The sequence below is a fragment of the Geotrypetes seraphini genome, chromosome 2 (genome assembly GCF_902459505.1).
Source record: "Geotrypetes seraphini chromosome 2, aGeoSer1.1, whole genome shotgun sequence".
NCBI classification, from domain to species: domain Eukaryota; kingdom Metazoa; phylum Chordata; class Amphibia; order Gymnophiona; family Dermophiidae; genus Geotrypetes; species Geotrypetes seraphini.
Genome location: NC_047085.1, coordinates 191,369,392 through 191,812,130, shown reverse-complemented (window position 1 = coordinate 191,812,130; position 442,739 = coordinate 191,369,392). Strand labels below are relative to the sequence as shown.

The 442,739-nt window shown below is 44.4% G+C and overlaps 4 protein-coding genes across 9 annotated transcripts; 1 reads left to right on the top strand and 3 right to left on the bottom strand.

Annotated features, from left to right (window-relative positions):
* Positions 1-22,010: 22,010 nt before the first annotated feature.
* NHLRC1 (NHL repeat containing E3 ubiquitin protein ligase 1) lies at positions 22,011-23,509 on the bottom strand. Its single transcript, XM_033933757.1, has one exon. The coding sequence runs from the start codon at positions 23,441-23,443 to the stop codon at positions 22,265-22,267; it is 1,179 nt and encodes a 392-aa protein (XP_033789648.1). The 5' UTR covers positions 23,444-23,509; the 3' UTR covers positions 22,011-22,264.
* A 15,927-nt stretch (positions 23,510-39,436) lies between these two features.
* TPMT (thiopurine S-methyltransferase) lies at positions 39,437-84,550 on the bottom strand. Its single transcript, XM_033934584.1, has 9 exons — positions 84,428-84,550; positions 73,530-73,658; positions 57,084-57,176; positions 56,530-56,662; positions 55,697-55,749; positions 50,448-50,519; positions 46,275-46,360; positions 41,420-41,464; positions 39,437-40,017 (listed from the first exon to the last, which is right to left on the bottom strand). The coding sequence occupies exons 2-9, from the start codon at positions 73,655-73,657 to the stop codon at positions 39,896-39,898; spliced, it is 732 nt and encodes a 243-aa protein (XP_033790475.1). The 5' UTR covers position 73,658; positions 84,428-84,550; the 3' UTR covers positions 39,437-39,895.
* Positions 84,551-90,942: 6,392 nt separating this feature from the next.
* KDM1B (lysine demethylase 1B) lies at positions 90,943-213,405 on the top strand. 5 transcript variants are annotated; one of them, XM_033934580.1, is made up of 22 exons: positions 90,943-91,072; positions 101,856-101,958; positions 102,678-102,802; positions 107,655-107,744; positions 109,069-109,180; positions 117,716-117,832; positions 124,127-124,135; positions 124,701-124,739; positions 133,328-133,535; positions 133,848-134,032; positions 139,014-139,190; positions 141,227-141,301; positions 146,186-146,323; positions 149,187-149,358; positions 165,927-166,054; positions 169,510-169,641; positions 178,716-178,790; positions 182,139-182,255; positions 182,469-182,594; positions 199,671-199,793; positions 209,948-210,100; positions 211,031-213,405. In XM_033934580.1, the coding sequence occupies exons 2-22, from the start codon at positions 101,869-101,871 to the stop codon at positions 211,112-211,114; spliced, it is 2,475 nt and encodes an 824-aa protein (XP_033790471.1). In that variant the 5' UTR covers positions 90,943-91,072; positions 101,856-101,868; the 3' UTR covers positions 211,115-213,405. The 5 variants fall into 5 exon arrangements, with proteins under 5 accessions (XP_033790471.1, XP_033790472.1, XP_033790470.1 ...); XM_033934581.1 differs by lacking the exon at positions 90,943-91,072 and adding an exon at positions 92,145-92,152; XM_033934579.1 differs by lacking the exons at positions 90,943-91,072; positions 124,127-124,135.
* An 11,196-nt stretch (positions 213,406-224,601) lies between these two features.
* Positions 224,602-375,760, bottom strand: DEK (DEK proto-oncogene). 2 transcript variants are annotated; one of them, XM_033934578.1, is made up of 11 exons: positions 375,629-375,760; positions 368,289-368,457; positions 355,029-355,127; positions 319,959-320,068; positions 305,269-305,363; positions 289,465-289,585; positions 259,277-259,438; positions 238,303-238,438; positions 233,066-233,232; positions 229,434-229,502; positions 224,602-226,447 (listed from the first exon to the last, which is right to left on the bottom strand). In XM_033934578.1, the coding sequence occupies exons 2-11, from the start codon at positions 368,446-368,448 to the stop codon at positions 226,436-226,438; spliced, it is 1,131 nt and encodes a 376-aa protein (XP_033790469.1). In that variant the 5' UTR covers positions 368,449-368,457; positions 375,629-375,760; the 3' UTR covers positions 224,602-226,435. The 2 variants fall into 2 exon arrangements, with proteins under 2 accessions (XP_033790469.1, XP_033790467.1); XM_033934576.1 differs by lacking the exon at positions 375,629-375,760 and adding an exon at positions 375,294-375,487.
* Positions 375,761-442,739: the final 66,979 nt, after the last annotated feature.

Below are 442,739 nucleotides of genomic sequence, written 5' to 3'. Positions count from 1 at the left end.
ATTCGCCATATTCCCAATTTGCAGGTTAAATGTCATATCATCATCACATTAAAAACACAACGGGCCATATTCTATAAATGACGCCTACATTAGGCACCCTAATTGCAACCCCCCAACAACACCTAAGTTCGGGATCTGCGCCTAGCTTTGATTTTTGAATTGGCTTAATCAGTGTGGTAACTGAAGATCGTGTTGCTGACACACAAAATCATTCATCTTAGGGGAGTTCTGGCAGCTCTGCTGGCTGATATTTTCAGTGTTTCTCTAGAATTGAGAGTGGTACTGGAGAACTGGAAAAGGGCGGATATGGTCCACAAAAGTAGAAGGAAAAATAGGAAACTTCAGGCTTGTAAGTCTGACTTCTGTAGTTAGTAAATTAGTGGAAATATTTTTTTTTTCACAGAGAGTAATTAATTTTCTGGAATTCAATGGATTACAAGATCTAAGGCTGTGGTTCCCAACCCTGTCCTGGAGGACCACCAGGCCAGTCGGGTTTTCAGGATAAACCTAATGAATATGCATGAGAGAGATCTGCATATAACGGAGGTGCCAGGCATGCAAATCTGCTCCATGCATTTTCATTAGGGCTATCCTGAAAACCCAACTGGCCTAGTGGTCCTCCAGGACAGGGTTGGGAACCACTGATCTAAGGCAACATGGATTCACTAGAGGCAGATCTTGACAAACAAATCTGATCAATTTCTTTGACTGAGTGACCAGAGAGTTGGATAGAGGGAGATTTTAACAAAGCCTTTGACACTGTTTCACACAGGTGTCTAATAAATAAGCTGAGTGCCCTCGGTATTGGCCCCAAAGTGATGGATCAGGTCAGGAACTGGTTAAGTGGAAGGCAACAGAGGGTAGCAGTTAATAGATATTGCTCTGAAGAAAGGGATAGTACTAGTGGTGTTCTTCAAGATTCAATTCTTGAGCCTGTTCTTTATGTTCAAATGTGTTTATTCATTTTAACGTGCAAGAAAAACAATTACAACCAGAGTAAGTAATACAGAATACAGACATATATGCACATAGGCAAAATCAACCATCCCAACCCCCCGTCCCCCAACATAACCCCAAACAGAAAATCCCTAAATGAAAGAATAGAAAAAAACAAAAAAAAAATTTATATATAAATTGAGGAAATTAAAATTTAACCGTTCAAAAGTCTGTTCCTGGCCGCTGGAGTAAGGGTCATCCAAAAGTGCTCCCAAATCTCAGTAAATCTTCGGCCTGGACCTGAATCAAAGTCAGTGAAGTGCCGACGTTCCAAAGAGGCATGGATGATCATCAAAGATTTCCACTGGCTGTAGGTAGGGGCATCGCTAGTTATCCATTGTAGTAGTGTCGCTTTTTTACCAAATAATGTGGCTCTAGCCAAGAAGGCTGACATGCCTTTAGGTTTGGGAGAGACAATATCATAGAAACCAAATAGCACTCTAGGGCCTGGAGACCACCGTCGACCCCAAAGAGTGGAAATAAAAGATCCCAAACGATGCCAAAACTGAAGGACACCAGGGCAGAACCAAAACATATGGCCCAAAGATGCATTTATTTGTGAGCATTTAGGGCATTGATGAGACTGAGAAATGCCCATCCTATAGGCTCGTATGGGGGAAATGTAAAGGCGAAGAAGAAATTTCAATTGTAGTTCCCAGTGCAAGGTATTAGTAGACAGTTTGCTCAAATTTTTGAGAACTTGCTGTATCTGACATGAAGTAAGAGTACATTGTAAATCTTCAGCCCAAGTGTCTGCTAATATAGCAAAGTTGTGTCCAGTTTGACAGTCACGAATACCCACATGGTGAAAGCGAAGTGGAATCAATTGTTGTGCAGAAAAACTGAACATTTCAGAAAGAGATTCATGGCAAGTGTTCGTAAAATGATGTGCTGGCATGGACTGTATATAGTGACGAACTTGAAAATATGCAAAATAGTCAGGTGCAGACAGTCCAAAAGTATGTTGTAAGGAAGCAAAAGAGGCAAAGCGCCCCTCGTCCGTATATAACTGAAAAATATAACATAACCCCAAAGAGGCCCATCTCTTAAAAGACACAGAATGAATACCTGGTAAAAAATCTCCATTTCCCTGTAGAGGAAGGAAGGGAGAAATCCTTGGTGACAAATGCAAACAAGTGCATATCCAACGCCAAGTTCGCCTAGCAGGCGCAAATATAGGATATTTTGCCACCACTAGACGAAAAGCCGGGGCTGTCACGTGTAACAGATAACTAATTTGGTGAGGGACCAACAATGAGAGTTCCAGGGGAATGTCAGAAAAATAAGATGTACCCCTGAACCAATCATTGATGTGTCTCATCTGACAAGCCAATGCATACCACTGAATGTTCAAAAGACCATATCCCCCCCGGTCTCTGGGAAGACACATCCTAGGAAAGGTCATACGTGGTCTTTTGCCTCCCCAGAGAAACCCCTGTATCCCTCTAGCGGGTTGTGCACGAGTAGCATGCGACACTAAAAGAGGGAGTACTTGAAATCGATAGAGTCATTTGGGGAACAACACCATATTATACAGGGCCATTCGACCCACTACTGATAAGGGAAAAACCCGCCAAGTCTGAAGCGTATTCAAAGTATATTCCAGTAAGGACGTCACATTACAATCATATAAAATAGTAAGATCACGAGGTAACCACACTCCAAGATATTTAATAGAGGTCTGGGCCCAAGCGAATGGGAAATCACCCACCCATGTGTCTGGAATTGTTGAGGGAAAAGCCAAAACGGTAGATTTTTGATAGTTAAGGGAAAAACCAGAGTAAAAATGAAACTCCTCTAAGGAATGTTGTAAATGACTGATGGAACGCTGTGGCTGAGTCAATGTAAAAAGCAGGTCATCCGCAAACGCCAATACTTTAATCGTCTGATGGGAAAACGGCACTCCCACTACATCTGGGTCTTTAGATAAAGTTCGCAAGAACGGTTCTAAATAAAGCAGGAAAAGGAGCGGAGACAAGGGACATCCCTGCCTCGTGCCCCTACCAATCGAAAAAGCCTCCGTTGTAATATTATTAACTAGCAAACGAGCTGTCGGTCCGCTATATAGGGTACGGACCGCTTTAGCATACCAGCCCGCAATACCTAAATAATCGAGTACCTCAAACAGATAATCCCAGTCTACTTGATCAAAAGCACGAGCAACATCAAGACTCACCAACAGCATAGGTATATTCTGTGATTGAGTATGAGCCATAGTCAAGATCATTCGACGAACATTATGGACTGCCTGTCTGCCCTTTACAAAACCCACCTGTTCCGGACTAATGATCCTAGGGAGTAGGAGAGCAAGTCTATCTGCCAAAATTTTAGCTAGGATTTTAATATCCACATTTAGGAGGGAAATAGGGCGATAAGCCTCAGGAGAACCAGAGTCCTTACCCGGCTTCAGAATAAGTGTTATGAGGGCCTCATTAGTACCCTCCGGGAAACTGCCATTCGTTATAACCTGGTCATAGTAGTCCCGTAAAGGATTTCCAATCTGAGAGGATAACAATTTATAAAATTCGGCTGTAAAGCCGTCTGGTCCGGGGGCAGAATAATTCCTCTGAAGCTGTATCGCCTTTTGCAATTCCTTAAGGATCAGGGGAGCATTAAGTAGATCTACATCCGACTCTGTTAACTGTGGAAGACCAGAATCCTCCAAGTAATCTCTCAAGAGGGCCCCCCCTGTGTGATCCCGTTTTTCATAAAAGTCCCGAAAATAGTCCAAGAATATATTCGCAATCTTATCCGTTGTATGACGCAATGTCCCCCCAGTGTCTCGGAGACCAAAAATGAATCGGGAACCTCTCGCCCGTTTAGTCAAGGTGGCCAACAATTTCCCCGAACGATTACCGTAACGATGATATTTGAAACGCTGATAAAATAACATTTTCATCGTACACTCGTGTATATATGAATTAAGTGTGGTTTCTATAGACAGTAAATTCTCTTTCTTAGCAGGAGTAGGATTAGCCACATATTGCCGTTTCGCTATAGCCAAATCACGTTCCAAACGTAATATTCCTCGAGATAACCAACGATTTCTCGCTACGACATAAGCGATACATTCCCCTCTCAAAACCACTTTGGCCGTGTTCCAAAATAATTCCGGTTCCGATAGATGTTGACTATTAAATTCCAAAAAATCTTTCCATTTGGTCAACAAAAATTGTTTAAAATGAACGTCAGAGAACAAATAACTCGGAAAGCGCCACTGAGAGGGGCCCCGAACAACAAAGCCAACATTTACCTCAACCCAGATCATGGAATGATCTGAAATAGCCGAAGGGCCTATAGTAGCCGCATCAATATGATGGAATGATGGTCGAGTTACCAGAATATAATCAATTCTAGAGAGTGTGCCATGGGCCCAGGATCTGTGAGTATAGTCACGCTCCGTAGTGTGAAATATACGCCATGGATCAACTAAGTCCAAGGTCTTACACAAGTAGGGTATACCCCGCCTACTAGACTCAACCACAGATACATTGGGATTAGATCTATCAATACTCTGATCCAGAACCTGATTATAATCCCCAGCAAGAAATATCGAGTCAGTCATATGTTCCAGCAGTAAACTTGTGATATGTTCAAAAAAGGAATGATCATATACATTAGGAGCGTATAAATTTAGTAAATAGAAAGAATAGGTGCCCACCATAATGGAGACCAAGATATATCGTCCCTGAGGATCCTTCTCCACCAACCGGACTTTACAAGGCAAAGATTTGTGAATCAGAATCGCCACCCCCGCTTTTTTCTGGGGTGATGATGCTGCATAAACGGCCCCTACCCAAGATTTTTTCAATTTAGAGTGTTCAATATCAGTTAGTCGTGTTTCTTGTAAACATACAATATCTGCTTTATGATGTTTAAGTTGATTGAGGATCTTTGTTCTCTTGACAGGGGAAGAAATGCCCGAAACATTCCAGGATACAATCCGTATGGAATTAGTTAAGGACATGTCAAATCCCAGAATCTAAAGTAATAGATGGCCCAATCCAAAATGTCCAAATTATCCCAGGTACCCAGCCCTACCCGGGATATAGAAATAGAAAAAGTAGCTAATATAAACAGAATGAAAACAGTATGCCACATGGTCTCTCCAACCTCCAGAAAGAAAGTATTCCCATGGGTCCTAGGACCCCACCCCGTTAACAGAATATTGCCAGAAACCTCCAAGAGGGATAGACTCAGCCCAGAAAGAAAGAAAAATATAAAAAATAAAATTAAAATAGTAAACCCCCCCACCAAATGTCGCTCCCCGTGCCACCCCCCACCGAACCCTCCCATCCCCCCCTCTATCACCAACCTCCCCCTCTGTGCTAGACACATCTGCAGAAACACCGCGGGTGGTTCCAAAGATGTGTGGGGTCACGAGAAGGATGCCACCCCGAGCCCCGAGTCAACCAGTAATATAAATTTTAGGCATGTCTACAAATATAAAACTAGCCCAATATGAACATGAAAAAATAACATTGAAATTGGATATAACAGTCCAAACGATGAAGGTAAATCAAAGTCCAAACACCCGACGAAGGTGTTTTTTATCCAATACTACACATATCCAATGAATGGTCTCAAAAGACCGGTTTCCAACGAGCAAGCAAGCTAAACAGGGAACAATTATGTAGTATGTGCTCTCTCAACCATTTGGACTTGGAAGTTGAAGCATATGGGTATTGAGATATGTGGCTGCATCCACTGAAGAGTCAAATGAGTGCCATTGGCCCTGATGTTGTAATTTCAGAATGGCCGGGTACAGAAACATGAATCTCATTTTTTATCCGCCAATGTGGAACAAAGAGGATAGAATAATTTTCTCTTCTCCGTTAAAGCAGCAGAATAATCCTGAAAAATTTGAATCTCTGCCTCCCCATATTTCAACTGGTCTCGTTGTTGTTTGTACTGCCGAAGGATTTCCACTTTATGTTGATAGTTGAGCACTTTTACAATAATCATGCGTGGTCGCATAGCCCCGGTCTGCTCCCGGCCAATGCGATGGGCTCGCTCCAGACGTAGGGGGCCCATATCACCCCGTAGTGGAAAGGTATCTCGCAACCAGGCTTCTATTGTATGTAGTAGGGCTGGTCCTGCAATAGTTTCAGGAAACCCCAGAAAACGCAGGTTTGACCTACGGGACCGATTTTCCAGGTCCTCAATGCGGTCATCCTGCTTTCTGGTGAGAGCTAATAACGCCTGCAGCTCAGTTGATTGAGTCCCCTGGACATCCTCCACACCAGAGACTCGTGTTTCCAGCGCTGCAGTACGGCCGACTGTATCTGCAAGCTTGGATTCCAGCCTCTGAAGCTGTTCTGAGAGGCGATCCAAGCTGGGCTGCAGCGCTGAGGTCACCGCCGTAGAAATATCAGTCAGCGCCTCTGGGGAAAGGTGACTCACTGCCAGTGCCAATCCGGCCGCCATTTTCTCTTCTCCCGGCCGCACGCGTTCTCGATCCTTTTTCGCGGATCGGGAGGCCATCGGGTGAGTGGGAGACGCCAGATAGCGGTCCATACAACGCCCCAGCTGCGATCCGGTCTAAGAAGCGCTGTATGCCCTCCGTTCAGCAGCAAATTTGTGGAAGGTCGACTCGGGGCCCGGGAGCTTAGGCCAGCTGCGTCTGCCCGGGCTTACTGCATCACGTGACCCGAGCCTGTTCTTTATAACATTTTTGTAAACGTATTGCCTCTTTGCAGATGATACCAAAATCTGAAACAGGATGGACACCCGGGATGGTGTGGAAAATATAAGGAAGGAATCTAGCAAAGCATGAAGAATGGTCTGAAATTTGTCAGTTAAGATTGAATGCTAAGAAATGCAAGGTTATACATTTGAGTTGCAAAAAGTCCAGGGAATGGTACTGTTTAGGGGGGTGAAGAACTTGTGTACATGAAAGAGGAGAGGAGCTTGGGTGTGATAGTATGTGATGATCTTAAAGTGGTCAAACAGATCGAAAAGGGACAGTGAAGGGAAATTGATGTCACTGCTCAAGATGGCCGCTTTGGTCCTGAGCTCTGCGGGGCCCAGCAAGTATTTAGCGATAAATACTATCTTGCACCAGTCGCCAGCCTTCTTTCTGTAGAGTATTGGAGGTTGGAAGGGATGGTCTACATGCTAGTATGTCTAGTGGATCTGCGACAAGAAAAGATCTGATCGAATTTGCCTATCACTCCCCCTTCCTCCCAGTCTCGTGGTGTGGAAAAAATGGCGACGCACCCAGTAATGTGTACGGCTGCCGAAACAATTCAGCTAGAGTTGGCGGAACCTCTGTTAGATTTTCATCAGATCTTGGAGGAAATTAAATCGGATCTGAAATCACCACTCTTTCAGCTGATTTATGAGGCAAGTTTAAAGAGCTGGGTGGCAGGGTGCTTGAAGCTGAGGAGAGACTGGAGGAACATCAAAAAGCCTTGACTAGTGTGGAGTCGGCTATTCAGGAGTGCAAGTCTGCAGGTACTTACTTGCTGGACAAAATCAGAAACCTTAAAAATAGGTCCGGTAGGCACAATCTTTGTTTCCTAGGCCTCCCAGAAGTGCCCAATTACAATGACTGTGAAGTGACAGTTCAGCGACTTCTAGCGGATACCATGAGGCCTTTGCTTCCTGAGGACATAGGCATCGAACGGGCACATCACTGAAAGTGAAAGTAAGAAGCTGTGTATGCTGCTACTCACCGCTCACGTGTCCCCTGAGGAAGGTGTTCCCATACGCTGAAACAGGGATCCTTGTCGGGACTATACTTGGTTAATAAAGATTATATCACTGGTTAAAAATACATCACCCTTGCCTTTTTTGTTTGTATGATGAACCTGGGTCCTAGGGACTTTACTTTCTATTCTGCTAAATTCTTGCTTCATCTAGAATCGATCTTTGACTCAGTAGTCCGGCATTGTTGGGACAGGTGGTGGAGGTCTTTATTCATGCTACTACCTGGTCAAACCATGCCTCTCTCTATATGGCTTTGTTTTGTGGGCCACGGGTCCTTGGCCCTAGACTTTGGTGCCTTAATGAGTCTATCCTTGTGGACTCCTTCCACCTTGCTCAGCTGGAGTCCAACTTACATGATCTTTTTTCAGCCCAATGATTTGACAGAGACCTCCTCCTTGGTTCTGTGGGAGACATTAAAGGTGGTGATGCGGAGACACATTATTGCCCTGCAGGCCTATGTTTTAAAGTGCGACGGGAGAAAGAAAGCCAACTAAGGGGGCAACTGGCTTTATTAGATTGAGCATGTAAAAATCAGGGGAACCCAGAGAATTTGAGGGAGCAGCTTAGTGCAGTTGGACTTCAGCTGAAGGAGTTGGAACTCATGGATATAGCAGAACAAAATAAAACACGTCAAGAACATTTTGAATTTGATAACCGTACTAGCTGGCTTCTAGCTCATAAGCTGTGGAAAAGACGTGAACAGAATTTTATTTTGGCTCTTGTCGATGAAGCGGATAGTATACACACACATATTCTGTTTATCCAGAGGGAGTTTATAGAATGTCTGGATGCTATAGGCATACATGGCCAGGTTTTAAAATGGCTTGAAGGCTTTCTAAAATTTAGAACATATAGGAATATGTTGCTTTCAGCAGGGAGCCCCAGGGTATTATTTCCTTTTTTTTTTTTTTTTGGGGGGGGGGGTATTATACATGATTCAGAGCAAGGTTTTATTGACAAGCATACTGTATTCCGTTTGGGATATTGTATTGTTGCATATCTTATTTTGTATTTTCTATTGTAAAATTTAAATAAATGGGGGGGGGGGAGAGAAGAACTAGGAAGCTTAGGGTTAGATGCATTAGCTCAGTCCTGGCCCAGCAAGGGGCTCCTTTATGTCTTCAATCACTCGCTATGTAAGTCACCGTGCAAGGGAAAATCTTCAATCTATCACTCTGCTAACCCTTGCTATGTTCCATTATTCAATAAACAATTTTATATGATTTTTAACCTTAGAATGCACTTACCTGAACTGTTTAGACATAAGGGGAAAAAGCCTCAGATCCTCGCACACCACCAGAGCAAATCTTGTTGTGCTTGAAAGGGAGGTTGCTTCACCTGCTTAAAAAAACCCTTGGTTGGATTCCCACACTTTCATTTAAATTTTTCTGTTCAATCAACGTTATTGCTTACTTCAATATTACTTTTCAAATTTTCAGCAGGGAAAACACTTATCTTTTGCAGTTTAACTTGTGCTGCTACTGCTGTATTCAGTGCCGGCCTTATGCTGCTTAATCTTGCTGTTCTCGTTTCTTTATGTCTTTCCAGCTTGTCCCATAATGGGCTGGGTAATCCAGGACTCATGATTTTAGTTGCCCTAGACTGGCCATCTTCTAAAGGACAGGGGCCTCAAGCTCCCTGTTCAACCGGGTCTTCTCAGTCAAGGACCAGTTCCCATAAAAAATCCAGAGTGCTTAGCGCAAGGTCCTAATTTGCAAGGGCTATTCGGACATAGTTATTGCCACTTTACTCCAGGCTAAAAAGTCTTCTACAATGGCAGCCTATGGATATTTTCACAAGGTTTTATAGAGTGGCCATGGTGACTTGAGAGGATGCCACCTTTGGGTCCTCAATCTTGTGGGTAGGCTCTTCTGTCCCTACCTAGATGTCAGCCATGTGTAGATGTAACAGAATGAAAGATTAGGTTTTTACCTGGTTAATTTTTTTTCTGTTAATCTTCACAGGAGTCAGTATGGCCCACCCTCAGTATATCCTGATTTACCTGCTTTCTGCCTTGAATATTTCTAGATTCCAGACCTGGAATTCTTCTCCTGTCAGTCGGATGGCTAAGCATAAAGAAATCCTGTATAAGTAAGTAATTTGTTGAGCTTTTGGCTCCATTGATGTTAGTACTTGTTGTATACAGCAGGTTGATTCACTATTACTGCTATTATAAATTCCTGTTAATAATTCTTCTTTTTATAAATTGCAGAGCAGAACAGAACTGTATGATATCTGTGGGGAAGTTCCTCGTACCCCTCCTTCTTTGTATTCTGTTCCAGTGGAGGTCAGTTGCTTTGGTATGAACTGAGAGGGACACTAGATTCCACTGGGAATGAGGAAAGTGCTGAAAGCTCTGATTGACACACTTCTGCAAAGCCAGTTCACGGCTTGGGCTTAACATAGAAACATAGAAGATGACGCAGAAAAGGGCTACAGCCCATCAAGTCTGCCCACTCTGCTTACCCACCCCCTGTCTAAGCCCTAATGATCCAGTTTCCTTATCTTGACCCTTGTAGGGATCCCACATAGGTATCCCATTTATTCTTAAAGTCTGGCACGCTGTTTGCCTCAATCACCTGCACTGGAAGCTTGTTCCAATGATCAACCATTCTCTCTGTGAAGAAATACTTTCTGGTGTCGCCATGAAATTTTCCGCCCCTGAGTTTGAGCGGGTGCCCTCTTGTGGCCGAGGGTCCCTTGAGAAATAAAATATCATCTTCCACTTCGACACGTCCCGTGAGGTACTTAAATGTTTCGATCATGTCTCCCCTCTCCCTTCGTTCCTCGAGAGTGTAGAGCTGCAATTTGTTCATTCTCTCTTCGTACGAGAGACCCTTGAGCCCCAGGCTCATCCTGGTGGCCGTCCGCTGAACCGATTCAATTCTGTGCACATCTTTACTGTAACGTGGCCTCCAGAATTGCACACAGTATTCCAGATGAGGCTTGATCACCTAACATACAGACTCCTGTGAAGATTAACAGAAAAAAATTAACCAGGTAAGAACCTAATCTTTGTTCAGGGATAAGAACATAAGAATAGCCTTACTGGATCAGACCAATATAGTAACATAGTAGATGACGGCAGATAAAGACCCGAATGGTCCATCCAGTCTGCCCAACCTGATTCAATTAAAAAAAATTTTTATTTTATTTTATTTTTTTTAATTCTTCTTAGCTATTTCTGGGCAAGAATCCAAAGCTTTACCCGGTACTATGCTTGGGTTCCAACTGCCAAAATCTCTGTTAAGACTTACTCCAGCCCATCTACACCCTCCCAGCCATTGAAGCCCTCCCCTGCCCATCCTTCACCAAACGGCCATACACCGACACAGACCGTGCAAGTCTGCCCAGTAACTGGCCTAGTTCAATATTTAATATTATTTTCTGATTGTAATTTCTGTGTTCATCCCACGCTTCTTTGAACTCAGTCACAGTTTTACTCTCCACCACCTCTCTCGGGAGCGCATTCCAGGCATCCACTACCCTCTCCGTAATTGGCCTTCTAGTTCAGTATCCCATCTTCATGGTGGCTAATCCAGGTCACAAGTACCTGGCAAAAAACTAAATAGTAGCAACATTCCATGCTACCAATCTAGGGCAAGCAGTGACTTCCACCATGTCTGTGTCAGCAATAAATTATGGACTTTTCCTCCAGGAACTTGTCCAAACCTTTTTTAAAACATTAACCACTCTTACCACATCTTCTTACAATGCATTCCAGAACTTAACTATTCTCTGAGTGAAAAAAATATTTCCTCCTAATGGTTTTAAAAATATTTCCCTGTAACTTCATTGAGTGTCCCCTAGTCTTTGTAATTTTTGATGGAGTAAATAATTGATCCACTTGTACTTGTTCTACACCAACTTCAATCACATCTCCTCTAAGATTTGTCCTGAATTGGTTTAAGGAGTTTTTTGTTGCATCGAGATGAATAATGTATTATCCTCAAGCTGGATTTTCCTAGCTGGGTTCCTCAAGGATCACTGTTATCACCCAATTTGTTTAACATCTATAATATATGAGCACTTTTGAACAGGTATTTTCTACAATGCTTATTAAATATTATTTTTATGCTAATGATATGGTGATTTATTGTGCATGTAGAAGAAAGTCTGGATAAATCTGCTTCTAAGCTTTGGGATATCTTTGGCTTATTAGAAACTTGTAGTAGAAAAGATGTCACACATCAGGAGTAGAAAAAATCCCCCCATGGACCGATATAAATGCCGTCTTTTCCTAATTATGACCGGGATAGCTATTCAGATGATAACCCGTAATTGGAAAAATTACGATTGCCTGAATTTTCCTTTCTGGTGGGCAAGTTTATGCTCCAGCTATAGGTATGAGAAAATGAATGCTGACATGTTGGGGCATAACAATTTATTTAAGCTGTTTTGAGGTCCGTTGACATCTTTTGTTACTTCACTATAGTTGTCCTTTGTTTATAATTTAATTTTTGTTTATTTTTATACACATCCAAGGAAGGGTGGGGGGGAGGTTATTTCTATTTCTGTCCTAATTTTAGCTCTTTGAGTATATACATCCAGGGAGGGTGGGATGACATTACTATTTTAAATAGGGGAAGATTATTGAAATACCGGTAATCTATATATTTTTATGTTTTTTATTGATTAATCATTGGGTGGGTGGGTGGGAAAAATGGTTGTTCATGTATATTTGTGCAATGAATGTGCATTTATTGACTTATTATATGGATACACATTTGTGTTTTGCACTTTTGATGTTTGGAAAATCAATAAAGAATTTAAAAAAAAGGAGTAGAAAAAACAAAATGCATTGAGAAAAGTATAACGTGAAGATCATACAATAGCACAGTATACACAATTATTATCTAATGTCATTACTCATGTCAAGGAAACAAAGAAAAATAATCATCAATTGCAAAATTTGTAAAGTGGATCCCAAATTTTATTAAAGGTGCGGAGTGACTTGTGTTTAACTTCAATTACCTTTTCATATTTAGCTGTCAGACAAACACTGTTCCACCATGTTGTGGTTCAGCTACTATACACATAACATTCTGAGGCATTTGACATTTCAAGTTGGTTCTTCTATCAAAATGGAAACTGTTTAACACGTTTGGAGTTCTATTGGACACAACTTTGTCCTTTGAACCCCAGATAAACCATGGTTAGTGTGCATTATTCCCGGAATTTTGTCAATTATACAATATTTGTTCATTTCTTTCGAGGAACATTTTCACATTTTGGTTCAGTCTCTTTTTTTTCACATCTGGACTATTGCAATAGTTTATACTTGCTTACTGCAGCAAAATTTTATTTTAAATTGCACCTTTTCAGAATATGACTGCAAAAATGAATTTTTGTTTGACAAAATTTGACGAGGCCTTCCTTTCCTTATATGGCTGCATTGGTTGACTATCAAGGCTAGGGTTGCTTTTAAACTAGCATGTATGATCTTTAAAGTTTTTTAAGGGGCCAAACCCAGAATATCTGATTTATGGGTCAGTGAACCTCCATGTTGCTGGGCATTGTGATGCAGTAAATCTGCACCCCATTTCTTGAGGTTTGCATTTGTAATCACAACTAATAGGTTGCAGTAATCTAAGTGTGAAGTTACAAAGACAGAGGGAGAGGAGCAGAGGGTTTAGGAGGAAAGAGGTGCAGCTCAGACTTGGACATATTTAGTTTCAGATGACGGCCAGGAACAGAACACAATAAATCCTCTGCACAAAATATGCACACAAAAGCACAGTGCAGGAGATGACAACCAATGGAATTGGATGGGAACACTTTATTCAATATTGCAATGTGACTAGCTAACTAGCCCACCCCTCCCCTCCCGGTCTTGCGAAGGTTTTTGCAGGAACTCGCAGAAGCCATTTTTTTCACTACAGAGACTGCTGGGCAGGAGCGTAAAAAGTTTGCTCCTGCCCCATCTCACTGCTGAACCACTGAGGACCTAAGGTAGGCCTGCAGGGGGACCGAGAAGGGAGGCAAGGGGTGGGGCAGGCTAGTTAGCTAGTTGCACAAAGTCGCCATGAGGGAGGGAGAGATTGACGTCAACTCTGGCTCCCCACACCACTGGACCACCAGGGCAGTACTCAAGGTGGATGTGGGATGGGAGTTGGCTCGAATATAAATCGAGACCCCCATTTTTGGGCCATTTTTTTGGTAACTGGAATTTGGAAGGAGCCTGTTGCTGTAATAGGTGGCAGATTATGGAAGGCAATATAAAAATAAAAGCAGCTCCCTTGTATAAATGAGGGTTCATGTTATCATTGCTCCAGTAGAGCCTGGTTTCAACTGAACTGGAAGCCTAAAGAAGCAGAAGGAAAAATACTAAGCCCCCCCTCCTAAAACAATTTATAATGTTGGCCTGAATACTTTTTTTCCTTCTTAAGTTTTATGTACCTACTTTATGGAGAAAAGAAACAGGTCTTTCCCAATTTGCCCTGCCAACATCACCTCAAGCCTGGTCCACAAGGTTAATTTCTGAGGAATGAGAAGATTATTTAGCTTGTGCCATCTTTGGCTTCTCTGCAGAGAGAGAGAGAGAGACTCATAACAATGGTGCCAATTCATGACAAATTGTGATGGAGTAAAATCTAGAACAGGGGTGGGCAACTCCGGTCCTCGAGGACTGGAATCCAGTCGGGTTTTCGGGATTTCCCCAATGAATATGCATTGAAAGCAGTGCATGCAAATAGATTGCATGCATATTCATTGGGGAAAACCTGACTGGATTCTGGCCCTCGAGGACTGGAGTTGCCTACCCCTGATCTAGAATGAAGCCCCCAAATCATTTATGTTTACTCTGCACTTGATATCCTGCTGATATCAAATAAGGAAAGAAACAATCATACAAAGTTCCATACATACTCTAAAGCAGTAGTTCCCAAACCCTGTCCTGGGGGACCCCCAGCCAGTCGGGTTTTCAAGATATCCCTAATGAATATGCATGAGAGAGATTTGCATACCTGTCGCTTCCATTATATGCAAATCTCTCTCATGCATATTCATTAGGGATATCTTGAAAACCCGACTGGCTGGGGGTCCCCCAGGACAGGGTTTGGGAACCACTGCTCTAAAGTAAAAACACCTAGAGTTAAAATAAGATAAAACCAAATAAACTCCCCCCCCTTTTACAAAAGCACGGAAGAGGTTTTTAGTGCCAGCCGGCATGCTGAGCGCTCTGCGATACTCCGACGCTCACAGGAACTCTATGACTGTCAGAGCAGTGCGCAGCATTCAGCACATTTTCCGCCCTTTTGTAAAAGGGAGGGAAAATTAATAAACAAAGTTAGCTACTCTTGCAGTTCTCCAAGCGAAACAAAAGACCCGAATTGCTAAAAATCTTCAGACAGAAGAGATACCAAAAGCCTTTTGGAAGTAAAATAGGTCAGTGGTTCCCAACCCTGTCCTGGAGGAACACCAGGCCAATTGGGTTTTCAGGCTAGCCCTAATGAATATGCATGAAGCAAATTTGCATGCCTATCACTTCCATCATATGCAAATCTCTCTCATGCATATTCATTAGGGCTAGCCTGAAAACCCGATTGGCTTGGTGTTCCTCCAGGACAGGGTTGGGAATCACTGAGGTAACCCAGCAGCTTTCAGATAGTAATGACTAGCTATCAACAGACAACATTGTTTGAACACTGAATTTCACCACAAAGGCAAATTGAACTCCTCAGTAATTATATGCTGCTTAAAGGATATTATATGCAACTAAAGTGCTTACAAAACATTAATGAAAAGGCATTCTAGCCTTCAGTGACATCATCAAATAAGAGGAAACACCCATATCATTAGAACCCACCAATTACACATAAATACTTATTAGTAACAATTATATTTCAATAGGAACCATCTCACATTTAAAGCTGCAGTGCCTGCTTTCTAAATTGCTAATTACTACCTTAGTTGTTTATCTGTGAGACAAGAGGGCCAGCATTTCCATTAACTTTGCTCGTGTTAACATGGCATACTTCCTGTTTGTGATGCTTTATCAATGTAGCCGAATATACTTTCTTTTGAGCCGTTGATAATATGTGTTACCTATTGAACGGATCATTATTAAACATGAAAACAAGACAGAGCCTACTGAATGTATTTTAATCTTGAATATGTTTATAAAGACAATACAAATCGAAAGTCTCTAGAATACTTGTACGGAGCATCCCCAGAACACGGATAATGAAGTTCATAGAAGCTGTTTTCTAGGACAGTGGGGGTAAAGTCTACCTAAGAAGCCCTTATAGAGGAGAGGAGAGGGGGGGGTCTAGTGAAGCAGAGGTATGGTGGGCTCACCTTGCTCTGGAGGCCTTTTCCTATACTTTGTATGGGAGTCCTTAGTTTGAGCTTTTGCCACTGGTCTAGGATCCTGCAGGTGGGGAAATCTAGCTGTTTGGAATAGAAGTGGCTCCAGGGATCAGAATCAGACACTTATTATTTGAGGACAAGCAGGCAGTATATTCTCATATGTGGATGACATCATCCATAGAGCCTAGTATGGACAGTGCAAAAGTGTACTGTCACCTTTAAAATTAAAAAATCTTGAACCGCCCTTATTGCGCATGCTGAAGTGCCTTCTCATCCAGTGCTGGCTCAAGAGACCATCAGTTGGAGTGGAGAAGACACACTTAGAGTTCCTCTAAGTGTGCCTTTTTTTCTACGCATATTTGATGTGTATATTGTGTATGTAATTTGTGTGCCTTCCCATCTTTTAGTCATAAATTTTGTTTTTCTTCTTCTTTGATATCAAAATTTTCCATTTTTGACTAAACTTTTATTTTTGGGCCTACCGTCCCTTTTTCAGTCTTTTCTACAGTGGGGAGATTCGCCCTTTTTCGGTATATCTTTTACTCAACCTCCCTCTAACCATTGAGTCTTTTGATCTTGTGTTGGCAGTTTTCCCGTCCATGTCCAAAGTTTTAAGTGGGTTCAAACAGTGCACTTGGTGTCAAAGAACCATTTTAGGTATACAGTAGACCCACACAACTGGTATGTCCTGAACACTGGGATATTTCTTGCACACTCTCTCTAAGTTACAGAACATGTTGCTTAAAGCCAGAAAGTTAAGATATGAGAAATTCTTTAGTTCAACTTCAGGGACATCAATAATGTCTGAAAATTTATATGCCAATGCACAACGTCAAACATCTGTTTCTTTGGAGCTGCCTGCCTTGGGGGAACCTGGTAAAAAAAAGCTAAGAGGCATAAACATATTACTCCTTCTAGGTCTTTATCCACACAGTCTTCATCATCAAAGTGCTCTAGGTGCCAATATACTGAGACTGAATCACCTAGGATGCATGCCTCAGAGTCTCAAAAGCTTCAACACTCAAAGCAGCCTGTGCCCATGGTACCTTTGCAAGTATCGGTACCAGCGCCATCACTGCACAATCAGTTCAGGGAACTGATGCAGAAAAAACTAGCTGGAGTGCTGCAGGCCATGCTGTGCAAATTCCTGCCTTGACATTCCAAGCCTCTGCTCAGTCAAGCACCAACATCACTGACGCACAATGTCAACGCATGTCATGGGCATTCATTATCAATGCACAACATTGGTGCAATGTCAGATGCGTCCATCATTGATGCATGATGTCAAAGCACATCACTGCTGTCCATTGGTGCACAAAGACAAGGCACATCATCGCTGTTCATTGATGAACAATGCTGAAGTACAACACCAGTGGCCACCGGCGCACGATACAGATGCACATCATGTACATTCATCATCAATGTATGACATCGCCACAAGTCATAGTCATTCATTTTTGCCATTAAGACATGCATCCACATCAAGGGAACAGAGTTCATCATATAACTCTCAAGGTTCCCCTATATCACAGGTCAAACACAAGGCCCAGGGGCCATATCCAGCCCGCTGGCTGTTTTAGGTGGCCTGCGGTGACTGTACTGCATCTAAGCACCTGACCATCCAGCTCTAGTCCCAGTGACACTCCAAGCGCCTGAATGCACTGCTCCACTCCCAGCGACATTCCAAGCTCCTCACCATGCTGCCTCAGTACCCATTTGTAGGCAAAAGGACCCAGTCCCAGTGTAAAAGCTAGGTTGGAGCAGGGCGCGTCACACAAGTGCCTGACCGCGCTACAGGTGTCTGAGGTTGCATATGACTTAGTTCCTTAGCTCGACCATCGTAGGGATCCCACGTGGATGTCCCATTTATTCTTAAAGTCGAGCACGCTGGTGGCCTTGATCACCTGCACCGGAAGTTTGTTCCAATGATCCACCACCCTTTCTGTGAAGAAGTACTTCCTGGTGTCACTGCTAAATTTCCCTCCTCTAAGTTTAAGCGGGTGCCTCCTTGTGACCGAGGGTCCCTTGGAAACGAATATATCGTCTTCCAGCTCTACACGACCTGTGACGTATTTAAATGTCTCAATCATGTCACCCCTTTCCCTGAAGGATCTATACTTCTACTAAGACAAAGTATCTTAATAAAAAATTTGGCCCGTGACTTAGCCTGTGTTTTAGATTTCGGCCCCTTAGGTGATTGAGTTTGACACCCCTGCCCTATATGATCTGAATCTCCATGACCTGATGTCCAAAGATACGACTCAGACGTACGTATCTGCTCTTCCAGCAGCTGTCCAGACTTGTCAGCAGAAGATTCTTATAGTACACCATCAAATTCACCTCACAAGTCACCCCCAGAAAGTCTTTCCTTTGCAAAGTTTATTAGACAAATGAGGCAGGCATTGCCTATAAAAATGGAATCTGAAAAACAGCTGTGAGTTGTTTTTTGTTTTTTTTTTTTCGCCTTCCCCCCACTCAAAGGTACACAACGCAAGAAAATGTTTGACAACCTTCTGGCAACACAAGCAGCAAAAATCAACCATTCCATCTCCAATCTTATGACAATATCAGACAACTTCAAAACATTCAGAAAAGAAATCAAAACCCTGCTTTTCAAAAAATTCATCCAAATATCTTAACCCCTCCTCTTTTACCTCCAGAAGATTCACCTACCTTCAGATAACCTTCCCCCAAATTACCCACCTTAACACCTTCCAATTAAACAAATACCATAAATAGATTGTAACCTACCCTCTCTAACTGCATTCCATATGTATTTTTCATATGTCGCTGTCAGTTTAATTTCCATCCTATAAGTTCACATAGAATTTTTCTTTTTTCAACCATCTTTATTTTCTCTTCTTTATTAATTTCCAGGTACTTTAGTTAGATTGTGAGCCTTCGGGACAGTAAGGGAATTTTTTAAGTACCTTCTTACTTCTCATTTATAATCTTAATGTATATTTTCTTCAAACCGCTTAGAACCTAACGGATGTAGCGGTATATAAGAAATAAATTACATTATATAAATTACATTACAATATATTGATGCACCTGACTACAAAGAGTGGCCTAAAGCCTGCCTAAAGGTCCCACTCCATGGCTTCAGGAAAAGGCCTTATTAAAAAACTGAGAATCTCCTCTTAATGTCCAAGTAGCACCATGTAAGTTGGACGACCTCTACAGAATCCAAACCTGTTCTGGCTTTATAGACCACAATTACAACACCAATTTCAGTCATAGAGTCTGCCTTAAAAAAAGGCATTCAGCTCCAAGACTTATGCCAGTAATCCTCCTGGGAGAAAAGGTAGAACTCTGGATAAATTTGGATGCAAAAAGTTCCAAGTAAACATGCTGGCAAACAGAATTTTAAACTACAATTTTTACATTACATTTTATTTGAAATCTCTGGTTCATATCACTACATGACCAATATATTCCATCAGAACATCTTTACTCAATGATCTCTTCAAAACAAGGAAATAAATGACTCATTCTACATTTAACACCTTTGAGATTACCTCTTGAGCCTCTGCAGTATCTATTGCAATGAGCAGACAAGATTAGCTGTGGATATCTGATCTGGATGCCAGCGTTCAAGACCATCTTTCTAACCTACCCTACATAGGAGATTATTTATTCAGAGTCTGTATAGAGGAGGCCACTCAAAGATCAAATATCTTATTGACTGCATGACGTCCTTGTCCTCAAAATCTCATCCTACAAGGAGATATTCAAACACTTTTAACGCATAAATTTCTACTAAAACACAGATATCGCCAGTCTGCTACATCTACTCAACCAATAACTCATAGATGATCCAGACAACAAAGGCAGCAGAAAACTTCTGTGCCTTCTCAATCCAATTGTGTTCTTCAGCAGTCCTTTTTGATTTTCTTCTGGTGAGCATAGCCAGTTTTTTTCAACCTTCACCTCACATTCTGCCTATTGGGGGACGACTCACTAATTATTATCAACACTGGGTTCTTCAAGTGGTGAGTGATTACTATGCCCTTTGTTTACAAAAAAGACCCCCAAATCATCCTCCAAGAGAGTCTCTTTTCAGCTCCCAGCAAAAGACCCTCCATCACCAGGAGCTGGGGCAGGAGGGCTTGGCTCCCTCCTCTCCAGATCATTGTTGGGGGAGGGTCGCTGGGGCAGGAGGGCTTGGTCTTCTTCCTGCCCGGATCATTATCAGGGGTGGGTTGCTGGGGCAGGAGGGCTTGGGCTCCCTCCGGCCCAATCTGATTGGGGGGAGGGGTGGATCGCTGCAGGAGAGATGGCTCATCTCTCCTGCCACGATAGCGATCCCAAGTGCCGTGTTTAGAGAAACTTGGTGGTATCGCTATCGCAGCAGGGGAGATGAGCCATCTCTCCTGCCGCGATAGTTGCTGTGTGTGTGTGTGTATTCTATAACTGGTGTTGTTTTTGACAGACACCGGTTACAGAATCCAGCTTTTAGGCGAAGGACTGGCTCCTCCTTGCCTAAAAGGCCTGGCAGCGCAGAGGTGCGCGCCACTCAAAATTACTGTTTTTAGGGCTCCAACGGGGGGGTGTGGGGGGGAACCACCCCACTTTACTTAATAGACATCGCGCCGCGTTTTGGGGGGTTTGGGGGTTGTAACCCCCCACATTTTACTGAAAACTTCACTTTTTCCCTGTTTTTAGGGAAAAAGTTAAGTTTACAGTAAAATGTGGAGGGTTACAACCCCCCAAACCCCCCATAACGCCGGCGCGATGTCTATTAAGTAAAGTGGGGGGGTTCCCCAACAAAACCCCCTGTCGGAGCCCCTAAAAACAGTAATTTTGAGCGGCGTGCACCTCCACGCTGCGCTCAATTGTCCGGGCGCATATTTGTCTTTCGCGCCGTTGTCTATGAACCTCTTTTACACATGGGGTAGTTTTGTAAGAGGGTTGATTCATAAGCCATGGCAACTACTTTATGTTTCTCAACACTGGAAATCTAATACATACATTTTTGAAAGTGTGTGACATGTAGTTCTTAATGTTGCCACCAGAGAAGAGATGCTATCTTGACATAAGAGCGTTGTTCAACTTTAGTTACTTCCATTGCACACCACTGTCACCATAAGATTGACATTGTGGGGCGTGATCAATTCCAGACCACTGCACTCATCTCTTCTGGCGGCAACATTAGGAAGTACGTGTCACACACTTTCAAACGTATATACTAGATTTCCAGTGTTGGAGCATTTTTGGAGAAGAAAAAATAATTGCCATGACTTATGAATCAATCCTCATATATCTGTAAAAATGCCTTTTATTAAATAACCTGCTCAAAGAGGATTTATGTATTGTATGTGATAATATGTATCTAATGCCACACAATTCCAGATGTGGTTTACATATGGCTAACTTGCAATATGATATATTTATAAAATAAATCACCAGCATTTTCACATATAAATTGCTTTGAAATTTGCATTCTTGAGGTTACTAAAACATTAAAAAAAAAGTTATGGATTTTTTTTTTCTGAGAAATACATTACTGTATACCACTCCCTGAAAATATAATATATAGGTCTGAAACCATACAATTAAAAAGATAATAAATGAACTTCAATTAGTATTAGAAAACTTGTAGCTTTTAAGCATGTTTCAAAAATTTTTTAAAAAAGGTGAAATGAGCTATTTCGACCTGACCAACTGGCCGAAGTCAGGGGAGCTGTCCAAACATTGGTGCTGAACGGGAAGGGGTAAAATGCGTTTTATTAACCTTCTAGGTTACTTTTCAGGTAACTTAATAAGACTATAAATGCTAAAAGAATGTAACCAGTCTAGTGGTATAAAATCAATACACACATTTACCCAAACCACACACAGCCTCCTTATTATTTATTTATTTATTCAATTTTCTATACCATTCTCCCAGGAGAACTCAGAACGGTTTACAATAATTTATTCAGGTTCTAAAGCATTTTTTCCTGTCTGCCCGATGGGCTCACAATCTATCTAATGTACCTGGGGCAATGGGGGGATTAAGTGACTTGCCCAGTGTCACAAGGAGTAGCATGGGATTGAACCCACAACCTCAGGGTGCTGAGGCTGTAGCTTTAACCACAGCTAAAGTCAGTTAAGACCAAAAGAAATTAAGACAGATAAGGCCCTTTAATGTCTTACACTTTTTCACTTTTTCATAAATATGTTTTGTTGTTGTTTTTTTTTTCCCTGTTGGCACAGAATGGAAACAGTCATTTTTTTAAAAAAAAATAGGTCCTAAACCTTTTCAACAGCCTGCAAATATTTTGACAGAATGGTCTCCACTGTCCAGCACAACCAAGGACTCGTTCTCCAGCCAGTTCACAGCTGTAGGGTAGCAGAGCCCACGAGTGACAAGAGTCCGGACTGAAGGAAAATCCCTGGCTGTCCCCAGGCTTAGCACCGCTCCATTCTGTACATCTGTCACCAAAATAGCCCCCCCTCTGCCAAAGGCCACGCCCCCCGCATGGATTTCCGAAGGCAAAAGTGAACTTAAGCCCAAACTGTCCATCTGGCCAATGAATGCCATGCTGCTGCTGAACAGCTTCACTCTCGTTCCTCCCGTGCTCAAGTGCTCGATGACAGCCAGAGTGCCGGTGGCGGGGCAGACTGCCACTCCCCTCGGCTGGCACAGGCTGGAGTGCACCCGCTGGCTTCTCTTCACTTGCTCCTTCCTGAGATCCGCCTGCAAAAGCCACAGCGCCCCGGCCTCGGTGTCCGTCACCAGAATTTCGTTTTGGGGGTTGACGTCGACACCCCAGGGAAGGCAGAATATCCCCCGGACCACCAACTTGCACCTGCCCTTCAGATCAAACACTTTCACGGAGCGGTCTCCAGCGTCTGTCACCACCAAATAGCCATCCGAAGTCATCGCGACATCCAGGGGGTATCGGACGCTGCCGCCAGAGTCTCTTTTCTCTCCCAGCTGCTGAATGCACGCCCCAGCCATGCTGAAAAGTTTGATCCGCTTCTTCCCGTCTTGCACCACCGCTATGCAGCCTAATTTCGGGCACACCGTCATGCCAGTAGGACTGACTAACAGTCCCCAACCTCCAAAAGAAAAGTTTAAGCTAAACCTTGCTGGTGACAGTCTGACCACTGGACCCTCTGCTTCTTCTGTGGCGTCTGAAGAGACGGGGTCGCTAGCCACACGGCTGAAGATGTCTCTGAGGTGCAGCAGGGGCAGGCAGTCACTGGTTCGAGACGGGCTGCAGGCCCGACGACAGAAAGGGCACTCCAGCGCCGGCCGTGCCAGGGAAGAGACGCACGCTGAGCACAGAACATGGCCACAGGTTAAGTTCCTGGGCCGGCGTGGCTCCTGCTGGCCGTACTTCTCAAAGCAGACCTTGCATTCGAGCAGATTGACCTCTGCTATGTACACGAGGTCCTGCATGGCCCGGATTTGCTTTGAGGTCGAGGCAGACATTGCTTAGAGCTCCAAGAGGATTTCGAGCGGTCCCCAGCTAGAAAACCCGAGAGCCAGGTCACGAGGATCCCGTGGTAAAACTGGGTTGGCGACGCCACTTACAAACATGGAAAACGTGGTGACGCTGCATTTCCTTCTGCTTTGGCTACATTTCTTGTACTTTACTGCCCTCTAAAGGACACATCAGTAAAAGGAACATGTTTCAGTGAGTAGCATTACAGATAAAGTTGGTGTCCTTGCATTTGGTTTTATTGACCATAAGAAAGCAGTTAGAAGAGTAGGGGGGGGGTCATCCTTTTATTCTTATTCTAGTTAATATTTGGCTTAAAACAGAGGGGAAGTAATAAAGTAAGTCTAGACTAGAGGATAATACAGAATTCAGGAGCAAGGAGTCAGGAAGAGCAATTATCTATTAGGAGAGAATGAGCCTGCAAGGAGGGAAAGGAGAGGAGGGTGAGGAGAAAGACTGAGCCTGAGAGAGTGATCCTAAGACTATGACAGGGAATGAGCTGTGGGGACGATAGTCTAGTGTTATGGGGGGGGAGGGGGAGGAGACTCAGCTTCTGATGGAAGAGGGAAGTGACCTGGAGGGAATATAAGAGAAGGGATGTGGAGGAGGCAGACATGAGATATAAGGGGGGTGCAATAGAAGAAGTGGAGTGACCTGGAAGGAATATATGGGATGGGATGGGAAGTGGACGAGGCAGACATGAGATATAAGGGGGTGTGATAGAAGGAAGGGAAAAAAGAATGAAGGGAGAAAAAAAATAGAGCCAGCAAGAAGAGAATGTGAGTACTTCAGGCCATCTCCTCCAATTTGGTCAAAGGTTCTAGTGATAGGAGAATGTTATGTTATATTAATCAGGTTTTTTATTCTACCTTTACCTATTCAATTCTTCAAGCCCAGATTGTGTGGCACGGTGATTAGAGCTACAGTCTTAGCACCCTGAGGTTGTGGGTTCAAATCCCATGCTGCATCTCTAGTATATATTCACTTGTTCCCTACTCAAAAGGAATTAAATTTATATTAAGACTTCTATTCAGCTCAAAGGATATCATAAGAAAGGGAGGAAAGGAGCCTCAGACTCCTGCCTGCCGTTGCTCATTAACTTTCAAGCAGGCTATATTTATGAGCTACCTCACTGGCTCAAAAACCTTCTCCTCCTAATGATTTTCTACTCTTTTTTTTTTTTTTCAATTAATTTTGTAATTTTGAATAATAAATATTTTTAAATTAATGATAATTTATTTTATATTTTTTAATGATGTTTTTATAGTAAAACACCTAAGAGCTAAACCCTACCAATCCAAACGTCTGCAAGCTTGGAGGGGCCTAACAGCTAGTATCGGGAGTGACCATAAATTCACTTCCGCTAGTGTGTTAGAACTGCGGTCGTATGAGTGTTAGCATAAAATGTACATAAGAGTCTTAAACTGAGACACTTATCTCTTTCCACTGCATTTCAAAAAAATTTCTTCACTCCACACTGCTGTTCAAAATGGCAAGTCTGCTAAGCTGAACAGCAGTGTGGAGTGAAGAAAATGGCTAATGGGCCAACGACTAATGTTATATTAACTGAAGGGGATGGCTTACTCAAATGGTTACATTCAGGTGGGAACCTACTTCAGGTTCCAGGGGCCCAGAATCTGGAACAACCTCCCAAGCAGCCTGCAACAAACACCCACATACTTCCTATTCAGGAAAGCGCTGAAAACACACCTATTCTCCTCACTGCTCTGACCCAATCCTATGCAGTCACCTGCTTGATATCTACAGTCATGTGAAAAAATTAGGACACCTCATGAAATATTCAGTTCTTTCTTAAGAAATGTTCACATATCGATGTCAAACCTTTTTTTTATTTATCTCTGGAAAAGAAAGTGATGTAATTGCAGGTAAACAACAACTGAACTTTGCCACCTATCCCATGACTCTTTAATTTTCTCAGGAGCCTCTCATGAGAAACTTTATCAAAAGCTTTCTGAAAATCAAGATACACTACATCAACTGGCTCACCTTTATCCACGTTTATTCACACCTTCAAAGAAATCAAGCAAATTGGTGAGACAAGATCTCCCTCAGCTGAACCCATGCTGACTCCGTCTCATTAAATCATGTTTGTCTATATTTTGCTTCATTTGAGGAATCCTGAAACTACCATTCCACAATTACTAGATTTGATTGATAGATTCTGAAAATTTTCTGGATATAAAATAAATTGGAGTAAGTCTGAGGTTCTTCCACTAAACGTACACTGTCCAAAGAGATTTTTTGACACATTCCCTTTTCTTTGGAAGGAAGAGAGTATTAAATATTTAGGCATTTGGATTCAGAAAACGGAAGAAACGATGAAAGTAAATGAAAGATCCTTATTGCTAAAGGTCTCAGAAATGTGTGAGCAATGGAACCCATTACATCTGTCTTGGTGGGGGAGAGTTCAGATAATTAAAATGATGATTTTGCCTGCGGTTTGTTACCAAACGGGTATGTTGCCAGTTTATTTTCAGGGGTCCTTTTATAAGAAATTAAATAGTATTCTTACTAAATTTATTTGGCTGGGTAAAACTGCTCGAATTGCTGTAGTATCTTTACCAAAACCAATTGCGATGGGTGGGGTAAATTTCCCAAATTTTTATAGGTATCATCAGGCCTATATACTGCGTCAGGGTCTGTATTGGATCCTCCCCAAGCTCATGGAATATCTCCCTGATTGGTTATATTTAGAGTGGCAATTGATGTCCCCATTACGACTGTTTCCTATGTTGAGTATCAGATTACCCAGCTATGTTAAAGACAATACAGTGGTACCTTGGATTATGAGCATAATCCGTTCCAGGAGCATGCTTGTAATTCAAAATGCTCGTTTATCAAAGCGAGTTTCCCCATAGGAAATAATGGAAACTCGCTTTGATGCGTTTCCCCCCCCCCCCCACGAGAACCGGCATTGCTCCCCCTAAAGGCCCCCCTGCGATCCGGCACCCCTCCCCGCGATTTGGCACCCCCCACGCGATTGGGCACCCCCCGCCATGTTCTGGCACCCCCCCCAACATGATTGGGCACCCCCACCACGATCCGGCACCCCCTCCGATGTGATTGGGCACCCCCCGCCACAATCCGGCACCCCCCACGACGCTTCTCACCCTCATCTGGGCACCAGCACAGGCATGTCTTGTGCTTGGTGCCGGTGCCCGAAGATCGGCCTCCTCTTCTGCTAGGCCTTGAGCATCTGAACATGCTCAAGGCCTGTGAGTTCACATTCTGAACGTGAACTCGCAGGCCTTGAGCATGCTCAGATACTCAAGGCCTAGCAGAAGGAGTCACGTGATGATATGAGCGAGTGAGGACATCTCCTCGTTCGCTCCGGGGCAGCCCTGCTAAATTTTGCCTGAAATACTGCTCCCCCGTAACTAAACGCAGCTTGTGCGGTATCCGACGCTACTCGCCGTTGTATGGATCGCTACCTCGCCAGGTCGCCCGACTCTATGCCGCCGAAAACAGCGAAAAAGGACAAAGAACGCGCCAGACCTGTAGATACTAAAATGGCGGCGAGCCCCGCGACGGCGGTCTCTGGCCTGACTGAATCGGCCCTGAGAGACATTAAAACTGCTTTGGAGCAGGTCCTGGGGCCCCAAATGGAGACGCTTGCTGCCCAGATCAATAATATAGAAACTTTACTGGCAACAGCTGCAGCCCGCACGACGGAGCTTGAAAAGAGGGTGTCGGACCTCGAAGACTCCACTACGGCACGGGACACTGATCTTGGCACGCTGCAGGCGCAGGTTAGAGCTCAGGCAGACAAACTCGATGACCTGGAGAACAGGTCTCGTCGCTCTAACCTGCGTCTGATGGGCATTCCCGAGACGCTGCCGGACCGCTCACTAGCGGAACAATTGGAGAGCTGGTTTAGGGCGGAATTTGATCTGTGCCCTTCGATGGGTCCCCTACACATCGAGCGGGCCCATCGTCTAGGCCTTAGACCTGGTCTGGAGGCGCGCCCGCGTGTTGTGATCTTAAAACTCCTGAATTACCAGCACAAGATTGAATTGCTTCGACAATATAGACTAATGAAAGATACTCTGAAATTCGACGGAAATCCGGTCCGCATTAGCCAGGACTTTTCTGTGGCCCTGCAGGAACGGCGGAGACCATATTATCCTCTGTGCTCCCGCCTGGTGGATTTAAAGCAGCGTTTCCAATTTACTTACCCGGCTCAACTGAAGATTCAATGTAATGGACTTTGGAAATCCTTCCAGACCCCGGAGGCCGCAGACGACTACATAAAACAGCTAGCGGTCCCGAATGAGTGACTTGCATGATTGGTTTGGCTGCGAGTTGTGGCTGACATGGATACTTGGGCTGCATTGATTTTGAGGACTGCACGCTTCAGGACTGTTATCTTTGGGGCTGACAATTTTCTGTCAGGGCTGTCCCGGGGGGGTCATTTTCAGTGACTCTAGATCTCCTACATGGGAGGTTTTGGGTGTGTACACAGGGATGTGGGGGTTGGGAATTGTTTTGGGGCAGCAGCGGTGTGGTATATTTTTATTTATAGTTCTATTGTTTATGTTTGCAAGGTACAAATACAGCTCAATAGATGGTCCGATTGGGGGTTGAGTGTTGGTCCTCGGGGTGAGGCTGGGCGCCCTGGGACATATATTCACAGTGGGCATAGCTATCTTTCCAGGCAAAATATAATATCTTATGGGTGATCGGAAATTACGCATACTTTCTTGGAATGTGTCAGGGATAACTTCACCTGTTAAGCGCACTAAAATATTGACTCAACTGAAACATCACTCTGCAGATATAGCTTGCTTACAGGAGACCAGGCTGACTGATAGTGAACACTTGAAACTCAAGAGAGGCTGGGTTGGAGAGCTATTCTTTGCCTCCTCCCCTGGGAAAAAAGCTGGGGTGGCAATATTATTCCGTAAGGGCTTTTTAGGGGTCATACGGGTCCTACGACGCGACCCCCAGGGCAGGTATTTACTAGTGAAAGTGGAGGGGCCTAGTGGGACCTTTAGAATATTGGTGGGCTATGGTCCTAATGGCTATCAGCATGCATTTTTCCAGAATTTGGTGAACATTTGTATGCAAGATCAGGATGGCCCTTTAATATTGGTGGGAGATCTGAATCAAGTACACAACTCGGCTCAGGGTTGGCCAGTGGGATGGGGGGGAGCCAGGCCAGGGGCATTCCCTACCTGTGTCGAACTTTGGGGTTGGTGGATCCCTGGAGATTGCTACATCCGACTGAACGGGATTATACACACCAGTCCAGAGCACATGGCTCCTTTTCCAGAATTGACTACATATTACTTTCTGAGACATTGTTTCCTAAAGTCACTGAGGCCACAATAGGTCCCCTAGAAATATCCGATCATAATATGATCTGGCTTGACGTGACATTGGGGGGTCCTCCAGGTCCTGGGCCGGGTTGGCGTTTTCCCTCTTATTTACATACTGATACACACTTCACCTCATATTTGCTTGAAAAGTGGGAGACCTACTGCACACATAATGCCCAACATATAAACCAGCCAACCTTGTTTTGGGATACTGCTAAGGCGGTATTGCGTGGCGATATTATTGCTTATGTTGCGACTAGAACCCGTCGAATAGCATGTCGCATAGTACACCTAGAACGACAGCTAACAGCGCTGAAACAAGCCTTATTGCAAGACCCCTCAGACGCCAATAATGAAGAGTATAGGGTGGTGCTCACGACCCTAAATGCTTTAATTCATGAACGTACTAAGAAACTCCTGTTCTACCGTAAATTCCATTTTTACAAACATGGTAATAAGGCTGGGAAGTTATTGGCTTCCATAACTAAGAGTTGGAAGGGATCTCGTTATATCCCCACAATACGAGATGGTTCTGGGAATTTTTTAACTGCTCCAGGTGATATCTCAGCTGGTTTCCAGAAATATTTTGAGACGTTTTATGCGTCCCCTGGCCCCTATGCAGGTCCTGATGTATGTGACTATCTTGCAGATGCGGGATTACCTCGCCTGACAGCTGCTCAGATATCTAGGTTAGATCGTCCGTTACATGCCCTTGAAGTGACCCAGGCCATAAAAAATTTGAAATCCTGTACTGCACCAGGACCGGATGGATATTCCCCTGAATTTTACAAAATTTTGTCCCCGGTTATAAGCGCTTCTCTTTTAAATTACTATGTCTCTATTCAGGACAGTGGGGCTTTCCCAAGACACTGTAATGTAGCTCTGATTACATTGATTCCAAAGCCCTCTAAACCACCGGACAACATGGACTCCTATCGCCCCATCTCACTACTGAATGTAGATGTCAAAATACTGGCCCGAATCTTGGCTGACAGACTAGCCCATATTTTGCCCTCCATTATTGTACATGAACAAGTGGGTTTTGTTAGTGGCCGACAATCTACGGTTAATGTTCGCCGTATACTTTTAGCTTATTCTCGTGCGCAACTGGAACAACGCCCGGGTTTGTTAGCTGGACTTGACGCAGCTAAGGCCTTTGATAAAGTTCATTGGCATTATATGTTCCAGGTCCTTCACTATATAGGGCTCCCTACTGGGTTTATGTCATGCATACAAGCTCTATATACTAGTCCGACGGCCTCGGTGTTGGTCAATGGGGTACGTTCCTCACCGTTTGAAATAGGTAGGGGGACCCGACAGGGATGCCCATTATCTCCCTTATTATTTTTGTTATACTTAGATCCATTGTTGTGTACCATTCTCAGAGATGATGTCCTCACAGGTCTATCGGAAGGTGAGTCACAATTGCGAGTGTTAGCCTTCGCGGATGACCTCTTGCTTGCATTGGGGGACCCACATACTTCCTTGCCACGAGCGTTGGAAATATTAGATGAATTTCACCTCTATTCGGGCCTGGAATTAAATAGGCAGAAATCTCTAGCACTCCCTACACTATTGGAGGTACAACAGACTTGGCCGGGTGAATTTCCTTTGCAGTGGGCCTCATCTTCCCTGACATACTTGGGTGTGATTATTCCAAGGCCTAGCAGAAGAGGAGGCCGATCTTCGGGCACCGGCACCAAGCACAGGACATGCCGGTGCCCAGATGAGGGTAAGAAGCGTCGGGGGGGGTGCCGGATCTTGGCGGGGGGTGCCCAATCGCTTCGGGGGGGTGCTGGATCGTGGGGGGGGGGTGCCCAATTACGTCGGGAGGGTGCTGGATTGCGGGGGAGAGGGTGCCGGATTGCGGGGGGGGGGGTGCTCGTAAATCGAGCCATGCTCGGTTTCTGAGGCACCGATTTTGCAAATGTTTTGCTCGTCTTGCAAAACACTCGCAAACCGGTGCACTCGTAAACCGAGGTACCACTGTAGTATTATATTTGACACCTGGAAAACTTTAAAATTTATTAATAAATTAACAAGGCGTGGCCTAAGGGGCACGCCATTCCCCTTGGGAGCCCTGAGGAGTCGAGGGACGCCAAGGGAGGATAACAACTAGGAAACGCTGGTGGAAGTAAGGGATTTTATTTCTATTCTATATTTGATGGGTAAAAGGAAGGCAAAACCCCAAAGTTCCACCCTAGCTGCGGTTGGCCCTATGGACCGTTATTTAATATCAGTGACTATACCCCAGTCATTTAATATCAGTGACTATACCCCATTTCTGGAGCATTGCTTAGTCCCATCAAAAGGACTCCACCCATTCCACCACTATCCGATGATACTTCTGAAGTACCCAGGGAATCATTGCTTAATTCTCAATTGGAATTTAAGCCTCTACCTAAAGTGATAACTGTAAAGGGTATAAGTGATGGCGACCAGGGACCTTCAGAAGATCCAACGGATATTATATTGAAAGATTTATGGTTGCAAAATAAGAGAGTGGAAGGGTTGTTAAGATCTATGGTTAACAATCAATTGATTTCTCTGTAGAAGTAGTTACTAAGTTAGAATCTGTAGATTCCAATTTGGAGCAAATGGATAAAAGATTAAGGAAAGTAGAAACACAGTCAAGTACACTGCAGCAAGTTTCTTAAGTCAAAGATGCCTGTGTAATACACTTAAAAATGGAATCTTTGGAGAATATATCTCTTTCAAAAAATCTTAGATGAGTTAATTTTCCCTTGACACATTTTACTGTCCCCTGAAATATTACTTAGAAAATATTTAAAGGAAATATTGGTGTTAATAAATTAAGATACTTTTTCCATACAAAATTGTTATTACATCCCACAGAAAAAGCGAGTAGCGCTTGAACAAGGTCTAGACCAGTTAGCTACTTCTGAATTTGATTTAACTCACTTTCTTGAGGATTCTCAGGAAGTGATTAAAACTAGGTCTACCCTTTTAATGACTTGCCTGAGTGAACTTGATAAAAACTTGATTATGAAGTTATATTTCCAAAATAAGACAACAAAATTCTGTGGTGATAATGTCCTTATATTTCCAGATGTTGCGAGAGCAACTCAAATGCGTAGAAAATAATTTTTATTGTTAAAACCTAGAGTCTTGGCTCTTGCAGCCAAAGTTTTTCTAAAATTTCCATGCAAATGTATAATTAAATTAGAAGAAAAGGAATTTATTTTTTGGGATCCTACACAACTTCAGCAATTTTTAAATTTTCGTGAACAGGGAAAGAAAGGAAAGGAATAATTTGATTATAGGTCTTTATTGAGAGTCAAGTTAATTAAAAAAGCACTAAGATGTTTTAACTTGAATTTGTTAATTTAATTTAATTTCCTTTGTTATTTGAATTTAGTTAGGATAACTCCACCAATATAATGTGGGCTAGAAAGGAATTTTTGTTAGACTTTTGAATTTCTTGATATGAATGGAATATTTTATTTTCTTATCTTGTACTCTTCTGAATTGTATAATAAATAAAAGTTGAAAAAAAAATAAATAAACAGATGTTCCAGTAGAGAAATCCACTTCTCAATCCTTGTGGTTAAACTCCAAGATTCAAATAGGCGGATCTGGGATCACCTGGAAGCACTGGATGCAGGCAGGCATACTACACTAGATGATGTTCTATCAAATGGGAAAATGCTTGATTTTTCACGACTGCAACAAACATTTGGTATTGCAAAGTCTCAAAATTATAAGTGGTTGCAGTTGAAGCAAGCCATTCAGAAGGGGTTTCCTGATTGGCAAAATCTAAAAAATGATTACAGCTTGCCAGTCCTATGTGTCCAGATAGATTCGTTAGAACATCAGGCTGCCCGGTGGTATAAATTAATATCTGAGACATTTGGAGCATTGAGATTAAGCAGTATATTTCTGCATCTCAAATTTGGACTTGAATTTGGCCACGAATTTGGACTTGGAGGATGAGATGTACAGCGTCAGCATCTATGAGACAAACATGTTTTTTTCTGTTACATAGATCTTTTTGGACCCCTGTTAGGTTATACAAGTTAGACAGTTCTAAATCTAATAGATGCTGGCATTGTCATCTGGACATAGGGACACTGGATCATCTGTTGTTCTATTGTCCTTTGATACTTAACTTTTGGAGGTCAATTTGGGGTACGATTAACAACATATTGGAATCATCAATTCCACTGATGTATGAGGCAGTCATATGTGGAACATTATTACATGTTAAAACACCTATGGATCATTATAAATGCCATCTTTTTCATGTCATGACCGGGATAGCCATGCAGATGGTAAACTGAAATTGGAAGAACTACGACTGCCTAAATTTTCCTTTCTGGTGGGCAAATTTGTGCTCCAGCTATAGATATGAAAAAATGAATGCCGATAGTTTAGGGCACAGTAATTTATTTAAGCTGGTTTGGGGGCCATTGACATCATATATTACTTCAGGTTTATTTAAAAATTTGATACATCGCCTTATTAAAATTAAAAGCGGTTTTACATAATATAAAAACAAAGTATAATAAAAACGTATATTAAAAACAAATTACAAACAAACGCACTGACAAACATTAACTTACCGATACAGGTCTTTGATTATGAGACAGTTTTTGTTTATTTCTGTACACATCTAGGAAAGGGGGGGGGGGGGCTTTTTCTATCCTAATTTGACTTTTGAGTATGTCCACCTGGGGTGGGAGGAGGGTGGGAGGATATTTTTAATCTGAATAGGGTAAGGTTATTGGGATAGTCTATGTTTCTGTGTTTTATTGAATAATCATTGGGTGGGGGAGAAAATGGTTGGTTATGCATATTTGTAAGTTGAATGTGCTTTTATTAACTTATTATATGATTATATGATATATATTTGTGTATTGCACTTTTGAAGTTTAGAAAATCAATAAAGAATTAAAAAAAAAAAATTATGTTTGTCTACATGTTCCACAATTTTACTTTTTATAATTGTTTCCACCATTTTGCCCGGCACTGAAGTGAGGCTTACCGGTCTGTAATTTCCCCTGGAGCCCTTTTAAAAAATTGGCATAATGTTGGCCACCCTCCAATCTTCAGGAACACCCAGGCCCCTCCCATGGCCATGCCCCTTTTACGGATCCATGCAGCAAATTTTACATGTGCATCTTCATAGATTCCCAAATAGGAAGATGCATGTGGAAATTCTAATTATTGCCAATTAGCACCAATAATTGGCACTAATTGTCATTTAAATTGTGAAAATAGTCTGGTTACACAATATTATATAAAATGGTATCATTCAGTGGTTTTCATTAGTTTTTAAGTCAGAGCCTTTCTGGATCCAAGAGAGCTGAAGGAGAGCCTCCAAATATCTTCCAGCGCGGAGCCACAACACATTGACCAGTGTGTGTCAATGATATCCATTCTCACCCGCCCAACTGGGAATCATTTAAAAACTTGCATCCTGACTCCATATGAATCTTCATGTTTTTTATGGAGGGTATCCTCAAGGAGAGCATTTCCAAATGCATTCTCTCTGTCTACTGAGAAATGTCTTGGCCTTCAAGTAGGCAATTCTTCTCCTGTCCACTTCCTCCTTTCTGTTGTGAATTTGGTTGGAAAGAAAAATACAAAGAGATATGGGTGGGGAGAAACATTTATTCCCTTTATCCTTGCATTGAAGAACACTGGTGTAGTTTGAAAATGAGTGTAGGAATAAGCAGAGCACACACAATCTAGCTGTGAGCATTTACACCTCCATGGCTCAATGGTTGGTGTAAGCAGTCACAACTACAATACACTGTATACAGTACATGCATTTACCCAGCTACACTAGTATTCTATGAAGAAAGTCAGATGCTTTGTTGCCATTAGGTATGGAATAATTGGCAATTTTGCCCCAATGTAGTGGCTCTACCCTGCTTGTCAGAAATTCCTGCAAGACGCATAATCCATAGTTCTGAATATATATGGACTCCTCTATGAACAATCTGCTCTTTTGTTGCCTATCTTGGATTTGTGGATCAGTTGCCCGGCTGCTTCCTTGGACCTTTGCTAAATTTTGGAAAAATTCCCCTTACATTTGAAGAGACTGATTGGAGAAGATCTGGAATATCTTTGAGATAAATTACCATCTGGTTGAAAAAGATGGCAGTGGTTTTTTAAATGTTGACTATCATAGGCAGAGTTAGGTCCCCCTCCTGAAGAGCAGAGAAAGGCTTACCTCCTTTCAAATATCTCCTTCTCCTGAAGAGCATTGGGCCTCCCAAAAAAAGCCACCCCACTCGCTGTATGCCCCTGCCATGTACTTGCTTCCTGCTCATTTTGGCAATTTCAAAATAGCTGCCATTATCTCTAGCAGCAGTCTTGCAGTTCTAGCAGTCATGGTAGCCACTGTACAGACAGAGCAGTGATGGGCAGGAGTGGGCATCAATTTTGCCCTTAGGATCCTAGACCACCAGGGATTAAGAGAGGTCAGGAGGGTTTACAGGGGGGTAGGGTTTTTTAGGGGACCAAATGATCCTCTGGGAGGGGGGTAAATATCTGATCCACTGAATAAGGCCCATGCCTGCATATTGTCAGTGACTCTCCAACTCTGCACCCTGGACTGCCCAGAGTTGAAATCAATAGTCTTTGGGCATATTCCATGGCACTGCCCACTTAAGAGCTGCTGAATATACAGATAGCCTGCAAAGTATGATTGAAGCAGGCTAGAGCCTCTCTGGCCTGCTTAGATCATTTTGAATATAGGGCCCCGTAGTTGTGGAAGTTCTGGTTTCCATTTTAATTACAGACGTTCTTACTAGAAAGCTCTAAGTAAGTTTCTTTCTCTGTGTGATATTTGGAATTGGTTTGGACTAGACTCCTTGAAAACTTCAATAGCTTGCTCTGTGATAGAACTACAGTAAGATCCAATGATAAATCTGAATTAGAGAATGACACGGGGACTGTTTACTGTGGTAAACCGTGGGTAACCGCAGTAAATCCGCAGGAATGGAGACATTTGTAACTGGTTTACCGCAGGAATGGGGACAAGACCTTTCACCACCCTGTGGGAATGAGGACAAGACCTTTTGCTGCCCCGTGGGAGTAAAAAAAAAATTGCACCAGTGTCAGACTTGGCATCTTCTCCCCAGCTCCTTTTGCGCCTATTTTACCTTCAGGAGCCAGCCATGCCACGATGAAGACAGAAGGAACCTAAAACCAAAGCCTGAGACCAATGTGATTTGAAGAATAAAATTACCAGATAACAAAAAGAAAAAAAATAAATTTATTTTATATTTTGTGATTAGAATATTTCAGATTTGAAATATGTATCCTGCTAGAGCTGGTATTAGACATAACTGGGGTCTGCAAAGCCCAGGCTGTGCTTCTTTAGCTTCCAGCTGGCTTAGGGCTCTCTCTCTGACCAGGGGGCAGTTGCCCTAGTTGCTCTCCCCTAACACTATTCCTGCCATGTGTGACTAAAGTATTCTGTTAGCTTGATTTTTCTATGTAGCATTCTGTAGTAATTTGGTTTGTTCAGTTTTCACAATAGTGAAGGGGATATTTGTGAGAGGGAGGAGAGATGGGTTTTGTTGAACCTTGCTCTGTTTTATTTGTGTTTATAAAATGACAATTGTCAGAGGAGAAGCTTCCGCCCACACACACACATCTGCAGGGTGGCACAGGCAGGCTTCGCCGGCATCAGTTTCTTTTCTAAAGTGCCACAAAGGTAAGGGGGAGGGAGGGAGATAGATTTGGCTGGAGGTAGGGAGGGAAGGGTCCGCACGCATGATCAGTTTCTTTACGCCATGAAGGTAAGGGGGAGGGAGGGAGATTCTTGGGCTGCTGAAGGGCGGTGAGGTCAATGCTGCGGGGACGGGGTGGTGAAGGGGATGGCGGGTTCGGGGATGGGGCGGTGAAGGGGTCGGTGGTCCGGTGATGGGGACAGATTTTTTTCCCCGTGTCATTCTCTAATCTGAATACTTCAGTATTTGAGGGACAGAGGGGAGATATCTGCTCCAGCTTCTCTCTTTTGTCAGGATTAGAATCGGCGCAAGGAAGCAGAGCACCCTAGTTGAACCTTCAGCCCAAAACCTTGCCCCCTCCAATTTACTTTCAAGCTTCTAAAATATCCCACTTTACACAACACAAGAAAGTTTAATATTTGAAATCATAAATAAACAAATAACGAGGTCAGTTTCTAAAGGCCATTGTGCAGGTAAATTGATAATTTGAAAACTGCTCTCCCTTCATACAGGTAAAGACAGCTAATTTCTATCTGCTGAACAGATCAGGATCCTTTAGTTGATCTACCAGAGTAAAGGAGTACTGACCTTTTTCTCACCCCTAGTTTCCAGAACAGGGGCTGTGCCTTCCTTCCTGATTGACAAGATGTGAGGATATATCCCTTGGAAAAAAAAAACTGTGCTGGTATAAATCCCCAGCCCAAGCTGGAGTTTCTTGTCTTTGGCTCCAGACCCCTGGCCACTGCATCTTTTAGGCAGGGGACCAAGGTTTTGGTTGTGGGTCCCTAGCCATTCCCTTATTACCAATTCATAGCGTTACCAGAAGTCCAGGAAAACCCATACATGTACTCTTTTTAACCTCTTCCTATTGTAATAAATTTTACATTACGCTGGTTCCAATCGTAATTATTTTAGCAAAGTTTTGTATTATTCACCGTTATCATTTAAGGCTATTGTAAACATAATGTAAATAAGTCATAAGTCTGTAAATTCAAATATTTTGTGTTTCTGTCGTGTACTGTATGTCCCATGCCTTGGGACATACGATGGCAACGACATTTTTGGAATGTCACGTCAGCCGGGACACACGATAGGAAAAGGTTAAAGGACTATCCGGGTGCCCAGAGGGATTTCCAAAACCTGGCAGTTTGCCCAGATTTTGGAAGTCCACAAGCTCAGAACCACATCTGGAGGCAACCTCCCCTAATCCTTCCTATAGAACAGTGGTCTCAAACTCAAACCCTTTGCAGGGCCACATTTTGGATTTGTAGGTACTTGGAGGGCCTCAGAAAAAAATAATTAATGTCTTATTAAAGAAATTTTTGGCTAAATCGTAATAATAATATTTTAATTTATGGTTAAAGAGACAGATGATCAAGAAACTGTTTTATTTTACTTGTGTGATTATAATATACATACCGAGAGCCTCAAAATAGTACCTGGCGGGCCACATGTGGTTCCCGGGCCGCAAGTTTGAGACCACTGCTATAGAATGTGGCCCAAACAAGTACTTTTACATAAGCAGTTGTAAGTACTGACAATTGTGGTGATCACAGATGTACATTCGTCTTCTGAAATAGGATGTATCTTTTGGTCCTGTCCCAGTCCTACCCAAACCACACCGTCTTTTATGCATGTATTGCAGATTTACACATATGAACTCCAGCTTTCTAAAACTGGGTTTTCAACATTTATAAATTGCAAATGGGGCTTCTAAAATAAAGGACAAAGTGCTGCTGAATGCAGCAATAGATTGAACCAAGTAAATTATGCGTTACCATATATTCCCTAGATCAGTGGTTCCCAAACCTGATCCTAGAGGCACCACAGCCAATCAGGTTTTCAGGATATCCACAATTAATATTCATAAGAGATCTGCATGCAGTGGAAGCATTGCATACAAAACTCTCTCATGAATATTCATCCACTGCCCTAGATGATTTAGTAAAAAATGACTTGTTAAGAGTACATCAGTATTTGTGTACTACAGGAGATGAGTTTTACAAAAGCCTATACAATGGTACCTCGGTTTGCGAGTAACCCAGTTTGCGAGTGTTTTGCAAGACGAGCAAAACACTCAGCAACCTTTTTGACTCGCAAACCGAGCACTGCCCCGATCAACGAGCACTTACAGGGGATTCATCTTCCGGCCAGCCTTCTACATCGGGTGCCTTCCACAGGTTGGAGGACCTCTGTCTGGGCCTGCGCGGCCGGGTGCTGTCCCTCCTGTGCGTTACGTGCGACGCGCACAGCTTCAATCATCGGCGTGGTGCTTGTCGTGCGAGTGGGGCGGTGCTCGGCTACGTGGGCTCGGGTGGGGGCTCTCCAGCATGCGAGGGGCATCCGACGTGGAGGGCTGGCCGGCGGATGGAGGAGGCATCCCTCTGAAGGCACTGCGAGGTTCTCCGGTGGCTGGCATCCCCCCCCCCAAGCGGCACTATGGGGTTCTCCGGCGGCTGGCATTCCCCCCGAAGCGGCACTGTCAGGTTCTTCTTCCGATGACGGACAGAGGAGGCAGACGGAGGAGACGGCGCTGCAGCACATGGCCCCGACAGGTACAGACCCTGGGTTCTGGAACCAATCCTTGCTATTGTCTATGGGGAACTTTGTTTTGATAAACGAGCATTTTGGATTACGAGCATGCTCCTGGAACGGATTATGCTCGTAATCCAAGGTACCACTGTATTGCCTTTGTATAACAGGCTTCAAACAGGTACTTCTGGTTAGAGGATGCCTATTGGTGAAGTACAAATATTAGGCCCTACACGTGAAGATTTGTAAACAATTTAAACCAAAACGCATTTCATGGAGAATTCTTACAGTCTCGCTTATTTTAAAATACAGCAAGCCTTCATTATATAGTAATTCACCACAAGGAATTTCAGTATACTGAAATGTATAGTTTGAGCGCTTAACCTGATATATCAACAATAGAGAGTATGGAATGAGCATTATTTATTTTACAGTCTTAAATCTTGGAGCTCAACATGAGACAAGGTGGTACATGTCAAAAAGTTGGGCGTGATAATTAAACAGGGAAAAATGATCAGGGACGAAGCAGAGTTAAAGATACCGGGAAATCTCCCAGTGAGGGTAAGCAAGAAAAATGATCTAAAATGGCAAAGATGATGACCAGAAGCAAAGCAATAAAAGTGTCTGATAACAGAATAGCAAAGAGTTTTGCAGATGAAGCTGTGTCCTCTGACAGGTACCTTTTATTCTGTAAGAGTATTCAGAAGTACTTGCCCAAGTGTGCACAGCAACTTATCTCCAGGATTTTCCAGTGGGAAACTAAGACTCAGTCTACAGATTTCTGATGCACAGAATAGAAGTGTTTACCTTCTGTATATAAAGGGATTCATGAATAGATATTTGACACATTTTGTGTGTAATTCAGCTAAGATTGGCCCTTTGGTGTGAGCAAATACATGTTTTCATAAAAATAATCCAGCCCCCATTTCTGTTGCCGTTCCTTGAGTGCATCAGCCTTTTCAAGATACTTAATACAGCAAAATGAGCCTGTAAAGGAATAGAAAAGTACAAGTAACATTATTGGCAGTAAATAGGGATTTTAGTTTTGGGGAAGCTGAGAATCGGGGAGGGGGACTGGGGAGGGGGAATATGGTAGTGCCACCCGATTTCCTTGATATTGCCTTATTTAAATAAAATGTTTAAACTTAAGAAGCTGTGTCATTGAAAATGAATCGAATCGAAAAGAAAAATCGATTCAACAGGGTGAATTGAATCGAACTGAAATATTTTTCACTGAATCAGGCAGCACTAGTGCACACTGATGAGGACCAGGCAGTCAATGAGGTAGTGAACAATCTTTCAACATAGCAGAACAGACAACCAGTGGGAGAAGAAGAGGAGGACCAAAGCACAATCCAGTGCAGCTGGGGAAGGTTGAGCTTCCTGGTCATACTTGAGCATCAACAGACCTAAGCTGCAACAGGAAGTAAAGGAAAGGGACTTGTATACCCCCTTTTTGTAGTTATAGAACCACACTCAGAACGGTTTACATACAAGTACTTCAAGCATTTTCCCTATCTGTCCCGGTGGGCTCACAATCTATCTAATGTACCTGGGGCAGTGGAGGATTAAGCGACTTCCCAGGGTCACAGGGAGCAGCGCAGGGTTTGAACCCACAACCTCAGGGTGCTGAGGCTGTAGCACTAACCACTGTGCCACACTCTCCTCCAAGTAGACTGGACCTGACCTATCAGCTCAGCAGCCGCTCAGTTTTCCTTCATGCTATTTGCAGGTGGTGCCATAGTGTGCAGACCAAGGCAGACAGACAGCCTGTCCGCACACAAGTTGCTGCAGTTTGCACGATGCTATTGGCTGGCTGAATTACTGGCAGTGCAGGATTGCTAATGCTGTTTGGGGAGGGGATGAGGGAAATTGGGAAGCTATAGCTGAAGAGCTAAAATCTGAACAAATTTCAGAGTATTGTCTGAAACAATTTGGAGTGTGTAAACCCTACTGCAGGGGGTAGGAGAAGAGAAGAGAGTGTTTCTGCAGTGACAACATAGGTTAAGGTAACTTGGCATAGAGAACTGTCATCAGCTATTTTGCTCTATATGAGCCCCCATTAAAAGTAGAATCTAGGAGGCAAACACAGCAAGTTAGCACCAACAAGGAGGACTTGCCGAGAGACAGATTTACTCATATGAACTGCAAAAGGCCAAATCAATTGTAAGCAAGAGATATGTGTCAGAAATAAGGTTTAAATCAGTACAGAAACATGTAATTTGGTAAATGCTACAAGATTTCCATATTCTAAGGCAAACTTTAGTTGAATCTGACCCAAAAAATAAATTATCTTTATTGTGAAGGTGTCCCAGTGAGCACATTATTTAGGTTGAAGTATATAAACCAAATCTGGTTTTCAATTTATAAATTGTGTTATGTAACTCACCAAATAATTTGTCAAGTTCAGAATCTGGAATATAAAATGGTGGCCCTGCAACACAGAGGCAAGTAAATATTAGTTTTCAAAACCTATAACAAGTGCACATTTATGGAAAAGTGTACAGAAAAAAGGTTTGCTATTCAAATGAGATGCTACTTGGGTGAAAGAATTCTGCTCTTAAGAACAAAATTTAGGCTCTTGAGAATGAGGTACATTTATCTAGTGTGAGATGATATGGGGCACTGACTGGGGAGAAATTGAGAACCGCTTTACTTTGTGTATGAGGGTGTTGTGTGAAGAGTGCTCTTTATATTCTTTTCCACAAATTATTGAAGTTGAAACTGTTTCTTAAATATAATTCAGGACTGAAATTGTCCTATCTTTACTATTGTAAACCTACTCTGAACTTACATTTAGGGATAGTAGCAGGCTATAAGTATTCGTGCTCATCACTGGAGGAGTGGCATTTCTGGAGGTCTTGAGATTTTTTATTTTTTTTATATTTAAAATTAGGAAATGAAAATTCAAGAACAAATTTGTGATCATAGTTGAGGAGTATATCACAAAAATAACAGGAAAGGCAATATTACACTCTACAACAGGCCTACTCATTTCTGGTCCACAGGCAGGCCATGTTTTCAAGATATCATGCATTATGGTATGCATATTCATTGTGAATACCCTGAAATCCTGCCCTCCCTGTGGGCTTCGAGGACCAGAATTGAATAGCTCTGTTCTACAATATGAAGCAGTAGCAAGTGAAGAGGCTTAGGCTTTGCAGTACCCTTAAATTTCAATGTTTGTGCTAGATATGTGCAGAAACGTACAATAGCATAACACTACAATTTTGCAGGAACTGCAATTGGCTTGCACACACAGAAACGCCACATGGACAGACATTTGGGGTATGGGAATGATCAGGACACAGGATATATGACCTCAGGCCTTAGAGCACTAAAATGTCTGTTTAAACAATAGACATCAAGCTTTATTTGCTGCCATGAAATAAGGGCAGGTGGAGGCGCTCCCTGTTTAAAGCTAAATATAAGCTAAGTAAAGATTATTCATTCATGATTTATCATTGGATAAAAGAAAAAGAAAAAAGAAAAAATATATTAAATAAGATACATTTGGATCCCATGAAGATCGGATTCTATGGGTTTTCACCCATTTGAATCTATGGGCAATTGGACCCTCTGAGGATCGCGTATCTCATTTCTCCTTATGAATGTGGAGTATATTAGTACTATTACACTGGAAAAATATTTTCTCTCTTATGAAATAAGGGCATGCATAATTATAAAGTCTGCCTTTGAAGTGTAATTATTCTTTAAGAGTTTTTCTGGTTTCAACTACCTTCTAACCCCCCAAGCTATCAAAATGCTGTGCCATTTTCTAATTAACACTGAGGGCTGGATTTTCAAAACTTACCATGCCCTTAACGATGGTCACTAAACCGGCTCCAGCCGGTTTGCATGCCAGTATTTTACTGGCCGATTATTGGAACGTCTCACCGTGGTCTTTTCCGAGCTTCCTAGCAGACTCCAACTCTGCCAAGCAAATATAATACAATGAGGTCATTATTATTAAAATGGTAGTAAAATGGGCTCATTTAATATTTAAACGAGCACTCTGGGTGATTCTCTATCATTGCCAGGAGATTTTGTAACCTCATTGTACTACATTTGTGGGCAAAATTTTCTGGTAGGGTCTGAGCTGTTGAAGCTTTACTTTCTGGTCAGTATCTGAGCACTGATTGGCTTAGGCACTGACAGGAAAGTAAGATTTGACCGCTCAGTACGTAAATAAATTCATGTAAACCATTCTGAGCTCCCCTGCGAGAATGGTATAGAAAATCAAATAAATTAATTATGCTGCGACTCGCCTGTAAAAGTCAAAACGCTTCCACTATAGCCACTACATCGAATCACTGGATTTCACCGGTGAGTTTTGAGAATCCGGCCCTGAGTCTTTGGCATTTTCTGTGTTCCCCTAATACTAACTCCTCAGAGTTTCCCATCTTGTTTCCCTGTCATGATAAGAGAGTACAAGGCATCACACCTGTTGTCCTGGGGTGGTATGTATAAACAGATCAAGGCTTGTCATCTATCACAGCACTGAAATTAACAGACAGTTTAAATTTTACTGTTGGTAGAATTGTGACCAATTGGGAACAACAAAAGGGATGAAAGAAAACCAGGAATGTTTATTCGTGAGACTTGACTTATAATAAGGTCATCTGAACTTTAAGAAAATCCATTAGTCCTAAAGGTGGGCAATGCAGAAAAACAGATAAAAGCTAAAGCCCCTGTATGAAGGGGGGGGGGCCTTGCTCTCACTGACACAGTGCATTCTATATGGGGAAAGCAACACCTCCCTCTCTTGTCATTATGTAAGGTAACAGCATACTTGTTTTCTAATGTTGTGTCGTTCATGTATGTCCTAATAATCTTGAAACCGTTAGCAGAATACCAAAAGTTTTTGCTGTATTTTCTCTTGGTATTGTATGTGAGAACACTAACAGAATAAAGTGGAATTACTGGCTGTAATATCATGGTGTTTGGGGCATGCCCACACCCCAACACAAGCCACTAAATTAAAAAAGGAAAAGGGAAACAATTTAAAAAGGAGACACTATTTCAAGGTGGGTTGAATAGAAATTTAGATAGCTTTTCATCATTGTAGGGGAATCACCTCAGAAACTGGGATTGGGTTAGAAACAACAGCAAAAGATTTATCACTAAGAAAAAGTGTCAGTTGCAATGAACACCTCCCCACGAACTATACATTAATTTACCTCACTATTACATTTACAAGGATATTTAAGATAAAACATAACTCCCATCCGCAAAATTCTAGCTCGCAGTAACAAAAACATAACAAAAACTTTTGTTTCTTTTTGAGTTACTCTAGCAACCTCTGGAAAACAGGAATGTTAAGCCCAGAGAAAGGGACATCCTGTTTTGTTTTTAAGTCTCAAAATTCAATTATGTGTGAGAATCGCTCTCACAGCGATCAATCAGATGGGAGAGACAAGGATTATGACGAACCTCCATGTGAATCATTTGCATGTGAAATTTTTTGTGCATCAATAGCTCTTTTAGAATTGGATCAAAGCGGACCCAAGCAGTCTTACCGATACTGTTTAGTGCATCTAGCTCTTAGTCTCTTTTAAACTTGTGAACAGAGCATGTAAATGGTACAAGTTTCATATTGAGTTCTTGTGCAAGAGAGCTAAACTCAAAGGGACCTTTACTACTACTGTTCCTTCTAAACTGAGTGGGAGTCTTTCACCTACAGTGTTGCCAGTAGGGGGTGCTATTTCACTGTCATAGTGGTGCAGCAAGGGAAGGTGGTAACCGAGGCAGAGGGCACTATCCTTACTGGTGATGGGGGTGGATCTCTTAACTGCACTCCCTCCTGCCTGGTACCTCTTAAAACTTTCTGCTCTTCAGTAGCAGCAAGCAGAGATTCTTACCTGCTGTTACACCAGTTTGAGCCTTCCTGTTCTCAGGACCAGGAAGTTACATCAGAGGGAGGGAGGTCTCAGTGCCAGCGTGAGCAGCAGGTTAGGAATCCCTACTTGCTGCTGGTGAAGAATAGAAGGATTTAAGAGGTACAGGGGGGTGCAGTTAAGAGACCCTCCATCGCTGGGAGAGGGGGAGGAAAGATGCCTAGAATCTTCAGTTGGTGGGGCTTGAGGATCTCCACCAGCCACATCGCTGCTGAACTACTGTCCTGCTGGTGGGCGGTGCTTCTGCTAAGACAGCTCCTGGGACGCTGCCTCCCTTACCACGCTACTGGATGTTATCTAATCTAAATCTTAGATTTATATACCGTATCATCTCCTAGAGTTAAGAGCTAGATTCGGTTTACATAATTAGATTGCAAAACAGGAATCTATTACATTCATTGGATTACTGCAACGCCCTGTTTTAAGGGATTACAGCATCTCAATGCAAGGCTTTACAAGTGATTCAGAATGCTGTGGCACGATTGATCATGGGAGAGGTCTATGTTTACATATATTAATGCCATTATATTTTCGCATGCAGTATAAAATTTTGTCTCTTCTTCATCAGACGATATTGTATCTGGGGATCTGCTGACATTTATCTCAAGTGGTATCATATAACAGAAGATAATACATATCACAGAAGATAATACGTGTCAACTACACCCGATTTAACTTGATTCAGTTGACACGTATTATCTTCTGTGATATGTATTATCTTCTGTGATATGTATTATCTTCTGTGATATGTATTATCTTCTGTGAAATTGAAGTATCATAATCCTTTACTGTTCCTGTAACTTACCCTTATCTTGAAATGTAATTCTACTGGAACTGCCCAGATAATTTCTATATTGTAATCCGCCTAGAACCGCAAGGCACAGGCGGAATAGAAATCCGTAATGTAATGTAATGTAATGTAATGTAATGTAATGTATCACTATATTGCCCACAGCGAAGGTTAAGATCTGAGGCAGGGATGCAATTACATAATGGGAAGTTTACCATGATATGTTACACTGAAAAGAGGGCAATGATCTTTTCTGGAGTGGGTCCTTCCTTATGAAACAAGATACCTGGATACTTTCTTGTATGTGGTGCCACGGGACAGCTGAAGCAGCTATTAAAGACCTATTTTTTTATGCATGCATTTATGTCAGTCAGATATTGTTGTAATAGGTTGAGCAAGAGAAGAGAGATATCAATATGTTGTACTTGTCTTTTGATATTTGTTTGTATTTCTTTTATGTATGTTAACACTGGAAGGTTTTAAGTAAATAAAATAAATAGATCTTCAACACCATGACCCTCAATTTGGTGGTAATGCTTAACACAGGATGTTCTTACCGCCAAACTTGGTGTGATCATAGGAAACGATAACTAAGAGGTAACGACACTCTTTCTCCATTAGAGAAGTCAGGATATTTGCGTAGCTAAAAATACAATCAAAATAAATGTTAATTTTATGAGGAAGTATAAGATTCTTCAAGGCTTGTCTCTTGTTGCTGGACAAACATAAACAGTATATGAAATTTGCATGTGAACTTTCAAGACTGGACAAGTCCATTTTATGTAATAAAAAAAAAAGCAGGAGAAAATGCAAAATGACAAAAGCAAAAATAGAGCAAGACAGCTAGAAGAGCCCTCAGTAAGTACCAGACATTGTTATTTGGACTTGAAGCTCGAGTATTAATGACCTGTTGGTACAGTTTGACAGCTCATGCTTCCATATGTTCTGGGCCGTGACCATTGCTCAGGCTTCAGGTCTTAAACACCTGTACTGGGTTACACCAAACTCTGGCTAATGAAACTATTTCACACAGGAATTCAATAAGAAAGGAAAGGTTCATATTCTGAAATAAAGAGGACAACTGTATGTGATGAAATCCTTGGGAACTATGCTAGATGTAAAATTGCTTACTTTATTGAATATGCCAGGCACACCATATATAGTATGCAGTGTACTTTAGAACTATATGTTTAATGTTTTTAAACAAAGAAAAATAATCACTGCAAACAAGAATATAGTTCTCTGTAAATTCAGTCTCTTAAACTTCCATTTAGTGACGTCTTGTGCATACTGAATTTACAGAGAGAAATATTCTTCTGCACTTTGGGCCTGATTCTATTTAGGTCACCTAAAAAAATTGGCACTGACTAATGCTGCATTCAGTGCGATTCTATAAAAGCTAGGCTTATGGTTAGCACTTGTGTTAGGTATCACTAGACATCCTGACTTTTAGGCGCACTGTATTTATGCCAGGGATTTCTTGGCCTAAATGCGTCTGCCTAAGTTAGGTGCACAATAGCGCTTAAGTCAAAAAGGGAAGATTAGGTACTTGCCTTGATAATCTTCTTTCTAGTAAATAGGCACAATATTCTTGAACCTGTGGGTTGTGAATCTCTGATTGCGAGATCTTGTGTAGTGAGCCTCATTTACATTTTTCTGCTCCGCCTCCCCTCTCTCTGGGCTGTACTGTAATTCCTCAGTTCATATCAAAGCAGATGGTCAGCCCTAGAGAAGAAAATATAATAGGAAGGGGTACAGGGACTCTACCCAAAAATCAAGTCTGTCCTGCTCATATCCCAATATTTAACACAAAATAATCATGAAAACATTTAAACATATAATGAGGTGGAATGAACAGGCCACTTACCTGAGTGCAACCTGCACTAACAGTCTTGGAGTTCTGAAAGAAACTCCCTGGTCTTTTCAAATAGCAGTGGTTTCCCCTAACCTTAACTGTGCTGGACAGAGGAAAGAAACAAGAGATCTGGTAATATGGACATGTCTGAGTCAGCAAGCAGGCTAATCAACATCTGACAGGGTGGGCTTCAAGAATGATGTGTCTTTTTACTAGAAAGAAGATTATCAAGGAAGGTATCATGGAAAGATTGGGCTTTTTGCAGCCACAGACAGGCACCCCCATGGACAACAGCTGACATCAGCTGCTGGAGAGAGAGGTCCTTTGAGGCCTCTTAAACGTCATCAAGCCGCAGAACTTGGAGGACTGTCTTGGCCAGAGGGCTCCTTTTGCAGCTACAGACAGGCACCTCCCGCAGACAACATCAGCTGCTGGAGAGAGAGGTCCTTTGAGGTCTCTTAAATGCCATCAAGCCACAGAATCTTTGAGAAAGAGCAAAGATTCTATTGCTGCTTCTCTTCCAGTTCCGGTACAAATGATTTCTGGGTCAGATACTAGTTCTGTTTCTTTGGATAAGATAGTTACATTACAAGATGTTTGGTTAGTGGTGAATCGAATAGAAACTTCTCTACAAAGTACTGTTTCTAAACTGTCAGTTTTCAACAAAAATTACTACTAAGGTGACTGAACATGAGACTCAATCTCGATTGAAAGCAGACTTGATAAAGTGGATTCTTCACTTACAACTATGCAAACTTCAGTAATATCTAATAGTAAGGATAGTACACCACTACACTTTCAATGGGAAAAATGGAAAATCTAATGAGAGCCAGGAATTTAGGTTCTTGAATTTTCCTATCTCCCATTATTTGGCACCATTGGAGCTTCTAAAGACGTATATGAAGGATGCCCTCCAATACTGAATAAATCCTGGAAGATGGTATGTGGGATTCCTTAGAACAATCCACAAATACAAAACAAATCCCAATAAAGGGTATTAACTGAGAGCGTGGAGAGAAATGGTCTCAGAAACCTACTTGGATGAGGATATTTCAAGTCCAGAACCAAGCCATTAAAGATTTATATTTCCATCACTGACCTAATTGCCTCCACCTCCTTTTTTGACCAATTTTTACTGTCATAGTTGGCTAACACTCTTGATCCCTTGGGGAGAATGTTTGGACTTAATTAAGTGTTAACTGTTAAAGAAAAATTAATAGAATGGACATCAGTATGGGCCCATTACATGCAAACTAGGGACTGTGGGCTCGGATAGTAACTCATAGATGACCAGCACCAGACAATGAGTCTAAATAAGAACGGCCCCGTACATCGTTTAGTCCAGTTATAGTGCAATTAATTTAGTCAAAAAATTGTGTAAGTCATAAACAAACATTTGCACCAGGGAAAAATAAAAGCTTAATAAATTTCCCAAATCACCAATATGTATCAAAATTGTGAAAGTGCAAAGTGGCCACATACTCTAGCACAGCACTTTTCATTGAATAATTTTAGTATGAACTTTTAGGTGAGGAAATCCACTTGCACATTGTCTACTCTCACTACATGTATCATGTGTCACTGATAGGGCCAACAGGTGGCTCTATGCCCAATGAAACAGCATTTGGACCTCCAGCTGTAGTGGAGCACTCTTGGTGCCTCCCGGCTGGTTGACATAGGCTATTGCCATTGCATTACCCGAGCAAACAAACACAGAAAAGAAGCAAGCGAGATGTCAAAATCCACCAAGCAATTACTTTATTGTAGTAGAAAGGGCTGGTGGAGTGTCCCCTGAGAAAGGCATCCATAGATGCTGAAACTGGGATCCTAATTGGGACCTTTTAATATTTTGTGCCTTTCTACAACAATAAAGTAACCGTTTGGTGGATTTTGACATATCGCTTGCCTTTTTTCTGTGTTTGGTTGTTACATATTGAGGCAAGACACTTCTTTGCCTTTCTGTTTGATTATCCGAGCAAACTCATACCTCTTTGTCCTGCATTAAGTTTCCAAGCACATGTAGCACCAGGTGTATGGCTCTTGGCTCTAGCCGGTCGATCTGTGAGTGTGACCAACATCCCTGCACAGGGTTACCCTCACAATAAACTCCCCAGCGAAAAGGTTGCCATCCATAGTCAGGATCACCCATGTAAGCGGCACTCCCCAGAACAGAGACTGTGGCTCCAGCCACCAGTTCGGACTGCAACACACTTTTGTTGTCCAAGATAGGGGCATCAGCATAAAAAGCTAAGTGGCTATAATCATTTCTAAAATCTTTTTAATTAAATTACAGCATTGTGGGGGGATGTAGGATTGTGGGAAAAGGAGTGTGTATGACCCGCTATTAATATTAATGAGGGAAGGGGGTGCCAGAAACCCTTACACTGTCTCTGGGAAGAGGGAGGAGTGTGTGGCGCAGTGGTCGGATCTACAGCCTCAGAACCCTGGGGTTGTGGGTACAAACCCCGCACTGCTCCTTGTGACCCTGGGCAAGTCACTCAGTCCTCCATAGCCCCAGGTACGTTAGATAGATTGTGAGCCCACCGGGACAGAGAGGGAAAATGCTAGAGTACCTGATTGTAAAAAACCGCTTAGATAACCTTGATAGACGGTATATAAAAATCCTAATAAAAACTTGGAAAAAAAAACCCCAAGAAAACTGATGAGACCGGAGGAACTAGGGATAAGGGTAGGTTACAGTCTCCTGTACATGACTTTGCTTTGGGACTTAAATATGTAGATTAGACCAACAGCAAATGGGGGAGAGATCTCCAAAAATATATTTTGGTCTGTGGCAATACGTAATTAGGAGTCTGCAATACATATAAACTGAAAAAAATAAAAAATTCAATTTATTAAATTAAAAGATACTAACCGTTCTCTATCACATGGGTTAACAGCTACAAGGGCTCCTCTATCCCAAATACAATCAAATTTGTCCGCAACTCTGCAAGGAATAAAAACTGTAAACATAAGAACTGTCATACTGTGCAAGACCAAAGATCCATCTAGCCCAGTACTATTTCCAAGAAAGTCCAATCCAGGCTACATGTACCCAGCAGAATCCCATAAAGTAACAAGAATACATACTACTTAACTCCAGGGACAAGCTGTGGCCTTCCCCTGGATTACCTTAGTAATAGTTTATGGACTTTACTTCCAGAAATGTGTTCAAACCTTTTTTTATTTTTTAAACCCAGTTATACTAATTGCTTTTACCACATTCTTGTCAATGATTTCCAGAGCTTAACTATGTATGTAGTTAAAAAAATAACTTTATGGTATGCCCTCTCAGCTGTCTCTTCTCCAAAATGAAGTGCCCCAATGTCTCCATCTTTTCCTCATTTGAGAGTTGTTCCATCTTCTTAATCCTTTTGATTACTCTTTCCTGTATCTTTTCCAGTTCCACTATACCTGTTTTGAGATGTGGCAATCAGAACTGCACACAATACAGAAGATGTGGTCACACCAAGCATTATGATATTTTTTGTTTTGTTCTCTAACCTTTTTCTAATAATTAATATTTTGTTTGCTTTTTTCTGGCAACCACAATGTAGAAACAGGCCATCAGAAACTGTTAAAAGTACACACTAGTTGCATATACTGTATACACTCGAATACAAGATGAGATTTTTGGGCCAAAAAATGAGGGTCTCATCTTATATTTGGGTCAGCATCCACCCGCCCCCTCCCCTTCCTGGACTGGTTGCAGGCCTCCATCAGGCCTGCCGTATGACCTGGTGGGCTTGGACAAGAGGGTGCACTGGGAAGGAGTGAGCTTTTTGCGATCCTGCCCGGCCCTGAGCCACTCGCTGAATGGCCACCAGTTTTCGCAGAAACTTGGAAACTTGAACCATACTGCAGTGCCCCCCTAGGCTGCCCCACTGCTCTGCTGAAATGTCTGTGTGGCCAGTATAGTAAGAATGCTGCCCCCAAAACATTCCCATGGCTTGTTTTTGGGTGTTTCCCCTTGGACATTTTTTGTTTGAAAATAATCCTTAAAGAAAGATGCACTAAGCACAAAAACATCTAAAATAGGGCAATTTTCAATCCAAACTGTTTGGCACTGGATCTTTGAACATTTTACACAGGATTTGGACGTCATATTGAAAATGCTCCTCACACTATACAAACTATGAAAGACAAATACATTTTCTCCTGTCTTCTTTGTTCATTTTTTTTTATCAATAAAAGGTTTATTTAGACAACAGCATCAGCAAAATCACAGAACCTCATAGAGGAAGCGCCAGAGGCACTACCAGCACAATAAACCTTAGCAATATCCCAACCTATACCAGCAAAAGCTAAAAAACCACCCACAACATAGCAATAGCCCCCCCCCCCACCTTCTTTGTTCATTTTAACACTAGCTGCCCAATATTCAAAGAGAATTAAGCTGACAGGCCTGACTGCTTAAATTTAGGATCCTAAAAATGTAAGCACCTAATTTAGGAACTATGGGGTGTTCTGTACCGTGCACAGATCAACTGGCACAGGTTTAGGGCTTGAGTTCCTACTGCCTTCAAAATAGGTGGTAGTAGAGGCTCCCACGCTAATGGCCACACACTAATAGGAAAATTGGCATGTAGCCATTAGTAGCCATTAATACTGAAAATCGGCCATTATACCCAGTGGCAAAAATGGCCTTAGCGTGTGACCTATGTAAAAGGCACCAAGGACACTTTTTACCACTGTTTGGTAAAAGGGCCCCTTGGTCTTTTTCAAATAATTAATTTAATACATTTTTACTCACAAATTAAACAGTCTTCTATTATCATTTAAATGCTTCAAAAATAACGAATAGAACCAGACCAGGCAATTTATGAAATGTTCACCCACACCTCAGCCATAATGTCAAAAGCAAAATACAAGGGGTTTGAGACAACAACATAATAAATCAATTAACCTTTACCATTAAAGCTTCAAAAAGCTTGAATATAACAAGAACTATGCTTTTAGGAGGAAGAACATCATAGAGCATTGAGTGTGTGGCGCAGTGGTTAAAGCTACAGCCTCAGCACTCTGGGGTTGTGGGTTCAAACCCACGCTGCTCTTTGTGACCCTGGGCAAGTCACTTAATCTCCCCCATTACCCCAGGTACATTAGATAGATTGTGAGCCCACCGGGACAGACAGGGAAAAATGCTTGAGTACCTGAATAAATGCATGTAAAACGTTCTGAGCTCCCCTGGGAGAACGGTATAGAAAATTGAATGAATAAATAAATAAATAGGATCTCTTATAATGCACAGTTATTCCATCTTGTATTTCAAGTTATAATCATGTGTCCACTCCCACCTCCTACTGAAAAAAATTAATGAATCAAACAAAAATTATTAATGAATGAATCCTTCCAAAATTGTTAACATATAAGAACATAAGAACATAAGCAATGCCTCTACTGGGTCAGACCTGAGGTCCATCGCGCCCAGCAGTCCGCTCACGCGGCGGCCCAACAGGTCCAGGACCTGTGCAGTAATCCTCTATCTATACCCCTCTATTCCCTTTTCCAGCAGAAAGTTGTCCAATTCCCTCTTGAACCCCAGTACCGTACTCTGCCCTATCACGCCCTCTGGAAGCGCATTCCAGGTGTCCACCACTCGTTGGGTAAAGAAGAACTTCCTAGCATTCGTTTTAAATCTGTCCCCTTTCAACTTTTCCAAGTGTCCTCTTGTTCTTTTATTTTTTGAAAGTTTGAAGAATCTGTCCTTCTCTACTCTCTCTATGCCCTTCATGATCTTATAAGTCTCTATCATATCCCCTCTAAGTCTCCTCTTCTCCAGGGAAAAGAGACCCAGTTTCTCCAATCTCAGCGTATGAAAGGTTTTCCATCCCTTTTATCAGACGTGTCGCTCTCTCAAAACTTTTCAAAAGGCAACTTAGCTTGTAGACACAGGGAGTTGTATTTTCAAGGCACTTAAACTTAAAAAGTTACATTGTAACCTATGGAACTTTGTAAGTCTAAGGGCTCCTTTTATGAAGCCGCGTAGCAATTTAACGCGTGTAATAGCGCACACTAATTTGCCGGCCGCGCTAGCCGCTACCGCCTCCTCTTGAGCAGGGGGTAGTTTTTCAGCTAGCGCGGGGGTTAGCGCGCGCTAAAAAAGCGCGTGCAATAAAGCCGCTAACGCGGCTTCGTAAAAGGAGCCCTAAGTGCTTTGAAAATGAGCCCCATGATGTCCTTCCTCCTAAAGGCTTTGTCCTCGTTATATATAAGCTTTTTGAAGTTGAGTGGTAGAAGTTAATTGATTAATTATATTGTTGTTTCAAACCCCTTGTTTTTTTTTGCTTTTGACAAAAATAAGGTATGACATTTGATTCATAACAATAATTAAAAAGCTATTTCCTTTTTTACTTCTTGGGTCATCAAATAAATCACATGCCCACTACTGGTGGACAGACAAATCATACAAGAAATATTTTAAAAAAGGGAAAAAAAGAGATTAAGACAATGTCTTCTCACCTTGTTACTTATACCAGAACAAAGTCAATGCACCAACTAATCAGAGGGAGTAGAGAAACAGGGACCATCTAAAGAACCAACACATAAGAACATAGAACCAATGGTCTATCAAGCCCAGTAGCCCGTTCTCATGGTGGCCAATCCAGATCACTAGTACCAAGGTGTAGCAACATTCCATGCTACTGATCCAGGGCAAGCAGTGGCTTCCCCCGTGTCTTTCTCAATAACAGATTATGGACTTTTCCTCCAGGAACTTGTCCAAACCTTTCTTAAAACCAGCTACACTATCCACTCTTACCACATCCTCTGGCAATGACTTCCAGAGCTTAACTATTCTCTGAGTGAAAAAAAATTTCCTCCAATTGGTTTTAAAAGTATTTCCCTGTAACTTCATCGAGTGTCCCCTACTCTTTGCAATTTTTGACGGAGTGAAAAATCGATCCACTTGTACCCGTTCTATTCTACTCAGGATTTTGTAGATTTCAATCATATCTCGCCTCAGCTGTCTCTTTTCCAAGCTGAAGAGCCCTAACCATTTTAGTTTTTCCTCATACGAGAGGAGTTCCATCCCCATTACCATCTTGGTCGCTCTTCTTTGAACTTTTTCTAGCACCACTATATCTTTCTTGAGATAAGGAGACCAGAATTGAATGCAATACTCCAGATAAGGTTGCACCATGGAGCGATACAGGGGCATTATAACATTTTAAGTTCTTGTAAACCGTGTCGAGCTCCATTCTCATGGAGATGATGCGGTATATAAACTTAAGGTTTAGATTAGATTAGATTAGATTCTTAAGTCTTATCTCTTTTTTATTAATTCCTAGCAACCTATTTGCTTTGGTGTTCTTAGGAAGAAGAAAAGTTTTTAAGTTAGCTGACAGTAATTTGAAATACATTTAGCAGGAAAAAAAATGGCACCCAGGGAAATTACTAGTTATGGAAAAAATGTGTCTTTTGAATGCCTAGAGTAACTGCAGAGATTAGGGAAAAAATTTATGTTTATAAAAAAGAAAATCCCAGTTTTTAAAGAAACATTTCAAAACTAAGCCTCTAACTGCAGAAAAAAATGTAAAAACATAGGCAACTGAATCTTTGAGAAGGTTGTACCAAAATCAGTTTAAAATTAAAGGCTCTATTTATGATTTATAAACAGCTGTACAGAATATTGTCCCTTGTTATACTTTAATAAAAAGATTTAAATATAAAATCATAAGTGTTTTGAGGCGTTTGCAAATGAGGACAGAGTTTGCGGGTACGGGGAGGAGCGAGGGACAGAGCTCATGGCGACAGGGCAGAGACAGAAATGGAGCCTGTGGGGATGGGGACAGTGCTCGCAGGGACAGGGGATGGAGACAACTTTGTTTCCATGTCATTCTCTACACAGGTGCTAGGAGGAGGTGGACTATGTCTTCCCAATTCTTGGGTACGTGTATCTTGATGCATTTTTTTACTGAGACTTTATTGGCTGTATCAATAAAGCCTGAATTGTCAGGAAGAAAAGTAAAGAGGAGGAGAAAACAAGACAGTCTGGAATTTAGTGTGCAATCATAAAGAAAAACATAAAAATCAAGCTTTATGATATCAGACAGTCCACATAGAAGTCATAACCCTGGTGTTTTATGGAAATCATAAGATTTCCGAAAAACTATTCAACCTTACCTGCACATATCATAAATGCTGCAACAGTAGAGTAAGATATTCCCAGACAAACTCTGCAACAAACAGAAGGAGACAGAACTTGGTAAATTTAAAATGAAGACACAGAGTTTTCATTTTACTCTCTCTTTTAAAGAGTTATACATAGAGAATAGTATAATACAGTAAAATGGCCCAAAAATGGGGATCTCGGTTTATATTTGAGTCCCATCTAGCTACTCCCGGACACGCAGCTCCTATTTGTGAGGCCTGACTTTAGTGCAGGAAAAGGCGGGCGAAGCATACTGCGAGTGATTTCCTTCACTCGACGGCGCTCTGGCTGCTCTCTCCTGCCACTGCGGCTGTCCTCTCCTGCCTGGTCATTCACGGTCGGAAAATCCATGAATGGCCAGGACCGCAAGCAGCGAACCGCGAATGACCGGGGGAACACTGTATACGAATACATATGTTGATTTCACTAGCTCTATTCCTGTTATTGCATAATTTAACATTTGCCTCTAATTTTTGATTTGCCCTCATATATAGGTAGTTTGGAAAATGTATATGTGTAAAGACATGTATGTGCTTTGGAGCTGGTGTAAATGCACTATTGAGATAGGCTGCCGGAAACAATTTTATAAAACGTACATAGACAACTGTGCAGCCTGTACAAAACAGAGCTTTTTTGGAAATGTTTATAGGTACCTGTAAGAAAACTGCCCCTTATAAGAATGAGACCAGTTCTACAAATGACCTTTTCATATTTCTTAACTTCTGCCAAATACTTGTGTTGTGTAGGTTCATTATCTTAATGTCAGTAAAGCTTTTCCTCTGTAAGACTGAATCAAGAATCAAACCTTAAATACTTTGGCTCCAGGGATTTCTAATACTTGTTCTTCAACATAAGGAATATTTTGCTCAATGAAGAAATCCTTTAGCCCAATTTCGCTTACATCCACCCCGGTAATGCTGTGTCCCATGTCTGCTAACCTGGAAAACATGAAAGCAAACCAGTGTTTGGTGTTTGATATCCTTCTGTCTACAAAATGTGGACTTATCATATATATAAACTATATTTGAAGCAGGTTCTAGTGCAGGGAGCCACTCTGAATGGCCTGCGCTGCTCCCGACGTTCATAGAGTCCCTATGAGCGTCGGGATCACCGCGGGCCATTCAGCGCAGCTCCCTGCACTAGAAACCGCTAGCGCAGTTTCGTAGAAGAGGAGGTAAGTACTGAATTTAGAGGACAATTTTAAGAGTACAGTGGAACACCAATTATCCGGACTAACCTAGGCAGAGGGAAAAAAAAAATAGTTGCCATGACTTATGAATCAACTCTCATATAAACTATGCTTCCTTTATGCAATAATTATATAATATGGAAAATCTAATAAAAAAAAATTGGTTTTACCATTTCATATCAACTGCTTTTCCACAAAGAGGGAAAAATATCCGGAGATTTGTCCTGTTGTTTAGGAGAAGATCCATATTTTTTTCTAATAACCTGCAAAAAAGTAGTGTAAGAAATTAAGTATACTTTACCATTATGATCACATATTATACAAAGGACAATAGGAATGTAGACTTTCGGTCTTTAACTCTCTAGGATGGTGGATCAACATTAGTTTCTGCAGAAAATCTACAACAATAGCTGCCAACTGGAATGACATGCAAAATATGTACTCTCCCTAGCGAAACAACTTATACTGTATATCAGTCAAATTCTGTATAACTAAAGGTAGAATAAACTACTGTAGTTCTTTTGTTTGCTTTTTAATGCACAAACATGAGATGAAGACAGCATTGCAGCTCTTTTTTTATTTTATTGAGAAATAAATGCAATTAAAAACATCTGAATTTATACAATTGTATACAGTACAATTCATTAATTCGTTATAATCTTATTTCATAATAAATACTAAAATATTGAATTATCTATAATGTGTAATGTTTCTCAACCCTCCCATCCCACCCTCCAATCTCCAACCCCCAACCCCTGTGGAAGGATATGTGCAGGAGATGCATATAAAGTGGGCACAGGTTTATATATCAGAGATCAGTTGGGGGCTATCATTTGGGGAATTAATCCAGATTTCATTTGCACTCCAAATGGTATTATAGTTCTGTAACTGATTTCTCCGAAGAGCTGTTAATTTGGACATCTGCTGTATATATTGCATTTTAGCCAGTAATAATCGCAGCCCTGGTAGCTCTGGTTGTTTCCAGGCAGATGCCAGGATAAGTCTCCCTGCTGTCATTATCAAATGCATCCATTTCTGATGTTTCAGAGGCAAGGCATCTGGTTCTTTGCTCAACAAACAGCACTCCATGGTCTTAGGGATCGGATTGCCCAGCACTTCCTCAATAAAAGAAATACAGTGTTTCCCCCGGTTGTTCACAGTTGACGGTCCCGGTCATTCGCGGTATTTTCCGACCGCAAACTACCAACAAGGAGAGGACAGCTGGAGAGGTAGGAGAGAGTAGCCGGAGCGCGGGCAAGTGCAGGAAATCACTCGCTGTATGCTCCAACCGCCTCTTCCTGCACTAAGTCGGGCCTTACCAATCAGGAGCTGCTTTGACACGCAGCTCCTGATTAGTAAGGCCCGACTTAGTGCAGGAAGAGGCGGTCGGAGCATACAGCGAGTGAATTCCTGCATTTGCTGGCGTTCCGGCTGCTCTCTCCTGCCTCTCCCGCTGCCCTCTCCAGTCTCCCCCATGAAAAACCATATTCGCAGTTTTTCAAGATTCGCGGGGGTTCCTGGAACAGAACCCCCATGAATATCAGGGAAGTACTGTACCACCAAATATGTTCAAAAGTGCCTACTTCTATACATCCTCTCCAATATTTATCCGATCCATTCCCATACATAGCTCGCAATCGTGCTGGTGTATAATACCAGCAAAAGAACATCTTGTATCTATTCTCTATCATATTGCTGGCTATATTGCCATATAGGAGAAAATGCAATATTTTAAACCATTCCTTGTCAGAATAAATTTTGCCAGTGATCTTTTCCCAGCGACGTCTGTATTTCAAAGGGGGATGAAGATGTTCCAATTGTGCATTACATAATCTAGTAATATCTCCTCTCCCACTCTCTCTTATCATTGCCTTCTCTAAATCCGACTGTTGAGCAACAACTGATTGTTTTAAAACCACTTTTCTAATAAATTTGTCTGTAATAAAATAAATCACTTGGTATGAGGCCATATTCTTCTCTCAGTAATTCAAAGGGGATAATTTTCCCATCTTCCAACATTTGGCCTAATATTTTTAGACCTTTCTTTTCCCAGAGATGAGAGGCCACATCAACTTCTCCTGGAGTAAAATTAGGCATATATATAATACCTACCCCCATAAAATAATTTTTATCCCTGTAACATCCATACGTACCTGAATCCACAGGTCAAGAGTATGTCACATTACAGGGTTAGAGTTCTTAGCTATTATAGAGAGTTGTGAAAATTGAAGCCAAGGTATCATCCACAATGGAAACCCTCCCAATAACTCTTGTTCAATACATACCCACAATTTTCCACTATCCCATTTCCAATTTACTAAATATCGTAGTTGGGCTGCTTGATAATAATATTGAAACTGTGGTACTGCCATTCCTCCCAGTTTTCTAGGTTGATACATCATTGCTTGTGAAACTCTTGGAGTTTTATGGTGCCAGATAAAGCGAATATCTTCCGCTCTAACTGTATGAACATTTTTTTAGATAAAAGGATCAGTAAGGCTGAGAAGAGATACCAACCTCGGAAGCACCACCTTCTTTATTGTTTGTACTCTACCCAGCCAGTAGATATTTAGATGTTTCCATCTTTCAATGTCCTGACAAATCGCTTTCAGAAGAGGGGGCTAGTTGGCAGCATAAAGCAGTTCTACATTTTTTTGTTAAATTGATCCCCAGATATCGTAGAGATTGTTGTGCCCATTTAAAAGAGTAATTACTAGAGATCCATCCTCTATCTAAATCTGACAAGGTAAGATCCAAAATTTCTGACTTCGACATATTTATCAGAAATCCTGACATCTATCCAAAAGCTGCAAGAAAGCATTGTAGAGCATTGTAGCTCATGTCAACATTGCCCTGATAACATTGGACCTAATTTTGAATTACTGGCATCATTGATTCCCTCATTTCACAGAAAGCAAAGATACTCAATTGTAGCAAGTGTTCCCAAGACAGCAGGATGGATTTTTTAACTGGTGGGTGACATCATCTGACAGAGCCAGTGCTTTTCCACATCTCTCTCTGAGTCTTTGGAATAGCCTACCAAATATTCATGGCTTTTTTCCTGCTGCCATCATGCAGGACCAACTCAGTCGAGTAAAATAACTGATAGAATTCAACTCCAAGGATAAGTGGGTGAATCAATGAGAATATACAGTATATCCTGCTCTCCTCAGAGAACACTTGCTATAGGTGAGTAACTTTGGGCTCCTTTTACTAAGGTGCACTAGTGTTTTTAGCGCACGCTAGCCACGCACTAAATGAAAAATACTAACGCAAGCTCTATGGAGGTGTTAGCGTTTAGCGTGCACGGCATTGTAGTGTGCGCTAAAACCACTAGCGTGCCTTTGTAAAAGGAGCCCTTTGTTTTCTCCAAGGACAAGCAGGATGTACCGTAGATATTTTCACTGGTTGGAATCCCTAACTACCAGGCCATTTTAAATAAAATGGAAAATAAGGTCTGCAACAGGCATGGTCTGTTATGATAAGGAAAAGATCATACAAATGCAAGAGAAGAACCAAAGGGGATCCCACACAGCACCAAACGGAAATCCAAAGAACACTGGGAATGACTAGATGGATGAGTTACATAGTCCAACATGGATTCTCCTTTATTATAAAGTAAAAAGCAAGGTAACAAAAGCCTTAAAATCCTCAAAGAATAAATAGGTAACCACAATAAAGTGCTTATTCAACAAAACGCAAGCCCCATTAAATATTGGGAATCCTTGTTGGGGCAGCCTCAGTCAACCCAGTGGTGGGTGAAACAATTGCAGAACTTACTTCGCCCTTCTATTGCGAGCTCCTTGGTAGAAAACGGATATAAAATGCTCTATCAGTGGTATCTTACCCAGGTACGTCTCCACAGAATGTATCCCCAGCCCTCTGACTTGTGTTGAAGACAGTGCGTGCAGCAGGGAACTTTTCTACATATATGGTGGGACTGTCCGAAAGTTATTCCTTTTTGGGATATGGTGTTTGAAATTCTGTCCGACATACTGCATAACCCAATTCACAAAACTATGAGTAGCGCTTTGCTACACCTCCCTCATGGGATGCTGCCCGGTAAGTTTCAGAAATTGACTTTCCATGTGTTTGCTGCCAGCAGGCTAGTGCTTGCAGCTCATTGGAAACAGACCCATCCCCCGTTTCGGCAACACTTTCTTGGGAAGTTAGATTTTATTTTTCATATGTCCAATTTGACTGCAATGATGCATAATAGGTTGACACTTTTCCTTAAAATTTGGGATCCCTATATGAAATGGTCCGCCCATCTCACTTAGGGCTCCTTTTACTAAGGTGTGTTAGGGCCTTAACGCGCGGACTAGCACACGCTAAATTGCCACGCAAGCTAGACCTTAATGCCAGCATTGAGCTGGCGTTATACTAGAAGCTTACCACGCGGTTTAGCATGCGGTAATTTTGTGTGTGCGCTAAAAACGGTAGCGCACTTTAGTAAAAGGAGCCCTTAGTTTTGCCCAGCTGTAGCTTATCAATATGTTCACATACCCACTCATTTTTTCTTTTGTTACAACTGTTCGGTTGGGGGGAGGTGGAGGGCAGTCCCTCAGGTTGAATTGCTTAGCCTTGTACTGAAGAATCGTGGTACGACTTCTTGATAGCCTGGGACTTTATGGTATATGGCTGTAGTATAACTGTTTACTGGTTGTACTGTTCTTTGAAAAAATGAAATAAATAAAATAAAAAGAATAGGTAACCACGGACTCAACATAAGCTGTGTTTTGATATGAGTGCCTTCCTCAGGAATCCATAAACACCAAAGGAGATTCTAAGGCACAAATTAGAGAATGACACGGTGGCGGTTTACCCGCGGCCACCGCATTTTAGCCGCGGGTCACCCGCCGAAAACGGGGAAGAAAACTAGCAGTCGCTGCGGCGACGGGGACAAGGCCATTCACCGCCCGCGGGGCGGTGAATGGTCTTGTCCCCCGCAGTGAGGCATGAAGGATCGCGCGGTCCCCGCAGCTCACACCCGCCTGCCCAATCGATTCTAGTGTTTAGCCAGCTCTCTCCCTTCTCCTCACCTTAGTTTGTAGATTTTCTTTTTCGGCGACCTGCACGCTATCAGAGAGCCGCGCACGCGCGGCTGCTCAGTGTTCAATCTTCTGCTCTGACGCAACCGGAAACAGGAAGTTGCAGCAGAGCAGAAGATTGAACACTGAGCAGCCGCGCGTGCGCGGCTCTCTGATAGCGTGCGGGTCGCCGAAAAAGAAAACCTATAAACTAAGGTGAGGAGAAGGGAGAGAGCTGGCTAAACACTAGGATCGATTGGGCAGGCAGGTAGTGGCTGCGGGGACCGTGCAATCGCTAGTGTTCCCGGCTCAAATTGGAAGGAGGGAGTGAAAGGGAAAAGGATTCTGGGCCAAGGGGATGAAAACGGAAGAAAAATCCACAGCAGGAAAGAAAGGGAAGGACTGGCAGGTGAGCCAGATGCTAGAAGCAGGGGGGGGGGGGAAGAAAGAGGGAAAAAAGCTAGATGGGGTTGAAAAGAAGAGACACACTGGTATGGAAGAGGAAGATAGGGGAAATCTGGACACAGGAAGGTAACAGAAAGAGGGGAAATTATGTGCATGGGGCATAGGGACAGAGACATAAAGGGGACATGCCATGGGGATGGTATATGGACACAGGGGGGGGGCAATGGCAGATACATAGGGGAGATATTAGAAATGGGGAAAATAGGAGCACAGAAGCGAGATGGTTTGTGGGGATGGGACAGGGACCGAGCTCGCAGGCTCCAGTGGCTTGCACAAATTACATTGTAACGTGCCATGAAAATAAGAGGGAGGAAGGTAGATAGATAGGCCACGCGAGAGGAGCTGAAGGGTGGTAGAAAGGAACAGATGGTAAAGGAGGGAGGGAAGGGTGGTGGTGGAAAGGAATAGGACAGACATTGAAGGAGGGTGGAGAGGAACAGACCCTGAAGGGAAATGTGGAAGACAGAATGGGAAGAAGACAGATGCCAGACTATGGGGGAGCGGAGGGAAGAAGATGGGTTCTAGACCAATTGGGGGGGGGGAGTGAAGGGAGAGGCACAGTAACAGCAAATGGAAGACGCAGAGAGAAGACACACAGTGGATGGAAGGAATTGAATGAGAAGATGTGGAAAGCAGAAACCAGACAACAAAGGTAGAAAAAAAATTCTATTTATTTTTTGCTTTAGTTGTGTTGATAAAAATTTATAAACAAAGCCCTGCCAGCTGAACATCTCTTTCTCTAGTTCAGCAGCAGGAACTTTGATTTATAAGAAAGAAATAAGCTAAATATTACAGTACTAAGGCTTATATGGATGCAGCGGGGATGGTGACGGGGCGGTGAATGGGATGGCAGGGGCGGTGACGGGGCGGTGAAAGGGATGGCGGTGACGGGGCGGTGAAGGGAACGGCGGTGACGGGGCGGTGCAGAGGATGGTGGGCCGGTGACGGGGACAGATTTTTCCCCCGTGTCATTCTCTAGCACAAATCCCTCAGTGGAGGAAAGGACTGTTGGCACCAGCCATAATGTAAAATTATGTCTTACCTGTTAATTTTCTTTCCTTTAGAAGCAGCAGATGAATCCAGAGACCAATGGGATACCTCACATCTACCAGCAGGTGGAGATAGAGACACTGATTAACAGGTGTACTTATTTGCTGGCACTCCTCCTGTCTCATCAGTATAGCTCCTTGCCCAAGCATATTTAACCATCAATAGGTATAGCATGTAAAAAACTTCTTTCCCAGAACACATCGCAACCAGCAATGATACAGAATACCATCATTAAGAACACCCAATCACTACAAGTCGCACTCGAAAAAACCGACAACCAAATACCAGAAAGGGTGGGGCTCTGGATTCATCTGCTGCTTCTAAAGGAAAGAAAATTAACAAGTAAGACATAATTTTACATTCCTTAGCAAAGCAGCATATGAATCCAGAGACCAATGGGATGTAGCAAAGCAATCCTTAATCTGGGTGGGAAGCAAACGTCGCCTTCGCAACGACCGAAGCATCAAAAAACCCCTATCGCATGTGCCCGCACATCCATGCAGAGCCGCGGAGAGAAGGTACTCTCGGAAGACCAGTTAACCTTGAGACAAATCTCCTCCAAGGCACAAAACCTCTGGGCCGAGCCCACGAAGCAGCTATCGCTCCAGCGGAATGGTCATGAAGTTCAATCGCCACCCGCTCCCCGCCAGGAGGCAAGCACAAAGAATGTCCTCCTGGACCTAATGAGCGAAGTAGGCATCGGACACCACCATACGCATGAGGCGGCCCTTGAAGAATATCCAAAGGAGATCTAAACAACAAACAGTTGATAGAACCGAGCTCGCGGAGAACTCGGCATACGTATCAAAAATTGTATTGAATAAAATCACTGCTCCCAATATCCCCTCCCAGGAAGAAGGAAGGAAACAAGCGAGCCTGACAGAAAAGAAACGATGACACCCTTCCAGAAAGAAATAGTGGTACCAGCCAAACTGATATCCCCTATTTTGGAAATCCGACATAGGAATACCCGTTGAACAAGGCCTGCCATATAGAAGATTGCAGAGCTGAAGCCATGGCCACAAGAACACCCTGTTCAACGGCACAGCCCTTTGGAATCCCAAAAGACACGGAGGAAATAAAACCTTCGGAAACCTGCGAAGACATACGTGAGGAATGTACTCCAAATCTTGCTCTCCATGAGGTGCCTGAATATACCCCACTCTGTTTAGGGACTGAACTACATAAAGCTGAGAAGGAAACGAAGAGCAACCTACCCAGTCCTTGTAACAAGCCAAGAAAGGCTCCAGAAGTGGAAAGGAATTGAACGCTAAGCCCTTGGCAATACACTTGTGTCAAAAAGGAACTCTGGAGTGGTTCAAACGTGAAGAAGCGCCCCAGAAAGGAAAAAACCCTCCCCCAGGCAGCCGAAGCCACAGGAGATGTCTGTAGCACCTGGATAAGAGAAGAAACAACCATCTTCGCCTAACCCGTACACGTCAGCGAAGCTTAACCCAAAAACTAGGTTGTAATACTAAAGTAGTACCATATCCATGTGGATCGGACCCTAGGCGGGCAAAGCCGGAGACGCCAGGAAATTTCCTAGTCCAGCTGTCGAAAGACTCATCAAATCCGCCTAGTAACGATGGCGCCGCCAATCCAGAGATTCTACAAATACTGTGCCCAGAAAGCGAGCTCGAAATGGCAAAACCAAGCCATCATCAGCCAGCGGAAAACACTGAAAAAAGAGGAGGCAGAGGCGAGAAAGGAGCCCTGCAGCCACCCCCTCTGACTCCCACTCCCTGGGCCTGCTGAAGAAGCTAGGCAGCTTAGAATTGAGAGACAAGGTCATGAGGTCCAGGTCAAGGAGATCTCACGTCCATAAAAAGAGCTAGAACGCCTGAGCCCCAAACTCAACAACCAGGATGCAGAAGAATACACTATTACCAACATGCACACTTTCCAGCGTACACAGCGCTGTACACTGGAACCTACAAGAAAATGAGCCACGCTCAGATTCCGCAGAGAGAAAGTCTATCCAAACCCCGGTAACCGAAGATGAAGATGAAAGTCCACCCATTGCAGTAGACCAACTTCACCTGCCAACTGAGGACAACACCTACTGCCTAAGCTGTAGAGAAATACCCCCATCCTAATACTGACCAAATGATCGGCGGTCATGAGCTATTCCAGTAAAGACCGCGGCATGCCTTGAAAAGAGAAATCGCTCTGAGCCACCAAAGATAAAGAGCGATGCAGGGGGAGCCTACCAAAAATTTGGAGTCCTGAGATACCAGGAACCACTGAAACAACAGTGACTGTTGAAGCGTAAGAAGGGGAAAGGAAGCCGAAGTTCCCAGTGGAGCCAGGAATATGGATCCTAGAAACTGTACAGAATCCCATACTCTTAGTCATGGTAAGCGAAGAAGCAGACCAAACTGAGACCGAGACCCCACGCCCAAGTCTGCGGAAAGAAACACATGTCACTCCAATATGAATAAAAACATCACCCCGTTAAACCTATGAATAGTACCGGAGAAAAAAAGCGCTGTGCAAATTCGAAGATGCACGGGTAAAGAAATGAGGGAAGATACCACCCTTTTTCTGTCTGTCAAATGGCCCGACTGGAAGTCGTCCGAATCAAGTAGGCGGTCAAGAAAACACTAGATGAATCGCCTGGCATTGCCAAAATGGAACCACCGCCCACATCACCTAAAACGTTCGTGAAGCCTTAGGTAGGCGAAATGGCATGTGCCAAAACCGAAAGCGCCGCTCCAAGAGAGGCAGGCATCCCAAGCGCCCATTTGGAGTCCATCGAGAAAATGTAAAAATATTCCCAGGGTGAATGCAGAAATGTGTAACCCCGAGAAACTAATTCAGCAGACCGGATTGAGCCTGCCCAATGCCCCCATCTCGGGCCCCACACAGGAAGTGGAAAAACGTCCCTTAGTTCCCGAAGAATTACAAGAACTGCCCTGAGGACCAGGAACACTGAAAAGGGAAACACAAAACATAGAGACTCCAAGAATGAACTGGAAACCTGAGGAGGATGCAAAGATGCAATCATCATGAAAAACCTACACCCCCCCCCTGACCTGACAGTACAGCGTCTTCTCCCTCATGAGAAAGCCTGAAGAGACATTGGAAGAAGTCAAGATCACCTCAGAATGAAGTGCATAAGGTCAGGGAATGTTAGGATGAGACTGCCGGATCTGTAAGAAGAGTCTCCTAGGACAAACAAGTGTCCGTTAAAGTGAAAAACGCACTAGACTTAATCAAGAGGCTGCATCTACCGCCCCGTGGAAAACAACAGCATCCTTATAGGTATCAGACAAAGCTCACATTGCTAATGAGAGCTTCAGGGATGAGGCTAACAGCCACATAGCTCGCGTCCTCCGCGGGTTTGATAGAATAGTTAACCGGCTCCTGGTTAAAAAGGAGCTGTACAGTCCGTCTTGTCTGGTCGGGGGGCCTATCTAGTATGTGCCATGATAAAATGGTGACAGGAGAAACTAGCACGATAAGCATGGAAATCCGAAGTCCAGGCCTCCTCGGAAACCAAGAAAGAGTGCCCTTAGGAAAAGTATACAGACCCGATGTCTGAAAGATAAGACACCCATTCCAAAAGAAAAAACGTCAGGGAATATTCAACTGACATATAGCCCTGTTGTCTCCTACTGAGAGTCCCTGCAAGGTGAAATGAACCCTCAAACAACCTGGCAAAACAGGGTGTACAGCCCCCTACGGCAGGAAAAGATGGTAGCCTCATAAGACTGCATAGAAGCCAGTCAACCACAGGACCTTACATCACTCCTGAAACAAGACAACCTAGCCCTGCCCGTAAGAGAAGGCAAGGCACCACCCGGCTACCCCACTCCAGCCATAGGTAGCCTCTCACTAGGAAAACCTAATAAAAAGTAATATCCCTAGCGCTAGCAGACCACCGCTGCGCAGCCCGAAGGAGCAAGGAAGAGGAAAGCAGACAAACTGCATAAGCACCAGACAGGTACCCCCGGGAGAGAGTAGGAGAGATCCGAACCCAGATCCGGATATCCCCCCCGTTGCTGACCTCCGTCAGTGACAATCTGACTGCTGCCGGTCTAGTGCAGGAACAAGCAGCAACCCAGGAGCCTCCCTCTCTCTCGTCCTCTGGCCAGTCAGGATGACTCCCATTCCCGAGAAAAAACAGATAGGCCCAAACCACAGCCTCGGGAGAGAGTCTCTGGCCGCACTACTGGAAACTGCAACTCGCAGAAGCGGCCATGTCCAGCAATGGGGAGCTCGCAGAAAGCGCCGCGAGAGGAGAGATGTCAAAACAGACAAAAAAGACGCCGCGGTGCTCCCGCCATTTAATCAATATAGCGTCGGAGCACAAGCGCGGGCGTCCGGGCCTCCGTAAGGCACCGGCTCCATAAACCGTCACCCGTAGTGCAATTACACACAGCTGCAGGATACGCCGTGCAAACAGCCGCATAAGTGACCAGGCCATAACCATCAGGATAGATCCCCACCCACGCAAGAAGACAAGCTCGCACCTTCCGCGCGCGGGAAGGCACCGGCCCTATTTTTTTTTTTTTTTTTTTATGTGAGCCCAAAAATTTTCAAAAATAAACTAGATCGCCTATACAAACGTACATTCCCTAGCAACCGCAGGGAGCTCTCCATCGACCAGTTACATCGAAATTTAACAACGCGGAGCCGCTGAGAAATCAATCATCCCCTGGTTGAGTCCCGTGACCACACCAAACATAAGCTCACAAACAAAACCCGCAGCTTCCAGAAATTATAACCCACCGAAGTAACATAAAAAGAAATACTCACAACCTGGTGGACAGGGCTTGCAGAGCCGGTAGACCCTGGCTGAGCCCCAAAGACAGGGCAGAATCATACCTACCAAATGGGTCTCCCTTTTTTTTTTTTTTTTGAAAGGGAAAGAAGAAAAAATTAGAGACCAAATTAAACCCTCTATCATTGGAGGGAGGGTGAGGCAGGGACAAGGGGGGGCCCAAGTGTAACCTCCAAAGCCGGCACCATTTAGCCGAACACCCCTGTCTCACTGAAGAGAAAAAACTCAACAGGAGAAACAGAATGGCAGTCTCACTGAAGAGAAAATCTCAACAGGAGGTAATAAAGTTCCAGCCACAGCCAGAATCCAGGAGCTAGTTGAATAGCGACTTCCACCTGCTTGGAGATAGAGAATACTGATGAGACAGGAGGAGTGCCAGCAAATAAGTACACCTGTTAATCAGTGTCTCTATCTCCACCTGCTGGTAGATGTGAGGTATCCCATTGTTCTCTGGATTCATATGCTGCTTTGCTAAGGAACATTCCTTCTCAGTAACAGCTTTACTTGCAAAGATTGTGACAGTTAGAAATTGCAACAGAAAACAAATGGGCATAGTGGGGGTGGAGTTGGAATCTAGATTCCCCAAATACACCCAAACTAGCTGTCATGTCAGAAGAATTGTTCCAGACAGAGAGAAGTAATTGGAATCAAGTTCCTGTTGCAGCTCTACAGATCTCCTCTGTGGCGGCTGACCTCAAATGATCTATCAGTACAACCATGGCTTTGACATTGTGAGCTGTGACATGACCCTCCAGAATCAGCTCAGCTTGGGCATAAGTTTCAAGTTTATTAAAAATTTGATATACCATCTTATCAATTTATTTCAAGGTGGTTATAGATTTTAAAATAGGGTAAAAACAAATAATACAAATTAACATAACTTTAACAAAATAAACATACACGATTAGAGAAAATAATAACATACTCGACTGGACAAACGGGTATAAGTGGAAAAAAGGGGAGAACTACAATGATTAAAGAAAAGTAAGGTATAAAGGAATAAACAAGAGTGAGGGGTTAAAAACAAGTAAGTTCAATAAAAGCGGACTCATAAAAGATAAAAATCCTTAAAAGGACATTTATACTTGAAAGGCATCTTTGAAATGGAATGTCTTAAGAAAGATTTAAATTTCTCAAGATTAGTTATCTCTCTTAGAGCATTTGGTGCTGCTGAATTCCAGGGGGATGGGGCAACTACTGAAAAAATAGTGTTTCTTCTAGTGTTAATATGGTTCAAGGTTGGGATTGCTAATAAATTTTGCTCCAAGGAACAAAGAAAATGCGATGTAGTATACGGTATCAAAAATTTATTAATGAATTCTGGCTGTCCAGTGTTTCTTGTTTTAAAAGTCAAAAATAGAGTTTTATAAATGACACGGTGATGGATGGGAAGCCAATGGGCTTTTATCAGAAGAGGAGTTACGTGGTCGAATTTTTTGGCCTTGTAAAGGAGATGCAGTTTGCAAGCCAAGTGGTGTGAGTGAGTATACTGGTAGCAGCCCCATCCTATTAAGGTCAAAAGGAACAAAATGTGGAGTGATTTCCAAAGGCTTTAGTCCACTCCAGATAGGCCAAGGCTCTCTTGCAGTCCAGAATGCACAGTGAATTTTCACACTGATGGATATATGACTTTGAGAAAAATGTTGGCTGAACAACTGACTGGTTAAGATGGAATTCTGACTCCTTAGAATGTGTGCACAAAGCCACTCTATTGTTGTAAAACTTGCGGTGCCCCTCAGGGATCCATCCTGCCCCCAAGCCTTTTCAATCTTTGGCCTTGTTATCTGCATAGAAGTATATACAATCTAGATCAGTGTTCTTCAACCTTTTTGCACCCGTGGACCGGCAGAAATAAAATAATTATTTTGTGGACCGGCAAACTACTAGGACTAAAATTTAAAAACTCCGTTTATGCCCCATCTCCGCGAGCTCGGTCCCCGCAAACCATCTGATCCCATCTGCACAAGCCGCAATTATGATTTTATATTGAACGTATTTTATTAAAGTATAAAAAGAAACAATTTTCTGAACAATTGTGATTTTATAAATACAAATATACAGAGCACTGACCAACAAAACCCCTGTCTCCCCTCCCCTTCACATATATCCCCTCTACTATCAAGAAAACTGAACAAGCCAAGTTATTATAGAATGCTACATAGAAATATCATGCTAACAGAATACTGCAGTCCCCAGTTATGTCTCTAGCAGGATATATAATTCAAATCTGATATATTCTAATGACAAAATAGAAATAAAATTATTTTTTTCTATCTTTTGTTGTCTCTGGTTTCTGCTTTCATCTTCTTATCACTCTTTTCCTTCCACCATCTGCCCGTTCCATCCAATGTCTGCCCTCTCCCCCTTCCATATGTATCTGACTTCTTTCTATGCCCCTCTTCCTTGTCCATCCTCCTCTCTCCTTTTTACATCATTCATTCCAGCTTCACTGCCTTCTTCATTTTTATCTCTCCTACACCAGATCTAGCATCTTTATCCCTCTCTCATTTCTCTGCTGACCCCCTTTCCAGCATCAATGTCTCTCTACTTTCTCATTCCTCTCTCACCCTTTTCTCTCATCTGATCTCTCCATTCCACCCTGACCCCCTTCCCCTCCTGTAATCTCCCTGCCAGCTGTTTCCTTCCTTTTTTCTTTCTCCCTACCCTCCTTCCTTTTTTTCCTTCTCCCTTCCCTCCTCCGTCTATCCAACATTAACTCTCTTCCCATCCCTTTCACTCCTCCCTCACAGCAGCATCTCTCCTTCTTCTCCCTTCCCTCCTCCCTCTATCCAACATTAACTCTCTTCCCATCCCTTTCCCTCCTCCCCTCCCAGCAGCATCTCTCCTTCTTCTCCCTTCCCTCCTCCCTCTATCCAACATTAACTTTCTTCCCATCCCTTTCCCTCCTCCCCTCCCAGCAGCATATCTCCTTCTTCTCCCTTCCCTCCTCCCTCTATCCAACAGTAACTCTCTTCCCATCCCTTTCCCTCCTCCCCTCCCAGCAGCATCTCTCCTTCTCTCTTCCCTCCTCCCTCTATCCAACATTAACTCTCTTCCCATACCTTTCCCTCCTCCCCTTCCAGCAGCATCTCTCCTTCTTCTCCCTTCTCTCCTCCCTGTATCCAACATTAACTTTCTTCCCATCCCTTTCCCTCCTCCCCTCCCAGCAGCATTTCTCCTTCTAACTCCCTTCAAGTCCATTAACAGCTCTCCCTTTTCCAGCACCTTCCCAGCCTCCTACAGTGGCTTCCTCCCCTTCCAGCAGCTCTCGGTACTTGCCTGCAGGAAGTTGCCGGTAAATCACTGCCCTGGCAAATTGGAGAGCTGGTGGGAGGGGAGATAGCCACTGTGAAGGCTCCCCAGGATCTTGTTCGCATACGCTGACCATCTCCCTCCACCTGCACCTGAATCTGCAGCTCTCTCCGGTCTAATCGCAACTTCCCCGCGGCCCTCTTCAGCAACTCGGCAGGGGTGGCGATCAAGACACGCTGCCGACGTCGGGACCTTCACTCTCTGAGTCCCGCCTATTTTGTTTCAACTTCCTGTTTCCGAACAGGCGAGACTCACAGAAGGAAGGCCCAGACGTCGGCAGCCTATCTTGATCGCCTGAGGCTGGGAAGAACATTAATCAGCAGGAACCGCAGTCAGGAGGAACCGCAGTCGGCAGGAAATTTAACTGCCGACTTGATCTCGCCGGCCCTGCGCAGACCGGCAGAAATTTTCTGCGGACTGACACCGGTCCGCGGACCGGCGGTTGAAGAACTGTGATCTAGATTGTTCACTTTACTTTCAATTCTTTATTTTATGTTTATTGCATTTCATTGCTGTATTTTGTATATTCAGAATTGTAGCATTGGTATATATATTTTTAAAAACCTATGAAGCTGTAATTTGTGGTACGTTACTACATGTTAAGTCTACTTTAGATAAGTATAAAAGTCACCTTTTCCTGATCATGACGGGAATAGCTGTTCAACTGAGGGTGGGAGGAGGGAAATGTAAAAAACCTTATCTACGAGCGAACCGCAATTTATAAATAAGATTCTTATTCCGTATAACACATCCCGCTCTCTTCGTGCTATGGCCCAAGGACTACTCGCAGTTCCTTCCTTAAAAGTTATTGGCACTAGACGTCATGATATGTTTTCAATAGTGGCCCCCCAGGTCTGGAATTCCCTACCCCAATACATAAGAGATGAAAAAGACATTAATTAAAAAAAAAATAATTTAAAAACATTTTTGTTTAAAGATGCTTTTAATCTCTGAATGGAATATATACAGTGCAGTAGACTCCCTACCAAAAATTAAAAAACAAAAGAAAGAAAAAATGGATATCCCTCCTTATGTTTTTTTCCCTCTATAATTCTTTTCTTTCTTCAAAATTATTAATTTTGTAACTTTACCCCTTTACTCCCTTCGTATTCAGTCTTGTCTGTTTGTCTGTTCGTCCAACCCCTTTTTTTTAGCTAAATTTTTAAAATTGTATGCTGTATGTTTACTTTGGATTTTACTGTAATTCGCTTAGTAAATTATGAATAAGCGATTCATCAAATTTCTAATAAACTTGAAACTTGTACGTTGAGGAGTTAAATTATTTAATTATAATATTGAAATCATATCATATGTATTATTGTATTAATAATTAAGATGGGGATGGGAGTAAATGACTGTTTAGTGTAATAATTGTATAGGTATTAGTACGTTCTATGCCGTATTTATGATTTACCAATTGTATTGCACTATCAAAGTTTGAAAATCAATAAAGATTTAAACAAAAAAAAAAAAGGGAGGGGGCTAACTGTGCAGTCCACTGTATCATCCCTACTGTGGACCGTTTGCCAGTGTCCTTTTAAGTAATTTTTAAAGAATACTTCAATGCTCTTTTTAAAAATATACTTTACTTTCAATTCTAACCCTGATCTTATCTCACTTCAAAAAAGTCAAAAGTATCACACCGGTTTTTGCTGGATTACTGGACACGCTTCCACTCCAGCGGTCACTCTTGTGCTTTTTTGGTCACCCATTCAGCCAGTACACAAATTTAGATACCTAGGCATCATATTAAACTTAAAATTATTGTTCTTTGCCCAGATATCGTCCTTCTTCAAATCTTGTTTTTTTTTTTTGTCACTTTACAAACTAAAATCAATTCGTAGTTGGCATGCTATGACATCAAAGCAGGGCTTGAATGCAATGTGACGTGCAGATCGTGAGATGAAGGCAAGTAAAAAAACATAATAGCCCAGCAAGTTGTATTTAAGAGAAAGGATCTGATAAGCTCTTACCTGTGTATGTGCTCCTGATGAAATGCAATATTCTTTTGCTCCCATTTCATTATCCATTCCTCCTTAGCCAATACTTTGTCTTGTTTTACTGCAGTGGTGGCATTTGTTTCTATTGTGGAACCTTCCATCCTTAAAAACAGAAAAGCTGAGTGAATACCTCAGATACAAACTATAACTCTTCAATTCTTCATTTTAACTACAAATGTACGAGTAGTTGGTTAGGTGAAATAGTTCTGTCCCGTCGACAGCATGAACTTGTGACTGAGTGTCTCACCCCTGCCATAAACTGAATTGGCTTTTGATGCCACCACTGTGTCTCAATGGAGACATCAAAGGGATGCCAACTGGTTAGTGGTTTTCTAACTGGCCAGGATTGTGGGTGTGTCAGAGGTGGTCCTGTAAATTTCAAGAGAAGAAGCAGATTCTATTCTTACCTAGAATATAGCTATTATTTTTGTGCAATACACCAGACTAATTTTGGAGGTCATAAGCCTGCTAACTATAGACTTTCTTGTCTATGTCTCTAAGGCACTTATTTTTGAAGCATATGAATGTCCCAAAATGGACGTCAACGTACTTGAAACATCCAAATCATGTATTTGCAAAGGAAGGATTTGGACGACCAACACTGCCATATGTTCAAATAGCAAGGGGGAGTATTGTGGATGTGATCTGGGTGGGACTAGAGGGTCCAAAATCTGGAGGTCTAGCAAAGGAAGAAAATGTTCAAGTGTAAAAAAGGAGGACATCTTTAGTCAGACCTGTTTCAATCATGTCTAGAGTAGAAAAAGGAGCTCCAATTGAGTAGAAAAGCCTTAGAGGGATTAATGGAACAACTTAACGTGAACACTTAGGGCTCTTTTTATGAAGCCGCGTTAGCAGTTTAACGCCCATAATAGCGTGCGCTAAACTGCTGGACGCGCTAGCCGCTACCGCCTCCTCTTGAGCAGGCGGTAGTTTTTCGGCTAGTGCATGATTAAAAGTTGCACGTGCTAAAGCCGCTAACGCGGCTTCGTAAAAGGAGCCCTTAATTAACTTTCTGATATTCAGCAATTTAAGAAGGTGTTAAAGACAACTTTATTTGTAGAGACTTTTTATGAATAATTATTTATTTAAATTGGAGCATGTTTTAGATGTATGTAAATTATTTGATTTTTGTATTGTCTTTTGAAGATAGTATATGTGTTTTGTGAACCGCTTAGGTGTAAGCGGGCTATAAATTGTTTAAATAAATAAATAATCCCCCAATGGATGCACCTGTCCTTGCCAGTTGCTGTTCCCGTCTCTCTCCCATGAAAGCAAAATTGGAAAGGAATATCAGAATCTATGACAGCTTCAGATATTATGAGCATTCTGCTCTGAGGAATAATCTATTGGTTAGTACCTTACATTTAACAAAGTTTTATGCAAAATACAGAGTACGGTATACTGTGTGGATCTGTGAAATAAACGCCTACTTTAATTAATTATTTTTATTCATTTTGAATTGTATTTTTTAGACAGAAGAAAGTGAATAATGTAAAAGGGTGTGAAGAATTATATAAGGAATTATATTTCCTGAAATACTGTATTTGTAAAGTGAGATTCATTCCCCTGGTTATTAGTTGGGCTATTTGAGTAATTGTCTTTCGGTTTACAAAAATATGAAAAATGAATGGCTAAGTTGCTTGGGAGAAACTTTTGAGCCATCCTGGTTTAATATTTTGCTTAGACTACCCTCATCTTTGTATATGTTACTGTCACCATGTTGTTTTTAAGGATTATGAATGGTTTGTGGATTATAGAATTCCTAAGCTAAACAACACCTTGATGTAATTGATTTCTTAGAATCACGAGCTCTAATGATCAGAAACTTTAATTGCTTTAACTTTAGGCTAGCAAACAGTCGCAACAATCCATTAATCTAGATCTAAAGACTTTTCCTTGAGCAAGACTTGTTTTTTTATCTACCATAATGAAAATCTGACTTGCTTGGAAACATTACCCTCTAATCTAGATTTCTTCTTGCCTTCTCACAAGTAAAGAGGAAAGTCATTTGCCATTGCATAATTTTCTACTTTGTTCCGTTAATTAGCTATATAACCCCTGCCACTATTTCTAACACATAAAGACACTATCTTCTACTCACTCTCTTTCAGATGCTCTTAACCAGGGGTCCCCAAAGTCCCTCCTTAAGGGCTGAATCCAGTCGGGTTTTCAAGATTTCCCCAAAGAATATGCATGAGATCTATGTGCATGCACTGCTTTCAATGCATATTCATTGGGGCAATCCTGAAAACCCGACTGGATTCGGCCCTCAAGGAGGGACTTTGGGGACCCCTGCTCTTAACTGTTCTACACTTCTCACTAACTTCTGACTTTAATGAAACTATGCTTTTATATTTAATAGGGCTGCAGATTTAACATATTAATGACTAAATTAACATGCTAATCAAAATTAATCATGATTAACACAATTACCTTGCCCGAGTCAGGACCTGCTGCTTCTTCAGATATGAATAACATGACCATTTATTTTTTTCATCAAAAAGGGACATCTATTAATTTTCCTCCTCTGTTATGATCTTCCATCTCTCTGTTCTTCCTCAGGGTCTCTCCCCCTCTGTCTGCACCAATTCTGACGTTGGAGAGAAATTTATGGGCCAGCCAGGTAGCGATTGACTGGCCCAGAATTCAGTCGGGGAGAAGGCTTCTGGGCCAGTGCCTGGACATGCCTTTCCTGCAGTTGTTGCAGCGGCGAGTCGGAAAGCAGGCAGCCTTTTCTCTGCGATCGCCTATCCTATAATCCCCACACACAGCTTCGGGATGCCGTCTCTGAAAATGGGACATTTCGGCGTCCCGAAGCTGTATGTGGGGACAACGGGACAGGGGATCTGAAAAAGGGACAGTATCATTCAAAACAGGACGTATGATCACATTAAGTATGAAAGAAGCTGTGGTGACAGCATCAGTGTGTCCATGATGACCCAGAAACAAGAAGCTAAATCAAGCACTGATGTAACTTCCTTTTTCCTGAGGTCAGTCAGAGCCAGCAGCAACACAGACATTCTTACACTGCAGCCTCTTTGATTCAGAGAAGCAGCAGGTTCTGACGAAGACTAGGTCATTTATGGGAGCAGGGAGAAAATTGCTACATGGAGGGAGGTGTAAGGAGGTAGAGAGTTGCTGCATGGATGGGGGTGTAGGAGGGAGAGAGTTGCTGCATGGAAGGGGGGTACTAGGAAAGAAAGGGAAAGGGGACTTGTATACTGCCTTTTTTGTCGCTTTGGCATTTCAAAGCTGACATCCAAAGCGGTGGGCACTGAAGAATTAAGTAACATGCCCAGGGTCACAAGAAGTAGCACTGGGATTTGATCTCACAACTTCTGGGTGCAGAAGCAGTAGCTCAACCAGTGAGCCACAGCCCTAGAGTTTCTGCCTGGAAGGGAGTGTAAGGAGGGAGAGAGTTGCTGCATGGAGGGAGGTGCAAGGAGAGAGAAAACTGCTGGATCTGGAGAAAGGAGTTGCTAATTGAAGGGGCAAGGAGAGAGGTGATGCATGTGGGGAACAAGAAGAAAGAAGCACTGGACTCAGGGCAAGGAGGAAGTAAGGTGCTGTATCGAGGGGAGGGTGAGTAAGGAAGGGGGCAAAGGGGGCATGGGAAAATAGAAACATAACAACAGATAAAAGGCCCATCCTGTCTGCCCATCTGCAGCATCCACAATCTCCTTCTCTCCCTAAGAGATCCCACATACCTGTCTCAAGCTTTCTAGAATTCAGATACAGTCTTTGTTTCCATCACCTTTACTGGGAGACTATTCCATGCATCCACCACCTTGTCTGTAAAAAAGTATTTCCTTAGATTACTCCTGAGTCTATCACCTCTTAACTTCATCCTATGCCCTCTCATTCTGGAACTTCCTTTCAAATGAAAGAGACTTGCCTCATGCACATTTATGCCACGTAGGTATTTAAACAGCTCTATCATATATTCCCTCTCCTGCCTTTCCTCCTCAGTATACATATTGAGATCTTTTCTATCTCCTTATGCCTTATGATGTCATAGACCATCAACCATTTTAGTACCTTTCCTCTGGACCGACTCCATCCTGTTTATATCTTTTTGAAAGTACAGTCTCCAGAATTATACACAATATTCTAAATGAGGTCTCACCACAGTCTTATACAGGAGCATTAATACCTCTTTACCTCTCTCTGTATACCCAAGCATCCCTCTAGCTTTCGCCATTGCCTTTTCAACCTGTTTGGCCACCTTAAGATCATCACATACTGTCGCATCCATGTCCTGTTTCTCTTTCATGCCCAAAACCTCTTCACCCACTAGACTGTAAAGTTCCCTCGGTTTTCTGCAGCCCAAATGCACAACCTTACATTTTTTAGCATTACATCTTAGCTGCCAAATTTCAGACCATTCCTCAAGCTTCACTAGGTCCTTCCTCATGTTCTCCACACCATCAGGGGTGTCTACTCTATTGCAGATTTTTGTAACATCCGCAAAGAGGTAAATCTTACCGGTCAACCCTTCAGCAATATTGCTTAAAAATGTTAAAAAACAGGCCCAAGAACAAAACCTTGAGGCACACTACTGGTAACTTTCCTTTCCTCAGAACAATTTCCATTTACAACTACCCTCTGTTGCCTTCCATTCAACCAGTTCCTAACCCAGTCTGTCACTTTGGTGCCCATACCGAGACACCTATGTGGAACACTGTCAAAGGCTTTGCTAAAATCTAAATACACCACATCTAGCGCTCTCCCTCTATCCAATTCTCTGGTCACCCAGTCAAAAAAATTGATCAGATTTTTCTGATGAGACCTTCCTCGGGGCCTGTATAATCCACTGGATTCCAGAAACATCAATATTCTCTATTTTAAAAACATTTCCGCAGAAGTCACACTTACCTACTTCTTCCTTACTTCCATTTTTGTAGAGAGGGACCACCTCCACCCTTCTCTAATCCTCCAGTACCACTCTTGATCTAGAGAAGCATTGAAAAGGTCAGCGGAACTACCAGAACTTCCCTAAGCTCCCTCGGTACTCTTGGATGTACACCATCCGGCCCCATTGCTTTATCCACCTTTAGTTTAGTGAGCTCCTCATAAATACAATCCTCTGAAAATCGATCAGGGTCTACCACACCCCAGCTCAATTTGCTTTCGTCTTCTGTGGGCCCACTCCTGGTGCTTCAGCTGTGAACACAGAACAGAAATATTTGTTAAGCAATTCAGCCTTATCTTTTTCATGTTCTACACATTCTTCCCCTTCAAGTATCACTGTGCCTGCTATTTTTCTTCCATTTACATCTTACTGACTATGCGTACAAAGATATGATAGAGACGTTTAAATACCTACATGGCATAAATGCACGAGGAAAATCTTTCAGTTGAAAGAGAACTCTGGAATGAGAGGGCATCAGATGAAACTTAAAGAGAATAGATTCAGAAGTAACCTCAGAAAATACCACCATCCTCCTGCGCTCAAGCGCCTGAAAAAATTCAGGGCAAGCTGCACTTCCAGAAGAACCCTCCCTCGGCTATTCAAAGGTTAGTGCAAGCCGGCCAAACAGGTGCCCTAAAGGGTTTCCCCCAGAAACTCCCAGGCAAAGGTGTCCCAGGATCTCTGGGAACCTCTGTAGCACCATGAAGCCTCAAAATCAGATTTAATAAACCCCAAAACAATAAAAGAGATGTAGAGCAGAAAGAGACACCTTTTCAATTTGCTTGCAGAAGGAAAAACTAGAGACTGAGGTACTGCTCAGTGACACAAGGAGGCAAAACGTAAATGATGCCTTTTGCAGATTCACAGGTGAACAAGGATAACTCAGTCAGGGATTGGCATAATATCTTGACTCTCTTCCATTGCCTCGGATTGAGGAGGGGGATGCGGTGCGGTTGAATCGACCTATGACGCTACTGGAAGCACGATGGACTTTACGATCCATGAAGGTGGGGAAATCACTGGGGCTAGAAGGCTATTAGGACATTTTTCTGCTGCCTCTTTTGAGCTTCCTCAATTCCCTTTATTAGCACACAGACTCTTACATAGCTTCTATAAAGTTGGGGAAGGGAAAATAGCCACTTTTTCTTGTATTGGGAGGCTTAACAGGCAGATCTAACCCTTTGCCTGCCAGTAAGTATCTGACAGCTGATAGGCTGGTCGCCCCCTCCTCACAGACAGGGCCGATGCTAGGGTTTCTGGTGACCCCCTGTAGCCTATCAGTCAGTGCCTTTCTACCCATCCAGCATCTCTCCTCTTTCTTTCAAACTGCCCCTTTGGCATACACATAACTAAGTTATGTGCTAATGGTGCCACATTTAACCATGAACAGTTATGTTTGTTAAAGACCTGGCATAACTGTTCACACCTGAGTTAGGTTAGTATTCTATAATGGCATCTATGCACCAAGAATCAGAACTCAGCATTGGCACACCTAAATTGTGGTGTCCAGCTACAGAATTGCCCCCATAGAGTAAAATTATTCATTCACATGGAATATTTCCAAATGAACCAAAACAATTCCCAGCAACAGGTACAGAAGTAAAATGACAGAAACATCCTGTTCAAACTCTAGTGTCACACGAGTGAGATCTACAGGGGAGGGAAATTTCATGGTGACTCCAGAAAGTATTTCTTCACTGAGAGGGTGGTCGATCATTGGAATGAACTCCCACAGCAGGTGATTGAGGCCAACAGCGTGGCAGATTTCAAAAATAAATGGGATATTCATGTGGGATCTCTAATGATGTAAGGGCAGGGGGTGGTGAGCAAAATCAAGGAGAAGGGTCACTAGAGTGGGCAGACTTGATGGGCTTTGGCCCTTTTCTGCCGTCATTTTTCTATGTTTCTATGTTACACAAATTCCTCCACTACCAGGAACTGAGAAGTGGCATAAAACCTTACAAACGCACTCAAGTTGAACTAACCCTACCTATAAAAAGTCAGCACTGCAAATATTCTAGCACACCAGTAGTAGATTTTGTGTCTGGCCTATTCTCTTTTTCCATGTTAAAATAATCCTTCTTTGCGGTTACAAAAGGTTACTTATTAACAGTGGTACGTTGGAGCAGGCTCCCATTCCTATTAAAAATTAACTTACACTTAAATAAATCATATGAAAACCATACCAAATAGTAAAATGGAGTAAAATAATTAGGAAATGATGAGTTTAGTGCTGAGTTTATTTTGTAAAGTATTTATCTGGAGAGACGGCCCGCTTACCAGCACAACACTGCCTAATAAGAGAGAGAAGACTACAGATTAATTAAAACCCTAAGAAACCAGACTGTGAATAGTGGAACACTGAAAAAAAGAGAAACAAAGACATTACCTCTTGCACAGAACAAAATAGAAGAAATTAACATTTTCAATGTCAACATCACACTTATATTTACTTTTGTACCTTTGTTGTCTGACCAGTTTGGTTTTCCACTTCGGTTGGTACTGGTCTCTTTTTACTAAGGCCTCCTTTTATGAAACTGAGATAGCAGTTTCTAGTGCCGCGAGCCACGCTGCACTCGACGCTCATTGAGTTCCTATGAGCATCGGGAGCAGCGCGGCTTCCCACCCTAGAAACTGCTATTGCAGTTTCGTAAAAGAGTGGGTATATGTTGCTGCTTTTCTCCCATGTCTTTTTCCAGGACCTAATTTCCATTTTCTGCTTTTCACTGTCCATCTTCTTCCCTTCTTTTATATCTAACCTTGACTCTGATCTTTCTCTCTCATTTTTTTTCCCATTTCGCTCAGTCCAATCACTGGTATTGAGTCATCTTGACTATTGTAATATTGTCTACCTGGCAGGTGTTAAAAAAAACTATCTCCAGGCTGCAAATTATACAGAATACCGCAGCTAGACTTCTATTTGGATTGAATAAATTCAATCACATCACTCCCCTGTTTCAGGAATTGCATTGGCTACCGCTCGAGGCACGTATTGTCTTCAAGTTGGGTTGCATCTATTATAGAGCCCTGATGGGTCAAGCTCCACTGTACTTGATGGATTTATTTTCAGTGTCTACTCATAAATTCTCTCGTAAAATTAATGCCTTATTTGTCTGTCCATCAGTGAAGGGTTGCAAGTTTAAAAGATATGACCGTATATTCTCATATCAGGCTGCCATTTGGGATAAAGATTTCAAGCAATTGCTTACCATTTCATTTTCCTATCTAGAATTTATGAGACACTTGAAAACCTATCTGTTTTCTAGGTTCTTAGGCAACTACCGGTAATTTCATTCTCAGGCAGTTGTGGAAGACATTCTTAATAACAGAGCTCATCCTCATGTGGTGCCAACAGAATTTTTGCTAAAATTGACCAGGGTTGCTATGTCCTGGAATTATTTTATTTTTGATGGGAAATTTTATCAACAACGTATGGGAGTCGCAATGGGGGCATCGTTCGCTCCGTCAATTGCCAATTTGTTTATGGCTGTTTTGAACAACGCTGGATTTATTTATCAAGTTTTTTTGCCCATGTTCGAATGTGGAAGCAGTTTATTGACGACATCTTCTTTTTATGGGATTCTACCAAGGCGGAATTAGACGCATTTTGGGTTTTTTTGAACAGTTTTCACCCTTTCATCCAGTTTGACATTAAAATTAACAGCTTGGAATTGTCATTTTCGGATGTAAAGATTTATTTGAAGGGAGATAGGTTTCCCACATCAGTATTTTTGAAACCTTCTGACCGGAATACATTTTTGGAATATACCAGCATGCACCCAGCTAGATTAAAGAACAATTTGCCTGTATCTCAGTTTTTTCGCTACAGACGGATCTTCAGTTCGACGGAACAATTTTTGAGACAAGCGGAACCTCTTAAACAGCGTTACAGAGATAGGGGTTATCCGCATAGAGCAGTGGTTCCCAAACCTGTCCTGGGGGACCCCCAGCCAGTCAGGTTTTCCAGATATCCCTAATGAATATGCATGAGAGAGATTTGCATACCTGTCACTTCCATTATATGCAAATCTCTCTCATGCATATTCATTAGGGATATCTGGAAAACCTGACTGGCTGGGGGTCCCCAGGACAGGTTTGGGAACCACTGGTATAGAGTAATACAGAAATCCTGGCATAGGGCCAGGTTTAATTCAAGGGAACAACTGTTGCAACATCACACACAGGCTTCAGATGACAAAGTTATTCCGTGTATTATGAAGTTTTCTACAGTGGCACAAAGTTTAGGCAGAAAGATCATGAACATCTGGCCTATGATGCAAACAGTCACATGTTTTCACAATTAAGAGTTATACACGTAATAGGAATTTAAATGATATTTTGTGCAAGGCTAACGTTTGGACTGTCCAGGAGGAGGGAGAGGTGGGTCATTTTCGTTGTGGAAAATGTGCAGCTTGTGGTGTTATGCAAGAGGGCACGGCTGCACATGTTCCAGGCAGAAGAGTGGTGAACTTGTGCTCTCTCACAACATGTGAAACAAGAGGAGTGGTGTATGGGATGATGTGCCCTTGCGGGTTAACCTATATTGGTCACACTGCCAGATGTTTCAAGAAGTTGACATCCTGACCCACCATTGTGCCAAAGAACGGCATGATTTTGATGATTTTGTGTGTTTTGTATTAGAACACATTCCTGTTACCCTGCGGAGGGGCAATGTGAAGAGGCTTTTGTACCAGCATGAACAGTGCTGGATTTTCTTTTTGGATACCATATGGCCTAATGGCCTTAATCAGCGGGTGGAGTGGGTGGTATTTTTTGGTTGAGTGACAGTTTGAAGAATGAATGGCTGTTGAATGGACAAATGGCAGCCGTTTTTGGTTGTTGCTATGACGCTGTAACCCAGAAGTGCCTCCGGAAGTTGGATCCTGCAGTTCCTTTTTAGCCAGGGGCGTGTTTTGTGCCGGTGTGCACAGAAGAGAAGTTTTTCAGCTGACACAATCCCTGAGAAACCCTTTGAGAGGCGAAACAAGGCACTTGTTGGAGGATTGGGCATGGATTCTGGACTGTACATCTAAATGGTGCCGTGGTGTTTTCATCTATAGTCTGGCCAGACATTTTCTACCAGCACAGCACGGCGTTTCAGACCATGGTCCCAAGCTAAGTAAAACATTTTTTGCTTTTCCTGTGCACAGTGATGGGTATATTGCCCTTTTGATAATAACATTTCAGTGGTGGTGGAGTTTTTTTGCCAGTGATAGTACATAAGCAGCTTGGACTTTAAACAGTATTGAAGTTGTTTACTGCTGCATAAAAATTTTTGAGGCTTTTTCTCCACTGGTTTGTGAAATGGTTATCGGGGGAGTGTAACCCATCTCTGGTGAGTAATATTTTGTAGTTAAATTTTGGGATTTAAACATCTCTATCATATCTCCCCGCTCCCACCTTTCCTCCAAAGTATACATATTGAGATCTTTAAGTCTGTTCCCATATGCCTTATGATGAAGACCACCGACCATTTTAGTAACCTTCCTCAAGACCAGTGTTCTTCAACCTTTTTACACCTATGGACCGGCGGAAATAAAAGAATTATTTTGTGGACCGGCAAACTATTAGGACTGAAATTTAAAAACCCTGTTTCTGCCCGGTCTATGCGAGCTTGGTCCCTGCAAACCATCTGATCCCATCCACACAAGCCTCAGTTATGATTTTATATTGAATGTATTTTATTAAAGTATAAAAAGAAACAATATTCTGTACAATTGGGTCATTTTATAAATACAAATAATACAGCAAGGATCAACAAAACCCCTGTCTCCCCTTCCTTCACATATATCCCCTCTACTATCAAGAAAACTGAATAAGCCAAAGTATTACAGAATGCTACACAGAAATATCATGCTAACAGAATACTGCAGTCACACGACAGGAATAGTATTCAGGGAGTGCAACTGCCTCACAGTCAGAGAGAGCCCTAAGCCATCCACAAAAAGGCAAATCTTACCACTCGACACAGACTGGAGAACATCCAGTCTTCAAGATGTAACATTTGGGGGAGCCAGGATTCCAAAAACACCTTAACTCTGTATCGGTAAACTCTTCAGGCAGCCCTACCAACTCCACATTATTGTAGCAGGACCTGTTTTACAGGTTGTCCAGCTTCTGTTCCTGTTCTTGGGTATGTTTTTATAATGCAGTTTACGTTTGCTGCAACTCATAGGCCTGATCTTCTAAGGTACTAGTACATTACTTATGAGCATCTATTTCAAGGCCCATGCTATCTAGCCTCTCATGGTCTTCCCCTGTACGATCATAAATTTGCTGTAGCTTGCGATCCATGGCTGCCTCCACTGTTGCCATAATTTTGGTGGTAAGTTCTTTTATCCATAATGAGCTTACCGAGGAGCCAGCCGAGCCACGCTTACATTTGACCCCCAAGAAATTATACTTTTGTAATATAAATAATTTATTTTCTACCACTAGACAGCAGCTCCAGATTTTGGAGTGCGTTGCCTCTGCCCTTGGGTGGTCACATAGCTTTGTTTGGTATGGCACAGTTCCCTAAATGGCTTTGTTATGTAACAACTTCCACTGTGGTCTTATTTTATTCCTTCTTTTCCTCCTACAGATCTTCAAAAGCTGTATAAAGCCTTAAAGAAGTTCTGCTGGGGAAGGGGTGAGGGAAGCTAAACTGCAGCAGGAATTTTTACAAGGCAATTGGAAAGTTGGGGGGTTGGTTATTTCTAACATGTGCTGTATAAATGGGTCTGCCTTTTACGACATGTTAGAAACTGGGTTCTGGGACTAGATGATTATGTTATTTGGGACATTGAGAAAATACTATCTTTTACAAGCCTCAGAAAGAAAAAAATTACACATTTGTATAAAACTCAAGCCCTTTTGAAACCATTGCATGATATGTGTGTGTGTGTGTGGGGGGGGGGGGGGCTTTTTATCTTTTTGAAAGGAGATAACAGGCAATATAAATTTTTTGCCTATCACTAGGAATGTAGATTTTTTCCCCTGGGAATTGAATCTGAGCCATTTTGTCACTGGGCATGTAATGAGCTGGTATACTTAGTATCCTTACTTCAACAAGACAGGAGCATCCAGTCCTTTGTCAATATTTTTGCAAATCCAAGAGGTGTTGCATAGAGATATCTTTGCCTACATGCAAATCTGCCACTATATAAAATGCCTTCAGAGAAACAGTTTTTATACTGACTTGATAAGGAAATTAGAGCAGTTCTTTGAAAAGGATGCAGAACAAATGATGTCAGTGTCTGATTGTATAAGGCATTATGTAAAATTGTTCCAAAGAATAACTTAGATATAGCACAAAAATGGAATGCAGAATTAGGGCTACTTTTTATTGCCACTAGATATCAGTAAAGCTATTTGGCACATTCCTACTCTGATTCATAGTGCTTATTATTGGGAATGGGTTTTAACTAGAGTTTATTTTTCTCAAATGCGAGCTTATCACTTAGGATATGTAACATCTTGCATTTGTGTAAAATGTGAGACTGCACGTAATGCTTTCTCATGCTTTTTGGCAGTGTCTGCATATGCAAAGGTTTTAGACGTACATAATTGCACAACACATTGGTAATATCTCCGTTGGATATACTGTTTGGTAGGCAGTGTTATATAGTAACTAAGTAAATGTAATTACTGTACTTCAGTAAAAGTGACATGTTATCCTGTACTTCTTTAAGTAAAAGTAACAATTTTCACTACTTTTACCTAGTTACATCTGAAACTTGCAGGTCACCGTAAAAAGAAAAAGCATAAGCAAAATGTAAATGATGATTCCTCAGTAAATCAAATCAAGCAGCAGGATTTTGCTATTGCAAACCTTATCAAACAATGGATCGTTTCATCTTAAATTTTGCTGTTTGGTGAATGTAGCCTATAAGAACAGTGGAATTGCTTGTATATATTGAACTGATTAATAGTCTCCAGCCAAATAGAACAGTTGGGTCACTTTGAAGTGGAGATGAAGCTGGTAGCAATTCTTGGTGAACAGACATATGTGTATGTCTCTACCACAGCAGATTGCTGGTCATCCCAAAGAAAATTTTACATTGGGGTAACTGTATACTGGATTGATAAGTCTTTAGAGAGGAAGCCTGCTTGTCTGACCCTAAGACTGAAAGGTTCCCATACATTTGATGTTCTTGCATCAGTTCTCAAAAATATTGAAATAGTTTGCCATCAAATGAAAAATTGCTAGAACAACAACAGACAATTATTCCAACTTTGTGAATGCCTTCTCTTTAACTGGCCAGCACAATGATGATAACGAAGATGAAGATGCAAGTAGACCATACTGCTTCTAATGGAAGAGCATCACCAGTGGGGTGCTGCAGGGCTCGGTGCTTGGACCCCGTGCTCTTCAACATCTTTATAAACGATCTGGACATTGGTACAACAAGTGAGGTGATTAAATTTGCGGACGATTCGAAGTTATTCAGAGTAGTGAAGATGCAGGGGGATTGCGAAGATCTGCAACGTCACATAATCAGGTTCGAGGAATGGGCATCAACATGGCAGATGAGGTTCAACGTGGATAAGTGTAAAGTGATGCATGTATGTAAAAAAATCTCATGAACGAATACAGGATGTCTGCGGCATTACTTGGAGAGACCTCCCAGGAAAGAGACTTGGGAGTTCTGATCGACAAGTCGATGAAGCTGTCCGTGCAATGTGCAGCGGCGGCAAAAAAGGCGAACAGAATGCTAGGAATGATAAAGAAGGGGATCACGAACAGATCGGAAAGGATTATCATGCCGCTTTACCGGGCCATGGTGCGCCCTCACCTGGAGTACTTCGTCCAGCACTGGTCACCATACATGAAGAAGGACATGGTACTACTCGAAAGGGTCCAGAGAAGAGCGACTAAGATGGTTAAGAGGCTGGAGGAGTTGCCATACAGCGAAAGATTAGAGAAACTGGGCCTCTTCTCCCTCGAACAGCAGTGATTGAGAGGGGACATGATCGAAACATTCAAGATACTGAAGGGAATAGACTTAGCAGATAAGGGCAGGTTGTTCACCCTCTCCAAGGTAGGGAGAATGAGAGGACACCCTCTAAAATTGAAAGGGGATAGATTCCATACGAACATAAGGAAGTTCTTCTTCACCCAGAGAACGGTAGAAAACTGGAATGCTCAGCCGGAGTCTATCATAGAGAAAAACACCCTCCAAGGATTCAAGACAAAGTCAGACAAGTTCCTGCTGAACCAGAACAAACGCAGGTAGGGCTAGTCTCAGTTATGGTGCTGGTTTTTGACCAGAGGGCCATTGCGTGAGTGGACCACGGGTCTGACCCAGCAGTGGCAATTCTTATGTTCTTATATGATAATGACAACAATTATGATGATAAAGTATTTTTGCTATATGGAAGTCAAGTGTTTCACATAGAGATTTCCTTGATCAATATCCGCAGAACCAGTCAAAAAAACATTATTATTATTAATTATTTATATACTGTCTATCAATGGAGGTTGTTTAAGCAGTTTACATTGAGGTACTCAAGCATTTTCCCCTAACTCTCCTAGCAGGCTCACAATCTATGTAACGTACCTGGGGCAATAGAGGATTGAGTGACTTGCCCAGGGTCACAAGGAGCAGAATGGGGCTTAAACCCACAACCTCAGGATGCTGAGGCTGTAGCTCTAACCATTAGGCCACTTCTCCCTCCTCAGTAATATTACAGTCTGGCCTAATTTGAAGAAACTTTTCACTCAGACTGAGCAATCCACTTTCTGCCAATGCAGTTGTCGAACACCTTTTTAGCTGTGCTGGTTTAATAATGACTCACAAGCACACGTACATGAGTAGCAATCTTTTTCAAAATTGAGTTTTACTAAAAGCAAAGTGGACTGCATGGTAAAGCAATAAAATTGTTGGGATAAAAACACTAACAGTAGTTGTATTCATTGTAGTTATAGGTATTCATTGTAGTTATTTTTTTTTACTAAGTAAAAACTTTTTTTTACTAAGTAAATTTTCTAACGTGTTCTTCACTGTACTTTTACTTATTAAAATACTGTACATGTATTTTTACTTTTACTTTGACCAACATTGATTTTTATGAGACTCTTAGAAACGGAGGTCATAATCTGGTGAATAAGGCAAGTGTTGTTGGGAAAAAATGTGTTACAACATTGCCCTCTTACTGGCAATAAAGGGCTGCTTTTCACAATCTTACAGTATTGGAGGCTAGTGACGTCTGTTTAACAGAGAAACACTAAAAGCAATTTTGGCTTTATTTACACATTTTGTCACCCAAGGTGAGAAGTTTGATACTTAATGTTCTATCAATACATCACACTTAGATAGATCATTTTTACATAATTCAGGTAGCCTTTGGATGGATGGGTGTTGAGTAGTAGAACTAAAGGGGAGTCAGACCAGAACCTCACCAACCTCCACGAGAACATTACAGCTTGCATAATGAGACTCCATTCCTGGTCCTTCTCGGTACAGATGAAATTGAATGAATCAAAAACAAAATTACTCTGGCTCGGCCCAAAATTAGAACACCTGCCCACCCTCTTCGCACTACCCTCAGGCGCTGCACTGCAGCTTGAGTTCTCAAGCAAGGTCCTTGGCATCATTATCGATTCTTCTCTCTCCCTCAATGACCACCTCAACTCCTTGGCTAAATCATGCTTTTTCAGCCTCCACATGCTGAGTAAAGTAAGATCCTAAGTCCTTGTCCAATCATTATCCTCTCCAAATTAGACTACTGCAATGCCATCTACTTAAGCCTATCAAAAAAAAGACTCCAGCTAATCCAGAATACTGCAGCCAAGTTGATCTTTGCAAAACACAAGTCTGACCATGTTTCCCCACTCCTAGCCAAACTTCACTGGCTCCCAGTGATTTCCAGAATCCATTTCAAATGCTCCTGCCTGGCTTTTAAGATCATTCATGGCATCCTTCCTCCCTTAATCCCATTATCTTATAACTCCTCGAGTCCTGACTCTACCAGACTCGCCCAAAGGTATAAATTATCCTTCCCCTCTCTACATGGTATTCGCTATGTAGGCAAACTGGGAAAATCCCTTCTCTTCAGAATCACAGGTCTTTGGAAAGACCTTACTACCCCGCTGCAGAACCTGGGCTCCCTCCAATTATTCCGCAAGCAACTGAAAACCTGGCTTTTCACTAAAATGTAATTCTATCTCCCCTTACTCTTCTCTTCTATATATAAGTTCATGTAAACCTTTTTTTCCTTCTCTTCCTATATTTTAAGTTCTTGTAAACTATGCCGAGCTCCACAACATCCGTGGAGATGATGCGGTATATAAACTTAAGGTTTAGTTTAGTTTTTTGTTTAGTTGCACATTTTGTCCTATCCATGCAAGCTCTGTCCTCATCTGCACAAACTTCCAACACTTATGATTTTAAAGTGTTTGAGGCTTATGCAGATGAAGGCAGAGCTTGAGGGGATGGGGCAAGGACAGGATGTGCAACTAAACAAGAAACCTTTATGGGAGGAGACAGGGATGAAGATAAATCCTGTGGGGACAGGGACGAGTTTGTCCCTTAGTCATTCTCTAGTACAGGCTTCTAGTTGTTTCATTTCAGATTCTTTTTTTGGGCGGGGAAGGCGTTTCTCCTCAGAGGGAGGAAATCTCACTCAGAAGGGGGCTTGGGAGGACGGGGGGGGGGGAACAAAAAAGGGTTAGCCTGGACAGGATATTGTGCTTTGTGTTATCCTTTTATTATTTTGCATTATTGTAACTCTTGATGCTGTTTTGCTTTTCCATATTGTTGCAATAAAACATTTTAAATAAATAAAAATATTCCTGGTAGAAGACGCCTACCTCCAATGTTGTCCTGCAGTGCTAAACCACGCGATGGCTGGTCAGAGGGTCTGCAGGCTCAGGATCTGCAACGCTTTCTTCTATCCTCAGAAGAAATATTTACCTTTTTCCAATATATATTAATGTAAACCACTCTGAAAGCTGCCTTATAAGCGGTATATCAAATTTGAAGAAAACTTGAAAGTAACATTGCACATAACTCTCGTTAACTGTGGCTTCTGCCCACGCTAACTTTTTGCATTGGTCCTGAATTCCGCACAATTTTGCTATTACCGAGTCCTTGGGGGCGAGTCCTGGTAAAAAAAACAAACAAAACAACAACCAGTCTTTTCTATTTTCAGTCCTCCTCTATTACTACTGAACCTGATGCAAGTTTTAAGAACTGTGAGAACATCAGCAGAGTTATCGCTATAACTTCTTGGTATTCACATTTGTGAAGTCGACCCTAGCTTAAAACTAGCCAACTCTGTATAGCACTATATGTATGTATCTAGTAATACTTCAAATGTGATAAAATCTCCCAGTACAGTAATACAGCAGCAAGACTCTCTAATGAAAACGAGGCTTGAAACGCACGGCTGATAATGTTCCAAGGAGGGGAGGCGGAAACAACCGAAAGAAACTAGACACCTGCCCTTCGCAAAGGAGAAACACCAAGGCGAGGCTTGGAATGTACGCTTCGCCTTCCTGTTTGCGGCTCGTGTTCTTTCCGGTCTCCGATTAGTGACGCCACGAGGAAGGGGTGGGGCCGAAAGAAAGAAAGCGACTACTGGAGACGGGAGCGGAAGTACCGGGGTTCTCGCAGCTACTGTTAGTATTTTCTCATTAATCCCTTTAAAGCTGCCCATTCTTCTTTCCCTGTTGCTGGACTTTAATTCTACAGGAAAGTGAGAATTGGAAACAAAGAGGCTTCTCCCCCCCCCCAGCCCCTCTCTCCTCTATTCCTGTTTCTTTTCTTCCCACTACAGTCTTGTTCCCCATCTCTATCAGCTGTCTTGGAGTACTGAAGCTCCTGCATGGGACAAATTCTCGTCCAATCCGAATAGCTTTTCACTGTAATGTTTTGCATGAGTGTATTTAACATTTTTTCTAATTAGTTGACCGAGAGCCATGCTGTGCAGAATGAGCTTGTTGATAGCAATCTGGCTATCTGGTTGAATTATGTGCAATCTTGTATCCCGCTGAATCTTCATTAATTGTTTATTGTGATCTTCTATACCGCTAGTAATGACTGGGGAGTCAGTTCTGAGCAGTTTGCATGACCTTCTGTAAAAGGTGTTACAATACATGAGCTTCTGTAGAGGTGTTACAATAGTTACAATGAGTTTCTGCAGATGTTACAGTACATGGGCTCTATACAGAGTTACAAGGGCTTCTGTAGCAGTGTTACAATACAGAGTTATTAAGACCGGCATAATCATTCTACTTATGTTACCGGCACATCGATCGTCCTTCTTATTTGCATATGTTCATACCAAATCAATCATCATACCTATATTCACATCTAATATTAGGTTTTCTATTGCAGCTGAGTACACTATATTTACACACCTCCTGAGGAGTTTGGCCTATTCAACTAAATATAGTCTACATACATGTATCTGTATCATGTTTATCTTTATCTTTGAAGTATTATCTTCCTCAGAGTTTAGTTTTCTGGGCTTCAGCCCTTGGCTTATTTATATCCTTTTTGCGTTCTTCCTAGTGAGTTCCTGATTTTTTTTGGGGGGGAGGGGGGATTAGCCAACTATCTGCTCTATGTCATTAGAGTTCTAGGCGGGTTACGTGGGATTTTATCACTTAACCGTGGTAAATGTTTTCCGTGAACAAAGAATAACTTGGCCACACATGGGTGTTGTCATTGGAGACCCAGAAAAACCTAGAAATCCGGTGGGCATGCTCCTCCTTCTTGCAGCACTCTTGCTTCTCGTTTTAACAGTAAAGAGAGGAATTGTATGGCTGATGTATCTGTCTGTGTCTGGCTGATTATATCCTGCTTGACTAAGGAAAGTACAATATATGTTGTAGGTCTGATGATTCTGGAAGAGTTCCACTGTGTGGACCATAGGCCATCCATGGTGTGACTACCAAAAACTGATAGTAACAAAAAGTGTTTTATGTATTATACCATTGCATTCTGTTTTAATTTCACTGTTGCTGCTTCTTTCCTCCCTTGTTTTCTGATTTCAAACTGCCTTAGATAAAGAACGAAATATGGTGGAGGAGAAAAAATTTTGGAATGTAGCAACATTTGGTAATGCAGATGGTCCCAGAGTTAGATACCCAACTTAAGTACGACTCGTACTTAAGGATGTAGTTGTGGCTTCATTTGATTTTACTGAGCAGTATTTCCAGTGGCATAGGCTCCTACACTTCTGCAGCAGATTCTGGAATGATGCATGGCCACATTAAGAACAGTGTGTGGTTGTGCATGCTGTACCTTATGAGGGAACACTTGTAGGGACAGTTGGCCCTTTTGTCAGCTGGGAGTAGAGGTAAGCAAGCAGCAAGAATCTTAACATATACAAGTTTTGAGTTACATACTTAAGTTACAACTTAAGAACAGCTTTAAAAATATAACTCATTCTCTACCTGTATTTCTAAACTAGGGCTAAAATTGGTAGAAATTATTTGTTAGGTGATGTGTTAGTGAGTAATAACTCTTAAAGGTGTAATGTGTAAAAGAATTGAATATATGTTAATCAGTTTGTAACACTGAGGATACTTAAGTATGCCAAAGGGGCTAATATAATAAGCTGAGAGTTAAAACTGCATGCTGAGTTTTCAGTTCACAGTTTTCTAATGCACATGGTACTCCTAGTGGAATTCTGCATACTGCACAATGCAGAATTTCCCATGTCTGTGGAATTTGGCATTGACACTCCCTCCCTCTATCTGTGGCCCAAATCGCTGCTGGCAACATTTTCAGGCAGCCCTTGAGGGCTCTGTAGGCTTCTCTCTACATTGAGATGCTCCTGAAAGGTCCCTTAAAGTAGCCAAGACAATGGCTCGTCTGTATCCAATGGCATTGGAGTGTCACAGCTGTTCGCTCAGCCCAAGGTAGATTCCTTGGTAGCATAGGTAATCAAATGCATGTCCCTACCAAGTGAGGGAGGCCTTGTATTAAAGGATATGTAGGATTGCAGAATGGATGTGATTCTTAAAAGGCAATTTGAAATGCTAGCCTTGGAAATCAGATCAGCTGCAGCAACTTCCTTTGTGACACCCGCCTGCCATACCAGGTTACAGGGGCTTGAACTGGTAGAGGATGAGCCTTTGCCCCAGTTCCTATTAGCTGGAGTGGATTACCTATCCAGTGCTCTCCATGACATCATCGGAATCATGAACAAAGAGCTCCTTTTACAAAGGTGCGTTAGGGCCTTAATGTGCGGAACAGCGCGCGCTAGCCACTACTGCCTCCTCTTGAGCAAGTGGTAGTTTTTCGGTTAGCGCGTGCGCTTAAAACGCTATCACACCTTTGTAAAAGGAGCCCAAAGTTTCTACACAGGACAGATGGGGACAAAATGTAAAATGGACAGGCGATCCTGGAAAGACAGTTATGAAAAAACCAAAGAAAAGGGATGCTGAGACCTAAGTGATTCGAAAAATAAATTGCGCAGACAACAAAAGATAGAGAAATGTTTTTTATTCTGAATTTATTTTAATATGTCTACTTTCAGAAATGTTTTTCAGCAACATAAAGGCAAAGTGTTTTGAAAACAAACTATCCAAACTTGGTGTCACTAAGTGAGAAAAATATGTTTCTTTGTTTTCTCTTGCATAATTTAATGAAAATACAGAATTGTACTGAAATTCTGGATAATTAGCAAAAATGTTGTTTTAAATGTTGTCAAACCCCAAAAGAAAACTGGTGAGAGAGTTTTTCCCTTTCTCACCAGTTTTCTTTTGGGAGTTTTATATTTCTTTATCTTATTTTATTTTCTTTGTCAAAGTATTTTGTTCTTTGATGTGAAAATTAAATAAACAAAAAAAAAAGTTGTCAAAACTTGCTGAATTTACAAAATCCCCCTCCCCCTTTTTACAAAAGCATAGCGTGGGTTTTAGCTCTGGCCATGGCGGTAACTGCTCCGATGCTCATAGAATTCCTATGAGCACAGGAGCGGTTAGAGCCAGAGCTGGCGCTAAAAACTGGATACGCTTTTGTAAAAGGGAGAGTTTATGCTCTGAATTTGGATTTTGTTTCTGCAGAATTTTGAATTTTTTTTTGCATAGAATTCCACCAGGAGTAACATGTTGAAAAACTTTTAATTCTGATGCAGTAAACAAATGGCATCCATATTGACTTAGCCCGTGTGTTAATAGAAAAAATACACATACTGTTGTAGTAACATTCCACCATTTTCTGTATCAGATGTAAGATTTTTTTTCTTTTGTCCTTTCTCTTTTCCCGTTGGTGTTTAATTTAATCCCGATTCGGAATTGAGTACTGAACAGAGATTGGCTGAAGCATTAACAGCAAAGTAAAAAGAAAAAAAAAGATTCCCCTGTCTAAGGAAGCTAATCAGGTCCAGGGCATCCAGCATAGGTAGACCCTAGCCCATAGAGCCCCTGAAGCTGCGAAATACCACTCTGTTCTCTCATGGACCAATACCGTAGTATGTACCTCATTCTGGCTAAACTCCAGTGGCTTCTTTCGAGACAGCCATCGTCTAAAGTGGCGAAGCCTTATCCGCAGCAGTATGTTAGAATATATTGATAGGAGTTTAACTTGCTAGATAATGAAGTGCTTTTAGATTGATTCCCTAGCATATCTTGTTTTGTAACTGTAGGAACTAGGTACAGTATTGTAATTTTTCAAGACGAACATGTTGTAGGCAGGCATGAGCAGACATCGCTTTTCCTCCGGACCAAATAATGAGTTGTACGGAGGAGAGAGGATATTAGTTTGGGGCCCACTTAGGCCACCAGGGATTTTTATGGGAACATAGGAGGAGGTCTTTATGGCTTACTTAGGCCACCAGAGCCATTTTCTGATCAGTTACCTGAGGTAAAATTCCTATATTTTGTTTCAATATTAGTAAGGATAGGAAATTTCAGTGGCCTTTGTTGGTTGGGTATTATTCCTCTATACCAGTGTTCTTCAATGCTGAGCCTGGGGGTCAGTAATGGCTAGTGCTGCCTAATTCATTGATTCAGTTTGGATGAATCGATTCAAATCTAGTTGTTTTGGCAAAAAATTGGACTTGCCGATTCAGGCTTTCCCTCTACTGGAATGAGGGTGCTGTACTGCGCTGTGTTGCTTCCTCTGCTGCTGCTGTTGGATGGGGGGGAGGGGTGTGTGACACTGTGGGGACCCATAGTGTGTGTGGGGGGGAGAGTTTCTACTTTCCACCTCTGCTACTGCCAGTGGCATACCAAGTGGGGGCAGTCCGCCTTGGGTGCAGATCATAAGGGGGTGCTCCTGGGGTTAGTGTTGTGCTCCGGAAACTCCCTTTCTCTTCTGACAGCCTCCACACCCCCTTTTCCACGGCCCTCTTCGGAGACTCGGCAGTGACAGCGATTAAGACAGGCTGCTGGCGTCGGAGGCCTTCCCTATACGAGTCCTGCCTACACGGAAACAGGAAGTTAAAACAAAGCAGGTGGGATTTGCAGAGGGAAGGCCTCCGAAGCCGGCAGCCTGTCTTAATCGCTACCACTGCTGAGTCGCCGAAGAGGGCCAAGAGGAGGGGGGGGGTGCAGATGCAAGGGAGTGGGCTAGATGAAGGACGTGGGGGAGGGGGAAGAGAGAGAGAGGAGGGAAAGATTTCATACTGGGCTAGGGGAGATCAGGTGGAAAAATTCTGGCTGTAAGGTGTGGAAACAAGGGAAGAGATGGAAAAGCAGGTGGAAGGCGGAATGCCAGATGTATGACTCCTTGGGGAGTGGGGGGTGAGGGGTGGAGGAGGGGAAGATGCCATATCACAGGGAGGGGACAATCGCTTAAACCTCCATTGTCTCAGAATACAACGTAGATTGTAAACCCTCCAGAGACAGTGAATTACCTACAATATCTGAGTGTAACTGGCCTTGAACTGTTGAGAAAGACATGAGCACTCAGGACAGGTTTGGGAATTACTGTGCAAAAATATCTAACATCCCATGGTAGGAACATTTTAAATTTGAGTACTGGATAAAATATTTTATTTATAAAGTGTTCTTTGTGGATTTTTGTATTCCCTTCTTATAGTCTGATAAACTAAATCCTTGGGGGTAAAATGTACTTTCTTTTTGCAAGCCATGCAAGCAAACTGAATTTGAGCCTCTCTGCTTGAAATTTCTATCTGGCTCTTAGTGTGTGTGGTCATTGATCTTTTCCAACTCTGAGTCAGTTTAGTACTGCTACTGGCTAGTATTCTTTTTCCTTTTTAGATAAGCGAAATAGTAGTGATTATACACTTTCTTTTTTTTCGTCATTTGTGTTTGCCTTCCTTCCACTGGGCTATTTGGAGAGCAGTGTATGATTTGTACAAGCTATACTGATTGACCCCAGCAGATGTGCCGGGGGAAAAAAGACAACGCTATAATTTTTTACTGTTCATTTTAAAATTTTGTCGTTCAGGAAGGCTTAATTATTTTTTTTCAAGCTGTATTTGTGACTTATAAACCCCTAGCAATAAAATATAAGAGAGAGAAATCTGCTTTTTATATTTTGAGCTGCTGTTTTGCCTTTTAAGTATATCATGTTTCATACACCAGGCAACAGTTCCTAGTAACCTATTAGAAATGTAACCTCAGAACAGTAACGCTCTAGCCCAGTGGTTCCCAACCCTGTCCTGTAGGACCCCCAGGCCAGTTGGGTTTTCAGGATAGCCCTAATGAAAATGCATGGAGCAGATTTGCATGCCTGGCACCGTCATTATATGCCGATCTCTCTCATGCATATTCATTAGGGCTATCCTTTGAAAACCCAACTGGGCTGGAGGTCCTCCAGGACAGGGTTGGGAACCACAGCTCTAGCCTATGAACCTGAAGTTCAAGGATAAATATAGTCGGTCCCCGGAAGAGAGCATACCTTCAGAAATAGACTAGGATTGAGTTAGGGTTCCCAAGCTTTTAGTGCTGGAAGGATGCAACCTCTTTATCTGCAGTCAAAACGTGTGAGGACTGATAGAAAAGTAACGAGACTGCCTAAGAAGTAGACGTGGCAACGCTGTGCTGGTTCTTGTGAAGCCCATACACTGACGTTTCTGAACCCTGCAGTTGGACTGCCGTAGTCTTCATTGTTGGGTCACAGTGAGAGGAAGAACGCCATATGTTTTGTCATGACAGACGAGGGCGATGTGTCTGTGAGAGTACTTCAGAGGGATGAAATTTGAATTTGGTGTTAAACTTTGAAAAAGTGGTAAGCTCTTGAAATGTTACAGCAAGTGTACAGGTGAAACAAATAGCTGTGCTGCAGTATTTCGGTGGTGGAAGCACTTCAAAGAGTGACTGATGAAGTGCATTCTGGGAGGCCATCCACCACAGTTATGGATGTTGGGAATTTTTCTTTTTTTAAACTTTATTTAGTTTTTAATGCCAACAAGAAGTGCACTATAATTTACATACAAATAATAATAATCAAATAAGCACTTATAAACAATCAGAATATATACAAAAAATAAAAATTCCCTCCTCCATCCGTCATTACCATCAGTAATAATACCAAAACAAAAGATATACCCCCCTCCTGCTCCCACCCCCCATGGATGTGTGGGTGAAAAACAACGGAAAATAAAGATAAAGGACAATTATAGCAAATCTACAAAAGACGTCAATGGACCCCAAACTAATTTGAATATCTTATTATGCCCCAGCATGTCAGCATTCATTTTCTCATATTTATAAGTTATTTATAAGTTAAGGATACTACTTTGAAAAAGAAAAATGTTCATATCCTGAGAAGTCATCTGATTCTGCTGAAAAACAACAGTATCATTACATTTCAATCTGCCCTTGTCTATTACATATTACCTTTATAAAATAGTGAATGATGAAGATACTCGGCAAAATGTTTAGGGTTGTAGCTGCCATGCGATGATACTTTTTACTTTCCCCTTGGTTTCTTGGACGTGTAAAGGTCATTTCACAGCTGCTTTGAGGCGAAGTATTTCATTCTTACTTTTCAGCCTTTTGACCTTTTCAAAGTCACGAGTGTTCTTCCCACTCCTTTATGAATTCCAGCACTGTTTTTGGCTTCCACCACCTCCTTAGGGAGGGCATTCACTACCTTTTGCAGGGAAAATGAATTTCAGAGGTTGTTTTTGATTTTACCTCCTAGTTTGACAGCGTTTTTTTTCTTTAGTTCTAGGATTTCTCTATTTGGGAAAGGCTTGTTTGTTCATTAATACTTTTCAAGTATTTAAAGCTCTGGATGCTGGCTTCCCTGTCCTACCTCTGTTCTAGGATATACATATTTAGGACCTCCAGTCTCTACTTATATGTCTGTTTTATAGTCCTAACTTGCCTGAATAGTTATTTGGGTGTTGGCACTGAATGTTGGCAGTAGCCAGACAACTTCAGGTGGCAACCTTATAATGGATGTTCAATACCGGTATCTAGGTCTGGCCAGTGCTGAATACAGTGGTACCTTAGTTTATTTCCCCATAGGAAATAGTGGAAACTCGCTTTGATACGTTCTCCCCGAAGGCCCCTCCTGCGATCTGGCACCCTCCCCCCCGCGATCTGGCACCCCCCCGCCGCTTCTTACTGTCATCTGGGCCTCGGCACCGGCATGTCCTGTGCGTTGGTGCCGGTGCCCGAAGATCGGCCTCCTCTTCTTGCTGGGCCTTGAGCATCTACACATGCTCAAGACCTGTGAGTTCACGCTCTCTCCGAGATTCTCGGAGATCTTGGAGAGAGCGTGAACTCGCAGATGCTCAAGGCCCAGCAAGAAGAGGAGGCCGATCTTAGGGCACCGGCACCAATGCACAGGACATGCCGGTGTCGAGGCCCAGATGACAGTAAGAAGCGTTGGGGGGGGGGGTGCTGGATTGCGGGGGGCGCCGCTCGCAAATCGAGGCACGCTTGGTTTCCGAGGCGCCGATTTTGCGAATGTTTTGCTCGTCTTGCAAAACACTCGCAAACCAGTGCACTCGTAAACCGAGGTACCACTGTATTTGAGTACAACTTTAAACAGCAGGTGTAACATTTTTACTACTATTTGTATAGCGCTACCAGATGCACACAGCGCTGCACAGAGTCACAAAGAATAAGAAAACAGTCCCTGCTCGAAAGAGTTTACAATCTAAATAGGCAAGACAGACAAATAGGATGTCATGGATACATTTAAGGGGAATGGTTAATCAGCGGGCTGGGTTGGAGGGCAGAGGAGTAGTGTTAAGGCACGGATCTCAAAGTCCCTCCTTGAGGGCCGCAATCCAGTCGGGTTTTCAGGATTTCCCCAATGAATATGCATTGAAAGCAGTGCATGCACATAGATCTCATGCATATTGATTGGGGAAATCCTGAAAACCCGACTGGATTGCGGCCCTCAAGGAGGGATATTGAGATCCCTGGGTTAAGGATTGAAAGCTATATTAAAGCACTGGCTACCCATCCCATCACGAATAACCTTCAAAACTTCATGCATCATTCACCGTATACTTTATGGAAACTCCGTTGCTCCTCTCGTAACAACTCTTCTCTAAAGTATGGTCTACCTCCCGCAGAATCCTTCAAAATCTCCCCTTCACAAAAAATCTTCAATACAAACGTGTTTTCCACTCCATGCTCACCTTTTTTGGTGTAAAAACTTGGAATGATCTTACTGAAGTGATCAGAATGGACCCTAACCACACTATATTCCGAAAGAAACTGAACACTCAACTATTTGACACTTAGTCGCCTGTATCCTCCCCTTCCCCTCCCCCCTCTTTCTCCCCCCTCCTCCCCTCCTCTTCTCCCTCTCCCCCCCCCCTCCTCTTCTCCCTCTCCTCCTCCCTCCTCGTCCTTCTCTGTAAGTCACCTTGAGCCTACCTAGGTATGAGCAACGCAGAAATAGAAGATTAGATTAAATTACCTACCACAGTATTTAAATAACAGGGAGGGTACTATCCCAAGGCAGGGAGTCTCAACTCAGTACTCAGGACACACCCAGCCAGTGAGATTTTCAGGATATCCACAATGAATATTTGTGAGAGAGAATTGCATGCATATTTATCTCATGCGTATTTATTGTAGATAGCCTGAAAAAAACATCTCTGACTTGATGTACCCCAAAACTGGATTGAGAACCCCTGCAACTGCTTTTAGTCTGTTCATGTCCACCTTGCCCTTCCTATTGCATACAGTACTAGTGCTTGGAATGGCATGAGGCTACCTGAAGTTTAGTGTGGTGTGAACCAAAAAGAATGACAGGAGCTGCTAAATGACCTGATTGGGTCTACTAGAATATTGCAGTTAAGGTGCAAAAAACTGTGATATGCTCCTTTTGTAAGTATATTTCTATGCTGAGGACCAATTCTTCCCTCCAAACATTTAATTTTTGGCTTCAGCAAGATACAATTTGAGAAACTCCAATGCAGTGGTTGTTAAACAGCCAGTCAGGTTTTCAAGATATCCCTAATTAATATGCATGAGGCATATTTGCATGCCTGAGACCTCTATTATATACAAATCTGCCTCATGCATATTAATTAGGGATATCTTGAAAACCCTACTGGTTTGGGGTCCCACAGGACAGGTTTAAGAACCACTGCTCTAGTGTGTTTGACATCTAGGATTTCCTATTTGATATCGAATTAACAGTAAAGAATTAATTTATAGTAAAGCAACTTTGAAAATATTCAGCTTCTTAGCTTGTACTTTGTTATATAAAGAAAGTGTACATAACATTTTCAAGAGGAAAACATTGTGTGAGAATGAATTAAGTAGATCATAGGGGTCTATTGGAAGAAAAAAATTATTCTTTATATATGGAGTATCTGATTTTAAAGATTTTTAACTGATATAAACACCAGCAAAACACTCCTATTGGAAAAGAATTTTAAAAGGTGTTTATTGGATAAAGAGTGAAAAAACACCACTTCTAATACTCTTTACCCCTTCTTAGCTGCTTGGATTCTTCACTCAGGTTTTTGCCTTTTTCTCTATTGACGGTTCTTAAGTAACACAAAATACACGTTAGATTATATATATAGCAATTGACTTGTATCATCAGAGAATCCTAAATTCCTGCAAAATATCTACATTTATAATTCATAAATGCCTTATAACCCCTACCCACAGCATATGTGCCTAAACAGTAGATACCTACAGATAGCTCTTTATAGAACTGCCATGGTTCAAGCTATAACAGTCCTGTGTACAATCGTAACTCCTTGGCAGTGTGTATGGAGGGTATATATATATATATATATATATATGTATACTCTCCCATACTAGCAGCTCAGCCAATGCACTGCCCCTGACTGTGCTCACATAAAAGGTCATGTGAAAGTTTATGCCTTCTTATCTACCATATGTTTATTATCATAAAATAGGTGCTCACTTTGACTTCCTTCTTAGGCACCTATTTGTAAAATTACCGATGCAACAGAAAGAACATATATGATTAGCTTATGTCTGACTCGCAGCCCAGGACCTGTGTCATTGCTGAAACTTTGTTTTACAGATCATCAAGCGCAATGTCAACTTCACGGGTACGAGCAAAGAAAAAGTCAAGTTCTCTTGACCAGTCCCCTGATAGCCTTCCTTTGCGATCTTCTGGGAGACAGGTAGTGTAAAGACTCTTCTTTGCCTTCTATTAGTGAAATTTTGGTTTTCACCTTTTTTATGATACATACAGGGCTCCTTTTACTAAGCGCTAGCAGTTTTAGTGTGCGCTTGGTATGCGCTACAATACTGCACGCGCTAAACGCTAACGCCTCTGTAGAGCTTGCGTTAGTATTTTTCGTTTAGCGCGTGGTTAGCACGCACAGGGCAGGATTAATTCATCAAGGGCCCCTAGGCACACAGGTACACTGGGCCCCCTGCCCCGCCCCACCCCACCATGCGCCCAGGCGGAAACAGAAAGCTGCATCAGAGGGAAGCTTTGGGCAAGCAGCACCGCTTGCACAATTACAGTTCCCGTTGCTTTTCTTACCCACGTAGCTAATTTATCATCTGAGAATACCACTGCAGTATATTTGGTGCTTTGGGGCATTTGTGTGAGCCAACTGAGCAAGATAGACTTTTTAGTCATTAAGATAGCTAGTAATTTTTATTAAATTGAAGGAACTTGCCAAGGAACATCATTAAAGAGTACACGTTGACGAACTAACAACCACCACAGAGAAGATTGTTTTTCTGGTACAAAAAAGTAGTGCATCAAATATTTATACAGTCTTGAAATAACAGAAACTGAGGACTAAATGGGAGTTACTTATGAAGAACTTTACATCTGTTCCCAGAGTGGTTAAGCCTTTTTAAAAATTGTAACAATTTTATCTGTTAGGTAAAAAAGAAGGCTACTGACTCAATGGAGGAGGAGGATGAGCCCTCTGAGAAGAAGTACAGGAAGTGTGAGAAGGCTGGTTGCACTGCCACATGTCCTGTGTGCTTTGCTAGTGCTGCTGAAAGGTTGGTGTGCTTCTGTCTTTTTAGGAAGCTGGCTGAGTACTTTCACATTAACTAGCCTTACTTGAATGTAACTTGTGATCATTTTTAGGTGAATTTTATTTTCAGGACTGATGTCCTTTGTGAAGCCTGTATTATGAAATTGAACACATTTTAAGTATGACACTAGGAACCTTTAGCGTTTTAAAAAATTTTATTTTAAAAATAACAAATACCGTATTTTTCGCTCCATAAGACGCACCTCACCATAAGACGCATCCCAGATTTAGAGGAGGAAAACAATAGAAAAACCATTCTGAACCAAATTGTGCAGCCAGCTTCCCTCACTCCACGCCAGGCTCTGCACCCAACCCCACACTCCCTGCCAGGCCCTGCACCCTGTCCTCCCTTCCCTGCTAGGCTCTGAATCCTATCCCCCCTTCCTTGACTTGTAATCTACCATCCCCCTCACCTCTGGTGGTCTAGTGGTAGGCTGGGACAGGAGGGATCCGTCTCAGCCAACTAACACTTTTTTACTCCCCCCCCCCCACAGTACTACTGTTTAAAACACGGCATGTCCACCCGCCCTTCCTTTTATAACACTCCTGCCCGCCCTTCCTTTTAAAATATCCCCCGCCCCGCAGTACTTTTTTAAGCGCCCCTTAAGTCTGGTGATCTAATGCTGTATGGGCCGGCAGGAGCGTGCTGCCTGGGCCCATCCCATTTTCAGAATGGCTGCAGTCAGTTCTCTCGAGTTCCGCCAGAACTGATGCAGTCATTCTGAAAGCAGGGCGGGCCCAGGCAGCATGCTCCTGTCGGCCCATACAGCATTGGATCACCAGGCTTAAGGGGTGCTTAGAAAGGTACTGCGGGCTGGGGGTGTTTTAAAAAGGTTGTCATCTTTGCTCCATAAGACACCCCCCCTTTTCCACCCCCTTATGGACTGAAAAATACGGTAATCTACTTGTACAGAAAGTGCCATAAAAGAATATCCCCCAAAATCAGTGACTTTTGAGGGACCCTAGGATGGGCTTAAAAAAAAAAAAAAAAAAAATATATATATATATACAGTCAAACCTTGGTTTGCGAGTAACACGGTTTGCGAATATCTTTGCAAGATGAGCAAAACACTCTTGGACTCGCAAACTAAGCGTTGACTCGATATGCGAGCCCCCTCCCCTGAGAACCGGCTTTGCCGCCTGCGGCCCAAATCCTTACCTCGAGTGGACAGGATACCATCAAACAGCACCAACCCACAGGGCATGCCCATGCCGAAAGAGCCTGCCCCGCCTGCCACTGATCTCTGCTGGGCTGCTGCGGGGCCTTGAGCATCTGCGAATGCTCAAGGCCTGCTGGCTCCCATTCTCTCTGAGATTCTTGGTTTTGACAATCTCATGAGAATCTGAGAGAGAGTAGGAGCCAGAAGGCCTTGAGCATGCGTAGATGCTCAAGGCCCCGCAGCAGCCCAGCAGAGATCAGTGGCAGGCTCTTTCATCACTGGCGCCAACATGTCCTGTGGGTTGGTGCTGTGTGCCGGTGTCCTGCCGCTCGCGATAAGGATTTGGGCCTTGGGGGGGGTCTCTTTGGGATGTGGAACGAATCATCCGAATTTCCCTTAGTTTGTATGGGGAAACTCGCTTTGGTTTACGAGCACACTTCTGGAATGAATTATCCTTGCAAACCAAGGTTCCACTGTATATATATATATATATATATATATATATATATGTATATATATATATATATATTTTCTGATCAAGCACAATCAAATTCATAGGAAAAACTTCAGTTCAGTTTTTCCAACTTTAGGTTTATGGAAATATGGAAGAAACTTTCATCTCTAGATTACCAATCAAGACCTTACATGTGTCAGCAGTGACAAAACCATTTATTAATTTGTTTATATGAACATTGTTATACCACCAAATCACGTTATGTTTTTAGGGATTTGTATCCCACCATATCCCCACAAAACTGAATCGGAGCGGGTCATAATAACAATATAATAAGTATAGTACATCCTTCTAACCATAATGTGCCACCAGATAAGGAAAATAATACAAACATTTTTTTTAAAAATAGGTTTTCATTTTTTATGAAAAGCCATATAAAAAAAAGAAACAAATTTCTAGAGGTAACAATTTCCAAGCCTTAAATCTGTATAAATCTGCTATCAAATAGTTAAGTTTAATTCCTTTCATTGAGGAAAAGATAATGGTTATGATTACGACACTTGGTGAAGCAATCCACCAATTAAAATAAGTAAGGAAAATTTTCTGGTCCCTCCCTATGCAGAGTTTTAAAGACTGAACAACGTAACTTAAACTCAATACATAGTTTGACTGGGAGCCAGTGAAGTTTCACAAATAAAGGATGTAATATGGTTTATCTAGACTTCCTATATATATATCAATCTTGCAGCTGTATTTGCACTAAGGGCTCCTTTTACAAAGGTGCGCTAGCGTTTTTAGTGCACGCACAAGATTAGTGCGCTCTAGCCGAAAAATTACCGCCTGCTTAAAAGGTTCTAGGTTTTGAGGATTTCTTACCCATTTTGATGGTGGTGGTGGTGTGCTGCTTTTAGCAGGTAAAGGGGCCTGTTTACATATGCACTGCTTAAGGTGGGAATTGCCATGCGTACATCGAGTAGGCCTGGGCTGGTAGCACACTGCAGTTAAATTTGTGTGTTATCTGCTGTGCTGTTAGGGTATGATAGTAATGTTTTGCATTGACTGCTTGGCAGCCATCTCAGAAACAATAGGAATCCTCTGAATATTTTGTTGTGTGTGAATTTTGAAAGGTACCATATGGTAACTGAAAATATTTACTGCACTTTTTGGTAAATAGAGGCTAAAAGGGGTAACAAAGTTTGAGGAAAGCAGGATTCCAAGGTAATATAACCTATAGAGCCCAGTAGTAGGGACCAGCAGCATCTGTACAAAATGAGTGTGTTCACCAATATGTTATCACAAATGAAATTGAGAAAACTTGTAGATATAAACTCTCCCTCCTAAATTAGATGCAGTACAGTATTTTCTTTTCCTTCCACAGACTCTCTCTTAATGATATACACTGGACCTTTATGATGGCCACTGACTCTTTTCTTAAATAATGAGAATGACACGGTGACAAAATTCATCACCGTTCCTGCGGGAAACCATCTCCATGTCAATCTTTAAGAAGAGAGAGAAGAATCGGAGTATGAATGGGCACAACCACTGACCCTCAAGCCTTGTATGGAAGAATGCTAGTGTAGAACTGAGGTTGAGATAGACATTAAAGAATGACACAGGATTATTTTCCGCAGTTATCTGCGGGGATGGGAACGGTGATGAATTTTGTCACCTTGTGTGTGTATATAATATCACACAGACACATACACCCTACCTACCTGTATACCACATAGACATAGCTCTATTGTACCTGTGTTACACAGCTCTGTTAGTATGTGTGATTACTTATTAGGAAATGAAATTTTGAAAGGAAAAGAAATACTTTGAGCTGCCAGATGCTCCTCTATTGGCTTTAACCAGTCAGGTTAAGGGCTTCTTCTTTAAGGCATGTGATAGAAGTAAAAATCCCTGACTAGGAAGGAATAGAGTAATTCTGAATGGTCATGGTATTTCTTTTCATCCTCTTTAAGGAAGCAGAGGACTATCTATGAGGAAAGACTAAAAAGAGCTAGGTCTATTCAGCATAGAGAAGAGATGGCTGAGGGGAGATAGGATACAGGTCTGTAAAATCATTGGTGGAGTGGATAGATGTATTTTGGAAAGAGTAAAGAAGCAATTCATAAGAACTTGGAGGCATTCAATGAAGCTACTGAGTAGTAAATTTAAAACAAATTGGAGAAAACATTTCTTCACTCATGTAATTAAACTAATTCATTGCAAGAGAATATGGTGAAAGCAGTTAGCTTATCAGGGTTTAAAAATATGTTTTGATAAGTTCCTAAAAGAAAATCCCTTATGCCATTATTAAGATGGGAAAATCCACTGCTTATTTCTAGGATAAGCAGCATAAAATCTGTTTTACTATTTTGGGATCTTTCCAGATACTTGTGATTTGGATGGCCACTTTTGAAAAACAGGATACTGGGCTTGACAGACCTTCAGTCTTTTATGGTGATGCTTATGCTTATCTGGCTGTATGATATTCCTGACCTAGTAATTTGAAGCAGTGACACTTCGTAGACCTGGTAGCTTCTTCCAGCTCCTTTAGGCTTCTTCCACAATTGGAACTGGGTTTTGTTGGGTATGACGCCATAATTCTGGCCACCCTGGTTCTTTTCCACACCCTTATTCTTTTCCACACCCTTACCAGCTCCTTTGGTCCTTCAGCAGCCTTCCTTTCTGTTAAATCTGCTTTCCTGTCTATCTCAGTTAACATGGAGCAGTGGGTACACACCCTATCATTGCCAGAAACTCTGTCCTACCATGAACTTGTTCAAAGAGCTGGCATTTTGTGTGCTCCTACTGGTTTAGCTGTATGGCACGGGAGGAAAACTGCAGGTGTGTGAACAGGCATATTTGAGGGAACATTGCTAACAAGCTCTCAATGAAGGAATCAGCTGATCTCTGGAGGAGGAGGTGAGGGAAATTGTTGATTTTAAGTTGGCCATCAGTTTCATTGACTGATTTGCTCCTGTAAGCTTTGAACATTTTTCTTTTAAAGTAGCATTACACATCTGCAGTAAAAATGCCTCTTTAAGATGAATGTTTAAATAATACTGATTGTGCTACAGTTAGAGCAGCATAATGCCTTGGACATACAAAGTTGTGCATATCCTTCATTTACATAGTATGAGTGCTTTTGCTGCACAGTAATGTGAATGTATCACCCTGTGTTGAAGTACTCCTGTTATTGTTTGCTTTAGGTGTGCTAAAAATGGATATACATCTAGGTGGTATCATCTTTCCTGTGGGGAGCATTTCTGCAATGAATGCTTTGATCATTATTATCGCAGGTAGGTTGGTTTTGGTTCATTCATTTCTTTTTGGCATGAAAAAAATGAAATGTTTCCAGGATACATGACCACATTTTCTCTGCACTACAGAGCTACAGAGATGTGCAAGAATTGTTGAGCTAAGATTGTAGTCCCTATTGTTTGGTAATTAAGGCCTGGATGCATAAAAGGTTTCCTTGCAAGTAAGACTGGTGCATCCCAGGATTGGCTCAGACATCTAAAGCCCCTCCCAGGGGTGGGACCTTTGGTGCCTGAGCCAATCAGAGACTTCCAATGCATCCCAAGATGCACTAGGTGAGGGGAAGGTCCATCGTTTTGAAGAGGGCTAGTCTTTACTACAAGGTACAGGGGGGTCGGATGGGGGGGGGGACGCTGGTGATGGCAGGAGGTAGTGATCATTCCTGCTGCCTGCTTTCAATTTAAAGGTCGGGGGCCTTCTGGGAGGTGGACCTGGTGGCAAGAGATAATGGGCATCCCTCCTGCCAATTTAAAGTACGGGGGGGCAGGGGAGGTTGTATTTTTTTAATTTTTTATAGGTATTGATGTTGCACATGCACAACAGCTGTGCCCATTATAAAGAAAAAAAATTGCTGTCCCTGCCCCACTGAACAGCAGGACTCCCCAAAGCCGCCAGTGGCCTCATGGAGTCCTCAGCGGGCCAGGGAGAGCAGCTAGTCTGACAGGAGGGAGGAGCTGTTCCTATCAATTGCTTTTCTGAGCAAGCACCAGGCACAGTTCCTCTCCTCTTTTTCCAGTGATGCTCTGCATGATTAGTATGCATATAATTTGCATGCTATTGTGCTGAGCATTAATAGTAAAGAAAAAATCACTCTCACCATGGTATTTTTTACTGTGGTGTCTGGAGCTTTGTGCATCTGACCCTAAGTCACTTCTCCTACGCACTTTAAACTAAGTATTCTCCACCCAGTCAGGAAACATCCAACCAGTCAGGTTTTCAGGATATTGCATGCAGATTTATCTCATGCTTATTCATTGTTGATAACTTGAAACCATATTGGCTTGATATATCCTTGGGTTGAGTACCCTGCTCTAAACTGTTTTTGGCAGGGACCTGTGGATTGTGACTGGCTCTTTACTCAAGCTTCTGCTTTCTCTGCCTCTACTTCATCAAGATACTTAGTTGTTATTTCCAGTAACATATTCATTACTGAATTTGTTTAATATGTGTGCTTTTGTAACGCAGGGAAAGCAGTGTTCTTTTAAAATACAAGGGACTCTCCAGTGTGTTGTATGGGGTGATGTGCTGTGGACTGAATAGCCACCATCTCATTTTTTGACACTTGATTATTCTTTTATTTTTTAGTCATAAAGATGGTTATGAGAAATATGCGTCCTGGAAAAGAATTTGGACTGGTAATGGTAAAAGTGAGCCTAGTCCAAAAGCTTTCATGGCAGATCAGCAGCTTCCTTACTGGGTAAGGATTTCATTCTTAGAACAGTCAGAGTTTGTAGTTTAACGTGATTCCTCTAAGAATATGGTAGAAATATATCAGTTTACTGTGTCAGACTAATTTGGAGGTTAATGGTTCCATTTTTAGGACTGTTAGATTGAAGTCAAGGATGCAAATATATGAAGAGCTGGCTAGATTTGATTTAATATTTATATACCATACTATCTAAAATTCAGTTACAAATTGTACATATATAATTAATGTAAATGAAGTTGTGTTCACTAGCTGCTTATGAACACATAACTTCATTATCCATATGTTTTAAAAACCTCACGGATAGTATTAGTCTGAAAATCTCAATATTTATATAATCTGGGGCTGGGTTTGGGGCAGAGTGAGAGCAAGTTTTTTTTTTTTTTTTTGTATAAACATTTTATTCACAAAAGCAGAAAATACACGCATAACAGAGGGATCTCAATTATTTTTCCAAGACAAAATAAAAGGCAACCACCCACCAAGAGACCCTAGACAACATGGAGAGTCCAGGCCTGTGTTCTGATAGCCTGGATCCCTCCAGATCCAATCCGAAAAGTTACCCACCCACCCATCTCAGCCCAAGCCCCCCATCCCCCAAACCCCCCCCTCAACCCACTGGCAATACAGAGACTACTGGCTTCTGCAAACGATTGACCACCTGGCTTTTTATCATAGGGGGCAAAGTATCCAAATAGGAGGCCCAAATGGACAGAAAAAGCTTGCTCCGAGATCTAGAAAACCGAGCGGACATTAAAAGATGAAATTTATTGCGCCAATACCAGATGGTGGGTGGGGAGTCCTGAATCCAATGATTAAGAATACATTTCTTCCCCACAATATAACCCTTATGAATAAGCAGACTGTCGCCTGCAGAAAGTCCCCCCAAATAGCCCTCCGCCAAAAAAATAGTCCCTTCCACCGACGAGGGGAGCTGATATCCCACCAAAGATTCCAAATAACACCAGACCTCCAACCAAAAGGCAGAGATAGAGGCATACAACCACACCCCATGTGCCAGAGAGTTAGCCACCCGGCGACATTTCAGACAAATAGCTGTAGGGGCACACCCAAAATAAAAAGCCTGTTGCTGAGAAACATAACCCCGATGGAGGACCCGAAATTGACATTCCTGAAGCTCAGCGCTCTGCACCACCTGAGGAATCAATCGCACCAAAGGAGCCAAGGATGCCACCCGCGGGCGACATCCCAGGTCCCGGGCCCATAAAGTCAAAAGCCGCTGGTAATCCCGCCTAGGCTGCAAAGCCACCAATCGACGATGATATTGAGAGATAGAAAGCCAATCCCACTAAGCATCAAAGAAAAATTCGTGTAAAGTGACCTCAAAAGACTGAGTCAAAGAGTCTCTGGGCAAAGAGGCTACATAATGAGAAAGCTGCATGTAAGCAAAATGATCCGTCGTACCCAAGGACCAGGACGCCTGGAGAGTCAAAAAGGGAACAACGCTGCCATCCGTCTGTAGAAACTGCTCCAAAGAGCGGAGCCCCTTCTGCGCCCAACGTTTGAAAACAACATTCTCCTGTCCAGGACTAAAGGCCGCATTGCCCACTATGGGCAGCAAAACAGAGCTAAAAGGGGAATGACCCCAAAACTGAGAAACACATCTCTAAGCCCGACGGAGCGGCTCCACCAAGCAACTACGGGCCCCAGGGCCCAATCGCACCTTCCCATCCCAATGTAAAAGATAAGGCAGAGCCCACGGAAAGAAATAATCAACCTCCAACTCCCGATCAGTATACTGAGAACTGAGATAAAGCCAATCCCGGACATGCCGAAGCAAGCAGGCCAAATTATACAGATGAACCGAGGGAAGACCCAAACCACCCAATGCCCAGGACCCTTGAAGAAAAGAACGATGCATTTTACCTTTCTTGCCTCCCCAGCAAAATGAGATCACCAATCTCTGGAGACTCAGGAGATCCTTTTTCAAAAGAAACAAAGGAAGCGTTTGCAAGACATATAACCATTTAGGGAAGATAATCATGCGAAAGAGATGAATACGGCCCAATAATGAAAGAGGAAGATTCAGCCAGCGACGCAAGAGCCCCTTAGTCTCCTGCAACAAGTGTTCAACATTCAAACGGTACAACGCGGAGACATCCATGGACAACAAAATACCAAGGTACCGAAAAGAGTGACCCGCCCAACGCAAAGGAAAATCCGGTCCCCAATCCACCCGCAAAGAGTCGGGGAACGCCAAAGCCTCCGACTTCTGCTGATTCAAACGGAACCCAGAGAAATCCCCATACTCACGAAAACACTCCAAGAGGGCAGGGAGGGAGGCCCGAGGGTCCGTCAAATAGACCAAAAGGTCATCTGCGAAAGCCGCCAGTTTAAAATAATGAGCCCCCACTACCATGCCCATGACGTCCGGGTTACCCTGAACATCCCGAATAAGAGGATCTAAGGTCAAAATAAATAACAAAGGCGATAGGGGGCAACCCTGGCGAGTACCCCTACAAATTGGAAAAGGATCGGAAAGAGTATCATTGGCCCACACACGGGCCACCGGGTCTACATAAAGAGTCCGCACCGCCTGAATAAACCAAGGGCCTAGACCATACACTCGCAAGACCTCAAACAGAAAACCTCAATCCACCTGGTCAAAGGCCTTCTCGGCATCAAAGCTGATTATCAAAGAAGGCACCTGATCCTGTGCAGTCTGTTCCAGAGCCGCCAAAATACGGCGTACATTTTTAGCAATCACGCGACCCTTCACGAAGCCAACCTGCTAATCAGAAATAAGACTCGGGAGTACCAAAGCAAGACGGGTAGCCAAAATTTTAGCGAAAAGCTTAGCCTCTAAGTTCAACAAGGATATCGGTCGGTACGACTCGAGTCTATTCGGATCCTTCCCAGGTTTCAACAAAACGATGAGCTGAGCTATATTCAAGTGGCGAGGAAGCACCCCCAACCCAACCGCCTCATTAAACACCAAAGCCAACAAAGGCGCAACCTCAGCTCGCAAAATCTTATAAAACTCACTACGTAGACCATCCGGGCCAGGAGACTTACCCAATGCGCTAGCCTGGATAGCCCGCTCAATCTCCTCAGCCGTAAACTCAGCCTCCAACTGCGCCTGAGAAGAAGCCGAAAGAGTCGGGAGATCCTGACCAGCCAAATATACCGCCCCATCTAGCGGAGGATCGGAAGGAGCAGAATATAGGTGCTCAAAAAAGTCTCGCAAGACCCTATTAATGTCCCTATCAGTATGCACTATCTCCGAGTTCCGCGTCTGAAGAGAAGCAATACGCGTGCTATTCTGCTGCTGTCGAACTAACTTTGCAAGAAGTTTGCTACTCTTATTCGCAAAACGATAAAGATGAAACCTATAATGCTCCATAGACTTCCGAGTATGTTGGTGTAACAGAGAATTAAGCGAACACTGGGCCTCCAACAATCGAGCTCGATCCAGGAGTGCTCGGGTACTGCCATAACGTCAACGGAGAGAAGAAACCAATTTCTCCAGCCAAAGCAGCTCTCGCTGGCGCGCTTTACGCTGAAAACTAGCATAAGAAATAATCTCACCCCAAAGGACAGCCTTTGCCGTTTCCCACGCTAACGAAGGCGTGGCAAAATGAGCCGCATTATTCTCCTGAAAAAAGCGCCACCGGGCTACCAGATGTTCATGAAATTTGCTGTCACGATAAAGATGGCTAGGAAAGCGCCAACCACGAGGGGTCCCTGGCGTCCGAGATAACTGCCAAACCAGCGCCACCCACGCATGATCAGAGACCTCTATAGGTCCCAGCGTAGCATCTACGATCTCCGAGAACAAAGAGCGGGAACAAAGAATATAGTCTATATGGGATAAAGAAGCATGGGCCCGGGAAACGTGAGTAAAATCCTTCTCCAGGGGATGTAAGACTCTCCAGGCGTCCACCAAGTCAAGGGAGGCACAAAGAATTGCAATTCCAGTAGCAGATTTCCGAGATTCCCTCCCCACCCCAGACGAGCGGTCCCAAAGAGGATCCGCCACCTCATTGAAATCACCCCCCACCACCAGGGGAACATCTCCATAGACAGACAGAAGATCCGCTAAGTGATGAAAAAATCCCACACCCGGGCTATTGGGGGCATAAAGATTACAAAGAATATAAGGTTTAGAGTTCAAACTAACCGAAGCAATCACATACCTACCCTCCGAATCTTTAAGGACATCCCGTACCACCAAATGAAGATGTTTACCCACCAGAATAGCCACCCCAGCCTTCTTACCCAAAGCAGGGGAATCCAGGACGTCTCCCACCCACCAGGTTCGCAACTTGGCATGCTCCGCCGCTGTCAAATGCGTTTCCTGCAGAAAGGCCACGTCCGCCCGGTTCCTCCGAAGCTGTCGAAGTACCTTCTGTCGCTTTATTGGGAAATGAATGCCCCCCACATTCCAAGATAATAGCTTAAGGGACATAAAAGTGAAACAAAAATAACCAACAAAGAATCAAAAAGTTCAAAAGCCTAGGAAGAGGCGTCCCAGCAAGCCCTCCTCCTAAGGCCATACCCATGCGGAAGCCAGTGCCAGCAGTCACCCTGGATCTAGAAGAACAGCTCTCCCCACCCAACCCTCCCCTCTCCCCCAAAACCAACCCACCCCTACCCCCCCAAACCAATCCAAACCCCAGAATCCAACCAACCTGCTCCTACCCCACCAAGCCCCTCCTGCCCCACCCTCCCCATCCCTTCCGGTCCCCGAAGGAAACCAATCACTACAGACGCCCCCTCCCCAGAATCCCCCAGATACCAACAAAAGGGACTAGGCTAGACCCCAAAGAGCAAATCAGACAGCATTAGAACCCATAGCACTAACCCAAGACATCATATAATACCACAATGTCCCAGGATGGGCACCTCTACCCCGAAGATCCCAATCCCAGATCCCACCCACCCCAAGACAGCCCTCAAAAAATACACACTAAGAACCCCAAAACATGAGCTCAACAAGAATCACAACACCCCCACCCCAACACCACTCCCCCCCCTCCTAGTCCAGCGCAACATACAAACAGCCCACCATACATCCCCAAACTCACACCTCACCCCAGTCATCAAGCTCAACAACGCCCGCTCCAGAAGGTGGACCAGGACCGCCGGCCACCCGCAACAGCCCTGGCCGTTCAGGAGTGGAAAGAGACCCTGGGCCCCCTCAAGAAACAGAAAAGCCCCACAAAACTGCCCCGGGGCACAGTCACAGCTCAGAGCAAAAAAAAAAAAAGCAGAGCAACACCACAGTCAAAGGCAGAACCGGACAAGTCCAACCAAGGTGTGTGTGGCGCGGTGGCCGAAGCCACAGCCTCTGCACCCTGGGGCCACGAGTTCAAATCCCACGCTGCTCCCCGTGACCCTGGGCAAGTCACTCCATCCTCCATAGCCCCAGGTACGTTAGACAAACCGTGAGCCCACCGGGACAGACAGGGAAAATGCTTGAGTATCTGGTTGTAAAACCGCTTAGATAAGCTTGATAGGCGGGATATAAAATCCTAATAAAGTTGAAACTTGAAGGTCCTGACAGAGGAGCCCAGGGTTGCAGCCGAGCCCGAAGAAAGAATATCTCCGAAGACAGACATCCATCAGGCCGGACCAGCAGTAGAAGAGATCACACCAGCAGCACTAGTAGAAGGCAGGTCCGCATTCCATGCATCCAACAGGTTCTGCGCCTCCGCTATGGTAGAGCAAAACTGAGTAGCGCCATTGTGATGAACCCGCAACCGCGTGGGGTAGAGGAGGGCGAAGCGAACATGACGGGCCGCCAGGGTAGAGCACACCGGAGCAATTGCTCGCCGTTGCTGAGCCACTTTGGTAGAATAGTCCTGAAAACAGAGCACCCTGCCGTTTTGATAGGTGAGAGAGCGCTCGCCCCTAGCCGCCTGAAGAATAGACTGTTTGTGAGCATAGTTCAAGATCTTTGCTATTACCACCCGCGGCCGGGCCTGATGAGCAGAACGGAGGCCCAGGCGATGCGCCCGCTCAATACGGAGCGGGCCCAAATCAGCAGGGAAGATGACGGAGGCAGCCAGCCAGGTTTCCAGCTCACCCCTCAAGTCCCGCTCCGACACAGCTTCTGGAAAACCAATGAAACGCAAATTGGACCGGCGAGATCTATTTTCCAGGTTCTCAATGCGGTCCTCGAAGGCAGAGACAAGGCGCTGATGTTGAGTCTGGGCGTCCTCCACGTGCTGCAGCCGATCCTCCACAGCACTCACCCGCTGCCGGAACGCTCCCACTTCCTGGCCCATAGCGTCCAACGAGGCTTGGACCATAGCCAACTTGTGGTCCAGAGGCAGGAGTTTCTGCTCCAATACGAGCTCCATCGCCGCTGTGACTCCCGACGTGATTTCGGCGATCCAAGCCGGCCCCCCGTAGCGGCTCCAGGACTCGGCGGCGCCGCCATTTTAAGGTCTCCCTGCTTGCCGCGGTCCTTTTCCTTGCGGGCCGATTTCAGCGACATGCCCCTTTAAAATCGGCCCGGAACTCACCCACAGGATCCGGAGGGGTGGAAGCAACGGAGGGCCCAGTCCAAAGACTCAAAAGCCGGAAGAAAACCCCGAGAATAGAGGGGAAACTGCGAAGGGCAGCAGGAGAGACGCAGGCTAGCGTCTGTCCCGCTGCATGGCGTCCGCAAGTTTTTAATTTATCTGGATAATGGAAATATTCAGTAGCTACTGAATACAACACCCTTCTACTCAACAAACACTCTGCAAGGAAATGAGGACAAAGTGGAAGTGAAGAGCAAAATCCCTGTCAGTGCGAGGGCTTCAAAAACATCTTAACCAAACCAATGTAAAGGAAAAAGCCTCAGAGCCCCTCCCCCCCACACACACACATGCACCTTCTTGAGTGGAACAAATGTGGGAAAATTCTTTAGGGGTAAATATCGTCATAGGCATAAAAACCTTTCACATTGGGAGATGTTAAAAGCCTTAAGCAATGCAGGGAAAACACAGATTTAATACTTAAGCACTCTCAGTTGCATAATATCTTCATTTGACGCGGTGCGCAGCGTTTTGACGGAAACGGTTGCTTCAGGATGTGCTGGCTCCCAACCACTTGAAACTCCTCTGCTCCTATGTGGCTATGTGGGAGGCCACATAGGAGTTTCAAGTGGTTGGGAGCCAGCACATCCTGAAGCAATCATTTCTGGCAAAACGCTGGGCACCACGTCGAATGAAGACATTATGCAACTGAGAGTGCTTAAGTATTAAATCTGTGTTCGCCCTGCATTACTTAAGGCTTTTAATATCTCCCAATGTGAAAGGTTTTTATGTCTATGACGAGATTTACCCCTAGAGAATTTTCTCACATTTGTTCCACTCAAGAAGGTGCATGTGTGTGTGTGTGTGGGGCTCTGAGGCTTTTTCCTTTACATTGGTTTGGCTAAGATGTTTTTGAAGCCCTCGCACTGACAGGGATTTTGCTCTTCACTTCCACTTTATCCTCTTTTACTTGGAGTGTGTTTGTTGAGTAGAAGGGTGTTGTATTCAGTATTGTATTGTCCTTCCACACTTTTGTTGGTTGATTTAATATTCAGCACAACTAGACAGAAGACTTATCTATTTGGTTTGGCCCTGTTGAATTGCTGTTCTAATGGTGGTGATCACATATGCATATTCAGGGCTGCCATTTTGTACATATAGTGGCGCTAATTTGTGTATTTAAGCCCAGATCTTAATATGAGCACTCTACCATACATCAGAACATTGATATAATACAAAGGTGCATCTGAGGGCCCTGGTGACCTTCAGCATGTGTAGGGATAATTAATACAGTAGATAATATTTATTTATTTAAAAATTTATATACCGCATCCAACTATAATCAGTCCCATTCAATATGGAGGCTAGTATGTCAAAATCCAACACAGGTTCTTGACTGACCTGTTAAGCACAGTTGCTTTATGTTAGAAAAACAGTTCTACATGAGCACATTTACAAAATGAGAGGCACATAATTACCATGTACAAGAATTTGGGTAATTGAATTAGATGCCTTGCTATAACTGATCTTTATGGTGTAAGTTGATGAAGCAATGTGACTGTGATTGAGAGCGACTTGTCATTTGATTGAATTGATTGAGGGTTTTAGTTTGAATCTCAAAATAAAATGTCTAGCTTCCAACCTTTACTGTGAACATATCATATTATATAGTATAAAACTTTATGAATCACAGATACCTTGCGGTCCTATGCAATTTACAAAAGATAAATGATTTAAGTATTGAAATCATCATTTTATATGTTCAAGCAGATTCTTATAAATTGCCTGTAGGCATACACAGAATAAATAGACACTTGAAAAATACAAGGGGTAGTGAATGGGTGGAGCAGAGGTGGAATCGGCCCTTCTGCATCCCTTTTATGCAAATCTCTTCCCTGTTCATTAGGATTAACCTAAAAACCCAACTGATTTGAGACATATTAGCTGAACTCTCATATTATTTAAAGACAGTATATAATAAGTCTACAATAAATAAAATTTGTAAAAAAACTTTTAAAAAGGAAAAAATATTTTCCAGGTGCAGTGTACTAAATCTGAATGTGGAAAATGGCGTCAACTGACAAAGGAAATCCAGCTTACCCCTCAAATGGCAAGAACCTACAGATGTGGTATGAAACCAAACAATTCTGTTAAGGTACTGTATTTTCCTCTAACTGTGCTTTTTACACTGAATTTCCTTTTATCATGGGTTGCTTCTACTGCTGTCTTCTTTATGTGTGCATGCATGTGTTGTGATGAGTTTGAAGATTTCATTGCGCCTTCTGCTGGATTCTATAAATGGTGCCGGTATCGGCAGCTGCCTAAGAAACGGCCGCCGAGTGTGCGTCGGTCATGCACCTGCGCCATTTGTAGAATCGCGGCTGTTTTTTTTAACACAGGTGCCTTAAATGTAGGCCAGCATTTTAAAGGCCTACATTTGAGGCGCCGGTCTCGCACTTACAGAGGCGCATAGGGACGCCTACAGATGCCTAAGGCTGCTTCTGGCGCAAACCATGCCCACGCCGTTCTTAGGCGTCCTTAGGTGTCCCTATGCGCCTCCATAGGTGCGAGACCAGTGCCTTAGAATGGCACCCTCAATTTGGGGGGAAAACATGCCCCCTGATTGGTCGGTTAGGCGGTGATAGAGTACCACAGCGCATCTTATACAGTGACTGTGGACCACGTGTGCCAAACATATTCTCACATCTTCTGTTTGCAGATGATTCACATTCACCTGCTGAAATGTTTTCTGATCACTTTTTTGAGAACAGAGCAGTGCTGATGGCAATGTTAAGAAGGACAGATTTGTAGATGAAGCACTAGGACTTTTATTTGGTGACAGTTAACTTCATCTTAATGGTTTAAATATTTATTTTCTGCTTTTGTCTAAAGTAGGTCATGATAAAAATGCAAAACTCTCACAAAAGGATGTAACAGCAGCTACATAACTCCCTCTACCAGGAGTACCATCTCATTTCAACCACAAAGCTGCACCACTGTCCAAAGTTGAGGGGGGGTTTGATAAGGAAAAAAAAGGCAAAAAGTGTATCTATAATAATAAAACCCTAGAGCGTGCATGCGCTCTTGAAAATTCGTGATTCCTGGCGCCGTGAGGTGTGCTTCTGTGGCAGTATTCTATTTGACACCTCACGGCGCTTGCAGGGGCTGGAGGCGCGTGCAGTGGCTGAAGGTGCACGACTGTGCTCTCTCCAAACCTCCCGGCTCCAGCGGCGTAGGCAGCACCAGTGGCAGCAACTGAGTGGTGGACAGCAGCCCCGCTCCGGCCGTTGACCCTCCACAAACCTCCCGGCTCCAGCGGCGTAGGCAGCACTATAAACACGCTGCTTTGCACCCTTCTACTGCCGATTTCCTCTGCCGCGTCTCTGATGATGACATCATCGGAGACAGATGCGGCAGAGGAAATCTGCAGTAGAAGGCTGCGAAGCAGCGTGTTTAAAGTGCTGCCTACACGGCTGGAGCCCGGAGGTTTGTCGGCGGTGGGAGGGTCAGGAGCAGGCCAGATCGAGCAGGACAACGGCAGTAAAAGAAGGGGGAGGGGCCGAACGGAGCAGGGAAGGGTAAGGGAAGAGAAGGGAAAGGTGGGTGGGGAAAATGCTGCTACTGCTACACAGGGACTTGGAGAGGAAGGGAAATACTGCTACTGCTTCTGCACAGGAAAGGGGGGGATAGGAGGGTAATGCTGTTGCTGCTGCATAGGGAAGTGGGATGGAAATGCTGCTGCACAGGGAAATGGGAAAAATGACAGACAGACAGCGGGAGGGAAGGAGACAGAAAGAAAGAAAAACACAGGGGCAGGGAGAGGGACAGAAAGACAGGCAGAGAAAGGGGGCCAGGGAGAGAGAGAGTCAGCGGGAGAGGGAAAGGGGGCTGCTTTTGGGGGGAAGTGTGCTGGGGACAGACAGCTTTGCTCTGGGGGGGGGAAGACAGAAGAGGGCCATGGAGAGACATTTGGGGGGGGAGGTGTGTGCTGGGGGCAGACAGCTTTGCTCGGGGGGGGGGGGGAGACAGAAGGATACAGACAGCGGCCAAGGAGAGAGAGATAAAGAAACACAGACAGACAGACACATCTATTCTAGCACCCGTTAATGTAACGGGCTTAAAGACTAGTTATGTATAATCTTTTAATCCAGCAGTTTCTCCTCTTTCTTTCAACTTCAGTTGAGTTAGAATTAGCCTTGTTGTTCCACAGTGCCATTAACCTTAGGGCTCCTTTTATTAAGCCACGCTAGCGGGATTAACACGTGTGACTTATCATCACGCGCTAACCCCCGCGTTGGCCTAAAAACTACCGCCTGCTCAAGAGGAGGCGGTAGTGGCTAGCGCAGCCGGCGGTGACTACCCCAATTTTATAACCTTTCCACCTTAGCCAGCCATTGTGACAATGAACCTTGGCCAGGGTCAGACACTATGCCTCCCTCCAGATCGGTACGCGTTCACCTGAATCCATCTAGTAGTTGCCACCATGATGAAATATGGGAAATCTTTCTGTATCAACTCTATCTCCTTGGCTTAAGAATGAATTCATTACTGTCATGGTAAGCACAAAACAAATTCATTTGGAGGACATCACCACCTAGAGAATAGAAGACCTGATCAAGTAATTGAACCCAAATTCTCTACATGAGAGCATGCTACACAGTCAGTGAGCAACTGGACCATCTCTTTTTCAAATTGTTACTTTTAAATGTACCCTGTAGGCCGGAGGAAGATCTTTTCTATATACTAAATGCCATTTGAGAGTTTCTACAAGTTGCCACTATGGTGGGATTCTCATCTGTGGGCAACAATGAATGAAAGAGAAATAGATAAATGTCTGGTCCAGGTCCATTCAGTTAACCTGCTTCATTCTTGTGGCAAAAAGGGAGTCAGAATCAATAAACTGAGGAGTAGAGGCTGACTGGATTTTGATTTTGGCGCTGAAACTGGCCTAAAATTCAAATTCAGCCGTGTTTTGGTTTTAGCTTTTTCTTTTTCATTTACCAGTTTCTTTATTTATTCCCCTCCAAACCATCTTAAACCTTTAATGTTTTCTATTCTATAAAGAATGTATTTCTATCCCTCCTTTCCTTTTGTTCCAGTTAGTCCGTATAATGATGTATGTTACAATTTTGTTCGTGTGTTTTTATTTTCATTGCACCCAATTTTAATTTTGTACCTCGCTTAGAATCTTGGATAAGCGATTGAATCAAATTTTAATGAAACTTGATCGGGGCAGGAGCCCTAGTTGCCCTCCTGCCCACCTTGGCTCTGCGGTCAAAATGGTTGCTATAGGAAGTCATGGCTACCATTTTGACTGGAGCTGGCAGGGGCAGGAGTGACTGGTAATTGCTCCTGCCTGATGAGGCCCACTAGACCATGAGGGTTTATAAGGTAGTTCGGGGGGGTAGGGGGGTGATTAGAAGTGAAGGCCAGATTTTGTTCAGGGAGGGAATGGAATGGGGCCAGGATGAAGAGAGACCTGCATTTATTCAAAAACGGGTATTTTTGTGCTTGTATTGGAAACATAGAAACATGATGGTAATAAAGGCCAATTGGCCCATCCAGTCTGCCCATCCCATGTGCCTGTCCCATGCTTTCTTGAATTCAGACACAGTTTTTGTCTCTACCACCTCTACCGAGACATTGTTCCACAGATCTACTACCCTTTCTATAAAAAAGTATTTCCTTAGATTACTCCTGAGCTTATCACCTCTTAACTTCTTCCTAAACCCTCTCATTCCAGAGCTTCCTTTCCAAGAAATGAGACTTTCCTCATGCACATTTATGCCACATAGGTATTTAAATGTCTTTATCATATCTCCCCTTTCCTGCCTTACCTCCAAAGAAGAAAACAAACAGCGAAGGAAGACTCTAGTGTTCAATATCTTTTATTAATAAATCACTACTCGACACGATCATGTTTCGGCTCTACCGGGCTTGCCTCAGGAGTCTATAGGTGAAGTGATTGGCTCCCATTACATAAAAGCGCAATGTCATAGAAACATAGAAAAGTGATGGCAGAAAAGGGCCAAGGCCCATCAAGTCTGCCCATTCTATTGACCCACCCACCCTCCTAGCTACCCTTTGAGAGATCGCACTCTGATGTCCCATTCCCTCTTAGAGATCCGACATGAGTATCCCATCTGTTCTTAAAATCTGGCACGCTACTGGCCTCGATCACCTGTGCTGGAAGCTCATTCCAATTGTCAACCACTCTTTCAGTGAAGAAGTACTTCCTGGTGTCGCCATGAAACTTCCCGCCCTTTATTTTCAGCAGGTGCCCTCTTGTGGCCGAGGATCCTCTAAGAAAGAAAATATAATCTTCTACCTCAATATGACCAGTGATATACTTAAATGTCTCAATCATGTCTCCCCTCTCCCTACGTTCTTCGAGAGAGTATAGCTGCAATTTGTTTAGCTTTTCTTTGTACGTTAGATCCTTGAGTCCCGAGACCATCCTAGTGGCCATTCGCTGAACCGACTCAACCCTCAGCACATCCTTATGGTAATGTGACCTCCAGAATTGTACGCAATACTCCAGATGAGGCCTCACCATGGTTCTGTACAATGGCATTATGGCATTGGGCTGCCGACTAACAAAGCTTCTCCGGATACAAAAAAACAAATAGTAGCAACATTCCATGCTACCGTTCAGGGCAAGCAGTGGCTTCCCCCCATATCTGTTTCAATAGCAGACTGCAGACCTTTCCTCCAGGAACATGTTCAAACCTTTTTTTTTTTTTTTACCAGCTACATTAACCACTCTTACCACATCCTCTGGCAATGCGTTCCAGAGCTTAACTATTCTCTGAGTGAAATACTTTTTCTATCGGTTTTAAAATTATTTCCCCACAACCTCAAGTATCCTCTAGTCTTTGTAATTTTTGATGGAGTAAAAAATCGATCCACTTGTACCCATTCTACACTTCTCAGGGTTTTGTAAACATCAATCCTATCTCCATTCAGCTGTCTCTTTCCCAAGCTGAAGAGCCCTAACCTCTTTAGTCTTTCCTGATATGAGAGGAGTTCCTTTCCCTCTATCATCTTGATTGTTCTTTGAATCGTATGGCAGTGTACAGTGCTGCCAGTGGGTCGTAGATGGTCTTGCCAAGTTACTTCAGCATAATTATCAGGAAGCAACTTAAAGGACTAAAGAACATAAAATTTAAAATAGTGATTAATTGATAAAGACTGAGTATAGCTACTTGAATGGTGTATTTTTCAAAATTTTAAATAAAAAATCCACAATATATCCAAATTAAAAAAAATGATATAAAAATGTATTAGCATATTTTCTTATCTTCAGAACATTCCTACAATACAATTACATAATCATAGTACATCCTCTTTTTTTTTTTTTTTAATTCATAAGTCCAAAATGTCAAGCCATACATTTCAAAATATGTACAACAAACTCTTAACACTAACAGAAAAGAGAACTGCAGAAATCAGATGGGTTCAGATACATTGAGACCTGTAGGGTCTTGATACATTATCATACTCTTAGAAACATTAGCTATCAACTAATATGAGTAGTTTATGGTTTATATTTATTTAATATACCTCCCTTACTTAGGCAATAACAGGGCTGTTCACAATAAAAAAAATAAAAACAAAAATGTAAAATTAGAAAGGAATTACAAATCAAAAGTATGGTACTAGCAAAGGAAGAGAAAATAGGACTAATTTACTATAAAATGAGTGAGTAACTGACCTACACATTTCAGGGTAGCAGGTTTGTGATTCATGTGATAAACTGAAATTTGTGTTGCTACAGCTAGGAACATTAGCCACGGAAACAAAATGATAGCTGGCCCAAAGTTGAGTCTATGTCCTTTTAAAAGGCTTATGATTGAAAAAAAAACAAAAAAAAAACCAACCCTTGTAATTCTGATTTTGCTCACACTCAAAGTACTAGGTACTTTTGATCACTTAACCCAACCTTTGACATTGCTCTATTTGGCAGCCTGAATCCCTGGTAATAGTACAAGGTTATTGCTAGAGGGCTGAGGCAGCCATTTGGATTCATAGAACCACTAGGGCAAGAGCATCCAGGAATCTCTCGTGTCCCTCACCCCATGTAAGAGGGTCTGAAGGATGCCCAGTGCTCCCTAAGTGGAAAGGTAATGCCACCTTTGAGGTGACGTTATCTTTTCATAATATAGCTTGTGAAGTTAAATGCAAGCTACATTATTCATTTTGTATAACCATGAGCTGCTTTTGCATACATTTGTATGCTTAGTTTGCAACTCTTTATTTACACGTGTTGTGCTAAAATATCGTGCATGTAAGGGCAAATTACACAATTTTGACATCTGGACACACATTATTTGGCAAGTAAGCAGGCTTCATTCCCTTCATGCATGATATTAACTTTTGCTCTTATTTTCTTTTGAGATGATGGCTGTAACTTTATCCAAAGGCATCTTTCTGTCATTCTGATGAACAGGGATTAAAGGTTAGAGCCTCTTTTTCCAGCTACTTAGCCAATATATATACTGTTTGCAGATGGAAGTGCCATCAAAAAATAAATTCTTGGTTTTATTTAGATGTGTATGTTTCCAGCTAAATTGTTTACAAAGTATGAGTTTCATATATTGAACATGATGAAAATATGCTAATTTTTTTGCTCATAACTTCTGAACATATAAAATTATTCAGTTCAGATTGCCTTTATTATTTTATATTTATAATATTCCAAAGTTGGAAATATTCAAATCTTAGATATATCCATATGTGTTAAAAAAAAAAATCATGTTTATCCCTTGAGCCTATATTATAGGAAGTCTCCCACAAAAAGACTCCATCAGCACAGTGCAGTTTCAGAAGGAAAACAGGAATAAATGACCACTAAGAGCAAATCCGAGTTATACTACAATAGTTTGAAGCTGCCCCAATCTGAGTGAGACGTGGCTTTGTGTATGTTTTTTGGTTTTTTGTTATAAATCACTGTAAAGTAAGCTCTCATTTGTATTATATTTTAGAATGGCTTCTGACAGTACTGCTTTTCTCTTGGGTTTTAGAATGAGGGCCCTGACCAGTGCTCCCTGCCTGAGGATATGGTATGTAATGCAGCTGTTTTCCTGAATTGTTCTTGAATTCACCTCCACTGTCTCTTGAGAGGTGAATCCTTTTGCTTTTCTTCTGCAGTTGTGGCTGTAGCACACATGTACATACGGAATCTCGCACCTGTCCCTCTGTCAACCTTCTAAAGAAGGGATTATTTGAAAGCATCATGGACTTTTGAAATCTGTGTGAAAATCAGTTTTTAAACTGATGTTCACTTTTACAAAACCAAGGAATTTAACAATAAAAATCTGTTTTAAACTAGGGCTGCATATTTAACAAGTTAATAATGTGATTAATGTATTAAAATTTAACTCACTCGCTGGTCAGGTCCGCTGCCTCCCCAGGTCTGCATCTGTCTACCCCTGTCTTCCCATCACCATCCTGCATTGTTCCAGTTCCCTTTTTTTCTCTCCTTCCTGGCTACTGGCTGTTCTGCCAGGTCTGCATGACAGCAAAAGTAAACAGAAGATAGGTGTGTACCACTGCTGACTGTGCTAGTTCTAGAAACAGGAAGTTACATCAAAGCTGAGGTAACTTTTTCAGTATCTGTGATTGGCAGAGTCAGCTATGGCACACACAGGTAGTGTCCTCATACCTGCCTTCTTTTTTCTGTTGCCGCCACTGCTTTGAGACGCAATGGGCCTGGTGGAGGAGCCAGTCAAGTGAGTAAGCCAGCAGGAGGGGAAGAGCAAAGGGAGACAGACAAAGCAATGCAGAATGGTGACGATGATACAGTTTGGGAGGGGCAAGACAGGGTAATGCTGAATGGTGTGGGGAAGAGAGACAGAGAAGATAGGCCAATGCTGCATGATTGTGGAGAAAGGGGGAGATACAGAGATGGGTGATTCTGGACGATGTGGGAAAGGAGAAAGGGGGATGGATGATGGGTGAAAGGAGAGAGTGGTGTGATACTGGATGGTAGAGGTATGGGGAGAAGAGAGATGGAACATTACTGGATAGTATGGGAGAGAGACAGGGGTGGTCATGGATGTGGTGGGGGGAGAGAGAGACAAAAAGTAGAGGTCCTTTTTGGTTGGAGGGAAAGAACCTCTCACACAGTCAGGATTACTATAGAAGTGTACCAGAAAATAAAACAATCTATTGCCCAGTTTATGTGATTAATCTTGTGATTAATAATTTGAATTGCAATTAATCAAGCATTACAATTTTTAGCTGATATGGAGCCCTTGTTTAAACCAATAAGAGAAACCTAAATGCCATATATACTCGAATATAAATCAATCTGAGTATAAGACGAGGTACCCCTTTTCCTCAAAAGAGGAGGAAACAAGGTTTACTCAAATATAAGACAGGGTGGGGGGGAGGGTTAATAGTTATGTGCCCTGCCAGGATCTGTGCCCTGCCCTCTCTCTCTCCCTCCTTTCCCTGCCAGACTCTCCACCCTATCCCCCCTCACTCCCTGCTAGGCTCTGTACCCAGCCTCCCTCCCTGCCCTGTCCCCCCTCTCTCCCAATGTCCTGCAGGCCTCCACTGGGCCTGCCGTATGACCTGCTGAGCCAGAACAGGAGAGATCCCTCCTGTCCTGATTGACTGTCAGGTTTTTTACCTGCCTACACCTACATAATCTTTCTGAGAGGTCCAGCGGTGTACCAGGCAGGAGCGAGCTTTCGGCGCTCCTGCCAGGTGCTGAGCCTCTTCCTGAATGGCAGCCTCGAGTTCTCGCGGCGCAGTGTACCAAGCAAGCTTTTGTGCTCCTGCCCGGTGCTGAGCTGCTCTCTGAATGGCTGCCCTGAGTTCTCGCAGGACTCATGAGAATTTGTGGCAGCCATTCAGCGAGTGGCTCAGCACTGGGCAGGAGCGCAGAAAGCTCACTTCTGCCTGGTATACCATTGGACTACCAGGGATTCAAAAAGGTATGTGGGGGGGGGGAGGGAGGAGGGAAGAAGACAAAAATTGGCAGTTGGCTGGGACAGAAGATGGGAGGGATCTCTCCTTTATCCCAGGACAAGCAGGCATGATATTCTCACATGTGGGTGACGTCATCTACGGAGCCCCGGCGCGGACAGCTTTTCAAGCAAACTTGATAGAGTTTCAAGTTTGCACACTGCACCACGCATGTGCATGCCTTCTCGCCCACTAGAGGGCGCATCCCACCTCGTGGTCCTCAGTTCAAATTTTTCCGCGGAGCAAGAAAGCCCTGTGGATCTGAGCTCCAGTGTTTTTGCCTTCTAGCTGCCGCGTTTAGTTTGTTTTCCCTTCGAATTAGTTCGCGGTGCTGTTTTTCTTTTCGGTTCTTTAAAAAAAAAAAAAAAAAAGTCTTTCGTTTTTCCTCGGACTCCGGGGGCTCCCGGAATCCGTGGCCGCGGGACGTCGGTACGTTCCCGGCCTTCTTCTTTTTCTTCGTGGATGTCCCGTCCTGTTACGGGATTCAAAAAGTGCAGCCGGTGTGAGAGGTTGCTTTCCATCACTGACCCTCACCGGTGGTGCATTGTCTGTCTTGGGCCCGAACATCCGACAGACTCGTGTGATCGCTGTGCTACCTTCCAAAACAGGGCCCTCCGTCGCCGAAAGGCCAGAATGGCGGAATTGTTCGCCGTCGACGCGCCGCCTAAGGCCTCGACGTCGGCCTCGGCTTCGGCCCCGGCCTTGACCTCGGCCTCGGCGTCCTCGGGGGCCTCGGCCTCGCCTCGGCCCTCTTCCTCGAAGGCGTCGTCAGTGAAGCAAGCTTCGGGTAAGTCCTCTGTTCCATCCCCTTCAGCAAAGAAGCCATCCTCGAGTCAGGCCAAGGCGGGTGGGTCGACCCCGGCCCCGCATCGGACCTCGACTCCGCACACCCCGAGGGAATACTCGAGACCGAGGTCGCCCTCCAGGGAGTGTGCCCCGGACTCGGAACTCCCCACCTTCGTGGGGATTCCGGCCTTCCAGGATCTCCTCCGAGCTCTGATCTCCTCGGAACTGTCGGGAGCCCTGGAAGTGTTGCAGCGTGCTGCGGTTCCGGCGGCCTCGACCTCGGCCTGGACGCCTTCGGTCTCGGAGGCCCCGGCCTCGGCTCCCTCGGGAGCCCCGGCCTCGGCGACCTCGGTCTCGGGTACTGTGGCCCCGTTCACCTCGGTCTCGGCCCCGCCCCGGACCTCGACCTCGGGGGAACCCCCTGAGCGGAGTGTAAGGCCCAAAGAAAAGTTGCGCAGAGTGCGCCGTCTTTCCTCCTCTTCCTCCGGGTCTTCCAGACACGCCTCGCCCTCGACGCGACCTCAGACGGGGCGTCGATCGAGGAAGTCTAAGCGGCCCCAAGGCTCGCCTCGGCGCGACCGTTCCTCGTCGTTCGGGGGCGAGGCGCTGCAGGTGTCGGAGTTGCGCCTCGACAACCCGAGGCTCCTCCGCTCACCCCGTGGGAAGTCTTCCCGGGCCGCCTCGCCGAGGAAACGGGAGAGTGTCCCACGAACCCCGGGGTCCTCACCCAAGGGTTCTGCGAGGAGGATAACCTCCCCTTCCCCCTCGAGGGCCCTCGAGAGGGGATCTTGGGATTCGGGATCGGTTAGGGATCCTCATTATTCCCATGAGGCCTCCCCCCTCTCCTCGGTGGGGCGGTCGAGAACCCCCTCTCCCCAGGCTAGGCCGTCCTCATTTTCATCCTTCGTTCAGGACATGGCCCAAGCCCTGGGGATTGACCTGATGGTAGGCTCTCGGTATTCCAAAGAATTTTTGGAGGAACAGGACCTCCCCACTCTTCCTAGGGAGGTGCCTAGACTCCCTCTCAACAGTGTCCTTCTGCAAACCTGGCTGAAGAACTTGTCAAACCCTCTTACAGTCACGTCTGTGCCTTCAAAAATGGAATCGAAGTATAGGACGATTCCCCCTAAAGGGTTCGATAAGGCGCAGCTCTCACACCAGTCTCTTCTGGTGGAGTCTGCTCTTAAAAAATCACAGCCCTCACGGGTTTCTGCGGCGGTTCCACCAGGCAGGGAGGGGCGGACCCTGGACAAGTTTGGCCGTCGCCTCTATTCAAATTCCCTGATGGCCACCAGGGTTCTAAATTACGCCTTCACCTTTTCCTCCTATTTGCGTGGTATGGTGAAGGACCTTCCGCAATATCGAAACTCCTTACCGGACTCCCAAAGAGCAGGATTCGACAAGTTTATGTCCAACCTGTCTCAATTGCGGCTGTACCTATTCCATGCAGTGTACGACGCCTTTGAGCTGGTTTCGAGGGTGTCGGCCCTCGCGGTGGCCATGCGCCGCTTGGCCTGGCTTCGCACCCTCGACATGGACCCAAACCTGCAGGAACGCCTGGCAGACTTGCCTTGTGTGGGGTCCGAGTTATTCGACGAGTCATTGGATGCGGCGACCAAACGCTTGTCGGAACAGGAGCGCTCTCTAGCATCCCTGGTCCGCCCCAAACCTAGGCCCCCGCCGCAGAAACCCTTTCGGCCTCCGCCGCGCCGATACCCTCAGAAGTCGACCCCGGCCTTCTCGAGACCGCCTCCGAGACGTCCGTCTCAGCGAGGCAGAGGGGGACAAACCCAAGCCCCGGCGCAGGGCCCTTCTAAGCCAGCGCCTTCCTTTTGACGGGCTGAGCGGACGGGGCGGGTTCCCCTCCGCACTTTCACAGGAACCCCTTCCTATCGGGGGCTGTCTTCGGTCCTTCCGGGAGGCATGGACCGGGATTACCTCAGACGCTTGGGTGCTCCGGATCGTCTCCGAGGGCTACTCGCTCAACTTTGTGTCCTCGCCGCCGGACAGTCCCCCAAGTTTAGTCCCCTGCAACCGTTCGCAGCTACCGACCCTTATAACCGAAGCCAAAGCCCTCTTGAAGCTTCGGGCGGTCGAGCCGGTCCCCAAGGACCAGTGGGGTACGGGGTTTTACTCCCGCTACTTTTTGGTCCCAAAAAAGACCGGGGACCTGCGCCCCATACTGGACCTCAGGAAGCTCAACAAATTCCTGGCCCGGGAGAAGTTTCGAATGCTATCTCTCCCGGTTCTGTATCCCCTCTTGGAGGAAGGGGACTGGATGTGCTCCCTCGACCTGAAGGAAGCATACACCCATGTTCCGGTGCACCCCGCCTGTCGAAGATTCTTACGATTCCAGGTGGGGGACCTCCACCTCCAGTACAGAGTACCGCCCTTCGGCCTGGCCGCGTCCCCACGAGTATTCACGAAGTGCATGGTGGTGGTTGCAGCAGCCCTCAGGTCACGTGGACTCCACGTGTTCCCTTACCTGGACGATTGGCTCATCAAAGCCCCGACCAGGGAGGGGGTTATCTCAGCGACCCGACAGTCTATTACCTTCCTGCAAACTCTCGGGTTCGAGATAAACTTTCCAAAGTCTCAGTTGAGGCCGTCGCAGTCTCTTCAATTCATAGGTGCGGTGCTGGACACGGTGCGCCTACGCTCCTACCTGCCGACCCAGCGGTTGGAAGCCTTGGTACGGATGAGCCACCAGGTCTCTCAACTGTCGAAGGTGTCGGCCAAGCGCATGATGATGCTGCTGGGCCATATGGCCTCGACGGTACATGTCACGCCGTTTGCGAGGCTACATCTGAGGATCCCTCAGTGGACCCTCGCATCCCAGTGGCGTCAGGAGTGCGACCCGGTGTCTCGCCTCATTTCGGTGACTCTGCTTTTGCGGAAATCGCTACGTTGGTGGACAGACTCTTCAAATCTGTCCATGGGGCTACTGTTCCGCACTCCGCCTTTTCACAAGGTCCTGACCACGGACTCCTCCGAGTACGCGTGGGGAGCCCATCTCGACGGTCTTCGCACGCAGGGCCTGTGGTCGGCAGAAGACCGTCAGTGTCATATCAACGTGCTAGAGCTGCGGGCCATCTCCCTAGCACTTCGAGCCTTCGTTCACATATTGCAGGACCAAGGGGTCCTCGTCCGCACGGACAATCAGGTGGCAATGTATTATGTGAACAAGCAGGGAGGAACGGGGTCATGGCCCCTCTGCTCCGAAGCTCTTCGCCTCTGGGAGTGGGCGGCCTCCCGGAACATCTTCCTCCGGGCGGTCTACATCCAAGGAGAACGGAATTGCCTGGCGGACAAACTCAGTCGACTTCTGCAACCGCACGAGTGGACTCTACACTCAGCAGTTCTACGCGAGGTTTTCGCTCGCTGGGGAACGCCACAGGTGGATCTGTTTGCCTCTCCGGAGACACACAAACTACCACTATATTGTTCTCGGATGTACTCGCAGGACCGTCTGGAAGCGGATGCCTTCCTACTCGACTGGGAAGGGAGGTTCCTGTATGCATTCCCTCCGTTCCCTCTGATCATGCGAACGTTGGTACACCTAAAATCGTCCACGGCCACGATGATTCTCATAGCACCTCGGTGGCCGCGTCAGCACTGGTTCTCCCTGCTGCTCCAGCTCAGTGCCAGGGAGCCTCTTCCCCTGCCTGTCTCTCCTTCTCTGCTGTCTCAGAGTCAAGGATCCATGTTACATCCCAATCTGCAGTCATTGCACCTGACAGCCTGGTTTCTTGTTCCCTGACTCCTCCGGACCTGTCTCAATCGGTGAAGGAGGTGTTGGAAGCCTCCCGCAAGATCTCGACGAGGCTTTGCTATGCGCAGAAATGGACCAGGTTTTCCACCTGGTGTTCGTCTTTTCACCTGGATCCGGTATCAGTTCCGGTATCCTCGGTCTTAGAATATTTATTTCATTTGTCGCGCTCCGGCTTGAAAACCACTTCGGTGCGGGTTCATCTCAGTGCGATTTCTGCTTTCCACCAACCTCTGGAGGGACGCCCTCTGTCACTCCACCCCTTGGTGACACGCTTCATGAAAGGGTTAATCAGGGTTTGCCCCCCTCTTAAGCCTCCGTCTGTCGTGTGGAACTTGAATGTAGTTCTGGCTCAACTGATGAAACCCCCTTTTGAGCCACTCAACAAGTCCCTCTTGAAATTTCTGACTTGGAAGGCGGTGTTTCTGATCGCCCTCACCTCCGCCAGGCGGATTGGGGAGTTGCAAGCCTTGGTTGCGGACCCTCCTTTCACTGTCTTTCATCACGACAAGGTGGTTCTCCGCACCCATCCTAAGTTTTTACCTAAAGTTGTTTCTGACTTCCACCTCAATCAGTCCATTGTCCTTCCTGTGTTCTTCCCGAAGCCCCACTCCCATCCGGGCGAGACGGCGCTTCACACGCTTGACTGTAAGAGGGCGTTGGCATATTATCTTCAACGCACCAGGTCTCATCGGAAGGTCCCTCAATTGTTTTTGTCCTTCGATCCCAATCGATTAGGGCATCCAGTTTCCAAGCGCACTCTGTCTAACTGGTTGGCCGCTTGCATTTCCTTTTGCTACGCTCAGGCTGGCCTTCCTCCCCCGGGTCGAGTCACGGGGCACAAGGTCCGAGCAATGGCAGCTTCGATAGCCTTTCTCCGATCCACTCCAATGGAGGAAATATGTAAGGCTGCCACTTGGTCTTCGGTTCATACATTCACCTCTCATTACTGTCTGGACACCTTGTCCAGAAACGACGGCCGGTTTGGCCAGTCGGTGTTACGTAACCTGTTTTCATAATTTGCCATCCTCCCACCTACCCTTTTTTGGTTGGCTTGGAGGTCACCCACATGTGAGAATATCATGCCTGCTTGTCCTGGGATAAAGCACAGTTACTTACCGTAACAGGTGTTATCCAGGGACAGCAGGCATATATTCTCACAACCCGCCCGCCTCCCCGGGGATGGCTTCCTTGCTAGTTATGGAACTGAGGACCACGAGGTGGGATGCGCCCTCTAGTGGGCGAGAAGGCATGCACATGCGTGGTGCAGTGTGCAAACTTGAAACTCTATCAAGTTTGCTTGAAAAGCTGTCCGCGCCGGGGCTCCGTAGATGACGTCACCCACATGTGAGAATATATGCCTGCTGTCCCTGGATAACACCTGTTACGGTAAGTAACTGTGCTATCTCGGCCCACCCCACCAGGCCATATGGCAGGCCTGGCAGAGGCCTGCAACAAGTCCGGGAGGGGGCAGGTGGGTGATGACCCAAATTTAAGACGAGACTCCCATTTTTGGCCTTTTTTTGACCCAAAATTCTTGTCTTATATTTGAGTATATATGGTATATGGTTGCTTGTAATGGCAAGTTAATGAGAATTATTTGTAGCCTTCATAAAGTGGAGATCCATTTTATGGTTCCAAGGTTTGCATTGTCCAAGGTTTGTTTGTTTCCTGTTCTTGAGATAGTGGATATAGCAAATAGGAGCTAGGATTAAATTTTACTTTTGCAGCCTTCTGTTCTTCACTTTCCAGTCTTAGATTTCATTTATTAAATATGCTTCACCCGAAGTAGTATTGATAAACACCTGCATGTCGCATGCTAATCTAGAATTTTAGCTGAATCACTTGAAACCCATAATATTTTACTCTTATACTTATATTTGTAGTCTACTTACTGCAAGATAATCAGTTATAAATTCAAATCTTACCATGTGAGGCATGGAGAGCATTCCTAACAATTTCTTAATCTATTTAGCAGACATAAGGAAGAATATAGTACTATATCATTGTATCCTTTAGTATCTAAATCGCAACAAAATAATTGTCTTTCTTGTTCCCCTTTCTCCTTGTTTATGTGCCTTTTTTTCCTCCTCCAATGCTCCTCTGTGCTCCCTACCCAAGAGAGTATGTGAAGTCTCAGACCATCGGTGGTATTCGATGCTTATCTTGCCTCCTTTGCTGAAGGACAGTCCCGCAGCTCCCTTGTTGTCAGCATACTATCCAGATTGCGTAGGCATGAGCCCGTCCTGTACCAGTACAAACCGCTTCCTGTTTGAACCTAGCCTCGGAAAGCTAGAGCACTACAAAGGTGTTATATCCAGCCCAGTGGGTAAGAACTATGTGCAGAATTCTGTCGAGGGACACTATTTTCAGTGGTGGTATCAATTAATGGTTACATGTGCCTTTATTATTTGTATGGGGTTTGTAACACTTTCACTATAAGTTCTGGAATTGAGGAGTCCTTATTTAACCAGCATGAAGGTGATACTTTCATTCAAAAATGATAATGGGAGAATAAATGTTTTAACACATGAAGGCAGGGAAGTAATTGAAAGGAAGTCTACATACTTTAAAGGCACCTTGAACAGAAGAGATGTTTTTATGAAATCCCAACATGTGAAAATAATGCAGTGTTTTTCAGTTGCAGGAATGAACCGGTACTTCCAGCCCTTCTACCAGCCCAATGAGTGTGGAAAAGCACTATGTGTGAGGCCAGATGTGATGGAACTGGATGAACTCTATGAGTTCCCAGAGTATTCTCGAGACCCTACCATGTACCTGGCCATGAGGAATCTCATTCTAGCTCTATGGTACAAAAACTGCAAAGTAAGAGGAGCCCTCTAGATCTAACCTATAAGTTGATGCCTTTCATCTGACAGTCAGAAAAGTAATTAAAAAATTACTCCTTCAAGTTTTTCTCTTATATGGTAAAATTACCTTGACTAAGATTTACAACCTCCTGTGCACTTATAAGATTTGGCGGGATATCAAATTTTAATAAACACAAACAAATTAGAAGACCACAATATTAATTTGAACTGCTAATAGATACCCAAATTATACAGTGTTAAAACTCAAACATGTTAATAAAAGAAGGGAATAAAATAGTGCACCTCAAAGAGAGACAACCAAAACCACACCCATAGAGACATACCAGCAACCAGGATGTACCTAAGCTATCAAAGTCATCCATAAAATAGCAGATAATCAATCCTTGACGTCAACCTGAAGTTTCTAGAAAGCATCCATACTTTTGAACTTATATTTTTATTTTATTTATTGGGATTTATTAAGAACCTTTATGAAAAGATTCTCACAAGGAGTGAACTGTAGATAAGTTTGATAAAAACTTACAACGTAATACTCATGCTGTTTGTAGACTATGAAGAAATTTTTTTAATAAGCAACCAAGGGGACAAGTGCAGTTCAGAGATACAGACAGGACAAGATGGGTAATGCAGAGTCATTGGGATGAATAGATGAGTGGCTAAATGGAAAGTAAATAGTATATGTGGTTATCTCTTTGTTTAATTTTCTTAAGAAAACCAGGACTATAAGTTGACCATATGCAGTGGGGTAAAACTATGACCTATTCAGCTTGTAACTAAAATATAGAGCTAGCTAGTGACTTTGCCCACAGCTTGACTGGTTATGTTTCCGTAATCTTAGCAGCTATGTCTGTTGCAATGTGGGTAGCATGTACGCCACAAACATTTGCAGCAAGAGCACTCACATCTGCTCTGGTCTCTTTGGACCCACAATCAGATTTTAAGGAGTACAATAGAGGAATCTGTAATCCTCAGATGGCATAAATAGCAGTCAAGAGAGTAGAATAAACAGAACTGTTGAAGGGCATTTTGTGGTGAGATTATTATTGAATAAAAGTTTTTATTTCATCGATTCGTGCATTCTGTACTCTTGACTGCCAATCTAAGTTTAATAAACATAAACATTTCCTCCCTCATTGTTAGCACCTCTGGTTTCTTGCATTTGCCTGTATTTTCTAAATCCTCTTGGCCACTTGTCTCGCAGTAGCTGGTTGGTGGCATAGGCCGATGTAGCAAACACAGCAACCACACTCCTGTTTCTAGGGAGGAGAGAAGGGTAAACATCAGATGAGTTCTTCGGAGCAAAGTTTTTTCACTGTCCACTCAATACTCTAGAAGCCAGGGTGCGGCATGTCCAGAACTGCTCTGTTGATAGGTCTAATGTTGTTTTATAATGAAGACAAAACCCTTTACAAAATGCTGTTGGCAGTTTTTAGGTCATTATGGAGGTAATTCCAAAAGGGTCACTGAAAGTTAAATATCAGTGCTGATTCTATAACATCCATATCTCTTCTAGATCCAAGCCTCTCTGCAGTTGTGTGTTATGAATTTTGCAGTCTCAAATTCAAATTGACTAGTTATAAGTCTAACTGCTAATTAGCCCCACTTGGCACCAGTTTTAGCCAATAATTGGTAGTTAATGCTAATTAGCATTAATTATTATATTAAGTTATGTGAGTAACTGACAGTGGCTTAGGAGAATATTCTCAAATGTTTGCGGTAAAATCAGACAGGTCGATGTTGCGTTTGCTACTGTAATGATTTTTAAAACTCGAGTCATTCTTAAAAACTGCGCATGCAAATAAGGTTCACAGAGGGTAGCTAAATATGCATTTGCCCATCACTGGTGATAGCAATCGGCATGTGTGCAAAATAAACGCACAAATTAAAAAAACAAACCCAAATCAAAGATCGGCAGGAGGAATGCCCACTCCCGCCACCAAAGTCAAGTGACACCCCCCCACTCAGCAGTGGAAGAGATGCCCACTCCCTCCCCCTCGACACCCCCTTCCCCCGGCAGCGGGAGAGATGCCCACTTCTTCTCCCCTCCTGAGATGACCCTCGGCACCCCCTTACCTTGTTTACGAAGGCTGAACATAAGAACATAAGAACATAAGCAGTGCCTCCGCCGGGTCAGACCATAGGTCCATCCTGCCCAGCAGTCCACTCCCGCGGCGGCCCAAACAGGTCACGACCTGTCTGAATCCCCGGAAGGGGCCCCCTTGCCACCTTGGTTTCCCATCGAAGTCCTATCTTCCCATCTAAGTCCTAACCCTCCGGTCTTGCACATGCACGACCTGGTTGGGTTTCTGTACTCATTTCCTGGATACCTCTCTCAGTATCCCACGATCCCTTTATCCTTCAGGAATCCGTCCAATCCCTGTTTGAATCCCTGTATCGTACTCTGCCTGATCACTTCCTCCGGTAGTGCATTCCAAGCGTCCACGCCCTTTGGGTGAAAAAAAACTTCCTTGCATTTGTTTTGAACCTATCTCCCTTCAGTTTCTCCAAATGCCCCCTCGTACCTGTTGTCCCCTTCAGTCTGAAGAACCTGTCCCTATCCACCCTCTCTATGCCCCTCATGATCTTGAAGGTCTCTATCATATCTCCCCTGAGCCTCCTTTTTTCCAGAGAGAAGAGCCCCAGCCTATCCAACCTCTCGGCGTATGGGCAGTGTTCCAGCCCTCTTACCAGTTTTGTTGCTCTACTTTGGACTCTCTCAAGTACCGCCATGTCCTTCTTGAGGTACGGCGACCAATACTGAACGCAGTATTCCAGATGTGGACACACCATCGCTCGATACAATGGCATGATGACTTCCCGCGTCCTGGTTGTTATGCCCCTCTTTATGATGCCCAGCATCCTGTTGGCTTTTTTCGAGGCTGCTGCGCACTGTGCAGATGGCTTCAGTGATGCATCCACCAGTACACCCAAGTCTCTCTCAAGTCTGCTGTCTCCCAACAATGCCCCCCCAATTTGAAGTTGAACAACGGGTTCTTTTTCCCTATATGCATGACCTTGCATTTTTCCACGTTAAAGCGCATTTGCCATTTGTTTGCCCAGTCTTCCAGCTTATCCAGGTCCCTTTGCAGGTCCTCACACTCCTCCCTGGACCTAACTTTGCCGCACAGTTTGGTATCATCTGCAAATTTTATAACCTCGCACTTTGCCTCCTTTTCCAACCAGCAGGCCCGCCTCTTCAAAATGGTGGATTTTTCCCTCCCCAGTGAATCCTGGGATTCACTGGGGAGGGACCTAAGGCTCTGATTGGCCCAGGTTGCTTATCCAAATAGAAAACTGATTATACTGTGTTTTAAGTTGGAAAAGTTGACTGCAATCAGACGTAATACTTTAAGTGGGTGAAAATCTGGAGTTCTGTGCATAATTTTGATTCATACCTTCTTTTGAAGGTTGTGCCTGCTAACTTTGTTTAATGGTGTGTGCCTTTTCCCCCTCCTCTTTCCTCTTTGTTTTATATTTGTACTTAAATATAAATATTGTTCTAGTAGGTTGGCTCTTGAGAACTGTATATGTTATATGTTGGATTATTGCTTGCAGTGCGTGCTTATTGTATTCTTCTGATTTTCTTAATAAAAGCCTCTTGTTTAAATGCATGTCCAAATTTGTAAGTTTATAGAATTAGGAAAGGGAAATTCTGAAAGAGGTGCCTAAATATTGAGAGAGACATGGGGGAAGCCACTGCTTGCCCCGGATCGGTAGCATGGAATGTTACTACTCTTTGGGTTTTGGCCGGGTACTAGTGACCTGGATTGGCCACTGTGAGAACGGGCTACTGAGCTTGATGGACCATTGCTCTGACCCAGTAAGGCTATTCTTATGTTCTTATGTAAGTGCCTAAAGTTGGGTGGTTAACTTAATGCTGGCTGTTGCAAGCCACAGTAGAGGTTTCTACCAGTGTGGCAAATGCTCTGACACTGGTAGAATTCCTATGAGTGTCTGAGCATTTATCATGCCGACTTTGTAAAAGGCACCCTTAATTAGTAAATTGACTTCAATAAGCTTTCTGTTACATCTACACAGGAGGCCGTACATTATGTTGGGTGATCAATCCCCAGCTGTGAACCGGCTTTGCAGAAGTGTGTCACTCACAGGTTTCCGTACCTCCCTCATTCCCAGTGGAGTGTACTACCACCTTCAGTTTGTTCCAAAGCAATTGATCTCCACTGGAATAGAATACAAAGGAGGAGGGGTAGGGGGGCTTCCTGCAAACATCATAGATATCTGTTCTGCTCTACAACTTATAAAAAGCAGAGCACTTATTAACAAACATGTATAATATAGCAGCAATAGTGAACCAACCTGCACCTCCTTTATGGTCATCATTTCCCCCTCCCTGCCCCCCTCCTGTTAGGACTGCTCAGTATGAATCTACCAAGCAATCTGCTTTTCTTTTTCCTAGCATCATCCCTTTGGAACTCATTACCCAGAGACCTCCGTATCTAGCCCTTATATATTAAGTTTAGAACAGCTTTGAAAACACATTTTCATAATATGGCTTATCCATGTTTGGGGTACTTTCTGTTTTGGAATCCTGAGACCCCACCACTTGTCTTTTTTATCCTACCTTGTGCTGTCCTGATCTCCTTTTAAAGAAATGTTGGAATTCTTTATTTTCTTATGTCTAAAAAAATGTTATTTTGAACTTCCTTGATGTTTTGTACATCATGTTTAATAAACCATAAACAAGTTATTTCTAAATTAATAACAAAGTTATTTGACTGGAAAAATCCAATAAGTCAAATGTGTTTTCACTTATAATTGTGTCTCAGGTCTCTGTGATAGAGATGAGTCTTGACTCGAACTCATGCTGAATAGTAGTCCTATGCTGTAACCACTAGGCAATCGCACTTCTCTATAACCGTCTTCTTCAAACATGTCAATTTACCTGGTAATTGTAGAACATTGTATTATATCTAGATAGAGTTCCAATTTATTTCATTTTTGTTCTCTACATGCAGGAAGCTCTTACCCCTCAGGCATGTGCTCATCACATAATGGTACGAGGGCTGGTGCGCATCCGCTGTGTGCAAGAGGTGGAGAAGATACTGCACTTCATGACCAGAAAAGGACTAGTCAACACAGGAATTCTGTCTGCCCGCTCTGGCCAGCATTTCCTCCCAAAAGAGTATCACAATGTGCGTAGTCATGGGCCTCCATAATATTATTAAGAAATAAAACTTGAACTTCTGTATTTTTTAGAGCATTTAAGAAGGACTATACTGAGGGGCACTTGTGTACTGAAATATAAGCTTAGAGGGTAATTTAATTAATTTTCTGTGTTTGAAACAGTGTTTATTGATACACATAGAAACATAGAAGATGACGGCAGATAAGGACCATAGCCCATCAGGTCTGCCACTCTACTGACCCACCCCCAAGTCTACTATTCTAGGGATCCCACTCCTAGTGACAGGTTCCCTTGGCTTAACCCTCTAAGGGATCCCACATGGGCATCCCATTTGCTCTTAAATTCTTGCACGCTGTTTGCCTCGATCACCTGCACCGGGAGCTCGTTCCAAGGATCAACCACTCTCTCGGTGAAGAAATATTTCCTGGTGTCGCCATGAAATTTCCCGCCCCTGAGTTTATAAATAGCTGAGGTTATTTATTTAATTTAATTTATTTATTTAAGCATTTATATACCACTTATAGCCTAAGTGGTTTATATTCAGGTACTCGAGCATTTTTTCTTATCTGTCCTGAAGGGCTCACACACTATCTAATGTACCTGGGGCAATGAGGGATTAAGTGACTTGCCCAAGGTCACAAGGAACAGTCCAGGGTGCTGAGGCTGTAGCTCTAATCACTCTGCCAGACACAGATCCAAATTCTCTCTGTATCAAATTATCCCATTAACATTAACATAATATTAACATAAATATTAACATTAACATAATAATTAACATAAATATTAACAATTAATGTTAATAATTAATATTAACATTAACATAATAATTAATAATTAATATTAACATTAACATAATAATTAACATAAATATTAACATATTTTGGATAAATACATGTGATACTTACGGCCTCTTTTACAAAGCCGCGCTAGCGGCTGCTCTGTGCTAATGGCCCTGAAGCCCATAGAGATTTAAAGGGCTTCGAGGGACCGTTGTAAAAGAAGCTGTTAGACTCTAATTTTGTAACAGATAAATATGTGAGGAGCCCAGCAAGTCTCCTGTTTTATAAAAAATGTAGAAAATAAGCTCCAAGATCTATAAGACTGGTGTGCAAATGCTGATGTACATTACTTATAAGTGCTCTTGAGTGAATATTTTCTATATGTACTGTTTAGTCGTGGGTTTTCTAAAATCGGTATGTACATTAGTACACTACTCCTGCTCCACCTAGTGATGGCCTGGGAATACCTGTATAATATTTTGGCCCATGTACCTACATACACACATGTCGCTGCTGCTGATAGCTTTATCAAAGGTCTTTTCCATGTGAAAAGCAGGCTTTACATATGGAAATACCTGTATAATATTACCCTCTTAATGTTACTGATTATCACCTATTTGCTATTATTTTTTTTTTGTTTTCATTATATTTGCTTCTAACTTTGTTGGTAAAAATATTTATTCTCTGCATGTGTTAATGTGTTCAGTAATGAAAATGATCCTCATGTTTGCATCAATTTTTTTTTTGCAAAAGTCTTCACAGCACAACACAACATTGTCTTCACTTATTGAAAGTAGAGACTGGGTTGTGCTGACCAATGAAATTCCTACTTTAATGCATTTTGGCTTGTACATTTTTCACATTTTCGTTGCTTAAGAAACACAAGGAAGTGAAGACTTCTACAAAGCACTGTATTTTAATGCTGTACAAATTTTGCAGCAGTAATTTATATATTAATTTACACTTACAAACATTTAAGTTTGCTACATGTAAAAATGAGCCCTCCAGCAAATAATGCACATTAAGGGGGGAATTTATCAATGTGTGCTACTGTTAAGATGAGTTTATTTTACCACAAGTCATGTTATTTTAACACAGGATTCCATTTTATCCAATGAGACTTTGTGCTAAAATAGCACAATTTGCAGGAAAATAATCTGTGTTAACAGTAGCACACATCGATGAATTCCTCCCTAGTTGTTATAAGATATTTGAGTTATTTACTAAGTTCAACATCTGATTTTATTTACTTTTCTCTCTCAAGAAATCCGTCATTGTCATTGGGGCTGGCCCAGCAGGGCTAGCAGCTGCGAGACAGTTACAGAACTTTGGCATTAAGGTGAGAATAAATATAAATTCATTATTAGGGGACTTAAAGCAGGACTAAGTGAGAGATACAGCCGTTCATGGTGCAGAGAAGACTTGGGATACACAAATAGCTGCTTTTCCATTATTTCCTGCTGTGGCTGCAGCACAGTGGGTGGGGCAGAGGCACAGAGCATGATTCAGGCTTGGGGACTCATTTAAATATTAATGAGCTGCTTGTGAAGCATTTGCATAAGTGTTCTTGGTGGCTGCTAGGAAGATCAGTAGCAGCCACGGAGAGGCCTTTTGTGCATCAGGAGGAGAGGTTTTTTTTGGCAGTAAGACTACTTTAACAAGTCTTATTGCAATGGAAAGCTTTTGTGCATCGGTGCCTGAGTCTCCAGTCCATGGACATGAATTGGTACAAGTTAAAAAAGAACTCAGCAAGAAAAGAACTCTGTGCTATGCTATACCCCATTAGGCTAAAAATAACTTAGGGCAGCCAAAGAAATATCAATGCCCTGGCTGTAGTACAGCTCATCTAAGAGCCAACTGAGATGGACATGAATAGTTATGACCATACATGATTTCTCCCATGATGTCAGCGTGGGAAGCATGCTGCTTTTCATAAACTTTTCTTCTTCTTTTGCTGCAATCTAGGATTCATTTTCTGACAATTAGGGACAGCTTAAAACCCAATAGAGAGTTCAAGAGGTTCTCTGAAGGAAATGAAGCTGCCCTTCAGCTCATGCAGTAGATTAATACTTTAGAGCAGGGCTTAGTAAATCCCAGGTGTCAGATTGCCATATAATGTAAAAAATGAACCTTAGCATATGTGTTTTCATGGCATTGCCTCTGCAGAAGAAAGGAGTTCTGTGTTTATGTGCAGATGTGTACCCAGATTCTGCAAAGTGGGCCTAAAGATAGGCGCTGTTTGGATGTCCAAGTTAGGCGCCCTTTGTAGAATTGTGTTGAGTGGGGCTCAGCGGTAGATAGGCTTACAAATTTATAGGCACCCTTTACAGAATTGTTTTTTAGGTGGCAATTACACGTCCAAGAAATGTCCTTAATGTTATAATTATGACGTTATTAGAATGGCGATTTTATGCTTTTTCATTATAATTGTAAAATATTGTCACCATTTTTTTTTATCTGTAATCTTTTTATTTATTTATCTTTTGTCACAGGGAGTAAGTTGGATTTGAACTAGGAATGTCAGTGTAGAAGGTTGTAGGTTTAACCAGTGTGCTACAGACTGAGCTAACAAGCTGCATAGGAATTGTAAAACTAGGTCTTATAGGCATTGTAAGGAAATCTACTTTTGAGCGTAGTATAGGCTTCAGATAGCTGTGAGTTCTGTGGACGGAACATAGGCATGCTTTGGACATTTCCAATGCTATCTGCTAAATAGGTTTCTGGGTTTTTATTTTTGATTTATTAAGCTTAAAATACATTTAATAACGCACCACATAAACAGGGCTCATGAATACAAAGATAGTGCATGCAAAACCTACTAAGAACATAAGCAGTGCCTCTGCTGGGTCAGACCAGAGGTCTGTCACACCCAGCAGTCCGCTCACGCAGCAGCCCATCAGGTCCAGGACCTGTATAATAATCCTCTATCTATACCCTTCTATCCCTTGCTAAAAAGATGCCTTTTTTCTCACTAAAGATTGCTCCATTAAGCTCATTCTTGAAATAGATGCATTCAACATACAAAGCACTTCATTTGCAAAAGGTTAAAAACTGAAAAAAACAGATGCAGACCTTAGCATGGCTTCTAGTTCATTGCAAATGGAGGTGTACAGCTGCACAATGGTGACCTGATTGTGAGATCATCAAGGTGCATCTGGAAGTTAGACTGTCACAATTAAAATAGGAACATGTGTTGGGGGAGCTGGTTGGGATTCAAACCAATGACCTTTGGAAGATGGAAACAGGGCTTTTACCCATTGAGCCACAGCAGTTTCCAGTGAGGTGTCCTCCTGCCCTCTGATATGATACTGTGACATTCTACCTTCCAGGTGCACCTTGATGATCTCACAATGAGGTTACCATTGTGCAACTGCACACCTCCATTTGCAATGAACTAAAAGCCATGCTAAGGTCTGTATCTGTTTTTTAAGTTTTTAACCTTTTGCAAATGAAGTTTTCTATGTAATACATATATTTTTGTCATATGCTTTGTATATTGAATGCATCTCTTTCAAGAATGAGTTCATTGGAGCAGTGTTTAGTGAGGAAAAAAGGGCAGCTTTTTAGCAAGAAACATAAAGCTGTGTTTTTCATGTGCTATAATTAGCAAATAACATTGCTGTTTGCCCAGAAAACTAGTAGGTTTTGCATGCACTATCTTTGTGTTTATGTGGTGCATTATTAAATGCGTTATTAAAGCAAAAATAAAAACCCAATTAGCGAAACGCATTAGAGGCGCCTCTAAAAATTTAGGCGGCCTTCAAAAAAATAGGTGCTATGAACGTTAGGCGTGGGTATGGCTATGTGTTAGGCACCTTATTGCAGAATCGCTGCTCTTAAGCATGCTAACGCACTATAGGCGCCATACTTTTAGTTATGCCTAGCCTATTTATTGGTTGCCTCCAAAATAGGTGCTGATCAGCGTGATTCATTAAACAGCATCCAATTTTACTTGAATTGCGCTGAAAGGTGCCTAATTCGGCGCCTAACTTTTGGGCACTTCTTATAGAATTTGTCCATTTGTGGTGTTTTCCTACACAATATCTGTCAGTTTATTCTAATAAAATTTTTCTGAAAGCAAACTCTGAAATTGCATGACTGGATGTAGGCATAAAGTCAGTCACTAAGGCACACTGAAATTTCACAGGCCTAAGCTACCAATTACTATATTTCTTACAGTTAAAGGATTTTTTAAACTCTACCCATCTCCCATAGACTGTACTACAGTTGGGTCAAATATCTAATCGGGGCCATACTAAAAAAGGGATATGTGCTATTTACAGTACATACCCTCCAGGAATGGGATGTTAGGTTGTGTTATTTGGATACCTGATTAATGACATGTACGTGCCTAGAACTATCTAAGTCAAAGCCAGAAAGGGAGCATTAGTTTTCTCTTTATAACAGAAAGTGTGTAGCATTAATGAAGAAGGGATTACTTCAAATGTGTCACTTGATAGCATGTGCTGATCTAGTTTAGTCTGTAGAAAACAGATCTCCAGGTAAAAGATTCATTCATGTATATCTTAGGGACATAAACCCACTTCTTTTTCCTTACCCCCCAACACAAACTATAAGATAGATTAGTGTTTCACAAGATGGTCCTGGAGTATCCCCTTGCCAGTCAGGGTTTCAGGATATCTGTAATGTATATGCATGAAAGAGATTTGCATACAATGGAGGAAGTGTATGCAAATCAATCTCATGCATATTTATTGTGGATATCCTGAAACCCTGACTGGCAAGGGGGTACACTTGGGAAACACTAAGCTAGATTTTTTTTGTTATATTACTAGCTTCCTGTGTAAATAAGAGTAGAATACTGCCATGTGTAATACCCAACCACCACCTCAACTGTGTAAATCACCAGCCCCCATCTGGATGCATGTGGAGAATGAATGTCTTTTTATTCAATGTCTTTTTATTGGAATACATAAAGATTCAGATTTGAGAGCTCATTAAAAGATTTCCAATACTGTGGTCTAAAGGAAGAACACTCCCAAGAATGTGTGGGTCAATATAAAACTCAACACCATGGGATGAACCAGCAAATCGTCCGCAAATGCCAAACTCTTAAACACATGGCCTCCAAGACGGACACCCCGAACCTCTGCATGGACGGAGATCTCGCGAATCAAAGGGTCCAACGTGAGCACAAAGAGAAGAGGTGACAAGGGGCAACCCTGTCTAGTACCCCTCTTAATCAGAAAGGCCGCCAAGGATACCCCATTAACCAACACCGTGGCTTGCAGATTATGATACGCTTCCACCGCAGTGCTAAAGAAGCCCCCATGCCATAATGTTGAAGGGTACAAACAAAAAGTCCCACAAAACTCTATCAAAAGCCTTGTGAATGTCAAAACTGACCAACAAAGAAGAAACCCTCTCACGCTCCACCCACTCCAGGGAGACCATAGAGATTTAAAGGGCTTTGGGGCTGTTGCCGCATGGCAGCTGCTAGCACGGCTTTGTAAAAGAGGCAGTTAGTCTATCAACCAGGTCCATACATGAAAAACTTAAAATACTGTCTTCTGTAGCTCACTCATCTTCATCTTATTTATTCATAGTCTGGAAAATAAAAACAAGATTTCCTGCATTATCAGGTTCCAAACAATTTCTCAGTTTGGAATGAACGAGTCTAAAAGAAGATAATATTCTTTCTATGCAAGCAGAAGAAGCTATTGCTGTTAAAAGTGAAATCATTACTTCAACAGTCTCTAATCCAAGTGATTAATAAGTGCCCTCTACCAGTTCACTGGTGTGACTTTCCTTAGAACATCATCTGCAAAAATATATTTCTTAAATAGTTCCCCCTTAGCTCTGAAGTTTTATTATAGTTGATATTACAGATATATGATTCCTGGATAGCCAGGTCATAGCTAACTCCTCTTCTTCAGCACTTAAGGTTTGACCCTGGTACTCGATATTAACAATATTTGCAAGAAAATAAGCTGGAGACAGTGCTTGCCCTATTTGTTTTTTTAATGCTTGCAATTTAATTCTGTCATTTTTCAGTTCTCTTTTTAAGTGCTTACTCAGTTTCTTCCAAATTTCAACAGCATCAACAATAAAACAGCTATTTTCTGTATTTTGCTTAAAGCTTCAGAAATGGGTTTCAGGGTTCTCAACATATCTTCACCTATCTATCAAGTGATATATTTTTGTGGGTTATTTGTTATATTTTAACATTTTCTCATTCCTTATTTCTGCTCATCTCTTGTAGGTGATGGTACTCGAAGCAAAAGATAGAATTGGAGGGCGAGTGTGGGATGAAAAGTCTCTGAAAGGCGTGACGGTGGGAAGAGGAGCACAAATTGTTAATGGCTGCATCAACAGTCCTATAGCTCTAATGTGTGAGCAAGTGGGTTTCTATAATGGATGCATCTGTTAATGGAACTGTTGCCATTATAATAAAGTGGCAGTGCATATACATTAATTCCCTTGATTCAAAGCATAAGTGAGGACGGTTCTGTTCTTGAGTGATCAGATATCTTCTCAGAGGTGGCAGAAATAACAGGCAAAGCTTGCATTTGTACATCAATTTTCATAAAAACGAGTCTTTTTTAAAAATTGTAACAAGGCTATAAATGTACATGGAATTACCTTTGGGATGTATGGCCTAGCAACATAAGTAAATCACACTGTATGATTCCATTTTAGAAGTTGAAGGGGACAGGGAATAGTGTTATCAAGGTATAAATGAATGACAAGCACAAGCAAAGAGATTTGACTATACTTTTCATAAGTCATTCTGATTTCCAGATCATTTATAAATATCAAATAGCACATGGTTCTCAGTACAAATCCCTGTGGCACTCCACTATTTACCCTCTTCCATTGAAAAAAATGGCCATTTAACCCTGCCCTACAATAGCCAATTCCTAATCCACAACAGAACATTGTCTCCTATACTTATATCTATACTTTTTAATTTTCTCAAGAGTCTCTCATGAGAAACTTTGTCAAAAGCTTTCTGAAAATCTAGATATACGGCTCACCTTTATCCACATGTTCATTCACGCCTTCAAAGAAACGAAACAAATTGGTGAGGCTAAGCTTCTCTTGGCTGAACCCATGCTGACCATGTCCTATTAAACCATGTTTGTCATCCTTTCTTTTGTCCATGTTAGATTTGCCCTGCATATTAGATTGTACTCCTTATACCACTCACCTTTACTGTATATTCTTGATTCTAAAGCCATACCCCATGCAGATAAACTGTAACCCAATGTAATGTTTGAAGCGTATCCTTATGTAATATTATAAAGTTGTAACCCCATGCAATGTTCAAAGGGCAATGTAATGGTATATTCTACCACCTTGAATGTAAAACTGTAACCCGTTCTGAGCTTTTTGGGGAGGACAGGATATAAAACCAAATAAATAAAATGATATTAGTTAATGGCTTCAAATCCAAATTAAATAATAGGATTAATATAAACTACTGAGAGAGCCCGCATTTAATCAGCTGGGACTCAAATGACATATCCTACAAGACATTTTGCTGCATCTGTTCCTCTACGAAAGAGGGCAGACATGTCAGGGCTCTTCAACCTCCACCCACAAATTCAAAATCCAAATAAATGACTACAAATGGATCTTATGGTCCATTGTGTCAAAGGCAAAATGAGATCCAGAAGAATTGAACAAGATGATAATCTTTAGTTTATTGAGCACAGTAGATCATTTGTATTGTTGTGGCCCTCTCTGGAACCTGAGTATCTGGTATGCAACAGCATTCCTCACTAATTCTGGAAGCTATCTAGGCTAGGCAATATGGTCCAACTTCAGAGCTAAGCGACACATGGAAGGCAACACAGAGTGAGTCGTGAGCTGACTTCTGCTTTCTGTGGTAAATAGTAACATGAATTCACTGAATGGTGATGAATGCTTAACTATGAATCATAGCTATAGTTTTACTACAGAACTTGGTTCGCTCAAAATTAGGACCCAATGTGATCAGCATTAGGGAAAAATATTGATTCAGAATAGAAAAATGGTGGGGGTGGGATGTTGCAAGAATAAAGGAGGGGTATGAAAGTAATCAATTTTAGTTCTTGTAAAGACCACAATTTTATAAGAATGTAATTGATTAGTAAAATCATTTTGGAGTTTTTTTAATGTACCTTTCTCTATAAGGCTTTTAGCTCATTTTTCTTGTGGAATTGCTTATGAAAATACTACAGAGGCTTTTTGTCTGGGTGACTCTAACAATGATCTTTCTTGTCTATTGGCCAGAAAATTTCACTTTATTATTCAATCACTTGTATCTGCTTTTGTTATCTCGATCCCCTGCTCATGGTAAAAGATTAATTTTGAATTTATTGTTGGTCAGTAAATTACTGCATACTAAAAAAATATAGCACTTGATATGTTACTTTGAGTAATTTGTTAGAACTGATACTTTGGTTTTCAAAACTGAAGTAGTGGGACATAGATGTGTTTAAAAACAAAACACCTCTGCCTGACCATTATAAACTTAAAAATTGATCTGTCAGGATCTATGGTACTGTATGAGGAATAAGGCCTTCAAAACATATCTGCCATGAAAAATGTGTGAAACGTATTCTGCTTCCATTCCTCGGTGGTTTGGAAAATAAGTGGGGCAAGTCAATAAAAAGGACACCAAGATTTAGGCGTCGAGAGCATTGGTTGGTAAATGACGAGAATGCTGTCTTATTTGTACATATATGTGAATAAATGCCAATATTATGGCTATGTGTTCTAAAAAAATTGGTGTCTAAATGCAACGGTGCATAGTTTGAGGATGGAACTTGGGTTGAGTGCAGTGTTATGTGCTTAGATGATGCATAATCTTGCAATTTAGGCATGATTATTTATACCAGTTCTATGATTGATATAAATGATCATAAGGTACTATAATTCTAGGCACATAGTTACTACTACTACTTATCATTTATATAGGCTGATATTCTATTAAAGAAAAGTATCTGTGTGTTTGAGTGGGCCTTTATAGAATAGGCTGCAAGTCGATGCATTATATGTGTCCCTTTTATAGAATTACCTTCTTGATGCATAGGTATTACAATGGAAGGTGGTATTTTTCATTCGTAATTTTGTGTTTCATTTACTAAAGTATTTATCTTTAAAGTAAGTTTTTTAGTCACTGAAGTATATTAGGAAATATTATAATTGCCATATTTTGGTTTTTAATTAATAATATAAAATTCTCTCTTTTGAACTTTAAAATTGTTTTTCTGAAGATTGGCATTAAGATGCGCAAACTTAGAGATAGATGTGATCTAATTCAGGAAGGTGGAAGAATTACTGACCCCACCATAGATAAACGCATGGATTTTCACTTCAATGCCATTCTGGATGTTGTAGCTGAATGGAGAAAGGATAAGACTCAGCACCAAGATGTCCCTCTAGGAGGTATGTTGCCTTGTTCTATATCTGTTCAAAGAAAGATTGTTTTACTTAGTGTGGAATACATAATAAATGCCCATGACATACCCTATACCCTTGGGAACAAACTCATCTAACAACATGAGTTGCCCTGCTGGGTCACACCAAAGGCCCATCTAATTCAGTATCTTGTTTTATAACAGTGGCCAATCCGGATCACACGTGCTTGAAGGAATCTAGGGGCTGACCGAGTTCAGTTTCAGTTATAGTGCTGAAACTTGACCCAGAATCCTCCTTCTGCCTACCGTATTTTCTCGCATATAACGCGCGCATTATACGTGGTTTTTACATACCGCGCATACCCTTGCGCGTTATACACGTGAGCGCGTTGTACAAATTATTTTTACATAGTTTCCCCCCCCGACGTCCGATTCACCCCCCCCCGTAGGACCGCTCGCACCCCCACCCCGAAGGACTGCTCGCACGCACCCGCATCCCCACCCCGAAGGACCGCTCGCACCTCCACAGCCTCCCGACCCCCCCCCCCATCATGTAGAAGCTCCTACCGGTGTCCTGCTGCTTCCTCTTGGCGGTCCCGACACCCGACACGATCGGGGCAAGAGGGAGCTCAAGCCCTCTTGCCCCAGCCAACCGCGGCACCCCCGACACGATCGGGGCAAGAGGGAGCTCAAGCCCTCTTGCCCCCCCGACTCCCCGACACGATCGGGGCAAAAGGGAGCCCAAGTCCTCCTGGCCCTGGCGACCCCCCCCGCTAGTTGTTCGGGCCAGGAGGGAGCCCAAACCCTCCTGGCGACGGCGACCCCCTACCCCCACCCCGCACTACATTACGGGCAGGAGGGATCCCAGGCCCTCCTGCCCTCGACGCAAACCCCCCCCCCCCCAACGACCGGCCACCCCAAGAACCTCCGATCGCCCCCCCCAGCTGACCCGCGACCCTCCTGGCCGACCCCCACGACACCCCCACCCCCTTCCCCGTACCTTTCTGTAGTTGGCCGGACAGACGGGAGTCAAACTTGCCTGTCCGGCAGGCAGCCAATGACGGAATGAGGCCGGATTGGCCCAACCCGACCATGTGCCCAAGGCCCCGCCCCCAGGAGGGACCTAAGGCTCCCAGGCCTATTCTGATTGGCCCAGGCGCCTTAGGCCCACCAGTAGGCGGAGCTTTGGGACGGATGGGCCAATCCGGACTCATTCCGTCGTTGGCTGCCTGCCGGACAGGCGGGTTTGGCTCCCGTCTGTCTGGCCAACTACAGAAAGGTACGGGGAAGGGGGGTGGGGGTGTCGGGGTCGGCCAGGGGGGTCGGGGGTCGGCTGGGGGGGTGGTCGGAGGTTCTTGGGGGGGGCAGTCATTGGGGGGAGGGGGGTTTGCGTCGAGGGCAGGAGGGCCTGGGATCCCTCCTGCCCGTAATGTAGTGCGGGGTGGGGGTAGGGGGTCGCCGTGGCCAGGATGGTTTGGGCTCTCTCCTGGCCCGAACAACTAGCGGGGGGGGGTCGCCAGGGCCAGGAGGACTTGGGCTCCCTCCTGGCCCGATATTGTCGGGGAGTTGGGGAGTCGGCGGGGCAAGAGGGCTTGTGCTCCCTTTTGCCCCGATCGTGTCGGGGAGTCGGAGGGGCAAGAGGGCTTGAGCTCCCTCTTGCCCCGATCATGTCGGGGGTGCCGCGGTTGGCTGGGGCAAGAGGGCTTGAGCTCCCTCTTGCCCCGATCGTGTCGGGGAGTCGGGACCGCCAAGAGGAAGCAGCAGGACACCGGTAGGAGCTTGTACATGATGGGGGGAGGTCGGGAGGCTGTGGGGGTGCGAGCGGTCTTTCAGGGTGGGGGTGCGGGTGCAGGTGGGAGTGCGTGCGAGCGGTCCTTCGGGGTGGGGGTGCGGGTGCGTGCGAGCAGTCCTGCGGGGGGGGGGTGAATCGGATGTCGGGGGGGCATCAGGCTTTCAGGGTGGGGACAGGACTTCAAGGGGGAGAGGAGAGTCGGGGCGGGCGAAAGGAGAGTCGGGGTGGCCAGAGGAGAGTCGGGCAGCATGCGCGGTATACGGGTGTGCGCGGTATATAAAAATTTCTGTACATAAATTTGTGTTTTTCGCGCGCAATACCCGTGTGCGCATTTTACACGGGTGCGCGTTATCTACGTGAAAATACGGTACTTTTGGTTTTAGCCAAAACTGACTGTATTTTTGGTGGAAGGTGAACATTTTTGCTCTGTTCTGTTTTTCTCTTTCCCTTCCCCTCCCCTATGAGCAGAAGTTACCTCTTTGCCCCCCACCCCCACCACCATAGGCCTACCTGTAGATAGCCCCGTGCCTGTCTTATAATCCCTGGTAATCTATTGGTGTAGTCAGGGTAGTTGCTCCTACCCATGCATGCTCTGTTTTCAGAATGGGCTAATGGTTTGTGCATTGGCCTGACAACCTAGGGAACCAGGTTCAATTCTCACTGTGGCTTCTTGTGATTCTGGACAAATCACCTAACCCTCCATTGTCTCAGGTACAAAATAAGTTCCTTTATTTAATATGTAAGCTGCTATGAATGTAACAAAGAACATAAGAAAAGCCATACTGAGCCAATCCTAATAGGTATCCAATATCCTGTTTCCACAGTGGCCAATCCAGGTCACAAGTGCCTAGTAAAAACCCAAATAGTAGCAACATTCTATACTACCGATCCCAGGGCAAGCATTGGCTTCCCCCATGTCTGTCTCAGTAGCAGACTCTGGACTTTTCCCTCTAGGAACTTGTCCAAACCTTTTTTAAGCCCATTTATGTTAACCATCCTTACCACATCCTCTGCCAACGCATTCCAGAGCTTAACTATTTTCTAAGTGGAAAAAATATTTCCTCCTATTAGTTTTAAAAGTATTTCCCTGTAACTTTTGAGTGTCCCCAAGTCTTTGTAACTTTTGATGGAGTAAAAAATGAATTCACTTGTACTCTTCTATACCACTCAAGATTTTGTAGACTTCAGTCATATCTCCCCTCAGCTGTCTCTTTTCCAAGCTGAAGAGCCCTAACCTCTTTTAGTATTTCCTTATATGAGAGGAGTTCCATCCCCTTTGTCAGTATATGAAATTCCAGCCAGAAGTCATGGCACCATTTTGAGGGTGCAGCCAATGTGGTTAAGAGTGACTGACTAGGATCACCCCTGCCCTGACTATACTACTAGTCCACCAGGGATTGTAAGGTAGTCTGGGGGGAGGGGGAACTTCTTTTTTGAAAAATGCGTTCAGTTTAACTTTCTAGCATATCAAAAAAATGCTAGAAAGTTAAACTGAATGCATTACAAAAAAAAAAAAAAAGTCCCCTGACAAAGCCAAAATTCTGGCGAAACAGGTCCCTTCGGGCTCTTATCAACAGTTAAGATAAGTGCATTAAAGAAGCTGATTGTTGTTATAAATGTTTAAGTACATAACACACGAGTTTCAAATAGTTTTTTCAATCAGCCACAAGAGGTTTTTGACCAATGATAGAGATCCTGTCCTGCTTTTGACTACTTTGTGAATTCATATTCTACGTGGCGCAGGCATCTGAGGTCTTTTCCTCTTGTTTAGTTAATTATAGTTGCGTGTTGAAACCTGTTTTCGTGTATTTGTCATTCACCATTTTGAGGTTTCTATCCATTCTTATGCTGCTTAATTTAGAAATAAGCAGTGGATGTCTCCATCTTAATAATGGCTTTTAAGAAATTGTCCAAATCTTTCTTAAACCCCGCTAAACTAACTGCTTTCACCACATTCTCAGGCAACAAATTCCAGAGTTTAATTGCAAGTTGAGTGATGAAATAGTCTCTCTGGGTTGTTTTAAAATCTGCTACTTAGTAGCTTCATCCATGGCTCTTGAAAGGTCATACCTAAAGAAGAAGTCATTGCTACCTTTTGCAAGCCCCAAAAAAATCAGATCTGGAGAACCCTTGGTATTCAGAAAGGAACTTTGTCATCTAAAGGGCTACTGCCACAAATTCTAACATTTCTTCAAGAAGGACTTAAAGGTCATTCCTTCAATTCCTGCAAAGTTCTGGTAGAGGTTCTGGCTTGTTTTTGTGATTGTGCCCAAGAGTTTTCTTTGGCAGCACATCCAGATGTTGTGCTGTCAAAGAGCAGTTTTGGTCAGTCTTCAAAGGAATCCCCCAAAATAGGAAAAATCTATACTACATAATTCCAAGGATGAGCAGTTAAAGGACTTTTCTTCCAGGAGTTTGTCTATACCGTTTTTTTAAACCCACTTAATCTAATTGCTTTTGATACATCCTCTAGCAATGAGTTCCACAGCTTAACTATATTTTCTCTGATAGTTTACTTTTTCAAAAAGTGCAAAATCAAATCAGTTGATGTTTATTTGTTCCACTCCATTCAAAAGATTGTATGGACCTCTGTCTATCTCCCGTCATTTGTCTCGTCTCCAAATTGAAGAACCCCAACTTTCATAATTTCTCTGTGTAATTCCATCTTTTTTATCATTTTGTTTGCCTACTTCTGTATTTTTTTTTGTAATTCTGTTGTATCTTTTTTGAAATGTGGCAATCAAAATTGACATATTTGTGCCTATCTTTTGTTTCGTGAGTAAATCAAGAAAAACTTTTGTTTTGACCTGCAATTACATCAGTTTCTTTTCCAGAGATAAATAAAAAAGAACTGAATATTTCATGGGGTGTCCTAATTTTTTGCACATGACTGTATATGCCTCCCCTTCACATTTGAGTCCCACAAAACCACATTTTCACTTCTTCCTATCACTAATATATCTAAAAAAAAAGTCTTGTCCTCCCATTTTACCATGCCAACTATTTTTTCTTCCATTTGCATCATTGCTTTCCTGACTACTCGACCAGCCTCTCTTAATTTTTCCAGATAGTTTAGCTTGTCTTCCTCTTTCTGTGATCTTTTGTAGTTTATGAAAGCTAATCTCTTTTTACTTACGTTCTCAGCTACTACTTTTGAGAACCAAAGCAGCTTTCTATTCCACTTACTTTCCTTATACAGTGGTGCCTCACACAACGAACTTAATCCGTTCCAGGAGCAAGTTTGTTATGTGAAACGTTCGTTGTGTGAAACGCGTTTTCCCATAATAATACATGTAAAACAAAATAATTCGTTCTGCAGCCCTGTTGTCCCATAAGAATACCTGTAAAACAAAATAATTCGTTCTGCAGCCCTACATTTCCCTCCCTCCACCTCACCTCACATGCAGAGCCTGCCAGCCTTCTCCCTCACCCAGCCGCACGATCTGCAGGAGGCTAAGAACTTCGGGAACTGGGTCAGTTCCCACTGCAGCTCCATGTGACTCTAGGCAAATCACCTGACCCTCCAGTTGTCCTAGGTCAGTGGTCGGCAAACCGCGGCTCGCGAGCCGCATGTGGCTCTTTAGCCACTTGAGTGCAGCTCTGCACTTGCCTAGGGCCCGAAACTGTCAGAAGGGTCCCAGGGCTGGCGTAAGAGGGGGGAGCATAGATCTAAGGGGCCCTGCGATCCAAACTTCTTTATTAAACACCTAAATTTTCCTTTTCAGAGGGACCCCGACATGGCAGCTGTTCTCATAAACTGCCGGTAGCTGCCCCGAAGCTTTCCCTTTGCGGCGATCTGCCCTATCAGAAACGGGAAGTTGCAGCAGAGGGAAAACTTCGGGGCAGCCGCAGGCAGTTTGTGAGAATGGCTGCCATGTCGGGGTCCCTCTGAAAAGGAAAATTTTGGCTGGAGAGGGCAGTGATCTCTTGCCTTCCCTACTGCTCCTCCCCCGTACTGTCCAGCTTTCCCTCCCCTGCTGGCCAGAACTCCTCATCTTTCCCCCAAGAAATTCAACAGTTTTCCTTCCTCCCTCTTCGGCTGTAACAGCAGGTTAGTTTGTCTGCACAATATTCACTGCTGCTGTGCATCAGCGGGTCTGGCTCCCGGCACGATCTCAAAAAGCTGTGCACGCGCAGCTGCTGGAGTTGATCAATGTTCTCCTCTCAGAGGAGAAGATTGAACAACAGAGCATGCGCGCATGTGCTGCTCCCTGAAAGCGTGTGGCTGGCCGAAAAAGAAAGCCGGAAAACTCGGCATCCGAGGTAAGGTGAGGGTGCTGCTGTTCCCGGCTCACATTAGGAAGCGTCGAGAGTAGTTCCGCCCCCCCCCCCGGGCCCCTCGGGCGACTTCGTTGTGTGAAATGAAGTTCGTTATAGGGAGCAAGACAAAAAGTTCGTTATGCGCAGCGTTCGCTGTGCGAGGCGTCCGTTATGCGAGGCACCACTGTAAAATGGTTTGTTGCCCTTACAATTGTTCCTTTTATTTTTGCCCACTGCTTTCCTACTTCTTCTAGATCAGGGATAGCAATTCCAGACCTTGAGAGCCACAGGCAGGTCAGGTTTTCAAGATATCCACAATGAATATACTTTTCCCTCTAAATCCGCAGTTTCAGTATCCGCGGATTCGGTTATTCACGTTTTTTTGTTTTGGTTTGGTATTTTAAAATCAATTTTAATTTGGGGGGTCTATTTTTAAGCCCTCTGCGACTCCCCAGAACCTTACCTGGTGGTCTAGTGGGCTTTCGGGGCAGGAGCGATCTTCCTGTGGGGATGGAGAAAAGTTTGTCCCCGTGTCATTCTCTAGCAAAGGGGGCGATCTGCTCTTGCAGTGAGGCGGAAGCAGAAGAGGGTACAGCAGGCCCTGTACAGAGTAAATTTATTATGGTCTCTGCTCTGCCTCTTAGGGAGTGAGCCATGACATTATTTCCTTCTTCCCAATTTCCAGAAGTATCAGCAGAAATGAAGCACTGACTAAACTTATGCAGCAGTATACGCAAACATGTTTGACACAGTCCCTGCTTGACAGAGCTTAGAATTTATTTATGATGGACAAACAGAACAAATAAGAGATTAAGGAGTTTCTATTTATTTATTATGGACATGAATAAAGCATGAGTATTGAGCAGATTTAAATTTTAACCCCTTATTTGCCTGATACACATTGTTTTTAATAATTCCTATAAAAAATAGCCTCAAAAAGGTGGTTTTAAGCCTGGATTTGAATAGGGCCAAAGATATGGATCATGATGTACCAACTGAGTAAGTATATTCCAGGCATATGGTTCAGCAAGATGGAAGGAATGGATACTTTGTGGGACTTGTAGTAAAACTTGGAAATTCAGTTGCTACACAAGTAAATAAACAAGGAGAGAGATTAAATATACATGCAAAAGAACTTTCTGAATTAAAACAAGAAACTATAACAATTAAAACAGATCTACTGAAAGTTTCTACTGAATTGACTTCCAGGAAAAAAATCCAAGAAGCACTAATAATTGATAATACTTCTTTAAGAAAAAAATTGGAGGCTTTGGAAAATATGAGCAGAGCTAATTAGCTGTTGTTACTCCAATAGAGATGATAAAAAGATATTTTAAAGAAATTTTGAACATCCCGGAACAATCTATGCCTCCCCTTGTAAAAGCTTATTATTTACCTCAGAAATTAGATCCGCAACATTCTGGAAATGAAAATATATGAGAGACCCCACTAGGTGGCATTGATGAATTTTGAGAGCTAACCTCAAAGCTAAGTAGCTAATTAAATACGGAGAAAAACATATAAATTAATTGAATATAAGTTTAGAGAAAGATAATAAGCATGAAGTTTAAAAAGCAACATTTGTATGAATTATTGAAAGTACCATTAGTATGAATTATTGAAGCGGATTGTACGGTTTTGATAGAAATAAACAATAAAGTGGACTGACGAAGACATGAGATAGCTGGGCACAATTTATGGTCCAGTTATTTTCTGACGGTCCATACAAAAGAAAAGAAGAAACAAAAGAAAAATGTGTATATACAAACATATAGATATAAGAACATATCTGTAATTAGATTTAAAGAAGTATTCTCTTATCTGTATATATGATGCCGCAATATGTGAGCGGACATTGTATAGCTTCACAATGATATGAGAAGAATACAGGAGATAGTTAGTATTGTATATATATATGCTGAGAATTTCTACATTAACAGTTGGACAATATTCTTTAAGCGATTGCAAAAATATCCAATTTATTGGAGACATCAGATGTTTCTATTGCTTCTCTGGCAACACTCTTACTGACGGTAGCTCTTCAACCGGATAAAGAATGGATTTTGAAAATGTTCTTTAAGAATTGATCTAAGGAATTTTTGGGATATAAAATCCAAATATTTCCGGATTGTTACCAAATAGGTGTGTTGCCGGGTTTTTTTCAAGGGTCCTTTTATAAAAAATTAAATAGTGTTCTTACAAAATTTATTTGGCTAGGTAAAACTCCTAGAATTGCTTTAGTATCTCTACAAAAGCCGATTGCAGAGGGAGGGGTAAATTTTCCCAACTTTTATAGGTATCATCACTCCTATATTATGTGCCAGGGTATGTATTGGGTCCTCCCAGAGCTTATTGAAAATATCCCAGATTGGTTATGGTTGGAATGGTGCCTCATGTTTCCTCTGCGATTATGCCATGTTCTCAGTATCAAAATGCCTAGATTATATAAAGAAAATAGAATATTAGTAGATACATGGAAAACATTAAGATATGTGAGTAATTTAACACCTATTCCAATTCACAAATCAAACTATATGGCTGAACTCCAAGATTCAAATTGGCGGATTTAAGGTCTTCTGGAAGCACTGGATGATTGCAGGATTATGTGTATTAGATGATGTTATTTCTAATGGTAAGCTGCTTGATTTTTCACAGTTGCAACATAAATATGGCCTAAATAAAACACAAAGTTTTAGATGGATGCAACTGAAGCAGGCCATTCAGATGAATGGAAAAATCTTAATAATCAGTATAGCTTGGAGTTCTTATGCTTTCAGGTGGACTTCCTGGGGCACTAGGCCACGCAGTGGTATAATTTGTTAACTGGATTTATCAAAAAGAAACCAAAGACTGGTCTGAGAGACATTTGGAGCATTGAGATTAAGCATCAAATTACTGTGTCTCAATGGCCACAAATTTGGACTTGGAGGATGAGCTGTACAGTGTCTGCATCTATGAGACAAACTTGGTTTTTTCTGTTACATAGAGCATTATGGATCCTCGTTCGGTTACAAAAATTAGATAGCTCTAATTCTAATAGATGTTGGCATTGTCATCTCGAAGCAGGGACTTTAGATCATTTATTATTCTGTTGTCCATTTATTATGGATTTTTTGGAAATAAATTTGGGGCCAAATTAATTGTTTATTAGAAAAACCAGTGGCATTGACCTATGATACTATATTATTTGGCATGTCAGTGAGGGCAAAGAGTCAGATATCTTTGAACAATAATAAGCTTTTGCTTATAATGACAGGGGTTGCCATACAACAAATTACTTGTAACTGGAAGAATTGGAATAGACTGAATTATAATTTTTGGTGGAACTCATTGTGTCATATATATAAAATGGAAAGAGTAATAGCTACACAGCAGGGGTATTTAAGGAAATTTCAATATGTGTGGGAGCCGTTAACAAAATATTGTAATGAATAGATGCCATTTTTCCCTTAAATTTATAAGTTCAATATTCAGGGAGGGGGGGAATTTTAGTATATCATTTTCTATATAGGATATTAAATATTTGTTATGAAAGGGTGGGAAGGGAGGGAGATATGGTTATATGATTTGTATTATTGCTGAATATTAAAGGGTATATTTAATGTTAAAATGTTTTAACTTGTTGTCACACTTATTGTAAGTTTGAAAATGAATAAAGATTTTATCCCAGGACAAGCAGGCAGCATATTCTTAACGTATGGGTGACGTCACCGACGGAGCCCCGGTACGGACCTTTTTAACTAGAAAGTTCTAGTTGGCCGCACCGCGCATGCGCGAGTGCCTTCCCGCCCGACGGAGGAGTGCGTGGTCTCCAGTTTCTTCGTTTCCGCGGAGCGAAGAAGACGCATGTGGTATTCAACGGCTGTTGAACACTCCTTTTTTGCCTTCCCGCTCGCGTTATTCTAATTTTTTCTGCTTTTTTCCTTCGGGTTTTTCTGTTTTCTTTCTAATCTAAAAAAAAAAAAAAAACAACTTTATTTTTTCCTTTATTTTTCAACAGGCCCCGGCGGGGCCTGTTGCCATCATACAAGCCTCCGGCTTTGATTTCGCTGAGGCCGTATTCCCCTTCATGCCCCCTCAGCCGGGTTTTAAGAAGTGCCAGCGGTGTGCACGCCCGATTTCCCTTTCGGACCCACACAACTGGTGCCTACAGTGCTTGGGTCCGGAACATCGGGCTGACACCTGCACCCGCTGCGCGACTCTTCAAAAACGCACACTTAAAAATAGACAAATTCAGCAGAATCTCCTCTTCGGCACCGGTTCTGCTATGGATCCGACCCCGACGTCGACGGCACCGCCGAAATCGGCACCGTCAACATCGACACCACCTGATCCTTCTGCGGGGTCGATGGCGCCAGGTAAGCCGGCTAAGAAGCCTTCCACTTCCCTCGAGCGCCCTCCAGCCACGGCGGTGACACCGGTCCTTCCGACGTCCCGCAAGTCCCGTAAGCGCTCCGCTCCGATAACGGTGAGTGCCTCTTCATCGGCCTCCTCATCACCGGAGCGTAGAGCGGCACCTATGGTACCGAAGAAAAGTAAAACGGTACCGGTGCCCCCATTGGAGGACCGTATCTCGGCCATCCTCCAAACTAAATTACAGGAGCAACTCGAGCACCAGCTTCAGGAACTGCTTCCAACCCTGCTGGCACCACTCCTTCCGGTACCGGTCCGGCCCGAGCCTCGCACCACTACGCCAGTGGCCACCCCCTCGGTACCGATGAACACTTCGATGCCGGTCTTATCGGCACAGCCTACACTACAGACCTGCACGTCGGAGGACCCATCCTGAACCCAAGATCGACATCGATCGTCTCGGGACCGGGATCGACACCACTCCTCCCGGGACAGAGATCGGCACCGGTCTTCATCCCCCGGCACCGTATCCATGAGATCTGGCAAGTCCCTTTCTAAAACCCGCCATGCTGAGCCGGCCATCAGGGACCCTGACTTATGGGAGCAATCCCCACTCGGTACCGAGGAGGATGCCTCTTCCACTGATGAGGAACCCTCCATGGCTGAATCCACCTCCAAACCCGAGCAGTCCTCATTTACAAAATTCCTTCGGGAGATGTCTGGGGCTCTTTCCATCCCACTTGAGTCCGACTCCAAGAAGTCCCAGGCCTTTCTAGAAGCCTTGGATTTCGACCAACCCCCCAAGGAATTTCTTAAACTCCCCGTCCATGATATTCTGCGGGAGACGTTTTATAAAAACTTGGAGAACCCCCTTACTGTTCCAGGTGCCCCTAAGAAACTGGACAGTTTATACCGGGTCATCCCTATCCCGGGATTTGATAAACCCCAGTTGCCACATGAGAGCCTCCTGGTAGAATCCACTCTCAAGAAATCTCATGGTTCCAGTGTCTATGCCTCCACCCCTCCTGGCAGAGAGGGTAAAACAATGGATAAATTTGGAAAGCGCCTATACCAGAATGCCATGCTGGCTAGCAGAGCCAACAATTACTCATTTCATTTTTCTTTTTATATGAAATATCTGGTACAACAACTTTCTGCTCTGCAAAAGTACATCCCTGAACGCAAGGTCCCATTGTTTCAGCAACAGATTTCTACCCTCCTTCAGCTCAGGAAGTTCATGGTACGCTCAATCTATGACTCCTTCGAGCTCTCCTCCCGTGCCTCTGCTCTGGCAATTGCCATGCGACGCCTTGCCTGGCTGAGAGTATCTGACCTGGATGTCAACCACCAAGACCGCCTTGCCAACGCGCCCTGTCTTGGTGATGAACTTTTTGGGGAGTCTCTAGATACCACCACACAAAAACTTTCGGCTCATGAGACGAGATGGGACACCCTCATTAAGCCTAAAAAGAAGACTCCGCCGACACGACCATACAGACCTCAGTCTTCTTACCAACGTCGCTTTTCTGCTAGGCCACTGAATCCTCCTCAACAGCAATCTCGTCGGCCTCGCCAACAACAACAACAGCACTCTCAGGCTCGCTCGCAATCTCACCAGACAGCTAAGCCTCTCCCTCAAACTAAGCCTCCTCAGCCCTTTTGACTCCTTTCTCCAGGGCATAGCCAGTCTTCAACCCTCGCTGCCTCTGCCTCAACCTATCGGGGGCCGCCTCACCATCTTTCTACGGCGCTGGGAGGCCATCACATCAGACCTGTGGGTTCTAAACATCATCCGTCACGGATACTCACTAAGGTTTCAGACTCTTCCTCCAGACCATCCTCCCGTAGAGTCTGCTTCTCACTCCTCCCAGACTCCTCTCCTCCTCAGGGAGGTCCAATCCCTCCTCCTTCTCAATGCCATCGAAGAAGTTCCACCAGACCAAAGAGGTCAGGGATTTTACTCCCGCTACTTCTTGGTACCCAAGAAAACAGGGGATCTTCGTCCTATCCTCGATCTCAGGAACCTCAACAAGTGTTTGGTCAAGGAAAAATTCAGGATGCTCTCCCTTGCCACACTTTATCCTCTTCTGTCTCAACACGACTGGCTATGTTCCCTGGACCTCAAGGAGGCCTACACTCACATCCCAATCCATCAGGCTTCACGTCGCTACCTCCGATTCCAGATACTGAATCACCACTATCAGTACAAAGTGCTACCCTTTGGTCTCGCATCATCACCCAGGGTGTTCACCAAGTGCCTGATTGTGGTAGCGGCCTGTCTCAGGTCCCACAACCTTCAAGTGTTCCCCTACTTGGACGATTGGTTGGTGAAAGCAACAACCTCACCACTTGTGCTGCAATCAACTCACCACACCATCTCTTTCCTCCATCTCTTGGGGTTCGAGATCAATTATCCCAAGTCGCATCTGCTTCCCACGCAGCGCCTTCAGTTCATCGGAGCACTTCTCGATACCAACCTCATGAGAGCGTTCCTCCCTGCCGACCGGCACCGGACACTACTTCACCTCTGTCGACAGGTGCTCCTACAACCATCCATCCCTGCTCGCCAGATGATGATTCTTCTGGGTCACATGGCCTCGACAGTCCATGTAGTTCCGCTGGCGCGACTCCATCTGAGGATACCGCAATGGACCCTCGCCAACCAATGGTCACAGACCAGGGATCCTCTTTCTCATCCCATCTCTGTGACATCGTCTCTTCAGCGATCTCTTCAATGGTGGTTGAACTCCTCAAATCTTTCCAGGGGCCTCCTTTTGCATCCACCCCCTCATTCCATGATCATCACCACAGATGCCTCCCCCTATGCATGGGGAGCTCACATAGGGGATTTACGCACCCAGGGACTCTGGACCCCTCAGGAGCGCCAACATCACATCAATTTCCTGGAGCTCAGAGCCATGTTTTATGCTCTCAAGGCCTTCCAGCACCTTCTCTATCCTCAGGTTCTTCTCCTGTGCACGGACAACCAGGTCGCCATGTACTACATCAACAAGCAAGGCGGCACCGGATCTCGTCTCCTTTGTCAGGAGGCCCTCCGAATTTGGACCTGGGCCACAGCCCACAATCTTTACCTCAAAGCGGTCTATATCCAGGGCGAACAGAACTCCCTGGCCGACCAGCTCAGCCGCATCCTTCAACCTCACGAGTGGACCCTGGATCCTCCCACTCTCCACTCCATCTTTGCTCGCTGGGGCACTCCGCAGGTGGACCTCTTTGCAGCTCCTCACAACCATCAGCTGCCCCAGTTCTGCTCCAGACTCTTCTCTCCACATCGTCTGGCCCCGGATGCATTCCTGCTCGACTGGACGGATCGGTTCCTCTATGCCTTCCCTCCACTTCCTCTGATGTTGCGGACTCTGTTCAAACTCCGCAAGGACAGAGCCACCATGATTCTCATCGCCCCTCGGTGGCCCAGGCAACACTGGTTCTCCCTTCTACTTCAACTCAGCTCCAGGGAGCCCATTCCTCTTCCTGTATTTCCATCTCTGCTTACACAGCAACGTCAGTCTCTGCTACATCCCAATCTGTCTTCCCTCCACCTGACAGCTTGGTTTCTCTCGGGCTGACCTCTCCAGGAAACCTGTCTCAGCCTGTCCGTCGCATTTTGGAGGCCTCCAGGAAACCCTCCACACTCCAATGTTACCATCAGAAATGGACCCGGTTCTCCTCTTGGTGCCTCCTGCATCATCACAATCCCACCTCATTGGCCGTGGAGACTGTACTGGACTATTTGCTCTCTCTGTCTAACGCTGGTCTCAAGTCTACCTCAATCAGAGTCCACCTCAGCGCTATCACTGCTTTTCACGAGCCTATCCTTGGAAAACCCCTCACGGCTCATCCTCTGGTTTCCCGGTTCATGAGAGGCCTCTTCAATATCAAACCACCTCTTCAGCCTCCCCCGGTTGTCTGGGACCTCAATGTGGTTTTGTCAGCCCTCATGAAACCCCCCTTTGAGCCGCTTGCTACTACCTCGCTCAAACTTCTCACATGGAAGGTGCTTTTCCTCATTGCCATCACCTCTGCCAGGAGGGTTAGTGAGCTACATGCACTGGTCGCCGATCCACCGTTCACTGTCTTTCACCACGACAAGGTGGTTCTGCGTACCCATCCAAAATTCCTTCCTAAAGTGGTTTCAGCCTTTCACCTCAACCAGTCCATCGTGTTACCTGTCTTCTTCCCTAAACCACATTCTCATCCTGGGGAACAGGCTCTGCACACGCTGGATTGTAAGCGTGCCCTGGCGTACTACCTTGACCGTACCAGGGCGCACCGCACCTCTCCTCAACTCTTTCTGACCTTCGATCCTAACCGTCGGGGTCACCCTGTATCTAAACGAACGCTGTCCAATTGGCTTGCTGCCTGTATTGCGTTCTGTTATGCTCGGGCCGGCCTGTCACTGGAAGGAGCTGTCACGGCCCATAAAGTCAGGGCTATGGCTGCCTCTGTGGCTTTCCTCCGTTCCACGCCCATTGAGGAAATCTGCAGGGCGGCCACTTGGTCTTCAGTTCACACATTCACTACTCACTACTGTCTGGATGCCTTCTCCAGACGGGATGGGCACTTCGGCCAATCTGTACTTCAGAATTTATTTTCCTAATGGCCAACCATCCCTCCTCCCTCTCTGTTAGCTTAGAGGTCACCCATACGTTAAGAATATGCTGCCTGCTTGTCCTGGGATAAAGCACAGTTACTTACCGTAACAGGTGTTATCCAGGGACAGCAGGCAGATATTCTTACGACCCACCCACCTCCCCGGGTTGGCTTCTTAGCTGGCTTATCCTAACTGGAGACCACGCACTCCTCCGTCGGGCGGGAAGGCACTCGCGCATGCGCGGTGCGGCCAACTAGAACTTTCTAGTTAAAAAGGTCCGTACCGGGGCTCCGTCGGTGACGTCACCCATACGTTAAGAATATCTGCCTGCTGTCCCTGGATAACACCTGTTACGGTAAGTAACTGTGCTTTATTAAAAAAAAAAAAGGGATTGATATTCTTTGTTTCCTTTTGTAATCACTCTGAAGTAATCTTGAATCTCCAATTTGAGGATCTGAGACATATTAGCATATTGTTTGTTTCCTTTGTTTAATTTGTGATATAATTCAAGATACTTGCTTAATCTTTCTTTCTGTACAAGTGTTAAATGCTTGAAATTATTTTGAAAAGTATAAATAATAAAGATGGAAGGAATGGAGTCTAGTCTTGGTCAGTGGAGAAGGAGAGGGATATGGGTATAGAAGGGTAGCTTCACATCTGTCTGTTTTTTTCACTCTTAATGGGATCTGGTTCTGCTGCTTCCTCTCACTCCTTTAGGATGTCCACATTGAATATGCATGAAATACATTTGCATATCACAACAAACCAGTCTATGTTTATTTTATGCATGTTCATTTGGATATTCAGAAAACACCTCTAGCTATGAGGTCACCAGGGCAAGTTTGAGAAGCTTTGGATCAAAAGGAAAGTCAGTGGCTGTTGCTGTATCAAGAACATGGCTTGGGTATTTCCTGCCATTTTTTTCCCTACAGAAATATAGAAGAGCTAGAGTTTTTCCATCATGCTAGTAAAATTGTCCTCTTATATCTTGAAAACTATTAGAGTCACCAGGATAGATTTGGGAAACCTGGCTTTAATTTCTGTTGTAGGAGCAGTAAAACAGCTATTTTTAATCCATCAGAAAGACAACTGCTTACCTTTATCTTGAAGAAAATCTCCCAGGAAAATGTGTTGCTTATCTACACTAAAAAAGTACATGTAAAACGTACCTCTACTGAACGAGGCCAAGGATTGAGGGGCAGCACCAGAACTGCAATGTGTGAAAACATGTGAGATAATTGCTTGGTTGAACCTGTAAGATCAGGTGCTATATATCCTGATGATCAGACTGGGAGTAAAGTAGCATAGAACTGAAGTTGGTTTCACTTCTTACTAAGGTGGGGTAGGGGTTTATGTTTGAGAAAAGAGTGAGAGAAAGCCCTAGCTGTAAAATTAATTTTTACTTTTCCTTAAGGATTCTAAAGTGTGGAGAGGTAGATTAAAAATGTGTGACAGAGATGTAGAATGTTCACACACTGCGTTTCTTGACATTATTAATGGGCAAAGGGGATACAAAAATGCATAAAAGTTTGAGAAAGTTAATAAATTTGAATGTATTTATGTTAATTTTTTTTGACAGAAAAAATACAGGAAATCTACAAAGCCTTTGTTCAAGAATCAGGTATCCAGTTTACCGAGCTAGAGGAAAAGGTGTTACAGTTTCATCTAAGTAATCTAGAGTACGCCTGTGGCAGTAGCCTTTCTCAGGTAGGTTTAACTTGTACCCAAAAAGGGAAGTATGTCCGAGTCCAATTTCTTTTTGTGGTCATCTTAGATTAGAATTGTATAACAACTTTTATATCAACTTCCTTTCCAAATAATTATTTCTCTCAATGGAGCAAAATCAGCAAGGGTCAACAACTTTAATCTCAAACATTTATATATACACATATGTGTTTGTATATCTATATTTTTCTTTTCTTTTCTTTTTTTGAGCATTTTATGAAGTGTTTTCCACATATTCTACATGTGGAAAATGGCTCTTTGACTTAAGTTGTACACTAGAAACAAAGAGTGGAGTCTCAATGCTTTTAACAACCATGGCGGTCCAAAGCACAAATAGATAAGAAAGAGTCACTATTTCAAAGACTTTAGAAAAATGTTGAAAACATATCTTTTTTGGTAAATATCATGACTAATCCACTGTGAACTATCACATTTTAGTATCTTCTGATCTATTCAGCTTTCAGATAATTGTTGAAAATTATATTTTTGGTTAAATTTCATGACTGATTGTGATCTACTACATTGTTAGTAATTCTTGATCTGTAAACTGCACAGAACTGTGAGGTCGCTGCAATATATAAAAATCTATATTATGTTAAGTTACTTTGGGGAGTAGTAAGTGGGAGAGAGGCCTGGAAAACTGTTAAGTCAGGCTAAGCGCACTATACTTCAATGAGGTGTGAATTTTCTCATCCTAAGTGAAAAGCTCTCCTTGAGGAGAGACCTCTGGCTGGTTTCAGCCTCTTAGTTTGAGACTGAACTCTGAGGACTTTCTTAGAGATCAGGTGCCTTACAGATGAGCCTGCCATAGACTTTGGAGGCCAGAGTGAGCATGAACTGGTGGCTTTGTCCTCAATCACTTTGCCAGGGTGTTCTCTTACGTATTACCTCCTGGATTGTGGTAACGACAGATGTCAGCCTTCAGGGCTGGGGAGCTCACTGCAATCGTCATCCCCTTCAAGGCTGTTGAACTCGTCTCTGAGACAGTGGTCAATCTACCATTTGGAGCTCCGGGTCATTCATCTGTCCTTGAGAGACTTGCAGAGAACCCTGGAGGAACAGGTGATCCGGGTCTTCTCTGACAAGGCGATGGCAGTGGTGTATGTCAGTTGCCAGGGAGGAACCAAGAACTCTCCATAGGCTCAGGAAGCCCGCCTTGTTTTCCTTTGGGCAGAACGTCATCTGGCGCTGATGGCAGCATATTTGGCCAGAGTTGGACATCGTTCAAGCAGGCTTCCTCAGCTGTCAGACTCTGGATCCGGGTGAGTGGGTCCTGTCGCAGGAAGTATTTCAGACAGTTGTGAGGTGCTGGGAGCAGCCCCACTTTGACCTCATGGCCATGGTGAGAAACAAGAAGCACAGCACTTTTTCAGTTACAGATCTGAGCCTGGAAGCGAGGGGCTCAATTCTCTAATGCAACCATGGCCTCAAGGAGCTCTTCTATAAGTCTTCCTTGGCCGATGATCGGCCAGGGCATCCCGGGTGTGTCATTCTAGTGGCTCCCGATTGGCCTCGAAGACCGTAGTACGCGGATCTGATATGGCTGCATGTGGGAGGCAGTCTGCGCCTGAGCATCTATCCAGACCTTCTCGCTCAGGGCCCGGTGGCCAAGGGAGATCTGGGTTGCTTTGCTCTTACGGCTTGGTTCTTGAGTGCGCGGCCTTATTGGATACACTTCTCAGGTCAAGACCGGGTGAACCCTTATTCTGCTCCGGTAGTGCAGATTCTTGCTTTTCTCCAATCTGGTCTGGATAAAGAGATCACTGTGGCATCTATGTGGGTTCAGCTGTCCAGACTGTCCTGTTTTTAATCCCGGGACAGTTGATTCTCTTTGTCATCGGATCTAGATGTTGCTCATTTTTTGAAGGGGGCTCTTCAGGTCTGGTCGCCTGTTAAGAATCCATTCCCAGCCTGAGACTTTAATGTGGTGTTGTCTGGCCTTGCCAGAACTCCCTTTGCCTCTTCGGATGCTTCCCTTTTAGATTTAACTCTCGACTTGTTTTTCTAGTCACCATCACTTCTGTCCGTAGGGTTTTCGAAGTACAGGCGTTGTCTTGTCAAGACCCCTTTCTCTGAATTTCAGAGGCTGGGGTTTCTCTGCAGACAGTTCCTTCCTGTTTGTTGAAGGTGGTTTTGGCTTTCCATGTCAATCAGGAAGTGTGCTTGCCTGCTTTTCAGCCAACAGGTTCCAAACATCAGGATAGACTGTTGAAGAAATTGGACTTGCGCAGGGTTCTCCTGCGTTATTTGGATGTCACTAATGAGTTTCTCCGTTCTTCTTTCATCTGACGGATGAAGATTAAAGCAAGTTTTGCTTTTCTGACCATTTGTTTGTGCTGACTCATTCACTCCAACGGAGTGCTCCCTCTTCTAAGGCCACAATCTCCAAGCAGCCATTTCGTCCACCTACATTCTTGTGGGGAAACAGTCCACTGTTCAGGTGCATTCTATCAGGAGTGTGGCTTCTTCGTGGACCAAAGCTAGATCCATTCCTCCTGTGGAGATTTGCAGGGCGGTGACATAGTCTTCGCTTCACACGTTTGCAAAGTTCTACAGAGTGGATGTTGCTGCCAGGCAAGACTCGGCCTTCGGGTCCTCAGTCTTAAGGGCCAGTGCAGCAAGCCCACCCTCGCTCTTTGGGGAGACTGCTTTTGTACATTCCTATGGTCTAGAATGTCTCACCTATTGCACTGGAAAAAGATATTATGTACGTACCCTGGTAAGCTCTTTTCCAGTAGGTAGGTGAGACATTCTAGACCCCCCCCTGCCCTGTCCTTGCTGTGCCTGCTTTCAGAATTTGTAAATATGTTCAACCTGTTGAGGGAGTAGTTCTGAGCTCCTTTGAAGCCTATGTTGGCGGTTAATGGTATGGTACTGTTTAGTTATTTTGAGCAGAACAATGGTTTGACCTGTTACAAGTGACTCTACTTTACATGTATGGGTGTCTCTCTATGCTTGGATATTGACTGCAGAAGGTGCTAAACTAGTCTGGGAAGGCAAAGTGAAGAATCTGGAGTGAATTCCTTCTGTAGCATGCGAGTAAAGGGAAATAACCCTGTGGTCTAGAATGTCTCACCTATCTACTGGAAAAGAGTTTATATAATCTTTTCCTCTTGTATTTTTATTAACAACGATGAAATAATATAGGGATTTTTTTTTCTTTGTTCAGTTGCAAATTGTAGTGTTCAGTTTGTGTCACACTTAACAGATAATTTTCATGTCGCAACAGAAGAAAGGTTAAGAACTACTGTTACAAGTACGTTCTGAAAGAAAAGCTTTTTTTCCTCGCTGTTTGCAATTGTTCCTCAGTAATCTTCATGTTATGATACCTATTGATTTCTTATTTTTACTGTTAGTATCTGAGTTAATTTTCATGTAGAGTACAATGTTATAAATTTTATATGCAGTTCATGGGGTATCCTGGGTTTTATTCACAGGTATCGGCTCGTTCTTGGGACCATAATGAATTTTTTGCCCAGTTTGCTGGAGATCACACACTTCTAACAGCAGGATATTCTACCATAATGGATAAGCTAGCTGAAGGATTAGATATTCGACTGAAGTCTCCTGTGAGTCTTGGAACTGAAATTGATGTGCCGGTTGTATTTATTCATGCTGAATAAGTATAAAGGAATAAATAGTGTAAATTGGGTGGTAAATTTGAAGAACAAAGGCAACCATCATTAAATTTTGTGGGGATATACTGTGGAAGGGGAAAATGCATTTACAGGCTGAGGAAGGAGTGTGAGGTAGAGAGTTGCGCAGGAACAGAAATCAAATCTATCCCCGCTGGAATCAGATCTGTCCCCACTGGAATTGAATCCGTCCCCGCCCATCCCTGCTGGAATTCAATCCATTCCCGTCTGTCTCTATAAACTTCAGAAGTAGTTATTTCACTAAATTATGCTACTAAATTAGAAGCTCTGGTAGAAACCCATTTACAAATAAGCAAAGACACTTTTTACATTTGGAAATAGTAATTGGGAAGAATGCATACTCTGTAAATAAGTGTCTGCCAGAGCTTCTAATGTAAATATAAAATATAAATTCCCCAACTGATGAGGACCCTCAAGCTATGTCAGCTGAAGACTTCCTCTGAAGGTAGCCAAAAATTCCTTTTACCAAGCTTGGCAGGCAGGCAGCAGCAAGGTCCCTAAGCCACAGATGCTGGCACCTCAGTGACTCAAGGATGCTGCCAACGACTGCAACATTTGGTAGAAGGGAGTTCTAGCCACCTTTTGAGGAGGTCCTCTGCTGGCAGTGTTTGGGGATACTCACCAGCTACAGCAAAGGTCAGCAAGTACTTCAACACTGGTGAAATAAAACTAGAAATGCATTTCCTTTTCTGTTGAACACAATAAGAACATAAGAATAGCCTTACTGGGTCAAATCAATAGTTCATCAAGCCCAGTAGCCTGTTCTCACGGTGGCCAATCCTGATCACTAGTACCTGTCCAAACCCAAGGTGTAGCAATATTCCATGCTTCCAATACAGGGCAAGCAGTGGCTTCCCCCAATCCTCTCTCAATAACAGCTTATGGACTTTCCCTCCAGGAACTTGTCCAAACCTTTCTTAAAATCAGCTATGCTATCCGCTCTTACGCGTTCCAGAGCTTAACTATTCTCTGAGTGAAAAAAAAAATTCCTCCAATTGGTTTTAAAAGTATTTCCCTGTAACTATCGAGTGTCCCCTAGTCTTTGTAATTTTTGACGGAGTGAAAAATCGATCAACTTGTACCCATTCTACTCCACTCAGGATTTTGTAGAGTTCAATCATATCTCCCCTCAGCCGTCTCTTTTCCAAGCTGAAGAGCCCTAACCGTTTTAGTCTTTCCTCATACAAGAGGAGTTCCATCCCCTTTATCATCTTGGTCACTATTCTTTGAACCTTTTCTAGTGCCGCTATATCTTTCTTGAGTTAAGGAGACCAGAATTGAACGCAATACTCCAGGTGAGGTCACACCATGAAGTGATATGGGGCATTATAATATTCTTAGTCTTGTTAACCATTCCTTTTTTAATAATTCCTAGCATCCTATTTGCTTTATGGCTACCGCTGCACATTGGGTGGAAGATTTCATCGTATTGTCTACAATGACACCCAGATCCTTTTTCTTGGGCACTAATCCCCAAGGTGGACCCTAGCATCTGGTAACTGTGATTTAGGTTATCCTTTCCAATGTGCATCACTTTGCATTTGTCCACATTAAATTTCATCTGCCATTTGGACACCCAGTCTTCCAATTTCCTAAGGTCTGCCTGCAATTTTGCACAATCCGCATGCATTTTAACAACTTTGAACAGTTTAGTGTCATCTGCAAATTTAATCACCTCACTCGTCATTCCAATTTCCAGATCATTTATAAATAAGCTAAATAGCACCGGTCCCAGTACAGACTCCTGCGGCATTCCACTGTTTACTCTCCTCCATCGAGAAAAATGACCATTTAACCCTACCCTCTGTTTTCTATCCGATAACCAATTCCTAATCCACAACTGAACTTTGCCACCTATCACATGACACTTTAATTTTCTCAGGAGCCTCTCATGAGGAACTTTATCCAAAGCTATTCCAACCGGCTCTCCTTTATCCACATGTTTATTCACACCTTCAAAGAAGTCAAGCAAATTGGTGAGGCAAGATCTCCCTCGGCTGAACCCATGCTGACTCCGTCTCATTAAATTATGCTTGTCTACGTGTTCCACAGTTTTATTTTTTTATAATAGTTTCTACCATTTTGCCTGGCACCAAAGCGAAGCTTAACGGTCTGTAATTTCCCGGATCTCCCCTGGAGCCCTTTTTAAAAATCAGCGTAACATTGGCCACCCTCCAATCTTCAGGTACTACAGGCGATTTTAGCAACAGGTATCACTAACAGCAGGTCAGCAATTTCATTTCTGAGTTCTTTTAATACCCAGGGATGTATACCATCCAGTCCTGGCAATTTATTATTTTTCAACTTGTCGATTTGGCTCAGTACATCTTCCAGATTCACCGAGATTTCTTTCAGTCCCTCCGCATCATCACCCTTGAAAACCATTTCCGGTTCAGGTAGATCTCTTACATCTTCTTCCTTAAAGACCGAAGCAAAGAATTAATTCAGTCTTTCCGCTATGGCCTTATCTTCCCTGAGCGCCCCTTTCGCTCCTTGATCATCCAACGGTCCCACAGATTTCCTCACAGGTTTTCTGCTTCTGATGTACCTAAAAAATTTGCGATGAGTTTTTTGCCTTTTTTGCAAGTTTCTCTTCATATTCTTTCTTAGCTATCTTTATCAATGCTTTGCATCTAACTTGCCAGTGCTTGTGTTTCTTCTTATTTTCTTCATTCGGATCTTTTTTCCATTCTTTAAAGCATGTATTTTTGGCTCAAATAGCCTCTTTCACTTCACCTTTTTAACCACGTCAGCTCTTGTTTCCACCTTTGCTGATACGTGGAAAAAATCTGGTCTGGGCTTCCACGACGGTATTTATAAATAACATCCACGCCTAGTTTACAATCCTAACCTTTGCAACTTATCCTTTTAACTTCTTTTTAACCATTTTCCTCATTTATCATAGTCTCCCTTTCGAAAATTAAACGCCCCCTACAGTAGATTTCTTTTGCGACGTTACTCCCGGTATCAACTTAAATTTGATCAAGTACTCAACTTTCATGGTGCTGACTTTAAACGCATGGAGATTTTGTCCATCAGACACTGCAAAACCAAGCTGTGGCTGATAATGCGGAAGCTATGTGGTCAACCTTGAAATCTACCCTACACGTAGCAACGAACCGCTACATAAAATCAGCAAGCAAACGGCGAAGAAACAATAGACCCCAATGGTTCACCGCAGAGATCTCAGACCTCATTAAAGAAAAGAAACAAGCATTCATTTCCTGCAAAAATTCGGAGACAAGGGAGGCTAAATTAGAATACAAGGCCAAGTCTACAGTGGTGAAAGCGGCAGTCAGAGAGCCAAGCATCGAGTTGAAGTAAACCTTGCAAGGAACATTAAGAAAGGGGACAAATCCTTCTTCAGGTATATTAGTGACAGAAAAAGAAACACTGATGGGATAGTGCGCTTAAGGAAACCAGACGGGAATTATGTAGAATCAGATTCAGACAAAGCCGAACTACTAAATGAATACTTCTGCTCGGTCTTCACCTGCGAGGCACCGGGGTCCGGTCCACAGTTGCCGGCAAAGCAATGTTCAGAAGACCCGTTTCGGAATTTTGAGTTTACTTCCGGAGATGTCTACGACGAATTATCAAGACTCAAGGTGAACAAAGCAATGGGCCCGGACAATATACATCTGAGAATGCTCAATGAGCTCAGAGATGTCCTAGCGCAACCGTTATCTGTACTCTTTAATCTCTCCCTGAGTACAGGAAGAGTTCCCTTGGACTGGAAAACAGCTAATGTCATTCTGCTGCACAAAAAGGGTTGCAGGACAGAGGCTGCGAATTACAGACCGGTGAGTCTCACATCGATAGTGTGTAAAATCATGGAAACACTAATCAAACGCAAGCTAGACACGATCCTGGATGAGAAGAATCTACGTGATCCCCACCAACATGGGTTCACCAAGGGTAGGTCCTGCCAATCCAACCTCATCAGTTTCTTTGACTGGGTAACAAGAAAATTGGATCTGGGTGAGTCCCTGGACGTAGTGTATTTGGACTTCAGCAAAGCTTTTGATAGCGTCCCCCACTGCAGGTTATTGAGCAAAATGAAATTGATGGGATTAAGTGACACACTAACCGCATGGGTCAAAGATTGGCTGAATGATAGACTTCAGAGAGTGGTGGTTAACGGTACCCTCTCTAAAATGTCGGAGGTGACCAGTGGTGTGCCGCAGGGCTCGGTCTTGGGCCCGATCCTTTTCAACATATTTGTAAGAGACATGACTCAGGGGCTTCAAGGTAAAATAACTTTATTCGCTGATGATGCCAAACTATGTAACATTGTAAGTGACAGCAGTTTGTCTGACAGCATGACGCTAGACCTGCTTTTATTGGAACATTGGTCCTCGACCTGGCAGCTTAGTTTTAACGCTAAAAAATGCAAGGTCATGCACCTTGGCAACAATAATCCGTGTAGAACGTACACATTGAATGGAGAAACCTTGGCAAGGACTGAAGCAGAACGAGATTTGGGAGTAATCATTAGTGAAGACATGAAAACTGCCAATCAAGTGGAGAAGGCTTCTTCCAAGGCCAGGCAAATGCTGGGTTGTATCTGGAGAAGCTTTGTTAGTCGGAAACCCAATGTCATAATGCCATTGTACAGAACCATGGTGAGACCTCATCTGGAGTACTGCGTACAGTTTTGGAGGCCACATTACCGTAAGGATGTGCTGAAGGTTGAGTCGGTTCAGCGAATAGCCACCAGGATGGTCTCGGGACTCAAAGATCTATCGTACGAAGAAAGGCTAAACAAATTGCGGCTATACTCTCTCGAAGAACGTAGGGAGAGGGGAGACATGATTGAGACGTTTAAGTATATCACTGGTCGTACTGAGGTAGAAGATTATATTTTCTTTCTGAGAGGACCTTCGGCCACAAGAGGGCACCCGCTGAAAATAAAGGGCGGGAAGTTTCATGGCGATACCAGGAAGTACTTCTTCACCGAAAGAGTGGTTGGTAATTGGAATGAGCTTCCAGCACAGGTTATCGAGGCCAGTAGCGTGCCAGATTTTAAGAACAGATGGGATGCCCATGTTGGATCTCTAAGAGGGAATGGGACATCAGAGTGTGATCTCTCACAGGGTAGTTAGGATGGTGGGTGGGTCAATGGAGTGGGCAGACTTGATGGGCCTTTTCTGCAGTCACTTTTCTATGTTTCTATGTTATGATCACTGTTTCCCAGCGGACCCAACACAGTTACTCCTGTACTATGTCTTGCATTCAACTAAGGACCAAATCTAAAATAGCACCCTCTGTTGCCGGTTCCCAGACCAGTTGCTCAAAGAAACAGTCATTTATCTAAGAATTTTACCTCCCTAGCACTTCCTGATGTAACATTTAGCCAGTCAATGTTGGGGTAATTGAAATCACCCATTTCTCCAGCTTTCCTAATCTCTGAAAACATTTCTTCATCTGTCTGCTCATTTTGTCCCGGGGGCCGGTAGTATAACCCAACCTTTATATTCCTTCCCTTCACACATGGAATTTCTATCCATAAGGATTCCACACTGCTAACTATGCCATGCAGAATTTTATTTTATTTGATTCAGTTCCCTCTTTGACATATATACATTTCCCAAAGCTAATGTATTTCAGTCAATAAATTCCTTTTTTTACTTTTGTTGTCTGGAGACTCATTTTTCCATGAAGTTGGTTCCAGTTTCTCTTCTGCTTTCTTGTCTTCTGCAAATTTTTCTTCGGTTGCTGTCCATTGGTTTTTCCTACCATGATCCAGCATTTCTCCCTCTCTTCTCTCCCTCCCATTGTACAGCATCCTCACTCCCTCTTTTTCTCCTCCCCACCCCTGTACAACATTTCTTCCTCTCTCTCCTCCATCCCCATATGCAACATCTCTCTCTCTCTCACTGTCCATTCTCTCTCTCTTGCTGCAAGAAGAGTTGTGAACAATAGAGAGGGATCCAGGTTGCATCTCTTCCACCTCGTCTATTGCCACATCCAACAATTTCTCTCTCTCTCATAAGAACATAAGCAATGCCTCCGCTGGGTCAGACCTGAGGTCCATCGTGCCCAGCAGCCCGCTCACGCGGCGGCCCAACAGGTCCAGGACCTGTGAAGTAATCCTCTATCTATACCCTTCTATCCCCTTTTCCAGCAGGAAATTGTTCAATCCTTTCTTAAACCCCAGTACCATACTCTCATACCCTGGACCATATGCAGCATATTTCAACCCTGCCCACTGGTTTTATGACAAGCATTTCTCCTTCTATCACCCCTTTCCAGTACCATGCCGCATATCTTCCACCCAATTTACACCTCCATTCCCTCCACCACAATATCCAACATTCCTACCTCTTGCATTTCTTTTCATCTGTCCCATCCTTCTCTTCCTGTTGGGAGGGGCCTTAGGCTCCTTCCCGTGCATCACATGATGCACTGGGGTGGGGCCTAAGGCCCACATTCGCAGTGCGTCATCAGGGGAGCAGGAGGACTTTGCGGTTCCTCCTGCTCCGGAAGATGTCGCTGGAGGCCTAAGAAGCAGGAGGGACTGACCAACCCTCCTGCTTCCAACTGTTAGGTACAGGGGGGATGTCGGATCAGGATGGGTCGGGCCAGGCCCGACCAGGGGTGGGCCGGGCAGGTCGGGGTGGTGCAGTATGCCAGTCGGGGGTGCTGCGGTGTGCCAGTTGGGAGTGGGCCAGGCTGGGGGTGTGAGTCGTGTGCCAGTCGGGGTGACTCAGTGGCGGGAGGGCAGCCTCGTGTGGTGGCAGGAGTGAGTGGACATCCCTACTGCTATTTGTGGGTCACGGGGGGGATCGTTTGTGGGTGAGGCAGCCGGGAGGGCGGGGGGGTGTCGGGCAGGGACAGAGTGTGTCGGGCCGGTGCCTGATTTCTGTTTCCTGCTCGCCGGACTCTCCTGCTCTCTGCCACCGTTCCCCGCAGTGCAGGCCCGCTTTAAAACCACGGGCTTGCATTGCAGGGAACGACGGCAGAGAGCAGGAGAGTTCGGGAATAGGTAAGAGAGATCTGGGCTGGGCTGAGCCCTGACAGCAGTGACAGGAGGCTGCTTCTCCTGTCACTACTGTCAGTGTGCGCATGAGCGGGGATCGCTCTGGCCGTGGGTAGGGGGTGTGCTAACGATCGTCCCCATTTGCATGCAGGCCTTTACTGAATCAGTCGGCCAGCATGCAAACGGAAATGGATCGTGCACGGTTTGGAGGTTTAGTAAATCCCGACCTTTATATCCACCACCTCTACTGGGAGACTATTCCATGCATCTACCACCCTTTCTGTAAAAAAGTATTTCCTTAGATTACTCCTGAGCCTATCACCTCTTAACCTCATTCTCTGCCCTCTCACTCTGGGGTTTCCTTTCAATTGAAAGAGAGACTACTCATGTGTATTTGTCACATGGGTTTTTAAACATATCTCATCTTATCTCCCCTCTCCTGCCTTTCCTCCAAAGACTTGATGCAACTATGTTTTAGAGATTCACTTTCTAAGGCAGTGTCCCTTGTGTTTTTATTGTTTTGTGAACACTTTGGCCCACATCATATGGCTTTTCTTCAACAATGGCTTCATTTTGCTGCGGTCCCTTACAGATCATGTTTGTGGAATAATTTTGAAATTGTTCAATAGTAAACTCTTTCCCCACTTTCAGTCAGAGACCTCTTTCAAGTTGATCTTAGGCCCCATTATCACCTTTTTTCAACAACCTATGCTGACTTGAGTCATTGTCTGGTACCAAACTGTTTGTACTTTACAATAAGTGGACCTGACAGTGCTCCAAGGAATATTAAAACAAAATTTAATTTTTCTTATAACCATCACCTGTTTTTATAACTTAATCACCATAGCTACTGTGACAGAAAACAGGTAGCTTTATTTAACTTATTATGGACCTTGTTAAGCTAGGTTTTTGAATAGGAACTAGTTTGGGTTTGCTATAACAAAGGGTATAAAAGACATTTTTGTTTCTTAATTATTATTTGAATATTTTTATAATTGTTCATTCATGTTGAAAGTATAGATTGTTATGTAGCTCAGTAAAACAGCTTCCTATTTTAATTCATTTCAAACTGTATTTTACAGTAGACAGCATAATGTGAAAAATGTATAAGGATATGAAGTCTCTTGCAGGCAGTGTAATTGTATCACATAAATGTTCACCCGGGGAAGGACATCATCACTATAATCATTGAAATCTGCCTTTGAGTGTTTATAAAAATATGACTTTAGGTAGCCTGACCATGGACATTATGATGAGAGAATTGTTTCCAAATCACAGTCTGATCACTTTTAAAACTTGAATTTAGGATATTTAACAAGAAGGGATTCAGGATTTTTAATATTTTATTTTACATTTTTATCTGCAGTAGCTCAATTATGGAAACATAGTCTAACATTTAATCTTGTGACCTTTATCTTCTGTTAAAATCAGGATCCAAAGAACCATCTAAGAAGTTACCTTTATGGTAGATTTTAATGATCTTTTTTAAGGAGGGCCTTTACTTTTATTTCAAATGTTGGAAAGAAGGAAATAAATGTTAACATTACCACATATGACATTTAATGGCTATGTGGGGCATTTTCTTTCTAAGAAATTTTTTAAATAAATATGATAATTACACTTGCCAATTAGAAGGCAGTTCAGAATCAATTTTGGGGAAATTTGCTTTTAGTACTGTATCATATTTCAGAATGTTAAACATACCCAGAATGTCCAATATGGTTATGGGCATTATCTTTCTTTGTGGCCCACACATTCAGCATGCTTGAAATAATGTCTTTTATAACCATATAAGTTTTGTGGTGCATTTCTGCATTCCCTTCCCATCCCTTCTTTAATAAGGTAACTAAAGTAATATTTTATTATAATTAATGCAGTGAGGGCGCGCTGAACTTTCTCTCATCTCATTAACATACTTGATAATATGTGTCATTTGTCACTAGCCCTTTCCTCAGTGCACCTTGGAATTTCTCACATTGCCACACTGATATTTTTTGTTGTCTAGGTGCAAAATATTGATTACTCAGGAGAAGTAGTCCGGGTCACTAGTACAGATGGAACTGTGTGGACTGCACGTAAGGTAAACTGAAAAATTATTTTTTTTTTTTTAGAGGAGAGGGCAGAGAGGGAAGGGGGAGGTTCTTATTTGATTTCTAGAGAGTAGTTTTTGTGACAAGGGCTCTCGCTGCTGGAAACACTTCTCGCAGTTTGCTTACATCTATAATATATTGCCTAAAGAAAGGGTATTTTTGAACTGAGTAGGCAAACATAAATACCGGTAGTAAAGCTGCATATATGGAAAGGCTGACGAAAACCCAGATCATGAGGGTTTGTTTAGAAAAGTGTTTGTCATAAGATGAATTTTTCCCAAAGATTTTCTTTTCCCTATATGCTGCTGAGGCATCTGATTTACACTAGCAGTAATTGAGCAGTGTTACCAGTATGTCCCTTTCTCTCATGATACAGAACAGTTTAAATCACATGTAGTGCTGCAGCATAAAGAGGCTGCCCTTACTGGGAGTAGAGACCCTATTTTACTGCTCCTGTGAAGGTACATAAGCATAAGCATCGATGTACTGGGACAGACTGAATGTCCATCAAGCCCAGTAATTGTTTGGTTTGGGGGGTTCACTAGAGGAATTCTTGACCCTTTGCTTCCAAGTTCTAAGAAACACCAAGGAATGGCAGCCAAAAACACAAAAGTAAGGTTACAGTAATAAGGTCTTATGGAGATCTTAGGGATCTGCTAACTTAGTCAGTATTCCAACTAAGAATCTCTCAGAGCCCCAGGTGGTAATCCATTTTTATTGGCTTCATGACATCATCTCATTCATTATTAAACATATGTAGTTAGTACAATTTCCAATCAAGTCTCAAGCTCCAAAATATCATCCAATTACAAATTGCATATTTCAGCAATGTACTTTTGTTAGTTTCAATCATATGGTTTCTTATCGACTATATTTAATTTAATTTAATTCTTATATACCGCTAATAACCGTGAGATTTCTAAGCGGTTTACAATACAGAATACATTGAAGATAGAATAAAATAAAAATTATTAAAAGATAGTTACTTGGAAATTCCCTTTTTCATTAATATTTCATTAATAGTTTCCAATACATTTGCAGGTTAAAAATATGTTAGTTGCTTAATTCTTATAAAAGTTTAAGTTTCACTTCATCTTCATTGTACTTCTTGTCAGGGGCAGTCTGACCTCTAGTTTGACCACAATTCTGCTATTCTATGAGCTATTTATGACTTTTTCCTTAGCCTGTTGCTGAGATATCAACTGCCATATACCCAGCATTTTGTTTTCCAGACTTCAGCCCCTTGACCAGTACCAGATATTCCTGCCCAGTAACAGACACTTCTGCTTTTTATTGTAATACCTTTCCTTTAGAACACAGCAGCGGTAGCAAGTATATAACTTCCTGATAACTGCTGAATGCAAGCTTTCTGTTAAACTGAAGCAATATTCTTCTACTGGTAATACCAAATTAATGCACTTTGCTATAATATATCTTCTGTCTCTCTGCTTCACCTTCCCCAGCAACCATTTCTATTTCTCTTCTAAGTCTCTCAAGTGTATTAGACAAAGGGTACCTCATGTGGGGATGTCCCCTCCCATGCCCCTTCATAATCTGTTTCCCAAAGTGGCCATTCCAGTTCACAGGTTTGTGGCTGGAGCACAGAAGAGTAAAACAGATTTTAAGCTGCTTATCCTAGGAATAAGCAGTGGATTTTCCCAAGTTCACTTTAAGGTGAAATCAATTTTTATTGAACAAGCAGAGAAATACACAGAAGTCGTTACAGAAGAAACAAGAAATGTTCAACAGGTTTTGATACAGCAATTATTCCTATCACAGTATTTCCCCCAAGTCCACTTTAATAAAGGCTTATGGACTCTCATGCAAACTTTTAAAAATCTTCTTTTTATAAAAACCTTCTTTTTTAAAAAAAACCTCCTAAGCTAACTATTTTTACCACATTTTCTGGCAATGAATTCCAGAGCTTAATTGCATGTTGAATGAAGATAGTAGCTTCATTGCATGCTCCCTAGTCCTAACCCCCCCCCCCACACACATCCCCACCAAACAAACTGGAACCAATGAAGTGTTTTTAATGCAAGGGTATTATGCACTGATTTAGAAGTTCCAGTAATTACCATATATACTCAAATATAAATCGATCCGAGTATAAGACAAGGAACCCTTTTCTCCCCCAAAATGGAGGAAAAAAGGTTAACTCGAATATAAGATGGGGGGGGTGTTAATATTCATGTGCACTGCCTCCCTCACTTCCTCCTCTGCCAGGCTCTGCACCCAGCCCCCCTCCCTGCACTATACCCTGTCCACTGGCCCAAAAATGGGGTCTGGTATTATATTTGGGTCAGCACCTACCTGCCCGCCTCCTAGACTTGTTACAGGCCTCTGCCGGCCTGCCGTATGACCTGGTGGGCCGGGACAGGAGGGATCCCTCCTGTCCTGGTCGACTCATGAATTTTTTTATACCTCCCTCCCGCTCCTCCCCCCCCCCACGACAAACCTTTTGGAATCCCTGTTGGTCCAGTGGTGTGCTGGGCAGAAATGAGCTTTCCACGCTCCTGCACTGCGCTGAGCCCCTCCCTGAATTGTCGCCTCCTTGCGACCCAGCGGTGTACCAGGCATGAGCGAGCTTTTTGCGCTCCTGCCCGGCCCTGAGCCGCTCCTTGAATGGCTGTTGCCCATGATAACTAGTGACAGACAATCAATGAGTGGCTTAGCGCTGGACAGGAGCACACTCCTGCCCTGTACACTGATGGACCATAAGAACTCTCAGCAGCCATTCAGAGAGGCTCAGCATGGGGCAAGAGCACAGAAAACTCGTTCCTGCCTGGTACACCGCTGGACCACCAGGGATTTAAAAAGATACGGGAGGGAGGTAAAAAAAATGTCACAGTTGACCGGGACAGGAGACGAGAGGGATCCCTCCTTTCCTGGTCCACCAGGTCATATGGCAGGCCGGTAGAGGTCTGGAACAAGTCCGGGAGGAGGGCAGGTGGGTACTGACCCAAATATAAGATTAGACCCCCATTTTTTTTGACCCCAAAATCTCATCTTATATTTGAGTATATACGGTAATCTCACCACAGCATTCTCAATAACCTTCATGAAGACGTTCAGTAATGTATGTTAACATTGCATTACTTGAACCACACATTAATGCATGTTAGTAAATGAGGTCCTAAGTTTGTAACTAAGGATTAAATGATTTGCACAAGATCATGAGGTATGATAAGATTTGAACCCTGGCTTTTCTGATTCCCAATTTGCTGTTCTAACCATTAGATGACCACTTTATTCATGTGTGGATTCAAAAAAGGTTTGCTGTTTGGGGCAATAACCATAAACTATTTCTAGTAATCCATTATTTCTTGTTTTAATAGGTTTTAGTTACTGTACCACTTGCACTGCTTCAGAAAAATGTCATACAATTTAATCCACTGCTGCCTGAGAGAAAGCTGAAGGCTATTAACAGTTTAGGAGCAGGAGTTATTGAAAAGGTAGGTAGAACACATTTCTGCTTGTTTGTGAAAGGAGGAAGAGACATTGCTGTAATAGATTTGAGGGGAAAAGCAGAGAAGATTCATAGAGTGCATTACTTAAATGTCTGTTTTATAAACTTCTCTTAGCAGGAGATTTTTGTTACTAGAATTCAGTAAGTAAAAGGTTTAATGCATTTTCAGTGTGCTTTCTGTGTTTCTTTTCTCCTATAGGTTGTTTTGAATTTCCCATATAGATTTTGGGATAGCAAAATTCAAGGAGCAGATTTTTTTGGTCACATACCTCCTAATTCCAACAAACGTGGCTTATTTGGTATGTTCTACGACATGGATCCACAGGTGTGTATGTTGTGGATGAGCATGCTTCTTCTCCACATTACTGCAGTTACAAACTACTGGAAATTGGAAGTTTTATATTTTATGAAAATGATAACAATAAATATTTTTACAGGAACGCAAGTATCCCATGAAGTTATAGTTCCCTGTAGCACCACTCATCCTTGGTATAGCTAGTGGGGAACCCCAAGCCCCACTAGCTAAAGACATCCTCTACCAGAAGCCCTGGATCTTGTCAACACTGAGGAAGTTGGTGGTGTGCTTCCATCCACCAAAGCAAGTACCTATTTGCGCATGCTCAGATCATGAGCATGAACTTGAGCATTCATGATATGGGAGAATGCAGGCATTAGCAGATGGAAGTGTTATTACCAACTTCCTCTTTGGGTTTTGGCCAGGTATTAGTGACCTGGATTGGCCACCATGAGAATGGGCTACAGGGCATGATGGACCATTGGTCTGACCCAGAAAGACTGTTCTTATGTGTTCACATGGCCTAGGGAGTTTCCAATGAAGGATATTTTTAGCTGGTGGGGTTTGAGGATCCCCACTAGCCAAGGTATTTCTCATGCTGGAGGTGGGAGGTGCATTAGCCCTCCCAGAAATTCACCTCTGGCTATTTTACTAAATTAATCACATGGGATTCTGACAGGTAGATGGAGCATGTTTCCAAGAACATCATAATTATTGAAAGCAAAATGTTCCAAATTCAGGCAAACCTGATATTTAAACCAATTTTAAGGCAGGACAAAATCAGCTTGTGGAAAGATTTGCTGTTAAGTTTGCCGTGTTTCAGAATGCTGAATATCCTTTTTTTATTTATTTCTTTATTAAGTTTTCATATAATTCACAAGATATTCTTGCTTAAGAAAAACAGAAGAGAAATAACATTAAATTAAATCTCCAAGGTAATCAATTAAACTTCATTAGACCACAATTAAATCATGGGAGATATCCTGAATATAGTGAAGAGAAACTAATAACAATGAAAGTAAAAGTAAAATAGAATAGGCCTAACAGTGAATTCCTGATAAATAAATAATTGTTCATTTAACATTAAACACTACCTGTAGACAGCTTCTTCATATCAAGAAAAGTTTGCAATTGTTCTGGAATACAGAAAACATATTTAACTCCAAGGTATTTTATTAAACATTTACAGGGATAGGCTAATAAGAAAGTTGCTCCCAGTGTCACTGTTTCAGTTCTCATAGTCAAGAAAATTTTTCATCTTTCTTGTGTCTGCCTTGCGACGTCTGGGTAGATCCAAACTCTTTCCTCCAGAAATAGCATTTGTGAATTTGGGAAATATAAACGTAAAAGTGCATTTGCATCTTGCTCAAAAACAAAGGAAAATAATAAGGTGGATCACTCCGTGGTATCTGAAATTGAAGTTTCAAGTAGTTCTGTAAGGTTCAATGGTCCCGTAAGTTCACAGCATCTATTTCTTCCTCAGGAGTGACTCCCATTTCCTTTTTAAGAGGTATATAATATATACGGTTAATTGGAGGTATAAGCTCTGGAGAATTTTTCAAAATTTCAGCAAGGTATTTTTTGAACACATCTATAGGGGGGCAATACCAATGATCTCGGAAAATTAAGTAGACGTACATTCATATGTGTCAGTTTTGTTAGTGGCCCACCCAATATTAGGTGGTAGGGGTTAAGTGCGAGGCGTACTGACAAACGCCTGGTCCCAGATTCAGTTCCCTCACTGAAGTTTCACCAGGAAGTAGAATCAAATAATAGGCACAGCCAGAGGTGATTGCATAAAGAATATATTATAGAAATAGGCTTACAGAAAAGCAATATTTATAAGCATTACAATTAAGCATTACAATTAAGTAGAGAGCAAAGCAGTTTCCCTGCCTTACATAGTCCAGAAGGAAGTGTGAAGTTCCAGGGAAAGGCAGAGAGAGAGAGAAAAGGGGGATGGTCTAAGCTTCGTGTTCCATAGATAAAGGGAAGGATAGACAGAGAAAGAGAGGGAGAGCCAAGACACCTCTCCTCCAGAGATAGAAAGATAGATTGATAGAGCAGAGAGGAGGCTTTTATACCTTGGAATCTTATTCTGAATATAGAAATTATTGTATGTCCCAGTATCTTTCTGTTTAGAATTTGTAAACTGTTTGAAACAATGGTTAATTTAATTGATAAAGGAGGATGTAATACTTGCAGGCATGGTGATGGGATTAGTCTCTGGCTTCTTTGTTCTTGATCTGTGCACCCTCTTAATCAGACATTAACACCTTTTAACTAGTCATGATTCAATCAGGGCTACTTAAAACATATCAGGGATACTTAAAACCGTCTCCCTGCTCTCAGGGTCTATCTGCATTCACATGCCAGAGTCAGATTGATATAATTTCCCATAGGCCTTCGCTGACATAAGTACCGTATTTTCACGCATATAACGCGCGCGTTATACGCGTTTTTACCTACCGCGCATACCCCTCGTGCGTTATACACGTGAGCACGGTATACAAAATTTTTTTTACATAGTTCCCACCCCGCCCGACGCCCGATTCACCCCCCCCAGCAGGACCGCTCGCACCCCCACCCCGAACGACCGCTCGCACGCACTCCCACCCGCACCCGCATCCACGATCGGAGCAAGAGGGAGCCCAAGCCCTCTTGCCCGGCCGACTCCCCAACTCCCTGACAATATCGGGCCAGGAGGGAGCCCAAACCCTCCTGGCCACGGTGACCCCCTACCCCCACCCCGCACTACATTACGGGCAGGAGGGATCCCAGGCCCTCCTGCCCTCGACGCAAACCCCCCTCCCTCCAATGACCGCCCCCCCCAAGAACCTCCGACCGCCCCCCCAGCCGACCCGCGACCCCCCTGGCCGACCCCCACGACACCCCCACCCCCCTTCCCCGTACCTTTGGTAGTTGGCCGGACAGACGGGAGCCAAACCCGCCTGTCCAGCAGGCAGCCAACGACGAAATGAGGCCGGATTGGCCCATCCGTCCCAAAGCTCCGCCTATTGGTGGGGCCTAAGGTGCGTGGGCCAATCAGAATAGGCCCTGGAGCCTTAGGTCCCACCTGGGGGCGCGGCCTGAGGCACATGGGCCCAACCCGACCATGTGCCTCAGGCCGCGCCCCCAGGTGGGACCTAAGGCTCCAGGGCCTATTCTGATTGGCCCACGCGCCTTAGGCCCCACCAGTAGGCGGAGCTTTGGGACAGATGGGCCAATCCGGCCTCATTCCGTCGTTGGCTGCCTGCCGGACAGGCGGGTTTGGCTCCCATCTGTCCGGCCAACTACCAAAGGTACGGGGAAGGGGGGTGGGGGTGTCGTGGGGGTCAGCCAGGGGGGTCGCGGGTCGGCTGGGGGGGCGGTCGGAGGTTCTTGGGGGGGGCGGTCATTGGAGGGAGGGGGGTTTGCGTCGAGGGCAGGAGGGCCTGGGATCCCTCCTGCCCGTAATGTAGTGCGGGGTGGGGGTAGGGGGTCGCCGTGGCCAGGAGGGTTTGGGCTCCCTTCTGGCCCGATATTGTCGGGGAGTCGGCGGTCCTTCGGGGTGGGGGTGCGAGTGGTCCTGCCGGGGGTGGGGGGGATGTATCGGACGTCGGGGCAGTGCACGGAAAGTCAGGGAGAGTGAACGGAGAGTCGGGACAGTGCACGGAGAGTCGGGGAGGGCGAAAGGAGAGTCGGGGTGGCCAGAGGAGAGTCGGGGGAGGCGAAAGGACAGTCGGGCTGCATGCGCGGTATACAAAAGTTTTTGTACATAAAAGCGTGGTTTCTGCGCGCTATACCCGTGTGCGCGTTTTACACGGGTGCGCGTTATCTGCGTGAAAATACGGTAATGCCAACTAAGAATGCTGAATGGTAGCGATAGCTAGGCTGACATCTCCCATATTTTTTTTATTTTTATTTTTATTCTTTGAAATGAAGGGAAGCTTGTGGTACCCTCGCTTACCTCCAACAGTATGTCCCCTGTCCTGCAGAATCTCCAAGCTATGAAGATAGGTTGTATAGTCCGTAAACAGTTCCCATTATGAGTTCAAACCTCTGTCTTAGGTTGTATAGGCCATGATGTGGGCGGGGACCCCAATATGCTTATATCTTACCCGTCGTTGAGCGAATGAATGGTGCATAAGGGATGCAGGAAGCTTTTTCAGGAGGTTCAGGTATAAAGGTAACAAGATGTCATGAGAGAGTATGGGATAATATTATGTCTAACCCTGGTAAGGCAATGCAATAGGCCATGCCAAATTAAAACCAAATTAGCCAAATTAGCAAGTGTCAGAGAAGATACTGGAAATACACGTATAACTGCCTTAAAAGTTAGAAGGAACTTTGTATGATATGCGTTGTAAAGAAATGTACATGTGTTTCACTTTACAGCAAAGGGAAATCATAATAATACATAGCAAAAATTGTACAATAATTAAGATAATGATAGGGTGAATTAAAACATTAAATACATGGTTTGCAGTGGGCGAATACCCAAAGAAAAGTTCCCAAACTGAGACATGAGCGTCTCGTAGTAAATTTTGAGCAGTTTGTGCAATCTGTCCATTTTCAAAAGTGATAGTATGATTCATTTCTTTGGAGGTTTTCTTAAGTTGTTCAATGTAAGTATGGAGTTCAGTAAAGTTCATCAGCTTTTGAAATGTCTCATTCCCCATACCAAGAGGTAGTGGATGCACAGCATATGAAATAAAGTCTGGAATGTCCATAGAATCATTAGTAACCAGAGGTGTGGAGTAGGTTGTCCCATTAAGGGTGATGGAGGACAGAGGTGAATGACTACACCAGGTATTGTTCAGTAAATAAGTTGAACTGTACAGCAATGCATTCTTAGGAAGGTGGCTGTCATGAATCCGGGGATCCAAGGAACAGGAAACGTTTTGTGGAAAGAATAGGTGAAAACAAAAATGTCCAGCTCCAAGGTAGTACAACGTGTGTGAAGAAGTAGAGGAGTAGGAGAGCTTTGCGGATAGGGAGCAGGAAGCTGAATGAGTCCAGCAGGAACCGGCAGTCTCTTTAAACTGGTGAGATTCACACTTGAAATGAAATGATGTTTGCACAGGATCTGTCAGTCACTGGAAACTAGTGGTGTTCACCCTTGAGATGAAATGATGTTTGTGCATACAGGGAGGGATTTGAAAAGAGTCCTGATATCATTCAGCAGCTGTACTCCAGTGTGATCCAAATAAGAGATAGAAAACGAGAGAGAAACCATGTTGCCTGTACTGAATGTATAGAGAGAGAGAGAGACCAGGTTGCCTGTACTGAATGTGGCAACATGTAACAATATTAATGCATTTACTCGGTATAGTTATGGCAAAAAAGAGACAATATGCAGGTACTTAGGTTCTTAATCAGACATTCCAAAAAGATATGTTTTTATGTGCTGCATATAGCTATTATGGCACTTCAGAGAGACCATAATTCTATACTGAATGTATATATAAAAAAAATTATGTCAGAAAGGTGTACTGAATCTAATGAGGAGCATAGAATAAACACGGTATAAAGTGAAACCTTTACTTAAAAATATAACCCCTAACTAAGCTACATTTAGGATATGAAACAATAGGTAAAAAGAACATTGCTCAATTGGGCTAGTTAAAAAAAAAAAATGGGGAAAAGAGCTCTAGAAATGGCCAATGTTATGTATCCTGGAGTACCCCCTAAACTAAAACAAATAGACAAAAGACAGACTACATGGCATAAACAACATAAAACACAAATTTTGAGGCGTAAGGCTATTCTTCCCTCTGTCAAGTGTTCAGGGCTGAATTTAACTCTGCAAATAAACACATTGTTATAGAAAAGAAAAAAAAAAAACCCAGCAAAGATGAACACCTGAGTAGTACAAATAATGCATATCATAACCATCTCATATTCAGAAAAGGTACAAAGCTAATATCTTCTTTGGAACGTCTCTATCTCTGCAGTGATAAAGAGGAACCTTGGAAAACACTAGAAATATCTTTGTGCCAAAACTGGTCTGGGATGGCTATGTATATATCCGAACTGCTGCTAAGAAAAAGAAAAAACATTTCAAATTAGCAGCATCCTCAAGGTCACTTAAAACAAACTTTGTCCATGTTCCATTCAAGCCGACCTGGACCACATGTCTGCCACCTGGGTCCCACTGCACTCGGAGGAGTGGGCACTGCGGTGCAGAAGTCAGGTGCAGGCTAGATTTGTCTTCTTTTGTCTGCATTGTTGTGTCCTGGCATTCAGAGGCAAGGGGCAAATTCCGAAAAGCATTAGTCATGTCTAGGACAGAGAAAAATGCACATTTAAGGTTAAATTTCACAGTAATGTCAAGAGTAAGAGGCTGCCCCTTGTGCTGCAGGCTTTGAAATCTTAGTTAGGGCCCGAGAGTGTATAGGGAGCCTGAATGAGCCCCCTGGTTTGACCACTGGCCATGCTGGAGAATTGCAGGTGGAAGAGATAGGTCTGATCAGACCCCTCTCCTCTAGTACCTGTACAATCTGAGTTACTTGTTCTATGGCTTGATGAGGTACTGGATATTGCTTTTGTGGTGGGGGGTCATCACCCTCTAACAGAATTTCAGTTTGCATTCTCCCACAATCTAGTTTGTCTTGTGCCCAAACTGGAATATCTGCCACCTCTAAGGGAATTCCACTAAGGTCATGTAGCTGAGCTGCCTTAGTGCACTGAGTAGCTAATTGCATGGGAATGACCTCATGAACTAAAGTTTTAGAAGCATTTGGGCTTCCTGTACCTTGCCACAATGTAAGGTTAGCCATATCGACAACCAGGTCTAACTGGTTGAGGACATCAATTCCCAGTATTTCTTTGTCTGTACTCACTATAGTGGGGGCAGTAATTTCTAAAATGTCCTGGCTCTGTTCATTTTGAACCGGGATGCCCCATTTCACAGGGATACCAACACATTTTGAAGCTGTGTCATTTATACCCTGAATCTCATACATTTCTACATTTTTCTGATCTCCAGTAGGAGGCGCTCTGCTTGTAAAACTGATTCCAGCCCCTGTATCAATCAAAGTGAATTTATCCTGACCCTCTATGGTAGTATTAACATTGGGGCGGCCGCAAGTGTCCAAAATCAAAGGTGCCACATATCTCAAGCTGAATTCTGAGTCTGACTTCTTTCCCTTATCCTGCGTCTCCAAAAGTGAGTCCACAGGTAAGCGAAAGGAGTCTGGCTGGGCTGTGAAGGCCTGAGTCACCTTGGCATTCGGACACAGAGAGTCAGGACATCCCTATGAACTAGCACTGTTGTTCCTAGCTGTCAAATCACTTTTTACCCTGTCCAATTCTATCTGCATTGTGCAACGATCCTGTTCCCATTTCATTTTCTCTTTTTCTAATTTTTCCTTTTGGTCTCTGAGTTCATGGAAGGGAATATAAGTGGAGGAATTTCTGTAACTATCTCTGACATGCCCTCTATTTCCTGTGTGTGGTGTTTTATTGTATTGGGGTGCTCCCTCAGCACGCCACCTTCTAGCTTCTGAAACTGAAATAATTTGAGCTGGCTGGGTCTTCCACACAGACCCAAATCTGAGCAGTAAAGTGTCAAAAGGTGTAGTTTTAGGGTCCTCCGAGAACAACAGAAGGTGTTTAGTAATCTCGGGAGATAATAATTCTAATAGGAATTCTTTATGTTCTCTCTGACCGTAATCTGAGGAAATGGGCTAATGTTCATGTTCGTTAAGTACCGCGTTGATTACCCAAACTCTATATGCCAACTGCTCTGGTGTATCAGTTGGCAGGGGTGAAAGAGTTCTAAGTACTTGCAAAGAGGTGCAGCGAAATAATTGTTCGATGCCCATCAAAATGATCCAGAACACTGCTGTCTGCCTCATATTCGGCCTGAAAAAATGGGAACACATCACCTCTTTCTACCACAAACTCCATTGGCTGCCATTAGAATCCAGAGTCCTATTCAAATTCGCCTGCTTCTGCTATAAAACAGTATTTGGTTTATCCCCAAGCTACATCATCCCTCACTTCGCCCTGAATCACAGCATCAAGGACTCCCGCAGAATCCAACTCTTCGCCTACCCCTCCCTTAAACTTTGCCACTCTAAAAAAATTCCTCGACAAAACCCTCGCCTTCCAAGCCACTAAGCTAAACTCATGGTTATCCCAAATGGCCCTCCAGGCCCCCAACTACCTCGGCTTTAGAAAACTAATCAAAACCCGCCTCTTCCAAGACCAGGATCCCAACGCCCCTTCTATCTAACAACCCCTCTCCCCTCTACATCCTTCCCTCACCCCCCCCTGGCAACTTTGATCAATTTGTTATTGAACCGCTTGTAACCCCGCTCAACTGATGTAAACCACTTGTAACCTTGTTTAATTGATGTGAACTGCCTAGAACTCTTCCGGGTATGGCGGGATACAAAAATAAAGTTATTATTATTATTATTATTATCTTTACAAATTGGTATGGATGAACAAGAGATCCAAATTTATAATAATGTGGACCCAGGGCTAGGTGCATAAGCTTATCAAAATCTGCATTGTTCCTTTTGTATTTCCCTAGACCCCAGTGAATCAGTATGTCAGTAGCCCATTTGCACCATTCATTTATGTTAAAAGGCATAGGGCCCACTTTCTCCACTATTCTTTCAATGTCACTGTCCTTCATATGTCCCTGCAGTACTACTGTTACTGGAGCTGTGTCACTTATAGGGGTACTATTGGTATTGCTATGGCCTGGTAATGAATTTTCCTCATCTTCATTTGTGGGTTCTTTTTCCTGTTCTACATCTGTAGCTAGTTTACCTTTTCTCTGACCTGCTACAAAAACAGTATTCTTTTTCTCTATAAACTGACTACATGGATTATATGGTGATGGTGGAAATGGTGCAGACGGCAGAATCTGTGAGGAGACAGCATTAACCTGTCCCTGTGAGGCACATTTTGATTTTAAATACTTTAATTCTGCCTTGGCCTCTTCTAATTGTTCATTTACAGCTAAAAAGGAATTTGTAGCTTGAACAATTTGGGTTCTTAGCATGGATATATTAATTTGTGCCTCATCTAAGTCTTTGGACAGCTGATGGCACTGAGTGTTCAAGTCAGTATTTTCTTGTCTTAGGCTAATAACTCCTCTACATAGCCCCTGAATGAAAAGGCATTTTTGTTTATTTGTTTTCTTTCTAAACTCCTGAGAATGCGAAACCATTTGTTTCTGAATATCGTGCCATGTGTGTTCAGGAAAATTACCCTGATATGGACCCCCTTTCTTGTCAAAATATTTGTGTACAATATCTGTGAGTTTTTGAAAATCAAAAGGGTTCATATTTGAGGCTGCAGAAGTCTGCCTTGGTTCGTGGGCCTTGCTCATATATTTCATGAGAGAGAATGGGCTTCTAAATGTCCCTGTCTGTGTGTAGCCTTTGAGATTGAAATGCTCCCATTTATGAAGGAGGGAGACTTTAGTTAATAGGTAGAAAATAGAAGTAAAGCGTGTTAGGCAAGAGTCATTGGCATAAATAATACACTTATGCCCACACTTGCTCACACTGGTTACTACCTGAAATTTACAGGCAGAAGTTTAGCAGGAAAAAATATAAGAAGTCTGTTAGAAGAGCAGAGGTGTCAGCTGCCAGTTCCAGTCCAGTGTGCACTGGGCCTTTCACCAGGGCAGAGACTGACAAGAAATAGAATTAAAAGCACAAGGTAAAAAAGTAAAAGTTATTAGTGTCTTAATTGAGTGACTGGTTTCACTTTGAACCCTGCTTTTCTTCAGAGCAGCTCAAATATTCTTACATGCAACACCCTAGCAAGCATATAATAGCAAATCATACAATGCAAACTGGCACAGGTAACACTACAAAGACTTTTGATAGTAAAATCTCACCAAATATAAAACCCAAAATATTACTGAAACTTTTCACAAGTGTGTCATCCAGTCTAAAACAATTTAAGGGTTCCAAAAGGACTTTTGATTTCTATCTCACTCTGTCTATCAATCAAAAATAGAAAGTCAATTGATAAATAAAATCTCACCAAGTATAAAACCCCACAATATTACTGGAACTTTTCAACAGTGTGTCATCCAGTCTAATGTACAATCAATCTAAGGGTTTTCCAAGGACTTTTGATTTCTATATCACTCTGTCTATACATAATCCTATTGCACAGTGCATAAAAGGAGGAAAAAAAAATTTGAATTCTACTTACCTAAATGAAGTCATCAGGAAGGACCGCGAGAAGCCCCCAAAATGTCAGTTTTGTTAGTGCCCCCCCCCCAATATTAGGTGGTAGGGGTTAAGTGCGAGGCGTACTGACAAACGCCTGGTCCCAGATTCAGTTCCCTCACTGAAGTTTCACCAGGAAGTAGAATCAAATAATAGGCACAGCCAGAGGTGATTGCATAAAGAATATATTATAGAAATAGGCTTACAGAAAAGCAATATTTATAAGCATTACAATTAAGTAGAGAGCAAAGCAGTTTCCCTGCCTTACATAGTCCAGAAGGAAGTGTGAAGTTCCAGGGAAAGGCAGAGAGAGAGAAAAGGAGGATGGTCTAAGCTTCGTGTTCCATAGATAAAGGGAAGGATAGACAGAGAAAGAGAGGGAGAGCCAAGACACCTCTCTTCCAGAGATAGAAAGATAGATTGATAGAGCAGAGAGGAGGCTTTTATACCTTGGAATCTTATTCTGAATATAGAAATTATTGTATGTCCCAGTATCTTTCTGTTTAGAATTTGTAAACTGTTTGAAACAATGGTTAATTTAATTGATAAAGGAGGGTGTAATACTTGCAGGCATGGTGATGGGATTAGTCTCTGGCTTCTTTGTTCTTGATATGTGCACCTGGATCCATTGTCCTAAGCACCCTCTTAATCAGACATTAACACCTTTTAGCTAGTCATGATTCAATCAGGGCTACTTAAAACATATCAGGGATACTTAAAACCGTCTCCCTGCTCTCAGGGTCTATCTACATTCACATGCCAGAGTCAGATTGATATAATTTCCCATAGGTCTTCGCTGACATAAGTAATGCCAACTAAGAATGCTGAATGGTAGCGATAGCTAGGCTGACAATATGATTTTCTAATTGCTCTATTTTCCTGTTTAATGCAACTTTATCCTTAACTATCTCTGAAGATAAAGTTTGTAAATCCTCCAACTTGCTTTTAACCTGGTTAAGTTCTGAATTGAATTGTTCCTTAGTACCTTGAAGTTTTCCTCCCAAGGTATTAACAGTACGTATAAGCTTTGTAGTTTCTTGTAAAGATTTGTTGACTGTAGTGTTGATCTTTATGAGAACCTCCCAAATGCTCTCTAATGACACCACCACGGGTTTTTCAAAGTGGGGAAAAATCTTCATGATTTCTCCTGCCTCCGGTGTAACTCTTGCGGTTTCTGCCTTCTGCTGGTGTCTCCCTTTCAGGAAAAACAACGTAAAATTCCTCCAGCTCAGCCGCAATAGACTTCGGACATGGCGGTGGAACAGACACCAGGGGAGGGAGAGCGAAACCTCCCAGTCTGAAGCCCCAGCCTCTCTTCCAGCTGGGGAACCGCTGGATGCTCCTTCGGGGTTAAAACAGGAACACGCTCCAACATACTCCAGTATGGAGCGTTGCAAGGGAGTAGATGTTCGAGCCACAGAGGGATCAGCTTAAACATTTCCTTTGCATTTAGTATGTAGCATAATCACCACCCAGCAAAGAAAGGCTTAGGAAATAATGAAGCAGCTCCCGCAACAGGTAATGTTCAGAGACGCAAAATTAGTGCTCCTGCCATCTTGGATCTCTGCCTGCAGTGTAGATTTCTCTTGCAGCCTAATGCTGCCTCAAGGGAACATCCTGAATGTCCTTTTGATTACTTCCAGGTTTGTTCAGTTTTGATTTATCAATGAGTTGTTATGTGCCTTTTCTTTGATCTGAGAGTAAATCCATGAGAAGGATTCATAGCCATTTGGCTAATGTAAATATTCCTTTTTTTTTCCAACCATTTTTAAATTCAAGTTTAATGGTTTTATTGTATCAGTTGAAAACAGATACGCAAACATTTTCAACCATTTCCCTCAACCAATCCCTTCCACACCTAATTCTATCCTCTCCTTGAGCTATTGGCGTCACAAAATATAAAAATACCAGATCTTCTATTTTGTATGATGGATTACAACTTCCTGCCCATATTCTCTTTTCCCATATAACTTAAAGACACACACCGAGGTGGAGTGGTGCTTGTGGGCTGTAGGGGGCGCTAATGGAATGGATAGTGTGCAAGACATGGTGCAGTATTTTGTGGAGTTTTTTCTACAAAAATACCGGCTTTTTTTATGGTTCTGGGTAAACTAGTTAGAAGTACATATGAAAGTTAAGGCCACGCCCACTAGAAGCGTGCAAAAAAGCTGGTGAATAAAAATCTGAATATGGATGTAGCCAAGGCCAGAAAAACACACTACAAATTAATATTAAAGAAAAACATAATAATATTCTCTTTATGTACTTTGCTATTAAACTAGACCATAGAGGAAATCAGTTAATGCGTAACATACTTCTAGAGGTATTAAGAACTCCATCTTGAGTTAGTGACTCCATTTTGTATCAGTGACTTTCTGTCTCTGTCTGTTCTTTGTTCTCTCTGAGTCTTCCCGCCTTGAGCCTCGTGGCTCTAATTAATACCAGACCTCTCAGTCTGGCTTGTGGAAGATATAGGGTTTCATATTTTTGAATACAGATAGTTATATGTATTGTATGAATGCAATGTACCGTGTTGGGGGTGTGTGTGTGGGATCCCATGAGTGATTATGTGTGTGATAAGTGGTATGAATGATATGTGAGAAAATGATTTGTATTTAATTTCAAATGTTTTATATAAGATATAAGAAACTAAAAGAAATCCTAAGAGGCAACATCTGGAACTAGTTAGAGCCAGAAACAATGTACCAATCTTTGAGAGACTCAGAGCAGGAAGGGTCAGCTGGTTTGACCTCCAGCATAGGCGGGAGGGGAGTAGGCCTCCTTCTTCTGGTGCTGACAGGAACACAAATTTATCAGCAGATGCTGAAGAGAAATGCAGGCTGACTTTAACACAGACGAACTGTCTGATTTAAGTTTTGAGAATGACAAAAAGGGTATTAGGTATGTTATATGTAATAATGTTTTAGGCATATTCAGAAAGTAATGTAAACAAAAATATGATTTGTGAAACTTTCTGATGTCAAAAGGAAGTGCTTTGTTCAAATCTAAGGACAGGCTCTGTTGGTTGATTGGCTGACAAGTAACGATGTCATGCTGGTCTGAAGATATATATATTGGTGAACGACAATTAAAGGATGGGGATTCTTTGTCAGAAATGCCAGCATTTGGCGCCTGTAAAAGACTCCCACCGATGATGCAATAATCTTTAGATAAATGTTATGGAAATAAATAAAATTAATACATTTTTTTTAATACACTTTGCGTCTTGTGCCATCATTCATATACGTTTTACCCACCTATGAGCAAACCTGGCTGCTCAACACATATCCCTTATTAGCTCATCCTCTTGTCTTTGATTATCTCAGAGTGCTCAAATGCCATAAAATTTTGATTTATTACCCTATCTTAATGCTGTTAGTTTAGCAAGCCAGAATACATTGTTTACTCTCCTGAAGTATCTTTTCCGTAGAGGAGCCCCTGTACAGCTTGTTGGTGAGTCCCCACTTGGAGTATTTTATTCAGTTTTGGAGGCCTAAGACAAGTGTATCAGACTACCACTTCATCCATATCTTCTCTCAACAGAGTTCAGTTGCCCTAGAGAACCTGGAATGCTTTGGGCTTACAGCATGGCTCTTGAGCCCAAGGTCTTGAAGAAAAAGGGCTACTCAGAGGTGGTCATAGCGACTCTCCTATGCTCTAACAAGCCAGCGAGTGTGTCAGCCTATTCCAAGACTTTGAAAATTTTCCAGCACTGGTGTGTGCAGGAGCAGGTGGAACCATTAAGAGCTCCAAAGATTGTAGTCCTAGTGTTCCTGCAAGTGGATCTCAAGAAGGGTCTGGTGGTTGATTTTCTCAAAGTGCAAGTAGCAGGATTATCTTATTTTAGGGATCAAGTGGATAGTTTCTTTAGCTTCTTATTCAGATGTAGCCAGATTTTTGAAGGGGGCACTGCAGCTGCATCTCCTGTGCGGGAAACTTTTCTAGCTTGGAACCTTAATATAGTTTTGCATAGGCTCACTAAGGCCCCGTACGAGCCTTTAGAGGAGGCTTCTCTGATAGATCATAAAAATGGTTTTCCTAGTGGCCATCACCTCAGCACGAAGAGTCTCAGAATTACAGGTGCTATCTTGCACAGAGTCATTTCTCAAACTTATGGAGGCTGAAGTTCACTACATACAGTTCCCTTGTTTTTGCTAAAGGTGGTGTTGGTCTTCTGTGTTAATCAGGAAGTGTGGCTTCTTGTGTTCCAGGCCACAAGTTTGAAAAAAAAAGATAAGATGCTGGAGTTGCTGAATGTTGGGAGAGTTCTTCCTTGTTATCTAGAAATGATGAATGAATTTTTGTCTTTCGGTCATCTTTTTGTTTTAACAAACACACAGGGAAAGATAGCCTCTAAGGCTTCTATCTCCAGATGAATTTGCATGGTGATTGCCTCTGTGTACATTGGTTGGGTTAACAGCTGCCAATATCTTGAAAGCTCACTCAGCTAGAAGTGTGGTGGCTTCATTGGCAACAGCCTTGGTGATAACACCAAAGAGATTTGTAGAGTGGCTACATGGCTTACCCTCCATACTTTTACAAGATTTTACAAACTAAGTGTGGACTCGGTACTGATAGCAGGCTCATCTGTCCCGCCCTAGACTTCAGGGACTGCTATGATACATCCCACTTGACAAGACTTCTGTACCCTTTGGTCTGACCCAGCAGCGGAAAATCTTATGTACCTCGATAATCTTCTTTCTGGTAGAAGGGTACAGGAGTCTTGACAGCCTGCCCCGTCAAATTTCCATTTAGCCTGCTTTCTGTTGCAGATAGGTATATGTATCCAGAAGTTTGGATTTCTGCCTGTCAGAAGTATTTGAAGAGCATTGTAACTTCTCAATTGTGCAGTCATAGGAGTACCTCTGGGATTTCCATAAGTGTTAGTGCTGGTTGTACTCAGATAGGTGGTTTATTAGTTCTACCTTGTTTGTTTTCTTTTATCTCATGTTTTGTACCATGTTTGTACACTGTTTTATACTGAAGTGGATTTGATTCTCAACACTGTTTAAAGAGCAGAACAGAATTAGCTATGTCAGGGAGAATCCTCATACCCCTTCTATTTATTTTTCCTCTTACAATGCTTTAGTATGAACCGAGGAGGAGCTGGAGTGCAGCCCAGGGCAGGAGGTGGAACCGAAGAAAATTTAAACTCCATTTATACAAACTCAAGGGTGGGGATCATAACTCACTTGTCAAGATTCCTGTACCTTTCTACCAGAAAGATTATTGAAGTATGAACCTAATCATTCTTTAAAGGCTCACTATACCGCTCACCCTGACAAGTAGTGTGCAGACTAAAATATTAAAATAATATAAAAGAACTTCCTTTTTGGCCAGCTCCTACCCTTCTTAAATGTGTAAAATAGATGTAAGAGCTGTAGTATCTTAACAATGACTTTTTTCTGGTGGTATGGAACAGAGAAAAGATTATTGTACATTTACAGTCATGGATAAAACAGTAATGTCTTTATAAAACAGTAATGTAAATGACAGAAATCATTGTCTCTATTGTGTGCTTTGGAGTAGAACATGGCAGCTCATCTAATTTTTTTGAAAAGGGCAAAATGTGATCGTCTCTCCGCTTCTGGTGAGACTTCACTTGATGGTTTAGTCTAGAATTCAATTTTTGTTTGTTTTGTTTTTAAGATACTTCATGGTTTGACTTCAGAGCCAATTTTCTCATTAGTCCATTTTTTTCTCAGGAAAAGTGACTCGTAGACAAAGCCAATGTTGCATGCTATTGTTTCCTTCCTTTAATTCTATTCATTTTTTTATAAAGCAGTTTTGTTTTGGAATGCTTTAACTAAACCTATTCAAAATATTTCATAACATCTGTTTTGTAAAAATCTTAACTTTTTTATTTCAGAAATTCTATGATACTTGGGGGCTTGTTTTCACCATGGTACTTTGTGTATCTAGGTGCTTTGTAAATGAACCCCTTGATCCATTGTGCATAAGGATTGGTTACTTTACTGCATCCTATTTTCTTTTCTAAACCATGTAATCCGCTTTGATTTAAAGCGGACAAGAAATTTTTTTAAATAAATAAATAAAATATAAGAGCAGTAATTAGATTAGAGTAGTGTATATGTCGACAGATTATTTAAATATTGCATAAATTGGCCTATTTTATCAGCTACACGCGCAATTAACATTCAAGTCTTATTCCATCCAAACTCTGTTCCCATATGTACCTACTGGAAAAGTACTTACTGTCAAGTCATTATGCGTATTTTACACTAGTCTGAATTCATAATAAGCCATTTATATATATGCATGTATGTGGTCAGATATGTGGAAAATGACTTTATAAAATTATTCTTTATATGATGGTACTGCTGTATGTTGACATTTGCCTTAACGTTGTTTCAGAGATAGGGCACACATGATGAAATAGCTCATATTGCAAAAGTCTAGGCTACTGATCCCTTTCAGTTCTCCATATCTGAACAGCTTTACAGATCTGAACCATTTACAAATATTTCTGTTTGCCTATATGGGTTTACTTGTACTTTGTTTTTGTCCTGTTGTTGTATGGGTTAGAAAATGGACATATCTCAATGTTGTACTAAATCCATAGATAAGTTATAAGCTGAAGGGATGCTGGCAGTGTATTCTGTTACTGGGAATTTTTGCTGTGAATCTCTTGTAGGTGGAGCACCAGCTGTATAAGGGAATGTGTTCTTTGAACCCTTTGTTCTGTTATGTGAATCTTTTAGTTTATTCTCCCTATGGATCAAAATACAAAAATGGTACTTTAAATGTGATGTGGTGTGACACTTCCTGGGGAATGGTTTCACAGATCTTTTAAGCAGAGTTCCTTCTGATAGACAGTGGCCTTAAAAAGATTATGAAACATGTACAGTTTGTGAAATGACAGTGTCATCTTATCTTTTATATTTTGCTTCTATTTTAGTTTAAGCAGGCCATTTTGATGTCAGTAATTACTGGAGATGCTGTCACTTTAATTAAGGATTTAAATGAAAAGCAAGTTATACAGGAATGTATGACAGTACTTCGAGAACTGTTCAAGGAGCAGGTAATAGTGTGAATTGAATGTTTTGAAATAAAAACTGATTTTCTACAGGTCCTATGTTAATTCTTTCACATGGTACTATAATTTTTTTTAATTTTTTTGCTTATTCTGTAAACCTGGCACATATTTAGATATGCTGTTAGCTCTTGACTAGACATTATAGAATCCATGTGAAGACAAACGAGTCAAATCCAGCTTCAGTAGTGGAAGATAATAGGACAAAAGGGAATTTACGAGACCACAACAGTGAGATGCACTGATTATTCAAAACTCCTTTATTGGCATCCAAAGTGGTAACCTAACACGGTGCCTTATCTTGCCCTTAAGCAGCTTCAGGGGTAACAAAACAAAAACAGCAAATATTGTACAATAAAAAGTGCTATGTGAAGTGAATGAGAATTTTGAAATTAAACATAATCCTGTAAGTGTATTTCTATAGGTAATTAGTGCAGAGGTTGTGCACAGGGGCTTCTGACAGTGTACTGGGAACAAAATATATGTGTAATGGTATTATAATGTAGGACTTTGAACTGTTTATTTTCCCCAAAGATCTAAAGTTCTAACCCTGTTCCTATAACAAATGGCAGCTGAAGGGGTTCAACAATATAATTGAGATGTGAGACTTATGCACTAAACAAGCTAAGATGCTTAGGAAATATGCAATAAAAACCCACAGTTGCATAAATCACTTCAGAGTAAACACACAATTACCCTACAGGCTATTAAATTCTGCTTCCTAACATTTTACGCAAGGTATAACAGAGCTGAATATAACCTGTCAGTGCAGCAGAGGTCTTTCAGGTGGAAGGAGCTCTGAAGTGATGCCCAGCACAGCCAAGTAAGAGGAACTCGGCATATAGCCAATTGAGAGGAGCCCAGCAGGGAGGTACTGGGCTGCCAAGACAGGGACACTGGAATGGTTGCAGCCTGGATCTGTCCACTGATTCAGGCTTCTAGCATTAGACTTCTGGGATCAGGCTCATGGATCAGACTTGGGGAACTAGACATGCGAATCAGACAGCCTTTAGGATCAGACACCGAGGATCTCCAAGGGTGCCTCCTTTATACCCTTTGGTGAGAGGGCTTATCTTTGGAGATGAGATGTTCTCTCCACCCCCTGTTCCAACCTCTTGACCTGAGTATCTCCAAAAATTCCTCCTTGACGTCACCGCAAGTGGCAATTCCAGGAACCTCGGGTCCTTGATGGAGGTGTTCAGAGAGTCCTAGCACCCTGGTGGCTGGAGGGTTGTCTTGCTCTTAGTGCATGCTCTGGGCAGAGAGTTATGATGTTATGTTAGTCCAAGTTGCCTCAGTCAAGCAAGCCACAGGCAGTTCACCTCTGCTTCAGGCATAGCCTTTGAATTCTGCAAGAGATTTATGAATCTCTGTGTAAAATCTACATGCAGGGGTTTAATCCTTACAATCCAATAAAACAAAAGAAAACCCCCCAGAAAGGAAACAAACATTTGATGAAAAGGTGATATAACCTGCACCAAGAGAAAAAAGAAACTAGCATTATAAATAGAGGCAAACAATATAAGTTGTATAAATCTTTACAAATTCCAAACAAATCCCCCCTCATTACTAGTAGACTTGCATAGAAGAAATCCTTCCAGTTGTATAGGCTTAAAAAAATAAACTGTTTCTCTTGTCAAGATACCTTAAAAAAGTACCTTCCTCCGCTATTCATTTTTTTCAAGAAAACTTTTAACACCTTCAATTTATCTTTCTTAAAATAAAATGTAGTTAGGAAAATGGTTAAATGAGGGCTTTCCCCTTGAAGGAGTGAAAGGTCCCCACACTTGCATCTCTACCTGGGTACAATGAGAAACATAATAATCAGTAAACTTAATATCACCCAATTGAGAGAGAGAGTACAAAAAACCTCCTTGAAATATCTTGCGTGGGGGGGGGGGGGGGGGCTGGCTTGGCAGCACATCGAAATGGACGGGTGAATGTAGAGCTCCTTACTAACAGGCATCATTAGTATTAATTATCAGTTATTCAGCAAACTCTTCCTCCCAGAAATGAGTGGATCTGTTTAATAATGGCTACAGGCAGGCAAACAAGGATTGATTCTGCTTTTATGACAGCTGCGGGTAATGCAAAGAGAGCGAACAAAACCTGACCCGCCCACCCCTTCAAAGATTCTTCTGCCTACAAATCCCTCAGAGAATATTGAATTACTGGCTGAACTCCGCAGTATAAGAGAATTGTTACTAGATAACTCAGAAAAGCTGAAGGAGGTAAAAGAAGAGGTCATTAATATCATAAAACAGATGCAACTGGCTAATCTCAGGGTGGATCAGCTGGAGAAGAGAGTGGAAGTTACTGAAGTGGAAATGCTTCAGTATACATCGGATCGCAAAACAATTCAAGGGAACTGGAAGATTGTAATAACAGGGTGAGAAGAAAAAACATGAGAATTTTGGGTTTGCCTGAGGGGATTGAAGGGAGTGATACGATTGCTTTTTTGGAAGGATTTTTACCAAAGATATTGCCTCTCAGTACGAAATATCCTCTGGAGTTTGAAGGGGCCCATAGGATTCCAACAAGAAGATCTAACCGTCAAACAGGGCCACGACCGTTAATATTTAGAAAGTTAAGATTCCAGCAAGTGATGGAGGTTTTAAGACTGGCAAAAGAAAATAGAAATTTAAAATGTCAGGACTCCAGAATAATGTTTGTGCCAGATTTTGTGAGGGCAACTGCCAATTTGAGGAAGAAATTTATTGCACTGTGGCCACAGCTTAAATAGCTAGATGCCAAATATGGTTTACTCTATCTAGCTGTCATGAGGTTACTTATGCTAATAAAACAACTAACTTTGAGGATCCTGACAAACTCCAGGAGTATATAAATCAAATTGGAGAGCCGATGTCTTAATGGTCCTTAATTAAATGATCTTTCCCAGTTTTTCTTCTTTGTCTTACATATTTGAAATGGTGCCTTGGAGTATTATTGCAATTGATTTCAATTTGTGAGTATGTTGAGATTTATATAGTGAGCCTGCAGTGCGTATTGGGTTTGATTTGGTTCTGCTGAATCTGATGATCCACTGATATGAAGGAATTCTTATCAGTAAGTGGATAAGATCAAGAGATATGGGGAGCCATGCTGAAAACTTGCTCCAGTATTAAATGTGTGAAGAATGCTATGAAGAGCGTCTATTCTGACAAATGAATCCAAATTTTAGGAACCTGATAAGCTTTGAGACTGCTGATGACATCTGCTGCCGGCGCTGAGGAAAAAATGATTAAGTCGAGGAGTTTGGAGTAATGAGTAACTTCTACCTGAAGAGCCGTGTTGAAAGTTTCCTGCAGTATTATTATTGTAGAATGCTGTGAGTGTTTTACTCCACTGTTATGAAGGTTGTATATCCTGACAACAAGTCCAAACTTTAGGACCCTGACAGGCTTTGGGACCATATGGATTAATTGGTGGTCTATGATTGCATCGGCAAGTGGATTAAAACGAGAAGAATGGAGTACGCTGACTCTGCCATAAAGGAATTCCTTCTTGGAGAGCCGTGCTGAAAGCTTTGCTGAAATATCAACTGTTTGTAGAACGCTATAAATTTTTTAACTCAGCTGTTATATAAGTCATTTTTCTGACAAAAAGTCCAAGCTTTAGAATCCTGACAAACTCCAACTATATTAATCCATTTTAGTGCTGATGTCATATGATATTTCATTTCTTTGAGCTCTTTGGGCACCATCATTAGTTTTCTTTATACTGGGGAGGTTTATTAACATAACCTTAAGTATTAATGGTTGACTTTGCTGAATTCAGTTGCTAGTATCGATACTTTTATAATTTATTGGAAAGTTTATACTATGTTAATTAATTTTTTAACATCATTATACTATATTAATTTTGTATATTCCATTTCTAGAGTTTATGAGGAAATGAGTTTATATAATAGAGTTTATTAATTTATTATTATAAACAATGGTAATGTCTTGAAGTATTTTTATAGATTATAAAGGTTTGTAATGGGGAAATTAGAGTTGGGTAATTGGATATAATAAGTTTGATGCATGTGGTGTCTGAGTTTCCTATGAGTTCTTTTGAGTAGTTTGGTAATAACAACAATGATCTATTATAATTAGATTGTTCAAGTAGCTCTGATAAGAGTTTCTTGTCATAGGGAAGAGATTGGGTAATTTATTTTATATCCTTTCTGGGGGGATAGTGATATTTTTATGAGGAATTCTATATATTTCAGTGTTGTTTATTTTCAAATATTAATTTTTCATTCAATAATTTCTATATTTTTGTGGTTCCATGTATTCTATTTTATTCTTTATGTTTGATATCATAATGAGATGTGATTATTTTATTATAGATTCATTTTTTGAGGGATGATAATATTTTTATGATGAACTATATATATTTATGAGTTATGTGACATATCCAATATTTTTATTTTCTCTCTTCTTAAGTTTAATATATGGTATCATCATGATAATATTGATTTTATTGTTTCTATTATTAGTAATTGTAGGTCTGAGGGTTTCTGTTAGTTTATTATTGACCTGTATTACTCAATTATTTTTAATATAATCCTCTTAAGGATTTGTTTAAAAAAAAAAAATTATACTCAACAAGTTAAGATGTATGATATTAGTTTAAATGATTGATGGGAGGATATTTTAATACCTGTTGGGAGTTTATCATTACCGGTCTATATATGTACGCTCCCAGGTTTTCATACTTATTGGGATAGAAACATAGAAACATAGAAACATAGAAATTGACGGCAGAAAAGGGCCATAGCCCATCGAGTCTGCCCATACCAGTGACCCTCTCCCTGATTCTTACTCTCCTAGAGATCCCACATGAATATCCCATTTCCTCTTGAAATCTAACACGCTGCTGGCCTCAATCACCCGCTGAGGCAGCTCGTTCCAATGATCGACCACCCTCTCGGTGAAGAAGTACTTCCTAGCATCACCCTGAAATTTCCCTCCTCTGATTTTCAGCGAATGTCCTCTGGTTACCGAGGGCCCCGTAAGACTGAAGATATCATCTTTCACCACTATACGCCCAGAAATATACTTGAAGGTTTCAATCATGTCTCCTCTCTGTCTTCGCTCCTCCAATGAGTACATCCGCAGTTTTTTTAACCTTTCTTCATACGTGAGATCCCTGAGCCCCAAAACCATCCTGGTAGCCATTCGCTGAACCGACTCAATTCTCAACACATCTTTTCGGTAGTGTGGTCTCCAGAATTGAACACAATACTCGAGATGAGGTCTCACCATGGATCTGTACAGTGGCATTATTACTTCAGGTTTTCTGCTGACAAAACCCCTACGGATACAGCCCATCATTTGTCTTGCCTTGGACGAAGCCTTCTCTACTTGATTGGCAGCCTTCATATCGTCGCTAATGATCACTCCTAAATCACGTTCCATCGTGGTCCTGGACAAGGTTTCACCATTTAGTGTGTAAGTTCTGTGTGGATTTTTTTTGCCTAGATGCATTATTTTACATTTTTTAGCATTGAAGCCTAGCTGCCAAGTTGATGACCACTGCTCGAGCTGTCTTAGGTCCTGCGTCATAAAGTCAGGCACACTGCTTTTGCCAACTATGTTGCATAGTTTGGCATCGTCGGCAAACAGTGATACTTTTCCTCTAAGTCCTTGGGTTAAATCTCCTATGAATAAATTAAATAGAATCGGCCCTAAGACGGAGCCCTGAGGTACTCCGCTCATCACTGCTGACGTTTTGGAGGGGGTACCGTTTACCATCACCCTTTGAAGCCTACCATCTAGCCAATCCTTTACCCATGTAGTGAATGTATCCCCTAATCCCATTGATTTTAGTTTGTTCAACAGCCTGCGGTGTGGGACGCTATCAAAAGCTTTGCTGAAGTCCAAATATATCACGTCAAGGGACTCACCGGCATCCAGATGTCTGGTCACCCAATCAAAGAAGTCAATCAGATTAGATTGGCAGGACCTTCCCCTGGTAAATCCGTGTTGATGTGGATCACGTAAACTTTCTTCGTCTAGAATTTTGTCAAGTTCCTGTTTGATCAGTGTTTCCATGAGTTTGCACACTATGGATGTAAGACTCACCGGTCTGTAATTGGAGTGGGAGGGGGAGAAGGTTTAGATTGGGTTCCTGGATGTGTGGGGAAATTTTATTCATTTATCTGTTCAAAGGGAAATCAAGATAATATCTGGTAGTATGGTATAATTATTTTAAATGGCTTTAAAAATATTTTCTTTGAACGTTAATGGACTTAACAATCCTATTAAAAGGAAAAAATACTTAATTTTTTAAAACAACAGGAGGTGGATATTTGTCTTTTACAAGAAACACACTTATCACATATTGAGGCTGCCAAATTGGTTGGGGGATGGGTCAGATATTGTTTTTGTGCTCCTGCGGTGGCAAAAAAGGCTGGTGTGGCTATCCTGGTAAATAAAAAATGTTCTGCTGTATTTGGTAATGTCCAAACTGATCCTTTGGGTAGATGGCTTCACGTGGATATGACTTCAGGTAAAGATACCCTGACGAGTTTTAATATTTTTGCCCCTAATTCAAATCAGGCCGAGTTCTTTAAAAAACTCCAACAAACAATCTTGTCATTGGCTACATCTAATTTAATCATTGGCGGAGACTTCAGTGCTGTCATGGATCCATTATTAGACAAGCAGCCTAGTAAGCAGATGAAATCAATGGGCCTAGATAATCGGGTGCAAGCCTGTGGATTGAAGTATATAGACCTGATCCTTTTGTCAGATTATGCTGGAATTTGGATAAAGTTTCAATTTACTGAAAAAGATTCTAATTGACCTGTTTGGAGATTTAATAATACATTGCTTGCAGAGTCAAACTTTCTCGAGGAAATTCAAATAAAAATGCAAGAGTATTTTCAACTCAATACCTCGGAAGGAAATCTCTTTAAAAACTATTTGGGATGCTTTCAAAGCTACAAATGAGAGGGCAAATAATTTCGTATTTGGACAATATTAAGAAATTATTAAAATTAGAATTTTCCAATTTGGAACAAATTATTTTGGCTTTAGAGTCACGATTGGCCTCAAAATGGGATCAAATATGATTGAGATTTCCTCACAATTGGCTAGGAAGGATTCGTTTTCACAGCAAGCTCTGTATTATGGAAACTCGAATAAAGCGGGAAGATTATTAGTTAATTATCTTAAAGCAAAAAAGAGGAAAGTTAAAATTGTGACCATTACAGATGAAAAAGGTAAAAAACATACTCAAATTGGAAATATTTTAAAATAATTTTTGGAATTTTACAAAGATTTATATTCTTCTGAGCTTTATTCAGATAAAGAACTTGAAGGGTCAGAATTCTTAAAGTTAATTAAAGGGCCAAAAATTCCTGAGCATATGAAGAGATATCTTGAGGCACCTATATCGCTTAAGGAACTCCAGACAGCGTTGAAGTCCTTCAGAGCTGGATCCGCTCCAGGTAGTGATAGTTTTACGGTGGAGTTTTTCAAATCATTTCAAATTATTCTTTTATCTCATCTTCTAAACTTATACCAATCACAACTAACTAAAGATTGTATTTCAGGTACTATGGCAGAGTTTTTAACCATTGTTTTGCCGAAGCCAAATAGAGATCCCCTTTTGGTTCGAACTACAGGCCTATTTCTTTAATTAATGTGGATGGCAAACTCCTAGCTAAGTTATTGGCTCTAAGATTAGCCAAGGCTCTCCCTTATATGATCGGTATGCATCAAACTGGTTTTGTTGCTCAAAGACATTCTTCCAGTAATACCAGATTGGCATTTCATATGCTAAATCTTGCAAAAATAATGAATGATCCGGCTTTCTCTGTCTCTTTGGATGTGGAGAAGGCCTTTGATCATATGGCATGGACTTTCATGTATCAGGCAATGGATTGGTTTGGTATATGATCCAGATTTATTCAAATGATTCAAACCTTGTATAATTCCCCCTCAGCCAGGCTATATATTAATAATACATTTTCAGGACATTTCTGTCTGAAGAGGGGAGTTAGACAAGGGTGTCCCTTGTCTCCTTTGCTCTTTGATGTTGTTCTGGAACTCTTGTTGTTGGCTATACAGCAGGCAAAGGATTCCTTATGCAGGTCGGGAATATAAGATCTCTGCTTATGCAGATGATATATTGCTTCATTTGAAGAATCCTGAATCCACCATTCCGCATTTACTGGAATTGATTGATAGGTTTGGTAAATTCTCTGGATACAAATAAATTGGACCAAATCGTAGATTCTTCCGTTAAACGTGCATTGTGCAAAAGGATTATTTAATCCATTCCCTTTCCTTTGGACATTTGGAGCATTGAGATTAAGCAGCAGATTTCTGCTTCTCAGTGGCCATGGATTTGGACTTGGAGGATGAGATGTACAGCGTCAGCATCTATGGGACAAACATGTTTTTTTTGTTACATAGAAGTTTCTGGACTCCTGTTCGTTTGCAGAAATTAGATAGTTCTAAATCTAATAGATGCTGGCACTGTCATCTAGACATAGGGACACTGGATCATTTGTTGTTCTATTGTCCTTTGATACTTAACTTCTGGAGATCTATATGGGGACAAATTAATACCATACTGGAGTCATCGATTCCATTGACATATGATGTCATATGTGAGATGATATTGCATCTTAAACCCCCATTGGACTGATATAAATGTCGGCTTTTCTTTATTATGACCGGGATAGCCATAAAAATGGTTACTCGCAATTGGAAAAATTGGGATCGCCTTAATTTTGCTCTTTGGTGGGCGAATTTATGCTTATGTTATAAGTATGAGAAGATGAACGCTAACATGATGGGGCATAATAAGTTATTTAAATTTGTTTGGGGTTCTTTGACGTCTTTTGTGGCTTTGTTATAGTTGTCTTATCTTTTTTTCTGTTGTTTAGCACACACACATCCAGGGGAGGGTGAGGGGGGGATATCTCTTTTGTTTGGTTTTATTCCCTGATGGATAGTGTTGGATGGGAGAGGCGGTTTCTTTTTTCTGTATTGCTATTGATTGATTATAAGTGCTTAATATGATTATTAATATATATATGTATATTGTTTTGCCCTTTTTGAAAACTTAATAAAGATTAAAAAAAAAAAAAATCTTAACAAAATATCAGGATAAAACAGTCTTGTCTGGGGAAATTTTTTTAAATGTAAAGCCCCTGGATTTTAGCAAATTCTAATGTTTCTCAATTTAAAACCAGAAACTCTTCTTAATCACAGACTCATTGCTTGTAACATGAAAGCCTTAGGCTCTACTATGTTTGTAGCTTCTTATCAAATAAAGAAAGTTTATTGTCTACCTCCTCCAATTTAGCAGCAGTCTCTTGCAAAATTGCACAGCTGAATAACTGTTCCTTTAATCACAGATTCAGTCTTAGCAACCATCACTCATATATCTTTCCAGATAACATCCTGAACCGTGTTAAATTCTAGCCCAAGCTCTTTCAAAACAGAAGAAACTATGGGCTTGGGGAGTGGCATCTCTTTTCCTCCTCTGATTATAGGGGGCTGATGTTCTACTCTTTCAAGCTCATTTGCAGCTACTGCCATTTATGGAGAAGGATTGTGAATCAAAGAAGTGCTTAGCATAGGGGGGTGGGGTTCTTTTGGGTGAGCTAGTCATTCTTGAGGAGAGCATGACAATAGTCTCCACTGACATTGGCTCAGCCACCAAATGGTTGTCTGTGGGATCTTGGTGTGAAGTACTAACTGCTTTGTTTCCTTTAGATTTTGCTTTCATTTTCTCCATAATTCAGATGTAAGCTGCTTTATTTGACTGATTAGTTTCCTCAGTCTTTCCCTATGTTTTTGTACCAAGTCTCAAACATTAAAAAAAAAAAAAATTCACCTATTTAGAATAACAAAGCCAAAGAGTACAGGGAAATATAACGCAATCCCCAGATTCAATCATCCCTTTTACCTCAACTAGCAAATCTTTTATACAGAGCTTATATAAAACATCAATCATATTTTGATTAAGCTCTTCTAAATATAATTTTTCTTCCAATTTACAGATATCTGTACATTCTGTTGACATGTACATGAGAAATAACAGCTTTACTAAGGTCCAATAAAATTTAGACTTATACTTTATGCCTTTTGTAGACTTTTATAATTAATGTATAATATATTTCTTCAATGCCATAGGAAGTTCCAGACCCATTAAAATATTTTGTTACTCAGTGGAGCAGAGACCCTTGGATCCAAATGGCTTATAGTTTTGTCAAGACTGGAGGAAGTGGTGAGGCATATGACATTATTGCTGAGGATGTACATGAGAAAATATTTTTTGCTGGTGAGGTAAGATTTTTCCTTCTTGATACACTGTTATTTTCTTAATTCCATTAAGGGGCACATATACATGTTGTCCAGATTCTTGCATCTTTGGGCAATTTTTAACAAGTCGCTTAATTGCATGGTATTTTTATAGTAAATATATATTTATCATTCAATAAAGGTATACTCATACAATCTAAATGTCATATAGCCAATAATCAAGCACTGCTCACATTAACAATACAAAAAAAGACAAATTCCTTTGAAGATGAACTCTCTTCATCCTAAGAACATAAGAATAGCCTTACTGAGTCAGACCAATGGTCCATCTAGCCCAGTAGCCTGTTCTCACGGTGGGCAAGCCAGGTCCCTAGTACCTGATCCAAAACCCAAGGAGCAGCAACATTTGAAGATGAACCTCTTTCCCATCCTAACCCCTACTTCTTAACTCCACCCTCAACTTCAGCCTACCTCCACCTTCCTCCCCCATCTATACCCTCATTAATAACAGTCGTCCCAATAATCACATTATACTGAAAACTTCACTTTTTCCCTAAAAAACAGGGAAAAAGTTAAGTTTCCAGTATAATGAGGGGGGTTACAACCCCACAAACCCCTCACAACGCCGGCGCGATCTGTATTCAGTAAAGTGGGGAGGTTCCCCACCAACACCCCCCGTCGGAGCCCCTTAAAACACTTTTTCTTCGGTGCGGGCTTCCACCTTGCGCTCAGTTGTCTCGGCACGCCTTTGTCGGCGCGCGCTTTTGACTATGAACCCATTTTATGTGCTTCGTGAAGATTTGTTATGATGGTTGGATAAAGATAATGCATACATAAAATATAATTTTTGGCAGCCATTTCCTTTTATTGATGTCTCTTGAAAAGGTTTATTGGAACAAATACATACTGAATATAATCTCAGAATTGGTAAGAATGATTTCTTTACTGTTGCAGGCTACCAACAGACATTTTCCACAGACTGTCACAGGAGCGTACCTCAGCGGTGTGCGAGAAGCAAGCAAAATAGCTGCATCTTAAATATTGTACCAAGAGCCTGTACTTTCCTCCAATTTCTCTAGTCAATAAAAAGACTGGTGGGAGAGATGAGGGAAAAAATACAGCTGAAGATGATTCTTCACATCAGCTCCGATGCAAACACCATTGACCTAATCTACAATGCTCCATGTGTGCTGGATCTACTGTTATTTCCTCTTGTCTTGTAAGAGAGGGCTTAGGTGATCTTAGAACAATCCTACTGTGGATCTCTCTACACAGAAGATGGGAGGAGGGGGAATTTGACATTCTCCCATTGCTACTAAAGATGGTGACACTTTTTGGTATACATGCCTCCTTTTCCTCAGCTGACCTTTCAAAAATGTAATCATTGCTTAAAATAAAAGCAGTAATTACTATTGGAACAGCTTACTGTGAAAATAAAAATACTGGATATGAGTGATGCCTACCAAACGTTGTCAGAAAGAAAAGGACAGCAGTCATTTCTTTGGGCTTCAGATATATTTTACATTGTTTCATTTTGGTAGAAGTTCAGCTGATTAATCTTTTCCTTCTTTAAATTATGAAATGGTTCAGCAGACTGGACCATTTTAGATGAGAAGCAAAACTATCAATGTTTGATTTTGAACATCAAGATTTGAAAAGACAGTGCATTTTGTTTTTTTTAACTGTAATAAAATTAGGTTTGCCGGTTGGTTTACTTTTTATAATTAAAAAAGTGAAATTGGTTAATTAAGCTGTTAGGAAAGTAAGAATAATGTATGTACTGTGTTTTGAGTATGAACAGATTTATACACAAGATTTTCAGTAAAGCATGACTTTCTGTCCTGAAAATTATCCTTTGGAGATCAGTGAAACAAAGATGGAATATTTTGGCCATAATTTTGCCATTCAAGCAATAGACTGCTGTTCTTGTATTCTGCAAAATAGAAATGTAAGATGTGTGTGTTGTGTAATAGAACAAGACTGCTTAGAGTTAAATAATGGTTTGTTGAAAGGATACGGTATGACTTAATAAAAATGATTTATAGTTCAGTGGTATAAAATCTTTGCATCTATCTTAGCTTTGTTTTGGGCAGGTGCATATGCTTTTTGTTTTATGGATACTATAATAATGTTGATTAAAGTGGCCTAATGGTCATTATCTTTGTTAGATTTGTCACATTAATACTGATCTCATTCATAATCTGAATACGGCAGATTTCAGAAAAATTCTTGTTTCATACAATCTCGGTGTTAAACTATGTTAGAACTTGCTTGTGACATGTTTTAAATATATGAAAACTAAGAAAACAAAGTTTTTCTAGCCTGCAAAAATGTCACTAGCCAACAAAATATCTCTTTAAAAAGAACTATCACTGAACTTTGCAGTGGTCTACTCAAACTTTTGACAATGTAGAGTTGTAAAGAAATGCTAAGCTTTTCCATTTATTTTCAACCCTAAGAATTGTTAGATCATAGGTGTAATAATGACAAAACTATTGATAATCCATTACAGCTTATTGAAGGTACATTAAGTTCTAATGTAGAGAAATTACTTCATCACAGAAATGGACATAAATGATAAGTTCCTACAACAGCCCATCTTAATTCCCTCCACATTAATAAGCAACATCTCTTAAAATCTTCAAAAAATAGCAATTGGAAATAGAATATGTTTAAATTCAGTAATTTACATTGGCAGTTTGGGTCATAGAAAGAACAGAATTGTACCTTCCTAATACACCGAAGACCTACCTGCAAGTGATTGAAAAAAAAAAATAAAAATTAGCACAATCCATTTTCTAATGTATCTTCAGAACTTGCAATGCATAGGAGCAGGTGTGGGCAGTCTGCTGTTTCCAATTCCCCCACAAAAGGAAGAATGATCATGAAAACCATAAGCCTGGTATTCTGTGTACACCATGAGAAAAGCTTAAAGGCCCCAAACCACCTGATATAAAATGAAGCGGCGTGGACTACCAAACTATACTCCATAATACCTGTGCTGTGGAAAGATTACACTGCAGGACAGATGAAGAGAGTCTGCACTGCAGTTTGTGTTCATGTGTGCATTCTAAAGTCCATTAGCAAATATATTATGAGACACTACTCTGGTCTGTAAGCCCCTGAAGATCACTTTAGACATTTGTTATGTCAGACTTCAACCATGATGATCTGTTTTTCTAATTTTAACTATCTGCTATGTATATATAGGTTTTGTGTTTGGTGTGTGTGTGTGTGTACACACGTCATTGGGATTTGGATGCAGAGCATGATTGACTTTATAACTTTTGTGTGACTTTTAAACCTTTATAATAAAATCTGAAACAATATGTTGGGAATTTTGTATTAAAAATTATACTGTTCAGTAACAAAAATGAATTCCAGCTTGCATTTACCCTATCATTTTAGGTATTGGGCATAGGGTGAAGGATCAGTTTGAGAATAAAATCTTGGTATTATGATTTGAACATTTGAGATTCTTGGTTAACAATAAGCACCTGCTTGCACTATAAATGGTAACTGTAGTCAATTATCCTGCCTGAAACTTAATCTAAGTAAGACTGCGAGTCTGAGACTTCTCAAAATATTATGTTCCTGCATATATACACTTTTTTGAACAATCAGATTTAGTCTACTAACTTATTGAAGCTTTCTTTTAAAATTACAGATAACTAATTATTACTTTAATTTTTTTTTCTTCATTCCCACATCCTTCTTATTGTACACTTGATTCAGACAAGTGTAGTGAGAAAAAATTTCAAGCTTAATAAAAATGTTGGTATGGCTGAAGGAATAAAAGTCGAGCAAGGTTAGTTATCTTAGTAACAAGTTTTTCATACTGCCATGAGTAAGACCTTAATTCTTTGGGTTGGCAAGGGATCCTGCAGAGGCACTGTAAGGAGTTCCAACCATCACTCAATAGTAATTTCTAAAGGCTTGATTTAGGGTCCTGGGGGTGCTGTGGTTGTATCTTCTGGCCAAGAAACACCACCAATTGCTGGGCTGAGTTGGGAGGGGGGGGATATCAAAATGTTAGTTCTAGGGTTGGGGAAACACTAGCTTAACTGCTTGTGCATAACACACACGTTTCAAGTTTATTTAGGTTTTGCTATACCACTCATTGTAAAACTGAGCAGTGTACAATAAAATGGGGAAAACAGAAGAGTTATATATTAAGGAGAGATTCATAATAATAGTGGACATAAAAATACATTAGGGCAAGAGAGTAATAGGGATGGGAAGAACTACAATATCTTGATAGGAAAGAAAGTAATGGAAAGTCACAAAAGGGAAAAGGGTAAGGGAATGATATAAATAGATCTTGGATCAAGTTGAGATTAAATATTTTATTTATTTATTTTTGTTTGGCTTATTTTTTCCCCCTGCTTCAATATATCATATCATAGACATCATTAAATAGAAATGTTTTGAGATTGGATTTAATTAATGAAGATTCATGACAGAGGTATGATGGAAGAGCTTTCCAGAGAGAGGAGCTGCTACTGAGAAAATGGTCGTTATAAAGATGGGTTTCAATCAATTGAAGCTGGAAATCCAGAGGAGCAGCAGGAAACTGCATGCCCCCCAACCCTCCTTCCCCCCCCCCCTGAAAAAAAAGTAAGGTTGACGTAGGGAGGAAGGCATATTTATAAACTTTTCATAAGAACATAAGCAATGCCTCTGCTGGGTCAGACCTGAGGTCCATCGTGCCCGGCAGTCTGCTCACACGGCGGCCCAACAGGTCCAGGATCTGTGCAGTAATCCTCTATCTATACCCCTCTATCCCCTTTTCCAGCAGGAAATTGTCCAATCCTTTCTTGAACCCCAGTACCGTACTCTGCCCTATTACGTTTAGATGGGATTTTTAATTTATTTATTTTTATAGGTTTAATTTTGTAGTTCAGGTACTTATGTTATCAAAGCTGGATTACCACATCACACATTTTGGGTTGATCAAAATCAATCCAAAAGAAGTTGCAAACAATCCAAAATAAGGCCATTCAGTTAGTCTATTCTCTTACTAAATTTATAGGGTGTCCTTATATTAAATCACAATAGTTTCAAGATTATTTGGTACTTGATATACCAGAGGCCAGAATTATATTTAAGAAGTGCTGTCTAATAAGATCATTCATGGAATGGCTCCTCTATATCAATTACTTGATTCATATTACAGATCAAACAACAAAATGGTCTTTCAGAAATCAACTGTTGATTTATTTTTATTCTAAGTCCAAGAGGTATGAAATTATACAGAAAACTTAACTTTTTCCTAAAATATTGGGAAAAAGTTAATTTCCTCTATAATGGGGGTTCCAACCCCCAACCCCCCCCCCCCCCATGGCATTGCGAACACTATTAAGTAAACTGGGGGAGTTCTCCCCTCACCCTCCATCGGAACTCTTTAAAATTAACTTTTCCGGTGGCGCGCTGGAGTCCTGCGCCCAATTGTCTGGGCTCAAATGTTGGCGCAGCTTTGTCCTGTGCGCATATAACTGTGAACCGATTTAAGAACTCCTATAAATATTTTCTAGAATTTTTGCTTCTGTGTCTCTTGCTGTTTTGGGAGTGGGAGCGGGTAGGGGGTGGGAGCTCAAGTATATAGTGAAGTTTGGGAGAGTATTGGTATTCATAAATATTGTTGTACACTATGTAACCTTGAGTGTCCTGTTTTTTCTCTTGAAAATTAATAAAACATATTGAACTAAATATTTCTAGAATCGTTTTGCTGTTGAAGTGTGTTTATAAACGAGATTAGGAGCATCTCTAGTTAATGTCCAACAATAGCCAGCCAGCACTGATGAATTCCATCTGCCCTGATAGCATTTATTTATTTATTTTAAAAAATTTATATACCGTTTAAGACTAAATGATTTATATACACAATATTAAAATGAAGACAAAGTAAAAGCAAATACATAATAAAATACACATATAATAAAATGAATATACATGTAATCCTCTGGAAAATACCATAATGTGAATAGTGGAGGCCATAGATAGCAATGTCCTGGTGAAACCTTTCCCCATATTCATGCCTAACACTACCAAGATTATTGGGGGAAAAATATCCAGATACGAGTGTATAAAATGAATTTTTAGTGACATGTTGCATTTGAGATCACAGAATGCTTTAAGCATCATCTCCACCATTTGGACATAGTCTGGTTCCTTCCTATTCCCCAGAAAATTCTCGATTACATTCTTCAATGCTATCAATGCACTTTTCTCACTTTAGCTTAAAAATCTAATTTGAGGCAAACTGTTTTAATATTTCAGAGATTGTTATAACATTTACTTCAAGCATTAGAAAATATAGCAAAAATTTTAATTTTTGCATTATAATGCTCCTCTGCCAAAAATCAGAGGGTTATATCAAAAAATTAAGGCCAGTTTTGAAGTCAGCGATCCCAAATCACTATAGAACACCCACTACAATTCATGCCCCAAAACCTCCGTTGCACAGTGTAATGATACTAAACCTCCACTCTCATGGGCCTAATAACCTCTGACCAATAAGTGTTAAAGATATATTTTCTGAAATCAGTAAGGGAATCTCACTTCATTGCAAGTTCCAGCATCCACAAATAATGCAAAAGAAATACAGTACTAAACTATTTCACAAAAAAAAAAAAAATAGGAATAAAAATAAAATGGAATTGATTAAAGTCCATCAAAAACCTACTCTGACAAAATAACTTAAGAGTAGGTTTTTGATGTAATTTATTTAGCTGACATAAAGTTACCTTGTGTGCTGTGCAAGTGAATTGATTAAAGTCCAACATGAAAGAAAAGCTGCATTCAGTCATCACACAAAATGGAGCTACTCTTACTATACATTTAGTCATGTCCAACCCTTGGATACTCTGTAGGCCAGTCATCGCCATGCTTCCGTTTTCCACGGCTTCTTTCAATTGCTTGATGTTCATTCTCATATCAGTCTTGATGGTATCCAGCCAATGGCCCTTTGGTCTCCACTGCTTCCTTGTAGCACTGACCATTCCATGTAGCACCTCTTTTTCTAGTGAATTCACTCTCATCACATGTCCAAAATAGGTCATCTGATAATCTTACCTTCTAAGCACAACTTTGGGTTTATATGAACAAGAACATCTTTATTGGTGATCCTAGCTGTCCATGGATTCATAGAAGTCTTCTCCAGCACCACAGCTCGAAGGTGTCCACCATCAGAGGCATTATCTTTGGAACACAGGACACGGAGACCAAAATAGTGAAATGCCTTTCAGAATCCTCAGCTACCAGGAGTTCCAGGCAAACACTGACTATAATTAAGGAAGAAACTAAGGATTCTAACACCGATGTTATCCATTTGGGAACAAACAACCTGGGCAACAACTCCACACTGGCAGTGCAAAAAGCTTTTCAGGAGATTGGTGAGGGCTTGAAACCTTTTGTAAAGACTATAGCTTTTTCAGAACTACTGCCTGCATATGGAAAAGGAGAACAAAGAGTAAAAAAACAGAGGACTTCAATAGGTGGCTCAAAGCCTGGTGAGAAGGCGGCTTTAGAACATAGGTGGATAGGGAAATACATGGAAAGACAAGAAACCATATTGTAATGATCCTTGCTGAGAAATTTAAACAATGTGTTTATAGGCATTTAAACTAGAAGGTGAGAACGGCGTATGGAAGAAATACAATTATGGAGGACAACTCCAGCAAAGGACAAGATGTTATGGTAGTGAAGATAGCAACGTAAACAATATTAGTAACTCTTAGCAATGTAACAGGAAGTGAAACCAAACATAAACCTATACAAAAAATGAGTCGCTGAAAGATAGCTGGAAAGCAATGACCACACTTGCTCGCAGTCTAAGCAACAAAGTTCATGATCTGCAAGCCCTGATGTTAGAGGAAGACCTTGATATTGTTGCTATCACAGACATGGTTCAGTGACTCCCATCCGCAAACATATTGGGATATAATCTTTTTAGGAAAAATAAAGATGATCAAAAAGGTGGAGGAGTAGCTCTCTATGTAAAGATTGATATCCAAGTGACTGAAATGCAGGAGACCCACCAAAAGAGTCACTTTTCAGCTACTTCCAGAAGACCCTTCTCCAATAACTCTCTTGACTTTCTTTCCCACTACAACAAAATCCAAATTGCTTTGTCAACTCTTTGTCTCCAACTAAAAACTAAATGATTTCATGTTACCCTTATATATACTGATTTTGCCAACATTTGCTTATTTCTGATCTAAGGAATAAGTACCTTTGAAAGCTAATCAAACTACATGTATTCCAATAAAAAAGGTATTTTTTAAATGTTTTTATTTCTACATATTATCTTGAAGAGTGGACTAACATGGCCACCACACCATTTCACTCATGGATGATACAAAAATCTGAGCAGAATAGATACCTCTGATGGTGTGGATAACATGAGGAAGAAACTAGTAAAGCTTGAGGAATGGCCTGAAATTTGGCAGCTAAGAAATTTGAGCTGCTTACAGGTTTAACCTCTGGTACATTTTACATTTGTATATAGCCTTAATTTTATTTTGTTGTTCTGTTCTTTTAGGCTACTTTTTACACCACTGAGGAAGGTCTGTGGCCAAAACACAGACCTTGTTGGTGTCCAGTATGTTTTATTACAAATGACTTTACACGCCTGACATGTTTTATTTATATACTTGTGTAATTTTAACTGAAATTTGACATTTTATTTATATTTCTTTATTCATTTTGAAAACAAATACAAAGTGCAATAGAATATACAAACATTTGGTACAATGAGACAACACTTATATCCTTCAAATAACAATATAAGTACTTTTCTTCCACCTTCCTATCCTCTCCAGAGGTGTGCAAAACTCCTTTAAAAATTAAAGGCTTACACTAATGATCGATTTTTACAAAATTAGCTAATGGGCCCCAAGTCTCATCAAATTTTTTTATAATGTCCCATTTGACATTTTAAATAAATGTATTTGTCGACACAGTGGTTTGACCTGTCCCTTCCCCACTTCTTTTTGTTCCTCTAGTTTGCCCGTGGGATTGTGTTTTTTTCCTCTGTATTATACGATCCATCTGCTAGAGACAGAGAACTACCGATGACATCATGCCATCCAGCATCTTTACAGGGGTAAGGAACAGAGAACATTTTTACTTCTCTGTCTCCATTTACTGGACAAAGACATAACTCGCATGTTCTGGACCATTCTGGTGAAGACACTAAAAGAAAAATAATTTAATCCCAGAGTATCTGGTAATGAAAGGGTTCCTCCACAGAGGGAGCACCTTATTAAACAAACCTTCAGCAGGAGCTGAGAAATCACTGTTAGCTCTACTGCTGGGAAAGAAAGACTTCCAGAAAAAAGGCAGACCAGTTCACATTTTTTTTTCCTTCAGAGTGTGTGTGCATGGTTCTGGAGAGGGTAACTCCAAGCAAAGGACCCCAAACCACTAACAGCAGAGTCCACAAGTCATTCACAACTAGCAGACTTGATCTTTTAGGTGGCGTAGAAGGTCTATAATTCCACTGTGCTTCTTGAATATTGCTTCACTGGCATTACCTTTCCCATTACAGATGCTGATCTTGACTCTACTACTACCAGAAGAAAAAGCACTATGGATTTTTTGCTTTTCTTCCTCTACTTTTTTTCACAGCTGAAAGGAAAGATTATGTCTCACCTGATAATTTTCTTTCCTTTAGACCAGGGGTAGGGAACTCCGGTCGAGAGCTGTATTCCAGTCGGGTTTTCAGGATTTCCCCCATGAATATACATTGAAAGCAGTGCATGCAAATAGATATCATGCATATTCATTGGGGAAATCCTGAAAACCCGACTGGAATACGGCTTTCGAGGACCAGAGTTTCCTACCCCTGCTTTAGATGCAGTAGATGAATCCAAACTAGTAAGTTATGTCCATCTATCAGCAGTTGTAGGCAGAGTGTTGACGAACTCTCTTATAGAATGTAAAGCCTCCTGGTCATTCAGTATTGCTCCTTAGAAAGTAGTAGGAAAATGTAGGATGGAAACTTTTTCCAAAAACTGACTTTCCAAATGTGGAAAACTAAAGATGAAGTACTACAATAATATATAAAATACTGACAATGTAGAAATCCACAACCTCCAACAAACTCATCTCAAACTACAATCAGGGTGGGACCCTGGATAATTTGCTGCATCTAAACCTGTGGGAGCGTCTTTTTGAACATTCAAGCTGCATTGAAGATTTAAAGTACCCATTGCCGCCCAGCACATTCTGATGAGTGCGGCTGAATTCTAAGCTGTTTGGTTTCCTGAAGCAGGAGTACGAAATGTGTGCACGTTGAAACCAAGATTTAAGTTAAGCTACTTTAATTTTTTGATTTGTTCACACTGATTTGATATTAATTTGGCACGAACTGGCACTATTTATGCTTCAAAGTATAGAAGATACAGCAATGATTGGGTGGTGAGGTGGTATAAGGGGGTTTTGCTTTCTGTAAAAGCCCCTCCATATCTCTGAGCTGATCTTTACATATGTATAGCATTGTCAAATCATTACTATTGCATATCCAGGGAAGTGTTTTTTGATTACACTTTTTCACTTCCTATTTTTTCACTTTTATAATTGAGATTTTTTTTATACCTTTTTCCCTGAATATTGTTGACTTATCCTGCATCTAAAGGTAAGACATAATTTTTCCTTCCTTAGCGCCAGCAGATGAATTCAGAGACTAGTGGGATGTAGCAAGCAGACAATGCCCCCGATAGGACAAAGGCCCAAAAGTCACTTCCGAATAGGTTGCCACATATATCCAGTAATGCTTGGAAAATGTATACAACAAAGACATTTCTGCTCTACAAATCTTCTCCAATGAGAAATACTGCAACCACCCAAGAAGCCGTCACTCTAGTTGAATGCGCTTGTATACCCAGTGGAATCAGTTTACTTGAAAGAAGATATGCTGAGCTAAGAGCTTCCCTAATTCACCTTGGCACTGCAGCTTTGGAAATTGTAGAACCCCTATTCTGACCTGAAAACAGAATGAAAAGATGAGCAGAATGCTGAAAATCATTGTTGGACTGAAGATACTGAAGAAGGGTCCTACAGACAAGGAAGGAGAAAGCAATGTCTGATTAAAGTAAAACTCCAGCAGAACGGATAGCACCATGTGAACAGATATGCCCACCTCCAAAAAAACAGATTAAATGGATACCTAACAGGGTAACACCTATAACTCTGACACCCTGCGTGCTGAAGACAACACCTCCAGAAATACCATCTTTGCTGTAAGATCTTATGCTCGAAGGGTGACTATGTTACTATGTCACCCTTCGAGCCATTGAAAGCAACCTTGATCAAAGATCTTACAGCAAAGATGGTATTTCTGGAGGTGTTGTCTTCGGCACGCAGGGTGTCAGAGTTATAGGTGTTACCCTGTTAGGTATCCATTTAATCTGTTTTTTTGGAGGTGGGCATATCTGTTCACATGGTGCTATCCGTTCTGCTGGAGTTTCACTTTAATCAGACAGATATGCATACCACGATCACTGAGGCCAATCCGGAGCCACCAGAATCACCAGGCTGGGATGCTGGCTTACTCGATGGAGCACCCTGCCTATCATGGGCCATAGAGGAAAGATGTATAGAATATCTTGTCTATGGCCAAGGCTGAAGAAGTGCATCTATGCCCACTGAGTTAACTTCTCTTTCACAAACCGTGGTGTCTTGGAGTTGCAATTGGTGGCCATGAGGTCCATGACTTTCATCCCCCGCTTCTGAGTGTGCAAAAAGCCCTTAGTGTTAACTCCCATTACCCTGGTCCAGGTAGTTCTGGCTTAAAACATCCACCCAAACATTCAGAGTGCCTGCTATGTGGGCTGCTGAGAGAACTGAGAGATGCGTCTCTGCCCAGCTGAGGAGTGATTGTATCTCCACTGCCAGTGTGGCACTTGTGAGCCCCCTGCTTCTTGACATGTGCCACTACTGTGACAATGACGGACAACACTCAAATGGCTTTGCCTTCTAACAGCAGTTGAAAGGCAAGCAGAACCTTGCAGACTACGCTCAATGCCAGGTGACTGATGGGCCATTGAGCTTCCTCTACAAACCAACTACCCTGTGATTGTGATTCAAGCAATGCGCTCCCCAGCCCTTAAGGCTCGCGTCCATTGTCACTTGTAACCAGTTGGATGAGACTACAGGTATGCCCTGGAGGTTGGTGTCCTGCAGCCACCAGTCCATACTGCTAAGAGCCACAGATGTCCAAAGTTTCTTGTCATAATCCTGTAACACTGGCGACCACTGACACAGCAGGGACTGATGATGAGATCTCTTATGCTACTGAGCTGAAAGGACTACCTCCAGAGTCACTATCAAGGACATCTGCTTCACTAATGATCTAATAAGATCATATAGAGAATCTGCTAAATAATCTAGCCCTGTTTCAACCTCAGGAAACTTGACCAGAAACCGAGTACCAGACTCCACCAATGAGTTTGTGATCTGTTACACCCAGTTAAGACAAGCCCTGGCTGCATACGAACTACAGATGATTGCTTGCAATGAGAGAACAGAAACCTCAAAGGACGTTTTTAGGGATGACTAAGTTTCCTATCCTGTACATCTTTGAGGGCAATGGTCCCCTTCTACTGGAAGTGTGGCCTTTTTGGTTACTGCCACCACTAAAGAATCCATCTTTGGAACCCTCAATTTAGCCAGTTCCTCCTGTGATACCAGATAAAGGTGAGCTATGGCCTTCGCTACTCGCAGGCCCACGTCAGGCAAGGACCATTGAGATAAAATCAATTTTAACATGGCTTAATATATCGGGAAGGTCTTAGGGTGTTTCCTACTGTTGTTCACAAGAAACCTTTAAATGGGAGGGGAAAAAAAAGGAAGAAATTGTATTCAGCATGCAATGCCCTTTGCCCAACAGGCACTTGTAACTCTGCTGCTAGTGGTAATTCACTCAGGGAGATCAAATAAGTTGTCCTCATTTATCATTTTTGACCCCTGAAGAAGCTGGATAATTCTGGTGAAACGACAAAGGACATTGCAAGCCAAGTACAATTTCTATATAATAATGATGCATTTTAGTACAAAACATTAATAAAGTATTATTTATGATACAATTTTCAATGGGAGGTTTGTTTTTTTTTGAGGATAAATGAAAGACATTATTAACCAGGCATCAAACACTATAACATTGTGTGTGCTGTGTTATGATTTTCTGAGATCCTTTTTTTCTCCCATTTCTGTGACGTGTTAATTCACAGTAGCATTTAAAGGTTTCTTGTGGAGGACAGACTGTTATTTAATATCCTTTTATTTTTGGTGGACTTGTAGTGCTTTGGGAATAAACGAAGGTAACTCCTCCTTATGGAACACCCAGGCCACCATGGGATCATGAACTTCACTAACCAGCATGTCTCCTTCCAAATCCCCCCAAAACAGGAGAAACAGCTCGCTTCCTACGGGTCAAGCAGGGGAGAGTGGGTAAAGAGTCCACCTCCAATGCTGACAGAAAATACCTATGCATAGACCCTGCTTCCTCCAGTTGAGGATGAGAATAGGAAGGATTAAATGCCAACCATTACCCAGCCGTGATAAGTTTTACCGCCTCAGCCACAATCCCTGCTTCCTCCAGTTGAGGATGAGAATAGGAAGGATTAAATGCCAACCATTACCCAGCCATGATAAGTTTTACCGCCTCAGCCACAATCCCTGCAACAAACCGCAAAGTTGTCATTCAGCTGCAAAGCACCAGACAGCAATTACATTTTTAAAGTTGTATTCACCTATTTCCACAAGCCGGCAGAATAGAAGCTGCAACACCCGGTAGAAGTTTAGAGTTTCTCTCTGTCAGTACAGAGAGAAGCAGGAGAGCTCACCAACGCTTGTACAACTAGAGAGCCCCTCTTAAAGTCTGCAAGGAGAAAAGTGCAGCCTAATTGGGAGAGTGGGGAAGGAACTTGGGAGGGACAAAGTGTATGCGCTAAAGCTGGCTATGCACAGCCAGAACACCCCATAGCTCAACTGAACTAGGCCAGAACAGGCGCTAACACCCAGAGATCAGGAGCTAAGAAGAATCTATCCACTCACCTGCTGAAGAAAGAGCATACTGAATGATCAGGATGCTTTCCATCCTATAAGAAAGTTCAAGTCAGCACTCTTATCTCCACCTGCTGGAAGATGGGCACAACCCACTAGTCTCTGGATTTATCTGTTGCTGGTGCTAAGGAAAGAGCTGCTAACATCACTGGTTTGACGGCAGCTAAGTGGTATGAAAACATGGGACAAAAATTCTGCTCATCTGACATTGCTGCTGAAATTTTGAAACCTGTGATTTCGCCTAAACCGGGACAAGATACTTGAAGATCTAGACAGGTGAAAATAATGCTATAAAACAAAATTTACTACTCATCAAAAACTATTCACTGCTGCTTCTCAAAACACACTAACAGCTTGGCTTGTAATTTCATAAGATGTACATGGGCAAATACTTGAAAATTTTTTTTATAAAATTAAAACTTTTGATCTGTGCATGAATACAGTTCTTGAAAATTAACTCACACATATAAAAACTCAGATTTATTGTATTTATGAAGCCTTTAACTTGTAGATTGACGTTTTATTTAAATACACAAGTCACATCACTGCAGTATAATGTATCTGTAGTTACACAATGTTAATATTGAAAACGTAAAATCAGTATAAAACTGTATAATACATTGGATTGTACTCTTAAAGGTATTTCACACTAAGTAGGAGGGATTTTTGACCAGGGGAAATTTCTGATTAAGCCCTGAACTTTGAGGGTCAAATGTATTAAAGCATAATCTCTTAACTTTTCGCCTAGAAAAATGTATAGCGAATCAGGTTTGAGTTTTCCTTCAAAATCTTAGTTTTTAATGAACACTATGATGTGCAAATTCTTCATTGCTCCTAAAAGATGAATTTAAATACTTTGCCATTAATATACTAAATAAAAAAAATCTGTTATTAGACTTGATAATGTGTTTAAAGGCTACAAAATATGTTCTGCTTTAAACATTTTTTTATGTTTAATCATAAAAATTTGTCAGAATAAGATTTTAAAACTTAACAGCCATACTTCAATCCCTCAAAAACTCTAGTACCAATAACAATTTTTAGTTTGCAAACCAATGCAAAAAGCCAAAGTATGCCATCAGCCGCAGGAAAATTATTTTACAGCATGAACATATGAAAAGTAGAAGAAAAAAAACAAAACAAAAACAAACCAACTCCCTCCCCTTAACCCTCCCCCTTTTACAAAACCTTGCTAGCAGCTGCTGCGGGGCAATGGCCCTGAAGCCCTTTAATTCCCTAAGGGCGTTAGGGCAGTTACTGCAAACGCCCGCATTAAACAGCTTCGTAAAAGAGGCCCTAAGAAAAGGACAGTTTAAATATGCCTAAATTTAACAACTAATTCAAACCAGTTAAAAAGCTGTATTCTTTTAATTTTCTGTGAAAACCACACATACATGCTGGATTATTCCAGAGCATGTATTAAAGCTTTAGCAAATTCCAAGAAACCATTAAATATGGTAAGCCCTCAATGTTGCTACAATGTTTTTTTTTTTTTAAACAATGCATAAGAAATCACAAAACAGCATACTCTCAATGTGAGAAAGTAGTGTGTGGAATACCTTTAAAAGATACAAGATGTCATATGGGATGAATACTATTGTTCAATTTTAATATCCTATCAAGTGAATACTGCAAGATTCAGTAAAAAATAAAAATGTTTAAACACAACCCATATAAAAAATTTTCAATAGTTTTATGTACACACATTTTTAAAATACAAAAACATTTGTTTCATAGCGAGTATTTATGGCATATATACAGTAGTAAGTATTCAGAACATACAAATGAGTACTTTCCTCCAGAATTATCTGAACAGGTGTCTGCTTTAAATAAAGCAGCATGCAAAAATACTGTAATAGTCAAAAATCAGCCTTTGCTATTTTTGTTCCCTCTTTTTTAGGGGATTAATAAAATATTGATAATCCATTACAGCCTAGTAAAACTACATTAAGTTCTAGCGGCTACTTCATCACAAAGGAAAAAAAAAAAGAATATAAATGATAAACCCTGATAATAGATCATCCTCCCATATTCATAAACCACATATCATAAAATCTTCAAAAAACAGCAATTAAAAATAGCATACTTTTAATAAAGTAATTTACATTGGCAGTTTGAGACAGAGAGAGCACAACTGTATCTGCCTAATACACAAAATGCCTATTCACAAGTGGTAAAATAAAACAAAAACAAAAAGAACACAGTCCATTGCTGGTGTCATATATTCTGAGCTTGTAAGTTACAGGGACCTGGGTCAGCAGCCTCCAATTCCCCCCCTAAACAGAAGGATGATCATGAAATTAACTGTAAGAAAAAAAAAAAAAGACACATTTTTCAAAATATCCTTCAATTTTCTCATGAAATACTGACTAGCTCTAGGCTGCACTGGCTGTAATACTATTGAGGTCACTAGGAACTGTATTCTGTACCTCTAACTGATGTTTTGGGGGACCAGTCTAGATGGATGATAAGAAAGAACACTTATTTGTGATGAATATTTTTGAGATTGTCACTAAGGATTTATTTGCCTTTACTATATATGAGTTTTCACAAAATTTATTTTATTTTTTTATATATTCCTCTGATAGCTCCATACAATTCATCCACTTTTCCTGCAATGACTTTAACCCCTTTGAAAAGGATTCTTCTGTTTGTCCTTCAAACCAGGCGTTAAAGCTTCCTTGATATCTTCATCACTTGAAAACTGCTGTCCACTGAGAGATTTCTTCAAAACTTGGAACAGGAAATAATCCAAGGGAGCCGGTCAGGATTTTAGGGTGGATGGTTCAGCTGCTGAAACCCACATTCTGGATGGCAGCCTGTAATTGTCGTGACATGTGCACCGGCGCATTGTCATGAAGTAGCAGCATGCCTGCTGCGAGTTTTCCTCATCTTTTTTCCTTGACTGACTCTTGGCAAAGTGATCTTTATGTTGATCTAACTCTCCCCGGTTATGGTTGTCTTGTGTGGCATGCTCTGCAGTAGTGCTGCCCGATTCACGATTCGAATCGGTTCACCGATTCACTTTGGGTGAATCAATTCAAATTGATTTAACCCCCCCAAAAAATCAGCTTCCCGATTCGTCTGACCCTCCCCCTAAAGCAGGAGCAGCAGCGCTGCTCTTGCTGGCTGGTCGCTGCCGCACATGCTTTAGAGGGGAGGAGGGAGAGTCAGTCGGGAAGTGCTGCTGTGCTGGTCTCAGGCTTTCACCCCCTCCCTGGCATCCGGTTTCCCCCCCCGGCCCCCCAAAGGACTGCACCCCCCCTGGGAAGGCCTCCGTGTTCCCCCTGGCCTCCTCGCACCGTTTACCTCATAGCTGAAGTCTGCAGCAAAGATCACGGTTACAGTGTCTTTGTAAACTTGCTTTGAGCTGTTTCCTCCGCTGTGATCCTGTCTCTGTCGTCAGAGGAGGGGCGGGACCGCAGCAGAGGAAACAGCTCAAAGCAAGTTTACAAAGACGCTGTAACCATGATCTTCGCTGCAGACTGCAGCTATGAGGTAAACAGTGCGGGGAGGCCAGGGGGAACATGGAGGCCTTCCTGGGGGGGTGCGCAGTCCTTCGGGGGGGGGGAGGGTCAGATCTTCAAGTGGGGGGGGGGTCAGACCTTCAAAGGGGGGACAGGCCAGGGATGATGGCATAGGCCTTCAGGGGGGACAGGCCTTCAAAGGGGAGGTGCACGCCTTTAGGGCGGGGCCCTGGTGTAGAAGTACACGGAGGGAGGGGGGTTCAAAGAGACATGCATTTGCCGGACTTTGGGGGGAAGAAATAATGGGTCTAAAAATAGAGGAGAGGGAGAGAGATGATGGACAATGGGATTTAGGGAGGGAAGGAACAGAAAGGGAGAGAAGTTGGACACAAGGGATGGTGTGGAGGGGGGATAGAGATACTGGATAGGAAGGTAGTTGGGAAAAGAAAGGGAGAGATGGTGGACCCTGGGGTGGTGGGGAAGGAGGGAGAGATGCTGAATGAAAGGGTAGTTAAGAAAAGGTGGATCTGTGGAGGGAGACAAAAAAAAGGAAAGATGCCAGACCTCCTGGAGAGGGAAGGGGAGGACAGAGATGGCAGATGGATGGTTAGAACGGAGAAAGAAGGAGACTCTGGCAAGCAAGTTATCAGAAGACAACCAGAGCCTGGGACCAACAAGATTTGAATAATGACCAGACAACAAAAGGTAGAAAAACTAATTCTATTTTCCATTTTCTGATTACAATATGCTAGATTTGAAACATGTTTCCTCCAGAGCTGGTGTTAGACTGCAAACGTGAGCTAGGATTTGAGAGAGGAAAAGTCTTTTTTGTTTGTTTATTTTGTTTACACCACAGCGCCAGTGTGGTTAGGAGAAGGCAAAGGGGGTGAAGAGGATATAAAATAGACCCACCAGGATGTTTGAAAAAAACACCCAATTGGGCAAGAAAATCGAATCGATAAACCAGTTCAATAGGCTGAATTGAATCAATTTTTTTTTCCTGAATCGGGCAGCACTACTCTGCAGAAGCAAAAGTTCATCATCCCTGAAGACAGTTGCCATGATTTTGCCTGCAGATATTTCTGTCTTGAACTGTTTTAGGGTGAGGGATGACTTGTGCTTCCATTGCATTGACTCAATTTTGGACTCAGGATTTCTGATATACCCAAATCTCATCTGGAAAGTCTCATCTCCAGTCACCAAACAATAAAAAAAAAATTAACAATCTTCATGGAGCATCTCCAAATTTTCCTGACAGCACTGGAGCATCGTGGCCTTCTAACATGGCATCAGCATTCTTGGAACCCATATTGCACTACCTTGGACATGCTCAACTTTTCATTAATTATTTTCCAAAGTATACCTGCCGAGATGCCCATTTCTTCAGCTATTTGGGAAACCTGACAAAATTAACTGACTTTCTTGCATATTTTTGTGGAGGTTGCTTCCACAGGCCATCCAGTGTGAGGGTTATCTTCAACCCCACTTAAACTGATTGGTACAAAATTTTACTTTGTTGGATGATGGAGCAGACTCACCATAAACAACAGTCATACGTTCATGGATCTTTTGGCTTTTCCCTTCTTTTATGAGAAAAATGTTATCACTGAACAGTGCTCCAAATCTAGCAGTTTCTTACTTGATTCGTCCTATTTCTTGGAATGTTAGACTCGCACTGAGCCACAACATGCACAGACTTGCTTCAACATGCTTGCTGCTTTGTTTCATACTCAGGCAGATAAATTATTAAACACCCTTCATAGTTCTTTTTACTTTGGCATATACTGTATACATTGTAAATGAATACAATAAAAGTTAAATACCTCTTTAACAGCTTCTTTGATGAAGTCTTTCCTATCAGATAAGTCATATCTGGGATAGGTTTCATTCACCTAGAATAAGCAAAAACAATCAACAACAAAAAAATCCAACAGTTGCAGTAATCTAAAGGGGGAGGAAGTAGACATTCTTTGTAAATCACCTTTATGAAATTAAACAGATGCCACCAAATCAGCACTGGCTAGCAGACAAATAAAAAAAATAATAAAACAAAGGAGAGCAAATCCTTTAGTTTTTTTTTCTATCACATGTACTAATTTAAAAAAGCTGTAATACAAAGAAGTAATAAGATGAAAATTTTCATGTTTTAGCTTTTACTTTCACACTTTTGTACATTTTCCACATTCTGCTCTCTAAAATGGACATGTGCATACCTTTAATTTAAATCTCATGTAATTATATTGCTTTTATAGCTCTTCAAAGACCTCAGCAATGTCACCCTTATCGACTCAAAACTTATCATCTACTGAGATTTAAACATCCAATTATCACTGGTTTTCTCAGATCTATTAATTATACTCATATAGCACAGTTACTTACCTTAACAGGTGTTATCTGGGGACAGCAAGCAGATATTCTCACATGTGGGTGACATCATCCATGGAGCCTAGCACAGCCAGTGCTAAAAGTGTACTGTCACTTTAAACTTCTTAAGAAACTTCAAGACTGCACATGCAAGTGCCTTCCCACCCGACGTCAGTTTGTAGCTCCTCAGTTCCATACGCAAGCAAAGAAGCCAACCAGGGGATGTGAAAATATCTGCCTGCTGTCCCCTGATAACACTTGTTACGGTAGTAACTGAGCTTTATCCTTGGACAAGCAGGCAGCATATTCTCACATGTGGGACTCCAAAGTTTATTGAATAGGATGATGGGAGAGTTGGCCATTAGGAAGAAAATAAATTCTGTAAAAACTGCTTGGTCGAAACCACTCTCTCATGTGGAATAGGATTCTAGACAGTAGTGAGATATAAATGTGTGAATTGATGAACACATCTCGGGGCCACCCTGGATTCATACCTTAGCTGGGTAAAGGACTGTGAAGTGAAGTAGGGGGCCAGTTACCACCTGGGAACAATCACTGAATAAGAGGAGCCCAACACTTTCGATAAATAGAATAGATTTTGTCCTTATCAGCTGTGTTCAAAACCCAAGTGATGACCAGCCTGTGGCGAGTTGCACCCTCCCTCTGAACACCAATCTGGTATACTTGTTCCATAGTGATGAGAGTGCCACGGGGCCCAGACCCACCTGTACCTGAAGCTAGAACTCCACGAGGCCATAACCCAGCCTCATCCACCAACTTGGGGACCCATGTTATACGCAGGTTCTTCTGGCATCCGTGGTTTTCCAGAAAAGCAGTCCATATTTATTCCCAAAGGCATCAATCAGTGTACGTATGCAGAGATAGGTTTTTGTGGGTATTGGGGCAGAAATAGCAGGAAAACCCCCTCCAGAGGTGGCCGCAGCACACCAGATAGCCATCTACTGCAAAGGCGGCATGAATTCAGCACATCACATCCTGCCCTGAGGAGTCCATCTGAGTGATTTTCTTCCAAAAACTAAGCTTGTGAGTGCTAAAAACAATTTTTATTCTAAATTGGAAAAATCCAAGGTGGCCACAGCAGGTGCCGATTTTGCATAAAAATAGTCTGAGAAAAATACCAGAAGCTCTCAAAAATGGCGATTTTAAAGAGGGGGTAGGGGTAGGACATGCAGGGAAACCTTCCAAAACCCCCTTTTTAAGACGCCCCCCAAAATCGCCAATTCAGGCTGTCAGTCTGTACTCATTGCGACATGTGCCGACTGGAAAAACACTGCTGAGAGAGCTGAAATAGCTTACAGGGAGATCCTCTGGCCTTAAGAAGCAGGCAAGCAGGACTTCAAATCTTCAGACTACCCTACTGGCTGGACATCCACACCCAGGTACTTCTGCCACCCTCGGATACGCCACGCAGACACCTAGCAAAGGAATGCAATCTGGCCCCAATCCTGGGCTTGCCCCCACAGAGCAACACAGTCTGCACTCGATCCACTAGCAGACAAACCTGGGGTGAGCAAGCTTCCAAAGGAACAGTCCCTGAGCCCCTATCTGAAGTACAGGCTGTCCAGAGGGTACACCGACAGGCAGCCAACCCTCTGGAAGGAGACTTTTCCAAAGGACTGCAACCTCCCGCAGACAATCTCTACAGCACAAGCGTGAAAACTGCAAACGATAAGAATGAATTTAAGCAAAAATTAACATGAGCAGAAAAGACAAACTTCTACAGTCTGGCTTGTAGGAAAGAAACTGATTCTTGAGGAGACAGCGCTGAGGTGTGAGGGGTGGAGCTTAAGTCTCTGGACTATGAAGCTTCCTACAAGTTCTGGTGGGTAGAATAAATTAACCCACTAGTCCCGGAATAAAGTGGGATTGTATAAGAACAGTACTATGACTGCTTGAGAGTTACTGTTAAAATAGTTGTGTCTCCCTTCCCACCTCACTCTATCATCCCCCCACCCCCACTTGTGGGTCCAGCATCTGTTCTTCCATTCTTTCTGGGTCACTCTCCCCCCAACTTCAAGCAGCAGAGCTGATCCCGACAAACCCCCTCCCCTCTCTTCCTCCATTCCTGAAGCAGCAGAGCTGGTGCTGACAACCCTCTCCCTCCTTCCTTTTGATCCCGAAGCAGTAGAGCAGGTCTTGGCAAACCCTCCCTCCATTCCTGAAGCAGCAGAGCCAATCCTGACGACGTCCCCTCCATCCCTCACTCACCTGAAGCAGTAGTGGCAGCTGGCAAGCAGAGGAAGCACTGGTAAACAGGCAATTTCTGTCCAGCCCTGGCAGGGCCTTTCCTCTGCCTCTGGAGGGGGTGTTGGGTCAGGTGCACGACTTTGGATATTGTCGAAGGAGCACGGGAGACTTTTTTTTGTCGCCAATTTTTTTGCTTGTTGGCTAAGAATGATAACAGTCTGTAGATTTGTTGTGATAAAGGTATGAAGACTTATGCAATCAAATCCTTTGGCCTCTGATTCTTAATTTCTTTTTTAAAAATGATTTCTATAATTGTTTTTCCATACAGAAGTATATAGTTTTTCTATATAAAGTGGTGTAAAGTATGTTCCACTGACACATACAACACCTTCTACTTTAATGCATTTTAAAACTGCATTTTTTAGACAGCAGAATGTAAAAAAAAATGTGTGTGTGTGTGAAGACTTAAACATTTGTTTTTAGGAAAAATAAAGTGAACATTTTATGAAGTTTTAAATATCAAAATACATACTTACAAAATGGAAAGATCAATAGCGGTGCAAAATGGAAATTATAAAAACTTCATTAAAATTTGGGAACCATTAACGTCCTTTTGTCATGATTAATGCCATTTTTCTATTATATCTATATTTAATATGTAAGATAAGGGTGGGGTGGGGGGAGGATTTATATTATATGAAAAATAACATTACTAGAGGGATTTCAAGGTGGGAGAGGGAGGGTTATATTTGCAATTATAAGATATAACGTTAAGATGTACAAGTGATTAAATATATGTTATTGTATTGCAATTTTTGTACACTTGATGAAAGTTTTAAAATCAATAAAGAATTTAAAAAAAAATAAAAAAATACATACTTACCTTTCTGCAAATCTGTTTCATTGTGACTTCTTCTAAATTGGCAGAAGCAAGCAGCTTCTTGACTGTTTCTTTTAGTTCTTCATCTGTAGGCGGCTTGTTCAACTTTTTGATAAGAGGTTCATCATCTGAACTATCAGATTCACTTTCTGAATCTAGCACTTTTGCACCTTTAAAAGTATAAAAATAAATATTTTACTTAAGATTTGTAAATAAGTCAAAACTATTTCCACATTTGCAAAGCTTCTTCATAAAAAAAAACCCAACACAAAACCTTTATAAACCTCATCAAAAAAAATGTTATATAGCTGTTATTACAATACAAATACAAATTTGCTATGAACCTTCTTTATAAGGAACCAATTATGGATCAGTTAATAAAATGATTTCTATGTTTGACACTTTCCATTTCAACACATATGATCAACACAAAGACAGACAGGTAAAGCAAAGTTACTCATGTGCAGCAGGATGAATACAATATCACCTGTTATTTATTTTAAAAATTTATATAGTGCTTAAATGCCTAGGCCAGGGGTGCCCAAAAGGTCGATCGCAATTGACCGGTAGATCGCAAAGGCAACGCGAGTTGATTGTGGAGCCCAACCTGGGCTCTGCGATCGACTCACATTGCCCTTGCGTTCTACCCATTCCCTGATGCTTTGGAAAAATATGTTGGCATAACAATAGAATGCAGACAATAAATTACAAAGAACATAGGATGCATGCAAAAAACCACTCTGTTGTAAAGCTACCAAGGCCTGGAGTTCATCGACTCTGTGGGCTAAAAAAAGACCACTTCCAAAACAAGACATTTCAGGTCAGGTATTTATGTATGTATTCAATTTTCTATACCGTTCTCCCAGGGGAGCTCAGACAGTTGTAGTTCAAAACTCGGGTTGTCATAATTGAATTTTGATACAGTCCGGTGAGCCTCACTTCAGTTGTTGGAAAAATAATGGAAGTGCTGCTGAAAGAAAGGATAGTGTACTTCCTTGAATCTAATGGGTTATAGGATCCAAGGCAACATGGCTTTACAAAAGGTAAATCGTGCCAAACGAACCTGATTGAATTTTTTGATTGGGTGACCAGAGAGCTGGATCGAGGACATATGCTAGATGTAATTTACTTAGATTTCAGCAAAGCCTTTGATACAGTTCCTCATAGGAGGCTGTTGATCAAACTTGAAGGGCTGAAGTTAGGACCCAAAGTGGTGAACTGGGTTAGAAACTGGCTGTCAGACAGATGCCAGAGGGTGGTGATTAATGGAAGTCGCTCGGAGGAAGGAAAGGTGAGTAGTGGAGTCCCTCAAGGTTTGGTGCTGGGGCCAATCCTGTTCAATATGTTTGTGAGTGACATTACTGAAGGGTTAGAAGGAAAAGTGTGCCTTTTTGCAGATGATACCAAGATTTGTAGCAGAGTAGACACCGAAGCGGGAGTGGAAAATATGAAAAAGGATCTGCAAAAGTTAGAGGAATGGTCTAATGCCTGGCAACTAAAATTCAATGCAAAGAAATGCAGAGTAATGCATTTGGGGATTAATAATCGGAAGGAACCATATATGCTGGGAGGAGAGAAGCTGATATGTTCGGACGGGGAGAGGGACCTTGGGGTGATAGTGTCTGAAGATCTAAAGGCGAAAATACAGTGTGACAAGGTAATAGCTGCTGCCAGAAGAATGCTGGGCTGAATAAAGTGAGGCGTAGCCAGTAGAAGCAAGAAGGTGTTGATGCCTCTGTACAGGCCATTGGTAAGGCCCCACTTGGAGTATTGTGTTCAGTTTTGGAGACCATATCTGGCGAAGGACGTAAGAAGACTTGAAACGGTCCAGAGGAGGGCGACGAAAATGATAGGAGGCTTGCGACAGAAGACGTATGAGGAAAGACTGGAAGCCCTGAATATGTATACCCTAGAGGAAAGGAGAGACAGGGGAGATATGATTCAGCTGGGGCACAAATTTTGAAGGGTATTAACATAGAACATAATCTTTTCCAGAGAAAGGAAAATGGTAAAACCAGAGGACATAAGTTTGAGGTTGAGGGGTAGTAGATTCAAAGGCAATTCTACTTTATGGAGAGTGTGGTGGATGCTTGGAATGCTTCCCGAGAGAGGTGGTGGAGAGTAAAACTGTGACTGAGTTCAAAGAATCATGGGATGAACACAGAGGATCTAGAATCAGAAAATAATATTAAAAATTGAACTAAGGCCAGTACTGGGCAGACCTGCACAGTCTATGCTCTGTATATGGCCATTTGGTGGAGGATGGGTTGGGGTGGCCATTTGGTCTGGGTCTGTATATAGCTATTTGGTGGAGGATGGGCTAGGGAGAGCTTCAATGGCCGGGAGGGTTTAGATGGGATGGAGTAGGTTTTAATGGAGATTTCTGCAGTAGGAACCCAAGCACAGTACCGGGTAGAGCTTTGGATTCTTGCCTAGAAAAGATAAGAAGAAAAAATTAAAAAAATTTAAATTGAATCAGGTTGGGCAGACTGGATGGACTATTTGGATCTTTATCTGCCGTCATCTACTATGCTACTATGACCAAACTTGTCCATAGTCCTGCCCTCTCTTCCAGGCAGAACGGTAGTGTAAACCTTGGCAGACTGATGGGATAACTGAGACTTCTCAAATCCCTTACAGTGGACCATCCGATATCGAGATTCCAACTTTGCTGGCACAGCAGTTACAGAATATGGTGTCTCAAGATTTCTTTTGAAAGTTTGAGAAAGAATGCCATTTATGGGTAATTTGAGAGATTCCCTGGGAGGATGAGGCATTCCCAGTTCTTCCAGATATTCCTCAGAGTATTTTTGTCAGATTCTAAAGATATGTTAAGATCTTTACTCATTTTACATATAAACTTGGTAAAAGATACCGGGTCTGAAGAGGTATGACCTCATTGAGGAGAAGGTGATCGAGAACCCTTTAAGGTAATTTTCATAGCAGAGAACGAAGGTGAAGCCTCTCTGGAGTATTGATACCTGATATCTGAGTCCAGAGGCAAAGATGACCCACTTCTGGAATGTGAAGAGAAACTTGCAGGAAAAGAACTCGACTGACGAGAGTAATGAGGTTGCACAACATGTCTCCTCAACAAAGGAATCTGTGGTCTTGTAGAGTCTCGATGTCTGGAGAAACGAGACCTGTCTTGAGAAGACCTGGGCCTCGATGGAGAAGGATGTCTCGAATAACGGCCTCGTGATTGTCTGGAAGATGAATGTCGAGGTTTCCTTGCCCTGTGCTTCGAAAAGGGCAATGCCTTATGTGAAGAGGTAGGGCTGGAAGTCAGAGAACGAGGATGAGATACCAAAAAGGATTCATCTCCTTGTAACGAGGTATCTCGAGGCACTCTTAAGGACTTGACTCCTTGTATAGAGTGTGCAGACTGAGCTCGAGGCACTCTCAAGGACTTAACTCCTTGAATAGAGTGTGTAGATTCATCTGGAGGCACTCTTAAGGATTCGATTCCTTGAACTTGAGGCACTGCTAAGGACTCAACTCCTTGTAATACTGCTCAGGCTGGACTGCAGGAAGCAGAGTCAAGACAGGAGTAAATTGGGCAAGCATGTTACCAAACTCCTGATGCAAAAGAGTTGCCAACACATTCTCCAAAACCGGCAGAAGAAAAAGGTCTCAATTTAGAGACTCGTTTCTTGGGAAGCTTCAAAACCACCAGGTCTAAGGGTGGCATGTCTGGAGGAGTTGGCTTAGCTATCTTACCTGAAGGAGTCAGTGAGGATAACGGCTCCTCAGGAGAAGATTTAACTGATTTCCCCAAAGACAAGAACTTCCCAAATGAGGAAGGTTTGATTAAGGTCAAGGTGAAAAGCAGTAGCCCCGTAGAAGATTTCACTGGATTCAGGGTCGAGGTCGGGACTGGAATTTGGGTTAGAGCCTTAGGTAAAGGCCTATCCATACCGCCAAATATTTTTTCTATCTGAACTCGAAGTTTAAGGGCTCGAGTTTGAAGCGTAGCACAGCGGGCACATGACTTTGGACGATGGTCAGATCCTAAACACTGTATACAGCACTTGTGTGGGTCAGTGAGGGAGATTGCATGCTGGCACCGGCTACACTTCTTGAAGCCTGTGACTGGCTGGGACATAGAATGTAAAACAGCTGCAGCTAAATCGAAGCCCGCAGGCAGATGCCGCGGGGTAGGCCCCACTGTGACATGGAGAAAATAACAAATTAATATATATATTTATTCATTTTTTTAAAGAAAAATGAAACGCGCAATAAACACAGCAACCCCGTTAAGGAAAAACACGAGCCGTGGTGAGAGAAGGCACGAGTAGAACTAAGTCTGGTGCAGAGCGTTTAAACGAGGAAAACTGAAAACTGAGGAGACACGTGCCTTATATTGGGCGGGAAGGCACTCGTGCATGCGCAGTGTGGCAGTTGCAAACTTTCTAAAAGTTTTACAAGCAAGTCTGCTTGCGAGGCTGTCTGCATCCGGGCTCCGTGGATGACATCACCCACATGTGAGAATATGCTGCCTGCTTATCCTGGGATAATGCTTGCTCCTGACCTGAGTTCGAGAGCCATCTAGCGAGAGAGGGATATTGCTGGACCACCAGGCTGTTTAAAAATGGTACCAACGACAGTGGCAGTGCTGAGAGGCCGGGGGGGGGGGGGGGGGGGGGGGGGGGGGGGAGGGGGATTGCTGTTTTGAAAAGGTAAGGCGGGGGGGGGGGGGGGTTGTTTTGAAAAGGTGCAGCAGCAGCGGGAGGGTGTTTTACAATGCTAAGGGGGGGGGTACAAATTTTGTATCCTCGCTACATAAGACGCACCAAGATTTCCACCCACTTTTGGGTAAAAAAAAATGTGAATCTTATGGAGCAAAAAATATGGTAGTCCAATTTTCTTTAGCTCCACAAGGAGCATCAGCTTTCAAGTAGATTAACCATTTATTTAATACCTTATTCTAGTCTGCCCCCCCCCCCAAAAAAAAAAAAAAACCCCAACAAAAACAAAACTAAGGAATTATCTCTCCCCATGCTACTTTTTACCTTTGGTTTCTACTATCCTCCAATATGCACCTTCAGCATCTTCCTGACCAGATATAACAAATTCTTAGTTATTAGATCTGAACCTCAACTCCCACACGGCAGTGTTGCTATATGAGTAATAGTTATTAGCTCACTCCTTTTTTATATTTTATTTTAAAGGACTTTGTGAAGGTCAAACTAAAAACAGCATATACTGCATTACCAAGATCACAAAATGTTGTCCCTTACCCCGTTTTGCATTGTTCTGATTTTTTTTAGGTGTGCTACTGTCAGCTTTCTTGATATTAGCAGACTTAACAGTTGTTTTGCTTTTTGGAGTGGCTTTCTGTTTAGGTGTTTCTTTTTTTGCAGTCTTCTTGGGTGGCTGTAGAAAAAACAGTGGTGGATAAGAACATTACAGTATACAGATACCAGTTTTCTTATATATGCTACTGTTCTGCAAGATAATATCATGCCCTACATCCAAGTCTGTTTTCTAATCTGCAAAGTTTGCCTATAATTCAATATTGTGATAAATGCAAAGAGATCAAACAATGAAATTATCTTATCTCAAGAACACAGAAGCTAGCAGTTGAGATCTTTTTCATTATCCCTTCTGTGAAAGAAGGACCTCCTCCCAAGGTCTACTGAAGCCTTTTAGGGTCTGATTTACCGTATTTTATGCTCCATAAGATGCACCCTAGATTTAGAAGAGGAAAACAAGAAAAACCCCCATTCTGAACCAAATTCTCCCTGCCAGGCTCTACACCCTGTCTCCCTTCTGGTAGTCTAGTGGTAGGCAGGGACAGGGCACGAAGGCCTAGTGCAAGCAGGGCCCCCCACCCCGAGGCAAGCAAGCAGACAGGCAGGGCTCCCCAAAGTGCATAATCTTTCTTCTCTTCTTCACTATCCATGTGTACCATTTCCTCCCCTTCCATTAAGTATCGCATCTCTGTATCTTTATTCCTACCCTTTTCAGCATTATTCCATGTCCCTGTCCCTATGCTCCCTCCTCCTTCAGCATTTCTTTGCTCTGTCTCTTTCCCTCCCCTAATAGACCTGGTTCTTATGCTGGGATTGTCCTTTCCTTCTTCCTATACTCCTCATCCCCACCCTGAGGCAAGCAGGCAGGCCCCCTCCGACCTCTCCCCCGTACCTTTAGTTCCTCCAGCGCAGCTTGATTGGCCCATTCCTCCATGTCCCGCCCGAACGCGAAGGGAGTCAGAGGAGTGGCGGTGGAGGCAGCTGAGGCCCGAATGTGCAGCCACGGGGGATAGGAAGGAGGAAAACGGGAAGCCAGAACCTGCCGCCCCTGTTACTATTTCTGTAGCTGCTCGCTCTCTTCCGGGCTGTGCTGCCATGCCGAGACTCCCAGTGGCTTCCGGATCTGATGTCTGCTGCTCGCGCCCAGCCTGTGGGGAGTGTGTGGGAAGCAGGACTCACTGTCTCCAGCTGCCTCTACAGCGGCAGAGTGATGCGCAAAGCTGCCTGCCTAGTCAGCTGACGCAGCTGCCTCCTCTTCCCTTTTGTAACAGCAGAGTGGCGCACAAGGCTGCCTGCCTGGTCCCGCGCCACTTCCCGCGAGAAGTCCTATTTATTGTTATTTATTCATCCACTTCCACCATTTTTAGGTAGATTAGTATTTCCTACATTTTGTGGATTATGGACGGCCAGTCATGGCACTCCGGATTGAGTTTTTCTTCAGAATTAGTGGCGGACGCGCTTAAAGGCATGACTTTGAAGCAGTATGCAGAGAATCAGTCCTCAGGTGATCAGTGGGGGTCGTATATTAACAACAATAAACATTCGATTAAGGCAGATTTGCATGGAGCAATGCTGAGAGTACTGCAAACAAGAATACATTCCTAGAAGAGTGAATTTAAAACCACGATTATTTAATGATGACCAAGAGTTTGATATCAAGTGGCATCAAATTTTAAATAAATGTTCACTTGTCTTGATGGTGCTCATTATATAAAGAACAAACGTAGAAGTTGAAGAAATTAAAAAAGAAATTGAAAAAAATGAGAATAACCTCAGGATAGATTTAAGTCCATAGCATTTTGAATCGCAATTAGTAGAAATTAAGAAGAAGTTGGAACAATTTCAGATAGATATACAAAGAATGAAATTGAGGAAATAGAAAAGAGATGAGGATGATTATAAAGCAGACAGGGTGTATTCATGGAAAAAGAAAAAACAACAAGAAGTAGGCACCTCTGATGTCACAAGTTGAAATAGAACAGTAGCGTTTAACGGGTCCTCTAGTTCGGTAACAAGTGGGGACATGTCAGGAGACGAAAGGCAGAAGACTTTTTTACAGCAAGGCAACAAAAGAGGAAGAGTAAAAAGAAGAGCACAATATCGGGGAGTGCAAACCCGCTTCCAGAAATAGAATTGACATCACAAGAGGGAGTGGTCATCAATTTAACACAAAGACCCCTTACTATTGTTGAACAGAGAGCTCTTCAAAAGGGTCTAACTTTTGTCAAAACTTATAAACATGATCCATTTCAGACAAGAGTAGATATTGAAAAATTCATTCGTTTGTTACACTTGAAATGTTTTTTCTATAGTACAGATGTGACACAAGAAGTGGGAACGCATTTTAGACCTCACTCTACATGGTTTCCGCCTACCCCATTAGATCCTCTATTAAAATCATTTAAAGAATTAGTGCTAGAAAATATTATACAAATGGAAAAACGGACTGGGAGAATTACATATAATTTTAATAGGAAAGAGCAGGAAGCCCTAAAACACCTTAAAGGGGACCCCAAAGTAATTATTAAGAAAGCAGACAAAGGAGGGGCTATTGTTTTACAGACGAGACATGATTACATTACTGAGATACAGAGGCAATTGATTAAAGAAAATTATTATCTATTGTTATTGACTGTTGGATTGATGATGAGAATAGAAAGTTTAACTAGAGATGGTTTAGAGAAAGGATATTTGACTAAGGCTGAGTTTAAATACTTGAATTTAAAGACCCCGAAATGTCCAGTATTGTATATGCTGCCTAAAGTACATAAGCGTTTGGATCAACCACCAGGCAGACCAATTGTTTCTAGCCGGGGTTCATTATTAGAACCACTATCCAATTTCATAGATCATTTTCTGCAACCCTATGTGAAAGAATCTTTTTCCTACATTCAAGATTCTGCTGATTTTCTCAAAAAAATTTCTAATTTGCAGTTTACAGCAATGGAAGAAATCTGGTTAGTAACTCTAGATGTACAATCGTTATACACTGTCATCCCCCAGCAAGAAGCACAAGTGATACGTACATTTCTAGACCAACGTGATGACAATCAGAAAATTCCCAGGGACTTTCTTATTGAGATAGCGAGGATAGCCATGTGTGAAAATTTTTTCACTTTTGATGGAAATTATTATAAACAGATGGGGGTGGCCATGGGGGCCACAATGGTGCCATCTATCACTAATCTATTTATGTCTGATTTTGAAACAAGATGGGTTTTGGCAAACCCGTATTCAAATTGGTCTAGGTTTATAGATGATGTGTTCCCGATTTGGAGAGGTAACCGAATACATCTAGAAGAGTTCCTGAAATGGCTGAATAATTGCCATTCAAACTAGAGAGTTGCGCGGGGACAGAAATCCCACCCGTCCCCGCCAAAATCCCACCCATCCCCGTGAGGAATCCCTCCGTCCCCACCCGTCCCCGTGAGGAATCCCTCCGTCCCCACCCGTCCCCGCGAGGAATCCCCTCCGTCACCATCCTTCCCTATAAACTTCAGAAATAGTTATTTTATTTAATTATGCTACTGAATTAAAGGCTCTGGAGAGACCCATTTACAAATAAGCAAAGAGATTATTAATTTGGAAATATTAATTGGGAAGAATACATACTTTGTAAATGGGTTTCTACCAGAACCTCTAATGTAAATTTAAAATATAAATACTCAGCTGATGAGAACCCACAAACTGTCAGCTGAGGACTTCCTTTGCAGTTGGCCGGGGGTCCCTTTTGCCAAGCTTGGCAGGCAGCAGTAGCATCCCTGAGTCACAGATGCTGGCACCTCAGTGGCTCATGGATGCTGCCAGCGACTGCTGCGCTTGGTGGAGGGGAGTTCTGGCCATCTCTAGAGGAGGTCCTCTGCTGGCGGTGCTTGGGGATCCCCACCAGTCACAGCAAGGGTCAACAAGTACTTCAACACTGTAGAAATAAAACCAGAAATGCATTTCCTTTTCTTTTGAACACAAAACAAAGACATCTGCCATATACATTTCCCAAAGCTAACATATTTTAGTCAATAAATTCCGTTTTTTACCTTTGTTGACTGGAGACTTATTTTTCCATAAAGTTGGTCCCAGTTTCTTTTTTCCGCTTTCCCATCTTCTGTAAATTCTTCTGTTGCTGTCCATTGGTTCCCCCTACCATGGTCCAGCATTTATCTCTTTCTCATCTTTCGTGCCTGCCCACCAGCCCCATGCCCAACATTTCTCCTTCTATCACCCCTCTCCAACACTATGCCACATCTCTCCCTCCATTCCCTTCACCACTGTCCAATATTCCTCCCTCTTGCATCCCTTTCAATCTGTCCCATTGTTCCCTTGCCACATTTCTCACTCTCATCTTTTTCTTCCCTATCACATTCTGTACCTTCCTCCCTACGACCAAAAATTCTCCTCTTTCTTCCATTTGCCGTGTGTACACAACCATCTCTCTTTCCCGCTCATTGACACACCCACACCCAATTCTCTCTTTCTATTCCCTCCCCACCTCAGCATCTCTTTCCCTCCCTTCCTCTCTCCCCAGTTCATGACTTCTGTGTCCAAAAATGTACTCCCTTCCACCACTTCATTTGAGTCTAGATAACAGCAGGGGTTGGAGGCAGCCTGCAGCAAGCCATATGTAGCCGACCCAGAAGTCTTCCCCCGAAGTCAGAGCTGACATCGGAGGGAAGGCTTTGCATCAGTCTGGCGGTGGCTGAGGTGTCAGGTGGGAGGGGGTAGATACTGGATGTAGGAGGTGAGAGGAGACAGACTGTAGATAGAAATGGGGAGGGATCAGACACACTGGATGAAAGGGGAAAGATAAGACAAGCTGGAATGCCTGGGGAGAGAGAAAAAGACAGATGATGGATGTAAAGAAAAGGAGAGGGGAGGAAGACATTGAATGGAAAGGAGGAGAAGGGGAGGATACGGATGGAAGGGAGGAAAGAGAAAGATGGAGCAGACACTGAATAGAAGGGGGAGAAAGAGAAATAAAGCAGATGCTGGGCTGAAAGGGGGGGAAAGATGGGCAGATGCTGGATGGAAGGGGGAGAAAGAAGGGTGGATGATGGATGGGATGACAGAGGGGGCAGAAAGGAGGAAGAGAGGAGACAGATCAGATGCTGGGCAGAAGCAGAAGACAGAGGGGCAGATGCTGGATGGAAAGAGGAGGGGCAGATGGTGGATGGAAAGGGACCTCAGGTCAGCATCTGAATGGCCGTGCAAGTCTACATGGGTCCAAATGGTGCCACACACTGCTAGACCCCCCCCAGTCCATTGTGCTTTCTAGAAGCCAGTATTGTGGTGCAGCCTGGTCCGCTAGGTTTTCTCCCCCTAGATTGGGACAGACTGTGCTTTTGCCAGCAGAGGCAGAGTGGTGAGCCTGCACGATGGTGAACTAGCCCCCCTCCCCACCCCACCCCACCCCACCCCACAAGTGTCCTCCACCCAGAACAGGACCGAATCTGGGTTCCCAGTGGCTGAGCAGTGAGCCTACCAAGGCATCCCCTACCAAGAATGGAACCAACTCTGCATTCCCGGCCTTTGTATGAGGGAGGTCTGGTGCCCCAGAGTAAGAAGACTTAGAGCAGGGGTGCCCACACTTTATGGGCTTGCGAGCTACTTTTATAATGACTAAGTCAAAATGATCTACCAACAATAAAATTTAAAAAAAACCACAAAGCACAATGAAAGGCAGAGAAAATGTTAGTTATTCATATTCCGGGTTTTTTCAAAGAGGTCATGGCAGATTACTCTATGCAACGTCACCTCGGTAACAAAATACAAAAATAGACAAATACACCCCCTCCCTTTTTACTAAAACACAATAGTAGGTTTTAGCACAGGGAGTTACGCTGAATGCCTCGCGCTGCTCTCAATGCTCATAGGCTCCCTGCGCTAAAAAACGATACTGCGGTTTAGTAAAAGGGAGCCATAGTGCAAAATATAGACAGCAGATATAAATTCTCAAAACAGACACATTTTGATCACTAAATTGAAAATAAAATCATTTTTCCTACCTTTGCTGTTTGGTGATTTCATGAGTCTCTGGTTGCACTTTCTTCTTCTGACTGTGCATCCAATCTTTCTTCCTTTCTTTCAGCCTCCTGTATGTTTCCTCTCCTCCAGACCTCATTCTCTCCCCCAACTTTTTCTTTCTGTCTCCTTGTTCCCCCTTCTTTCTGTCTCCCTGTCTGCCCCCTTTCTTTCTTTCTCCGTGCCCTCCCCCAAGCCACTCGGTTTGCTGCCACCGCCATCGGGGAATAGCCCCCAAGCCACCGCTGTCCCAAGCTTTCCCTGCAGAAGTGTCACGCTGACCAGCATTCCGCTCCCTGACGTCAATTCTGACGTAGGAGAGGAAGTTCCAGGCCAACAAGGCATTTCTCCTCATTCCATCCAGCCTGAGCCCCATCTCTCCTTGATCCAGCATTTCCCTTCTGTGTTTGTCAGAATTACCATTCCACCTATTTTCCAGCATCACCCTTCTTTGTGTCCATCTCACCTATATCCCTATCTCACCACTTTTTCAGAATCTTCATTTGTCTCTGTCCTTGTCTTTACTCCATGTTCACCATTTGCCCTTTCAATGTCTTTATCTCCCCCCCCACTTTTTCAGCATTACTTCTATGTCTCTATTTCACCTCCTCTTCATGTCCCCTCTGTATCTCTATCCTTATTCAGTAGGTCCTGCTTACCCTTTCTCTTCTTTGTGTCACTATCTCCATTTTCAGCTTTCTCCCCTTTTCCTTTGTTACTGCACCCGGTAGCCAGAATCTTTCCACCCTCCCTCCACTCCGGCCCAGCCCAGTATGAAATATTTCCTTTTGTTTCCCTCCCCTCTCTCTCTCTCTTCTCCTTCCTCACCCACGAGTCCTGCATCTGGCCCTCTCCCTTCTACCTGCACCTGGCAACACCCCCCTGCTCCGCGGCTCTCTTCAGCAACTCGTCAGCAGCGGTGATCAAGACAAGCTGCCGACATCGAGGCCTTCCCTCTACGAGTCCCGCCTTTGTGGAAAAAGGAAGTTGAAACAAGCGGGACTCGCAGAGGGTAGGCCCCGACGTCAGAAGCTTGTGTCGATCGCTGCTGCTGAGTTGCCGAAGAGAGCTGCGGAGCAGGGGGTGTGGCCGGAAGCAGGTAGAAGGGAGAGGGAGATAGGAAGGCTGTAAAAGCTCCGGAGCATGACACCGACCCCGGCCAGGATGATTTCTTTATCAGGCTGCTGCTGCCGCTGCCACCCCCCACCCGAAATGACAAAAACAGCCTAATGCCCGCGTCGGCGTCTTTGACGTCGGGGAGAGGAAGGCTGATAGGCCCGGTAGATCGGGACGGCAACACGAGTCTATCACGGAGCCCGGGATGGGCTCTGCGATTGACTCACGTTGCCTTCCTGAACTAACGGTTGATCGCGATCAACGTGTTGGGCACCCCTGACTTACAGCCATAGCACACGAGAGAGACTCCCACGGGGATGAAAATAGCCTACCTAAATTCTGGCGATGCAGGCATGCAGCTTACAAGTCCGGCGTCGCGGCGGGAAATAGCCATGCTGAGCAGTAAGCTCAGCACGTACACAGATGAAAGCCTTGCTTGCTGATTGGTCCGGCGGCACGTCGGGGCAGAGGGATCCTGAAGGCGGACCGAGTGTGCATATAGAACGAGTTCACCGAGCCCTTGGTCGAGTCCAGGGGAACCTCCCTAGGGACATTGTGCTTTGTCTTAGTTCCTTTGCGGTGAAGGAGACCATTTTACAAACAGCCCGACAACACGCAGATTATAAGTGGAATGGGCTCCCGGTTGCTGTTTTTCAGGATCTGGCGGCCGTTACCCTGCAGAAACGACGTGATTTTCAGGGGGGTCACAAGATATTTACGACAGGCTGGCTATAAATATTGCTGGCAATTTCCTTTTGCTCTGTTGATGACTATTGGGACTGAGCACAGAAGGGTGCGGACCCCGACGGAGGCGTGGAATGTCTTGAAGGAATTGTTGGGAGATGCTGTTCCGGTGGAGGTGTCCAGTGAGGCGGGACGGCGTGATGGCGGAGTCCGTCCTTCTCAGTGGCAGAGTGCGCGCCCACAACGCCAGAGGCGCGGTGTCCCGGCTGAGCCTGCAGTTGGTTGATCGTTTTGCTGCGGCCGAGGAGGATCTGCACTGGACTTCTTTTTTCTGTCTCTTTCCTTGGTTGGAATGAGTGTTTGGTAGTTTGGAGTTGGGTGGGCTTTGTGGAGTGATGGTAGTCTGGTTGTGGGGGTAGTATGTTTGTGGAGTATGGGGGATGGATGGGGGGGGTTTGTATGGGGAAGTGGGCGGTGGGTGAGTGGGGGTGTGGTGGGTTTGTGGGGTAGTTTGCGTGGGTCGTATGAGTGGGCGGTATGTTGCGGCCTTGCTGCTAGTGGGCCTTCCTTGACCGAATAACTCCAGTCATTCTTGGGGCTGGAGATGGTAGGGGGAGGGGATTGGGGTGGGGGGATTTGGGGTTAGGGTATGGGAGGTGGGGGGATTTGTTGGGGTCGGTTCCTTGGATACAGTAGGGGGGTTTGGGTATTTGGGGGAGACCGCAGTTGGAGGCTGGGCTGACTGCGTTGTAATTTGGGTGATAGGTGGTTGTGGGCGTGTGGTTTTGGGTTCTGATGGTTAAAGTGGTTACTTGGAATGTGGGGGGTATAAATTCGCCGATTAAACGGTCCAAAATTTTACACCATTTACAGCGGCATCGAGTTGATGTGGCCTTATTGCAAGAAACTCACTTGGATGAGAAAGAACATTGTAAACTTAAACGCTGGTGGGTTGGAGACTCTGTAGCGGCGGATGGGGTGGGAAAGAAGAGAGGGGTTGCTATTCTGTTTCGGAAAGGGGTAGTGACTGATCTTACGTTGTTGGCCGCGGATGCCGGTGGGAGGTATGTGATCTGTGTGGGGGTGGTGGACCGGCAGCTGTTGCTTTTTTGTTGTATCTATGCTCCGAATGTCTATGATCCCCTTTTTTATAAGATTATGGTGACGGCACTGTCCGCATATCGGGGAACTCCGATGATTGTAGGAGGCGATTTTAATGCTGTCTGGGACCCCGATATGGACTGTTCGGCGAAACCGGGGGCTGGGAGGTTTGCTGGTTCCCGGTGTCTGCAGAATTTGGGTCAGTTGTTGGATTTGGTGGACGTTTGGCGGGTGTTACACCCGGATGTGAAGGATTATACCCACTTATCTCGGGCGAATAATACGCAGTCTCGAATTGATTACCTCCTGGTGTCTAGCTCGCTTTTTGGGTCGGTGGGGGACGCAGATCTTGGAGCGGTGGTGATTTCCGATCATGCAATGGCTTGGCTTACTTTGGAGGGAGGGCCCCCGAGTGTGCGTGGTCGGCGCTGGGTGTTCCCGCTTTCCTTTTATAATGACCTTAAGTTTCAGGAAATGTTGAGAGACAGTTGGAGGACTTATGCTTTTACTAATGCAGCTCATCAGGATCACCCAGTGCTCTTTTGGGATGCTGCTAAGGCAGTGTTGCGGGGGGGCCATCATTAGTTATTCCGCTTACGCTCGCAAGGCACGGGATCGGGAGATCCTACGTTTGGATAAGGCATTACGGCAGGCACGTCGACATTATGGTCAGACCCAGCAGCCAGCAGATCGTGCTCAGTATTTGGAGCTCCAGGTGGCTCTTAATGAGCTTTTGCATAAACGAGCGCGCAAATCCATGGCCTATTATAAGTATCAGTTGTATCGGCATGGCCAGAAAGGGGATCGGTTGATGGCTCGCCTGATCTCCTCGAGTGGGGCCCGCGGAAGGTGCTGACTTTGAAGGATCCGAGTGGGCGTCGGGTTACCACGGATGCGGGTGTTTGTGAGATTTTTCGGGATTATTATCGTGTGCTCTATGCCCCTCCTGATGAGAATGGGTTGGGTGGGCGCACCTATTTGTAGAATGTTACTCATCCCCGGCTGACTTCACTGGAGCGGTCGCAGTTGGAAGCCTTAGTGACTCCGGAAGAGGTATATATGGCGATTGTGCAGAGCCTTTTGTTGAAGGCCCCGGGAGAGGATGGGTTATGTAACGAGTTTTCTAAGATTTTGGGTGAAGGGATAGTGCATCCTTTGGCTCAGGCATTTAATGTGATGATTCAGGCGGAGGCTCTGCCTGAGCGGTTGAATCTTGCGCGGATTTTGGTGCTCTCGAAGCCGGGTAGGGACCCGACGGTGCCGGAGGCGTATCGCCCGATCTCTTTGTTGAATGCCGAAGTTAAACTATTGGCTAAAATCATGGCGAATAGGTTGGCAAAGGTTCTTCCGCGGCTTTTGCATGAAGCGCAGGTGGGGTTTGTCCAGGGAAGATCGATAGCCGTGAATATGCGTAAGCTCTTGCTGTCCCTGGAGATGTGGGCCTCACAGAACTCGCGGGCGCTGTTGATTAGTTTTGACGCTGAAAAGGCATTCGATCGGGTGCAGTGGGAATTTATGTTTGATACATTGATGGATTATGGAATTGGGGGCAATTTTCTTTCGGCGGTGCGGGCGTTGTATGCTTTGCCTCAAGCTCGCATTTTGGTGAATGGGGTGGAATCTGACCTTTTTGATATCTCTTGTGGGACGCGACAGGGTTGCCCATTGTCCCCGTTGTTTTTCGCTTTGACATTGGACCCTCTGGTACGAGATGTTTATGCGATGCCGACGATACAGGGATTTCAGGTGGGGGACCAGCAGTTTAAATTGGCGGCGTATGCAGATGACTTGTTGGTACATGTTGTGGATCCTGAGCGGTCTTTGTTTGCACTCTTGGAGTTGTTGCGTGAGTATGGGGCTTATGCCGGTTTGCGGCTTAACTTAGATAAGTCTGAGGCGTTGGCCTCTTCTGCAGATGTTTGGGAGGCTTGGGGGGGGGGGGGGCGCTTTCCTTTGCGGTGGGCACCCTGGTTCGTTTCGCTATCTGGGGGTTCACATAGCTATGGATGTCCGTACCTTGTATCATTTGAATGTGGCTCCGCTGTTGTTGGACACTAAACGTTGGTTGGATGGTTGGCAATTGCTTCCCTTATCATTGATGGGGAGGAGTCAGCTGGTCCGGATGATAGTGTTGCCACGGTGGCTTTATTTATTTCAAACCCTTCCTCTGCATTTGTTGCGGAAAGATCATCGTAAGATCCAGGGCATGCTTTCTAAATTTGTATGGGCGGCGAAGAAACCTAAGATGCCCTTACAGGGTTTACAGGGGGGTTGGAGCCAGGGGGGCTTGGGTCTACCTAATTTACAACGTTATAACCATGCTTGTTTGTTACATCACTTGGGGGATTGGTTGAGGGGGGGTCGACTGTGTTTACACCTGTGCCTATGGAACGGGCATATTATGCTCCTGCGCACATTTTATCAATGGTGCATCTTCCATGCGCGCTGTTGCCAGCTCGGTTTCGTCGTAGTCTGCTGGTGAGTTCCATGCAGGCGGCGTGGAGGTGGTTAGTTTGTAATTTGGATGGGGACCCATGTCTTACAGATCAGATACCGCTTCGTGGACACTCACCCTTCCCACCAGGGTCTGACAACGCAGCTTTTTGTTATTGGGAACGAGAGGGGGTTTGGCAGTTGGAGCATGTTATGACATCGGAGGGGACTTTAGTGGAGTTTGCGGCTTTACAACATCGTGTTGGGGCCCAATGGGGTAATTTATTTGCATATACTCAACTTAAACATTTTTGGGCCACTCTGGACCAGGGGCAGCTGGGAGCCAGAATTGGTTCCCGCCTGCGGGAATTTTTTGGATTTGATAATGAGGAGGGTTTGTCGGTGTCGATGCTTTATAAGGGTTTGGGGAAGGTGGAAGCATGTAAGGATGTGAGTGTTTATCGTAGAAGTTGGGAAAAGGACTTGCAACTGCCTTTACAGGAGTGGGATATTGTTGCGCAAATAGGGGGGTTCCCGCCCTGACCCGTAGTGCGCCCCTGTAGGAATGCTACTATCGGGTGGTTTTTAGGGCTTATCTTACACCTCAGCAGTATTATTATTGTGGGGGTGCTGGGTCTCCGTTGTGTCGTAAATATGGGTTGGGAGACGGGACCTTTGGCCATATGTTCTGGGGGTGCTCGGTCATACAATCCTATTGGCGGGAGATTTTACAGTTTATGCGCACCAGGCTGGGGTTAGCATTGGAGGGCACGCCGGATCAGTTGGTGTTGGATTTGACTGGGGCGTATGGGTCGATGGTTGGATTGCGTAAATTGTTATGCCGGAAGCTAGCCTTGGTGGCTCGGAAGGGTATTTTGAAATTTTGGATTTCTCCTGAGCCTCCAGGGTTTTGGCTTTGGAGGGGTGATGTGCATCAATTGGCCTGTTGGGAAGCCAGAGATGCAAAGGGTTCTAGGAAGGGGGGGCAGAGATATTTGAGGCTCTGGGATCCCTATCTTCAGCTCCTCCATCCCAGGGGGCGCAGTCTGCTCTTGAATGAGTTGCGCTGTTCCTAGCTCTTTGGGGTTGTAGTTGAGGTTGGGTGTAAATTTTATTTTATTTTTTTAATTTTTTTTTTAATTTCTCCTCTACTAGAAGTGGATGTTAGTGGGGGGAGGAACCGGGGGGTTGGGCGGGGTTATTTTAGGCTCTAGGAGCCTTGGGGGGGGGGGGCGTGCAGTGCATGTGGCCCGGGGATTATCAGAGTCCAAATTCCCAGGCACTTTTCAAGTTGTTGGTTGTGATTGTCTTGCGGGCCCTTCTTCTTTCTTTTTGTTCTTTGTGGATTGTTGTTGGGGGGGGGGGGGGGGTTTGGGAGGATTGTTTTGGTTTCAGCTTTATCATTGTGTATGGAGCTTTTTCAATGCCAATACAAAAATAAAAATTGTTTTGACACTAAAGGAAGAATTGAGCCTCATTGTATTGAGAGGCATAGAGAGAATTATAATACAGTCAGGGCACTCTGCATGTGGCAATTGTAAGAACTGCGCAATTATGGTGACGTCCACAGAGTTCATTAATCCCTTAAATCAGAAGAGGTATACATTTAGATACAAGACGACCTGTGTGACCGAATTTGTAGTATACTGCATAGTGTGCCCATGCTCTAAAGCAGGGGTGTCCAACCTTTTGGCTTCACTGGGCCGCATTGGCCAAAAAAAAAAGTTTCTGGGGCCACACAAACTTTCAAACGCTGCAGCAAGACACAGGAGGGAGCCGGCAAGATGGTAAACACCTGGGGTCAACAGAGGAAAACACTGCATCACTTTTGACCGGGGCCGCACAAACTACTTCATGGGGCCGCATGTGGCCCTTGGGCCGCAGGTTGGACACTCCTGTGGGCCAAATGAGTAGACAACTTAGGATCCGGTTGAATGAGCACAGAAGTGCTATTAACAGGCAGGTTACCCAAGCCCTGATGGTACAGCACTGTCTGGATCATAATCATGATTTTTTTCAGCTCTAGTGTTATGTCTTGGATCATGTGGAATATGACAAACGGGGAGGGAACAGACAGTTGTTTCTTCAACAGAAGGAGCAACTTTGGATTTATGAGCTTGATTCTGTAACACCTAAAGGTTTAAACACAAGTATAGACTGGTACTATTTCTACTAAGTTTGTGGTTTGTCAAACATACAGTTTCAGAGGATGAGATTAAACACCCCACGCTTCTAATACAACCTATTTGGAAGTGTCCAGGCTGGGCCAACCAATCAGGGAAGAGCAGCCAACGTCTCCCACGTGAGTGACGTGGAGCAGACTGATTGGCGAAGCTCTCGATAAAATGGAATAAGAGAACCACTACAGTGATAAGATGCTGGTAAGAGCAGAAAAGCAAGCAACGCAGTGAGTATTATAGCGGGTCACATCCGGCACTGCTTAAGATATTATAATGAGATACATAAGATGACTGTTTGTGTTCACAGATAAATGTGGGGAAGTGACATTTGACAAAGCCCTGAAGAAACGGCTACACACCATGAAATGTTGGCTTACATGTTGTATTACTTACATCTTCACAATCCTAAAAAAAGGCAGCTAATGAATTTAGTCCTGCAAAAATAGAGTAGTGGTAATTGCACATTCTCTTCGGAAGTTTTTTGCCAATGATGTGGGTGGAGGAGGTTTGAGCATTTCTTGCTCTGCCGTGATAATACCTGAGGCTTTTTCTTCCGTTGGGGATAGTGCTCTTACATTAAATAAGTGGAGTAGTCCTATTTATTGTTATCTGAAAAGTATTCCACAAACTTTTCATAAATTCTGAGAAGGCCTCCAAACCATGGCGAGTAGAGTCACCCTTAGATGACTTGACCTTGAGTTTGGGTTGCGGGTCATCTGCGTCCTTTCGTATGGAACTTTCAGCCTGAAAAAAGAAATGGCTGCCTGTTTAGTCACCTGCTTAGAAAGGGGAGCGATTAAGCATGGCGCTCCTGCTTCTCCTGAGCATGCCGTTCAGCATGTGGCGCAAGGTCGCTCTGGAGGTGCTAAATTTGCGCAATCCTTCAAGGATTTGAAGCAAACAACCCAAGGATTCCATCCCAACGAGATTTGAGGCAAAATTTGCAGTTTTGGAAGTACAGGGAGCTTGTGAAAAACAAAAAAAAAAGAGAGATTGCTAAAAATCCAAGATGGTCGCTGTTAAGCAAGTCACACCAAAATAACAATATTTTTCATCTTTAGCAAAGTACAAAAAAACGCAATTTTAGGATTTTTCAGGTGGGGGAACACAGGTGGACATGCAGAAACCTCTAAAACTGTGAAATAGAGAATGACACGGGGAAAAAATTTGTCCTCGTCTCCGCCCTGTCCCCGCAAACCATCTGATCCCATCCACAGAAGCCTCAAATAGTTTTATACTGAACTTATTTAATTAAAGTATAAAAAGAAACAATATTCTGTACAATTTTCATTTTATAAATCAAAGTTCTGCCGATCTAGAGGAAGAGATCTTCAGCTGGCAGGGCTTTGTTTATAAATGTTTATCAACACAACTAATATACTACTTTATCCTAAAGCAAAAAAAAAAAGAAATAGAAATTTTTTTCTACCTTTGTTGTCTGGTTTCTGCTTTCCTCATCTTTTCGTCATTCTATTCCTTCTATCCACTGTCTGCCTTCTCTCTGCCTCTTCCATATGGCATCTACTCTGTTACTGTGCCTCTCTTCCATCTCTCTCTCCCCTTCTCCGCTCCATTGGTCTGGTACCCATCTTCTTCCCCCTGTTCCCCCTATAGTCTGCCATCTCTGTCTTCTTCCCTTCCATCTTTCCTTCGCTCCCCCTGGTACTTTTCAGCATCTTTCTCCTCCTTTCCTCCCCTCAGATCTGGTATCTGTCTCCCCAATCCAGCATGTGCCCTTTTTTCTTTATCCCCTCCTTCCATCCAGTATGTGCTCCCCTCTCTCTCCTCCCCACATTCCTTCAGCATCTGTTCCACTCTCTCCTTCCCACTTTCCTTCAGCGTCTTCTCCCCTCTCTCCTACCCATTTCCCCTTCAGCGTCTGTTCTTCCTTCCCTTCTCTCTCTACTTCCCTTCAGCAGACCCCTCCTTCCCTCCCTCCTGATTGCCGCGGTCCGAGCATCTCCTTCCCTCACCTTCGCTGACGATTTTCATTTTTCTGTTTCCGAGTGGCCCGAGCCTTTCCTCAAGTCACATGTGTCTACACTGAAATGTCTCCTCTGACACAACTTCCTGTTTCCGGTTGCATCAGAGGAGGTTTCAGGCAGCTGTGCGCGACTTGTTTAAAGACTCGTGCCATGTGAGACAGAAAAATGAAAATCACCAGCAAAGGTGAGGGGAAGGGAGGTAGGGAGGGAGATGCCCGGACCGAGGTGATCAACAGGAATGAGGGAGGGGGCTGCTGAACTGCGCGATCGCGAGGGGTGATAAGTGAGGCAATGTGCGCAAAATACATAACTGCGGGGACAAGGCAATTCATCGCTCCATGGGGTGGTGAATGGCCTTGACCCCATACCCACAGCAATCAGGTTTTCTTTCTTCCTGTTTCAGCAGCTGTTTAAGAATGGAGATGCGAAGCAGGAGATGTTGATTATGATGTCTAGTAGAGCAATCATATCTTAGATGTCCCAGAGCATCAGTACCGATTGGAGGAGAGTACTGAACAGGAAGTAGCTCTCTCAATGAAGTGTGTCTTCTGGGTACCAAGTATCGACAGTGCGAAGTGCGAGACCTGGCCCTCGAGGTATGAGTGAGAGAGAATTGCTTGGACTGGGCTGACCCTGAAAATGTTGTGGTCAGTAACTGGTTTTGGTGTAACTGGAGCATCGCAGTCAACTCTCTCTGTACCAATTCACTAATCTAGTCTTGAATAGATGTCACCAATACCTGGACTGTTGTCAGTACAGATGGTGTAGGCTGCTTCTGGTGTCAAGGCATTGGTGACCTCTGCAGGGGTGTCCAACTTGCGGCCCCGTAAAGTATTTTGTGCAGCCCCGGTCGAGGGCGATACAGTGTTTTCCTCTGCTGCTCCTGGGTATTTACCATCTTGTCGGCTCCCTCCTCTGTCTTGTCGCAGTGTTTGCGTGGCCCCAGAAACATTTTTTTGGGTCAATGCAGCCCAGGGAAGCCAAAAGGTTGGACACCCCTGTCTTAGAGGCATTCCTCAGAGGAGATACCACTTGGTATGATGTGATCGGGTCCTTGTTTGTCGAATCTTAGAGTGCATTGGTGTTGAAACCTGAGATGGTGCCAATTGGTGGTGTGCTGGGGAGGAATGTAATGCTTCTTAGGTTTTTTTTAATCCGACTCCCCTGAAGAAGGCAGTACTGTGGCAGTGGAGAGGGACCTCGGTACCAAAGTGGAAGACGGTCTTTGAGCATCCACATCTGAGGCAGCAGATGCTGTAGAGGTGGATCTGAAGAGTTTTTCGTGTTGAAGTTGACTCGACTTTAGTGACCTCTTTTGTAGCTTGGAACAGTGGAAGCAGGACTCAGGATGGTTGGCAGGACCAAGGCACTAAAGATACCAACTATGAGGGTCAGTGGCCGCAATGGTCCTTCTACACCAAGTGCACCGCTTAAAACCACTTGGCGGTTTGGTCTACCATTTCACGTTCCGATACTTTATAAAGAAGCACGTGAAGCCTTCCAGACATTTCGTTAGCTACTGAATTCGATGTTCACTTATTAATGAATCTCAATGCTGCACTTTGATTAGAAATGGCACACATATTGTTTTAAATACAGTTGCTAAGGTATATAGTCTAACCAAGCTTTCTCTACTGGACTATGAGGGTGGTATCCAAATTGGGCCATGGTGGGGAGAATTCTTGGTTTGCAAGGCTTGGTTCCTGAGCCAAAGGCCTTATCTTCTCTGCATTGGGAGTTCTGGCTGTGCTAATCATTTGCTTCTGTGTTCTGTCCATTTTCTAAACTATGGGAAAATGAACTTTCAGCAAAAGCACCACTAGCCTCATGCTGCATCATGGAACCACATCCATGGTTACCCCAATGGATGTCTGCACACCTGCGACGGTCCTCTCAATGGAATCTTGGGACCGTCGAGAGGGGACTGAGAAGGAATGGACTGGAAGAGAGCGTACATAAAATGGAGGACAAAGACAAGATGGAAGCCTTGAAGAATATAATGTACTGTTAGCTTTTTAGACAGTAGGTGACTACACATCTCCCTCCGTATTTGCGGTTTCAGCACATGCAACTTCGATTATTCACAATTTTTAGTGTTGGCTCCTCCCCCCAAAATCATCCATGGTCAATTTATAGAACTGCCACCAACACCTTTTTTTTTTTTTCTGTACGTATAAGTGCAAACTCGGATACTGCTGCATGTGTTTCAGAGGCATATGACTCCCAAATCAAGAAAAGTGGTGCAAAGAGGGCAGCGAATAACTTTGCATACCTGTCATTGCAAAAGGGTGGGCTAAAGCCTCATTTCTACCTGGCCAAGTGCAACCAACTAACATGAAGATGGGGGTGGGGCAACTTGAGGGGTTTCTTGGTTTTGGAGGCAACGTCTGGGGGCGAGATGGTGGGGGAGGGGCAGCTCAGACCGCGGCTCATCTCCGCCGAGACCCTTGTACGTGAGGCGACCACCCCCCCCCCCCTTGAGCTCCTGTTGCCATGGAGACCAGCAGGGGGCCAGGACTGGAGTGTCATCCAGCCACTGGCCGACACCGTCACGTGAGCATCGCTGGAATGCTAATGAGAATTTGTGTCCGCGGCTCTGAGGAGAGGAGGTGAATTTGAGGGGGACCTGGAGGTAAGAGTGGTGGCTTGGTGGGGTGGGAGGGGTTGGAGTGACGTGACGGGAGTTGGCGGTGGACTTCTCTCTCTCCCCTGCTCTGTAGACGGGGGCCAGGGTTTTACACATTGTTGTGGTTTGCTTATCTTGGCATTTGTACGTATGATTTTCTGATACAGGGTTAAGGAGAGACCCAGGCAGGCAGGGGGAGGAGGCGAATAGCTTTCTCATATGTTATTCATGGTTTTATCATATTTGAGGGTTTTTAACAGAAAGATGCGAATAACATATGAGAAAGTTATTCATGGTTTTTCCGTATTCGTGGGTCAGTTCATCCTCAATCACCACGAATATGGAGGGAGAAGTATACAAGCACATCTGTGTAACACTGAACAGCAGAAACAGAAGTAAGAGAAATGCAACATTTGATTTCCCAGAAAAGGGCACCTTATCAAGGAAATGAAAAAAAGTTCCCTAAAACAAAGAGCAGGCTGGCAAGTTGGGGAAAGGGGGGCTGGAGACGAGGTGTGGTTATGCAAGCCAAGAACAACAAGGGAAATTAGGTGTCACAAGCAGATTTGCTAAGAAAACTCTAAGGAAAGTCAGATAGCAAGTTGGCAAAATATTCTAGATTCATAGAGATGTCTTACTGAGTATAAAAGTTAGAAACAAAGAGCAGGGTCAGAGTGAAACTTTCTGATCCTTGTAAAAGCAGACTACATGGAGCAGAATTTCCTCCCTTGTTACAATTTTTTGAATTACTAACTTTTTTTTTTTTGCTTTTTGTATTTGACTGCATTTCTTTGATAAAATTCGAGAATAGTACTGTGTTTCCCCGAACATAAGACAGTGTCTTATATTCATTTTAGGCCCAAAAAACACACTAGGTCTTATTTTCAGGGTTTATACATGATCATCTCTCCCTTACCTCAATTTTTCCTCTCCCCCCACATGTACAGCTTCTATCCTTCCCTCCCTCCCATCCCTTGTGCAGAAGGACCCTTGTCTAGCTTTTATTCTTCCCTCTCTCCCATCCCTCGGGCAGCAAGACCCTTGCCCAGCTTCCCCTTCCCTCCCATCCCTTGTGCAGCAGAACCCTTAAGCAAGCACCCTGGGCCCCCTTCTTGAAGCCGAACCCCCATCCTTCCCTCCCTCCCTCCCATCCTAACCCCGCTGACGGCGAGCAAGCTCTACATACTTCCCTAAGCAGCGTCGGGCTGGCAGCACTCTAAACAGGCTGCTTTGGCCTTGTCTGCCTGTGAATTCACTCTACCACGCTACTGATGATGTCAGAGTGAATTCACAGGCAGACAAGGCTGAAGCAGCCTGTTTAGAGTGCTGCCAACTTGATGTTGCTTAGGGAGGTATGGAGGGCTTGCTCACAGTTGGCGGGGTTCAGACGGGAAGGAGGAGAGGGATGGGGATTCGGCTGCACGAAGGGGGCTCAGGGCGCTTGCTTAAGGGTTCTGCTGCACAAGGGATGGGAGGGAGGAAAGGGAAACTGCCGGCGGATCCCAGGACTAGAGTTTATTTTTGGGATAGGGCTTATATTAAGACCTATCTCGAAAATCCTGCTAGAGCTTATTTTCAGGGTAGGTCTTATTTTCAGGGAAACACGGTAACAAGGTGTTGTGTAATCACTTGTGAGGAGCTTACAGCAGCTGGCTCTTCACAGGATAAGTTATGGAATTCAGAATTAATGATGTTTCAGTGCTATTGTGGTGTGGGGATACATTAAAAAGTTTTGTTTTTTCCAGATTAAGTTTCAATTGAAATTCATTCATCCACTGTTCAATAATTGAGAAGACTTCGGCAATCAAAGGAGTGATCTACAATATGGAACTTGGAGTAGGAATTAAAATGGTGATATCATCAGCATAACTAAACATCTTAATTCCTAGACATGATAATCTATTAGTACTTTGAACACCACTGGAATCTAGTGAAGATTATAGTATAGTCAAACCTTGGTTTGCAAGTGTTTTTCAAGACAAGCAAAACATTCCTGCAAATAGTGCCTGGCAAACCGAGCGTTGACTCGATTTGCGAGTGCCCCCCGGCAATCCGGCATCCCCCCCGCTTGCGTGCCCCCCCCCACCGAGCACCCAAACAGCATCCCTTACCCCGATTTGGCACTGGCACCAGCACCAACGCACAGGACATGCCGGTGCCCGAAGATCCTCCCTCTTGGCTTGGCTGGGCTGGGCCTTGAGCATCATGCTCAAGGCCTTCTGGTGCTGGTGCCAAATCAGGGTAAGGGATGTAGCTTGGGTGTTCGGCGGGGGATGCTGGATTGCAGGGGGGAGGGCGTTCGCTGGCGGGAGTGGGGTGCAATGTCGGTTCTCGGGGAGGGGGGGGGCAGCGCCGCTGGCCTCGATGGGTGGGTGGGAATGTATCAAGCGAGTTTCCATTCATTCCTATGGGGAAACTCGCTTTGATATACGAGCAATTTGGTTTACGAGCATACTTCTGGAACAAATTATGCTCATAAACCAAGGTTCCACTGTACTTTCAAAAGCTATGATAATGATCCATCATTCCTGGGCATATTAGGTCTTCCTGGCCTAAAATGTACCCCGAGATCTTTAAAAGCGAGACTGATGTTTTATAAGACAGGCTATACTGATAAAATCCGATACTGATTTAAAAATATGATTCCAGTGTACAGATACAAGCAGAAAGACAGAGTGCTGAAAGTATGGCATAATACAAGAGAAAAGGGGGCATCATGGAAAGGAAGAGCAAAACAGTAAATTCTATACAAAACACAGGAACAATAAGGAGTCAGAACTGTAACATGCATATACAAACATAGGCTGCAATTGTTTTACCTCTTTTTGTTCCTTTTTCTTTGAAGTCTGTCCTCTCTGATTCTTATTCTCAGTACTTAAATCATCATACTGCACCGCATTTTGTTTGTTTTTAGCAGATTTTTTGGTGGTTCCCGGGCTGGTTTTGCCACTTTTGCCAAGTGTTTTCAGTTTCGGCAAAGTCTTTAAACATTAAAAGCAAAATTATTCTCTTTAATTAGAAAACACATTATCTTTGAATGTTCACTAAATCCCAAAAAGCAATGTTACTTACCGTAACAGTTGTTATCCAGGGACAGCAGGCAGCTATTCTCACTAGTGGGTGATGTCATCCGACAGAGCCCCGATACGGACATCTTGCAAGCATGTCTTGCTTGAAGAAACTCAGAAGTTTCGAGATGCCCGCACCGCGCATGCGCCAGTGCCTTCCCACCCGATGCTCCGGGCGTGTCTCCTCAGTTCAGGTAGCTAGCAGAGAAGCCAACCCAGGGGAGGTGGGTGGGACGTGAGAATAGCTGCCTGCTGTCCCTGGATAACAACTGTTACGGTAAGTAACATTGCTTTATCCCAGGACAAGCAGGCAGGTGTTCTCACTAGTGGGTGACCTCAATGGGATGGAGGGAGAGTTGGCAACTTAGGAGAACAAATTTTTTAACACAGTTTGGCCAAACTGTCCATCCCGACTGGAGAAAGTATCCAGACAATAATGAGAGGTGAACGTATGAACCGAGGACCAAGTGGCAGCCTTACAAATCTCCTCAATCGGTGTCGATCTGAGGAAGGCTACAGAGGCTGCCATTGCTCTGACCTTATGGGCTGTGACCTTACAGGGAAGGGGTAATCCAGCCTGGGCATAGCAGAAAGAGATACAAGCCGCCATCCAATTGGAGATGGTGCGCTTCGATACAGGTCGTCCCAACTTATTTGGATCAAAGGAGACGAAAAGTTGAGGAGCAGTTCTGTGTGGTTTGGTGCGATCCAAGTAGAAAGCCAAAGCACGTTTACAGTCCAGAGTGTGTAGAGCTGATTCTCCAGGATGAGAATGAGGCTTTGGAAAGAACACTGGAAGCACAATGGATTGGTTGAGATGAAATTCAGAGACCACCTTAGGTAGGAATTTCGGATGAGTGCGGAGGACCACCTTGTCATGATGGAAAACTGTGAAAGGAGGGTCTGCCACCAAGGCCTGAAGCTCACTGACCCTGCGAGCAGATGTGAGGGTCACCAGAAAAACCACTTTCCAAGTGAGAAACTTTAGTGGAGCCTTGCTCAGAGGCTCAAAAGGAGGTTTCATAAGCTGAGAAAGGACAACATTTAGATCCCAAACCACTGGAGGCGGTTTGAGGGGAGGATTGACATGAAAAAGTCCTTTCATAAATCTGTAAACTACAGGATGAGAAGAGAGAGGTTTCCCTTGTAGAGGCTGATGGAAAGCCGCAATAGCACTCAGGTGGACTCGTATAGATGTCGACTTGAGACCAGACTGAGACAGATGTAAAAGATAGTCCAAAACAGAGGATAGGGAGGCTCGCTGAGGCTCCTTAGAATTGGAAATACACCATGAAGAAAATCTAGTCCATTTTTGGGAGTAGCATTGACGAGTAGCAGGCTTCCGGGAAGCCTCCAAGACATCCCTCACCGCCTGGGAAAACTGGTGCGGGGTTACGTTGAGAGGAACCAAGCTGTCAGGTGGAGAGACTGCAGGTTGGGATGAAGCAGAGACCCCTGATGCTGAGTAAGCAGCGAAGGAAACACTGGAAGAAGGAATGGCTCCCTGCTGCTGAGTTGAAGTAGAAGGGAGAACCAAGGTTGCCTGGGCCACCGAGGAGCTATTAGAATCATGGTGGCTTGGTCTGATTTCAACTTGACCAGAGTCTTCTGAATGAGAGGAAATGGAGGAAACGCATACAGAAATCGATTCCCCCAATCCAGCAGAAAAGCATCTGCCTCGAGTCGATGAGGAGTGTAGATCCTGGAGCAAAACCGAGGCAGTTTGAAGTTGTGGGGAGCCACAAAGAGGTCTATTTGAGGCGTCCCCCAATGTGCAAAGATCTGATGAAGGGGTTTGGAATGGAGAGTCCATTCGTGAGGCTGGAGGAGACGACTCAATTTGTCTGCCAAGACATTGTCCTTCCCCTGAATGTAGACAGCCTTGAGGAAGGCATTGTGGCGAATCGCCCAATCCCAGACTCTGAGAGCTTCCTGGCAGAGGGAGGCCGATCCCGTGCCCCCCTGCTTGTTCACATAATACATGGCGACCTGATTGTCTGTACGGATGAGGACCACCATGTTGTGAAGCAGATGTTGAAAAGCTTGAAGAGCATAGAAGATGGCTCTGAGCTCCAGAAGATTGATCTGATGGAGGCGGTCCGCACTGGTCCAGAATCCCTGAGTGCGAAGCCCATCCAGATGAGCCCCCCAGGCATAGTTCGAGGAATCGGTTGTGAGAACCTTCTGATGAGGAGGAGTGTGAAACAGCAAACCTCTGGATAGATTCGAAGAGGTCATCCACCAAAGTAGAGACTGCCGAAGAGCAGGAGTGACTATGATGTGTCGAGTCAACGGGTCTGACACTTGAGTCCATTGAGAAGCTAGGGTCCACTGAGGAGTTCTGAGATGGAGCCTGGCAAAGGGGGTCACATGAACTGTAGAGGCCATGTGGCCCAGGAGGACCATCATGTGTCTCGCTGAGATGGACTGGCGAGAAGACACAGACTGGCAGAGACGAAGAAGAGCATCCAGGCGCTGAGGAGGAAGGAATGCTCGAAGCTGAATGGTGTCCAGTACCGCCCCGATGAAGGGAAGGGACTGGGTAGGCTGCAGATGAGATTTGGGAAAATTGATCTCGAAGCCTAGGCTCTGTAGGAAGCAGATCGTGGTCAAGGTCGCCGAAATGACCTTTGGAGCTGACGGGGCCTTGATGAGCCAGTCGTCGAGGTACGGAAATACCTGAAGACCCCTGTTCCGGAGTGCAGCGGCCACCACCACCAGACACTTCGTGAAGACTCTGGGAGACGAGGACAGGCCGAATGGAAGCACTCGATACTGCAGATGTAGATGTCCCACCCGAAATCTGAGGAACTTGCGGGAGGCCGGATGAATGGGAATGTGAGTGTAGGCCTCCTTGAGATCCAGAGAGCATAACCAGTCGTTCTGCTCGAGGAGAGGGTAGAGAGAAGCAAGCGTTAGCATGCGAAACTTCTCCTTGACTAGGAATTTGTTGAGGGCCCTGAGGTCCAAAATGGGTCGCAGGTCGCCCGTCTTCTTCGGAACCAGGAAGTACCGAGAGTAAAACCCCTGGTTCAGTTGGTCCGTCGGGACCGGCTCCACGAAGCCGGAGCAAAGCCTGAGCTTCCCAGAGAAGAAGGGTGGTCTGAGTCAAGTTGGAAGAAAGAAATAAACGCACAGGAGCCCAAAAGAACTCAACTCGCGGCAAAAAGAAGGCAAAAAAGATATTCGATGGGCGCAAATTGAAGATAGACTTCTCAGCTCCGCGGAAGAAAAAGAACTGAGGAGACACGCCCGGAGCATCGGGCGGGAAGGCACTGGCGCATGCGCGGTGCGGGCATCTCGAAACTTCTGAGTTTCTTCAAGCAAGACATGCTTGCAAGATGTCCGTATCGGGGCTCTGTCGGATGACATCACCCCACTAGTGAGAATACCTGCCTGCTTGTCCTGGGATAACCAAAGTTTTCCCTTCCTATTCTTTACAATAATTCTCCTGATAGCATGTCGGCTCTCCTAACTTGTGCTGCCTGATTCACCACAGAGAATCAATGTGTTTTACAAAAAAAATTGACTCGCTGATTCAGTGACCAGTAGCCGGCCAGTAGGGGCAGCGCTATGATCAGGCTGCTCATGGCCTGCCCCACCAGGGCCTTCCCTCTGCCACATCATTGATGACATGGCAGAGGGAAGGCCCTGGTGGAACAGGCCACATGCAGCCTGTTCACAGCACTATTTTTGCCAGCCAGCCACCGTCACTGCTTTGGGAGGTCTGAAGGTATTTCAGGTCTCACAGTGGCAGGTGGGGGGGGGGGGGGGGTTGGTCGGGAACTGCTGCACAGGGGAATGGGAGGGACGGAAAGCTGTTGCACATGGGGGGGGAGAAGAGAGAAAAAGAATTGCTGGACATGGGTTGGAGAAGAGGAAGGGAGAGATACAACAAAGAGGTAGAAAGGGGTGATGAAGAAATCCTGCATATGGTGGAAGGGAAGGAGACATGCATGGAGAAGAAAGAGGGAGAAATGTTGGACATAGGGTAGAAGGCATGGAAATATTGTGCACGGGGGGGGGGGGGGGGAGGTGTAGAGAGAAAGAAATATTGCAGAGAATGGTGAAGTTTCTGGAATCCAGTGGATTACAGGACCAGAGGCAATATGGATTCTTTAGAGTACATGTGTCAAAACAAGGCCCGCGGACCAAATCTGGTCCACCTGGCCTTTTTATGTGGCCCGCGGCAATGCACCTGAATTTCCCCTTCTCACAGCCCAGCGTGTCCTCCCTTCCGCGCTGGTACGACGTCGCCGTCACGCCAGAAAGTATGCCGGCTTCAGCAGCGTTGTCCGTGGCTCCCCCTCCTGCCTTCCATCCGCCGCGGTCTACCCAGGCGGAAACATGAAGTTGCGCGTCATTGGAGACAGACCATGGCAGGTGAAAAGCAGGAGGGGGAGCCACGTACAACACTGCCGAATCACTGAGGCCGGCAGGTTCCTCAGCTTGGTGGAGAACCGTCGCCGGAGGGAAAGACACGCCAGGCTGTGAGGAGAAAGGGACTGGTGCTGGAGGGAAAGGCATGCTGGGCTGTGAAGAGAGCGAGATGAAGGGAGAGAGGTTGGACCTGAGGTTGTGTGGAAGAAGAGGGAAAAAGATACTTGAAGGGAGAACTGTTGGGAAGAGAAAGGGAGAAATGGTGGACCTGGGGGGGGAGGGAGGCAGGCAGGCAGAAAGGGGGAAGATATGGGATTGGGGGCAGTTGGGAAGAGAAAGGGAGAGAAGTTGGATCTGGAGATGGAAAATTGATAGGGAATGGAAATTTAAAAAGGAGAAGGATGAAAAAGAGGGCGAGATTTGAGTGGACAGAGGCAGAAAAGAAAAAAGGACAAAAATTGAAAGGAAAGGGACTGGAGCAAGAGAGAAGAAAGAGAAAAAAAATGGACAGCAGACAATGGAAAGAGAATTAGAAGATAGACAAAACCAGAAAGGGAAAGTGGGACTAAAAGCAAAATGACAAAAAAAGGTAGAAAAAATAATTTTATTTTCTATTTTGTGATTACAATATATCAGATTTGAGATGTGTATCCTGCCAGAGCTGGTGTTAGACAGCAAGCGTTAGACAGCAAGCGTTAACTAGGACCTAAAAGAGAGGGAAAGTCTATTTATTTTGTAGCCGGCGTGGGGTTGGAGAGGTTGTATCCCTATACTTCTACTAAGACTAACCCCTCCTTTGCTGGTGCGCAGCGTGGGTTTTGGTGGTAGCGATTGATCCAACGCTCACAGAAGTCTTGTGAGTGTCGGAGCAGCCGCCAGCACTGGGGCCCACGGTGTGTGTCAGCTAAGGAGGGGTTAAGTATCTTAATTAAAAATCCGGCCCGCGACTTAGCCTGTGTTTTAGATTTTGGCCCCTTATGTGATTTGAGTTCGACACCCCTGCTCTAGAGGTAGGTCTTGTCAGACAAATCTGATCAATTTCTTTGACTGGGTGACCACAGAATTGGATAGAGTGCGCTAGAAGCGATGTACTTAGATTTTAGGAAAGCCTTTGACAGTGCTCCACACAGATGGCTAATAAATAAACTGAGTGCTCTTGGGATGGGCCACGAACTGGTTAAGTGGAAGATGACAGTGGGTAGTGGTCAATGGAGATCACTCTGAGGAAAAGCACAGTTACTTACCGTAACAGGTGTTATCCAGGGACAGCAGGCAGATATTCTCACATGTGGGTGACGTCATCCACGGAGCCCCGATGCGGACAGCTTTTCAAGCAAACTTGATTGAAGATTTCAAGTTTGCTAGTGCTGCACCACGCATATGTGTGCCTTCCTGATCCACTAGAGGGCGCATCCCCTCCTCATGGTCTTCAGTTTAGATAGCTAGCAAAGAAGCCAACCTTGGGGAGGCGGGCGGGTTGTGAGAATATCTGCCTGCTGTCCCTGGATAACACCTGTTACGGTAAGTAACTGTGCTTTATCCCAGGACAAGCAGGCAGCATATTCTCACATGTGGGTGACCTCCAAGCTAACCAAAAAGGGACGGAGGGAAGTTGGCAATTCAAGAAAACAGATTACGCAAAACCGACTGGCCAAACCAGCCGTCGCTCCTGGACAGAGTATCCAGACAGTAGTGGGAGGTGAAAGAATGAACCGAAGACCAAGTGGCAGCCCTGCAAATCTCCTCGATAGGCGTTGACCTGAGGAAAGCTACAGAAGCCGCCATCGCTCGGACTCTATGTCCCGGGACTCGACCATGCAGCGCAAGACCAGCCTGAGCGTAGCAAACCAGCAGCCAACCAGTTGGACGAGGTGCGCTGGGAAACAGGGCGTCCCACCCGAGTAGGGTCGAAGGACAAAAACAATTGAGGAACCGTCCGATGAGACTGAGTGCGTTGAAGATAAAAAGCCAACGCCCTCTTACAGTCAATCGTATGAAGCGCCACCACGCCAGGATGAGAGTGGGGCTTCGGAAAAAAGACCGGAAGAACAATGGAACGATTGAGATGAAAGTCCGAAACCTTCTTGGGCAAGAACTTGTAATGAGTACACAGGACCACTGCGTCCTGATAAAATACAGCAGAAGACGGGTCTGCAACCAGAGGTTGCAGCTCACGGACTCTACAAACAGACGTGAGACCAACCAGGAATACCACCCGCCAGGTGAAACAGATCAAAAGAGCGTTATCAATGGGTTCAAACGGAGGTTTCACCAATTGAGCCAGGACCACCCTAAGATCCCAAACCACCGGAGGGGGCTTGAGCGGAGGATGAACATTGAAGAGACCCTTCAGAAAGCGGGAAACCGTCGGATGGACGGAGAGCAGCTTCCCATCCAGCGGCCAAGGAAAGGCAGCAATCGCACAGAGGTGGACTCAGATAGATGCCGATTTGAGACCAGACCGAGACAAGTGGAACAGAAAATCCAGCACTGAAGGGAAGGAGGCAGAGAGTGGATCCATGCAGTGCTCAGCACATCACGCAGCAAATCAGGAGCATTTCTGGGAAAAGCATTGCCGAGTGGAGCCCATACGAGAAGCCTCGAGAATATCCCCACCGACTGAGAGAAACAGAAGGAGGGAGGCACGTTGCGAGGAACCAAGCTGATAAGTGTAGAGACTGCAGATTGGGAGGCAACAGAAACCTCAACACCTAGACAGCAGAGAAGGGAACATAGGTAGAAGCAGAGGCTCCCTGACACGCTGAAGGAGCAGGGAGAACCACAGCTGTCAGGGCCACAGAGAAGCCAGCAAGATCATGGTGGCGCAGCCCGACAGGAGGTGCATCAAAGATCTGAGAATCAGAGTAAAGGGAGGGAACGCATAGAGGAACCTGCCCATCCAATCGAGAAGGAAGCATCCACCTCGATGCGAACCTGGGAGAACATCCTCGAGCAATATCGAGGCAACCAGTGAGTGAGGGGCGAAGCGAACAGAACTACCTGTGGGGTTCCCCACCGAACAACCACATGCCGCAGAGTCTGAGAATGGAGCGACCATTCATGCGGCCGAGAAGGACGACTCAACGTGTCCACCAGACAATGCTGCTCGCCCCGGAAATACACCGCCCAAAGAAATAAGTAGTGGTGTAACGCCCCCTGCCAATGACGAAGGGCTCCCCTGCAAAGTAACAGGGAACCTGTACACCCTGGCTTGGTCACAGAATACATCGCCACCGGGATGTCGGGACGCACCAGGACCCCGCAATCTTGCAACCAATAACGAAATTCCACCCCAGCATTATAAATGGCCCGGAGCTCAAGCAGATTGATGCGGCTGCGACGGCCCGCACCCGACCAAAGACCCTGAGTCCAAAGGCCGTCGAGGTGCACCCCTAAGCCTATGCCGAGGAGTCCATCGGCAGAACCTTCTGATGCGGGGATACGAAGAGGTGGCACACCAACGAAACAAGCGTGTCAAGGAGGGAGGCACCACAATGTGCTTGGAAGCGGGATCCCGATCCTGCCACCACTGAGATGCTCGGGTCCAGCGGGGAACACGAAGATGAAACCAGGCGAACATCGGGACATGAACCGTGGAGACCCATGATCCCAAAAGGATTAACATCAGCTCGGCCGAGGCCGAAGACTGCGGAGACACCAGCTGACTCAAGCGCAGACAGGCGGCCTGCCGAGGCAGAAAATACCGGAGGCGGACCGAGGACAGAGGGGCCACCTTCCGGCATAAACAAACAAGGGCCACCCCCTGAGGCCGAGACAAGAAGGAGCGCAGACAAACTGGGTCCAGGTCTGCCCCGACGGACTCCCGAGACTGGGGCGGGCAGAGTCTGAACCACTCCTGGACTAGAACTAGTGCAGGTCACGAAGGGCCTGGACCAGACGCAGATGGGAGGATGGGAATGTCCAACCGACAGAAGCGAGGCTATACTCCCGGTGCGTAGACACGGAGACACCCCTCCCGAAGGGAGGGGAGGAATCCCAGAAGGAGAGCAGCCCGGAGGCTATGCGAGAATAGTCAAAAAGACGGCCAGGAGTCGCCGAAGCCGGCGACTGGACCATAACCCAGCGCTGCTGCAGCTATTGCGGCTGCTGCGAAGGAGGCCGAGAACACAAGAAAGGTATCGGGAGGGCCCCTCCGGAGAAGGAGTCCAAACCACCAAGGCAGACGGGATTCAGCTGAAGGCGTCCCGATAGGCGAAGGACCGGTCGCGTTCTGAAAGGCGGTTAGTGGCCACCGCAAGAGAGGCCTCAAGAAGCGCAGAACTCACGCAAGTAAAAGTGGCGAGACGATCCTGGAGGTTCAGATCCTCAGCTACACACTGCGCCAAGCGAGATAATGCATGGCAGGAGCAATAGAGCCGGAGCAGGGAGAGAGTCTCCTCCAGGCAACCAAACTCCATACTACAAGATTCCGTCACGGCTGCCCGGAATGAACCGAAGAGAAAGCGGGGAACCCTTTCGAACAGGAGCCGGAGACGCCGAGGCACAGAGCCCCAGACGATGTCGAGACACTAAGCCCCCGTCGATAACGGGGCGCAAACCCGCAGTCGACGCCGAGGCCCAAAGCCTCAGCTGCTGCCGAGATATAAAGCCCCCAGCGACGTTGCGGCACCAAGCCACAGTCGACATCGAGACACAAGGCCACCGCCAACCAAAGGGCAAAGCCCCAAGCGACGTCAAGTCACAAAGCTCCAGTCGACGGCGAGACACGAAGCCTCGGCAACGACGAGGCACAGATCTCCAGCCGACAATGAGGCCCCCAGCCTCAGTCGACGTCGAGGCACAAGCCTCAGGCGCCGAAGCACAAGCGTCAAGTGATGCGGAGCACACGGCCGCAGCCGACGTCGAAGGTACAAAGCACCCGTCGACGTCGAGACACCCAGCCTCAGTCGACATCGAGACACCAAGCCCCAGTCGACATCGAGGCAGAAAATCGAAGCACAAAGCCTTAGACGACGTCAAGGCACCAAGCCCCTCCTACGTCGAGGCACAGGGCCTCAGGCGGCGGTGAGGCACCAAGCTGCAGTCGAGGCCCAAAGCTGCAGTCGACGTCGCGGCACCAAGCCGCAGTCAACGTTGAGGCACCAAGCTGCAGTCGAGGCCCAAAGCCACAGTCGACGTCGAGGCACAAAGCCACAGTCAACGTTGAGGCACAAAGCCACAGTCGACGTCGAGGCACAAAGCCTCAGTCGACGTCGAGGCACAAAGCCTCAAACGACGTCGAGGCACAAAGCCTCAAATGACGTTGAGGCACAAAACCCCAGTCGAGGTCGAGGCACAAAGCCTCAGTCGAGGAACGAAGCCCCAGTCGACATCGAGGCACGAAGCCCCAATCGACATCGAGGCACCAAGCCCCAGTCGACGTAGAGGCACCAAGCCTCAGTCGACGAGGCACCAAGCCTCAGTCGACGAGGCACAAAGCCTCAGTGGACGTCGAGGCATGAAGCCTCAGTCGACGGCGAGGCACGAAGCCCCAGTCGACGGCGAGGCACGAAGCCCCAGTCGACGGCGAGGCACGAAGCCCCAGTCGACGGCGAGGCACGAAGCCCCAGTCGACGGCGAGGCACGAAGCCCCAGTCGACGGCGAGGCACGAAGCCCCAGTCGACGGCGAGGCACGAAGCCGCAGTCGACGTCGAGGCACCAAGCCGCAGTCGACGTCGAGGCACCAAGCCGCAGTCAACGTCGAGGCCCAAAGCCACAGTCGAGGCACGACAGTCGACGTCGAGGCACATCGAGGTTCAGAAGTCGGCACCGTACCAATGAAACTGGTAATAAAGGTGCAGCAGTGCGCTCCATAAAGGGCAACCTCGAGATGAGTATTCCCATGAAAGGAGGCACGCTTCGAAGGTCTCGTAGAGGCGGGCACGACTGCACTCGATGCCTGGAATGCCTGCGACTCAGCCGGTGGCATTACCGAGATAACGCAGCTAGAAGAACAGAAAGAAAGAAAGAAGACTTACCGGGGATCGAAGCTACTCAGTCCGATTCCAACGAAGGAAAAATGGTCCTGGCCATCCTGCTCACACGAGGTGAGCCCAGAGAGAGGCCAGGGAAGAAGAAAATACAGCTGCAGCCAAATGAGGCCTAGCCGCATGGCTGAGGCCCAAGAAGGGCCTGCCGGTGGAACCAGCAGAAACACAATAAAAAGTCCTTTTTTTTTTTTTTTTTGAAACAAAGAAATACACGATCAATCAACAAACGCACAGCGACTCCCTAACAAAATAAAGAAGCCGCGGTGCTAGAAAGGCACTTATAAGAACGCAGAGAAGAGAGACAGGGCTTTCTGGCTCCGCGGAAAACTAAGAACTGAAGACCATGAGGAGGGGATGCGCCCTCTAGTGGATCAGGAAGGCACACACATGCGTGGTGCAGCACTAGCAAACTTGAAATCTTCAATCAAGTTTGCTTGAAAAGCTGTCCGCATCGGGGCTCCGTGGATGACGTCACCCACATGTGAGAATATGCTGCCTGCTTGTCCTGGGATAAAGGATGTTACTAAAGGTTCTGTTCTTGGGCCTGTTCTTTTTAATATTTTTATAAGCGATATTGCTGAAGGGCTGTCAGGTAAAATTTGCCTTTTTGCAGATGATACCAAAATCTGCAATAGAGTAGACACCCCGGGTGGTGTGAATGACCTAGGGAAGCTTGAAGAATGGTCTGAAATTTAGCAGCTAAAATTTAATGCTAAGAAATGCAAAGCCATGCATTTGGGCTGTAAAAACTTGAAAGAACAATACAGTTTAGGGGGGGTGAAGAACTTTTATGCATGACAGAAGAATGGGACTTGGGTGTGATTGTATGTGATGATCTTAACGAGGCCAAAAAGGTTGAAAAGGTGAAGGCGAAAGCTAGAAGGATGCTAGGGTGCATAGGAAGAGGTATAGCCATAGGAAAAAGGAGGTGCTGATGCCCCTGTATAAGACTCTGGTGAGACCTCATTTAGAATATTGTGTACAATTCTGGAGACTGCATATTCAAAAAGATATAAGGATGGAGTCAGTCCAGAGGAAGGCTACTAAAATGGTGCGTGGTCTTCATCATAAGGCGTATAGGGACAGACTTAAAGATCTTAATATGTATTCTTTAAAGAAAAGGTGGGAGAGGGGAGATATGATAGACGCGTTTAAATACCTACGTGGCATAAATGCGCTTGAGTTGAATCTCTTTCAATTGAAAGGAAGCTCCAAAGTACTCAAAGGAAATACTTTTTTACAGACAGGGTAGTAGATGCGTGCAATAGTCTCCTGGAAGTGGTAGAGACAGAGACTGTGTCTGAATTCAAGAAGGCATGGGATATGCACGTGGGATCTCTGAGAGAAAGATAATGGTTACTGTGGATGGGCAGACTAGATGAGCAATTTGGCCTTTATATGCCATCATGTTTCTATAATGGAGGAGAGGAAGGGAGAGATGCTGTATGGAAGAACCGGGGTGGGTGAGGAGAGAGAGGGATGTTAGATAGTGAGAAGTTAGATAGTGGGAAAGAAACAGAACAAAAAATTAGGTTCTTACTTTTGCAAAATCTTTTTTGTAAATCCACACTCTGTTCCTGGACAAGTGGGTTATTTTTCCACACTCGCCACAGGTTGTAGAAGTAGAGAATGACATGGGGACAAATTTTTCCCCGGTCCTGTGGGATCTCATTTTCCCATCCCATCCCGGAGAGTTCCTTTCCTGTCCCTGCCCCATTTCTGCAAGCTCTGTCCTCATCTGCACAAGCCTCAAATACTTTAAAATCATAAGTGTTCAAGGCTTGTGCAGTTAAGGCAGAGCTTATAGGAATGAGGCAAGAAAAGGGACCATGACAAAACTCACAGGGATGGGATAGGGAAATTGTGTTCCTGTGGGGACGGGAGGAAAAATTTGTCCCCTTGTCATTCTCTAGTAGGAAGCGTCATAGTACAGTCTTGAGCCCCTCCCTAATTACCTTATGATTGCCCCCCAGGAAATCAGTTGGTGACAAAGCAGCCAGGAACATCTGTAGAGGACAAAGGCAGAAGAGAGGGGTACCGGGATAATCCCCAACAAATAAGTTCAATCTGCTCTTAACATGAAATAGCATATCAAACAATTGAAACAGTCACTAAACAGCATAAAAACTGAAAGAAAACTGTGCTGAAAAACACAGTTGAAAAACACTGTGCTGAAAAACAGCCAGCACTAATAGAAGGGTCACTAGACAAAAGGCCCTTAAGGCAAATCGCTAAACACAGTAGAATGGTCCACCTAGAAAGGGAGGACAATAAGCAGCTTACTGGTACTTGCCAAGGCAGACAATTGACGCATCAGCAAATCCTAGGGCAGGTTCCAGGAATAGAGTGTGGATTTACAAGAAAAAAGATTAGCAAAGGTAAGAACCTAACCTTTTGTTCTTGTACAATCCCACTCTATTCCTAGACTAGTAGTAACAAAGCAATTCTGGAGAATTAGGGTGGGATTGATGAGCCTGCTACCAAAAGCAGCATCCTGCTTGGCTACATCAATCCTGTAAAATATGGTGAACCTATGCAAAGAGGACAAGGGAGAAACCCTGCAAAACTGCCCCTAAGAGATTGCCGCTGACTCAGCCCAAGAGGAGATGCCTCTGGCAGAATGAGCCCGCACCAAGAACGGCTCTTTCATGGTGGCTCCTTTCTGGCCACTACTGGAGACGGTTTGAGAGGAGGTTTGACATTGAAAAGTCCTTTCATGAATCTGGAAAGCACCGGATGAGCAGAGAGAGGTTTCCCTTCAATAGGCTGATGGAAAGCCGTAATTGCACTAAGATGGACTCGAATCGATGTAGACTTGAGGCCAGAGGTGGATAAGTGCAAAAGGTAAACCACAACAGAAGATAAGGAGGAATGTTGAGGTTCCTTATCATGAGAAAAACACCACATAGAAAATCTAGTCCATTTTTGGGGATAGCATTGTCTAGTGGCAGGCTTCCTAGAAGCTTCTAAAATGTCTCTTACAGGTTGAGAAAACTGAAGAGGAGTTATGTAGGGAGGTACCAAGCTGTCAGGTGTAGAGACTGCAGGTTGGGATGAAGCAGAGATCCCTGACTCTGTGTAAGCAGAGATGGAAAAACTGGTAGAAGGTATGGCTCCCTGGTGCTGAGTTGAAGTAGAGGAGCAATCAGAATCATGGTGGCATGGTCGTTCTTCAACTTGACCAGTCTTGAGAATGAGTGGGAATGGAGGGAATGCATAGAGGAAGAGATTCGTCCATTCCAAAAGAAAAGCGTTTGCCTCGAGGCGATGAGGAGAATATATCCTGGAGCAGAACTGAGGCAGTTTGTGGTTGTGGGGAGCTGCAAAGAGATCTATCTGCGGCGTTCCCCACTGTGAAAAGATGTGATGAAGAGGCGAGGAATGGAGTGTCCATTCGTGAAGTTGGAGAAGACGACTCAAGTTGTCTGCCAAGCAACTGTTCGCCAGCTTTGAGGAAGGTGTTGTGACGGATTGCCCATTTCCAAACCATCAGAGCTTCTTGACAAAGGGAGGAAGATCCCATCCCTCCCTGTTTGTTGACATAGTACATGGCGACTTGGTTGTCCATCCGACTAAGGACTACCTGGTCGTAAAGAAGATGTTGAAAAGCGTTGAGAGCCTTGAAAATCGCTCTGAGTTCCAACAGATTGATGTGACACTGACGATCCTTACTGGTCCAGTGGCCTTGAGTACGGAGACTATCGAGATGAGCGCCCCAAGCGTAGGTTGAGGAATCTGTGGTGAGGACCTTCTGATGAGGGGGCGTTTGAAACAGCAAGCCTCTGGAGAGTTGGGAAGAGAACATCCACCAACAGAGAGACTGCTGCAAGGAAGGAGTGACAGTTGTGTCAAGATAGAGGGTCGCAAACCTGTGTTCATTGAGATGCCAGGGTCCACTGAGGAATACTGAGATGAAGTCAGGAAAAAGGAGTCACGTGTACTGTCGAGGCCATGTGACCCAGGAGTACCATCATGTGTCTCACTGAGATGGAAGAGTGGGAAGACACTGTATGACAAGAGTTGCAAGAGAGCTTCCAGACGTTGTTGTGGAAGGAAAGCTTTTAGTTGGACAGTGTCCAGAATAACTCCGATGAATTGTAGATTCTGAAAGGGGTAAAGTTGAGATTTGGGAAAGTTGATTTCGAATCCCAAGCATTGTAGAAACCACTTAGTCCGTTGGGTCGCTACAATAACCACCAGAGATGTTGAATCTTTGATGAGCCAGTCATCTAGGTATGGGAATACCCGAAGACCATGGTTCCTTAGAGCTGCTGCTACCACTACGAGGCACTTGGTGAACACTCTGGGAGATGAAGCCAGGCCAAAGGGCAGCACTCTGTACTGATAATGCAGATTCCCCACCTGAAATCTGAGGTATTGGCAGGAGGCCGGATGAATGGGAATATGAATATAAACCTCCTTGAGATCCAGAGAGCATAACCAGTCGTTCTGATCAAGGAGGGGATACAGGGATGCCGGGGATAGCATGCAAAATTTTTCTTTGACTAAAAATTGGTTGAGAGCCCTGAGATCCAGAATGGGTCGCAGATCGTCCATCTTCTTCGGAACAAGGAAGTAACGGGGGTAAAACCCCATGTTCAGCTGTTCCAAGGGAACTGGTTCGATGGCATGGAGACAAAGCAGTACTTGAGCTTCCTAAAGAAGAAGGGCGGTCTGGTATGGGCTGGAAAGATACTCTCTTGGAGGAAGCTCTGGTGGAATCTGAGTGAAATGAAGAGAGTATCTTTACCTGATGATTGACAGCCCCCAGAGGTCAGATGTGATTGTCTCCCATCGGTAGTACCAAGAGGGGGAAGATAGGACAGAGACAGAACGGTGGAGGTTATGCTCTGTTTTAAACTGTCAAAAAGGCTGTGTAGCCGTAGGTGCAGCAGAAGGTTGAGATTTTTGTTGCTTCTGAGCAGGAGCTGGCTTTAGCATAGGTCTGACAAATGAAACAAAGGATTTGTCATGCTCACACAATTCTAAGGTGGCTGCCTCAATGGATTCATCGAAGAGGTCATTGCCAGCACAAGGAATATTAGCCAAGGTGTCCTGGCTAGGATCCATGTGAATGGTACAAAGCCAAGCGAGGCGGCGCATTGCAACAGAACAAGCAGCCGCTCGGGCAGACAACTCGAAGGCATCATAAGAAGACTGAAGGAGATGCAATCTGAGTTGTGATAGAAAAACTATGACATCTTGAAATTCAAAGTGCTTTTGAGTAAGCAAATAACTCAAAAATTTAGGCAAAAGAAGTAATAAAATATAGGGCATGAATTCATCTAATTCTGCCCTGAGGAGTCCCTTTCAGTGGTTTTCTTGCAAAAACATGCCCGAGCCACCAGATCGCCACAAATTGCCACCTGAACTGAACTGCTAAGACAGAGACATCAAAATTATGCTTAAGAAGAGACTCTAACCTACGCTCCTCAGAGTCCCGTAAGGCTGAGCTGCCCTCAACAGTCACAGTATGTCGCTTCGCGATGGCGAAGATCGCCGCATCTGCCACAGGCGACTTCAAGGTATCTCTATCCCCCTCCGGGATGGGATACAAGTGGGCCATAGAACGCGCAAAATGGAAGGGCGCCTCTGGCACTTTCTACTGCACAAGAACAATATCCCGAATATCCTGATGCATAGGAAAGGAGTGGGATGCAGAGCAGACCCCTAAGCAAAGGGTCCACCACACGCAGGGGCTCCTTCAGGTCCTCCTCGAAATGCAACACCAAGGAGACCTGGAAAATAAGCTCCTGGAGCTCTTCCCGCTGAAAAATGTGCACCACGGACATATCCTCGCCAGCTATCAGAACCACAAAGCCGCCGCTAATGAGGATCCTGGAGGTCTCCCACAAGGTCCAGGTCCTCACCAATAGAAAACTGCTCCTCATATGCAAAATCATTGTCCCAAGAGACCCTCGGCTGCTTGGACGAGAGAGCAGGAGACGGGGATACAATCAGTGCTAAGGGGGGCCCAAACCAGAGTGGCCATCTAGGGACCCCCCACCCAAATCTCCTCAGGATAAACATATCGTGCTTCTGCCCACAAAGCCACACTCCTAGTAGAATGCACCTTAACAGGACACGAGATTGTTTTCCCGCCAAAATGTAAATAGAAGAAATGGCCCAACAGATCTACCGGGAGATTGTGGCCTTAGAAGTGGGAGTCCCTCGCATTACCAATTGTATCAGCACAAAGATGGACAGAAAGGTGAAAATCGGTAGTGACCTCCAGGTACCGCAGAACTCTGCACACATTCAACTTTTTCAAGAGATGATACTGATGATTGGCACCTGTCGGTTGAAAAACAGACAAACACACCTCCTGATTGACATGGAACGCCAACACCACTTTAGGCATAAAGGAAGGAATGGTCCGAAGCGAAGACTCCCTCCTCCGAAATTCAGAGGAAAGGGTCCCTACAAGACAATGCCTGCAGTGTGCAAATCCTAAGGGCAGAAGTGATGGCGACCAGAAAAACAAACAGTCTCGATCGGAAGATCCTGAAGCGAGGCATTGCAAAGAGACTCAAAAGGAGCTTTGGCAAGGCCCGACAAAACCACATTAAGGTCCCAGGTTGGGAACGGACTCTTTTAACGGCGGCTGGATCCGCAGAGCCCCTTTCAAGAAATGAGCCACATCTGGATGCAATGCCAATGAGGACCGGCCATCCCAAGCTTGGAAACAAGAGAGACCGGCCACCTGGACGCTTAAAGATGCCACAGTGAGGATCTTATCCAGACCAGCCTGGAGAAAGGCAAGAACCCACTACACAGGAATCAAGAAAGGTCTACCTGATCTTGGGTACACCAATTTTGAAAAGTGCCCCACACCTTAGCATAGGCCTACACTGTGGAAGACTTCTTATATTTGAGAAGCATAGCAATCACCAGCTCCGAATAGCCTTTACATTCTAAGGCCACACGCTCAAGAGCCAAGCTGGAAAAGCAAAGCGACCTGGATCTTCCATGGCCTCCGGGCCCTGACAAAAAGTCCATGGAGGCGCTCAGGCATAGTCCGCGGCCTACACGCAGTCACATCAGATTCGCATACCAGGGTCTTCGTGGCCAGTCAGGAGCCACTAGAATGATTCGGCCTGGATGAGTCGCAATTCTCCAAAGAACCCTGCCTATCATTGGCCAGGGCGGGAAGACGTAGAGAAGAACATCCGGAGGCCATGGCTGTACGAGGGCATCAATTCTTTCACTTCCGGGCTCGAATCTGTGGCTGAAGTAGCGTGGAAATTTCCTGCTGTTCATTGTGGCCATAATATTGAAGCGGGTTTGTCCCCAACGTCGCACAATCTGCTGAAACGCCAGAGGCAACAGGGTCCATTTGCCGGGATCCAGACTCTTGACGACTTAGGAGGTCTACCTGAACATTTTCCACTCCAGCTACATGGGATACAGTCAGAGCCAAGAGATGATGTTTCGCCCACATGAACAGACACCAAGCCTCCTGAGTCAGAGGAGAGCTCTTGGTTCCACCTTGTCGATTGACATATGCCATTGCCCATCGCATTGTTGGAAAAAACTAACAGTGTGCCCCTCCAGACGATTCTGCAACACTCTCAGGGCTAGCCGAATGGTCCGTAACTCCAGCCTGTTGATGGACCACTTCCTCTGTGACGGGGTCCAACAGCCCTGAAGGGGACGACGAATGCAGTGAGCCCCCCAACCCCAAAGGCTTGCATTTGTTGTTACCACAATCTAGGAGGCAATCTGTAGCAACATGGATGACAGAACACAAACTAAAACTTAACTTTGACAAAACAAACTTCATCCTCCTAGAAAACAGCAAAACTCCAACCTTAACAAACCTAGTAATAAACTCGATCTCATACCCCATTCAACCCATGCTAAAACTTCTTGGAGTACTGATTGACAGAGGCTGTACCATGCAACCACAAATCAACAAAATAAAAGCATCATTCACAACTATGAGAAACCTAAGACAAATTTGTAAATTCTTCGACAGGAAACAACTCCAACTTTTGGTACAATCTCTTACCCTTGGCCAAATAGACTACTGCAACAAACTATACCTCCCCTGCCTAGCAACCATGATAAAGCAATTACAAACAATACAAAATACAGCCCCAAGACTCATCTATTCATTGAAAAAATATGACCACATCACAAAGGCATACCACGACTCACACTGGCTCCCAAAACAAGCAAGAGTACACTTCAAATTCTATTGTCTACTATTCAAAGCTATTAACAGAGACAGCCCAACCTACTGGAAAAACTGACTAACTCAATCCATCTCAAACAGACACAGGAGAACCCACTCACTATTCACACACCCGCCAACCAAAAATGTCAAATGAAGAAAACTATATGACAACCTAATGGCCACCAGAGCATCAAAACTAGACAGACAAATCACCAATCTGCTGTCTTTGACCACAGACTACAAAACCTTCAAAAAAGAAACTAAAACTCAACTCTTCAAAAAATACATAAAACCTATTTAACATGACCAGTTCCTTCCCAAGCTCCACCTACCACACTGTCTACTCCTTATCAAATCTAAAATGTTCAAATTACCCAACATGTATTACCTTAATTTCTTGACAATTCTTATGTAATCCGCCTATATATCTTGTAACTTCATGACAACTCTTACGTAATCCACTTTGAACCGCAAGGTAATGGCAGAATAAAAATCACTCTGTAATGTAATCTGTAATGGGATGCCCTTGCTGAGTGATTGCGGGCGAAGCCACTAGGCCATGCTTGCTCTGGCCTCCAACGTCCATGGCAGAAGCATCTCCAAGGCATCCTGGTGTGGCGCCCACCGAGAAAGCAAGGCATGTTGAAGCGGATGTATGTGCGCCCTCGCCCAGGGGACCACATTCAGTGTGGCTACCATGGTGCCAAAACACCTGTAAGTAGTCCCACGCTGACAGAGCCTACTTCAACAGAGCTGAAATCTGTGCACACAGCAATCGTCTGTGAGGTTCAGGCAGGTAAACGTGACCCTCTGCTGAATCAAACAGAATTCCCTTGTATTCCAGGGACCACGTGGGCAACAGGTGGTTCTTCTGGAAACTGACAATCCAGCCCAAGGATTCCAGTACCTGGAGCACCTTTTCTACCGTAGAACGCCCCTTGTCCAAAGAGGGCGCTCTGATCAACCAGTCGTCCAGATATGGGTGAACTTGCAACCCCATCTTCCTCAGATAAACTGTGACTACCATCATCACTTTGGTCCGGGGTGCCATTGCTACATCAAAAGGCAGAACTGAAAATTGATAATGCTGACCCAGCACTTGAAACCTCAGAAACTTGTGGTGAGTTGGAAATATGGGGATGTGCAGGTATGCCTCTGTAAGATCCAAAGAGGCCAGAAACCTCCCCAGAGACACTGTCGCAATGACCAACTTCATGGTCGCTATCCTGAACCGAGGAATTTTGAGGGCCACATTCACATGTTTCAGATCTAGACTAGGTCTCCAATCTACTGACCCTTTCTTTGGCACGATAAACAGAGTATCTGCCTGAGCCCAAAAAAAAATCGCTCGTCACTGGCTCTACTGCTCGAATATCCAGCAAGCACTGAACTGTAGCTTGAACTCTGCGTGCTTTTTCCTGATCCCCCTGCAGGAGAGGTCACAAATCAATTGGACAGATGTTGGTCGAATTCCAGCTTGTAGCCCAATCAAATAATTTCCAAGACCTACTGATCTGTGTTAATGCACATCCAGGTAGGCAGGAAACGACGATAACCGACCCCCTCCCTATCTTTTTGCTGGCAGGTTAGATAGGATGGGCGGCGGCAGGCTGGAACGTCTGTAGTCTGCCTATAGACCTCTGAAGCTCCGTGAAGATCTCTGTGATGAGGACGGAGAAAACTGTAGTCCCGAAAGGTTCTTCTGGAGCCACGAAAAGTAGAACGCCCAATCCTGGGAACAATGATCAGCAAGGTCTAGATCTGCAGCTGCAGTCTCCTGCACAGACTGTGAAACAGCCGGGGCGTTCTGAGAAATTGATGTCCCTGAAGAAATACTGGCGCTGTGCAACAGCAAAGGGGCATTTGAACATCCAACAGCTGGACTCCTTGAGTGAAACTCGGATCCTAAAAATTTCAAGAACTCCAAGAAGGCATCTAGACCCTGGGGCATAGAGGCACTCTTAGATGACTCCCATTGGTGCTTCTTAGGCTGCAGAGAATCAGTCTTGAGGCGGACAGACAAAGCTGCAGAACCAAGCCCCAAAAATAAATGCAGCCGTCCCAATTGGCTAGCTGAGTGTGAAATCACCTGCTTCTGTGAAGGGTGTAGCCACGCCGCTGTTCCGGACCGGAACTCAACGGCACCTCTAGTGGCTAAACCTAATAAGTACAGCAGCGTGTGACCCGGTCTGGAGTCACCCTGCAGGAATGGATTGACACACCAGTGGAACTCACAATAATCAAAAATCAAACACCAAGAAAGGATAAATGTAAAATACTTCACTTTTACTTGGTAAATAAAAATATGTCAGGATGCCTCAAATAAGGATGCCTCAAATAAGGATAATAATAGACCTGTGAGTCTTACGTCTGTCCCCGGCAAGATGATTGAATCACTGATCAAGGATAGCATAGTTCAGCACTTGGACACACACGACTTGATGAAACCCAGTCAACATGGATTCAGGAAAGGGAAATCGTGTCTGACGAATTTACTCCCAATTCTTTGAGACCGTGAACAAGCAAATTAATAGTGGAAAGCCGGTGGACATAATATACTTGGACTTCCAGAAAGCATTTGACAAAGTTCCACACGAAAGACTTCTCAGGAAGCTACAAAGCCATGGCATAGAGGGAGATATACAAAGATGGATAGGCAAATGGCTGGAAAACCGAAAGCAGAGAGTGGGCATAAATGGGAAGTTCTCCGACTGGGAGAGAGTGACTAGTGGTGTGCCCCAGGGCTCGGTACTTGGGCCGATCCTTTTTAATATTTATATCAATGACCTGGAAAATGGAACATCCAGTGAGATCATCAAGTTTGCAGACGACACAAAACTCTGCCGGGCAATCAGATCGCAGGAGGACAGTGAGGCACTCCAGAGCGATTTGTGTCGGTTAGAAAAATGGGCGGAGAAATGGCAGATGAAGTTCAACATGGAGAAATGCAAGGTAATGCATTTAGGCAGTAAAAATAAGGAATACGAGTACAGAATGTCAGGTGCAACTCTGGGGAAAAGTGAACAAGAAAGGGATCTGGGTGTACTGATAGATAGGACCCTGAAGCCGTCGGCACAATGCGCGGCAGCGGCAAATAAGGCAAATAGAATGTTGGGCATGATAAAGAAAGGAATCTCGAGTAGATCGGAGAAAGTTATAATGCCGCTTTATAGGGCAATGGTCAGACCCCACTTGGAATACTGCGTCCAACATTGGTCTCCCTACCTAAAGAAGGATATAAAACTGCTGGAGAGGGTGCAGAGACGAGCAACTAAACTAGTGAAGGGTATGGAGAAACTGGAATATGAGGATCGACTTAAAACACTGGGATTGTTCTCCCTTGAGAAAAGGAGACTGCGTGGGGATATGATCGAGACCTTCAAAATACTGAAAGGAATTGACAAAATAGAGCAGAGAAGATTATTTACAATGTCCAATTTGACACGGACAAGAGGACATGAAATGAAGTAAGGGGGGGCAAGTTCAGGACTAATGTCAGGAAGTTCTGCTTCACACAGAGAGTGGTTGACATCTGGAATACTCTCCCAGGGGAGATTATTGCGGAATCGACAGTCCTAGGCTTCAAAAGCAAACTAGATGCATATCTCCTTGAGAGAGGCATATAAAGATATGGTTGGCTATAAAATAAGCCAGGTGAATACCTAGCAGGGCCTCCGCGTGTGCGGATCGCCGGACTTGATGGACCGAAGGTCTGATCCGGAGATGGCGCTTCTTATGTTCTGCTTCAGGCAAAACTCACAAACAGGCAAAGGAACAATGTAGACAAACCCCCCCCCCCCAACTTTCCTTGTCTTTAAACACAGTCAGTATTATTTGAGTCCAGGCTCTCCCTAGAGCCAATACAGCCTGTATTCCAAATCAGGTTCAAAATCAAACTCCAGTCCAGTGTATCACTGTCAAACAGTTCACACTTTCACAGGTAAAGCCTCTAGGAGCAATTTGCAGCTCTGCTAGGATTAGGGAGAGTGTCTTAGGTTTGCAAGAAAAAAGCTTTTCAAAGGCTTTCAAAACTCCCTCCCTGGGTGACAGCAAACCTCTCCCCAGAGACACTTCCAGCTTCACAAAGGAAAAAAACAAAATAGTACAGCTCAAACAAAACATCCAAAAACCAAACAGTTACAAAACAAAACTCACTGTTTGTGGTTTACTGCTTGTGGCTGGTGGATAAACCAACCTCCATGGCTTCAAAAGAGGGCTCCAATTGTTCAGGCAAGAATTCTTGTATCTCCATTCCATCGGAAGCTCTATGTCAGACAAAGATTCATTCAGGGCATCTCCAGCTTCCTCTACCTCCATAGGTGTGGCTTGGTCGCTCCTGTTTGGCCCAGGGAGATCCTCAGGGATAAAAGGCCTAAACCTTCTCCCTAGCTTGCCTGCCTGTTTGTTCCCCACTGCTGGCTTTTCTATCCTAGGGACAACGCCCTAACCTAGCTGAGTCAGCAGGGAACAAGGTAGCTCTTGGGCTCCTCCGGTGGTGACCCAGATACTCACTACCTTCTCAGCCAGCTCAGGCTCCCCCTGGTGGTTGCCGTGGAAATTATCATCATCAGGGCCAGGACGGATCTTGTAAACTCCCTTCCTGGGTTTCCCCTTTACTTTATCTTCTGACTTCACTGGGACGCTGGCAGGCGCAGAGCCTGTCTGGTCACATACCCCCACCCTAAGCAAATGCTTACCCTGGGAAGCATGCACCCGCTCAGCACCTTCAGGAATACAGGAATTCATATTTAGGCGACCCGGTCGATGTACCACCGTAAACCTAAATGTCTGTAATTCCAGGTACCACCTCGTAAGGCGAGCATTATTATTTTTCATAGTACCTAGCCATTTCAATGCCGCATAGTCAGTGACCAGAATAAATTGCCTTTCCCCCAGATAATGATCCATTGTTTGCATGGCCCACTTCGCCGCTAGGCACTCCAATTCTACCACCGCATAATTTTTCTCGTTGGGGTGTAACTTCCTGCTTAAATACAGAACTGGATGTTCTATGCCCTGGCTTTCTTGGCTAAGTATGGCACCTAAACCACACCCCGAGGCATCAGTCTGAAGTATCAGAGGCTTGTTGTAGTCAATGGCTGCAAGAACCGGGTGACTACATAGACTGTCCTTCAGCTCCTCGAAAGCTTTCAGCCCCTCAGTTCCCCACTGCAAAATATTCGGGACATGCCCTAACCTAGCTGAGTCAGCAGGGAACAAGGTAGCTCTTGGGCTCCTCCGGTGGTGACCCAGATACTCACTACCTACTACCTTCTCAGCCAGCTCAGGCTCCCCCTGGTGGTTGCCGAGGAAATTATCATCATCAGGGCCAGGACGGATCTTGTAAACTCCCTTCCTAGGTTTCCCCTTTACTTTACCTTCTGACTTAACTGGGACGCTGGCAAGCACAGAGCCTGTCTGGTCACAAGGGGAGGCTGAACCAGTAGTTACCGCCCCCCCCCCCCCAGACTTCACCACGCGGCCCGTGGCACAAAACACTCTAAATGCAGCAATTGTTTCCCAAATTTGGCATGAATCCACACAAGGAGACCTTAAGGACTCTATCCCAGCAGTTTTCCTGTCAAAAGTTGAAAAATTCATTAAAAATTCAAAATGGCAGACGGACCCGAATTTACTTCAAATCGTGCCAAAAACTACATTTCTGAAACTTTAAAATTACAAAAATAATAAATTTCATGTGGGGGAACAGAGGAACACTAGAAAACCTTCAAAACCCCTCAAAATTTGCGCATCTGGACAGGCGGAGGCACGAAAACACAGCAAGTGCGCGTTGCGGAACACCGCTGAGCCCCTTAAACGTACTATACAGTTTGTGCTCGACCCCCGCTTAACAGGGAGTGAGACTAGGTCAGGGATGGCCCTGAACTCTAAAGAAGACTAAGCAGGTACCCCGAAGGGGTCAGCTACAGACCAACGTCTGTGAATTCTCAAGCAGGCAGCTTTCAAAAGTGCTTGAAACACGAAAGAATCGCGAAAGATAACAAAACCATACTGAATTAAAAATAATAAATGTGAGAGACCAGAACTCTAACAACTGCAGCCATGCAGAAGAGAAAGTCTGAAGGGTGGAGCCTAAGCTAGCCTATGAAATACCCTAGAGGCAGAGTGGAAAACCTGGAATGTTTTTTTCTGCAGTTCAATGCAAGTAAAGGGAAATAACCCTAATCCTGTCTTACCTATTGCACTAGCATGGGAATTTCCTTTTCCATCTTTAAGTTGTAAAACTCAGGGCAGATAAACAACTTAATAATATAGAAGACTTCAACATATCATCTGGTGTTGTTACATAATAAAATAAACTTAATTTAAGAGAGGGAAGATAATGACACACCAAAGCAAATTGGACATAAGGTTATTAATATGTACAATGAAAAAAAAAAAAAAATCCAGTGCTTCTTTCCATTGGAAATTGTTTCTTAAAATAACACACACACACACAAAATATATATATATATATATATATACACACACACACACACACACACACACACACACACAGGCAGTCCCTAAGTTACATGGCTTCATTTGATTTCACTGAGCAGTATTTCCAGTGGCATACATTCTTACACTTCTCCTGTAGCAGATTCAGGAATGATGCATGCCCATATTAAGAACACTGTGTGGCTATGAATGCTGTACCTTAAGAAGGAAGGCTGGTAGGGACAGTTAGCCTTTTTGTCAGCTGGGAGCAGAGGTATGCAGCAAGAATCTTAAAATCTACAAGTTCTGAGTTACATACAAATCCAAATTAACAGCTTTAAAAACGTAACTCATTCTTAACCCGGGGACTGCCTGTATACAAGTATAAAATCAAAACAAAATTTATAAACAAAATGTTAAATTTTGAGTTATATTGATCACTGAGCCTGCAAGGGAATGGAGAGGAAACAACCCTCTTTCTCACCCAATACTGTGATCCAAAGAATAGAGCACAGTTGCTTACCTATTGCAGGTGTTATCCAGGGACAATAGGCAGATATTTTCACATGTGGATGATCCACAGAGCCTGGTATGGACAGCGTACCATCACTTTAAAATTTTTTTGAAGGTCTCGAGACTGCCCATACCATGCATGCATCAGTGCCTTCTCGCCCAACATTGGCTCATGGAGCCATCAGTTCAGTAAAGATAAGAAGCCAACTAGGGGAGGTGGGAGGGTAGTGAAAATATCTGCCGGCTGTCCCTGGATAACACCTCTTACAGGTAAGTAACTGTACTTTATCCCAGGACAAGCAGGCACCATATTCTCACATGTGGAACTCCATAGCTGAAGCCTAAAGGATTGGAGGGTAGTTGGCATCTAGACAGAAAATAAATTTTGTAGAACTGCTTGGCCAAACCAACTGTCCCATCTGAAATGATTCTCCAGATAGTAGTGGAATGTAAAGGTATGAACCAAGGACCAGGTGGCTGCTTTACAGATGTTCTCATTGGGAATACACAGAAAGGCTACTGAGATTGCCATAGCTCTAGCTTTATATGCTGTGACACAATTTTCCAGCGACAGTTAGCTTGAACTTAGCAAAACATTGTACAGTCTGCCAGCCATGTTGAGATGGCTCTCTTGGTGAAAGGAGTTCCAAGTCTATTAGAATCAAATGATAGAACAGTTGAGTGGACTGCAAAGCCAAGAAGTTTCAGGAGACATATGGTTGAGTTAATGGCTAACTGAGCAGCTTGAGAGGACAGCACCTTGATCAACCAGTCGTCAAGATAAGGAAAAAGGGTCATTCCATGTCAAGTAGACCAGGAGCTCACGTTCAGCCCCTTTGAAATCCAACCAAATTTTACAGGGGTGTTGTCTAGGGTCTCAAATGAAACTCAGCAAAATTCTTTGGATTCATCTCAATTTGGTCAGGAGTTAGGGGTAGTTGAACAAAAGCAATCGATCCACTCCCATGCTTCGTGTGACCTAAAATTCCAACTTTGCTTAAGCACTGCGGCAGAAGGAAACTACCTAGGAGTCTGAAATTTTGCAGTTTGGTACAACACCCTAGGGCAAGTTTCTGTGCCAAGTTTCTGTGCCAAGTGCTTCCATTTCTACAGGTCAGCAAAGTAGGCAAAAAAATTCACAAATGAAAATTTTTGGCAGTTTGGCTCCATACTGCTGTTGATAGGTAAGTCAGCTGAGGGTACAACTCTATCAGCAGACTATAACGTGAGGTACTTCCAAGATTTGCAATATGAGCTTTTACAGTCAAGTGAAGCTGAAGATATGACCATCCAAAAAATATGGCTTTATGCATTTATGCAAATTTTCACTAGTTTTCAGATTCAAATATCTCTAATGTGTAGGGTTTTTTTTGTTTTTTTTAAATATCATTTGAAAGAGGATGTTTTTTTGCTACAAAAACTATCCTGTTTCATCTTGGACCCGACCTTTCTTTGGTGAGAACTGATGGTTTAAAGATAAGCATTACTTGCTTGCGTAAACATATTATGTTGAAGGGTCACTGGCACTTCAACTGCAAGATCTAAGTAGCCCTAAGTCTGATTCTGACAGTGATGACCCTAACAATGCATCTGAAAACCTCAATGCAAGCTTTTTACCACTAGGAATCTCTCCTCTAAAGATTCAACAGATTAGCAAGCAAAATTCCTTAGGTTATGCTAAACGCAAACTCTCTGAAGCCCATAATGCAATTGCAGACCAAATTGCAGTTATTGGTGACTTAACTTCAGCTGATATCAAAGCAGAACCAGAAAGTGGCCAATGTAAAAGGTGTCCTGACTCTGACCTTCTATTGACTGAACTGAAGCAGAAGTTGGAACTATCTAGCAATAGGGAGAAAATACAAATTCTCACTCTTGTTCCACACAGCTGGACTATTGAGAAAACTGCTTTGGAATTTAGAAAAACAGTGAAAAATTTGCATAAATGCATAAAGTCATATTTTTGGGATGGTCTTATCTTCAGCTTCACTTGACTGTAAAAGCTCATATTGCAAATCTTGGAAGTACCTCACGGTACATGTCTGCTGGTAAAGTTGTACCCTCAGCTGACTTACCTACCAGCAGCAGTATGGAGCCAAACTGCCCAAAATTTCCTAGACTGACCTAACCATAAATTTCCTAGTCTCCAATAGATTGGTTGTAAAGTGCTAGAAATTGTGAAGCTGTGCATCAGGAATATATTGCTCACATTGAGAAAATTGCTGGATCAAGGACTTCAAACAAGTCATGTAAAAATTATAACTTAGGATCTGGCTGAGCATGGAATTTTGACATAAATGACATCCAAACCTGTCCAAAGATTTCCCTCTCATCCTGGAGGAGAGCTAGCGCAAGTTCTAGAGCTGCTATCTTTTTTTTTTTTTGAGAAGACTCCACCAGAAGAGATTGGTGATGTATGGTAATTGAGGTTTGTCGAACCCTGGACATGACTGTACTCTGTAGAGAATCCAATTTCCTAGGAGCCACAGGAACCAGTGGAGCTTCCCAGTTTTTTTTTTTAACATGGTATCTTTCATTAAGTCCCTTGGTGTCTGTTCATATGTCCAAGGCATTGAAGTTTTGGTCTGGGTTTAGACTCTTGATTCTTTTTTTTTTTTTTTGGAAGATCTTGACCCATTTGTCGTATGAATTTTGTGAATGATAGACATTCTGGAGGTGATCTTCTGCGTAGAGGTAGGCCAGTCAGAAGAAAGGCCGTATGATTCTTCTGCCATGAGGTCCGATCCCTCAGAGTAGGTGTAGTGGGATAAATCTGAGTCATAGTCTTCAATGCCATGTGGAAGTGATGAAGACTTTCTAGAAGATCAGTGCTGGGATGAGCGACGATGTGAAAAGGAACGCCAGTTGTGACGATAGTGTGAGTTTCTAGAAGCACTCCTGGAATGTTTACAGTACCGGTCCCTTGTTGAGTGGAAAGATGAGCTCCAACACCTCGATGCTCTGGTTCTTGATCAGTGTCAGTGGGAAGCTCATGACCTGGTCCTTGAGAAGTGATGCTCAGGCTGGATAAGTATGGGTGGGTGTCACAGCTGTGGCATGAGCTGCCTGTGTCTGCAGCATAGAAGTCAACTTCCTCTGTACTAGCTCTCAAATCTGCTCCTGGATCAACAGCACCGGTACCGTGGTAGACATCAGTACAGTAGGTGCTGAAGGGTGTCTAGGAATTGGTGACCTCGATGAAGAAACACGTCTTTGTAGTGACACCATTTGTAGGGAAGAAGAGCGAGTCTCTTGGCATCAATGCTTGGAGCGAATCAATGGAGTGGATGCCCGAGAAGACTCCGATGCTTGTCTGGGAAGGGAAGCATGCTTATGTTTCTTAGCTTTTTTACTAGGTGTCCCCGATAGAAGCAAAGGAGACGAAGCCAATGTCGAATGGAGTGTCGGCAACAGCTTTGATACCAATGTAGCTGTTTGAGCATCAGTATCAGAAGCGGCGGACATCCTCGATGCTCCCAACAAGGAACCAAACAGTTTTTATGCTGGAGTTGTCTAGCCTTCGGGGATCTTTTCTATAACTGGCGGCTGTGCTTACAGGACTTCATCTGGTGGTCAGGGCCTAGACACTGAAGGCACCGAGTCAGTGCCAGAAATGCAGGTCAGTGCTAGAAATGGTCCTGTTGCTTAAATCCCTTGGAAGGCTTGGACATTGAGGGAAAGACTACCAATGTGGTCGAAGGACTCAATGGTCCAACGGGGGTCAAATAGAAGATATACTGAAAAAGGTTAAATCAGGCTCCATGGGGTCAGAAGGGTCAAAAACCAAAAAGGGAAAAATTTTAAAGAAAATGAAAAGGGAGATAAAATATGACCCTTCCCCCTGAAATATTGAAGAGAAACTTGGGAAGGCACAAAAAGTTAACAGTTTGATGAAATTTGGAGACAATTGAAAAACGCAGCTTCTCAGCTCCACGGAAAACTAAGAATTGATGCTCCTCTAAGCCGATGTCAGGCAAGAAGGCACTGGTGCATGCGATACAATCTTGAGACTTCTGAAAAAGTTTAAAGTGACAGTACATTTTTGCACTTCCCATACTGGGGTTCCATGGATGATGTTACCCATTTGTGAGAATATACTGCCTGCTTGTCCTGGGATAAACATTTATACAACAGATCTGAGACAACTTTTTGCAAGTCATTTAGTTACTTACATCTTCAAGTGAGCAACCTGTTCTTAAACCTGTACTCCCTCTGCAGATCAAACACACCAAAAAACTTAAGTAGTTTACATTAGTTTAAGCAGCCCTGCTTTTCTAGCAATTTTAACCAACAAAACTGATATGCAGACACTAGTCCAGCAGTGAGAGGGAGGTTATTCAGTCTTTTTGCACATAATCATGTGTTTATTAATTGGTGAAAAGCTGAATGGTGTGTTTAATTTAGTTAAAGAAACTTAGTAAACAAAACACCTCACCTTTCCTGAATGCTTTGGTTCCATTAAGAAGTCCAAAATCTTGATTGTTATGTCAATATTTGTTCCTTTTTTTTGTAGATTCAGTATTTCACAAATATTCTTCAATGTAACTTTATTTAGCCTTAAAAAAATAAGTTAAAAACTTAATACCTTGTTGGAAATTCTAAGATAATGAAGGTATGGCACTGTTATAACTTTAGAACTCATTTTGCATTTAAAAGGTTATTTCAAAACTTGAGAATAAAATGAATATGCATCCGTTTTCATTTTATGGCAGTTAATTAGAAACTTTTACCAGCAAGGAGCCCAAAGACCAGCTAATTTACTTTTAACAAACCTTCATGGAAAACAACTTGAAAGATATCAAAGGCACCTGTCTCCATTAAAAATTAGCTTGTAAACCATTAAGGACTCCTTTTACTAAGGTGCACTAGTGTTTTTAGCGCACGTAGGAAATTACCGCACACTACGCTTCTAGAACTAACGCCAGCTCACTGCTGGCGTTAAGGTCTAGTGTGTGTGGCAATGTTGCGTGCACTATTCCGCGTGTTAAAGCCCTAACGCGGCTTAGTAAAAGGAGCCCAAAGTTGAGTTCTTGAATGACTGCACACAAAATGTTACTGGTGAGTGCTGCTCTTTCGAAATTACAGGTCAATCATACAAGTAGATGAGAGCCTATCAAATTGAACATGACCTGTTTGATATTCAAAATGATTTAACTGGCCAGAAATGGCTGCTAACCTGTTAAATTCCATATCATCATAAGAATAACCTTACTTGGTCAGACCAATGGTCCATCTAGGCCAGTTACCCATCTGCACGGTGTCCAATCTAGGTCACTAGGTACCTGGCAAAACCCCAAAGAATAGCAACATTCCATGCCACCAATCCAGGGCAAGCATGTCCACCATGTCTATCTTAATAACAGACTATGGACTTTTCCTCCAGGAAATTGTTCAACCTTTTCTTAAAACCAGCTATGCTATCTGCTCTTACCACAATCTCTGGCAACACATTTCAGAGCTTTTTCTCTGAGTGAAAAAATATTTCCTTTTATTGGTTTTAGAAGTATTTCCCTGTAACTTCATCAAGTGTACCTTAGGGCCTGTTTTACAAAGCCGCACTATCGGCTGCAGCTCGGTAACGGCCCCGAAGCTCATAGAGATTTAAAGGGCTTCGAGGCTGTTGCCGCATGGCAGCCGCTAGCACGGCTTTCTAAAACAGACCCTTAGTACTTAGTATTTGTAATTTTTTTTTTTTGGATATTTTTATTGATTTTCTGATCAGATACAACGTGCAAACAATATACAATCAAATAACACATTAAACAGCACTTATAGCCAAACAAATATTAATACAAAGTACATTTCCCCCCCTCCCTCCCTCTCTGGATGTGTGCAGAAATCAACTAGAAATTAAAGATTTATTCAATTAATCAGCTTTAACAAATGCCTCTAACGGACCCCATGTTTCTTTAAACTTTTTATTATGTCCCAATTGTTCAGCAATCAATCTTTCATACCCATAATACTGACAAAGAATTGCCCACCAAAAAGTATAGTTCAATCTGTCACAGTTCTTCCAATTTCTCGTTTTTAACTGCATGGCCACCCCCGTCTTAATAATATTAAGTCTTTTTTTTGCATCAAAGGCAGATCCTGTTTGATGAACTTGCTGCACTTCTTCGAGGGAGTAAACAGGCAGATAGACAAGGGCAAGCGACCCGGTCGACATTGTATATCTGGATTTTCAGAAGGCGTTCGACAAGGTTTCACATGAATGACTACTTTGGAAAATTGCGAGCCATGGAATTGAAGGTGAAATACTCACGTGGATTAAAAACTGGCAGGAGGATAGGAAACGAGTAGGGGTAAATGGACAATACTCGGATTGGAAGAGCATCACCAGTGGGGTGCCGCAGGCACGATGGACCACTGGTCTGACCCAGCAGCGGCAATTCTTATGTTATTAGGTTGCAATAAAGTCCCAAATAAAACAATTGACCAACCAGCATAATAGTTCAAGTTAAATTTTCTGTGAGAGTATAGCCCAAATTTCAGATTGGAAGGGTGTATATTCTCTTACCCCTCATAACTCTCTTCACAGTAAATAGTACAATGTTTATAGATCTTCAGAAGTACCACCTAACACTCATACAAATTCATTGCGTTAGGCTTTATGTACTACTTCCTCACAGGATCTTCCATACTTTGCTATTAAATTTATAAATACTTTTTTCCACTTTAGTGTATAAATAGTTTAAATACTTAGCTTAAAACTAGTGGTCATGCTTTCAGGGATTTATACCGCCAACATGTTTCATCCGAAGGGGTTTTATCAAGGCACCATATCCCTTTCTAAAGCTTAACACCGCTGTAACCGACCACTGAATAGTTAATTCTAGAGTGGGCAGAAGAGCCTGCCCGCAAGACTGAGGACCCAAAAGTGGCATCCTCCCAAGTTGCCACATCCAGCTGTAAAATCTGGAAAAGGTATGAAGAATAGACCAAGTAGATGCCTGACAGATCTCTCTGCAGGAGGAACTACCTGAGATTCTGCTCAGGAAGAGGCAACACTCCAAGTTGAGTGCGCCTTGAGAGAGACTGGTGGCTGTTTACTGTAGGCAATGTATGCCAAAGAAATCGTCATGCAAAGCCATCTAGCAATAAGAGGCCTTAGACACTGGCCTGTCAAACTGGGAGTGGCTGGTAAGAAAGGCAAAATTCCAAATATTGGAGTAAAGTTCTGCGGAAGTCTAGTTTCTTCAAAACCCTATCTTGTTTGTCAGACCCTGTGGATTGAAAAGCTGCAGACAAACCTCCTGACTGATGTGGAAATCTGATACCACCTTTGGAAGAAAGGAGGGCACAGCACAGAGAGCAACTCCCTCATCCGTGAGTCTGAGGAAAGGCTCTCTGCAGGAAAGCCTGGAACTCTGAGATTCTCCACACCGAAACAATCACCATGAGAAACAGTCTTAACTGTGAGGTCCAACAGAGAAGTAGACCCTTCAGAACAATGTTAAGGTTCCAGGTCGGAAAGGGATGTCACAGAGGAGGCCTCAACCGGAGAGCACCCGGAAGAATCTGATCACAACAGAATGAGCAGTCAGCAAAGGACTGAGAATGTGAGTCATCAGGAAGCAAGAGAGCCCAGCCACCTGCATTTTAAGAGAAGCCATAGCCAAGCCTTTCTTGAACCCGGTCTGAAGGAAAGCCAGAATGACTGAATTGGGAGCCCAATGTGGCTCCACCTGGTCGTTAGCACACCAATGCTAAAAAGTCCACCAGGCCTTTGCATAGGCTGCCATGGTAGAGGGCTTCCTAGCCCAGAGCAGCATGACAATAACCAAATTGGAATAGCCTTTGTTAACTAGCACCTAGCACTTAAGAGCCGTGCCATAAGAGCAAAGTGCAGCGGATCTTCCATGGGGACTGGCCCCTAACTGAAGGCCACAATGAATAAGCAGCCTGAGCCCTTCGTCCTGCTGAAGACAAACTATGTCTGCATACCAAGGCCAATCCAGAGCCACCAGGATCACAAGGCCCAGATGCGATGCAATCCGGCAGATGATCCTACCCACCACAGGCCAAGAAGGGAAGATGTAAAGGAGACCAACCAGTGGCCAGCGTTGGACCAACACATCCAACCCCGAGCTTTCCGGCTCTGCTCTTCGACTGATGAAGCATCTGACGTTCGCTTTCTTGGCTGAAGCCGTCATCCATCACTGGTCTGCCCCAGCACCGCACAACTGCGTGAGAGTGACCATTCCTACAGGAACTGTTAACTTAAGAGAGTCGGCCTGAACATTTTCCACGTGAGCTGCGGAAAGAGCCCGAAGGGGAACTTCTGCCCATCAAAAAAGCAGCTGAGCTTCCAGATACAAGGGGGTGCCCCTAGTGCCCCCCTGCCTGTTCACATATGCCACTGCAGGGGCATTGTCAGAGAACACATGGCTTTTCCTTCCAGGACACTGTCCAGCATCTGCAGGCTAAGGTGAATGGCTCTGAGCTCCAGGTTTATGGACCAATTCTTTTGTTGGGGAGTTCACTGGCTCTGAACCAAGTGATCCATGCAATGAGCTTCCCAACCGAAGAGGCTGGCATCAGTCGCGAGAGTCAACCATTCTGAGATCCAAAGAGGCACACCCTTTGAAAATGGTGCAACTTGAAGCCACCAGCAGAGGCTGAGCCTCGCAACCCTGTTCCAAGAGAGCTGCAGCTGAAGAGGATGTTTCTGCGGAGAACACTGGGACAGAAGAGAGTCCTGTAAATGTTGCATATGGGCTCTGGCCCAAGAGACAACCTTAAACGTGGTTGTCATGGAGCCCAGCACCTAAAGGTAATGCCAAGCCATTGGGGACTACATTTCCAAGAGACCCCGGATCTGGCTCTGGAGCTTCCGTTTGCGTGGCTCGGGAAGAAACACTTGGCCACAAGCTATGTTAAAGAGACTGCCCAGGTAACTCCAGCCTCTGGATGGGTTCCGGATAGTTCTTCCTTTAGTGAACAATCCAGCCCAAATGCTAGAACTGGTCCACTACTTGACACACCACTAGCTCGCACTCCTGTCTGGATAGGGCTCCGATTAGCCAGCCATCCATATAGGGATGAACCTGAATCCTCATGCGCTGGAGGTGAGCTGCCACCACCACCATAACTTTGGTGAAAGTGTGTGTGTGTGGGGGGGCTGCTGCCAGTCCGAACAGGAGAGCCACAAACTAAAAGTGCTGCTGAAGAACATAGAACCACACACATTTTCTGTGGTATGGAAACTGAGCTGTGGATTGGGGCTCTGCCTCTAAGGGAGGTGTCAAAGTTTTAATTATTTCCTTTCTGCAAGTCAGTTGACGGGAAATTATAAATCATCACACGTATGGAATTCAGAGTAGATGTTAACTGAAACTGAGGTTGAGGGGTGGTAGATGAGCAATGTTAGGAAATTCTTTTTCATAGAAAGGGTTGTGGACACCTGGAATGCCTTCCCAAGCGAAGAGGTGGTAGAGATGAAAACGGTGATGGAATTAAAAAAAGTATGGGATGAATATAGAGGATCTCTAATTAGAATATGAATGGGCAAACTTTCACGGCCTGAATCTCACAAAGGAGATAGTTTGAATAGGCTGGAGTGAGCTTCAATGGCAACTCCAGTAATTGGAACCTAAGGACAGTACTGGGTGGACTACTAAGCTCCATGGACCAGAAATAAAGAAGACATTTTAACTGTGAAATTGTAATGCTTGTAATTACATGGCAGACTGGATGGACCGTCCAGGTCTTTATCTGCTGTCATTTACTATGTTACTGTGTTCGTCCTGGATAATGTCATCTTTTAGGCAGATTGAAATGATTACACTCTGGAAGGCAATTTCTAGTGTTACTGGTCCTACATTCTAAAATGTCTTTGCCACTTTATTTACTTTTAGAATAACTTGCCAAGTTTAAGTTGGCCCTTAAGACCTAATTATTTAATGATGCCTTTAACTGATCTGCTCCTGACTTCTACCAGATTGTCTATTCCATTTGCTGGCATTTGGGGACTAGTAATCTGCAGTTGCAGTCATCTCTTTCCTATTTTTTAGTTAAATGATGCTTTAATTTTATGTATTTTAGTATTTTTATTTTGAGCAACCTAGACAGTCTCCACAGGCAGGTTATCAATAATAAATGAAACTTGGAAAACTTGAACAACATTTTTACAAATCATTTAGAGCTCCTTTTACTAAGGTGCGCTAGCGTTTTTAGCGCACGCAGGATTTTAGTGCACGCTAAACCCGCGTTACGCTTCTAGAACTAATGCCAGCGTTAAGCTCTAGTGCGCGCGGCAATTCAGCGCACGCTATTCTGCGCGTTAAAGCCCTAACGCACCTTTGTAAAAGGAGCCCTTAAAGTAACTGGAAAAAAAAAATTAGGGCTGCACTGTTAACTGTGATTAATTGCACAATTAAAAATTATTACTCACCGCAGCTCCTTGTGACTTGAGGCAAGTCACTTAACTCTTCATTATCCCAGGTGCAAAATAAGTATCTTTACATAATATGTAAACTACTTTGATGGTAATCAAAAAAGGTGGTACTATCAATTCCTATCTCCCTCTCACTTCAGAGCCGATAACCTCCCTCCCACCCCGAGATTTAACATGTCTCCCTTTATTTTTTTTCCCTTCCTCTCCTTTTCCATCAGGTCCATTAGCTGCATCTTCCATTCTCCCTCCTTTCCACCCCCATGAACAGTGACACAAACTTAGTACAAGTAGTACCAAGCTGTTCTCATAGCTGCTGAAACTCACCAAATCGGCCAAAGTTTCCACTGATGGCTCTTCCAGTTCCTCTTGTGGGTCTGCAGCTCCCTCCCCTCCCCTAATCTAGGAGTCATCATCTGCTCCCACATTCAATTCCCCCCCACATGCTGGGTTTAGTTTGAAGGTGGTCTTCTATTGGTTCCTGGCAGCATTGCACATAAGCTGCCTGCGACCTACTCCAAAACTTTCCCTCTGGCCCATCCCACTTCCTCTTATATCAATTCCTGTTTTTGCATGGACAGTATAAAATAGAGGGAAAGCTTTGGACCAGGCTGCTTATATGCAATGCTACTATTGCTGGGGACAAACAGAACACCACTTTAAGGTAAACCAGTGGGGAAGTACACATGCCAAATGATACTGAGGATATGGGTTAGGAATGGAAGACAGCAGAAGAGATGTTTAGAAGAGGCAGGAAACACTATCAACATGAGTAGAAAAATTAATTCCAGAGTTTATTATTTATTTATTTTAAAAATGTATACACCGCCTTTAAACAAAGCAGTTTCCATAAAAATGAACATACATAATTGCGGAAAACAAAACAAAATTACAATTCTAAAATTAGAATTACATTACAGTACCATAAAATACATTTTCTTAAAAAACAAACAAACAAACCACAAAACCATTTGCACCCAACAAACAATGCCCAGGCAATTAATAACAAAGGCCCTTAAGAATCCACTTATTGACTCGAACAAACAGTCAAGACAGAAGTTACATCCACCAAGAAATATATAAATATGAAGGCTGTACAGCTCTACAAATAGGCGTCCACAAATAGCTTGGTTTTCAACAGCTTTTTGAAACTAAAACGATCAGTGCTTAATCTTAGATGTCCTGACAACCTGTTCCAAAGTTACATTCGAGCTACTGAAAACATCTTAGATTTTGTAGCTACATATTTCACACTTTTTTCAGTAGTCGCCAATAATCTCCTCTAATTAATTTGCAGCCCTAAACAACATCAATTCACATTAAAAATTTCAGCCACACAATTTAAATAAGTTTTAAAGCAATTAAAAAATGATATATTATGAAGATTATCCATGCATGCCTGAAAATGAAACTACTGAAAATAGTAAAAGGCTATATTTAAATGTGTCCACTGTTGAAATCAATCAAGAATTAGCAAGAAGAAATCCATTTAAAAAATAAAACAAAATGATAAAATGTGAAACAAATTTAATTAAAACATTCATTCCACAGATGCATCCCACAGTGCATCTATGTGTTTCAATGACATGCATTCCACTGATGTTATCTTGAACATATGTACATGAATACATTCTAAGAGTGGCATTAAAGTGCTATACTCCATATCATAAGAATAGTCATACTGGATCAGACCAAAGGTCCATCTAGCTCAGTATCCTGTTTCTAACAGCAGACAACCCAGGTCACAAATACCTGGCAGAATCCAAATAGTAGCAACATTACATACTACCAATCCCAGGACAAGCAGTGGCTTCTCTCATGTCTTCCTCAATAGCAGACTATGAACTTTTCCTCCAGAAACTTGTCCAGACCATTTTTAAACTTGTCTGTGCCTACTGCTGTTACGCTTAAACATTCGTTAAGTGAAAAAAAAAATATTTTCTCCTGTTTTAAAGGGATTTCCATGTAACTTCATTAAGTGTCCCCTAGTCTTTGTAAATTTTGAAAAAGTAAAAAAGTCAATTCACTCTTACTCATTCTACACTCAGGATTTTGTAGATGTCAATCATTAACGCCCCCCTCCCCCACTCACCATCTCTCTTCCAAACTTAAAAGCCTTAACCTCTTTAACCTTTCCTGAGAGGAGTTCCATCCCCTTTATCATTTTGGTTGTTCTTCTTTGAACCTTTTCTAATTCCATTATATCTTTTTTTGAGATATGGCTACAAGAAAGCACAGTTACTTACCATAACAGTTGTTATCCAGGGACAGCAGGCAGCTATTCTCATATATGGGTGATGTCATCCACGGAGCCTGGATGCGGACAGCTGCACAAGCAGACTTGCTTAAAGAAACTCAAGTGAAGAAGCCAGGAGAGGTGGGTGGGATGAGAAAGCACAGTTACTTACCGTAACAGGTGTTATCCAGGGACAGCAGGCAGATATTCTTAACTGATGGGTGACGGCACAGACGGAGCCCCGATACGGACAATTTTAGAGTAATTGCACTCTAAGAACTTAGAAAGTTCTAGTTAGGCCGCACTGCGCATGCGCGAGTGCCTTCCCGCCCGACGGAGGCGCGCGGTCCCCAGTTAAGATAAGCCACCTAAGAAGCCAACCCAGGGAGGAGGGTGGGATGTAAGAATATCTACCTGCTGTCCCTGGATAACATCTGTTACGGTAAGTAACTGTGCTTTATCCCAGGACAAGCAGGCAGCATATTCTTAACTGATGGGTGACCTCCAAGCTAACAAAAAGAGGGATGGAGGGAAGGTTGGCCATTAGGAAAATAAATTTTGTAGAACAGATTGGCCGAAGTGTCCATCCCGTCTGGAGAATGCATCCAGACAATAATGAGACGTGAAAGTATGAACTGAGGACCAAGTAGCAGCCTTGCAGATTTCCTCAATAGGAGTTGATCTGAGGAAAGCCACAGATGCTGCCATAGCTCGAACCTTATGGGCCGTGACAGAACCTTCCAGTGTCAGTCCGGTTTGAGCATAACAGAACGAGATGCAAGCCGCAAGCCAATTAGATATCGTACGTTTAGAAACAGGATGACCCAACTTACTGGGATCAAAAGACAGAAAAAGTTGAGGAGATGAGCGGTGAGGCTTAGTGCGCTCTAAATAGTAAACCAAAGCACGGTTACAGTCCAAAGTATGCAAAGCCTGTTCTCCTGGATGAGAATGAGGTTTTGGGAAGAATACAGATAAGACAATGGACTGGTTAAGGTGAAAGTCAGAGACAACTTTAGGGAGAAACTTTGGATGGGTACGCAGAACCACCTTGTCATGATGAAAAACAGTGAAAGGTGGATCTGCACCTGCACTAGTGCATGTAACTCACTGACCCTCCTGGCAGAGGTGAGAGCAATAAAGAAGACCACCTTCCAAGTGAGAAATTTGAAAGCAGCTGTAGCCAAAGGTTCAAAAGGAGGCTTCAATAAGGCGGAAAGAACCACATTAAGATCCCAGACAACAGGAGGGGGCTTGAGAGGTGGTTTCACATTGAAAAGCCCCCGCATGAATCTGGAAACCAAAGGATGAGCAGTAAGAGGTTTTCCGTGAACTGGCTCATGAAAAGCAGTAATGGCACTGAGGTGAACTCTGATAGAGGTAGACTTGAGACCAGAGTTAGACAAAAAAAGAAGATAATCCAACACAAGTTCTACCGCTAATGAAGTTGGATCATGATGATGTCGGAGGCACCAGGAAGAAAACCAGGTCCACTTCTGTTGATAACATTGAAGAGTGGCTGGTTTCCTGGAAGCATCAAGAATAGAACGGACAGGCTGAGAAAGAAGAGAGTGAGTCGAGCTCAGCCCGAGAGATACCAAGCTGTCAGGTGCAGATACTGTAGGTTGGGATGTAGAAGGGACTGCTGATGTTGCGTAAGCAGAGAAGGAAACACTGGAAGAAGTATGGGCTCCCTGGAACTGAGTTGAAGAAGAAGGGAGAACCAATGTTGCCTGGGCCACCGTGGAGCGATGAGAATCATGGTGGCTTGTTCCCTCTTGAGCTTGAACAAGGTTCGCAACATGAGAGGCAGAGGAGGAAAGGCATAAAGGAATAGATTGGTCCAATCCAGGAGAAACGCATCTGCTGCCAGACGATGAGGGGAGTAGAGTCTGGAGCAAAAGTGGGGCAGTTGATGATTGTGAGGAGCTGCACTTGAGGAGTGCCCCATTGAGCGAAAATGGACTGGAGAGTCATGGGATCGAGAGTCCATTCGTGAGGTTGGAGAATTCTGCTGAGATTGTCTGCTAAGGAATTCTGCTCTCCCTGAATGTAGACAGCTTTGAGGAATAAATGGCGAGCTGTCACCCAAGACCAAATCTTTTGGGCCTCCTGGCATAACAGGCGAGAGCCCGTCCCACCCTGTTTGTTGATGTAGTACATTGCAACTCGATTGTCTGTGCAAAGTAGTAGTACTTGAGGAAAGAGGAGATGCTGAAAAGCCTTGAGGGCATAAAACATCGCCGTGAGTTCCAGGAAATTGATGTGATGTTCCTTTTCCTGGGCAGTCCAAAGAACTTGAGTTTGAAGGACGTTCAAGTGAGCTCCTCAGGCATATGGGGATGCATCTGTGGTGATGACTAGATGATGGGGAGGAAGATGGAACAGAAGACCCCTGGAGAGATTGGAAGATTTCAACCACCATTGCAGAGACTGTCGAAGAGACGATGTTACAGATATGTGTCATGAACAAGGATCCATCGCCTGGGACCATTGGGTAGCTAGGGTCCATTGAGGAGTACGCAGGTGAAGACGTGCGAGGGGGGTGACATGAACTGTTGAGGCCATGTGACCCAAAAGTACCATCATTTGTTTTGCAGAGATGGAAAGCTGTGGGAGCACCTGCTGACAAGAGATGAAGAAGGGTCTGAAGGCGGTTGGATGGAAGAAACGCCCTCATAAGAACAGTGTCCAATATCGCTCCAATGAACTGAAGTCGCTGAGTGGGGATGAGATGTGATTTGGGCATGTTGATCTCGAAACCCAGAATTTGGAGAAAAAGGATAGTCTGGTTGGTAGCATGAGCCACTGCCTGAGACGAATGAGCCTTGATTAACCAGTCGTCCAGGTAAGGGAAAACTTGGAGATGGTGAGAGCTTAAAAAAGCGGCCACCACAATGAGACATTTTGTGAATACCCAGAGAGAGGAGGCCAGACCGAAGGGTAACACTTTGTACTGGTAATGGCAGCGATTGATCATGAACCGGAGGTACTGTCTGGAGGCCAGATTGATCGGTATGTGTGTGTTGGCCTCTTTTAGATCGAGGGAGCATAGCCAGTCGTCCTGAGAGAGAAGAGGATAAAGTGTGGCCAGAGAGAGCATTTTGAACTTCTCTTTGACCAAACATTTGTTGAGATCTCTGAGATCTAAAATGGGTCTGAGGTCTCAGGTTTTTTGGGAGACCAGAAAATAGCGGGAGTAAAATCCCTGCCCCCTCTGATCTAGAGGAACTTCTTCTATGGCGTTCAGAAGAAGAAGGGATTGGACCTCCCGAAGGAGAGGACTGAGAGGTGTTCAAAGCAGACTCTTTTAGAGGACTGTGGGAGGGAAGAGTCTGGAAATTGAGAGAATAGCTGTGGTGAATGATGTTTAGAACCCACTGGTCTGAAGTGATGAGTTCTCAACGGCTGAGGAAAATGGAAAGACATCCTCCGATAGGTTGGGGCAGAGGAGAGGATGGTGGAAGACTGGCTATGTCCTGGAGAAGGAAGTCAAAAGGGTTGAGTAGGCTTAGGTGGTGCAGGTGGTTTCACCGGTTGCTGCTGTTGAGAACGAGGCTGTTGGCGTTGATGCTGACACTGTCGCTGAGGTTGCTGATGAGTAAGAGGAAGAGGACGAGCAGAGTAGCGACGTTGGTAAGATGATTGCTGGCGAAAAGGACGAGTAGGTGGAGGCTTCTTTTTGTTTTTCAGCAATGTGTCCCACCTAGTTTCATGCGCAGACAGCTTTTGTGTGGTAGAATCCAAAGAGTCACCAAATAACTCGTCACCTAAGCACGGAGCATTGGCAAAGCGATCCTGGTGGTTGACATCGAGTTCTGAGACCCTAAGCCAAGCCAGACGTCTCATAGCAACAGCCATTGCAGTAGCCCTAGAAGTTAGTTCAAAGGTGTCATAAATCGAACGCACCATGAACTTGCGAAGTTGCAATAAACTAGAAGTATATTGGTGAAATAAAGGAACCTTCCAATCAGGGAGATATTTCTCAAAAGAAGAAAGTTGTTGGATAAGGTGCTTCAGGTAAATGAGAAATGAAAGGCATAATTACCTGAGCGATTGGCTAGCATAGCATTTTGATAGAGACGTTTGCCAAACTTACCCATGGTCTTACCCTCTCTGCCAGGAGGGACAGAAGCATAGACACTAGTGCCCGCAGTCTTTTTCAAAGTGGATTCCACGAGTAAGGATTCATGCGGGAGTTGAGGCTTGTCAAAGCCTGGAATGGGAATAACCTTGTACAAAGTGTCTAATTTACGATAGTTAAAGGTGTCTCCAAGTTTTTATAAAAAGTCTCTCTTAAAATATCATGGAGGGGTAATTTGAGAAATTCCTTGGAAGGTTGATCAAAGTCTAAAGCTTCAAGAAATGCCTTAGACTTTTTAGATAAAGCCTCCAAAGAAATAGAAAGAGACTCACACATTTCCTTCAAAAAATTTGTGAAGGAGGATTGATCAGGTTTAGTAGAAGGTTCCTGCATGGTTTAGTAGAAGGTTCCTGCAGGTTTAGTAGAAGGTTCCTCAGCTGAAGAAACCTCGTCATCGGACATCAGAGGCTCTTCGGAGTCATTCCAAAGATCAGGGTCCCGTACCTGAGAACCGCGACCCCGGGAGCCCGGTGTCGAAGGTTCAGTATGCAGGGTTTTGTGTACCAACTTCCCGGATCGCAAGGATGCGGTACCCGGGGAAGTAAGAGGTTGCTGGTGTCAGGAGTGGTCTGAAATCTGTGCGAGTTCGGAGGTCGTTTGAACAGCACGATGTAGGCCTCTCAGTTCCGCAGACAAGACCGGCAAGGAGACCGAAGAGGCAGAGTGGACCAGTACCGATAGAGTGGAAGCCGACAATATAGGTTGCTCCACTGCCGGTACCGGATGCTCAGACCAGACCGGAACTGGAAGGTTCGGTGCCAACAGAGCAGGAAGGAGCTGCTGCAGTTGCTCTTTAAGTTGAACTTGAAGGATAGCCGTAATACGGTCATCCAAGGAAGGCACCGGTATCGCTTTCTTTTTCTGCGGTACCTGCGGTGCCGCTCGACGCCCAGAGGAGGCAGATGATGATGCACTCATCTCTATAGGGGCGGAGCATTTAAAGGGGGCGCCTCGAGGTCGGCAGGACTGGACTCTCTGCCACAGCGACTGGAGGCCGCTCTAGGGAAGAGGAAGGCTTCTTAGCCGGCTTACCTGGGGGGTGCGACACCGGAGTGATGTTGTGCGGCGTCGAAGAAGTCGGTGCCGGCTTAGAGGCCGCCGACGTCGGTGTGGATGTCTAGGGATCTGCCATCTCAGCACCGAAAAGAAGTTTTTGCTGAATCTGCCGATTTTTCAAGGTGCGCTTTTTAAGAGAAGCGCAACGGGTGCAAGATGAAGCCCTATGATCCGGACCCATGCACTGGAGACACCAATTGTGCGGGTCGGTCAAAGAGATGGGGCGCGCACACTGTTGACACTTCTTAAAACCTGGCTGCGGGGGTATGAAGGTAAAAACGGCCTCCGCTAAATCGAAGGCAGAGGCTTCGATCGTGGCAACAGGCCCCGCCGGGGCGAGCTGGAAAAAAGAAAAAAAGAACGTGTTTTTTTTTTTTTAAGAAACAAGAAGAAAATAAAAAAATAAGGAAGAGAAGCTTCCAAGAAAAATACGCGCAAGCGGGAAGGTAATAGAAAAAGTTTTCAATGGCCGTTGAAAAACGCGTCTTCTTAGCTCCGCGGAAACTAAGAAACTGGGGACCGCGTGCCTCCGTCGGGCGGGAAGGCACTCGCGCATGCGCAGTGCGGCCTAACTAGAACCTTCTAAGTTCTTAGAGTGCAATCACTCTAAAATTGTCTTAACCGGGGCTCCGTCGGTGCCGTCACCCATCAGTTAAGAATATGCTGCCTGCTTGTCCTGGGATAAAATATGTGCCTGCTGTCCCTGGATAACACCTATAACGGTAGTAACTATGCTTTATCCCAAGACAAGCAGACAGCATATTCTCACATGTGGGACTCCCTAGCTTACGAAATGAGATAGAGCAGGGGCCTCAAACTTAAACCCTTTGCACGGCCACATTTTGGATTTGGTTTACGAGCATAATTTGTTCCAGGAGAATGCTCGTAATCCAAAGCACTCGTATATCAAAGCAAAGTTCCCCATAGGATATAATGGAGACTCAGACGATTTGTTGCTACTGCTGCCAGCAACCGACATAAACATGACAGAACTACAGAGGAGTGAGAAAGGTGATGGAGCAGTGCTAGATCTACAGGGAAGAGGAGGAGGAAGAAAAACTGTTCTGAGGGGAGAAATGCTGAGCCCACAGTGGGGAGTGTTTATTCCACCTCCCCTTCCACCTCCGAAGTGTTTATTCCGCCTCCCTCTGGATTACGTGTGGCAGAATGGTTAAGCAACCAGAAGGCAGCTGAATTCAAGAGAACTTTGCTCTTTCCACAGCTGAATCAACCACATAGCTTGCTACTCACTGGGGCCTTGCAGCTTTAACTTTTTTTTCGTTCGTTTTGTGCCACGGATGCCTACCTTCTTGCCGGCTCCCTTCTCCTTCTTGCTGCAGTGCCCGCTCAAAGCCGCGGGCAGTGGTTCCCACGTGCCCCCCACGGCCGACCCAGAAGCCCTCCCTCTGATGTCGTGACGTCAGAGGGAACACCTCCAGGCCAGCCACAGGAGGCACACAGGAGCCGCCGCCCTGGCCCCAAGCGAACACCACAGCAAGGAGGAGGGAGCCGGCAAGAAGGCAAACATCCAAGGACGGCAGAGAAAAAAAACACGCATTGCCCGTGAGCGGGCCACACGAGGCAGCAGGTTGGACACCCTAAAAGAAAAAACTGCAGTGTGTAAGAGAAGCAGAAAGAAAATCTGCAGTTGGTGTGTGTGCATTGCAAGACATGGAGAGGGGGATGCAGGATGTTTTACTTTGGGACACGCTCGTGTGATAGAGATAGAGGAACTTCAGGGAATCCCCTGGATCCACCATCTTGAGTGACTATATTCAGGTGAAGCCTCCATTCCCACCATGGTTTCTCAGTTTTTGTTCAGTTCAGAGGACAGTTTATCAGATTGATTATAATTCTTAAACATTCATATGCAATCAGTGGTGTAGTAAGGAGGGGGGGAGGCGGTCCACCCCAGGTGCCATCTTGGTGGGGACACTGACATCTGTCCTTTTCTCCGCCCACTCCTGCTTCCCCCCCTCCCCACTACGTGCATGCCTCTTCCCCCATACCTCGTTAACGTTCCCGGCATGAGCAGCAACCCCAACCTGTTGCATGCGCCAGCTCTTCCTTTGATGTCACTTCCTAGGCAAGGGTCCCCTTGCATCAGCGTTGGCTCTTCCTTTGATGTCACTTCCTAGGTGCGGGTCCAGAAAGTGACATCCAGAGGAACAGCCGACGCTGGTGCAAGCAGCAGATTGGGGTTGCTGCTCACAACGGGAATGTTAAAGAGGTACGGGGAGGGGGGGGGGGGAAGGAAGGAGCACGTGCAGCAGAAGGGAGTGCCACCACCCTGGGTCCCTCTCACCCTCATTATGCCACTGTATGCAATACCTGTATTCAGTTTAAATATGAGCTACTAAAAAGTTTAAGCAAATTTTAACAAGTTATATTTAAGAGAAATAATTACTTCTTTAACACGTCCTCTTTTTTTTTGTATTGTTCACTGCCAGCTTCAAATGGGAAACCACTGAACTGACCGATATTCTTCCTTATTGCATTAACCTAAAATAAAAAAAAAAACCAAACAAACCAAAATAAGTCATACAAAAAGTTACTTGCATATCAAAATTTAAAAATGTTTAATTTTCAAGAATCCATCCTTGAGGCAATATTTAACAGGTGGGTCACCTTACCATCTTCCATTTTAATGAAACTTGGCATGTAGGTATCCTAACTTATGGCACTAAGCCATACAAAGTTTCAACCCCTAAAAACTGAAATTCATGTAGTAAGAGGTACCTAAGTAGAGGCCTTAAAATTTTTGGGCGTGTCATATGAAACAAATGGTCAACTTCAAGGGCCTCCTGTACACAGAGTATTGCTATCAGCAGCCTGAAATTTAGTATACTGGTGCAACTTTTTGTACTTAATAAGCTTTTAGAGTTTTAAAAGTCTAGGTTAAGCACTCTTCTGATGCCTCAATGCCAAAGTTGGTCAAATTTTTGTCTTTATCTTTGGAGTGCCATAGATTTGTAACAAATTTACGTGCCAACTTCTTGCTTGGTACACCTGCTCAACTATTGATTACTATTCATTCTGTGATAATTTCAAAGTCTGCTTTCATTTGCAAAGATATTGCAAGTCAACCAGAGTAGCACAAATATTAACAAATTTTACCCAATTTTGAAGCTTTGTATTTCAGTTTTGACACCAGCAATCACTTTGGTTCAAAAAGCATTGGATAGACCAACTTTATCTCTACCAGATGTCAAATTTTCAGGAGGGTGTTTTTTTGTACAAAGAAGAAATCTTCAATTGAATTCTGGTTAGTCAAAACAGGGTAATGAACTATTTGAAAGTATTAATGGTATTTTTGTCCTTGGAGAATTCTTCCTATATTCAGGGTGCACCATATTTTTTGCTCTATAAGACACACTTTTTTCCCACCCAAAAGTGGGTGGGAATGTCAAGTGTCTTTTATGCAGTTACGATACAAATTTTTACCTCCACCGTACCTTTTAAAAACACCTCCAGCCCCATCCTACCTTTAAAAAACACCCTTATAGCCTGGTGATCCAGCATGTATTGGCATGGGCAGGAGCCAGCTTTCCGCATTGATGTCTGGGCCTGCACCGCTTCCTGAATGGCTGTCGTTCTTGCGGGACTCATGTGGGGTTGGGTGCAGAACCTGGCAGGGAGGGGGACAGTGTACAGAGTCTGGCAAGGAGTGTGGGGTTGGATGTAGAGCCTGGCAGGGAGTGTGGGGTTGGGTGCAGAACCTGGGTTCAGAATGGTTTTATTCTTGTTTTCCTCCTCTAAATCTAGGGTGCATCGGACAGGTGCGCCTTATGGAATGAAAAATAGGGTATATATAATTTGCTGCTTATTATTTGTTTAAAAGCTTAATTGCAATGACATTGCATAATTATTACAGTGCTGAATCAAATCTGTAGAATAGTTTATGAATAAAAGCAATTGATTTTGTTTGCTGTTTTTGTTACTACGTGTTTCATGTTACACCATTGTTATTGATATGAGTAAATTTGCTTTGTTAGTAATGTAATTTTTTGCTTTCACATGTTTTATCTCCAGTGCTTGAATGAGTTTATTTTCTGAACATTTGGATAATAAGAAATGAATCCAGAAACTATTGATACAATGGATGCTTGTACCATTGGCAAAATCAATGAATCACAATGTCATTTAACAGCCTACAGGGCAGAGAGGGCCTTAAAACTCATAAAAGACCTTCACACAAGTCATAAGAACTTATTGACTCAATGAACATCTCAAAGTTTCGATGAAAGTTCAACTATCTGTCTCCATCATGAAGCAGTGTTTTTAATGCAATTTGATATTTTTTTTTCCCCAAAGGTCATACTGCAATCCATTCTTGAAACCTAATCATCAGGTTAGAAAGAGCCTGAAGCTTATCAGTGACAGTGTTACAGAGCAATTAAAGACTGACAAAAAATCAGTTCACACCTGGTCAAAAGATGTGCATAACTTGTCGAAAAGAGATAAACACCAGAATGACTGCTCAAGCTTCATTATCTGATTCATCATCCGATGAAGAACAAATTGCAAAAATTGAAAAAGTTTACACTAGCTTGGTGGCACTTGGGGGAGTCTCCTTTAAAGCTGAAGAAAGTGAGTAAACGTGACTCCAGAAGTTATATGAAATGTAAAATTGTAAATGTAAAATTGTAAAAATGTAAAATTGCTCAAGCACAAACCTGAGTCATCATATTGCTTCTGTGGGTGGTTTTGAAACTGATGAAGTTTCGCAAAGACCTTGCAGTAACTGCAGTCAGCAATGTCAAACCTGTTCAGATTATGCTGAACTTTTACTTTGCTTAAAGAAAAACTAAACTTGACTTCAAGTCGTGCAGGAAAATTACAAATCCTTATGCTCCAAAGAGTTGGTCTATTAAAAAGCACAGTTACTTACCGTAACAGGTGTTATCCAGGGACAAGCATGCAGCATATTCTCAACATGTGGGAGACCTCCAAGCTAACCAGAATGGGATGGAGGGAGAGTTGGCAATTTAGGAGAACAGATTTTGCAAAATGGATTGGCCAAAATAGCCATCACGCCTGGAGAAAGTATCCAGACAGGAGTGCGAGGTAAAAGTATGAACCGAGGACCAAGTGGCAGCCTTACAGATTTCCTCAAGCAGAGTAGAGCGGAGGAAAGCAACAGACGCCGCCACTGCTCTGACCTTGTGGCTGTGACTCGACCTTGCAGGGAGAAACCAGCCTGAGCATAACAGAAAGAGATACAAGCGGCCAACCAGTTAGAAATGGTCCGCTTAGAAACAGAGCGACCCAAGCGATTTGGATCGAAAAAGAGGAACTGCGGAGCAGAACGATGAGGAGCGGTGCGCTTCAAGTAGAAGGCCAGCACACGCTTACAATCAAGAGAATGCAAAGGAAGGGTGAGCATTCTGAACCGTTCCCTGACCAGAAACTTGTTCAGAGCACAGAGATCCAGGATCGGACGCAGATACCCGTCTTTTTGGGAACCAGAAAGTACCGGGAATAAAATCCGGTATTCCACTGGTCCGGAGGAACCTCCTCGACCGCCCAAAGAATGGATAGGACTGAAGGCTGTAGAGCGAAGCTCCAGAGGCTTGATGGAGGAACCCCGATGCACTCCCAAAGATTCTGCTCCTTGTATAGAGTGTGAGGAATCCTGCCGAGGCACTTGCAAAGATTCTGCTCCTTGCTTCGTGTGCTTGGATACCAGACCAGACACTCGCAGAGACTCTGCTCCCTGCAAAGAGTGTGTAAGTTCAGATTGAGGAAAAGGAAGCGGCTCGACCTCGCGGGAGTCTACTGAATGCCCAGGCTGGATGAGAGAAAGAAGCTTTGGTCCCATATTAGTAAGGAACTGAATGAATTGCTTCTCCAACATGGTCTGGAAAGAAGCCGGCAAGGATGGATCCGCCTGCTTTGGCTGGATGCTCCACCGAAGCAGTGTAGATGAGCTTCGACTTGGAAGTCTTGGGCACTTTAAGCACCACCGCTGGAACCTTCTGCTGAGCTATCTGACCTGAGGAAAAAGGGGAAGATACAGCATGTGTTAAAGAGAGAGCCGCTGCAAATGACGAAGGTCTGATGAGGCTCGAGGTGGAAGCAATTGAAGCAGGAGGAGTCTCGGCTGAAGGTGAGGTCGAGGGCGCTTTCGATGTCGAGGGATCTGAGGAAGAATCCATCCCAAACAGCTTCTCCACCAAAAGGTGACGACGTTTAAGGGCTCGAGGTTGAAGAGTAGCACAGCGCTCACATGACTTCGGGTGATGTTGAGGCCCAAGGCACTTGAGGCATCGACGGTGTGGGTCCGTAAGGAAAATGGCACTGGCTACATTTCTTGAAGCCCGTTACAGGCCGGGACATAGAAGGAAAAATAGCCGCCGCAAAATCGAAGCCCTTGGGCTGCGGCCGAGCGGCTTGCCCCGACAAACGGACGGAAGATCGAAAATATTTTTTTTTAAAACTAGAAATAAAAGAAATAAAGGAAGAACAGCGATTCGTGAAGAAAAAACAAATACAAACCAGAGAAGGCACAAAGTAACGAAGTTAAACGCAGAGAGTCAAAGATGGACTTCTCGGCTCCGCGGAAAACTGAGGAGACGTTCCCTGTGCTGGGTGGGAAGGCACTCACGCATGCGCGGTGTGGTCGACTCGAAACTTTGAGTTTCTTCAAGCAAGTCTGCTTGCGAGCTTCCGCATCTGGGCTCCGCTGATGACATCACACAGATGTGAGAATAGGCTGCCTGCTTGTCCTGGGATAAGAACAGAGTTCCCAGGCAGGGTGTAGGGAAAGATAAGAGGAGCCACAGAGTGAGTATACTTGCATGTAGTAAGAGGAGTTAGAACAGTATGCAAAGGCTGACAGGGAGCCAATGAAGCAACTTGAGGAGAGGGGTAATATGAGCTTAACAACACTGGTGGAATATGAGGCGCGCAGCAGAATTCTAAACGGATTGAAGGGGAGAGATGGATTAGCAGGAGACCTGCAAGAAGCACATTGCGGCAGTCCAGGCGAGAGGTGATGAGGGTGTGGATAATGGTCTTGGCAGCGTGTTCAGAAAGAAAATTCCAGATTTTAGCAATGTTGTCCTTCTACACTAGCATTTTTTAATGCAAAGCTTGAGGGTCAGTGGTTGTGCCCATTCATACTCTGATTCTTCCCTCTCTCCTTAAAGAATGGCATGGGGATGATTTCTAAACTAAACTAAACTAAACTAAACTAAACCTTAGGTTTCTATACCGCACCATCTCCATGGTCGTGGAGCTCGGCACGGTTTACAGGGGTTGTAATAAGAAAGGAACTCCAGGGAAAGGGTTAGATGTAGATCGGAGGGGAGAAGAATGTTAGAGAGCAAGGATGTCAGAGAGGGGAGAAGTTAGATTTTAGAGAAAAGCTAGGTTTTAAGGTGTTTGCGGAAGGGTTGGAGAGCACTCAGGTTCCAAAGGGGAGAGGTGAGGTTATTCCAGAGCTCGGTGAATCTGAAGAGGAGGGAAGTCCCCAGTTTTCCTGGGTGGGAAATGCCTTTTAGTGAGGGGAAAGATAGTTTCGATTTTTGGAACGGTCTGGGGGTACTAAGATTCGAGGAGTTCCAGGAAAGAGGAATTAATGGAGGAAGGATGCCGTGGAGGATCTTGAAGGTTAGGTTGATGCATTTGAAATGGACTCTGGAAGTTATTGGAAGCCAGTGAAGCTTGGAAAGGAGTGGTGCGACGTGATCAAATTTACTTTTAGAAAAGATAAGCTTGGCCGTGGCATTTTGGATCCGCTGGAGTCTGTGGAGGTTTTTCTTCGTTAGGCATAAGAAGATGGAATTGCAATAGTCCAGCCTGGAGAGGATGATGGATTGGACGAGCACTGCAAAATGATTTTGATGGAAACAGGATCTTACTGACCTCAGCATGTGAAGGCTGAAATAGCATTTTTTTTACCAGGGAGTTGAGGTGGTCGTTGAAGGACTGTGTAGAATCAATGATGACGCCCAGGACCTTACTGGAGAATTCAAGCTGCAGAGAGGAGCCGGAAGGCAGTGGGATTGAGGGGGGTAATTGAGCTAATTTTGGGCCGAGCCAAAGTAGTTTTGTCTTGGATTCGTTCAATTTCATTTGGACGGAGTGGGCCCAAGATTGGAGGCTTGAGATACAGGAGGATATGTTCGATGGGAGATCGGTGAGGTTCGAGTCGGTCTCGAGAAGGACAAGGATGTCATCAGCATAGGTGTAAATTGTTTCAAGGGGGGATAGGTGGAGGAGTTTTAGGGAGGACATATAAATGTTGAAGAGGATAGGAGAAAGAGGTGAACCTTACGGGACTCCACAGATTGGTGTCCAAGGGGAGGAAGAGGTACCATTCATGTTGACAATGTAGGAGCGGGAACGAAGGAATTTTGAGAACCATTCAAGGACAGTGGAGGTGATGCCAATTTCGGAGAGTTGGTAAAGTAGAATGTCGTGATGAACGACGTCGAAAGCGGCAGAGAGGTCAAATTGCAAGAGGACAGCGAACTTGTTGCGGGAGTGAAGTTGTTGGACCTTGGAGATTAGGGAGGTCAGTAGGGATTCGGTGCTGTAATTGGGACGAAAGCCGTGTTGGTAGGGTAAGAGGATGGAGAATTTCTCTAGGTAGGATGAGAGTTGAGTCGATATGATGGATTCGAGCATCTTGGTTAGGAGAGGGATATTCGCTATTGGGTGATAGCTAGATGGAGTGGAAAGGTCAAGGTCGGGTTTTTTTCAATAGAGGGGTTAGGGCGATATGGCCCATTTCTGGGGAGAAAAGGCCCGAATGTAGAGCGGAGTTTAGGAGTTTAGTAATGGAAGAGATGGCTTGTGTGGGTATTTCCTCGTAGAGGTAGGAGGGGAAAGGGTCTAAAGAACAGTTGCAGGATTTCATTTTGAGACAGAGTTTGAGGATGGTGGAATCGGATACTTGGTCAAAGGCAGCCCAGAGTCTGTCGGCTGGGATAGCGCTGGAGGCCGATAGAGTAGGGTTGGGGGTCAGTGAGCACCAGGGAGTTGTAGGAGACTGCAGGAGGGAAGGAGCAACGTAGGGTAGTGACCTTATCATTGAAGAAATTTGCCAGGACATCGGCTGAGGGAGAGGAGGGGAAAGAGGTGGAGTCTTTTTTGGAGGTTAGAGAGCGCCAGATTTTGAAAAGTGTGCTACTCTGATTATTGGATCTGGAGATTTGCTCGCCATAGAAGTTCTTTCTTGCTTTTTTTAATGTAGAATTATAGTGCTTAATGCTGGCTCTCCAGGATTGTTTGTCTGTAGGGGAGTTGGATTTTTTCCATTTGCGCTCCAGGGCTCGACATTTCTGCTTTAGTTCTCTATGATAAGGGAGGTACCAGGGGGCTTTGCGCGGGTAAGAGATGGATTTGGTGGAAAGGGGGGCGAAGGAGTGGTAGGTGGATTCGGAGAGGGCGGTCCAGTTATGCCAGTTGGATTCGGGGTCTACAGGTTTAGGAGCGGAGGAGAGTTGATTGAGAAATTTTGTCCAGAACAGGTCGCTTGGAATTTTTTTGCAAAAGGTGATGAGGTTAGGGGAGAGGGGAGGAGCCCCGAGATGTGACATGAAAATGGGGATGGAGAAGGTCCCAAGGAAGTGGTCAGACCAGGGGACCTGTTCCCAGCGGGTGTCACCGACTGAGGTTTTGTAAGCGGTAAGATCAAGGAAAGTAATGAGGTCAAGAGTGTGACCCTTTTCATGGGATGGGGATGGTGAGGGGGGTGAGAAACCGAGAGAGGCGAGGAAGCTCTTCAGTTCTATCGTATCCTTGTTGGTATTGTCATCAAGGTGGAGATTGATGTCCCCAATGATCAAAAGTCTTTGAAATTTGAGGAAGGCGTTTGATATGGTTTTGAGAATGAGATCAGCAGATTTGTTCCAGGGGGCAGGTGGGCGATAAAGAAGTAGGATTCCCAGTGGGTGAGGTTGGAGTTCGTCGTTGACCAAGGCCAACATGTATTCTAGGGAGGTGTGGCAGCTCTTTTCGATGAGCTGGACATCGAAGAAGGATTTGTAAATTAGTGCCAGGCCGCCTCCTATTCTGTTAGATCTGGGAGAGAACAGACCTTGGAAGCCGTGGGAGCAGAGTTCATTTTCTGTAAATGTGTCATCTTTCATGATCCAGGATTCTGTGATACATAGGAATCCCGGGTCAGAGTCCACAAGAAGGTCCTTCAGGATTTGAGTCTTATTGCAAGCGGATCTGGCATTGCAATAGAGTGTTGGGACTGGAATAAGCGAGTCAGAGGCAAGGTTAGGGAGGTTGGCGGGGGGAACGGGCTTTAAGGATGTGTGGTTGACTCTTCGAGGATTTTTTTTGGAGGAATGGATTCTGGGGCGAAGTAGGGTGGGGATTCTGAGGCCAGGACAGAAGCTGAAATCAATTGAGGGGTCGGGAAGGAGGTGTCAGGCAGGGGGTGATGTAGGGAGAAGAGCAGAGCAGGAGGAGAAGGAGCCAGAAAGGCGGCTTCATGTTTGTTTGTTTGTTTTTTTAATTTTTGGGGAGAGCTTTATCGGGGGGAGAGCTAGGCAATATGCCTAGTCAGGCAGAGGGAGTATGGACAGGATGGAGGGAGGCTTCCTCCTTTCTCTGTTTAGAGATGACGCAGGGGGTAAAAAAGAAGCCTTGACAACAGGGAGAGCGGAGATGCCGGGGTTTCGGGGCGGAGCAGGGCTCCCACGCGGCCCGAGATCGCCGGTTCAGTAGAGGCAGCTCCCGATGGCAGAGGAGCTGCTTTTAAAGGAGAGCAGAGTCGGAGGGGTTTCGGGGGCGGAGCAGGGGGCCCACGCGGCCCGAGATCGCCGGTTCAGTAGAGGCAGCTCCCGATGGCAGAGGAGCTGCTTTTAAAGGAGAGCAGAGTCGGAGGGGTTTCGGGGGCGGAGCAGGGCTCCCACGCGGCCCGAGATCGCCGGTTCAGTAGAGGCAGCTCCCGATGGCAGAGGAGCTGCTTTTAAAGGAGGGCAGAGTCGGAGGGGTTTCGGGGGCGGAGCAGGGCTCCCACGCAGCCTGAGATCGCCGGTTCAGTAGAGGCAGCTCCCGATGGCAGAGGAGCTGCTTTTAAAGGAGAGCAGAGTCGGAGGGGTTTCGGGGGCGGAGCAGGGCTCCCACGCGGCCCGAGATCGCCGGTTCAGTAGATTTCCCGTGGTTATCCATGGGGACGGGAACGGCAATGAATTCTTTCACTGTGTCATTATCTAATCCAAACAAGGACAGCATACCAGATAGATCAAGGAGGTTGAGGACGGAACAGTGGCTTTTGAATTTGGACAGGAGCAAGTCATTAGAGACTCTAGAAAGGGCAGTTTCTGTAGAAAGGAGGGGGCGAAAGCCCAATTCAATGGAGTCAAAAATATCTTGAGATGAAAGAAAATCAAGAAAATGGCAGTGAACAGCATGTTCAAGTAGCTTGGATAAAAAGGGGAGGACAGAGACATGGCGATAATTGGTGGGTCCAGCGAGGATTTTTTTTTTTTTTTTTTTTGAGAAGCGGCGTAACTATACCGTGTTTGAAGGCGTCGGCTAAAGTCACTGTAGAAAAGGATAGGTTGATGATATGGCAGATAGTGGTGGATGATAGGAGAGATGGTGATGGGATCAGAGAAATAGGTGGTGAGTTTGAAGGATAGAAAAATGTGCAGTTTCCTCCTCTGTGATATCTGTGAAGGAAGAAAAGGTAGCATGGGTCGATGGGGCGGTTGGGAGGAGGGAAAGGCGGAGGTGATTCGTCGAGAACTCAAAGTTAACCATGTCGTTTTAGTACTCAGCCATGGTGTGTGAAGAAAGTGAAGGAGCTGGAGGTGAGTGCACCGAGTAAAGAGTTAAGCAACAGAATCAGTCAAGCAAATGTAGTAGTCTTGTTTTGCAAGCAAAAGGGCAGATTGGAAGGAGGTAAACAGGAATTGCAATGTAAGTAGTCATGGGAGTCTACGAATTCTTACACCCATGGCAGATATCTGGATGCAAAAGTATTATAGGTGTCCCTGGCCAGATAGAAGCTGGTGTGCAAGACGTTTTTGACCAGTTGACAAAACTCTGTAACCTGCCTCTGAGGGAGAGAATCCATGAGACTATGTGCACTATGAGCCAGGGATTAGGTCTCAATACAAGCAATAAGCATCAAGGCCTTATAAAAGTTTTCCAGAATGAGTCCAGAGATGAGCCTCGTTACCTGGGGGCACAAAGCTAGAGTCCTGGCACAGCAATTTGATACCACCTTCTTATGTACAACATGCACTGAGAGGGGAGATTTCCAGTTCCTCCGCAGTGTGTCTTTCAGGACAGGGTTAATGAAATTGTGATTCTCCAAGGCTGATAGCATCTCAGCTCTGGGCTCCTCCTCTGTTTCCAACTTAAATGGGATAGCTAAAGCAATCTCCTTCACAAAACCAATGAATGAGAGTCAAGTGGGGATTTACACCTCTCCTATAAAGGGGAGGGGGCAAAAGGGATACCAAAAGACTCTTCCTCGGAGAAGTAATGTGGATCCTCATCTGACTTCCATGAATGGTCCACAACATACTCAGGATAGTCTGAGTGAATCTGGGCCTGCCTCAAAACAGTGGTACCATGCCCACACCCCAGAAGATGCAGAGATAGAGCCCTACCCTAGGGGGGGAAGTTTCCTCTAGGGGGAGGGGGAAGTTTCCTCTTCTGATGTTGAGGGCGGTGCTGCATGGGTCAATATCTATGTCCTTCAAGGTGCTGGTGTCAAAAAGTCCACTTCAGAGGCAAAGCCTGGGCCTCAGTAAGGAGCTGAGGCAGAGCTGCAACTGGTGCAAGTGCTCTCAATACCTGAGTAGAGTGCATCAGGAACATCTGTGCCAGCATCTACCTGAGCATGGCCCTGTACCATTCACTGAGAGGAGATATCAGCAAAGGTTCGGGAGCTGGGTCAAATATAGCCTGGGGAAGAGAGTCAGTGTCGTACCAGAAGTGGGAACTTGAGTGCCTGTAGACTGGTGTACTAGCACCTTCACTGAAGAGAGGAGAGCAGTGACAACGCTTCTTGGCGACTGGCGACTTCAAATATCCTGGTGCTCCTGGCATTGTGCTTCAATGAGGACCAATGCTTTTTAGGCTTTCAATGCACAGTAACAGCGGGGTCCCTCAGTGCTGAGGAGGACCACGTTGAACCTGTATGTGTCCTCTGTGCTGGCTCCAATGCTGATTGGTCCTGGGGCCTGCCATCAGTATCTAATAGTTGAGGGAGGTAGAGACCTCATTGATGCCAAAGCATTCCCAATGATAGAGGTAAGCCTGAGCAGTCATCAAGATTGATGTGTCCAGAACCAAATGTCAATGGACCAGACTTCAAGGAGTCACACAGTTTCTCCTGCTGGACCAGACGCACCTTCTGAACTGCATTTTCAAACAGAGTGAACAAGAAATCAGGCTGGTGATTAGGCCCCAGATTCAACCACTCTGTGATTTCTGTGGCAGCAATAAGCTATTACATTGAAGCCACTGGGGATCTTCTTAGACATCAAGAAAATAATAATGGCTAAATTAAACTCCTCAGTTTTGAAGGTTAGAAAAAGGGGCTGGACTGAAATTGAGGCTGGTGCTCAGGCCGAATGAGCCATGAAAAAATTAGAACGGCCATAAACTAAAAAAAACAAAACAAAACCAACAAGAGCAATATTGAGGAAAACAATCCATTATAAGCACTAAACCCACATAGTAAAGCACTTGAAATTTGAAGGAAATACACACTGAAGGGAGATCACAACACATTTCTTCCCAGCTCCACAGAAGAGACTAAGGTACTCGTACAAGTGGGAAGGCACCTACGCATGTGTGGTTGGAGGTTGTCAGAACTTTCCTAAAGCTATGTAAGCTAGAAGTCTGCTCCGGGCTCCATCAGATTAGATTGGATTTACCGCTAATGACATAAATATTTAGCTGTGTACAATAAAAATAAAATAAGTCACTTCATAAAATCTATAAAAGAAAAAAAACAAACAAACCCACAATAGTTAAAATTAACTGAACCAAGTCAATCATTGCTAAATCCTATAGTCACAGTTTGCTTCCTTAATATTGCTGAAATAATTCTGTTTTCAAAAGCTTATGAATGACAAATATGACAAACCAAAGAATTTGTCAAACAGAGAATTCCATAATGCAGGACCTACATAAGAAAAAGCCCTGTTTCTCATGAGACATAATTTTATGATACCTAAACCAGAAGTGCAAGGATCTCTCTTGACCATATTTTACCAACTTATTTGCTAAATATAATGGAGATTTCAAATGCCATGCCTTGAATACTATACACAATAGTTTGAACTTAATGCATTGGTCTAAAGCAGTGTTCTTCAACCTTATTATTACACCTATGGACCGGCGGAAATAAAATAATTATTTTGTGGATCGGCAAACTACTAGGATTTAAAAAAAAAAACACGTTTCCGCACCGTCTCCGCGAGCTTGGTCCCTGCAAACCATCTGATCCCATCCGCACAAGCCTCAGTTATGATTTTATATTGAATGTATTTTATTAAAGTATAAAAAGAAACAATATTCTGTACAATTGTCATTTTATAAATACAAATAATACAGAACAAGGATCAACAAAGCCCCTGTCTCCCCTCCCTTCACATATATCTCCTCTACTATCAAGAAAACTGAATAAGCCAAATTATTGCAGAATGCTACACAGAAATATCTTGCTAACAGAATACTGAAGTCACACATGACAGGAATAGTGTTCGGGGAGTGCAACTGCCTCCTGGTCAGAGAGCCCTAAGCCAGCTGGAAGCTAAAGAGGCACTGCCTGGGCTTTGCAATCCCCAGTTATGCCTAACACCATCTCTAGCAGGATATATATTTCAAATCTGATATATTCTATTCACAAAATAGAAATAAAATTATTTTTTTTAACCTTTTGTTGTCTCTGGTTTCTGCTTTCATCTTTTTTTTCACTCTCTTCCTTCCAGCGGCTGTCCTCTGTCTCTTCAATCCAGCATCTGCCCTTTCCATCCACTGTCTGTCCTCTCCCCCTTCCATATGGTATCTGTCTTTTTTCTACGCCCCTCTCTCCTTTTTACATGATTCATTCCAGCTTTCCTGCTCTCTTCATTTTTATCTTTCTTACACCAGATCTAGCATCTTTGTCCCTCTCTGCTTATTTCTCTGCTGACTCCCTTCCCATCATCAATCTCTCTACTTTCTCATTCTCGTCTCTTCCCTTCCCCTCCTCTAATCTCCCTGCCAGCTGTTTCTTCCTTTTTTCCTTCTCCCTTCCCTCCTCCTCCTGTCCAGCAGTAACTCTCTTCCCTTCCCTCCTCCCTCCCAGCAGCATCTCTCCTTCTCCTTCCCTTCAGGTCCAGTAGCAGCTGTCCCTTTATTTTTCCTTGTCCAGCAGCTTCTCAGACTCCTTTCTCTTCTCCCCTCCCAGCAGCATCTCTCCTCCTTCCCTCCAGGTCCAGTAGCAGCTGTCCCTTTTTTTCCCTTGTCCAACAGCTTCCCAGCCTCCTTTCCCTCCTCCCCTCCCAGCAGCATCTCTCCTCCTCTCTCCCTCCAGGTCCAGTAGCAGCTGTCCCTTTTTTTCCCTTGTCCAGCAGCTTCCCAGCCTCCAACAGTGGCTTTCTCCCCTCCTAGCAGTTCTCCGTACTTGCCAGTGCAGCGATTCACTAAGGAAGCCTTGGGTCCCTTGATGGGTTGCGCCGCCTCTGAGTTGCATCATCAGAGGCGGCCGTGACTCAGCAATAGCCCCAAGGCTGCCTTAGTGAATCGCTGTGCTGGTAAGTACTGAGAGCTGCTGGGAGGGGAGAAAGCCACTAAAAGAGGCTCCCCATGATCTTGCTGGCTCTGCGCGGACCGGCAGGAATTTTCTGCAGACCGGCACCGGTCCATGGACCGATGGTTAAAGAACACTGGTCTAAAGGTAACCAATGAAGTTTATACAGAACTGGAGTTCTTTTGCTACCTGTTAAAAGCTTTGCGGCAGTATTTTGAACCAACTACAAATGATATACACTGGCCCGTCTTAATCCTAGAGAGAGTATTGCAGTAATCCAACTTGCATGTGTCAACTTGGTAAGGTTCAAGGATCGGTTTAGTTGATGCAATATTTGAATATTGTATTTATACCACTTCCCCCCCTCTGTGTCTTTTTTTCTTAATTTTAATTTGTTTTAGTGATTATATGTCCTAATACGATTTTTTCTTCTCTCCCCTATGTTTGTAACAATTTTATTCTTATGGAAACCGCCTAGATGTAATGATAGGCAGGATATTGAATACTTAATAAACTTGAAACATTCGCAATTGGTATAAAACTTGTCTTTACAACGTAATTAATTTGAGGACTAAAGCTCAAAACAGAGTCACAGCAAACACCTAATACTCTTAATTCTGAGCAAAACTAAATCTTTGAACCCTTGATCTCTGGAAAGGCTCGCAATGCTGTTTGTCCACGAGAGATCCACATTGCTGATGGCTTTTTTCAATATTAAGAAGCAAGTTGTGCTCTATTGATCAATTTAATTTTCTATTATATCACTGATAGCTTGATCATGATCTCCTAAAAAAAAGAGTAACTGAATCTCATCAGCAAAAAAGTGAAAAGTATCCTCTCAAGCATTGAGTAGCCTTGCCAGAGGTGCAAGGTAGAAATTAAAGAGTACAGAGGATAGTAAAAATCCCTGCAGAGCTCCAGAGCGCAATATGCCCTTTGATGACAATTGATTTTTCCAAGACACAATATAAGGCCTATTGGAAAAATAGGGCACAAACCAATGCAATACTGCAGATCCAACTCCAACATCTTTAAAATGATATCACCCACATAAGAGAATACATTGGGCCTGCTTGTACTTGGAGAAACATAAAACACTGGTAGTATATGTACAACTACATGGATGACATCACCCACATGTGAGAAAGTAATATGCTGCTTATCCTTTGAGAATTCAGTTTTCTTATACATTTCCAATAGCAAATTAAGGGCTCCTTTTTCAAAGCCGCAGTGGTGGCTGCTGCTGCAGTAATCGCTCTGACGCCCATAAGGATTTAATGGGCATCGGCACGTTTGTCAAGCAGCAGCTGCTACCACATATAAAAAATTTACTGTAAGCTTAAGATTTTTTTAGCTTTTCTTTTTTTATTTACCGTGCCAGGCCTGTTGTAGAGAAGTTTGTGTAGAACTCTTAAGTCTTCCAACTTCTTCTTCTTTAAATAATATTGTATAGATTCAATTTCACAAAGTTTTTCTCCTTTCCCTAGAGAGAAACAGTACAGACCTATAAATAAGGAACACTTGGGTATCCTATGTATCTAGCCGACTATATATGAAATAAATTTTGCATAGGTCTTAGCAGGAAAAGGGAAGTCCGGGCCCAGTTATTTACAACTGACTAATTGCAAAGCTTTTGCTAAATGCAGAGGCTTTTATTCAATAACAAAGTAACACAAGTGATATAGATTAAAGGGCATGATCCTATAAATGGCGCCTAACTCCTAGGCGCCACTTGGCACGGCTGACAATCAACCACTAGGCACTGTTTACAGAATTGTGCCTACCTCAACTTAGGCACTGGTCATCATCATATGAGTAGTATTAGGTGCCAGTATATTAGGCCAGGGTTTTCCTGGCCTAATTTACCAGTGCCTATGTCAGGGGTGGGCAACTCCGGTCCTCGCGGGTCGGAATCCAGTCAGGTTTTCAGGATTGAATATGCATGAGATCTATTGGCATGCGCTGCTTTCAATGTATATTCATTGGGAAAATCCTGAAAACTCAACTGGATTCTGGCCCTCGAGGACCGGAGTTGCCCACCCCTGGCTTATGTCATACCACACCTATTTCACTGACCCTAACCATGCCCACTTTCAGGTAGTCGCCATGCTGAATTCCAAATGCAATTTCAATTAAAATTAAATTAATGTTTTTTAAATGGCAGATTAGGTTCTTACCTTTGGTAATCTTTCCGTTAATCTACAACGGAGTCTGTACAATAGGTGTTCAATCTATACCTGCAAACTGAGTCTTGCAGAAAGCCATACTCACTGCTTTTAGCTCCTCCCACATAACAGTGGAACACAGAGCTCCCCTTTCAGTTGAATCCCAGAGCAATCAAACATCACTGGAGCAAAGCATGCACAGAAAGCACAGTTACTTACCGTAACAGTTGTTATCCAGGGACAGCAGGCAGATATTCCCACACAAGGGTGACGTCACCGACGGAGCCCCACAGCGGACAGCCTCGAAAGCAAACTTGCTTGAAGATCTCGAACTTTCGAGCACTGCACCGCGCCTGCGCGCGTGCCTTCCCGCCCGAACTAGGGGGCGCATCTCCTGAGAGGATCCTCAGTTCAGATACCTAGCCAAGAAGCCAATCAGGGGAGGTGGGAGGGTTGTGGGAATATCTGCCTGCTGTCCCTGGATAACAACTGTTACGGTAAGTAACTGTGCTTTATCCCAGGACAAGCAGGCAGCATATTCCCACACATGGGTGACCTCCAAGCTAAGAGTTCTGATATAAACGTCGATCAAATTTATCCATGGTACGGCCTTCTCTACCAGGAGGAACTGAAGCATAAATTTTGGAAGGATGTGCTTTCTTCAATGATGATTCTACTACCAGAGATTGATGAGAGAGTTGAGACTTTTCATAACCTTTACATGGGACCGTTCGATAACGGGATTCTAATTTAGATGGGATAGCAGTGATGGAAGAAGGTGTTTCCATATTGCGAGTGAAGGTCTGCTTCAGAACAGGAGTCATAGGTAACCTGAGGGACTCTTTCGGTGGATGAGGAAGTTCCATATCCGCTAAATATTCAGGAGTATATTTGGAGTCTGAATGAAGGTCTAGCTTGAGAGCTTGACCCATGTCAAAAATAAATTTGGCAAAAGAAATTGATTTAGGATCAGATGTTTCCTCAGGAGAGCCACTGCGAGATTTAGGCAGAGCTGAGTAGGATGGAGAAGCCTCTCTAGAGTATGGTGAAAGTTCTGAGTCCAGACGTAGAGTAACAGAAGAAGCTGTACTATGAGGTGGAGTAAGAGAATGCTTTCTTTTCAAGCTCCTGGATGGGGAAGTACCAGGTGTACGTGGTACAGAATGAGTCGAGGTGAGAGAAGAACTGTCTCGACAGACTGGCTTCGACGGTGTTCTCGATCGAGAAGGGCTTCGAGTCGAGGCTCGGTGATGTCGGGAGCCATGCTTTGTCTTCGAAGAGCGAGGCAAAGAAGTCTCGGTATCTAAGGTCGAAGACTCCCTCCAAAGCTTGGAAGCAACAGGTCTTGAATGCTTCGACCGATGTTTCGGAGGAGGTGAGCCCGGAGAAGAATTCGACGAAGAAATGTTCTTCGGTGTCCGGGATTGGCCTCGGGACACTGGAAGCTCTAGTTGAGTGACAGGCTGATCAGTCCGAGGCAAGGTCGAGGACGGGACCAGTTGAGCCACTAAGGAGGAAATCTGAGTGGTAAGTATAGATTTCAACATGTCCTCCAGCATCGGCATCGAGACAGAAGATTCTGACCTCGTAGGTGCAGCAGTACACTCCGAAGAGGGCGACCTCGAAGGTGAGTATTCCCTTATCTTGGAGGTACGCTTCGAAGATGGACGTGCCGAGGACTCTGGTGGCTTCTTGGGTACGGCACCTGAAAGGGAACTCGGAGACTTACCCCCCGTAGAAGACTTCGTGGATGGTGTCGTCTTCGAGGTAACCGAAGCCGAATAGGTCGAGGCCTTCGAGACCGAAGCTCCAGCCGGAGTCTGGGTCGAGGCCTTCGAGACCACAGGTGTCGACGTCGTCGGAGTCGAAGCCTTCGAGACCGGGGCAGCCGCCAAGGTCGAGGCAGGATCCGAAGATTGCTCCATGCCAAAAAGTTGAAAAAATTGAGCACAACGTCGAAAAGCCCGTGGAGTAAGGGTGAAGCAGCGATGACAATCTTCTGGGGAATGAGTAGAACCCAGGCACTGTAAACAACGGCAGTGGGGATCGGTGACCGAAATCACCCGATTACACTGTCGACAACGTTTAAACCCGGTAAGAGGCCGGGACATGGAAAAAATAAAGTCCGTGTCGAACGAAGGAGCTAATGGGCCTAGGCCCAAAGCTCGACGGCCGGACAAAAAGAAAAGAAACCTAAAACAAATTGTTTTATATATATATATATATATTTTTTTTTTTTTAGAAAGAAAAACGAAGAAGATAAACACAGCGACCGAACTTAGAAAAAGAAACAGCCGCGGTGATGAGAAGGCAATGCTGCAGAGATAGCACAGTTACTTACCGTAACAGGTGTTATCCAGGGACAGCAGGCATATATTCTCACATGTGGGTGACGTCATCTACGGAGCCCCGGCGCGGACAGCTTTTCAAGCAAACTTGATTGAAGTTTCAAGTTTGCACACTGCACCACGCATGTGCATGCCTTCTCGCCCACTAGAGGGCGCATCCCACCTCGTGGTCCTCAGTTCCATAACTAGCAAGGAAGCCATCCCCGGGGAGGCGGGCGGGTTGTGAGAATATATGCCTGCTGTCCCTGGATAACACCTGTTACGGTAAGTAACTGTGCTTTATCCCAGGACAAGCAGGCATGATATTCTCACATGTGGGTGACCTCCAAGCTAACCAAAAAAGGGCAGGTGGGAGGATGGCAATTTAGGAAAACAGATTTTGCAAAACTGACTGGCCAAACCGGCCGTCACTCCTGGATAAAGTGTCCAGGCAGTAATGAGAGGTGAATGTATGAACCGAAGACCAAGTGGCAGCCTTGCATATGTCCTCCATCGGAGTGGATCGGAGGAAAGCTATCGAAGCTGCCATCGCTCGGACCTTGTGCCCCGTGACTCGACCCGGGGGAGGAAGGCCGGCCTGAGCGTAGCAAAAGGAAATGCAAGCGGCCAACCAGTTAGACAGAGTGCGCTTGGAAACTGGATGCCCTAATCGATTGGGATCGAAGGACAAAAACAATTGAGGAACCTTCCGATGAGGCCTGGTGCGTTGAAGATAAAATGCCAACGCCCTCTTACAGTCAAGCGTGTGAAGCGCCGTCTCGCCCGGATGGGAGTGGGGCTTCGGGAAGAACACAGGAAGGACAATGGACTGATTGAGGTGGAAGTCAGAAACAACTTTAGGTAAAAACTTAGGATGGGTGCGGAGGACCACCTTGTCGTGATGAAAGACAGTGAAAGGAGGGTCCGCAACCAGGGCTTGCAACTCCCCAATCCGCCTGGCGGAGGTGAGGGCAATCAGAAACACCGCCTTCCAAGTCAGAATTTTCAAGAGGGACTTGTTGAGTGGCTCAAAAGGGGGTTTCATCAGTTGAGCCAGAACTACATTCAAATTCCACACGACAGACGGAGGCTTAAGAGGGGGGCAAACCCTGAGTAACCCTTTCATGAAGCGTGTCACCAAGGGATGGAGTGACAGAGGGCGTCCCTCCAGAGGTTGGTGGAAAGCGGAAATCGCACTGAGATGAACCCGCACCGAAGTGGTTTTCAAGCCGGAGCGCGACAAATGAAATAAATATTCTAAAACCGAGGATACCGGAACTGATACCGGATCCAGGTGAAAAGACGAGCACCAGGTGGAAAACCTGGTCCATTTCTGCGCATAGCAAAGCCTCGTCGAGATCTTGCGGGAGGCTTCCAACACCTCCTTCACCGATTGAGACAGGTCCGGAGGAGTCAGGGAACAAGAAACCAGGCTGTCAGGTGCAATGACTGCAGATTGGGATGTAACATGGATCCTTGACTCTGAGACAGCAGAGAAGGAGAGACAGGCAGGGGAAGAGGCTCTCTGGCACTGAGCTGGAGCAGCAGGGAGAACCAGTGCTGACGCGGCCATCGAGGTGCTATGAGAATCATCGTGGCCGTGGACGATTTTAGGTGTACCAACGTTCGCATGATCAGAGGGAACGGAGGGAATGCATACAGGAACCTCCCTTCCCAGTCGAGTAGGAAGGCGTCCGCTTCCAGACGGTCCTGCGAGTACATCCGAGAACAATATAGTGGTAGTTTGTGTGTCTCCGGAGAGGCAAACAGATCCACCTGTGGCGTTCCCCAGCGAGCGAAAACCTCGCGTAGAACTGCTGAGTGTAGAGTCCACTCGTGCGGTTGCAGAAGTCGACTCAGTTTGTCCGCCAGGCAATTCCGTTCTCCTTGGATGTAGACCGCCCGGAGGAAGATGTTCCGGGAGGCCGCCCACTCCCAGAGGCGAAGAGCTTCGGAGCAGAGGGGCCATGACCCCGTTCCTCCCTGCTTGTTCACATAATACATTGCCACCTGATTGTCCGTGCGGACGAGGACCACCTGGTCCTGCAATATGTGAACGAAGGCTCGAAGTGCTAGGAAGATGGCTCGCAGCTCTAGCACGTTGATGTGACACCGACGGTCTTCTGTCGACCACAGGCCCTGCGTGCGAAGACCGTCGAGATGGGCTCCCCACGCGTACTCCGAGGAGTCCGTGGTCAGGACCTTGCGAAAGGGCGGAGTGCGAAACAATAGCCCCATGGACAGATTTGAAGAGTCTGTCCACCAACGCAGCGATTTCCGCAAGGGCGGAGTTACCGAAATGAGGCGAGACACCGGGTCGCACTCCTGACGCCACTGGGACGCGAGGGTCCACTGAGGGATCCTCAGATGTAGCCTCGCAAACGGTGTGACATGTACCGTCGAGGCCATATGGCCCAGCAGCATCATCATGCGCTTGGCCGACACCTTCGACAGTTGAGAGACCTGGTGGCTCATCCGTACCAGGGCTTCCAACCGCTGGGTCGGCAGGTAGGAGCGTAGGCGCACCGTGTCCAGCACCGCACCTATGAATTGAAGAGACTGCGACGGCCTCAACTGAGACTTTGGAAAGTTTATCTCGAACCCGAGAGTTTGCAGGAAGGCAATAGACTGTCGGGTCGCTGAGATAACCCCCTCCCTGGTCGGGGCTTTGATGAGCCAATCGTCCAGGTAAGGGAACACGTGAAGTCCACGCGACCTGAGGGCTGCTGCAACCACCACCATGCACTTCGTGAATACTCGTGGGGACGCGGCCAGGCCGAAGGGCAGTACCCTGTACTGGAGGTGGAGGTCCCCCACCTGGAATCGTAAGAATCTTCGACAGGCGGGGTGCACCGGAACATGGGTGTATGCTTCCTTCAGGTCGAGGGAGCACATCCAGTCCCCTTCCTCCAAGAGGGGATACAGAACCGGGAGAGACAGCATTCGAAACTTCTCCCGGGCCAGGAATTTGTTGAGCTTCCTGAGGTCCAGTATGGGGCGCAGGTCCCCGGTCTTTTTTGGGACCAAGAAGTAGCGGGAGTAAAACCCCGTACCCCACTGGTCCTTGGGGACCGGCTCGACCGCCCGAAGCTTCAAGAGGGCTTTGGCTTCGGTTATAAGGGTCGGTAGCTGCGAACGGTTGCAGGGGACTAAACTTGGGGGACTGTCCGGCGGCGAGGACACAAAGTTGAGCGAGTAGCCCTCGGAGACGATCCGGAGCACCCAAGCGTCTGAGGTAATCCCGGTCCATGCCTCCCGGAAGGACCGAAGACGGCCCCCGATAGGAAGGGGTTCTTGTGAAAGTGCGGAGGGGAACCCGCCCCGTCCGCTCAGCCCGTCAAAAGGAAGGCGCTGGCTTAGAAGGGCCCTGCGCCGGGGCTTGGGGTTGTCCCCCTCTGCCTCGCTGAGACGGACGTCTCGGAGGCGGTCTCGAGAAAGCCGGGGTCGACTTCTGAGGGTATCGGCGCGGCGGAGGCCGAAAGGGTTTCTGCGGCGGGGGCCTAGGTTTGGGGCGGACCAGGGATGCTAGAGAGCGCTCCTGTTCCGACAAGCGCTTGGTCGCCGCGTCCAATGACTCGTCGAATAACTCGGACCCCACACAAGGCAAGTCTGCCAGGCGTTCCTGCAGGTTTGGGTCCATGTCGAGGGTGCGAAGCCAGGCCAAGCGGCGCATGGCCACCGCGAGGGCCGACACCCTCGAAACCAGCTCAAAGGCGTCGTACACTGCATGGAATAGGTACAATCGCAATTGAGACAGGTTGGACATAAACTTGTCGAATCCTGCTCTTTGGGAGTCCGGTAACGAGTTTCGATATTGAGGAAGGTCCTTCACCATACCACGCAAAAAGGAGGAAAAGGTGAAGGCGTAATTTAGAACCCTGGTGGCCATCAGGGAATTTGAATAGAGGCGACGGCCAAACTTGTCCAGGGTCCGCCCCTCCCTGCCTGGTGGAACCGCCGCAGAAACCCGTGAGGGCTGTGATTTTTTAAGAGCAGACTCCACCAGAAGGGACTGGTGTGAGAGCTGCGCCTTATCGAACCCTTTAGGGGGAATCGTCCTATACTTCGATTCCATTTTTGAAGGCACAGACGTGACTGTAAGAGGGTTTGACAAGTTCTTCAGCCAGGTTTGCAGAAGGACACTGTTGAGAGGGAGTCTAGGCACCTCCCTAGGAAGAGTGGGGAGGTCCTGTTCCTCCAAAAATTCTTTGGAATACCGAGAGCCTACCATCAGGTCAATCCCCAGGGCTTGGGCCATGTCCTGAACGAAGGATGAAAATGAGGACGGCCTAGCCTGGGGAGAGGGGGTTCTCGACCGCCCCACCGAGGAGAGGGGGGAGGCCTCATGGGAATAATGAGGGTCCCTAACCGATCCCGAATCCCAGGATCCCCTCTCGAGGGCCCTCGAGGGGGAAGGGGAAGTTATCCTCCTCGCAGAACCCTTGGGTGAGGACCCCGGGGTTCGTGAGACACTCTCCCGTTTCCTCGGCGAGGCGGCCCGGGAAGACTTCCCATGGGGTGAGCGGAGGAGCCTCGGGTTGTCGAGGCGCAGCTCCGACACCTGCAGCGCCTCGCCCCCGAACGACGAGGAACGGTCGCGCCGAGGCGAGCCTCGGGGCCGCTTGGACTTCCTCGATCGACGCCCCGTCCGAGGTCGCGTCGAGGGCGAGGCGTGTCTGGAAGACCCGGAGGAAGAGGAGGAAAGGCGGCGCACTCTGCGCAACTTTTCTTTGGGCCTTACACTGCGCTCAGGGGGTTCCCCCGAGGTCGAGGTCCGGGGCGGGGCCGAGACCGAGGTGAACGGGGCCACAGTACCCGAGACCGAGGTCGCCGAGGCCGGGGCTCCCGAGGGAGCCGAGGCCGGGGCCTCCGAGACCGAAGGCGCCCAGGCCGAGGTCGAGGCCGCCGGAACCGCAGCACGCTGCAACACTTCCAGGGCTCCCGACAGCTCCGATGAGATCAGAGCTCGGAGGAGATCCTGGAAGGCCGGAATCCCCACGAAGGTGGGGAGTTCCGAGTCCGGGGCACACTCCCTGGAGGGCGACCTCGGTCTCGAGTATTCCCTCGGGGTGTGCGGAGTCGAGGTCCGATGCGGGGCCGGGGTCGACCCACCCGCCTTGGCCTGACTCGAGGATGGCTTCTTTGCTGAAGGGGATGGAACAGAGGACTTACCCGAAGCTTGCTTCACTGACGACGCCTTCGAGGAAGAGGGCCGAGGCGAGGCCGAGGCCCCCGAGGACGCCGAGGCCGAGGTCAAGGCCGGGGCCGAAGCCGACGTCGAGGCCTTAGGTGGCGCGTCGACGGCGAACAATTCGGCCATTCTTGCCTTACGGCGACGGAGGGCCCTGTTTTGGAAGGTAGCACAGCGATCACACGAGTCTGTCGGATGTTCGGGCCCAAGACAGACAATGCACCACCGGTGAGGGTCAGTGATGGAAAGCAACCTCTCACACCGGCTGCACTTTTTGAATCCCGTAACAGGACGGGACATCCACGAAGAAAAAGAAGAAGGCCGGGAACGTACCGACGTCCCGCGGCCACGGCTTCCGGGAGCCCCCGGAGGCCGACGAAAAACGAAAGACTTTTTTTTTTTTTTTTGAAAAGAAACGAAAGGAAAACAGCACCGCGAACTAATTCGAAGGGAAAAACAAACTAAACGCGGCAGCTAGAAGGCAAAAACACTGGAGCTCAGATCCACAGGGCTTTCTTGCTCCGCGGAAAAATTTGAACTGAGGACCACGAGGTGGGATGCGCCCTCTAGTGGGCGAGAAGGCATGCACATGCGTGGTGCAGTGTGCAAACTTGAAACTTCAATCAAGTTTGCTTGAAAAGCTGTCCGCGCCGGGGCTCCGTAGATGACGTCACCCACATGTGAGAATATCATGCCTGCTTGTCCTGGGATAAAGAAAAACGTGTCTTCTTGTCTCCGCGGAAATAAACGAACTGAGGATCCTCTCAGGAGATGCGCCCCCTAGTTCGGGCGGGAAGGCACACGCGCAGGCGCGGTGCAGTGCTCGAAAGTTCGAGATCTTCAAGCAAGTTTGCTTTCGAGGCTGTCCGCTGTGGGGCTCCGTCGGTGACGTCACCCTTGTGTGGGAATATGCTGCCTGCTTGTCCTGGGATAAGAAGGGGATACGGAGAACGTCCCTGAAAACATAACACTATTCTGTTCTGCTCTGCAACATATAATAGAACAATTAATAAACGGGGAAAACATACAACAAGCAATAAGAACCAACCTGCTGTGTGCAATGAGCACAAAACAAGTCAAAAGCTAAGAATCTGCTGGTTGGGGCCCATCTGCTGGTTGGAAGATACTCAGGCCTGAAAGGAGAAACATCTGAGCCTGAAAATACAGACAATACAGAGAGTAGAGAGAGGGTGGGCTGTACAGACTAGTGCTGCCTGATTCACGATTCGAATCGATTCACCAATTCACTTTGGGTGAATCGATTAGAATCGATTCCTTTTTTAAAAAAAAAAAAATTGGCCTCCCAATTCGGTGACGAGTCACCAGCCAAGGATAACATGACCGATACCAAAGCAAAACGTTCCTACAGTGACTCTCCAGGACGAAGTGAAGGAGAAGGCCGACGAGGTCGGATAATGTAGATTGTGACGCACAGCGATGGTTGTGGCAGCGGTGGGGGGGCTGAGTTTGGTGTCACTTTCACTCCCTTCCTGTCATTTTGCCCCTGCCGCAGCTCCTTCACGCACCAACGCCTGCCACTGTGGAGAGAGTGATGACTTTATGCCTCCCACCGCCCCTCTCCTGTGGCTGCAGATGGTGGAAACGTCCAATGGTTAAGGTGTACTGGGGAAAGAAGTGAGACCCGACTGCCAATCGGGTGCAGGAGGAGGCAGGCAGAGCATTGCGGTGTGCGAGTCTGGTTGCCCAGGATGTGGGGTCGTGTGCTGGTGAGCTGTTTTTCGACTTGTTGCTCTCGTGTGGCAATTGTCTCTTTCTCGCTCAAATTTAATTTTAACCCAACGACTCTATTTACTAATAAGTCTCTGTTCTTGCAGTAGTCGGCTCCCGAGGTTCACATGGGAAAATGGACAAGCGCCCAAAGGGATTTGTGTGGTTTTAGTAGTCAGTGAAACTTTCAGATAGGTGCCATACTTTGGGAAAATATGCTGCTTCCCTTTCACCATGTGGAGTGGTGCTCGCTGGCTGGTAGGGGGGCGCTATAATGCAGCAATGGCATGGATAATGTGCAAGACATGCTTGTGGAGTATAATGTGGATTTTTTCTATATATAACGCCCGCTTTTCGCATTGGTTCTGGTTAGAAGCAAGCATTTGTGTTAGTTAAGGACACGCCCAATAGAAGCATACGAAAAGTGGGTGTATAAACACAAATATAAACAATCTAAATATGGATTGCAGTTAAGGCCAAAAAAACACTATAGATAAGAAAAAACATAATAATATTCTCTTTATGTATTTTGCTGGATTACGCCGGATCAGGGAGGATACCAGGTAGAGCAGTGGTCTCAAACTCAAACCCTTTGCGGGGCCACATTTTGGATTTGTAGGTACTTGGAGGGCCGCAGAAAAAAATAGTTAATGTCTTATTAAAGAAATGACAATTTTGCATGAGGTTAAACTCTTTATAGTTTATAAAACTGTCCTTTAACAGTTTTACCTTATGCAAAATTGTCATTTTTTTAATAAGACATTAACTATTTTTTTTTCTGCGGCCCTCCAAGTACTCTATTTTTTCTGCAGCACTCACATTTAAAGTTTAATATATTTTCTTTCTCAAAACTGGCACATTTCTATTACTAAATTGAAAATAAAATAATTTTCCTACCTTTGTTTGGTAATTTCATCAGTCTCTGGTTGCACTTTATTCTTCTGACTGTGCATCCAATGTTTCTTCTCTTCTTTCAGCCTCCTGTATGCTTCCTCTCCTCCAGACCTCATTCCCTCCCCCAACTTTTTCTTTCTTTTTCTATGTCTGTCTTTCTCTGATTCCTTGTCCCATTTTTTGCTTTGTTTCTGGCTCCTTGTCCCCCCCCCTTCTTTATTTTTTCCTTCTGGCTCCCTGCCCTCCCCTTCTTTCTTTCTTCCTTCTGGCTCCGTGCCCCCCCCTTCTTTCTTTCTTCCTTCCTGCCCTCCCCCATGCCACCGCCGCCGGGGAATAGGCTGCTGCTGCTGCTGGCGTCATCAGGAACAGGCCGAGATCTTCACGGGGCCGACCAATGTAAATTCTAATGTCGGAAAGGACGTTCCGGGCAGCCAGGCAGTGATTGGCTAGCCAGAACGTCCTCTCGACGTCAGAATTGAGATCGGGCGGCGAGAGAAGCAGGGAGCTTAAAGAGCATGGTGCCGGCGGTGAGAAGGGAAGGGAAGCAGTTGGGCACCCCTGCTCTAGACGAGCCGCACTCTATGAAGAACAGTGGAGGGTGACCAATTGTGCGGACCGCCCCCCCCTTGGTACGCCACTGGAGCAGCAGCGTGTCTGGCCAGCTCATTCCATTCAAAGCCGCGGGTGGCGGCTCCTTGCGAGATCCGCACCTGCGTCTGAAGCCTCTCTGATGTTGTGATGTCAGAGAGGCTTCCGATGCAGGAGCGAATAGCGCAAGGAGCCGCCAACCCGCGGCTTTGAACGGAACGAACCGGCCAGACCCGCTGCTGCTCCAAAAGGAAGGGAATGATCCAGTCCAGACTGCGGGCCGCAAAAAAAAACTTGGAGAGCCACATGTGGCCCGCGGGCCGCGGGTTTGAGACCGCTGAGGTAGAGGTATAACGGTATTAATAACTCCATTTTGTATTAATCTGACTCCATCTTGTTTTCTATCTTTCTGTGTGTCTCTTCCGGATATAAACAATACTGAACTTTTCCCGCTTAGAATAGGCCGGGATTCTAGTGTTCTTTGTGTGGACTGCCATGCCCAGGGGAATAAGAGAAACCTCATGGCCTAAGTATTAACAAATGGTCCTGGCATTCCAATGCTGGGTATAGAAGAAGGGCTTTCTTGTATTAAATATGAATGAAATATGTTGTGTGGATCTATGGATGTTTGGGGCCCCGAATGAGAATGTGTTCTATTATGTGTGTGAATTTTGGTTGTGTCTTTACATATGAAATGTACATATAAATTATTACAAAATTTAGATTTTGAAATTTCCAGAGGCAACATCTGGAAATGGTTAAGTTAAAGTCAGGAACACTGTTACCATGGAAACCACCTAGAGGCCCAGTATAGGAATTCTCATTAAGGGGGGGGGGGCTTAAAACCCCAGGCTGTCAGGGTGAAAGAACTGTTTTGATTTAAACGTTTTAAGAATGTCAAAGTGTCTATTGGGCATGTTATAATGTGTTGCACATTCAGAAATTGATGTAAACAAAATTATGATTTGTAAAACTTTTTTCTATGTTGAAAGGAATTTTCTTTGTTCATACCTAAGGACAGCCTCTCTGTTGGCTGATTGGTTGGCAGGAGTGATGTCATACTGGTCAGTGTGAAGGTATAAAGTAACACACCAGTATTGATTCTTTGGGGGCCATGTATGCTTCAGGAGAGGTGCAATTTACACACCTGACGGGGTCCCCCATTGCACAAATGCCTAATGAAAGTTGTTTATGTCAAAATGAAAAAAAAAAATTAACTGATTGGAAAATATTCGTGCAAGTGTCATAATTCCCGGGCAACTAAGGGCAGGGTTTGGTAAGGTCCCTGCTCAACCATAAGGAGGTAACGTTTCAGAATGGTTGGGCATGCTAAACCCAGCATGCATTACACGCCTTGGACAAATGCTGCCCTTTTTTTTAATCAGTGGCGCATGGTCCGTCAATTAAGATCATTTTTGGACCAATACAATCTGATCAAGATAGTCCATGATTACAAGAAAACTTAATTATTGCAAGGATAGCATTTGGTCCAAAATACAGCTGTCCACATCACCCCTCTTCTCAAGTCACGCCACTGGCTTCCTGTTTCTGCATGTGAGAGAGGTAGAGAGAGAGAGGTAGAGAGAAACAGAGAGAGATCTGGAAGAAAAGAGAACAAATGCTGAACATGGGGGGGTGCATGCCTTCCGGGGGGAGGGGGGGCCTGGTGTAGAAGTACACGGAGGAAGAAATAATGGGTCTAAAAATAGAGAAGGAGATAGATGATGGACAATGGGATTTAAGGAGGGAAGGAATAGAAAGGGAGAGAAGTTGGACACAAGGAATGGTGTGGAGGGGGGGATAGAGATACTGAATAGGAGAGTAGTTGGGAAGAGAATGGGAGAGATGGGACCCTGGGGTGGTGGGGAAGGAGGGAGAGATGCTGGATGAAAGGATAGTTGAGAAAAGGAGAGATGGTGGATTTGGGGATGGTGGGGGTCCATCGCTGCAGCTGTGGGAATGGAGACAAAAAAAAAAGGAAAGATGCCAGACCTCTGGGGGAGGTAAGGGAAACGGAAGGGGAGGACAGAGATGGAAGATGGATGGTTATCACAGAGAAAGAAGGAAATGACAAATGGGCAGGAAACCCTGGTAAGCGAGTTATCAGAAAACAACCAGAGCCTGGGACCAACATGATTTGAATAATGACCAGACAACAAAAGGTATAAAAAATATTTCTGTTTTGTGATTACAATATGTTAGATTTGAAATGTGTATCCTGCCAGAGATGGTGTTAGACTGCAAACATGAGCTAGGATTTAACAGAGAGGAAAAGTCTTTTTTGTTTACACCACAGCACCAGTGTGGGTAGGAGAGGGCAAAAGGGGGTGAAGAGGGTATAAAAGGGGTGAAGATTGTCCAGGTAAGAACCTAATCTTCCTTTCTGTGGCAAGAACAAAAGAGGCTGTACTCTAGATGAAGTACCAAAGAAGTGGCTGATGCCTAGGGTGGGACAGATGAGCCTGCCTGTAAAACAGAGGACTCAAAAGCGGCGTCTTCCTGAACCACTACATCCACTCTGTAGAATCTTGTTTAAGGCATACTGTAGAATCTTGTAAAGGCATGGAGAAAGTAGACCAAGTAACTGCTCTACAGATCTCTTTGGGCAACACTGCCCTGGTCTCTATCCAAAAAGTTGCCTCACTTCTGGTCATATGAGCTTTGAGAGACATAGGTGATATGTTGCCACAGCAACATATGTATTTTCTGATGAGGCGAAGTGTGGAAGAGGAGGCTTCTGGACAAATTTGTTGGTGTTAACCACTACTGAAGGGACTGACGGAATGCTGAGATAACTTGCAGCTTCTAGATTAGTCAATTTGTGGCCTGAGACCACTGAAAAGTGTCCATTGAGGTTCTTTGAGATGGAGGTGAGCAAATGGAGTTACATGAAGTGTTGATGCCATATGACCTAGCAGACTCATCATTTGGCATATGGTGATGCACTGGAGAGTGGATACTTTTTGGCAGATTTGGATGAGTCAAGTCTCTGTTGTGGCAAAAATGCAAGACCTTGAATTGAATCTAGAAGGTCTCCAATAAACTCAAGTTTCAATTGTTGAAGATGAGATTTCTAACTGACTACAAAACCCAGAAGCTAAGTGAGCTGTTTGAGATGAAGAAACCTTGATCAACAAGTTGTCCAGATAAAGGAATACATGGAAGCCATAAGATTGGAGTGTTGCAGCCACCACAACTAAACATTTTGTGAATACAGTACTCAGGGTGCTGACACTAGGCCAGGGGTGTCCAACCTGTGGCCCAAAGGCCGCTGCAGCCCCGTGAAGTATTTTGTGCGGCCCCGATCGAGGGCAATGCAATGTTTTCCTCTGCTGCCCCTGGGTGTTTACCGTCTTGCCGGCTCCCTCTTCTGTCTTGCTGCAGTGTTTGTGCGGCCCCAGAAAATATTTTATGCCAATTCGGCCCAGGGAAGCCAAAAGTTTGGACACCCCTGCACTAGGCCAATTGGAAGCACCTTGTATTGGAAGTGGTGTGTGTCTACTCAAAAGACAAGATATTTCTTGTGGAAGTTGGGAATGTGTGTGTACGCTTCATTGAGATCCAGTGAGCAGAGCTACTCATTTTTCTCCAGTAGTGGTAACAGGATTCCCAGAGAGACCATTCTGAACTTCTTCACTAAGTATTTGCTGAGAGCACAGAGATCCAGAATTAGATAAAGACCTCCAGTCTTTTTTGGAATTAGGAAACATGGAGTAGAACACTCGACTCCTCTCCTGTAAATGGACTGTCTCGATGGCATTGAGTCCTAGAAGAACTAAGAATTCTTGATGAAGGGTAGTCTGACGGGAACTGAAAGAAGACTTTTTTGGATGATAGTTTGGAGGTGTTTTTCAGAGGTGAAGAGCATAATCTCATCTCACAATTTGTAGGATCTAGTTGTCTGATGTAATGAAGGTCCAACGTTGATGGAAATGAGTGATGACCCTCAATGGGAAGAGTCTGGGGGACGCTCATAGGCTCTTTAGTACAAAGTCAAAAAGACTGGGGTTGGGTCTTCTGAGACTTCTGTTGTCTATCTTTACATAGGAGCTCTGGACGAGGTAGATGATGGAATTTATCTTCATCTTGAATAATAAGAAGAGCACTTGTGGTTATAGAAGCACTTGGTAGTCTAAGGTTTGGAAGCTTTTGATACTGATAGTGTGGTCATGGATTGTTCATGTCTGTTAATCTTTTGGGGGACCACTTCTATCTTTTCTCCAAAGAGCTCATTACCCAAGCAGAGAATGTTGGCCAAGCATTCTTGTACATTAGCATCCAGATCCACTACCCTTAACCACGCTTGCCTCCTTATGGCTATAGATAATGTCAATGCACTTACTGATTTAGCCAAATGCTTTCTTATTTCCAGAAGGTCATTGGTAATATGTTGGAAATTATTTAGTTTGGATTTTTGGAATGTACTGTTATATTGGGTTAGTTCTGAACTCAAAATTCTACTAGTCAGTATTGAGTATTGAGTTTTGAAACAGTTTGCGACCAAATTTGTACAATGTCCTTCCTTCTCTGCCTGGAGGGATGCTAGTGTAGGTTCTGGAGCTGCTAGCTTTTTTCAGTGCAGATCATCAAGTGATTAATGCTGGATCTGTGGTTTGCTAAAACCTGGGCATGAATGAACCCTGTATAAAGAATTCAACTTCGCTGGGGCAACAGGAATCAAAACAGTTGTGCTTCCCAATAACTCTCATCATGTTCTGAAAAGGGAACATTAGACAATCTTTTGGAATCTAAGAATTGTGTCCTGGGTTCAGACTGACTCCATATTGATTGTCATGGATTGACCCATCTGCTGGACAAATTCTATAAATGAGAGACTCTCTTGGGGGTAATCTTCTGGGAGGTTGTGGATGATATGGGTCTGAAGAGGTCCCATATGATTTCTCAGCTGAGAGCTCTGAATATTCAGAAGAATGATTAGACAAGCCAGTCATATTCTTCCATGCCCTGTCTTGGAGATGGGAAATGTCGAAACAGACGACGTTGATATGGACGTCGAGGCAGGGATGAACATCAACTATGACAAGGAGAATGGTCGAAAGGTACTTCTATGTTGTCGATTTGACATAGAACAAGAAGAACTTAGACACCTAGATGATGTTTCTCTCCTTGACCTCAAGCAATACTGGTGGGGAATGCAAGACCTGGTTCTCAAGGACCACTTAGAGCGCTGCTCGGACTAGGTCGGTACCGGTTGTGTCACAGCAGAATCTTGAGCTACCTGGGCTTGCAGCATGCTAGCCAACTCCCTTTGCACAAGCTCTCTTATCTACTCTTGAAGAGAGAACACAAATACCATAGATGTCATCGGTACAGAAGGAGCCATAGGGTGTCTAGGTGTTGGCGACCTCAAGGATGAAGTATGCTTTCAAGGAGACACCACTTGTAAAGATGGTGAATGTGTGTGTGCCAATGCTTAGAATGCATTTATGGGGTGGACACTTGAGATGACATTGATGCATGCCTGGAAGAAGCATACTTATGCTTCTTAGCCTTTTAAAATCGGGTTTTTCAGATAGTAGCAGTGGCGAGGACGCAGTTGACCAAAGTGTCGATGTTAGTGCCAGCTTCAATGTTGAAGATGGTATTTGTGGCTCGACGTTGGACGTAGCAGACATCCTCAATGCTCCCGATGGCAATCCGAAAAGCTTTTCGAACTGGAGCCATCTAGCCTTCAGCAAACTTTTCTTGAAGTGTAGAGCAGCGCTGAGAAGACTCTGGACGGTGAGCAGGACCAAGGTACCAAAGACACCAATTATGTGGAAGAGTGACTGAAGTGGTCCTATTGCACAGTGTGCGCTAATTAAAGCTATTTGAAGGCTTTGACATGAAGGGGAAGACTCCTGACGCAAGATACAAGATAAATGGACAAGATAAATGGACTCAATAGTCCAGGGAGGTTATGTAAATTTGTATCTGAAAAAAGCTTGATGCTCCTTACCTGAAAACAGACTTGGTAGGGTCAGAAGGCCCAAAAACAAAAACTGGGGAAAATGAAAATTTTTTTTTTTTTTTTACAAAAGGGAAGTAGAACCCCCCCCCCCCAAACAATGTAAAATAATGACAAACATAATTATCAGGAAGATACAAAAACTGAGTTTGGCATGGTTTTGGACTGACTCCAAAAGAACACAGCTTTTCAGTTCCATGAAAAACTGAGAACAGATGGCTCTGTGAACTGTCATCAGGCTGGAAGGCACTGGTGCATGTGCAATACTGGCAGTCTCAAGACCTTCAAAAGATTTAAAAGGACAAGTACACTGTCCGTACCAGGCTCCATGGATGTGAGAATATGCTGCCTGATTGTCCCAGGATAACTGTCAATATAAACAGAGACTTCAAGATACCCGAGAAGGATTCTCCTGACATCCAGTACCTGAAAAATCCTACCTTTCTTTTTGACTCAGTCAGATTGAAGGCAGGCAAACAAACCTCTTGGTTAACATGGCAAAACGACCTACGGCAAGAAGGAATGAATCATGCATATTGATACCCCTACCATAGAAATCTGAGGAACGGTTTTCTACAGAACAGGGCTTGCAGATCCAAGACTCTTCTCTCCGAGGCAAGAGCCACCAAAAATACCATCTTCATTAAGATCCATAAGCGATGCTGCCTATAAGGGTTCATATGGAGCCCTATGGAGGGCCTTCAGGAGCAGGTTAAGATTTCACATCGAAAAAGGCTGTCTCAGTGGGTGGACACAGCTGCAACACTCCTTTCAAAAATCTGGAGGCATCTGGGTGAGAGGCTAAAGGAGCCTCATGCACCCATGTTCTAAAGCAAAAAAGAAGTCTGCTATCTAGACATTATGGGACCCAACTGCTAGGTCCTTCGATAACGTCCTGGAGAGAAACGCCAAGACTATAGCAATTGATACCGGAACAGGGTTCATATTTCTGCTATTGCACCAGGCTCTAAACATTTTCCAAGCCTTTGCATAGGTGGCAACTGTTGCTTGTTTCTTAGACCTAAGGAGAGTTGTAATAACCATCTCCGGATATCCTTTGTGCTCTAGCACTATGTGCTCAAGAGCCATGACGTAAATTCTAAAACTTCCAGGGCAATCGGTTAGATCAGGGGTGTCAAAGTCCCTCCTCGAGGGCCGCAATCCAGTCGGGTTTTCAGGATTTCCCCAATGAATATGCATGAGATCTATTAGCATACAATGAAAGCAGTGCAAGCAAATAGATCTCGTGCATATTCATTGAGGAAATCCTGAAAACCCGACTGGATTGCGGCCCTCGAGGAGGGACTTTGACACCCCTGGGTTAGATGAACGAGAAGCCTGAGGGACTTGCCTATCTTCAGACGCACTGGATACATAGCTCCAGATTAGCTGAGACGACCCTGGTATGAGAACCACTAAGCCCAGGTGAGATGCTATTCTCTATGGCCCTGCCTATCATGGGCCAAGAGGGGAAAATGTACAGTAGGCCTGTCCCAGGCCACTGCTGTACCAAGGCATTCGTGCCTGTGCTTCCGGGTTCATATCTACGGCTGAAGAAACTTATGGCCTTCTTGTTGGTTGCTGTCACCATCAAGGCATATTACCTTCATTGGCTCACAAAGGTGTCGAACACTCACTAGGATAGGGATCATTCTCTAGATCTAGTGTCTGATAACTCAGATTATCTGCCTGAACATTGTTTACCCCCGCTACATGAGTAGCTGAGTGAGCCTGTAGGTGCACTTCCACACAATGAAATAACATGTGGGCTTCCAGTCTTGAGGAACACTCCTAGTGCCTCCCTGCCTGTTGACATATGCCACCACCATGGCAATGTCCGAAAAGACCCTGATTGCTTTGCCTTTTAGGATGTTCTCCAGCATCTGAAGCACTAGCTGAGTGGCTTGCAGTTCCAATTGATTGATAGACCATTTCCTCTGCAAAAACGACCATCTGCCTTGCACTGGATGGCCGTCACAATGACCTCTCAAGCCATAAAGGCTGGCCTCCATCATCAGGATCACCCAAGAGTCCATGTGGAATGGCATACCCTTGGCCAGCAACTGTGGCTGGAGCCACCATTGCAGACTGTGATTTGCCTCTGGAGTCCAGGCCAGTGGCCTGTGAAGAGAGTCCATTTGAGGTAACCAACATGCCAACAGCATGTCCTGCAGGGAGCATAAGTGAGCTTTCACCCAGAGGACCACCTCTATGGTCACCGCCATTGACCCTAGCACCTGAAGGTAATGCCAAGCCATTGGGCCTGCAGCGATAAGATGTGCAAAATCTGGCGTCTCAGTTTCTGACTGCGTGGCTTAAGAAGAAAAACATGTCTCACTGCTGTGTTGTACTGAATTCCCAGGTACTCCAGGGACTGAGTTGGCTCTAGGTGGCCTTTACGGAAATTGATTATCCAGCCTAGGTGCTGCAAACGTCTGTACAAGCAGTACCATTGCAATTCACTCCTGGCTCTGAACGAAGTACCATCGCAATTCACTCTTAGCTCTGAACAGGACTCTGATTAGCTAATCGTCCAGATATAGGTGCACCTGGATTCCTGACTTGCACAAATGAGTTGCCACAACCACCATCACTTTGGTGAAGGTGTGAGATGTTGCGAGCCTGAAGGGAAGAGCTGAGAATTAAAAATGTCTCTCCAACACATGGAACACTCCAACACATATCTCCTGTGAGCAGGAAATATGTAAACAGGCCTCCGTCAAATCCAGCGAGGCTAGACATTCCTCCAAAGCTACTGAGGCAATGAACAACCTTATGGTCCAGTCCTCAGGGTCACTTTTGGCCATGATGAAGTATATAGAGCATCTGCCTAAGCCTGTCTGTTAAGGGCTCTATAGCTTGAATATCCATTTCACTGTTGCTTGTTTTCCCAATTTAATTTTTAAAAAAATTATTATTTAAGCATTTATATACCACTTATAGCCTAAGTAGTTTACATTCAGGTACTCAAGCATTTTTCCCTATCTATCCTGGTGGGCTCTATCTAATGTACCTGGGGCAATGGGGGATTAAGTGACTTGCCAAGGGTCACAAGGAGCAGCGTGGGTTTAAACCCACAACCTCAGGGTGCTGAGGCTGTAGCTCTACCAACTGCGCCACACACTCCCAGGAATAAATCCTGCAGAAGATGAAAGAACTTGAGCTTGTAACTAGAGAATGACACGGGGACAAATTATTCCCCATCCCCACGGGAAGGAGAAATTAGGTTCTTACCTGCTAATTTTCTTTCTGTTAGCCTGTAGACTGGTATACCTCACTGCTACCAGCAGGTGGAGACTGAGAACAAACTTGTATATCAGGATAGCTTCCCTTTGTGCAATCCAATCCAGTCTGCTGAATAGCCAAGCATAACCCAGGAAAGACATCAACTGAAAACAGTATAACACTCCGAACAGGAGTGTAAAAAAACAAACACTGGTAAACTACCGATGGAACATATGTAGAACTGAATCCTGGTATAGAAAATATCCCCACAGCTCACCAGCTAAGCCAGCTGAGCCATAGCCGCTATTCTTACTTCTCCCTGGCCCTAAAAAAATACTAGATCCCGCAGAAAAACCTAAAATCTGCACATGAGCAAAACAAAAAACCACAATCACCGCACAAAGACAGATAGGGTGGGGGACTATACCAGTATACAGGCAAACAGAAAGAAAATTAGCAGGTAAGAACCTAATTTCTCCTTCTGTATCGCCTGGTATAGTCCTTATGAATGGGACGTACCAAAGCAGTACCCATTAAGGGCCAACACCAGAACACGCTCACCGAATATCGCATCTTTACGTGCTTGAACATCTACACGGTAGTGTCTTACAAAGGAATGCAGAGAAGACCAAACTGCAGCCTAGAGAAGACTCAGCCCAAGAAGCAGCCTGACCTCTAGTGGAATGAGCCTTGAATAATTCTGGAACAGGCTTCTTCTTCAGAAGATAAGCAGAAGCAACAGTCTTCTTGATCCAACGTGCAATAGAAGCCTTAGAAGCGCCATCCCCCTTACGAGGACCCACGAGAAGGACAAAGAGATGATCTAATTTCCAGATCTCCTGGGTCCTATGCACATAAGAGCGAAGGACCCAACTGACATCCAATTTGCGCAACTGTCTCTACTCGGAAAAGCCCTCCCGGCTACCCAACATCAGGAGGACCACTGCCTGATTGACATGAAAAGGAAAAACTACCTTTGGCAGAAAGGAAAGAACAGGCCTCAAAACAACCCTTAGAAAACTCCACGAAGAGAGCCCTACAAGAGAAAACATGCAGCTCAGAAACACATCTAGCTGAAGTAATAGCCACCAAGAAGACCGCGTTTAAGAGTAAGGTCCTTCAAAGAGCAGTCGCCAAACGGTTCAAAAGGAAGGCGCACTAGAACTAATAGAATCAGATTCAGATACGAAGATGGAACAGAGGGTTGTACGGGAGGCTTGAGCAATTTGGCCGCCAGCAAGAAGCGAATCACATTAGGAATGGCAGTCAAACGCTAACCTTTCAACAACCTCCAAAAAGCTGACAAGGCCGCAAGCTGAACCTGGAGAGAAGACCAAGCGAGGCCCCTGTCCAGGCCATCCTGCAAAAACTCTAGGAGGGAAGCGCGAAGAGACCACTCCACTCCTCAAATAGACGCCAAACCCTCACAGAAGCCCAAGAGGTGGAAAGCCTCCGGGACCCCAAGAGAGTTGAGATCACTTTATCTGACTACCCCTTCTTACCTAGGCGACCCCTTTCAAAAGCCAAGCCGTAGACAGAAGGGACCCGGATTGAACATTGGAATGGGAGCCCGAGTCAAAAGGTCGACCAAGAGAGGGAGAGGATCCACCACCAGATGCCTCACCAGATCCGCATACCACGGTCGATGAGGCCAATCCGGAACCACCAGAACCTCGAAGCATAGATGGCGAATTATGCGGAGAAGAACTCTGCCCACTAATGGTCACAGAGGGAACACAGCCCCTCCATTGGCCATGGTTGAACCAGAACATCCAGGTCCTCGGCCTGACCGTTTCTGCGACAACTGAAGAAGTGGGGTGATTTGGCATTGACACGTGTGGCCATCAGGTCCATGAGGGGCTGTCCCAAACACTGCACTATCAACTGAAAGGCCACCGGGATCTAGCACGTGACAACTTGAACAGTCAACTTGAACATTCTCCACTCCGGCTATGTGGGATGCTGATATTTCTTGAATGTGCGACTCCGCCCAGACCATGAGCAGTGCCGCCTACTGTGCCACCAAAGTGCTCCTGGTGTCCCCCTGATGATTGACATAGGCCACCGCCATGGCATTGTCTAACAGAACCCTGACTGACTTGCCCATCAGAAAGGACTGGAAGACTAGCAACACCAGACGGATGGCTCTGGTCTCCAAGACATTGATCGACCAAGAAGCCTCCTCTGTGGACCAGGTGCCCTGAGCTGAATGACCTAGACACTGAGCTCCCCAACTGAGAAGACTGGCATCGGTGAGCAGTACCGTCCACTGCGATTGACCCAGACTCGCCCCTTGTACAACTTGGGAGTCTGGAGCTACCAACGAAGACTGCCCCGAGCTAACTCTGGAAGCGGAACAGGGTGATCCAGACTGTGCCTCTGAGGCGACCACCTCTGAAGAAGAGCATACTGAAGATGCATGTGGGCCTGCGACCACCTCACGACATCGAAGGAAGCCGTCATCGACCCCAAGACTTGGAGGAAATCCTGTCCCCGAAGACACTGGGATGCCATAAGCAGGCAAATTTGAGATTGTAATTTGCTTACCCGGGAAGACCTTCCCCAAGGAGGTGTCGAACAGCACTCCTAGATACTCCAGGCGCTGACAGGGAGACAGCTGGCTCTTGGCAAGGTTGACTACCCAACCTAGCAACTGCAGAAATTCCACCACCCAAGCTGTGAACCGGGTGCTCTCCTGTAATGACTTCACTCGGATCAACCAGTCGTCTAGGTAGGGATGAATTAGAATGCCCTCTTTTTGCAACGTCGCCATGACGACCACCATCACCTTGGTGAAATGTCCTCGGAGCCTTGGCCAGACCAAAGGGAAGTGCACAGAACTGAAAATGTTGCCCCAAGATCGCAAAACGCAGGAAGTGATGATGGGAGGCCCGAATAGGAATGTGCAAATAAGCCTCGGTCAGATCTAGAGGGGTCAGAAACTCCCCCGGCTGAACCGCCAGAATCATAGACCAGTTTCCATGTGGAAGGAAGGCACGTTAAGAGCCCTGTTGACCCCCTTTCAAATCCAGGATGGGCCTTCTTTCTTTGGCACCACAAAGTAAATCGAGTACCAACCTGTGCCCTACTCCTGCAGGGGAACTGGAACCATCATGTGGAGATCTAACAATCTTTGAAGGGTCTGGCGAAAGGCTTGCTGCTTCCACGCCACCTGTGAGGAAGAAGCGAGAAAATGGTCGGGCAAGGAACAAGCAAACTCCAGAGCATAACCATCCCAAATCACCTCCAGAACCCACAGATCAGATGTGATGTCTGCCACTTTGGATAAAAATCCCTCAGCCGGGTGCCAACCGGAACCAAGACGGGCGCCAGCAAGGAGTCATTGAGCAGGATGGGCAGCAGGGGACCCAGCGGGGGCACTACCCATACCCCAGTGGGCCCCACGAAAGGACTGCATGCACTGGAAGAACCTGCCTCTAGAAAGCCTAGGAGACTGAAAACAGGCAGCCCCTCGACCAGGGCAGAAGCGGCAGAAATCACACCCACGAGCAGCTCCAACTCGAGCCAGCGAAGCACTTTAGAATCAGTGAGTCTGAACCAACTTGGCCAGGTCCTCACCAAACAAGAAAGATCCTTTAAAAGGAAACTTTGTCAACTTAGCTTTGGACGCCGAATCCGCCAACCAAGCGCGAAGCTACAAGGTATGGCGAACTGCCACTGCAAACACCAATAACTTGGCAGAAGCTCATAAGAGATCATACATGGCATCTGAAAGGTAAGAAGCACTCAATGCAATCTTTGCCACCTCACACTTGAGCAATTCCCAATTCTCAGATTTACTGTCAAGCACACGCTCGGCCCAGTGAAAACATGCCTGAGCCACCAGCCCACCACACAGTACCGCCAGTGCTGTCACAGCAAAACTCTGTTTAAGGAGGGACTCAAACTTACGCTCCTCCGGGTGCCTTCAAGGCCAACCGCCCTCAACAGGCACGGTATGCCTCTTAGAGATGGCAGAGACCACTGCGTCCATGACAGGCGACTTCAGAGTGTCCCTATCCCCTTCAGGAATGGGTTACAGGTGGGCCATGGAGTGTGCAAAATGAAAGGGAGCTTCTGGCACTTGTCACTGTGCGAGCATAATGTCCTGAATATCCTGATGCATAGGAAAAGAGCGGATCCCCTTAAGCAAGGGGGGGTCGACCGTACGCGGGGGCTCCAACACGGTGTCCTCAAAGTGAAAAACCAAGGAGACCTGAAGAATTAGCTCATGAAGCTCTTCCCGCTGAAAAATGCGCACACAGATGCATCTTCCTAGCAGGAGGGTGCTCGAACCCCTCGCTGGCAGAATCCGACCCCCCCAAGAGGATCTTGGAAATTTCCTCTGGGCAAAAATCCTCATCCCAAGACACCCTCGGGCACTTGGAAGAGAGAGGAGTAGAGAGGGGCAAAACTGCCACTGCTTGGGGCTGCACTGGGGAAGACGTCAAGGGCAACTCCCCACCCCCACCCCGAGTGGACACGGAACCTCCAACCGCCAGCACATAAGCTTTACAAAGTGCTAACATAAATTCAGGGGCAAAACCCCCCGGCGGCTTCAAGGGACTCCCTGCCCCAGCAGGGGACATTGCCATACCTTGCCCCTGTATTTCTAGAACAGGGGGAAGGTCACTTGAGGTAACAGAAATGAAGGAGGAGGTTCCCGCCGAAATTGGACCTGAAACCGTCAAAATCGTTGCTCCTGCAACCTGTCGTATCTGAAAAGCCTGGGACTTTCCTGACGCTGAGGCCAAGGAACCGACAGACACGAAAAGAGAATCCTTCGCGAGGTACATGCAGGGGGTGTCCTTGCTGCCGGCAACCGCTGCTGACGAGACTCCCCCAACGCTCCGGCCTCCACAACGCTTGCACAGGCCGGCCATAAGTACTTCGCGTCTGGAGCATAATGAGCAATTTTTCTCCCTTAAAAGTGCTCATTGTGCTGAAAAAAGCCCTAGCTGTAATAGAAGTGCCGGTGAGATGAGAAAAAAAAACCTACAACAATACAAATGGCAGTTTTAAAGGGAATTGAGCCCTTTAGACCGGCACACCTCAAGATTTTTTTTCCCCCCACTTACTCAGAACAGACTGCATGGCTCTCAAAGCTGGAGGGCTGACCAACCAGGGGGCCAGGCCGCCAGCTGAGGCACCTCTACAAAAACGTGGGGAGGTGGAGGAAGGGGGGGAGGGACCCTGCACGAGACCTGCCGAGTTTAACACCCCCCGAGGTCGGACGGATCCCCAAACAGGACCCATCCAAGCTCTATCCGGCACAAAAGGGGAACCCAGGAGTCTAAAACAAAATTCCAACAGTACTAAGAGGGGAGTTGAATTAGTCTTCCTACCTGCTTTAATGGAGACTGAGGAAGACTGGATTGGATTGCAAGAGGGGAAGCTATCCTGATATACAAGTTTGTTCTCAGTCTCCACCTGCTGGTAGCAGTGAGGTATATAATAGAGAATGACATGGTGGCTGTTACCCGCGGCTAGCTGAAACGGTGATGGGAAGGGAAGTGCTCATTGCGTGTGGTCACCAATCGCGTGTGACCCCCTCCCTCCTTCATACCTACCCGAATCTATCTATCTCCCTCCCTCCCCTTTACCTTTGCGGCATGTTTTGAGTAACTTCTTCACAAAGCCGTAGGAGCCTGTAAGCAGTAGCGTGTGTGTGTAGGCGGAAGCTTCTCCTCTGACGCAACTACCTTTGTTGTCTGGTGACATTATTTTCTTGTCTTTTGACTGTTTTTCTCTCCGTCTTCACGTTCTGCCTTGCATCCATCTTTGGAATTAACTTAATGTTCAATTTTTCTGCTTTCTTTTCAAAATCTACGTTTCCATGTCTTACCTTCCCTTCCTATCTCTCTCTTTTTCCATCCTATTTCTATGGTCTGGCATCTCTTTCCTTCCTTTCTCTCCCTCCCTCCTTCCTTCCTTTCCCCTGGTCTGGCATCTGTCTCCTTCCCTTCCCCATGCCCTGGCATCTCTCCCTCCCCCTCCATGGTCTGGTATCTCCTTTCCTTCCCTCCCTCCCATGAACTTGGCTTCTCTTGTTCCTCTCCACTCCCTTGTCTTCCTTCTCCTTCCTTCCCTCTCTTTCCCCAATTGGCTGCAGCAGCAACAGAAGCAGCATTTCCCTTCCCCCTTTCCTGTGCAGCAGAAGCATTTCTCTTCCCCTTTCCCTCCCCCTCCCTGTGCAGCAGCAGCATTTCCCTTCCCCCTTTCCTGTGCAGGAGAGGCATTTCTCTTCCCCTTTCCCTCCCTATCCCTTTCCCTGTACAGCAGCAGCAGCAGCATTTCCTTAGGGTCCCCCTTTCCTATGCAGCAGAAGCATTTCTCTTTCCCCTCCCCTTCCGTTCCCTTCCTTGTGGAGCAGCAGCGTGTCTGGCCGGCTCAATTGATCTTTCCGTTCAAAGCCGTAGGTGGCGGCTCCTCGCGAGATCCGTGCCTGCGTCTGAAGCCTCTCTGATGTTGTGACGTCAGAGAGGCTTCCGATGCAGGAGTGGATAGCGCGAGGAGCCGCCAACCTGCGGCTTTGAATGGAACGATGGACTGAGCCGGCCAGACACTCTGCTGCTCCAAAAGGAAGGGAAGGAGGAAGAGAAATGCTGTCTTGATCACGTCCAGACCGCGGGCCGCAAAATAGACCTAGAGAGCCGCATGCAGCCCATGGGCTGCGTGTTTGAGACCGCTAATCTAGACCCTTGCCAAAGAGCATTTAGTCCTTAAAAGATAGCCTGCTCAAAACAGTTTTGGAGGCGGGATCAACCACTCATTGCCTGATCCCGAGCATTCTGCGAGCAGAAAAAGAGTAAGCAGACACCTTGCTCAAGACCCTAAATAATATCATATAGAGCATCTGCTACATAGTCAACTCCAGCCAATACCCAGTGGGGGTAAGCATCATCCTCCAACAAAAGAGCACTGTGCAGTCTAGTATGACAAGCATGTGCCACATAAGATGCTGCCTTAGCAGCTTTCATCCCAGCATTCTCAAACTGCTTTTTGAGGAACGAGTCTAACCTGTGATCCTGCACATCCTTAAGAACTACAAGTACGTATTGTGACCTGCGCTACCAGCAAATTCACATTACGTGCAACAAACCTCTGCTGAACATCAGCAGCCATTGGATATAGCTTTGACATAGCTTTGGCCACTCTCAAAGGACCCTCTGTAGATTTCCAGTGCTCTATTATGAGCATCATAATACCTGGATGCAAAGAGAAGCATGTGGTCTGAGACTTAAAACCACTCATCACCGAAGTCAGAGCAGATCAGATACCTTCTGAACATACTTGCAGAAGGAAAAAAACTGGGGAGCTACAGCACAGCCTTCTGGGTAAGGAGGCAGATCCAAGAAAATGATTGATGCCTTCTGCAAGGAACACGCAGTTTGAGGGCGACTACCCAGCTGTTCAGAACCTCTACACCTGTTACATAGAAACATAGAAATAGACGGCAGATAAGGGCCACGGCCCATCAAGTCTGCCCACTCCAATGACCCTCCCTATCTATCTTTGCGGATAGATCCCACATGTTTGTCCCATTTGGCCTTAAAATCTGGCACGCTTCTGGCCTCAATAACCTGAAGTGGAAGACTATTCCAGCGATCAACCACCCTTTCGGTGAAGAAGAACTTCCTAGTGTCACCGTGCAGTTTCCCGCCCCTGATTTTCCACTGATGTCCCCTTGTTGCCGCGGGACCCTTGAAAAAGCACAGTTACTTACCGTAACAGGTGTTATCCAGGGACAGCAGGCAGATATTCTCACATATGGGTGACGTCATCTACGGAGCCCCAGCGCGGACAGCTTTTCAAGCAAACTTGATTGAAGTTTCAAGTTTGCTACACTGCACCACGCATGTGCATGCCTTCTTGCCCACTAGAGGGCGCATCCCACCTCGTGGTCCTCAGTTCCATAACTAGCAAAGAAGCCATCCTCGGGGAGGCGGGCGGGTTGTGAGAATATCTGCCTGCTGTCCCTGGATAACACCTGTTACGGTAAGTAACTGTGCTTTATCCCAGGACAAGCAGGCAGCATATTCTCACATGTGGGTGACCTCCAAGCCAACCAAAAAAGGGCAGGTGGGAGGATGGCAATTTAAGAAAACAGATTACGTAACACCGACTGGCCGAACCGGCCGTCGTTTCTGGACAAAGAGTCCAGACAGTAGTGGGAGGTGAACGTATGAACCGAAGACCAAGTGGCAGCTTTACATATGTCCTCCATAGGAGTGGATCGGAGGAAAGCAACCGAAGCTGCCATCGCTCGGACCTTATGCCCCGTGACTCGACCCGAGAGCGGGAGACCAGCCTGAGCGTAGCAAAAAGAAATACAAGCAGCCAACCAGTTGGACAAGGTGCGCTTGGAAACAGGGTGTCCTAAACGATTAGGATCAAAGGACAAAAACAATTGAGGAACCTTCCGATGAGACCTGGTACGTTGGAGATAAAATGCCAACGCCCTCTTACAGTCAAGCGTGTGGAGCACCGTCTCGCCAGGATGGGAGTGGGGCTTAGGAAAGAACACAGGAAGGACAATGGACTGATTGAGGTGGAAAGCAGACACAACTTTAGGTAAAAATTTAGGATGGGTGCGGAGAACCACCTTGTCATGATGAAACACAGTGAAAGGCGGATCCGCAACCAAAGCTTGCAACTCACTGATCCGTCGAGCAGATGTGAGAGCAATCAGAAATACCACCTTCCAAGTCAAAAATTTTAGGAGAGACTTGTCGATAGGCTCAAAGGGAGGTTTCATCAGTTGAGCTAAGACAACATTCAAATCCCAAACGACAGGAGGGGGCTTCAGAGGGGGACAAACATTGATGAGACCCTTCATGAAACGCGTCACCAAGGGATGAAGCGAAAGAGAACGACCATCCAAGTGTCGATGAAAAGCCGAAATGGCACTGAGATGCACCCGGACAGATGTCGTTTTCAGACCGGAATTAGACAGATGCAACAAATAGTCCAGTACCGAAGACACCGGGACCGAATCCGGCTCCAGATGACGCGAGGAACACCAGGAGGCAAACCTGGTCCACTTCTGGGAATAACAGAGCCTAGTCGAGACCTTGCGTGAGGCTTCCAAAACTTCCCGCACCGATTGTGAAACCTGGACTGAAGTCAAGGGGAAAGGAACCAAGCGGTCAGATGCAACGACCGAAGATTGGGATGTAACAGCGAACCCCGACTCTGAGATAGCAGAGAGGGAAACACAGGCAGAAGCAGAGGCTCCCTGACACTGAGTTGAAGAAGCAGGGAGAACCAGTGTTGACGTGGCGACCGAGGCGCAATGAGAATCATAGTGGCTCTGGACGATTTGAGACGAACCAACGTCCTCAAGATCAGGGGAAAAGGAGGAAAAGCATAAAGGAACCTCCCTCCCCAGTCGAGAAGGAAGGCATCCGCTTCCAGACGGTCCGGTGAGTACATCCGAGAACAATACAAGGGTAGTTTGCGAGTCTCCGGGGAGGCAAACAGGTCCACTTGCGGAGTCCCCCAGCGGTGAAAGACCTCGAGCAGGACTCTGGAGCTGAGTGACCACCCGTGCGGCTGAAGAAGCCGACTGAGTCTGTCTGCCAAGCAGTTCTGTTCCCCCTGTATATAGACCGCCCGTAGGAAGATGTTCTGGGAAATCGCCCAGTCCCAAAGGCGCAGAGCTTCCCGGCAAAGGGGCCAAGAGCCCGTCCCACCTTGCTTGTTCACATAATACATGGCCACCTGGTTGTCCGTTCGCACGAGAACTACCTGATCGCGGAGCAGGTGGAAGAATGCGCGAGCCGCCAGAAAGATGGCGCGAAGCTCCAACACATTGATGTGACAGCAGCGGTCCTCCGCCGACCACAGGCCCTGAATCCGCAGACCGTCGAGGTGGGCCCCCCACGCGTATTCCGAGGAGTCCGTGGTGAGAACCTTGCGATGTGGAGGGACGAGAAAGAGCAAACCCCCGGAAAGATTCGAAGAGTCGGTCCACCAACGGAGCGAGCGTCTCAAAGAAGGAGTCACCGTTATGCGAGACGAGACCGGGTCGCACTCCTGACGCCACTGAGAGGCCAGAGTCCACTGAGGAATTCTCATGTGTAGCCTGGCGAACGGCGTGACGTGGACCGTCGAGGCCATGTGGCCCAGAAGCATCATCATGCGCTGGGCCGACACCAGCGGCAGCTGAAGGATCAGGCAACCCAACCGCACCAAAGCCTCCAACCGCGGAGGAGGAAGGAAGGAACAGAGGCGAACAGTGTCCAGCACTGCGCCTATGAACTGAAGAGATTGGGCCGGGCATAATTGGGACTTGGGAAAGTTCACTTCGAACCCTAGTCACTGAAGGAAGATAATAGACTGTCGGGTCGCTGAGATAACCCCTTCCCTGGTCGGGGCCTTGATCAGCCAATCGTCCAGGTAAGGGAAAACCTGAAGCCCCCGAGACCTCAGGGCTGCAGCGACTACCACCATACATTTCGTGAAGACTCGAGGGGACGAGGCCAGGCCGAATGGGAGGACTCTGTACTGCAAGTGCAGCTCGCCCACCTGGAACCGTAAGAATTTGCAGAACGTGGGATGCACCGGAACATGGGTGTACGCTTCCTTCAGGTCCAGGGAGCACATCCAGTCTCCCTCCTCCAAGAGAGGATATAACACCGGAAGGGACAGCATCCGGAACTTCTCCAGGACCAGGAATTTGTTGAGCTTCCTGAGGTCTAGAATGGGGCGCAAGTCCCCCGTTTTCTTTGGGACCAGAAAGTAATGGGAGTAAAACCCCCGCCCCTGCTGGTCGGAGGGTACAGGTTCCACCGCCCGAAGCCTCAACAAAGCCCTGGCCTCGGCTAAAAGTACGGGGAGCTGGATTCGATTGCATGGGCAAGCCCCCGGAGATTGGTCCGGCGGTGTAGCGCAAAAGTTGAGCGAGTAGCCCTCGGAGACGGTCCGGAGCACCCAAGCGTCTGATGTTATCTCGGTCCAGGCCGTGCAAAAGGACCGGAGTCGACCCCCAATGGGAAGGGGGTCCGGCGCGCAGGCGGAGGGGGGCCGGCCCCATCCGCCTATGCCGTCAAAAGGACGGCGCAGGCTTGGCAGGGCCCTGCGGTGGAGTCTTAGTTTGTCCCCCTCTGCCCTGTCTAGGGGGGTGCCTAGGTGGTGGCCGTGAAAAAGCCGGGGTAGACTTTTGAGGATACCTCCTCGGGGGAGGCTGGAAGGATTTCTGCGGCGTAGCCCGAGGTTTCGGACGGACCAAGGAGGCCAAGGAGCGCTCCTGCTCCGAGAGCTGTTTGGTCGCCGCCTCCAGGGACTCATCAAACAATTCGGACCCCACGCAAGGCAAGTCCGCAAGGCGTTCCTGCAGGTTTGGGTCCATATCGAGGGTGCGTAGCCACGCCAGCCGGCGCATGGCCACCGCAAAAGCCACCACCCTCGACACCAACTCAAACGTGTCATACACCGAATGAAAGAGGTACAACCTCAGTTGAGACAGGGTTGACACGAACTTGTCGAAACCTTCCTTGCGGGAGTCCGGCAGGGCCTCACGATATTGTGGTAAATCCCGTATCATGCCACGTAAATAGGAAGAATAGGTAAAGGCATAATTCAATGTCCTAGATGCCATGAAGGCATTGGCATAGAGGCGGCGACCAAACTTGTCAAGGGTCCGACCCTCCCTGCCTGGCGGGACCGCCACAGAAACCCGGGAGGGTTGTGTCTGTTTGAGGGCAGACTCTACCAGCAGAGACTGGTGGGAAAGTTGGGCCTTTTCAAACCCCTTGGGTGGTATCGACCTGTACTTGGACTCCATCTTAGACGGCACCGCCGCGACTGTAAGAGGGGAAGTCAGGTTCCGAAGCAAGGTCTGAAGAAGGACCTTGTTTAAGGGAAGCCGAGGGGATTCCCTCGGGGGAGCAGGGAGGTCCTGCTCCTCGAGGTACTCCTTGGTATATTTCGACCCCGCCATGAGGTCAAGTCCCAAGGCACGCGCCATGTCCTGAACAAAGCCAGAAAAAGAGGACTGCCTGGCCGGCGGGGAGGGGGTTCTCGACCTCTCCGCCGAATGAAAGGGGGAGGGCTCATGAGAATACCGGGGCTCCCTTCCGGACCCCGAGCCCCATGAAGCTAAATCCAAGGGTCTAGAGGGGGTCGGGGAACGTCTCCGACTGGAAGAGCCCCTAGGAGATGTCCCCGGGGTCCGAGGGACCGAGGAACGCCCCCTTTTCCTCGGCGAAGAATCCCGAGAACCCCCTTTCGCAGGAGAGCGGATAAGCCTCGGGTTATCGAGGCGAAGCTCAGAAACCCTCAAGGCCGGGCCCCCGAGCGGCGAAGAGCGACCACGTCTCCGAGGAGAGCCCCGCGAACGCTTCGGCTTCCTCGGGCGACGTCTCGCTCGAGGCCGGCCCGAGGGTGAGGAACCTCGGGAGGACCTCGAGGAGGAGGAGGAGGAAATCCGTCTCACCCTGCGCACCTTGTCTCGGGGCCGTACGCTGCTCTCAGGCGGGGCCCCCGAGGTCGAGGTCGAGGGCAAGGTCGTGGCCGAGGTTGGTGGTGCCCCGGCAGCCGAGACCGAAGGAGTCGAGACCGAGGTTGCCGAGGTCGGAGCCCCCGAGGCCAAAGCAGTCGAGGTCACAGCCCGCTGCAACTGCTCGATGGCGCCAGTAAGCTCCGAGGAAATCAAGGCTCGGAGCAAGTCCTGGAACGCCGGTATCCCCACCATGGTAGGCAGGTCCGAGGACGGGGGATGCTCCCTGGAGGGCGACCTCGGTCTCGAGTATTCCCTCGGGGCATGAGTGGCCTGAGTCCTGGGCGGGGCCGAGGAGGACCCACTCGCCGTAGCGGAACCCGAGGATGGCTTCTTCGACGACCCTGGAGTCGGGGATGGAAAAGAGGACTTACACGAGGCAGGCTTCGTCGGGGGCGTCGGCTTCGAAGTCGAGGTCGAGGCACGCGGCGACGCCGAGGCCGAGGTCAAGGCCGGGGCCGAAGCCGAGGCCTTTCCAGACGCGGGGTCAACAGAAAAAAGGTCCGCCATCCTGGCGCGGCGTCGACGAAGGGCTCTTGCCTGGAGAGTGGAACACCTATCACAGGAATCAGTCGGTGTGTTCCGGACCAAGGCAGAGCAAGCACCACCGGTGGGGGTCAGTGATAGAAAGCAACCGCTCACACCGGGTGCATTTCTTAAAGCCCGTCGAGGGACGGGACATGAAAAAGTAGTGGTCGGGAGCGATCGAGGTCCCGCGGCCGCGGTTCTCGGGAGCCCCCGGAGCCGAACGGATGGAAAGAAAAACTTTTTTTTTTGACAAAAAAAACGACGGACTAACCGAAAAAAACAATAAATGAGGCACAGCGACCGAGCTAACGAACCCAGACGCGATGCCAGAAGGCTTGAAAAACAAGAGCACAATTTCCACAAGGCTTCTGGCTCCGCGGAAGAAATTGAACTGAGGACCACGAGGTGGGATGCGCCCTATAGTGGGCAAGAAGGCATGCACATGCGTGGTGCAGTGTAGCAAACTTGAAACTTCAATCAAGTTTGCTTGAAAAGCTGTCCGCGCTGGGGCTCCGTAGATGACGTCACCCACATGTGAGAATATGCTGCCTGCTTGTCCTGGGATAAAGAAGATATCCTCTTCCACTTCGATGCGACCCGTGAGGTACTTGAATGTCTCGATCATATCTCCCCTCTCTCTACATTCCTCGAGTGAGTAGAGCTGCAACTTCCCTAACCGCTCCTCGTACGGGAGCTCTTTGAGTCCCGAGACCATCCTGGTGGCCATTCTCTGGACCGATTCCAGTCTCAGTACATCCTTGCGGTAATGTGGCTTCCAAAATTGCACACAGTACTCCAGGTGTGGTCTCACCATGGATCTATACAGTGGCATAATGACTTCAGGTTTACGGCTGACGAAACTCCTGCGTATGCAACCTATGATTTGCCTTGCTTTGGATGAAGCTTGCTCAACTTGATTTGCAGACTTCATGTCACCCCTAAGTCTCTTTCTGCTTCAGTTTTTGTCAAGATCTCGCCATTTAGGGTGTAAAGCTTGCATGGATTTCGGCTTCCCAGGTGCATGACTTTGCATTTTTTGCATTCTGTTGCATTGAAAAATAGATTACCCAAATATAAATCGGTGTGTTAAAAAAAAAAAAAAAAAGCTGGTCAAGTATTTATTATGGCCATGCAGACAACAAATATCTTGTTCAGACCCTGAGAAAATAAGTCTTAAGCAGTATTCTATAAGTTTTGTCTCTATTCACCTTCAAGAGCCCAAAATGTTTTGAGATAAATTAAGCCAACACACATATACAGCCTTTTACCACAGACAAATTGGCTTGCCAGAACAAAAAAGAGAAGAAAAATAAAATAAAAGTCTTACCTTGCATTGTTAAAGGGTCTTGTTTCTGTACTTTCACCTCTAAGCTCAGTCTTTCAACTTTTTTCTTCTCTCTTTTTCCTTCTACAATAAGACTTTTTTCTGGATTAAAAACAAAACAAAACAAAAAAACCCAAGTTAATTGACAAGATTCTATGTTAAGATATCAGGCTAACAAGGAAAGTACCAGAAGTTAGCAACAAAGTAAATGACAATAGATAAAGACCCATACAGTCTGCCCAACAAGATAAATTCATAAAGTATATACAGTATATGATATGATACTACATATGCACACTTGTTCTTCCTGTTTTCAGGGCCCCACTGCCAACTCCAGCCTATCCTGATCTGTCTTGCCATACATGAGACACAGACGTATACCCAGCATTGGCCTGTCAGCCACAATCGGTTGGGCACAGACTATAGAAGTCTGCCCAGCACTGGCTTTGCTTCTCAATTACTAGTGTTACATCTAATCACCACTAAGCTTTCTCAGTTTCACATCTTCTATATAGAATTCTTTTATGTTTATCCTAATCATTTTGAAATGATCTCCAGCACCCAATGACCCGATGAGAACTGCAGCCAAGCCTCCATATACTCAGAGAGTGGTCCCCCTATCTTCAGAGGAACGGCTGGCGTCATTGTGCTATTTTTTTGCTTTGAGGCATATGGATTGTTTTCATATTGTCTGCAATACTTATCTGAGAAGAACATTTGTCATGAAAGACTTAACTAAGAACATCGTTTCCATAATCCCTTTTGTTTTTGGTTTCTCCCTTTGCTCTGTGGTAACAATTTAGTGATTTTGTTGTTTTGGCCATTTCTAAAATGTTCACATCAGTGCACCAGGGAAAAGAACAGTTACTTACTGTAAAGCATAGTTACTTACCGTAACAGGTGTTATCCAGGGACAGCAGGCAGATATTCTTAACGCATGGGTGACGTCACCGACGGAGCCCCGGTACGGACCTTTTTAACTAGAAAGTTCTAGTTGGCCGCACCGCGCATGCGCGAATGCCTTCCCGCCCGACGGAGGAGAGCGTGGTCCCCAGTTAAGATAAGCCAGCTTAGAAGCCAACCCGGGGAGGAGGGTGGAACGTAAGAATATCTGCCTGCTGTCCCTGGATAACACCTGTTACGGTAAGTAACTGTGCTTTATCCCAGGACAAGCAGGCAGCATATTCTTAACGCATGGGTGACCTCCAAGCTAACAGAGAGGGAGGAGGGATGGTTGGCCATTAGGAAAATAAATTTTGTAACACAGATTGGCCGAAGTGTCCATCCCGTCTGGAGAAGGTATCCAGACAGTAGTGAGTAGTGAACGTGTGAACTGAGGACCAAGTGGCAGCCTTGCAGATTTCCTCGATGGGCGTGGAACGGAGGAAAGCCACAGAAGCAGCCATAGCTCTGACCCTGTGGGCCGTGACAGCACCTTCCAGTGAGAGACCGGCCCGAGCATAACAGAACGCAATACAGGCAGCAAGCCAGTTGGAAAGCGTCCGTTTAGAGACAGGACGACCTAGACGGTTAGGATCGAAGGTCAGAAAGAGCTGAGGGGACGAGCGGTGAGCCCTGGTACGGTCAAGGTAGTATGCAAGGGCACGCTTACAATCCAGCGTGTGCAACGCCTGTTCCCCAGGATGAGAATGGGGTTTAAGGAAAAAGACAGGCAACACAATGGACTGGTTGAGGTGAAAAGCAGAGACCACCTTGGGAAGGAATTTAGGATGGGTACGCAGAACCACCTTGTCATGGTGAAAAACAGTGAACGGTGGATCGGCGACCAGTGCATGCATCTCACTAACCCTCCTGGCAGAGGTGATGGCAATGAGGAAAAGCACCTTCCACGTAAGAAATTTGAGCGAAATTGTGTCAAGAGGCTCAAAAGGAGGTTTCATGAGGGCTGATAGAACCACATTCAGGTCCCAGACGACCGGAGGAGGCTTCAGAGGTGGTTTGACATTGAAGAGGCCTCTCATGAACCGGGAAACCAGGGGATGAGCCGTGAGAGGTTTTCCGAGGATAGGCTCATGAAACGCAGTGATGGCACTGAGGTGGACTCTGATTGAGGTAGACTTGAGGCCAGCGTCGGACAGAGAGAGCAAATAGTCCAGTACAGTTTCCACTGCTAATGAGGTGGGATCGTGGTGATGTAGTAGACACCAAGAGGAGAACCGGGTCCACTTCTGATGGTAACATTGGAGGGTGGCCGGTTTCCTGGAGGCATTCAAAATACGACGGACAGGCTGAGACAGATTGTCTGGAGAGGTCAGGCCGAGAGAAACCAAGCTGTCAGGTGGAGCGAGGACAGATTGGGATGCAGTAGAGACTGATGCTGCTGTGTAAGTAGAGTAGGAAACACAGGTAGAGGAATGGGCTCCCTGGAGCAGGAGGGAGAACCAGTGTTGGCGAGGCCACCGAGGGGGGATGAGAATCATGGTGGCTCTGTCCCTGCGGAGTTTGAATAACGTCCGCAACATCAGAGGCAGTGGAGGAAAGGCATAGAGGAACCGATCCGTCCAGCTGAGTAGGAATGCATCTGGGGCCAGACGATGAGGCGAGAAGAGTCTGGAACAGAAATGGGGCAGCTGATGGTTGTGAGGAGCTGCAAAGAGGTCCACCTGAGGAGTGCCCCACCGAGCGAAGATAGAGCGGAGTGTGGGAGGATCCAGGGTCCACTCGTGAGGTTGAAGGATGCGGCTGAGATTGTCGGCCAGGGAGTTCTGTTCGCCCTGGATATAGACAGCTTTGAGGAAGAGACTGTGGGTCGTGGCCCAGGTCCAGATGCGGATGGCCTCCTGAGAGAGGAGGGGAGATCCGGTGCCGCCTTGCTTGTTTATGTAGTACATGGCGACTTGGTTGTCTGTGCACAGGAGAAGAACCTGAGGGTAGAGAAGGTGCAGGAAGGCCTTGAGAGCATAGAACATGGCTCTGAGTTCCAGGAAATTGATGTGATGTTGACGCTCCTGATGGGTCCAGAGTCCCTGAGTTCGAAGATCTCCCAGGTGAGCTCCCCATGCATAGGGGGAGGCATCTGTGGTTATGATCATGGAGTGAGGGGGTAGATGAAAGAGTAGACCCCTGGAAAGATTTGAGGAGTTCAACCATCATTGAAGAGACTGCTGAAGAGACGATGTCACAGAGATGGGATGAGAAAGAGGATCCGTGGTCTGTGACCATTGGTTGGCCAGAGTCCACTGAGGTGTCCTGAGGTGGAGCCGCGCCAGAGGAAGCACATGGACCGTCGAGGCCATGTGGCCCAGGAGGACCATCATCTGCCGAGCTGGAATGGAGTGATGAAGAAGCACCTGACGGCAGAGGTGGAGCAGGGTCCGTTGGCGGTCGGAGGGGAGAAACGCCCTCATCAGAGTGGTGTCGAGAATAGCTCCAATGAACTGAAGTCGCTGTGTGGGAAGCAGATGCGACTTGGGGTAGTTGATCTCAAATCCCAGGAGATGGAGGAAGGATATGGTGTGCTGAGTGGCTTGTAGCACAAGCGGAGACATAGGTGCTTTCACCAACCAATCGTCCAAGTAGGGGAACACCTGGAGGTTTTGAGACCTGAGAAAGGCCGCCACCACAATAAGGCACTTGGTGAACACCCTGGGCGATGATGCGAGGCCAAAGGGTAGCACTTTGTACTGATAGTGGCGGTGCTGTATCTGAAATCGGAGGTAGCGACGTGAAGCCGGATGGATTGGAATGTGAGTGTAGGCCTCTTTGAGGTCTAGGGAACATAGCCAGTCGTGTTGAGAGAGAAGAGGGTAAAGCGTGGCAAGGGAGAGCATTCTGAACTTTTCCTTGACCAGACATTTGTTGAGGTCCCGGAGATCGAGGATGGGACCGAGGTCTCCTGTCTTCTTGGGAACCAGGAAGTAGCGGGAGTAGAATCCCTGACCCCTTTGGTCCGGAGGCACCTCTTCGATGGCATTGAGAAGAAGGAGGGATTGGACCTCCCTCAGGAGGAGGGGGGTTTGGGAGGAGTGAGAAGCAGACTCTATGGGAGGATTGTCTGGTGGAAGAGTCTGAAAGTTGAGTGAGTAGTCGTGGCGAATGATGTTGAGGACCCACTGATCTGATGTGATGACCTCCCAACGGCTGAGGAAAAGCTGGAGGCGTCCTCCGATAGGCTGAGGAAGAGGCAATGATGGTGGGAGACTGGCTATGTCCTGGAGAAAAGAGTCAAAAGGGTTGAGATGATTTTGACGGAGGAAGAGGCTTGGCAGGTTGGTGAGACTGGGAGCGAACCTGAGATTGATGCTGGTGACGAGGTCGGCGAGGTTGCCGAGGCGGTGGGTTGAGAGGTCTGGCCGAGAACCTGCGCTGGTAGGAAGACTGCTGTCTGTAGGGGCGAGCAGGCGGAGTCTTCTTTTTAGGTTTCACCAGAGTATCCCACTTAGTCTCATGTGCCGAGAGTTTCTGAGTTGTTGAGTCCAGGGACTCCCCGAAGAGTTCGTCACCAAGACAAGGTGCATTAGCCAGGCGGACTTGGTGGTTAATGTCGAGGTCAGAAACCCTCAGCCAGGCCAGACGCCGCATGGCAACAGCCATGGCAGATGCTCGAGAGGTTAGCTCAAACGAGTCATAAATGGAGCGAACCATGAATTTCCGGAGTTAGAGCAGACTGGAAATTTGCTGTTGGAAGAGGGGGACCTTACGTTCAGGAATGTATTTCTGTAAGGAGGAGAGTTGTTGCACCAGATGCTTCATGTAGAAGGAGAAGTGAAAGGTGTAATTATTTGCCCTGTTGGCCAGCATCGCATTCTGGAAGAGGCGCTTGCCAAACTTATCCATAGTTTTTCCCTCTCTGCCAGGAGGGGTGGAGGCATAGACACTGGAGCCCTGAGTTTTCTTCAAGGTGGACTCTACCAGGAGAGATTCATGGGGCAATTGAGGCTTGTCAAACCCTGGGATTGGAATGACCCGGTACAAGCTATCCAGTTTGCGAGGGGCCCCGGGGACAGTGAGGGGGTTCTCCCAGTTTTTATAAAAAGTTTCCCGTAGGATGTCATGGACGGGTAACTTAAGAAATTCCTTGGGAGGTTGCTCAAAGTCTAGGGCATCGAGAAAAGCCTGGGACTTTTTAGAGTCGGACTCTAAGGGAATGGAAAGAGCCGTCGACATCTCCCTGAGGAATTTGGTGAAAGAGGACTGTTCGGGTTTTGAACCGGTATCAGCCACCGAGGGTTCCTCGTCTGTTGACGAAGCGACTTCCTCGGTACCGTGCGGGGATTCTTCCCATAAGTCCGGGTCCCTGATGTCGGGGTGCGCATGGCGGGACATCGGTGTGGAGGGCTCGGCATGGCGGGTCTTGGAGAGAGACTTGCCGGAGCGTACCGAGGCGGTACCGGGAGAGGAAGACCGGTGTCGTTCCTGGTACCAGGGAGGGTCGTTATCAGAGCGGGCCTGCACCGTAGGTTGGGAACGGTGTGGTTCAGCCGAGAGTACCGGCATGGAAGTGTTAAGCGGTTCCGAGGGGGGTCGACACCGATGGGATCGTGCAAGGCTCGGACCGGTCCGGTACCGGAAGGTGTGGGGCCAACATCGCCGGCAACAGTTGCTGGAGTTGTTGCTGAAGCCGTTCTTGTAATTGGGCTTGGAGTATGGCCGCAATGCGGTCGTCCAGGGGAGGCACCGGTACCGCTTTTTTCTTCTTTGGTACTATAGGTGCCGCTCTACGCTCTGGCGATGAGGAGGCCGATGACGAGGCACTCACCGATATCTGAGCGGAGCGTTTGCGGGGTCGGTGCGATGCCGGGAGGACCGGTGTCGCAGCCGTGGCAGGAGGGCGCTCAAGGGAAGTGGAAGGCTTCTTAGCCGGCTTACCTGGGGCCAGCGACCCTGAAGAAGGATCCGATGGCGTCGAAGTAGTCGGTGCCGACTTTTGAGGTGCCGTCGACGTCGCAGCAGGTTCCATGGCAGATACGGTATCGAAGAGAATATTTTGCTGGATCTGCCTATTTTTCAATGTGCGCTTTTTAAGAGTAGCACAGCGGGTGCAGGTGTCAGCCCGATGCTCCGGACCCAAGCACTGCAGGCACCAATTGTGCGGGTCGGTGAGAGAGATCGGGCGTGCACACCGCTGGCACTTCTTAAAGCTCGGTTGAGGGGGCATGAAGGGAAACACGGCCTCCGCAAAATCGAAGCCGGAGGCCTGTATGGTGGCAACAGGCCCCGCCGGGGCCGGTCTGAAAAAATAAAGGAAACTCGACGAGTTTTTTTTTTTTTTTTTAAATAGAAGTAAAGTAATCCGAAGGGAAAAAATAGAAGAAAAACGAAAAATTACGCGAGCGGGAAGGCAGAAACTGATTTTTCAACGGCCGTTGAAAACACATGCGTCTTCTTCGCTCCGCGGAAACGAAGAAACTGGGGACCACGCACTCCTCTATCGGGCGGGAAGGCACTCGCGCATGTGCAGTGCGGCCAACTAGAACATTCTAGTTAAAAGTGTCCGTACCGGGGCTCCGTCGGTGACGTCACCCATGCGTTAAGAATATGCTGCCTGCTTGTCCTGGGATAAAGACTCCTTCTGGCTCGCAAGCCAAAGGATAAACTGAAGGGGGCAGTAGAATCCTCTGGTGAAGGAGAAGAAATTGAAAACCTGGAGTGGATTCCTTCTGCATGGTTCGCGAGCATGAGATTACCCGCCCATCCAAAATGACATATCTTTTGCAGTAGAAAACTTTGTTTATGCAAGTATATCCACTATAATGATTAGATAATTTTGACTTGATAATCTTTTAGAAGACTTTTAAAAGTATATCGTATTGAATTTACTGTGATGTATTTGATATTGTTGAAACATGCACTTAACTAATTTGTAAAATGAAACAATTATTTTTGCTTTGAGATTTACAAGTGATGTACCCTTAGTTAAAAGCAGCAAAATATTAACTTTTTTTTCCCAGTTCATGTTTCTTTTATTAATACTCGTAAATCTTTTTTATTAGAAGAAACAACAAAGCACAGTTACTTACCGTAACAGGTGTTATCCAGGGACAGCAGGCAGATATTCTCACATGTGGGTGACGTCATCTACGGAGCCCCAGCGCGGACAGCTTTTCAAGCAAACTTGATTGAAGTTTCAAGTTTGCTACACTGCACCACGCATGTGCATGCCTTCTTGCCCACTAGAGGGCACATCCCACCTCGTGGTCCTCAGTTCCATAACTAGCAAAGAAGCCATCCCCGGGGAGGCGGGCGGGTTGTGAGAATATCTGCCTGCTGTCCCTGGATAACACCTGTTACGGTAAGTAACTGTGCTTTATCCCAGGACAAGCAGGCAGCATATTCTCACATGTGGGTGACCTCCAAGCCAACTAAAAAAAGGGCAGGTGGGAGGATGGCAAATTAGGAAAACAGATTACGTAACACCGACTGGCCAAACCGGCCGTCGCTTCTGGACAAAGTGTCCAGACAGTAGTGGGAGGTGAACGTATGAACCGAAGACCAAGTGGCAGCTTTACATATGTCCTCCACAGGAGTAGATCGGAGGAAAGCAACCGAAGCTGCCATCGCCCGGACCAGGTTTAGAGATAACTGTAGAGGTAGGCAATAAAATTAGTCAGGGACCGCTGACCAGGCAATATGCCTGGTGGGCCGCCGCGTGAGCGGACCGCTGGGCTGGATGGACCTCTGGTCTGCCCCGGCGGAGGCGACTACTTATGTACTTATGCCCCGTGACTCGACCCGGAAGCGTAAGACCAGCCTGAGCGTAGCAAAAAGAAATACAAGCAGCTAGCCAGTTGGACAAGGTGCGCTTGGAAACAGGATGTCCTAAACGATTAGGATCAAAGGACAAAAACAATTGAGGAACCTTCCTATGTGACCTGGTACGTTGGAGATAGAAAGCCAACGCCCTCTTACAGTCAAGCGTGTGGAGCGCCGTCTCGCCAGGATGGGAGTGGGGCTTAGGAAAGAACACAGGAAGGACAATGGACTGATTGAGGTGGAAATCAGACACAACTTTAGGTAAAAATTTAGGATGGGTGCGGAGAACCACCTTGTCATGATGGAACACAGTGAAAGGCGGATCCGCAACCAAAGCATGCAACTCACTAATCCGTCGAGCAGATGTGAGGGCAATCAGAAATACCACCTTTCAAGTAAGAAATTTCAGGAGAGACTTGTCGATAGGCTCAAAGGGAGACTTCATCAGTTGAGCTAAGACAACATTCAAATCCCAAACGACAGGAGGAGGCTTCAGAGGGGGACAAACCTTGATTAGACCCTTCATGAAACGCGTCACCAGAGGGTGAAGCGAAAGAGAACGTCCATCCAAGTGCCGATGGAAAGCCGAAATGGCACTGAGATGGACCCGGACAGATGTCGTCTTCAGACCGGAATTAGACAAATGTAACAAATAGTCCAGTACCGAAGACACCGGGACCGAAATCGGATCCAGATGACGCGAGGAACACCAGGAGGAAAACCTGGTCCACTTCTGGGAATAACAAAGCCTGGTCGAGACTTTGCGCGAGGCTTCCAAAACTTCCCGCACCGACTGAGAAACCGGAACCGAAGTCAAGGGGAAAGGAACCAAGCGGTCAGGTGTAACGACTGAAGATTGGGATGCAACAGCGAACCCTGACTCTGAGATAGCAGCGAGGGAAACACGGGCAGAAGCAGAGGCTCCCTGGTACAGAGTTGGAGAAGCAGGGAGAACCAGTGTTGACGAGGCCACCGAGGCGCAATGAGAATCATAGTGGCTCTGGAAGATTTGAGACGAACCAACATCCTCAAGATCAGGGGAAAAGGAGGGAACGCATAAAGGAACCTCCCTCCCCAGTCGAGAAGAAAGGCATCCGCTTCTAGACGGTCCGGTGCGTACATCCGAGAACAATACAGGGGTAGTTTGCGAGTCTCCGGGGAGGCAAACAGATCCACGTGTGGAGTCCCCCAGCGGTCGAAGATCTCGCGCAGGACTCTGGAGTTGAGTGACCACTCGTGCGGCTGGAGAAGCCGACTGAGTTTGTCTGCCAAGCAGTTCTGTTCCCCCTGGATATAGACCGCCCGTAGGAAGATGTTCTGGGAGATCGCCCATTCCCAAAGACGCAGAGCTTCCCGGCAAAGGGACCAAGAACCCGTCCCACCTTGCTTGTTCACATAATACATGGCCACCTGGTTGTCCGTTCGCACAAGGACTACCTGATCGTGGAGCAGGTGGCAGAATGCTCGAGCCGCCAGAAAGATGGCGCGAAGCTCCAACACATTGATGTGACAGCGTCGGTCCTCCGCCGACCACAGGCCCTGGGTCCGCAGACCGTCGAGGTGGGTCCCCCACGCGTACTCCGAGGAGTCCGTGGTCAGAACCTTGCGATGTGGAGGGACGAGAAAGAGCAAACCCCCGGAAAGATTCGAAGAGTCGGTCCACCAACGGAGCGAGCGTCTCAAAGAATGAGCCACCGTTATGCGCGAAGAGACAGGATCGCACTCCTGGCGCCACTGAGAGGCCAGAGTCCACTGAGGAATTCTCATGCGCAGTCTGGCAAATGGAGTGATGTGGACCGTAGAAGCCATGTGGCCCAGAAGCATCATCATGCGCTGAGCCGACACCACCGGTAACTGAGAGATCAGACGGCCCAACCCAACCAAAGCCTCCAACCGAGGAGGAGGGAGGAATGAACGGAGGCGAACAGTGTCCAGCACTGCACCTATAAACTGAAGTGATTGGGTCGGGCATAACTGCGACTTGGGGAAGTTCACTTCGAACCCTAGTCGTTGAAGGAAGCCGATAGACTGTAGGGTCGCTGAGATAACCCCTTCCCTGGTCGGGGCCTTGATCAGCCAATCGTCCAGGTAAGGGAAGACCTGAAGCCCCCGAGACCTCAGGGCTGCAGCGACAACCACCATACATTTCGTGAAGACTCGAGGGGACGAAGCCAGGCCGAAGGGGAGGACCCTGTACTGCAGGTGTAGCTCGCCCACCTGGAACCGTAAGAATTTGCGGAAGGCGGGATGCACCGGAACATGGGTGTACGCTTCCTTCAGGTCCAGGGAGCACATCCAGTCTCCTTCCTCCAAGAGAGGATACAATACCGGAAGTGACAACATCCGGAACCTCTCCTGGACCAGGAAGTTGTTGAGCTTCCTGAGGTCTAGAATGGGACGCAAGTCCCCGGTCTTTTTTGGGACCAAAAAGTAACGGGAGTAAAACCCCCGCCCCCGCTGGTCGGGGGGTACAGGTTCCACCACCCGAAGCCTCAACAAGGCCCTGGCCTCGGCCAGGAGGATGGGGAGCTGGGTCCGATTGTATGGGCAAGCCCCCGGTGACAGTTCCGGCGGCACAGAGCAAAAGTTGAGAGAATAGCCCTCGGAGACGGTCCGGAGCACCCAAGCGTCGGATGTTATCTTGGTCCAGGCCACGTAAAAGGACTGGAGTCGACCCCCAATGGGAAGGGGGTCCGGCGCGATCGCGGAGGGGGGCCGGCCCCATCCGCTTAGCCCGTCAAAAGGACGGCGGTGGCTTGGCAGGGGCCTGCGCTGGAGTTTTGGTTTGTCCCCCTCTGCCCTGTCGAGGGGGGCGCCGAGGCGGTGGCCTGGAAAAAGCCGGGGTCGACTTTTGAGGGTACCGGCACGGGGGAGGCCGGAAGGGTTTCTGCGGCGTGGCTCGAGGTTTCGGACGGACCAAGGAGGCCAACGAGCGCTCCTGTTCCGAGAGCCGTTTGGTCGCCGCCTCCAGGGATTCATCAAATAATTCGGACCCCACGCAAGGTAAGTCCGCAAGGCGTTCTTGCAGGTTTGGGTCCATATCGAGGGTGCGTAGCCACGCCAACTGGCGCATAGCTACCGCAAAAGCCGACACCCTCGACACCAGCTCAAACGTATCGTACACCGCATGAAAAAGGTACAAACGCAATTGAGTCAGGTTGGACATAAACCTGTCGAACCCTTCCTTGCGGGAGTCCGGCAAGTCTTCACGATATTGGGGCAGATCCTTTACCATGCCACGCAGATAGGAGGTAAAGGTAAAGGCATAATTTAAGACTCTGGTTGCCATGAAGGAATTCGCATAGAGGCGACGACCAAACTTGTCAAGGGTCCGACCCTCCCTGCCGGGCGGGACCGCCGCAGAAACTCGGGAGGGTTGCGTCCTCTTGAGCGCAGACTCGACCAGTAGGGACTGGTGGGAGAGTTGAGCTTTCTCAAAACCCTTGGGTGGAATCGTCCTGTACTTTGACTCCATCTTAGACGGCACCGCTGTGACTGTAAGAGGAGAATTCAGGTTCTTAAGCAAGGTCTGATGAAGGACCTTATTCAAGGGCAGCCGAGGGGATTCCCTTGGGGGAGTGGGAAGGTCCTGCTCCTCGAGGAACTCCTTCGTATATTGCGATCCAGCCATGAGGTCCAGACCTAAGGCACGCGCCATGTCTTGCACAAAGCTGGAGAAGGAGGACGGCCTGGCAGGCGGGGAGGGAGTCCTCGACCTCTCCGCCGAACAGAAGGAGGACGCCTCGTGAGAATAACGTGGCTCCCTACCGGACCCCGAGCCCCATGAGGCCAGCTCTAATGGTCTCGAGGGGGTCGGGGAACGTCTCCGCCTCGAAGAACCCCTGGGAGACGTCCCAGGCGTCCGAGGGACCGAGGCACACCCCCTCTTCCGCGGCGAGGAGTCACGAGAATCCCCTCTCGCAGGGGAACGGAGAAGCCTCGGGTTATCGAGACAAAGCTCCGAAACCCGCAAGGCCTCGCCCCCGAGCGGCGAGGAGCGACCACGTTGCCGAGGAGAGCCTCGCGAACGCTTCGGCTTCCTCGGGCGACGCCTCGCCCGAGGCCAGCCCGAGGGCGAAGAACCCCGGGAGGACCTCGAGGAGGAGGAGGAGGAAATCCGTCTCACTCTGCGTACCTTGTCCCGGGGCCGTACACTGCTCTCAGGCGGGGCCCCCGAGGTCGAGGTCAAGGTCGAGGTCGGTGGTGCCCCGGTAGCCGAGACCGAGGGAGTCAGGTCCGAGGTCGCCGAGGTTGGTGCCCCCGAGGCCAAAGCAGTCGAGGTCGCAGCTCGCTGCAGTTGTTCGAGGGCGCCAGACAGCTCCGAGGAAATCAATGCTCGGAGCAGGTCCTGGAACGCCGGAATCCCGACCATGGTAGGCAGGTCCGAGGCCGGGGGATGCTCCCTGGAGGGCGACCTCGGTCTCGAGTATTCCCTCGGGGCATTAGTGGCCGGAGTCCTGGACGGGGCCGAGGTCGACCCACTCGCCGCAGAGGAGCTCGAGGATGGCTTCTTCGATGACCCTGGAGTCGGGGATGGAAAAGAGGACTTACCCGAGGCAGGTTTGGTCGCAGGCGTCGGCGTCGAGGTCGAGGGATGCGGCGAAGCCGAAGGCGCCGAGGCCGAGGTCAAGGCCGGGGCAGAAGCCGAGGCCGACGTCGAGGCCTTCCCGGGCGCGGAGTCAACTGCGAAAAGCTCCGCCATCCTGGCGCGACGTCGACGGAGCGCTCTGGCCTGAAAAGTGGAACACCGATCGCAGGAATTAGTCGGATGCTCGGGTCCAAGGCAGAGCAAGCACCACCGGTGGGGGTCAGTGATGGATAGTAACCGCTCACACTGGGTGCATTTCTTAAAGCCCGTCAAGGGACGGGACATGAAAAGGAAAAGGGGCCGGGAACGAACGACGTCCCGCGGCCGCGGCTCCCGGGAGCCCCCGGAGCCCAACGGAAGAATTAAAATTTTTATTTATTTATTTTTTTTACGAAAAATGACAGCCAATGACGAAAAAACAAAAAGTAAAGCACAGCGACCGAGCTAAATAACTCAGACGCGGTGTCAGAAGGCAGAAAAATAGGAGCTCAATTTCCACAGGGCTTCTGGCTCCGCGGAAAAAACTGAACTGAGGACCACGAGGTGGGATGCGCCCTCTAGTGGGCAAGAAGGCATGCACATGCGTGGTGCAGTGTAGCAAACTTGAAACTTCAATCAAGTTTGCTTGAAAAGCTGTCCGCGCTGGGGCTCCGTAGATGACGTCACCCACATGTGAGAATATGCTGCTTGCTTGTCCTGGGATAATAAACAGTACAATCTTTACATTGTAAGGAACTCAAACCCCATGAGGGACAGTAAATACTCTTAGTACCCCCCTGGCCTTCTTTACCTACTTTTAACACAGATTTCATTTGAAATAAACGTGTGCTAAGGGACATCTGTGCATGCTAAATACTGCATGTCCCTATTTTATACCTATGGGCCATTTGGCACTTAGTACACACTAATGTCTGTTATGGGCCCTTCTACTTTAGTAAGTTATAAAACCCAACTAGACACACCTTTTTCTTCTTCCTCTTCTTCTTCTTCCTCTCCATCTTCCTTCTCTCCCTCCTTTGTCTCTTCTTTGTTTTCAATTTCTTCCTTACTTTCCTCAAGTGACTGATTATCCTTATTTAATTGTTCGGCACCCAAAGTATCATCTTCTGGTTCAGAAGACATGGTTATGATCTGCAAAACACAAAATAAGAATTTCTAGCATAGATGTAGATTTGTTATAATAGTGGTCACTAATAAAAAGACATATGACTGGATAAGTGAAAAATCCATAGACTTATTGGGGAGGCTCCATCATTTCATCCTTTGCAAATTAGGTCTCAGGAGGGAAACCTTCGGAAAGCTTGAAATACTGCCACACAAAATTTCAGAATGAACTTTTTTTTTTGCTATTAAATAGACTTTCTAGAAGTTCTCTATACACTTCCTCTTCAATATTCGGGTTTGGCACTCATGACTGGTGATTCGCAATCGTTGTCGTCCTCCCCCTCCCCCCCGACTTTTCAAAAACTCTACAACTTACTTAGGGCCGACTGATCCACCCCTGGCTCCCTCCCATCTCCCGGACCCCTCCACAACCTACTTAGGGCCAACTGACCCATCTCCGCCTCCTCGTGAGATGACAGCGGGAACTCACGACAGCCATTTTTGTTTGTGGCACTGCCCTGTTTCATTGCTAAACCACCAGGCTTTAAAAAGTAAGTTGTGGAGTGGTCTGGGAGGGAGCTGGGGGTGGGTCATTCTGCCCTATAGTTATTCACGGGTCAGTTTTGCCCCTAACCCCTGCGAATATTGAGGGGAGAAGTGTCGTAGGAAAGCTCTTGAGCTTTTTGCACAGTCATATAATAGCAGCCATACTATTCATTAATTCATTCCATTTTCTATACCGTCCTCCCCGGGGAGCTCAGAACAGTTTACAAGAATTTCATTTTTCCCTGTCTGTCCCTGCAGGCTCACAATCTATCTAATGTACATGGGACAATGGGGGGATTAAGTGACTTGCCCAGGGTCACAAGGAGCAGCGTGGGTTTGAACCCACAACCTCATGGGTGCTGAAGCTGTAGCTTTAACCACTGCGCCACTCTCCTCCCCCTAGGTTAGACCAATAGTCCATCTAGCCAAGTATCCTGTTTCCAACAGTGGCAAACCATCTGATCCCATCCACACAAGCCTCGAATAGTTTTATACTGAACTTATTATATTAAAGTATAAAAAGAAACAATATTCTGTACAATTGTCAATTTGGGTTATTCCATGTCAAGTGATCAAGGGCTCCCTGCATGACCATCATGGATTTTGATAAAACTTTATGCACAAAGTCCCACATGTATCAAACGAACTTTGGTAAAGTTTTAGTTTCACCTGTGGAATATTCGTGAAGATATAGCCATTTGTTTGACCCCATACTGCAATGACATACAGTACGACAGTGACATTCTGACAACTTTGAGACACAATATCTCACGAGCTATGTTTCCAAAAAAACTGAAACTTAGCTACCCTGCACAACTTTTGGAGCTCTATTCAGTGCTACCAATAATAATTTTTGTCGAGCACTGAGTGAATGGCTGAATTACAGTAAACTTGGCCGAAAAAATTAGTGCTCCAAAAAAAGTCAAAGTTTGACATTACTTAGCTCCCACAATAATTGAGTAATAAATGCGAAATTTGGCGCATAATGTCTCAGTACAACGTTGTTTTCAAAAGTACAATTTCAACCTCCAAGCTCTTTCCATTAGTTTACAAATTAAGTGTAAAGTTGCTAATTTGTGTAAAAAGGCCAAAAATAGGGTATTTTCAGCCTGCTTTTACAGAAAAATACTTTCAGAAACTCTTTCAAATCAGTCTCATTAGAAAGAGCATATTTCAAACCCCCTAGAAAAGTGGGCTTCATTTTTCAACGCAGGTTAACAATGCCCGAAAAAGGGGGACAAAGTTGGGAGATGTCACCATGGCAATGGCCTACGTTTCAACTTACAATTATGTCACTTTTCACACTGTTTTTCCCTGTTTATTTTTACTCAAGCTTTGGGTACAATTATAGTGTTCTTAATTAATGATTATTCCTAACTAGAAATTGAGGTGATAATTTTGTTGCATGCAGATCATAAATTACAACTTGTTTTCTTTTTCAGATCCACATTATTATTAATTCAGTTTATAATGGATACCAACGAATCGATGCCAACAAAGTGGACTTCACTTCGGCTTGGGAACCATATAAGATACCCAATTTAGGCTTGGGAACCTAGGATAAGACACCCTAATCATTGGCTTTGGAACCAGAAAGATACCAACAAAAAGCTTTGGAACCTTGACAAAGAAACCAAATGCGAGGCTTGGAAACCTGGACGAAGTGGCCCACCCGTGGCTGGTATTGCACAGCTATTGGGCGTGACCCCTATGGCGATGGGGTTGCCAGTTCAAACTCTTGAACTGGTAGTGACAATGTCACCATGGACCAACGCAATAGAGTAGTAGTAATACTACGTCAATACAAAACTGTAACTTTAAAAATGACAGAACTATGTTGAAATAGAGGTTGTTGCCGTGGCAACGTCTCCCAACTTTGTCCCCCTTTTTCAGCCATTGTTAACCTGCGTTGAAAAATGAAGTCCACTTTTCTAGGGGGTTTGAAATATGCTCTTTCTAATGAGACTGATTTGAAAGAGTTTCTAAAAGGTATTTTTCTGTAAAAGCAGGCTGAAAATACCCTATTTTTGGCCTTTTTACACAAATTAGCAACTTTACACTTAATTTGTAAACTAATGGAAAGAGCTTGGAGGTTGAAATTGTACTTTTGAAAACAATGTTGTACTGAGACATTATGTGCCAAATTTCGCATTTATGACTCAATTATTGTGGGAGCTAAGTAATGTCAAACTTTGACTTTTTTGGAGCACTAATTTTTTCAGCCAAGTTTACTGTAATTCAGCCATTCACTCAGTGCTCGACAAAAATTATTATTGGTAGCACTGAATAGAGCTCCAAAAGTTGTGCAGGGTAGCTAAGTTTCAGTTTTTTTGGAAACATAGCTCGTGAGATATTGTGTCTCAAAGTTGTCAGAATGTCATCGTCGTACTGTATTTCATTGTGGTATGGAGTCAAACAAATGGCTATATCTCCACAAATATTCCACAGGCGAAACTAAAACTTTACCAAAGTTCGTTTGAGACATGGTGGACTCTGCATATGAAGTTTCATCAAAATCCGTGATGGTCATGCAGGGCACTTTCCAAGAATCTGATCACTTGACATGGAATGACCCATTTTTAAATCAGCATCTTCTCCCCATTCTCTCTTCCCCATTTCCCTTCAGCGTCCTCAGCCTACTCTCTCCACTTCCCTTCAGCACATCCACATAAAAACAAGCAAGCAATTTTATATCATTTTCATTCTATTCATTCATAGAAATTAAAATCTAAAATAATGCCAGTCACATAACGAAACATGATTTTACAAAAATAATTCCCTGCACAGTCAAGCCTGTAAGGATTACTAGATATCTTTCAGCTGCTCCCCTCCAGCCCCCTTACCTTCGTGGTCGTGGCCAAGTCAAAATGATCTACCAACAATAAAATTTTTAAAAAACACTAAGCACACTGTACGCAGAGAAAATGTTAATTATCATTTATATTCCGCGGGTTTTCAAAGAGGTCAAGGCAGATGACTTTATACAATGTCACCTCAGTAACAACTATACAAAAATAGACAAATACACCCCCTCCCCTTTTACTAAACTGCGATAGTGGTTTTTAGCACAGGGAGCTGCACTGAATGCCCTGCGCTGCTCTCGATGCTCATAGGCTCCCTGCGCTAAAAACAGCTATTGCGGTTTAGTAAAAGGGAGCTATAGTGCAAAATATAGACAGCAGATATAAATTCTCAAAACGGACACATTTTGATCACTAAATTGAAAATAAAATCATTTTTCCTACCTTTGTTTTCTGGTTAATTTCATCAGTCTCTGGTTGCCCTCTATTCTTCTGACTGTGCATCCAATATTTCTTCCCTTCTTTCAGTCTCTGTATGCTTCCTCTCCTCCAGACCTCATTCCCTCCCCCAACTCTTTCTTTCACCCTGCCCCCTTCTTTCTTTCTCTCTCCATGACCATGCCCCCTTTCTTTCTTTCTGTCTCCCTGCCCCCCCTCCTTTCTTTCTTTCTTTCTCCCTGCCCTCCCCCAAGCCATCGCCATTGAGGAACAGGCTATCATCATCACCGGGGAATAGGCTGCCACCGTCACCATTGGGGAACAGGCCGCTGCCAAGTTCTGAGCTCTCCCTGCTTCCCTTCCCCAAAAAGAGGATGCTGAAGCGCCAGATTGACCAACTTTCACCACCCGAAGTCAATTCTAACGTCAGAGAAAAGTTCCAGGCCTCTTCCTCTTCCTGTGTCCGTTTCGAAAATTTATATCTGCTGTCTATATTTTGCACTATGGCTCCCTTTTACTAAACCGTGATAGTGGTTTTTAGCACAGGGAGCCTATGAGTGTCAGGAGCTTCGATGGAAATTCAGCGCAGCTCCCTGCGCTAAACTCCGCTATTGTGGTTTAGTAAAAGGGGAGGGGTATATTTGTCTATTTTTGTATAGTTGTTACTGAAGTGACATTGCATATTATAAAGACATCTGCCTTGACCTCTGGAAAAAAAACAACTTGAATATAAATGATAATTAACATTTTCTCTGCATATACTGTGCTTTGTGTTTTTTAAAATTTTATTGTTGGTAGATCATTTTGACTTGGTCATTTTAAAAGTGGCTTGCAAGCCAAAGAAGTGTGGGCACCCCTGCCCTAGGATGATAACTCCTACCTTAATCAGGAAGGAGAGGATCTTAAATGATACACTGTAATACCTATGGGTGTCAAGTGGACCAGGAGCCCATGCTCCACTCCCTTGAAATCCAACCAAATTTACAGGGGTGTTGTCTAGGGTCTCAAATGAAACTCTGCAAAAAGTTTTTGATCTATCTCAATTTGGTCAGGAGCTAGGGGTGGATGAAGGGTACAACTCTACCAGCAGTCATGTACTCTGAGGTACTTCCATGATTTGCAATATGAGCTTTTACAGTCAAGTGAAGCTGAAGATATGCATAAAGCCATATTTTTTAGATGGTCATATCTTCAGCTTCACTTGACTGTAAAAGCTCATATTGCAAATCTTGGAAGTACCTCATGGTACATGTCTGCTAGTAAAGTTGTACCCTCAGCTGACTTACCTACCAGCAGAAGTATGAAGCCAAACTGTGCTAAAAATTTTCATTCGTGAATTTTTTTTGCCTACTTTGCTGACCTGTAGAAATGGAAGCACGTTTGCAAAAGATTTCAAACTTGGCACAGAAATTTGCTCCAAGGTGTTGTACCAAACTGCAAAATTTCAGACTCCTAGGTAGTTTCCTTCTGCCGCAGTGCTTAAGCAAAGTTGGTGTTTTAGGTCATACGAGGTATGGCAGTGGATTGATTGCTTTTGTTCAACCACCCAAAGTTCCTGACCAAATTAAGAAAGATCCAAAAAATTTTTCAGAGTTTCATTTGAGACCTAGACAACACACCTGTAAAATTTGGTTGGATTTCAAGGGGGGAGTCGAGCGTAGGCGGTTTTCAGTATTGGTCCACTTGACATGGAATGACCCCCTATGGCCAGTTTAGTATGCCTTGTGGATCCTAAATTGTATATTATAAGATCTATGCATGGGAGAAATTAATCTTCCCCTCTGCCACCACACACAATTTTTAGTTTGTGAAAGTTTTCAGTTTTTAAAGAGCATGAAAAGTCATAATGAAAGTTCTGAATAGGAAACTGCATCTTTCATATCCAAAACATTTTCAGCTATACTGAATATTTGCACTTGCAAGGGAATGGCTAGATTTTCCCCTATATTTAACATATGTAACATTACTAGTAAAGATGTATTTATTTATTTTAGGTATTTAGGTATCTAAGATTGTATCTTTATTAAGTTTAACTGTACTGTATTTAATCATTGAGATGGCTTTGGGGAAATCCACTGCTTATTAGGATAAGTAGCATAAATTCTATTTACTGCTTGGGATCTGGGTTGGCCACTGCTGGAAACGGGACAGACCAAAGCTTCATCAAGCCCTGTATCTCATTTCCAGCAGTGACCAACCCAGATCCCAAGCAGTAAACAGATTTTATGCTGCTTATATATTCATGATGTTATAGGAAAAAAACGCTTATTTCAACGATTAATTCTGTTAAGAAAAATGTGTTAAGTAATAGTGAAGATCATATTTACATTACACCCTTCTTTTCTGTTTACAATGCGTTATTAACTTCGCATAGCTTTTTTTCTTCTTTGCATTATTTTAAAATGCAAATGCAAAAAATAAAACTCCTTTGATTTAGGGAGCAACTTGAGCTCACCGTCCTGATGTTTGCCAGACTGCTACCGAGGTACTGTATTTCATATTGACATTATACTGTAGTTTACTATAAATCAGTCTAAGCTAAAATATAAAATACACTATGATTCTAATGCAAACAAAAACGTTATTTATGAACTACGTACAAACGCTTAGCTTTGTGATGCATCCTACTTACTTATCAAAATGAAAAAGACTGAAAAGCCACCAAAGCAGACTAGATGGCAAAGTGCCTTAACATGACACTGCCGAGACAGCCAATGGCGTGCAAGCGAGAGGCGCAGACTATCCGGGCCTGCTTTTAAGCCACATTCCTGCTGCTGCGCCGCCGGCCCCTCTCTCCAGAGGCCGGGACCCAGCTTTCATCTACACGGCGGGAAATACGAAAGAGACAAGATCGTGATACAAAGGCGCTCCCTGAACCTCCCCCCACTTCGCCACCTAAACAAATCTAGACGAAAGACATTTTTTTTTTTTTTTTGCTGGGCACTAACTTCCGTGCCCATTCCTGAAGGCAGAGCAACAAGAAACAGGTCACACACACGTAAAGAAAATGCCCCACCCACCCCCAAAGCTGGCGTGCGAGACAGCCCCGGCCTGAACGAGTTGACCACACAGACATACCAAGACATCCAACCCAGCAGCTCCACACAGGCAGTCCGCGAAAATAAAGGGGGAGGGGAAGGAAGAAAGAAAAGACATGGAGGCCGCCTTGCTGCAGAGTTGGCCGACGCTTGTTGACCTGCTGCCTCCACTGTTTCACCTCGCATCCCCCCCGTTCACGGCGCTACTCTCTCTACTATGCAACCTGACCGGAGTTACTAGAAGTCCCTCACGCGCCCTCTTCCGAGTTTAGGCCCACTACTGGGAAAGCCGACGACTATGCTACAGCCGCCTGTTCCATTCCCGACTGCGACACGCCTGACAGCAAGGTGCATAAACCGCCTATAGGTACTCACCTTCAATAAACGCTTGCAATGAAGAGAGGAAAGCAATGGGCGAATCGAGGTCGCTAACTCGCAGGGAGGATTGCCGCGAGACGGAAAGGGGAGAAGAAGAAGAAAAAAAAAAAACCCCTACAAAGCGCGCGCACGTCCCTCACCACAACTGTAAATACTGGTTTTAAAATGGAGGTTCTGGAACCAAGCGGGAAAGCGGTGGCCAATCAGCGCGTGCGATGGGCTGGGGAGAAGGAGGGAGCTCAGCTCTGGGAAAGCGAAGCTCCCGCTGGTGTTCCCAGTCTCTGCTGGGGCAGCAGCGCCAGGAGAAACCGAAAGGAAGTCAGGACACAGTCATGCGTAGTTCCAGGCGATTTAAGTTGAGAAAGGAAGATGGTATAAGAAATGGACTCTAAAAGGCCTTGCAGTGTGGTTTTATTTTGACTTTCAGTTCCAAAATTTTTATTGGAGTTTAAAGAGTAATAGAAACAACATCCAGAAATCCTGGTAAAGTACAGTCAATATCAACGTGAACGAAGAAAAGTGGTTGCAGTAGGACCGAATTCCAGTGGGTGGGCTTGAAGATCACAAATTCTTAACTATTTTAACGTTGTCACAGACTAGAAAACAGGACCGCTGCAAGGACACGCCTTAGGTAACCTTCAGACGTTCCCTCCCCTTTTAATTAACTTTCACGGTCTTAGCTACCCTCCCTTGCTATTTTAATAAACTCTTCATTATCATCTCAACACTACCTCTCCCACAGTAATCCTTTGAAAATGCATACTTAGATTTCTTGTACAATCCCACTCTTATTTCTGGACAATTGGGTTATGCATCTTTAGTGGTGTGACTGCTTGTGGGAAACCTCATTTACATAATTTTTCAGACCCTCCTCTCTTACCTTGGAACTTTTCTTCTGGTGTTTATTTTTCTTTAAAGCCAGCCTTTTTGTTTGCAGCTTTGCACCCTTGTCATCCTGCTGCAGGGGGTTTCCAGTGGGAATTGTCAGGGTTGCCAGATGACAAAAAAATTCCAGCCAAACTCATGGCAAAAAGTAGACCAAAGTGCTCGGAGTAGCCTAAAACGTAGCCCAAACAATTGCCGCAGGAACCCCCTCTAATTTATCAAACAAATGCTTCATACCAATACAAATGTATATTTACACACTGCACATATCCCAAACAGTCCATAACGGTGTACAAAAGACCAAAACTCAAATACAAAACATTCAGGAAAAACACACTTAAAAAAGCACTTAATGTAAAAATTCTTCCCCAAATTAAATTAAAAGCTCATCTAACTTCTAGAAATAACGAGCCCAAAACAGCAGCAGATTTATTTTACCAGTGTTAATTTTCAACTTGAATGTGCCCACCACTCCATCTTCAGAAAATAGTGGTCCAAAAGCTCCGCAGATGCGGAGTAATTCTCTTCAAAAGGCAAGTGCAACAATACATCATTGGCACAGGAGTACAAAATAACAGGAAGATGATCAAAATAAGCAGCCATCACATTAAAAAGAATGTATGGGGGTTTTCTGCTGTTGAATTTTGAGCATGCATTTTATACATTTTTGTTTGTAATATTGACCATTGTGAAGTTGCTATTTGTAACATTGTTGCTTCATCTTTGCTCAATAAAAATGATTTATTTATTTAAAAAAATGTATATATTGATGACCTAAAGAAGACGGTGTTTACAAAGGTAATCGCACAAAGGTACAAAGCTAATCACACTTGACTGTTGTACCCTAAAAGGTGCTTTCACACTGAAACTGTTGTTGCAAAGGTTTTGTATGTTTCGTTTAGATTTCTTCCTCAGTATTGCCTCTCGTACTTGGCCCATTTACCACAGTGTATCGCAAACTGTGTGCCGCCTGAGATTTCAGGTGTGCCACGATACACTGGCGAGGAGGAGAATCGTCCACGCTGGCTGACTGCCACAGGATGCACCTCTCACTACGAGAGGTGCGTCCTGTAGGAAGTCAGCCAGCGCAGATGACTCTCCTGGCCGTCGACGTGATGGCATCACACACTTCCGGATTTAGTGTGCCACTGGCTGGAAAGTTTGCGAGACACTGATTTACCATGATGGTAGGGGTCTGAAGCATTATCAGCCTTAAGTTGTGAATGAGTTGGAATAGTGAGATGTACTGTACTGACTTACAGACCAGATGTGTCAATTCCTAATTGTTGCATGAGAAGAGGAGCTATTAAAGCCCTTATTTTTCCAAGATTTCCCTGAGATTAAGAGAACATAAGAAAAATGTTGTTTATCCCTAATTGTAAGTTGCAAATCATACTTATTTTCATATAGTTTTTTTTTTTTTTCTGATTTTTCAAATGTATACATTGTCAAGTTCAAAATATCAATAAAGAAATTAAAAAAACAAACAAACAAACAAAAAAACAGCATGAAAACTCAGCTTAAGCTTTCCGGGTGTGTACAAAACTCTACCAATGGCTGTGGAACAGGCAACTTCTGCTGGTCCAGACCTGAATGTATATTTGAACTTTGGGGATATATGGAGGCCAAGGCTCAAGCAGTTAAAAGGAACACTCGGGTCTGAGCTGACAGAGGAGGAAGTTACCTATTGCTGCTACTACTACTTGCTTGAATTCTTTGAAGGTGTGAATAAACATGTGGCTAAAGGCGAGCCAGTTGATGTAGTGTATCTAGATTTCCAGAAAGCTTTTGACAAATTTCCTCATAAGAGGCTCCTGAGAAAATTAATGAGTCATGGGATAGGAGGAAATATTCAATTGTGGATTAAGAATTGGTTATCGGTTAGAGGATAGGGTTAAATGGCCATTTTTCCTCAATGGAAGAGGGTAAATAGTGGTGTGCCGCGGGATCAGTACTGAGACCAGTGCTATTTAACTTATTTATAAATGATCTGGAAATTGGAACTACAAGTGAGGTGATTAAATTTTCAGATGACACTAAATTGTTCAAAGTTGTTAAAATGCATGCAGACTGTGGAAAAACTGCAAGATCTTAGGAAATCGGAAGACTGGGCATCCAAATGGCAGATGAAGAGGACCAAGATGGCGGCGATGTAGAGAAGCTGCGAGAGACGCTGATAACAAGCTCCTAGCCTGTGTTTTCATTATACCTGATATTGATGCCTTCTAAGAGGAAAGGGGTGCTTAGGGTCTCTGCCTCGTCGGCCCTGACGTCCACCCCGATTCAACAGACGATGGATCGTTTCTTCGCGCCTTCTCCGGCGCCCACACAAGCTGGAGTGGAGAGCTCGGCGTTGGGCGGTGACGGGAGGGAGTCACTGGCCCTTTCGGGCACTGAGACATCGCTGTCTCCTTCGGCTCCCATGACGCCTCCGTGTCCGGCAACAGCCGAAACGCTGTGGCGAGAGACACACGCTTCCGGAAGTGAAAGCGTGGGGTCTCCCGGCGAGGGCACAGCGTTGTCGGCGGAACAGCAGATGGAAACAACAGCAGAGAGAGGGGATCTTTCTCTCTCCCAGACGGAGGTCTCCATGAATAGCATCTGGCAATTGCTGCAAAGGATGGAAGGGAAAATTGAAAAATCAACTGAAGAGGTAACAAAATTAAATTAAAAATTGGAATTATTGACTGGGTCAGTTGAATCTATGAAGTTAGAGTATACAGGCCAAGCCAAGCAAATGCAGGTGGATATACAACAATTGCAACAATTCAAATTGGCTTCAATTAAAGATATCTCCACCATTCATAAGAAACTAGAACAATTTGAAAATTTTAATAGGCGTTTGAACCTCCGCTTTCTAAATTTTCCTCAAACTTCAGGAATGTTACCTATTGATTTGTTGAAAAGATACTTCATTGAGAATTTGGAAATTTCTTCAAACTGTATTCCTCCAATTAACAAAATTTATTACCTACCAAATAAAAAGATGCCTGACGGAAATGGAAACGTAAATGGAAATGAGATTGGGAAAGTAAGAGAAGGAGAGACAAATGTGATAGATTTTGCAAATGTGACGGCTTTACTGGAACAAACGATAACATCTGAAATGGACAGAGCAACATTACTAGTATCATTTGTCTTTGAACAGGATGTGAATATGATTATGAAATTGTTTTTCAAAAATTCCCAAAAATTATTTGGGGGACGGAAAATATGGATATATCCTGACGTAGCTAAGACTACACAGGAACGGAGGAAATAATTTCTTGCAATGTGACAACAGACTATAAATATTGGAGCAACATTTTTATTGGTGTATCCCTGCAAATGCCTGGTTAGGTACTTAGGTGTTAAATATGTTTTTTTCTCTCCTAACCATCTGAAGGAATTTCTAGATGTTAAGCAGATCATTAAGGATTAAGGGATAATAATAGTAATGGGCGCTAGATACATTATGCCTTTCTTCTTTGTACTATTCCTCTAAATTTCTCTCTAATTTTAGTTTTGGTCACCCCCTGTTTACTGTTTATTGTGGTCTAAGAAGGGGTTTATCACTATGATGATTGTTGTAAAAGTATTATTGTGTTAAAATTTTCTTCACTGTATTCAATGTAACAAGAATTAATTCTTGTAAAATAAGACTGTATAATTATAAATAAAAAATAAAAAAAACAAATGGCAGATGAAATTTAATGTGGACAAAAGCAAAGTGATGCACATTGGGAGGAATAATCCAAATCACAGTTACCGGATGCTAGGATCGACCTTGGAAGTCAGCGCTCAAGAAAAAGATCTAGGTAGGTGTCATCATAGACAGTACGCTAAAACCTTCTGCCTAATGTGTGGCGGCAGCCAAAAAAGCAAATGAAATCCTAGGAATTACCATATATACTTGAATATAGGATGAGATTTTTGGGCACAAAAAAGGGAGACTTGTCCTATATTCGGGTCATCACCCGACCCCCCCCCTCCCCGACTTGATGCAGGCCTCTGATAGGCCAGGACAGAAGAGATGTCTCCAGGCCTAGCCCAGCTGATACAAATAATTTTTTTACCCCCCCCCCCCCATGTATCTTTTTCGTTATCCCTGGTGGTCCAGAGGTATATGGGCAGGCTTGTGGTGTACAGGCACGCAGGAGCAAGCTCGAGCTCCTGCGCCTCTCGCTGAATGGCTGACACCAGTTCTCATGAGACTTGCGAAAACTGATGGCAGCCATTCAGTGAGAGGCGTAGGGCTGTGCGGGCGCTCGAGAAGCCCGGAAGGAGGTGTGCAGGTCAGGAGCGCGGTCCTGCCCATACACCGCTGGACCACCAGGGATAACAGAAAAGGTACATGGGGGGGGGGGGGGAAATAATTTGTATTGTTTGGGATGGGAAACGAGAGGGATCTTTCTGGCCTACCACTAGACCACCATAGGTGGAAGAGGAGGTGGGACAGGGTGCAGAGCCTGACAGGGAGAGGAGACATGGTGTAGTGCATAGCCTGGCAAGTAGTGAGGGGGGCTGGCTGCATAGCCTGGCAGGGAGGGAAGGGGACTGGGTGCAGAGCTATGCAGGGCAGGACAGGGAGGGAAGGGGGCTGGGTGCAGAACCTGGCAGGGAGGGGGGCTGAGGGCAGAGCCTGGCAGGGGAGGGTGTGAGGGAGAGGACACTGGGTGCAGATCCTGGCAGGGCTTGGAACTTGAATATTATATTAGAGTCAACCATTTTTCCTCTTTTTTGGGGGAAAAATGGGGGTCACTTATATTCGGATCGAATTATATTCAAGTATATATGTTATTAGAAAAGGGATGGTAAACATGACTAAGAATGTTATAATGCCTGTATCGCTCACTGGTGCAACCTCACCTTGAGTATTGCGTTCAGTTCTGGCCTCCTTAGCTCAAAAAAGGTATAGCTTTTTCTGTTGGTCTGGATACTGAAATATCATAGATATTCTGCTACACTCTAATGGCCTCCTGAGTATGAGTAAGGGGTGCTTGATCACTCCCAATATTGTGAAAACTCCTGATTGTGTTAAGGGCTAGATAATTTCCATTGGGTTTAGCACCCCCACTCATTTTGAAACATTAGCTCTTATGGCTTGATTTATGTTAATGCTGGAGATTATGACTAGACTGGTTTTCATCTAAGACTTTCACTGAATATAAATGACCAAACCAGGATTTACTAGGTCTGATTCCTACTGAAATCATGTAATTTCTACATGCTGTCTGTATTCTATCCTGACAGTATGTTGAATTTGTTATGTACATGATAACCCTTTAACAACAAGCTTAGTGTACAAGTGAAAGATTAGTTGTTGATGTCATGTTACTGACCTCATGGTCTCATAAGAATATAAGAACATCTGCTGAACTACTCATATACAAGTTATCATTAATATGCTTAGGACCCTAAACAATGTTTTTACAAGCACAGTAAACTACAGGTGTCCTGTACTCAGGTCCATAATCATGTCTGACTCCAGAGACAAACAACCTTGACAACTATTTTTTTTCATTTGAATAATCAATCCTCAGAGGCTAGTAAAGTAAAAAAATATATACATCTATGGGACAAACAAGTTCCAGCCACTTATTTTTCTTAAGAGCACAATGCTACCTCATTATGTTTTTTAAATAACTGAATACGAGTCTATCAATTCTGAAGCAATAATACAGATATATATCTTTAAAAAAGAATTGGGTGTATATCTTTTGGCTTTCTATTCCTAAAGTGTGAATGTGACTCAGGAGTAGAGGGATTGACTTTTTCTTACCAGCCTAGGTTCAAGGCACAAGGGTACATTTCTATCAGATTAAATGATACTAAATTTTAAAGCAGGCTTGTCCAACCTTTTTCTACCAGGGGCCACAGTTTAAATTTTGTAACATTTGGAGGGCCAAAACATGCACCATTGTATTTTGCTATATGCTTCATCAAATAGTGGCAAAATACAACAGTCAATCAGGCCTTAGGCACCTCCCTCTGTATCCAGGATACAGGTTCGGGGAGGGGATGGTGACTCGGGGATGCCTAGCACGGGGGGGGGGGGCATGGCGCAGTGGTGTTCTGCATGGCAGGAGGGAGTGGGCAACCCTCCTGCCTATTTGGGGGGAATGGGAGGGGATTGGTTCAGGGGAGTCAGTGGCACAGGGGGGCCAGGACGGGTGGGGCTTGGCGCAGGAGTTTTCGGTCAGGCAGGAGGGAGTGGGCATCTCTCCTGTCATTTTCGCTGCCATGGAGGGGGTGGGTGTTGCGGTGCCCATTTGTGGTGCTGGTTTGTCAGGGGCTTGTTAGGGAGGGCCTTTAGCAGGGGGAGGCTTTTTTTTTTAAAATATAATGGGGCAGAGAGAGTGTGTGTAACACTTATAACATCTGTGACATTAAAAAAAAAAATAAAGAAGCCCAAACAGCAATGACAGGAGGCTGCTTCTCCTGTCACTGCTGTTAGGGCTCTGTGCATGTGTCAATCACTTACTGAGCAATTAATCTGTTGGGTTTGCATGCAAATGATTTGCACCTCCGTGAAAATCATTTGCATACAAACTTGGTAGTGCATCGATTGCTCGTCCAAAATTGGCCAGAGAATCGTCCAACAGCGATCCAGTCGGAATTATCAATTATCTTTAATGCATCCAGATCAGTGTGTCATCCCCTCCCAGCCAGACTCTCTCGCTCTCTCTGTGACTCATCTACTCACAGCCTTCAACCAGTCTATTTGTTCTCTCTCTTGTACCCCCCTCCCCCAGACTTTACACAGTTTCATTCTTACAGAAACGGATGGTTTATGCTCCTCTGCCAGCAGGTGGTGACTGAGACACTAACTTTTGACCACAGTACTAGTGGGCTGTGCAGTCCCTCTTACAATCAGTCTTTTCTTAGTCTCCAGCAGGTGGAGTGGCAAGATTATGCAGTCTGTGCTGAGGTTTGTTTTGGGCCTGTTGGATCTGATTTAGGGAATCCCTCTTGGGGGTCCTACCAACTTCAGGGGTGCCACACTTGGAAGGGTACAGTTCTTCCCCCCACTTTCCCCACCTCCCCAGGTTTCCTGGATTTAGAGGAGCCTCAACTGTATGCCTGGCCATCTGTTCGCCACAGACTACAGTTTAGAGTGCCTGTATCTTGAGATGGTGAGCTGTTAGAAATTAAAAAAAAAAAAAAAGACACAAAAAATAAACGGAGCATAAAGTGGTCCTGAGGCTGTTATTTTTGTATTGCGTTGTTGTACGTGGGTTTTTGGCGCATTCAGTATGAGCGCTTCAAGAAAGCAGCACAAGTGCGTTTTATGTGGTTTCTGAGCGGTGGATGCAGCCATCCATTTTTGCCGCCTCAAAGGGGGTCCGGCTTTGGGTGTTAGCATGTCCGGCTCCCCTTCGCACACACTTCGCTTGTATGCCTCAGTCAAGTCCATGGCTCTAGGTGTGACGACCTGCCGTACTCTGTGGCTTCGGGGTTAGTCAGCGGATGCAGCATCTAGGGCTAAACTCAGTAAGTTTCCCTTTTGGGGCTTCTTTCTCTTCAGGGAGGAGTTGGATAAGCTGGTTCAGGTCTTGAGTGTCTCTAATGTGCCTCTAAAAAAAAAAAAATCTGGAAGACCGACCTCACCAGGTTTCGCATGGTGGTTCTGCCTGGGGACGTTTGCTTGGATTTCATAGGTACTGCTCTGGCCGGGGTGTGACATCTTTTCCTTCCAGAGGATGTTTCTTCCAACGCATGCGTTGCGGGTCCTTCCCACAATACCCTCAATAGAATAGATCTACAAGACTTTTTAAATTGCATCTTGTTTTATACACCACCAGGTTCATGGGTCCAAGCTAAGGAGCATTTTTATGAATTTGTTTTTAATCACTTATCACTCCACAGTGTTTATTACTGGGCGATATTAATTTACACTTGGAGGCTGAATCTGATCAGAATGTTGCTCATCTGATGACATTTTTATCCTCTTTGGATTTTCCTTCTCCACAACCATCATAAACGTATGTAGGAGGTCATCAATTAGATGTAGTATCATTAGCTAAACGAGGGTAGATGGCTGCCAATACTTTGGTCAGACCATTTTATCTACTATTTTTCTTTGGGATGGACTATAAAATTGAACGCTAAACCTAAGTCGCAAAAATCAGATATTTCTGTCATAAAACCACCTAATGCAACTGAATTTTGGCAGAGGGCTGAATTATTACCAGATGGCAATAACTTTGATTGGAAAAACTTTTGTAATAACATCTTAGATGATATTGCCCCTAAGCATACTATAAAAAGACAAGCAGATGACACTAAAAATGGTATGACACAGAATTACTAGAGATGAAGCATATTGTGTGTTGTTTTGAAAGAAAATGGATAAAAACCAAAGCAGTAATAGACAAAGAACATTGGAGGAAGGAAGTTAGAAATTACAAGAAACTATTAAGGGAGAAACGAAAAGCCTATTACTCAGCAAAAGTTGGTACTCCAAGCATTGATGCAAAGAAATTATTCCAATTTGTTAATACAGTGTTTAATGTGACTCAAAAGACGCAATCCTTAGGCTTACTTGCCGGGCAATCGGATCGCGGAAGGACAGTGAGGCACTCCAGAGTGACTTGTGTCAGTTAGAGAAATGGGCAGAGAAATGGCAGATGAAGTTTAATGTAGAAAAGTGCAAAGTAATGCACTTAGGCAGCAAGAACGAGGAATACAAGTATAGAATGTCAGATGCAACTCTGGGTAAGAGCGAACAAGAAAAGGACCTGGGTGTACTGATAGATAGGACCCTGAAACCGTCGGCACAATGCGCGGCAGCGGCAAAGAAAGCAAATAGAATGTTAGGCATGATAAAGAAAGGAATCACGAGTAGATCAGAGAAAGTTATAATGCTGCTTTATAGGGTAATGGTCAGACCACACTTGGAATACTGTGTCCAACATTGGTCTCCCAACCTAAAGAAGGATATAAAAATGCTGGAGAGGGTGCAGAGACAAGCAACAAAGCTAATAAATGGTATGGAGAACTTGGAATATGAGAAACGACTCAAGAAACTGGGACTGTTCACCCTTGAGAAGAGGAGACTGCGAGGGGACATGATTGAGACTTTCAAAATACTGAAAGGCATTGACAAAATAGAGCAGGAAAATAAATTATTTACATTGTCCAATGTGACACGGACAAGAGGACATGGACTGAAGCTAAGGGGTGACAAGTCCAGGACAAATGTCAGGAAATTCTGCTTCACGCAGCGAGTGGTGGACACCTGGAGGAGGTTATTACGGAATCCACCGTTCTAGGATTCAAAAGCAAATTAGATGCACATCTCCTTACGAGAGGCATAGAGGGATATGGGTGACTGAAACTACATCAGGTGTACACCTGACTGGGCCTCCGTGTGTGCAGATCAATGGACTCGATGGACCATGGGTCTGATCCGGATTTGGCAGTTCTTACATTCTTACTTTTATCCACTTCAAATGATTTAGCTAATTTCTTTAGTTCTAAAGTCTTAAACGTGAGATCTTCTTACTTACCTTGTCCAGGAAATTATGAGTCTCATTTAAATATGAATGAAATTGAGGTCCATGCAGATTTGTACTGGTCTATATTTGGGAGGATTTCTCTAAACTATTCTGTAGATACGCTAAATCATACTGTATGTTAGATCCTTGCCCTTCAGATCTTATGACAGTGGCACCTTTTAAGTTTTAAACTAAAATTACTGGATTGACTATCTGATTCTCTGAAAGCAGGAAAATTTCCACAAGAGGAAGGTAATATAATTATTACTCCAACTAGTCTTTAAGCCTGTTGCATTAACGGGTGCTAGAATAGATGTGTGTCTCTCTCTTTCTTTCTCTCTCTCTCCTTGACAGCTTTCTGTCTGTCTTTCATTCTGTCTCTCTCTTTCCTCGGCTGTCCACCATCACCCCTTGCCTGCTCCCCCTGTCCAGCAGTAGCCCTTCTCCCTTCCTTTTACGTCCCCATTCAGCAGCACTCCTTACCTGCTCCCCTGTCCCTCTTCCCTGCTCCCCCTGTCCAGCAGCACTCCTTACTTGCTCCCCCTATCCCTTTTCCCTGTTTCCCCTATCCAGCAGCACTCCTTACTTTCTCCTCCTGTTCCTCTTCCTTGCTCCCCCTGTCCAGCAGCACTCCTTACTTGCTCCCCCTGTCCCTCTTCCCTGCTCCCCCTGCCCAGCAGCATTCCTTATCTGTTCCCCCTGTCCCTCTTCCCTGCTCCCCCTGCCCAGCAGCACTCCTTATCTGCTCCTCTGTCCCTCTTCCCTGTTCCCCCTGTCCAGCAGCACTCCTTACCTGCTCCCCCTGTCCAGCATGCGGCTCCTCTTCTTTAAAGCAGCCTACTGAGGATCGCGGCCAGCTGTAGCGAACCTCGCAGACCACTCTGTACCTCGGTAGCACGTTCCCTCTGAAGTGATCCCGTGCATCAGAGGGAACGTGCTACCGAGGTGCAGAGCGGCCTGCGAGGTTCGCTACAGCTGGCGATCAGAGGTGGAGCAGCAGAGGTTGGTGAGTGAGGGCGGGAGAGGGGAGTCGCCGGCGTGTTCCCTGCCTCCGTGTTCGAAAATCAAATTCGGCATGGAAGCACACCTCACGGAGGCAGGAAACACAAAACCCTTAGTGCGCTGCGCGTTTAGGGTTTTATTATAGAAGATAATTAAAAATTAGAATTAATCTATTTCATCACCAGTCAACTATAGACCTGTGGCATCGATACCCTTTTTTGTAAAGATTATGGAGGGTTTGGTCCAAATCCAGGTGACAAAATATCTTGAACATTCCTTGCTTCATGATTCTCAATTTGGCTTTAGAACTTACTATATAGTACAGAAACGGTGATAGCTACAATGTTAGATCATCTAAATGCTCTATTGAGCAAGGGTAGTAGTGCATTAGTTCTTCAGTTTGATCTGAGTAGTGCCTTTGACTTGGTGGATCACACCAAGTTACTGGCCTGCCTAGATGCCCTTGGGTTGCAAGGTAATGTTCTCTCGTGGTTCAAAGGGTTCCTTGGATCGAGACTCTATCATGTTAAGTCTAACAACAAACTTTCTACAGCTTGGAAAAACCCTTGTGGGGTTCCCCACTTTCCCCTACATTATTTAATGTGTATCTGTCTTCTCTGGGGTTTTATCTGAACAAATTGGGCTCAAGACTTTTTAGTCATGCCAATGGTATAACGATCATCATTCCTTGTAATTCAGCTTTATCCCATATTATCCCAATAATTGAGTCTTTTTTAAAACTGATGGAATCATGGATGCAAGAATTTAAATTTAAATTAAATCATGACAAGACCAATTTTTTTGTTGCATCTCCACATAAAAGTTTACATGAACCATCAATTACTATAAATTCAACACTCTATAAGATCAATCCAACGATTAAAATATTGGGAGTTGTTATAGATCAACACTTGACTATGAAAAAGCAAGTAGATGCTGTGGTGCAAGAGGGTTATTATACACTTTGGAAGCTGCGTACTATAAAATCATATCTTGAGTTTTTGGCTTTTAAACTTTTAGTTCAGTCGCTATTTTTAAGTCTTCTCGACGACTGTAACATTGTCTATTTGACATGTACCAAGAAAGAGATGGCTAGGCTCAGACTGATTCAGAATACAGGGGTCAAATTAATTTATGGTCTAAAGAAATATGATCATGTGACTCCTTTTTACCATGAGTTGCATTGACTTCCAGTGGAGGCATGTGTTTTGTTTAAACTGGGCTTTGTTACAAAGTTGCGTATAGTATTGCTCCAATCTATATGTCTGATAGATTCCTCATAGCATTCCATAAACATAGGAGAGAATTACATGCATTGTTTAATTTTCCATCTGCTCAAGGATGTACGAGCAAGAAATCCTTGGAACATATACAGCATTAGCATTTCAGGCTGCTTTTTATGACAGGAAATTCAGGCCACTGTTGTGTAGTGCTTGTTCTTACAAGCACTTTAGAACTCAGCTGAAAACTTATCTATTCTCAAAATACTTGGTGAACTAATCCAAATCATCTTTAGGTTTTGTTATTTTAAATCTTTTGTTCACCGCATTGAACATACGGTTATGCGGTTACGATGTTATGTTATGTTCCAGTCACAGCCCGGTTGTGGGAGTTTCACCAGGGATGGGCCATAATGGATCAGTGGGTCCTGGAGGTGATTCGGGACTCATTATGCTCTGGAGTTTTCACGTCCTTTCCCAGATTGTTTCTTCTCCTCTCCTTGTTAGGCAACTTGGAAGAGGAGGGCTTTTTGGCAGACTGCTCAGGTTGCTGGTCCTGAAAGTGGTAGTCCCAGTGCTTCCTCAGGGGATTAGCACTGGCAGGTACTCCATTTACTTAGCAATGCCCAAGGCAGAGGATTCTTTTTGGCCCATTTTGGATCTCAAAAGTATCAACAGAGTGCTTTGGGGTTGGTCTTATTTCTGGCTGTTCACCCTGGGGAGTTTCTGCCTTCTCTCAATCTGACAGAGGCATTTCTGCCTGTTCCTGTTCAGGCCTCCCATCAACAATTTCTTCACTTTGTAATTTTGGGAAAATATTATCAGTTTAGAGCGCTTCCAGTCTGGTTTTTGTGGCAGTGGCATTGCGCAAGGAGGGCATTTTGGTATACCCCTATCGGGACAATTGGCTGCTTTGAGCAAGGTCGTTGCAAGAGAGTTCCCGAGTCATGGCTCGGGTTGTAGAGTTTCTGTAGTCTCTGGGCTGGGTGGTCAACCTGCCCCAAAGCCGATTGATTCCATCTCAGCACTTGAAGCATCTCAGTGTTCTTTTTAACACCAGCTTGGGGAGAATTTTTCTTCCAGAGGCCAGGGTGTGCAAATTGCAGATGCTGATTATCTTTCTGATAGATTGCCCATGTCCACTGGCGCAAGACTTTCTGCAGGTCTTGGGTTCCATGGTGGCCTCCTTGGAAGTAGTCCAGTGGGCTTGGGCACACATGCGTCCTATTCAGTATGCTCTTCGGCAGTTGGTCACCACAGATTCACAATCCAGACTCTCCGGTCCCACTCTGGGGATTAGTTTGTCGCAGCCTATGCTAGTGGCCCCTATCTTCCAATCTGCTTCAGAGGTGAGTCTTGATCAGCCCAGTGAACAGTGCTAGAGAATGACACAGTGATTGTTACCTGCAGTTAGCTGTGGATAACCCACAGGAACGGGACAAAAAAAAAGATTGATAGCCGTGGGTATGGGGACAAGGCCATTCACCACCCTATGGGGCAGTGAATGATCTTGTCCCCGCAGTAAAGTATCTGCTGAGCATTGCCTCCCTTCCCACCCCTCCCAGTCATCAGCCTTCCTCGCGATTGCATGGTCCAGCAGCCCCCTCCCTTCAGATCACCACAGTCCAGGCATCTCTTCCCCTCATCGGGCCATCTCCCTCCCTTCTCCTCATCTTTGCTTGTGCTTTTCAGAGTTTTCTCTCTCTGAGCAGCCTGGACACCAAAGCCTTCTCACAAGTCATGCACGATTGGTCTGAAACTTCTACTCTGATGCAAGCCACCCAGATGGAAACGGGAAGTTGCATCAGAGGAGAAGCTTTTGGGCAGTCGTACATGACTTGTGAGAAGGCTGTGGTGGCTGGGTCACTTGGAAAGAAAACCTCACATCTGAAAAGCACCCGCGAAGCTGACAGGAAGGGAGGGAGGTGGCCCGACAAGGGGAAGATGCTGAGTAGTGCTGAAGGGGAGGGGAGAGAGGACAGATGTCAAAGGGATATGGGGAGGAGAAAGGAGGGAGCAGATGCTGGATGGAAGTGGGGAGGGAGATGGGATCAGAAGCTGCATGGAAGTGGGGAGGAGAGACAGAAAGGGGAACAGACCCTGGAAGGAAGTAGAGAGAAGAAAGAGGAGAGTAGATGCCAAAGGGGAGAGAGGGAGGAGCAGACGCTGGATGGAAGTGGGGAGGGGATAGAGGGGAACAGATGCTGAAGAGGAGAGAGAGGGGGAGAGAAAGAGGAACAGATGCCGAAGGGAAATGGGGAGGAGCGAGGGGTAGTAGATGCTGCAAGGAAGTGGGGAAGGACAGGAGAGCAGATGCTGCATGGAAGTGGGAAGAAGAGAGAGAGAGAGGGGAACAGATGCTGGAAGGAAGTGGAGAAGAGAGAGAGTGGAGCAGTCACTGAAGGGGAGAGAGGGAGAGGAGCACTCCACTGGATGGAAGTGGAGAGGGGAGAGAGGGGAACAGATGCTGAAGGGAAGTGGGGAGGAGAGAGGGGAGCACATACTGGATGGAAGGAAGGGATAAAGAAAAAAGGGCACATGCTGGATTAGGGGAAGAGGATAGAGTTAGTGAGATACTGGAAGAGTGAGGGAAAGAGGTGGCAAGCTGTAGGTAGACACAATGAAAGGGAAACTGAGTACAGGAAGCTTGTAAAAGGTATGGAGAACTTGAGCTACGAAGAACGGCTTGGAAACCTGGGACTGTTCTCCCTTGAGAAGAGGAGACTGCGAGGGGATATGATTGAGACTTTTAAAATAATAAAAGGAATCGATAAGATAGAGCAGGACAAAAAGTTATTTACGATGTCAAATGTGACTAGGACAAGAGGTCATGGACTGAAGCTGAGGGGGGACAAGCCCAGGACAAATGCCAGGAAGTTCTGCTTCACACAGCGGGTGGTGGACACCTGGAACGCTCTCCCGGTGGAGATTGCTGCGAAACCCACCATTCTAGGATTTAAGGGCAAGTTAGATGCACATCTCCTCGGAAGGCAAATAGAGGGATACTGGTGACTAATGTTTTCGCCAGGTCTCATCTGGCTGGGCCTCCGCGTGAGCGGATCACCAGACTGATGGACCCAGGGTCTGATCTGGTGATGGCAGTTCTTATGTTCTTATGTTTAAGAAAGTAGACAAGAGGTAGAAAACAAATTGAGAAGGAAGAGCAGAAAAAGAAGGGAAAGGGAAAGGCAGAAGAGAGATACCAGAACATTGGGGGAGGGAGAGGAGACAGATACCAGATCTGAAGGGAGAAAAGGAGGAAAGAGATGCTAAAAACCACCTGGGGGAGGGAGTGAGAGATGGAAGAGAAAAAGGCCGAGATGTCAGACCATGGGGGGAGCGGATGGATGCCAGACCAATGAGGGGGGGGGGAGAGGACAGATTGAAGGGAGAGGCAGACAGTTTCTGGTAGAAGCATAGAAATAGAGCAGGTGCCATATGAGAAGGCAGACAGTAGATGGAAAGAAGAGTATGATGACAAGATGAGGGAAGCAGAAACCTGACAATAAAGGTAAAAAAAATTTCTATTTCTTTTCTTTTTTTTCTTTAGGATAAAGTAGTATTGTAGCTGAGTTGATAAACATTTATAAACATAGACCTGTCAGCTGAAGATCTCTTCCTCTAGTTCCTCTTTTTATACTTTTATAAACTAAGTTCAGTATAAAACTATTTGAGGCTTAAGCAGATGGGATCAGAAGGTTTGTGGGGGCGGGGTCCAAGCTCATGGGGCGGGGACGGTGACCGAGCTCATAGGGACAGGGCATGGATGGGGACTGAATTTGCGGGGATGGGGCAGAGTCGGGGACACATTTTTTGCCCATGTAATTCTCTAGACAGTGCATCTCACAGACACCGTTTTTTCTCGGTTGGGGAGCTCAATGCCTTGTTCGCTCGGCTCAGGAACGCTGGTCGTTCAGTGTTCTGGAGACCCGAGCCATTCGCTAGTATTTGTGGAATTCCAGTCCTGGCTGCAGGGCAAGTCGGTTCGAGTCTTCTCAGACAATGCCACAGGAATGTCAATCATCAGGGGAGCACCAAAAGTCATCTGGAGGCGCTGGAGACCTCTCTGCTCATGGAATGGGCAGAAGCTCATCTTTGGGACATCTCGGCTTCCCACATTACTAGTGTGGACACTGTCATGTGCTTGAAAATGAGTGCATGGACAAGTCTGATCTTCATTTGGAGTGTTATTTCCTTGCTTTTGAATACTTTGTCGAAAGCCTTCATTGAAGAGCAACCAAGTGCCATTCTGTGGAGTATTTCTTCCCTGCTAGTTGCTTATTTGATTACAAAAGAGCCCAGGAGATTGAGATCCTTTTCAACTTCTATTCTTATCACCTTCTATCTCAAAATATTCATCATTTTTCGAGTTCATGATTTTTGTCTTGTTTATGTTCAGTTCTAATCCCATGCTAGGACTTATGGCTTTGAATTTTCTCCATAGAAAACAGCATGTCTTCTTTGCTGCTGGTGATGAGCGTTGTATCATCTGCATAGTGCAAGTTGTTTATTTCAGCCACCAACTATGAAACCAATGCTCTCTTCTTCCAAATTTGCTTTCTGAAGATTGCTTCGCCATAAAGGTTGAACAGGTAAGGTGACAAGATGCATCCTTGCCTGACACCATGGTTTATTGGAAAGCAATCTACTGCCATATTCTGTTCTCAGTTTCACTGCAGCTTTTTGATTTTTTTTTTTAGGCTCATTATCAGCTGAGTTATGTGTTTGTGTATTCCCATTTGCACTAGAGTTCTCCATAATTTATTGTGATTCACACAGTCAAAAAAGCTTTGCTGAATCAATGAAGCAAAAGTATAGGGGCTTTTTGTATTCTTTGCTCTTTAATATCCATCTAACATTGGGATGTGCACAGGCAAAATATTTTTGTTCATTTATGCATTTTTTAGCACACGCTTCTATGCCCAAATCAATTGTACATATGTTAATTTGTAAGTTGATATGTTCAATTGATTTTGTGCACACCAAATTCTTAAAGATATGCTAAAGAATCAAATGTATACTAAAGAATGCATATTCCTATTGCAGAGTTGGTTGAAAGACTTCATTTGAACACTAGAGGGCTCTATAGACTAACTAAATTCAGGAAAATTGTAAGAGAAAATTGTAAGAGAATTTAACTGTGAAGCAGTGTTGTGGTTGCTCTGTTTATTTATTGGGCTTTATTACCTGCCTTTTGATTCCTGTTACAAAGGTGTACTACCAAGCTTCATATGCTAAATGCTGAGCTGCCCATTCTATTCCTATGGGTGGCTCAGCAGTTAGCATGTGCTGCTCAGCAGCACACTTTTGTAAATGTGCACCTTTATGAAGAGATTTGAACCAAGGAGATATACAGTACAGCTTGACATAAAATTTACCATTTTGTTAACAGCATAAGAATAGTAAAATCAATTAGGTAAATTTGGATATAGCAAACTGAATCCTAGTAACAGGTCAAATATGATAAATTATCAGAAGTATAAACATATAACAATACTGTAAAACAATCATAAAACATGTATATGATAAATGGCTATATTATGAAACATTTCTGCAAAATGCATGTCTATAAAAGGGTAAGGGAAATGTTAATACATCATGCTTTTTAGCAACTATTGCAACCCCCCTCCAAAACAACCCCCAAGAACAACAAAAATAATAATTTTTTTTTTTAAAAAAAAGGTTGCAACTTGACTGGTGTTCAATTATAAGCATGGCATATATTAATCCAGGAAAATTTATCTTGAGATAGAATATTTGATCTGTTTTTAAACTAGTTTTGTTAGTTCACTAAAATATAGAAATAGAGATGAAAACAATACTGAATATTTGAATTTGGCCCTGAATAGTGTCCCAAATACACTATTCGTATTTGGCAGAATGGTGATTTAAAATCAAATATGACTAATCTGGGGCTCTACTGTGCTGAATCCTACTGGAATAAATACATTGCTTCTTTTATTGTTTGTTATGTTAAAGTATAGGGCTCCTTTTACTAAGGTGTTTTAGGGCCTTAACGCGTGGAATAGCGTGCGCTAAATTGCCCCGCGTGCTAGACCTTAACACCAGCATTGAGCTGGCGTTATTCTAGAAGCATTGCGTGCGGTTTAGCGCGCAGTAATTTTGTGCGTGCGCGAGAAACGCTAGCGCACCTTAGTAAAAGGAGCCCTTAATGCCCATTCATATTTGCATATTCACATTTGGCTGAATTTATATTTTTCATTATTCATATTCAGCCGAGTAGTAAAATATACTATTTGGTACAGCTCTAGAGATCACTAACAGTACTAATCTTTATAGTTTCTGAGAAAAATATGAGCAAAATGGAGACAAACCATGCCTGCCACAGGTTTTGAATTTTTGATGAATGCCAGTGCTATGTTTTAGATTTTCTTGATGTTTGCAGGTTAGATTCTATAGTATTGGTGATACTAACAGGTTACAACTGAAATATTTCTTGCTGAGTATGACAGAATGTTTCTGGACTACTGCCAAGTAGTTCAAACAGCCAAGTGGCCAATTAATTTCTATGTCTGCTCTTCCACAGATAAGAGCACTGTTCATTTCTTTTGGGGCATTTCCTAAATGTATAAGAAGTATTTATATACAAGATGACATAAAATTTCATACAGCCACCAAAATCTTCCTTTACAACTGAATCGTCACTCTCTAAACTAGCTCTAAGCTGCAAGCTCCCTCTATTTTTTAGCAGAACTATGCCCACATGGAATGGTAGCTCTTGGCTTACATGGAGGGGCATTTTCGATAAGACATCTTTATACAAATTTGGACATTTTATGGAACACGCACAAAAATCCAGTAGCGAACATGACCATTTTCAAAACAGAAAAACATTTATTTTTATGTTTTGAAAATGGCCATTTCTACTACTACTCCTCATCATTTCTATAGTGCTCAGATGTGCTTGTCCTCAGTGGTTCTATCTTTTTGAACCATTTTTAAAACAAGTGCATCCAAAAGAAAAATTCACAAAACAAGTTTCAAGTTTAATTAAAAGCTTGATTAAATTGCAGTTTCAAATTTCAAAGCGATGTACATTTAAAAATTAGGGGAGACGGCCTGCATTTATTACATTAAGACGTGTATAGAAGGGGAAAGGGTGGAACTACAATTTAATTTAAAGAAATGAGAGACAGAAATGGGAAAAAGAAGAGGAAGGGGGGTAATTTTATTCATTAAGATTAAGATAGCCTCATAGAAAGTTCAAGTTTTGAATGGGTGTTTGTAGATCCAACACTTTGATGCTCCCTTAAATTTGTTAAGGATCCTTTCTTCCCTAATATAGCCTGTTAAAGAGTTCCATATTTGTGGAGCTGTAACCGAAAAAATATTATCACGTCTTGTATAAATTATTCTCAAAGTTGGAACAGAAAGAAGATTTTTGTCCTCCAATCTTAAAGTTCTTTTGGGAGCATAAGGTATTAAGTATCTTTCTAGGAATATTGGCGCTTTATCTGTTATTATTTTGAATGTTAACAGTGCTATCTTGTACATGATTCTATGTATTATAGTAGCCAATGAGCTTTCTGGAGGAGAGGTGATACATGATCACATTTTTTCTTTTTAGTGATGACTTCTATTGCGGTGTTTTGGATTATTTGTAAACATCATAATTCTTTTAGAGTAATTCCTTTATATAAAGAGTTGAAGTAATCAAGCTTAGATATTATCAAAGAATGTATTAATGTATTCAATGAAGCCGTGTCAAGAAAAGAGGCTAAAGATCTAATCATGCGCAGTCTATGAAAATAACTCCTAACCATTACATGAATGATAGTTGAGTCTTTGATCTAATATGACCCCTAATATTTTAATCTTGGGGACTTTTTGAATGGGAGTATTATTAATGACTAGTCTTTAAGCCCGTTACATTAATGGGTGCTAGAATAGATGTGTCTGACTTTCTTTCTGTCTCTCTCTCTCCTTGGGCCGCTGTCTGTCTTTTTTTCTTTCTATCTCTCTCTCCTTGGCCGCTGTCTATCTGTCTTTCTCTCTCCTTGTCCGCTGTCTGTAGGTCTGTCTGTCTCTCTGTCTCTTTCTCTTCTTGGCCGCTGTCTGTGTGTCTTTCTGTCTGTCTGTCTCTCTCTCTCCTTGTCCGCTATCTGTCTGTCTGTCTGTCTCTTTCTCTCCTTGGCTGCTGTCTGTGTGTCTTTCTGTCTGTCTGTCTCTCTCTCTCCTTGTCCACTGTCTGTATGTCTGTCTGTCTTTCTGTCTCTTTCTCTTCGTGGCCGCTGTGTGTGTGTGTCTTTCTGTCTCTCTCTCTCTCCTTGGCCGCTGTCTGTGTGTCTTTCTGTCTGTCTGTCTGCCTCTCTCCTTGGCCGCTGTCTGTGTGTCTTTCTGTCTGTCTATCTGTCTCTCTCTCTCCTTGGCTGCTGTCTGAGTGTCTTTCTGTCTGTCTGTCTCTTTCCCCCCCACCCCCTCTCTGCGGCAGTGCCACCAGTCTCTAGCGCCATGGCAGCGAATAAACAAATCCTCATCCTCGAGGGGTGTTGGTTCACTGCTGGGCGGGCAGAGAGAGCGGCTCCTGCGAGCTGCAACGGTGCTCGGACCCAGAGGGGAGAGTTGAGGCAGAGGAGAAGGCTGTGTGACCAGGGAGCGGCAGTGGTTGTGGCCTTCCTTCCCCTAGCTCCGTAGCTCGGTCGCCGCCACCTTCTTCTCTCCCCAATGTCAGCTCAATGCCTACACACCTCAAACTGTTGTCCTTTGCCCCTTCAGCCGTTCGCTCACGGCCAGAATGACGCCTCCCCCTTAGCCTGTGGCGAACACCTAGCTGCCTCCTCCCAGTCGTGGAACGCAAGCGTGACGTGAGTGGTCGGAAATAGAGGCATGGCGTTGGTTGGCTCTGGGAATGGAGAAGGCTGTGGCTGTTGTAGTGGCACACGCGCCACCTCCTTTAACATTCTGCCGGCCACGGAGCTATGGATTATGAATTACGCAGGTAGGAGTGCGCATGTGCGCTTAGGGTTTTATTATTAGTGATGATAGGTGAATTTTGCGTTATTCCTGCTTTCCAGGGAAAGAACATGGTTTAGTTTAAGTGACATTTAATGCAAATTTATTTTCATTTAGCCAATCAATAATTTTAGATAATTTCTCATTTATAGTTGATATTTTTTCTGTAGAGTTTGAGTCTAAGAGATACAAAAGTTGTACATCATCCGTGTAAGCAAACACGGTGAACCCTATAGATTGGCTTAGTGTAAATAAAGGGGCCAAAAATATGTTAAATAATAAGGAGATAATATTGAGCCATTGGGATGTAGGAGAGACCAGCATTTGTAGTAGCTTGGCCATACAGACTTCCTAGTAGAGCAGTGGGGTACCATAGAGAGCACTGCAGTGAACAACACATAAAAAGACTCAGGTATACAACTCACCAAAACCCCTTTATAGTGTATGGTGAGCTCTTCAAAACTTGCACAAAACCTACTGGACCCAACTGTACACCACACCAATAGCTCTTATGTCTGCAGGTGTTGCCTATATTTAGGTACAGTGGGATCTGGGTGGATTTTGGAAGGCTCACATATTCCATCATAAGTATAGGAGTTAGAATGTGATTTGGGCCTGAGTCCCCATCTTTATGATTGACTACACCACCTACTAGGCTACGCCAGGAACCTGTTTGTTACTATACTAGGACTGGCTGTAACATCTATAAAAGAAGGTACATACTTTTTTCAATCACATCATTTTTTATTTTTTTTTTGGGGGGGCGGGAAAGGATCAGTGACCACAGAGGGAATGTGAGGGGGTTATGCCTTCATCCATCCAGTGGTCTTCTGGTTAGTTTGGGCACCTTTTTTGGCACTTATTAACAGGTATAGCCCCAAATGTCCAAATTATGCTTGAACATTTTCTAAAATGTTTGATTATTGCAGAAAAACATCTAAATCATAAGCCCACCCTATCCCTGCCCAAACCACGCCTCTACCACCATCCCCCCCTTCAGCCAACTTACAGCAGGAATGGGAACAAGGTCTTTCACCACCCCGTTAGAGTGGTAGACGACCTTGTTCCCATGGCAAAAATTGCACCAGGGTCAGACAAACAACATCCCCTCGGCTCAGCATCTACTCCCCAGTTCACCTTATGGCTACCTTAACCGATCGAGTCAGCTGTGCCACACTGAAAAATCTTGAGAAGCCTGTGCCATGGCCTTCCTTTAGCTGATGAGTCTCTCAATATAACTTCTGGTTTCACAAAGGAAAGCCTGAAGCAGGCCTCTGAAGATTTTTCAGCATGGCAGCAGTTTTACCTGAAGGAGCCAGCTGTGGTGTTGATGAAAAATCTTCAGAGGCCCGTTCCGAGGCCTTCCTTCTGCCGATGAGTCCCTCCTTGATGTATCTTCTGGTTTTGTGAAACCAGAAGTTACATCAAGGAGGGGCTCTTCAGCTAAAGGAAGGCCTCGGAACAGGCTTCTCGGGATTTTTCGACGTGGCTTGGCTGGCTCAATTGGGTAGTAAGTGCAAGGGGAGCTGGGGAGGAGATGCTGACCCGTGGTGGGGGATGTCACCTGCTGCTATCGATGGGGGAGGGGTGCTGGCTGTTTTCAGAGCTGAAGCTGAAGGATGGTGCTGAATTTGGGCTGGGGGAAGAGAGGTTTTGGACCAATGGGGGGGAGGGGAGGTTGGGGATGGAGGGAAGGGAGAGAGGTACTGATGTGTAGGGGGGACTGGAGCTGAAGGGAAAAAAGAGGTACTAGACCTAAAGCTGGGAGTTGGAAGGAAGGGAGAGATACTGGCTTCATGGCTCAGAGCTGGAGCTAAAGGGAAGGGAGAGAGATGTTGGATCCATGGGAGGAGGGGCTAGAGGGAAGGGAGAGAGGTGCTGGATCCTTGGTGAGTGTTGAGAGAAGGGAGAGAGGTACTGGACCTGCAGGGAGGAGGAGAGGGAAGGGAAAGAGATGCTGAACCAAGGGTTGCAGGGAGTGAAATATTTAATGCAGTGGAGGAATGGAGGGAGGAAAGAGAGGGTGAGGGACACTTTGGTGTAAAGGAGTAAGAGGGGAGAATCTGGACACAGAGAGATATACAAAAAGAGGGGAGATGGGCATAGGAACAGGGACACAAAGGGGAACGCTTTCTGGGTATATGGATACAGTCAATGGGGCAATGCCAGACACAGGAGGGTATATGGACACAGAAGATAGCTAGACATGAGGAAGAAGAGGAACGTGGAAGAGATATGTTGGACTTGAGAGGGGGGCATAGGGACACAGAGGATTGACACTGGACACGGAGGGGATAGGGACACAAAATAGTGTTGTTGATGAAGGCTGTGAGATGGGCACAGGGGAAATACTAGAAAGGGAAGTATAGGAGACAGAGAAGGGAGATGCTTGCTAAACATGGGGAAAAACATACACAGAGATGGAAGATGAATGGTGAGCATGGAGAAAGAAGATCTGTTAAATAGTTAGGAGACCCTGGCAAGTGACTTAAGAGTAGACAGACAGAAACCAGAGCCTGAGACCAATGTGATGTGAAGAATAAAATAACCAGACAACAAAAAGTAGAAAAATATTTTCTATTTTGTTTAGAATATATAAGATTTTAAATATGTGTCCTGCTAGAGGTGGTGTTAGACATAACTAGGGACTGCATAGCCCAGGCTGTGTTTCTTTAGCTTCCAGCTGGCTTCGGGCTCTCTCTGAACAGGGGGTAGTTGTCCTAGTTGCACTCCCCTAACATTATTCCTGCCATGTATGACTGAAGTATTCTGTTAGCTTGATTTTTCTATGTAACATTCTGTAGTACCAATTTGACTTCAGTTTTCTCGATAGCGGAGGGGATATTTGTGAGGAGAGGGGAGATAGGGGTTTTGTTGATCCTTGCTCTGTATTATTTATGATTTATAAAATTACAATTTACAGAATATTGTTTCTTTTTATACTTTAATAAAATAAGTTCAGTATAAAATCATAACTATTCGAGTCTTGTGCGGATGGGATCAGTTGATTTGCGGGGATGGTATGGGGGATGAGGCAGGGACTGAGCTCGCGGGAGTGGGGCGGGGGAAGGGACTGAGCTAGCAGGGATGGGGCTGAGCTTGCGGGGATGGAGACAATTTTTTTCCCTGCTTCATTTTCTAGGCTGAACTCCAAGAACCCTTGGTGTAGAGAGACCATCTAAATGAGCTCCCCATCCTAACTTGGAAGCATCGGTCATCAAAATCTTTTGACGAGGTGGTACTTGGAATAGGAGACCTCTTGAGAAATTGGCAGGAGACATCCACCACAAAGTGAGTCTTTGACTTGTAGTGTCACGGACAAGCACTGAAATAGAAGACCATTTGCTTGAGACCACTGGGAGTATAATGCCCACTGAGGATGTCTGAGGTAAAATGCAGAATAAGAGGACTTACTCAAGATTGAAGGTTCTAGATTTCAAAATAACTAACTTTGGGTGAATACCTCAAGGAAGAGTTAGTTGGATGGGAACAGCTAAATGAAATAGAAAAGCAGTGGGCAAAACTGAAAGATGCTATCCTGAAAGGTGACAAATCTTAATGTTAGAAAAGTATATAAATATAAAAGGAAAAAAAAGGCTGCTTGGGTTCTCAAATGCAGTAGCTGAAAAGGTGAGAGAAAAAAGGTTAGCCATCATAAATTACAAGACTCTACAGAAAGAAGAAGACAGACAAAAATATGTGGAAAAACTTCAAAAAGCGGGAAAAGCTGTCAGAAAAGCAAAGATGCAAATGGAAGAAAAGATAGCTGACAAGGTAAAATTGGGGGACAAAACATTTTTAGATATATAAGTGATAGGAAGAAGTGTCAAAATGGCATGGGTAAGGTTCAAGGGTGAAGGGGACAAATATGCAGAAACCGATACAGATAAGACTGAACTTCTGTGTTCACAGATGAAAGAATGGGATAGGACTGCAAAAAATGAATGCAAAAGGGAATGGATGTGTAGTAGATTGTGAAAGATTCTCAGAAGACTGTTTATGAGGAACTAGCTAAATTAAAAGTAGACAAAGCAATGGAGCCTGATGGGATACATCCAAGGATACTCATAGAACTCAGAGAGGTTCTGGCAGCTCCGTTATCTCATCTTTTTAATGTTTCCTTAGAGTCAGGTGTGGTCCCGGAGGACTGGAGAAGAGCGGATATTAATCCCTCTGCACAAGAGAGGAAGGAGGAGGTTGGGAATTACAGGCCGGTTAGTCTGACCTTGGTAATGAGCAAACCCCTCATTTGAGCTAAGTTATGATTCTATTAATCATGCTTAAGTGATGTTCTGACAAGTATAAAACAAGCATAAGAAGAAAGGAGAAAATCCTATACTTTATATTATTTCAAGGACTGTAACATTAACTAACATCCTGGCTTGAAGTGTGATCTCTACAGAAACAGTTGCAATGACTGGGAGGTAAACTCTGTTCCCATTCTAGGGGGGGTGCGTTCCCCCCTTGTTGAGTTTCACATTTCTGAGCAACTTAAAACATATAGATTACACTTCATAGACAGGTTTGTGTTGAATGCGAAGTCAGTTCATATATTATTTATATTTCTAAGACAGGCAAAAGGGACCATGGAAGCCATGTGACCCTGAAGTCGTAACATGTGATGTGCCATCAGGTGATGAGAAGAGACTTCCTGGCAGAGCCGATTTAGTCTCTGCTGAGGGAGAAAAGCTCCAATGATTCCCAAAGTCTGAGTGGGCTCCAAGTGGGATTTGGGATATCTAGCTGCAAAGCCCAGGAGCTTGAGGAGTTGAATTGATGAATTCAAAACCTGCTGAGCCTGTTGGGGTGTGGAGGCTTTGATCAACCAGTCATCCAAATAAGGAAAGTGAAGTGTTGTTGCCACTGCTACCAAGCATTTGGTGAACACTCTGGGTGCTAATGCCAGCCCAAATGAAAGGACTTTGTACTGGAAGTGGTATGTTCCCAGACGAAAATGAAGGTATTTTCTGTGAACGGGGAGAATTGAAATATGTGTGTACACCTCTTATAGGTCCAGAGAGCATAGCCAGTCATTCTTTTCTAAAAGAGATAACAGAGTTCCCAGAGAGAGCATCCAAAACCTCTCTTCACCAGGTACTTGTTTAGTGTTCTGAGGTCTAGGATCGGATAAATGCATCCAGACTTCTTTGGAATCTTTTCTTTTGTGTTGAGCAGAAGAAGGGCTGAGATTTCTTGATGGAGGAGGGCCCTCTGTTGGGAGTTGAAATGAGACTCTCTTGGAGGGTGGTTCAGTGGTCTCTTCTGTAGACGAAGGGCATATCCCTGGCTCACCACTTGGAGGACCCATTGATCTGATGTTATTAGGGTCTAGCGCTGTTGGTAATGGATGAGACAGCCTATTTGGAGAGTTTGAAGTGAGGGCTCAGAAACACCAGCTAAGTACTCTAGGAGGGCGTCATAATGACTGCTGCTGCTTAGGTTGAGTAGATACAAAAGTTTTTTGCTGTCTGTGTTGCCTCAGACGTCTCTGAGTAGATTTTTGTGTAGATGCTGAAAGCTGGTGGTATTTATTTCTGGAATAGTATGAAGAACACCTGTAGGAGCATGAAAAGCACTTAGGTTGCTCAAACTTGTGCTTTTGAGGAGGAAAGAGTGGCCATATCTTTTTATCTTTGGAGTGGCCTACTCCATATGGTCACCAAACAAGTCATCACCTGGGCAGGGTATGTTGGAAAGATGATCTTGAACATTGGTATCTAGATTCTGAGCCAAGCTTGTCTGCACATAATGATGGATACCACTGAGGTACGAGAGGCTACATCAAAGACATCAAATGTATTTCCTGGTTTCCAGGAGATCATGCTTGAGATGCCGATAAACTGTTAGATGCTTTCAGGGTATGTATGGGTCATAACTGGGAATACTCTGGACAGGAGACTTCATACAGAAGGACACATGGAAGATGTCATTCAAGATTTTGCTCTTGAACATGGAGCCCTGAAACACCCTGTGACCAAACCTATCCAGCATACTGCCCTCTCTGCCAGGGGTAACATTAGCATAGGTTCTGGAGAAGGGGTGCCCAACACATTGAACACGAATTACCAGTAAATTGCAAAGGCAATGCGAGTTGATCGCGGAGCCCTGCAATGTTCTCCCTAGCGTCTTTTAGCCGGGTGCTCCATCCAACTAATTTAGGTGAGTGCCCGGCTGTCTTCCTCCACTGACACACTTCCTCCTCACAGTCTCATCTTTAAAGCTAATTACAGCAGCCTGCAGAGGATCACCGGAGCGGTAGTGAACCTAGCAGGCTGCCGTCGGTCTCCGCAGCACGTCCCTCTGCTGCGGTCCTGCCCCAGACGTCAGAATAGAGGTGGGACAGCAACAGAGGGAACGTACTATGGAGGCCGATGGCAGTCTGCTAGGTTTGCTACAGCTCTGGCGATCCTCTGCAGGCTGCCGTAATTAGCTTTAAAGGTTGGGCCTGGACAAGCAGCAGTCACAGCGCAGAAGACGACCTCTCTTGCTGGGTGCGGGAAACAGCAGAGGTAAGGCTCTACCCTCACGAGGGCCCCAGCAGGATGGGGATTGTCATAGAGATGCTGGATCTGGACACCGGGGGTGGGGGGAAGAGAGAGACAGAAAAGGACCTTGAGGAGAGGTGGGAAAGCAGACTTGAACCAAAAAGGAAGGGGAAGACAGGGCAGATGCTAGACTAAAGGGGGTAGAGAGGGGAAACACCTTGAACTGAGGAGAGAGAGATGCCAGGCCCTGGGAAGGGGGAAGACAAAGAGAGTGAGAGAGATAGAAAGACCTGGACCAAAGGTGGTAGGACTCGTAGTGTTACAGAAGGAAGAGAGAGGGAGAAACCTGAAACAAAGGGGAGGCAGAAGAAAGGGGGGTAGATGTTGGACTTGGAAGGTGTATAGAGGGACAAGAGAGAAAGAGACTGCAGAGAGATGGAAAGATTCTGGACCAGGGAGGGAGGAAGGAAGGAGAGAGAGAGAGAGGTAGAGAAAGACCTGGAAGAAAGGAGAACAAATGCTGGACATGGGGAGTAGTTGTAAGCAGAAGAAAGACAGAAAGAGAAAGAAAGAATGAGAGAGAGAGACGCCTGGACCAAAGGGGAAAGACAGGAGGCAGATGCTGGACTATGGGACTGAGGAAGAACAGAGAGATCAAGATCATAACAGAGGAGGGAAAGAGAGGGAGGGAGGGAGACATGTTTCCAATAGGGGTGGAGGAGAGAGGAAGAAAAGTTGGGTTTATGGAGGGACAGAGAGAGATGTTGGTTGGGGAAGGGAATGAGGTTCGGAGGAAAGGAAGCATGCAGGAGGTAGAAAGAAAAAAAAAATGTTGGAATTAGAACATTAGAGGACGTATGTCCTAATAATAATTTTGCATCCTTCTTCCACTTGCAGCAGACATTTGGTTTATTGGGTAAGCAAATATTTAAATGGATACCATTAAAAGAAGCTATACAAAAAGGAATTACGGAGTGGCAGTCATTGAATGGCCAACATAGCTTGTTATTCCTATGTTTTCAAGCAAAATTCCTTGGACATCAGGCTTCCGTGTTGTATAAAGTGATACAGGAATACGAACCTAAAAAGCCCAAAACAGGCCTATGAGATATTTGGAGTATGGAGATACAATATAATATCTCAGAGACCCCATGGCCTAGACTTTGGAATCGTAGAGTGAGATGTACAGCCTCAGCCTCTATAAGACAGACTTTATATTATTTAATGTATAGAGTATTTTGGACTCCAGTGAGATTACAAAGAATGTATTCGACACATTCCAATAAATGTTGGTATTGCCAATTAGAAATTGGAATGTTAGATCATCTTTTATTTCACTGTCCTCTAATATTTAGGTTCTGGAAGTCCATATGAAGTAAAATAATTTATATTCTTGAAGTTCTTATTCCATTAACATATGGTATTATATTGGTTGGTACTTCAATTATGAATAGGAGCCTGCTCAATAATTCCAAAGATAAACTTCTCATTATGACAGGTGTGGCTTTGCAAATGATTACAAGAAATTGGAAGAATTGGGATCGGTTAAATATGCCGTTTTGATAGGAAACTCACTGTATGTATTACTGATACGAGAAAATGTTAGCAGAAAAAGTGAATGAATGGCAAAAATTCATAGGAATCTGGGGCCCATTAGATTCTTTTGTTAAACAGCTTTAATGGTAGTGTGTACCTGCCAAATCAAAGATTGCCTATTCTTCATACATATCCGGAGAGGGTGGGAGGGAAGGAGGTTGTTTTATATTTGCATTTCATGTATAGTACATAAGCGCTTTTAAGGAATGTTATTGGTGGATAATTGTTGCACTTTCTGTAAGATGTTTTTATAAAATCAATAAACAGTTAAAAAGAAAAGAAAATACACTCTGGGCCCCAAATGACCCCAAATGACAATGCGGCTATAGACTCAGTTCATAGGTGTGTGTTATCGTTGCTTTCATTAAACATACATAATGCACATACAGGAGTTTGAGAGTGGTGGTCTGCAGTTTCTTGTTTACCTTGCTCAGTCCTGGTCGAGGCTAGGGGCATGTTGACAGGAGTTAGCACAGTGTGCAACTGCAATAATAATAATAATAACTTTATTCTTCTATACCGCCACAATCTTGCGACTTCTAGGCGGTTTACAATCAAGAGTGCTGGACATTCAGCGAAATACAATAAGTAGATATTCAGAGGAAATACAGAGATCAGAGACCTCAGGAGGCAATAGTATAGAAATACAATTTGCTGAGCGAAAATGTAATATGTACATTTTAGTAGGTGATGTCCGACAGGACCCGTTGGGGATAAATATCAACGTAAAGTTACGATAAGATGAAGATAACAGATTATATTTATAACAGTGCTGTAAGTTCAGGTGGAATAGGGAGGGGGAGGGAGAGGGAGAGCGGGTCAATTGTTTAGGTAATAGCACGGCTAGTCCATTTCACAGCAACATATTCAGATTATCTTGAAGAGCAGGAGCCTGTACAGTAATCGGTACCTATGGTGCCTGTTGATAGAAATAGAGCGCCTGTTTTATTGGCAGCACAGAAAGCACTTGCTGCTGTAGAGATGGTGCTTGTGGGGTATGCGGCACAAAATGTGCTGGACGCTATGAAGATACTGGAACTGGCACCTGTGCAGCAGTCGGCACAAAAAAATGCCTGTGCAGAGTTCACTCATTGTTTCTTCATTGGAGGAGATGCTTGAGTTGCAGCAGCATTGGAGGGGTCAGTGCTTTGGCTTCTTAGCTTTCTTACGTGGTTCCCCTGATGGCGACAGCACTGAAGAAACTGAGGTAGAGCTGAACATTGAAGTTGACGGCCCTGGAGTAGGGCTACAAAGAGGATCCTCCGTGCCAGAGTTGGCCTTCCTCGATGTCGCTTCAAAACTGGCCAGAAAGTCTAAAAACTATCAGGAAAATAATCCCAAGAGAAAAGCCGCCATCACAAGGTTCGTTAGAGCTGAGAAGGAGGTTAGTAGGCTAAGGTCTAAAAGCACTTCCTTTAGTTATACTGGCAAATAAAATAAATAGAAAATAAATTTAATATGGGAAGGCACAAAACATACACAGTTAATACATGCAGAAAATAAATGTGTATAATATACATATGTTAAAAATGCATATGTTACATGTTGAACGGCATGCGAAGAGAAAACCAAAAGCTGGCTTCTCCACTCCACGGAAAACAAAGAACTGATGGTCCCGTGAGCTGAAAGTGGGCGGGATGGCACTCGCGCATGCACGATACGGACAGTCTTTTTATTTTTAAAGTGACAGTTCACTTTGGACGGTCTGTGCCGGGTTCTGTCGATGACGTCAGCCACATGTGAGAAAACGCTGCATGCTTGTCCTGGGATAATCACAAAATAGGAAATAAGTATTGCCAAGGGTAAACCAGGTACCTGACAGGCAAGAGCAGCCTCCTGATTAGATTACATGTACAACTCAGAGTAACAGCAAAACTGAAAGTGCAGAACACCACAAGCAGCTTGGATTGGACAATTTCCTGATGGAAAAGGGTATAGAGGGGTATAGATAGAGGATTACTGCACAGGTCCTGGACCTGTTGGGCCGCCGCGTGAGTGGACTGCTGGGCACGATGGACCTCAGGTCTGACCCAGCGGAGGCATTGCTTATGTTCTTACGTTCTTAATATAAAAGGAGCAGTATTACAGAATCTATTTTCTTCTTAATGATCAACTCTCCCTCCATCCCTTTGCGGTAAGCGAGAGAGTCCCAAATGTGAGAATATGCTGCCTGCTTGTCCTAGAATAAAGCACAGTTACTTACCGTAACAGGTGTTATCCAGAGACAGCAGGCAGATATTCTCCCATCTCCCCTGCTTGGCTTCTTAGCTTGCTTATAGAATTGAGGTACCACAAGCCCTTGTTGGGCAGGAAGGCCCTCGTGCACGTGTCCAGGGGACAGTTTACATTGGGAATCACGTGTCAGGACTACCTACACGTACGGGGCGCAGTAAATAGGTATTGCCAAAAGTAAACCAGCTTGGATTGGAATGCTAAGAAACATAAACACATAGAATATGAAGTAATCATTTGTTGTACAGAAAAAATTATGATAGTCTGTGGATTCTTTAAGGTGTGGTTGGTCAGATACTGTAGTGAAAAAGGGGTGGCAACATTCAAGTATCCTTTTAGATGAAGCCAATGCCAGAAATTGTGGGCAACTCCCAAGTTGTGGTTCCAGCTGATCTGACTTTTATTTACATAAAAATATTTACAGTGCTTCTTTATAGCCACACTACACACAATATTAAGTTTTTCTGAGCTAAACATGGCTCAATTTCAAAGCTGAAATGAATTTTGGTTTGGGTTGCACCTTTAAAAAGAAACATTATTTTTATTAAGCATGTTGCACAAACAAAATCTTATTCATTCAAGATAAAAATTATATACGAGTATCACCATCTCTATGTTACTCAAATCCTCTGCCTTGCACATAAGAACCATCTCTTCAAAATTATTAATACAAAAGAATCACGACCATGCTACAAAGAATAACATTATAAAGCATATACATATGCATGGATTAATGAGACAAAGCCAATACGGATTTAGTCAAGGGAAATCTTGCCTCCTCAATCTACTACATTTCTTCAAAGGGGTGAATAAACATGTAGATAAAGGTGAGCTGATCTGGATCTGGATTTTCAAAAGACATTTGGCAAAATACCTCATGAAATACTTCTAAGGAAATTAAAAAGTTATGGAATAGAAGGTAATGTCCTATTATGGATTAGGAACTGGTTAAAAAAAAAGAAAACAGAGAGTAGGGTTAAATGGTCAATATTCTCAATGGAGAAGAGTAAATAGTGGGATCCCCAGGGGTCTGTGCTGGAACCGCTGCATTTTAACATATTTATCAAGATCTAGAGCTAGGAATAACTAGTGAGATATTAACCCCCTCTTCTCCTAAAGCTGGTAGTGCAGACCGGCACGGTAAATGTTCCAGCGCCCATAGGAATTGAATGGGCGTTGGAGCATTTGCCACGATCCACTAGGCTTCGCAGCTTTGATGTCTCTGAGAATCACCTGTAACATTTGATACTTCTCCTTTTGACTTCTATATTGATGTGAAGAAACATACGTTCTGTATCACTACAACCTTTCCAAAATCTATCCTTCAGATTTATATACAGACTGACATTATGTGGTGTTGAACCACAGATTCTATCACAAAAATACTTTGAGCAATACATATTTTGTGATATTTTGAGGCTGAAACAGTAAGTTATGCCTTGTCACGTATTCCTTCTTCAGGTCATACTCAAATAGGAGTGACAACAGACAGACAATGCAAAATCATTGTCACTATGAGTCATTCTGATGATACAGTTACCTGAAACATCCATGAAAATGTCCTTAACACTGGAAACAGAACCAGTTAACAAGAGTTCTAACCCTGTGACTTTGGGCTAAACTGACAGGTTGGGACTGCTAAGTCCCTCTTGTTTTTCTGAGGCATGCCAGTTAGTGGCACCAACTTGAGCTGCCAACATAGCACCATAAGTATGCTCAGTTTATGCATGAGAACTATACCTGTTCAGATGCCAGTGTCAAGCTGCTGCTGACTACCATCTATTTCTGAGAGAGGAAAGTAGACAGGCTCCACATTCCTTCAGCTGGTAGGTGTTGCCTCCATCCTCCCCCATGCCTTTTTAGCTACACTACTGGTGGAAATACTCTATAAAACTCACCATACATTTTGGTTTCTAGTGCAATCTCAACAACAGCCATATAGGGCTCCTTTAATCAAGGCACGCTACGGGGGTTAGCGCATCGGACATTTCATCACGCACTAACCCCCGCGGCAGCGTAAAATCCTAACGCCTTGTCAATGGAGATGTTAGGCACTAGCGCGGCAGGCGGTTTAATGCGTGGTATTCCACGCGTTAAACCGCTACCGCACCTTTGTAAAAGGACCCCATAGTAAATAAAAATCTTTATACAAAAAAGTCACTCAGAATCTAGAACAAATTCATAATGCTAGCACTAACTTCCAAAACAAAGATCTTACCTATGATATTTTAGGGCCCTAAAATATCAGTACATCTATTGGGAAAAAGCACAAATCAAATAGTTACAGAAGGCTACATAGAAAATTCAAACTAACAGACTACCTCGGCCAAATGTACAATAAGTGACCACAAACTATTTAAAAGATCACTAAAATCCTAAGAAGCCATACTTTGCATGTACAGTAGTACAACACCAGAGAAACAGAAAGAGATGTACAGTATTTCTACCTATGCAAATCAAGATGGTCCCAGTCTCTGGTTTCTGCTTCCCTCTGTCTTCTTTTAACTCACTCACCAGGGTCTCCTGTCCATTTGACATTTCTTTTCTGTTCTCCTTTTTTTCATTTCCTTCCCTCAGACATTGATTTTTCATGCTCAGCTTTCTCCAATTTTTTTATCTGCTTCTTAAATGTTATCTCTCATCATCCTCCAGTTTTCAAACTCTTTTTACTACTTCTATCTACCTTCCATTTCTCCCCACAACTAACGTCAAACATCTTCCCTCCCCTCCCTCTCCATCCATTTCAGGCATCTCTCCTGTCTCTATCCTTCCTTCATGCCCAATCATTTCCCTTTGATCTTCCTTTCTGTCCACACAAAACAAACACACAAAACAAAAAACAAACACAATACACCTGGTGCAATTCCATGCTAAAACATGCACCAGTAATATCTATAGTAGATTCCACCGTTGAGGTCAAAGTATCAGGTTGCACCCCAGGCCATTTCTGCATGTCCTGTGGTTTCTCAAAGTCCCGTTGCTATCTACGCATTATGCTAAATGTCAAAGATGAGAAGGGTAGAACAACACAAAGCACATTTTCTTATCTGCCAAAGAAGTGCAGACTAGTGCTGCCCGATTCGAATCGGTTCACTGAGTCACTTCGGGTGAATTGATTCGAATCGATTTAAATTTTTTAAAAATCGGCTTCCCAATTCGGACCCTCTCCCCTCGCTCCATAAAGCAGGAGCGGCAGCGCTGCTCTTGCTGGCTGGCTGCTGTTGCACCTGTTTTAGAGGGCGAGGAGGGAAGGCCAGTCGGGAAGTGCTGCGTCTGGCTTCCCTCCTGGCCTCTCCAAAGGACTGCCCCCCCCCCCATGAAAGACTGCGCACCCCCCCGGGAAGGCCTCCGTGTTCCCCCTGGCCTCCCCGAACCGTTTACCTTACAGCTTCAGCCTGCAGCCGAAGATCGCGGTTACAGCATCTTTGCACTGCAGTGCTTTGAGCTGTTTCCTCTGCCGCAATCCTGTCTCTGACGTCTGGGGAGGCCAGGGGGAACACGGAGGCCTTTCCAGGGGGGGGGGCAGTCCTTCAGGGGGTGGGACAGGCTTTGGGGGGGTGTAGGCCTTCAAGGGGTGAACAGGCCTTTAACGGAGAACAGGCCTTCAAAGAGGGGACAGGCCAGGGATGGTGGCATAGGCCTTCAGGGGGGACAGGCAGGCCTTTGGGGAGGCAGTCCTTAGGGGTGGCAGTCCATCAGGGGGTGGGACAGGCCTTGGGGGGGTGCAGTGACCTTCGGTGGTCAACGTCGAGGATGGGCAGAGCTATCTTGCGCCGTTTCCCCCCTGTAGTCTCCTGCCTCTTCTTCCCCTCGTGTGCTTTTCTGTTCTTGCTTTGCTTCCCTCTAACTCTTTCTCTCTCCTGCTGCTTCCTTTCTGCTTTGTGCTCTGTGTTCTGTGCTTATCTTGTGACATGTTTGCTTCAAAATAAATATGAACTTTATAATCCAAATTAAATAATTGTTGAAAAGGATTCAGGTCCCAATTCCTGCCCCATACTTTCTCCGTCTCTGTCATATGTAAGTCAGGTACCTGGGGACACATCTTAAAGACCAGAAACCATCTTTCAAATATGTCCGTCTTTTATTATGAGTTTCACATATTTATACGAATCAGGTTTGCCAGCATGTGATGGCATGTGACGTAAATACAAACCATATATGGATACAGGTCACATGAAACTTTAAACACATCAGCATTTTTTCTATCTAGAGATTGAAGTCCAAAAGGTAAGAAAAAGCCTTGACCAGCAGAGCTTCTTAACTAAAGCTGTCTGTAAATACGGCTTAACAAAACAATTGAATTCACTTCACTACAACTCTGTTTAAACATTCATGTCAAAGAAAGAAAGACAAACATAGATGTCCTTATACCATCTTCAAAGAAGGGAAAGATAAACAGGGCCTACCTTTGCATCTTTAAACAACATATGCCTAAGGACACTTACTAAAGTTCTGATACGTGTCCGTTCAATTCCCCTCTTACGTCATGTAAATGACGTCACAAATACACAGCATGAGCTGGAAGGGAGTAATACTCTAGGTATGTCTCTCAAGGAGGGGTCTTTTAGGAGCTGTAATACGAATAACACAGTACATGAGCAGTCAAGATAAGAGTGCAAATAATAAGAGATTATGCATTCAACTAAAGTGCTGATCCCAAGAATTAGATAAATAAGAGTTACATTTGAACTCAGCAAAGAGGTCTGCTAATTTCTGAATGTCCATAGGAGGACCTATATTGTCAGAAAGAAAAGTACAACAGCATAAAATACTGAGGAGAATTTAACAGAATTCTCAGCTAAAATCATATCTAGGGCCATATGATTTTGAGAACCATCTGAGAAGTGGAGCCTAATTGATCAGTAATACCTTGCAAGGCGTTCCTAGAATAGTTCACAAAGCGTTGCTGATTATAATAATTTTAACTAATCCGATCAACATTCTTATTAATAGTAATAAAGGGAATAAGGAACTCAAACCCAGCCTTAACCTGAGCTCGGGCCTTAAATTCATCTGGGACCCCTCTTGGGACCCCTATAGCATCTATGTATACATGTGATCAGATTTATATCAAGACAAATAAAAGGAAAAACCATGTGAATAGGAAGGATGCCTTTCAGAAAGAATATGCAGAAGCATAGTAACCTTAGCTAAAGTGCACTGGCCTATCCACTGGCTGGGTAGCTTAACAGGGAGCCAAAAGTCTCCATAAAGCCAGTAAATATCAAATCTGATGCAGCAACAATGGGGCATACCTATGAGCCAAGACAGAACAATAACCTGGGGGTAAATTACCTACAAAACTACCCTGTGTCAGATTAGAAACATGACATATGTAATTGCCCTTATAGATGGTAACGGCAATATCAAGCTTTTGCTGTCCTGGCAACAAAGGGTATTTAGAACACTGCAGTGCACAAAGGGGATAGGTAAAATTAGAGAAGATACTGGTAAATAACCCAAAAAGCATGGTTGGATACCAGGAGGGAGGTCCAGATGTACGGTTCCTAGATGGGGTCTAGCTTGAGCACATATGTAACAATTACTCTTATTATGTTGATCAGCAGTGAATTTCATCCATTCTAACCAAAGGTTACGTTCTGAAAACCCTACCTCAACAGCCACAATATCTTCAAAAGTGGGATTGGCAATAGCCATCATGTCAGTAAGTTTATTGAATGTAGGGGCCAGTGAGTTAGTATTTTTTGGGGCCCCCACAAAATGGCGGGAGAGGATGAGTGGAGGTAGATAGATCCCGTAAGAAAACTGATGATAGCTAGACCCACCCTTAAACCACATGTCCATAATGTACATACCTTCATCAGTAGGTCTAGGGTTGTCAATAGTAAGAGAAAGCTTAATAATTTGTGCAGGAACACTTTTCCTATAACAGTGTCCAACCTTATGAAGGGTCATACAAGTAAGCAGTGATTTACCATTTTGGTCCACTGTTTTTCAGGGTATTTTCTAGTTTATAAGCCCAGTCAGTATTAATATTCCACCCCACCACTCCCCAGAATGCACACTTATCCCCCCAACGTAAGTCAGTAACATATACATATATGTCCTTAGTTTTAGGAATTTCTGAGGACCAATGGCACAGCTTTGGGATATCAATTGATGAACAGTCCACAATGTCACAATACTCAAAGGAGAAGGTGGCAACTTGCACACTGCTGGAATTATACCAAAGGGTAGCATACTATCGGTCTTTTCTGGATTCCAATTGAAGGACAGCCTTTGCGAGGGAGTAGTCCAGCTTAACGTCATGTTCGCAAAGAGGTGTCGGGGGTGCTGTTTACAGCAGGAGTGTCATTTACAGATGGGTATGGGCAGAAAGTGTCGTGAACCCAGAACACATCATCCCTGTAGACCCAGTTAGAAATGATCCATACAGGGAGAAAAACTAGCAGCAGCGGTGCCAGTAAGAGAATAATAAAGTTGGTAGAATGCTGCAATGAGATCATCATGTTGTTCCACTGGAGGAGGTGAAATCTGCGCAGGGAAGACTTGCTTCTGGGGTTTTAGGTTAACCCTCTTCAAGCGACTTGCGTGGATCCAAACAGGAAACTCCTCAGTGAGTGCAGCGGGCCTGGTCACAGCGATCACAGTAGTGGGAAGGCCAAAGGGGAAATCCGTCTGCTTCCGATCCTTGGAAAGCTGCTGGATAATCACCAGGCTGGAAAAAATGGGTAGGAATCTGTGGAGAGAAAGGAGAAGTGCAAGACACGTTTCTTTGAACAAGCCCTAATATTTCAATTAGCTTTTGGACGTATTCCTCCTGTATCAAGGGAAAATCTACCCATGGGGCAGAGAAAGGTCATCCCGTGAGAATCTCAAAGGGAGAGCAGCCAGATGTCTGTGCATACAGAAAGAGATACTTGAAAAGAAATGCTTGAAAAGCATTCCAAATATCATTCAGCAGCTGTACTCCAATGTGATCCAAATAAGAGATAGAAAACAAGAGAAACCATGTTGCCTGCACTGAACGTGGCAACATGCAACAATACCAATTCATGTACTTGACATAGCTATGGCAAAAGAGAGACAATACTCAGTTACTTAAGGTTCTTAATTGAACAAGCCAAAAGGATATGTTTTTTCGTGCTGCATATAACTATTATGCACCTCAGAGAAACCATACTGATGTACTGAATGTATTCAGAAATGTATATTGAATGGATCATATGTAGGGAACACCACGAAATAAACGCTGTATAAAGTAAAACTTTTTCTTAAACATATAACCCTTAACTAAACTATATTCAGAATATAAAAGCTATAAGTAAAAGAACATTGCGCAGTTAGGCTAGTAAGAAGTGGAAAAAGAGCTCTAGAAATGGCCAATATTATGTATCCTGGGGTACCCACTAAACTAAAACAAGTAGACATGACACAGACAAAACATAAAGTTTTTTAAACGTGGAGCTATTTCTCCATCTGTCAAGTGTGCAGGGCTGAATTTAACTCTGCAAATAAACACATTGATATAAAAAAAACCAAAATAACAAATAATGTATATCATAACCATCTCATATTTGGAAAAAGGCATAAAGCTAATGTCTCTTTGGAGCGTCTCTATCTCTGCAGTGATAAAGAGGACCCATGGAAAACATTAGAAATATCTGTGCCAAAACGGATCTGGGATGGCTATGTATAAATCCGGAAAAAACATTTTAAATTAGCAACATCCTAATTTCAGCTAAAACAATAGAAAGGAATTGTATTTTCCAATTTATTTTCAATTCACAACCGTGCCAGCTGTAATTATTGAGCTATATACCGTATCTCTGTATCAAGGAGCAAAAGGTCAAGAATGAAAATATCACTAGCAAGAAGTTAAAATGTCGAGCGAGCACTACGATAACCAATACCATGATATTGAGCAATGAATAAGGAAGAGCTAGCAGCTGGTATCCAGGGTTTCCCCTCTTTGCACCAAGGTCCGTCCAAAAGGGCGGCTTTGGGCACCTGCCAAATGCCAGGCATCAAATTCAGAGGAGGGGGTGGTAACAAAGGACTGAAGCTGTGAAAAAAGAGAGGAAGAGAATCCTGTTCACCCTTGAGACCCAGAAGCCTATTTAAAAGAAGGGCTTGGACATCGTGAAAAGTATGAAGGGTAATGGGGTGACCTAGGATCAAAGAAGTAACCATCTCTACCACCATAGCACAAGCAGCCAGGGAACTTGAACAGGAGTGACTATAAAAAAAAGGCAACAGAGCGTAATTTACCGCCATGTTCTCCCTTCATGGTGTTACAATAGTCCCAAACAAAGAGATAAAACATGTGGGCATAAGCAGGAAAACCCAAACTTGAGCTAGAAACCAAAGCACATCTTAAATGTCCAACATTTCATAAGTCCATCTGATAAGAGCAGTCATTTCAGAAACCAGGGTCTGTCTCAAAATCTGGTCATAGAAGGAACAAGCAGAGATCCATTGGCGGCAGTGACCAATCATAGCAAGAAAAGTAAGCATGTCTTTCTTGTTAGCTGGGCGGGGCAGAACAGCAGCAATGCAGAAAGTGCAGATTTTCCTCTGACCATGAGACAGGACAAAACCCAGGTATTTCACTTCAGATGTACACCAGTGCAGTTTATTTCATGACACCTTGTGACCACACACAGACAATCATTATAAAAGGTACAAACTATCAGCCTGACAGGTCTCCTGAATTATGGAACACAAAAAGTTGTACAAAATGAGAATAGGACCATGAGGGGCAGTGCATGACTTGTAGAATAGCCCGAAGGACATTCCACACTAGGTATACTGTTGCTTAAAGGTGAAGGCAAAAAAGGAGCTGAAAAGCCTCACCAAAGGGACTAAAATAAAACATTCTTTAGGATAATGACAGAAAAAAAATCATTGGCTGCCGGTGGAATGGTGGAAGAAACATAAGTGCAATGAGAATTACCAAAACATTAACAGCCCTAAATCTAGGACGAAACAGGGAATGCCATCAGCTTTGGCAACAAGAGCGATGGGCGTATTATAAGAAGAGATGGTGGTTTTGATAATGCCGGAGAAAAGTCAAGAGACAAGCAGTGGAATCTCACCTTACTGCTTTATAAAACCAAGAATGAGTAACTTCAAAGAAGCACTATAGGGGGTCAGTGGAAGCCCAAACAGAGAAGTCTGGGGGAAGGGACAAAAACATTCATGCACAGACCCTGATAATGAAAGCAAAGAACAGATTAGCTTTGCTCTGCACAAGAAAGAAAACCTTTAAAACGGAATTTTTTCTTTTTCTTTTTTCTTTTTTTAACTACAAGGGAAAGATCTTAGACTGATTCAAACAGCGCATTCAATTCATTCCACATAACAGCATGTCCTACCTCAGTAGTAAACATTGGTGACACAGAAAGATGGGAGCTGAAGGAAAAATGTCATACACACACACAGCCGTACAAGTCTCATTTGTCTAGGAGTAAGTGCCTTTATGACTCATTACAAAAGCAATATAACAATGCAAAAATATTCGCTTATCTTACCTTATAAGCGAGGTACAGTAATAAGAGACAATAAAATCTTATACTCTATAAAAGTGTTAACCTTACAAATGACAGAGTGGGCAGGGGGGTTCTATAAATAATTTCATTCTTTCCGAAAGAATGGCAGCTGCTTATATATATGAGGGGCGCTTACCGAAAGTACCCCGAGATTTTTCCCAAAAAAACTCCATAATAGAACCCAAAGCTTGAACTTAAAATAAAGGGTGGGTACAGGTCACCACTACCCAGTGAGTATTAAAGAACAGAAAAAATTCAGAAATACTCACAAAATACCGGTGATATCATCTGCCCATCGCGGACAAGCCCCCAACTGAAAAGGATTCAGGTCCCAATTCCTGCCCCATACTTTCTCCGTCTCTGTCATATGTAAGTCAGGTACCTGGGGACACATCTTAAAGACCAGAAACCATCTTTCAAATATGTCCGTCTTTTATTATGAGTTTCACATATTTATACGAATCAGGTTTGCCAGCATGTGATGGCATGTGACGTAAATACAAACCATATATGGATACAGGTCACATGAAACTTTAAACACATCAGCATTTTTTCTATCTAGAGATTGAAGTCCAAAAGGTAAGAAAAAGCCTTGACCAGCAGAGCTTCTTAACTAAAGCTGTCTGTAAATACGGCTTAACAAAACAATTGAATTCACTTCACTACAACTCTGTTTAAACATTCATGTCAAAGAAAGAAAGACAAACATAGATGTCCTTATACCATCTTCAAAGAAGGGAAAGATAAACAGGGCCTACCTTTGCATCTTTAAACAACATATGCCTAAGGACACTTACTAAAGTTCTGATACGTGTCCGTTCAATTGTGTTACTTAGTTTTGTTCTGCATCAAGTTTGCATAGATGCTATACTGATTCTCCAAGAATGTCGGGAACTGCCAACTCAGCCTCAGAAACACTTTGCTGGTTGGAGGCACTTTCTGAAGACTTTGCTAAAATTTACATTAAAGTTTTTTAGTATAATTTTGTATATGTATGATTGATACTGTCCATACATGTGGGACATTGTTTCAATGCCAGTATAAAGAAAACTGGGCAACTTAAGAAACTGGTTTAATGTATGACTTTGGAAAACAACGAACAGACTGCAGATAATGTACAAGATGCAGGCGTTGTTTATTAGTAAATGCAGTAACATATACAACCTTATAGCCAACCAAGGGACCCAACACGGTCCGTGTTTCGGATAACACGCCTTCCTCAGGGGTCCTAATGAATTTAAGCATAAATACTTAAGATAATGTGTAAACATAAAAAAGTGAAGCAAGCAAATGGTAATATGACAAAGGTGATACTGCATTTACTAATAAACAAAGCCTGCATCTTGAACATTATCTGCAGTCTGTTCATTGTTTTCTGGTTGCTGTTGTTTACTGCAGACTACGTTGGATTTTCTTTCTCCCTTTTGTGCATTCTTAATGTATGACTTTGACATAGAATGGAGGACAATTTATCAAGTGATGTGGTAACTTGGCAGGATGAAAGCACTAGAGACAATTATGAAAAGGCTGCAGAACATAAAAGCATAAAATCAGAAGAGAGACAATAATTGATAAGACTTTTCTTGTGTATGAAATAAGAAAGTACTGAGCTTTCCACGCCTCTGGTTGGCTGAGGCTGTGAATGTTGCAGAAGCAGTGCTCATGGCCCAGGTAAGAGGAAGTAGTGGACACTATTGAGTGGCAGTCGACAGAGGGTAATGGCAAATGGAACTTTCTCTGAGAAAAGGGATGTTACAACTGGTGTTCTCAAGGTTTGGTTCTTCGATCTTGTGGAAATATGACTAAGGGTGTGGCTTGGATCTGTCAGGAAACAGCCATACACGTAAGGTTCTCAAACAAAGGGATATTGTTCTGTTAACATAAATCACTTTTCTCAGTGCTGGCTCCCAGCCTAGCTCAACACAGCATCTCTCAATTCCTTCCTGGGTTCCCTCTAGGCCAGTGGTCGGCGAGCCACATGCGGCTCTTTAGCCACTTGAGTGCGGCTCGCGGCTCTGCTAGCTAGAGCAGGGGTGCCCAACCTGCTTACCTTCCCCACCACTGCTGCAGCAATCGGGGAACAGGCTGCCGTTGAGTTCTGAGTTCTCCCTGCTTCCCTTCCTTCCAAAGAGGACACTGAAGCGCCAAGCCGACCAACCTTCCCCACCCGACATTAATTCTAACGTCGGAGAGGAAGTTCCGGGCCAGCCAGGCAGCGATTGGCTGGCCCGGAACTTCCTCTCTGACGTTAGAATTGACTTCGGGTGGGGAAGGTTGGTCGGTCCGGCGCTTCAGCGTCCTCTTTATGTGGAAGGGAAGCAGGGAGAGCTCAGAACTCGGCAGCAGTCTGTTCTTCGATGGCGGTGGCAGCCTTTTCCCCGATGGTGGTGGCTTGGGAGAGGGCAGGGAGAAAGAAAGAAAGAAAGAAAGAAAGGGGGGCAGGGAGACGGGAGACAGAAAGACAGGGAGACAGACAAAGGGGGCATGGAGAGAAAGATAGGGAGACAGACTGAAAGGGGGCATGGAGAGAAAAAGAAAGAAAGAAAGAGGGCACGGAGAGAGAAAGACAGACATACAGAAAGAAAGGGGGCATGGAAAGAGAAAGAAAGAAGGGGCAGGGAGAGAGAAAGAAAATGTTGGGGGAGGGAATGAGGTCTGGAGGAGAGGAAGCATACAGGAGGCTGAAAGAAGGGAAGAAATATTGGATGCACAGTCAGAAGAATAAAGTGCAACCAGAGACTCATGAAATCATCAGACAACAAAGGTAGGAAAAATGATTTTATTAATTTAGTGATCAAAATATGTCCATTTTGAGAATTTATACCTGCTATCTATATTTTGCACTATGGCCCTCTTTTACTAAACTGTAATAGCGTTTTTTAGCGCAGGGAGCCTATGAGCATCGAGAGCAGGGCAGGGCATTCAGTGCAACTCCCTGTGCTAAAAACTGCTATTGTGTTTTAGCAAAAAGGGAGAGGGTATATTTGTCTATTTTTGTATAGTTTTTACAGAGGTGACATTGCATAAAGTCATCTGCCTTGACCTCTTTGAAAACCCGCGGAATATAAATGATAATTAACATTTTCTCTGTGTACAGTGTGCTTTGTGTTTTTTATAAAATCATTTTAACTTGGTCATTTTAAAAGTAGCTCGCAAACCCAAAACATATGGGCACCCCTGAGCTAGAGAATGACATGTCACCGATCGGGCATCTCTTTTTTTGTCTTCCAGCTGCCCGAGCTGGCTTTCAAGTCGCGTGTGGCTGCTGAAACTTCTCCTCTGACGCAAGTCTCATCCAAATTCTCTGAAGCAACTCGCTCTACTCTTCAATTCCTCTGGAAATGGCCAGATAATTCCTTTTATAATCCGCCTTGAACCGCAAGGTAATGGCGGAATAGAAATCACTAATGTAATGTAATGATACAATGTTCTTGAAGGAGCCCTAACAGATAGCTCCCAGCCTCAGGACCATTACTGTAATGGTCAGCTTGGAATATTTACAGTGAGAGGAGAAAAATCACTGGGAAGTGGTGAATGACATCTGAATCCAGAATGGTACTGACTTGAGTTGGAAGGAAAAGGAGAAGCTAACAGGCTAAACCCCAAACCAAACCAAACCATACAAACAAAACAATTAAAAGAGAGTATTGAAATTGAGCACTGCTATTGCTTGAGCAGGAGTAAAATATGTTCAGGTCTGAGGGATGACAAAGGTATATAGAAAGCACATACACATTTGGTAAGGTAGGCTGCTTACAGGCCCTGACAACAGTTTTCTGGTTTTATGAAAATCTCCAGAATACCTGCTTTGATGATGGTCTGTCCTCCAGAGGGTAAAAGAAATTGGGAAACTGAATCTAATATTAGCAAGGTTAGACAGCAAATATTGAGAGTACCTCGATTTTCTTTGACCTTTTAGCTCAGAGAAGAGAGAAATCACATCTATCCTTTTATTGCTAAAAGCCTTATCATTTTCTTCATGATGTAAACTAGCTTTTTTTTCTTAAATTTTGTCTGGCTTTGTTAATTTTCACTTCCAGTTGCAAAGCTTATACAGTCTGATACTGGAGTTTAGTGGAAGTTGTACTCTTGTATCGAAGTCTGATATACTGTAATCAGTGTATAAGGGGGTGCTGAAAGGTTCTCAGCCCAACTAACCTTCCTAAATTCTGAACGTTATTTTGCTACTGTAAAAGAAAAAAGTGTATTCTATTTTATTAAGGGCTCCTTTTACTATGCTGCGATAGTGTTTTTAGTGCACGCTAAATCCGTGCTACACGGCTAGAACTAACGCCAGCTCGATGCTGGTGTTAGCGTCTAGCGTGCGCTAAAACCGCTATCACAGCTTAGTAAAAGGAGCCCTAAGTGCCAATCTGCAGTAATGAAATTCTATGTTTTGACATTGTTTCGGATCATTGATTGAACATATTCTCTTATTGGCTGGGCTGAGAACATTTCAGCACCCCCATGTAGAGCTGACTGGAAGATAAGAGGATAAGCTTTTGATCACATTTTGACACACATACCCCACAGTTTTTCCCTGAATGTCACCTCTCCCCCCTCCCCCCCCACCTATATGTACCTGTTGCCCATAATCTCCATGTACGTTATTCTATAGCTCAGTCCTCACAAACTTACTGTTATGCAAACAGCATTATATAACTGCTAATGGTTCCCAAGCTTTTGAGTCTTATCATTTCATTCTGTGAAATCTAAACAGTAGTTTACCGTGGTGCCCAGGCAAGAGGAAAACATTAGAGACTTCACACCATTTGTGCATAAATCTTCAAATATATAATTTGGAGTAGTTGTAACTCAATTGGTTGTGCTTAATCATACTCTTGGTAAGCTGAAGAACCTCAGGACATGTATTTAATCAATAAACACATGGATTTATATTACATCTTCTATTGTTGGTTATGCAGGTGTCCCTTGTAAGTTTAATGTGCTTATATTTATCCAGGATTCAGGTTTAAGAACTGTACCAATCTAATATTAAGTTGTCCAGAATTTCAAGTTCTCATTACATCTCTTTGTGTCACACAAGCTGAGCCGATTTCCTAAGGTGTAGGATTGTACATCTACACACCAGTAACATGGAGGCTGCAAGTTTTGTTTAATCATTCTGAGCCAGCTGTAGTTGATCTGTTTTAAAGGTGCCCCAAGAGCAATGAGAATAACGTTTCTGCTCAAAATCATAAAGCAGTATGGTACACTGCAAAAAAGGAGAGGAAAATAATAAACATGCCATGGGAAGAGAAGCTTGGTTTTGGAAAGAATATAGGGGTGGGAAAGACAGCTGAGGAGAGAAGGGGACAGATATGTAAGGTTGGGGATGAGAGTAGGGGCTGATAAACAGGTCAGTAGTGACAGAGAAGGGGAAAGAGTTTTAAAGAGGGAGAGAGAATTTGGATTAGGAAGTAGAAAGATGCTGGGATCAAAAGGAAAGGATCAGAGAGGAGGTCAAAGACTTCCTAGGTGGTAGGAGTGGATGTTCTCTTAAGATTCCATAGCTGGTGTCATGGTTCTTGCAGCTGTCTTGGTGGTGTCATGTCTTAGTTTGCTTGACTGACATTTCAGCCATCTTGCTGTGGTTTTCTTTTCACTTTGAGGCAGCGGGTGTTATTCACACTGTTCATTTCACTTTCAGATGGCGATTTATTGAACAAAATGCATTATTTAACTCATCTTGGCAGTAAAATTGGTTGATCAAAGTGCTTTATGTTTTCTCATCTTGACATTAAGGTTATCTCCTCTTCCTGACAAAGGTGGAATTGCTGAAACACGGTTGTTTCGAGAGATATCGAATGCTTATAGTGGCACTTTGCTGAACTCTACTATTTTAGAGAAATCAGTTGCTTGCACTCATAAGCAACAGAATGCTTTTTTGTTTGGGGGGCACACAAGCTTCCCTTCCCATTACCCCACCTGTACAGCATCTCTCTTTTCCTCCTTTCCTAACCCCCCCAGCCCGTGCATTTGTCCTTCCCAACTTTCTCCTATTACATGCAGTATCTGTCTTTCCCAAACCCCTGAGAATCTGTCCTCCCTGTCTTCTCAACTCCCTACCCCCAGCCCCAGCCCCAGCCTGAGCCCATGGCATGTATGTTATTTCCTTTCTTCCACCTAGTGGGACCCACATGACCTCTTTCTTTAGATTTCAACTCTTGACTCCTGACTCCCAACTCTCCCACACACCTACCTACCTACCTCCTCCCCAGTGTTTGTTTTTTAAAATCTATGAGGCAGCGTCGACGAGATCAGCGTCTTGCCATCAGCCTGCCCCAGAAGTCTTCTTTCAGCAGCGATTTCCTGTTTCTGCATAGGCGGGCTGCTGAAAGAAGACTTCCGGGACAGGCCAACGCCAAGATGCTGATCTCATTGACACTGCTTGAAGATTTAAAAAATCAAACACCGGGGAGGAGGTTGGTGTGTGGGAGAGTTGTTTGTTGGGAGTCAAGAGTTGAAAGCCAAAGGAAGAGGTTGTACACATGACCCAGACCAGTGAGGGAGCAGAGCCACTGCCAATTTTTGGGGAGGCCACGACCCCTGTGATCTGCCCCCCCCCCCATTCCGACACCTGTGCTTGCACTGACACTTGTTGAACTTTGGCATTATTTATGTATTCTTTTGGCCATCTTCATTACCCTGAAGAAAGCCACAGCAAGATGGCTGAAATGTCTGTCAGGCTAACTTGCACTCAGCTGCAAGTAAAAGTAGATATTAAAAAGGATACTGTTTGGGAAATAACTGAGAGGTAGAGTATGAAATAAGGATACCGGAGGTGTATTGAAGATTCAGATACATCAGAAAGATTCCAGCAAAATGCAAGAGATATGGAAGATATATGATACTATAAAGAAGCAGGAAAAAAGCTAAGAAAGGGGAAAGATAAAAGAATGAACAAAGAAAATTAGGAGAATGTGTAGGATTGCAAAATATGTAGGATATTAGCCAGATGCAGGTGCCCCCTTTGAGATGATACCTGGGGCAGTGCTTCCCCCCCCTTACTATGCCACTGGAGAACTTTGTCACGTGTGCTCGGGCCACTGCTTTTTAATATATTCATAAATGATCTAGAAACAGGAACGAAGTGTGAGATAATAAAATTTACGGACGACACCAAACTATTTAATGGAGCTCGGACGAAGGAGGAATGCGAAGAATTGCAAAGGGACTTGGACAAACTAGGGGAATGGGCTGAGAGATGGCAGATGAAGTTCAATGTTGAGAAGTGTAAAGTATTGCATGTGGGAAACAGAAACCCAAGGCACAATTATACAATGGGAGGGATGTTATTGACTGAGAATACCCAGGAAAGGGACTTGGGGGTAATGGTGGACATGACAATGAAGCCGACGGCACAGTGCGCAGCGGCCGCTAAGAGAGCGAATAGAATGCTAGGTATAATCAAGAAGGGTATTACAACCAGAACGAAAGAAGTTATCCTGCCGCTGTACCGGGCAATGGTGCGTCCACATCTTGAGTACTGCGTCCAGTATTGGTCGCCGTACCTTAAGAAGGATATGGCGTTACTCGAGAGAGTTCAGAGGAGAGCGACACGACTGATTAAGAGGATGGAAAACCTTTCATATGCTGAGAGATTGGAGAACCTGGGTCTCTTTTCCCTGGAGAAGAGGAGACTTAGAGGGGATATGATAGAGACGTACAAGATCATGAAAGGCATAGAGAGAGTAGAGAGGGACAGATTCTTCAAACTTTCAGAAAATAAAAAAACAAGAGGGCATTCGGAAAAGTTGAAAGGGGACAGATTCAAAACAAATGCTAGGAAGTTCTTCTTTACCCAACGTGTGGTTGACACCTGGAATGCGCTTCCAGAGGACGTTATAGGGCAGAGAACAGTTTCAGGGTTTAAGAAAGGATTGGACAATTTCCTGCTGGAAAAGGGCATAGAAGGGTATAGATAGAGGTTTACTACACAGGTCTTGGACCTGTTGGGCCGACGCGTGAGCGGACTGCTGGGCGCGATGGACCTCAGGTCTGACCCAGCAGAGGCATTGCTTATGTTCTTATGTAATACCCCCTTCAGGGTGATTCTGGGTCTGAGGCCTAACCTGGCTAGAATTCACCAAAGACAGTTTCCGTCGGTCCCTCACTCGGTTAGTGCTCTGTGTCTCCATATGTGGAAAAGAAGTGTCTTCTGTCCTAGGAAAAATTTTAAAAAAGTTCTGTTGGCTAATAAATTAAACACATTTATTTGAAATGTTTATACACAGGCCTAGTCATAAACACTTTCAATAGTTTCAATGATCATGCATGTGAGGGGGTAAGGGGTCCTCCCTCACCATGGCTACATGTGTACCATTGGGCAGCAGGGGGCTTTAGCCTAAGAGTAAGTGGACTCTAGGTCCCAGAAGGCAGCTCAGTGTTGAGGCACATTAGGAACATAAGAACATAAGAATTGCCACTGCTGGGTCAGACCAGTGGTCCATCGTGCCCAGCAGTCCGCTCATGTGGTGGTCCTTAGGTCAAAGGCCAGTGCTCTAACTGAGACTAGCCTTACCTGTGTACGTTCTGGTTCAGCAGGAACTTGTCTAACTTTGTCTTGAATCCCTGGAGGGTGTCTTCCCATATAACAGCCTCCAGAAGTGCGTTCCAGTTTTCTACCACTCTCTGGGTGAAGAAGAACTTCCTTCCCTCTTGTTCTCTCTACCTTGAAGAGGGTGAACAACCTGTTTTTATCTGCTAAGTCTATTCCCTTCATTATCTTGAGTGTTTCAATCATGTCCCCTCTGTCTCCTCTTTTCAAGAGAGAAGAGGCCCAGTTTCTCTAATCTCTCACTGTACGGCAACTCCTCCAGCCCCTTAACCATTTTAGTCGCTCTTCTCTGAACTCTTCTTTGAACAGTGCTGGATGCAGTATTCCAAGGTGTACCATGGCCCGTACAGTGGCATGATAACCTTCTCAGATCCCTTCTTAATCATTCCTAGCATTCTCTTTGCCCTTTTCGCTGCCGCCATGCATTGATTGGATGGCTTCATTGACTTGGCGACCAGTACTCCCAAGTCTCTTTCCTGGGGGGTCTCTCCAAGTACTGCACCGGACATCCTGTATTCGTGTATAAGATTTTTGTTACCGACATGCATCAACTTACACTTATCCAGTTAAACCTCATTTGCCATGTCGTGGCCCATTTTTTGAGCGTGTTTATGTCATGTTGCAGGTCTTTACAATCCTCCTACGTCTTCACTACTTTGAATAACTTTGTATCATCTGCAAATTTAATCACCTCATTCGTCGTACCAATTTCCAGGTCGTTTACAAATCTGTTGAAGAGCACGGGTCCAAGCACCGAACCCTGCAGCACTCCACTCGTGATGCTTTTCCAGTCCGAGCATTGTCCATTTACTCCCACTCTCTGTTTCCTATCCGCCAGCCAGTTTTTAATCCACGTGAGTATTTCACCCTCGATTCCATGGCTCGATTGCATGTGGAACTTTGTCGAATGCCTACTGAAAATCCAGATATACAATGTTGACCGGGTCACCCTTACCTATCTGCCTGTTTACCCCCTGGAAGAAGTGCAGCATGTTCGTCAAGCAAGATCTTCCTTTGCTGAAGCTGTGCTGGCTGGTCCTTATCAGACTGTGTCCGTCAAGGTGATAAATGATGCGGTCCTTTATCAGCGCCTCTACCATCTTTCCTGGTACCGAGGTCAGACGCACCGGTCTGTAATTTCCTGGATCTCCCATCGAACCTTTTTTGAAGATCGGCGTAACATTTGCCAATTTGCAGTCTTCTGGAATCCTTCCTGATTTGATTGACAGATTGGCTATTAGTTGAAGCAGTGCAGCTATAGCCTCTTTCAGCTTGCAGGTACGTCTGCCTCTTCTCGTCAGCCCTGGGCACTGGCAGGATCACCAAGAATGCTACCCTTGGTGTTCTGGTTTTCAGCTTCCTTCCTAGCATCCAGAACTGGTCTTCAGTCCTTCCCTACTGTAGTTCCTGTTGCTCACATTGTTTGTCCCCATGTGGATCACCACCGCCGTATCTTCCTATTCCATGCTGTTGATGATCCTGTCGATGCGGCTCACTATATCTTCTACCTTGGCTCAGGATAGGCAGGTCACCAGCGTATCCTGTCTTCCTCCTGCTATGTGGCTGTTGACTTGTCTGATGATGGAGTCCCCCACGATGAATGCTGTCCTCTCTATCTTCTCTTGCCTCTCTAGCTGCAGGTCCATGTCCTTGGTGTATGACCATCTCTCCAGCCATAGATCTGTGTCCTCTGTGTATTTCCATCTTCCCTCATCCTGGCATTGGCTTGCACCAGACTCGTCTTCCTTGTGGTTGTCCTCCAGGTGGTTCTAATTCACTGTAGGTGGTCCTCATTCACTGTAGGTGTATCTTGGCAGCTCTACTGTTGTTGGTGATTTTCCACTGCCTCCCTGTATGCCTGTTCGATGAACTTCTTTAACTCCCTGACTTCTTCCTCGATGGTTTCCTCTTTCATGAAGTTTTCTGCCTCTCTGAAGCTAAGGGGAGGGGCTCAGCTAGAAAGGATAAAATGCCCTAGCAGGGAATTAATCAGAGAGGTTCCAGGGAAGAGACCGCCACAGAGAAACTTTTCTAGTTGTGGGCTGGAAGGGAGCCCTGGAAGGGAATGGAAAGTGTTTGAGACTGCAAAGGTGACAGCTGACAAGAGGTTTCCAGAGAGAGTGTGTGAGAGAGAGAGACTGGCACGGTGAGAAACCTGCTATATGGATTGAAGACTTGGATCTTAAAGGTGTTGGCTGAGGTAAGCCAACCTCATAATTTGAATATATTGTGGGATATATTGGGATTGAGTAAAGTCCTGTGATAAATGAAGACTGAAATGTGGTACTGAATGAATTGTTCTAAGAATTAAGCAATTGTTTTGCCTTTCCTGAGACTGTGAGGAAACAGCCTCAGGTCTGGAGAAGAATAAAAGTTTTGTTGCACTTTTGTAAAGTGTTTTGTGTGAATGTCTGTAGTAGTAATAGTTGTAGTAGTAGAATTCCGGGAAGTAGTAGAGTTTCAGGAAAATCCGGATGGGACTCTGCCACAATACACTTAAAGCATTATTTATGCAGTTAAACCAACAGCATTAGCTTATATTATAGACACCCATTCTAGTGCTGCCCGATTCACAATTCGAATCGATTCACTGATTCACTTCGGGTGAATCGATTAGAATTGATTTAAAAACAAAAAGAATAGGCCTCCCAATTTGGTGACTGACTCTCCCCCCTAGCCCCCTAAAGCAGGATCGGCAGCGCTGCCTCTTGCTGGCTGGCTGCTGCCACTCCTGCTTTAGAGGGCGAGGGGGGAGGGTCAGTCAGGAAGTGCTGCGGTGTCCAGCTTCCCCCTGGCCTCCCGCGCATCCATTTACCTAATTCCAGCAGTGGAGCAGCCTGCAGAGAGGATCGCCGGTACTTTAGCGATCCTTGCAGGTTGCCATAGGCTGCAGGAGCTGTCTTCCCTCTGCCGCGATCCTACCTCTGATCTTCAGGGGTGGGGTGCAGGCCTTCAGGGGGGATAGGCAGGCCTTCAGGGGTGGGGGTGCAGGCCTTCAGGGGTTGGATGCAGGCCTTTGGGGGAGACAGGCCTTTGGGGGAGGGGGGCTCTGGTGTAGAAGTACACGGAGGGAGGGAAGGGGGGGTTCAAAGAGATGTGCATATGCTGGACTTTGGGGGGAAGAAATAATGGGTCTGAAAATAGAGGAGAGGAAGAAAGATGGTGGAAAATGGGATTTAGGGAGAGAAGGAACAGAAAGGAAGAGAAGTTGGACACAAGTGATGGTGTGGATGGGGGGATAGAGATACTGGATAGGAGGGAATTTGGGAAGAGAAAGGGAGAGATGGTGGACCCTGAAGTGGTGGGGAAGGAGGGAGAGATGAAGGATGAAAGGGTAGTTCAGAAAAGATGGATCTCGAGATGAAAACGTAAAAAAGGAAAGATGCCAGACCTCTGGGGGAGGGAAGGGAAACGGAAGGGGAGGACAGAGATGGAAGATGGGCAGGAGACCCTGGCAAGCGAGTTATCAGACGACAACCAGAGCCTGGGACTAAAATGATTTGAATAATGACCAGACAACAAAAGGTAGAAAAAATAATTTTATTTTCTATTTTGTGATTACAATATGTCAGATTTGCAATGTGTATCCTGCCAGAGGTGGTGTTAGACCGCAAACGTGAGCTAAGATTTAACAGAGAGAGGAAAAGTATTTTTTGTTTGTTTATTTTGTTTACACCACAGCGCCAATGTGGGTAGGATAAGGCAAAGGGGGGTGAAAAGGCTATAAAAGGGGTGAAGCGGCTATAAAATAAACCCACCAGGATGTTTGGGAAAAAAAAAACCCCAAAAAAAACACACACAATAGGCTGAATCGAATCGAATCGAAATTTTTTTTTCCTGAATCAGGCAGCACTAATCCATACTTATTACTCAGTCTTTTAAACCTTTTAACTCTCAGTTCTATTTTAGTCTCTTGAATCTTTACACCTCTTCCAGTTCTGACTGCTAACACTGTAACTGCAGCTCCTCCCAGATTTCTCAATGCAGTCATATAGGTGGGTGTGGCAGTATGCCTAAATCCCTCCTCATTTCCAAACCACCCTCACCAAATCTCTAAGATACCACCAATCTGTGGAAGCTCTCAGGGTTAGGTGGCTGGTGTTCTTCCAGGTCTGCTTAGCTTGCTCCAGCTGTAGCCTCCTCATAGTTCTTCTTGGAGCTCTGAAGGCCGCTGCCCTTCCAAAAGCTTTCCCTCTTGGCTGACTGTTCCCAAGAAGCCTCTTCCCTTGTTGGGCTACTGGTGCTGATTGCACCCTGGTAGTCTAGTTCCTCTGTTGGGCTACTAGTGCTGATCGCACTCCAGTAGCCTGGTTGCTCTATTGGGCTACTAGTGCCGATCACAGTCCGGTAGCCTGGTTCCTCTGTTAGGCTACTAGTGCTGATTGCACTCTGGTAGCCACCATTGTCTTCAAGAGGAGCCTGTGGGATAGTTCCCTGCTGGGGTCCAGATTACCATCCCTCAATAGAGCTCTGCAACTGCCAGTAATAGGGCTCCCTCTAGAGGACTGCTTCTGTTCTTCTTGGCCCTTAGGCACTAATAGTGCCTATATAGTCCCTTTTCTTTTGCTCTGACTCTCAAAGGTTGCTTGACTTGAGCTTAGCTCCTGAGGGCTGCTGGGCTTTCTTCAGCCCTGAGCTTCCAGCTCTCAAGGGTAGTTGATCTTCAGGAGCACCTCTATAGGTGCACCTCTGCTTGTACAAAGAATACCAGCTCTAATAAGAGCTCTGTAGTAGCCAGTAACAGGATTTCCCCACATAGAGAGCTGTCTCCCCAATGAGTATATGTACAGAAATGACTCTATGCAGTGCAAGACTCATGGATTCCAGACTCTTCAACTCTATTTTTTTTTTTTTTTTTTCAGTTTAGCTCCCTGAACTCCCCACCATTTTTGTTCTCCCCGGAGGAGTGTGTGGTGCGGTGGTTGAAGCTACAGCCTCAGCACCCTGGGGTTGTGGGTTCAAATCCCATGCTGCTCCTTGTGACCCTGGACAAGTCACTTAATCCTCCATAGCCCCAGGTACGTTAGATAGATTGTGAGCCCACTGGGACAGATAGGGAAAATGCTTGAGTACCTGACTGTAAAACCGCTTAGATAACCTTGACAGGCAGTAAATAAAATCCTAATAAACTTGAATTCATGATTTCCACTTCCCCTATTCCAATTCAGCTCATCTTAGTTTATATCCTTATATTCATTTGGGACAACAAGCTATATTCCCATTCAAGAAATACTCTCTTAAAAAGTATAACATTCCTCCCAATTGTCTGTGTGTTCATCCCTCAGTGCCTGATTTGTATAAGGTGTTAACCAACCCCCCTTTGCTAAATAACTATGTGAACTGGCTGCAATTCTCCTGCATCCCCAACAGACGGCAGCCATAACTGTTCCCATTCAGTTCAATATAAACAGATACTGTACATGCTGACTATACACACTATACCCACAGATTTTCTTCTTTTCAAGCTGTCAAAAACCCACCCCCATGGAGGGGGGTGTGTGGGTTCATATCTAAAAAGATTTTTGTGTTTATTTTTCTCTCTACTACCCAATACTTACAATAAATGGCAGGGCATTTTTCATATGGTATCTAACTTTGGATGTTTTGTGAAGTACATCCAAAAATCAAATGGGAAAAATGTCCATTTTCAAAACTGGAAAATGCCTATCTTTTTTGAAAATGGACATTTTTAGATGTTTGTCCTGAGTGTATCTATCTTTTTTAATCATTTTTGAAAAACAAAACGTCCCAAAGAAAACCCACACAAAACAAGCCATTGGGAAGTAGGAGGGCCAGCAGTTCTAGTAGACTGGCCACATGGATGTTTCAGCAGAGCAATGGGGCTCCTTAGGGGCACTGTAGTGAACTTCATATAAAAGGCTCAGGTATGCATTTCACCATAAGCCATTATATTTTATAGTAAAGCCTTCCAAAACCCACCCCAAACTTAATAGACCCAAGTATACACAACACTAATAGCCCTTATGCCTATAGGTGCCACCTACTGTAAATGTTTGTTTATTAAAATGCTTATATACTGCCCTTTGAAAGCCATTGGAACAGTTTACAGTTTTAAATTAAAAGCATAGAAAAGAAATTGTACAATTCAAAATAGCAAGTCAAGCAAGAGGGAAAAAAACATTAGTTGATGATATGTGCTGTCACCGGTCTAGTCCACCCTGATTCAAGATTCATCATTAAAAGCTTCTATAAAGAGGTGAGCTTTAAGAAGGGCATGGGACGCCAAATATAAATTTTCAGCACAAATTTCTGAAGGTAGAGGATTCCATAGAAAAGATACTGCAGAGAAAAATGTTGACTGGTGAGTTGAAGAGAATCTTGTCATATGCACTTTGGGAATTGAAATATATGCAGATAAAGTGGAATTTGGGTGGATTTTGGAAGGCTCACATATTCCACCATAAGTGTAGTACTTAGAGTGGGATATGGGCCTGAGTCTACATCTCTATGGTTGACTACACCGCCTACTAGGCTACTGCTTGCTGCTTTAATAGGACTAGCCATAACATCTGAAGCTATCATACAGACAGGTATGTACTATTTAATTCACATCTTGGAGGGTGAGAGGGAGTCAATGACCACTGTGGGATGGGGGAGTGCTGGTGGGGGGGGGAGAAGTCATGCCTTTATGTCTCCAGTGGTCATCTGGTCAGTTTGGGCAACTTTTTGGTTCTTATTTGTTTCTAAAACAGGTCTAGCCCCAAATGTTTAAATAGTACACTGGATGTTTTGTGAAATGTTTATCGCTACAAAACATCCAAATCCTAAGCCTGCCTTTTCCCACCCTAAACACACCTCTAATATGCCCCCTTGAGATTTAGATGCACTGGAGACCAACAGCCTAGAAAAACATCTAGAAAGAAGGCTTCAACAAAGACAATTTAGATGTTTTGGCGATCCAAACGTCCAAATGCCACTTTAGGCTGTTTTTTGAACTTCTCTGTGTTTTGAAAATGAACCCCATAGTATTTTCCTTTACCTGCACCCATTGTGTGGCTCCAGTTTGTTCTGGCTCCATACCAGCTCTTGCTCATGTTACCACACCCTAGCTATGGAAACATAAGTAGATGCCAATGTAAAATGGCTTGTTAATCTTAGCATACCTTTATACTTGTATTTGTTTACATCTTTTTGTGAGTTAAACTCTATTCATGATTTAAGAAAGTTTTTAGCAAACAAAAGGTATGTCAACTTGAATAAAAATGTGCACTAAAATGAACCCACCTCCATACAAATCCCATTTAATTGAAGGGGTTTGCTATTACTCTCCAAATCAGGAAGATGCGGATAAGGACAGGTTGTTCACCCTCTCCAAGGTAGGGAGAACAAGAGGGCACTCTCTAAAGTTGAAAGGGGATAGATTCCCGTACAAACCTAAGGAAGTTCTTCTTCACCCAGAGAGTAGTAGAAAGCTGGAACGCTCTTTCAGAGGCTGTTATAGAGCAAAACACCCTCCAAGGATTCAAGACAAAGTTAGACAAGTTCCTGCTGAAAAAGAACGTGCGCTGGTAGGGCTAGTCTCAGTTAGGGTGCTGGTCTTTGACCAGAGGGCCACCGCATGAGTGGACTGCTGGGCATGATGGACCACTGGTCTGACCCAGCAGTGGAAATTCTTATGTTCTTAAAGCCCTAAAATTTTAGTTCACTTGTTTTCATGCTGGAACTTTTAACTCCTGGGTCAGAGATGGAATAAAACTAACTCATGTTCTTTGAGCTAGTGTTAGTTTAAGATGCTGTGCTGCCTGCTAGCATGTTCCTGGGCTGCCTGAAGTTTCTGGGCACACGGAGTGCAGAGGGACTCTGCCCCAGAATCCCTCCACCTATTCTCTAATTCATCCCTCATCAGAGTAACTAGTCCCACTTATCTACTAACCTACCTAATTGTCCGCCAATGCACATGCTTCCTATATTTAACTTTCCTGGACCCCTCAATCTCCTATGTTGGTCACTTAAAAATGGTAGGGCTTCAGCTGTGGTCACACTTTGCCATGCTTGTCTACAGGGAATAAAAAAAGATGCCAGATATGAAGGAAATCTAAAATGCATCATTTTATATACCAGTATCAGAAGGTAAAAGTCTATTTGGAATTTAATTGGAAGCCAATGGTTTTCCTTAAGATGGTGTGTCATATGAACCTAATGCTTCGCTCATTTAAGTACCTTAATAGCTGTAGATGTATGCTGAATGGACTGGTTTTTTTAGGGCTAAAGCAGGAAGTCCAGAATACAAAATATTACAGTAATCCAACCGCATATAATAATGTAGCACAAGACGAATGATCAAGATAAGGTCAGAGAGCACGAATTAGACAAAGTGAATAAAAATAGAATTCTGAAACGGCTGAGATTTGGACAGAAAAAATGAGAGCATTGTCAATGTGGGGGATCTCTAGGTATTTCAGTGTGGAGAACATTTGAATTGAAACAAACTAGGGGAATTGCTAGAGGAGTAGAATGTGTACCTATTACTCATAATACTTTTGTTTTGGCTGAGTTCAAGACCAACCAGTTAGTAGAGAGCCAATTGTCAATTGTATTGATGCATGATTGTAAATGTATAAGGTTTGGACTAACGAGATCAAGTATAGCTACCAATATCTGTGTAAATGTAACATCCAATTAATGACTCCTGTATTAAAAGGGCAAGAGGGACTAAAAAAATATTAAATAAGGGTGACAACACTGATCCCTGCGGTACCCCACTGTGATTATGTGACGGTCTGAGCGGTCAACACCTGTTAGTTTCCACACCCCATGTGTCCTTTGATCTTCTACTGACCTTGCTAAAACACAAACACAATAGGGTTAAAAAAGTTCTAAACCCTGGGACCAGGTCTCTCCAACTCCTGGTCCTCTCTGGGTCTTCCCTGGACTCCAGTCTACCAGCTCCTTTCCTGGCCCTCACTGGCCCTCTAGGTCTTCTTGCAGCTCCTAGTGTCATCACTGGGCTCACTGCTAGTCCTTCCGCTGGTTGCTCACCAGACCTTTGGCCAATATTCTCCCGGGTCTATCAGACTGCTTTCTGGGCCCCTCTGGGCAGCTTCCAGTGCCACCACCGGTCTCTGCCAGTTGCCACCAGTCCCGTCGGTCCCTCCACTGGTTGCTTACTAGACCCTCCTCAGCCTTTAAGCTTTACCCTTCTGGCTCTTCCTACAGGGCCACTGCTTGTCCCTACACTCCCCGGCCTCTTGAGTCTCCCACTCCCTGGAAACTTTGCCAGTCCCACTACCGGTTGTCAAACCTGGGCCCTATCCTAGACTACAGGCTCGACTGGGCCCTCTGGCTACTCCTTTTTCTAGGTCCTTCCAATCTCTCAGGTGTTTTTTTCTGGATGCATGCACTGAGGACTCTCCCAGTTCCTCAGTTGTCTTATTCCAGGTGCATGCCCTAAGAGCTCTCTGATTGCCCAGCCAGTCTCTCTGTGAGGACTCTCTCCCAGTCACTCACAGAACACCACCAGGCCCTCTACTGGTTATTAACCCTAGGATCCACTTCTGGTCACACACCCCCCCAAAGTCTACTGGGCAGGCAGGTCCTACAGGCTTACTGAGAGTTAGAATGCAACAAAAATAAACTGACTTCAATAAAATGCCCAGTCTATAGAGAGTGATCAAAATTGTATATTGATTGCTCAGAGACATGAAACTCTGTAGGGAAGGATAAAACCCTCCCTTGTTGTAAGAGTTCACCTTTCAGTCATTGCAACTACTTTAAACAATGATCACGCTCCAAGCCATGGTCAATTTCATAAATTAGTTTCAAAGTCCTTCTAAACGTTCATTAATAGAGAGTGATATCTTCTCTTCTTATAACAAAAAATGCAACCATCACTGTTGTTAACAAGCTGTAATACTTTCACTTATCTTGTGAATGAAGTTCGAGGGGTCCCAACGTGGCCCCGTTTCGATTTCTGCTTCAGGAGACCCAATTGTAAATGTTGTAAACTCCTCAAAGCTGTTGATAACTGTTCTATTAACTTGGTGATGTGCAAACACACCTGAAAATAAAGAAATTCCGAAGTCAAGTGTGGGTAGAAGTTCCATACTCACACTATGGCTCCTATCTTCTTCCTTACAGGCCCTACGGCGATAAGGGGGCATCCGCTGAAAATCAGGGGCGGGAGATTCCATGGTGACACTAGGAAGTACTTCTTCACCGAAAGAGTGGTTGACCGTTGGAATAATCTTCCACTTCAGGTAGTTGAGGCCAGTAACGTGGCTGATTTTAAGATCAAATGGGATCAACACGTGGGCTCACTTCAAAGAGGAACTTAGAGGGGAGGGTTATTTGAGTGGCAGACTTGTTGGGCCGTAGGCCCTTTTCTGCCGTCATATTCTATGTTTCTATCTTAAAGTCATTCATTAGGCTAACCACGGAGAAGGAATCGCAAAGAACTTATTAATACATACCACTGCTGGGTAGCAACGTTGTTTCTGATTTTTCCAACTGCCAGAAAAACGCTGTATGCTACTCGCCTTTTGAAACGACAGGGGAGGATCCTCTCTGCGTACGTCAAACCATAATGATATAAAATACATTAGATCTTTAAAACTGGGGAAAAACTTTATGATGAACTGAGTAGAAAGACTATCCAAATACTATTTGTAAGGCTGATAAATCCCTCATAAGCCAACAAATAATAGAATGATAGGTTAAGCAAATGGATTTCAAAAATGCCAGCCACTCTATCTCATTATTAAGTCCATTCAGGTGCAGAGTGTTAAGGGTGTAAATCCATTTTTGTCTTCTGAGAGTTAGGTCAGAAACTAGCATTCCTCCCCTTGAAAGTTGCTTGGCTCCCAAAGGAGCTACTAATTTTCCCTAGCTTCCTGCTCTGGACCTGTCCTTTTCAGCACCACTGTTCTCACAGGGTGAGTGGACAGCTCCCAGCAGTCTTTGCAGGATATTATGCAAATTAGCTCCTTCTTTTAGTTGCTCAGATTCCCTCTGGTGGAATGCCAGTGACAGGGAACTTCACCCAGTCACACCCAGACACCAGAGAGTGGAGGTGAAGGGCCTAAGAGAAACAAAAAATGATGTATGATCTAGAAAAGAGGAAAGGCATTTTAACACTATACCAGTGATTGCAAACATAAAATTAATAATGAATGACTAACCAGGTCAAAAGCCGCAGAAAGATATAGTGAGATAAGAAGAGTTGCCATGCCACGATCAATAGCAGAATAACAATCATTCAAAAGGGATACTATTATGGTTTCAGTTGAATGGTGTTTGTGAAAACCAGATTGTGAGGGATGAATATAACCTAATTCAATATGTTGTATAAGCTAGATGAAAACAAACTGTTTTAGGAATTTAGAGAGAAATGGAAGGTTAAAGACTCACGAGAACTGATGGCAGCCATTCAGGAAGCAGTGCAGGAGTACAAAAAGCCTGCTCCTGCCTTGTGCGCTGCTGGCCCCGACATAATGAGGCAGCCGTCCAGCAAGGTAGGGGCAGGAGCGCAGAAAGCTCACTCCTGCTGATACACCGCTGGACCACCAGGATTTAAGGGGATTTCAAAAGATATAGGGGGGATTTCAAAAGGTACGGGGTGTGTGTGTGTAAAAAATTGTTAGTTGGCTGGAACGGATCCCTCATGTCCTGGCCTACCACTAGACCACCAGGGCAAGGTGATGGGACAGGGTACAGAACCTGGCAGGGAGGGGGGATAGGGTGCAGAGCCAGGTATATTTTATGAAATATATTAGCTGATGCCCCGGCGTTGCACGGGTATTAATTATAGCAATAACACTGTAAATGGATTCAAATAAAGATACTTTATAGTGGTGAATGAAAGTATTTTTTTACAACTTAATAAAAAGTACAATATTCAAATAATAATGTGAAATATTTGACAAAATGAATACAATACAACTAACGCAAAACGTGATTATAAACAACAATTTTAGTTTCACCTCCTGGAGCAAGAACATATAAATTCTTGGGTGAACCCACCCTTGAGCAAGCAACATAGAGTTGTGGGCCGCGAGACCCCCAGAACATATCAACCCAGGTAGTGAGGGATCAGCATACCAAGTTTCGTTCAAATCGGTGAAGCCATTTTTGAATTAGTGTGAGAATGGCAGCGTTTTACATATTTTCCATTGACATGAATGGGTGAAATCTGATTTTCTGTTTGTAGCTCCGCCCACATGTGCAGGTGGGCCGCGAGACCCCCAGACATATCACCCCAGGTAGTGAGGGATCTGCATACCAAGTTTCGTCCAAATCGGTCAAGCGTTTTTGAATTACAGTGAGAATGGCAGCTTTTTACATTTGTTCCATTGACATGAATGGGTGAAATCTGATTTTCTGTTTGTAGCTCCGCCCACGTGTGCAGGTGGGCCCGAGACCCCCAGAACATATCACCCCAGATAGTGAGGGATCTGCATACCAAGTTTCGTCCAAATCGGTCAAGCCGATTTTGAATTACAGTGAGAATGGCAGCTTTTTACATTTGTTCCATTGACATGAATGGGTGAAATCTGATTTTCTGTTTGTAGCTCCGCCCACGTGTGCAGGTGGGCCCGAGACCCTCAGAACATATCACCCCAGGTAGTGAGGGATCTGCATACCAAGTTTCGTCCAAATCGGTCAAGCCGATTTTGAATTACAGTGAGAATGGCAGCTTTTTACATTTTTTCCATTGACATGAATGGGTGAAATCTGATTTTCTGTTTGTAGCTCCGCCCACGTGTGCAGGAGGGCCGCGAGACGCCCAGAACATATCACCCCAGGTAGTGAGGGATCTGCATACCAAGTTTCGTTCAAATCGGTCAAGCCGTTTGTGAATTACTGTGAGAATGGCAGCTTTTTACATTTGTTCCATTGACATGAATGGGTGAAATCTGATTTTCTGTTTGTAGCTCCGCCCACGTGTGCAGGTGGGCCCGAGACCCCCAGAACATATCACCCCAGGTAGTGAGGGATCTGCATACCAAGTTTCGTCCAAATCAGTCAAGCCGTTTTTGAATTACAGTGAGAATGGCAGCTTTTTACATTTTTTCCATTGACATGAATGGGTGAAATCTGATTTTCTGTTTGTAGCTCCGCCCACGTGTGCAGGAGGGCCGCGAGACCCCCAGAACATATCACCCCAGGTAGTGAGGGATCTGCATACCAAATTTCGTTCAAATCGGTCAAGCTGTTTGTGAATTACTGTGAGAATGGCAGCTTTTTACATTTGTTCCATTGACATGAATGGGTGAAATCTGATTTTCTGTTTGTAGCTCCGCCCACGTGTGCAGGTGGGCCGCGAGACCCCCAGAACATATCACCCCAGGTAGTGAGGGATCTGCATACCAAGTTTAGTTCAAATCGGTGAAGCCGTTTTTGAATTACTGTGAGAATGGCAGCTTTTTACATTTTTTCCATTGACATGAATGGGTGAAATCTGATTTTCTGTTTGTAGCTCCATCCACGTGTGCAGGTGGGCCGCGAGACCCCCAGAACATATCGCCCCAGGTAGTGAGGGATCTGCATACCAAGTTTCGTTCAAATCGGTCCCACAGCTTTTTACATTTTTTCCATTGACTTGAATGGGTGAAATATGATTTTCTGTTTGTAGCTCCGCCCATGTGTGAAGGTGGGCCACGAGACCCCCAGAACATATCGCCCCAGGTAGTGAGGGATCTGCATACCAAGTTTCGTTCAAATCGGTCCCACAGCTTTTTACATTTTTTCCATTGACTTGAATGGGTGAAATATGATTTTCTGTTTGTAGCTCCGCCCACGTGTGCAGGTGGGCCGCGAGACCCCCAGAACATATCACCCCAGGTAGTGAGGGATCTGCATACCAAGTTTAGTTCAAATCGGTGAAGCCGTTTTTGAATTACTGTGAGAATGGCAGCTTTTTACATTTTTTCCATTGACATGAATGGGTGAAATCTGATTTTCTGTTTGTAGCTCCATCCACGTGTGCAGGTGGGCCGCGAGACCCCCAGAACATATCGCCCCAGGTAGTGAGGGATCTGCATACCAAGTTTCGTTCAAATCGGTCCCACAGCTTTTTACATTTTTTCCATTGACTTGAATGGGTGAAATCAGATTTTCTGTTTGTAGCTCCGCCCACGTGTGCAGGTGGGCCGCGAGACCCACAGAACATATCACCCCAGGTAGTGAGGGATCAGCATAGCAAGTTTCGTTCAAATCGGGCAAGCCGTTTTTGCGTTGGCAGCTTTTTACATTTTTTCCATTGACATGAATGGGTGAAATCTGATTTTCTGTTTGTAGCTTCGCCCACGTGTGCAGGTGGGCTGCGAGACCCCCAGAACATATCACCCCAGGTAGTGAGGGATCTGCATACCAAGTTTCGTTCAAATCGGGCAAGCCGTTTTTGCGTTGGCAGCTTTTTACATTTTTTCCATTGACATGAATGGGTGAAATCTGATTTTCTGTTTGTAGCTCCGCCCACGTGTGCAGGTGGGCCGCGAGACCCCCAGAACATATCATCCTAGGTAGTGAGGGATCTGCATACCAAGTTTCGTTCAAATCAGTCAAGCCGTTTTTGCGTGATCGCGGCACATACACACATACATACCTCCGATTTTATATATATAGATTAGTACACCATTTGGCTCAGAATATTTCTTTTCTTGTTTTCCTCCTCTAAACCTAGATGCGTCTTATGGTCAGGTGCATCTTATAGTGGGGGAAAAATATGATACTTTGTTTTAGTAACTATTAACAAAATTTATAAGTTACCTTTGCGTTACTGTTTACATAGAATGCAGATCAATTGATATTGAATTTCCATTCGTGCTATTTTACTCATTAACCTCCCCCCCTTTTTACAAAACTGTAGCACAGTGTTTAGTTCCGGCCGCGGCCATTATATTAGCGATTTCAAAAAGGCAAGTCAATTTCCAAAAACTTCACATGCAAATGAGATTGGTGGAGAGTAGTGAAGGTTCGCTAAATTAGCATGTGCCCATCGCTGGTGATAGCGATGGGCACATGCGCAAACACAAAAATTAGAAACCCCCCAATCGAAGATCTGCAGGAGGGATGCCCACTACCTCCTGCAGCCAAAGTCAAGCAAACCTCGTCCCACACATGGCAGTGGGAGATACCCACTCCCTCCTGCAGCTGAAGTCAAGCACCTTCACATCCCATGGCAGTGGGAGAGATGCACACTCCTTCTTGCCACCGAAGTCAAGCACTCCCCCAAGGTAGTGGGAGAGATGCCCACTCCCTCCTGCTGCCAAGAAACGCTCCCTCCCCCTTACCTTATTTACAATGGCTGGCTGGAGGGATGCCTATTTCCTCCAGCCAGTAGGCCCGCCTTTTCAAAATTTTATTTATTTTATTTAATTATTTATATACCACTTATATCCTAAGTGGTTTACATTCAGATACTTTATCATATTTCCCTATCTGTCCCGGCGGGCTCAAACTCTATCTAGTGTACCTGGGGCAATGAGGGGATTAAGTGACTTGCCCAGGGTCACAAGGAGCAGCGAGGAATTTGAATCCACAACCTCAGGGTGCTAAGGCTGTAGCTCTAATCATTGAACCATACACTCTCACACATGACAGCGGGAGAGAATCCCACTCCCTCCTGCCACCGGTCAACCTCCCCTCCACTACGGCAGCGGGAGAGATGCCCACTCCCTCCTGCTGCTGAAGTCAAGCACCCCCCCCAATGGTGGTCCTTCCCCTCCCTGGTGGGGCCTTACGCATCTGGGCCAATCAGAGCCTTAGGCCCTTCCCCGGCGCATTCCAGGAAGCACTGGGGAAGGGAAGGCCCACCATTTTGAAGAGGTGGGCATACTGGCTGGAGGGAGTAGTCATCCCTCCAGCCAGCCATTGTAAATAAAGCTGCTGCACATGGAGAGAGGAGAAAGGAAGAATTGTTGAACATGGGGTGGAGGAGAGGAAGTGAGAAGCAACAAAGAGGTAGAAAGATGTGAGAAGGAAAAATCCCTTATAAGGTGGAGGGGAGGGAGACATGCATGGAGAAATGTTGGACATAGGGTAGAGGGCAGGGAGAGGGAGAGAGATGGTAGTGGGAAAGAAACAGAAATGTTGGATATTGCAATGGATGGGAAGGCACAGAGATGGAAGATGGATGGTGAGCATGGAGAAAGAAGAAAATATCAAATAGACAGGAGATCTGGTGAACGAGTTAACAGAAGACAAACAGAAACCAGAGCCTGGGATCAACATGATTTGAATAATTAAATGACCAGGCAATAAAAGGTAGAAAAAAGAATTTTATTTTCTATTTTGTGATTACAGTATGTCAGATTTGAAATGTGTATCCTGCCAGAGCTGGTGTTAGACAGCAAGCATGAGCTAGGACCTAACAAAGAGAAGAAAAGTCTTTTTTGTTTATTTTGTTTACATTGCAGCACCGGCAAGGGGTTGGAGAGGGCAAAGGGGGGTGGGGTGGGACATTTGAAAACAAACAACTACAACAACAACAAAAAAACCCTGATTGGGTGGGAAAAGTGATGAATTGAAAAATTGATTCAATAGACCAAATCAAATCAATTTTTTTCCGCGAATCAGACAGCATTACTGCACCATGCACCCAATTGGAGGGAGGGAGGAATAAGAAAGCAAGCCATTCAATTGGCGGGGTGTGGGGGGAAGGGAGAAGGAATGGAAGGGAGAAGAGAGTGATGCCAGACCATGGGGAAGGGAGGGAGGCAAAGGAAAGGAAATAACTTATGTTGGGGGAGGGAGAGATGTAAGGAAGGAGATGCCAGTGCTTGGGGGGGGAGGAAAGGGAAGGGAAGGAGACAGAGATGCCACACCATTGGGAAGGGAGGGAGGGGAAAGAAGGAAGGGAGATTCCACAGCATGGAGGGTGAGAGGGAAGGAGAAGAGAGGAGAGAGATCCCAGGGGAAGGGATGCAGATACCAGAAAAATGGAAGGGGCAGAGAAAGACGGCGGATGCTGGATGGAATGGAGAGTGAAGAGAAGATGAGGAAAGCAGAATCAAAAATCAATTCAATAGGCTAAATCGAATTGAATCAAAACTTTTCCCCCCTGAATCGGGCAGCACTAATTCCTACCCTTTCTCTGCCTATGGAATTTCATGCCACTGTTTGGAAGGGCTGGGGAAGCTGCAGAAGAAACAGTAATTGAAGCACATTTACTGCATTGGTGCTGTCTTCAGAAAGTGAGCCCAAG

Excerpts from the sequence above, each read along its gene's own strand:
- TPMT (XM_033934584.1), bottom strand. The coding sequence starts at position 73,657 with ATGGAAGGTTCCACAATAGAAACAAATGCCACCACTGCAGTAAAACAA. Across the intron at positions 57,177-73,529 it reads CATCAGGAGCACATACACAG|GTTATTAGAAAAAAATATGG; the intron begins GTAAGAGCTTAT and ends ACTTTTTTGCAG. Across the intron at positions 50,520-55,696 it reads AGCATTTATGATATGTGCAG|AGTTGCGGACAAATTTGATT; the intron begins GTAAGGTTGAAT and ends TATTCCTTGCAG.
- NHLRC1 (XM_033933757.1), bottom strand. The coding sequence starts at position 23,443 with ATGTCTGCCTCGACCTCAAAGCAAATCCGGGCCATGCAGGACCTCGTG.
- DEK (XM_033934576.1), bottom strand. The coding sequence starts at position 375,371 with ATGTCTTTTCTTTCTTCCTTCCCCTCCCCCTTTATTTTCGCGGACTGC. Across the intron at positions 305,364-319,958 it reads TCTACAACAGGCCTGGCACG|GTTAATGCAATAAGGAAGAA; the intron begins GTAAATAAAAAA and ends TTTTTATTTTAG. Across the intron at positions 289,586-305,268 it reads AAAGAGGACGTGTTAAAGAA|GCTAAATAAAGTTACATTGA; the intron begins GTAATTATTTCT and ends TATTTTTTTAAG.
- KDM1B (XM_033934580.1), top strand. The coding sequence starts at position 101,869 with ATGTCAACTTCACGGGTACGAGCAAAGAAAAAGTCAAGTTCTCTTGAC. Across the intron at positions 102,803-107,654 it reads TTTGCTAGTGCTGCTGAAAG|GTGTGCTAAAAATGGATATA; the intron begins GTTGGTGTGCTT and ends TGTTTGCTTTAG. Across the intron at positions 124,740-133,327 it reads GCTCCCTGCCTGAGGATATG|AGAGTATGTGAAGTCTCAGA; the intron begins GTATGTAATGCA and ends TCCCTACCCAAG.